Genomic DNA, 576,716 nt, shown 5'->3' on the forward strand with positions numbered 1-576,716 from the left:
GAGCCCAGAACCAGACCTTCTCCAGGGCCTGCACCCAGGACCAGACCACTCCAAGGCCTGACCCACAGGACAAGACCAGCTCCTGGCCCTGAAGCCCAAGACAAGACCCTCTCCAGGGCCTTCCCCCAGGACCAGGTCCACTCCAAGGCCTGACCCACAGGACTAGACCAGCTCCTGGGCTTGGAGCCCAGGACCAGACCCTCTCCAGGGCCTGCCCAAAGGACCAGATCCACTCCAAGACCTGACCCACAGGACAAGACCAGCTCCTGTCCCTGGAGCCCAGAACCAGACCTTCTCCAGGGCCTGCACCCAGGACCAGACCACTCCAAGGCCTGACCCACAGGACAAGACCAGCTCCTGGCCCTGAAGCCCAAGACAAGACCCTCTCCAGGGCCTTCCCCCAGGACCAGATCCACTCCAAGGCCTGACCCACAGGACTAGACCAGCTCCTGGGCTTGGAGCCCAGGACCAGACCCTCTCCAGGGCCTGCCCAAAGGACCAGATCCACTCCAAGACCTGACCCACAGGACCTGGAGCCCAGAACCAGACCTTCTCCAGGGCCTGAACCACAGGACAAGACCAGCTCTTGTCCCTGGAGCCCAGGACCGAATCCTCTCCAGGGCCTTCCCCCAGGACCAGATCCACTCCAAGGCCTGACCCACAGGACTAGACCAGCTCCTGGGCTTGGAGCCCAGGACCAGACCCTCTCCAGGGCCTGCCCACAGGACCAGATCCACTCCAAGACCTGACCCACAGGACAAGACCAGCTCCTGTCCCTGGAGCCCAGAACCAGACCTTCTCCAGGGCCTGCCCCCAGGACCAGACCACTCCAAGGCCTGACCCACAGGACTAGACCAGCTCCTGGACTTGGAGCCCAGGACCAGAGCCTCTCCAGGGCCTGCCCACAGGACCAGATCCACTCCAAGACCTGACCCACAGGACAAGACCAGCTCCTGTCCCTGGAGCCCAAGACAAGACCCTCTCCAGGGCCTTCCCCCAGGACCAGCTCCACTCCAAGGCCTGACCCACAGGACTAGACCAGCTCCTGGGCTTGGAGCCCAGGACCAGACCCTCTCCAGGGCCTTCCCACAGGACCAGATCCACTCCAAGACCTGACCCACAGGACAAGACCAGCTCCTGTCCCTGGAGCCCAGAACCAGACCTTCTCCAGGGCCTGACCCACAGGACAAGACCAGCTCTTGTCCCTGGAGCCCAGGACCAAATCCTCTCCAGGGCCTTCCCCCAGGACCAGATCCACTCCAAGGCCTGACCCACAGGACTAGACCAGCTCCTGGGCTTGGAGCCGAGGACCAGACCCTCTCCAGGGCCTGCCCCAGGACCAGATCCACTCCAAGGCCTGACCCACAGGACAAGACCAGCTCCTGGGAACGAGCCCCAGGACAAGACCCCTATCCAGGGCCTGACCCCAGGACCAGATCCACTCCAAGGCCTGACCCACAGGACAAGACCAGCTCCTGTCCCTGGAGCCCAGAACCAGACCTTCTCCAGGGCCAGCCCCCAGGACCAGATCCACTCCAAGGCCTGGCCCACAGGACAAGACCAGCTCTTGTCCCTGGAGCCCAGGACCAAACCTTCTCCAGGGCCTGCCCCCAGGACCAGATCCACTCCAAAGCCTGACCCACAGGACAAGACCTGCTCCTGTCCCTGGAGCCCAGGACCAAACCCTCTCCAGCGCCTGCCCCCAGGACCAGATCCACTCCAAGGCCTGACCAACAGGACAAGACCGTCTCCTGGCCCTGGCGACCAAGACCAGACCCTCTCCAGGGCCTGTCCCCAGGACCAGATCCACTCCAAGGCCTGACCCACAGGACAAGACCAGCTCCTGGGAACGAGCCCCAGGACAAGACCCACTCCAGGGCCTGCCCCAGGACCAGATCCACTCCAAGGCCTGACCCACAGGACAAGACCGGCTCCTGTCCCTGGAGCCCAGAACCAGACCCTCTCCAGGGCCTGCCCCCAGGACCAGATCCACTCCAAGGCCTGACCCACAGGACAAGACCAGCTCCTGTCCCTGGAGCCCAGGACCAAACCCTCTCCAGGGCCTGCCCCCAGGACCAGATCCACTCCAAGGCCTGACCCACAGGACAAGACCGTCTCCTGGCCCTGGCGACCAAGACCAGACCCTCTCCAGGGCCTGTCCTCAGGACCAGATCCACTCAAAGGCCTGACAGACAAGGCAAGACCAGCTCCTGGGCCCTGGCGCCTAGTACCAGCCCGTCTCCAGCGCCTGCCCCCAGGACCAGATCCACTCCAAGGCCTGACCCACAGGACATGACCGGCTCCTGGACCTGGCACCCAGGACCAGACCCTCTCCAGGGCCTGCCCCCAGGACCAGATCCACTCCAAGGCCTGACAGACAGGGCAAGACCAGCTCCTGGGCCCTGGCGCCTAGGACCAGCCCGTCTCCAGCGCCTGCCCCCAGGACCAGATCCACTCCAAGGCCTGACCCACAGGACATGACCGGCTCCTGGACCTGGCGCCCAGGACCAGACCCTCTCCAGGGCATGCCTCCAGGACCAGATCCTCTCCAGGGCCCACACCCAGGACCTGACCAGCTCCTGGACCCGACCCCTAGAGACTGGGGGCCTCCTGTACTGGGATACAGAGCCTGGAAACGTCTAGTACTGGAATGCAGAGCTTGAGGGGGCTCCTGTACTAGGATAGAGAGCCTTCCTCTGATTCCTAGCACAGCACCTCTGTACTGTGATGCAGAGCCTTGGGGTTTCAGTACTGGTATGCAGATCCTGAGGGGGGCTCCTGTACTAAGATACAGAGCCTGGGGCCCTCCTGTACTGGGATACGGAGCCTGGGGCCTCCTGTACTGGGATACGGAGCCTGGTGCCTCTCTGTACCGGAATACAGAGCCTAGGCACCTTCTGTACATGGATAAAGAACTTTGAAGCCTCCTGTACTAGACTACAGAGCATGCGAGCCTTCTGTGCTGGACTACAGAGCCTGGAAGCTTTCCGTACTGGACTACAAACCCTGTGGCCTCCTGTATTGAGCTACAGAGCCTGGGAGCTTCCTTTACTGAGATACAGAGCCTGGGAGCTTCCTGTACTGACGTACAGAGCCTGGAAGGTTTCCGTACTGGACTGCAAAGCCTGCGAGCCTCCTGTACTGGGCTGCAAACCCTGTGGCCTCCTATATTGGGCTACAGAGCCTGGGAGCTTCCTTTACTGAGATACAGAGCCTGGGAGCCTCCTGTACTGGACAGCAGAGCCTGGGAGCCTCCTGTACTGAACAGCAGAGCCTGGGAGCCTCCTGTAGCCTCCTGTACTGGACAGCAGAGCCTGTGAGCCTCTTGTACTGGACAGCAGAGCCTGGGAGCCTCCTGTACTGGACAGCAGAGCCTGGGAGCCTCCTGTACTGGACAGCAGAGCCCGTGAGCCTCCTGTACTGGACAGCAGAGCCTGGGAGCCTCCTGTAGCCTCCTGTACTGGACAGCAGAGCCTGGGAGCCTCCTGTACTGGACAGCAGAGTCTGGGGCCTCCTGTACTGGGATAAAGGGCCTGTGAGCTACTATACTGAGATGCAGAACCTGGAAGCCTCCTGTAGTGGGGTAAAGAGCCTGGGGCCTCCTGTACTGGATTACAGAGCCTGGGAGACTTATTTTCTGGTACGCAAGTACGGAGAACTTCTACAGTAGAACACTGTGACAGTGGGAGCTCCCTGAAGTGGGATACAGAGCTGGGGGGCTCTGTACTGGAATACAGAGCCTGGGGCCTCCTGTACTGGACTACAGAGCCTGGGAGCCTTCTGGTCTAGGATAAAGGGCATGTGGGCTCCTGTACTGTACTACAGAGCCTGGGAGCCTTCTGTACTAGGATAGAGGGCATGTGGGCTCCTGTACTGTACTACAGAGCCTGGGAGCCTCCTATACTTGGATACAGAGTTTAGGGAGCTCCTGTACTGGACGGCTGTGCCTTTGGGATCTCCTGTACTAGAATACAGATACTGTGAGCCTTCTGTGCCAGCCTACAGAGACCCTGGGCTTCTGTACTGGGCTTCAGAGCCTGGGAAGCTTATTTTCTGGTACACAGGTACTGAGAACTTCTACAGTTGAACACGGTGACAGTGGGAGCTCCCTGAAGTGGGATACAGAGCTGGAGGGGGCGCTTCTGTACTGGACTGCAGAGCCTGGGGGCCTTCTGTACTGGACTACAGAGCCTGGGAGCCTTCTGTACTGGGATACAGAGCCTGGGAGTCTCCTGTTCTGCGATACAGAGCCTGGGAGTCTCCTGTACTGGGATACAGAGCCTCGGAGTCTCCTGTATTGGGCTACAGAGCCTGGGAGCGTCCAGTACTGGGACACAGAGCCTGGGGCCTCCTGTGCTGGGATACACGACCTAGGGCCTCCTGCGCTGGACTACAGAGCCTGGGAGCCTCCTTTTCTGGTATTCAGAGCCTGTGGCCTCCTGTACTGGGACACAGAGCCTGAGAACGTCCTGTACTGGGATGCTGAGCGTGGAAGCCTCCTGTACTGGGATACAGCATCTAATTCCTCCTGTATTAGACTACAGACCCTGGGAGCCTTCTGTGATGGACTTCTGAGCCTGGGAGCCGTCTGTACTGGAATGCAGAGCCTGGGAGCCTTCTGTACTAGATTACAGATCTGGGGAGCCTCCTGTACTGCAATAGAAAGCCGGGGACTCTCCTGTACTGGGATACAGCGCCTGAGGCCTGCTGAACTTGGATACAGACATGAGAGCCTCTTGTACTGGACTAGAGCCTGGGAGCCTCCTGTACTGGGATACAGAGCCTGAGGGGTTCCTGTACTGGGATACAGAGGCTAGGAGTCTCCTGTACTGGAATACAGAGCCTGAGGGGTTCCTGTAGTGGGATACAGAGCCTGGGAGTCTCCTGTACTGGGATACAGAGCCTGAGGGGTTCCTGTACTGGGATACAGAGCCTGGAAGCCTCTTGTACTGAACTACAGTGCCTGGGAGCCTCCTGTGCTGAGATACGGAGCCTGAGAGCCTCATTTTTTGGTATTCAGAGCCTGGGGCCTCCTGTAATGGCTTACAGGGCCTGGTATACTCCTGCCTGGGAGCCTCCTGTACTGGACTACTGAGCCTGAGAACTTCCTGTACTGGGATGCTGAGCCTGGAAGCCTCCTGTACTAGGGTACAGAACCTTGCAGAGTCCTGTGCTGGGATATAGAGCCTGGGGCCTCCTGTACTGGACTAAAGAGCTTGGGAGCCTCCTGTACTGGGGTACAGAACTTGTGAGCTCCGGTACTAGACAACAGAGCCTGGGAGCCTTCTGCACCGGACTACAAAGCCTGGGAGCCTTTTGTACTGGACTCTAGAGCCTGGGGCCTCCTGTACTGGACTCCAGAGCCTGGGAGCCTTCTGTACTGAGATGCAGAGCCTGTGGCCTCCTGTACTGGACTCTAGAGCCTGGGGCCTCCTGTACTGGACTCCAGAGCCTGTGAGCCTTCTGTACTGGGATGCAGAGCCTGGGAGCCTTCTGTACTAGACTCCAGAGCCTGGGAGCCTCCTGTACTGAGACACAGAGCCTGTAAGCCTACCGGTGTGGGCGCTGACAGGGAGGCAGGGAGGGTCCCCCAGTCCTGGCGCTGGCAGGTGGGCGGGGAGGGTCCCCTCAGTCCTCCTGTTGGTGTAGGCGCTGGCAGGGAGGCAGGGAGGGTGTCTGAGACTTGTAGGGTACCCCAGTCCTCCTACCGGTGTGGGCGCTGACAGGTGGGCAGGGAGGGTCCCCTCAGTCCTCCTACCGGTGTGGGCGCTGACAGGTGGGCAGGGAGGGTCCCCTCAGTCCTCCTACCGGTGTGGGCGCTGACAGGTGGGCAGGGAGGGTGACTGGAGACAGGTAGGGTCCCCTCAGTCCTCCTGCCGGTGTGGGCGCTGACAGGTGGGCAGGGAGGGTCCCCTCAGTCCTCCTGCCGGTGTAGGATTTGAAGATCGATGATTGGTGGCCCCCACCGGATCTTGAAGAGGAGTCCTCCTCGGCCCCCTAAATTAAATCTCCGACACCCCCTGTCCAAGAGCCCCGGTCACACACGTGTCAGTGAATAATCCCAGCCAGGGGCCCCCGAAGGTGGACCCTACACTGAAGCCCTCCGGCGAGGGCGCAGAACCGCAGGGGCCCCCACAGAAGTCAAGGTTTGGGGTTCTGTCCCCTCCTGCCGGGTAGTGCCCTTGGGCACCTGTGAGGCACATAGGACACGATGAATGCTGGCACCAACTAACCCTGGTGCCAGGCTTTTCCTCTGCCCGCTTTAGTCTGCAGCAGGAGCCCAACCCTGCTGAGCTGCCCTGAACCCCGAGCTCAAGAGGATGTGCGGCGGGGCGTCGGACGCGCAGACTTGGTTTGTAACCCTTCATTGCTTGTGTGTCTGGCGTAAGCACCGGGGGACCCCGAACCCCTGTGTGCTCGCGCCTCTGACTCACTTGCAGGGATATTTATTCACCCCCAGTTGTGTCATCTGGGCTCGGATACGGGGACAGTCGCACCCCACGAGGCAGTGACAATAATCTCAGTGTGCGGGGAGACACAGAGCGTGACCCGAAACTTTCTAAACCCCGGAAAAGGGAAGTCAGTAACTCAGCAGAACTTCGCCAACCAGTCTGTGCACCTGAGAGCTAAGGCCACATTTCACCCCGAGACCCTCATCTCCCAGCCGAGGCGCTAATCCCCCCACCATAAGCCTCCCTTCCAGCCCCCTCTCCCCCGGTAATATCCTAAAGCTGCCGCCCTGAGCCGATTAGCACCATTTTTGGGACAGGTGGGTCAGACGATCCTAAAGCTACCCTCCCACCCCCCCACCCGCGAGAGAGGGCTGTGCAGGGAAAGCTCGTCGGGTTGGCACAATTCATTGAGGTGGGCACATCCCAGCCCTGATTCTTGCAGCTAATCTCTGATGCTACAGACCGGAACCCAGGCTGATGTCTGTAGCTCTTAAAAAACAGACATCCCGAAATGATAGAATGGAATGTGGCCAGAGTGTTCGCCAGTGGTTCAGACTGGTTCAGTCAGGCCCACCCTTCCATGCTGTGCTCTGAGAGATGTGGGTCCAGTTCTTCTTCTTTGCCACAAATACCGAAAAGTACTCAAGTAAGACTTTTGGTCTAACTTTACCTTAGTGAATACCGAAAAGTACTCAAGTCAGACTTTTGGTCTAATTGTACTTTAGTGAATACCGAAAAGTAATCAAGTAAGACTTTTGGTTTAGATTTCCCTTTGTGAATACCAAAAAGTAGTAAAGTTAGAGTTTTGGTCTAACTTTCCCTTTGTTAATACCAAAAAGTACTAAAGTCAGACTTTTGGTCTAACTTTCCCTTTGTTAATACCAAAAAGTAGTAAAGTTAGAGTTCTGGTCTAAGTTAGACTTTTGGTCTAACTTTACCATTGTTAATACCAAAAAGTAGTAAAGTTAGAGTTCTGGTCTAAGTTAGACTTTTGGTCTAACTTTACCATTGTTATTACCAAAAAGTAGTGAAGTTAGAGCTTTGTTCTAAATTGGAGTTTTGGCTTACGTTAGACTTTTGGGCCAACGTCACCTTTGTGAATACCAAAAAGTAATCAAGTAAGACTTTTGGTTTAAATTTTCCTTTGTTAATACCAAAAAGTAGTGAAGTTAGAGCTTTGTTCTTAGTTGGAGTTTTGGTCTAAGTTGGAGTTTTGGTCTAAGTTAGACTTTTGGGCTAACGTCACCTTTGTGAACTGGGCCCATACTACGTATTGTCCACCTGGTCCACCCGGTCACAGGCCCAGCCCCGCACTCACTCCTTAGGAGCCCCTGGTCCTGAGACTGACCTCCTTTGGCACTGCCGGGCCCTGAACTGTGGAGCTCACTGGACCCACCACTGTGAGCTGGGCCTGGACACCTCTGATTAGGGAACCCCTGGGGGCTCCTCTGTGTCTCGTGGAAGAGCCTCCTAGAGTGGGTCCCACCTCATCCTGCCCCGGTCCACGAGTCTCTTACTTTCCCTTTACATTTTTGGAGTTTCTTTCTGTAGTTCAGCCCTCCAGGGAGACGCCAAGGTGCAAACAGTGACAATGAAGAGCTGCTGACCAGAGGCTCGGGGTGACTGAAGGGGTTCTGTGACCCCCGTCCCTGTCTTGGTTTCACGGACGCAGGTGATGTGGGTGACGAGGTTAGTCTAGGAAGTCTGAAGATGTGGCTGCGACCTGACAAACTTTGTTAGATTTCAGTACGTTCTCTCATTTTCCAAAAGATTTTCTGTCATTTTTTATTATCAATAATCTGGAAAGTATTTATTGACATAAATTCTAAACGATTTGACAGTAATTTGACTGAGAATTTCAGGATTACTTGTCAAGCTCCAGTGCAAAGTGACCTGCTGGTAGGTAAAAGCGTCACAGTTTTTACCTGTCAATTGATCTCCAGAAACGCATTATTTGCTATTTCTTTAAATATTTTAAAATTTCTCGCAGATGTATGTGCCAATACTCATTGCTAATTTGATCGCAAGTTTTGGAATTATTTTACCAGTTTCAGAGACAGTTTGATGTAAATACATTTTTTGAAAAGGTTGATATTCATTTTATCCATCTTGCAGTAGGGACAGAGCTTCTCAGCTAAAGGGCCCCCCTCTACCTGCCCCTCAGGAGCCCTCTACCCACCCTCCCGGCAGAGGGGCAGGGCCCCCCTCTACCCACCCTCCCGGCAGAGGGGCAGGGCCCCCTCTACCCACCCTCCCGGCAGAGGGGCAGGGCCCCCTCTACCCACCCACCCGGCAGAGGGGCAGGGCCCCCTCTACCCACCCTCCCGGCAGAGGGGCAGGGAGTCCCTGCCCCTCAGGAGCCCTCTACCCACCCTCCCGGCAGAGGGGCAGGGCCCCCTCTACCCACCCACCCGGCAGAGGGGCAGGGCCCCCTCTACCCACCCTCCCGGCAGAGGGGCAGGGCCCCCTCTATCCACCCTCCCGGCAGAGGGGCAGGGAGCCCTCTACCCACCCACCCGGCAGAGGGGCAGGGAGCCCTCTACCCACCCACCCGGCAGAGGGGCAGGGAGCCCTCTACGCACCCACCCGGCAGAGGGGCAGGGCCCCCTCTACCCACCCTCCAGGCAGAGGGGCAGGGACCCCTTTACCCACCCACCCGGCAGAGGGGCAGGGAGCCCTCTACCCACCCACTCGGCAGAGGGGCAGGGAGCCTCTACCCACCCACTCGGCAGAGGGGCAGGGAGCCTCTACCCACCCTCCCGGCAGAGGGGCAGGGAGCCCTCTACCCACCCTCCCGGCAGAGGGTCAGGGAGCCCTCTACCCACCCACCCGGCAGAGGGGCAGGGCCCCCTCTACCCACCCACTCGGCAGAGGGGCAGGGAGTCCCCCATCTTGCGACCCCAGCGCGCGCTCAGCACCAGTGACCCAATGGGCATGTGCCCCGCGCGGGCACGGGTAGAAGGCCTCCATATCTGGGTAATCCCTGCCCTTTGTCTGGGGCGAGGGGGCAGTGGCCACTCTCACCCAGAATGAGAGCGCCAGACTGGTCGCGGCTCACCGTGCCACTGTGTGCCCAGTACTTCATCTGGAAACAACTGTAAGTGCCAGGGCCCTTCTCAGGGTACTGCTGCCCGGGACACTTCCGGGTGCATCAGGAGCCTGATGGTGTTTCAGGTGACACCCCCCTGCACCAGGAGCAGTTGGAAAATGCCTAACCTGACCTCTTCGGGCATCTTGGTGCACTAGCCCCTGCCTCGTGCCAGGAAGCCCCGTGACTCAGAGGGTTAGTTTGGGTGGGTACAGCAGTCTGTGGCCTTCGTGGCACTATAAATAGCACTCGGATTCTCCAGCTTTGTCGACCAAGCATTGAGGAAAGGCTGTTTCAGCCCATCTGCCTCTAGGCACACTTGCACAGGGGGCTGCCACTTTGTCCCATGGCTTAGAAAGATGATTCAGGTTGCGGGTTCGGTGTGCCACTCGAATATGGAGTAAAAATATTGTAGAGCCAAAATATTGAGGCGTTATATGGAGATAAAATATTGTTATGTAAATATACACAGGTAAGTACAGATTTACTGTACCTAACTTCATGCATAAATACCTTGTTGATGAATATGTCTTCAAGGTGTCTGGATGTGGAGTTTAGAAATACCAAGGCCCAGATTTACAAAGAATTGACGCAACGATACATTGCATGAACTCGAGAGAGGAGCACTGCATGAACTAGAGAGAGGAGCACTGCATGAACTGGAGAGAGCAGCACTGCATGAACTGAAGAGAGGAGCACTGCATGAACTGGAGAGAGCAGCACTGCATGAACTGGAGAGAGGAGCGCTGCATGAACTGGAGAGAGACGCACTGCATGAACTGGAGAGAGCCGCACTGCATGAACTGGAGAGAGCAGCAGTGCATGAACTGGAAAGAGCAGCGTTGCGTGAACTGGAGAGAGGAGCAGTGCATGAACTGGAGTGAGGAGCACTGCATGAACTGGAGAGAGCAGCATTGTGTGAACTGGAGAGAGAAGCACTGCATGAACTGGAGAGAGCAGCAGTGCATGAACTGGAAAGAGCAGCATTGCGTGAACTGGAGAGAGGAGCAGTGCATGAACTGGAGTGAGGAGCACTGCATGAACTGGAGAGAGCAGCACTGCATGAACTGGAGAGAGCAGCATTGCGTGAACTGGAGAGAGGAGCGCTGAATGAACTAGAGAGAGCAGCAGTGCATAAACTGGAGAGAGCAGAACTTCATGAACTGGAGAGAGGAGCACTGCATGAACTGGAGTGAGGAGCACTGCATGAACTGGAGAGAGCAGCAGTGCATGAACTGGAGAGAGGAGCACTGCATGAACTGGAGAGAGGAGCACTGCATGAACTGGAGAGAGCAGCAGTGCATGAACTGGAAAGAGCAGCATTGCGTGAACTGGAGAGAGGAGCAGTGCATGAACTGGAGTGAGGAGCACTGCATGAACTGGAGAGAGGAGCACTGCATGAACTGGAGAGAGCAGCAGTGCATGAACTGGAAAGAGCAGCATTGCGTGAACTGGAGAGAGGAGCACTGCATGAACTGGAGTGAGGAGCACTGCATGAACTGGAAAGAGCAGCATTGCGTGAACTGGAGAGAGGGGCAGTGCATGAACTGGAGTGAGGAGCACTGCATGAACTGGAAAGAGCAGCATTGCGTGAACTGGAGAGAGGAGCACTGCATGAACTGGAGTGAGGAGCACTGCATGAACTGGAGAGAGCAGCATTGCGTGAACTTTAGAGAGGAGCACTGCACAGCAGCCCAGTGCTTTGAAAAAACATATGGAAACTGTGAGAGCAATGGGTACAGGGTCACTGAGCACGGGGAGGGGTCAGAACTGCTGGAAGCATTTTGATGGCCTGTGACCTTCAAGTAACTGCTTATAAAGTAACTGACACCTTAAATGAAAATAAATGCACCTCAGACTACTCAGGGGGAAACGCACGTTTGCATCATGAAACCTCTAATGTTTAGTGTGTTCACTGCCAATGTCTGTGTGTATAATCAGTCACGGAACTGAATCCTATTTGATGCAGTGGGGAAGGGTAACTTGGTATCTTTAATACTACGGATTCCAGCCGTTACAGAAAGAACTGTGATGACGCCATTATTTTAAACTCGCATTACACACAGTCTGATCTAGGCTGACACAAAACGTGCAAAAGGATTTAGGCTGAAGGAGAAAAACTGCTCCCAACTCTAGAATTTGATAACGTAGAGCAAACATTAAAGGAGGCGCCCAGCAGCTCAGCTGTTAGCAGCCTGTCCGTCCCTCTGGAAAAGAGGAGTTCTCATCACCAACTTCAAGTGCCTGCTTGAGTTAAAGCCCTTCCCGGCTCCAAGAGGCCTTCACAGCTGCAGATTAACCAATCACACACATTGGCATTTCTTCCAGGCAGCGGGCACCCTGGCACCAGGCACCTTCGTTAGCCCTCCTTCGGCTTCACGGCACAGCAGACTCCCTTCTGTCCATTTCAGACAGGACATGTTGTGCCCCTCAGATCCTGCCCACTTCGCCCAATGGCACTGTGCCACATCTACAAAGAAGTGGTACGTTTCTGCTCGTTCTGGGCATCGACGCACTTTCAGGAGCTCTTCACCAACACTGGCACCGTTGTGGCATTGTGCAAGGGCATTGGCATTTCACCACTGTGCCAGGGTGTTGGCAGTGTGGCTAACATGGCTTTTGTACAGGAAGTGGTCCCTTTGTGCACAAAAACAATGCCTTAAGGCAATTCCCTCTATGCATGTGAGCTGTGGAATGCAGAACACATTCAAAGAAGAAGACACCAGTAGAACACATGCAAAGAGCAAAAACCGAGGAGAAATAAAAACATTTCTATTTGTTACGCCTGCCTCAGGGACGCACAGGATGTTGGCGCAAGCTCATGCCTGCACTGCTTTGTAGATAAGGCTTTGAGCCAGAGCCCATGGTGGATGCACGGAAACGCCCAGGCTCCGCCCATGGAACGCCTCCCCGACGCAAAGTAATGCAAGGCAGCGCATAGCATTTGTTTGTGAAACTTTCTGTTACAAACCAATCAAAATTGTGGTTTGTAAACACAAAACTGCGTGAGGTCTGTGTTAAAAAGTGACCAAGTCTGGCACAAAGTATCTGCACATCTGGGCCTAAATCTTTACTTTCCAATGTGCACTTACCTTCACTTTATTTTGCTCTCAGTATTTTGACCCCTCAGTAATTTCTCTTCAGTACTCTCACATATAATCTTAAAATTCGCGTGCCAGTCGCCTCCCTTACAACGTGCTGGCCTCAGGTAACAATCACCCAAGGGCTTTGACTGACTACCAACTGAGCGCTGTCTGGGTGAGTTCAGGCTATGGGTGGGTGTTCATGACGGGCACAAATGAGAGCTGAGGCCGAAGGCAGTGTGAGTTCCTACAGTGACGTCAGTGGGTCACAGAGGTGTTCAGACACATCCACTCTTTGGCCCCTCTGGTGAGCGCGCCAAGCGATGGTCACCCAAGAGCCAAGAGTAGTTATCATTCTATGAGAATGTGCGTGTGGGCGCTGATGTTAGGCAGCTGTCAGTGTCTCAAGGGCACCAAAAGGAAAGAAAACGAAGAGTTACCGGGTGTGTGAGAGAGGAGGGATGACGAAGACAGTGATGGAGAGGAGGGACACGAAGTGTGAGACAGATGGAGGGCTTCAGGAAGAGGGAGGCTTGAGTGACACCGAGGGAGATACTGCAGATGAAAAGAGATGTGAAGCGCGGACTGGGAGTGACGAGGCGCTGAAAAGGACGCCGCCCCCCCCTTCCTTTCATTCCCAATCTCTTCTTTACAGGATTTCCCGCGGCCTTATGCTGGTCAGGTGGCAGGGTGTGCCAGCTGCAGGAATCTACTTCATCTTTGGGCCACGCCCTTTATTGCTCAAGCCACGCCCCCTTTGAAGCATTCCTAGGTACCTTCTTTGACCCGGCCCCTTTGGACTCGTGCTTTGCTGCTTTTGCTGCTTTTAATGTCAGGTGTGAGGGGTGCCACGGTCGCCCCCTCTGATCCATCTGGGCCACTTGGCAGCATTGAAGGGTCCTCTCTGGAAACCCTGCAGGGTGAACGAAGGTCCGCCCCAGAGAAGAGGTGAGACCTGGGGCAGATGTCTGTGGGGCCGGGGCAGAGGCATTCAGATGCCAAGCAGCTCACCCCAGAAGACTGATGGTCTAGGCTGCATCCTGGGGTCTCCTGTGAAAAGACGGAAGGGCTGGGACAGCGACAGGTTGTATCCAGCCCTCCCCGCCTTTCACTGACTCCAGCTGAAGTCTCCTGATTTCTCTGTAGCCCTGGTCCTCTCTGGGCAGGACAGAGGTCTGAACCACTAATCATAGAGGGTGGGGCCCGGGCCTCTCTCCCCGCAGACTGAATTACAGGGGAGCCTGTGGGGCTGGGCGGTGTCCGGGGGCTTGCAGACTGTTCCGTGCAGCTGGGAGGAGGCTGCACCGCAGAGAGGCCATCTACCAGGGTCACTGCCTACCGTGGCAGCCTCAGTGGTATGAGGTAGGGAGTGTACCCCACCTGTGGAGGACCAGGGCTTCCCTGGTGCGTAGTGGGGAGTCCCCACCTTTGGAGCAACTTCAATCAGAGTTTGTCTGGCTTGGTGTCACTCCAAAGGCAAGGCAAGTCAGAGTAAGTATTCATCCTCAAATCCCATTCAATCCTTGGCCTCTCGGTGGAGAATACTTGTTCCACAGTTGTGTTAACACCAAGGATCACCCTTTGGTCACCCACTCCTCAATAGCATGGCGTCCAGTGGCGGCTTCCCCGCTATGGCGGAGGAGAGTCGCACCCCCACCAGCAGCAGCGGCTGCAAACCTTTAACAACGAAAGGATATTAATTGTGTTTATTATCCTTTCATTGTTAAAGGAACAAGGCCAATGGGGATGACAGGAATGTCTTGGGGCAGCCAAACACACATGCGCACTGTGCAATCTCCAGCCTGCTCCAGCCAATCCTAACACTGCTTTCACGCAGCATTAGCATTGGCCTCAGGGTAGGCTGGGAGCTGGTGCCTTCTGTGCCCAGGAAGAAGGAGCGGCGGCGTGGCACGGCAGCAAGACAGGTACATTTTTTTTTTTTTCATTTAATGTTTATTCCCCCCATGCAGCAAAACGTGACTGATGGCATCATAGGCGGTGCTAGGTCCTGCACATCCAGGCTTAATTTGAAGAGGTGCCTGGAAGGACACCCCCTTGACACTGCCACAGAACACTGGGGCAAACTTATTTTCTTCTAGTTGATTGCTTGATTGGTGGGTTTGAAATGCTCTAGTCTAGTCAACAGCAGGCTCGTGGCTTTTTGGTCAGAGGAGGTTGGAGATGTCACTGGGCCACCTTCCAGTACGCACTGCAGTAGGCCCTAAGATGAGGCAGGGGCATATGTATATCCCAGGCCTGGGGCCAACCACTGAGCAATCTACCACTATATACTGCAGCCACCTGCAGATCTTAGCCAAAGAACCAGTGCTAACCACATGCCTCACTACCACCCTAGAAGAAACATTGCCACCATGAAGTCCACCCACTCAGGGGCCCCATCGTACCCCTGCCCCCACCACACCTACTCCAGAGGACTGCAATCCATCAGCTCCACGCTCACACCCATTCTGAATGCCTCCACCTGTTCTGCGACCTTCTCAGATGCTTGGAGACACACAACTTTCCTCCCATTGCTGAAGAAACCCTCTGTGGACCCTTCAATACTGGCCAATTACAGACCGATCTCCCTGCTACCGTTCCCAGCCAAGGTCATAGAGAAAATCATGAACAGATGCCTCACCAAATGACCACGGACTCCTTGACACCAGTCAGTCTGGTTTTAGACTCAACCACAGCACTGAAACTGCCCTCCTTGCTGCCACAGATGACATCCACATGACTCTGGACAGAGGAGGCTTGATGGTCCTCATCCTGCAGGACCTCTCCTCTGCATTTGATACGGTCTCCCACTGTATCCAGATCCAACGCATGCACAACGTTCAAATCCAAGACATGCGCTCTGATGGATCTGATTCTTCCTGAAGAGAAGGACCTGGTCAGTCAGCCTGGCAACATATATCTTGGATGCTTGTGACCTCATTGGTGGAGTTCTGTGTGGATCCTTCCTGAGTTTGACCCTCTTCATCACATACATGGTCCCTCTAGCCAGCATCATCCACTCTCAGGACGTTAAGGTCCTCTCCAGCAGCTCATTCTCTTCCTCAAGGACAAGACGCCCAATACCTGAATCAAGTTCAATGCCTGGATATTATGAGAGCGCCGCTCCCTACTTACGCTACGCTCCATGTTTCTCCTCGATAGCGCGGCTTACGGAACAAGGAGCTCGCAGCAGGCCTTACTTGACCAAGGACAGCGGTCTTTCTTGGGGCACCGTGGGCTGGTGTGGGGGGACTGCTGTTGGGCACTGTGTGGGCCATGCTGGCTTTGGTGGTTCTCTGCAGTGTCCGGAGGTGGTGGGCGTCATCTTGGGTGAACATTATAATTCCCAAACCAAGACAGCTTCCAGCCAATGCCCCTTCTGCTTGGATTTCCCAATCCAAGATGGAGAAATCACTTCCTGGGGTTGTCCTTTCCTTTCCTTTCTAGGGTATATGCTGGTGTTTAAAGAAGAAGGATTGAGGGGTAGTTGCAGTGCAATTTTTTATGTTCCTACGCACGATCCTACTAAGTTTGTTGCTGCTAACTGGTTATTTTCATATTGTCCTGTTCAAGTGTTTTTGCTTCTCTCTGCTAGGTCCCGCCCTTGTGAGTGTCCATATGGAGGTTTTTGGTGCCATTTGCCTTTCCTTCATCAGAAGTGGTCACTTTTCCAAGGCATCCACTGACTGGAGGCACTTCTCTGGTGGCACTGTGGATATGGGAAGGGATCACCCATTCTTCATGGTCAGGCTTTCCAGGATCAAGACACGCCCGGCATGACTGGCCATCACAAGACTGTGAGGCCAGCGAGTGTCAGCTCTGTCTGTAATCATGGATACAATTCTAGGTCTTCAATAAACATTTTAGCAACAAAGTGTGATGCCTTACGTGTTGAGACAGTCTTTGAACGCCCACTGTTCCTCCGATTTGCCTGTGGTGTCAGCCAGTTTGATACTGTAAGAAATTGAGTTACTGATTGAGGGTGGGGAAACCCCTCCTCAAGCAACAATCACAATCCTTGTCTGGGTGAACTACAAAAGTCACTGAATTGACCTGTGTTTAACTCTGTGGTAGCTTGGCACAAAAGCAGCTAGGCTTAACCTAGAGGCACTGTGTAAAGTATTTATGCATCACAAAAACAATACAAAAGTGAAAAGACAACACAGGAAAAATCCCACACCAATTTATAGAAATAAAAACAGTTTTATAAATAAAATAAGACCAAAATGTCAAAAAATCTAATCAGGAAAACCAGCGATCTTCCATTTTAAAGGCTTATGTAATAACAGTACCAGAAAGTAGAAAGCACTAACTGTGGGTAACTTGCACTGGACAAGAACAAAGTCACAATTTTGGGCCAACCAGGATGGAGTGCAGGCTGGATAGACGGACCAGGTTAGTCCCGCTGAAAAAGTTACCCTCTCAAAGTCTGGTGTGCAGACTGCAAAACTTCAGGATTTCACAGGAGGAGCTCAACTGATGCCAGTCAAAGTTCTAGGAGTTGGAGAGGCACCTCTTGGGGATCAGGAAAACACTCCGCCAGAGGCCAACAGAACTCATGCAAGCATGGCTGCAGGGCCAAGCAGGTCCTGTTACATGAGGTCAGCTGGGCAGATACAGGGAGGCCTCTGCAGCTTGTTGTGTTCCTGTAGCTCAAAATAGGAGGTCAACCTGACCCTGGTGTCACTCAGTTTAGCCTCTGATGAAGGGAGTAGGTATAGCCTTCCTTCTCGAAGAACAAAGCAGGAATCAAGCAGCAGGGCAGCCCTCTGGGGAACAAGGCAGGAATCAAGCAGCAGGGCAGTCCTCTGGTGGTAGCAGGACAGTCCTAACAAGGCAGGACTCCAGCAGCAGGGCAGCCCTCTGGTGATAGCAGGACAGTCCTCTGAAAAACAAGGCAGGCCTCAAGCAGCAGGGCAGCCCTCTGGGGAACAAGGCAGTTCTTCTGTAACATGCACAGGTGCAGGCGTGTGCTGATGAGTTGCTCAGGAGATCCAACAGTTGTACCTGGTACCACCTTTTGATGTGGCGGAAACTTCTAGACTACCCTCACATCTGGCTCTGGAAAGTTCTTTCTTTCCCCTTATTTCTCCTGCCCAGGCTCCAAGTGATCTACGGTTGTAAAAACCCGTAGTCAAGTTCCTTTGTGAGTGTGCTGAAGGCAGCCTTTTAAAATGTAAGTAGGACAGGGAATAGCTCCTCCCTCTCATCCTGGCAAAATGGCCATCTCCCAGCTAGACCCACGTCCTATTGTTCACTGTCTGGGTTCAATATGCATTCCTGATAAGGAAGAAATTAACAGGCCCAGGCAACTGGAATCTCACAGAAAGCCTCAGAAGGTTTAGGGTAGGAAAATGCCAACTTTCTAAAAGTGGCATTTTCAAAATTATAATCCAAAATCTGACTTTACCATTAAAGAGGAGTTTAAATTATAATTCATTTGAGTCCAAACAAGACATTTCTACTGGCTCCCAATCAAAAGTTAGCACGGGTTAACTGTCATAAGGTACCCCAATGTTATCTAATTGGATATGTCGGACTGGCAATAGTGAAAAATGAATTTGGGAGTTTTTCACTACCAAAATATGTAAACTTAAAACCATATATCATATCCCTTAAATATAATGCACCCTCCCCTGTAGGCTGTTTAGAGCCTACCATAGAGGTGACTTATATATATATTAAAAAGGGAAGTTTAGGCCCGTTTAAAGGTTTATTTTGCCAGGGTGAGTTTAAAACTGCACACAGGCTGAAATGGCGGGCCTGAGATGTGTTTTTAAAAGGGGGGGTGGCACATCAGGTACTGCAGGCCCACTAGGAGCATTTAAATTACAGGCTTTTGGTACATGACTTTACTAGGGACGTATAAGCAAATAAATGTTTAAAAAACGAGAGTGCAAGCTTGTTAGCAGTGGTAAAATGCACAGAATCATAATGCCTATAAAAACGAATTTTATCAAACAGGAGGAGAGAAGGCAAAAAGTTTGGGTGAGGGCCACACCTAGGCTGTCAGGTCTCACAGATATGTTTTGGGAGTCTAGAGAGGGTAAGAGAATCTTTAAATGCTATGACTGTCCACTTCACTTTTTATCCCAACCAGTTTACCCCTGACAAGACCAAGGTCGGTTATACGACTAGTCCCCTTACCGGAGATGCCTCATCCTGGCCCTGTGCGCACTGGGGGCCCCGGGTGGGGGCTATATAAACACCTGGCACCGAGGGAGGTGTCCCGCCCAGGGCTGGGCATGAAGGCCTGCCCTGTGAAACGGACTGGACTGTGAGTACCTCTCACACCGGGCCCTGGGCTGTGAGTACCTCTCACACCGAGGGGCTGTGAGTACCTCTCACACCGGGCCCTGGATGTGAGTACCTCTCACACCGGAACCCTGGGCTGTGAGTACAAGAGGGGCGCTGTGTACCTCTCACACCGAGGGGCTGTGAGTACCTCTCACACCGGGCCCCTGGGCTGTGAGTACCGGAGGGGCGCTGTGTACCTCTCACACCAAGGGGCTGTGAGTACCTCTCACACCGGGCCCCTGGGCTGTGAGTACCTCTCACACTGGGTCCCTGGACTGTGAGTACCGGGTGGCTGTGAGTACCTCTCACACTGGGCCCCTGGGGTGTGAGTACCAAGGGGCTTTGAGTACCTTTCACACCGGGCTCTAGGCTCTGAGTACCGGAGGGGCTGTGAGTACCCCAGGCCCCTGGGCTGTGAGTACCTCTCACACTGGGCTTCTGGGCTGTGAGTACCTCTCACACCGGGCCCCCAGGCTGTGAGTACCGAAGGGGCGGTGAGTACCTCTCACACCAGGCTTCTGGGCTGTGAGTACCTCTCACCCTGGGCCCCTGGGCTGTGAGTAACTTTCACACCGGGCCCCTGGGCTGTGAGTACTGGGTGGCTGTGAGTACCTCTCACACTGGGCCCCTGGGCTATGAGTACCGAGGGGCTGTGAGTACCTCTCACACCGAGGGGCTGTGAGTACCTCTCACACCGGGCCCCTGGGCTGTGAGTACCTCTCACACCGGGCCCTGGGCTGTGAGTACCTCTCACACCCAGGCCTGGGTCCAGGGGCCAGGGTGGAGATGGACGGCCTTTGAGAGCCTCCTCCTGGCCCTGTGCGCACTGGGGCCCCCGGGTGGGGGCTGTATAAACACCTGGCACCGAGGGAGGTGCCCCGCCCAGGGCTGGGCATGAAGGCCTGCCCTGTTCACCGGCCCGGGGCTGCCACCACAGCCCGAGGACAGAGAGGCCGCTTTCAGCAGCCGGGCCCTGTTTGCTGAGGAAACATTTTCATTAAAAATATCACGACCTTTGAAACTCCCTTCAAACGCTTTCCTCCTCGGTTTTATTTTTTTAGAACATTTTTTCGTCGTTTAGTTTCTTCGTGTTCACCAAGTCTTAAGAATCCTGAGGTTTTCGGAGGCATACCTTTGTGAAAGGGGGGCAGGCGAGGGCTCTGGGGGGCTCACAGCGCAGTCACTGGTGGCTGCCCCCTCTGCCCTCTCCTACCAAGCTGGAAACAGTCCTCCCCAGCAGCGGACTGTGACCCCCCAAGAACAGAGGCGCTTCAAGGTGTGGGCAGAGGGGCTCTGGCTTGGGGCCCCGTCCTTTCAGGGGCCCCTGATGGTGCCAGCTCCGTCCTGCAGAGACCCTTCTTCTGGTGACCTTGAAGAATTCTTACATTTAAAAAAAAGTGTTTCCCTTTAACTTATCTTAATGTGGGTGATGCGTGAGAGTCTATTAGACATTTTGCAAAGAAGTGTTGTGTGTACGTTTCATGCAGCATCCATTAAAAAGGTTTTTTTTTAGATCAAAAGAGGACATGATACATATGGAATGGGAGGATGGCGCAGAGATTATTTGCAGTAATATATATGTGAGCTGCTGCTGTTTTGGAATATTGAAAACACACCTCACTATCCATGAATATTAGATGGAAACGTTCAGAATTTGGACCAGTGTCTGGGCCTGTCAGTGACCTGGGCAGAGGGCACAAAGGAGCTGAAACTGGGTCATACATTCAAAGCTGTTCCAAAAAAAGCCCCCTCCAAAATACTTTGGCCAGGGCCCCCAAAATCTTTAAGATGTCCCTGCTCAGTAACCCCGTGCCGCTGCCTCAAGTGCTAGCGCCCCAACCTCAGAAGGACCCCCAATCACCCCCCCCCCACAGTGCAAAGGAACCCTCCCCTCTAGAGGCCCTAACCTGAAGCTCACCCAAGAAATATACCCTAGAGCCCAACCACAGGCACTGCGAAAAACAGGGAACAGCCCCCCAACTCCTGTCCAAAGAACATCTCTGTAAAAACACACCCTGGGGTGCCCTACACCCCAAACCCTAAGTGACAGCCACCAAGAAGCAGTCCTGAGACCCCAAATACCCTAAACCTGCCTCACACCACTAAAGTGAGGGCCCTTAGAAGGAAACCCCTGCACTGCGCCCTATTGTATACTCTGATTCTTACCCCCCTCCAAAGGGGCAGTCCCATAGGCATCACCCCCTGCCCCAGACCCCACCACAGATCCACCCTGTGACTCAGCCCACCATAGGGACATTCCCATAGTCATCAACCCTGCCCCACCGGAGGCCGCCGCGTCTGCCCCAGAAAACACCAGAAGCCCCCTCACCACAAGAAAAGCCCCACAGATATCAACCCCTGCCCCAGACCCCACCACAGATCCACCCTGTGACTCAGCCCCACCACAGGAACATTCACATAGTCATCAACCCTGCCCCACCGGAGGCCCAGCGTCTGCCCCAGAAAACACCAGAAGCCCCCTCACCCAAGAAAAGCCCCACAGATATCAACCCCTGCCCCAGACCCCACCACAGATCCACCCTGTGACTCAGCCCACCACAGGAACATTCACATAGTCATGAACCCTGCCCCAGGGTCTGCCCCAGAAAACATCAGAAGCCCCCTCACCACAGGAAAAGCCCCACAGACATCAACCCCTGCCCCAGACCCCACCACAGATCCACCCTGTGACTCAGCCCCACCACAGGAACATTCATATAGTCATGAACCCTGCCCCACCGGAGGCCCAGCGTCTGCCTCAAGGTAAAGAGCCCCCTCACCACAGGAAAAGCCCCACAAACATCGATTTCCGCCCCTCTGCAGACCCCAGCGTCTGCCTCAAAACCAGACCCACCACAGGAAGGGCCCCGAAACCCTAACCTCAGCCCCACAACAGGAAGAGCCCCACAGTCATCAGCAGAGCCCCCTCCACAGGAAGAACCCGATACCCTAACCTCATCCCCACCACAGGAGAGCCCCACAGATATCAACCCCTGCCCCACACCGTAGAAACCAACCTCGGCCTCAAACCAGCCCCATCACAGGAAGACCCCGAAACCCTAACCTCATCCCCACCACAGGAAGAGACCCACATACATCAACCCCTACCCCACACCAGCCCCACCACAGGAAGACCCCGAGACTCTAACCTCATCCCCACCACAGGAAGAGACCCACATACATCAACCCCTACCCCACACCAGCCCCACCACAGGAAGACCCCGAGACTCTAACCTCATCCCCACCACAGGAAGAGACCCACATACATCAACCCCTACCCCCACACCAGTCCCATCACAGGAAGACCCCGAGACTCTAACCTCATCCCCACCACAGGAAGAGCCCCACATATATCAAACCCTGCCCCACACAAGCCCCACCACAGGAAGACCCCGAGACTCTAACCTCATCCCCACCACAGGAAGAGCCCCACAGGCATCAACCCCTGCCCCACCCCGCAGACTCCACTGCCTGCCTCAGCAGCAGCCCCACCACAGGAAGGGCCTAATGTCTGCCCCACCACATGACGGGACCCACAGTGATCAACAACCCATGCCTCCCTCACCCCCCAACCCCACAGACTCCAGGGTCTGCCTCAGCAGCGCCCCTCCACAGGAAGACCCCGAAACCCTAACCTCATCCCCACCACAGGAAGAGACCCACATACATCAACCCCCACCCCACACCAGCCCCACCACAGGAAGACCCCGAGACTCTAACCTCATCCCCACCACAGGAAGAGCCCCACAGGCATCAACCCCTGCCCCACCCCGCAGACTCCACTGCCTGCCTCAGCACCAGCCCCACCACAGGAAGGGCCTAATGTCTGCCCCACCACATGATGGGACCCACAGTGATCAACAACCCATGCCTCCCTCACCCCCCAACCCCACAGACTCCAGGGTCTGCCTCAGCAGCGGCCCCTCCACAGGAAGACCCCGAAACCCTAACCTCATCCCCACCACAGGAAGAGACCCACATACATCAACCCCTACCCCACACCAGCCCCACACAGGAAGACCCCGAGACTCTAACCTCATCCCCACCACAGGAAGAGCCCCACATACATCAACCCCTACCCCCACACCAGTCCCATCACAGGAAGACCCCGAGACTCTAACCTCATCCCCACCACAGGTAAAGCCCCACAGATATCAACCCCTACCCCACACCAGTCCCATCACAGGAAGACCCAGAGACTCTAACCTCATGCCCACCACAGGAAGAGCCCCACATATATCAACCTTTACCCCACACCAGCCCCATCACAGGAAGACCCCGAAACCTTAACCCCATCCCCACTACAGGAAGAGCCCCACAGATATCAACCCCTACCCCACACCAGTCCCATCACAGGAAGACCCCGAGACTCTAACCTCATCCCCACCACAGGAAGAGCCCCACAGATATCAACCCCTACCCCACACCAGTCCCATCACAGGAAGACCCCGAGACTCTAACCTCATCCCCACCACAGGAAGAGCCCCACAGATATCAACCCCTGCCCCACACCAGCCCCACCTCAGGAAGACCCCGAAACCTTAACCTCATCCCCACTACAGGAAGAGCCCCACAGATATCAACCCCTACCCCACACCAGTCCCATCACAGGAAGACCCCGAGACTCTAACCTCATCCCCACCACAGGTAGAGCCCCACAGATATCAACCCCTACCCCACACCAGTCCCATCACAGGAAGACCCCGAGACTCTAACCTCATCCCCACCACAGGAAGAGCCCCACATACATCAACCCCTACCCCACACCAGCCGCATCACAGGAAGACCCCGAGACTCTAACCTAATGCCCGCCACAGGATGAGCCCCACATATGTCAAACCCTGCCCCACACCAGTCCCATCACAGGAAGACCCCGAGACTCTAACCTCATCCCCACTACAGGAAGAGCCCCACAGATATCAACCCCTGCCCCACACCGTAGAAACCAAGCTCTGCCTCAGTCCAGCCCCACCACAGGAAGACCCCTGAGATTCTAACCTCTGCCCCACCACAGGAAGAGCCCCACAGACACCACACAGGACTGGGACGAGGAAGACGGACGAGGAAGGTAATTCCTATGTTATGAAGTTTAAAGAAGCCTTGGCACATCTTTGAAATGAGAGAAAAATGTCAGCTTTGTGTCCAGAGAAGCGAGACAGGACTCCAGAGAGACATTAAAAATGGCTTAACACAAGTCCTGGGCGTTTGGGGCTCCGGATTCCGTGTCTCTCAAAGGGAAGTTGGGGGGGAGGGAGGGCGGGGGTGGGGGGTGGAGGGGTGAAAATACCTTTAAAGACTTTTCTGAGAAACGCTCATCAAGGCAACAGCTCTAACCCCTGCCCCTCCCTCCCTCGGGGGCACCCCCTGGCTCTCCATCACCAGCCCGTGCCCCCATCTCACCCCTCACATCAGCCCTTCACCCCTCCACCTGAGGGATCTGCCTGCCTTCAGTCCCCTGTCCTCTGCAATCACTGTCCTGGGGATTTAAAAACTGTGTCTGTCCTACGTCACCATTTCTCCATCGACTGTATTTTATCCTCTCATCTCTCACTTCCGCGGGCTCACTCAGCCCCGCTTGGTGTCTCTACTGTATTTATACCCGCAGGATACTTACTCCCTTCTCTCACTGTCCCTCTGCTGTCACCCCCCCCTCCCCCCCATGCATTAATAAACCTGCGGCATGTTAATGTCTCTGCCATCCCCTTCAGGCCCCACCCTCCTGGGCATAAACATGCTGTCTTTACAAGTCTTTTCCTCCCTCCACCCCCTCTCTGAGAGAAACAGAATCCTGAGCCCAAGGGCCAGGACATGAAGTCCTCCTTTTCCTCATCCCTCTGGAGTCCCATCTCCTCCTCTGGACACAAAGCTGCCATTTTACTCTTATTTTAAAGATGTGTTGAGTTTTCCTTCAGCTCCATAGGCCCAGAGATATCAGATTGCCTCCTGCTCTGTCTCCCTCCCTGTCCTCAGACGATGAGCCTTCGGCCTCTGTGCTACAGATACCATACATGCCAACAGACCCGATTCGCCTTTTTAAGCCACAACATTGATTTGTTATAGCTTAGAAGCCAGTGGGGGGAAAATACAATCTCCCTATTTTGTTTGCTTCAAAATCTCCAACCAGATTCACAAAGGTAAACTTACACTTTTTGTCTAAGTTCAGACCAAAAGTGTAAGTTTACGATTGTTTGGTAGTCACAAAGGTAAGTTACGAAGAGTATCTTTACGTCCGCACTCGGGCGGAGCATCCGGAGTAAGGGTGGGAGATCTGGATTCAGGGCAGAACCCAATGATTGGCAACAGTAAATGACACAAAGGAAATGCAAAACAGGAAGTCCATGACAGGAAGTTGCAGGCAGCCATTTTATTGTCATTCTGAGCCATCCTCTCCCACAGGCAGGATACCCTACCATCCTGCTCCTCTGTATACCCTAGCTTCCTCCAACTTGCCTGAGGGAGTTGATGAGAGAGCACCCCCTCTGCGAACGTGAATTGGAAATCTTAGCTGAGGCTGTGCTAGATCATTACCCCCAGCTTATAGTGGCCCGGAGGACCAGCTGAGCAATCAGCACGTGCCCCGCCCTGGGAGCAGTTTGTGCAGTGCTGTACCACCGGCGGGCCAGGACCTACCGCAAGCACTGGGAGGAGCTGAAACGTTGGGCCCGACTTAGGGCCCAAGAACTGTTGGGTCAGTTCTCCGAGCCCCACCTGCACCGGCCCACCTCACATCACTGTAAGGAGGGGCCTGAGAACAGCCTGGTTGACCCCCCATGCTCAGCTGGAGGAGTTGGAACAGCAGAGACCCGGTAAGTGCATGGGCTCCATACTCTGTGGTAGTATGGTGTGAGTGGGGGCTGAGCTGTACCAACATGTATCACGTCACCATGTACACATTCTGAACAATAGCTGCAGCAGTCATGAGGCCAAAGCCCCACTGGAGCACATTGGAAGGACTGAGCGGAGTGCATCCTGGGACTTGTAGTGTTCAAAACACTACAGGTGAAATAGCTATACCTCTTGCATGCATATGAAGATGTGCAATGCCAACACCATCGCTGGTGAAGCAAGGGCCTCATCTCTGCTGAGTGCAAAGGCAAACGGATGGTCCAGTCACTGTTCAGTGTGGGGTTAAGTGGTCACGTTTTGTATCGCATGGTGTTATTTGCATGCCTTTGTTGTGTCTTTCATCAGTGTGAAGTTTAATGTCATGAATCTTGGAGCAATGGCTGACTTTGAAATACTTGTCTCATACAAAATAATCCTAACATTTCCAAGGGTAAACAAAGCACGTCTTCACAACAGGGGCTTGTACATCTCATGTAACATTTAGCTAGATGATCTAATTTTGTACACAGGCTAACTGGTGTATAGCAACACCAGGCAGTCTCGACCTGTCAAATGTGAAACATGCCATGTAGATTGGCTGATATTTTCAGGGATCCACCAATACATGTACCTACCGCTAAACAAAGGTCAGTACCAAGGCCTAGCTTTTACATGTACGCCCATGCAAGCATTTATGTGAATTCAGACCATGCTACACTGCAGAAAACATGCAATATTTTTAGACTACCAATTCTGCACTTGACAGGGTTTTCAAACCCATACTTCGGGGTGGACAGCCCTATCCAGACTGTATTCTATCTCCACTTGCAGACACACTTGTGAAAATGACTAGGTAGAGAGGGCTGGGAACTCTTGAAACAATTTAGCAAGGAAATATGAACTTCTGTCAAATCTTTCACACATACAGCTTTTAGGGCCCCTCAGAATCTGGGCTAGATATTACAATTTTGCTTAGGGATTGGCATTTTCAATACAGAAGGGCCTACCACCCACAATTGTGACGAATATGGATGTGTGAGTAATGTCTGGGTATCCCAGTGATAGTACACATACATTTGGGATCTAAGTCACCTGATATTAGTCAGTGAGATAAACGGAGTATAGTGTCAGCATTTACTTTTGATACTCATGTACCTTGCCTACATTTGTACACCAACTACATAATGTTCTCAATGCTATTTCAGTGGACCCGGCTGGCCAGGAACATCGAGAAGAGGACCAGGGACAGAGAGGAGTTTCCTGGGACGTCAGCGGGCATGGCCTTTGTCGTCAACAGAAGAAGAGGAAGAGGAGGAGGGATCAATGTCATCAGGAGGCACGGGGAGTACGCCCACCCAGACGGACTCAGCTGAAGGTGACTGGGTGGAGGCTGCAGAAACTGTAGGGGGGAGCCTGAACTTGACACCTCTGGCCGGGTGGGAGGGACAATGGCACATCTTCCCTTGAATCCAGGGAGATCTAATGCCTGACCCCCCCACCACATGGTGCCCCCAGTCCATCAGGGCACCCAGCTGCCACCACTGCCTCCAGTCCCCCTCCGAGTGTCTGCCAGAGTCCCAGGAGGAGCTCCCATGTGCCTGACACCCCACATCCCTCTTGTGGCACCCAAACCTCTTCCGGTGTTGTCACACCTGTGGATCCCAGGATGGAATGTTGGCAGCTGTCGGATCCTCCAGCGGATCCATGAGGAAGTGCCTCGGATCCGACAGGATATTGCCATGAACTTTGCGGTCCCCAATGCCAGCATCTCTTCCTTGGGTGCAGCCATCATGGCCCTGTCCCAGCGTCCATCTCATACAACCTTTCATGTCTCGCCTCCCTGTTCGCCTTGCCATGCTGTGTCCCTCCACGCCCCTCATCCTTCCAGTGTGTCTCAGTCCGTAAGGTGTCCCACCAGCGCAGAGGATCTTATTGTCATTGCAAAGGAGGATGACCAAGAGGACATCTGAATGGACTGGATAACTTGACTGTGACTGGACTTTTTATTTGTCCCCTGTACATAGACTGGGTGCACCTCCACAGGGGGTGGGTCTACGTGCACAGCGGGAGGGTCAATGTGCACAAGAGGAGGGTCTACTTGCACAGGGGGTGGGCCTATGTGCACAAGGGGAGGGTCTTCCTCCACGTGGGGTGGGTCTATGTGCACAGTGGGAGGGTCTACCTGCACAGGGGGTGGGTCTATGTACACAGGGGGAGGGTCTTTCTGCACAGGGGTATGTGCACGGGGGTGTACCTGCACAGGGGGTGGATCTACCTGTACAGGGGGAGGGCCTTCCTGCACCGGGGGTGGATCTATGTGCACAGTGGGAGGGTGTACCTGCACAGGGGGTGGATCTGCCTGTGCAGGGGGTGGGTCTTCCTGCACAGGGGGTGGATCTTTGTGCACAGTGGGAGGGTGTACCTGCACAGGGGTGGGTCTATGTGCACAGGGAGGGGCTGCACCTGGACAGGGGGTGGTGATCCCTCTAGAGGTGGGGGATGCCTGGACAGAGGTTTTTGGACCCTGTACAGGGAGAGGATGTGACTGTGCAATGGAGGGCCGGTGCAGAGGTTGGGGGTGAGATGGTGCAGGCAGATGTCTCCCCTCCATGCATTGACTGTGAAGGATTTGATGTCATTTTAACTATGCCCTCCATCATCTTCAATGCCGATGCATGGTGTCTTGCACTCTCTTTCCTCTGTATGACCATGATGTCATACATCCTCTTCCCCATGCTGTCCCAGGATCTATCCATCTTGTCCAACACCCGGGTCCTTCTCTGCACCAACTGTGGGAGATGGTGCATGTCCTGTAGTGAGGCAGACATGTCCGACAGTATAACCCCAATGGCACAAATGTCCTGCCTCACATCTGCCTGCTGCTGGAAGAAATCGTCCTCCCACTCTCTGACATCAATATCTGCCAGCCCTCCCCTCCTGGCATGGCCTTGGAAGAGACCAGCTCATCCACCAGCAAGGTGGGGGTGGAAAGTGGAAGGTTGTGATGAGGAGAATGTGCCTAGAGGCTACCTGCTCCTCACCAGGGCTGGCATGTCCCTCAGATGTTGGAGTGAAGGCCTGGGAGACACTGTCAGGGTAGGCGTGTGTAGGGGAACCAACACGTCTGACCTCGACGTGAGGGCTGTGAAGAGGTGAGGTTGGGGTAGGTGGGAAATGGGCAGTCCTATGTGGTGTCGGAGGAGGCACCATGCCAACCACAGCAGATGTGGATTTAGGAGGTAATCTGGATGGGCCTCCATTGGCCAGGGGCTTGGTTTCCACATGACTTGCAGTCATGCCCTGATCTTCTGCCTTCTCTACGTCCTCCTCCTCCTCCTGTGCTCTGCTTGCAGCTGACAAGGCAGCTTGGAAGAGGAGTGGGTTCCGCCTTCGGATTGCCCGGCGCCCGGCACTGGTTGATGGTGCTTCCTCCCAAGTCATTGTCCTCACCACCTATGAGACAGAGGTTGCCACAGGCTAAGTAATTGGCTTACAGCATTATGTGGTGCAACACAGGGATTGAGTCAATTAATCTTCACATCAACGGATGCGCCACATGTGACCTGGTTTGTGTACTCTTAGACGTGATAGCTCACACTGTGACATGGAGGTGTATAATGCAGATGTAGAATGCAAATGCAAACTCCCAAGTTCTCGGCACAGGTCTGTGTGGTGTTGAGATCCCCCTAGATGTCAGCGCTGGACCGGGCTCCGTGGATGTGTTTCAGAAGAGCTAGTCAGTGATCCAGCAGCTTCGGAAAGAAGTGACATTATGGTTATTGTTCAGCATGTATAATATGTCATAATGCACAACTGGTATGGATGGCATGGAAAGCAAAAAAACTGATGGATTAAACCCCATCAGTGGCTGGGGGTGAATGTTCGATTTGTTCTGCATTACGTCCATCATCTGTTGTTTTTGCATAATGCACATCTGCAAAACACATCACTGAACTTGTTGGGTATCTTTTACATAGCAACTACAGGAGAGTGCTACAATGGCAATACCTGCTCGCCCCCTTCCACAAGAGTTTGGTTCTTGTTCATGGGTAGGTTATCAATAGATGGAACTTCATAGCTCATTTACCTGATGGCCGGATGGCAGTGGGTTTGACTGTTGCAGCCAGGGTGTCTTACAAACCCCTCAATGGTTTCATTGGAATCACTGAAGTAGTCCTGGCAGAAGCTGCAATGTAGTATACATATCCATTACCGAAGGATGGTGGTGATGAATCTACGTGTACATGTCAGAGGTATGGACCAGTGATCTACAAGTTACGGGGGCCCTCATATCACTCAGGTATCACAATTACAGGCAGACATTTAATTGGTGGTTACTGAGAGCTACGGGACAGTAATAACTTGGTCATCCTGCACTGGCTACCTTTGGACACACCTACATTTTCAGTGACATCAGGCATCCTCTGTATGATGGGGTATCTGCTGAGCTGTGTACATGTCTTCCAGAACATGGAGGGCTGTATGATCATTGCACTTTAAATTTAGTATGTACATTGACAAGTACATGTATGACATACACAATTATCTAACAAGCTACAGGTTACATTCATTTTGAGAGACCCTCCCCTCCCCAACATTGCTAAGTTTGTTCTGTGAGGTCAGCCATTTCTGCTGTGCACTTCTCATTTGGGATGTGTTTCCAATGAATTTGTACCACATCATCGACTATTTTACCTGGCACTGAATACGGTCATGTACAGCACACAACCTGTAGTCCTCTGTTCAGGAGTTTACCTATTTGTCATCATGGTGGCAAAGTAAAACAAACATAGATATCGGATCCCACAAATTCCTCAAGTGGAAAAGCTGGGCTGATCCCCACATTTACTGTTTTCATGTTGTGCAGTTCAACACTGGATGTCTAGGCTTCCCCTCCTCTACGCCCAACTTGCCAGCCACTACGGCACTCCCAAACTGCAAGCCTGCTGGCATCAGTACATCACTCACCAACATCAGTACATTAGCAGTTGTGTCCTGAGACTTAGTTAACAAGGATCCATGTCATGTACTCAGAAACAGGTTGTAACTCCACCCCTACATGCTGTACTTGGGGACAAATGTATGAGCCCCACAAGGCACCGGAGGATCACTCTTTGTGCATCGCCAGCTGCTTAAACCAGTAAATCATGTCTACGAGGCCAGGCCTCTTGGAATGTGTCAGGACTGAACAAGCCACTGTGGTGCCTTACGCTGTACATGAGTGACATTCCATGAACAACGGGGACACTTGTGACACTTCTCAGATTGATAAAACCAACGATACCTGTGATAGCATAATCACCTTACACATTTTGAGGAGAGGCATACATTTTTGTTACATATTGACTTGCTTCACTACCCAATCAATATCCACCTACCTGAGGGCCAATATGTACCCTTAGGTAAGTTTTGTATATCTGCATTATTGGTAGACCTATCATTGGCCAACATGTCAGGTTGTGGTATACTGTTGTGATCCGTAGAGGAGCATATGGGGATGAGTGACAACAGTGACATTAGACACACTTCACACACTGCTGACATTTACACCACAGATTAGGAGCAAAAGCATTTGTTAAAGTCATTTTTATATTTCCTTACCAGTGTCTGACATCTGCCCAGTGTGTGGTGCCTGACCAGATGTCACATCTATACATGTTGCAGAGGTCACTGCAGTCTGTTCGTTTCTGGACAATGTCACTGGGCCTGCAATGATATGTGTCTTGCCATACTTACGCACCAGTTTGTGCTGATTATATGGGGCTTTGTGCTCAATGACATTGCCTCCCTGATGACGCAGTGACCTGTGCTTCCATGTGTGACTGTCCTCTGGCTGTTTGTTGCAACAGAAGGGAAAGGTCATCAGACACAACCAAGATATTTGCTTATTCGCAACCTGTCATTATACTTTTGCATCTACATACCATCAGCAGTGGTAAATGAATGAGGGGCATTATCTATTACCATGCACCAGTGTTAAGTGGATGAGGCAGCAGTGATGAGCTAGTGTTCGAGACTAAGGTATTGTAATTTGCAATTGCCATTACAAAGGATTCTGGTACTTGTAGTGGTATGGACTTTCTGAGACACACGATTGTGAGAGACACCATACAGATTGCACTTACTTGGGACAACGTTCATGGTCACATTTTTAGAGTATCACAAACAATACTCATTTGGTGTCAAAGTTACTATCATTGCATTTTACCTGGTACCACATTGCGGGTGTCACCCATGGGGCAGGTGGGGGTCTCTGGTGGAGATGACATCCTTCTCAAGTGGGGTGAGTCAGAGGTGGGCTCCAGTTTGTACACCTGGGAGAGTCCTGGCCACCTCTACATGGGTGTACTTTTCCTTCACCCTCCTCTTCTCATCCTGCCACTTCTTCTTGATGCCATTGACATTCTGGGTGTCCTCCCCAATGCAGTGACCGCCGTGGCCAAGTGCTGCCATAAGGCTGCCTTCTGTGAGGAACTGCTGCTTTATGGTCGGAGACCATGCAGTCTCCTGTAGCTCCTCACAACAACTTTCAGTATCATGGTGCTCTCCTCCTCTGTGTAACTCCTTGTCCTCCTGGTGGGCAGCATGGCGTCAGGATGGGTGGCAAAGGCACAGTGTGGTTGTGGTGAAACTAGTGCCTTGCTTGTGTGCTGCTATTATGTGGCTTGTGGGTCTGGGTGCAGGTGGGATTAATAATGTGCAGGTGCACGTGGTCACAATGATTCTGCCCCCGGGTTGGATGCTCTGCCTAGAAGGTGGATCATCTGCCCCGAGTGCGGATGCAAAGATACTCCTTGTAACTTAGCTCTGTGAATACCAAACAATCGTAAACTTACACTTTTGGTCTAAACTTAGGCGAAAAGTGTAAGTTAACCTTTATGAGTCTGGCCCTTCAACTTTGCTGTTCTAAAATGTTGGCATGTATGAGATTTCCTATGTTTATAAAAAAACAAATACTACTGCAACTTTCAACATGGCTGCCCTGCACTTCCTGGTTTGTGGCCCATAAAGAAGGGGCCAAAACACATCCTGTTACTTTCTCTACCTGAGGTTACTTTATCTCTCCTTAAGATAAGCACATAAAATGATGTCATGCCTTTTCAATGTTACCATTGTTCAACATATGTGTTTTCTTTGCAGCTAGCAGATGGGCCTTCTTCTGCATTTTGACTTTACCCTGCAACTAGAGTAACCTGTTCCTTCATGTCAATTATCGGGGTCGGTATTGTTCGGCGGGGGAAAGAGTCCTTTAAATCAGTTTGTGCTGCCTCCTTGTACGGGAATGCCTCTATTTGTATAGTCACCTCCACGTTTTAGGGCCAATGCTGCTGGTTTTTCAAGTCTGAGAGGGTGATTTACTAACAGTTTTCCCTGGCTTTGTGTCATAAAAGTGACGCAAATCCGTGCAAAATGGGGCATATTTAAGAGCCTCTAGTGCCACGTTAGCGCTGCCATAGTGTCATTTGCCATAATGCCATTTTATTTACGCTAAAGCGGCGCTACACTGCCTTTTCTGCTGCGCCATATTTACAAACTGGCTCCATATTATGCTTGCACCAGGCATAATGCATACAAGAGGAGCATTCCAGCGCTAGGAGGCCCGCAAAAATGGCGCAGTGAAATTTAAAAGATTTCACTGCACCATTTTTGGCACCATTTTTAATGCATGCTTAGAGCAGGCATTAAAATGACACTCCCATAGTAACCTATGGGTCTTGTTGCACTTGTTAGGTGCCTATAGAGGGGGCGCAAGAAAAATGACATATCGTGGCTGATGGGCCACTTTTTCTTAAATAGGGACCAATGTTTTTTTCTAAAATGTGAGACAGGGATTTGAGTAAAAAAATACTGCCTTTTAAAAGCAGGTATTAAAAGGATAAATGATGTTGTTTCTCCTTTCTTTTCCTACTTTGCCTGCGTGCTGCACTGTGCAGCAGCCATACAAAACAGGAAAAGTTTAAAAATATGTCTACACATAATATTTTGCACTGGAAGGGAGCCCTTCCAGTACAAAACCTATGCTATACTCACACACACACACACACCCTTGCACTATGGTGCAAAGGTGTGTGCTTGGCGCACGGCAGCAAACATCTGTGCCCGTGCTATGGAGAGGGGAGGAGAGTGCCATATTTTTATAGATATGCTGCTCTCCTGCTCTCTCCTTCTCACGCAGCGCAGCATTTTTGGCTGCTGCGCTGCATTGCCTGGCAGTTTAGCAAATCTGTCTCAGAGAGTGCACTGAGGCCTGCGTACCAGACCTCAGTGCCAGTGCATTGCCCAATTGGCAAAGGCTAACTTATCTGTAAGTCCCTAATATATGATACCCAGGGCTTATAAGTTAGAGAGTTCCCCCAGGAATTGCAGAACTGGTTGTGCCACCCTGGGAGGGACAAGTGTAAAACCAGTCTCCCTTCCATGACTGCAGACTAGATGAGCAGCGTGGATGTTATTTAGGGGTCACCAGAGGTTGCAGCTGCAGCCCCTGGCTTGCCTCTTGCGACCCTTGTCACTGCCCTTCTGAGGGTGCAAAATCAGTGCCAGGAACACAGGGGCAGCTTGTCCTATGCAACCAAAGTTGATGCATGTGGGAGGAGGGAACCCAGGCAGGGGGACTCAGAAGCCACATGGGAGGAAAGTGGGTGGAGGAGCAACACAGGTGCAGGGGCACGGAAGCTGCACTGGAGGCCAGTGAGGGCTGAAGCAACACAGGGGACTGGAAGCAACACAGAGAGCGTGGGTAGGGGGGAGTAACATGAAGGACATGGAAGGAACAAACAAACAACAGAGAAAGAAACATGGAGCTGGGAGGAGGGAGCACATGGGTGGGAAAGCAATGCAGTTGAGTGAAGTACATGATGGTAAATGCATCACAGAGGAGCCTGGGGAGAACCACATGGTTGAGAGAAAGCAACGCAAAGAAGGGAGAGAAGCACACCAGTGAGACAACTGAAAAAAAAAGCAATCTTGTGGAGTGCTTAAACAAAAAGAAAAAGGTAGTGCCTGAAAAAGCTAGCAGTGTAAGCACACAGTAATGCATCCATGCACCAGGGGAATGACAAGCACAAGAAGAGGAAGGAGACCCCAGACACACGAATGAATAAAAAACTAACTGTCATGTCCCAGTCTGCCTGGGCTGTATGTTCCGTGTTGCCATCACTGTTTTGCAATTAGGCAAGTGCCATGCAATCTGACATGTACTTTATTTTGCATGCTCTGCTGAGTGTTTGATTTTAAAGGCATTCTATGCACTTTAGTTTGTGTGCATTGTAAAGAAGTCTGTTTATTGAAGTACAATTGCCTGGTATTTTTGTTAAAACAACAGGCACTGCTGAACAATCAATTAAAGCCCTACATTTCCTGCTTTTCTTATTTCTTGAAGGAATGCCTCATATTTTCATTTGTACAACAGCTACTGACTAATTATACACTGCTGAGCAAATAAAGACCTTAATTTCCTTCTGCGTTAGTTTCCTACTTGAATGTTTGCTATTTTGTTTTTGTTTATGCAATGGCTGCTGAAGAATTATACACCACTGAGCAATGAGAGACCTCAATTTTCTACTGCCCTTGTATGCTGCTTAAGTGTCTGGTATTTTGCTTTTACAATAACTGCTGGCTAGTTAAGGACCTCTGTTTCCTCCTGGCGACTGTCTTCTGATTGGCATGCAGCACTCTCAAAATGAATAGCGTGCTATAACTTCCATGTTCAATGTATGGCCTCCTGCTTGGTTTCATCAATCCGTCTGAAGAGAGAGTTGAGTGTCCTGCCAGCACCACCTATGGGTTCTGAGGCCTGCTGCCTGCCACAAGAGCAACCTGGACACTGTCCCCTGAAAGCTGAGCCTTGCAGCTTTTCTTGGAATCCCCTCACTTCAAGGTGACTTCCTACAACCTTGAACCTTGGAATCTGGTCATTCAGCTGGTGCCACCACACCTCCCTCACCTTGACTATAACCATCAGTCTCTTACCGGTGCTCAACTCTATAGTTACATTGCTCCATTACACAAGCCTCAGATTAGTGCACTAGGTGGGTGCCTCTTATTTTGGTTTCTCCTTTCTTCAAGGACATCCTTACAGTTTGAATTTAAATTGGGAAGTTTTAGCAGAAAAAGAGACAAATTGTGTGTTATGTGAAGTAAGAGAACATAAAAGACAGGTAATAGGCTGTCTAGCTTCAATGAAGAAACTAGAAAAAGCACTTATGGTTAAGCACGAGGGTCAGTGTTCAAAGGACCCCCAAGTGGAATTATTTCTTTCAGTAATTCTTGTTTGATATTTTGGCAAGTACTCACACTAAAACAACTCTTAATGAGCCTTCTCTGAAAAAGAGCATTTTTTTGCCTAAGTCTAATTTTTACCACATGGTGAGTAGAAGGGTAAGCTCCATGGTGGTCTCCACAACTGGGTTTAGGGATTGTAGACCAAGCTACAAATAACTGAAGGGGGGGGGGGGCAAGAAAAGCGTGCTCAAGCTGGTTGTAAAACACTGATGTATGGATGCCTAAAGTGATTGTGTTGTTTCGTCAGAGTACTTTCCTGGCAGAAGGAGTGTGCCTTACCACTAGAACTTGAAGGTTTCCTCTCAAAAGAATCAACACACCCCCGTCATTCTTTCCACAGGAGCTCCAGGTGCACCAGAACCATTGCTCTCTTGGTCTCTCTTTCCCCAACGTCCCTTACCCCAGGATGAGATGTTGGTGCCACTTGTCTCCTCTAATACGAAGGATTAATCTCAGAAAGGAAGTGGTGGAAAATCTTCACTTCCACAGAAGTACTGGGAATTTAGGTGAGCGGCCCTTGGTGTGACGTTAAAAAATGAGAGTCACAATGGTAATCAATGGGCGGGCTGTAAGCCCACTGTAATCTAACAAAAGTTTTCACAACAGACAGCACATGTGTTGGATGGTAGGCAAGACCTTAAAGTGAGCTGTGATTAAGGAAGGAAGATAAATATGCATTTTTCTTCACTGTTGACAGTATTGGCAGTAGCAGAAATAGATGTTATTTGGAGTGCCACTGTGCTGGAAAGGTGTGAAGATGATATTTTACAGGCAGCTGGGTAAATGTAGGAGAAATGTAGTTAATCAGCTGTTGTATATGTAGCAGGAGTCTGTGTTTTGAGCAGCTCGCTAGCTAGAAATGAGGGGGTATTAGCACTGAAATAGCAGATGCTAAGCATTGTGATAGCAGGTACAATTGCAGGATAGAGATACAATAGGCAAAATGTGTACAAGTCCAAACACAGGAAAATCAAAGGGTGCTACTGAACAGGATTTAGGAGCACTGGCAGACATGGGCATCTGCAGAAATGTTTTCAGGGGGGCATAATTTGTATTACTAGTACAGGCAGCAAAACACTATGGCAGACATAGTGTTACACTGCACTGTGAGCCTGCACATCAGGCTGCACCTAAATTCAGGAGGGGAGGGGGCAAGCCCTCCCCCTGCAGACACCCATGCTGGCATAGCCACAAATGGATTTAAGCACTGCGAAATCAAGTGTTTTTGCAGACTTGAGGTACTAGTATATTATCAGTCATAAGCATTGACCATAATGGTAAACATTTATTGTTCAATATCTATGTTGTTGATAAAGCATTTAATACCAGAACAACATCAGTGTCTTTCTTAACTTGCTACAGGCCACATAATGAAGCCACAAGGCCAACCACGAGGAGTCCCTGCACTTCAGAGCCCAATAGCCTAAAGCTCTTGCTCAGAGTACCTGAATTACCATGAAAACTTCTCCTGGGGCCCCAGGAGGCTTGGGGTCAGTGTCTGATAAATCACTTCTGGGGGCTGTTACACATCATGCAGCCCTCACATCTCTTCTGATGGCTGTTGATGGTGCCCCTATACCTTTCTGGGGCACTGCAGGAGCAGGAAATTATGTAAATAAGCCACCTTTTCTTTAATCATGGGTGCCTGTGCGCATGGGGCACCAAAGCGCAGGTAGGCGGGCCGGGCTGTCCCGATGGCAAGAACATGGAGCGGGACAGGAGGGTGGGATGTGCAGGCAACAACATGGAGCGGGACAGGAGGGTGGGAGGGGCAAGCAACAACATGGAGCGGGTCAGGAGGGTGGGAAGGGCAAGCAACAACATGGAGCGGGACAGGAGGATTGGATGTGCAAGCAACAACATGGAGCGGGACAGGAGGATGGGACGTGCAAGCAACAACATGGAGCGGGACAGGAGGGTGGGATGTGCAAGCAAACAACATGGAGCGGGACAGGAGGGTGGGATGTGCAAGCAACAACATGGAGCGGGACAGGAGTGTGGGAGGGGGTAAGCAACTACATGGAGCGGGGCAGGAGGGTGGGATGTGCATGCAACGACATGGAGTGGGACAGGAGGGTGGGATGTGCAAGTAACAACTTGGAGCAGGACAGAAGTATATGGGAGGGAGCAAGCAACAACATGGAGCGGGACAGGAGGGTGGGATGGGGCAAGCAACAACATGGAGCGGGACAAGAGGGTGGGATGGGGCAGGCAACAACATGGAGCGGGACCGAAGTATGGGAGGGAGCAAGCAACAACATGGAGCGGGACAGGAGGGTCGGAGGGGGCAAGCAACAACATGGAGCGGGACAGGAGGGTGGGATGTGCAAGCAATAACATGGAGCAGGACAGGAGGGTGGGAGGGGCAAGCAACCACATGGAGCAGGAGGGTGGGGGGGCAAGTAACAACATGGAGCAGGACAGGAGGGTGGGATGTGCAAGCAACAACATGGAGCGGGACAGGAGGGTGGGGGGGCAAGCAACAACATGGAGTGGGACAGGTGGGTGGGATGTGCAAATTACAACTTGGAGCGGGAAAGGAAGGTGGGATGTTCAAGTAACAACATGGAGCGGGACAGGAGGGTGGAATGTGCAACAAACAACATGGAGAAGGGCAGAAGGGCGGGAGGGCACAAGCAACAACACAGGGACGGTGGTGGGAGCAAGCAACAACATGGAGCCGGACAGGAGGGTGGGATGTGCAAGCAAAAACATGGAACGGGACAAGAGGGTGGGAGGGGGCAAGCAACAACATGGAGTGGGACGGGAGGGAGGGGCAAGCAACAACATGGAGCGGGACAGAAGTATGGGAGGGTACAAGCAACACCAACACGGAGAGGGTGGGAGGGTGCAAGCAACAACAACACAGAGAGGGGTGGGAGGGTGCAAGCAACAACAACACGGAGAGGGGTGGGAGGGTGCAAGCAACAACATGGAGAGGGGTGGGAGGGTGCAAGCAACAACAACAGTGGTGGGGGTAGGAGTGCAAGCAACAACAACATTGGGAGGGGTGGGAGGGTGCAAGAAACAACAGAGAGGGACAGAAGGGTGGGAGGGCAAAGCAACAACACAGAGAAGGTGGTGGGAGCAAGCAACAACATGTAGCGGGACAGGAGGGTGGGGATGGTGCAAGCAACAACATGGAGACGGGTGGGAGGGTGCAAACACCAACACAGAGCGCTACGGGAGTGGGCAAGTAGGCCAAAAGGAGGAGGGCAAATGGTGGCGCAGGGCTTAAATGTTACACTTCCATGTAAGGCCATAGATTGTGACTATGCTGACATACTGGTATGATGGAGACTCCAGTCATTAAGTGATATTGTATCCAGTACAAGGGATTCCGCTGTGGATGATCAACACACAGGACACTTATGCACATTATATTCTGTGACTTCATGGGATGGTGACCTCTCTATGGCCAAGTATGAGGAATGATAATGGTATGGCTCCTCTATTGTTCTTTGTGCTCAATGGACGCATCTGTGATGTAATCCCAGTAGACCTTTAGTGACATAGAGTAAGCAGGTATTACGCATTACAGATGAAATCCCTAGAGCAGTGGTTCCCAACCTTTGGTTCGGGGATCCCTGGAGGTCCACAGAGCCTCCGCATGGGGATCTGCGACTGCTTAGAAAATTCAATAATATTAAAAGATTAATAAAGTGCATATAAAGTGGCTAAATGTACAACTGAAAATCTTAAAACGTACTGTAAATGTCAAGGAATTTGAAATTGGAGGCTAAATGTTACATTAGTATCCTCAGATTGATTTGCGGGAGCAGTGCAGGTGCGTCAAACAGAATATAGTATGGACGATGTGTGGCTTCAATTAAATTTGAGAACGCTCCAACATTCCTTTTTATTTATTTATTTATATTTGTTTCCAAACTAAATAAAATATGTTATAATTTCTGCATGTGTTTTTGGAATGCTTGTTTGTGTATTGTTTGTGTATTGTTTTGTGGTTCAACTCATCGTCAATATTTAGGCCCGTGTCCCTGGGTTCCAGTAACGACTCAGTGGGGGGTCCCCGGATTCTAATAATGATTCAGTGTGGATGCACAGGTGCACAGAAGTCAAAAGGTTAAGAACCACTGCCCTTGGGAGTTCCCAGAATGAGTTTTCAGTGCCAGGGACTGTGTGGTGAAGGGTGGTACAGGCCTGGCTGAGGTAGAAGAGTTTCTAGAGCTCACGTGGTGAGGCCGTGTTTAGGTGATGGTGGCACGGGGGTTCTTTTCAGATTTGTGCTGTTATCCTTTCACCTACCTGGGCCAGCCAGGCCACCCTCTGCAGGTCAGAGTCCTCGTGACCTCGCAATGAGCACCGGTTGTGCTTTCAGTATCAGGATGTTGTTTTAGGAAGGTTTCTTTGAATATTACCTTTAAACAGGTATCAGTCTTAGCACCTCCAACTCTCTTAGCTGCCTTCAAAATTTGTGCTGAGATTTAATGCATGATCTTTGTGTTTTGCATAATTAAATAATAAACACTGTGGTGTGGTTTAGCTCTCATGTGCCAACCCCCTAGGACTTTGCACACAAAGGCAGGATACGTTGAGTGTTGCAGTGTGTCCAGCTGTTTCAGTCTCCAGGCTCTTTCAAAGTCCATCTTTTATTCATTATGGGCCCAGTTCACAAAGGTAAAGTTAGACCAAAAGTCTAACTTAGACCAAAAGTCTAACTTTAGTACTTTTCTGTAATCACAAAGGTAAAGTGAGAATAAGGCCCAATTCACAAAGGTAAAGTTAGTCCAAAAGTCTAACTTAGACCACAGGTCTAATTTTACCACTTTTCAGTAATCGCAAAGGTAAGTTGTTACAAATAACTTTACTAGTAGTAAAGTTAGACTTTTGGTCCCAGTTAGACTTTTGGTCTAGCTTTTCCTTTATGAATAGGCCCTGTATCTTGTTTGGTGAGATGCAGAGGCCCCTCCTGGCTCAGTTTTGCTTCTTCGGCCTCACTACAAAGCCTTGTCTCTCTCGCAGGATGTGGGTGGACAGATGTCGTCGTGTCTTCTCAGGCGGAGCGGTGGAGTTGAATGTGTCCTGAGCCTCCTCCGCTCCCAAGGCACACTCTTGGCAGCTTCTAACCCTGAGTTTGTGGTTTGGTCTCTGCCGGCCACTCTCTATTTCTAGTCTGTGGTCACTCGGGCTGTGCTTGGCGAGTGTCCGCCTGTACTTTGGGTTTCTCACCACAGTGAGGTATTCAGGAAGGCCACACTTTCCTCCTTGTGATCTGTAGTATTGTTGCTTGTTGTGTTGTTTGAGATGTGCCTCTTAGTTCCCCTGCAGATTGGTTCCAAGTCCCTAGGATGGCTCTCTGCTTGACCGTACTCTCCTGAGTTTAGATTCTGGGTGGGGAGCGGGGAGCAATGCTCTGGCTTTGAAATGATCAATGTAGTCATTCCACTGTGAGTTCTTACAAACAACACAGATACATACTTGTAAGAAGTCACACCCTGGAGCCTATATGCCAAGAGTAGTAGGGGAGGGCGATACTATTGAATAATGAGTCCAAGAATATCGACATGAAAGATTATCATGGGCAGAATATCGAGAGACCAAAAATCAAAAGGTAAGTGCTTATAGGGAAGTATAGATTTACTGTTCTATGTTCCTTAAAGATATGTATGATATTTATGTCACTATGGTGCACACAACTAGAGTTTGCTATAAAACACCCATACTTACCTACCTTTCGATATTTTGGATTCGATATTTAATCTGCAATATTTGCATCTCTCGATGTCCACACTGCGGGGAGTTTCGAGCCAAACACTAGATCTTTGGCTTTACCAAAATTAATGATCAATTTTGCTAATTACGACACCTGTAGAGTTCAGCTAATTCGTATTGGAGTCCTATTTGTGTCATATTCATAAATACAAGATTGCTTGAATGAAGAAGACAGGACATCTAACCCATCCCTCTTTGGAAGGAAGGGTTTATTTTTAACAACACCGGAGGGAGATCTGGTAGCAAAGGGCAAATGAAAGTGGAGCTAACACGATCCCAGTGTCATCTTAAGGCTTTTTGGGGACCCAGGTAAGAAATACTTTGGGGGTCCTTGTTCGAAGTTTATTACCCACTTCTGCTTATTCAAGTTCCATGATCCCAAGGAATGTTGACGTCTATGTCAAAGGTTGAGACACAGCAATAGAGAGAAGTGAGCTGTAGAGAAGGTTCCCTTTCCAGGGCCCCCTTGGAAGATGGGGGCCCAGGGCAATTGCCCTATTTGCCCAAGCCTTAAAATGCCTCTGGGTAATACACCTCGCCCTTTTTGATTGGGGTTTTCAGAAAAATCAGAACCCTCTGGGTCAATCTCCACTCCTGCCCAATTACCCCTATAGAGCTTCCTCAAAACTGCAAGAAAACTCCTTGGGATTTGAAAAATAGTTAACATTTCCAATAATCACTCCCTATTAAGCAAATCAAAGGCAGCACAGAAGCTAACAAAGCAACCAAAGAGATGACCCCTTTGCTTTATTACCTTTTGTGTCAGAGACCACAAGCTAGAAGAGTCACCTAAGGTAGAATGACCTTCTTTGGATCCGCGTGATCCATAGGTGTTAGGTCAGGGGCTCGGACCTGTCCTCCAAGGGTGCAGGTATTATTTCAGTTAACGTGCCTGTCCCCACATCCAAAAGACTCAATCTGTAACTTTGTGGGGTGGAAGAAAAACTGGTTTCATGATCATTCCTTTCCAGCTTTCCAGAAACTGTCCCATTGTTAATATCCCACAATAATCTTGGAAAAAACTTTGCTCGCCATTCCAAATGTGATTTTACGAGAACGACAGGAATGTCCTCTGGACCTACGGCTCTTGTGAGCTTTAAAGATACAATTGTGTTTTTTATAGCAGAGACTGAAAAGTCAGACAAAATATCAGCACATTTGGAGGCTTCCAAGTCACTTTGCAATAATATCCAGATAACTTGCCCAGACTTCCTCTGGCACCCTACAGAGGACTCTAGCAGGTTTTCTACTCAAGCCTTGTTGCACTAGTTGCCAAACTTTCCTGGAGAATTAAGTGGATCTCGCACTTAGCATACTGGACCCTGCCTGCGTCTGAAGAGCCTCACGGGTGACAAGTCACGTTCTACAAGTTGACTGATTGATTGATCCCAACAACTCTTATAAAGTAACCATTTTTTCTTTTTTAATAATACTCTATATTTAAACTTCAGGGAACTCAATGAGACAACTATTTTTCCTTCTTGTACCCTTATTTACTGTTCTTAATTTGCTGACTTTATTTTTTACATGTCTACAGTCTTTATGAAAAAATCCTCTTTCCATACATTGGGTAGAAGTTGACACTTGCCCCCTGTTTTATTAGACTTGAATACCAATCTGAGAAGTTATTGGGTACAACCTCTCCCACGATAATTCTGTATTTTGTTACAAATTTGACAAAAGTAATTGATGTTCATTGTTGATCAGGTTTGTAAGATTTTTGGGAAATCTGCCTTAAGAGAAAGAACCTTTTTGTCGAATATATAGAACCAATAGCCGTACGATTAGGTGCACCAGTCAATGGCCGCTTCCTTCAATCTGTAATAACCTATCAGGCAGCGTTGGTTACCATTAATAAAGGTTTTTTTAGCTGCATAATCAGAAGTGAAATGACCATTTACATAGACAATTACCCCAGAAGATAGAAAATGTAAAATACCACGATGGTAAGCTGGAGTAGTATAATCTAGAAAAACTTCTGTCTTGACTCAACAGGCAGATAGTAAATCCTTAACATACAAGATGGTCTTTCAGAGATATAAATGAAGTTTAAAATCTCTAGTCATTAAAATGATGGTAGAAAAAGAAAAAATCCTTATCAGCTCGTGAAAGGAAAGAACCGGTTGAACATCTTAGACATGCGCATTAGAAGGAGTAATATTTATGATTATCACAATCATAGGGCCACAGCTAGAGGGATTGTTATTTCGATGAGCAAGAGTAACCTAGGCCCATTTACAACAGTACATCACAGGCCACCTTATTAGGGTCAATAGACCCCCTTAAGCTCGCCCTGAACTGTTAGGATAACTATATTGGGTCAGTTGTAAGAATCTAACTATTGGGGGATGGGGTTTCTTCTCGCAGCCAGCTCTCTTGGAAACAAATTATAACGAAGGCTTCCAGTTTTCCATTTTTACTGATTTTTACAGATAAATACAGACAGAAAACAATGTGTTTCCTGCCTGTATTTATTTTAAAAGCATAAAAATAGTGTAAATTGTGCTTCTAATGAGTGGTGTTTCCTGCTGTCTTTTGTGAACTCCAGGACAACAGATGAGCAGAGAGACAGCATGGGGAGTTAAAAACAGTTTAAGATGTAGTTAAATACAAGCATATGTGTAAATATATTTGTAGTAAATTGCTAATATTTACCTGTGGCTGTAGTGTTTTGCTATATTTGGTTGCTAAATTTGCTAAAACACAACAGGCATCAAAGTCTGAGCGCATGTCTACCAGTTAAATAAATAAGGAAATGTACCATTCTTGACTCCACTTATTTGCAAATCACAAAATAATTATGGATACATACTAGTAAGGTGGTCAAAAAAGAATTGAGGATAAATGCAGACGGAAATGTTAAAAAAATAAATACCCTGAAGCTGAGAGGCCTACACATAACATCGTTGGAAAGAATCTTTTTAAAAAACTTCAATTCCAAGATCTTTTGTAAACCAAGCTTATTCCACTCCATGGACATTGCTCTGTTGACTTGAGACTCTTGTCACTTCTCCATGGGGTGTGATGCCTGCAGCACCTTGATATCACATCTTGGCAACTGAGAGATTAGTATGTAAATGTTAGGTGATGCCTAGCTCTCCCCAGCAGCGCTGTGCCACTGAGAGGTTTCTGGTGTCCTCCCAGGCTCCCTGCCTTTGTGTAAAGTGATGCCAATCACAGCAGGAATCACCGGGGCTAGCTCCAAGCAGGAGTACCCACATTACAGGCACTACGAAGTGTGAGATGCCTGCACCTGGCAGTCGCTCACCTCTCTGCAGCGCAAGGCGACCTGGCTTAGAGCATTCCTCACGTTGAACCAGTGGTGGCCCGTCCTTTAGGGCGGAGGGGCCACGCCCCCCCACCCCATGAAGAGTGTCTGTCAGGCTGAACAAAGGTCAGCCTGACAGACACTCTTTATGTTCAGGTCAGGCAGCCAGGAGCAGACATGCGCGATTTGCGCAGACTCCTGGCTGCCTGAGCTGAACTTTGCTGGGCTGAGGAGATCACGACCCCTATGGGCGTGACCTCCTCGGCCCAGCAAAGGTGCCTCGAGGCCCTCCCCTGGGTGACGTGGAAAGCGTCACCCATTGACACTCTCCCTGGGCGCTTCAGGTTTAAGCCCTGAAGTGCCCAGGGCGAGTGTCAATCAGTGACACTTCGTCACAGAGTGGGGTGGGGTCAGCAGTCTCACTGACCACAGCCCACTCTGTGACGAGGCTGGGACTGCTGCCTTCCCTCATTGGCTGACCTAAGGTCGGCCAATGAGGGAAGGCAGCAGTCCCAACCCTCCTGGGACCTGGAGGCCGAAGGTAAGTGTGTGTGTGTGTGTATGTATGTGTGTTATGTTTTACATTGAATGTTTGGTGCGCGCGTGCATGTTTGAGTGTTATGAGTGTTGTTCATGGATGTGCGTGCGTGCGTGTGTGTGTGTGTGAAAGAATGAATGTGTTTGATCTTGTAAAATGAATGTTTGGTGCGTGCGTGCATGTTTGAATGGAATGAGTGTTGTTAATGGATGTGAGTGCGTGCGTGCGTGCGTGTGTGTGGAAGAATGAATGTGTGTGAATTTGTAAAATGAATGTTTGGTGCGTGCGTGCATGTTTGAATGGAATGAGTGTTGTTAATGGGTGAGCGTGCGTGCGTGCGTGCGTGTTTGGGTGTGAAAGAATGAGTCTGTGTGTGTGTTTGTGTGTGTGCACCTGCCCGCCCTCCACCCAAAGCTGCCGGCCGCCACTGCGTTGAACAATAGAAGCTGCAGCCATCACCCACCAGTTTATTTTATTTATTTATTTTATTTTATTTAATGCGTTTTTATATAGCGCGGACTTTACCCGAAGGTGTCAGAGCGCTTCACAATAGGCAAAGTAAAGATACAAGAGGAGAAAAATTACAAGTGAGCCTGTTACAAAAACAAGCGTTACATTACAAGAGGCAATCGTGATAATTGTGCACGTATCAAGAGCAAAAAATAAACGAGGTAGCAAACGATACGTTATGAGAGGAAAAAGTGACGTGTGCAGGTTACAAGAGTAAATAAAGTACGAATAGAGGTAAAAAAAGTTGCAATCAATGGTAGACACTCAAAACACTAAAACAATAGTTACGTTACATGAGGCAGTGGTGGCCGTTGTGCATGTATCAAAAGCAAACAAGATATAAGAGGTAGCAAATGATACGTTGAAAAGGAAAGGTGCAGTGTGCATGTTACAAACGAGTACAAGATACAGGTAGAGGTAAAATACTGCACTAAATGGCAGACACTCAAAACACAAAAACACCCTGGGAAGGCACTTCTATAGGCATGGAGAACAGAATATCCTATAATGGAAGGACTTCCTTCTGAAAACAGAGGGCTTGAATTAAATTTGGAAGTGTCTTTGAAGGAGGAGAGCTTTGAGGTCAGTTTTGAAGGCCTGGGAAGAGGTGGTGGTCCGAAGCTGAGGCGGAAGTGAGTTCCAGATTCTCACCGCGTTGCCTGAAAAGGATTGGGCCATCAATCTTTCCTTCTTGAAAATGGGAGGTTCAAGCAGTAACTTTTCTGCATTACGTGATGGTCTGGAGCCCCCAGAGAGTTTCAGCTTATTCACCAGGTAGCGAGGGGAGGAGGAGTGCAAGGCTTTGTGGGTGATACATGCAGTTTTGTAGATAGATCTTGCCTCTATGGGAAGCCAACGGAGGGTGGATAAAATGGGTGTGATGTGGTCGCTTCTTTTGGCCCCATATATGAAACGAGCTGCTGAATGGAGAATAGACTTCAGGGGGGAAAGGTGGGATTTGGGAAGGCCAGTAAGAAGAGAGTTGCAGTAGTCCAATCTGGAGAGAACCAGCGCTTGGACCAGGGTTTTAAGGTCGTACTCCGGGAAGAAGCGACGAATCCCCCAAAGAAGGCGCAGTTGGTGTCGAGCAGACTTTGCAATGGAGTCGATGTGGGAGAGTAGATTGAGTTTTTTGTTGAGAGTGACACCAAGGGATTTTGCGCTCTCGACAATGATGGGCTTATTGTTCATTAGATTGATCTGATCCATCCATGTTTGCACTGGGGGATGAGAAAGTGAGGAGGAGAGGAGGAGGAATTCTGTTTTGGAGGGATTCAGGATCAGTTGATGAGTTACCATCCAGTTTTGAATGGAGTCGAGGGTAGAGCTAAGGAAGGAGAGATCGTGATTGGAGGCCACCTTAAGGTAAATCTGAGTGTCATCCGCATATAGATGATAGTAGATCCCGGATTTACTCAGCAGATTTCCCAACGGTTCTAAATAGAGATTGAACAGTGTGGGTGCAAGTATGGAGCCTTGAGGAACACCTTGACTGACTGCTACAGGAGCTGAAAGACTGTTCGCTATTTTGATCATTTGGGATCTATCAGAGAGGAAGGAGGCAAACCATTTGAGCACAGTGCCCTCCATGCCCATTCTCTGTTGAAGAGTGTTAAGGAGAGTGTTGTGATTGACAGTGTCAAAGGCTGCAGAAAGGTCAAGAAGAATTAGAAGACAAGACTCCCCTGAATCGAGTATCCGCAGCGCGTCATCAATCACTAGCAGCAGGGCTGTTTCAGTGCTGCAGTTTTGAATGAAGCCGGACTGGAAATTGTCAAGAAGATCATTTTCCTTGATATGGCGAGAGAGTTGTTTCGCTACACATTTTTCTGTGATTTTCGCAAGAAAGGGTAGGTTAGTGATGGGACGGTAGTTGTTGAGGTCGTTCGCATCAGCAGTGGGTTTTTTAAGCAGAGGGGTGACCTGCCCAGTTTTGAAGGAGACAGGAAGGGAGCCTTGACTGAGGGAGAGGTTGACCAAAGTGGTCCAATAGGAAAGAGAGTTAGTATAGAAGTCAATGGCAATGGCACTAGGGATGGGGTCAAGAGAGTGGTTAGAGGGCTTTGTATCGAGGATGCATTTAAGGAGAGCATCGTCAGAGATGGGGTCAAAGTTTTGCCAAATGGTTAAGGATTTGCACTCCTCTGTGGGGGTAGGATGAATGACCTGATCTACAAGTGATTTTACCTTTTCGTCAAAGAATATAGCGAATTCCGCTGCTTTCTTTGTGGAATCTTCCAATTTGGAGGTTGGGGGAGAGCTGTTAGGGTTCTTGATGAGGTCGAATAGTTTTTTGGGTCTATTTTTGGCTGAGTCAAGGAGGGATTTGTAGTGCGACGCTTTTCCAAGGAAGATGAGATTGTGGTACTTGGATCTTGCTGAACGAAGCGTGGCCAAATTTTCAGTGGAGGGTGCTTGTCTCCATTGTTTCTCAAGGGCTCTTATGAACTTCCTTTCTTCATAGAGGGATTTGTTGAACCAAGGTGCTGAGGGAGTGGGCCTTTTCTTTTTGCTTTGGAGAGGAGCGACATTATTGATTTCGACTGCAAGGACTGTGATGCATTGGGAGGTGAGTTCGTTGACATCTAGGTCCGGGTCTAGCCTTGGAAGTGATAGCAAGGCAGAATTACAGAGGGTACTGAGGTCAATATTTTTAGTGTCACGGAACCAGGAAGTAGCCCTCTTAGGCTGGCCCAGAGTTATAGAGTGTGATAGGTGAAGAGAGAATGGGATGAGGAGGTGGTCCGACCAGTCTACATGAATAGGGGTAGCGATAGTCAGCAAGCCTGCTTTAGAAATGACAAGGTCTAGGATTGAGCCTTTAGAGTGTGTTGTTTCTGTGCAGTGTTGGATAAGATCGTTTGCAGAGAGGAAGGTGGCCAGCAAATTCGCATTTGTGTCTAGAGGCGAGCCCCAGTGGACATTGAAGTCACCCACGAAGATCTGATTGTCACTTTGCGTGAATTGGTCGCTGATGCAGTCCGTGAGTTTCTCCATAAACGAAGGGCTGCTACCAGGCGGGTGGTAAATAGCATGGAATCTGAGAGGTGAGCGGTGGTGCAATTGAAGCTCAAGTGAAAGGCATTCAAAAGTGTGGCAGGAGCTGTTAGGAAGAGCCTTAAGTTGAAGGGAGTTTCTAAAGATGACCGCAACACCTCCCCCCACTTTGTCAATTCTGTCATTTCTAAGTATAGAATAGCCTGTGGGTACAAGGAGATCAAACATAGAGTGAGAGGTATCGTTGAACCAGGTCTCTGTGAGGAAGATCATGTCAATATTGTGCAGGTTGATGGTATCGGAGATTTCAAGTTTGTGTTTTATTGCAGATCTGCAGTTGTGGAGCAGACAGCGCAGCTCTGACGCAACTGTTTTGGTGACAGGGGCACTTGGGCTATGAGGGGTGATAGGGATATTGTGCTTATATGAGGGCGCTCGGGAGGATTTAGGTGGGCGAGTGGTTCTGACAGAGGAGATGGTCGGAATAGTGTAGATTACAGGGTTACTGGGAAGTGGAAGTGAAGGAAGGGTGGCGTTCGAGTGCTTGTGTGGATTTGCAGACGACTGGCTACGTTTAGCTATAGTGGGGTGTGGTGGTGAGGTGCATCTCGTGGAAGGGTGAGTGTTAGCCAAAGGAATTGAGGTGTGTGGAAAAGTGGAGATCTTGGAGCTTAAAACTAAAATGGTAGCTTCAAGTTGGGAGATGGCGGTGATTAGAGAGCCTAGCTTTTTTCCAGAGAGAGTAAGGAAGAGCACGGCGTAATGGGTGGCTCGATGGAAACAGGAGGGGGTGCACTAGGCAGTGTACGGCAGGAAGAGGTGGGGGAACGGGAGGGGAGTAGGGGTATAGGGTTCAGAGGTGGGGAAAGGTTTAGGGTGAGAGCAGGAGTTGGTGCACCAGGGGTGAGAGGAGAGTTGTCGTTGTTGGCGTTGCAAGAAGGATAGGAATTAAGGGCAGAACTAGGGGGCGATAGTAGAGGAGTGGGGCGGTGGGGCGATAGGAGAGGGGAGGAGTGTGAGGAGTCATAGGGATTAGGGAGGTATGAAAGGAAGGGGGGGAGGGGGTTGGATAGGTCCTGGCAGCTAAGTGAGGTGGCTGTGATGGAGCGGGTATCGGGCAGAATGGGGGGGATTGGGAGAAAGGGAAGTTGAAGAAAGGAAGTGATTCTGCTCGGTCCTAGGGAGGGAAGGGGTTACCATGGGAGGAAAGGGGGTAGCACAGCAGTGCTGGAGGAGAGTGGGGAGGGAGAGAGATGGAATGTATTTGCGGGGAAATCGGGGTACATAGTGAGGGGAGGAGTGGGCGGAAAAGCAGAGCGGAGGAGGGAACAAGGGGAGCGTAGGGAACATAGACAGGGGGAGAGGGCTGGAGGAGAGGTGGTCTAAGGAGGGGGGTGGCCGGAAGGGATAGGGGGAGGAGTGGACTGGTCTATAGCAATAAACCACCCACCAGCAACTGGAAGGGCATGAAATAACGGTAGAGGTCTGCCACGTGCCACTGGCAAGGGAGGACTGTAGTTTGCACCACCACTGTGGGTACCAGCGAGCTACATGCCATGAACGCTTCTTGGCATCTCACAGTGGCATCCAGATATGGGACGATAGCACCAAAGTCCATCCCAGCAGACCTCTCCACCACGCCCCCTCTAACCAATGCAGAGCTCCTTCACCGTGTCCTGCTTGGCAGCCTTGTGTCCTTCCTCCGCTCACATTCTGGGAACTACTTTTATCCTCTACTTTCAGCACGCCGGAGCAGAGCATGTGCCCAGTCTGCCCCCCTCCATTGTGTGCTGCCCCCCCTCACATTCACGCCCCCATATGTGCTGTGCTGCTTTCCCACCCATTGTTCCCGCGCCCCTCTCCGCTAAGGGGACTCTACCGTGGAATACCGAATACTAGAAGATGGGGACGAAATGTTGACATGTGAGTGCAAGGAGGGAAGTAAAGATTCACTATTTTCATCTACGCATCCTGAATAGATATATATATAGATTGTCAAGGCACGTATATGTGGAGTTGGGATCAGAGACTCTGTACATACTTACTTTTCGATATTTTACCCTTGATATCAGTGTCCCATGATACTCAGTATTTCATATTCCGGTTCCATCCCCTGCCAACTGCACAAACACATTGAGAACCTGCAGAGGGCACACTGATAGACCAGAAGCACACACATGTGTACATACAAACATGCTGACAACCTGCAGAGGGTACACTGATAGACCAGAAGCACACACATGTGTACATACAAACACGCTGACAACCTGCAGAGGGTACACTGATAGAACAGAAGCACACACATGTGTACATACAAACACACGGACAACCTGCAGAGGGCACACTGATAGAACAGAAGCACACACATGTGTACATACAAACACGCTGACAACCTGCAGAGGGTACACTGAAAGAACAGAAGCACACACATGTGTACATACAAACACACGGACAACCTGCAGAGGGCACACTGATAGAACAGAAGCACACACATGTGTACATACATACACGCTGACAACCTGCAGAGAGCACACTGATAGAACAGAAGCACACACATATGTACATAAAAAACACGACAACCTGCAGAGTACACTCTGATATAACAGAAGAACACACGTGTACATACAAACAGGCTGACAACCTGCAGAGGGTACACTGATAGAACAGAAGCACACACATATGTACATACAAACACACAGACAATCTGCAGAGTACACTCTGATATAACAGAAGCACATGTACACACCCATACAAACACATTGACAGCCTGCAGAGTACACACTGATAGAACAGAAGCACGCACATGTGTACATACAAACACGCTGACAACCTGCAGAGGGCACACTGATAGAACAGAAGCACATGTAGACTCACATGTAAGCACACTGACAGCCTGCAAAGGACACACTGATAGAACAGAAGCACACACATGTGCACATACAAACACGCTGACAACCTGCAGAGTTCACACTGATATAGCAGAAGCACACACGTGTGTACATACAAACACACTGGCAACCTGCAGAGGCCACACTGATAGAGCAGAAGCACATGCACACTCACATACAAGCACACTGACAACCTGCAGATGACGCACTGATAGAACAGACGGACACACGTGTACATACAAACAAACTGACAACCTGAAGAGGGCACGCTGATAGAACCAAAGTACGCGCACAAATGTACATTCTGCCAACACAAAGTCAGACACATAGGAGTGTTCTCACAACATGGGCACATATGTATGGAAAGAAAGAACACGTATGATGCGCACATGCCCCAACCTGCGAGTGTCTGCATTGCACATAAGAGTACTAGTGACAGCGGATAAGTTTACACCTGCGGGGTCTCTTGACGGGTAGAGGGTGTTTGCTTTCGTGCAGGTAATCGCTGCTCCTGTTACTGGAAGGACTGAGGTCCGAGAGGATCTGCCAGGATTCGAACCTGGGACCATGAGCTCAGACACTGACGGCAGCAGTGCATGCATTAACACACTGAGCCACCTAACCCAGCTCCGAAGCTACCAATCTGCAGCACTGCCGCAGGCGCAAGAGACACAAGCACCGGCAAAGCCAATAGGTCTCGCCTTGATGATGCACGTAACAAGCTACTGCATTCTTTGTAAAGAGTCTTTTAAAAAATCTAAAAACTGATGGAAAAGCAAACACATATCTTAAAATATTTCTAAACTGAACATTCATGTCAATATTTTCAAACTTTAGAAATGTCACGGTTTATTTTTCAATAAACAGAGTATGTGCACAACCTTAAAAATAACACGGACAACTAGTTAACTTCTGAAAATAACCCATGAGCTGCCCCAGGCAATGGATAAGGAGGGGCCAGACCTTAAGGGAAAAAGCTTGACCAGGCTGGCTGGGAGGCGGAGCCCCACGTGGGCTGCACCTGTCCATCATGGGGTCCAAACCGGAAGTGTGGCGTTCTCTTTAGAATAGTTTGTGGAGAACCTGCACCTCTCTGCAGGGGAGCAATACTGTTAATGGAGGAGTACTGGCACTTCTCAGTAACAGGCAGGTACTCTGGATAACGAGTACCTGCACATCTCTGAAGGGGGACAGTACTGTTAATGGGGAGTACCTGGACTTCTCAGTAGCAGACAGTACTCTGGATAACGAGTACCTGCACCTCTCTGCAGGGGAGCAATACTGTTAATGGGGGAGTCCTGGCACTTCTCAGTAACAGGCAGATACTCTGGATAACGAGCACCTGCACCTCTCTGCTGGGGGACAGTACTGTTAAAGGGGAGTGCCTGGACTTCTCAGTAGCAGACAGTACTGTGGATAGCGAGTACCTGCACCTCTCTGCTGGGGGACAGTACTGTTAATGGGGAGTACCTGGACTTCTCAGTAGCAGACAGTACTCTCGATAGCGAGTACCCAAACCTTTCTGCAGGAGGACAGTACTCTTAATTGGGTGAGTACCTGCACTTCTCAGTAGCAGACAGGTACTCTGGATAGCGAGTACCCTCATCTTTCTGCAGGGGAGCAATACTGTTAATGAAGGAGTACCAGCACTTCTCAGTAGCAGCCAGGTACTCAGGATAGCGAGTACCTGTACCTCTCTGCAGGGGTGCAATACTGTTAATGGTGGAGTACCAGCACTTCTCAGAAGCACACAGGTACTCTTTATACTGAGTACCTGCATTTCCCTGCAGGGGTGCAATACTGTTAATGGGGGAGTACTGGCACTTCTCAGTCACAGACAGGAACTCTGAATAGTGAGTACCTGCACCTCTCTCTTCAGGAGTGCAATACTGCTAATGGTGGAGTACCAGCACTTCGCAGAAGAACACAGGTAGTCTTGACATTGAGTACCTGCACCTCTCTCTTCAGGAGTGCAATACTGTTAATGGTGGAGTACCAACACTTCTCAGAGGAACACAGGTAGTCTTGACATTGAGTATCTGCACCTCTCTGCAGGGGTGCAAAACTTTTATCTGTGGAGTACCAGCACTTCTCGGTAACAGGCAGGTACTCTGGATAGTCAGTACCTACACCTCTCTCTTCAGGGCTGCAATGCTGTTAATGGGGGAGTACCAGCACTTCTCAGTAACAGACAGGTATATGGGGATAGTCAGTACCTGCACCTCTCTCTTCAGGGCTGCAATGCTGTTAATGGGGGAGTACCAGCACTTCTCAGTAAGACAGATATCCGGGGATAGTCAGTGTGAGAAAGTAGCCTCTTTCTAGCCTTGTTACCCCCACTTTTGGCCTGTTTGTGAGTGTATGTCAGGGTATTTTCACTGTCTCACTGGGATCCTGCTAGCCAGGGCCCAGTGCTCATAGTGAAAACCCTATGTTTTCAGTATGTTTGTTATGTGTCACTGGGATCCTGCCAGCCAGGACCCCAGTGCTCATAAGTTTGTGACCTATATGTATTTGTTCCCTGTGTGATGCCTAACTGTCTCACTGAGGCTCTGCTAACCAGAACCTCAGTGGTTATGCTCTCTCTGTACAAATTGTCACTAACAGGCTAGTGACCAATTTCACCAATTTACATTGGCATACTGGAACACCCTTATAATCCCATAGTATATGGTACTGAGGTACCCAGGGTATTGGGGTTCCAGGAGATCCCTATGGGCTGCAGCATTTCTTTTGCCACCCATAGGGAGCTCTGACAATTCTTACACAGGCCTGCCACTGCAGCCTGAGTGAAATAATGCACACATTATTTCACAGCCATTTTCACTGCACTTAAGTAACTTATAAGTCACCTATATGTCTAACCTTTACCTGGTAAAGGTTAGGTGCAAAGTTACTTAGTGTGTGGGCACCCTGGCACTAGCCAAGGTGCCCCCACATTGTACAGGGAAAATTCCCCAGACTTTGTGAGTGCGGGGACACCTTTACACGCGTGCACTACACTTAGGTCAATACCTATGTGTATGTTCACAATGGTAACTCCGAATATGGCCATGTAACATGTCTAAGATCATGGAATTGCCCCCTCTATGCCATCCTGGCATAGTTGGCACAATCCCATGATCCCACAGGTCTGTAGCTCAGACCTGGGTACTGCCAAACTGCCTTTCCCGGGGTTTCACTGCAGCTGCTGCGGCTGCAAACCCCTCAGACAGGTTTCTGCCCTCCTGGGGTCCAGCCAGGCTTGGCCCAGGAAGGCAGAACAAAGGACTTCCTCAGAGAGAGGGTGTTACACCCTCTCCCTTTGGAAAATGGTGTGAAGGTAGGGGAGGAGTAGCCTCCCCCAGCCTCTGGAAATGCTTTCATGGGCACAGATGGTGCCCATTTCTGCATAAGCCAGTCTACACCGGTTCAGGGACCCCTCAGCCCTGCTCTGGCGCGAAACTGGACAAAGGAAAGGGGAGTGACCACTCCCCTGACCTGCACCTCCCCTGGGAGGTGCCCAGAGCTCCTCCAGTGTGCTCCAGACCTCTGCCATCTTGGAAACAGAGGTGCTGCTGGCACACTGGACTGCTCTGAGTGGCCAGGGCCAGCAGGTGACGTCAGAGACTCCTTCTGATAGGCTCCTTCAGGTGTTGCTAGCCTATCTTCTCTCCTAAGTAGCCAAACCCTCTTTTCTGGCTATGTAGGGTCTCTGCTTTGGGGATTTCCTTAGATAACGAATGCAAGAGCTCATCAGAGTTCCTCTGCATCTCTCTCTTCACCTTCTGCCAAGGAATCGACTGCTGACCGCGCTGGAAGCCTGCAAAACTGCAACAAAGTAGCGAAGACGACTACTGCAACTCTGTAACACTGATCCTGCCGCCTTCTTGACTGTTTTCCTGGTGGTGCATGCTGTGGGGGTAGTCTGCCTCCTCTCTGCACTCGAAGCTTCAAAGAAATCTCCTGTGGGTCTACGGAATCTTCCCCCTGCAACCGCAGGCACCAAAGAACTGCATCACTGGTCTCTTGGGTCTCCTCTCAGCACAACGAGCGAGGTCCCTTGAATCCAGCAACTCTGTCTAAGTGACTCCCACAGTCCAGTGACTCTTCAGTCCAAGTTTGGTGGAGGTAAGTCCTTGCCTCCCCACGCCAGACTGCATTGCTGGGAACCGCAACTTTTGCAGCTACTCCGGCCTCTGTGCACTTCCGGCGGAAATCCTTTGTGCACAGCCAAGCCTGGGTCCAAGGCACTCTAACCTGCATTGCACGACTTCCTAAGTTGTCCTCCGGCGACGTGGGACTCCTTTGTGCGACTTTGGGTGAGCACCGTTTCACTCCTCTTTGTAGTGCCTGTTCCGGCACTTTTGTGGGTGCTGCCTGCTTCTGAGAGAGCTCCTTGTCTTGCTGGGTGCCCCCTCTGTCCCCTGATGCAATTGGCGACATCCTGGTCCCTCCTGGGCCACAGCAGCATCCAAAAACAATAACTGCACGACTTGCACTTAGCAAGGCTTGTTGGTGGTCTTTCTTCAGGAAAATACTTCTGTACAACTCTCCACGGAATGGGGGATCCATCCTCCAAAGGGGAAGTCTCTAGCCCTTGTCGTTCCTGCAGAATCCCCAGCTTCTACTGTCCAGTAGCAGCTTCTTTGTACCCACAGCTGGCATTTCCTGGGCATCTGCCCATCTCCGACTTGCTTGTGACTTTTGGACTTGGTCCCCTTGTTCCACAGGTACCCTCGTTTGGAAATCCATCATTGTTGCATTGCTGGTTTGTGTCTTTCCTGCAGAATTCCCCTATCACGACTTCTGTGCTCTTTGGGGAACTTTAGTGCACTTTGCACTCACTTTTCAGGGTCTTGGGGTGGGCTATTTTTCTAACCCTTACTATTTTCTAATAGTCCCAGCGACCCTCTACAAGGTCACATAGGTTTGGGGTCCATTCGTGGTTCGCATTCCACTTTTGGAGTATATGGTTTGTGTTGCCCCTATCCCTATGTGTCCCCATTGCATCCTATTGTAACTATACATTGTTTGCACTATTTTCTATTGCTATACTGCATATTTTTGGTATTGTGTACATATATCTTGTGTATATTTGCTATCCTCATACTGAGGGTACTCACTGAGATACTTTTGGCATATTGTCATAAAAATAAAGTACCTTTATTTTTAGTATATCTGTGTATTGTGTTTTCTTATGATATTGTGCATATGACACTAGTGGTACTGTAGGAGCTTCACTCGTTTCCTAGTTCAGCCTAAGCTGCTCTGCTAAGCTACCATTATCTATCAGCCTAAGCTGCTAGACACCCTATACACTAATAAGGGGTACCTGGGCCTGGTGCAAGGTGCAAGTACCCCTTGGTACTCACTACAAGCCAGTCCAGCCTCCTACAGTCAGTACCTGCACTTTCCTGTTTCCATTTCCTGTTTCAAGCGCTGTAAACCTGCTTCTGCTTGTTTACAAACGGAAGGAGCCTGGGCAGGATAATGCACCCACTGCACAGCTGCTTGTACAGTCAAACATTGGCAGGTCCCATTCCTGGTCCTGTAGCTCATCAAACAGTACACCTGCTACACAGCACTGTTGCTTGTAGGTGGCAGCTTCCAGGCCTGGAGGAAGCAGCAATCCAACCCCACTGCCCCACGCCTTGACACCCTACCAGAGGTGGGCGAGCCAAGAAATTACCAGGGAGAGCCGCGCCAGAGCCGAGCCAAGGGTCTGTCTCTGATCTTAGGGCCGGTGCACGAGCCAAGAAATTACCAGGAAGAGCCGCGCTAGAGCCGAGCCAAGGGTCTGTCTCGGATCTTAGAGCCCATGCATGAGACAAGAAATTACCAGGCAGGGCCGCGCCGGAGCCGAGCCAAGGGTCTGTCTCGGATCTTAGAGCCCATGCATGAGACAAGAAATTACCAGGGAGGGCCATGCTGGAGCCGAGCCCAGGGTTTGTCTGAAGCCAAGGGTCTGTCTTGGATCTTAGAGCCCATGGACGAGCCAAGAAATTACCAGGGAGAGCCGAGCCAGAGCTGAGCCAAGGGTCTGTCTCGGATCTTAGAGCCCATGCATGAGACAAGAAATTACCAGGCAGGGTCGCGCCGGAGCCGAGCCAAGGGTCTGTCTCGGATCTTAGAGCCCATGCATGAGACAAGAAATTACCAGGGAGGGCCATGCTGGAGCCGAGCACAGGGTTTGTCTGAAGCCAAGGGTCTGTCTTGGATCTTAGAGCCCATGGACGAGCCAAGAAATTACCAGGGAGAGCCGCGCCAGAGCTGAGCCAAGGGTCTGTCTCGGATCTTAGAGCCCATGCATGAGACAAGAAATTACCAGGCAGGGCCGCGCCGGAGCCGAGCCAAGGGTCTGTCTCGGATCTTAGAGCCCGTGCATGAGACAAGAAATTACCAGGGAGGGCCGCGCCAGAGCCGAGCCAAGGGTCTGTCTCGGATCTTAGGGCCCGTGCATGAGACAAGAAATTACCAGGGAGGGCCATGCTGGAGCCGAGCCCAGGGTTTGTCTGAAGCCAAGGGTCTGTCTCGGATCTTAGAGCCCATGGACGAGCCAAGAAATCACCAGGGAGAGCCGCGCCAGAGCTGAGCCAAGGTTCTGTCTCGGATCTTAGAGCCCATGCATGAGACAAGAAATTACCAGGCAGGGCCGCGCCGGAGCCGAGCCAAGGGTCTGTCTCGGATCTTAGAGCCCGTGCACGAGACAAGAAATTACCAGGGTGAGCCACGCCGGAGCTGAGCCAAGGGTTTATCTCAAGCCAAGGGTCTGTCTCGGATCTTAGAGCCCAAATCCCGTGCACGAGCCAAGAAATTACCAGGGAGCGCCGCGCCAGAGCCGAGCCAAGGGTCTCTCTCAGATCTTAGAGCCTGTGCACAAGCCAAGAAATTACCAGGAAGCGCCGCGCCAGAGCCGAGCCAAGGGTCTCTCTCAGATCTTAGAGCCTGTGCACGAGCCAAACCTTGAAAATAGTTTCTAAGTAAATCATACTACAAACATCATGAATGGTAAAGTTTGTTAAAAATTCAATCATTGGCAAAGACAACAGGTTTCGCCTGTGCAAGAGTTATTGGCTTTGCCAACGTGTTTTAGCCATGTTGTACACGAGAGTGGCTGCGGTGCAGCATGGCTGAACGATAGTGGTGTAGAGGAAACTACAGTGGCGTACAGTGGATTGGCAAAAAGTGTAGGGCCATAGAGTTGAGTGTTACAGAGTAAAGTGCATTGGCATTAAGGGTATAAGAACAGAGTGCAGTGGCGTAGAGTGCAGTGTTGCAGAGTGGAGTAGAGTACAGTGGCGTAGAGTAAAGTTGTGCAGAGTAGAGTGATGAAGAGTGTATTGGACTAGAGTAGACTGGCAACGATAGAGATGAGAGACATAGAGTGAAGTGCCATGGAGTGCAGTGGGTAAGAGCAGAAAAGCATAGAGTGCAGGGGCATAGAGTGCAGTGGTGTGCAGTGGAGAGGTGCAGAGTACAGTGTAGTGCCGTAGAGTAGAGTGGTGAGGAGTGCAGTGGTGTGGAGTGTTGCAGAGCAGAGTGCAGTGGCGTAGAGTGGAGTGGTGCAGGGTGCAGTGGAGTGGAGTAGAGTGCAGTAGTGTAGAGTGGAGAGGTGCGAAGTAGCGTATGGTGGTGAAGAGTGATGTAGAGTAGAGGAGTGGAGAGGTGCAGAGTAGAGTGCAGTGGCGTGGTGTGGTGCAGGGTGCAGTGGCGTGGAGTGGTGCAGAGTGGAGTGGTGTGGAGTGGAGAGGTGCAGAGTAAAGTGCAGTGGCGTAGAGTGGAGTGGTGAGGAGTGCAGTGGCGTGCAGTGATGCAGAGTAGCGTGGTGTGGAGTGGAGAGGTGTAGAGTGCAGTGGCATAGAGTGGAGTGGTGAGGAGTGCAGTGGCGTGCAGTGATGCAGAGTAGCGTGGTGTGGAGTGGAGAGGTGCAGAGTAAAGTGCAGTGGCGTAGAGTGGAGTGGTGAGGAGTGCAGTGGCGTGCAGTGATGCAGAGTAGCGTGGTGTGGAGTGGAGAGGTGTAGAGTGCAGTGGCGTAGAGTGCAGTGGTGAGGAGTGCAGTGGCGTGCAGTGATGCAGAGTAGCGTGGTGTGGAGTGGAGAGGTGCAGAGTAGAGTGCAGTGGCGTGGTGTGGTGCAGGGTGCAGTGGAGTGGAGTGGAGTGGAGTGGAGTGGAGTGGAGTGGAGAGGTGCAGAGTAAAGTGCAGTGGCGTAGAGTGGAGTGGTGAGGAGTGCAGTGGCATGCAGTGATGCAGAGTAGCGTGGTGTGGAGTGGAGAGGTGCAGAGTAGAGTGCAGTGGCATAGAGTGGAGTGGTGAGGAGTGCAGTGGTGAGGAGTGTTGCACAGTAAAGTACAGTGGCGTAGAGTGCAGTGGTGAGGAGTGCAGTGGCGTGGACTGGTGCAGAGCAGAGTGGAATATGCATGGTGTGGTAGGGCGCCGCCATTACAGACATCACATTTTCCTTTGAAATGACCATTACATTTGCACTGAGGGTTTTACCTATAAAACTATACAGCGCACAGAAGGACGTGTGGAAATTGCATCACCTACCTTGATGACTCATTTTGATCATAAAAAAATATTTGTTTGCAACACAGTTCAGAAATAACAAAAATGTACTTCATTAGTTCCTTCATAATTGTGATATATTCTGAACTACATAAAAAATTCATTTAAACGTTGTCATGTGCTAGAAAATACTATTTCCTATCCAGCGTGATTGTCACATAAATCCTCTCTTTGAAGTCAGAGAAAGAAAAGTAAACAAACGCCCTTGGAAGACAGAGCCTGACATTTGACCTCGGTCTCAAATGTGATGAGATAGGAACAAGAGTTAAATGCCTGTTTACAGAATAGGAGTTTATGAAAGAATACAGAAACCACAGTTTAGTGGAGAGCCTTAAGAAACTAAAGCCAGCAAATGGAAAGCCGGAAAGTGCGTTACAAGCCCCAAAGCCAAAGGCAATAAACGAGCTGAATGCATCTGGGGAAAGTTTCTGAAAGTCCCAGATGTGTTTAGCATCCAGACAGCCGCACTGCCTGGTACGCTGTGACCCGAGAAGTGCATTTCTTTGACATGTGGGAGCTCTAGCTGTAACAAGGCACATTACAGCACTGCTCGGGGAAATACCTATTATCTCATTCGTTTTGCAGGACTGGTAGTCTGAACTCATATTTCAAAGGGCTTTCATGTGCTATATTGAAAAAAAACAAAGTTTTGAGGGAGGAATTTGCTTAAGATCACACAATGTAAGGGGGAAGAGGCTATTTATCCAGCTTTTGTGATTTCAGTTTGTACAAATCAGCCAGGAAATGGGTTTCTATTTGCCTTTCCTCATATTGTCTTAGCTTTCACTCCTGTGTTCACTTCAGTTTTCAAAGACTGTGCAAACTGTACCCAAAGGCTGAGACTGCTGGCACTTCCTGGGTGGAGAGAGGGAGACAGAAGCCACTTGAAAGCTCGGCTCGTTGTGGGCTCGAGGTTCTAGGAGGACCTCGAGCTGAGCCAGAGCCAGACTTGAGGCTCGAGCCCGGCTCGAGCTGTCTGCGGCTCTCCCATCTCTCACCCTCCAGGAAGTGCCCCGGGGGCTCCTAAGCGACCGTCGTGAAACCTGCCTCTGTCCCCAGCCCCGTCCACAAAGCCAGCCGGCTCCCCGCGCATGCGCTCCAGCTGAGGGGCAGTCAGACAGGTAACCACCTGGGCACGGCCACCTGCCGAGATAAAACACCCCCGACCGCACCCCACCCCGGCCCGGCCCAGCCACAACAGACAGGCGGGGGCTTGTCCTGGCTGCTCATGCTCCACAGGCCGAGAACAACTGGCTGTCAGAGCGAGGAAGAGGAGGGGAAACACTGAGAGGAGGAAGAGAGGGGGACAGTGAGGGAATACAAAGAGGGGAGGGGGAACACACTGACAGAGACAGAGAGGGCACATACAGTGAGAACAAAGAAGGGACAGGAAACAACTAAACCGACAGGTGCAGAGGAGACAGGGAGAGAATACAAAGACAGAGGCAGAGAGGGAGGAGAGGGGAAATAAAGACACTCTAAAGGGGACAGTGAGGAGATACAAGGGGGGACAGGGAGAAAACAAACTGACAGGAGATAGGGAAAAATAAAGAGGGTCTAAAGGGGAGAGTGAGGAGATACAAGGGGGGACAGGGAGAAAACAAACTGACAGGAGATAGGAAGAAATAAAGAAGGTCTAAAGGGGACAGTTAGGAGATACAAGGGGGACAGAGAGAAAACAAATTGACAGGAGATAGGAAGAAATAAAGATGGTCTAAAGGGGACAGTAAGGAGATACAAGGGGGGACAGGGAGAAAACAAACTGACAGGAGATATGAAGAAATAAAGAAGGTCTAAAGGGGACAGTGAGGAGATACAAGGGGGGCAGGGAGTAAACAAACTGACAGAGGAGATAGGAAGAAATAAAGATGGTCTAAAGGGGACAGTGAGGAGATACAAGGGGGACAGGGAGAAAAAAAACTGATAGGAGATAGGAAGAAATAAAGATGGTCTAAAGGGGACAGTGAGGAGATACAGGGGGGGCAGGGAGAAAACAAACTGTCAGGAGATAGGAAGAAATAAAGATGGTCTAAAGGGGACAGTGAGGAGATACAAGGGGGGACAGGGAGAATACAAACTGACAGAGGAGATAGGAAGAAATAAAGATGGACTAAAGGGGACAGTGAGGAGATACAAGGGGGGCAGGGAGTAAACAAACTGACAGATGAGATAGGAAGAAATAAAGATGGTCTAAAAGGGACAGTGAGGAGATACAAGGGGGACAGGGAGAAAAAAAACTGATAGGAGATAGGAAGAAATAAAGATGGTCTAAAGGGGACAGTGGGGAGATACAGGGGGGGCAGGGAGAAAACAAACTGTCAGGAGATAGGAAGAAATAAAGATGGTCTAAAGGGGACAGTGAGGAGATACAAGGGGGGCAGGGAGAAAACAAACTGTCAGGAGATAGGAAGAAATAAAGATGGTCTAAAGGGGACAGTGAGGAGATACAAGGGGGGCAGGGAGAAAACAAACTGACAGGAGATAGGAAGAAATAAAGATAGTCTAAAGGGGACAGTGAGGAGATACAAGGGGGGACAGGGAGAATACAAACTGACAGAGGAGATAGGAAGAAATAAAGATGGACTAAAGGGGACAGTGAGGAGATACACGGGGGGACAAGGAGAAAACAAAATGACAGAAGATAGGGAGAAATAAAAAGGGTCTAAAGGGGACAGTGAGGAGATAAAAGGGGGGGGCAGAGACAGGGGCGAGAAAACACTGACTGAGATGGGGAGTGGAAAACACTGACAGAGACAGGGGTGAGGAAAACACTGACAAAGACGGGACGAGGAAAACACTGACAGAGACGGGGCAAGGAAAACACTGACAGGGATGAGGAAACACTGACAGAGACGGGACGAAGAAAACACTGACAGACAGGGGCGAGAAAAACACTGACAGAGACAGGGGCTGACAGAGATGGGACAAGGAACACACTGACAGAGACAGGGACGAGGAACACACTGACAAAGACATGGGCGAGGAAAATACTGACAGAGACAGGGGTGAGGAAAACACTGACAGAGACATGGGCGAGGAAAATACTGACAGAGACAGAGACGAGGAAAACACTGACAGAGACAGGGGTGAGAAAACACTGACAGAGATGGGACTAGAAAACACTGACAGAGACAGGGCGAGGAAAATACTGACAGAGACAGGGGTGAGGAAAACACTGACAGAGACATGGGTGAGGAAAACCCTGACAGAGACAGAGACGAGGAAAACACTGACAGAGACAGGGGTGAGAAAACACTGACAGAGATGGGACTAGAAAACACTGACAGAGACAGGGCGAGGAAAACACTGACAGAGGCTGGGACAAGGAAAACACTGACAAAGACGGGACGAGGGAAACACTGACTCAGACAGGGGCGAGGAAAACACCGACAGAGACAGAGGAGAGGAAAACACTCACAGGAACGGGGCAAGAAAAAGACTGACAGAGACAGGAGCAATGAAAACACTGACAGGGAAAGGGGCGAGGAAAAGACTGACAGAGACAGGGGCGAGGAAAAGCTTGACTGAGACAAGTGCGAGGAAAACACAGACAGAGGTGAGGAAAAGACTGACTGAGACGGGGTGAGGAAAACATAGACAGAGACAGGGGAGAGGAAAACACTTACAGGAACGGGGCAAGAAAAAGACTGACAGAGACAGGAGCAAGGAAAACGCTGACAGGGACAGGGGCGAGGAAAAGATTGACTGAGACAAATGCGAGGAAAACAGACAGGGGTGAGGAAAACACCGACTGAGACAGGAGCAAGGAAAACACTGACAGAGAGAAGGGGGAGGAAAACACAGACAGGGATGAGGAAAAGGCTGACTGAGACAGGGGTGAGGAAAGCACAGACATAGACGGGGTGAGGAAAGCACAGACATAGACGGGGTGAGGAAAACACTGACATAGACGGGGTGAGGAAAACACTGACATAGACGGGGCGAGGAAAACACCGAGAGAAACAGGGGCGAGGAAAACACCAACAGAGACAGGGGCGAGGAAAACACCAACAGAGACAGGGGCGAGGAAAACACTGAGACAGGGCGAGGAAAACACTGACATAGACGGGGCGAGGAAAACACCGAGAGAAACAGGGGCGAGGAAAACACCGAGAGAAACAGGGGCGAGGAAAACACCCACAGAGACAGGGGCGAGGAAAACACCAACAGAGACAGGGGCGAGGAAAACACTGAGACAGGGCGAGGAAAACACTAACATAGACGGGGTGAGGAAAACACCGAGAGAGACAGGGGCGAGGAAAACACCGAGAGAAACAGGGGCGAGGAAAACACCCACAGAGACAGGGGCGAGGAAAACACCAACAGAGACAGGGGCGAAGCCTGATCAGTGACATTCGGGGGCTGTGACTCTCAAGTTTCCTAAGAGTGCAGTGGCCACGGTGTGGACGGGCGAGGTGACGCAGCTTCCGGGTGGCTGTGCCCATGAGGAGCAGGGCAGGGCTGGTTTGCAGTAGCTGCGCCTCCGGGAATGATGCACAGTTTGGTGGGCGGGAGATGCTCCATTGCAACAGTGACAGAGTACCCTGGCGGCCACTTAGAAAGCCACTTCAGACCTGGATTTGCACTATTTGACCGTCCCTTTGTTCTCTTTCACTTTCCAGTAAACACTGGACACTGCTTGAGGTACCGCGAGCTCTGGAAATCCTGCAGTTCATTCATTCATTCATTTTGAGTCTGGCGGACTGCAAGTTTTACTTTGACACAGTGAATATCCTCTCTCAGTGTTAAACCTCCTTCAGGGGCTCCGCAAAGTAGTGTCCGTCAGAGATGAACCGTCCAGTCGTCTGCCCGGGTGAGAGTGGACGGTGGCAGGACGGTTCTCCACTGCCCGTCACCGCCAGGTGCATCCTTGCAGGGAGGGACGGTAAAGGAAAGAAAACTGTCCCAAAGCATGGCAGGCAAATCATGTGAGGGCCCCTCTTGGGGTCATTAGGTTTTTACTTTTTAAAGACAAGCTTCCACTTTAGGAGTTTGTTTTTGAAAATTAAATAGCCTGCCTAAAGTTTGACAGCGGCCATCGATGCCGCCACCGGGCCCACCACGCCTCCACCCCCTGCCAATGCGTAGACGTGTCTGTGGGCTGGTGGACATCTCTAAATTGGGCAGGTGGAGGGAAGGCAAGGTGGCAGATGTAAGGTCTTCTGCGACCTTGTATACATTTATCCCATCTGCCAAACCCTAAATCTGGCCAACTGTGCAGCAGGGGCAGCTGGCAGCCACCGAGAGTGGCGGGGTGCGCAAATACGTGGGGGTGGGCGCATGCAAACACGCGCCAAATGAAAGAGAGGGGGGACATTAAACAAATAAAATAACAAAATAACTTACCTTGTTTTAAGTTGCTGACTTCTTCGCTCCAGCCTCCATCTCAGGCCCCACCCAACTTCCTTAACCAATCCTGGTGCTGCTCTGATGCTGGTTACCTTCATGAGAGCAGCACCAGGATTGGAGGGAGGGGCTTCTCTCGATGCTCCCGAGGGCACTGGAGACCTGGGCTTTCTCTAACCCAGTCTTAAGACAGCTGGCTACAGAAGTTTAAAGTGCACATGTCTGGCTGGCTGTAGGAAAGTACCATCTTGCCTGGCATGTTACCCCCATATTTCACTGTATATATGTTGTTTTAGTTGTTATGTGTCACTCGGACCCTGCCAGCCAGGGCCCCAGTGCTCATAAGTGTGCCCTGTATGTGTTCCCTGTGTGATGACTAACTGTCTCACTGAGGCTCTGCTAACCAGAACCTCAGTGGTTATGCTCTCTCTGCTTTCCAAATTGTCACTAACAGGCTAGTGACCAATTTCACCAATTCATATTGGCATACTGGAACACCCTTATAATTCCCTAGTATATGGTACTGAGGTACCCAGGGTATTGGGGCTCCAGGAGATCCCTATGGGCTGTAGCATTTCTTTTGCCACCCATAGGGAGCTCTGACAATTCTTACACAGGCCTGCTACTGCAGCCTGAGTGAAATAACGTCCACGTTATTTCACAGCCATTTACCACTGCACTTAAGTAACTTATAAGTCACCTATATGTCTAACCTTTACCTGGTAAAGGTTGGGTGCTAAGTTACTTAGTGTGTGGGCACCCTGGCACTAGCCAAGGTGCCCCCACATCGTTCAGGGCAAATTCCCCGGACTTTGTGAGTGCGGGGACACCATTACACGCGTGCACTATAAATAGGTCACTACCTATGTATAGCGTCACAATGGTAACTCCGAACATGGCCATGTAACATGTCTAAGATCATGGAATTGTCACCCCAATGCCATTCTGGCATTGGGGAGACAATTCCATGATCCCCCGAGTCTCTAGCACAGACCTGGGTACTGCCAAACTACCTTTCCCGGGGTTTCACGGCAGCTGCTGCTGCTGCCAACCCCTCAGACAGGTTGCTGTCCTCCTGGGGTCCAGCCAGGCTTGGCCCAGGAAGGCAGAACAAAGGACTTCCTCAGAGAGAGGGTGTTACACCCTCTCCCTTTGGAAAAAGGTGGTTAGGCTGGGGAGGAGTAGACTCCCCCAGCCTCTGGAAATGCTTTGATGGGCACAGATGGTGCCCAATTCTGCATAAGCCAGTCTACACCGGTTCAGGGATCCCCCAGCCCTGCTCTGGCGGGAAACTGGACAAAGGAAAGGGGAGTGACCACTCCCCTGACCTTCACCTCCCCTGGGAGGTGCCCAGAGCTCCTCCAGTGTGCTGCAGCCCTCTGCCATCTTGGAAAAAGAGGTGCTGCTGGCACACTGGACTGCTCTGAGTGGCCAGGGCCAGCAGGTGACGTCAGAGACTCCTTCTGATAGGCTCCTTCAGGTGTTGCTAGCCTATCCTCCTTCCTAAGTAGCCAAACCTCCTTTTCTGGCTATTTAGGGTCTCTGCTTTGGGGAATTCTTTAGATAACGAATGCAAGAGATTATCAGAGTTCCTCTACATCTCTCTCTTCAACTTCTGCCAAGGAATCGACTGCTGACCGCGCTGGACGCCTGCAAAACCGCAACAAAGTAGCAAAGATGACTACTGCAACCTTGTATCGCTGATCTTGCCGCCTTCTCGACTGTTTTCCTGGTGGTGCATGCTGTGGGGGTAGTCCGCCTCCTCTCTGCACTAGAAGCTCAGAAGAAATCTCCTGTGGGTCGACGGAATCTTCCCCCTGCAACCGCAGGCACCAAAAGACTGCATCACCGGTCCTCTGGGTCCCCTCTCAGAACGACGAGCGTGGCCCCTGGAACACAGCAACTCTGTCCAAGTGACTCCCACAGTCCAGTGACTCTTCAGTCCAAGTTTGGTGGAGGTAAGTCCTTGCCTCCCTACGCTAGACTGCATTGCTGGGTACTGCGTGATTTGCAGCTGCTCCGGCTCCTGTGCACTCTTCCAGGATTTCCTTTGTGCACAGCCAAGCCTGGGTCCCTGACACTCTAACCTGCAGTGCACGACCTCCTGAGTTGTCCTCCAGCGTCGTGGGACCTTCTTTTGTGACTTCGGGTGAGCTCCGGTTCACTCTTCTTTGTAGTGCCTTTTCCAGCACTTCTGTGGGTGCTGCTTGCTTCTTAGTGGGCTCCTTGTCTTGCTGGGCACCCCCTCTGTCTCCTCACGCAATTGGCAACATCCTGGTCCCTCCTGCGCCACAGCAGCATCCAAAAACCCTAACCGCGACCCTTGCAGCTAGCAAGGCTTGTTTGCAGTCTTTCTGCGTGGGAAAACCTCTGCAAGCTTTTTTACAATGTGGGACATCCATCCTCCAAAGGGGAAGTTCATAGTCCTCTTCGTTCTTGCAGAATCCACAGCTTCTACCATCCAGTGGTAGCTTCTTTGCACCCACAGCTGGCATTTCCTGGGCATCTGCCCACTCCCGACTTGAGTGTGACTCTTGGACTTGGTCCCCTTGTTCCACAGGTGCTCTCGTCTGGAAATCCATCGTTGTTGCATTGCTGGTGTTGGTCTTCCTTGCAGAATTCCCCTATCACGACTTCTGTGCTCTCTGGGGAACTTAGGAGCACTTTACACCTACTTTTCAGGGTCTTGGGGTGGGCTATTTTTCTAACCCTCACTGTTTTCATACAGTCCCAGCGACCCTCTACAAGCTCACATAGGTTTGGGGTCCATTCGTGGTTCGCATTCCACTTTTGGAGTATATTGTTTGTGTTGCCCCTATACCTATGTGCTCTCATTGCAATCTATTGTGACTGTACATTGCTTGCATTGCTTTCTATTGCTATTACTGCATATTTTTGGTATTGTGTACATATATCTTGTGTATATTTGCTATCCTCATACTGAGGGTACTCACTGAGATACTTTTGGCATATTGTCATAAAAATAAAGTACCTTTATTTTTAGTATATCTGTGTATTGTGTTTTCTTATGATGTTGTGCATATGACACCAGTGGTATAGTAGGAGCTTCACACGTCTCCTAGTTCAGCCTAAGCTGCTAGAAATACCTCTTCTACACTAATAAGGGATAACTGGACCTGGTGCAGAGTGGAAGTACCCCTTGGTACCACCACAAGCCAGGCCAGCCTCCTACACCGGCCAAAAGGACATGCGCACTTAACAAGTGCACAGCAGCCCACCCTCCTCCCTGCTGTGGCACTTAGGTAGCCCTGCCCCGTCTTGACGCTCAGTTCACGACTCAGGATGAAAGATAAAAAGGTGATAAATGAACTTGATCACGATTTTGTTTTTCATCTCTGGGCATTGCCTGGGGGCATTTTTCCCAGCTGGGCCAATGCTCCTCCAACGGAAGGGGCCGCCCCTGCTGTGCAGCGTGGCACAGTGGGCACAAAAATAATGATTTGGAAATTCTACCCCAAGCAATGCTGGGTTTAGACTATTTGCCAGCATTCCTCCCATCACCTTCGGGTGTCTGATTGCCAGAAGTGTGCCAGGAAACCTCAGGCTGCACCCACTTTCCAAGCCCACTCCTGCCAATGTACCCAGTCAAGGAGGACTTCTGTGGGGGCAGATTTACTACTTCTGTTGGCAACTTGCCAACTATCCATATCTATCTTTGAGTGACTGACCCAAGAACTCTATAAGTGAAAACATCTTAGTAAAATAAGGAGAACGATAAAACCCAGCACTGACATGGCAGACCCCTCTCAGGGCTCCCAGACCCAAAGACCAAGCCAAGAATGCATTTATTTGGGGGGCGTCGGACCCGAAAGACCCGTCCTGAAGCCACGCCCTGGACAGGGATGGAAGCTGCTGACGGCGGGAGGGTGGAGAGGCTGGAGGGAGGTGCACTGACAGGGACAACCAGGGGCACACAGGGGGCACGACTGGATGCGCCATAAATACACGTCCGCCTCTTGGCGCAGGCGATGGGAGGGACCTGATAACTGCAGCAGGGGGCGGGTAGCCCACCTGGTACCTGGTGCCCCTTTCTATGGCAAGTGCCCCCGCTGCAGTGGGACACGTCATAACTGCGTGGCATCGAGAGGGTGAGGGCGAAGGGGTTTAAAGCAGGCATCAGGTGTGCGCATGGTCAGCGCTGGGCAGCACCATGGAGAGTGCAGTGGCACCGGGGACCAAGGGAGACACACCGGCAGGCAGGAACAAACTACAGAAAGAACACAAACAGACAGGAACAGACACAAACCACAACACCCGGGAACGAAACAGAAAATACGACGCAGAGTTCAGACACAGCGGACAATCCAAGAACCGAGGAGAAACCGAAGAAACAGGGAACAGCAAAAGGAGGGACTCACCTAGGTACCGGGCTGGAGACAGGGACTGAAGACAGGGGCTGGACACACTGTCAGGGAGTGAAGACCAAAGACTGAACACCGGGGCTGGACACACTGTCAGGGAGTGAAGACCAAAGACTGAAGACAGGTCCTGAACACACTCTCAGTGAGTGAAAACCAAAGACTGAAGACCGGGGCTGGACACTCTGTCAGGGAGTGAAGACCTAAGGCTGAAGACAGGGGCTGGACACACTGTCAGGGAGTGAAGACCAAAGACTGAACACCGGGGCTTGACACACTGTCAGGGATTGAAGCCCAAAGGCTGAAGACAGGGGATGGACACACTCTCAGGGAATGAAGATCAAAGACTGAAGACGGGCTGGACACACTGTCAGCGAGTGAAGACCAAAGACTGAAGACAGGGGATGGACACACTGTCAGGGAGTGAAGACCAAGAGCTGAAGACAGGGCCTGGACACACTGTCAGGGAGTGAAAACCAAAGACTGACGACAGGGGCTGGACACACTGTCAGGGAGTGAAGACAGGGGCTGGACACACTGTTAGGGAGTGAATACTAAAGACCGAAGACAGGGCTGGACACACTGTGAGGGTGTGAATACCAAAGGCTGAAGACAGGGGCTGGACACACTCTCAGGGAGTGAAGACCAAAGAATGAAGACAGGGGCTGGACACACTGTAAGGGAATGAAAACCAAAGGACAGGGGCTGGACACACTGTCAGCGAGTAAATACCAAAGACTGAAGACCGGGCTGTACACAGTCAGGGAGTGAAAACCAAGGGCTGAAGACAGGGCCCGGACACACTGTCAGGGAGTGAAGACCGGGACTGGACACACTGTCAGGGAGTGAAGACCAGAGGCTGAAGACAGGGGCTGGACACACTGTCAAGGAGTGAAGACCAAAGGCTGAAGACAAGGGCTGGACACACTGTAAGGGAATGAAAACCAAAGGACAGGGGCTGGACACACTGTCAGCGAGTGAATACCAAAGACTGAGGACAGGGGCTGGACACACTGCCAGGGAGTGAATATCAAAGGCTGAAGACAGGGGCTGGACACACTGTCAGGGAGTGAAGACCAAAGACTGAAGACAGGGGATGGACACACTCTCAGGGAATGAAGATCAAAGACTGAAGACAGGGGCTGGACACACTGTCAGGGAGTTAAGACCAAAGACTGAAGACAGGGGATGGACACACTGTCAGGGAGTGAAGACCAAGAGCTGAAGACAGGGCCTGGACACACTGTCAGGGAGTGAAAACCAAAGACTGACGACAGGGGCTGGACACACTGTCAGGGAGTGAAGACAGGGGCTGAAGACAGGGGCTGGACACACTGTTAGGGAGTGAATACTAAAGACCGAAGACAGGGCTGGACACACTGTGAGGGTGTGAATACCAAAGGCTGAAGACAGGGGCTGGACACACTCTCAGGGAGTGAAGACCAAAGAATGAAGACAGGGGCTGGACACACTGTAAGGGAATGAAAACCAAAGGACAGGGGCTGGACACACTGTCAGCGAGTGAATACCAAAGACTGAAGACCGGGGCTGTACACAGTCAGGGAGTGAAAACCAAGGGCTGAAGACAGGGCCCGGACACACTGTCAGGGAGTGAAGACCAAAAACTGAAGACCGGGGCTGGACACACTGTCAGGGAGTGAAGACCAGAGGCTGAAGACAGGGGCTGGACACACTGTCAAGGAGTGAATACCAAAGACTGAAGACAGGGGCTGGACACACTGTCAGAGAGTGAATACCAAAGGCTGAAGACGGGGGCTGGACACGCTGCCAGGGAGTCAAGACCAAAGACTGAAGACGGGGGCTGGACACACTGTCAGGGAGTGAATACCGAAGGCTGAAGACAGGGGCTGGACACACTGTCAGGGAGTGAAGACCAAAGACTGAAGACAGTGGCCGGACACACTGTCAGGGAGTGAAGACCAAAGACTGAAGACAGGGGCTGGACACACTCTCAGGGAGTGAAAACCAAAGACTGAAGACAGGGGCTGGACACACTCTCAGGGAGTGAAGACCAAAGGCTGAAGACAGGGACCGGACACACTGTCAGGGAGTGAAAACCAAAGACTGAAGACAGGGGCCGGACACACTCTCAGGGAGTGAATACCAAAGGCTGAAGACAGGGGCTGGACACACTGTCAGGGAGTGAAAACCAAAGACTGAAGACAGGGGCTGGACACACTGTCAGCGAGTGAATACCAAAGACTGAAGACAGGGGCTGGACACACTGCCAGGGAGTGAAGACCAAAGACTGAAGACAGGGGCCGGACACACTCTCAAGGGAGTGAAAACCCGATATAGGAAGGAAATACACTGTCCGAGACAGACTGCAATCAATCGACAAACGACATAGAGATGGACTGGAGAAACAGGACAGAGAAGGGAAGAAAAGATGTGCAACCAACAGGGAGATACGGAGCAGAAACCCACTGAGAGAGAGAAAGCAGGAGAAAGACTCAGAAGTGAAAGTGACTGAGGGCAGACAGAGTGAAAAGAAACTGACAGAGGAAACGTAACAGACTCAGAAATTAACGTGAAAGAGAGGGCACAAAAGAACAAGATACAGACTCGGGAAGAAATGTGAACTAGAGAATATAAAAGAAACACACAATAAACATGACACAGGCTCAGGAAGAAATGTGAACTAGAGAATATAAAAGAAACACACAAAAAACATGACACAAGCTCAGGAAGAAATGTGAACCAGAGAATATAAAGGAAACACACAACAAACATGACACAGGCTCAGGAAGAAATGTGAACTAGAGAATATGAAAGAAACACACAACAAACATGACACAAGCTCAGGAAGAAATGTGAACCAGAGAATATAAAGGAAACACACAACAAACATGACACAGGCTCAGGAAGAAATGTGAACTAGAGAATATGAAAGAAACACACAACAAACATGACACAAGCTCAGGAAGAAATGTGAACCAGAGAATATAAAGGAAACACACAACAAACATGACACAGGCTCAGGAAGAAATGTGAACTAGAGAATATGAAAGAAACACACAACAAACATGACACAGGCTCAGGAAGAAATGTGAACCAGACAATATAAAGGAAACACACAAAAAACATGACACAGGCTCAGGAAGAAATGCGAACCAGAGAATATGAAAGAAACACACAACAAACATGACACAGGCTCAGGAAGAAATGCGAACTAGAGAATATGAAAGAAACACACAACAAACATGACACAAGCTCAGGAAGAAATGTGAACCAGAGAATATAAAGGAAACACACAAAAAACATGACACAGGCTCAGGAAGAAATGCGAACCAGAGAATATAAAGGAAACACACAAAAAACATGACACAGGCTCAGGAAGAAATGCGAACCAGAGAATATGAAAGAAACACACAACAAACATGACACAGGCTCAGGAAGAAATGTGAACCAGAGAATATAAAAGAAACACACAAAAAACATGACACAGGCTCAGGAAGAAATGTGAACCAGAGAATATAAAAGAAACACACAACAAACATGACACAAGCTCAGGAAGAAATGTGAACCAGAGAATATGAAAGAAACACACAACAAACATGACACAGGCTCAGGAAGAAATGTGAACCAGAGAATATAAAGGAAACACATAAAAAACATGACACAGGCTCAGGAAGAAATGTGAACCAGAGAATATGAAAGAAACACACAACAAACATGACACAGGCTCAGGAAGAAATGTGAACTAGAGAATATGAAAGAAACACACAACAAACATGACACAAGCTCAGGAAGAAATGTGAACCAGAGAATATAAAGGAAACACACAAAAAACATGACACAGGCTCAGGAAGAAATGTGAACCAGAGAATATAAAGGAAACACACAAAAAACATGACACAGGCTCAGGAAGAAATGTGAACCAGAGAATATGAAAGAAACACACAACAAACATGACACAGGCTCAGGAAGAAATGTGAACCAGAGAATATAACAGAAACACACAACAAACATGACACAGGCTCAGGAAGAAATGTGAACCAGAGAATATGAAAGAAACACACAACAAACATGACACAGGCTCAGGAAGAAATGTGAACCAGAGAATATAAAGGAAACACACAAAAAACATGACACAGGCTCAGGAAGAAATGTGAACCAGAGAATATAAAAGGAAACACACAAAAAACATGACACAGGCTCAGGAAGAAATGTGAACCAGAGAATATAAAAGAAACACACAACAAACATGACACAGGCTCGGGAAGGTAAATAACAGAACGGACATAGTGTGGGGAAGAAACTGACAGAGGAAACATGTTATTGTCACAGCCTTAGAGAGGAAAGTGACGGAGAGGACAGTAAGGAAACTGACAGGTGAAACGTTATAGACTCAGAAAAGAAAGTGTTACAGGGCACAAAATAAACTGACTAAGTAAACGTGTTACAGACTCAGAAAGGAAAGTGACAGTGAGGACACGAAAGAAACTGACAGAGGAAGCATGTTACAGACTCAGAAATGAAAGTGACAGAGAGAACACAAAAGAAACTGACAGAGGAAGCATGTACAGACTCAGAAAGGAAAGTGACAGAGAAAACACAAAAGAAACTGACAGAGGAAGCATGTACAGACTCAGAAAGGAAAGTGACAGAGAAAACACAAAAGAAACTGACAGAGGATGCATGCCACAGACTCAGAAATTAAAGTGACGGAATGGACACAGAAGAAACTGACAGAGGAAACATGTCACAGCCTCAGAGAGGAAAGTGACACAGAGGACACAGAAGAACCTGACAGAGGAAACATGTCACAGCCTCAGAGATGAAAGTGACAGAGAGGACGCAGAAGAAGCTGACAGAGGAAACATGTTACAGACTAAGGAGGTTATTACGACCCTGGTGGTCGGTGTTGATATGGCGGTAAGTACTGCCAACAGGCTGGCGGTACTTACCTCCATATTATGACATTGGCGGGTTGGCTGAAGTCAACCCGCCAATGTACCACTCCGGCCGCTACGGCGGTAACAGCTGCCGGGCTGGAGATAATCATCCCGAGCCCAGCGGCCGTCACCGTTCCGCCTGCGGGATTATGACCCCACCTACCACCATGGTTTTCGTGGCTTTCTTAACGTCACGAAAACCATGGCGGTAGGCACTACCAGTGACGGGGAATTCCTTCCCTGTGACTGATAGGGGTCTCCCCCACCTCCCCTACCTCTCCAAAGCACCCCCTACATTCACGCCCCCTCTTCACACACGCATACACACACCCATTCCCACATGCATCCATGCATGCATACATCCATTCACACACACACTTTCAAACATACATGCAGACACGCATTCACATAACACAACATGCACGCTTTCACACCTCCATACATGCACACACGTCTTCAACATTCAACACACCCTTCCCCCCCCACACACACAACACCCCTCACCCCCTCCCCTGTCAGAGACCCGACTTACCTGGATCCAGGGGGTCCTCCGGCAGGAGACGGTACTGGGCGCGTCTGCCAACAGCAGTGCCTGCCAGCAGAACACCGCCAGGCCATATTATGGGTCATGCTACGGCTGGCGGCGGATTACTGGTGTGGCGCTGCTGGTGGCAGCAGCGCCACCTTACTGCCATCCGCCGGCATGGCCACAGCCGGACTTCCGCCATTCTTCTGGTGAAAATCTGGCTGTGGTCATAAAGCGGTGGATGGCTGGTAGCCCGCGGCGATGGTCTTTTGGCGGCCGTTGCTGCGGTGGTAGGTGGTTTTACCACCAATCTCAGAATGAGGGACAAGAAAGGAAAGTGACGGAGGACATGGAGTGGAAAAAAACTTGCAGAGAAAACATGATACCGACTCAGAAAGGAAAGTATGAAGAAACTGACAGAGGAAACAAGGTACAGACTCAGAAAGGAAAGTGTCAGAAGGGACATAGAGTGAAAAGAAACTGACAGAGGAAACGAGATACAGACTCAGAAATTAAAGTATCAGAGGGGACACAGAGTGAAAAAACTGACAGAGAAAATGAGATACAGACTCAGAAAGGAAAGTATCAGAGGGGACACAGAGTGAAAAGAAACTGACGGAGGAAACGAGATACAGACTTAGAAAGGAAAGTGACAGAGGGGACATAGGATGGAGAGAAACTGACAGAGGAAATATGTTACAGACTCAGGAAAGAAAGTGACGGGGAGGACAGTAAAGAAACTGACAGAGGAAACGTTATAGACTCAGAAAAGAAAGTGTTAGAGAAAACAAAAGAAACTGACAGAGGAAGCAAGGTACAGACTCAGAAAGGAAAGTGACAGAGAGGACACAAAAGAAACTGATACTTAGGCACCATGATAGAGAGTTTGAAGAGATTGCCTTGTCACTGGAAAGAAAGGGTAAGAAAGTGCTGGAGAGAGCCGAAAGAGGGTCCTCTCGATCCAGGGGATGAGCGGACAGAAGGAGTTGGTAAAGTGGAGCTAGAGGGCAGAGCAGCTCACTCATTCTGAATACAAATACATAAACAAACCCAGCATTTGTACAGGGCGGCTGATCACTCCTGAGGGTCTCAAGGCAAGGAATTCTTGGCCTCAAGGCACTGTTTTGTAGGCACGGGGAGATTAAGGGCGGGATTTAGAATTGGCGGAGGGGTTACTCCATCACAAACATGACGGATATCTTGTCCGCTGTATTGTGATTCCGATAGCATATTATGGAATTGTGACATGGCGAACGGGATATCTGTCACGTTTGTGACAGAGTAACTCCCTCCACCAAATTCGAATTCAGACCCTAAGTGATTTGTCCAGAATCACAGTGGTTGCTGAGGCTCGAACCTGGTATTCAGCTCTAAAGTCGGCAGCTCCATGGAGCCCCACGAAGAAGAGACAGCAACGCAACACTAGGTAGGATAGGAAGCCTGTGCTGTCCCTGAAGAACAGGGCAGACATTCTTTGCTTTCCTTTCCGTGGGCAACTTTAAATAAGTTATCTCAGGCTTCTCCAAGGAGTAGCTTGTGAGCCACTTGTAGCTCTCCAGCTACCTGGGAGTAGTTCTTGAGCCACTGTTGGCTCTCCTGCTACCTGTGAGTAGCTCTTGAGCCCCTGTTAGCTCTCCAGCTACCTGTGAGTAGTTCCTGAGCCACTGTTGGCTCTCCTGCTACCTGTGAGTAGCTTCGGAGCCCCTGTTAGCTCTCCAGCTGCCTGTAAGTAACTTGTGAGCCACTGTTGGCTCTCCCGTTCCCCATGAGTATCTCGTGAGCCAGTGTCGGCTCTTCAGCAACCTGTGTGTAGCTTGTGGGCCAGTGTTGACTCTCCAGCTACCTGTGAGCAGCTCCTGAGCCAGTGTGGGCTCTCCAGCTAATAAGTAGCTCATGAGGCACCATTGGCTCTCCAGCTACGTGTGAGAAGCTTGTGAGCCAGTGTTAGCTCTCCAGAAACCTGTGAGTAGCTTGCGAGCCCCTGTTGGCTCTCCAGCTACCCGTGAGTAGCTCCTGAGCCCCCGTTAGCTCTCCAGCTACCTGTGAGTAGCTCCTGAGCCAGTGTTAGCTCTCCAGCATCCTGTGAGTAGCTTGGGAACCCCTGTTGGCTCTCCTGCTACCTGTGAGTAGCTCCTGAGCCAGTGTTGACTCTCCAGTTATCTGTGAGTTGCTCCTGAGCCAGTGTTGGCTCTCCAGCTACCTGTGAATAGCTTGTGAGGCAGTGTTGGCTCTCCCGCTACCTGTGACTAGCTCCTGAGCCAGTGGTAGCTCTCCAGCTACCTTTGACTAGCTCCTGAGCCAGTGGTAGCTCTCCAGCTACCTGTGACTAGCTCCTGAGTGTGAGAAGGTAGCCTCTTTCTAGCCTTGTTACCCCCACTTTTGGCCTGTTTGTGAGTGTATGTCAGGGTGTTTGTCACTGTTTTCACTGTCTCACTGGGATCCTGATAGCCAGGCCTCAGTGCTCATAGTGAAAACACTATGTTTTCAGTATGTTTGTTATGTGTCACTGGGATCCTGCTGGTCAGGACCCCAGTGCTCATAGGTTTGTGGCCTATATGTATGTGTCACTGGGACCCTGTCACACAGGGCCCCAGTGCTCATAGGTGTGCATGTATATGTTCCCTGTGTGGTGCCTAACTGTCTCACTGAGGCTCTGCTAACCAGAACCTCAGTGGTTATGCTCTCTCATTACTTTCAAATTGTCACTAACAGGCTAGTGACCAATTTTACCAATTTACATTGGCTTACTGGAACACCCTTATAATTCCCTGGTATATGGTACTGAGGTACCCAGGGTATTGGGGTTCCAGGAGATCCCTATGGGCTGCAGCATTTCTTTTGCCACCCATAGGGAGCTCTGACAATTCTTACACAGGCCTGCCACTGCAGCCTGAGTGAAATAACGTCCATGTTATTTCACAGCCATTTTACACTGCACTTAAGTAACTTATAAGTCACCTATATGTCTAACCTTTACCTGGTAAAGGTTAGGTGCAAAGTTACTTAGTGTGAGGGCACCCTGGCACTAGCCAAGGTGCCCCCACATTGTTCAGAGCCAATTCCCTGAACTTTGTGAGTGCGGGGACACCATTACACGCGTGCACTACATATAGGTCACTACCTATATGTAGCTTCACCATGGTAACTCCGAATATGGCCATGTAACATGTCTATGATCATGGAATTGCCCCCTCTATACCATCCTGGCATAGTTGGCACAATCCCATGATCCCAGTGGTCTGTAGCACAGACCCTGGTACTGCCAAACTGCCCTTCCTGGGGTTTCACTGCAGCTGCTGCTGCTGCCAACCCCTCAGACAGGCAGCTGCCCTCCTGGGGTCCAGCCAGGCCTGGCCCAGGATGGCAGAACAAAGAACTTCCTCTGAGAGAGGGTGTGACACCCTCTCCCTTTGGAAAATGGTGTGAAGGCAGGGGAGGAGTAGCCTCCCCCAGCCTCTGGAAATGCTTTGTTGGGCACAGATGTGCCCAATTCTGCATAAGCCAGTCTACACCGGTTCAGGGACCCCTTAGCCCCTGCTCTGGCGCGAAACTGGACAAAGGAAAGGGGAGTGACCACTCCCCTGACCTGCACCTCCCCTGGGAGGTGTCCAGAGCTCCTCCAGTGTGCTCCAGACCTCTGCCATCTTGGAAACAGAGGTGCTGCTGGCACACTGGACTGCTCTGAGTGGCCAGTGCCACCAGGTGACGTCAGAGACTCCTGCTGATAGGCTCCTTCAGGTGTTAGTAGCCTATCCTCTCTCCTAGGTAGCCAAACCCTCTTTTCTGGCTATTTAGGGTCTCTGTCTCTGGGGAAACTCTAGATAACGAATGCAAGAGCTCATCCGAGTTCCTCTGCATCTCCCTCTTCACCTTCTGATAAGGAAACGACCGCTGACCGCGCTGGAAGCCTGCAAACCTGCAACATAGTAGCAAAGACGACTACTGCAACTCTGTAACGCTGATCCTGCCGCCTTCTCGACTGTTTTCCTGCTTGTGCATGCTGTGGGGGTAGCCTGCCTCCTCTCTGCACCAGAAGCTCCGAAGAAATCTCCCGTGGGTCGACGGAATCTTCCCCCTGCAACCGCAGGCACCAAAAAGCTGCATCACTGGTCCCTTGGGTCTCCTCTCAGCACGACGAGCGAGGTCCCACGAATCCAGCGACTCTGTCCAAGTGACCCCCACAGTCCAGTGACTCTTCAGCCCAAGTTTGGTGGAGGTAAGTCGTTGCCTCACCTCGCTGGGCTGCATTGCTGGGAACCGCGACTTTGCAGCTACTCCGGCCCCTGTGCACTTCCGGCGGAAATCCTTTGTGCACAGCCAAGCCTGGGTCCACGGCACTCTAACCTGCATTGCACGACTTTCTAAGTTGGTCTCCGGCGACGTGGGACCCCTTTGTGCAACTTCGGCAAGCACCGTTTCACGCATCCTTGTAGTGCCTGGTTCTGGCACTTCTCCGGGTGCTATCTGCTTCAGTGAGGGCTCTTTGTCTTGCTCGACGTCCCCTCTCTCTGCAGGTCCAATTTGCGACCTCCTGGTCCCTTCTGGGCCACAGCAGCGTCCAAAAACGCCAATCGCACGATTTGCGTGTAGCAAGGCTTGTTGGCGTCCTTCCGGCGGGAAAGCACTTCTGCACGACTCTCCAAGGCAAGAGGGATCCGTCCACCAAAGGGGAAGTCTCTAGCCCTTTTTGTTCCTGCAGAAACCTCAGCTTCTTCTGTCCAGTCGAAGCTTCTTTGCACCCGCAGCTGTCATTTCCTGGGCATCTGCCCATCTCCGACTTGCTTGTGACTTTTGGACTTGGTCCCCTTGTTCCACAGGTACCCTAGATTGGAAATCCACAGTTGTTGCATTGCTGGTTTGTGTTTTTCCTGCATTATTCCTCTAACACGACTACTTTGTCCTTAGGGGAACTTTAGTGCACTTTGCCCTCACTTTTCAGGGTCTTGGGGAGGGTTATTTTTCTAACTCTCACTATTTTCTAATAGTCCCAGCGACCCTCTACAAGGTCACATAGGTTTGGGGTCCATTCGTGGTTCGCATTCCACTTCTGGAGTATATGGTTTGTGTTGCCCCTATCCCTATGTTTCCCCATTGCATCCTATTGTAACTATACATTGTTTGCACTGTTTTCTAAGACTATACTGCATATTTTTGCTATTGTGTATATATATCTTGTGTATATTTCCTATCCTCTCACTGAGGGTACACTCTAAGATACTTTGGCATATTGTCATAAAAATAAAGTGCCTTTATTTTTAGTATAACTGTGTATTGTGTTTTCTTATGATATTGTGCATATGACACTGAGTGGTACTGTAGTAGCTTCACACGTCTCCTAGTTCAGCCTAAGCTGCTCTGCTAAGCTACCATTATCTATCAGCCTAAGCTGCTAGACACCCTATACACTAATAAGGGATAACTGGGCCTGGTGTAAGGTGCAAGTACCCCTTGGTACTCACTACAAGCCAGTCCAGCCTCCTACATTGGTTGTGCAGTGGTGGGATAAGTGCTTGAGACTACTTACCACTCTTGTCATTGTACTTTTCATAAGAGAAAAATATACAAAACAAGGTCAGTGTATATACACATAGGCAAAAAGTTTTGCATTTCCTCTTTTCACTCTTTTCTAAAGTGCTGAAAAGTACTCCTAAACTTTCAAAAAGTTTAAAAAGTTTTTTTCTGTCTTTCCAAAAAGTTCTGAAAACTTTTGTCTCTTTCTCTATCACTTTAACTCTCTCTAAAAAATGTCTGGCACAGGCCAAAGTGTTGATCTGTCCAAACTTGCATATGACAACCTTAGCTGTAAAAGAGCAAGGAGTCTCTGTATAGAGAGAGGTTTGAGTGTAGGGAAGAATCCTGCCTTGGAACTGTTAATTAACATGCTTAGAGAACAAGATAAGGCCATAGGTGCCCCATCTGTTGAAAAAGTACCTAATAGTTCCCAATCTGATTCAGGGACTCACCCAGGAAAAGATTCAGGAAAGAAACTTCCTAGCCTGCCCATTACTAGACAATCTAGCATAGATGGTAATGATGATGAGCCACACCAAATAAATAGTGTTGTCTCACATCATAGCAAAAGCATTTATTCTCACCATACTGGTAGTAATGTTTCTGTAAACCAAGCTGTTAAGTTGGCTTCTGTATGGGACAGGTCTCCTTCTGTTCATTCCCATCATAGCTCTGTTTCTAGAAATGTCCCTCCCACCAACCCTGATGACAGAATGTTAGAGAGGGAACTCAATAAGTTGAGGGTGGAACAAACCAGACTGAAGCTTAAAAAGCAACAGCTGGATTTGGATAGACAGTCTTTTGAATTAGAGAAGGAAAGACAGAAGTTGGGTTTAGATACCCATGGTGGCAGCAGCAGTATTCCCCATAGTCATCCTGCAAAAGAGCATGATTCCAGGAATCTGCACAAGATAGTTCCCCCTTATAAGGAGGGGGATGACATTAACAAGTGGTTTGCTGCACTTGAGAGGGCCTGTGTTGTACAGGATGTCCCTCAAAGGCAGTGGGCTGCTATCCTATGGCTATCATTTAGTGGAAAAGGTAGGGATAGGCTCCTTACTGTGAAAGAAAATGATGCCAATAATTTTACAGTTCTTAAGAATGCACTCCTGGATGGTTATGGCTTAACCACTGACCAGTACAGGATAAAGTTCAGAGAGACCAAAAAGGAGTCTTCACAAGACTGGGTTGATTTCATTGACCATTCAGTGAAGGCCTTGGAGGGGTGGTTACATGGCAGTAAGGTTACTGATTATGAAAGCCTGTATAACACAATCCTGAGAGAGCATATACTTAATAATTGTGTGTCTGATTTGTTGCACCAGTACCTGGTAGACTCTGATCTGACCTCTCCCCAAGAATTGGGAAAGAAGGCAGACAAATGGGTGAGAACAAGGGTGAACAGAAAAGTTCATACAGGGGGTGACAAAGATGGCAATAAGAAGAAAGATGGTGAAAAATCTCAAGATAAGCATGGGGATAAGGGTAAAACCAAAGATCCCACTTCAAATCTTAAACACTCTTCAGAGGGTGGGGATAAAACTAATTCTTCCTCTTCTTCTCAACCTGCACACATTAAAAAGCCTTGGTGCTTTGTGTGTAAAAACAGAGGCCATAGGCCAGGGGATAAGTCCTGTCCAGGTAAACCCCCTGAGCCTACCACCACTAATACATCAAGCTCTAGTGCCCCTAGCAGTAGTGGTACTAGTGGTGGGACTGCTGGCAACAGTCAAGCAAAGGGTGTAGTTGGGTTCACTTATGGGTCCATAGTGGAAACTGATGTAATCAGTCCCAAGGCAGTTTCTGTCACACCTAGTGGCATTGGCCTTGCCACACTGGCTGCTTGTCCCCTTACAATGGATAAGTACAGGCAGACAGTTTCAATAAATGGTGTTGAGGCCTTGGCCTACAGGGACACAGGTGCCAGTTTCACTTTGGTGACTGAAAACCTAGTGCCTCCTGAACAACACATCATTGGACAACAGTATAAGATTATTGATGTCCATAACTCCACTAAGTTTCTTCCCTTAGCTATAATTCAGTTTAGTTGGGGTGGAGTTACTGGCCCTAAGCAGGTGGTGGTATCACCTAGCTTACCTGTAGACTGTCTCTTAGGTAATGACCTAGAGGCCTCAGGTTGGGCTGATGTAGAGTTTTATGCCCATGCAGCCATGCTGGGCATCCCTGAGGAATTGTTCCCTCTCATTTCTACTGAAATGAAAAAGCAAAGGAGAGAAGGCCTGAAAACTCAGGATCCCTCTCCATCAACAGGTAAAAAGGGTATCACAGTATCCCCTAACCACCCTACCATTCAGGATACCATTCCTGTGGTGGGAGAAACCTCTCCTGGGGTGGCACCTGTTCCAAGGGAATCATCAGCTGGCATAGCTGGACTCCCTGAGGTAGAAGTACCTCTCTGTGGGATAACTAACATTGGTGACAAAAAGAGCACCATTTTAGTTAACATGGAGCATCCCTCCAACCCTCCCAGAGAAACTTTAGTGCAGAAACCCTGTACTGCCTCACAACACTTAGGACAGCATCCCTGCCCTAGTGTGGAGCTCATAGGACAGCATCCCTGCCCTGCTCCAACTCAAGAGAAACAGCATCCCTGTTCTCTCTTCCAGCCAAATGGACAAAGTTTTTGCCCAGCTATGGCTTTACTGAGACAGCATCCCTGTCTGGCATTTCCATCATTACAAATAGGTTCAGTGGATAATTCCCACTGCTCTAAACTAAAACTTACTGATAGAAACTCTGAAAATACATCTTCACATTGTTGGTTAGCTAAAAAACTTCAAACAGGGTGGTTTACATCCCCACAGGGAAGTAACCATATAGTGGATGATAAAGGGAGTAACCAGTCTATTGCAGAGCTACTCTCTACTTATCACCACTTAGACAATAAAGTCTCAACTGGCCAAGGTTAGCCTTATTGTCCTTCGTTTGGGGGGGGGTTGTGTGAGAAGGTAGCCTCTTTCTAGCCTTGTTACCCCCACTTTTGGCCTGTTTGTGAGTGTATGTCAGGGTGTTTGTCACTGTTTTCACTGTCTCACTGGGATCCTGATAGCCAGGCCTCAGTGCTCATAGTGAAAACACTATGTTTTCAGTATGTTTGTTATGTGTCACTGGGATCCTGCTGGTCAGGACCCCAGTGCTCATAGGTTTGTGGCCTATATGTATGTGTCACTGGGACCCTGTCACACAGGGCCCCAGTGCTCATAGGTGTGCATGTATATGTTCCCTGTGTGGTGCCTAACTGTCTCACTGAGGCTCTGCTAACCAGAACCTCAGTGGTTATGCTCTCTCATTACTTTCAAATTGTCACTAACAGGCTAGTGACCAATTTTACCAATTTACATTGGCTTACTGGAACACCCTTATAATTCCCTGGTATATGGTACTGAGGTACCCAGGGTATTGGGGTTCCAGGAGATCCCTATGGGCTGCAGCATTTCTTTTGCCACCCATAGGGAGCTCTGACAATTCTTACACAGGCCTGCCACTGCAGCCTGAGTGAAATAACGTCCACGTTATTTCACAGCCATTTTACACTGCACTTAAGTAACTTATAAGTCACCTATATGTCTAACCTTTACCTGGTAAAGGTTAGGTGCAAAGTTACTTAGTGTGAGGGCACCCTGGCACTAGCCAAGGTGCCCCCACATTGTTCAGAGCCAATTCCCTGAACTTTGTGAGTGCGGGGACACCATTACACGCGTGCACTACATATAGGTCACTACCTATATGTAGCTTCACCATGGTAACTCCGAATATGGCCATGTAACATGTCTATGATCATGGAATTGCCCCCTCTATACCATCCTGGCATAGTTGGCACAATCCCATGATCCCAGTGGTCTGTAGCACAGACCCTGGTACTGCCAAACTGCCCTTCCTGGGGTTTCACTGCAGCTGCTGCTGCTGCCAACCCCTCAGACAGGCAGCTGCCCTCCTGGGGTCCAGCCAGGCCTGGCCCAGGATGGCAGAACAAAGAACTTCCTCTGAGAGAGGGTGTGACACCCTCTCCCTTTGGAAAATGGTGTGAAGGCAGGGGAGGAGTAGCCTCCCCCAGCCTCTGGAAATGCTTTGTTGGGCACAGATGTGTCCAATTCTGCATAAGCCAGTCTACACCGGTTCAGGGACCCCTTAGCCCCTGCTCTGGCGCGAAACTGGACAAAGGAAAGGGGAGTGACCACTCCCCTGACCTGCACCTCCCCTGGGAGGTGTCCAGAGCTCCTCCAGTGTGCTCCAGACCTCTGCCATCTTGGAAACAGAGGTGCTGCTGGCACACTGGACTGCTCTGAGTGGCCAGTGCCACCAGGTGACGTCAGAGACTCCTGCTGATAGGCTCCTTCAGGTGTTAGTAGCCTATCCTCTCTCCTAGGTAGCCAAACCCTCTTTTCTGGCTATTTAGGGTCTCTGTCTCTGGGGAAACTCTAGATAACGAATGCAAGAGCTCATCCGAGTTCCTCTGCATCTCCCTCTTCACCTTCTGATAAGGAAACGACCGCTGACCGCGCTGGAAGCCTGCAAACCTGCAACATAGTAGCAAAGACGACTACTGCAACTCTGTAACGCTGATCCTGCAGCCTTCTCGACTGTTTTCCTGCTTGTGCATGCTGTGGGGGTAGCCTGCCTCCTCTCTGCACCAGAAGCTCCGAAGAAATCTCCCGTGGGTCGACGGAATCTTCCCCCTGCAACTGCAGGCACCAAAAAGCTGCATCACCGGTCCCTTGGGTCTCCTCTCAGCACGACGAGCGAGGTCCCTCGAATCCAGCGACTCTGTCCAAGTGACCCCCACAGTCCAGTGACTCTTCAGCCCAAGTTTGGTGGAGGTAAGTCCTTGCCTCACCTCGCTGGGCTGCATTGCTGGGAACCGCGACTTTGCAGCTACTCCGGCCCCTGTGCACTTCCGGCGGAAATCCTTTGTGCACAGCCAAGCCTGGGTCCACGGCACTCTAACCTGCATTGCACGACTTTCTAAGTTGGTCTCCGGCGACGTGGGACCCCTTTGTGCAACTTCGGTGAGCACCGTTTCACGCATCCTTTTAGTGCCTGTTTCTGGCACTTCTCCAGGAGCTACCTGCTTCAATGAGGGCTCTTTGTCTTGCTCGACGTCCCCTCTCTCTGCAGGTCCAATTTGCGACCTCCTGGTCCCTCCTGGGCCCCAGCAGCGTCCAAAAACGCCAATAGCACGATTTGCGTGTAGCAAGGCTTGTTGGCGTCCTTCCGGCGGGAAAACACTTCTGCACAACTCTCCAAGGCGAGAGGGATCCATCCACCAAAGGGGAAGTCTCTAGCCCTTTTTGTTCCTGCAGAAACCTCAGCTTCTTCTGTCCAGTTGAAGCTTCTTTGCACCCGCAGCTGGCATTTCCTGGGCATCTGCCCATCTCCGACTTGCTTGTGACTTTTGGACTTGGTCCCCTTGTTCCACAGGTACCCTAGATTGGAAATCCACAGTTGTTGCATTGCTGGTTTGTGTCTTTCCTGCATTATTCCTCTAACACGACTACTTTGTCCTTAGGGGAACTTTAGTGCACTTTGCACTCACTTTTCAGGGTCTTGGGGAGGGTTATTTTTCTAACTCTCACTATTTTCTAATAGTCCCAGCGACCCTCTACAAGGTCACATAGGTTTGGGGTCCATTCGTGGTTCGCATTCCACTTCTGGAGTATATGGTTTGTGTTGCCCCTATCCCTATGTTTCCCCATTGCATCCTATTGTAACTATACATTGTTTGCACTGTTTTCTAAGACTATACTGCATATTTTTGCTATTGTGTATATATATCTTGTGTATATTTCCTATCCTCTCACTGAGGGTACACTCTAAGATACTTTGGCATATTGTCATAAAAATAAAGTACCTTTATTTTTAGTATAACTGTGTATTGTGTTTTCTTATGATATTGTGCATATGACACTGAGTGGTACTGTAGTAGCTTCACACGTCTCCTAGTTCAGCCTAAGCTGCTCTGCTAAGCTACCATTATCTATCAGCCTAAGCTGCTAGACACCCTATACACTAATAAGGGATAACTGGGCCTGGTGCAAGGTGCAAGTACCCCTTGGTACTCACTACAAGCCAGTCCAGCCTCGCCAGTGTTGGCTCTCCCGCTACCTGTGACTAGCTCCTGAGCCAGTGGTAGCTCTCCAGCTACCTTTGACTAGCTCCTGAGCCAGTGTTGACTCTCCAGCTACTTGTGAGTAGCTCCTGAGCCAGTGTTGGCTCTCCAGCTACCTATGAGTAGCTCTCCTGTGTGCAGCCCCACCTATTATTATACAAGTTATTGCTTGCTTGAATCATTATGTAAAGCAAAATTAAAAAGCATTTATACAAGCTGAAAATGAGTGTATTTTCAGAACTCATAAAGGAGGTTTGGAGCAAAATGGTTGAATTTCAAAAACGTGTTTAAAACAATCATTTGAGTTGGAGAGATTTATAACTCACTTTTACCTCAGCGCCAAGGGGATTGCAGCTGTGGCTTTTATGCAGTACCCATGGAATATTCCAATTCAAACTATCAAGCCTTATTTTACATTACAGCTGGAAATGCACTGATGTGATCACTGCTGACAATCTTGGGTGGGTGGTCACTATTGCAGCACTAATGTTAGCAGCCCGGGCTGGTCTTCATCTAACAGAAGGAGCTCTTATCACAGAAAAGGTTGGAGACCAGGGGGTCATCTGCTTCTTTCAGGCAGAAAGAGGAGGTGGGGTGCAGGCTTCCAGAAAAGGGGGTGACAGTAGCTGGGCGGGGGAGCTTAGGGTGGGCGGTTCAGACACACCTAATGATAGAAACACACACGCAGACACACACGGGTGCAAAACACAACAAGACTACATACACACGTGCATGCACACGCACATGTGCACACACATGCGCATGCACACACACATGCAGACAGACACAGGCACGAGCAGACACACACACATGCAGAGACACACAGATATCTGTGTGCAGAAACACACAAATGCGTGCACACAAACACACAGACACATGTGTGCACACAGGCAGAAGGACACCCATATGCATGTGCACACACACACATAGACACACGCAGACAGACACACACATACACACATGTGCACACACACATGCAAACAGATACACATACGGGCTTGCACGTGCTTGCACACACACATGCAGACAGCCACAGCCACATGCGTGTGCACACATGTGCGCACACAGAGACACACACATGCAGACACACACATACATGTGTGTGAAGACACAGACACAAACACACACATGGGCTCCAGGTTCACTATGGGAGTGTCAACCCCCCGCCCCTCCTCAGTACAGCGCCATGACTGGGGGGACAGGTGAGTCAGCGCCCAGGTATGTGTACGGGAGCGTAGACACAACATGGGATGCACCGCTGCCCTCACTGCGGCTGCCACCCTCCACCCCATCAACATTCTCAGGGGCATTCCAGCCGGGCTGTCTCTTGTCCTTTGAGCCGGGGCTGTCTCCCATCGCTTGCATTGTCGCTTGAGCCGGGGCGATGTTGCTTCTCTTCAGTCGATGTCTGCGATTCCCTGAGTCTAAGGACCTGTCTCTTCTCACTTTGGCCCTGATTTATAATTTTTGATGCTAAACAGCACTAACGCAGTTTAGCGTAAAAAAGTATACCGCCAACGAGCTATTCCAAGACGCCGGCTTATTTATGGAGTGGTGCAATCCGGCGCAAAGGGTGGGCTAACGTCAACGAGAATGACGTTAGCTGGGTGGGGCTGGCGGTATGGGAGTAGTGGGTTCAGCGTTAAAAAATGAAGTTAGGCTGGTTAGAGTCAAAAAAGGTGACTCTAACCAGCCTAGCGCCATTTCTTGACGCTAAACCTACCGTACCATATAACTCCTGTCTTATGGGAGACAGGAGTCATGCCCACCACCCCACTGGCCAGCACAGGGGACAAGGGTCCCCTGGGCAGGGCAACTGCACTCAGTGCCATGTATGGGGGCCCATTTCAGGGCCCCAATGGCACTTTTAAGAAAATACAGAAATACTTACCTCTACTTACCTATACTTACTTGGATGGGGTCCTTCATCCTCCGCTGTCCCTCTGGTGTGTGTGGGGGTCTCCCTCAGGCTTAAAGAGGGCACCTGTGGGCTTATTCCACAATGTTCATACAGGTCCCCTAACGCCTGTCCTGACCCAGGCATTATTTAGACCCGCCTCCCTCCTGTGCACCATTTTTGCACGGGAGGATAAATAAGGCGCTAAGGCCTTTGAGTCATTTTGTGTCCAGGAACGCCTACCTTGCATCTCATTGACGCAAGGTAGTTTTCCGCAGGCAAAAAATGACTTTAACTCCAATATTTTGGCGCTAGACATGTCTAGCGTCAAAATATAAATATGGAGTTAAGTTTGCGCTGAATTAGGGTAAAAAAAATGTACGTTAATTCAGTGCAAACCGAGATAAATATGCCCCTAAGACTCTGTGTCTCCTCATTGCGTGTCTCTCGCTTACGTCTGGTTGTCTGTCTCTACTCTATCGATGTCTGTTATTCCCTAAGTCTCAGTAGCTGTCTTTTCTCACCATCTCTCTTCTTTGAGTGTCTCTCTTCCGTCTCGTTCTCTGTCTCTTCTCCCATGAGGTCTGTCTCCTGAGTCGATGTCTATCATTCCCTGAGTTTGGGTGTCAGTTTCTTCTCCCTGAATGTCTATCTCTCCCTTTTGTGTGTCTCTCTCCTCTACCTGGTTATCTGTCTCTCTCCATCTCTTTCTGTTATTCCCTCAGTCTCTTCTCCCTGCCTGCCAGTCACTTTTCTCTGCGTATCTCTGCCCCTTGCGTGTCTGCTCTTCTACCTCGGTGGGTGTATGTCTCTTCTGTCGGTCTGTCTGTCTGTCTGTCCTTCCATTCTACCTCGGCGCCTTTCTCTTCTCCCTGGACATCTGTCTCTTCCCCTCGGGTGCCTGTCTCTCCTACCCTGATCTCTGTCTCTCCTCAATCAGTATCGGACATTGCCCGAGTCTGGGTGTCTGTCTACTCTCTTTGAGTGTCTGTCTTTTCTTCCTAGGTATCTGCCTCTCCTCCTGGGGTGTCTGTCTCTTCTACCCGCGTGCCTCTCTCTTCTGATTGGGCGTCTCTAACTCCGTGAGCCTGGGTGTCTGTCTCGTCTACCCTGGTGTTTGTCTATCCTGAGTGGGTGCCTCTCACTCCCTGAGCCTGGGTGTCTGTCTCGTCTACCCTGGTGTCTGTCTATTCTGAGTGGGTGCCTCTCACTCCCTGAGCCTGGGTGTCTGTCTCCTGTCTCTTCTACCCGGGTGTCTCTTTCATCTGAGTGGGCGCCTCTCACTCCCTGGCCCTGGGCGTCTGTCTCTCCGGAGTGGACGTCTCTCACTTCCTGGGCGTGTGTGTCTCACTCTCCTGAGTGGGCGTCTCTCGCTCTCTGGGTGTCTGTCTCTCCTGAATGGGCGTCTCTCACGGCCTGGGTTCCTGTCTCTCCTGAGTGGGCTCCTCTCACTCCCTGGCACTGGGTGTCTGTCTCTTTTCCATGGATGTGTCTCGCCTCCCGAGCACAGAGGCCTGTCTCTCCTCGCTGGGTGTGGTCTGCACTTTGGGGTTCACGGTGGGCCTGTAAGGGCAGTCGGCGGGGGCGTAGGTAGTATCAGTGTGGCAGCGAGTGATTAATACCACCTGTCCTCACTGACGTGGCCTGATTTTGAGATCAGCCTTGCTGTGCTGGTGGGTGGTAGGCGCTAAGCTACCACTGCTGTTCAGTAGTGCCTAGAAGTCAGTGCTGCCATCTCTGAGCTTTAATATAATATCACAATTGTCCCGTTGGACTCATTTGTGAGTACTCCTCATATGCTTTCGGGGATATATAAATGTAATTAAATCATTCATTCGTACTGAGTACTGCCCAACAGTGAATGTGGGACACCTAGGGGGTGATTCTAACCCTGGCGGTCGGTGTTAAAGCGGCGGCCAACCCGCCAACAGGCTGGCGGTAAAAAATATGGAATTCTGACGCTGGCGGGAACCGCCAACACAGACAGCCACTTTAACACTCCGACCGCCACGGCGGTACAAACAAACAGCGCGGCGGTCACCGCCAACAGCCAGGCGGCAGACAATGTACCGCCCACCCTATCACAACTCACCAATCCGCCACCATTTCCGGGGCAGGAGCACCGCCGATAAAAACACGGCGGAAACAGACTACGAACGGGAAAACGCTCACCACTACGCACTCCAGGAGGAAGGAGGACAGCATGGAACCCGAATTAAGCATCCTACCTGCTCTCGTCTACCTTCTCATCTACCACGAGTACGAAGTCCGGCGCAGACGACAACGGTGAGTACTGCACCTACGACACACGGGAGGGGGGAGGACGAAAGGTTACGGGCACACACATATGCGACCCCCCCCCCCCAACTATGTACACACCAATGCAGAGCAACAAGTCACAGTGACACCACCCAAACACCCCAGAAAAATGCTAGGACATAATCAAATTTGGAATAAATATTTATGTACCAAAAAGCTCCTGGCAATTATCGTACAACCATGAAAGATATTTACAAGAAAACAAATGATATACACATCAGTGTATAACTGAAGTAACAAGTCCTGCACATCCTACAAATTCATCATGTCCGTGGGCCAAAGTTTTGAGAAACAAGGGCAAAGCCCACACAGGAGACCTGAGTCCTTTGGAGAGAACACTGCAGGGGCATCAGATGTAAAAACTACAGGCACCTCAGGGGGAAGGGAAGGGGGGGGCACCACAGCCACATGAGTCCACGACGCCAGATCCACGAGGAGCCACCATGCCCACTGGACCATCCTGGGGAGTGCAAAGCCACAGTCTCTCAATGTCTCTACAGTGGGTGGGCTGCCCACTGGACCATCCTGGGGAGTGCAAAGCCACAGTCTCTCAATGTCTCTACAGTGGGTGGGCTGCCCACTGGACCATCCTGGGGAGTGCAAAGCCACAGTCCATCAGGTGGATGACAGTCTCCACTGGTCAAGGAGGAGGCATGGCGGGCACAGTGAACCATAAACAGTGATTGAGACGGCGGTGCCCAGCAGAGTGGTGCTTGAGATGAAGGGCCCAGCGGAGCGGTGCCTGAGAGGAAGGGCCCAGCGGAGCGGTGCTTGAGATGAAGGGCCCAGTGGAGCGGTGCTTGAGAGGAAGGGCCCAGCGGAGCGGTGCTTGAGACGGCGGTGCCCAGCGGAGCGGTGCCTGAGAGGAAGGGCCCAGCGGAGCGGTGCTTGAGATGAAGGGCCCAGCGGAGCGGTGCTTGAGATGAAGGGCCCAGCAAACCGGTGCTTGAGACGGCGGTGCCCAGCGGAGCGGTGCTTGAGATGAAGGGCCCAGCGGAGCGGTGCCTGAGAGGAAGGGCCCAGCGGAGCGGTGCTTGAGATGAAGGGCCCAGCGGAGCGGTGCTTGAGAGGAAGGGCCCAGCGGAGCGGTGCTTGAGACGGCGGTGCCCAGCGGAGCGGTGCCTGAGAGGAAGGGCCCAGCGGAGCGGTGCTTGAGACGGCGGTGCCCAGCGGAGCGGTGCTTGAGATGAAGGGCCCAGCGGAGCGGTGCCTGAGAGGAAGGGCCCAGCGGAGCGGTGCTTGAGATGAAGGGCCCAGCGGAGCGGTGCTTGAGACGGCGGTGCCCAGCGGAGCGGTGCTTGAGATGAAGGGCCCAGCGGAGCGGTGCTTGAGATGAAGGGCCCAGCGGAGCGGTGCTTGAGATGAAGGGCCCAGCGGAGCGGTGCTTGAGACGGCGGTGCCCAGCGGAGCGGTGCTTGAGATGAAGGGCCCAGCGGAGCGGTGCCTGAGAGGAAGGGCCCAGCGGAGCGGTGCTTGAGATGAAGGGCCGAGCGGATCGGTGCTTGAGAGGAAGGGCCCAGCGGAGCGGTGCTTGAGACGGCGGTGCCCAGCGGAGCGGTGCCTGAGAGGAAGGGCCCAGCGGAGCGGTGCTTGAGACGGCGGTGCCCAGCGGAGCGGTGCTTGAGATGAAGGCCCCAGCGGAGCGGTGCTTGAGATGAAGGGCCCAGCGGAGTGGTGCTTGAGAGGAAGGGCCCAGCAGAGCGGTGCTTGAGACGGCGGTGCCCAGCGGAGCGGTGCTTGAGAAGAAGGGCCCTGTTCAGCGGTGCTCTTCTTCACCGCGGGCCCTGTTCAGCGGTGCTCTTCTTCACCTCGGGCCCTGTTCAGCGGTGCTCTTCTTCACCGCGGGCCCTGTTCAGCGGTGCTCTTCTCCACGGCGGGCCCTGTTCAGCGGTGCTCTTCTTCACCGCGGGCCCTGTTCAGCAGTGCTCTTCTTCACCGCGGGCCCTGTTCAGCGTTGCTCTTCTCCACGGCGGGCCCTGTTCAGCGGTGCTCTTCTCCACGGCGGGCCCTGTTCAGCGGTGCTCTTCTTCACCACGGGCCCTGTTCAGCGGTGCTCTTCTCCACGGCGGGCCCTGTTCAGCGGTGCTCTTCTCCACGGCGGGGCCCTGTTCAGCGGTGCTCTTCTCCACGGCGGGGCCCTGTTCAGCGGTTCTCTTCTCCACGGCGGGCCCTGTTCAGCGGTGCTCTTCTCCACGGCGGGCCCTGTTCAGCGGTGCTCTTCTCCACGGCGGGCCCTGTTCAGCGGTGCTCATCCAGCAGGTCAAGGGAGCCAGACCTGGCCTGGACTCCCTGCTCAGTCGCCCTCGGACCGTGACGTTTCTGGACCCTTCGGGGACGGACTCCTGGCCTCCTTAGTGTCCTCCTTCCCAGCTGGGATGTGGCATGTGGGGTCCACCTTCTCCGCGCTCCTGCTGCCCTTCCGCTCCTTTGATGGGGCTCTCGGGCCCTTGCCTCCCCTAGATGGTGTGGGTGGTGAAGTGGCCGCACATTGCTCCTTGGGGGCAGCCCTGTCGGTCCTCGCACGGCGGCCCTTGTTTTTGCGGGTCCTCTTGCCGGGGGGGGGGGGGCTGGACGTGTCCTTGCTGCTGATCGATGTGTCACTGCTGGCAAAGGGTGGGCTCCAGTACCCATGCACAACAGTGACACCCGAAGCTGGGCTGGTGGTGGCTGCGGTGCTCTTGGGACTCTTTGAAGATGGATGGGGGAGCTCATCGGGGGGAAAGAGGTCAAGGTTAGCCATGAAAAGTTTTTTAGGGCCAAGGTAAAGGGTAGGAGAAGTGGAGATGGAAGTGGAGGTAGAGGAGGTGGTTGTAGGAGAGTCAGGTGTGCTGTCATTGGGTGAAGGTGCTGGTGCTGTAGGCTGTCGTGAGGTGGATGGCTGTTGGGTGGGTGGCTGCCTGCGTTTGTGTGTCTTGGAAGAGGGGGTGACAGACACAGTGGGAGAGGACACAGGGGACGTGTAAATGGCAGTGGGGGTGGTGACTGCACGAGTGTGGACTGTACTGGAGGGTGAGGTGGTGATGGAAGCACTGGCTGATGTTGGGGTGCATGCAGGTGTGAGTGTAGACGTCACAGGGAGGGAGGAGGGAGACGTGGAGGAGGGGGACACAGGGGTGGCAGTGGCTGTTGGCATGTCTGCATCTGGGTGTTGCTTGGGTGAGTGTTTGTGGGATCTGTGGTGCTTGTGTTTGGATGAGCTGCTCTTGGGTGTTGAGGTGTGTGCAGGCTGGTCTGATGGTGTGGATGGGATAGGCTGAGGAACAGGAGACAGAGAAAGGCTGGAGGCAGTAAGAAGAGGGAGGCTGGTAACAGGGACAATGGCTGCCGTCAGTGCTGAGGCCAGAGCAGTGAACGCTCGTTGATGGGCAGCCTGACCCGAATGAATGCCCTCCAGGTACGCATTGCTCTGTTGCACCTCCCTTTGCACACCCTGGATGGCATTCAAAAGGGTCGTCTGCCCAACAATGAGCGTCCTTACCAGGTCAATGAGCTCCGCACTGAGGGCAGCAGGGGCAACAGGGGCAGGGGCTGAGGTGCCTGGGGCGAAGGAGACGCGCGCCTTCCTGGGCGAACGGGCACGGAGCGAAGACTGAGGGGCTGCTGGGAGGGCGGGGCGGGTGCGCTGGGTGGCGGCTGTACCTGTAGATGCGGGGGGCACGGATGTTGCCGCGACCCCTAGGGAGCTCCCATCCGAGGACGTGTCGCTTTCGCTGCTCTCACCAGCGGTCCCCGTCGTGGTGCTCCCCTCGCCCTCCGGATCACTGGTGCCCTCGGTGTCTGTTCCTGGGCCCACCGGGGCCTTGTGTCCTGCAGCTCCCTCGTGCTCCGATGCCAAATCTCCTCCGCCTGATGATGCTAATGCACACATGCACAAGAAGATGAAGAGAAAGGGTGGGGGGAGAAAAAAGAAGACCAGGTTGAGTGCATGCAATGTCAACACCGTTGGCGGAGAGGACAGACACAGGTGCCTAATGCACTAAGCCGCGCATTCGGGGTACACTACTCAGTACTACTGACTAAGACAACAGGCCAAGAGACGTCAAACGCGCACATGGGAGATGCTGGACCTTCAATGGCTGTACTTGTCACCCTACCGAGGTGGGGGCCGGGGGCACAGGGCCATGCCTAAGGGAGAGGACTACACTACAGAAAGCGCCCTGGCCTAATGTCACCCACAGCCCTCCTCCCCCACCCAGACGCCTCCACTGCGCAGAAAGATAGGAGAATGTGCTGATACTCACCCCCTTGTGTCTGCTGTGATGTCTTAAAGCGCCCATCCAATTCAGGGTAGGCCACCACCAGGATCCGGGACATCAAGGGGGTCATGGTGCGACTGGCACCCCTCCTAGGTTGGGAGGCCATCCCCAGCAGTGTTTCTGCGGTCTTCCTTGTTCCGCGGCGGATGTCCTCCCACCTCTTGCGGCAGTGGGTGCCCCGTCTGTTGTGGACCCCCAAGTTCCGGACTTCCTTGGCGATGGCACGCCAAATCTCGATCTTCTGATGGGCGCTGACCTATTTGACATGTACAGGGTGGAAAGGAGGAAATCATCAATGACCTGCATGTTAGATGTAATTGGCCCCCCCCACCAACTTTGCCATATGGCACATGCTCTCATCTGTCGGGCGTTGCACTCCTCATTCGCCCCCCACCCCACCAACTTACATCCACCCCAATCCACACAGGCATAGCCCATTCCATGTGCACCCGGTGTACTCACTTGTTGGTCTGGAGGACCGTAGAGTAGCGCATACTGGGGGAGGACCCCATCCACGAGCTTCTCCAACTCTTCAGACGTGAAGGCAGGGGCCCTTTCCCCAGTCGCAGCAGCCATTGTATCTCCCAGACCGAGGTCACAGCAGCACTTGCAGTATAGGTCCTCTCCTGTGGATGATCAGGTCTCGAGTGATTAAGCAGATAGAAAATGGCGGTCACGCCCGCGGCGGTGCGTACCGCGGCGGTGCGTACCGCGACCGCCGGCGCACTTCGTCATTGGCTCCTGAAACCCATGGGCTTCAATGTTAACCAATGCGGCTTTGCGCTGCGGTCTTCGACCGCCTACCGCCACGGTGTGCCCCGCCAGCGCATTGACCTCACATCCCATTGTCCCACTTCACAGGTCAGGCAGCCGCCATTTCAAGGGCCTACATGGCTTAATTTTGACTGCGACACACAGGCCTAGGCCTTGCATTGCCACACATACACGCCTTTCAACCCATTGCCATTCTTTAACTGTGCAAGCTGTCTGTAAGTACCTGTGGTTTGGCTGACTCTGTGCTCCATGTTGTCCTTCCTAGGCACCGTCCGCTGGGACTTGCGATGAGAAGGAGGAATCCTCGCGTGTACCGACCGCTGGTGGACCTGTCGACAATGGAAGAACGCCATATAATACTTCGATACAGACTTGACCGTGCCACTATCCATGAACTGTGTGCCCAGCTGGAGCCAGACCTGATGTCCCCCATCCGCCAACCCACAGGGATTCCCCCTCTGGTGCAGGTTTTGTCAGTCCTCCATTTTTTGGCAAGTGGGTCATTCCAGACCACAGTGGCCATGTCATCTGGAATGTCTCAGCCTATGTTTTCTAAGATTTTGAGCAGAGTGTTGTCTGCCCTGATGAAACTCATGCGGAGCTACATCATTTTCCCAGAGGAGGGTGACTTGCCTACAGTGAAGGGTGATTTCTATGCCCTTGGACATATCCCCAACATCATTGGTGCCATTGATGGGACCCATGTGGCTTTGGTACCCCCAAAAGACGATGAGCAGGTGTACCGAAACAGAAAAAGTTATCATTCGATGAATGTCCAGGTGGTCTGTTTGGCTGACCAGTACATCTCCCATGTAAATGCCAAGTTCCCAGGGTCAGTGCATGACGCGTATGTGATGCGAAATAGCAGCATCCCCTATGTGATGGAGCAGCTACAGAGACACCGTGTGTGGCTAATAGGTGACTCTGGTTACCCCAACCTGCCGTGGCTACTGACCCCAGTGAGGAATCCCCGGACAAGGGCAGAGGAACGCTACAATGAGGCCCATGGGCATACTAGGAGGGTGATTGAGCGAACCTTTGGCCTCCTGAAGGCCAGGTTTAGGTGCCTGCATATGACCGGTGGATCCCTAATGTACTCACCAAAGAAGGTGTGCCATATCATCGTGGCGTGCTGTATGCTTCACAACCTGGCTTTGCGACGCCAGGTGCCTTTCCTGCAGGAGGATGGTCCAGATGGTGGTGTTGTAGAAGCCGTGGAGCCTGTGGAGAGTGAAGAGGAGGAAGACTCAGAGGACGACACAGACAATAGGGACAGAGTGATACAACAGTATTTCCAGTAACACCCAGGTAAGAATCACCCACGCCATTTCACAATTGCTTATAGCCTCCTGCATCTGTACTTTCTGTAGTTCCCACCAGATCTTTTTGGGTAATTTTTGTTTTTCCCTTCCCTTCTCAGTGCTGTATGACTCAGTGCCTGACTTCTGCTTGGTTTGCCCATGAACTACAGCGTATTGACATTGGTATGTTGTCATCACTAATTGACAGAACAGATATTGAACAGTAATATGTAATACATTTGCTAATAATACAGCATGACTCCAAACTGATTTGTGTGCAATATGTGATTTATTTACAGTGCTAGATATTGGTACATGTGATTATAAGGGTGATGGGTGGGGGTGGAGTAATGTCCATGGCAGAGACCAGTTCTCAGTCTCACAGGTGCATTGTCCTTTTGCCTGTGGAAGGATGGAGCAGAGGCAGTTCATGGTTGGACAGGGTGGCAATGTGGGACAGTGGGAAGAGTTCAGGGGGTATGTCCTGCTGGCGGGGGTCTTGACATCCTACTCTGTCTTTTTTTTGGATCTCAGGCTCCTCTTACGGGGTGGTTGTTCTTCAGCAGGAGGTGGGGTTCTGGTGGCCTGTCGTGGTGTTGGGGCCTCCTGTCCACTAGCGCCGGCGGAGGTGGTAGGCTGTTCCTGGTCCGGGCTAGTGACAGGGGCCCTGTGTGGTGCCACATGGTCCCGCAACGCGTCTTCTATCCTGTTGAGGGCCAGGACGATGGTCCCCATTGCGGTCCCGATGATTCTCAGCTCCTCCCTGAACCCCATGTTGCGTTCCTCCTGCTGTGCCTGGATGTCCGTGAACCTGGCCAGTACCGTCGCCATCGTCTCTTGGGAGTGGTGGTAGGCCCCCATGATGGTGGTGAGGGCCTCTTGGAGAGTGGGTTCCCTGGGCCTCTCCTCCCCCCCCTGTCACACAGCAGCCCTCCGAGCTGCCCGGTTTCCCCCGGCCTCTGTCTCCTGGACGGTGTGCCCGCTCCCACTGCCCCCAGGTCCCTGTTGTTGTTGGGGTGTTGGGTTAGCCTGGGTGCCCTGTAGTGGCAGACACACCGCTGATTGACGTGTCCTAGAGACAGAGGCATGGGCCCGCTGGGTGGGAGCTGTGCTGGTGTTGGCAGAGGGGGTCGGGTCTGGTGTGGCCTGTGTCTGGGTGAGGGGAACCGACTGCCCAGAGGTCCCCGATGGTCCGGGCTGGTCATCAGGTTCAGTGTCGACAGAGCTGCTGTCCTCACTGTGGGCCTGTTCCGGGGGTGGGATGGACATTTCTGGACCCTCCTGGCTGGTGTGTTGGCGTTCGGGTCCTGCATGGGGTAAGAGAGTTTGGTTATTGTTTCTGTGTGTGCAATGGCGTGCGTGTTATGGGTGCCCTCGTCCCCCAGTGCAGGCATTCCCTTGAGGGAGGTGTTGTGAGGGTAGTTAGTGGGGGGGGGGTAAGTGCAGTGGTCATGCTTGGGTGATGGGTGTCCATGGATTGTGTTGGCATGCAGGAGTTGGTGTTGGGATGGGTGGGTTGTGCTGGTGAGACATTGTCAGGGAGGATGTGTGCTGGGGGGTTGGGGGTGAGGGTGGGGGTGGGGGTTGGCATGCTGGTGGGGTGGGGGGGATATAGTAGTTGAGATTGGACTTACCAGAGTCCATTCCTCCGGCTACTCCTGCGAGGCCTTGAGGATGCAGGATGTTGAAGACCTCTTGCTCCCATGATGTAAATTCGGGGGGGGTGGGTGGGGGTCTGCCGCCAGTCTTCTGGACCGCGATGTTGTGCCTGGAGACCATCGATCGGACCTTCCCCCGTGGGTCGTTCCATCGTTTACGGATGTCCTCCCTATTCCTGGGATGCTGTCCCACCGCGTTGACCCTGTCCACGATCCGCTGCCATAGCTCCGCCTTCCTAGCTATACCGGTGTGCTGCACCTGTGAGCCGAAGAGCTGGGGTTCCACTCTTAGGATTTCCTCCACCATGACCCGGAGTTCTTGGTCCGAAAAGCGTGGGTGCCTTTGGGGTGCCATGGGGTGGTGTGGGTGAGGTGTGGGGTGGTGTATGTGATGATGAGTATGTTGGTGTGTGGTGCTTTGTGCTACTATGTGGTGTGTGTGATGGTGTAGTGTGCCTCAGTGTGTATTGCTATGGATTGTCTGCTGTGTCTCTCTCTCCTTCTCTCAGTAATTGTGGTCGTAGGGGTTTGTGGGTGATGTGGGGGTGTGTTTTATAGTTGATTGATTGTGTGGGAGTGGGTTGTGTATGTGTATCAGGTGTGTGTATTTGTAATTGTCCAATGTGCCTTTGGTGCTGTGTGTGTATTTTGACCGCGGCGGTGTGTACCGCCAATGGAATACCGCGTTGGAAAGCCCGCCGCGTTGATTCGTGGGTCGAAATGGCATGGGCGTATTTCTGTTGGCGTGACGGTGGAGGTTTGGTCATCTCCAGTTTATCGCTGCCCGCTGATGTGGCGGCCTGCAGTGGAGGTCGGATTTTTGGAGGTTTGGCCGTTGTGGGTCAGAATGACCGTGGCGGCTTTCCGCGGCCGCGGCGGTGTTATGGCGGTCTTCTGACCGGCGGTAAGCGCCTTTTACCGCCGAGGTCAGAATGACCCCCCTTGTCTCTTTTGTGTATACAAATCAGTCATATGGTTCATAGGAACAAGGTAAACTTTAACAAAGTTGGGATAATGCAGACGACTCAGTGCTCAAACGGTGAACATATTTACAAAAACATACGAGGCGCTTTACAGCGCCCAAGTTTGGACCCTGAATGGGAAGAGTTGTGGCTGTGTTTACAAAATCAGCGAAATCAAAAGAGCTAACCAGGCAAGGGAGGGGTATCGATGATTCCGCCCCTGGACCTCTGTCATCGAACTAGGGCCCATATTTATACTTTTTTGCGCCGCATTTGAGTCACTTTTTGACGCAAAAGCGGCGCAAACTTTCAAAATACAGTTGTATTTTGTAAGTTTACGCCGCTTTTGCGTCAAAGAGCGGCGCACATGCTGCGCTAAAAAATTATAAATAAGGGCCTAACTTTCCCCATTGAAGTATATGGTCACCACCGGGACGTCATCACTAGGGTGGGTGAAAAATTCTGCTCCGCAGGTGGCATGTGATTAGTTTTACCCACTCCGCGCTCTGCTTGGAGTGAAGAGTTTGGGCAAAACTCTGCCGCAATTTTTTCTTCTGTGCGGCACGCCAACATCAAGCTGGCGAGCGCGGATGAGAATTTGCATCCCCTTGTGCGATAGAACACCTCTTGGTGGGAGTTCTCATCGTGGGCGTTTGCAGCAGGTCGAGACCGCTCAAGTTGAAAAAGCCGTCGCTCGAGCAGTAGAAAGAAGCAGCGTCCTCTGGCGTGCTGCGTGGTGCCGTTTGCACTGATTTTACAGCACGGAACAAGCTCCCAGTGTTAACAGCGTCCTCTGGCGCGCCGCGTGGTGCTGTTTGCACTGATTTTACAGCACGGAACAAGCTCCCAGTGCTAACAGCGTCCTCTGGCGCGCCGCGTGGTGCCGTATGCACTGATTTTACAGCACGGAACAAGCTCCCAGTGCTAACAGCGTCCTCTGGCGCGCTGCGTGGTGCCGTTTGCTCTGATTTTACAGCACGGAACAAGCTCCCAGTGCTAACAGCGTCCTCTGGCGCGCCGCGTGGTGCCGTTTGCACTGATTTTACAGCACGGAACAAGCTCCCAGTGCTAACAGTCACGCGAGCAAAGCAACGCGCCCGCAATCCGCCTGCGGAATTCCACAGAATCTCGCTGCGTTTTTATGTAACTCTGCAGAATTCCGTGGAGTGAACCTCCGTGAGTTCCTCCCAGGCCTAGTCATCACATTCACATTAAACCTCAGACCTCTCCTGGCCGCCAAGTACCAGGTGTCTCAACGGCTGATCCAGGGAATCAAAGCCACAGTCCAAGCTCAAGCGATTGAATCAACTTCCACTGGCTGTGGCCTCACTATACTGCCGCATCAAAGAGGCCTCTCAGCTTCGAGGCCAAGTTGTGAATGGGGCACCTTTCTTCTAATGCAGACATTAGGGGCTGGGGGAACCTCTCAGGGGAGCGTGGTGTGTGGCCAGGGCTGCTGGTGGTCTTAGTGCACTCAGGGATGCTGGGTGCGTCTGCAGTGCTGTGCAGTGTTGTTAGTGCACTCAGGGATGCTGTGTTTGGGGAGGGTCCTTGGAGTCTCTGCAGTGATGTGCTGTGCTGTTAGTCCACTCAGGGATGCTGGGGGTGAAGGTGCACAGATATCTTTGCTGTGCTGTTAGTGCACTCAGGGATGCTGTGTTTGGGGAAGGCCCTTGGAGTCTCTGCAGTGCTGTGCTGTTAGTGCAGTCAGGGATGCTGTGTTTGGGGAAGGTCCTTGGAGTCTCTGCAGTGATGTGCTGTGCTGTTAGTGCACTCAGGGATGCTGGGGGTTGAGGTGCACAGATATCTTTGCTGTGCTGTTAGTGCACTCAGGGATGCTGTGTTTGGGGAAGGCCCTTGGAGTCTCTGCAGTGCTGTGCTGTTAGTGTACTCAGGGATGCTGAGTTTGGGAAAGGCCCTTGGAGTTTCTGTAGTGCTGTGCTGTTAGTGCAGTCAGGGGTGCTGTGTTTGGGGAAGGTCCTAGAGTCTCTGCAGTGCTGTGCTGTTAGTGCACTCAGGGGTGTTGGGGGTGGAGGTGCACAGATATCTTTGCCGTGCTGTTAGAGCAGTCAGGGATGCTGTGTTTGGGAAAGGCCCTTGGTGTCTCTACAGTGCTGTGCTGGGAGTGCAGCCAGGGATGCTGTGTCGGAGGATGGTCCTTGAGAGTTTCTGCAGTGCTGTGCTGTCACTGCAGTCAGGGGTGCTGTGATTGGGAAAGCCCTTGGTGTCTCTGCAGTGCTGTCAGGGTACTTGGTGTCTCTGCTGTGTCGGGGAATGGTTTTAAAGTCTCTGCAGTGCTGTCACTGCAGTCAGGGATGCTGTGATTGGGAAAGGCCCTTGGTGTCTCTGCAGTGCTGTGCTGGGAGTGCAGCCAGGGATGCTGTGTCGGGGGATGGTCCTTGAGAGTTTCTGCAGTGCTGTCAGGGTCCTTGGAGTCTCTGCAGTGCTGTGTTGTTAGTGCACTAAGGGGTGCTGCCTCTAGAGAAGGGCCTTCGGTGTCTGCAGTGCTGTGATGTGTGTGGGGATGGGCCTTAGTGTGTCTGCAGTGCCATGCGGGGTACTCGGGTGTCTCTGCAGTGCTGTGGCGTCCTTGGGTGTCTCTGCAGAGCCGTGGATGTCTCTGCAGTGCTGTGGGGGTCTTTGGGTGTCTCTGTAGTGTTGTGTGGCTCATCTGGTGTCTCTGCAGTGCTGTGGGATCCTTTAGTATCTCTGCAGCGCTGTGTGGGTCTTGAGTGTCTCTGCAGTGCTGTATCCTTGGGTTGTCTCTCCAGTGCTCTGGGGGTCCTTTGGTGTCTCTGCAGTGATGTGGGGGTCCTTGGGTGTCTCTGCAGTGCTGTGGGGGTCCTTTGGTATCTCTGCAGTGCTGTGGGGCCCTTTGGTGTCTGTGTAGTGCTTTGGGGTCCTTTGGTGTCTCTGCAGTGCTGAGGTGGTCTTTGAGTGTCTCTGCAATGTTGTTGGGGTCCGTGGGTGTCTCTGAAGTGCTGTAAGGGTCAGTGGGGGTCTCTACAGTGCAGTTAGTGCAGTCAGGGATGTTGTGGTTGGGGAAGGTCCTTTGGTGTCTCTGCGGTGCTGTGGGGCCCTTTGGTGTCTGTGTGGTGCTTTGGGGTCCTTTGGTGTCTCTGCAGTGCTGTGGGGCGAGGTCCTTTGATGTCTCTTCTGTGCTGAGGGGGTCTTTGGGTGTCTCTGTGGTGCTATGGGGGTCCTTGGGTGTCTCTGCAGTGCTGTGGGGGTCTTGGGCGTCTCTGCAGTGCTGTGGGGGTCCTTCGGTGTCTGCAGTGCTGTGGGGGTCTTGGGGGTCTCTGCAGTGCCGTGGGGGTCCTTGGGTGTCTCTGTAGTGCTGCAAGGGTCCTCTTGTGTCTCTGCAGCGCTGTGTGGGTCTTGGGTGTCTCTGCAGTGCTGCATCTTTGGGTGTCTCTGCGGTACTCTAGGGGGGGTCCTTGGGTGTCTCTGCAGTGCTGTGGGTGCCTCTGTAGTGATGTGGGGTCTTGGGGTCTCTGCAGAGCTGTGGGGGTCCTTCGGTGTCTCTGAGTTGCTGTGTGGGTCTTCAATGTCTCTGCAGTGCTGTATCCTTGGGTGTCTCTGCAGTCATGTGGGGTTTCTTGGGTGTCTCTGCAGTCCTGTGGGGCCCTTTGGTGTCTGTGTCGTGCGTTGGGGTCCGTAGGTGTCTCTGCAGTGCTGAGGGGGTCCGTTGGTGTGTCTGCAGTGCTGTTAGTGCAGTCAGGGATGCTGTGGCTCTGGAAGGTCCTTGGGTGTCTCTGCAGTGCTGTGGGTGTCTCTGTAGTGCTGTGGGGGTCTCTGAAGTGCTGTGGGGGTCCTTTGGTGTCTCTGCAGAGCTTTGTGGGTCTTGGGTGTCTCTGCAGTGCTGTGGGTGTCTCAGTAGTGCTCTGGGGTCGTTGGGTGTCTCTGCAATGCTGTATGCTTGGGAGTCTCTGCAGTGCTGTGGGGGTCTTGGGTGTCTCTGCAGTGCTGTATCCTTGGGTGTCTCTGCAGTGCTGTGGGGGTCCTTTGGTGTCTCTGCAGTGCTGTATCCTTGGGTGTCTCTGCAATGCTGTGGGGGACTTGGGTGTCTCTGCAGTGCTGTATCCTTGGGTATCTCTGCAGTGCTGTGTGTGTCTTGGTTGCCTCTGTAGTACTGTGGGGGTCCTTTGGTGTCCCTGCAGTGCTGTGGGTGTCTCTGCGGTGCTGTGGGGCCCTTGGGGGTCTCTGCAGTGCTGTGGGGGTGTTGGGTGTCTCTGCAGTGCTGTATGGGTCTTGGGTGTCTTTGCAGTGCTGTGGGGGTCCTTTGGTGTCTCTGCAGTGCTGCGGGGTTTGTTGGGTGTCTCTGCAGTGCTGTGGGGTCCTTGGGGGTCACTGCAGTGCTGTGTGGGTCTTGGGTGTCTCTGTAGTGCTGTGGGGGTCCTTTGGTGTCTCTGCAGTGTTGTGGGGTTCTTGGGTGTTTCTGCAGTGCTGTGGGGGGTCTTGGATGTCTCTGCAGTGCTGTATCCTTGGGTGTCTCTGCAGTGCTGTGGGGGTCTTGGGTGTTTCTGCAGTGCTGTGGAGGACTTAGGTGTTTCTGCAGTGCTGTGGGGGTCTTCGGGTGTCTCTGCAGTGCTGTGTGGCTCATGTGGTGTCTCTGCAGTCCTGAGCTGGTCCTTGGGTGTCTCTGCAGTGCTGTATCCTTGGGTGTCTCTGCAGTGCTGTGGGGGTCCTTGGGTGTCTCTGCAGTGCTGTGGGGGTCTTGGGTGTCTCTGTAGTGCTGTGGGGGTCCTTTGGTGTCTCTTCAGTGCTGTGGGTGTCTCTGCGGCACTGTGGGGTCCTTGGGGGTCTCTGCAGTGCTATGGGTGTACATTTATCCACTATTCAGTTTCAGGTGGCTGTAATGTTTCTATGATTGTGATTGCTGTGTTGTTTGCTCAGCTAGGGTGTGTAGTTATCCACTGCTGGACTTCAGGTGGCTGTAGTGTTCGGATGTGTGTGATTGCTGTGTGCTTTCCTTTGCCGGGGTGTATGGTTATCCACTACTGGACTTCAGGTGGCTTTAGTGTTTGGATGTGTGTGATCTCTGTGTGCTTTGCCGGGGTGTATGGTTATCCACTGCTGGACTTCAAGTGGCTGTAGTGTTTGGATGTGTGTGATTCCTGTGCACTTTGCTTTGCTGGGGTGTATGGTTATCCACTGCTGCACTTCAGGTGGCTGTAGTGTTTGGGTATGCGTGGTTGCTGTGTGATTTGCTTTGCCTGGGTTATGGTTAGCCACTGCTGGACTTCAGGTGGCTATAGTGTTTGGATGTGTGTGATTTCTCAGCGCTTTGCTTTGCTGTGGGGTACAGTTATCCACTGCTGGACTTCAGGTGATTGTAGTGTTTGGATGTGTATGATTGCTGTGCGCTTTGCTTTGCTGGGGTGTATGGTTATCCACTACTAGACTTCAGGTAGCTGTAGTGTTTGGATGTGCACGATTGCTGTGCGCTTTGCTGTGCTGGGGTGTATGGTAATCCACTGCTGGGCTTCAGGTGGCTGTAATGTTTGGATGTGTGTGATTGCTGTGCTTTTTGCTTTGCTGGGATGTACTGTTTTCCACTGCTGGGCTTCAGGAAGCTGTAATGTTTGGATGTGTGTGAATGCTGTGTTGTTTGCTCTGCTGGTATGTACTGATATCCACTGCTGGAATTCAGGTGGGGGTAAAGGGTGGAGGTGTATGATTGCTGTGTGCTTTGCTTTGCTGGGGTGTATGGTTATCCACTGCTGGGCTTCAGGTGGTTGTGGTGTTTTGATGTATCTAATAACTGTGCGCTTTGCTTTGCTGGGGTGTATGGTTATCCACTACTGGACTTCAGGTGGCTGTACTGTTTGGATATGAGTGATTGCTATGAGCTTTGCTTTGTTGGGGTGTATTGTTAACCACTTCTGGACTTCAGGTGGCTGTAAAGTTTGGATGTGCGTGATTTCTGTGCGCTTTGCTTTGCTGGGGTGTATGGTTATCCATTTCTGGGCTTCAGGTGGTTGTAGTGTTTGGATGTATGTAATTGCTGTGCGCTCTGCTTTGCTCGGGTGTATGGTTAACCACTGCTGGACCTCAGGTGGCTGTAATATTTGAATGTGCGTGATTTCTGTGCGCTTTGCTTTGCCGATGTGTATGGTTATCCACTGCTGGGCTTCAGGTGGTTGTAGTGTTTGGATGTACGTAATTGCTGTGCCCTTTGCTTTGCTGGGGTGTATGGTTAACCACTGCTGGGCCTCAGGTGGCTGTATTGTTTGGATGTGCGTGATTTCTGTACGCTTTGCCTTGCCGGGGTGTATGGTTATCCACTGCTGGGCTTCAGGTAGTTGTAGTGTTTGGATGTGATTGATTGCTGTGCACTTTGCTTTGTTGGTGTGTATGGTTATCTACTGCACTTCACTCTACTGAGATGCATAAGTATCCACTGCTCGCCTTCAGGTGGCTGTAATGTTTTCCTGTGTGTGATCGCCGTGCTCTTCCTTCTGTTGGGATGTGCAGTTATCCACTCTTCATCTTCAGGAGGCTGTAATGTTCCCATGTGTGTGATTGTTGTGTGCTTCACTCTGCTAGGGTGTACAGTTATCCACTGCTTGCCTTCAGGTGGTTGTAGTGTTTCCATGTGTGTGATTACTAGGAGCGCTGCTCTGCTATGATGTGCACTTATCTGTTGCTCACATTCAGGTGGCTGTAGTTTTTCCATGTGTGTGATTGCTGGGAGCTCTGCTCTGCTAGGGTGTACAGTTATCCACTTCTCGCCTTGAGGTGGCTGTAGATTTTCCATGTGTGTGATTGCTAAGTGCTCTGCTCTGCTAGGATCTACAGTTATCCACTGCTCAACTTCAGGAGGCTGTATAGGTTTTTCATGTGGGTGATTGCTGTCAGCTTCACTTTGCTGCGGTGCACAGTTATCCACTGCTCAACTTCAGGTGGCTGTATAGGTTTTCCATGTGTGTGATTGCTGTGAGCTTTGCTTTGCTGTGGTGTGCAGTTATCCACTGCTCTCCTTTAGGTGGCTGTACAGTATTTGCATGTGTGTGATTGCTGTCAGCTTTACTTTGCTGCGATGCACAGTTATTACTGCTCACCTTCAGGTGGCTGTAGTTTTTCCATGTGTGTGATTGCTGCCAGCTTTAGTTGCTGCGGTGCACAGTTATCCACTGCTCGCCTTCAGGTGGTTGTAGTTTTTCCATGTGTGTGATTGCTAGAAGCCCTGCTCTGCTAGGGTGTACAGTTATCCACTGCTCGCCTTCAGGTCGCTGTAGTGTTTCCATGTGTGTGATTGCTGGGTGCTCTGCTAGGATGTACAGTTATCTACTGCTGGGCACCAGGTGGTTGTAGTGTTTGGATGTGTGTGATTGCTCTGCACTTCACTCTACTGAAATGAATAGTTATCCGCTGCTCCCCTTCAGGTGGCTGTATAGGTTTTCCATGTGTGTGATTGCTGTGAGCTTTGCTTTGCTGTGGTGTGCAGTTATCCACTGCTCTCCTTTAGGTGGCTGTACAGTATTTGCATGTGTGTGATTGCTGTCAGCTTTACTTTGCTGCGATGCACAGTTATTACTGCTCACCTTCAGGTGGCTGTTGTTTTTCCATGTTTGTGATTGCTGTCAGCTTTATTTGCTGCAGTGCACAATTATCCACTGCTCACCATCAGGTGGCTGTATAGGTTTTCCATGTGTGTGATTGCTGTGAGCTTTGCTGCGGTGTATAGTTATCCACTGCTCGCCTTCAGGTGGTGGTAGTGTTTCCATGTGTGTGATTGCTGGAAGCTCTGCTCTGCTAGGGGGTACAGTTATCCACTGCTCGCCTTCAGGTGGCTGTAGTGTTTCCATGTGTGTGATTGCTGGGTGCTCTGCTCTGCTAGGATGTACAGTTATCTACTGCTGGCCTTCAGGTGGTTGTAGTGTTTCCATGTGTGTGATTGCTGGGCGCTTTGCTTTCTAGGGTGTACAGTTATCCACTGCTCGCCTTCAGGTGGTTGTAGTGTTTCCGTGTGTGTGATTGCTGGGAGCTCTGCTCTGCTAGGGTGTACAGTTATCCACTGCTCGCCTTCAGGTGGCTGTAGTGTTTCCATGTGTGTGGTTGCTGGGCGCTCTGCTCTGCTAGTGTGTACAGTTATCCACGGCTCGCCTTCAGGTGGTTGTAGTGTTTCTATGTGTGTGATTGCTGGGCGCTTTGCTGTGTTGGGGTGCATGGTTATCCACTGCTGGGCTTCAGGTGGCTGTAATGTTTGGATGTGTGTGATTGCTGGGCGCTTTGTTTTGCTAGGGTGTACAGTCATCCACTGCTCGCCTTCAGGTGGATGTAGTGTTTCCATGTGTGAGATTGCTGGGCGCTTTGCTCTGCTAGGGTGTACAGTTATCCACTGATCACATTCAAGTGGTTGTAGTGTTTCAATGTGTGTGATTGCTGGGCGCTTTGCTGTGTTGGGGTGCATGGTTATCCACTGCTGGTCTTCAGGTGGCTGTAATGTTTGGATGTGTGTGATTGCTGGGTGCTTTGCTTTGCTAGGGTGTAAAGTTATTCACTGCTCGCCTTCTGGTGGTTGTAGTGTTTCCATGTGTGTGATTGTTGGGCGGTTTGCTTTCTAGGGTGTACAATTATCCACTGCTCACCTTCAGGTGGTTGTAGTGTTTCCATGTGTGTGATTACTGGCTGCTTTGCTTTGCTGGGGTGTACAGTTATCCACTGCTCACCTTCAGGTGGTTGTAGTGTTTCTATGTGTGTGATTGCTGGGCGCTCTGCTCTGCTATTGTGTAGAGTTATCCACTGCTTGCCTTCAGGTGGTTGTAGTGTTTCCATGTGTGTGATTGCTGGGGGCTTTGCTTTCTAGGGTGTGCAGTCATCCACGGCTCGCCTTCAGGTGGTTGTAGTGTTTCTATGTGTGTGATTGCTGGGCACTTTGCTTTGCTAGGGTGTACAGTTATTCACTGCTCGCCTTCAGGTGGTTGTAGTGTTTCCATGTGTGTGGTTGCTGAGCCCTCTGCTCTGCTAGGGTGTACAGTTCTCCACTGCTCGCCTTCAGGTGGCTGTAATGTTTGGATGTGTGTGATTGCTGGGAGCTGTGCTCTGCTAGGCTGTGCAGTTATCCACTGCTTGCCTTCAGGTGGTTGTAGTGTTTCTATGTGTGTGATTGCTGGGCGCTTTGGTTTCTAGGGTGTACAGTTATCCACTGCTCGCCCTCAGGTGGTTGTAGTGTTCCCATGTGTGTGATTGCTGGGCGCTTTGGTTTCTAGGGTGTACAGTTATCCACTGCTCGCCATCATGTGGTTGTAGTGTTTCCATGTGTGTGATTGCTGGGCGCTTTGCTTTGGTAGGTTGTGCAGTCATCCACGGCTCGCCTTCAGGTGGTTGTAGTGTTTCCATGTGTGTGATTGCTGGGCGCTTTGCTCTGCTAGGGTGCACAGTTATCCACTGATCGCATTCAAGTGGTTGTAGTGTTTCAATGTGTGTGATTGCTGGGTGCTTTGCTGTGTTGGGGTGCATGAGTATCCACTGCTGGGCTTCAGGTGGTTGCAGTGTTTCCATGTGTGTGATTGCTGGGTGCTTTGCTCTGCTAGGGTGTACAGTTATTCACTGCTCTCCTTCAGGTGGTTGTAGTGTTTCCATGTGTGTGGTTGCTGGGCCCTCTGCTCTGCTAGGGTGTACAGTTCTCCACTGCTCGCCTTCAGGTGGCTGTAATGTTTGGATGTGTGTGATTGCTGGGAGCTGTGCTCTGCTAGGCTGTGCAGTTATCCACTGCTTGCCTTCAGGTGGTTGTAGTGTTTCTGTGTGTGTGATTGCTGGGCGCTTTGCTTTGCTGGGGTGTACAGTTATTCACTGCTCGCCTTCAGATGACGGTAGTGTGTGTGTCTTTGTTGTCCAAGCTGCTTCAATCCTCTCAGGTGTAGTTGGGAATTATATCTGCCGGTTTACTTTACTGAACCCCATTCCTCCACCCCCCGCCCTCTCTCCACTGCTTCTGATGGACAGAAGGTTGTGCTACTGAGTAGAGGCTGTCTTTCTTTCTTTCTTTCTTTCTTTCTTTCACGCAAGGTTTTCTTTTCTATTTATGTGTAAGACTGCGACTCAGTATTCAATTAGTAGAAATGCTCTGAGCGCTATGCATTTATATAGCGCCTACCACCGCTGGCGAGCCGTGCAAAGGTATTATTCTGTTGCACATGTGTAAATGTGTTTCTTTAAACACTTTATCAGTGTAATCCGTTGTATTTTGTACCCGCTGCAGGTGTCTCTGCCGCCTCGAGGCCCTGGTCCAGGTCTCTGTGCCCATGCAATGCCTGGCCTCTCTGCGCAGCGGCACCGCAGCGGTGAGATCGGTGCTCTGATTGCCCACTGGGCCCTCGGGGATGTCACTGCGCCTTCACGGGCCCTTCTACCTTTTGTCGGGCCCCTCGGGCTTGCCGGTCCTGCTGTCCCGTGATGAGGGGTGGGTGGTCTCCTCGGCTCGAACTCGGTTTGCGTTTCTTCTTTAACTTTTCAGGAGAGGGCGAGAAATTCCGAAAACGGCTCATCTTGAGAGTTTAAACAGCTGTGCGTCCCCACCCCAGGAGAGGCAGGCGGTGCCAGTACAATACCACTGCGCCATGGGACACCAGGGCACTAACTAGGCGCTGTGCGCGAAACACCCCCGAGCAGGGGGCAGCAAGTACATCGGAACCCGGGCTCTGGAATAGGCTGTACAAAACCACCCCGATGCAGGTTGGACGCATTAACAGTCCTCAACCCAACCGCCCCTACATCCACAACCTACCCACCCTCCTACCCAACACCCACCCGCCTCTCCTATCCACAACCCATTCGCCGCTACTTTCCCCAACCCACCCTCTCCATCCACAACCCACCCTCCACTCCGTCGACAACCCGCCTTCCCCTCCTATCCACAACCCTCCCCTCCTATCCACAACCCACCCTGTTCCTCCTATCCACCGACCCACTCTCCACTCCTATCCTCCCCTTCTATCCACAACCCACCCGCCCCTCCATCCACAACCTACCCACCCTCCTACCCAACACCCACCCCCCCTCCTATCCACAACCCACCCTTCCTTCCTATCAACAACCCACCCTCTCCTCCTATCCGTCCTCCCACCCGCCTCTCCTATCCACAACCCACCCGCCGCTACTTTCCCCAACCCACCCTCTCCATCCTCAACCCACCCTCCACTCCGTCGACAACCCACCTTCCCCTCCTATCCACAACCCTCCCCTCCTATCCACAACCCACCCTGTTCCTCCTATCTACCGACCCACTCTCCACTCCTATCCTCCCCTCCTATCCACAACCCACCCGCCCCTCCATTATCAACCCACCCGCCCCTCCTATCACTTATTGACTTTTATGGTTGTCTTTGACCGCGTGTAGCGCTCCGCTGCCTTTAACTAGGTTAGCGCTATAGAAATACCACAGCTATACATAGTGCGGTACAGAGACCTGTCATGGCCGCCATAGATGAGCTCACTGACAATACTCCTCAAGGATCTAGTTGCACACAGCCCTCTCATGCCTGCCCATGGAGTGACCTGTCATGGCTGTCCGTGGAGTGCCCTGTGTCCTCCCATTGGGTGACCTGTCATAGCTGTCCATGGAGGGACCTGTCATGGCACCCATTGTGTGACCTGTCATGCCTACCCAGGGACTAACCTGTCATGGTGTCCCTTGGAGTGATCTATCATGGCTGCCATTGAGTGCTCTGTCATGGTCGCCAATGGAGGGACCTGTCATGGCTGCTCATGGAGGGACCTGTCATGGCTGTCCATGGGGTCACCTGTCATAACCGCCCATGGAGGGACCTGTCAGGGCTGCTCATGGAGGGACCTGTCATGGCTGTCCATGGGGTCACCTGTCATTACCGCCCATAGAGTGACCTGCCATCGAATGACCTGTCATGACTGCCACCGGAGTGACTTGTCATGGCTGTCCACGGAGTGACCTGTCATTGTTGCTCATGGAGTGACCTGTCATGACTGCCTGAGTAGTGACCTCTCATGGCCGCACATGGCTGCCCATGGAGGGACCTGTCATGGCCGCCGATTGGGTGACCTGTCATGGCTGCTCATGGAGTAACCTGTCATGAGTGCCCAAGTAGTGACCTCTCATGGCCGCCCATGGCTGTCCATGGAGGGTACAAGAGAATTTGTTGGCAAAACTAAAAAAGAATATCAATGCACATTCCCATAGTATTCCTGAATGTAATAATGGTTGAAGGTGCTCATACACTAAAGCACATCGTTGCCATGATGTGCCTCCCGGAATTCCCCACAGAAAACCAGTAACAGACGAAAGAGAAAAAGATAGCAGAGCACACAAATTATTCTTAATATGCAAATATAAAGGGCCAATAATGGCTCCTAAGTTGATGATAGGAATTCCAAAATGTTCCTACAGTACTATTGTTCTATTAGCAACAACGGTGTAAGTTCTCTTGTTAACATATGCATAACAATTCCTTTACACGTATAAAAAGGACACATTTTTTATTTACAAAAACAAATAACGTACAATACAAATCATGACACAACAAAAACTAATACAATGAAAATGCACTGACAAATGACTGTTACAGAAGTCGTAATGAATTCTTGTGATAATGCAAGTTTGGTGTCAGTGTAGCACGCTACACGTGGGCTCAACATACATCTTCTAGGCCCACTGACTTCAAGCTCGCATTATCACAACAAGAATACTTTACGACTTCTGTGACAGTCATTTGTCAGTGCATTTTCATTGTATTAGTTTTTGTTGTGTCATGATTTGTATTGTACGTTATTTGTTTTTGTAAATAAAAAATGTGTCCTTTTTATACGTGTAAAGGAATTGTTATGCATATGTTAACAAGAGAACTTACACCATTGTTGCTAATAGAACAATAGTACTGTAGGAACATTTTGGAATTCCTGTCATCAATTTAGGAGCCATTATTGGCCCTTTATAATTGTATATTAAGAATAATTTGTGTGCTCTGCTATCTTTTTTTCTTTTGTCTGTCCATGGAGGGACCTGTCAGGGCCACCCTTTGGGTGACCTGTCATGGCCGCCCATTGGGTGACCTGTCATGGCTGCTCACGGAGTGACCTCTCATGGCCCCCATTGGGTGACCTGTCATGGCCCCCCATTGAGTGCTCTGTTGCCCATTGAGTGCTCTGTCATGGCCGCCAATTTCCCCCCATGCACTGCTATGTAATGGTCGCCCATGGATGACCTGTCATGGCTGCTCATGGAGTGACCTCTAATGGCCCCCATTGGGTGACCTGTCATGGCCCCCTATTGAGTGCTTTGCTTACCATGGACCTGCCATGGAGTGCTCTGTCATGGTCGCCCAGGGAGGGACCTGTCATGGCCCCCCATGGAGTGTTCTGTCATGGTCGCCCTTGGATGACCTGTCATGGCCCCCCCATGGAGTGCTCTGTCATGGTTGCCCTTGGATGACCTGTCATGGCCCCCCCATGGAGTGCTCTGTCATGGTCGCCCTTGGATGACCTGTCATGGCCCCCCCATGGAGTGCTCTGTCATGGTCGCCCATGCCCCCCCCCCCATGGAGCGCCCTGTCATGGTCCCCCCTAGATGGTCAGACATGGACCCCCATGGAGTGGCCTGTCATGGCCCCTATGGAGTGGTCTGACATGGTCTCCCATGGGGTACCCTGTCATGGTCGCCCATTGATGTTTTGTCATGGTCCCCCGAGGGATGCCCTGTCATGGTCCCCCGAGGGATGCCCTGTCATGGTCGCCCATGGATGATGTGTCATGGCCCCCCAAGGAGTGCCCCGTCATGGCACGCAACCCTCACCCCTCCCTGAAGGCAGACCCCACAGGCCCGGTGTTGGGAACAGCAGGGATTGGGGATTAGACAGGACAGATAGAGGGCGCTCTCAGGATGCGGCGGTGTCTAATCTTATCTCTGGGGAATATTAAGGGATTATCGGGTGTTTTTGTGGCTCGCTGCTGTCCGGAAGGGAATGAAGGTCCCTCTGTCTGGGGGGAGCTGTTAGACAGGGCGACTGACAGCCTAATTGGGCTTTTGGGGTTTAGGTCTGATTGGGGCGTCTCAGATTAGACGAGGAAGGCAGATATTGGAGGACAGGCTTCTCTTCCGGGAGGTGAGGGGGTGACTGCCAGAGAGGGGTCCTCTCGCCGGTGACCTGTGAACCCAGGGCACGCTCACACTCCGTGTCTGCCGGCCACGGGGTTGGATGTGACTGAGGCACTTGTACTCAAAGTTCTGTGTTACTTTTATCACCAGTGATACAAGTTATTGTCCTCAGAAACAAGTGTACTCTTCCCAAAACCACCGGCGCAGCTGGTGTCTAGAAGCATCCTGTCCCTGGCTGTCCCAGCCGAGAGGCCACGGACTGAATGTGCACCTCATGCAGCTGACATCGCTCTCCTCGGATGCAGGTTTGAGGTCGAACCCATCAATGCTCTAGAGACGGACCCACATGGATCGCTCACGGGGGTGAGGTCCTTGAAGCCCCAGAAGAGTCTTTGAGGAGCTCTAGGGAGCTCTATGGGAGAGTCAGGCTAACGTACCGCAAGCAGGGTATTGCCCGACAGCTTGGGTTTCTGATGGGCTGGTGGTTATGGGGCAGAGTCAGTCACATGTCAGTAAAGTGTTTTGGGCGCTTTTCATCTTTTTACATTGGATTCCGCGGGACTGTGACAGATCTGCAGCCGATCTTTCTGGCACAGTGTTCGAGGGCAGTTACTCCTTCTGGCACAGTGTTCGAGGGCATTACTCCTTCTGGCACAGTGTTCGAGTGCAGTACTCATTCTGGCACAGTGTTCAGGGCATTTCTCATTTTGGCACAGTGTTCGAGTGCAGTACTCATTCTGGCACAGTGTTCGAGTGCAGTACTCATTCTGGCACAGTGTTCAGGGCATTACTCATTCTGGCACAATGTTCTGGTGCAGTACTCCTTCTGGCACAGTGTTCGAGGGCATTACTAATTCTGGCACAATGTTCTGGTGCAGTACTCATTCTGGCACAATGTTCTGGTGCAGTACACATTCTGGCACAGTGTTCGAGTGAAGTACTCATTCTGGCACAGTGTTCGAGGGCATTACTCATTCTGGCACAGTGTTCTGGTGCAGTACTCATTCTGGCACAGTGTTCAAGTGCAGTACTCATTCTGGCACAGTGCTGGGGGCGTTGCTCATTCTGGCACAGTGTTCGGGGCATTACTCATTCTGGCACAGTGTTCAGGTACAGTACTGATTCTGGCACAGTGTTCGAGGGCAGTTACTCCTTCTGGCACAGTGTTCAAGGGCATCACTCCTTCTGGCACAGTGTTCGAGGGCATTACTCCTTCTGGCACAGTGTTCGAGGGCCTTACTCATTCTGGCACAGTGTTCGAGTGCAGTACTCATTCTGGCACAGTGTTCAGTGCATTACTCATTCTGGCACAATGTTCTGGTGCAGTACTCATTCTAGCACAGTGTTCAGGGCATTACTCCTTCTGGCACAGTGTTCGAGGGCATTACTAATTCTGGCACAGTGTTCAGGGCATTACTCATTCTGGCACAGTGTTCAGGGCATTACTCATTCTGGCACAATGTTCTGGTGCAGTACACATTCTGGCACACTGTTCGAGTGCAGTACTCATTCTGGCACAGTGTTCGAGGGCATTACTCCTTCTGGCACAGTGTTCAGGGCATTACTCATTCTGGCACAGTGTTCTGGTGCAGTACTCATTCTGGCACAGTGTTCGAGTGCAGTACTCATTCTGGCACAGTGTTGGGGGTGTTGCTCATTCTGGAACAGTGTTCGGGGCATTACTCATTCTGGCACAGTGTTCAGGTACAGTACTGATTCTGGCACAGTGTTCGAGGGCATTACTCCTTCTGGTACAGTATTCGAGGGCATTACTCCTTCTGGCACAGTGTTCAAGTGCAGTACTTATTCTGGCACAGTGTTCAGGGCATTACTCATTCTAGCACAGTGTTCGAGGGCATTACTAATTCTGGCACAGTGTTCAGGGCATTACTCATTCTGGCACAATGTTCTGGTGCAGTACACATTCTGGCACAGTGTTCGAGTGCAGTACTCATTCTGGCACAGTGTTCGAGGGCATTACTCCTACTGGCACAGTGGTCAGGGCATTACTCATTCTGGCACAGTGTTCGGGGGCATTAGTCATTCTGGCACAGTGTTCGGGTACAGTACTCATTCTGGCACGGTGTTTGGGTACAGTAGTCATTCTGGAACAGTGTTCGGGGGCATTACTCATTCTGGCACAATGTCCGGGGACATTACTCATTCTGGCACAGTGTTCGGGTACAGTACTCATTCTGGCATGGTGTTCGGGTACATTGCTCATTCTGGCACAGTGTTTTGGGAATTACTTGTTCTGGCACAGTGTTCGGGTGCAGTATTCATTCTGGCATGGTGTTCGGGTACAGTACTCATTCTGGCACGGTGTTCGGGTACATTACTCATTTTGGCACAGTGTTCGGGTGCAGTACTAATTCTGGCACAGTGTTTGGGGGCATTACTCATTCTGGCACGGTGTTCGGGTACATAACTCATTCTGGCACAGTGTTTTGGGGCATTACTCGTTCTGGCACAGTGTTCGAGTGCAGTACTCATTCTGGCAGTGTTCGGGGGCATTACTAATTCTGACACAGTGTTCGGGGCATTACTCATTCTGGCACAGTGTTTGGCTACAGTACTCATTCTGGCACAGTTTCAGGTACAGTACTCATTCTGGCACGGTGTGCGGGTACATTACTCATTCTGGTACAGTGTTTGGGGCATTACTCGTCCTGGCACAGTGTTCGGGTACAGTACTCATTCTGGCACGGTGTTCGGGTACATTACTCATTCTGGCACAGTGTTTAGGGGCATTACTCGTTCTGGCACAGTGTTCGGTGCAGTACTCATTCTGGCACAGTGTTCGGGGCATTACTAATTCTGGCACAGTGTTCGGGGCATTAGTCATTCTGGCACAGTGTTCGGGTACAGTACTCATTCTGGCACGGTGTTTGGGTACATTACTCATTCTGGAACAGTGTTCGGGGGCATTACTCGTTCTGGCATAGTGTTCGGGGACATTACTAATTACGGCCTAGTGTTCAGGGCATTACTCATTCTGGCACAGTGTTCAGGGCATTACTCATTCTGGCACCGTGTTTTCCAGTAGTGCCACGTGTACTCTTTGACACAGGATTATCAGGGGTCCTTATTCTCTTCGCGTACTTGTTGGTGAGTGTTTTCTTGGGAAAATAAAGCTCCTGCCGCAATATTTTGGAGTCGTCTTCAGTTTTTCTTCTGCCACAGGACTTTGGTGCAGCCTGTTTTCAAGCTGGGGACCCTCATGGTCAGAGTTTCCAGAGAAACATTGGGTCAGATTTACGGACTTGTGCCACGTTCGCGTCATTTTTCTTGACGCTAATGTGGGTCATCGAGGCAAAATCGCCACACCATATCTACAAAGTAGTGCAATGCATGCATTGTGCCACTTTGCGACCCCTTGCGCCACAGTATGCCTCCGCCAAGCATAATGTGTGAAAGGAGGACTTCCGGTGGTAGAAGACCCGGAAAAATTGCACAATGAAATCTACAAGATTTCACTGCATCATTTTTGGCGTCATTTTTAACGCCTGCTCAAAGCAGGCATTAGAAGGATGCACCCATTGAAATTAATGTGCCTCCTTGCATTTTGCTGCATTAGTGTCAACATTTTTGATGCTAGTGCAGCAAAGCACCACAGTAGCGTCAAACATTTTGACGGTATTGGCCCGATGTGCGCCATGGTGTACTGTATTGTAATATGGCGCACCCTTGGTGTTGTTAGGCAGCGGTGGGGGGCACGCAAGAAATCTGGTGCACCAGTACTGATGCAGCAGATTCTTGTAAATCCGGGCCATTGTATCCTCTAGCAGTTACGCTAAAGAAATTACTCTTCTTGGATAACTTTATGAACAGTGATTCCTGCTGGGACGGTGTTATCTGGTCCTATGAGATATCATTTTTCATTTGCAACAGTGGTGTAACAAAGTCCCCCGCTGTACGGGGAGGTCCTTGAGCTCCAAGGGGGGGCCCTCAGCACAGTACATTGCGCATGAGCAGGGGTCCCTGGCCTGACAGATCCTGACCGACTCCGGAGGGGGGGAGGCCCTCAAGTTTCATTATGCTCCTGATTCGCTGAGAATTAGTGATAGCAAAGCTAAGATAAAAGGCCCTTTATGAAAACAAAAGGAGGGTGGGCGCACACTGCCTCACATCCAAGGACTCCATTTGCTCCAGTGCATCATGGTAAATGCAATGCATGACAGCACTTACTTCAGTAACAATCTTTTGCTTTTCACCCTTATTGGTACAGCCAGTGCTATGTAACTCTGGACACGTTTCTGTATTCATCCCTTCATCAGTAGAAAACAAGAAGTCATTTTCGGGGTGCTGGAAATGGTGCCCAAAGTCTCTTCAGGTCTCTGTGCCACTCACCTGGTGCAGATGCATCAACAGTAGCTGGTCAGCTCAGTAGCTCAAGAGAGCCTTTTCAAACAGGAGGGTGGGCGCACAATGCCTCACATCCCAGCTCCGGGTGTGCCCCTAGTGTTGAGGTCTGAGGCAGTGCACTCCCATGCTCACTCTTTATGAAAACAATGCGTTATTAACACGTGGGCATCTCCATGGGCTTTTCTGATTGTGACACATCACATGGGGAAGTAATATACTCCTGGCATGAAACTCCAAGAAGTACCACTGGTTGAGCACATAATGTGGTGGACCATCACTGGCCCAGGCACCATATGTTCAGGGGCCAGGTTGACCCAGTACTCTATCCTGCCAGGCATTTTTTAGCCTAACACATTATTAGAGAGAGCAGTACCTTGTCTTAGCTCCATACTGGATGGCCATCACTGCTTCTGGCATAATACTGGAGCAGCATTACTCATCCTGGCATGACACTGGGGAGCATTATTGATCCTGGCACAATCTTCTGAGATTCACTACTGATCCTGGCACATTGTATGTCATAGCATTACTGATCCTGTCACGATATTGAGAGGGGCTCACTGATACACCATCATGAATGGCATCACTGATCCTGGCACAGCATCATGAGGGGATGTCACTGATCTTGGCACAGTTTCATGAAGACGTGTCACTGATCCTTGCACAGTATCATGAGGGGGATTCAGTGATTTTGGCATAGTATTATGAGGGGGCTGTCACTAATACTGGCACATCATCATGAGTGTCATCACTGATCTTGGCACAGTATCATAAGAGTGTGTTACTATTCATGGCACACTATCATGAGTGGGTGTCACTATTATTGGCACAGTATCATATGTGAGTGCCACTGACCTTGGCACAGTATCATGAGTGATGTCACTGATCTTGGCACAGTATCATGAGGGGGGTCACTAATGACACAGTATCATGAGCGGACATCACTAGTCTTGGCACAGTATCATGAGTGGTGTCACTGGTCTTGGCACAGTATCATGAGGAGGTGTCACCGATCTTGGTACATGAGTGGTGTTGTTGATCTTGGCTCCGTATTATGAGATGCATCACTAATCATGGCACAGTATCACAAGGGGGAGTCACGGATCTTGGTACAGTATCATGAGCAGGCATCACTGAGCTTTGCACAGAATCATGAGGGGGATTCAGTGATCTTGGCACAGGATCACGATTGGCATCACTGATGTTGGCACATCATAATAATAGTGTGCCACTATTGTTAGCACAATATCCTGAGTGGGTGTCATTGATCTTGGCACAGTATAATGAGGGGCTGTCACTGATCTTGGCACAGAATCATAAGTGGTGTCACTGGTCTTGGCAGAGTATTATGAGTGGGTGTCATTGAACTTGGCACAGTATCATAAGGGGCTGTCACTAATCTTGGCACAGTATCATGAGTAGCGTTACTAATCTTGGCACAGTTTCATGAAGGAGTCAGTAAAACCACATTATCATGACCGGGCATCACTAATCTTGGCATAGTATCATGAGTGGTGTCACTGATCTTGGCACAGTATCATGAGGGGGTGTAACTGATCTCGACAAAGTATCATCAGTTGCGTCACTGATCTTGGCACAGAATCATGAGGGGGGCACCATTCTTGGCACAGTATCATGAATGGCATCACTGATCTTGGCACCTTATCATGAGCGGCATCACTTATCTTGGCACAGGATCATAAAGTGGTATCACTAATCTTGGCACAGTATCAGGAGTGGCGCCACTAATCTTGGCACAGTATCATGAGGGGGCATCAGTGATCTTGGCATAGTATCATGAGAGGGTGTAACTGATCTTGGCACAGTATCATGAGTGGAGTCACTGAGCTTGACACAGTATAACGAGGAGGGTACTATTCTTGGCACAGTATCATGAATTGCACCTTATCATGGGTGGTGTCACTGATTTTGACACAGCATCATGAGGGGGCATCACTGATCTTGGCACAGCATCACGAGTGACATCACTCATCTTGGCACAGTATCATGAGGGGTGTCACTGATCTTGGCACAGTATCATGAGTGGCATCACTGATCTTTACACAGTACAAAGAGTGGTGTCACTGATCTTGACACAATATCATAAGTGATGTCACTGTTCTTGGCACAGTATCATAAGTGACATCACTGATCTTGGCACAGTATCACGAGATAGGATGACTGATTTTGGCACATTATCATAAGAGGTATCACTGGTCTTGGCACAGTATCATGAGGGACATCACTAATGGCACAGTATCACAAGGGGGGGTCACTAACGGCACAGTATCATGAGGGTGTCACTGATGTTGGCATATTATCATGAGGAGGTGTCACTATTCTTGGTACAGTTTCATAATTGGCATCCCTGATCTTGGCAAGGTATCATGAACAGCGTCAGTCACTATTGGCACCGTATCATGAGTGGTGTCACCGATATTGGCAGAGTATCACAATTGGAGTCACTGATCTTGGCACAGTATCATGGGGGACACTGATCTTGACACAGTATCACTTGTAGCATCACTGATTTTGGCATAGTATCATAAGGTGTGCAACTGATCTTGACACCTGTATCATGAGGGGGGGGGTGTAGGAGGCTGGCCTGGTTTGTAGTGGTACCAAGGGGTACTTACACTCTGCACCAGGTCCAGTTATCCCTTATTAGTGTACAAGAGGTGTTTCTAGCAGCTTAGGCTGATAGAAAAGTTAGCTTAGCAGAGCAGCTTAGGCTGAACTAGGAGGCGTGTAAAGCTCCTACTATACCACTGGTGTCATATGCACAATATCATAAGAAAACACAATACACAGATAAACTAAAAATAAAGGTACTTTATTTTTATGACAATATGCCAAAAGTATCTCAGTGAGTACCCTCAGTATGAGGATAGCAAATATACACAAGATATATGTACACAATACCAAAATTATGCAGTAATAGCAATAGAAAGCAATGCAAGCAATGTACAGTCACAATAGAATGCAATGAGAGCACATAGGGATAGGGGCAACACAAACCATATACTCTAAAAGTGGAATGCGAACCACGAATGGACCCCAAACCTATGTGACCTTGTAGAGGGTCGCTGGGACTGTAAGAAAACAGTGAGGGTTAGAAAAATAGCCCACCCCAAGACCCTGAAAAGTGGGTGCAAAGTGCACCTAAGTTCCCCAGAGAGCACATAAGTCGTGATAGGGGAATTCTGCAAGGAAGACCAACACCAGCAATGCAACAACGATGGATTTCCAGACGAGAGTACCTGTGGAACAAGGGGACCAAGTCCAAAAGTCACGATCAAGTCGGGAGTGGGCAGATGCCCAGGAAATGCCAGCTGTGGGTGCAAAGAAGCTGCAACTGGATGGTAGAAGCTGTGGATTCTGCAAGAATGAAGAGGACTAGGAACTTCCCCTTTGAAGGATGGATGTCCCACGTTGTGAAGAAGCTTGCAGAGGTGTTTCCGTGCAGAAATACCGCAAACAAGCCTTGCTAGCTGCAAGGGTTGCAGTTAGGGTTTTCGGATGCTGCTGTGGCCCAGGAGGGACCAGGATATCGCCAATTGTGTGAGGAGACAGAGGGGGAGTTCAGCAAGACAAAGAGCCCACTCAGAAGCAAGCAGCACCCGCAGAAGTGCCGGAACAGGCACTACAACGAAGAGTGAACCGGAGCTCACGCGAAGTCACAAAGGAAGGTCCCACGACGTCGGAGGACAACTCAGGAGATCGTGTACTGCAGGTTAGAGTGTCGGGGACCCAGACTTGGCTGTGCACAAAGGAAATCCTGGAAGAGTGCACAGGAGCCGGAGCAGCTGCAAATCACGCGGTACCCAGCAATGCAGTCTAGCGTGGGGAGGCAAGGACTTACCTCCACCAAACTTGGACTGAAGAGTCACTGGACTGTGGGATTCACTTGGACAGAGTTGCTGAGTTCCAGGGACCACGCTCGTCGTGCTGAGAGGGGACCCAGAGGACCGGTAATGCAGTCTTTTGGTGCCTGCGGTTGCAGGGGGAAGATTCCGTCGACCCACGGGAGATTTCTTCGGAGCTTCTAGTGCAGAGAGGAGGCAGACTACCCCCACAGCATGCACCACCAGGAAAACAGTCGAGAAGGCGGCCGGATCAGCGTTACAAGGTCGCAGTAGTCATCTTTGCTACTTTGTTGCAGTTTTGCAGGCTTCCAGAGCAGTCAGCGGTCGATTCCTTGGCAAAAGGTGAAGAGAGAGATGCAGAGGAACTCTGATGAGCTCTTGCAATCGTTATCTAAAGAATTCCCCAAAGCAGAGACCCTAAATAGCCAGAAAAGGAGGTTTGGCTACCAAGGAAGGAGGATAGGCTAGCTACACAGGTAAGAGCCTATCAGAAGGAGTCTCTGATGTCACCTGCTGGCACTGGCCACTCAGAGCAGTCCAGTGTGCCAGCAGCACCTCTGTTTCCAAGATGGCAGAGGTCTGGAGCACACTGGAGGAGCTCTGGGCACCTCCCCTGGGAGGTGCAGGTCAGGGGAGTGGTCACTCCCCTTTCCTTTGTCCAGTTTCGCGCCAGAGCAGGGCTGGGGGATCCCTGAACCGGTGTAGACTGGCTTATGCAGAGATGGGCACCATCTGTGCCCATCAAAGCTTTTCCAGAGGCTGGGGGAGGCTACTCCTCCCCAGCCCTGACACCTTTTTCCAAAGGGAGAGGGTGTAACACCCTCTCTCTGAGGAAGTCCTTTGTTCTGCCTTCCTGGGCCAAGCCTGGCTGGACCCCAGGAGGGCAGAAACCTGTCTGAGGGGTTGGCAGCAGCAGCAGCTGCAGTGAAACCCCGTGAAAGGCAGTTTGGCAGTACCCGGGTCTGTGCTAGAGACTCGGGAGATCATGGAATTGTCTCCCCAATGCCAGAATGGCATTGGGGTGACAATTCCATGATCTTAGACATGTTACATGGCCATGTTCAGAGTTACCATTGTGACGCTATACATATGTAGTGACATATGTATAGTGCACGCGTGTAATGGTGTCCCCGCACTCACAAAGTCCGGGGAATTTGCCCTGAACAATGTGGGGGCACCTTGGCTAGTGCCAGGGTGCCCACACACTAAGTAACTTAGCACCCAACCTTACCAGGTAAAGGTTAGACATATAGGTGACTTATAAGTTACTTAAGTGCAGTGGTAAATGGCTGTGAAATAACGTGGACGTTATTTCACTCAGGCTGCAGTGGCAGGCCTGTGTACGAATTGTCAGAGCTCCCTATGGGTGGCAAAAGAAATGCTGCAGCCCATAGGGATCTCCTGGAACCCCAATACCCTGGGTACCTCAGTACCATATACTAGGGAATTATAAGGGTGTTCCAGTATGCCAATATGAATTGGTGAAATTGGTCACTAGCCTGTTAGTGACAATTTGTACAGAAAGAGCATAACCACTGAGGTTCTGATTAGCAGAGCCTCAGTGAGACAGTTAGGCACCACACAGGGAACACATACATATAGGTCACAAACTTATGAGCACTAGGGACCTGACTAGCAGGGTCCCAGTGACACATAACAAACATACTGAAAACATAGGGTTTTCACTATCAGCACTGGGCCCTGGCTAGCAGGATCCCAGTGAGACAGTGAAAACACCCTGACATACACTCACAAACAGGCTAAAAGTGGGGGTAACAAGGCTAGAAAGAGGCTACTTTCTCACAGGGGGTCACCGCTCTTAGCACAGTATAAGTGGCATCCCCAATCTTGGCAGAGTATCATGAGGGGGATCGCTAATGGCACAGTACCATGAATGGTGTCACTGATCTTGGCACAGTATCATGAGGATCAAGGTGGTGTTTGGAGGTAGAGGTCATTCTAGGCTTTGGCGGCAATGCAGGAAAAAGCACGATCCCCGCTGTGGGTGTGATGGATGTGGGGGACCTGTGCAAGGGCGTGTGAAGTGGAGGGCAGGCGTCTCGAGGGAAGATGGAAATTCAGCCGGTGGTTGATGGTCCAAGTTTGTGGAGGGCTTTGTAGGTGTGTGTGAGAGTCTTGAACTGGCAGGTTTTCTGGACAGGTAGCCCATGGAGTTTCCTGAAAAGTGATGTGGGTCCACTTGGGGAGGTCTAGGATGAGTCTGACTGCCGCATTCTGTATTGTCTGGAATCTTCTGAGGATCTGGGAGGAAACACCAGTGTAGAACGTGTTGCTGTAGTCGAAGCTGCAGGTGACGAAGACTTGTAGGACAATCTTTCTGGCGTTTCCTGGGATTCATCTGAAGATCTTGCGGAGCATGCGGTTGGTGTGGAAAGAGGAAGAGGCGACTGCGTTGACTTTTTGTTTCATGATCAGTTGGCTGTACAGGATTATGCTAAGTCAGTCAGTCAGTGTGGGAATGGGTCCGAGTTCTTCCGGCCACCAGCTGCAGCCCCAGGCAAAGGTGTTCTTTCCAAAGATCAGTACCTCAGTATTTGTCGAAGTTCAATTTGAGGCAGCTGTCTCTCTCATCCAGTAGGCTACATCAGTCATGGCATTGTGGAAGTTGCTTTTGGTGTTAGAGGGGTCTTTGGTGAGCAAGAGGACGAGCTGAGTGTCATGGAAGGAGATGATGTTGAGTCCATGGGATCTGACGATGTGAGGGGGGTTATATTTTGAACAGCGTGCGGCTGAGCGATGATCCCTGGGTCACATGATGTTGCTGCAGAAAAAAATGTGAAGTATAATGCAGTTGTGTTTCTGAAACCACCACTGCCATTCGACACTGCTAAACAGCAAAATGTTGGCTCCAAATGGACCGCATGAAGTGAGACATTCTATGACTCCATATATGCCCTAGAAGAAGTAGATGATAAGAAAATCATTGAGTATTTAAAAAATCTTGCCAGTGATGGAGTAGAAGTGCGAAAGAAAAGCTGACACACTGATACAGTACTGTACCATCAGATCAAAGAGGCATAGGGTTTCCAAGTTCAATCCGATGCTGACTGTCGACTATAAAAGGTACATTTTCAATCAAGTGAGATAGCAAGCTGGTGAAACGATGGATGAGTTTGTTGAAAGACTTGAGGTGCTCATCAAACACTGCAAGTTTAGTGAATTTAATGATGAAGAAGCCATATGCCTCAGAGTCGTGATGGCTGTCTTTCAGACTGTTTAGGAAGTCGCATGTTGAGAGAGACGGGTAGTCCAGAGAAAATATTAATGGCTACAAAAGCCGATCGAAAGAGTCAATCGGCAAGCTGATGATATAGAAGCTGGAACAGCAAAAAATGAATCAGCATGTGTCATGAAAAGCAAGCACAACTGCAAGGTAGATGCATGCCAGTCTACGTCTTCAAAGAAGAAGTTGTGTTTCCGATGTGGGTTTGTGAATCCCATGAAGCTAAATGGCCAGCCATAAGACAGAAGGGGAAAGGTTGCGGGAAAGAAAACCACTTCATAACGATTTGCAAAGCGAAAGAGAAACCAGATATTTCACAGCAAGAAGAGAAAATGGAAACCAGAAGGTTCCAGAAGCATTCTCACCACACTCACAATTCCAAAAAGCATCACCTTTTACGAAAAGTAAAATCCAGACAAAGTCGATCATCGTCATGCTCATTACGTAAATGCTCATCAATGTCTTTATCAAGTGCCAGTGAAGAATATGGATGTACTATGATGCTGCCAACCAAGGAACAACAGGCACATGTTGGTTTGGCTGCTTGCAAGGAAGTAAAAAAGAAAAACCATCAAACGAAACAAGTGAGTTAATCTTGACATTGCCCCAAGTTTGCAATAAAAGTCAATGGTTGCCCCACAACCTTCATCATAGACAGTAGTGCATCGATTAAAAGCATGCCAGTTGAGAAATTCAATAACCTATCTCCTGTGCCATGCCGCAACCCATCAAACACAAAGGTGTACAAGTGGGCTGCTTCTAAACTGTTTCTGAGTCAAGAGTCATCCATAGCAACATTGCAACATAACGCAGTATCAGTGCAAGTGCCAATTCACGTTTTTCAAGGAACTTTGTCCAGTGCATGCCTACTCAGTTTTGCCACTGCTGCTGACATGAGACTGATACCTCTCAATTACAACCTTTGCACTCAATCTGAAATTGTAAGTCAGTTTCTGTCATTGTTTCATGGCCTGGGAAGACTCGAAATAATGAAGGTGTGACTTCACATTAATGAGGACACTTGCCCTGTTGCCTAACGGCACAACGGTCGCTTTTCACGTGCAAAATGCTGTTGAGAAAGAACCAAGAATGCTGTTGAAGCATGACATAATTGAACGCTCCACCGGTCCTACACCATGAGTTTCGCCCATAATGGTGGTGCCAAAAAAGGAAAGTGGAGGTGCAGTGCGCTTCTGTGTTGACATGCGCCAGGCCAACAAAGCAATCGAGAGAGAAATAATTCCTGTTCCACACATAGCGGACATGACCATGCGACTGAACAGTGCCAAAGTCTTCTCTCGTCTTGTCCTGAACAAGGAATTCTATCAACTCGAGTTGGAAGAAATTTGCAGGTACATCACTACTTTTGTACATCACTACTGTTTGTTCAGATACAAAGGGTTAAGTTTTGGAGTGTCATCAGCTGGAGAAATATTTCAGGATGATATAAGTTGAACAATTCAAACAGTCACACAAGAATTTAATTATAGTATTTTGAGCTACGCAAGAAGAGCATGACAAGGCTCTTACACAAGTGTACTTGCTGAAGCAGGTCTCATGGTGAACCCAGGAAAGTGGGAATTTCACAAGAGAAACTTAAGTTCTTTGGGCACATATTCTCTAATGGGGAATGACTCGTCAACCAGATAAAGTTCAAGCACTGTCAGTTACTTGCTCCCCACAAGATGTGACCGTGCTTCCATCCTTTCTAGGCATGGCCAGTTATTGTTCAAAGTACATTTGTAACTTTGCTACAGTGAATGCCCCATTAAGAGAATTGACAAAACAAACTGTCTCTTTCCAGTGGACTCGTGAACGTCATCAAAGGTTCAAAATAATAAAAACACATGATTGCAAATGCAACCGAAATGGCCTATTTGGACCCTAAGTTACATACTGAGACTACAGTAGATGAGAGTCCGGTGGGGCTGGGGGCAATCCTTGCTTAACATAATGGTCATCTGAATGCTCAGAGACACTTTGAGGGTCATTCTGACCCCGGCGGTTAGAGACCGCCGGGGCCAGGGTCGGCGGGAGCACCGCCGACAGACCGGCGGTGCCCCGCAGGGCATTCTGACCGCGGCGGTTCGGCCGCGGTCAGATGCGGGAAACCGGCGGTCTCCCGCCGGTTTCCCGCTGCCCTGCAGAATCCTCCATGGCGGCGGAGCACGCTCCGCCGCCATGGGGATTCTGACACCCCCTACCGCCATCCTGTTCCTGGCGGGTCTCCCGCCAGGAACAGGATGGCGGTAGGGGGTGCCGCGGGGCCCCTGGGGGCCCCACAAAGTATTTCAGTGTCTGCTATGCAGACACTGAAATACGCGACGGGTGCCACTGCACCCGTCGCACCTTCCCACTACGCCGGCTCAATTCTGAGCCGGCGTCCTCGTGGGAAGGTTGATTTGCCCTGGGCTGGCGGGCAGCCTTTTGGCATCCGCCCGCCAGCCCTGGGCAAATCCCAAAATACCCTCAGCGGTCTTTCGACTGCGGAGCGGTATTTTGGTGGGGGAACTTTGGCGGGCGGCCTCCGCCGCCCGCCGAAGTTAAAATCACCCCCTTTGTGGCTTATGCCAGTCGAAGGCTGTCTGACACAGGGGGTGCCTATTCTCAGTCAGAAAAGGAGAGTGTGGCTGTAGTGTGGGCCTGCAAACATTTTCACATGTTTCTAAACCAAACATGTTTCACTACCATTGCAGACCACCACACGCTGCTCACTTTTTTTGGAAACGGACAGCCAAGAGAGGTGGGAGTTGTGACTACAAGAGTATGACTATTCAATTGAACACAAGCGGGGTAAAGATCAGAACCCTGCTGGTTACTTTTCATGAGAACCACTACATCGTCACAGTGCCCCATCCCAAGCAGCCGAGGAGTACATTAGCTCCATTGTGAGGTCTAGCATGCCAGGAGGCCTGTCCATTGAACAGATTATTGCTGCTACAAGAACATGCGTATCCTCAAAGACATCATTTCTACTCAGTCGTGGAAAAGGAGCACTCAACCTACTGCAGACGATGTTGAATTTCAAAAATTCAAAAATGTACAGGATGAACTGTCAGTGACCAAGGAAGGTATATGGAGAGGCTTGAGAAATTGTCATGTCTGAGAGCCTAAGGCAGCAAGTCATTGAACTAGCCCATGAACGACATTGTGGCATTGTAACCATCAAAAGAGCCCTAAGACATCGAGTGTGGTTCCCGCGCTTGGATGAGCGAGTTGAGAGGGAACTAAGAGTGTCATCTTTGCAAATGCCTTTCCCCAAAAGTGACACAGCATCCATTGACAATGTCTGACCTTCCTGCACAAGTCTGGGAAAGAGTTGCAGTTGATTTCTTTTGGGCCTTTAGGAAACTGACATCATTTACGGTAGTCATTGCTGAGTATTCACGCCTTCCTTCAGTAGAAGAGCTATCAACCACAACCCATGACAAGGTCATCGAAAGGCTGGACGAGATCTTTGCAGCATGTGGTATCCCCGCCATTATCAAATCTGACAGTAGTCTGTCTTTAATAGCAAAGAAGTCAAGGAGTCTCTGCTCAAGCCTAAAGTCAAGCATCAAAAGAGTACACCTCTGTGGCCCCGAGAAAATGGTGCTGTGGAACGATTTGTGGGTACCCTCAAAAGGGTCATTCAACAAGCATCGCTGGAGGGAATCAAGTTAAACCAGGCCCTGTGGCAAGCCCTCCGTACCTATCATTCAACTCCTCACTCCAGGACTGGTGAAAGTCCTGCCACCTTGGTATTCGGAAGAGCCATTGGAACAAAACTACCACAGTGGGCAGAGGACTGACCTTTAAATGCTGATAAGGTTCATGTCAGACACTCCTCAAAATTTCAAAATGAAAGCATAAGTCAACCAGCATTGACAAACTCATGAAACCGTCTTCGATAAAGGTGACTGGGTCCTGTTCAAACAGAAACAAAAGCATAGAACCTGATACTCGGTTCGATGTCGACCCTCTGAGGATGGTGAGTTGCAAAGGGTACATGGAGACAGCACATCGTCCCAGACAGTCCATCACATAGTACTTGTCACACTTTAAGTACATACCTCAACGTTCATCAGCTCCTCCAGGTATAAATGAGGCGACCCTGCTTAACAGTCCCTATTAAACATAAAAACCGGTACCATAGGTGAACAACCAGAGTGCCTCTTGACCACATTGTACCACTCAGTCTGGCCGACTAGTGCGAGTGCCTCAACAACTTATTGAAGAAATATTATGTAACTGTTGTTTGTACTGTTTATTTAACAAGGGGGGGTGTAGTGTTGTGAAACTGTGTGTTCTAGGACCCTTGTGGTTCTGAGCAGACTCAATAGAGGAATTACGTAACTTGCTGGGAGGTGTTAAGGTGTGGTTATTAATGGTTATGATGTAATGAGAGTGCAGTGTGTGATCGTATACAGAGGAATAAAGACGTCTGCTACAGAGCTCCGTGAGTGTAGTGGTTCTTTGCATGATCCCTGGCTGGGGAGGATGCTCCAGTCAGAATGCTTGATTGGTTCCACATTCCGGCCATTATTTGTGTTTGTTTACAGTCACTAATCTTGGCACAGTATCGTAAGTGCAGACTCTGATCTTGGGACAATATCATGAAGCGACATCACTGATCTTAGCACAGTACCTTGTGTGGCAACACTGATCTTGGCACAGTATTATGAGGGGTGTGTCACTGATCTTTGGCACAATATCATGAGGGAGTGTTACTGCACTTAGCACAGTCACCTGCTGGGAGTCACTAATGGCACAGTATCATAGGTGGCATCACTGATCTTGGCACAGTATTGTGAGGGGCATCACTCATCGTGGCACAATATCTTGTGTGGCGTCACTGATTTTGGCACAGTATCATGACAGAGTGTCACTGATCTTGGCACAGTTTCATGAGGGAGCATCACTGAACTTGGCACACTATCATGAAGGGGGTCATTAAAGGCACTGTATCATGAATGGCATCACTGATCTTGCCATAGTATCATGAGTACCATCACTGATCTTGCTACGTATCATGAGGAGGTGTCACTGATTTTGGCATAGTATCATGAGTAGTGTCACTGATCTTGGTACCTTACCATATGATGTCACTGATCTTGGCAGAGTATCATGAGTGATGTAACTGATCTTGGCACAGTATTGTGAGGGGTGTCACTGATCTTTGTACAGAATCATGAATGGTGTCACTGATCTTGGCACAGTATGATGAGTGGTGTCAGTGATGTTGGCACAGTATGATGAGTTTTGTCACGGATCTTGGCACAGTATCATGAGGGGGAGCCACTGGTCTTGGCACAGTATCCTTCGGAAGCATTGCACATCGTGGCACAATATTCAACAAGCCATAATTGATACTAAATCCTTATTCTGAGGAGCATTAAAGGCATTGCCACAGTGACCTGATGGGCATTACTACTCCCAGCACATTGTGTGGAGGAGCATTGCAGACTGCAGCATGGCATCCTGACGGGCACTATGGATCCTGGCACCACTGGTCCTTGCAGAATATAAAGGGGAGGGCGGAGACACTGGGACAACATCACAAGGGGAGTCTGGTCCTGATGCAATGTCCTGAGGAGTATTGCGAAGTCTTACACAGTACCCTGAAGAGCATCACTGGTCCTGGCACAGCATTTCGAGGGCATTGTTACTACATGTCCAGGGTGCATATAGAGCATTCTCGAAGCATAAGGCAACTGAACGGGGGTCTGTTTGTGCTGCTGAAGGATAAAAAATGTTTTACTGTTACCCAACCCAATGGTACTCCTTTTATCAGCTTCAGAAGAATGAAAGGCTGCATGGACCCGACAGGATTCAAACTTATGTTATGACCAGGGCGACTGGAATTATGCGCTTGTGTAACTTCGGCGATTTCCGCATGATTATAGATTTGCCACATAATTCAGAATCTGCCGCATACTCTGCCGATTTTAACAAAAAAATGTTGTGTCTAGCTGAAATGGTTCAAGAGTTCCTGAAATGCAGCCACGCGTGTTTCTGTGCGCTGGGAGGGCCTCTGCAGAGCTGGACTGGTCACTCACTGTTGCTTGCGGCTATATTTGGGTGTTAACCTGGTACCAATGAAGTGCAATCAATGCCCCGACGGCGTTACAAGTTTAAAAATGACGACATAATGAAGTAATAATATTACAAATTATGCTGTATTATACCGCATAATTTGTGTCTGCTTGCCCCATAATTTACTTAACCCTGCCGCATAATTTAATTGGCCCTGGTTATTACCAAGGGCTGGAAGAGGCTACCTTCCTAAGCCCCCAGGCTTGCATCACAGGTCATAAAATCCCACCTGTCAGAGAAGCCTTGTTAAAATACCAGCTGTGCTCCTCCCTCCCCCCAAAGCTGTGAATTCTATGTCTAGTAATGTGTGTCATGCATGTGCCGCGCGCACACAGCATGTGGCCAGGCCGCACTCCACTATACTCTAACAACGGATTAGGGAGTGTGGCGGCGCCCGGACAGAGCAGGCCGGGTATAGACTGGCTAGACTGGAGAAGCTGTGCCAGGGCTGCAGCTATGCAAGGGGCACCCGTTGTGCCAGGGCCGCTGCTGTGCAACGGGCAGACCCTGGGGCATTGCCACCGCTGTGCAATGGGCACACGATGTGCCAGGGCGACTGCTGTGCAACGGGCAGACGCTGGGCCATTGCCACTGCTGTGCAAGGGGCAGACACTGTGCAAGGGCCACTGCTGTGCAACGGGCAGACGCTGTGCCAGGGCCACTGCCATGCAACAGGCAGGAGCTGTGCCACTGCTGTGCAAGGGGCAGACGCTGGGCCATTGTCACTGCTGTGCAAGGGGCACACGTTGTGCCAAGGCCACCGATGTGCAACGGGCACACACTGTGCCATGGCCACTGCTGTTCAGGGGGCAAAAGCTGTGCCAAGGCTGCAGCTATGCAAGGGGCACACGTTGTGCCAGGGCCACCACTGTGCAAGGGGCAGACACTGTGCCAGGGCCACTGCTGTGCAATGAGCAGACGCTGGGCCACTGCCAATGTTGTGCAACGGGCAGACGTTGTGCCAGGGCCAATGCTGTGCAAGGGGCAGAAGCTGTGCCACGGCCACTGCTGTGCAACGAGCAGACGTTGTGCCAGGGCCACTGCTGTACCAGGGGCTGATGCTGTGCCATGGCCACTGCTGTGCAAGGGGTAGACGCTGTGCCAGGGCCACTGCTGTGCAAGGGGTAGATGCTGTGCCTCGGCTACTGCTGTGCAAGGGGTAGACGCTGTGCCAAGGCTGCCACCGTGCAAGGGACAGACGTTGTGCCAGGGCCACTGCTGTGCAAGGGGTAGATGCTGTGCCAAAGCTGCCACCGTGCAAGGGGCAGACGTCGTGCCAGGGCCACTGCTGTGCAATGGGCAGATGTTGTGCCAGGGCCACTGCTGTGCAAGGGGTAGACGCTGTGCCAAGGCTGCCACCGTGCAAGGGACAGACGTTGTTCCAGGGCCACTGCTGTGCAAGGGGCAGACGCTGTGCCAAGGCTGCCGCCGTGCAAGGGGTAGACGCTGTGCCAAGGCTAGCACCGTGCAAGGGACAGACGTTGTGCCAGGGCCACTGCTGTGCAAGGGGCAGACGCTGTGCCAGGGCCACTGCTGTGCAAGGGGTAGATGCTGTGCCTCGGCTACCACCGTGCAAGGGGCAGACGTTGTGCCAGGGCCACTGCTGTGCAAGGGGCAGACGCTGTGCCAAGGCTGCCGCCGTGCAAGGGGCAGATGTTGTGCCAGGGCCACTGCTGTGCAAGGGGTAGATGCTGTGCCTCGGCTACCACCGTGCAAGGGGCAGACGTTGTGCCAGGGCCACTGCTGTGCAAGGGGCAGACGCTGTGCCAAGGCTGCCGCCGTGCAAGGGGCAGACGTTGTGCCAGGGCCACTGCTGCGCAAGGGGTTGGCACTGTTCCAGCGCCGCCGCTGTGCAAGGGACAGACGTTGTGCCTGGCATCTGATTGGGATACCACGTGCATACCCACGGTTTTGCCAGGAAGGGTGTGTTGTTCTGTCTCAAAGTCTGTGGGTAGGGTCAGCTCTGGGACTTTTTGGGACACATTGGAGTGTTTGGGGGGGCGGGGGGGGGGGGGGTTGTCAGAATCCAGAACAGGCAAGATTATGCCAGGCAAGGGAGGGGTAGAGCTAGAGGCATGAGGAGTTGTGCCAGGGAAGAGGAGGAGGGATGAGCTTGCCAGGGCAGAAGTGGGAGTGCCAAGTGCGTGCCAGGGGCATTGGGTGGGTGTACCAGTGTTAGTGTGCAGGAGCAAGGTCTGTAGAAGGTGCCTGTGTTATCCTATTCGGAAAGTGGCTGTGCCAAGGCCAGGAGGGGTCAATCCAGCACAGGAGGAGCTACAGTGTTAGGGCTGAGGTTATGCGAGGACTAAGCGGTAGTGCCAGGGTCGGTGGGCTGTGCCAGCTCTGGGAGAAGTGTTAGGGCTGAGGTTATGCCACGACTGAGCTGTAGTGCCAGGGACGGTGGGCTGTACCAGCTCTGAAGGGCAGTGTTAGGGCTGAGGTTATGCTAGGACTAAGCTGTAGTGCCAGGGACGATGGGCTTTGCCAGCTGAAGGGGCAGTGTTAAGGCCGGGGTGTGCCAGGGGCACAGAGGGCAGTGTTCCCTTTCTACACCACATAGGGTAAAGCCTGTGTGGGACCCGTCCCACTCCAGGACAGGGGCAGTGCCAAGGCACGAGGGGGCGTGGTCCTGGCCCTGGGGGAGGAGCTCTGCGCACACCAGCGCTGCACCAGGGCATGCCACAGTCTCGGGGCTTGAGGGTGAACAGAGACAGCCGCTCACTGTGCCAGGAGTGCAGAGTGAAGCAAGGGAGCTCTCACTGACACCCCCACCAGCACCCTAGGCTCCCCCCACCAGTACCCTGCGCACCAGCACCTTCGGCGCCCACCGCCCTGTGCACCTACACTCTGCGCACACCCCACTGCTGCCCTGTGCCCACGCCACCCTCCGACCGGACACCGTCACAATCCCCTCTCACTCAGCGCCCCCCAAACCCCGATAACGCCATCATCCTCTGATACCGCCGAACCCTCATAATCCGTCTCTCACACACACCATAACAAACATCTCTGCAACAGCATCCCTTCCCAACCTGCATCAGGCGCCACCCCCTGCCCTCCCCTCCTCTCTGCCCTCCCCCTCCCCTCCCTAGCTCCTGAGTGGGCCACCCCCGGCCACCGCTCCATGGAAGTATTCGAGCCCGGGCAGCCGTGAGCTCAGCAGCTGCTCCCTCCACGCACCCCTCCGAGCGCCCTCCTCTGCCGGCGACCCCTCAGCCTGCCATGAAAGACACGGGCCCCCGGACCAGGGGGGTGCCCCTCATCAGCCTGGCCCTGGTGCTCTGGCACTGCACCTGGAGAGTGCAGGCGGCAGGTAAGGCTGGCTGGGAGACGAGGGGCGCAGCTGTGTGCTCTTGGGCAGACCGGGTGGCCTCGGCGACTTTTTGTCTCTCCTGGGTGGCACTGGTGTGAGAGGGTGGGGGTTAGCTCTTTAACCTTGTTTCTCGGATTGCATGGGTGTTTGGGGGGGCTGATGGCCGGTTGACTGTCAGGCGGCAGAGGTGTAGGGGGCTCAGTTAAACTCTTTGGCGCTTTCTTCCAGCTGGCATTGCGCGTGAGGTGGTAAACTCGACGCTCCCAATCGTCTCGCCCAGCTGGCATAAGAAATGGGGCGAGGGAACAGGAGGCTTTTCTATCTGCTGTCTCGCTTAACTTCATTTTTTTGGGGGGAGGGGTGGTAGCAGGTGGTCTCCTGTGCCAACTCTTACAGTTGGCATGGATCGTGGGACCCCACAGCCTCTTCCTTCCCTCTCCTAAGTGGCACAGGTTTTGGGGTACAGGACATTGAAATTCTTCCGTCGTTTCCCAGCTTGGTGTGATTTTTGTGTGTGGGGGGGGGGGGGGGGTTTGGGGGAGGGGGAGCAGGGAAGCTTGCTGACTTTTCCATCATCTGTCACATGCCACGAGTTTGGGGGGGGGGGGGGGGGGGTAAGCTGGCCCTTCAATGATCACCTCTAGCAGACTTGAGTTTTGGGGGACAAATCTGCCCCCTCCGCCATCGCACCCTGTTGGGGTGTCGTACGGACTTGGCCAAGAGATGTGTAATTGCACCCATTCCTTTTACAATACCCCCGCCCCCACCAAAGAGGGTTCGTGCCTTCAAAGGTGCCTCGTTGCTTCCAAGGCGCATCAATGCCTTGAAGTCGCATCATTCTTTTCAAGTCACAGCACAGTTCGTTTCGAGGCACATAGTTCGTTTCGAGGCTCATCGTTCAAGGCTCTTCATTTCTTTCACAGAATATCATTATTTTCAAGGCGCTCCATCCCGGTCCAGGCACACCATCTCTTTCAAGGCACAACATAGTTTCTTTTGAGGCGCATCATTCAAGGCGCTTCAATCATTTTAGGCACCCCATCCCTTTCAAGCCGCATCACCCCTGTCCAGCCACATCATACTTCCTTTCGAGGCGCTTCATTCAAGGCGCCTCATTCCTTTCACACCGCATCGTTTATTTCCATGCGCATCACCTAAAGGCGCGCCATTCCTTCCAAGGTAGCCTCTTCCCTCTGCCTTGCGCTGTCCCCTCCACACGAGCCTTCCCTTGAGCATTGCGTGCCTCCGCAGCGCCTCGTTGAGTACCACACTCCCCCATCAGTGCCCCTCCCTTGAGTACCAAGTCCCAGCCCCAGGCGCTATGTTCCTTCCAGGGGTAACTCAACCCTCCTAAGACACTTTGCCCCTTCAGAAGCGCCTTGTTCCAGACTCTGCTGCCTATTCTTTAGAAAGCGCCTCGTTCCTCCAAAGGATGCGCCGTAACTTCCAAGGCGCTGTACTTCTTCAAGGGATCCCCTTTCACCAAAAGCTGCTCGCTTTTGTATCAATGCAACCCTTCCTCCCAAGGCACCTCATTCGGTCCAACACCCCTTATTCTTCCAAATGTACCCTACTCCGTCGGCGAAAACTATTCCCTCAACACAGTATTCCTTCAATGACACGACATTCCCTCTGCGCACACTATTCCCTCAATTGCATCCTATTCTCACAATGGCATTTTGTTCAAATCATGGCACTATATCCTTTCAAGTGCACCTTATTCCACTCTCCTCCCCACTATGGCACCCTCCCCTCTCCCCTCACCCACCATGGCGAGTTCTTAGTTGATTTAGGCGCTCCACTGAAGTCGCTCGTTGTTTTCAAGGCACCTCGTAGGCGCTGTAGGTCTAAATGTGGGGGCGGTGAGGTGCGCAGTGCTCGCAAGGGATGGGCGAGAAGCGCCTCGATTGTACAGGGGTGTGGGGAGGGTGCTATCATCACCTTGTATCTCAACAATCGTGTTTGGGGAGGGGGCTAGGGGGGCAGAGGTCTCGGAACTTGGGGAGGCGCTATCCGAAGCAGGGTGCAGGGGGTCTCTTTGGTCCGGAGGGTCTTAATAAAAGAGACTGGTGTGCCTGGGGGTGTCCGGGGAGGTGCCCTTGTGGTTTCGGGGTGCCCTGGTCACAGATGGCTTCACGTGCTAAAGGGGTTCAGGTTTGGGGTCAGCGTCGGGTCTGGAAGCAGCACCGCGAGTCCTAGGGGCGCAGGGGCCGCGAGGTGTGAGGTGGGGAGAGGGGTAACCCTGCAGCCTGGGAGGAGGGCGGGACAGGAGAGCTGTCACTCCGCCCGGATGACCCTGTCTGGAGGAATGAATGAGTGAAGGCGTAGGGACTGAGGCTCACGAAGGATAATGGGTGATCACTGATGAAGGGAACCCATGGATCTCAACACATATCAATAACTGGTGGAGGGATGTCAATGGGTAATCAATAACTGGCGAAGTGGTCCGTATGTGTCACTAGGGGCTCAATTAATAAATCACGAAGGTGACAACAGGTAAACGCAAATTCGTGAAAGACTACCTAGATTTCGAAATGTAATCAATAAATGGTAAAGGGCCGGGTATGTCAATAGCTAATCAATAACTTGCGACTGGCTCAATAGATGTCAACAGATAATCAAAAAACGATCGATAGGAACTCAATATTTGGCGAAGTACCTATATGTCAATAGGTAATCAATAACCACCGAGGGAGCCCGTATATGTCAATAGGTAATCAATAACTGGTGACGGGGCCCGTATATATCAATTGGTAATCAATAACTAGTGAAGGAGCCCGTATGTGTCACTAGGTAATCAATAACTAGTGACGGAGCCGGTATATATCAATCTGTAATCAATAACTAGTGACGGAGCCCGTATGTATCAATCGGTAATCAATAACTTCCTCTAAATGACAACAACTTGATTGAAAGTCTAGGAGTCCTACGTAACCAATAACAAGTGATGGGATCAATAGATGCCGTTAGGTAATCAATTACTGGTGAAGGGATCTGTAAATGTCAATAAGTGATCAGTGACCAGTGTCGGGTCCTTAAGTGAGAATCGCTGATCAATAACTGCTGAAGAGATCTGTAAATGTCAATAGGTGATCAATGACCAGTGTGGGGTCCGTTTATGTCAAATGTTGATCAATAACTGGCGAGGTGATCTGTAAATGCCATCAAGTAACCCATAACTAAGTGATGGGGCCCACAGATATCAGGTATCTGTAAATGTCAATAGATGATCAATACCCGCTGATCGGGCCCATGAGTTTCAGATGGGTGCCAATATCCTGTGAAAGGTGATCAGTAATTGGTGAAGGTCGTCCATGAATATCCATGGGTAGTCAGTAATCAATAATCGAGCGCATGCTAATACATCGTCAATAACTGGCCAAGAGGCCCATTGAGGTCAATGTGTCATCAGTTAGTGATGGATGATCGGTAGATGGAGATATGTAATGAATAAATAGTCCAGAGGCCCCAAGCCAGCGACTAATAAGCCATGAAGCATGATCAGTGTATATAGATGTGTCCTTGACTGTCCTGTCAGTCAAGCCTCGGCCTCAGATGTCAGACAAGTATGAGGCTGACCTGTCAATCACAGAGCTATCGATCGTGTTCGCTGTCAATCACGTCTCAGTCAGAGCTGTCAGTCATGTTTGAGGCTAACCGGTCAGTCATTCTGCTGTAAATCACGTCTCAGTCAGACTTGTCAGGCATGTGTCGGTCTGAGCTGTCAGTCACGTCTCAGCCTCGGCTGTTAATCATGTTTAGGCTTATTTATCAGTCACTGAGTTGTCGGACATGACTCAGCCTCAGCTGTCAGTCAGGCAGCCGGTTTGTTAGTGATGGCTCCTGTTTGTTAGTAATGGTTCTGTTTGGTGGCAATGTCTCTTGTAACATGTCCTGTTTGTTAGTAATGGCTCCTGTTTGTTAGTAAAGCCTCCTGTAATGGCTCCCGTGTGTTAGTAATCCCTCCTGTTAGTTAGCGCTGCCTCCTGTAATTTGGCTCCGGTTTGTCGGCAATCTTTCCTGGTTGTTTGTAAGGAGTGTTTGCTAATAATGGCCCCTGTTTGTGCCTTCTGTTTGTTAGTCACAGATATTCTGCCAGACCCTGAGTCCCTGGGAGAGAACCCTGCAGTCCCTGGGAGAGAACCCTGCAGCCCCTGGGAGGGATCCCTGAAGCCCCTGGGAGAGAGCCCTGCAACCCCTGGGAGAGATCCGTGCAGTCCCTGGGAGAGAACCCTGCAATCCCTGGGAGAGATCACCACAGCCCCTGGGAGAGAGCCCTGCAGTCCCTGGGAGAGAACCCTGCAGTCCCTGGGAGAGATCACTACAGCCCCTGGGAGAGTACTCTGCAGTCCCTGGGAGAGAACTCTGCAGTCCCTGGGAGAGATTACTACAGTCCCTGGGAGAGAACCCTGCAGCCCCTGGGAGAGATCACTACAGACCCTGGGAGAGAAAACAGCCCCTGGGAGAGAACTCTGCAGTCCCTGGGAGAGATTACTACAGTCCCTGGGAGAGAACCCTGCAGCCCCTGGGAGAGATCACTACAGCCCCTGGGAGAGAAAACAGCCCCTGGGAGAGAACTCTGCAGTCCCTGGGAGAGATTACTACAGTCCCTGGGCGAGATCCCTGCAGTCTCTGGAAGAGAACCCATGCAACCCCTGGGAGAGAGCCCTGCAGTCCCTGGGAGAGATCACCACAGCCCCTGGGAGAATTCACTACAGCCCCTGGGAGAGAGCCCTGCAGGCCCTGTTGCCTAATGCCCTGTTGTCTCGGAAGGGACACTGCTGCAGCCCTTACTGCACCAACAAGTTACCCTGTGCAGCCTTCACTGCTGCAGCCCTTACTGCACCAACAAGTTACCCTGTGCAGCCTTCACTGCTGCAGCCCTTACTGCACTGACAGGTTACCCTGTAAACCATTACTGCTGCAGCCCTTACTGCACTCACAGGTTACCCTGTGCAGTCTTTGCCGCTGCAGCCCTGACTACACCAACAGTTTACCCTGTAAACCATTACTGATGTAGCCCTTACTGCACTGACAGGTTACCCTGTGCAGCCTCCTCTGCTGCAGCCCTTACTGCACTGACATGTTACCTGGTGCATCCTTCGCTGGTGCAGCCATTACTGCACTGACAGGTTACCCTGTGCAGCCTTCACTGCTGCAGCCCTTACTGCACTGACAGGTTACCCTGTAAACCATTACTGCTGCAGCCCTTACTGCACTCACAGGTTACCCTGTGCAGTCTTTGCCGCTGCAGCCCTGACTACACCAACAGTTTACCCTGTAAACCATTACTGATGTAGCCCTTACTGCACTGACAGGTTACCCTGTGCAGCCTCCTCTGCTGCAGCCCTTACTGCACTGACATGTTATCTGGTGCAGCCTTCGCTGGTGCAGCCATTACTGCACCAACAGGTTACCCTGTGCAGCCTTTCATTGCTGCAGCCCTTACTGCACCAACAGGTTACCCGGTGCAGCCTTCGTTGCTGTAGCCATTACTGCACCGAAAGGTTACCCTGTGCAGCCTTCAGTGCTGCAGCCCTTACTGCACTGACAGGATACCCTGTGCATCCTTCACCTCTGCAGCCCTTACTGCACTGACAGGTTACCCAGTGCAGCCTTCACCCCTGCAGTCCTTACTGCACCAACAGGTTAGCCGGTGCAGCCTTCACTGCCGCAGCCCTTACTGCACTCACCAGTTACCCTGTGCAGCCTTCGCTGCTGCAGCCCCTACTGCACAAACAGGTTACCTTGTGCAGCCTTCGCCGCTGCTTTACTGCACTGACAGACTACCCTATGCAGCCTTCACTGCTGCAGCTGTTACTGCACCAACAGGTTACCCTATGCAGCCTTCGCTGCTGCAGTCCTTACTGCACTGACAGGTTACACCCTGCAGTCTTCACTGCTGCAGGCCTTACTGCACTGACAGGTTACCCACTGCAGTCTTCACTGCTGCAGGCCTTACTGCACTGACAGGTTACCCTGTGCAGCCTTCACCTCTGAAGCCCTTACTGCACTAGAAGGTTACTATGTGCAGCCTTCACTGCTGCAGCCCTTACTGCACTGACAGGTTACACGGTGCAGCCTTAGCTGCTGCAGTCCTTACTGCACTGACAGGTTACCCTGTGAAGTTTTCCTTACTACAGCACTTACCCCACCAGCAGGTTACTATGTGCAGTCTTTGCTGCTGCAGGCCTTACTGCACAGACAGGTTGCCCTATGCAGCCTTCACTACTTCAGGCTGTATGGCACTGACGGGTTACCCTGTGCAGCCTTAACCCCTGCAGCTCTTACTCTACCGACAGGTTACCCTGTGCAGTCTTTGCTGCTGCAGCCCTTACTGCACCAACAGGTTACCCTGTGCAGCCTTCGCTGCTGCAGGCCTTACTGCACCAACAGGTTACCCTGTGCAGTCTTTGCTGCTGCAGCCCTTCCTCCATCGGCAGATTACCCTCTCCAGCCTTTACTGCTGCAGCTCTTACTGCACTGACAGGTTACTATGTGCAGCTTTCATTGCTGCAGCCCTTACTGCACTGACAGGTTACCTTGTGCAGCCTTCATTGCTGCGGCCCTTACTGCACTGACAGCTTACTGGTGCAGCCTTTGTTGCTGCAGCTCTTACTGCATGGAAAGGATATCCTGTTCAGCCTTCGGTGCTGCAGTACTTATTGCACTGATAGGTCACCCTGTGAAGTGTTTCTTGCTACAGCCCGTACTGCACCAACAGGTTACCGTCTGCAGCCTTCGCTGCCGTAGGCCTTCCTGCACCAACAGGTTACTCGGTGCTGCCTTTGCTGCTGCAGCCCTTACTGCACTGACAGGTTACCATGTACAGCCTTCGCTGCTGCAGACCTTACTCCACTGACAGGTTACCCTGTGCAGCCTTCACAGCTGCAGCCCTTACTGCACTGACAGGTTACCCTGTGCAGCCTTCACTGCTGCATCCCTGACTACACCAACAGTTTACCCTGTAAGCCATTACCTCTGCAGCCCTTACTGCACTTGCAAGTTACCCTGTGCAGCATTTGCTGCTGCTGCAGGCCTTACTGCACTGACGGGTTACCCTATGCAGCCTCCACTGCTGCAGGCTGTACTGCACTGACAGGTTACTCTGAGCAGCCTTCGCTGCTGCAGTCCTTACCTCACCAGCAGGTTACCTTGTGTAGCCTTTACTGCTGCAGCTCTTACTACACTGACAGGTTACACTGTTCAGACTTTGCTGCTGCAGTCCTTACTGCACTGACAGGTTACCTTGTGCAGCCTTCACTGCTGCACTCCTTACTGCATGGACAAGTTATCTGGTGGGGCCTTCACTGCTGCAGCCCTTACTACACCAAAAGATTACACGGTGCAGCCTTGGCTGCTGCAGTCCTTACTGCACTGACAGGTTACCCTGTGAAGTGTTCCTTACTACAGCCCTTACCTCACAAGCTGGTTACTATGTGCAGCCTTTGCTGCTGCAGTCCTTACTGCACTGACAAGTTACTCTGTGCAGCCTTCACTGCTGCAGCCCTGACTACACCAACAGTTTACCCTGTAAGCCATTACCGCTGCAGCCCTTACTGCACTCACAGGTTACTATGTTCAGCCTTTGCTGCTGCAGGCCTTACTGCACCAACAGGTTACCCTGTGCAGTCTTTGCTGTTGCAGCCCTTCCTGCATCAACAGATTACCCTGTCCAGCCTTTACCACTGCAGATCCTACTGTACTAACAGGTTACCCTGTGCATCCTTCATTGCTGCAGCTCTTACTCCACTGACAGGTTACTGGTGCAGCCTTCGTTGCTGCAGCTCTTACTGCATGGAAAGGATATCCTGTTCAGCCTTCGGTGCTGCAGTACTTATTGCACTGATAGGTTACCCTGTGAAGTGTTTCTTGCTACAGCCCGTACTGCACCAACAGGTTACCCTTTGCAGCCTTCGCTGCTGCAGGCCTTCCTGCACCAACAGGTTACTCGATGCAGCCTTCACCTCTGCAGCTCTCACTCCACTGATAGTTTACCATGTGCAGCCTTCGCTGCTGCAGACCTTACTCCACTGACAGTTTACCATGTGCAGCCTTCGCTGCTGCAGCCCTTACTGCACTGACAGGTTACCCTGTGCAGCTTTCACAGCTGCAGCCCTTACTGCACTGACAGGTTACCCTGTGCAGCCTTCACCGCTGCAGCCCTGACTACAACAACAGTTCACCCTGTAAACCATTACCGCTGCAGCCCTTACTGCACCCACAGGTTACCCTGTGCAGCCTTCGCTGCTGCAGTCCTTCCTGCACCAACAGGTTACTCGATGCAGCCTTCACCTCTGCAGCTCTCACTCCACTGATAGTTTACCATGTGCAGCCTTCGCTGCTGCAGACCTTACTCCACTGACAGTTTACCATGTGCAGCCTTCGCTGCTGCAGCCCTTACTGCACTGACAGGTTACCCTGTGCAGCTTTCACAGCTGCAGCCCTTACTGCACTGACAGGTTACCCTGTGCAGCCTTCACCGCTGCAGCCCTGACTACAACAACAGTTCACCCTGTAAACCATTACCGCTGCAGTCCTTACTGCACTGACAGGTTACTCTGTGCAGCCTTCTGGCTACAGGCCTTCCTGCACTGACAAGTTACCCTGTGCAGTCTTCCGCCTAGTAGCCCTTACTGCACTGACCAGTTACCCTGTGCAGCCTTTGCTGCTGCAGCTCTTACTGCAATGACAGGTTACCCTGTGCAGCCTTCACTGCTGCAGACCTTACTCCACTGACAGTTTACCATGTGCAGCCTTCGCTGCTGCAGCCCTTACTGCACCAACAGGATACCCTGTGCAGCCTTCGCTGCTGCAGCCCTTACTGCACCAACAGGATACCCTGTGCAGCCTTCACCGCTGCAGCCCTGACTACAACAACAGTTCACCCTGTAAACCATTACCGCTGCAGCCATTACTGCACCCACAGGTTACCCTGTGCAGCCTTCACTGCTGCAGTCCTTACTGCACTGAGGGTTACCCTGTGCAGCCTTCACCTCTGTAGCCCTAACTGCACTGAGGGTTACCCTGTGCAGTCTTCACCTCTGCAGCCCTTACTGCAATGACAGGTTACCCTGTGCAGCCTTCACTGCTGCAGGCCGTACTGCGCTGACAGGTTACCCTGTGCAGCCTTCACCTCTGTAGCCCTAACTGCACTGAGGGTTACCCTGTGCAGTCTTCACCTCTGCAGCCCTTACTGCATTGACAGGTTACCCTGTGCAGCCTTCACCTCTGCAGCCCTTACTGCACTCACAGGTTACCCTGTGCAGCCTTCATTGCTGCAGCCCTTACTGCACCAACAGGTTACCCTGTGCAGCCTTCTCTGTTGCAATCCTTACTGCACTGACTGGTTACCCTGTGCAGCCATCGCTGCTGCATCTCTTACTGCAATGACAGGGTACCCTGTGCAGCTTTCACTGCTGCAGACCGTACTACACTGACAGGTTACCGTGAAGCCTTGGGTGCAGTAGGCCTTACTGCACCGGCAGGTTACCCGGTGCAGCCTTCACTGCTGCAGCCCTTACTGCACTGACAGGTTACCTTGTGCAGTCTTCATCCCTGTAGCTCTTACTGCACTGATAGGTTACCTTGTGCAGCCTTCACTGCTGCAGTCCTTACTGCACTGAAAGGTTACCAAGTGCAGCCTTCACTGCTGCAGTCCTTTCTGCACTGACAGGATACCCTGTGCAGCCTTCACCTCTGCAGCTCTTACTGCACTGACAGGTTACCCTATGCAGGCTCCACTGTCCATGTGTCTCCAGCCGCAGGCTCCACTGCCCGTGTGGAAAGGCTGTGCTGCAGACTCCATTGTCCCTGTGAGTGTCCTGGTGCAGGCTCCACTGTCCCTGAGAGTATGTTCTGCTGCAGGGTCCACTGTCCCTCAGAGTATGTCCTGTGCAAGCTCCACTGTCCCTGTGAGTATGTTCTGCTGCAGGCTTCACTGTCTCTATGAGTATGTCCTGGTGCAGGCTCCACTGTCCCTGAGAGTATGTCCTGGTGGAGGCTCCACTGTCCCTGAGAGTATGTCCTCCCACAGGCTTCATTGTCCCTGTGAGTATGTCCTGCCGCAGTCTTCAATGTCTCTGTGAGTATGTCCTGGTGCGGGCTCCACTGTCCGTGAGAGTATGTCCTGGTGCAGGCTCCACTGTCATTGAGAGTATGTCCTGATGCAGGCTCCACTGTCCCTGTGAGTATGTCCGGCTGCAGGCTCCACTGTCCCTGTGAGTATGTCCTGGTGCAGGCTCCACTGTCCTTGTGCGTATGTCCTGGTGCATGCTCCACTGTCCCAGAGAGTATGTCCTGCTGCAGGCTTCACTGTCCCTGTGCGTATGTCCTGGTGCATGCTCCACTGTCCCTGAGAGTATGTCCTGGTGCAGGCTCCACTATCCCTGTGAGTATATCCAGCTGCAGGATCCACTGTTCCTGAGAATATGTCCTGGTGCAGGCTCCACTGTCCCTGAGAGTATGTCCTGCTGCAGGCTCCACTGTCCTTGTGAGTGTCCTAGGCTCCCCTGTCCCTGTGAGTATGTCCTGTTGCAGGCTCCACTGTCCCTGTGAATATGTCCTGGTGCAGGCTTCGCTGTCCCTGAGCGTATGTCCTGGTGCAGGCTCCACTGTCCCTGTGAGTATGTCCTGGTGCAGGCTCCAATGTCCCTGTGAGGTTGCCCAGCTGCAGGCTCCACTGTCCCTGAGAGTATGTCTTGCTGCAGGCGTCAACCTCCCTGTGAGTATGTCCTGGTGCAGGCTCCACTGTCCCTGAGAGTATGTCTTGTGCAGGCTCCACTGTCCCTGTGCGTACGTCCTGGTGCAGGCTCCACTGTCCCTGTGAGTATGTCCTTGTGCAGGCTCCAATGTCCCTGTGAGGTTGCCCAGCTGCAGGCTCCACTGTCCCTGAGAGTATGTCTTGCTGCAGGCTTCACTGTCCCTGTGCGTATGTCCTGCCGCAGGTTTACTGTCCACGTGTGTATGTCCGGCCGCAGGCTTCACTGTCCCTGTGAGTATGTCCTGGTGCAGGCTCCACTGTCCCTGTGAGTATGTCCTGGTGCAGGCTCCACTGTCCCTGAGAGTATGTCTTGCTGCAGGCTCCACTGTCACTGTGAGTGTCCTGGTGCAGGCTCCACTGTCCCTGTGAGTGTCCTGGTGCAGGCTCCACTGTCCCTGAGAGTATATCCTGGTGCAGGCTCCACTGTACCTGTGAGTATGTCCAACCGCAGGCTCCACTGTCACTGTGAGTATGTCCAGCCGCAGGCTCCACTGTCACTGTGAGTATGTCCTGGTGCAGGCTCCACTGTCCCTGTGAGTATGTCCAGCCGCAGGCTCCACTGTCCTTGTGAGTATGTCCTGGTGCAGGCCCCACTGTCCCTGTGAGTATGTCCAGCCGCAGGCTCCACTGTCCTTGTGAGTATGTCCTGGTGCAGGCTCCATGTCCCTGTGAGTATGTCCTGGTGCAGGTTCCACTGTTCCTGAGAGTATGTCATGCTGCAGGCTCTTCTGTCCTTTGAGTATGTCTTGCTGCAGGCTCCACTGTCCTGTGAGTATGTCCTGCTGGCTCCACTGTCCCTGTGAGTATGCCTTGGTGCAGGCTCCACTGTCCCTGAGAGTATGTCCTGCCGCAGGCTCCATTATCCAGTGAGTATGTCCTGCTGGCTCCACTGTCCCTGTGAGTATGTCCTGCTGCAGGTTCCACTGTCATGTGAGTATGTCCTGCTGGCTCCGATGTCCCTGTGAGTATGTCCTGCTGGCTCCACTGTCCCTGTGAGTATGTCCAGCTGCAGGCTCTACTGTCCCTGTGAGTATGCCTTGGTGCAGGCTCCACTGTCCCTGAGAGTATGTCCTGGTGCAGCCTCCACTGTCCCTGAGAGTATGTCCAGCTGCAGGCTCCTCTGTCCCTGTGAGAAAGTCCTGGTGCAGGCTCCACTGTCCCTAAGAGTATGTCCTGGTGCAGGCTCCACTGTCCCTGAGAGTATGTCCTGGTGCAGGCTCCACTGTCCCTGTGAGTATCCTGATGCAGGCTCCACTGTCCCTGTGAGTATGTCCTGCTGCAGGGTCCACTGTCCCTGTGAGTATCCTGGTGCAGGCTCCACTGTCCCTGGAAGTATATCCTGCTGCAGGCTCCACTGTCCCTGTGAGTATCCTGGTGCAGGCTCTACTGTCTCTGTGAGTATGTCCAGCTGCAGGCTCCACTGTCCCTGAGCGTATGTCCTGCTGCAGGCTCCATTATGCTGTGAGTATGTCCTGCTGGCTCCACTGTCCCTGTGATTATGTCCTGCTGCAAGCTCCACTGTCATGTGAGTATGTCCTGCTGGCTCCACTGTCCCTGTGAGTATGTCCTACTGCAGGATCTACTGTCCCTGTGGTACTGCCCAGCTGCAGGCTCCACTGTCCCTGTGGGTATATCCCTGTGCAGGCTCCACTGTCCCTGTAGTACTGCCCAGCTGCAGGCTCCACTGTCCCTGTGGGTATATCCTTGTGCAGGCTCCACTGTCCCTGTAGTACTGCCCAGCTGCAGGCTCCACTGTCCCTGTGAGTATGTCCTGGTGCAGGCCCCACTGTCCCTGTGAGTATGTCCAGCCGCAGGCTCCACTGTCCTTGTGAGTATGTCCTGGTGCAGGCTCCATGTCCCTGTGAGTATGTCCTGGTGCAGGTTCCACTGTTCCTGAGAGTATGTCATGCTGCAGGCTCTTCTGTCCTTTGAGTATGTCTTGCTGCAGGCTCCACTGTCCTGTGAGTATGTCCTGCTGGCTCCACTGTCCCTGTGAGTATGTCCAGCTGCAGGCTCCACTGTCCCTGTGAGTATGCCTTGGTGCAGGCTCCACTGTCCCTGTGAGTATGCCTTGGTGCAGGCTCCATTGTCCCTGAGAGTATGTCCTGCCGCAGGCTCCATTATGCAGTGAGTATGTCCTGCTGGCTCCACTGTCCCTGTGAGTATGTCCTGCTGCAGGCTCCACTGTCATGTGAGTATGTCCTGCTGGCTCCGATGTCCCTGTGAGTATGTCCTGCTGGCTCCACTGTCCCTGTGAGTATGTCCAGCTGCAGGCTCTACTGTCCCTGTGAGTATGCCTTGGTGCAGGCTCCACTGTCCCTGAGTGTATGTCCTGGTGCAGCCTCCATTGTCCCTGAGAGTATGTCCAGCTGCAGGCTCCTCTGTCCCTGTGAGAAAGTCCTGGTGCAGGCTCCACTGTCCCTAAGAGTATGTCCTGGTGCAGGCTCCACTGTCCCTGAGAGTATGTCCTGGTGCAGGCTCCACTGTCCCTGTGAGTATCCTGATGCAGGCTCCACTGTCCCTGTGAGTATGTCCTGCTGCAGGGTCCACTGTTCCTGTGAGTATCCTGGTGCAGGCTCCACTGTCCCTGGAAGTATATCCTGCTGCAGGCTTCACTGTCCCTGTGAGTATCCTGGTGCAGGCTCTACTGTCTCTGTGAGTATGTCCAGCTGCAGGCTCCACTGTCCCTGAGAGTATGTCCTGCTGCAGGCTCCATTATGCTGTGAGTATGTCCTGCTGGCTCCACTGTCCCTGTGAGTATGTCCTGCTGCAGGCTCCACTGTCATGTGAGTATGTCCTGCTGGCTCCACTGTCCCTGTGAGTATGTCCTGCTGGCTCCACTGTCCCTGTGAGTATGTCCTGCTGCAGGCTCCACTGTCCCTGTGGTACTGCCCAGCTGCAGGCTCCACTGTCCCTGTGGGTATATCCTTGTGCAGGCTCCACTGTCCCTGTAGTACTGCCCAGCTGCAGGCTCCACTGTCCCTGTGGGTATATCCTTGTGCAGGCTCCACTGTCCCTGTAGTACTGCCCAGCTGCAGGCTCCACTGTCCCTGTGGTACTGCCCAGCTGCAGGCTCCACTGTCCCTGAGAGTATGTCCTGGTGCAGGATCCACTGTCCCTGTGGTAGTGCCTAGCTGCAGGCACCACTGTCCCTGTGAGTATGTCCTGCTACAAGCTTCACTGTCCCTGTGAGTATATCCTGGTGCAGGCTTCACTGTCCCTGTGAGTATGTCCTGCTGGCTCCACTGTCCCTATGAATATGTCCTGCTGCAGGCTCCACTGTCCCTGTGAGTATGTCTTGTGCAGGCTTCACTGTCCCTGTGAGTATGTCCTGGTGCAGGATCCACTGTCCCTGAGAGTATATCCTGCTACAGGATTCACTGTCCCTCTGAGTATGTCCTGCTGCAGGCTTCACTGTCCCTGTGAATATGTCTTGGTGCAGGCTCCACTGTCCCTGAGAGTACGTCCTGCCGCAGGCTCCACTGTCCCTGTGAGTATGTCTTGGTGCAGGCTCCAACGTCCCTGTGAGTATGTCCTGCTGCAGGCTCCACTGTCCCTGAGAGTATGTCCTGCTGCAGGCTTCAATGTCCCTGTGAGTATGTCTTGGTGCAGGCTCTACGGTCTCTGAGAGTATGTCCTGCTGCAGGCTCCACTGTCCTGAGAGTATTTCCTGATGCAGGCTCCACTGTCCCTGAGAGTATGTCCTGCTGAAGGCCCCACTGTCCCTGAGAGTATGTCCTAGCCAGGCTCCACTGTGTCCTGAGAGTATGTCCTGGTCAAGCTCCACTGTCCCCGAGAGTATGTCCTGCCGCTGGCTCCACTGTCCCTGAGAGTATGCCCTGCTGCAGGCTCCTCTGTCCTGTGAGTATGTCCTGCTGCTGGCTCCACTGTCCCTGAGAGTATGTCCAGCTGCAGGCTCCACTGTCCCTATGAGTATGTCCTGGTGCAGGCTCCACTGTCCCTATGAGTATGTCGTGGTGCAGGCTCCACTGTCCCTGTGAGTATCCTGGTGCAGGCTCCACTGTCCCTGTGAGTGTCCTGGTGCAGGCTCCACTGTCCCTATGAGTATGTACTGGGGTGCTCTCTGCTGTCTCGGTGAGAGTGGGCTGAGATGGAAAGTGGCAGCGAGGGTGGTGGTGAAGAGAGGATAGGTGAGGGTGGAGATGGAGAGGGGAACTGAGGGGGGATTTGGAGAGGGGAGAGGACAGGAGAAGTGAAGGTGGAGGTGGAGGTAGAGAGGAGAAGTGAGGGGGAGGTGGTGAGATGAAGTGAGAGGAGAGGTGAAGAGGAGAAGTGAGGGTGGAGGTAGTGAGGGGATGTGAGGGTGGAGAGAGGAAGTGATGGTGGAGAGCTCAGGTAGAGAACGGCAACGAGGGCAGAGTATTGAAATGGAGATGCAGTGTGAGGTTGGAGTGCAGCTGAGGTGGACTGGTAGTGGAGGGGTTGTGGTTCAGCTGAGGTGGAGGGGTAGTGGAGGGGCTGGGGTGCAGTTGAGGTGGAGAAGCTATGGTGCGGCTGAGGTGGAGGGGTAGTGGAGGGGCTGGGGTATAGCTGAGGTGGAGGGGTAGTGAAGGGGCTGTAGTGCAGCTGAGGTGGAGGGGTAGTGGAGGGGCTAGGGTGCAGGTGAGGTGGAGGGGTAGTGGAGGGGTTGGTAGTGGAGGGGATGGTAGTGGAGGGGATGTAGTGCAGTTGAGGTGGAGGGGCTGGGGTGCAGCTGAGATGGAGTGGCTGGAGTGCAGCTGAGGTGAAGGGGTTTGGGTGCAGCTGAGGTGTTAGGGGTAGTGGAGGGGCTGGGGTATAGCTGAGGTGGAGGGGTAGTGGAGGGGCTGGGGTGCAGCTGAGGTGGAGGGGTAGTGGAGGGGCTGGAGTGCAGCTGAGGTGGAGGTGTAGTGGAGGGGCTGGGGTGCAGTTGAGGTGGAGGGGTAGTGAAGGGGCTGTAGTGCAGCTGAGGTGGGGGTAGTGGAGGGGTTGGGGTTCAGCTGAGGTGGAGGGGAAGTGGAGGGATTGGGTGCAGCTGAGGTGAAGGGGTAGAGGAGGGGCTGGAGTGCAGCTGAGGTGGGGGGTAGTGGAGGGGCTGGGGTGCAGCTGAGGTGGAGGGGTAGTGGAGGGGCTGGGGTGCAGCTGAGGAGGAGGGGAAGTGGAGGGGCTGGGGTGCAGTTGAGGTGGAGGGGCAGTGGAGGGGCTGGGTGCAGTTGAGGTGGAGGGGTAGTGGAGGGGCTGGGGTGCAGCTGAGGTGGAGGGGTAGTGGAGGGGTTGGAGTACAGTTGAGGGATAGTGGAGGGGCTGGGGTGCAGTTGAGGTGGAGAGGCTAGAGTGCAGCTGAGGTGGAGGGGCAGTGGAGGGGCTGGAGTGCAGCTGAGGTGGAGGGGTAGTGGAGGGGTTGGAGTGCAGTTCAGGGATAGTGGAGGGGCTGGGGTGCAGCTGAGGCGGAGGGTAGGGGAGGGGCTGGTGAGGGGCTGGGAGAGGGTCTGTAAAGGGTCAGGTGGAGTGGCTGGGGCTCTACCATCTGATGACGTGGCACCAACCACAGAGGCCGAGCCCTCTGGATCCTTCACTAATGTGTGTTTTTGTTCTCCAAATGAGCTATTGAACGCCCCAGGCCCCCCGAGCCCACCAGGCCCTCAGCCCTCTACGCTCCCTTCACACCCCCGTGGCAGCGCAAATATTTGCATGCCCAGCTCTCTCCGGCTGGTCCATGGCTACCAGAGTCTGGGCCATCGTGGTGGACCCCAGGCACCCACGGAGGGTGGGGGCAGCATTCCTACGTCATACTGCCCCCACCAAACTCCGGATCTTGTTCGCGCTGGGGAGGGCCCCTCAAGTGCACCTCTTCTGACCCTTTGGCCAGATGGTGGGGCTCCCGCCTGCAGCGGCCTCTGGGCAGCCCGTGGGGTGAATGCGCCTGTGCCGAGCAGTGCCCGTGCCCTGGGCGGGTGCCCGGGAGGGCTCGAGCCCGCTGCAGAGGGGGCGGCACTGAAGGTGTATTTTTGGGTTCCCACAGCAGGGGCTCGCCCTGCCTCCATCCCACCAGACCTATGAATAGCCCTCTTTCCCTCCGGGTATTTTGGGCCCTGGGGGTTTGGCCACCGCCAGGCGCTGCACAGCTCGGAAGGATGAATGGCAGGACCCGGAACAAGAGGGATGGAAGGTGGTTCTGAAGCCTGAAACTGTAAAACCCCACCCTGTCCTGCTCCACAGACCTCCAACGAACGGGCAGCCCTTGGAGTTAGCATGTTGGCGCTATACATTTAAACAAATGCTTTCTGGCTTTAGGCTTCGGTACCCGTGGGGGCATCCACCTTCGGCTATCCCGGAAGGCGGAGATATGCATTCGATAATTCTCGGTTGGGGGGGGGGGGGGGGGGGGGGATCCTTAAGGATGCCCCGGTAGGTACTTACTTGTGACGCGTCATCAGCTTCAGTATTCTTTTGTAGGTTCCCTAAGGGCCTGGAACTCCCCAAGGGACACAGAAGACACCTTTGTTGCTGTCTGAAGCCCCAACATCCCTCGGTGGGTCCGCCAGGGGCCCTGGGCCCAACTCCCTTCAATAGATCCTTTAGGCCCGGCATTCTGCACTGGGTCGTTAGGATCCTGTGATCCCTGGCACCAGCCTCCTTCTGTTGTTGATTAGGGCCCCTGTATACTTTAATAGCTCCCTGAGGCCCCAGCATCCTTCAATAGCCCCCTTAGGCCTCCAGCACCCTTCAGTAGCTCCCTGAGCCCCCAACATACATGAATTGCTGCCTTAGGCCTCCAGCACCCTTTGGTAGCTCCCTGAGACCCCAGCATCCTTCAGAGGCTCCCTTAGGCCACCAGCACTCAATAGATTCCTGGGGCCCCTGCATCCGTCAAAAGCTCCCTTAGGCCACTGGCACTCTTCAATAGCTTCCTGAGGCCCCAACATCCTTCAATCGCTCCCTTAGTCCTCCAGCCCCCTTGAATAGCTCCTTGAGGCCCCAGCATTCTTCGGTGACTCCCTTAGGCCTCCAGCACCTTCAGTAGCTCCCTGAGGCCCCAACATACTTAAATAGCTCTCTTGGACCTCCAACACCCTTCAATAGCTCACTGAGGCCCTTGCATCCTTCAATAGCTTCTTTGAACCTCCAATACTCTTGGATAGCTCTTTGAGGCCTCAGCATCCTTTAATAGCACCCTCAGATCTCTAGCATCATTTAATAGCTCCCTGAGGCCCTGGCATCCTTCAATAGCTCCATTGGACCTCCAGCACCCTTCCGCAGTTCCCTGAGGCCACAACATCCTTTGATAGCTGCTATAGGCCTCACCATCCTTCAGCAACTCATTAAGTGCCCAGCACCCTTCCAAGGCGCCCTGAGGCCCCAGTATCTTTAAAAGCTCCCTTATTCCTTTAGAACTCTTCAAAGCTCCTTGAAGCCCCAGCATCCTTCAATAGGTCCCTTAGCATCCAACACCTTCCAGTAGTTCTGTGAGGCCGCGGTATCATTTGATAGCACTATAGGCCTCACCATCCTTCAGCAACTCATTAAGTGCCCACCACCCTTCCAAGGCGCCCTGAGGCCCCGGCATCCTTCAGATGCGCCCTGAGGCCTCCTTCGCCCTCTACTTTATATATATATATCTTAATGATTGAATGAATGATAGAATTTGTAGAATGCAACAATGCTCGAAGGTGTCTAGGCGCTAATGTACTGTAAATATGCAGCTGTTGCACTGTGACATGAAGTCCTCACCACACCCTCAGGTGCAGCATAGGAACTTGTATTCGTGGCTGCAGGTCAGGCAAGGTTCCAGGACCTGGTTCAGACTTGCAGCTCAGTCGCCAGGGTCTCTCTCACCCACCAGACACCAGTGGATTCAGGGGAAGGGCGCATTCAGGAAGCAGACACTGCGCATGCGCTGAACTCTCAGCCTGGACACAGGATTCTGCAGCTACTCACGGGACATGTCAACGCTGAGCATGAGTTACATGTTATATTGTTAGTACTTCCGAGTTATTTAAGTGAGTTCGTATCCTGTTACTTAGAAGTAATTATAGGACACTCTACAGATAGTGACCAGCTCCAATGTTTGCGGATGGTTCCACACCAGAGCCTGAATCTAATACTCACTAACCTAACTCATCCGTTAGTCCCTCGGGTAGGCATGTTAGCTAACCCCTCCAGTAACCCTCTCAGCTAGCCGCTCGAGTAACCTTCTCAGCTAGTCGCTCGAGTAACCTTCTCAGCTAGTCCCTCAGCTAGCCCATTAGACGACCCAAATAGGCTAACCCCTTAAGTAACTCTTTTAACTAGTCCTCCCGCTAGCCACATCATTACCCCCCTAAAGCTAGCCCCTTAAGTAACCCCCTCAATTAGTCCGTCAGGGAGACACATTAGCTAACCCCACCAGTAACCCTCTCAGCTAGTCCCTCAGCTAGCCCCATAGACGTTCCCCTAAGGTTAACCTCTTAAGTAACTCTCTTAACTAGTCCTTCAGCTAGCCAGATAAGCAGACCCCTAAACCTAACTCCTTAAGTCAGCTTTCTCAATTAGTGCCTCAGGTAGGTACGTTAGCTAACCCCTCCAGTAACCATCTCTGCTAGTCCTTCGAGTAACCATCTCAGCTAGTCCTATAGATAGCCCCACCAGTAACCCTCTCAGCTAGTCCCTCAGCTAGCCCTATAGACGCCCCCCTAAGGCCAACCTCTTAAGTAACCCTCTTAACTAGTCCTTCAGCTAGCCCCTCAAGTACCCCTACCAGCTAGTCTTTCTTCTAGCCTGATAAAGAGTCCCACCAGCTGGACCCTCATGTAACCTTCTCAGCTAGTCTCTCAGGCGGCTCCATGAATAACTCATGTAACCCTCTCAGCTTGACCCATGGACAGCCCCCTCAGCTAGCCCCTCGTGTAACCCTCTCCGCTAGCCTCTCAGCTGGCCCCACGGACAGCCCCTCAGCTAGCCCCTCGTGTAACCCTCCCTCAGCTAGCCCCTCGTGCAACCCTCCGCTAGCCTCTCAGCTTGACCCACGGACAGCACCCTCAGCTAGCCCCTGTGTAACCCTCTCAGCTCGACCCACGGACAGCCCCTCAGCTAGCCCCTGTGTAACCCTCTCAGCTAGCCTCTCAGCTGGCCCCACAAAGAGCCCCTCAGCTAGCCCCTGTGTAACCCTCTCAGTTAGTCCAGCTGGCCCCACAGATAGCCTCTCATGTAACCCCCTCAGGCATACCCTGGTGTAACCTTCTAGGTTAGCCCCACAAATACCCCCTCAGCTAGCCTCTAATGTAACCGTTTCAACTACTCTCTCGGCTCCCCCCTCCACCCAGAACTTGGCACTGCCCTTTCTCTGCCAGTCCTCGAAACACACAGAAGCTCCTTGTGAATCTACACGCGCACTAAGGCGCTACACACAAACTGATAACATCATGAAGTTCTCCCCTTCCCCCTGCAGTGACCCTGCTTGTGGGCCGGTGTTGGGGACCTGCTAATTCAGCACTTACAGGGACCTCTGACTACAAGGCCCTGCCTGTCAGGCACCCCTCAAACCCCCTTTCCGAGGCCCTTCAACCCATGGCCCTAAGGCCCGCTGTCCCATCCTTGCCCAGGGCTTGCAAGCCCCTAGCTCCACAGGCCCCGTGCCCCCTATCTCCCCAGGCCTCGTGCCCCTAGCTCCACAGGCCCCGTTGCCCCCTAGCTCCCCAGGCCTCGTGCCCCCTAGCTCCACAGGCCCCTTGCCCCCTAGCTCCACAGGCCCCGTGCCCCCTAGCCCGCCAGGCCTCGTGCCCCTAGCTCCACAGGCACCGTTGCCCCCTAGCTCCCCAGGCCTCGTGCCCCCTAGTTCCACAGGCCCCTTGCCCCCTAGCTCCACAGGCCCCGTGCCCCCTAGCTCCCCAGGCCTCGTGCCCCCTAGCTCCCCAGGCCTCGTGCCCCTAGCTCCACAGGCCCCGTGAACCCTAGCTCCCTAGGCTCTGTCTCCTTGTCCTCATGCCCCCTCCATGCAGTTCTCACCCAGGACCCCTGTCCATGTGCCCCCTAGCACCCTAGGCCCTGTGCTCCCTAGCTCCCCAGGCCTCGTGCTCCCTAGCTCCCCAGGCCTCGTGTCCCCTACCTCCCTAGGCTCTGTGCCCACTAGCTCCCCAGGCCTCGTGCCCCCTAGATCCCCAGGCCACGTGCCCCCTAGCTCCCTTGGCTCTGTGCCCACTTTCCTCATGCCCCCTCCATGCAGTTCTCACCCAGGGATCCTGTCCCTGTGCACCCTAGCACCCTATGCTCTGTGTCCCCTAGCTCCCCAGGCCTCGTGCCCCCTAGCTCCCCAGGCCTCGTGCCCCTAGCTCCCTAGGCTCTGTGCCCCCTTGTCCTCATGCCCCCTCCAAGCAGTTCTCACCTAGGGCCCCTATCCCTGTGTCCCCTAGCTCCCTAGGCTCTGTGCTCCCTTGTCCTCATGCCCCCTCCATGCAGTTCTCACCCAGGGCCCCTATCCCTGTGCCCCCTAGCTCCCTAGGCTCTGTACTCCCTTGTCTTCGTGCCCCTCCATGCAGTACTCACCTAGGGCCCCTATCCCTGTGCCCCCTAGCTCCCTAGGCTCTGTACTCCCTTGTCTTCGTGCCCCTCCATGCAGTTCCCACCTAGGGCCCCTATCCCTGTGCCCCCTAGCTCCCTGTGCCCCCTAGCTCCCTAGCCTCCCGGCAGCGGCGCAGCAAGGCCACCACTGGCCATGAGGCAAACAGGGAAATGTGCCCCTTTTACTCAAATGTCATTAGTAGAAACAGCTTTCATTGGTGCCCACTGGGCCCCCGGTGCAACTGCACCTGCTGCACGGCCTATAGCCAGGCCCCTGTTTCTTGGGGCCCGAGGCTCCCTTGCTTCGGTCCACGGGCTCGGAGTTTCTCCTGGTTTCTCCCTGGCCCCGCGGTGGGCGAGACCCTCCCTGCTGTTGACATTTGGTCTCAAAATAATTGCCTTGGAAAAAGCGCAGTGGCAGGAAAGCTACAGAAGGCGCCCTTCAGCCTCGGGGCGTGGGCCGGGGCCCCTGGATGCCCCACACGCGCCGTGACGTCAGCAGGGGTTGTTTCTAGCCGTGCCTGTAAAACAGAGCTAGAAATGATGAATTCCTGTCTGTCCGCCAGCAGCAGGGCCGGTGCCCGGTGCGTGAATGGGCCTCTGTTCGGAGCCCTGCGCACGTCGGGGGTTCCCTTTCCGCCCGTGGAGCGCCATTCCTTCCCAGGGCCTAGGGATGTCAGAGGGGGGAGGGCCCGGGGCCCCTCTCTGAGCGTCAGAGCTTCCCAGGGCTTAGGTCCCAGGGTGTCAGGGGCCCCGGGCCCCTACCGGAGCATCAGAGCTTCCCTGGGCCTGGAGAGACCTCTGGGTGTCCGGAGCCCCACCGCGAGCATTAAAGCTTCCCTGGGCCTTGAAAGACCTGTGGGTGGCAGGGACCTGAGGCCCCTTCCCGAGCGTCAGAACTTCCCATGGCCTGGGCCCCAGGGTGTCAGGGGCCCCAGGCCTCTACCCGAGCATCAGAGCTTCCCTGGGCCTGGAGAGACCTCTGGGTGTCCGGAGCCCCGGGCCCTGGGCCTGGAGAGACCTCTGGGTGTCAGGGGCCCGGGGCCCCACCGCGTGCATCAGAGCTTCCCTGGGCCTGCAAAGACCTCTGGGTGCCAGGGGTGGGACCCGAGCCTCCACCCCCGACTGGACGAACTTCTACAGTGAGTGGTCGCCACAGGAGTTATAGGCAGGGACATCTTAAGGATTTTGGGGGACCTGTTCGGAACAGCTTTGGATGTATGACCCGGTTTCAGCTCGTGCATTCCCTCTATGGCAGGTCACCGACACACACTGGGCCACATTGTAAAGGTGTTCACATCCAATATTCAGGGATATTGACCTTCGTGTTGAAGCTGCGACCAGTAATATTACAGCAAATAATCTCTGGGACGCTCGCCCGTTTCTCATGTGTGAGGTCCTGGCTTGGTCTGAAAGAAACTTTTTTGTGGATGTTGCATGGAACATAAGCACAACATTTCTCTGCAAAATGTCTGTAACCGTCTCTCCCACGTCACCCACATTAAAATAAATTCAAGATAAACTATTTAAAACAATCTGTTTAAGAATTCCACAAGGTCACCAGGTTAAGACCGCTGCAGAACAGAAGTTGGTCTATCAGGGGCCCCTGAAAGGATGGGGTCCCGGGCCAGAGCCCACTTTGCCCATGAATTAAAACGTATCTCACTATAGGCCACGACATCCATTGTTAGGGGTGCCCGCCGCTGCCATCTCCGTCTGCCGCATTTCGCCCCATAGGTTGAACGTAGTCTGGAACCATGTACTGTGCCTGGCAACCTGTGCTGTGCATGTCACCCTGTGCCGTGCCTGGCACCCTGTACTGTACCTGGCACCCTGTACTGTGCCTGGCACCCTATACTGTGCCTGACACCCTGTACACTGGCACCCTGTGCTGTACCTGGCACCCTGTACTGTACCTGGCACCCTGTACTGTGCATGTCACCCTGTGCCGTGTCTGGCACCCTGTGCTGTACCTGGCACCCTGTACTGTACCTGGCACCCTGTACTGTGCCTGACACCCTGTACACTGGCAACCTGTACTGTGCCTGGCACCCTGTATACTGGCACCCTGTGTGGTGCCTGGCACCCTGTACTATGCTTGGCACCCTGTACTGTGTCTGGCACCCTGTACTGTGCCTGGAACCTGTGCTGTGCCTGGGACCATGTATACTGCCTCGCACCCTGTACTATACTTGGCACCCTGTACTGTGCATGTCACCCTGTGCCGTGCCTGGCACCCTGTCCTGTACCTGGCACCCTGTACTGTGCCTGACACCCTGTACACTGGCAACCTGACCTGTGCCTGGCACCCTGTATACTGGCACCCTGTGCTGTGCCTGGCCCCCTGTACTATACTTGGCACCCTGTACTGTGTCTGGCACCCTCTACTGTGTCTGGCACCCTGTATACTTGGCACCCTGTACTGTGCCTAGCACCCTGTGCTGTGCCTGGCACCCCGTGCCGTGCCTGGGACCATGTATACTGCCTCGCACCCTGTACTATACTTGGCACTCTGTACTGTGCCCGGCACCCTTTACTGTGCATGTCACCCTGTGTCGTGCCTGGCACCCTGTGCTGTACCGGGCACCCTGTACTGTGCCTGGCACCTTGTGCCGTGCCTGCAACCATGCATACTGCCTACACGGCTTGGTTGCACGGAGGACCGCGGGGGTGGGGTTGGCCGAACCACTGTGGATGGCACGCTGGGCTTGCCAGGGTTATTTTCAGTCTGCCCTATGGTGGGTATTCCCAGCTCCCCCTGCTGTAAGCCCCCGCCCCTGGGTATGTTCAGCCTGGCTCAGGGACCATGATCTGCCCTAGGGTGGGTATTCCCAGCTCCCCCTGCGGTAAGCCCCCGCCCCTGGGTGTGTTCAGCCTGGCTCTGGAACCGTGGCCTGCCCTAGGGTGGGTATTTCCTCCTCCCCCTGCTGTAAGCATCTGCCCCTGGGTATGTTCAGCCTGGCTCAGGGACCATGATCTGCCCTAGGGTGGGTATTCCCAGCTCCCCCTGCGGTAAGCCCCCGCCCCTGGGTGTGTTCAGCCTGGCTCAGGGACCATGACCTGCCCTAGGGTGGGTATTCCCAGCTCCCCCTGCTGTAAGCCCCCGCCCCTGGGTGTGTTCAGCCTGGCTCAGGGACCATGACCTGCCCTAGGGTGGGTATTTCCTCCTCCCCCTGCTGTAAGCATCTGCCCCTGGGTATGTTCAGCCTGGCTCAGGGACCATGATCTGCCCTAGGGTGGGTATTCCCAGCTCCCCCTGCGGTAAGCCACCGCCCCTGGGTGTGTTCAGCCTGGCTCAGGGACCATGACCTGCCCTAGGGTGGGTATTCCCAGCTCCCCCTGCTGTAAGCCCCCGCCCCTGGGTGTGTTCAGCCTGGCTCAGGGACCATGACCTGCCCTAGGGTGGGTATTCCCAGCTCCCCCTGCTGTAAGCACCCGCCCCTGGGTGTGTTCAGCCTGGCTCAGGGACCATGACCTGCCCTAGGGTGGGTATTCCCAGCTCCCCCTGATGTAAGCACCCGCCCCTGGGTGTGTTCAGCCTGGCTCTGGGTCCAGGGCCCAGGCCTGCCTGGGAATAGCTCTCGTCAAGCCCAGTGCCAGCGTGGCACTGCATGGAGCCCACAGTGCCCGCTAATGAGTGTTTAGGGAGGCGGCGGGCACCTTCTCATTATGGGCACAGAGCTGTGCCCGTGTAATCACTACTGACTGCCTGACCAGGAGGGGGGCCGGGCACAGCCTGGTGCCAAGAGGAGCTTCCGGCATCGAGGCACTGGGGGTGTGAGGTGGGGTGGGTGCGGGAGAATACCTTTCAGAGGGAGAGGGTATATAACCCATACACATCCCCGGGGGGAGGGGGGGGGGGGGGTCATACCGCCGAGTGAGGGATACACCCAGCACACACCACTAGATAGCGCCAAAGAGGAGCTTCCTGCATCGAGGCACGGTGTGCGTGGGAGAGGGGGATGGGGTGTTAGGAACGTACGTTAACGACGGAGGGAGGGGTTATACCCTACACACATCATACCAAACTGGTGGTGGGGGGGGGGTCATACAGCCGAGCAAGGGGTACACCTTGCCACATCACCACATGCCAAAGAGGAGCTTCCAGCATCGAGGCACGAGAGGGTGGGGGGCAGTACCTTATGACGGAGGAGGTGTACATCCACGGGGGGAGCACACGAGGGAGAGGTACACCTTGCACAGATCACCACATAATGCCACAGGTGACTTTCCGTCATCGAGGCACAGGTGTGTGTGTGCGTGTAGGGGGGTGGGAGACTATCCTACCGACGGAGGGGTGTATACCATGGACACATCACCAGTGGGTAGCTTCCGGCCTCGGGGTCCAGGGCTTGGGGGCGCTGGTGATGAGAGTCGAGGGGCCTCTGTGAGGGGGTGCAACCAGTGTATTGGTGAGTCTAGGGGTACACTCTCCTAACATCACAAGAGTTGGGTTCACTCCTATGCACGTGATCGATAACATAGTGTTCCGAGTAATCAATATCTGATAGTGTTCAGAATGATCGATAGCTGACAGTGTTCAGCGTGATCGATATCTGACAGGCTTCAGAGCGATCAATATTGTTCAGAGTGATCGATAGATGGTAGTATTAGACTAATCAATAGCTGATAGTGTTCAGACTGATTGATAGCTTATAGTGTTCAGAGTGATCGATATCTGACAGTCTTCAGAGCGATCAATATTATTCAGAGTGAACAATAACTTAAAGGGTTCAGGGTAATCAATAGCTGATAGTGTTCAGACTGATCGATAGCTTATAGTGTTCAGAGTGATCGATATCTGACAGTCTTCAGAGCGATCAATACTATACAGAGTGAACAATAGCTTAAAGGGTTCAGTGTAATCAATAGCTGATAGTGTTCAGAATGATAGATAGCTGATATTGTTCAGAGTAATCAATAGCTGATAGTGTTCGTAGTAATCAATAGCTGATAGTGTTCAGAGTGATCGATTGCTGAGTGTTCAAACTTCAGATTGATATCTGACAGTCTTCAGAGTGATCAATATTGTTCAGAGTGATCAATAGCTGATAGTGTTCATAGTAATCGATATCTGATAGTGTTCAGAGTGATCGATGGCTGATAGTGGTCAGACTCCAGAGTGATCAATATCTGAAAATCTTCAGAGCGATCAATGTTGTTCAGAGTGATCTATAGTTTATAGTGGTGAGAGCGATCGATATCTTCACACCAATCGATCGCCGGTAAAGTACTGAGGGTGGTCAATAGCTTGTAAAGCGATGAACAATACATGTGGTACGGAGGCAGATCAATAACTAGTCTAGCTCGTGGACGCTGGAGAAGTACCACGTCAGCTATAGCTGACTGGATTTCAACCAATCAATAGCTGATACATTGAATATATCTGCTGAAACACCACAGTGATCGGTGCAGCCACTGTTATCTGAGGCGTGCTAAGGAGTCATCGATTGTTGATAGATTATTAGAATCAATGGATATTCGCTGCAGCCATTGAAGGCTGATGCAGCACTGACACGCATCAATAAGAAACAGCTGCTCGCAAACAGTGACTAATGGTCGCTCATTGATATCTGATCATCGTATTGCGCATCATCGATCGTGATTGGGTTGGTGAAAAAACAGAAATGATGCGTGTAATCAATATCTTGCAGAACCTGGGGTCCTCACGAGTTTCACTTCTGGCATTATTACTGATACACTCTTAGAAATGATTGAATTGTAATGCAGCTTCTGACGTAACCCACTGCCGATACAGCAAGGGGAGTAATCAATACTTCATCTAGTATTGACCTTTTAACCTCGTGGACAACGAAGAGTCCTCAACGCCCGGTACCATCTTTCATTAATAGAAGGATCTCGGGAGCCATCGAAGGTGGTTCTAGTATCAATCGCTGACATAGTCATAGGTCATTCATTCAGTACGGGAAGTCATCATTCATTGGTCCATTGATCAATAGGCGATAGCGTGAATCAATGGTACTGATACCATGCAGAGAGGCATCAGTGTCTGAGAGTCATCGATAAATGGTCTTGTATTGAGAGTCAGTGGTTGGAGATGTAGCCCAGAGAGTCGTCAACAGCTGACACAACCATAGACAGTGGAGTCCATACAATCAATCAATCAAGGATTTATGAAGCGCTAATTATCACCAGACAGGGTGTCGAGACGCTAGCAGATCCCGAATAAAGGCTCACTCAGTCAGGTCTTGAGGGCCCTTTGGAATTCTAGAAGTGAGGTGATGGTCCAGAGCTGTGTGGGTGACTGTTCCAGGTCTTTGCTGCAAGGTGAGGGAAGGAGCATCCTCAGCTTCTGGTTGGGAAGATGCAGGAGCGTGGGCCCATGATAGGGAGGCGCTTCTCGATGGCTGGTGGAAGTTCGAGCAGTAGGCAGGTCCTTGGTTGTGTAGAGTCTTGTGCGCCTGGGTCAGTAACTTGAATTGGCATCTCTTCTGCACAAGGAGCCTGTGGAGATGCCTCAGGTGGGGTGTGATGGGGAAAGGCAGAGCAGGATTCTGACTGTGGTGTTTTGGATGGTTTGAGGTCTCTATAGGAGGTGTGTGGCGATTCCTATATAAAGAGCGTCACCATAATCCAGTCAGCTGGTGATTAGGGCCTGAGTCATGGTGCATCTCCTCTGAAGGGGCAGCCACTTGAAAATCTTACGTAGCATGTGCAGAGTGAGGCTTCAGACGCAGGAGACGGTGTTGATCTGTGATTTCAATAGTCATCAATAGTTGGTACAGTAGTCAATAGACAATACCACAGAGTGAATCAATCATGCATAATACTATGAAGAGAGTCATGAGGGTTTGATATAGTTCTGAGAGTTATCTATTAATTTAGCGTCAATAGTCAATGGTTGGTGACACAGCCTGGAGAGTCATCAGTTGTTGACACAATCATAGAAAGTTGATTCAGTACAAAAGTAATCAATAGTTGGTACAGTAGTCAATAGGTGACACCGTAGAGTGAATCAATGATGCATAATACTGTGAAGAGAGTCATGAGGGTTTGATGCAGTTCTGAGAGTTATCTATTAGTTTAGTGTCACGAGTCAATGGTTGGTGACACAGCCGGAGAGTCATCAGTTGTTGACACAATCATAGAAAGTTGATTCAGTACTAAAGTCGTCAATAGTTGGTACAGAGGTCAATAGGTGACACCGTAGAGTGAATCAGTGATGCTTGATGTGCTGCGTGGAGAGTCATGTGGTGTGGATAACGTTTGAAAGGCATCAATATTTGGTACATTAGTCAACAGATGATACCATAAAGTGAATCAGTGAAGCTTGACATACCATGAGCAGAGCCATGAGGGTGTGATTCAGTTTTGAGAGTCATGGATAGTTGGTTTGGTGTCAAGAGTCAATGGTTGGTGACACAGCCTGGAGAGTCATCAGTTGTTGACACAATCACTACTGAATACATAAATAGTAGATCAACGAACCCAAAGTTGATAGCACATAGAGAGTAATGATACATAATAGAGTGGTAAAGGCCATCAGTAGTTGATACACTGTTGAGTTATCAATATGTGACTTCCTTCAGTCATTAATATTTCATCTAGTGCTGAGTCATTGACAATTGACATTGTTGCTGAGTCATCAATATGTGACTTAATTGAGAGTCACCAATAGTTCATTTAATGCTGAGTCATTGAATCATTGGCAATTGCTATCAATGCTGAGTCATTGATATGTTACTTTATTGAGTCATCAATAGCTCAGTAGTGTTGAGTAATTGACAGTTGATAATAAAGCTGAGTCATCAATGTGTGACTTTATTGAAAGCCATCAATAGTTCATGTAGGGCTAAGTCATTGACAATTGATATTGAAGAACAGTCTGTGGCAGTTAGAGGTATACCTATTTGACATACTAGTGTGTCATTGGTCTTTTATACAGTGAGGAGAGCTGCCCAGTGTTAATCAAATATTGGGAGTTATGGATTTTGTGTGGAGGGCCATTGATAGATATCTTGAGAGTCACAATATTTGCAAGGTAATAAGATTCCTTCATCGTTGATTATGGCGAGTCATCTATTGTTAATGCAGCATTGAGAGCCATGAATCTTGTCTGGAGGGTCATTGATTGATATTACAATATTGAGAGTCGTAAATATCTCAAAATTACTGGCGGAGCACTCATAATGCATGCAAACAAAAATGATTTGTACAACTGACACCCTATTGTGTACTGAAATCCATATTTTGGAATTTTCAATCACTGTATGTTACCTCAACAATCAAAAAGTCCAGACATTGTGTAACATGATCAGTGATGTTTGTACTTCTCCTTCGTACAGTCAAACAAACAGTAGAGTAGTTCCGGTAATGACAAATTACAGATGGTTCAGCTAACAAGTGTTTCATCGAATCTTTGGACTTTTTCAAGGCTATAACTGGGAACATGTCCTCTCCCAGAAATAGTGTTATGAAAATTAAAGAAAAGAAAATTCCTCCAAGTAGTAGTCCAAACTTCAGTTGGAACAAACTAGTCTTGTGTTATCGTGGTTCATCGAACTTTGGAAGTATAAGACCTCCAAGTTGTAAAGAGGTTCTTCTTTTTATATGATCCAAGCCGGTTGCATATTCTGATGCGATTGTCCTTCCAGCAATCTTTGACCTTGATAAGTCACAACGCGCACCATAAGCAGCGTAGCGTGCTGCAGTCGTTTGTGTCCAACTGCAACCGTGGATTCCTTCATCGTTGATTGAGTACGGCGAGTCACCTACTGTTAATGCAGCATTGAAAGAAATGGATCTTGTCTGGAGAGTCATTGACCGATATTACAATCTTAAGAGTCATCAATATTTGTATGATACTGAGATTTCTCGATTGTTGATTGAGTACGGCAAATCACCTATTGTTAATGTAGCCTTGGGAGTTATGGATCTTGTCTGGAGAGTCATGACCGATATTACAATCTTAAGAGTCATCAATATTTGTATGATACGGAAATTTCTCGATTGTTGATTGAGTACTGCGAGTCATATATTGTTAATGGAACCTTGAGAGTTATCGATCTTGTCTGAAGATTCATTGACCGATATTACAATCTTAAGGGTCATCAATATTTGTATGATACGGAAATTTCTCGATTGTTGATTGAGTACTGCCAGTCATCTATTGTTAATGGAACCTTGAGAGTTATCGATCTTGTCTGAAGATTCATTGACCGATATTACAATCTTAAGGGTCATCAATATTTGTATGATACGGAAATTTCTCGATTGTTGATTGAGTACTGCGAGTCATCTATTGTTAATGGAACCTTGAGAGTTATCGATCTTGTCTGGAGATTCATTGACCGATATTACAATCTTAAGGGTCATCAATATTTGTATGATACTGAGATTTCTCGATTGTTGATTGAGTACGGCGAGTCACCTATTGTTAATGCACCCTTGAGAGTTATGATCTTGTCTGGAGAGTCATTGACCTATATTACAATCTTAAGAGTCATCAATATTTGTATGATATTGGGATTTATTGATTGTTGATTGAGTACGGCGAGTCATCTATTGTTAATGCAGCCTTGAGAGTTATGGATCTTGTCTGGAGGGTCATTAATTGATGATACAATGTTGAGCATCTTCAGTATTTCAAAATGCTGATAGACGATGCTGGAGTACGGAGAGTCGCCCATTGGTAATATAGTATTAAGATTTAAGGATTGGGATCCCTTGAGCATTAATGTAGCAGAGCGTCATCAATAGACAGTAAAATATTGAGAATCATCAATAGTTGGTATGGTATCCATAGTCATTGATTGTTGATAGAACATGGAGCATTTTTAATAGTTGATATGACATTTAGGGCCTGATTACAACTTTGGCGAGGGTGTTAATCCGTCCCAAATGTGACAGATATCCCGCCCACCGTATTACAAGTTCCATAGGATATAATGGACTCGTAATACGACGGGCGGTATATCCGTCACATTTGGGACGGATTAACCCCCTCCGCCAAAGTTGTAATCAGGCCCTTAATGTAATTAATTGTTGGTATACAAGTATGAGTCTTTGATTGATGATACAACATTAAGAGCCTATGGTAGTTGGAGTTATCAGTATTTGCACTGTATTGGGTCATTGATCTTACACTACGAACACTTATCCATTGTCGATACAATATTAAGAGTCATCAATAGTTGGGATAGTATTGAGTGTTTGATTGTTGACACAGAATGGACGGATGTCAATAATTGTTAATACATTGAGATCCAACTTCAGAATCAAGAGTCAATGATTGCTGATGCAATATGGAGTTACCAATAGTTGATATAAAATTAAAAGCCATCCATAGTTGCAGTTAAAGATCACAGGCCTTGTTCTGAGAATCAATGATTACTGATAAGGACCATTATTCATTCTTGATAAAGTCTTGGGAATTATGGACCTGTTTGTATGGGATTAAAATACTTTTTAGTTGTTGGTGCTGTGGAGAGTATTGCCCCAAGTCAAATCCCCCGATATTCACGTATTTTGCATTACGTGAATGTAATGACATTTTTTGCCATTATACGGTCAGACTATGGGCCTCATTATGACCCTGGCGGGCGGCGGAGGCTGAAAAACCGCCCGCCAGCCCAGGGGAAAACGACCTTCCCATGAGGATGCCGGCTCGTAATCGAGCCGGCGGAGTGGGAAGGTGCGACGGGTGCAGTGGCACCCGTCGCGTATTTCAGTGTCTGCAAGGCAGACACTGAAATACTTTGCGGGGCCCTCTTACGGGGGCCCCTGCCGTGCCCATGCCATTGGCATGGGCATGGCAGGGGCCCCCAGGGGCCCCGCGACCCCCCCTACCGCCATCCTGTTCATGGCGGCTTTCCCGCCATGAACAGGATGGCGGTAGGGGGGGTCAGAATCCTCATGGCTGCGGAGCGTGCTCCGCAGCCATGGAGGATTCATACGAGCAGCGGAAAGTCAGCGGGAGACCGCTGACTTTCCGCTTCTGACCGCGGCTGAACCGCCGCGGTCAGAATGCTCATTGGAGCACTGCCAGCCTGTTGGCGGTGCTCCCGTGGTCGGTGGCCCTGGCGGCCACCGGCCGCCAGGGTCAGAATGACCCTCTATGTTGCTTTTATTTAGCATCTGAGAGATTGATTAATCAAAATAGATATTTCACGAACATTTTTTGCAGAGATATTCTGTTCGATTCAGTCTCCTGCCAGCATCTTGAGTGACGTTTGGCTAGAAGGAATGCCTTCACATTTAGTTTCCATACAAGATAACAACTAAAATTAATTATGGACATTATGTATAATTTCATGTAATTGTCGTGAAAATTACAGATATTTTGTAAAACAAATCGCCCATCCCTAGAGACCCATCAAGTGTTGATCCATGGCTGAGAGTCACAGTATAGGGCGGAGTCATTGATTGTTGATACAGAATTATGAGCAATTTATTGTTGGGACATTATTGAGAACCATGGAACGTTGATAAAGTGTTGAGATGTATCAACAGTTGACACAACATTGACAGTCCTCAATAGCTGGAATAGCATTGAAAGTCATTCATAGCTGGTATTGCATAGAGTCATTGATCGCTGGGACAGTATTGAGAGCCATTGACAACTGATACTGAAAGCCATTTAATGCTGTTAACGTAATGAATCACGCCAACAACATCCAACGCCAAATTTTTAGTCATTGATAGAAGGTGTAGCAGTGAGACGCGATAACTGTTGAGACAGTATTGACAGCCTTTGATTGGTGAGAAAGTATTGAGAGCAATTGATCACAGACAGTATTGACAGCCTTTGATTGTTGAGACAGTATTGACAGCCATTGATTGTTGAGACAGATTTGAGAGCATTGATTGTTGAGACAGTATTGACAGCCATTGATCGTTGCAACAGTATTGCATGTAATTGATTGTTGCAAAAGTACTTGGAGGTGTAAAAAGCTGACACGGTAATGACAATCATTGAATGCTGGTATAACATTGAGAGCTATTGATCGCTGATATAGCAGTGGGACGGTTAAACATTTATAAAGTATTGAGACATATTATCAGTTGACACAATATTGACAATCATGAATAGCTGGTATAACATTGAGAGTTATTGATCATTGGTATAGAAACTGAGATGGTTAAACATTGATAAAGTTTTGAGACGTATCATCGATTGACACAATATTGATAATCATCGATAGGTGGTATAACATTGAGAGTCATTGATCATCTATACAGCATTGAGAGCTGGTTTTGCGTTGATAAAGTATTGAGATGTATCAACAGTCGACACAATATTGACAATCATCGATAGCTGGTATCACATTGAGTCATTGATCGCTGATATAGTACTGAGACGGTTAAACATTGATAAAGTATTGAGATGTATCAACAGTTGACACAATATTGACACTCATGAATAGCTGGTATAACAGTGAGAGTTATTGATCATAGGTATAGAAACTGAGATGGTGAAACATTGATAAAGTTTTGAGACGTATCATCGATTGACACAATGTTGATAATCATCCATAGGTTGGTTAACATTGAGAGTCATTGATCATCTATACAGCATTGAGAGCTGGTTTTGCGTTGATAAAGTATTGAGATGTATCAACAGTCGACACAATATTGACAATCATCAATGGCTGGTATCACATTGAGTCATTGATCGCTGATATAGTACTGAGACCGTTAAACATTGATAAAGTATTGAGATGTATCAACAGTCGACACAATATTGACAATCATCGATAGCTGGTATAACAGTGAAAGTTATCAATTTTTGATACAATACAGTAAGTCGTCAATGATACATCCATCAGTAGTGATGAAGGTTTTTTTTCATGTGTGTTTGTTCGTTATGTGTTGCGAGGTTATGTGTTTGTTATTGTTTCCTTGCTGGTGGCAGGCTGGCTGGTGTGTGCTAGTTATACCTCAGTGCTGAAGGGCAGGGTACTGGTTAAGAGTGGTGCTCCAGCCTTCAAGGCTCAGGTTTGTTTGCGTGCTGATGTTCGTGTGTTTGTGATTGTTATTATACAATAATATGATAGGGTTTGGCTATTGTATGATGGTAAAGATTCGGGTGGTGTGGTGTGTGTTTGTTCATAATGTTGAATGGGTCGGCAAGTGTGTGGGGGTTTATCAGTGGATTTGAGAGTTTCGACTGTGTTTGTTGGTTATTCTGTGGTGTTAATGGGCTGGGTGGTGTGGATTTTCTGATACTCAAGGCTTGGTTGCTTTGTGTTTATAGGTTTGGTTGAATAGGTGGGCTGGAGTGTGTGGGTTAATCAGTGAATTTGAGAGGTTGGACTGTGCATGTTGGTTATTCTGTAGTTATTCTGTGATGTTAATGGGTAGGGTGGTGTGGATTTTCTGATACTGAAGACATAGTGGTTAGTGTTTGAAGTTTATCTTGAATTGGTGGGATTGTCTGTTTGTTTTTTATTGAATGTGAGAGGTTCGACTGTGGTTGTTGGTTGTTCTGTGATGTTAATGGGCAGGGTGGTGTGGGTTTTCTGATACTGAAGACATAGTGGTTAGTGTTTGAAGTTTATGTTGAATGGGTGGGACTGTCTGTTTATTATTGAATTTGAGAGGTTATACTGTGCTTGTTGGTTATTCTGTGATGTTAATGGGTAGGGGTGTGTGCGTTTTCTGATACTGAAGACTTAGGTGGTTAGTGTTTGAAGTTTATGTTGAATGGGTGGGACGGTCTGTTGGTTTATTATTGAATTTGAGAGGTTGGACTGTGCTTGTTGGTTATTCTGTGGTTATTCTGTGATGCCCATAGGTGGGTACTTTGGGTTTCCTGATACTGAATACTTAGGTGTTTTGTGTTGGTAGGTTACGCTGAATGTTGAATGGGTTGGGTGGTGTGTGTGGGTTAATCAATTGATTTGAGAGGTTGGACTGTGGTTTGGTTATTCTGTGGTTATTCTATAATGCCCATGGGTGAGTAGTTTGGTTTTTCTGATACTGAAGACTTAGGTGGTTAGTGTTTCAAGTTTATGTTGAATGGGTGGAGCGGTCTGTTGGTTTATTAGTGAATTTGAGAGGGTGGACTGTGCTTGTTATTCTGTGGTTATTCTGTGATGCCCAAGGGTCGGTAGTTTGGGTTTTCTGATACTGAAGACTTAGGTGGCTTGTGTTGGTAGGTGATGTTGAATGTTGAATGGGCGGGACCGTGTGTGGGTTAATCAGTGGGTTTGAGAGGTTTGACTGTGCTTGTTGGTTATTCTGTGATGTTAATGGGTAGGGTGGTGTGGGTTTTCTGATGCTGAAGAGTTAGTTGGTTTGTGTTTGAAGTTTATTGTGAATGGGTGGGACGGTTTGTTGGTTTATTAGTGAATTTGAGAGGTTGGACTGTGCTCCTTGGTTATTCTGTGATGCTCATGGGTGGGTAGTTTGGGTTTTCTGATACTGAAGACTTAGGTGGTCTGTGTTGGTAGGTTATGTTGAATGTTGAATGGGTTGGGTGGTGTGTGTGGGTTAATTAGTGGATTTGAGAGGTTGGACTGTGGTTGTTGGTTATTCTGTTGTTATTCTATGATGCCAATGGGTGGGTAATTTAGGTTTTCTGATACTGAAGACTTAGGTGGTTTGTGTTGGTAGGTTATGTTAAATGTTGAATGGGCGGGATGATGTGTGGGTTAATCAGTGGATTTGAGAGGTTTGACTGTGTTTGCTGGTTATTCTGTGATGTTAATGGGCTGGACGGTGTGGGTTTTACGGAACTGAGGCCTTAAGTGGTTAGTGTTGGGTACTCTGGCCTGGTGTTTATCTTGTATCGTGTCCACTGTCACCCACTAACTGTTGCCACATTTGGCTGTGTCTACCTGAAGTGGACCAAAAGGTGACCGAAGGATACAAAGGACATAAAATGCTGTTCCCTACACTTAAAAAGTTAACTGGTCCGTGTTCACCTGTTAGTTGCCGCAGTAAAGAAGTGATGGGTTTGCCCAGAATGTGTCACCATTCTTATAGATGTCTAGGAAGAAGGCTTGTGTCTGTGGCAAAATGCAAAAAACAAACTGCAAAATGACTGAAACATGGAAGGGTGACTTCTTTCTTATGAAAATATACGGTTTCAATATTGGTGTAAATATATATTCGCAACAAGGGGTTCTCTAAGCAGAAGTTATTTTAAAAGGAAGAGTGAGACAAATCAAAAAGATGCCGCATTTTCGTAGGGCCGGGTGTCCTGGATCTTGAAGTGGCTGAAAGAGAAATAGTTGATATCAAAGGATGTGATGCACCATCCTGTGCCCGGGTGTCCTGGATCTTGAAGTGGCTGAAAGAGAAAGAGTTGTTATCAAAGGATGTGATGCACCATCCTGTGCCCCGGGTGTCCTGGATCTTGAAGTGGCTGAAAGAGAAAGAGTTGTTATCGAAGGATGTGATGCACCATCCTGTGCCCGGGTGTCCTGGACCTTGAAGTGGCTGAAAGAGAAAGAGTTGTTATCAAAGGATGTGATGGACCATCCTGTGCCCCGGGTGTCCTGGACCTTGAAGTGGCTGAAAGAGAAAGAGTTGTTATCAAAGGATGTGATGGACCATCCTGTGCCCCGGGTGTCCTGGACCTTGAAGTGGCTGAAAGAGAAAGAGTTGTTATCAAAGGATGTGATGGACCATCCTGTGCCCCGGGTGTCCTGGACCTTGAAGTGGCTGAAAGAGAAAGAGTTGTTATCAAAGGATGTGATGCACCATCCTGTGCCCCGGGTGTCCTGGATCTTGAAGTGGCTGAAAGAGAAAGAGTTGTCATCAAAGGATGTGATGGACCATCCTGTGCCTCGGGTGTTTCTTCTTAGAGAGAGGCTGGTAAATCCCTGTTGTGTGGACACAGAACAAACCTCAAACTGAGCTTCTGTCAGAGGTGGGAGGGGCGCCGTCCATCACAGCGGCAGAGCCAAGGGTACTGACACTGTGGGGCATATGTACGAGCCACTTACCGCCGTTGTGTTACTTTTGGTGTCGCAGGAGTGGCGCATTCCTTGCGGCCAGATCTATGAGGCCACACAAAGCCACTGTGCGTGGCCTCTAACGGCCTCATAGATATGCAGTAAAGCAAGGCAGTGCAAAATACTGCGTTGCCTTACTGGGCGCCAGGGAGGCATTCCTTGGACATCGCGGTGGATGTTCCCACGCAGCACCCATGCATTTTGACGCATCCCCTGATTTACAAACCCTGATAAACCTGGCGATGCGTGAAAACCTCACGCCTCCTCAGCTGAGGCGGCAGGAGGAAGGATATGTTTACTTCTCCTCGCTGTTTTCTCTTTCCATGTGTGCTGCATTCTGAAAAAGCCTCCCAGGGTGGTTCTTTGTGCAGGAAGGTGCCCCTTCGAATACAATCGTACATGCAACGCAGACACCCTTGCAGCATGGTGTAAGCGTGCCCGCATTGGACCTAGGCAGCCCGTTGTGCGCCAGCACAGTGGGCGAGGACAGGGATGCCATATATTCCTTAAATACGACACACTCCGGCCCTTTCCAGGTGACGCAGTGAATCCGGCCCTGCGGCTTTTACAAACTATTCCACACTTGGGCCCATATTTCTACTTTTTAGCGCCGCATTTGCGTCATTTTTTTACGCAAAAGCGGCGCAAACTTACAAAATACAATTATGTTTTGTAAGTTTGCGCCGCTTTTGCGTCAAAAAGCGGCGCAAGTGCGGCGCTAAAAAAGTATAAATATGGGCCTTAGGGAGCACAGCGCAGTGGTAATAACACGACGCCCGTGTTCCCACGCCAGACAGAATCGTGAATTACTGGTGATTAATATTTTGGTTAAGATCTTTTGAACGGTACGAGCTTTTTTCTTAAAAACATACATATTTCCATAGCATTTTGTTCATTTCTGTACCGATATTTTTGCGTTTCAATGCAGCTGAATGTGTCAGGCGCTGTGACTTCAGTTGTATAATACGTTACATAATATGCATTTCTTCGACAGATAATTTACCCTCCAATGCCACATAATTTACCCTTCAAGCCACATAATTTCAGTGCCCTGGTTTCGCGGTTTAGGAAGGAGTTGGAGGGCTGGGGCAGGGCCTCGCACTGAGGTTGTTTTGGGGAGGTCCTCTCCAGGCAGGAGGGGGGCTGGGACCCCCCTCCCCGGGGGTAATGTGGAGGCACCGGCGGTAATGCCCTTGGAATGTTAGTATGCGGTGGAATGTCTCGGCTGGATGTTACCTCCAGGTCACCCTGCCCCAGCCCCCCCTTCACACTGCCCTGGTGAGCGCACACTTCTGGTGACCTGCCTGAGCCCACTAATTAGGCGCTAGCCTGATGCATTCCTTCAGCTGGGGCCCCCGAGAGTGTAAACCCCCCGAACAGTGGCACGCGAGTGACCTTTCACCTCTGCAGCGGTTAATACAGCTCACACCAGGCCGCTGGCCTTTCTGGGCCCCCCCCCGACCCTGGGACTACTTTAAGGACACCTACCCTGGGCGTGGCTCTGAGGCCGAGCTTCACCCATGGGATTCGGTTCTAATACTCAGGCTTCGTAGCGCTCTCTGGCTCAAGGCGTTCCAGGCTTCGCAGCGGTCTCGGGCTCAAGGCGCTCCAGGCTTCGCAGCGGTCTCGGGCTCAAGGCGCTCCAGGCTTCGCAGCGCTCTAAGACTTTATGCGCTCCAGGCTTCACAGCGCTCTCAGACTCACAGCACCCCAGGCCTCTTAGCACTTTCAATCACAGCACTCTGGGACTCGGACAACTCTGACTCACAGCACTCCGGGCTTCGCAGCACTCTAACTCACTGCGCTCTCTGACTCACAGCGCTCCAGGCCTCGCAGCGCTCTGACTCACAGCGCTCCGGGCTCCGAAGCACTCTAACTCACTGCGCTCTCTGACTCACAGCGCTCCAGGCCTCGCAGCGCTCTAGGCCTCTCAGCACTCTGACTCACAGCGCTCCGGGCTCCGCAGCACTCTAACTCATAGCTCTCCATGCTTCGCAGCAGTCCCTGACTCATCTGACTCATAGCGCTCCAGGTCTCGCAACATTCAGACTCACAGCTCTCCATGCTTCGCAGCGCTTTCATACTGCAACTCTGCAGGCATGCTCTTGTTCGACCGGGGTGTACACGGACCCTATCCCACGCCTCAGGTGTCCTCTTGTTCTAGGGTGTACATGCGACCCTGTACCACGCCTCAGGTATCCTCTTGTTCTAGGGTGTACATAGACCCTGTACCACACCTCAGGTATCCTCTTGGTGCAGGGGGTGTACATAGACCCTGTACCACACCTCAGGTATCCTCTTGCAGCAGGGGGTGTACATAGACCCTATACCACACCTCAGGTATCCTCTGGCTGCAGGGGGTGTACATAGACCCTATACCACACCTCAGCACGCCTCAGGCATTCTCTGGCTGCAGGGGGTGTACATAGACCCTATACCACGCCTCGGTATCCTCTTGCTGCAGGGGGTGTACATAGACCCTATACCACGCCTCAGGCATCCTCTGGCTGCAGGGGGTGTACATAGACCCTATACCACGCCTCGGGTATCCTCTGGCTGCAGGGGGTGTACATAGAGCCTATACCACGCCTCAGGTATCCTCTGGCTGCAAGGGGTGTACATAGAGCCTATACCACGCCTCAGGTATCCTCTGGCTGCAGGGGGTGTACATAGACCCTATACCATGCCTCTGTATCCTCTTGCTGCAGAGGGTGTACATAGACCCTATACCACGCCTCGGGTATCCTCTGGCTGCAGGGGGTGTACATAGACCCTATACCACGCCTCAGGCATCCTCTGGCTGCAGGGGGTGTACATAGACCCTATACCATGCCTCAGTATCCTCTTGGTGCAGGGGGTGTACATAGACCCTATACCACGCCTCAGGCATCCTCTGGCTGCAGGGGGTGTACATAGACCCTATACCACGCCTCGGGTATCCTCTGGCTGCAGGGGGTGTACATAGACCCTCTACCACGCCTCAGGTATACTCTTGCTTCAGGGGGTGTACATGGACCCTATCCCACTCCTCAGGTATCCTCTGGCTGCAGGGGGTGTACATAGACCCTATACCACGCCTCAGGCATCCTCTGGCTGCAGGGGGTGTACATAAACCCTATACCACGCCTCAGGTATCCTCTGGCTGCAGGGGGTGTACATAGACCCTGTACCACGCCTCAGGCATCCTCTTGCTGCAGGGGGTGTACATAGACCCTATACCACGCCTCAGGCATCCTCTGGCTGCAGGGGGTGTACATAGACCCTATACCACACCTCAGGTATCCTCTTGCTGCAGGGGGTGTACATAGACCCAGTACCACACCTCAGGCATCCTCTGGCTGCAGGGGGTGTACATAGACCCTATACCACGCCTCAGGCATCCTCTGGCTGCAGGGGGTGTACATAGACCCTATACCACGCCTCGGGTATCCTCTGGCTGCAGGGGGTGTACATGCGACCCTGTACCACGCCTCAGGTATCCTCCTGCTGCAGGGGTGTACATCAGGGGTGTACATAGACCCTATACCACGCCTCAGGTATCCTCTGGCTGCAGGGGGTGTATATAGACCCTATACCACGCCTCGGGTATCCTCTGGCTGCAGGGGGTGTATATAGACCCTGTACCCCGCCTCAGGTATCCTGTGCATACTGTGGACAGCTCCACTCTTATGCACGGGTGGCTCAAGAGATAATCTGCGTACAATCAATGAATCAGTTATTTGTAAATCGCAGAACACGGTCCAGCAGGCCACCATGCGTTGCTCCATGGTGAGGTGTTGTTCCCAAAGATGAGGACTTCTGTCTTGCCCTAATCTTTGTCCCAAATGTCGGGTCTGCGCTCTGTCTCTCACCCCTCGTCTGCTACACACCCAGGTACATTGACCCTAACACAAAATTAGAGAACTGCGGTGGTCGCTAACAAACTGCACTAAAACTCCCCCAAGACAGGGCGCACTGCACGTGTGGAATTCTATTGGTCCGCTAATGTGTTTCGGCACCTCGTGATGAGGATGAAGCGCTATAAAATTTCAGCTAGGCCTTTGCTGATAGTCGTAAAAGTGTCTAAAAACAAAACATGTTTAGCTCTAGAAAAGCACAAATTGACACAGTAGCTCTTGGCTTGGAGGGGAACGCATTTGTGTAGAGATGCGCTGTTTACAAAAGAGCAGAATGTGTCACTCGCAGTGAAGATAGCCAATGGATGAAGCGGGCTGCCCTCTTGCCCATGATGTAGGCAGTAGTGGGGAATGTGAATGACACAACAACAGACCAATGGCTGAAGTGGGCTGACCCCTTGTCCCATGATGTATGCAGTACTGGAGAATGTGAATGACGACAACAGACCAATTACTGAAGAGGGCTGACACCTTGCCCCTTGCTGTATGATGTGGTTGGGAATAGGAGTGTGAATGACTCAACAACATACCAATTAATGAAGGGGGCTGGCCCCTTGTCCCTTGCTGTATGCTGTGGTGGAGGGAGAGGAATGTGAATGACACAACAAAAGACCAATGGTTGAAGAGGGCTGACGCCTTGCCCCATGATGTAGGCAGTATTGGGGGATGTGAATGACACAATAACTAACAAATGGATGAAGAGTGCTGACCCCTTGTCCTATGGTGTGTGCAGTAGTGGGGAGTAGGAATGTAAATGACAGCCCAACAGACCAATGGCTGAAGAGGGCTGACCCCTTGTCCCTTGATGTAGGCAATAGTGGGGAATGTGAATGACACACCAACAAATCAATGGCTGAAGAGGGCTGACCCCTTGTCCCATGATGTATGCAGTACTGGAGAATGTGAATGACGACAACAGACCAATTACTGAAGAGGGCTGACACCTTGCCCCTTGCTGTATGATGTGGTTGGGAATAGGAGTGTGAATGACTCAACAACATACCAATTAATGAAGTGGGCTGGCCCCTTGTCCCTTGCTGTATGCTGTGGTGGAGGGAGAGGAATGTGAATGACACAACAAAAGACCAATGGTTGAAGAGGGCTGACGCCTTGCCCCATGATGTAGGCAGTATTGGGGGATGTGAATGACACAATAACTAACAAATGGATGAAGAGTGCTGACCCCTTGTCCTATGGTGTGTGCAGTAGTGGGGAGTAGGAATGTAAATGACAGCCCAACAGACCAATGGCTGAAGAGGGCTGACCCCTTGTCCCTTGATGTAGGCAATAGTGGGGAATGTGAATGACACACCAACAAATCAATGGCTGAAGAGGGCTGACCCCTTGTCCCATGATGAAGGCAATAGTGGGGAATGTGAATGACACATCAACAGATCAATGGCTGAAGAGGGCTGACCCCTTGCCCCATGATGTAGGTAGTATTGAGGGGGATGAATGACACACATTAACAGACCAATGGCTGAAGAGGGCTGACCCCTTGTTTCATGATGTAGGTAGTAGTGGGAATGTGAATGACACATCAGCAGACCAATGGCTGAGGGCCGGCTAAAAGGCTCAATAATAAATCATTAGTAAAATCAAAAGGTTGTGGTTGACACTGTTGGTAACAAAGTGAAAGTATTTTTTATTGGAATTTTTGATTATGAGAGTAACATGTGAGGGGAGCAGCAACGAGAGATTTGCATTTAACTTACTTAGGAGACGGAGCTGGGGAGGGGCTCAGGGCAGAGGCCTGTTAATGATACCAACCAATACTCACTCAATCAGAAATGAGGACCGGAAGCTGAACCTGCCTGATTTCCGCCGTTCACTGTGCATGAGAGAGCGTGGATCAGCACCGAGTAAACTATTTCTTTTTTAGGCCGGCTGCGGTATTTGTATGTCTGGCGCTGTTGCAATGTTCTACAAACCCACCTCTTGTGAGTCCGGTTTTTACGCACTCTGAAAGGTGGCGTTTTCGGTTTTGGTTTAGAAATAATCGAGGCCTTTGAACGCTCCGCTGTGCACAGGACACCACAGGTTGCAGCGGAGGACCTGTGAGCGGAAGAGGTTGGACTCCCCACTCTGTCTGCAATGTGGGGGGCCCCGGGTATCGCCCCTTTGCCCATGCCCTAGAAAGCCTCTGACCAGGAGACATCTAAAGCGAGAAATGGACCTGTGCGACTTTTTATGAAGAATCCCACCTGAAGTCAACATGGAAACAAAGGCAGCTGTGGAAATGATTTGACACCCGGCAGGTTTCGGATGCATTTTGTCGTTTCTGGATTTACGAATATCCAAATGCCCCGTCTGGGGCAGCGCGCCGCCACGTGCCAGTATTTGGAAACAGAAAGAGCGAGATTTTTGGAAACCAGTCGGGGGATGTGTTTTCCCACATTGGCTTGGATTGAGGCGGGAAATGGCTGAAGTAAAACCCTATTTTGGTTTTAAAAATCGGATCCTCTTTTCTGAATCTGGACTGTTGGCACGTGCGCGAGGCCTGCATTTGGAAAACGTAAAACCCTAAATCCTTCTTTTTCCCGTTGGGTCAGGCAGGCTGGACTTTGATTCTGCCCATGTGGAGAGCTTGCCGCACCCCTCTCAGCCCTCTTTACTCACATACACTGTTCGCCAGGTGAATGAATGGTCCTCGGTATGATGAATGTCTGGACTGGCCCTGCGAGCGCAGGTTAGGTTTCACGTGACCCTCTTCACATGAAGCATCACTCCGCATCCTTCCCACGGTGACACGTTGTCCCCTCTCTTCCCATTGAAGTGTTGCGCGTGTTCAGAGTCTGAGAAGGTAGAAGACTGAAGTCTGCCTCGCAGCGCCTGTGAAGTGCAGCTCTGCGGGTGTGTGAGGTCCTCTGAGACTTCAGTCTGCCGCAGATCACAGGATGCGCTCAGTCGCCAAGACTCCATGGAAAACCGCGTGCTTGGGCTGGGCTGGCTTTACGCGGGTGCGCTGCTGGGGCACAAAAACACACAATTACCTCACAAAATTGTACCTTTGAAGCTGGGATGGAAGAAAGACCTCAGCTATAGGCATAGAAAAAAGATGTAAAATATTTCCCACGAGGATCGATGAGTGGAGGTCACGTGACAAATCTGTCAATACATGCAGTCAAACTTCTTCTGCTCACGGTCCCTTGTGATGTTAATATCTCCCTATCGCTCGTGCCTAGCTTGCTCAGTTGGACTGTGGGGGGAATACTTTCAAAACAGAGAGGGAGAGTTCCTGCTAAAATCCCACAGACATCTCACCATACCCGACTGAAAGCACCAGTACCCAACTATTTATCAGAAAATACGCTTCTTGGGGGTGGTGCAACACCTCAAACAACCCCCTTAAGCAACACACGTGCTCTCACTCTGTCCACGGTAAAAAACAAACAAAAAAAAAAACGTACCTTGCCTCCGTCTCCCGCTGCCTCGCGCTCCTACACCACAAGCACAGGCTCCCCAGCAACCCTGACGCTGCTTTCATGCACAACCTAGCATGAAAGCAGCGCCAGGATTGGTCTGGGCAGCAGTGGCTGCCGCTCAGACACAGCCCTGTGGTCTGTGCAGTTTCTCCAGCCCGCTGTTGAGGAGCCAGGCTGGAGAAACCTAAGTGCGCATGGGTGTTTGGATGGCATAAGACGACTGGCCAAACACACATGCGCATTTACTGTACTCTCTCTCCTCCCCCCCGGCCCAGGCCCGCCCCCCCTGCTGGCTGTGCCAGAAGCAGACACATGAAATGATCTATCGTTTTATTTGTCTGCTTCTGGGACAGCCAGTGGGGCGACGCTCCTTCACCCTAGCGAAGGAGCCGCCCCTGGGCTCAGCATCAACAGGTTTACTCCAGCGTGTCTTTTCAGGAGTAGCAATACCAGAGACCTTTCCTCCTGTAAGTTTGCTTTGCTTCTCAGTGAATTGAGGCTCTGCATGTAGTTGAAATTTCCATACATCAAACACCTTCTTGCAGACGGGTGAAAGTTTTGTCAAAGTCGTCCAGGATTTGCATGAGGGAAGGGGGGCATTAGCCGGCCTTACGGTGTTGGCATTGCAAAGAAGCGCGCGGTGTAAGTTCTATAGGGCTGGACCAGACTTGGTTGTCCTGAGTTGGTCTTCTAAATTCATGTTGGGTTGAGCGGTTCTAAAGTCTCCTTCGTTAGTCTTCAGCGGGGTGAGTTGTCCAGAGTTACCACTGAAGAGTAAATGTTATGGTGTCCTGAGGCTCCCTTTTACGCTTACTGTTGGAGTGGGCTGAAATGTGTTGCATTTGTAGTGTTTGGTTTGGGTTTTGTTGTCTTAAACAGGTTACTAAATTTGCTGTTGAGTAGGGTTGACTTCAGTCGGCCAGGTATATGGCTTGACAGTAGGCAGCCATACATTGGCCTTCTTTGGGTGGTATTAGCTTGGACTCGGCTATCCTACGTCAGACTTCTAGTGCTGATACTGGCTTGGGTGGTCCTGAGTTCGCCTTAGACTTAGAAGATGGTTAGGTTGTCCCTCATTGGTCTTCCAAGGTGGAGAACATCCAGAATCTTCCTGTAACACCATGGTGAATGTTTCCCTGAATCCTTCACAGGTTGGGATTAGGTTGGGCATCTACTGCTGAAGAGGTCAGCACCCTCACTGTGGCATGTGCTGTTTTTTATGGTGTTTGTTACATGACGTGTGCGGTTTGTTATTGGAGCCAGTTCAGCATGAGGTCTCAGCTATTGATGGCTGGCAAGCAGTATCTCTTCTTCCAGACAATAAGGACCCCAGTTGTCCAGGATGTTGTTGTTGGGGTCTGCTCCTCAGAACTGTAGAGGGCAAACGTGGCGGATGGCTGCGTGAAATGGTGCTGCTCTTCGCTTGTACCCACAACATGCGTCATTTCCCCCCAATGAACTCAACAACCTTGGAAGCCCACAGGGGTTCCTCTACTTAAGTGACCTTGCTGGGCGAGGACCTCTCTTGGTGCACCATCAGGTTAGTGAGACTGGTTCCTGCCTTCTCAACGTAGCCTATGAAGTGACTGATGGTGGTGGTGGTCTGAGCCAAGTCAAGAGCACATGTCTTTTTATCTGTAGACTTCCAGGGAGTTTGGTTATGGCTCCAGACCCTGGTCCTCCATTGCAAGAGGTCTCCTCAGGCCCCATTACTGGGGTCTTTTGTTTACATGTCAGGGCACCCTGTACGGTGGATGCCTCTGGCGTGCCCCGTGTAGGCTTGCACAAGTTGTAAATGGACTGTGAATGCCAGGGTCTGCTGGGCTCCTGTGTGTTGCCTGCAGAATATGGCGGTCTCATTTGTGCTTGGCTGGCTCCATTCATCTTGGACATCCCAGTCTTCACATAGTCTCTCCTTTCTTACTTCCCAACACTGGTGGACCTGGTGTGCTGCTGATGGTACCCGGGCAACCCTTTGCCTTTCAGAGTAGATGTGCCCTGGATGAGTGAAACGCACCCTTACCCCGGTAAATGTGTCCTAGCCATCTCCACTGACAACAGCTCTCGAGGGGGTTTTGACTCTGGTCTCAGTGTGGAAATTGGGCAAACAGCACTCAAAACTGTCTCACCACTGCTATAAAAAATGCTACCCCAGGATGTGAGAATTTTGACAATATCAGCTCCTTGGAATTGAGTTGAGCAGAAGTTCTGGCCCTCTCAGCCAGTCTTGGGTCCCTCCTCAATGACCCTGTGGGGAGCAGGTCTGCATACCTGTGTAAATAAAGAAGCCGTAGGATGAGGAATAGAATGTCTGCGGGGTTGCCATCCTCCCTCCTAAGTCTGCGCAGCCCACTGAGTTGCCTTGATTGGACAATAAAGACGACGTACCTGTCTTCAGGCAGCCTGTGCCCACCAGGATGACCTGCTCGAAGGGAAGGAAGCCCTTGGCCCGGATGACTGGAAGGGGGGTCATGAGGACATGTCAATGAACCAAGACTGTCCAGAAGCCTTGAAGTGACCCCTGCCTAGCTCCCAGAAAAAGCAGGACTCACAGGTCGTGGACCTGTTCACCACCTTCAAGGACAGAGGAGGGTGAGCAACCTTCGTCCCCTCCTATTTCATGCCAGTCAGGTGCCCCAACAAAGCGCTTTCTCCACTTCAGAGGGACTGGGAGACAGAAAGGCCCGGATTTAGCTCTTGGTGGAGGGGAATCCTCCATCACAAATGTGACGGATATCCCCTTCACCATATTACAATCCCATTATATCCTATGGATATCGCATACCGCGGACGGGATATCCGTCACGTTTATGACGGCGTACTCCATCATCCGCCAAACTCTAAATCAGGCGCTCTGTCTTCAACCTCTGATTTGGAATCTGGTTCCTTGACTACAGTTATTGTATGAATGAATATATATATATCTATATATATATATATATAGATATATATATATTGTGTTTCTAGAGCGTGAACCTGGAATGAAGGATGGTGGGAGTGATTTAATGTTCTATAAAATGTGTCTCTTCGACTCTTTCACATATTAGCGCAGCACTCGGACGGTCCTGATGGGTACAAGGATGTTGTCCAGATCCTAGGTACAAGATGGCAAAGGTCTGTGATCTTGCTTTTCCATTTTTACCCTTGTTAGTCTGCGGTCTGCTGGTGTCCTGACTGCCGTTGTGCTGAGGATCACCAGAGATGGTGAGTTTGTCCCCAAGATAAGCAGAGGTGCTGGGCGTGATGGCTCTGTAAATGATGCCGCTGATTTTGAAGATGGTACAGGTGGCAATGGGAGCCAATGGCGTTCCAGAAGGATGGGGGTGATGTGATCATATTTCTTTAGGGCATGAGTGAGACATGCTGCATTATATAGGATACCCATGTAGGAGGCTGGACTGGCTTGTAGTGAGTACCAAGGGGTACTTGCACTTTGCACCAGGCCCAGTTATCCCTTATTAGTGTATAGGGTGTCTAGCAGCTTAGGCTGATAGAAAATGGTAGCTTAGCAGAGCAGCTTAGGCTGAACTAGGAGACGTGTGAAGCTACTACAGTACCACTAGTGTCATATGCACAATATCATAAGAAAACACAATACACAGTTATACTAAAAATAAAGGTACTTTATTTTTATGACAATATGCCAAAGTATCTTAGAGTGTACCCTCAGTGAGAGGATAGGAAATATACACAAGATATATATACACAATAGCAAAAATATGCAGTATAGTCTTAGAAAACAGTGCAAACAATGTATAGTTACAATAGGATGCAATGGGGAAACATAGGGATAGGGGCAACACAAACCATATACTCCAAAAGTGGAATGCGAACCACGAATGGACCCCAGACCTATGTGACCTTGTAGAGGGTCGCTGGGACTATTAGAAAATAGTGAGAGTTAGAAAAATAACCCTCCCCAAGACCCTGAAAAGTGAGTGCAAAGTGCACTAAAGTTCCCCTAAGGACAAAGAAGTCGTGTTAGAGGAATAATGCAGGAAAGACACAAACCAGCAATGCAACAACTGTGGATTTCCAATCTAGGGTACCTGTGGAACAAGGGGACCAAGTCCAAAAGTCACAAGCAAGTCGGAGATGGGCAGATACCCAGGAAATGCCAGCTGCGGGTGCAAAGAAGCTTCTACTGGACAGAAGAAGCTGAGGTTTCTGCAGGAACGAAAAGGGCTAGAGACTTCCCCTTTGGTGGACGGATCCCTCTCGCCGTGGAGAGTCGTGCAGAAGTGTTTTCCCGCCGAAAGAACGCCAACAAGCCTTGCTAGCTGCAAATCGTGCGGTTAGCGTTTTTTGGACGCTGCTGAGGCCCAGGAGGGACCAGGAGGTCGCAAATTGGACCAGCAGAGAGAGGGGACGTCGGGCAAGACAAGGAGCCCTCTCTGAAGCCGGTAGCACCCAGAGAAGTGCCAGAAACAGGCACTACGAGGATGCGTGAAACTGTGCTCGCCGAAGTTGCACAAAGGAGTCCCACGTCGCCGGAGACCAACTTAGAAAGTCGTGCAATGCAGGTTAGAGTGCCGTGGACCCAGGCTTGGCTGTGCACAAAGGATTTCCGCCGGAAGTGCACAGGGGCCGGAGTAGCTGCAAAGTCGCGGTTCCCAGCAATGCAGCCCAGCGAGGTGAGGCAAGGACTTACCTCCACCAAACTTGGACTGAAGAGTCACTGGACTGTGGGGGTCACTTGGACAGAGTCGCTGGATTCGAGGGACCTCGCTCGTCGTGCTGAGAGGAGACCCAAGGGACCGGTAATGCAGCTTTTTGGTGCCTGCGGTTGCAGGGGGAAGATTCCGTCGACCCACGGGAGATTTCTTCGGAGCTTCTGGTGCAGAGAGGAGGCAGACTACCCCCACAGCATGCACAAGCAGGAAAACAGTCGAGAAGGCGGCAGGATCAGCGTTACAGAGTTGCAGTAGTCGTCTTTGCTACTATGTTGCAGGTTTGCAGGCTTCCAGCGCGGTCAGCAGTCGATTCCTTATCAGAAGGTGAAGAGAGAGATGCAGAGGAACTCGGATGAGCTCTTGCATTCGTTATCTGACGTTTCCCCAGAGACAGAGACCCTAAATAGCCAGAAAAGAGGGTTTGGCTACCTAGGAGAGAGGATAGGCTACTAACACCTGAAGGAGCCTATCAGCAGGAGTCTCTGACGTCACCTGGTGGCACTGGCCACTCAGAGCAGTCCAGTGTGCCAGCAGCACCTCTGTTTCCAAGATGGCAGAGGTCTGGAGCACACTGGAGGAGCTCTGGACACCTCCCAGGGGAGGTGCAGGTCAGGGGAGTGGTCACTCCCCTTTCCTTTGTCCAGTTTCGCGCCAGAGCAGGGGCTAAGGGGTCCCTGAACCGGTGTAGACTGGCTTATGCAGAATTGGGCACCTCTGTGCCCAACAAAGCATTTCCAGAGGCTGAGGGAGGCTACTCCTCCCCTGCCTTCACACCATTTTCCAAAGGGAGAGGGTGTCACACCCTCTCTCAGAGGAAGTTCTTTGTTCTGCCATCCTGGGCCAGGCCTGGCTGGACCCCAGGAGGGCAGATGCCTGTCTGAGGGGTTGGCAGCAGCAGCAGCTGCAGTGAAACCCCAGGAAGGGCAGTTTGGCAGTACCAGGGTCTGTGCTACAGACCACTGGGGTCATGGGATTGTGCCAACTATGCCAGGATGGCATAGAGGGGGCAATTCCATGATCATAGACATGTTACATGGCCATTTTCGGAGTTACCATTGTGAAGCTACATATAGGTAGTGACCTATATGTAGTGCACGCGTGTAATGGTGTCCCCGCACTCACAAAGTTCAGTGAATTGGCTCTGAACAATGTGGGGGCACCTTGGCTAGTGCCAGGGTGCCCACACACTAAGTAACTTTGCACCTAACCTTTACCAGGTAAAGGTTAGACATATAGGTGACTTATAAGTTACTTAAGTGCAGTGTAAAATGGCTGTGAAATAACGTGGACGTTATTTCACTCAGGCTGCAGTGGCAGGCCTGTGTAAGAATTGTCAGAGCTCCCTATGGGTGGCAAAAGAAATGCTGCAGCCCATAGGGATCTCCTGGAACCCCAATACCCTTGGTACCTCAGTACCATATACTAGGGAATTATAAGGGTGTTCCAGTAAGCCAATGTAAATTGGTAAAAATGGTCACTAGCCTGTTAGTGACAATTTGGAAAGAAATGAGAGAGCATAACCACTGAGGTTCTGATTAGCAGAGCCTCAGTGAGACAGTTAGTCACTACACAGGTAACACATTCAGGCACACTTATGAGCACTGGGGCCCTGGGTTACCAGGGTCCCAGTGACACATACAACTAAAACAACATATATACAGTGAAAAATGGGGGTAACATGCCAGGCAAGATGGTACTTTCCTACACCCATATGTGGTGCCATAGTGGAGCCTGGGAGACCATGGAGTAGGGCATAATTACAACAAAACGAAATTCCTTTTTGTGCTTATATTGTGCAAAGTACTTCCCTTGTAACGAAAGGATCTTAAACCACCAAATACTATTTGAGTAAAGCTTTGCAGTCTTGGTTGAAAAGGGCAATCATCTGTAAACCTCGACCATCAATGAAACAATATTATACAAATGAATTCTGTCTCACTGTGTTACTATAAAATTATTCATTTATTTTATACCAAAAAATCATAAATGTGATAAACACAATAAAAATTACATATACAAGTTAAAAACTTTCCAATACAATAATACTTCTCAAATGTGAGTCCGTAAACATACAATGCAATTTAAAAAAATTCAAATTTGAAGATCTGTTCTTACATCAGTTAATGTACAATCAAATTTAAAAAGCATGAATTACAAACATTTCCTGTCAATGCCGGGAGGGCAGGAGTACGAGGGCTTAAAGAGCAGCTCTGAAGTCGGCGACAGGAAGAGACCAGCACAGAGCGCTGGTACCAGGCGGTCCTTGTGTTTATGTGAATCCCAGTGACTTGGCATTTGGTGGAAATTGGGTTTCGATGTTGTCAAGGTTCATGCCATAGACTCAGGTTCGTACTGTATCTTGTTTGTTGTATTCGGCAAAGAAGTGGCCTTGGTTGGATTGAGCTTCAGGTAGGGACTAGACATCCAGGTCCGGGTGATGTGCAGGCAGCGTTTGAAGCATCGGACGTCCAGGTCTGGGTGATGTGCAGGCAGCGTTTGAAGCATCGGACATCCAGGTCTGGGTGATGTGCAAGCAGCGTTTGAGGCATCGGACATCCAGGTCTGGGTGATGTGCAAGCAGCGTTTGAGGCATCGGACATCCAGGTCTGGATGATGTGCAAGCAGCGTTTGAGGCATCGGACATCCAGGTCCGGGTGATGTGCAAGCAGCGTTTGAGGCATCGGACATCCAGGTCTGGATGATGTGCAGGCAGCGTTTGAGGCGTCGGACATCTAGGTCTGACTGATGTGCAGGCAGCGTTTGAGGTGCTGTTCATCCAGGTCTGGGTGATGTGCAAGCAGCGTTTGAGGCGTCGGACATCTAGGTCTGACTGATGTGCAGGCAGCGTTTGAGGACTCGGACATCTAGGTCTGACTAATGTGCAGGCAGTGTTTGAGGTGCTGTTCATCCAGGTCTGGGTGATGTGCAAGCAGCGTTTGAGGCGATGGACATCCAGGTCTGAGTGATGTGCAAGGAGCATGTGAGGCGTTGGACATCCCGGTCTGGGTGATGTGCAAGCAGCGTTTGAGGCGTCAGACATCGAGGTGTGGGTGATGTGCAATCAGCGTTTGAGACGTCGGACATCCAGGTCTGGGTTTCGTGCAGGCAGCGTTTGAGGCACTGGACATCCAGGTCTGGGTGATGTGCAAGCAGCGTTTGAGGCGCTGGACATCCAGGTCCGGGTGATGTGCAAGCAGCGTTTGAGGCGTTGGACATCCAGGTCTGGGTGATCTGCAAGCAGCGTTTGAAGCATTGGACATCCAGGTCTGGGTGGAGTGCAAGCAGGGGGAGGCAGCGTTTGAGGTGCTGGACATCCAGGTCTGGGTGATGTGCAAGCAGCGTTTGAGGTGCTGGACATCCAGGTCTGGGTGATGTGCAAGCAGCGTTTGAGGCGTCGGACATCGAGGTCTGTGTGATGTACAAGCAGCGTTTGAGATGTCAGACATCCAGGCCTGCGTGTTGTGCAAGCAGCGTTTGAGGCATTGGACATTCAGGTCTGGGTGAGGAGCAAGCAGTGTTTGAGACGTTGGACATCCAGGTCTGGGTGATGTGCAAGCAGCGTTTGATCGGTTGGGCATCCAGGTCTGGGTGATGTTGAAGTAGCGTTTGAGGCGTTGGACATCCAGGTCTGAGTGATGTGCAAGGAGCGTGTGAGGCGTTGGACATCCAGGTCTAGGTGATGTGCAAGCAGCGTTTGAGGTGCTGGACATCCAGGTCCGGGTGATGTGCAAGCAGCGTTTGAGACGTTGGACATCCAGGTCTGGGATGATGTGCAAGAAGCGTATGAGGCGCTGGACATCCAGGTCCGTGTGATGTGCAAGCAGCGTTTGAGGCGTTGGACGTCCGGGTGATGTGCAAGTGGCGTTTGAGGCGTCGGACATCCAGGTCTGGGTGATGTGCAAGCAGCGTTTAAAGCCTTGGACATCCAGGTCTGAGTGATGTGCAAGCGGCGTTTGAGGCGCTGGACATCCAGGTCTGGGTGATGTGCAAGCAGCGTGTGAGGCGCTGGACATCCAGGTCTGGGTGATGTGCAAGCAGCGTTTAAAGCCTTGGACATCCAGGTCTGAGTGATGTGCAAGCGGCGTTTGAGGCGCTGGACATCCAGGTCTGGGTGATGTGCAAGCAGCGTGTGAGGCGTCGGACATCCAGGTCTGAGTGATGTGCAAGCGGTGTTTGAGGCGCTGGACATCCAGGTCTGGGTGATGTGCAAGCAGCGTGTGAGGCGCTGGATGTCTGAAGCAGAGAGGACATTCACGCAACACTGAGGGCACAAGGGCTGGAAACATGAATCAGTCTGGATGGCACCAGTACCTACAGGTGCCAGCTACCAGAAGCCTCTACCACGACTGGAGGATTTATGATATAGGCACCTTACCCTACGAGGCAGCATCCTGGGGTTCCGAGTCAGTTACTTCAAAGTAAAACTGGGTACCGGCACCCCTGCCTGCATCCCGTCAACAGCCAGGTACCTTGACACAAGCCCTTCCAGCCTTTTGTAGGGTCTCACGGTCTGTCTCTTTATCTGACTGTGTTTGGGGTTTCACAGTCTGTCTCACAGCCTGTCTGTCTGCCCTGTCTCTCTGCCTGTTACTGACACTGCCCCTCCTCACTCGTACTGTCTCACAGCCTGTTAACACTGGGCCCCTCCTCTCTCGTACTGTCTCACAGCCTGTCTCTGACACTCTGCCCCTCCTCTCTCGTACTGTCTCACAGCCTGTCTCTGACACTGTGCCCTTCCTCTCTCGTACTGTCTCACAGCCTGTCTCTGACACTCTGCCCCTCCTCTCTCGAACTGTCTCACAGCCTGTCTCTCTGCCTGTCTCTGACACTCTGCCCCTCCTCTCTCGTACTGTCTCACAGCCTGTCTCTGACCCTGTGCCCCTCCTCTCTCGTGCTGTCTCACAGCCTGTCTCTCTGCCTGCCTCTGACACTCTGCCCCTTCTCTCTCGTCCTGTCACTCTGCTTGCCTCTCACAGTGTCTCTCTGTGTGATACATAAGCCTTTATCGCACCTCTCAATGAGCAGGACTCTGTGCGTGAGATCTCACAGCCTGCCTGTGAGCATAGTATGTCTCTTACCTTGCCTCTGACCCTGCCTCTCTCTTTGAACCGTCTCACGGGCTATCACTGAGCAAGTCTCTGTGTGTACAGTCTCAAAGCCTGCATCTGATCCTGCCTGTTTACGGTCTCACGGCATGTATCTCTCGCTGTCTATGTGTACGTCTCACAGCATGTCTCTCTCCCTGCCTGTGTGTTCAATCTCACAGCATGTCTCTCTCCCTGCCTGTGTGTACGTCTCACAGCATGTCTCTCTCCCTGCCTGTGTGTTCAGTCTCACAGGATGTCTCTCTCGCTGCCTATGTGTACGTCTCACAGCATGTCTCTCTCCCTGCCTGAGTGTTCAGTCTCACAGCATGTCTCTCTCCCTGTCTGTGTGTTCAGTCTCACAGCATGTCTCTCTCCCTCCCTGTGTGTTCAGTCTCACAGGATGTCTCTCTCCCTGCCTGTATACAGCCTCACGGCATGTCTCCCCACTGTCTGTGTACAGTCTCACAGCAAGACTCCCTCCATGCATGTGTATAATGTGACAAGGCTCTCCCTCGCCTACGTGTGCCTTCTCACAGCATGTCTCTCTCCCTTCCTATGTGTATGTCTCACAGGATGTCTCTCTCCCTGCCTACGTGTGCTTTCTCGCGGCATGTCTCTCTTCCTGCCTGGGTGTACACTCTCGCGGCATGTCTCTCTCCCTGCCTGTGTGTACAGTGCCTCTGACCCTGTCTTCCTGTGTAAGTCTCTCATTTAACCAGGATGGGGCCCTGGGGAGCCCTGGAGCTCAGCACAGAGAGGTCTCTGTTCTCACAGACTGGAAGAGGGACTGCGGCTTTGAGAGCCAGGGGTGTCTGAGCGATTCACAGTGCCGTCTAGGAATATCAGAGTTAGGAGCCCTGCACTCCCTCACCAGCCCTGCCTGCATCACCTCTGCAGCCCTGCACTCCCTCACCAGCCCTGCCTGCATCACCTCTGCAGCCCTGCTCCCCCTCACCAGCCCTGCCTGCATCACCTCTGCAGCCCTGCACCTCCTCGCCAGCCCTGCCTGCATCACCTCTGCACTCCCTCACCAGCCCTGCCTGCATCACCTCTGCACTCCCTCACCAGTCCTGCCTGCATCACCTCTGCAGCACTGCTGTCCCTCACCAGCCCTGCCTGCATCACCTCTGCAGCCCTGCACTCCCCCACCAGCCCTGCCTGCATCACCTCTGCTCTCCCTCACCAGCCCCGCCTGCATCACCTCTGCAGCCCTGCACTCCCCCACCAGCCCTGCCTGCATCACCTCTGCACTCCCTCACCAGCCCTGCCTGCATCACCTCTGCAGCCCTGCTCCCCCTCACCAGCCCTGCCTGCATCACCTCTGCACTCTCTCACCAGCCCTGCCTGCATCACCTATGCATCCCTGCTCCCCCTCACCAGCCCTGCCTGCATCACCTCTGCACTCCATCACCAGCCCTGCCTGCATCACCTCAGCTCTCCCTCACCAGCCCTGCCTGCATCACCTCTGCAGCCCTGCACTACCTCACTAGCCATGCCTGCATCACCTCTGCAGCACTGCACTACCTCACCAGCCCAGCCTGCATCACCTCTGCAGCCCTGCTCTCCCTCACCAGCCCTTCCTGCATCACCTCTGCAGCCCTGCACTACCTCACCAGCCCTGCCTGCATCACCTCTGCAGCCTTGCTCTCCATCACCAGCCCCGCCTGCATCACCTCTGCACTCCCTCACCAGCCCTGCCTGCATCACCTCTGCATCCCTGCCCCCCCTCACCAGCCCTGCCTGCATCACCTCTCCATCCCTGTTCTCCCTCACCAGCCCTGCCTGCATCACCGCTGCACTCCCTCACCAGCCCTGCCTGCATCATCTCTGCAGCCCTGCTCCCCTCACCATCCCTGCCTGCATCACCTCTGCTCTCCCTCACCAGCCCTCCCTGCATCACCTCTGTTCTCCCTCACCAGTCCCCCCTGCATCACCTCCGCAGCCCTGCACTCACTCGCCAGCCCTGCCTGCATCACCTCTGCAGCCCTGCTCCCCCTCACCAGCCCTGCCTGCATCACCTCTGCAGCCCTGCTCCCCCTCACCAGCCCTGCCTGCATCACCTCCGCAGCCCTGCACTCCCTCACCAGCCCTGCCTGCACTACCTCACCAGCCCTGTCTGCATCACCTCCGCAGCCCTGCACTCCCTCGCCAGCCTTGCCTGCATCACCTCTGCAGCCCCCATCTCCCTAACCAGTCCTGCCAGCATCACCTCTGCAGCCGTGTTCCCCCTCACCAGCCCTGCCTGCATCACCTCTGCTCTCCCTCACCAGCCCTGCCTGCATCACCTCTGCACTCCCTCACCAGTCCTCCCTGCATCACTTCTGCAGCCCTGCTCCCCCTCACCAGCCCTGTCTGCATCACCTCTGCTCTCCCTCACCAGCCCTCCCTGCATCACCTCTGCTCTCCCTCACCAGCCCTCCCTGCATCACCCCTGCTCTCCCTCACCAGCCCTGGCTTCCTCCTCTCTGATGCTCTGCTCTCCCTCCCCTCACCTGCACAGCCCTGCTCTCCCTCACCAGCCCTGGCTTCCTCCTCTCTGGAGCCCCTCCCACTCACTTCACTCCACTAGCCTTTCTAGCTTCACCGCTGTAGGCCTGAGAACCGCACAGGGGCCCCAGGCCTCCTTCTGGGGCCCCATCGGGTTCTGCAGCAATGCAGGGGCCTATGTGAACCGCCCAGGGGGCCCTGGACTCCTTCTGGGGCCCCACTGGGGTCTGCAGCACGGCAGGGGCCTCGAAGAACCACCCAGGGGCCCCAGGCCTCCTTCTGGGGTTCCACCGGGGTCTGTAGCACGGCAGGGGCCTATGTGAACCGCCCAGGGGCCCCTGGACTCATTCTGAGGCCCCACCGGGGTCTGTAGCACGGCAGGGGGCTCTGTGAACCGCACAGGGGCCCCTGGACTCCTGGGACCCCACCGTGGTCTGCAGCAATGCAGGGGCCTCTGTGAACCGCCCATGGGCTCCAGGACTCCTTCTGGGGCCCCACCGTGGTCTTCAGCAATGCAGGGGCCTCTGTGAACCTTCCAGGGGCGCAGGACTCCTTCTGGGACCACTGAGAACCACATAGAGGGCTGTGGCCTCCTTCTGGGGCCCCACCGGGGTCTGTAGCACGTTAGGGGCCAATAAGAACCCCCTAGAGTGCTCGGGACTCTTTCTGGGACCCAACCGGGGTCTGTAGCCTGGCGGGGAGGGGGGGGGGGGGGGGGGTTGTCAGAGCGTTTGTAAGTTAGGAGGTATTTACTCCATGGATATGTAGTGGATCGTGGAGCCCAGTAGTGACTGCCTCCTAGACCTGGGCTGTCACTCCTCATCCTGCTCAGTGCCTACCTTCCGTGTGATCTTGTGCCTGGGTGTTCAGCCTTGACAGGCTTGGAATAAGGTTTCATTTGTTCTTCTTTACGAGTTTGTTGGAGCTGGGGTGGTGGGGTGGAGGGGGTGTTCCTGACTTGAATGCCTTGAGAGCCACGGTGGTGGCGGTGGCTTTAGGTGAGTGAGCCTGAACTCAGGCCCCCAGTTGAGTGAGTGCAGAGCACTCCCCTCCCAGGGATGCGGGCACTGTTAGGAAGGAGACACCATAATCTGTCAGGACCCCGAGTACCCCCTCTGGCACCCAGAGACAGCTGACCCTTGAACTCCAAAACCTGTCCCCTGGACTCACACCTCCAGTCCGTGGCAGCCCCCTGTCCTGTCTGGGGCAGTTTGTGGAACCCCCTTCCCTCCTGCCTGGTACCCCGAAATCAGTACTAGATGCGGCGCCACGCCTTGTTCCTGGACTCGCAGTCCTGGCCACGTCACTGGCCGCCCTGACCACATCACCAGCAAAACTGACCACATCACTGGCCGCCCTGACCACATCACTGGCCGCACAGACCACATCACTGGCCGCCCTGGCCACATCACTGGCCGCACTGACCACGTCACTGAACCGCCCTGGCCACATCACTGGCTGCACTGACCACATCACCGGCTGCACTGATCACGTCACCGGCCGCCCTGACCACGTAACTGGCCGCCCTGACCACATCACCGGCCGCCCTGACCACATCACTGGCCGCACTGACCACATCACCGGCCGCACTAACCACGTCACTGGCCGCCCTGACCATATCACCGGCCGCCCTGACCACATCACTGGTTGCCCTGACCACATCACTGGCTACACTGACCACGTCACTGGCCCTCCTGACCACATCACCGGCTGCACTGACCACATCACTGGCCGCCCTGACCACATCACCGCCCCCCAATAATCGCATCACACCTCTCCCCTGAAGACATTTAGGTAATTTATCTGGCAGGACAGGAGGTCAGAATGAATGTAGCCTTCTAAATGTGTGCCTATGTATATATAGCAGGGGCGGGTGAAAAATTATAGTATTGCCCACTTTGCTCGGAGCGCAGAGTCACCAGCCGCTGCCTGCGGAGTTTTTTCTCGTGCGCAGTTCCTCAACATTATGTTGGCGAGGGGGAATTTGCGTCCCTTCGGGTGATTTTCGGGCGCTAGAATGCTAAAAGTCAACACCAACAACACAACATGCCGGAATTCCACCCACTCCAGGAACTCTGGAATCTCGCGGAGTTTTATGTAACTCCTTGGATTTACGGGAGTGAAACTCCGCGAGTTCCACCCAGGCCTATCACACATCTACAAGGTCAGGTTTACATGAAATTAACTATGACAGGACATGCATCCCGAGCACCCCATCTCTCCTCCTTACTGTGTCTCCCCTCTGCTGTGGAGATGGGGGGGGGGGGGGGGGGGGGGGGAGGGGCAGTTGACCTACTACTGTGCCCCCTAAAAGATAAAAGGTTAGATGAGCCCAGGGAAAGAAGTGCACACTTCATTTCTGCTCAGCAGGGAGAGTTGACATTTATCCCCCAAACCGGGACATCTGTTTAAAATTAATAAAACCAGGGGTGGGGGGCAGGAGAGTCCTCTGAACACCGGGACTGTCCCAGGAAATCCGAGACACCTGGTCACCCTGCAGATGAAGTGCCCATTCCATTTCTCCATTCTGCGCTCGCAAGCGCCTAGACACTGCTCAGTGCTCCAAGTGGCCCTGGCCCCTCAGGGTCTCAGACCTGCTAGTGATTGAAAGAAGGGCACTCATGGGCCTTTACGCATGTCCTAATAGCAAATCATTGATCCACGTCTAACAACGAATGAAAAGCCCTAATGTAATCCATGCCAGGGATGTAGTAACTGTTTAATGTCACCTGTTTTACTTAACCTTCATTCCTTAAGAGTGTTGGCTCTTTCCAGGATGCTGCGTCTCTGTTTTTGTTCATGCAGGATATACCCTCCTCCTGTCAGTGCACACATTGGACCGAGTCACCCGCAGGTGCTGATAATGTGCCGTGCTGGAGGGCTGAAGGCAGAGCGAGTTTCTCAGTCCCCCCCAATTGGTCCTAAAAGTGCTCAGAATACATGTGCCCATCCAATCCTTGGCCTCTCTGCTGAGCGCGCAGAGTCATGGCACGGAGTCAGTTCCAATTGTGATGCTGTGCAAATGCGTGCGAAGGAGATACAACGCATCGACAAGGGGAATGTAAAAGAAAATGCATTGTTTATAGACGGGCGGAATCACAGAAATGTAGTTTACTTGTTTAAGCCACGCCCTTAGCTGCACTGGCCACACCCCTTTGAAGGTCCCCCCCTTTTCCCAACACACACACACACGTTTTCAATCCGATGTAAATCCATGACCTTCTTTATATCCTGAGACGGACTTTCGGGGGCAGCCCCTTCCCCGAGCCTGACGTCCGCTCCACGGTTCCTCCTCTTTGCATTAATAGATGGGAACTCTACACTTTGAAATTCCAACCAATCAAAAGAGGGCAAGGGGAGCCGACAGCGATAACAAGCATTGGCAATGGCAATACGCCTGCTTAGCAAAGCCAACTCTTGCATAGCAAGGCTCCGCACCTGGGCAGTTGTATATACGTGTGTTTGAATGCGTTAGTACTATACACCCAGACCTACTGACACTGCTGTACTCGCTTTCTTTGTGCCAGGCTGTGTGGGGAATGTAAGGATCCGTTCAAACTCTAAAGAAAGTACTATTGGTTTAAACAATATCTTTCTGCCAATGCTGCAAGCGACAGATAGAATAACAGATATAAAATACCCCAGACGACAAATGGAAAACACATTAGAAAAGAAACTGTTTTTCCCATCACCACTGCAAGCTCCAGCTGGTGAGAAGGAACCACTGGCAGAAGGTGCGGGAGCCAGTGGCTGAGGAGGAGGGGTGGGAGTGATGGGGAGAGATGGAGGGAAGCGGTGGGTGAGAGGAGAAAAAGGGAAGGGGGCTCTGGGGTAAGAGAGAGATAGAAAGGCAGAGGGAGTGGTGGGCTAGAGGGGGGAGAAAGGAAAGTGGGGCTGGGAGGAGAGGGCGCGAGGGGTAGAGGGGGTGGTGGGTGAGAGGGGAGAGAAAGGATAGGGAGGTCTTGGAGGAGAGAGAGAGGGGTAAATGGAGTGGTGGGTGAGAGGAGAGAGAGAAAGGAAAGGGGGGCTGAGAGGACAGAGAGAGAGAGAGAGGGAGTGGTGGGTGAGAGGAGAGAGAGAAAGGGAAGGGGGGCTGGGAGGAGAGAGGGAGAGGTAGAGGGAGTGGTGGGTGACAGGAGAGAGAGAAAGGAAAGGGGGGCTGGGAGGACAGAGAGAGAGAGAGGGAGTGGTGGGTGAGAGGAGAGAGAGAAAGGGAAGGGGGTCTGGGAGGAGAGAGAGAGAGGTAGAGGGAGTGGTGGGTGAGAGGAGAGAGAGAAAGGAAAGGGGGTTTGGGAGGAGAGAGAGAGAGGTAGAGGGAGTGGTGGGTGAGAGGAGAGAGAGAAAGGAAAGGGGGTCTGGGAGGAGAGAGAGAGGTAGAGGGAGTGGTGGGTGAGAAGAGAGAGAGAAAGGAAAGGGGAGCTGGGAGGAGAGAGAGAGAGGGAGTGGTGGGTGAGAGGAGAGAGAGAAAGGAAAGGGGGTTTGGGAGGAGAGAGAGAGAGGTAGAGGGAGTGGTGGGTGAGAGGAGAGAGAGAAAGGAAAGGGGGGCTGGGAGGAGAGAGAGAGGTAGAGGGAGTGGTGGGTGGGAGGGGAGAGAAAAAGGAAAGGGGAGCTGGGAGGAGAGAGAGAGGGAGTGGTGGGTGAGAGGAGAGAGAGAAAGGAAAGGGGGGCTGGGAGGAGAGAGAGAGAGAGGTAGAGGGAGTGGTGGGTGAGAGGAGAGACAAAGGAAAGGGGGGCTGGGAGGAGAGAGAGAGAGAGGTAGAGGGAGTGGTGGATGAGAGGAGAGAGAGAAAGGAAAGGGGGGCTGGGAGGAGAGAGAGGTAGAGGGAGTGGTGGGCAAGAGGAGAGAGAGAAGACACAGAAAAGGGGAGCTGGGGGGACAGAGACATAGAAGTGGAGGGTGAGACAAGAGAAGGAAGACTGATGGGCGAAAAGAAGGTGAGAGGAGAGAGAAATAGGGAGGGGAGTAGGCGAAAAGACGAGGGTTGGGATGGAGCTGTTGAGCATAGGGCCCGATTCACAACCATAAAGTTAGACCAAAAGTCAAAGTTTACACCTGAAATCTAACTCTACACTTGAAGTATAAGTTTAGATCACATTTCTAACGTAAATCAAAGTCTAACTTTACTACTAGTAACTTATCTTTGTCAATACCGAAAAGTAGAAAAGTTAGATTTTTGGTCTAAACTTAGACTTCAGGTGTAAAGTTAGACTGCAGGTGTAAAGTTAGACTTCAGGTGTAAAGTTAGACTTCAGGTGTAAATGTAGACTTACGTGTAAAGTTAGACTGCAGGTGTAAAGTTACACTTCAGGTCTAAACTTAGACTTTGGGCCTCACTTTAGCTCTGTGCATCGGCCTCAGATGGAGAGGGTGAAGGGAGAAGAGAGTGAGAGTCAGAAAGAGGCAGAAAGAAAAGGCAGAGAGGTGGGTGAGGTGGGGGAGAGAAAGGCAGATGTAGTGGTGGGTGAGAGGCAGAGAGAGAGGAAAGAAAGACAGAGTGATGGAGAGGAAGTGAGAGGGGAGGGGAAGGAAGGAAGTGGTGGGTGAGAGGCAGAGAGAGAGGAAGAAAGACTGAGGGATGGAGAGGAAGTGAGGGGGGAGTGGAGGGGAAGGAAGGAAGTTGTGGGTGAGAGGCAGAGAGAGAGGAAGAAAGACAGAGGGATGGAGAGGAAGTGAGGGGGGAGCGGAGGAAAGGAAGGGAGTGGTGGGTGAGAGGCAGAGAGAGAGGAAAGAAAGACAGAGGGATAGAGAAGAAGTGAGGGGAGAGGGGAAGGAAGGAAGGAAGTGGTGGGTGAGAGGCGAGAGAGAGGAAGAAAGACAGAGGGATGGAGAGGAAGTGAGGGGAGAGGGGAAGGAAAGAAGGAAGTGGTGGGTGAGAGGCAGAGAGAGAGGAAGAAAGAGAGGGATGGAGAGGAAGTGAGGGGGGAGTGGAGGGGAAGGAAGGAAGTTGTGGGTGAGAGGCAGAGAGAGAGGAAGAAAGACAGAGGGATGGAGAGGAAGTGAGGGGGGAGCGGAGGAAAGGAAGGGAGTGGTGGGTGAGAGGCAGAGAGAGAGGAAAGAAAGACAGAGGGATAGAGAAGAAGTGAGGGGAGAGGGGAAGGAAGGAAGGAAGTGGTGGGTGAGAGGCGAGAGAGAGGAAGAAAGACAGAGGGATGGAGAGGAAGTGAGGGGAGAGGGGAAGGAAAGAAGGAAGTGGTGGGTGAGAGGCAGAGAGAGAGGAAGAAAGACAGAGGGATGGAGAGGAAGTGAGGGGAGAGAGGAAGGAAGTGGTGGGTGAGAGGCAGAGAGAGAGGAAAGAAAGACAGAGGGATGGAGAGGAAGTGAGGGGAGAGGGGAGGGAATGAAGGAAGTGGTGGGTGAGAGGCAGAGAGAGAGGAAGAAAGACAGAGGGATGGAGAGGAAGTGAGGGGGGAGGGGAGGGAAGGAAGGAAGTGGTGGGTGAGAGGTAAGATGGTGGGAGATGAAACATCGACAGTGAATGCAGAGAAAAGCGAGGGCAGGACGGCCGAGGGGTGAAGTAATGAAGGAATGGAGAGGGACAAAGGGAGGGGGAGGAGGAGTGTGAAGGGAGCGAGGGGGGGCGTGTGTGTCATCGGGGGGGGGGGGTGGGGGCGCTGCAGAAGTCTGGATTTTTGTGGAAAAATGAGTAAAACAGAAGCTGTGCCTCCTGATTGAGAACATTTGCAGACCCTGCTCGGCGGAGATGTCAGACAGGTCTCCTCTGTTCTCGGCCCCTGCTTTTCCGCCCCCAGCAACCCGATAGGCCTGTCTGAGCCCAGTCTGCTCTCCTGCCCCTCCCCGCCCCCCCGCTACCTGGGGATGAGGGCCACCTGCCCAGGCCCGGGGTGATGCACGCGGAGGGCATTCGGAATATGGACTCATAAGTGAAAGCCTCTGGGTGTGCCCGTTCCTCTCCCTGGGCTCTCTCAGTGGCACTGAGGGCTGTGAGTGTCAGGACCCTTTGGGTGTGACTATAAACCCCCTCCCTAGTCCCTGTCTCGTGTCCCCCCTCTCCCTGGGCTCTCCCAGTGGCACTGAGGGCCTGAGAGTGTTAGACCCTCTGGGTGTGACTATAAACCCTCTCTCTAGTCCCTGTCTCTTGTCTTCTCTCTCCTCGGGCTCTCCCAGTGGCACTGAGGGCCTGTGAGTGTCGAGACCCTCTGGGTGTGACTATAAACCCTCTCTCTAGTCCCTGTCTCATGTCCCCTCTCTCCCTGGGCTCTCTCAGTGGCACTGAGGGCCTGTGAGTGTTAGGACCCTCTGGGTGTGACTATAAACCCTCTCTCTAGTCCCTGTCTCTTGTCCCTCTCCCTGGGCTCTCTCAGTGGCACTGAGGGCCTGAGAGTGTTAGACCCTCTGGGTGTGACTATAAACCCTCTCTCTAGTCCCTGTCTCTTGTCTTCTCTCTCCTCGGGCTCTCCCAGTGGCACTGAGGGCCTGTGAGTGTCGAGACCCTCTGGGTGTGACTATAAACCCTCTCTCTAGTCCCTGTCTCGTGTCCCCTCTCTCCCTGGGCTCTCTCAGTGGCACTGAGGGCCTGTGAGTGTTAGGACCCTCTGGGTGTGACTATAAACCCTCTCTCTAGTCCCTGTCTCTTGTCCCTCTCCCTGGGCTCTCTCAGTGGCACTGAGGGCCTGTGAGTGTTAGGACCCTCTGGGTGTGACTATAAACCCTCTCTCTAGTCCCTGTCTCTTGTCCCCTCTCTCTGGGCTCTCTCAGTGGCACTGAGGGCCTGTGAGTGTTAGGACCCTCTGGGTGTGACTATAAACCCTCTCTCTAGTCCCTGTCTCTTGTCTTCTCTCTCCTCGGGCTCTCTCAGTGGCACTGAGGGCCTGTGAGTGTCTAGACCCTCTGGTTGTGACTATAAACCCTCTCTCTAGTCCCTGTCTCTTGTCTTCTCTCTCCTCGGGCTCTCTCAGTGGCACTGAGGGCTGTGAGTGTCGAGACCCTCTGGGTGTGACTATAAATCCTCTCTCTAGTCCCTGTCTCTTGTCCCCTCTCTCTGGGCTCTCTCAGTGGCACTGAGGGCCTGTGAGTGTTAGGACCCTCTGGGTGTGACTGTAAACCCTCCCTTCAGTGCCTGTCTCTTGTCCCCTCTCTCTGGGCTCTCTCAGTGGTACTGAGGGCCTGTGAGTGTTAGGACCCTCTGGGTGTGACAGAAACCCCTCTATCAGTGCCTGTCTCTTGTCCCCTCTCTCTGGGCTCTCTCAGTGGCACTGAGGGCCTGTGAGTGTTAGGACCCTCTGGTTGTGACTGTAAACCCTCTCTCTAGTCCCTGTCTCTTGTCCCCTCTCTCTGGGCTCTCTCAGTGGCACTGAGGGCCTGTGAGTGCCGAGACCCTCTGGGTGTTACTATAAAACCCTCTCGCTAGTCCCTGTCTCTTGTCCCATCTCTCTGGGCTCTCTCAGTGGCACTGAGGGCCTGTGAGTGTTAGGACCCTCTGGGTGTGACTGTAAACCCTCTCTCAGTGCCTGTCTCTTGTCCCCTCTCTCCCTGGGCTCTCTCAGTGGCACTGAGGGTCTGTGAGTGTTAGGACCCTCTAGGTGTGACAGAAACCCCTCTCTCTAGTCCCTGTCTCTTGTCCCTCTCTCACTGGCGCTGAGAACCTGTGAGTGTTAGGACCCTCTAGGTGTGACAGAAAACCCTCCCTCAGTGCCGGTCTCTTGTGCCCACTCTCCCTGGCCTTTCTCAGTGGCTCTGAGGACCTTTGCGTGTTAGGACCCTAAGACCCTTTGACTGTGACACTAAGGTGTTGTAGGTTCCTTGTATGCTGGTTGCAGGTTGCAGGAAGGTGCGGTGGGTTCCTTGTATGCTGGTAGCAGGAAGGTGCGATGGGTTCCTTGCATGCTGGTTGCAGGAAGGTGCAGTGGGTTCCTTGTATGCTGGTAGCAGGAAGGTGCGATGGGTTCCTTGCATGCTGGTTGCAGGAAGGTGCAGTGGGTTCCTTGTATGCTGGTTGCAGGAAGGTGCAGTGGGCTCCTTGTATGTTGACTGCAGGAAGGTGCGTTGGGTTCCTTGTATTCTGGTTGCAGGAAGGTGTGGTGGGCTCCTTGTATGCTGGCTGCAGGAAGGTGCGATGGGTTCCTTGTATGGTGGCTGCAGGAAGGTGCGATGGGTTCCTTGTATTCTGGTTGCAGGAAGGTGCAGTGGGTTCCTTGTATGCTGGTTGCAGGAAGGTGCGGTGGGTTCCTTGTATGCTGGCTGCAGGAAGGTGCGGTTGGTTCCATGTTTTCTGGTTGCAGGAAGGTGTGATGGGTTCCTTGAATGCTGGTAGCAGGAAGGTGCAGTGGGTTCCTTGTATGCTGGTTGCAGGAAGGTGCAGTGGGCTCCTTGTATGTTGACTGCAGGAAGGTGCGTTGGGTTCCTTGTATTCTGGTTGCAGGAAGGTGTGGTGGGCTCCTTGTATGCTGGCTGCAGGAAGGTGCGATGGGTTCCTTGTATGGTGGCTGCAGGAAGGTGCGATGGGTTCCTTGTATTCTGGTTGCAGGAAGGTGCAGTGGGTTCCTTGTATGCTGGTTGCAGGAAGGTGCGGTGGGTTCCTTGTATGCTGGCTGCAGGAAGGTGCGGTTGGTTCCATGTTTTCTGGTTGCAGGAAGGTGTGATGGGTTCCTTGAATGCTGGTTGCAGGAAGGTGTGGTGGGCACCTTGTATGCTGGTAGCAGGAAGGTGCGATGGGTTCCTTGCATGCTGGTTGCAGGAACGTGTGTTGGGTTCCTTGTATTCTGGTTGCAGGAAGGTGTGGTGGGCTCCTTGTATGCTGGTAGCAGGAACGTGCAATGGGTTCCTTGCATGCTGGTTGCAGGAAGGTGCAGTGGGTTCCATGTATGCTGGTAGCAGGAAGGTGCGATGGGTTCCTTGCATGCTGGTTGAAGGAAGGTGCAGTGGCCTCCTTGTATGTTGACTGCAGGAAGGTGCGTTGGGTTCCTTGTATTCTGGTTGCAGCAAGGTGTGGTGGGCTCCTTGTATGCTGGCTGCAGGAAGGTGCGATGGGTTCCTTGTATTCTGGTTGCAGGAAGTTGCAGTGGGTTCCTTGTATGCTGGTTGGAAGAAGGTGCAATGGGTTCCTTGCATGCTGGTTGCAGGAAGGTGCGGTTGGTACCTTGAATGCTGGTTGCAGGAAGGTGCGATGGGTTCCTTCCATGCTGCTTGCAGGAAGGTGCAGTGGGTTCCTTGTATGCTGGTTGCAGGAAGGTGCAGTGGGTTCCTTGTATGCTGGTTGCAGGAAGGGGGAGTGGGCTGGTTGCAGGAAGGTGTGGTTGGTTCCTTGAATGCTGGTTGCAGGAAGGTGCAATGGGTTCCTTGCATGCTGGTTGCAGGAAGGTGCGGTTGGTACCTTGAATGCTGGTTGCAGGAAGGTGCGATGGGTTCCTTGCATGCTGGTTGCGGGAAGGTGCAGTGGGTTCCTTGTAGGCTGGTTGCAGGAAGGAGGAGTGGGCTGGTTGCAGGTTTGGGTGGTGAGATTGCAGAGTGATTGCCCCTTGTCCCCTGTTGCCCTCATCCCTTTCTTCTTCTCCCACAGCTGACCCCGTGGACATCCTGCGAGTCCTGCAGCTGCAGACACAACCGGAGGGCGTGAAGAAGACCTCAGGTTTCTGCCCCAACCGGCGGACAGGAACCGGGCCCGATGTGGCCTACAGGATATCCAAGCTGGCCCAGATCAGCGCGCCCAGCAAGCAGTTCTTCTCAGGTAGGAGGCGCTGCAGCCCACGGGGGCGGGGTACTTCAAGCCGCTGCATTGAGAAGGCGGGAGGGGGTGCAGAGGATCACAAACTGTGGAGGTTGGGGCGTCTGGGCAACAAGGAGGGACGTGGGCGTAATCCCTGTTTTACAGCAGTGGGGCAGGTACAGCTCCTGCAGCAACAGTGCAGGGTCCTCTCAGACAGCACAGCAAGGGCAGCCTCAGGGCATGGACCTCTCATGCAGCACAGCAAGGGCAGCCTCAGTGCATGGACCTCTCATGCAGCACAGCAAAGGCAGCCCCAGTGCATGGACCTCTGATGCAGCACAGCAAGGGCAGCAGCAGTGCATGGACCTCTCATGCAGCACAGCAAAGGCAGCCTCAGTGCATGGACCTCTCATGCAGCACAGCAAGGGCAGCAGCAGCGCTTGGACCTCTCAGACAGCACAGCAAGGGCAGCAGCAGCGCTTGGACCTCTCAGACAGCACAGCAAGGGCAGCAGCAGTGCATGGACCTCTGAGGCAGCACAGCAAGGGCAGCAGCAGTGCATGGTCCTCTGAGGCAGCACAGCAAGGGCAGCAGCAGTGCATGGTCCTCTGAGGCAGCACAGCAAAGGCAGCAGCAGTACATGGTCCTCTCAGACAGCACAGCAAGGGCAGCCTCAGTGCATGGACCTCTCATGCAGCACAGCAAAGACAGCAGCAGTGCATGGACCTCTCATGCAGCACAGCAAGGGCAGCCTCAGTGCATGGACCTCTCAGACCGCACAGCAAGGGCAGCCTCAGTGCATGATCCTCTCAGACCACACAGCAAAGGCAGCAACAGTGCATGGGCCTCTCATGCAGTAGAGCAAGGGCAGCCTCAGTGCATGATCCTCTCAGACAGCACAGCAAGGGCAGCAACAGTGCATGGTCCTCTCAGACCGCACAGCAAGGGCAGCAACCGTGCATGGGCCTCTCATGCAGCACAGCAAGAGCAGCAACAGTGCATGGTCCTCTCAGACAGCACAGCAAGGGCAGCAGCAGTGCATGGTCCTCTGAGGCAGCACAGCAAAGGCAGCAGCAGTACATGGACCTCTCATGCAGCACAGCAAAGGCAGCAGCACTACATGGACCTCTGAGGCAGCACAGCAAGGGCAGCAACAGTGCATGGACCTCCCATGCAGCACAGCAAGGGCAGCCTCAGTGCATGGACCTCTCAGGCAGCACAGCAAGGGCAGCAGCAGTGCATGGTCCTCTCAGAGAGCACAACAAGGGCATCAGCAGTGCATGGACCTCTCAGGCAGCACAGCAAAGACAGTGACAGTGCATGGATTTCTCAGAGAGCACAGCAAGAGCAGCAGCAGTGCTTGGACCTCTCAGACAGCACAGCAAGGGCAGCAGCAGTGCATGGACCCCTCACACAGCACAGCAAAGACAGTGGCAGTGCATGGATTTCTCAGAGAGCACAGCAAGTGCAGCAGCAGTGCATGGACCTCTCATACAGTATAGCAAGGGTAGCAGCAGTGAACAGTCCTCTCACAGAGCACAGCAAGGGCAGCAGTGCAAAGTCTCCTAGCACAGCAGGTGTACTGAGGACAACAGCAATGCAAGATCACCTAACAGAGCAGGTGCAGCAAGGGCAGCAGCGCAAGGTCTCTAACAGGGCAGGTGCAGCAAGGGCAGCAGTGCAAGGTCTCCTATCAGTGCAGGTTCAGCAAGGGCAGCAGTGCAAGGTCTCTAAATGAGCAGGTTCAGCAAGGGCAGCAGTGCAAGGTCTCTAACAGGGCAGGTGCAGCAAGGGCAGCAGTGCGAGCTCTCTAACAGAGCAGGTGCAGCAAGGGCAGCAGTGCAAGGTCTCTAACAGTGCAGGTTCAGCAAGGGCAGCAGTGCAAGGTCTCTAACAGTGCAGGTTCAGCAAGGGCAGCAGTGCAAGGTCTCTAACAGGGCAGGTGCAGCAAGGGCAGCAGCGCAAGGTCTCCTAACAGAGCAGGTGCAGCAAGGGCAGCAGCGCAAGGTCTCTAACAGGGCAGGTGCAGCAAGGGCAGCAGCGCAAGGTCTCCTAACAGTACAGGTTCAGCAAGGGCAGCAGTGCAAGGTCTCTAACAGAGCAGGTGCAGCAAGGGCAGCAGTGCAAGGTCTCTAACAGAGCAGGTGCAGCAAGGACAGCAGTGCAAGGTCTCTAACAGGGCAGGTGTAGCAAGGGCAGCAGCGCAAGGTCTCTAACAGGGCAGGTGCAGCAAGGGCAGCAGCGCAAGGTCTCCTAACAGTGCAGGTTCAGCAAGGGCAGCAGTGCAAGGTCTCTAACAGAGCAGGTGCAGCAAGGGCAGCAGTGCAAGGTCTCTAACAGAGCAGGTGCAGCAAGGGCAGCAGTGCAAGGTCTCTAACAGAGCAGGTGCAGCAAGGGCAGCAGTGCAAGGTCTCCAACAGAGCAGGTGCAGCAAGGACAGCAGTGCAAGGTCTCCTAACAGTGCAGGTTCAGCAAGGGCAGCAGTGCAAGGTCTCCTAACAGTGCAGGTTCAGCAAGGGCAGCAGTGCAAGGTCTCTAACAGAGCAGGTGCAGCAAGGGCAGCAGTGCAAGGTCTCTAACAGAGCAGGTGCAGCAAGGAAAGCAGTGCAAGGTCTCCTAACAGTGCAGGTTCAGCAAGGGCAGCAGTGCAAGGTCTCTAACAGAGCAGGTGCAGCAAGGGCAGCAGTGCAAGGTCTCTAACAGAGGAGGTGCAGTAAGGGCAGCAGTGCAAGGTCTCCTAACAGAGCAGGTGCAGCAAGGGCAGCATTGCAAGGTCTTCTAACAGTGCAGGTTCAGCAAGGGCAGCAGTGCAAGGTCTCTAACAGACAGGTGCAGCAAGGGCAGCAGTGCAAGGTCTCTAACAGAGCAGGTGCAGTAAGGGCAGCAGTGCAAGGTCTTCTAACAGAGCAGGTGCAGCAAGGGCAGCAGTGCAAGGTCTCTAACAGAGCAGGTGCAGCAAGGGCAGCAGTGCAAGGTCTCCTAACAGTGCAGGTTCAGCAAGGGCAGCAGTGCAAGGTCTCTAACAGAGCAGGTGCAGCAAGGGCAGCAGTGCAAGGTCTCTAACAGAGCAGGGGCAGTAAGGGCAGCAGTGCAAGGTCTTTTAACAGAGCAGGTGCAGCAAGGGCAGCAGTGCAAGGTCTCTAACAGAGCAGGTGCAGCAAGGGCAGCAGCGCAAGGTCTCTAACAGAGCAGGTTCAGCAAGGGCAGCGGTGCAAGGTCTCCTAGCGGACCAGGTGCAGCAAGGTCAGCAGTGCAAGGTCTCCTAACAGCGCAGGTGTAGCAAGGGCAGCAGCGCAAGGTCTCTAACAGAGCAGGTGCAGCAAGGACAGCAGTGCAAGGTCTCCTGCCAGAGCAGGTGCAGCAAGGTCAGCAGTGCAAGGTCTCCTAACAGAGCAGGTTCAGCAAGGACAGCAGTGCAATGTCTCCTAACAGAGCAGGTGCAGCAAGGGCAGCAGTGCAACGTCTCTAACAGAGCAGGTGCAGTAAGGGCAGCAGTGCAAGGTCTCCTAACAGAGCAGGTGCAGCAAGGGCAGCAGTGCAAGGTCTCCTAACAGTGCAGGTTCAGCAAGGGCAGCAGTGCAAGGTCTCTAACAGAGCAGATGCAGCAAGGGCAGCAGTGCAAGGTCTCTAACAGAGCAGGTGCAGTAAGGGCAGCAGTGCAAGGTCTCTAACAGAGCAGGTGCAGCAAGGGCAGCAGTGCAAGGTCTCCTAACAGAGCAGGTGCAGCAAGGGCAGCATTGCAAGGTCTCCTAACAGTGCAGGTTCAGCAAGGGCAGCAGTGCAAGGTCTCTAACAGAGCAGGTGCAGTAAGGGCAGCAGTGCAAGGTCTCCTAACAGAGCAGGTGCAGCAAGGGCAGCATTGCAAGGTCTCCTAACAGTGCAGGTTCAGCAAGGGCAGCAGTGCAAGGTCTCTAACAGAGCAGGTGCAGCAAGGGCAGCAGTGCAAGGTCTCTAACAGAGCAGGTGCAGTAAGGGCAGCAGTGCAAGGTCTTCTAACAGAGCAGGTGCAGCAAGGGCAGCAGTGCAAGGTCTCTAACAGAGCAGGTGCAGTAAGGGCAGCAGTGAAAGGTCTCCTAACAGCGCAGGTGCAGCAAGGGCAGCAGCGCAAGGTCTCTAACAGAGCAGGTGCAGCAAGGACAGCAGTGCAAGGTCTCCTGCCAGAGCAGGTGCAGCAAGGGCAGCAGCGCAAGGTCTCTAACAGAGCAGGTGCAGCAAGGACAGCAGTGCAAGGTCTCCTAACAGAGCAGGTTCAGCAAGGACAGCAGTGCAAAGTCTCCTAACAGAGCAGGTGCAGCAAGGGCAGCAGTGCAAGGTCTCTAACATAGCAGGTGCAGTCAGGGCAGCAGTGCAAGGTCTCCTAACAGAGCAGGTGCAGCCAGGGCAGCAGTGCAAGGTCTCCTAACAGTGCAGGTTCAGCAAGGGTAGCAGTGCAAGGTCTCTAACAGAGCAGGTGCAGCAAGGACAGCAGTGCAAGTTCTCCTAACAGTGCAGGGTCAGCAAGGGCGCTCGCGGGGATGTGGGCCCTCCAGAAGTGCACACATCCTAAGGTGGCGGGTGGTGGTGGGAGGGACTATTTCTCAGGGGTGTACAATCCAGTGCAAATTCAGTTGTGTAATTCAGAGGAGTGCCATTACTCAGGACATTTGCTCTCACTCTGTAGGTAAGTTTCCGGAGGACTTCTCCATCATGGCCCTGGTGAAGGCCAAGGCTGGAGTCCAAGCCTTCCTCTTCTCCATTTACGATGAAAATGGCGTCCAACAGCTTGGCGTGGAGCTCGGGCGCTCGCCCATCTTCCTGTATGAGGACCACACCGGAAAACCCGCACCCGAGGACTACCCAATCTTCAGAGACATCAACCTGGCAGACGGCAAGTCAGTATCTCAACATGCGCCTGCTCTTGTGTGCTCCTACCTGTCCTGCTTCTCTTTGGGGTGACCCAATCTTCTGCTGTCTTCTGCTTCCTGGTGGGTCTGCTGCTTTCTCCCTCGGTATGCAGCAATGGAGCCTGTTGGTTCACCTCCTCTCCCTTCTTTCTAATCCTACCCACATTGCTCATTTTCATTTCTTTCTTCATTCTTCTGTGAGTTCATCATCTCCTCCCGTCTCCAGCTTTCTACTTAAATAAATCCAGGATTTGTAAAGCACAGCAAATTTCCAGTGAAGTTCTCAAGGTGCTGAATTGTAGGCATGGGGAGATTAAGTGATTTGCTCAGGATTGCTTTTATTCTGCTCCTGGCCCATCCTTGGCTTCTTGGTTGAGAAAAGAGAACCTCTTTATTGGTTCTCTTGTCCCACTTAATGTCCTTCTTTTCTCCTTATCTTCCTCTTATTGCTTGTTTTTTTTTCTTCTTTTCCATGTCTTTGGTTTCCCTCTTTGGTTCGGTCTTGACTCTCTGTGGGTCTCTTCCCTCAGGTGGCATCGAGTGGCCTTCAGTGTGCAGAAGAAGACGGTCACCCTCATCCTGGACTGCAAGAAGAAAGTCTCCAAGCCCCTGAAACGCAGCAACAACCCCATTGTAGACACCAAGGGCATTGCTGTCTTCGGCAAGCGCATCCTGGACGAAGAGGTCTTTGAGGTGAGTGTTGGATCTATGGAGCTGGCCCCACTCTCCGGACATTCTATTGATCCTACAAATCCAATTCCCAGAAACTTAACTTAGCAAAAAGTTCCTTACGAAAGCCAAGCTAAGAAAACGTTAGGCCTATATATTCACCTTGACCACTAACAATGACCACTGGATGCAGACTGGAGTCTCAGGGCATGGGTGAAAACAAACACTGTGCTATCTTGTTTTGCTCTCTTGCCTGGTGTGTTGTGTGTTCAACATCTGTGGTGACTGCTGCTCAGGAGACAATATTATTAGTCGTGGGCTCTCTGGAGGTGTGTTTTATTAATGGCTGTTGTAAAGCGAGATCTGGGGCTTTGCTTCTGGTGAGTTTGATACCCACCCAACTGTATGAAAAGTAGCTGCAGTAAACAACAACTTAAGATAGATGGTTGTGTTATAATTGCATGTGCATGCACACATACAACCATAAGCTCATAAAGGGCCTAGTTAAGAATTTGGCGGAGGGGTTACTCTGTCACAATGGTGACGGATATCCGTCCACCGAACTATAAATCCCACTTAATCCTACGAGGTTTAGATTTTGGCAGATTGGATATCCATCATCGCCAAACTCTAAATCAGGCCCAAAGTTATCAAAAATAAACGTTTTGAAAGCTACATATTTTAAGAGTAGATCTGGTTAAACTACCTATCTAAGATGAATAGACTGACAGTGGGCTGGGGAAGTATTTCCGCTGTGCCTGTGGTGAATGCCACAAACAGGAAGAAGACATGGAGAAAGTGCTGAGCAGACGCTGCAGAGGCACAGCTGTCACCGGATGCCACGTTCTGATGGTAACTACCTGCCGGCCTTGATTTTCTCCAAACAGTGCTAAGTGTTGTGTAGTGGAATTCTTGGCATGCGGCGCATGTTGAGAATTCTACATTCTAGGTGGGACAGTTGGAGTTGAACAGAGCAGAAGTGCCGGAGGTTGCGTTTGTACTTAGTGTGTTACTAAATAAATACTGGAGTTGGTCTGAAGAGTTTTTCTGCACCATTACACTGGCGACGAGCGCCTACCTCTGCCTTTACGTTACGGAAGTACAAGGACGCCGGAGAGAAGAGCCCACGATTCCTACTGAAGGATTATCAGCCGTTCCAGGTGATCTGTTTTTTGGATCATTTTCTTCTCGGGGGAAGTCCGACGATTTTCATCCAGGCTTGTTACTAGCTCGCGCTGGTTTCCTTTTACAGTTATTGCGCATGCGTGTGCAACGGACAGCACTTTGTGTGCACTAGTCTGCATCGATACAAGTCAAAACAACCCCCACTGCCTGCGGAAAATACAACAAGTGGCGTGACAGCCATCTGGGGATTAGAGAATACGGACTCTGTGTTGTTTTCTTTGAATATAGTCGTTTAATGACACAATACTCACCTAGGATACAGGAAACCCTCACAAATGTTATGTCAAGACTACTTGGTTTAAAAAAAAAAAAAAAAAAAAAGAAATATTATCTACCAAACAACAATTCATTGCGCTCACTATATTTGGTGCACAGTTCATTTTTGGAGACTGTTTATTACAGTAATTTACCCATGGCAACCAGTGCGCCAAGTATAGTGCCACCCCCCTCCCCGTTTCTTGCCTCATCCAGAGAATCCACCTATTCCTTGGGATGAATGGATTGACATTTTTGTAAATTATTTGGTGGAACCGGAAGGTCAGGATTTGAGACCACCAAGGAAGAAAGATATTCTTTTAAGCACGCTGGGCCAGGAGGGTCAGCGCATATTTAAGTGCTTACCTCCTATTCTGGAGCAGGATGGTCAACCGGAAGGGGATGTGTACAGGAGGCGAGGACGAGACTGGAAAAAATATTTTCAATAGAAGTCAATATTGTCACAGTGAGACATACATTTTTTACTCAGCCACAAAGATCAGAAGAGAGCCTCGACGAATTTGTGACAAGGTTGAGAGAGTTGTCCACTAAGTGTCAATTTGGTGTGATGACAGAGGAGTTGATACGTGATCAAATAATAGTACAGTGTCGCAGCAAAAAAATGCAGGAGAGATTATGGGCAGCTAAGAATCCATCTTTGAGGGATGCTATTGAAATAGCAATAATTGTTGAACAATCTGAGTACTGTATGAGGGAGATAGAAAAGAAGGAGAGAGTGTTTACTGACAGTTCTGACAAAAATATGAATTGTATTATGAAACAAAGCAATGACATTTTAGCAGGCACAAGAGGTGTGCATACATCCAAAAATAGTAATAAGAATGTTAATAGTAATGTAAACAAAACCTGTAGTAAAATGTGTACAAGGTGTGGGAGCAAGTTTCACAATACAGACTCTAAATCATGTTTTGCTTTGGGTAAAGAATGCTTGAAATGCAGCAAAAAGGGGCATTTAGCACGCATGGGCAAGACCAACAGAAAGTCTAGAGTAGGTGTCATCTATGAAGATAGTTTTGAGGTAGGTGAGGAAGCAGAAGTAGAGTCCTGTCTTTAGAGAACATGGGTCTGGGGAAGAGCAATGTACCTAGACCGCCCAGGCCAACAGCAAATTTCATGGTGCGTGGGAGGAGTGTCCAACTGATAATCGACTCTGGTTCGTTATATACAATTGTGCCTCAAAACATGTTTGTCAGAGAATGGCCTAAAGTACGTCTTTTGCCAAAAGATTTTAATCCTGGTGGGTGTCAGGGTGAAAAAATAGATATTATTGGTTTCATGTTGGCTAAGATAAAGTTTGGTGAGAGACAAATTGAGGGGAAGGTTTATGTGGCCACTAATGGTCTGCCAATTTTGGGCTGGCACCAGTAATATGATCTGCACATCAGGTTGGATCCCAGGGCAGATAACAGGGTTATGATGCTACAAGACAGCACCCTAGATGACATCTTAGAGGAGAACAAAGAAGTTTTCACTGACAAGTTAGGAGAACTTAAAGGCTATTCTCACAAGATTGTGGTTAAGAAGAATGCCATCCCAGTGCAACATAAGTTGAGGAAAGTTCCTATTAAGGCAAGGAAAGAAGTAAAGAAACTGATTTCCGATATGGTACAGAAGGGTATTATAGAACAAATTGAGACCTTGAGCTGGATTTCTCCAGTAGTTATCACAAGCAAATCCGATGGTTCTTTAAGGTTTTGTGTTGACCTCGGGTCACCCAATCAAAATATAGTGGTAGACAATTACCCTTTGCTGAACATTAATGAATTAATTCTAGGTTACATGAGGAATCTAAAGAATTGACGGCATTTATCACAATGGATGGAGTTTTCAATTCACTAGGATGCCGTTTGGGTTGGCCTCTGCTGCAGGTGTGTTTCAAAGGATGATGAGTGATGTGTTTGAAGGGGTTGATAATGTGATTTATTTTCAGGATGACATCTTAATTTTCGGGGACACTTTGGAAAGACACAACCAAGTTCTGAGGTGTGCATTGGAAAGAGTTAAAAGAGCAGGTCTTACATTGGAGAAGGGGAAGTGTAGATTTGTAGTTAATGAAATTGAGTATTTGGGTTATACCCTTTCAGAACAAGGAGTGAAAACTAAGAGGAATCTGTTGGAGGCCATTGAGAAAGTTCCATCCCTTCAGGACAAACAGCAACTAAGGTCATTTTTGAGACTCATCGAGTACTACTCCAAATTCATAAAGAATTTTGCTGATGAGACTGAAAGCATAAGAAAACTTTTACGCAAAGGGCAAAAGTTTAAATGGGAAAATAAACAAGAGACTGTTTTTGAGAATATAGAAAAAGAAATGTGTGAAACCAAAGTGTTAGTACCATTCAATGTTGAAGTGAAAACCATTGTAACGGTGGATGCAAGTGCAATTGGGTTAGGAGCTATACTTTCACAAAATTCGGATAATGGAGAAGTGACGGTAACGTTTGCCTTACGTTCATTGTCTAAATCAGAGCGGAATTACTCTGTCATCGAGAAAGACATTGGCTGCCTCGTGGGGTATCGAATATTTCAGAACTTATATTTGGGGGCGTATGATAACACTTCGTACCGATCATAAACCATTGTTGAGGGTACTGTCACCAGGGGGTGCTTACAAGGTGTCACCCCTTCTGGCTAGATTGGCCGCAAGGTTACAAGAACATCAGTTTATCATTGATTACATCCCTGGATGGCGTAATATTCAGGCAGATTGCTTGTCTTGTTTACCTTTGAATTGGCAGGATGTAGATAAACAATGTGTGCAAGAGTGTGAAGATGAGGGAGCAGTGACGAGTGTTGAAGATGTTCTGGAATGTACTCAAGGGGTAAAATCGCGCAAGGAGTGGTGTGAAGTAATGGGGAAAGCTGAGGTGATGAAGGGCATTGTCAAATTGATTTTGGATGACGAGAGGAGAGAAAGTGTATTGAATGTTCATGTTTGACCATATGTGAAGGTTCTGGAGGAGTTGTCTCTTGTAATGAAGGACATTGTGGTGAGGGGTGAAAGATTTGTCCCTCCGGAGGGTGTGAGATAAAAGCTATTAAAATTGGCTCATGAGGGTAATTTAGGGCAAACTTTACAAAATAAGATTGAAGGAAAATTTCTGGGGCCGTGGGTTGAAAATGATGTTAATACTTGGGTGGAGAGATGTGTTGATTGTGTGGAGAGTGAAAAGAGATTGAAAGTGGGCAAACAGAGTGTATTGGGATATATACCTGATCCTGGTATAGTGTGGCATACTTTATGCATGGATTTCATCTGACCTTTAAACGGTGTTCCATGGGATTTGAGATATGCTTTGCTAATGATTGATGTTCATTCCAAGTGGTTGACTGTGAAATTTCTGAAAGAGATCGCCACCAAGGCAACTATTAGAATTATGCAGGAAATATTTCATGAGGAAGGTTGCCCAGTAAAACTAATCACGGACAATGGAACACAGTTAATGTCTCATGAAATGGAAGAATTTCTTAAACAGTGAGGGATTCACCATTCCCGTACTGCATTGTACAATCCACAAGCTAATGGCATGGTGGAAAGGTGTAATCTGATGGTAAATGGAGTCATTCATATGGCAGTAAGGGGTGGCAAAAATGTACGTACCATGGTGAATGATCTAGTGTGGGCTTATAGCACTACTGCACACAGCGTAATGGGGAAAATACCATTTGAGAAAATGAGAGGTAGGAAAACACGCACAAAAGTTAAGCCACCATGGATGTAGTCGGTGTTAGAGGAAGGAGGGTTAGTCAACAAGAGTGTTGGAACTTCTCAGTCGGTGTGGGGAAAGGTTATTATGAGGGGAGACCTGGTGAAAATAAGAATTGGATGTGGTGGTGCGAAATTCCGGGGACCGCATGTAGTTGCAGATGTACGTGAATTTCATGTTGTGTCGAAAAATGGGGAACGCTTAAACAAGAGGAGAGTGGCTTTGTATCGCAGAGGCGATAGAGAGGGCGAAAGAAAGGTGGACTTTGTAGAGTTGGGCCTAGGTGGGAATAGTAGTTTTTTACTCATGAGTGATGAGGACCTATTAGATAATAGAAGGAGTGGTGGACAGGAGAGTGTTCAGTTGCAATCTGAACGTGGACAAGCGACAGAGGTTGATCTGAGTATGGGAGTGAATGCAAGGAATGTTCAAGCAAAGAGAACAGGTTTGAGGACCCGTAGACCCCCAGGGTATTTACCTGATTATGTTGTGTAGTGTCTGGTGTGTTTACCCTTTATTATACAAACAATAGGTGATGTGTAATCTAGTGTGTATTTAGTTGCAGTTCGTGAACAATGTTTTGTTTTTAGGTATGCACATGTTATATTTATCTACACATTGCTGTTGTTTCACACAAAGTGCTTTCTAAAATGTGCTTTTGCTCAATTTTCATTTTGTTTGTATCTTGTTCGGAATATTCCTTTCTTTCTCTTGTACTCTGTTTGTAAAGGATGGGGATGTGTTGTGTAGTGGAATTATCGGCATGCAACGCATGTTCAGAATTCTACATTCTAGGTGGGACAGTTGGAGTTGGAGTTGCACGGAGCAGAAGTGTCGGAGGCTGGCGAGGGATTCGCGTTTGTACTTACCGTGTTACTAAATAAATACTGGAGGACTCACATTGGTCTGAAGAGCTTTTCTGCACCATTACACTAAGCTTGCTGAAACTTTTAGGCTCGTACTTTTACAAGTCCCAGCATGCTTAGTGCTGTTGGCTGAAGGTTGCAGTGGCACGAGCCAGCAGGGAAATATGGAGCATGCGAAATTCAGTGGAATTTATATCATTAAAAAAACTAAGATAAATAAAGGGGGGGTAATAAAATACTTGTGCACCTACAGCAAAATGTAGAGAGGCGTCACTAAAATGACACTTAGGCTGGTCACCTCAAAGACATACAAGAGCAAACATGCCAACATTTTAGAAGAGAAAAGAGGGAGATTAAAAAAATATAATCGGGAGAAAGAATTTCTTCCATTGACTTCTACTGATGCCTGAATCAGAGCTATTGTCACGGATGGGACTTGCTTGTGTGCTGCTGCAAGGTTGAATATCAAAAACGCAAATATATGGGTTTTTTCCCTTACCTGTCATGAGCATGGATATAGCGCTATGGAAGGCAGACAGAGTATGACCAAAATGTTGTGCACTGCCTTGCAGGAGCAGGTTTCTGGCAGTGCATATTCCGAGTCACACAAGACCAGTCCCTGCCAACAGAAGCCCACTGAGGAATAGGGCTTTTGCATGTAGGCATCAGGAAGGAAGACTAACCTTGAAATTGTGGTCTCTCACCTGAACCAGGAGGGTTGGCATTTATGCAATAGCCTCTATCCTTGTCCCCCATATCTCACAGCCATTAATTGGCTTTGGGCTGAACAGGGCCCCATTGAAAGATTGGGGCCCTCCTGTAGGCGACAGGGGCTGCAGGGACCTGTGTTCCACCCCAGGGCAGATGTCTGTGGAGCCAGGGGGAGTAGGAACCAGAGAGGCTAAAGTGAGTCTTGGAGCTAATATTCTTTAATGCCCCTAAAACAGATTTTGACAAAAGCCATTCTTTGGGATGTCTTTGCCACTCTGGCTGTGACTATATATCGATAATGTGTGTAGTTTGTCCACCCGGTTTGCATTCAGGTGGCATAGGCCATGCGTGCACCTGGACCATGAGAGCAGACACGCTTTTCTCCTTTTCTCCTTTAATTGCACCATAAAGGCAGCAGAGGCTTTTATGGACACTGGGGAGGTGCATTTATCATTTATTATTCTAACTCCAGCCCTGGATTATGATGGGGAAAGTTAAAAATTCCAAGATATTAAAAAAACTGTTAAAATGTAATTTATTGCTGACAGGTGCAGCCCAGAGGGCACCAATGAACAGAAAGAAAACCAGTAGGAACCCCAGCATGGGAGAACTGGTGACAGTGGGAGGTGTCCTACGTTTTAGAAATATCTAGGAATAGGAACTATCTGGGTTGTATAAAACACTGAGGGGGTCATTATGACCCCGGCGGACGGTGGTAAAATGGAGAAAAGTACTGCCAACAGGCTGGTGATACTTTTCCCCATAGTATGACATTGGTGGTTTGGCTCAAGCTAAACCGCCAATGTACCGCTCCGTCCTTACCGCCGGGCTGGAGACTTCAGTCCTCAGCCAGTCGGCCGTCAATAGTCCGCCTGCAGGATTATGACCCCCCTACTGCCATGGTTTTCGTGGCATCCTTACCGGCACGAAAACCATGGAGGTAGGCGCCCTCAGTGCCATGGAATTCCTTCCCTGTCACTAATGGGGGTCTTTCCCCCCACCCCCTCCACCTCCCCAGGTTTCCCCCCGACCCCCTCCCTCTCCAGACACTCCCACGACATACGCGCACCTTCACTCACCAACGTACACACACTCATACCCACATACATCCACACATGCATACATCCATTCACACACACATCCATACACACTGACATTCATACATGCACACATGCATACACATCCATACACGCACACACAGACAACACGCATCACACACCCGCATACACGCACACACCCACACACAACACCCCCTCTCCCCTGTCGGAGCACCTGACTTACCTATTGTCAGGGGGTCCTCCGGCAGGAGACGGGACTGGGCGCTGCTGCCAGCAGCAGCACCTGCCAGCAGAACACCGCCAGGCCGTATCATGGGTCATGTACGGTCTGTGGCGGTTTACTAGCGTGGCGCTGCCAGCACTTACCGCCGTACGCCGGCATGACTAGAGCCGGATTTCCGCCATCTTTCTGGTGGAAATCCAGCTGTGGTCATAATCCGGCTGACGGCTGGTAGTCGCAGCGGCGACGGTCTTTTGGTGGCCGTCACGGTGGCGGTAGGCGGTTATTACTGCCAATGTCATAATGAGAGCCTGAGTTTTTTGCCCTCCTGTGAGTTTTTGAGGTGAGATTGCAGTGTTCTCAGGTAGTGTTGTAGCTAAGTGTGAATGTTTACATTTGCCACCTCTCAGTCAAATAATTAGTTTGGTAAGATGCCAATATAGGCAATACAAAAAAATCATAATAAGAAGCTTACAAACACCTTAAAAGGCTATAAAATACAGTTATACAATCTCCTTTTCACAATAACACCAAAAGCATTCTTCTCCTCACCTCTCCTCAGTCTGTCAGGATAGAACTTGGATTTCTAAGGCTGGGCGCCACCCCGACAAATGCCAGAATGCAACCAACCTCCATCAGGAGCAGGGTAATCTAAACCTACACATGATGTGGCTGGAAGGGGATGGCCCAGTGCTGCAGAAAAACCACCAATCAAATGCAAACAAATGCACAACTCCATAAAGAAGGATTTATCACTACCTTCCTAAACAGGAAGCCCATTATCAAGACCCCTCCTGAGGGGAAAATATCTGCAGATCTTGTATCTGCTGCTCCAATTTGATCTATTTTCAGCCAGAACTTGTCTTTAATTTAATTCCAAATCTCTGTCCCTGCCCTCTGTGCACACACTTTATACACGGCCCTCCCTACGCTCTCTGTCCACAACCTGCAGCCCCTGAACGCTCACTGTCCACCCTGCCCAATGCTCTTCACCTTAAGTATGCAATGATCTTGATGCATTCACAAAAATGACCGACAAATGCATGCACTGAATGACCGACAAATGCATGCACTGAATGACCGACAAATGCATGCACTGAATTGCATTTACATTTCGCACAATAAAAATATTCGGACCTACGCAGGTGTTTATAACAGCATCATACTTAAAGCTTCAAATAAATGTCATAACTTGGTGACCAGTGTCTGCACATTAAAAAAAGATGTGTTCTGCAGACTCCGGCACTATGCTACACATTTGGTATACTGTCTTATTTAAAGAGAACCCCCGTTAAGGCCAGTAAGGGAGTTGTGTCAGTGTGAATTCCAGTGCCAATGGCCAGGCACTGAGACTCCTCTAAAACAACTCTGCCTGCTGAAAACCTTTCTGCCCACCACAGAAAGAGCCTTGTGGACTTGAAGCACTAGCCACGCCCAAACCTCCTGTAGTCGTTCTTCATAGGAGCAGCAGCCAAATATGTCTGAAGGACAAAGGCGACAAGAAACCATCCGTGCAAGCGCCCCTGTACCAGGGCGGAGGTTTGGTGCACTTTCAAGTGCCTCACTTGCACACGGTGGTGTGCTGCATGAGGCACTGCCCGATTCACCAGTGTTGTTCTTTCAGAAGTGAAGTTCCTTTCATAAGTTCTGGTGGGGCCCAGGGAGATTGGCCCCCATAGTTGGAGGGAGCAATGCATGGAGCTCTGTGACAGGGACCAAGATCCCAAGGGACCCTCTGTCAGTAGCCGGCAGGGAGGGGGCTTCGTAGCCCAGGCTAGAGCATACATGCCAACACTTTTGGAAAGGGAAATGGGAGATTTATAAGAAATAAACCTTGGGGAATCTGTTTTCACCACTGACCTCTATTGAAGCAGAGGCAATCTCAGGCAGGGGGCAACTAAAGTAACGTTTTTTTATTAAAAAATCTAGAGTCTCTCACCTGAATTGGATCTATTAGCATTTATGCAGGCCCTCCTACCAGAAAGAGATTGGCACCCATGGTTGGTGGGTCCATTACAATCTAATGGGGTGACCCAGTGAATCTCAAGAACTGGACAGTGTTTAGTGCAAGAAACAAAAAGTCCTTTCAGTAGTTCAATATATATGAAAACCTATAATATTTAATGGTAACCGCGAAGCATTAGTCAACATGACTGAGATGAGAATGAAAACAACCTGTAGAAACGATGACTGCATGCATTATGGCGGAAGTATGTGCAAATATCTATGTACAAATAGCATAAGGTTGCTCCAAATACAGACTCAGTCTGACAACGGCGCTGGTGCAAGGTTACAAGTGAGAGGCAAGGTGACTGTACACATAAAGGACAATAGACACGTGCAGTGCTGAGGCAGCCTGCCAGCTCTGTCCAATGGAAAACCCTCACCCCAATATCAAGTTACAAGGGACTAGAGGGATCTTGTTTAAAGTCTTCGCTGGTCCCAGGTCCGGGCCTTTGCAGGCTCTTAAACCAACAACAAACTGCGGTGTCTGCCTCCTGGAATGGTGACAACAGCCCCTGACCCTGCCTGCGGCCTCTGGGCGCTGAACCTTCTTCGAGCACGTGCACGCAGCGGAGGAGCGCGTGATGCGCGACGTGACGTCACCTGCGCGGGTACGTCACCGCGCCTGCCTAGGCCACGTGCCTCCTTAGCTTGCGAAGACTCGAGGGTGTTAGGACATTGGAGGGCCTGGGCAGCGTTTGCTAGCTCGATGCCTTCTGAAACTGGGAACAGAGGGGGAGTCCAGGCCTTTCAATATGAACTTAAAACTACAAACGTGTGAAGAAATCGAGTTAGACGTTTTTATGACCAACCTAAGTTGTTTCTTAATCATTGTTGAAGCAAAGGGAGGAAGACATGCTATTTAAAAAAAAAAAATATTGGGATTTTACGCTAATTCTTGTTCCCGTACCAGCTGTTGCCTCTTTTGGAATAAGTGAACATAAGCCATTGGCTGGTGCATTTTCTGAGAAAGACGACAGTCCTGAGATTGCGCCCTTGTCCGCTGGCTGTCGGCGTGTGCTGTGTACGGGTGTTCTTTTCATTAGTGTGCGCTGAGTGTGTTGAGCATCTCACTCTAAGGAGAGGGCCGCACCAGTCACTTCTGACAGTATTTCTGTTATTTCCTCTGATTCCAGGTGTGGGTCCATAGTACTGAACAAGCAGTCCCTGCTCCGCTTTTAGGAGGAGTCATAGGCGCTATTGAGGGAGTCTATGGCTGGTGGATCTGAGCACCAGCAGGCTCGCGCTGGCTGCCATGTTCAAAAACCGCCATACTTTTTAAGCATATACTTATATTAACATTTCTGGGCAATTGTCAGGGATGTAGAGGAAGCCAAGAGACATCTAAATACCCAGGGCTCTTTGCAGAAAGGACATTTGATCAGCTTTGTACTGAGGATGCACCCTCTGGTTCGCTCCTCTTTAAATTTAACATCAAACACCCTTACCCCAGCTCTGTGCTGATTAAGTAGAAACTTTCTGTTTTTCAGAGTGCCACAAGTGGATGGTAATAAGAAAAAATAGAATGGTGTTTATACAGGGATTACAGACTTATGTGTAACTTTGTGTTATAAGAACTATAAAATAAACAAGCATTGGCAAATGGAACATGGCATGCCTTTTTGACCTACTGGTTTTGCAAATGACTTTTGTTGATGCTGTGCTGCATCAGGAAAAAGAAAATAGGTGCAAGGATGTGAATACAAACATGTATGTATACATGTAATGATACTGCTGGCAGCCATATCATTCCATATGCCTGTGCAATGCTTGATGACGTGTGCTTTCATGTATGATGAGGTATTCATGCATGCATCAGCAAACGTGGATATATGATGCTGGGTCAGTAACACATGGAGCAAAGGGGAGAGAGCAAGAAAACAAATGCAGTTTCAACCTGAGCAGTGGAAGGCTACAAGTCAGCCAATCACAAGAGTTGTTAATAAGCTGCACTTTAGGGGAGGACCAGACACAAGAAGAGGAAGGCAATTGAATAAAAAATAAAAAAATAAATAAAAAAGGAAGAGGAAGACTCTCCTGTAATAGAAGTTAATGATGGAAATACATTCTCCCAATTATTTTTTTAACTCTCCCACTTTCCCCTTCTAAAATGTTGGCATGTATGTAAGAGACAGCTAATGAGCAATTGTTTGGGCGCGTGCTACCGTACAGTTGCAGAACACATCTGAATTAGTTCCTCCTTGATGTTCACCATCATTAATCAAAGATTCCTGGGATTGTAGAAAGGGAAATGGTCCTTGACTCAAGTGGCAATGGTTTATTTAACTCTACGGTAACCTGCATGTAGTCCGTAAATGATGGGTCTTCCATAGTTGTGCCAATTACTATAAATAGGAATTCACAAATCAGAGGGTGATCATGTGGCTCACCACCTTGTCATCCGTACACGCCAAGGGCTGTACTGTTTTCCCTTCCTTAATTCTGCACACATCTCAGTAGTCTGCGCGTCCGGCCGAGTGACCAAGCCCGGTCTGAAAGAAGCCAACGTGACAGCGAGTGTCTGCTACAAGGTAGTCCTGGGCAGCTGTGCATTGGTCTTGTGGCGTGTCCACCCAGCTGGAGCCACTCATGACATTCTACCCCATGTGGCTACCAGGGTTAGGGAGATTGATTTTTAATTTATCGTGTTGCCTTGAAAAAGTCACTTTGTGACAAACACGTGTTGGCTGTGCTTGTTTGGCTGTACATACTGGTACACAACTCTTGAGCCAATTAAATATTTCTCTGGAACACTAAGAAGAGGACTACACTATTCATTATCATATGTGTATTACCTTAATGTACTTCTGTACCTTTTTACTCTCTATGTGCCGTGTGCTGTGGTCTTATCTTTATCGGGGTAAAATATGATGTTCTTTGCATGCATTGTGGTGATGTAGATAAGATATGCAGTGTGGGTTTATCAGAGGTGCAGTGTTATACTATCAGAGGTGCTGTGTAATGTTATGACAAATCCAAAATTTCATGTAAACCCAGAGAATCTCCATAGGAAAATCCACACAGGAAATCTGCATGTGACAACATTCAAAGTATAAACTATGAAGGGTTATTTAAAATGTAAGCATAATTACAAAAGGCAAAATGTATATAGTTAGTCAATTCAATTCAAAACATTAAAAGGCAAATATTTGTAAACCATCATTGCATTTTCTCCTAAGTATTGGTAAATTGAGCAGGAGAAAAGAACACAGTAAAATATCCCAAGTATAGATCAATAAACAGACCAACACGGAGTCTGCTCTTTAAGGGAAACTTGAAGCAACCTTCACTCGCATTCCAAATGGGGCATTTGTTTATGTTTTCAGACAGAAAAATTGTACTTTCAATATGATTTAACACAAGACACTCTGAGCTATCTAATTGTAAAACAGACAACATATCACATGATAAATTGGCTTTTGCTTTTCATCTAGTGAATCAACCCTGAATTATATTCTACAACAGAAAACAAAAGCACATTCAAACTATAAACAACACCTCTGTTCAGCCAAAGGAAACCGCCTTCACTTGTACATAGCTGAGCTTTCCTTTCTTCAGGAGCATCAGGAGCAGATAAAAATAAACACTGCAGTGAATATCGTGCAATCAGGCCCCTAATGTTAAGTGAATTTCGTAAAATTAATGACATTCTGAAGGTCATATATTGAAGCGCTCATGCAGAGAAATAGATAAAATGGTCTTTTGACTTGCATATCACACAATACTTGAAATTGGCATTTGCAACTCTACTAGGCCCACTCATGTCAATTTAAGAACTTCCTTGTGTGTAATGTAGAATAAACTTTGCACCTGTGTCTTTATTATGTTAATTAATTGCACAAAGTTATTAATTTTGAAATTTGCCTTGACCCAGCCTGACGCTGCTCGTGTTGTACTGTGATGTCGCGCCAGTCGCAGGCGCTCAGGGTTCTTTGCTCACTTTCTGTGTCCTCTTTCCTCGCAGGGAGATATCCAGCAGCTGCTCTTCTCCTCCAACGCACAAGCGGCCTATGATTACTGCGAACAGTACAGTCCAGACTGCGACACCCCACTCCCCAACACGATGCAGGCCCAGGACCCTAACCGCAGGGAAGACGTGAGTACAGACACGCGTGATCTCTCTACACCTAGAACCCGTCACTGCCCAACTATGATCCTGCACCACCGATGCGTCTAACCCTCCCCAGAGACTCAAGACTCAGGTCACACCTGCTGCCAGACGTACTCTAGGGACATAGAACCTAACCAGGGCATAGTAATCTGACCACTGGATGTCTAGAACCATCCTAGCCAGGGCAGGGTAAATGGAGAATTGTGAGTCTAGAACCCACATGAAAAATTACATGTATAGAGCTGCACATCTATAAACAAGCTTAGCCAATATATCTGATGCACTGTGCAGCTAGAATCTCACTGGGGCAGTGTGGTTGTAGCACTCCTAATCCAGAACCACTATTGAGTGCCTTGGACCTGTCTGAGGCATAGTCTATAAATAACCGGAGAATGTAACTAGGGCTCTTGTAATGTTGAACCTCACGGACAGTGGGACCAGAGCCCTGCACATTTAGACTTCACTTGGGTACCGTGCTTAGAGCACAACAAATCTGGAACCATCTGGGAAGTGTAACTAGAGCACAACTTATCTAGACTCATCTTTTGTGGCAGTGTAACTAGAACACTGCACTCTAGAGCATTGACAGTCTAGGGCTCGCCGAGGCTGTGTGGCTACACCACTGCATTTAAAGAGCTCTACGGTGACAGCCTAACTAGTCCCCTGGAAATGTAGAACAGACAGAGACTGAGACTAGGCCACTATCCAACTTGTATGTTCATTTAAAACCTCATTGGGGTAAGTGTTACTAGCTCACTGCATCTCTAAAACCCCAGTGAGGAATTAATAACCAGTGCACTGCTGCTCTGGGCCCCCCAAGTGTAATAAACCCACTGCCAATTGCTGACATTGCTCAGGAGGTGTAACTGCGAGGTCTGTGCTAATTCAACACAGTCGCAAGGCTCACTGGGAACACTGCCTCCATACACGCCATATACTTGTCACTGTTCACTGTGAGAAATGATATTAGAAGCTCTAGAGACTGAAGTAACACCTCAGATTCACAGTACTGCTCACTCGTGAGTTGTGAACGCCGGGGAAGGTGTTTCACTTTATAAACAGAATGGGAGTCTGGCTGTGGTATGGAGAGCAGTAAACATTTCTGTGATGTTGACAAACCTAGAACCTGGTCCATGTTGTAAGACAGGAATAACAGAAGCATGCTATATGACAGACCAAGAGCTTCGACTGGGGTGCTTGAGAGCAGCGATGTTTGATGCCACAGATCCAGACCCTGATGAGGGCTCTTGTGAGTAATGATCTCCACCTCCCCTGCATGTAGACCCACCTAGAACGCTGACGATACTCTCTGCTAGCAGTCTTATATAAATCTTTATCTAGCATCACGACCGTTGCTAGCAATAATGGTGGTTCTTTACAGAGAGCGAGGTCTAATATCATGTCTGTACTCACTCACAAGATTTTACTCGAAGACCAATGTAGTGCCTCGACTGCAGACAGCAATGGAGGCGACTGACATGATCATACATCTAGACCCTCGACACTGTGCTATTGTGAGCTGTGAACACCTCCCTCTGCCCCATATGCTGATCTAAAGCCCTGACGATAGTTGTTGGTAGCAGAGACAATTCACCTACACCAACCGAGAACTCTGACAGTGGTTATTGTGGCTAATGAAAGAGACATGGGGTCAGATCTAATTCTCACACTTTGCTCTTGTGAGTAAAGGCCACACATCACCTCCTCCCGGTCCACAGCTAGACCTGCAATCCTCAATGTCGTGACTGAACACAGCAATAGACCCATCTCAAATAGTCGGATCTTGAAACCTGACTAAGGTGATTTCCACTGGTGATAGTGACAGAACATGCAGATCTAGAACCCTGACTGTGGAGATTTCGCCCAGTGATAGTGACGCATCACATAGGTCTAGAACACTGTGGTTATTTCCACCAGTGATAGCGAGACATCACATAGATCTAGAACCCTGACTGTGGTGATTTCCACCAGTGATAGTGACAGATCACGTAGATTTAGAATCCTGGCTAGATTTAGAACCCTAACTGTGGTGATTTCCACCAGAGATAGTGACGCATCACATAGATCTAGAACCCTGGCTGTGGTGATTTCCACCAGTGATAGTGACACATCACATAGATCTAGAACCCTGACTGTAGTGATTTCCACCTGTGATAGTTACAGGTCACACAGATTTACAACCATAACTGTGGTGATTTCCACCAGTGATAGTGACGCATCACATAGGTCTAGAACACTGTGGTTATTTCCACCAGTGATAGCGAGACATCACATAGATCTAGAACCCTGACTGTGGTGATTTCCACCAGTGATAGTGACAGATCACGTAGATTTAGAATCCTGGCTAGATTTAGAAACCTAACTGTGGTGATTTCCACCAGAGATAGTGACGCATCACATAGATCTAGAACCCTGGCTGTGGTGATTTCCACCAGTGATAGTGACACATCACATAGATCTAGAACCCTGACTGTAGTGATTTCCACCTGTGATAGTTACAGGTCACACAGATTTACAACCATAACTGTGGTGATTTCCACCAGTGATAGTGACGCATCACATAGGTCTAGAACACTGTGGTTATTTCCACCAGTGATAGCGAGACATCACATAGATCTAGAACCCTGACTGTGGTGATTTCCACCAGTGATAGTGACAGATCATGTAGATTTAGAATCCTGGCTAGATTTAGAACCCTAACTGTGGTGATTTCCACCAGAGATAGTGACGCATCACATAGATCTAGAACACTGATTGTGGTGATTTTCACTAGTAATATACATATCAGGTAGATCTAGAACCCGGACTGTGGTGATTTCCACCTGTGATAGTTACAGGTCACATAGATTTACAGCCCTAACTGTGGTGATTTCCACCAGTGATAGTGACACATCACATAGATCTAGAACCTTGACTGGTGATTACCACCAGTTATAGTGAGACATTGAAAAGGTCTAGAACCCTGAGTGTGGTGATTTCCATGTGACAGTGACAGATCATGTAGATTTAGAACCCTGACTGTGGTGATTTCCACCAGTGGTAGTGACACATTACGTGGATCTAGAACCCTGGCTGTGCTCAATGCAAGCTGTAACGGGGAGACCTGTAACTGTGTCTGGGACATTGTGACACAAATTAGGTAAACATGACTGTTAGGTCCTGAAGTTCCTCTCCTCATGTTGCCTGTTGGGGGTGAGGTTGTGGCTTCACGTGCACATGCTGTCCCGAAAGAGAACCAGGTCTTCCACCTGGTGCGCCGAGACAGGCATCCAAGAAGGACCAAGAGGAGGGAGGTTTGAAGGTTCTCGAAGGCATTATGTGGTACTAAGCTCAGAACTAGCCCTTGACACGCAGCACATATCAGAACTAACCTGTGCCACATAGCACGTCATAGATACCCTGTTTCCTCCGCTTGCATCCACCCCTCCCCTTTCTGCCCCTGTTCTTCTTTATAGATGTCACTAAGAGATTGGGTGAGATTTCCTAGGATCTCACCTGAGGCACAAAAGGCCACATGGGTCTGACTCTGATGCCACCTTGGGATCCTGGAATCTAGATTTTTATTGCCTGGTGGGTTCCTGTAGAAAGCTCAGGCAGCTGCAGAATGCTCAGGGGTGACCGAAGTCAGTGGTAGGTGCCGCAGGGGTGCATGGGGGATGAGGAGCAGAAAGGAGACAGGAAGTGGAAAGGCTCCCAGGGAAGGGAGTGCATGGTGAGGGCACAGGGAGGCGCGTGGAAGGGGGTTCTAGGGAGAGCAATAGAAGCGTGAGGGAGACACCCAGAAGAAAGTGGGAGTAGGGGTACAGAGAGAAGAGTGGAAATGGATGAAGCCTAGATAAGGGACCCAGATAGGTAAATGGACAGTCTAAGGGCCCGGTTCACAAAAGTAAACTTGGGCCAAAAGTCTAAGTTTAGACCTGAAGTCCAAGTTTAGAGCAAGGGTCTAACTTTACTAGTAGTAAAGTTAGACTTTTGGTTTTAATTAGACTTCAGGTCTAAACTTAGACTTTTGGTCTAAACTTACCTTTGTGAATTGGGCCCTAGGTGCTGAAGTTGGTTCCAGCAGGATGTTCACCCAAGCTGAAGGACCCTTGAGGGTTAGTTTAGGCCAAACCTGTCAGTGGAGAGGAGAAAGGGACCTTGAGATCTTGTAATGGGGAGGACATCTGCAAGCCAGACTAGCACCTTGTGGTGTGGATTGTAGGGATGCCACCTGCTCTGCTAGGGAGACAGAGCCAAGAGCAGTCAACCAGGTGTGCTCTGGTTCTTTGGAAGTTGGCACACATCCTCCTGGGGCAAATGCCTGCCATATGTCTTGTGTCAAGGAGGTGAGATGTGTCAGACTGGAGGTAGAGTGACTTCCCTAGATCAGCCTGGGGTGTCTTGTTGACGCTAGAGCAGACCACCTGGGGTTCCTGAGTCAGGTAGAAAGAAAGGCCCATGCTGCTTAGGGCTGGAGCAGACCCCTCTGGCCTTCTTGTCCTTCTAACACCTCATGTACAATCTCTTAATGTGCTAGAGTAACTGTCTTTGCCTGTGTATTTCTCTCCTCGAACCCCTGCTTCTCTTCTGCCCTCCACGCTTCTGCTGCCAGGCTCAGTACACGGAAGAGGAGTCAGAGTATTACGAATACCCGTACTATTATGACCATACCGACGACGGGACAGTGGCTCCACCAACACTAGGGCCTGAAGCAGCAGAGAGAGCTGTGACCGAGCAGGTAACCCCTCAACGAGGGAGGCACCGGGCCATCGGCCCCTGCGCATCTGTCCGTCCAAGTTTTGTGTCTCCTAGGTCCATGTATCTCATCTCATTTCATGCTGTTCACTGTTAATGTTGTCATTGCTTCTTGTCACCTCTCAACAGGATCCAGAGATGGAGCTTCTGACACCCGGAGGCCATAAAACTGGGGTCTACATTAGTGTCTGAGGGCATCTGAGGCAGGGCAGTGGCGTTACTGTCACTCACAGAGCATCCTATTAAATGAGCCTCTATTGCCCCATTAGACCTGACTGTTCCAGGAACATTCTCTTGGAATGTCCCAGAGAGCACCATGCAAAACTCCCAGCAGTCCATGGAGACAACCCACAATAGTTTGTGACTCTGGTGTCTAGATACCCGGGGATTTGTGGTGTGGTCTTCAAAATTTCTGGGATTTGTTGGGGTGAAGTCGAACTTCAAACGTCTTGCGATTGTGGAAATGCTGTCTAATTATCCTGAGATTTGTGGATTTGCTGCTAAACCTTCACAGTTTCCCCATTTGAAACCCTCTTGAAATTCTCAAGATGTGAGTCTGTGGTGCTCCATACACTTCAAGGATGAAATTCCTTTGAATCCCAAGACACATAGGCCTTCATTATAATTTTGGAGGTAAAAACCACCTACCACCGCAGCAACAGCCGCCAAAAGACCGTCGCCGCAGCTACCAGCCATCTGCCATATTATGACTACAGCTGGATTTCCGCCACAAGAATAGCGGAAATCCGGCTGTGGCTATGCCAGCAGATGGCGGTAAGGTGGCGCTGTTACCATCAGCAGCGCCACGGCAGTAGATCGCCGGCAGTTGTATTATGAATAATAATACGGCCTGGCAGTGTTTTGCTGGCGGTAGCAGCGCCCCATCCTGTCCCTTCTCCTGCCGGAAGACCCCCTGGATCCAGGTAAGTCGGGGGTGTTGTGTGTATGGGGGTGTGTGAATGTATGTGTGTGCGTGAATGTGGGTGTGTGTTGAGTGTTGAATGCGTGTGTGCATGTACGGACATGTGAGTGAGTCTATGTTGTGAAATGTGAATGCATGTCTGCGTGTATGTTTGGTAGTGTGTGCGGATGTGTGTGTGATTGGATGTATGCATGCGTGTATGTGTGTGTGAATGAGTGTGTGTATGCGCACGTGTGTATGTGTGTGTGTGTGTGTAGGGGGTGTGAATGAGTGAGGGGTGGGGGTCAACTGGAGATGTAGGGAGGGGTGGGGAGTGTAACTGGAGAGGTAGGGGGGAAACCCCTATCAGTGAAGGGGAGGGAATTCCCTGTCACTGATATGGCCTACCGCCATGGTTTTCATGGCGTTACAAACGCCACGAAAACCATGGCAGTAGGCGGGGTCATAATCCCACAGGCAGAACAATGGTGGCCACCAGGCTCGAGATGGATATCTCCAGCCCGGCGGCGGTTACTGCCGTGGCTGTCGGAGTGATACATTGGCAGGTTGGCTTTAGCCAACCCGCCAATGTCATAATGTGGCGGTAAGCACCGCCAGCCTGGGGTCATAATGACCCCCATAATCCAGAATTCTCCTGTCCTTCTTGGGACTCATGTAGGGAGATGCCCAGGACACCAGTCTCAGTATTGAAATCTCCTAGAAAGAAATTCCACTGATCCATGAAGTGATCAAGAGGAATGAGCCTGAAAGAACAACTAAGTGTTCTGCCCCCTTCATGCGCGAGAAATCTGCGTCTTAGAAGCACAATTTAAAAACCTTTTTAAAGCCACTGATGCTACTGATCAACACTCACACATTTCTCTGCACTGCACCTCGCTATCTTAGTGGAGTCCACAAATGTCCTGATGTCTAGATACCCTGGACAAGATACATACATTTTGTAGAACAAGAGTGTCCAGCGTGGTCCATAAGGATGCCAGATTCGCAGGATAAACTCTAACTATGTTTATTCTTTGCCTTTAGCTTCAGTCCTTGCACATGCATCTTATGTGGCTATCCTAAAATCAAATGTGGATCTTGCGTCCTTGACCCTACAATGGACACCCTCTTATCTAGAATCTATCCAGGAGAAATCCTGGGTGGGAACATCCCTACTCAAGACCTTCTCCAAATAAGACCTTAAGAATTACTGTAGAGAATAGTAGCTAGGTGTATCCAATTTTCATATAGTTATATAAGCGCAAACTCAATCTATTCCGTTCACAAGAGCTTTTATCCCTGTTGTGTTGATATAATTTTAGACTGGCACACCCCAACAGGTCAGATGCTTTCCTGGGTAGAATTCCTGCTAGGAAATTCTGAATGTTTCAATCTTTCCAGGAACCAGACCTCTAGCCTTGAATGGGTCAGACCCTCTAGTCATAGAGACCAGACATGTGGGACTTCATGGAATCTCCTGGCTGTTTTGCTCATGGTTTGCCCTTCCTTTTGAACAAATCATTGTTGGCTTTGGCCAGTGTGTGGCTACCATTAGCTGCAGTGGTTCATCCGGCCGGAACCATGGACTTTAAGACTGGCTGTTGGGTAAAGGGCAGACAGGGTCTGTAGGGATCTTCTTTTGGGGTTAATCTTGGATAACCAGAGGAGAAGCATTAATGTAGACTCCAGTCTGGCCTTCTGCTGTGCTCCGTCTCTTCTTCTGTTGCGTTCATCCATTGTCCTCTGTATTCATGCTCCTGTTTCTTGTTTTTCTCGCCTTGATTTTTTGTCTGGTCTGTATTTGTGCTGCTGCGCCACCTTCTGTCACCATCCCGCCATCCTCCATCCGCCCACCAGAAATCCAAGGCAAATGCGGCCAAGGCCCGCAAGGAACCCGCGAAGCCGAAGCCTAAGCCTGCACCCGCTGCCAGCAAGAGCAACGGCAAGACCAAAAATGGCAAGGCGGCCAGCCCCAAGGCCGCCTCTACGGCCAGGACACCGGCCAAGCGCCAGAGCCCTGTCAAAAATTCCCTGGGCAAAACCCAGCCCAGCAAAGCCCAGGCCACCAGCAAGCAGAGGAAGCAAGCAAACGGTTACCAGCAGGTAGAGCAAAACGTACCGTATGCAGATCTTGCCAGTGGGTCCATGCTCCCTGCTCATGATCTGTCATACGCACACCATGGCAGACGAGAGGTGTGTCCTGGTGCCAAACCGCAGGAGACTCTCAGTCTGCTCATGTGTGTCTCTCTCTCTCTCTCTGACTTTCCTGCCACCTCAATGCTGCCCAGTGCCCTTGCTTGCATCCATCAAACCCTGCCTCTCTCTTTTGGCACATTCATGCTTGGTCAGGCAAAATAAGTAGATCTGGAATCAAACAAAACCTTGGCCAGGTCTTTTTCCATGATGATAGGTCTTTGAGCGCTTTGTGATTGGTCCTATGACCATGGTTTTCTGCTTGGATATTCCCCTTCAAGACCTTTAGCTACAATTCTACTCACAAGATCTTCCATGAACTCCAGTTTGCAGGTTTATCAAGAAGTCATTCCTAATTCATGGATCTTTTGTTAGATTCAGACCTCTGTTTAAAGTCCTAGGGTGAGAAATGTGGTGAAACTTACCTGGGTTTTTGAAGCACTATTCAATAGCATTGATCAACATTTTTTAAACTGAAAAGAAAGAACAGGGGATCCAAGGTGGGTTCTGTGGCCTTCTCATCACTCTTCATTTTCCATTCAGTGCAAGGATGAGGCTATTTCTACCAGGGACCCAAAATCTGCCGCTATGTTGTGTGGGAAAGTTGGAGTCAGGACACCCCGGCTTTTCAATGACACACTGTACGCTTGTCAGCGCATGTCAAGTGCTTAGTCTGAGCTGTTGCTGAGTAGATCCATGTTCTAGGAGCTAGCTTGAGCTGTGGTCAGGGGGTTGTGCTGAGATGAGTATTAGTGCCTGTGATGTAGTGGCTGGTCGATCTCGTAAGGTGACTTGGTGTCTATGTTAAGATGTAGCTTAGTGAATTAAGATCATGTCTAGTCCTTACAGTGTGATCTAGCATATCATATGATTATAGATGTGGTTAAGTGACCACCCTGATGTAAAGGATACACTGAGAAGCGATATAGTGACTGTTTTGAGACATGATGCAGATGCATAGTTTAAGATGTAGTTTACTGGCCAAGTTAAGCTGGGAAGTTGTGGCTCTGCTTAGATGTAATCTCGTAGCTGAGCTATGTTGTGGCCTAGTGGCTGCAGTGAGATGTGGCCCAGTGGCTACAGTGAGAGGTGGCATAGTAGTTGAAGTGAGATGTGGCCTGATGGCTCCAGTGAGATGTAACCTTGTGGCTATAGTGAGATGTGGCCTAGTGGCTACAATGAGATGTGACCTAGTGGCTACGGTGAGATGTGATGTAGTGGCTACAATGAGATGTGACCTAGTGGCTACGGTGAAATGTGACGTAGTGGCTACAATGAGATGTGACCTAGTGGCTACGGTGAGATGTGACGTAGTGGCTATAGTGAGATGTGGCCTGGTGGCTGTGTTGAGCTGTTGTTCAGTGGATATATTGATATCTGGTTGTGCGGCTAAGCTGAAAGGTACCATAGTGCTGAGTTATTATGTGTCATGATGGCTGTTGTGCTATGTGGTCTAGTGGCTAGGTTGTGATGTGGCCTGGCTGGGAACCTAAGGTCTAAGGCATTCTGGGGATTGGAATTTAATGGGGCCAGTGAGACACAAAGACTGTCTTCCCCACCTTGTATGTAATTTTCTTGGGGAGCTGGTTGACCTATATCTGAAATACCGGTACTGCCTCAAATTATTTAAATGAAGCCTCAAAGTGGACGTGAGCTTAGAAATAGGATACTTGCATCATGGGGAAATGGGAACAGCCCAAGGTTTAGTTAGTTATTCAGCATTTACTTATTTTGCCCTTCTTCTTGCCATGAATGTGCCCCCAAAGGGATTACAGATAGTCCCAACCAGGTCCTTCCATGACCGATCCGTTATCCCCGCCCCATGGTGTATAACGATGATCTGACATGGCGCTAAGCAGGCCTGAGCTGCCGCCTTCCTCCCCCACGCCGATGGGGAGTGAAGTTGGGATAACTCACTAACGCTTGTTTTTTTTGTTTCCAAACTCTTTTCTTTCCACCATTGTGCTCCTTTCTCTTCTCCATGGTGATTGTTGAAATGTTCTGCTTCTGCTTGGGCTATCGCCTTCTGCTTCCCAACGTGCGCCCCCCTCGCCAAGGACCTAGCCTTAGTCACGACTGAGGAACCGTCAGTGGTGGTGGAGGACCTGGAGTACACACTCCCTCCTGAGGAGGAAGCGAATGGTGGTGGGGAGGAAGATCCCACACAGGAAGTCCCACCTTCCCACCCTTCTGCACCTCAGGTGATCACAGAGGTAACCTGGCTGAGAAAGGAGTCCTCAATTGGCTCTTTTATGGTTGGAAGCGGGAGGGAAGAAGAGTGGAACGGGAGGAGTCTCAACAGAGTGTAGGTTTCGTGTTTGGGAAGGGACCAATAGACAGGTCTGAAAAGCATGAGGGTCACACGCATGTTCATTGTGCAGTTTACTTTGGTTTTCCTGATTGAAAATTTGGCATATTCTGTACATTGTGGAAACACTTTCTTAGTGTTGTTGCATGCTATTGGTGTTTATAGGTTCCAAGTGGGGCCTTTTCACTGTTCAGTAGGTCTGGCTATGTATTAGCATGCAGTCATCCTAACTTGTTCCTAATTATTGCAGATAGTGATCTATTTTCAACTAACTTTCTTTGTAACTTTTGGGTTTCAAATTGTTCCAAATCGTTCGTGAAACACTAGAAGCACTGGAGAACCAATGGCCACTTAACTGGAAAGAGCATTGGTTGAGACCATGATGACCTGTTGACCCCTGACCAGTCTACTGACCGGTCCAGCAGCTGCTGCTAGGTATCACGTGCGCTTTACAGTGGTCCATACTTCCACCTTCATCAAACTGCACTAGATTTATGCATTACCGTGACTAACCAGTCCCTAGTGCCCAGTGAAGGCCAACAGATAACAAATGTCTTTGCTCTCAGTGGTTATTTTCACCTCATCTCCAAACCACGCTTCCAACTGGACTAAGGAGCTCGACTGGTGACAACTCTCTGTTTCCATTCTCCAAAGATGTGTCTGTCCTTGTCTCCTCCAGGAGGCAAATCAAGGTATCTGAAAGAGAAACTGCGCATGGAGAGGGCACGAGTGCTGTCATCCGACCCATCTCTAGTACGCGGCAAGCACCTTTCCTTACCATGTGTGGTTGGCTCTCCATTCTGTCAGTCAGTGGCCCTGTCTGATGATTGGCTCGAAGCATATTCAATGGCTATTTCCTAATCTTATTCTAAGGGCCTCGACAGCTCTGTAGTCAAACAATATGGAGCGAGAGTTCATCAAGCCTGTCTGAAAGTCCCTTCATGGTCAGGGTGAGACCAAGGGCCGGATTTAGATGTTGGTGGATGGGTTACTCCGTCACAACAGTAGCAAATATCCCATCCATTGAAATCTAAATCCCATTATTTACTATAGAATTTATATTTCAGCAGACAGGATATCCATCACTGTATTGACAGAGAAACTTGTCTGCCAATATCTAAATCAGGGCCAAAGTTTGCTTCCTCCTTAATACTCGCCACCATGGACGAGTATTTAAGGCTCCTAGGAGTGGAACTGGTAAGAGCAGAAGATTCTGGGAAATTCCTTCATCCTCAGATACTGCTCTCCTTGCTCCTTGTTGCTAATACTCAGACAAACCCACCTCGACCCTTTGACTGTTTCACGAACTCCACACCTTTGTGCCATAACTCTGCCTAGAGGCAGATGGGAGCAGCCTCTCCAGGCCTCACAGATCTCACCATTAGGCCAGAGTTGGTGCACATTAGAAGTAAGTCTTTCTCATCATCCGACTCAGTGGCCCGACGCCCTGCAATAGACTGTGACTTCCTGCCTGCTTCAATGGCCCCATTGTAACAGATTCTTACTCAGTACCTGCTTCAGTGGCCCGACAGTCTACAACTATGCGCTGCTTTACATTTTAGAGGATAGGGGTACTCTGTCACAAACGTGCCGGATATCCCGCCCGCCATATAACAATTCAATTATATCCTATGGAAATTGTAATATGGAGGATGGAATATCTGTCACGTTTATGTTGGAGTAACCCGTCCATCAAACTCTACATCAGGCTCGGTCTTACTTGTCGCTTACATCAACGACCCATAGACTATTCTGGTGCTTTCAAGCGTGACACATACGATAATAATTTCACCTACAGCCTACCTCAATAGACTTTAGTAAAGTCTCAACCATCACCTGCAGTGACCCGTAGTCTATAACAGTGTCACCCGCATTGTCCACTTCAATATCCGATAGACAATGGTAGGCACTTACTCAGTCTCACTCAGTGCTTTCTTCGGTGGCCTATAGGCTATAAAAGAGTCTTACACAAAGTATTTTCAAGGGACCCTTTAGGTTATAGTTGAGTCTCACTCAAGGCCTACAGTGACCCATAGTTTGTAAAGAGTGTCTCATGCATTACCCACTTCAGTAGCCGATAGAGATAATAGATGCCTACAGAGTCTCACTCAGGGCTTTCTTCAGTGGCCTATAGGCTATAAAAGGGTCTTACCCAAAGTCTTTTCAAGGGACCCTCTAGGTTATAGTTGAGTCTCACTCATGGCCTACAGTGACCCATAGTCTATAAGAGTGTCTCATGCATTACCCACTTTAGTAGTCGATAGACGTTAATAGACGCTTACACAGTCTCACTCAGGGCGTTCGTCAGTGGCCCAGAGGCTATTAAAGGGTCCTACACAAAGCCTTCTCAAGGGACCCTTTCACTTATAGTTGAGTCTCACTCGTTGCCTACAGGGAGCATACACCATAACTGCATCTGGCTCATTGCCTACGTCAGTGGACTTAAGCTATGACAGAGCCTCACACAGCACCTGTTCGAGGGCCCCTTTACACTATATTCAGATCAGCGACCCTGCCCAGTTTAGCAAGGGTAATCACTGGGCCAACTATCTGTGGCGAGGCAACTAGGCGCAGGTCTGGGCCTGATCTCAGCCAGAAATGTGGTCTTATACTAGACTCAGAGCTACATCTGGACCAACAAACTCATAGGCCACGCAAACCTGATCCATCAACTGAGATTATTCCTACCTTTTCTCACCAGGTAATGGCGGAAAATGTGTTTGTTCATTCACATGTAGACTAAGTTAATTCTGCCTACTTAAGTCTCCCTCCCAAGTCCATCCTTTGCCTTCTAAAAATCCAAAACATCCTGGTAAATTTGGTTTTCAATCTTCAAAATTCGAGTCGTTCTCCGACTGTCTCTGGAAGCTCTATTGGCTGCAGGTGACAAAAATAATTATTTAAAAAAATATCATGCATGATTTATAAAACTATTCACGGTTCTACCCCTAAATTCCTCTTAAGCAAAATAAAAAAATACATACCTATCTGGAATCTCCGATTCGCCAACAAAGCCAATTATGAGGTCCCCTGCTTCAGCCACATGAAATGGGGGGGCATTCACGATTCCTGGAGCCAAAACATATACCTCAGTCTCTTATGAGATCCGCTCACAGGCCACACTATCAAACTTCAGAAAAGTGCTAAGAGCCTGGGTCTAACACGCCAAACATCTGGCATCAGACCTCTAATAGCAGCTACAGATCTCTTTCGCAAAGCAACTCAGCTCCAAGAGGCTAATTTGAAGCGATAGATGCACTTTACGAAGCATCCAAAATTAAATATTAAATAAATAGATATAACAGAGTCTCACTCATCTGCTGCAATGGCCCCGTAGACTGCAACGGGGTCTTACTTGACAACTGATTCGATAGCATCTTGAATGTTACTTGTCACGATCACACCTCGGAATTTAATTAAATCTTTCCACTCACCTTCCTCAATGGACTTAGAGTTTTTTCATTGAGTTTCTTTCATTCCCCCCTCAATAGCCCCATGAATGTTAATAGTTTCATTTTTAGATAGATTACTTGTAAAGTTTGTAGTTTACTAGTAAACTGTACGTGTATCGAATGCATCAAAGTACAAAAATTATCTCAAATTAATATGTAATTCCAAAGCAGGTTTAGTTGTAAATAGAAATACCTATGAACGTTTGATGTGAGTTAATTCATTACAATTTACTGCGTCATTCACCCTAATACCCTCACTGAGGCTAACTTTACATTTCATAAATGGGGCTACCATGAAACTTCAGATTCTGTGAAGTCTTTTAGAATCGGGTAGACGATAGCTCGGTATTTCATGACCTCCGCCACATGATCTACAGCTCAACGACTTTAGTACGGATCTATTTCATTTGCTCAAAGAGTTCCAACCTGTCTCAATTTGTAGTGGGAAGAGAAGAGTCTGGGCCTGATTTAGACTTCGGTGGATGGGTTACTGTCACAACGGAGACGGATATCCCGTCCGCAAACAAATATAAATCCCATTATTTCCTATAGGATTTATATTTTGGCTATTGGGATATTCGTTACCATTGTGATGGAGTAACCCGTCCGCCAACGTCTAAATCAGGCCTTCTGTGTTTCTGGTTCAACAGCGGCATCTTGATATTTGACCATTAAACCTGCAGGAGACACAGTTTTCTTGTTATCAGGTTTCGTCCTTTATGTGTTACGATGATAACAGTTACCCTCATTGCGCAGCCCCTAGACCTCAACAGTCTTACTCACCATCCAACCGCTTGTTGGCTTCCCGAAGTCTCCTTTGGTCTCCGACGCAATCTGTCTATTCACTGAGTCTAGGTATAACACTCAGTGGACTTCTCTAGCAAAGAATGTAGGTGCCCATTGCATGCATGAGAGTCAGAGATGGGTCCAACCTCTGGCCCCAGAGCCATCCTCTTGCCCTTATGAGAGTATCATCCTCTGCTCTGTCATGAAGAAGGTCATCCCATTTCCTGGTGTCTCCCTAGAGGTTCTTTCGGTGCCTCCTTGGCTCAAGGGTTTGCATGCTGTCAGATACCTGTTATCGCATGTCTCGGTGACCGGCCCCACTATCTCTCTGTGATGTCTCCCAGCATGTCCCACTCCCACATCAAGGTGGAGCCTCTCTGCCCTTGGCCCAGAACTCCTCCTCATGTTTCCCTCAGTTGACTTGTGCTTTTTCTTCCCTGCCCGCCTTCACTGCCTCCTCCGCTGGAAGGAGGAGGAGCTCAGCCCGCCACCAGTTGTCAAAGGCGACGACGGGTTCTTGGAGGAGTACGTCACGGGCGAGGAGGCACCCACAGCCACTCAAGATTACGAGTACATCTATAAGGACTATAACGAAGCTACGGCGCACACAGACCTGGGGCCGGCCCTGTCCGCAGAGACTCCAGAGAGTGGAGGTGTAAGTGCATCTGCAGGAGGACCCTGGGGAAGAAGGGCAGCGGGTGGCCCCAGAAGGTCAGGCACCGCAAGAGGGTGCGGAGGTTTCAACCATGGGTTAAACAGTGGGGACAGTGTCTCGATCACATGGAGAGAACCCCAAGTCAAGGTCATCATGGGAACTGGGAGTGGAGGCATGCTAAGGACCCGGGAGAATGTCAAAGGTTGATGGGAACATGGCCTACCATGTGTGTTTTACCACGAGAGGTGGGAGCAAAGCATTAGGACCTCACTATCAACCATCGTCTGTAGGGAAAGTCCTGAGTCCTCATGTCTGTTCTGTGTTCTCGTGCCACGTCTCTGTGTTGTATACTTCTTAAATGTTCCCTCCGGTTCTGGTTTTGTTTGTAGTGTGCAGTATTTGGCTGCTATGTCCACATCAGCAGAAAACTTACTCAAAATCAATCAATGTTGATTCAGATGTTTTTCAAAGAAGTCTATCTTTTGCTTGGAAAGACCTGGCCACTTTAACAGTATAGGCCCTGGTAAACTAGGCAAATCAAACACCTTTCAACGTGTGCCTAAGTGTTCTAATCTGTTAATTGTCCCCTCCCAGTGACTGACTCTGACTTCTGCAGAGTCAAACCTCTTCCAATAAATGTCTTGTTCCAGGATAGCATACACCCCTGCCTTGTGCAATGTCTACTTAAATATGTCTTGTGTGATGCCACTTCCTGTCATGCGTGGTGTCTACTTCCGTCTTGTACAATGACACTTCCTGTGTGATGTCTCATTCCGTCGTTTGTATGTATCCAGTGTTGTGTTTTTCAGGTTCACTAATGCCTTTCTTTATAATGTGTAGGGTTGTGTCATTTTGTAATTGGGTTTGTCCTGTTCTAGTGTTTGGCAGCAGGACAGATTCTCTGGATCTGGCCAGTCATCTATTGTGTGTCTAAGAAAGCACTTAAATATGTGTAACTGTCCTGTCATTAATGTCAGTGTGTCTCCTATCTTTCCTTGTAGGGCCTTGGGAAGTATGTCACTGGTGTTATCCTAAATGTTTACGACTCATGTCCTTGAATAGTTGGTAACACTCATACCAGGAAGGGGCAGAGGGCAGCACTACAATGTCACTATATGTTTGAATTTGGACTTTTGCTTAAATCAGCCCGAATGTGCTGATGTCACACATAGCTCTATGATGTCATCAATGTGCAAGAAACAGGTATCCTTCACCATTATGACATTATCGCCGGCTATGTGAGGACATCTTTCATCGGCTGCTAGCCCGTAGACATTGCGCCAATGTCTGTGACGAGCCCCCCAGCAGCAGCAGCTCTGGGGCTATTGCACTTGGTGCCAAGCCCGAAAAGAAGATGGGGGGCCCATCACCAGCATGGCCTGGGTTTCATTTCAGAGGCACCAAGATTGCGCAGACAACGGGGCACCATTGCAGTGGATGATGGTAACCCTACGAATATGTTGTCGCTATTGTTAACACTTCAAAAGCTCCTAACTTTTGGATGTTAATAAAAAGCCTCAAGGCCAGAAAGTGTGAATTTCCCCCAGATGCCCTCCTAATCTGGGTGTGGAAGGCACTGCAGCCAGGCAGAGCGGCGAATATTCAGATCTTAGGGAGAACGGAGAGTCAATGTTCCAACAAGTGGCAAAGCTTCACCAGCCAAGAAAGGTTCTGTCCAAAGTTTATTTTAAATATGTGGGATCCAGAACTGCCTCCCTCTGACCCGCCCAGTCCCTCACTACAGGAAGTGGATTCTCCACATTGGCACCGATTCATGACCCCTACCAGGATCTGGAATGAGTCCAGACTCCTCATAATCACCTGTTTCTTCCTAGACCTCTGAGTCCAGGCCTAGGCAGGAGGGATGGACCTTTTGCTCTTTGCTTGAACATTGACTCCCATTTTGGAAGCAGGTGGTTAGGAGTGGGAGCGACGGGTGCATTTTTGGGGTGTGTGGTGTTTTTGCTTGTGCCCATGATAAGTGATATATTGACTGGTCCCCTCTTTGCGGTTACATGTGTGTTTCCCACAGGCTAGCGCAGGGGCGAGAGGGCAGAAAGGTGACAAGGGGGAGCCAGCCGTCATAGAACCGGTGAGTAACTTCACAACTTATTGTTGAGTTATTTTGTTGATGTTCATTTGTTGCTGATGGCACAAAGATCTGATAGATGGATGTCCTGCTGGCCATTCCCGCCATACAAATGTACACATTGATGCACCCACAAATGTACTCAATCTTCATTAACCTGCACATACACATGCTCTCAGCAAGGTACATGCACGCAATGAACGCGCTCTACATGCTTACACCCTCTCAACATGCTATACATGCACACATTCTCAACAAGTTGCGTGTGCAAGGATGTTTTTATCATGCTTTACAAAGCTACAAGTACCCATCCTTTCTCCATCCCAGAGGTTAACAAAGACACCGGCAGCCGGGAGCACTTGGCTCACTCCTGCTTAGTGCCTCTTGTTCCATGGTAGTTAGGAGCAGAGAGCCCAGTTTATGTTTAGGCAGAGTAATCTCCGTTAACGTGGCGGAGGACTTAATGTCCACAATACTGAGGCTACTCCGCCTGCCAAATTTAGAAGTGACCCCCAAAGTGGCGGTCACTTCAAAAGCATTGGCAGAAACCACCATCACAACAGTTCTTGTCAATGCTGCATAACGTTTGGTGCACAACTGAGCCATCCATCAAACTTATGAGTTTTTTTTTTAATTTCCCCCCCAAAAATCTCAAAGTGGGATTTTCAATTTGAAAATAACCAAAAAATGCTCATCTCGCCATGGGAGTTTCCCCCCATGACAAGGGGCCCCTTACCACCAGGGCTTCCCTGGAGCTGATGAGCAGTGAAAACTGACGTCTAATTCCTCCCATCCAAATTAGGTGGGCGGAAATAGAGGTCTGCCTCCGATGGCCCTTAATCTGTTGGGCCATTTAGGGGATTTTTATACAGCACAAACTCAACCCGGGGGTATTGGAGCGCTTTCCATGAGCACCAGTTACCTTACACAAGGACACATTCATTTTTGGTAGGCACGGGGGGATTAAGGGCCAGATGTAGGTAGGTTTAAAATTGCGACTTGCAATTTGCGAGACCGTGCGACTCGCAAATTGCAAGTCGCAATTTGCTATGCAGAAAGGTGTCTCAGACACCTTCTGCAACTCGCAATGGGGTCGCAAAGACCCACCTCATTAATATTTATGAGGTGTGTCGCAGTTTGCGACCCCATTGCGAGTCTAGGCACTCACGGGGATGGTGGCCTGCTGGAGACAGCAGACCACCATGTCCGTGACTGCTTTTTAATAAAGCATTTTTTTTTTTCCCATGTGCAGCCCGTTTTCCTTAAAGGAAAACGAGCTGCACTTGGAAAAAAAAACTGAAACCTTTAGTTTCGTTTTTTTTCAGGGCAGGTAGTGGTCCATAGGACCACTGCCTGCTCTGAAAAAATAATTTTGTTTCCATTCACAAAGGGGAAGGGGTCCCATCGGGACCCCTTCCCGTTTGCGACTGGGTTACCATCCACTTCAAGTGGATGGTAACTGCGATTTCATTTGCGATCGCTTTCGCGGTCGCAAATGAAATTGCATAGCGTTGCGAGTCGCAAATAGCAAGGGAACACCCCTTCCTATTTGCGAGTCGGAAATGCATTTTGCGAGTCGGATCCGACTCGCAAAATGCATTTCTGCATAGCTGAGAGGCTTTTGCGCCTCGCAAACGGCATTTTGCACCGTTTGCGAGGCGCAAACCCTTTCCTACATCTGGCCCTACGTGATTTGCCCACATTTACAGGATGTTGAGCCAACGCTGAGACTTGAACCTGGTTCCCCAGCTCCAAAGTCAGCAGCTCTGGCTGTTACACCACATCCTGTCCAGATGGTGGAGTAGCCTCTGCCATGACTAAACCAAAGATCCACCTGCAGTTAAATCTGGTGGGCGGACCACAGTCTTGGCGGTACGGATACTCTGTCGCTATAACCATGCGCCAAGATTTAAATCATGCTCATAGTGCTATTACGGGGACAGCCTGGGATCTGCTCGCATCCCCTTTGGTCCTGCGTCTCTCATGGCACCATGTTACCCATTAAGACTTAGGGCCTGATATTGGCAGACAAGTTGCTCCATTACAACGGTTAGAGATATCCCATCTACGGAAATATAAATCACGTAGGATATAATGAGATTTATATTTTGGCAGACGGGATATGCGTCACCGCTGTGTTGGAATAACTCGCCCACCAAGATCAGGCCCTTAGTGAGAGTCTGTTTGCAGATGGGGAAGGGTCTTCTCAGACACACCCTTGAGTCTCCTGGTATTCCATAGTAACATTTCCTTTTTTTCATCCCCAGGGAATGTTGGTGGAGGGCCCACCAGGTCCTGAGGGTCCTGCGGTAAGTTTTAATTTAAATAAAAACAATATTTCACACACTCTGTCCTAATATCTCATTTTCTTTATACTCTTTTAAATTGTTGCACTTGATCAACCAGTAGATAGAATAATCGTAGACAGAAATGGGGTGCAAACAAGCCTGCCAGCCCCCGGTTTAGCAATCCACTTTCAGTGCCACCACCTTTCTGAGACTTCTGTGGTCATAGTTTCTGCGCCTCGCTGGGCACCCTGTTTGTGTTTCTTCTTAGTGCTCCAATCTGGATGTTTATAAAATGAGGTGGCTAAATAATGGGGCAGGGAAAGTTCAGAGCTCCCTAAAACTCAAAATAGCCTGGCCCAGTTTATGTGATGAAACCCAAGCTCTCATCCGGCAGCATGGCCCAGTTTATGTGATGAACCCCAAGCTTACATCCGGTAGCCTGGCCCAGTTTATGTGAACCCCAAACTTACATCTGGCAGCCTGGCCCAGTTTACGTGATGAGTCCCAAGCTCACATCTGGCAGCCTGGCCCAGTTTATGTGATGAGTCCCAAGCTCACATCCGGCAGCCTGGCCCAGTTTATGTGATGAACCCCAAGCTTACATCCGGTAGCCTGGCCCAGTTTATGTGAACCCCAAACTTACATCTGGCAGCCTGGCCCAGTTTATGTGATGAACCCCAAGCTCACATCTGGCATCCTGGCTCAGTTTATGTGAGCTCACATCCAGTAGCCTGGCCCAGTTTATGTGATGAGTCCCAAGCTCACATCTGGCAGCCTGGCCCAGTTTAAGTGATGAACCCCAAGCTCACATCCGGAAGCCTGGCCCAGTTTATGTGGTGAGTCCCAAGCTTACATCTGGCAGCCTGGCCCAGTTTATCTAATGAATCCCAAGCTCACATCTGGCAGCCTGGCCCAGTTTATGTGTTGAACCCCAAGCTCACATCCAGCACCCTGGCCCAGTTTATGTGATACACCCCAAGCTCACATCTGGCAGCCTGGCCCAGTTTATGTGATGAGTCCCACGCTCACATCCGGCAGCATGGCCCAGTTTATGTGATGAATTCCAGGCTTACATCCGGAAGCCTGGCCCAGTTTATGTGATGAGTCCCAAGCTTACTTCCAGCAGCCTGGCCCGGTTTATGTGATGAGTTTCAAGCTCACAAACGGCAGCGTGGCCCAGTTGATGTGATGAATCCCAAGCTTACATCCGGCAGCCTGGTCGAATTTAGGTGATGAACCCCAAGCTCACATCTGGCAGCCTGGCCCAGTTTATGTGATGAACCCCAAGCTCACATGCCGCAGCCTGGCCCAGTTTATTTGATGAGCCCCAAGCTTACATCCGGCAACCTGGCCGAGTTTATGTGATTAATCCCATGCTCACATCCGGCTGCTTATAACAAAAACCAAGTGGGCTTCCTTTGACCTTCCTCTTCCAGCCTTTACCTTGAGACCTTGAAAGCCATGACTTGGCTCAGCTCAGTGGAGTATTCATCTCTCAGATAATGGTATTGTCTGTTTGGGTGTATCCTTGGACTATTCTACCATCCTGTAGTTAGCTCTACCAGACTGCCTAATATGTGGCCTGCAAGTTGTGCAGAACACTGCAGTCCATCTTCAGATCAAGGCAGCTAGGCGGCCCTCTGTGTCGCTCTACTTAAAACAGCTTCACTGGCTCCTGGTGGGCAAGAGAATTATATTTAAAGCTCTGGTGATAGCCTACCAAGCCTTCCATGGAAATGGCCCAATCATCCCAAAACCAGGATTCGAGATACTGTCTCCCAAGAGCTTGATGCTCTGGGGATGCACAGCAGTTCCTCCTTTTCTCTTCGAGCCACCTTGATCTGGAATCAGCTCCCATTCCAACCTTACAATATGGCTGATGAGACCTCCTTCTGGAAGCTGCTAAAAACCCACTTGTTTATTCTATCATATGTTGTACAAGATGTGCATTTGCCTTAGCGCAGGAATCATCTTGAGTAGGTGCGCGCTCTACAAATTTGTTTATTCATTCACTCAGTCATTTTGGATGGAATTACATTACTAGCTAACAACGATAAGTCTCCTTACTTGATATATAAATAAAAACAAGACTATATTTGAGGCAAGAGAGTCGTCAGTACAAACCACCCTTCTTTTCATGTGTGGATTTAGGGGGTTATTACAACTTTGGAGGAGGTGTTAATCCGTCCCAAAAGTGACGGTAAAGTGACGGATATACCACTAGCCGTATTACGAGTTCCATAGGATATAATGGACTCGTAATACGGCTGGTGGTATATCCGTCACTTTACCGTCACTTTTGGGACGGAATAACACCTCCTCCAAAGTTGTAATAACCCCCTAAATGTGCATACGCTGAATGTGTTCGAACAGGAAACTATAGGCCTGCTGGCTTTGCCGGTACTTGCATGAGGCTGGGTTCTGTGGCCCTTGGAGAAGACCTTCAAGTCCAGAGATGAAGGATGAGGCAGGAGACAGTGCTCCTTGGTCCTTCACCAGGCGGGCAGAATTTTTTCCAAGCACTACGTCTTCCTTTTTCCTCGGTCACAAATAGTTCTCTGCTATGTGAACAGGAGCAGCAGGTTTTGTCAGGTGAACCTAACTGAGCTTGGTGAATATTCCTGAGTTTATCAACTAAGTAGTTAAGAACAATCCCCTCCTAATGTTTTCAGAAGACATACTCGGTTCATGCTTCTCAGGGCTGGATTATGGCAAATATAAGGTCACCATGCTTTGTTCTCTACACTTAAAAACAAGATAGAACTGAGTCTGTTTCCTGGGCTCACCTTCTCCCATACCCAACCTCATCCAATCTCTTTGTGATGAAAGCAGAACCGCCCTCCTCCCAAGCATATCTGCATCCCACCTGCGTAATGTTTGCAACATATTGTTCTTCCAATGTAACATGCTTCATCGGCTACAAGAAGGGAACGAAGACCATGAGGACAGACTTATCTATCTGAACTCAGGACATTTTACAACCAATGAAAGTCACAGTTGCAACAACGAACTAACAATCCATGTTGACTATTCATTTTTATTTTCCTTCATTTCATTTTAATTGGTGCTACATGTCTTGCCCAGATCCCATGTAGCTTAATTGGTGCTATGCGTCTTTTCCAGATCCCATGTAGCTTAATTGGCGCTATGTGTCTTTTCCAGATCCCATATAGCTTAATTGGTGCTGTGTGTCTTTTCCAGATCCCAAGTAGTTTAATTGGCTGTGTGTCTTTTCCAGATCCCATATAGCTTAATTGGTGCTATGTGTCTTTTCCAGAGCCCATGTAGCTTAATTGGCTGTGTGTCTTTTACAGAGCCTGTGTAGCTTAATTTGTGCTATGTGTCTTTTCCAGATCCCATGTAGTTTAATTGGCTGTGTGTCTTTTCCAGAGCCCATGTAGCTTAATTGGTGCTATGTGTAATTTCCAGAGCCCATGTACTTTAATTGGCTGTGTGTCTTGTCCAGAGTCCATGTAGGTTAATTGGCTGTGTGTCTTTTCCAGAGTCCATGTAGGTTAATTGGCTGTGTGTCTTATCCAGAGTCCATGTAGGTTAATTGGCGCTATGTGTCTTTTCCAGATCCCATGTATTTTAATTGGCTGTGTGTCTTTTCCAGACCCCATGTAGGTTAATTGGCTGTGTGTCTTCTTCAGATGACATGTAGTTTAATTGGCTGTGTGTTTTGCGGAGCCCATGTAGCAAGGTTTTCACCAAGTGTGAGTGGTGAACGTTTTCGCTGCAGGCTCCTTGCTATGGGTGGCCTTTCCTTCATGCAGAGTGTACATAGAACAGATGGGAGAACCTTGTGGCTGCTTGGAGGGTCCGGGCAGGCAGTTATCTCCGGGGTGGGGCCGCGCACGGCGCTGTCGGTGGTGCAGTCCAAGAACCCAATAAGTGTGCTGGATTTGACCACCTGGCTCAGTGTGTTTGTTGTCAAAACACTCCCATCGGAATGTTGTCTTTGAAGCATCTATTCTTTTGCTGTGTGTCATAGCTGCCTTGTCGGACATGCCACCTAAAGGTTTCAAGTTTCAGGCAAAGTCAAATGCAGGTAGGGGCTGTTCAGCAGGCCAAGACTACCTGCATTCAAAGACGTAGGCCACCCAAAGACCAGAAGATCCACACGTCCATGGGAAAACATGGACAAAGATGAATTCACTTCCAGTGGTGATCTACTTAAATCCCCTATTGATGGTCCTCTTTTGGAGTACCCTTTTTCTGAAAGTTCCATGGTGTCCCCCAGTTGTCATTGTTCTAGAAGTGTCTTTTATTGTAGTTCTTTCCTTGCCCTCCTATAGATGTGCCCTCTCCCTGTGCTTCCCTTCTGTTGTTTCCTGTTTGTGTACCCTTCTTGACATTCCTCTAGGGTTGCTGCATACTGTTGTTCCTTTCTTACTGCCACATGTTGGGTTGGTTTTAATGGGGTACCATCTTTATGTTGCCCTCTTTTGTGTTCCCATACTGGCTTTCCTTTTATTCCTTCTCCCTCCCTCTCTCTTGCTTAAGATGGCTCTCTTAATTCACCTTTTCCCTTTATTTTTAGGGTTTGACTGGTCCACCAGGCCACTCCGGAGCTCCGGGACCAACCGGTGATCCTGGTGAGAGGGTGAGTGAAAGATGGTGCTTCCTTGCTTACAAAACCTCACTGCCTGACGGGGTGGCATTGACCGGTGCTGCATAGTCATGGCCAAATAACTTAACCGGATCCACCTGGGTGGAAGTTTGACACTGAATAAATAGTTGAAGTTACTTGCCATATGAGGTTCAAAATGCCCTTCTTGGAAGGAACAACACACTCCTTGAGAAACAGAAGAGGGAAAAATGTGCCACAGTTGACCCCCAAGCAACACAAAGTGGGGCAGTCTGTGTAATCTTGGGGGGAATCCCCCACAAACATCGGTTACATAGACAGAGTAGGACAATGCTTCTGTCCCTGAATATTGAACAAGGCCAGCTGATAGCCATCGGGAATGTCCACTTGGCAGCTTACTTGCCTGCCCTTGGTGAATTCTAATTCTGACTCTGAACATCTGAAATCTTTCAGTTTGGTGAGATTGTCTCACAGGGCTCACATTTCATCAACTTGGATTCCCATGTTAGAAATGCTCTGGCCTCTCATTGAGCATCACGGGGGCTTTGATATTTGAATTCCACCTCCCCCTGCAGCAGAGTTGAGGGCTCCAGGCACTCGCTAATGGTCGAGGCTTCCATGTGTGGCTGGTTTCTTGGTGTGTGAGCCTACAGTCACTGTTGTGAGCCTGCAAAGTGTGTGCATGGAATCCTGGTGAGTAAGGATCTCTCTTAGGGCTCATACATCTTTGTATATGTCACCTCTGTCTCTCTCCTGTCTCTTAGGGTCCCCCAGGCCGTGCAGGACTCCCCGGAGCAGATGGATTACCTGGACAGCCTGGCAGCTCGCTGATGCTCCCGGTAAGTAGACGGTAGAGAAATGCGAGAATCTATCTTCTCTGCTGTTGCATCATCTAGAATGTAGCAAGTTCAACTTAGCAATTGAGGATTAGATGAGAGAGATGGTTCTGAAGAACATCAGGGTGATATAGTGTTGTGACGGTTACAAGCAGTGCTGGTTTCTGAGAACCTTTGAGATACTTCTGATTGCAATACCTAGAGCGTGTGATGATAAAATGCATACTTAGACATCTAGAACTGATCATATAGTTCTCTCAGCGCTAGCAAGAACTTGTCATGAAAGAACTCTCTGTAGGTTAAGGGATCTTGAAAGAGCTCTGACCTTGTTGTGATATGATGGAGCTCCAGGTGCCTAGAACTAAAGGTATTCATTAATTGGTGTTATCTAGATTGTTCCTTGATAAACTAGTTATTTCTGAGCAAAGAGCTGTGGTGAGAACTTGGACAGAGATAGATACAACATATGAGAAGAAGCACCTCTGAGTGCGGGACCAGGCGAACGGGTTCCTCTGTCGTGTGACGTAGGCCACATGATGTAAAGAACAGCACTGGGGCCCTCATTCACAGGCATCTGGCGTAGGGCGGCGCAGCACGACAGACGAAGTGAAAGGGCAGTAATGCGTTCTGTTTATGCACCACAGTGCATCGCTGCCCCCCGAGCTGGCACCATTATGGCAGCCTAGTGCCAATGCAGGCACCCTTGCACCTTGGTGCAGGGGAGTGCGGGCGCTGTCAGCAGGATTACTTTTGTGCACGAAGGGGCACCTTCCTGCACAAAAATAACCCAGTGAGGTGGTTTCCTTTTCTGTGTGTGCTGCAGAATGCAGCACACATAGAAAGAGGAAAAAACTAGGTAGAATACAAATATTTCTCCTTGTTACTCCTTAGTTTTGGTGTATCCCCAGGTTTACATGGTTTGGTAAATCTGGGGATGCGTCAAAGTCCATGGCTGTTGCGTGGGAACAACCCACCGCCCATGGATATCCCCAGGGAGCATAGTAAGGCAACGCTGCGGCTTGCACTGCTTTGCCATACTGCATATCTATGAGGCCATGAAAAGCCACTCAAAGTGGCTTTGCGTGGCCTTATAGATAGAATTTTGTAGTCTGCGTTCCCGGACTAAGAGGCTCATAAACATGCTCCTGTGTATCTAGACCTATAGCTCTGATATCTGGACAGCGTGCTAACAGAGGGATAGATTCATTAGCAGTACCTAGAAGATGTGCAGCTGAGATATCACATCTGTGGGTGTCTGGAAATGGCCAGCCAGGAGCACTGAGATGCAGGAGATTTCAGTTATCCAGATGTGCACCTACCGCAGCTTGAGTGATGGGAGGTGAGGATTTCTTGGAAGGAAAGAAGGCTTTCTTTAAGACCTTCAGGTGTAAGAACAAAAGAAGAAGCTCCTTTTTCAACCTGTGTGTGAAATGAAAGTTCATCAAATACAAACCCTAGGTTTTTGACTGACCATGCTGCCGTAGGGGACAGACCTAGACCCTTTGGCCACCAACCCGAGGGCCAGATGGTGGGGAAACCTCCAAACACCATCGCCTGGGTGTTTTCTGAGTTCAGATTTAAACAGTTTTTTTACATCCAGTTTCCCACAGCCTTAAGAGCAGAAAATTTCCTTTTAAGCTAATTTTGAGCAAAAAGTCAGCAAAGAGATGGGTTGATAGGTGATGAGGGTTGCACGATCGAGGGAGTTTTTTAAGTAACCATGCAAGCCCTTTTCCGGTTAGAGGGAAGAGAGTCTTAAAAGAGGAATTAACTAGTTGACACATCAATGGACCGATAATGGGAGTCATACCATTGGGCTGGCAGGGATCCTAAGGTGATCCCTGTTGGATGGTGTTTAAATCTTTAGAGTCAACTCAGAGAAGTAGGGTTGAGCTTAGATGAAGTCTGTGCACTTTCTAAAGTCCTAACTGAAAGAAACAGAGTTACAAACAGTTATCAGTGAAAGATTGATAAATTGTCTGATGTTCCTAAGTGAAAAACACACATCTCAAGTGATGATGGATCCGCTTGCGGGGCAGGGGTAGGATTAGTAAATTGGTTCAAGCCTTTGGACATTTCTAGGGAAGCATTATTACTAGAAAAATGATGGGGGTTATAGAACGCTGAACTGGCTTGTCCAAATAGTGTCTCAGGGCCCAATTCACAAAGGCAAAGTTAGACCAAAAAGTCTTCCTTTGCTAGTAGTAATGTTATTAGTAGTAAATTACCTTTGTAAATCCTGAAAAGTAGTAAAATTAGACTTTTGGTCTAAGTTAGACTTTTGGTCTCAGGTAGAGTTTTGACGTTCCTATGATGTCTGGGACTGCAATACCTCACTGCAACAGTACTACCTAAAACATGCAGTTTTATGATGTCCAGCATTTCAGGAGCACACTGCAATAGTGTTACCTAGAATGTGAAGTCTTAAGATGTCTGGTACTTCAAGGCCTCACTGCAGTAAAGCTCCTAGGACATGCTATAGGCAGTCTAATTACTGGTTGAAGGTGTGAGACCCTATTCAATCAGCAGCCATCATTCTTGTCAGGGTGAAACACAAGCAAACCTCAAATTAATATGTGCTTAATTCCCTTGTAACTTGGCACAAAGCAGCCAGGCTTAACTTAGAGGCAATGCTTGGCGTATTTATGCAGCACTTCAAATAGTGATAGGGTAAAACACAACGCAACAAACTCCCACACCAATTTAGAAAAATAGAGTAACATTTAATAAATTACTGGACATAAAAACAACAAAAATCCTATCAGTAGAAACGGAGATATGCAATTTAAAAGGTTTTTGTAGAAATCAAGCACTAAGAAGCAAAAGCCCCCAACCGGGGCTATCTGGTCGTGGTAGACCAGGTCCAGGTCACAAGTTCAGGCCAATTGCAATGGACCACAGGCTGGTTATAGGACTGAGTTAAGTCCACTGAAGAGTACCTGGTGTTTGGGGTATCGAGATGCAAAGTCCTTGAATTGCTCTGCATGGGCCAGAGTCGAGGAGATGTCAATGAAGAGCTGCAATGCGAGGTCCGATGTTGAGATGCGTTATGCAGCAGGGGAGTTGATGACCATCGACGAAGAGCTGTGAAGCGAAGTCCAGCGTCGAGATATGTTGCTCAGCGGCAGAGTCGAAGAGCTGTCGACAGCAGCTTATGATGCGGGATCCTGTATCTTCGTCAAGGAACTCAGTGGGGCTTGCAAAGACTTGCGCTGTGATGCATCGGCACTGAGGACGAGACGCGTCATGCTGGGCCTGTGTCGGTGTTGGTCTGTGTGGGCATTGAAGAAGCTACTGGGGCTTGCGAGGACTTCTGCTGAGATACGTTGGGGACAAGCTGCATCTTGCTGGGCTGCAGTCGATGGCGACCTGTGTCGGGATGCGAGGAGTTCTGTAGATGTCAAAAAAGTCCCTTATGTCCCTGTAACTTCAATATGGGTCCACACAACTGACCATTGGAGATTCCATTACATCCTGGGTCCAACCAGGCAGGCTGGATTCAGCAGGGCAGCTCACAGCAGCAAAAAAGTCCTGGTCAGCAACATCAGGTCTTGGGCAGCACAGCAGTCCTTGGGCAGCAAGCACAGCTTCAGGTGCACTTCACAGCTGGGCAGTCCTCTATGTTCCTGGCAGAGTTTACAGGTCCAGAAGTAATCTGAAGAGTTGGGTTTGAGGGTCCACTCTTTATTGTTGGTGGTAGCTTTGAAGTGGGAGAAGCTACTGTATTTCCTTCCTTCCTGTCCTGGTCACAGATTGTCTGAGGGCACAAAAGACTAGAGTAAAAGAATTTGTGAATAAGCAAAGACTTTATAGTGCAAGTGTGGTAGGTGACAGCTGCTCCCCCTCATCCTCACAGAGAGGGCCTATCTTGAGAACACCTATTCCCCTTTTATTGTGAGACTGTCTGGTAGAAATACAAAAAGGCTGACTGTCAACTACACCTAGTCATGTGACCCAGGAATAGGCTGCAGGCACCAAACGGTTATGACAAGAAAATTGCCTACTTTATAAAAGCAGCCTTTTCAGAATAGTGACTTAAAATCTGGCATTACCATTAAAGAGATTTTTAAATTACAATTCCTCTGACACCAAACTTGACTTTCCCACTGGCTCCCAATCAAACGTTATCACTTAGTAAATGTAATAAGGTAACCAAATGTTATCCTATGGGAGAAGTAGGTCTCACAGTAGTGAAAAATTGATTTATTATTTTTTCACTACCAGGACATGTAAAAAACAAACATACATGTTCAACTTTTTAAATACACTGCTTCCTATTATATGGGCTGTTTGGGACCTACCCTATGGGTGACTTATAAGTATTAAACATGGAGGTTTAGGCCTGGCAGAAGGTTTGTTTTGCCAGGTCAAAATGACAGTCAAGAACTGCACATACAGGCTGCAATGTCCTGGGACATGTTTAATTGGCTACTTAAGTGGGTGGCACAATCAATGCTGCAGGCGCACTAGTAGCATTTAATTTACTGGCCCTTGGTACATATAGCACAACTTTACAAGAGACTTACAAGTACATTAAATGTGCCATTTGGGTCTAGGCTAATTTTTACTATGCTTAAAGGAAAGACCATAATCACTTTAGCACTGGTTAGCTGTGATATAGTGCACAGAGTCCTAAAAGTCAACAGGAGGGTAAGGGCAAAAAATGTTGGTGTGACCTCGCAGAGAGGAACAGGTCCAACGCATGCAGTTTTTGGATGTTTAAAACTTCAGGAGCCTACAGTGATACTGCTACCTACAACATGAATATTAACTGCAATTTCTGGGTATGTGGGATAGCTGAAACTGTGTTTGATGGCATGCACTGGTAACTTTGTAAACAATGAGGAACCTGCCTTTGTATAGACACCCCTGGAGCACTCTATATATTAGCCTCTCACTTTCTGTCCATCAGTTCCGGTTCGGCAGTAGTGGAGGAGACAAGGGACCAGTGGTGTCAGCACAAGAGGCCCAAGCCCAGGCCATACTCCAACAAGCCAGGGTAAGTCTTCACAGAACAGGAGAAGAGGTAGGCCTTATGTCACCTAGATCCAAAGGTTAGGCCTCTGTGTGGTCATTAACGCTCTCTCCCTCTCTCCTCAGCTTGCCCTCCGTGGTGCTCCAGGACCCATGGGCTACACCGGGAGATCTGGACCTCTGGTAAGTTGTTGTGTTCACAGCATCTCTCACCTTCTGCTCTGAGTATCTCAGTGATCCTTAGATAAAAGAAACATGAGTGGTAGAATGTGACTGAGGGCCATGCCTGAAGTCAACAAGTGCTTCCTTTCAGGGTGTGGCTGAGGGACTCAAGAGCGCTCAGTGTGTGCCTTCTCCTCCCAGTTCTGAAGCATGGCTGAGGAACTGAAGTGAAGCCAGCGTGAGCTTCCTCACAATACCTCTGGGTGTGGCTGATGGACTGATGGAAATACTGGAATTTAGCTGGTTATTGGAGTGAGGTCCGCATGACCTCTTCTCACCAGTGCTGGGTGAGTCTGATGCACTAAAGTGAGGCCAGGGCACACTCCCTCTCTCTAGTTCCGGAAGTGGCTGAGATCCTGGATAGAAGCCTCAGCAATATTAGAGAGTAGCTGAATGACTGGAGTGAAGTCAGCATGTGCCTACTGTCTCCAGTGGTCGGTGTGGCTGAGGGAGTGGAGGGCAATCAACAAATAAATGCCCTCTCTTCAGTGCTAGGAGTGGCTTGTATTAGACAAAAGTCAGTAGGTCCTATCTCTCCATAGCACTAGAGTGTTAGTGAGGTCAGCATGTTCTTCCTCCGAGAAGCTGTGTAATATCATAGTAAGGGGGGGCTGTGGGACTGCTGTAAACTCTTGAGTGTTTCCTCTCAGCTGTGTGGACAAGGAACTGCAAATACTACTTGTTCTCTACAGTACCAAATTGGGACTGAGGGGCTGAAATTAGGTCAACACGTCCTTCCTCGCTCCATTGCCTTACTTCCACATAGTGCTTTCACTTTCCTGGGTGTCCTTTGAGGTCTCACATTCTCTCCTAGTCCCATCTTCTCAATGTGCCCTGTGAGTCTGAACTTCCACTGCCTGCAGTGGTTTTTGAGGTCTATCTGGTTTGTATCTTCTGTCACTTTCTTGACCTCAGTGCACCCTATCATTCAGTACTTGTACTTTCTGGGGCTATCTTTGAGGTCCCACCTATGTGCGTCTTCTTTTCTTCTATCTTCTCTGTGCTCGCTTTGATTCTGTGCTTTCACTGCCTGGGGTGGATTTTGAGGTGTCACTCAAGCAGGATCTTCTTTACCTGTCTTCTCAGTGCATCTCTCAACGGTGCTCTCCCTTTGTGGGGCTGTGTTTGAACTTTCACTCATGTGCATTTTCTTTTATTTCCATCTTCTCTGTGCCCTCCTTTGGTTCCGTGGTTTCACTACCTGAGGCTGCTTTTGACGTTTCAGTGATGCATATTTTCTTCTTTTCAGGGCCCTCCTGGGAGTCCAGGACTCAAGGGTGAGGCTGGAGACTTTGGCCCTCAGGTAAGAAATTGACCCTCTGAATGTGAGTTCACCCACCTTTTTCTGATGCCCTCCTGGAAAGACGGTGTGCACCGTTCACCCCCCGTTACCTAGTCCCGGCAGGCGCTGGCCCTCACCGGCCCCACTGCCCATCTGTTGGCTTACACACAAGGCCACTGGAATTATAGGATTGTGAGGCTGAGTCATTTTTCATATAATTGAAGATTTGCCGCATTTGCCACATGATCCTTTATCTGATGCATAAGCTGCAGATTTTAACAAAAAAAATAGTTTCTTGTTCAAACGTTTCAAAAGTTACTCAAAATGCAGAGAGACGTGTTGGCGCGCAGTGGAAGGCCCTTTGCAAAGCTGGACTGGTCAACTTTCTGCTGCTTATTTCTATATTTAGGTTTCAAACTGGTACTAATGAGGTACAACCTGTGCCCAGACAGTGTTAACATGTGTAAAAATTGCAAAATAATGAAGTATTACTCTCACAAAGTTTGGTGCCTGATGCCGAATACTTTGCGTTTTCGTGCTGCATAATGTAGCCAATTCTGCCTCATAATTAGGCCCTCCAGTGCCGCATAATTCTAGCGGCTCTGCTGACATTCATAGCCATTTTAACAGGCAACTCCCCAGGTTCATGTATACTTCTTTACCTCAGAGAGGTACAATAACTGCCCTCATCTTCCTCTCTCCCCAGGGTCCTCGTGGTCCGCAGGGCCTCTCCGGCCCTCCTGGAAAGGCCGGCAGGAGGGTGAGTGTCTCCATTATTTTTTGTGCATATGTGTGTATGTGTGTGCCTTTGCTTGTGTACAGGTGTATGCCAAGGTGTGTGCTTTAGAGTTTACATCCTCTGTGGCTCTACTGACAGACTTCCATATTGCCTTCCACAGGGGCGAGCTGGAGCAGACGGGGCCCGGGGCCTGCCTGGCGAGTTCGGAACCAAGGTAATGGAAAAGTCCCAGAAACACATGCATTGTCTTCATCCTTCCCGATGTCACTTCTTCACTCCATGATGTCACTTCCTCAATCTAAGGGGTAGCGAATTCACCCTGAAAACTCACTTCCTGGCTCCCTCATTTCACTCAATAAATTCACTCAAATACCGTGACATCATCACTCATTCTGTGACATCATTTCTTCACCCTGGTGCAGCTTCTTCGTTCTATGACGTCACTCCTGTGCTCTCTTTGATCACTTCCTTTTTCAGTCTGTGATGTCACTCCCTCATGACCTCACTTTGAAAATCCCCTTCCAGACTCTCTGATCTCAGTCAATGCCTCACTCTTTGGTGTGGCTTGCTTACAGTCTGATGTTGCCTCCTGGCCCACTGGCATATACTTTCCTTATTCTGTGGTCTCTGATGTCACTTCTTCAATCTATGATGTCAAGGCCTCACCCCCTGACGTCACTTCCTGATCCTTCCATGACCTCACGTCTGTATCCTGCAGCGCCAGTTTCCACTGAGTATGTGTTTTCTTCACTATATATAATGAAATTATTATTTGATGTGTCATTTTTATTACTTTAAGATGTTGATTTCACTCTCAGATGTTGCTTCCTTACGTTTTGATGTCACGTCTTCACTCTTTTATGTCACTTCCTCAGTATGTGATGTTATTCTTCATTAGATGACACCACATCCGCTCTTTATTAACGTCACATACTCCATTGACAAGGTCACTTCTCTTCATGAGTTCACATGTTCACAGCTTCACTTGATTATGGAACGTGTCCACCTTTTCTCTTGCGTCGTGACGTCCTCTCAAGTGATACATCCTCACTATAGTGTGTTTTGACTTCCTCTGCATTATATAACATCTTTGTTTTAGAAGGCCTCTGCCCCTCTATGGTTCACTTCATCACACTAACACGTCAGATTCTGCCTTTATCATGTCACTTATTTGCTGACGCCACTTCCTCACTCAGTAAGGTCACCTCTCCATTCTATGAGGTCACCTCCCCTCTCTAGTAAGTCACATCCTGCCTTTGTGACATCAGTGTTTCACTGGCTTTGACATAATTTGCTCACTCAGTGGCATTGTTTCCCGCTTTTTGATGCCACTTTCGCACTATATGATGTCACTTCCTCACTATATGATGTCACTTCCTCGTCCTATAAAATTTGTTCACTTCAGGGCCAGCCTTACTAGCAGGACCCAGTTGTTGTAGAAACCTATGATGGACACCTGAAAGATAGTGTACTTTTCCAAATATTCCACCAGAAGTGCATAACTTAAGAAGGTTATCTTAAAATATTGTCCCGTGCTTCAAACAGAAATACATTTCCGGTATCTTTCAAGAGCCTCCATTGTTCGCATACGAAAGATCTAAGAATCTCAAGCAACTTCTTGAAGACCGAGAAGAGTCTCACGAGACCACAAGATTTAGAGGAACTGAACCATGCTTAAATTGTGTTAATTGTAATACCATCATCAAAGGCACCACAATCACTCACCCACATGAAGGAACGAAGACCGAGGTACGAACTAACGCCACGAGTGATCCCACAAATGCCATCGCTCTTTTGAAATGCCCGTGTGGCCTAGGTTATGTGGGCAAAGCCGAACACCAAATCCAGACAAGACTGACTGAACACAAGAGTAACGTTCACCCTAAAAATTTCAAATCCCTGGTGGCCCTGCGTTTTAATTCACTTGGGGACATATGTACGTAAGCTTTTTCGCATAGACACAGAATGGGTAAAATCCTTTTGTACATCTGGCCCTTGGACTCAACATTTGCCAACTAAGTGTTTTTGATATTAGAGACAGTACACCCCAGTGAAGGAGTGGATATTAGGAATTACTATTACAGAGAGATGTCTGCTGGATTAAGAGACTAGACACAGTGATCCAGAGGGGACTGAATGACCGATTGGAATTCAGTTGTTTTCTATGAGAAGTGAATCCCATGAGAAATGTTTGATTTACATTTTCATTTTGGTTTATTGTCAACTGATCAGTTTGTTTACTCTTATGGTTTACAGAATAACATCTATTATAGGACATATAGGGCCTCATTATGACCCTGGCGAACAGCGGTATTTTGGAGAAAAGTACTGCCAACAGGGTGGCGGTACCTTTCCCCAAAATATGACATTGGCAGTTTGGCTCAAGCCAAACCGCCAATGTACCACTCCGTCCGCCAGGGCGGTAACAGCCGCCGGGCTGGAACATACAGTCTCCAGCCAGACGGCCATCACTGTCCCACCCGCTGGATTATGACCTCGTCCCACCCGCGGGATTATGACCCCGCCTACTGTCATGGTTTTCGTGGCTTCCTTACCACCACGAAAACCACGGCCCTAGGCACTATCAGTTATAGGGAATCCCTTCCTGTCACTGAAAGGGGTCTTTCCTGCCCCCTCCCCCTCACCAGAGTCCTCCCCTGCCCTCCCCCTCCCACTCCAGACCCCCCTGACATACATGCACATTCACGCACCATCATACACATGCATACACACACCCATACCCACATTCACCCACGCATGCATACATCCATTCACACACACTTCCACACACACTGACATACATACAAGCACACACGCATTCACACAACATTCAGTACACACACTCACACCTCCACACACATACCACACGCAACGCACACCCACATTCACACACACAAACATACACACACCCCCACAACACCCCCCTCCCCTGTCGGAGAACCCGACTTACCTGATTTCAGGGTGTCCTCTGGCAGGAGACAGGACGGGGCGCTGCTGCCAGCAGCAGCGTCCGCCAGCAGCACACCGCCAGGCCGTATCATGGATCATGATACGGTCTGCAGCGGTCTACTGCCGTGGCGCTGCTGTTGGCGGCAGCACCTTACCACTGTCGGCCGCCATGACCGTAGCCGGAATTCCACCATCCTTGTGGCGGAATTCCAGCTACAGTCATAATATGGCGGTCGGCTGGTAGCCATGGCGACGGTCTTTTGGCAGACGTTGTGAGTTCACACATCCTCACCTGATTATGGAACTTAAACTTGACGGTGTCTGTCTCTATCTATCTCGCTTTCATTCTGTCTCCTCTCTCTTTCTCTCTCCTCTCCCTCCCGCTCTTTCTCACTCTCTCGTTCTCTCTCTCTGGCTCTCTTTCTCTCTCTCTGTTGCTCTCTCTATCTCTGTATACCTATTTGTCTCTCTGTCTCTCTCTCCTCTATCTTGCTCTCTTTTTCTCTCTCCCTCTCTCCTTTTCTCTCCTATCTCTCTCTCTCTCTCTCTCTATATATATATATATATATATGTATATATATATATATATATATCTGTCTCTCTCCCCTCCCTCTCTCCCTCTCTCTCTCTCTCTCTCTCTCTCTCTATATATATATATATATATATATATATATATATATATATACCTATGTCTCTCTGTCTCACCTATCGATTATGCATTCTCCCCACAGGGTGATCGTGGCTTTGACGGATTGCCAGGCCTTCCTGGGGACAAGGGATATCGGGTAAGTGTTCTGAGCCTCCCTCTTTCTGGAGGTTCAAAGTGTGTGTGTGTTCATGTGTGTGTGTGAGTCTGTGTGTGTGTTTGTGTGTGTGCGCATGTGTGTGAGTCTGTTTGTGTGTTTGCGTGGGTGGGTGTGAGTCTGTGTGTGTGTTTGTATGTGTGTCTGTGTGTGTGAGTCCGTGTGTGTGGGTCGGTGTGTGTCTGCGAGCCCCTGTGGCTCCAGGTCAGAGTTATTCTGTTCAGTGCTCTACCTCCGATGCCATGTGTTAGTGTGGCTGCAGGTCATGCATCCTGCCGTGTGTGATTCCTTGTATGTTGTGTATCTTTCCATGCTATCTCACTGTTATTCCTTCTATGTTGTGTGTCGTTCCATGCTATTGCACTGTATAAATTCTATATTCAGTGTCGTTCCATCCTATTGCACTGTTATTCCCTCTATGTATTCTGTGATTCCATGTGATCTCTCTGTTATTCCTTTTATGTTCTGTGTCATTCCATGCTATTGCACTGGTATTCCTTTTATGTTCTGTGTTGTTCCATGCTATCACAGTGTTGTTCCTTGTATGTTGTGTGTCATTCCATTCTATCGCAGTGTTGTTCCTTGTATGTTGTGTGCCATTACATGCTATCACAGTGTTGCTCCTTGTATGTTGTGTGCCATTCCATGCTATCACAGTGTTGTTCCTTGTATGTTGTGTGCCATTCCATGCTATTGCAGTGTTCCTTCTACATTCTGTGTTGTTCCCTGCTATTGCAGTGTTATTCCTTCTATGTTCTGTGTCATTCCATGCTATTGCACTGGTATTTCTTCTATGTTGTGTGTTGTTCCATGCTAGCTCAGTGTTGTTCCTTGAATGTTGTGTGCCAGTCCATAATATCTCAATGTTATTCCTCCGATGATATATTTTGTTCTGTGCTATGTCAATGTATTCGTTGTATAATTTATTGTTCATGCTATCTCAATAGCAAGGGTTTCCTTGCACCTTGTGTGTTGTTCGCTACTCTCACAGTGTTCTTCCTTACATGATATATTTTGTTGTGTGCTATCTGAATACTATTTGCATGCTGTGCTTGGTTCCATTTATATGAATGATGGCATGCATGATTGTATGTTAACTGAATCAAATTCTCTGTTTGACACGATTGGTCCTATGTAATCTGAATGAAATCTCCTGTATGGCATGCAAGTTTCTGTGCTATGTGAATGAAATGTTTTTTTTTGGAATGCATGGTTCTATGTTGTCTGAATTATATGTTCTGTTTGACACACATGGCTCTATGGTATTGGAATGATTTCCTCTGTACAGCATGCATGGTTCTGTGTTAGGGGAACAATGGGCCAGGTGTAGCAAGCCGTTTGCACGCGCAAACTGCGATTTTCGCAGTTTGCGCCATGCAAACGGCCGAACGCGATGCTCATTCCCAAATTGCGAGTCGGTACCGACACGCAATTTGGGGATGCGACTCGCAAATAGGAAGGGGTGTTCCCTTCCTATTTGTGACTCGCATCGCAATTCAGAGTTGCTTTGTGACCGCGAATGTGGTCGCAAACCAATTCGCAGTTACCACCAGTGTCACACTGGTGGTAACTCATTCGCAAAAGGGAAGGGGTCCCCATGTGACCCATCCCCCTTTGTGAATGTCGGAAAAAAAAAAAATTCAGAGCAGGCAGTGGTCCTATGGACCACTGCCTGCTCTGAAAAAAACGAAACCAAATGGTTTCGGTTTATTTTTCATTTTGCAACTCGTTTTCCTTTAAGGAAAACGGACTGCAAAATGAAAAAAAAAAAACTGCTTTATTTACAAAGCAGTCACAGACATGGAGGTCTGCTGACTTCAGCAGGCCACCATCCCTGTGAGTGCAGGGACTCGCTATGGGGTCGCAAAATGCGACCCAACTCATGAATATTGATGAGGTGGGTCTCTGCGACCCCATAGTGAATCGCAGACGGTGTCTGAGACACCGTTCTGCATCCTGAATTGCGACTCGCAAATTGCGAGTCTCACTGACTCGCAATTTGCGAGTCGCAATTCATGGATTTCCTACATATGGCCCAATGAGTTGTGTGTGGTATTCATGGTTCTATGTTAGCTGAAGTGGTGGCCAGCCCTGGTGTGGCGAGAGGTTGTGGGTCTGGACCAGATGAATGTTGTCTCTGAGGTGCACGGATATTGAGCGGTGTAATCTAGGCCGTGCCTGCTTCTCTGATGCTCGGTTGTTCTATCCCTTCTTAATGTTGTCTCTGTGAGGTGCACGGCTCCTGAGTGGTGTAATCTAGGCTGTGCCTGCTTCCCTGACACTCAGGTGTTCCTGCTTCTCTGACACTTGGGTGTTCTAGCCCTTCTGAATGTTGCCTCTCTGAGGTGCATAGCTCCTGAGTGGTGTAATCTAGGCTGTGCCTGCTTTTCTGACACTTATGTGTTCTAGCCCTTCTGAATGTTGTCTCTGTGAGGTGCATAGCTCCTGAGTAGTGTAATCTACGCTGTGCCTGCTTCTCTGACGTTAGGGTGTTCTAGCCATTTTGAATGCCGTCTCTGTGTGGTGCACAGCTCCTGAGGGGTGTAATCTAGGCTGTGCCTGCTTCTCTGACACTCAGGTGTTCTAGCCCTTCTGAATGTTGTCTCTGTGAGGTGCATGGCTCCTGATGATGTCATCTAGGCCGTGCCTGCTTCACTGACGCTCAGGTGTTTTAGCCCTTCTGAAAATTGTCTCTGTGAGGTGCACGGCTCCTGAGTGGTGTAATCTAGGCTGTGCCTGCTTCTCTGACACTCAGAGGTTCCTGCTTCTCTGACACTTGGGTGCTCTGTCCCCTCTGAATGTGGTCTCTGTGAGGTGCACAGCTCCTGAGGGGTGCAATCTAGGCTGTGCCTGCTTCTCTGACACTCAGGTGTTCTAGTCCTTTTGAATGTTGTCTCTGTGAGGTGCACAGCTCCTGAGTGGTGTCATCTAGGCCGTTCCTGCTTCTCTGACACTCAGGTGTTCTAGCCGTTCTGAATGTTGTCTCTGAGTTGCATGGCTCCTGAGTTGTGTCATCTAGTCCGTGCCTGCTTCTCTGACACTCGGGTGTTCTAGCCCTTCTGAATGTTGTCTCTGTGAGGTGCACGGCTCCTGAGGGGTGTAATCTAGGTTGTGCTTGCTTCTCTGACACTCAGGTGGTCTAGCCCTTCTGAATGTTGTCTCTGAGGTGCACGGCTCCCGAGCGGTGTAATCTAGGCTTTGCCTGCTTCTCTGACACTCGGGTGTTCTATCCCTTCTGAATGTTGTCTCTGTGAGGTGCACAGCTCCTGAGTGGTCATCTAGGCCGTTCCTGCTTCTCTGACACCCAGGTGTTTCTGCTTCTCTGACACTCGGGTGCTCTAGCCCTTCTGAATGTTGTCTCTGAGGTGCACGGCTCCTGGGTGGTGTCATCTAGGATGTGCCTGCTTCACTGACACTCTGGTGTTCTAGACCTTCTGAATGTTGTCTCTGTGCGGTACACGGCTCCTGAGTGGTGTAATCTAGGCTGTGCCTGCTTCTCTGAAGCTCGGGTGTTCTAGCCTTTCTCAATGTTGTCTCTGTGAGGTGCATGGCTCCTGAGTGTTGTCATCTAGGCTGTGCCTCCTTCTCTGACACTCGGGTGTTCCTGCTTCTCTGACACTCAGGTGTTCTATCCCTTCTGAATGTTGTCTCTGTGAGGTGCACAGCTCCTGAGTGGTGTCATCTAGGCTGTGCCTGCTTCTCTGACGCTCGGGTGTTCTAGCTCTTCTGAATGTTGTCTCTGTGAGGTGCACAGCTCCTGAGGGGTGTGATCTAGACTGGGCCTGCTTCTCTGACACTCAGGTGTTCTAGCCCTTCTGAATGCTCTCTCTGTGAGGTGTACGGCTCCTGAGGGGTGTCATCTAGGCCGTGCCTGCTTCTCTGACACTCGGGGTTCTAACCCTTCTGAATGTTCTCTGTGAGGTGCACGGCTCCTGAGGGGTGTAATCTAGTCTGTGCCTGCTTCTCTGACGCTCAGGTGTTCTAGCCCTTCTTACTGTTGTCTCTATGAGATGCACGGCTCCTGAGTGGTGTTATCTAGGCTGTGCCTGCTTCTCTGACGCTCGGGTGTTCTAGCCCTTGTTACTGTCGTCTCTGTGAGGTGCACGCCTCCTGAGTGGTGTCATCTAGGCTGTGCCTGCTTCTCTGACGCTCGGGTGTTCCTGCTTCTCTGGCGCTCAGGTGTTCTAGCCCTTCTGAATGTTGTCTCTGTGACGTGCACAGCTCCTGAGGGGTGTGATCTAGACTGTGCCTGCTTCTCTGATACTCGGGCGTTCTAGCCCTTCTGACTGTTGTCTGTGTGAGATATACGGCTCCTGAGTGGTGTCATCTGGGCTGTGCCTGCTTCTCTGACTCTCGGGTGTTCCTGCTTCTCTGACACTCGGGTGTTCTTTCCCTTATGAATGCTGTCTCTGTGAAGTGCACGGCTCCTGAGTGGTATAATCTAGACCGTGCCTACTTCTCTGACGCTCAGGTTTTCTAGCCCTTCTGAATGTTGTCTCTGTGCGCTGCACGGCTCCTGAGTGGTGCCATCTAGGCCATGCCTGCTTCTCTGACACTCGGGTGTTCCTGCTTCTCTGACGCTTGGGTGTTCTGTCCCTTCTGAATGTTTTCTCAGTGAGGTGCACGGCTCCTGAGTGGTGTAATCTAGGCTGTGCCTGCTTCTCTGATGCTCGGGTGTTCTAGCCCTTCTGAATGTTGTGTCTCAGGTTCACGGCTCCTGAGGGGTGTAATCTAGGCTGTGCCTGTTTCTCTGACGCTCAGATGTTCTAGCCCTTCTCAATGTTGTCTCTGTGACGTGCATGGCTCCTGAGTGGTGTGATCTAGGCTGTGCCTGCTTCTCTGACACTCTGGTGTTCTAGCCCTTGTGCATGTGGTCTCTGGGAGGTGCACGGGTCCTGAGGGGTGTAATCTAGGCAGTGCCGGCTTCTCTGACGCTGGGGTGTTCTAGCCCTTCTGAATGTGGTCTCTGTGAGGTGCACGGCTCCTGAGGGGTGTAATCTAGGCTGTGCCTGCTTCTCTGACACTTGGGTGTTCTAGCCCTTCTGAATGTTGTCTGTGTGAGATGTACGGCTCCTGATGGGTGTCATCTAGGCTGTGCCTGCTTCTCTGACACTCGGGTGTTCCTGCTTCTCTGGCACTCAGGTGTTCTAGCTGTCCTTACTGTTGTCTCTGTGAGGTGCACAGATCCTGAGTGGTGTCATCTAGGCTGTGCCTGCTACTCTGATGCTCAGGTGTTCCTGCTTCTCTGGCGCTCGGTTGTTCTTGCCCTTCTGAACGCTGCCTCTGTGAAGTGCACGGCTCCTGAGTGGTATAATCTAGTCCGTGCCTGCTTCTGTGACACTTGGGTGTTCTAGCCCTTCTGAATGTCATCTCTGTGAGGTGCTAGGCTCCTGGGTGGTGTAATCTAGGCTGTGCCTGCTTCTCTGACGCTTGGGTGTTCTATCCTTTCTGAATCTTGTCTCCGTGCGGTGCACGGCTCCTGAGTGGTGCCATCTAGGCCATGCCTGCTTGTTTGACAGTCGAGTGTTCTAGCCCTTCTGAATGCTGTCTCTGTGAGGTGCATGGCTTCTGACTGGTGTCATCTAGGCTGTGCCTGCTTCTCTGACGCTCGAGTGTTCTAGCCCTTCTGAATGTTGTCTCTGTGAGGTGCACGGCTCCTGAGTGGTGTCATCTAGGCTGTGCCTGCTTCTCTGACGCTTGGGTGTTCTAGCCCTTCTGAATGTTGTCTCTGTGAGGTGCACCTCTCCTGAGTGGTGTCATGTAGGCTGTTCCGGCTTCTCTGACACTTAGGTGTTCCAGACCTTCTGAATGATGTCCTTGTGAGGTGCACGGCTCCTGGGTGGGGTCATCTAGAACGTGCCTCCTTCTCTGACACTCGGGTGTTCCTGCTTCTCTGACACTTGGGTGTTCTAGCCCTTCTGAATGTTGTCTTTGTGAGGTGCGTGGCTCCTGAGTGGTGTTGTCTAGGCTGAGCCTCCTTCTGTGACACCCGGGTGTTCCTGCTTCTCTGATGCTCGGGTGTTATAGCCCTTCTGAATGCTGTCTGTGTGAGGTGCTCGGCTCCTGAGAGGTGTAATCTAGGCTCTGCCTGCTTCTCTGACGCTCAGGTGTTCTATTCCTTCTGAATGTTGTCTCTGTGAGGTGCACAGCTCCTGGGTGGTGTCATCTAGGCTGTGCCTGCTTCTTTGACGCTCGGGTGTTCTAGCCCTTCCGAATGTTGTCTCTGTGAGGTGCGTGGCTCCTGAGTGGTGTCGTCTAGGCTGAGCCGCCTTCTGTGACACCCGGGTGTTCCTGCTTCTCTGATGCTCGGGTGTTATAGCCCTTCTGAATGCTGTCTGTGTGAGGTGCTCGGCTCCTGAGAGGTGTAATCTAGGCTCTGCCTGCTTCTCTGACGCTCAGGTGTTCTAGCCCGTCTTACTTTTGTCTCTGAGGTGCACGGCTCCTGAGTGGTGTAATCTAGGCGGTGCCTGCCTCTCTGACACTCGGATGTTCTAGCCCTTCTGAATGTTGTCTCTGTGAGGTGCCCGGCTCCTGGGTGGTGTAATCTAGGCTGTGCCTGCTTCTCTGACACTCAGGTGTTCTATTCCTTCTGAATGTTGTCTCTGTGAGGTGCACAGCTCCTGGGTGGTGTCATCTAGGCTGTGCCTCCTTCTCTGACGCTCGGGTGTTCTAGCTCTTCTGAATGTTGTCTCTGTGAGGTGCACAGCTCCTGAGGGGTGTGATCTAGACTGTGCCTGCTTCTCTGACACTCAGGTGTTCTAGCCCTTCTGAATGCTCTCTCTGTGAGGTGTACGGCTCCTGAGGGGTGTCATCTAGGCCGTGCCTGCTTCTCTGACACTCGGGGTTCTAACCCCTCTGAATGTTCTCTGTGAGGTGCACGGCTCCTGAGGGGTGTAATCTAGTCTGTGCCTGCTTCTCTGACGCTCAGGGGATCTAGCCCTTCTTACTGTTGTCTCTGTGAGATGCACGGCTCCTGAGTGGTGTCATCTAGGCTGTGCCTGCTTCTCTGACGCTCGGGTGTTCTAGCCCTTGTTACTGTCGTCTCTGTGAGGTGCACGCCTCCTGAGTGGTGTCATCTAGGCTGTGCCTGCTTCTCTGATGCTCTGGTGTTCCTGCTTCTCTGGCGCTCGGGTGTTCTAGCCCTTCTGAATGTTGTCTCTGTGACGTGCACAGCTCCTGAGGGGTGTGATCTAGACTGTGCCTGCTTCTCTGACACTCAGGTGTTCTAGCCCTTCTGAATGCTCTCTCTGTGAGGTGTACGGCTCCTGAGGGGTGTCATCGAGGCCGTGCCTGCTTCTCTGACACTCGGGGTTCTAGCCCTTCTGAATGTTGTCTCTGTGACGTGCACAGCTCCTGAGGGGTGTGATCTAGACTGTGCCTGCTTCTCTGATACTCGGGTGTTCTAGCCCTTCTGAATGTTGTCTGTGTGAGGTGCACTGCTCCTGAGGGGTGTAATCTAGGCTGGGCCTGCTTCTGTGGCGCTCGGGCGTTCTAGCCCTTCTGACTGTTGTCTGTGTGAGATATACGGCTCCTGAGGGGTGTCATCTAGGCTGTGCCTGCTTCTCTGACTCTCGGGTGTTCCTGCTTCTCTGACACTCAGGTGTTCTAGCCCTTCTTACTGTTGTCTCTGTGAGGTGCACAGATCCTGAGTGGTGTCATCTAGGCTGTGCCTGCTTCTCTGATGCGCGGGTGTTCCTGCTTCTCTGGCGCTCTGGTGTTCTTGCCCTTGTGAATGCTGTCTCTGTGAAGTGCACGGCTCCTGAGTGGTATAATCTAGACCGTGCCTCCTTCTCTGACACTCAGGTTTTCTAGCCCTTCTTAATGTTGTCTCTGTGCGCTGCACAGCTCCTGAGTTGTGCCATCTAGGCCATGCCTGCTTCTCTGACAGTAGAGTGTTCTAGCCCTTCTGAATGCTGTCTCTGTGAGCTGCATGGCTCATGAGTGGTGTAATCTAGGTGTGCCTGCTTCTCTGACACTGGGGTGTTCTAGCCCTTCTCAATGTTGTCTCTGTGAGGTGCATGGCTCCTGAGTGTCGTCATCTAGGCTTTGCCTCCTTTTCTGACACCCGGGTGTTCCTGCTTCCCTGACGCTTGGGTGTTCTATCCCTTCTGAATGTTTTCTCAGTGAGGTGCACAGCTCCTGAGTGGTGTAATCTAGGCTGTGCCTGCTTCTCTGATGCTCGGGTGTTCTAGCCCTTCTGAATGTTGTGTCTGAGGTTCACGGCTCCTGAGGGGTGTAATCTAGGCTGTGCCTGTTTCTCTGACGCTCAGATGTTCTAGCCATTCTCAATGTTGTCTCTGTGACGTGCACGGCTCCTGCGTGGTGTGATCTAGGCTGTGCCTGCTTCTCTGACACTCTGGTGTTCTAGCCCTTGTGCATGTGGTCTCTGGGAGGTGCACGGGTCCTGAGGGATGTAATCTAGGCTGTGCCTGCTTCTCTGATGCTGAGGTGTTCTAGCCCTTCTGAATGTGGTCTCTGTGAAGTGCACGGCTCCTGAGGGGTGTAATCTAGGCTGTGCCTGCTTCTCTGACACTTGGGTGTTCTAGCCCTTCTGAATGTTGTCTGTGTGAGATGTACGGCTCCTGAGGGGTGTCATCTAGGCTGTGCCTGCTTCTCTGACATTCGGGTGTTCCTGCTTCTCTGGCACTCAGGTGTTCTAGCTGTCCTTACTGTTGTCTCTGTGAGGTGCACAGCTCCTGAGTGGTGTAATCTAGGCTGTGCCTGCTTCTCTGATGCTCGGGTGTTCTAGCCCTTCTGAATGTTGTGTCTGAGGTTCACGGCTCCTGAGGGGTGTCATCTAGGCTGTGCCTGCTTCTCTGACATTCGGGTGTTCCTGCTTCTCTGGCACTCAGGTGTTCTAGCTGTCCTTACTGTTGTCTCTGTGAGGTGCACAGCTCCTGAGTGGTGTAATCTAGGCTGTGCCTGCTTCTCTGATGCTCGGGTGTTCTAGCCCTTCTGAATGTTGTGTCTGAGGTTCACGGCTCCTGAGGGGTGTAATCTAGGCTGTGCCTGTTTCTCTGACGCTCAGATGTTCTAGCCCTTCTCAATGTTGTCTCTTTGACGTGCACGGCTCCTGAGTGGTGTGATCTAGGCTGTGCCTGCTTCTCTGACACTCTGGTGTTCTAGCCCTTGTGCATGTGGTCTCTGGGAGGTGCACGGGTCCTGAGGGATGTAATCTAGGCTGTGCCTGCTTCTCTGACGCTGGGGTGTTCTAGCCCTTCTCAATGTTGTCTCTGTGAGGTGCATGGCTCCTGAGTGTCGTCATCTAGGCATTGCCTCCTTCTCTGACACTCGGGTGTTCCTGCTTCTCTGACGCTTGGGTGTTCTATCCCTTCTGAATGTTTTCTCAGTGAGGTGCACAGCTCCTGAGTGGTGTAATCTAGGCTGTGCCTGCTTCTCTGATGCTCGGGTGTTCTAGCCCTTCTGAATGTTGTGTCTGAGGTTCACGGCTCCTGAGGGGTGTAATCTAGGCTGTGCCTGTTTCTCTGGCGCTCAGATGTTCTAGCCCTTCTCAATGTTGTCTCTGTGACGTGCACGGCTCCTGAGTGGTGTGATCTAGGCTGTGCCTGCTTCTCTGACACTCTGGTGTTCTAGCCCTTGTGCATGTGGTCTCTGGGAGGTGCACGGGTCCTGAGGGGTGTAATCTAGGCTGTGCCTGCTTCTCTGATGCTCGGGTGTTCTAGCCCTTCTGAATGTTGTGTCTGAGGTTCACGGCTCCTGAGGGGTGTAATCTAGGCTGTGCCTGTTTCTCTGACGCTCAGATGTTCTAGCCCTTCTCAATGTTGTCTCTGTGACATGCACGGCTCCTGAGTGGTGTGATCTAGGCTGTGCCTGCTTCTCTGACACTCTGGTGTTCTAGCCCTTGTGCATGTGGTCTCTGGGAGGTGCACGGGTCCTGAGGGATGTAATCTAGGCTGTGCCTGCTTCTCTGACGCTGGGGTGTTCTAGCCCTTCTGAATGTGGTCTCTGTGAGGTGCACGGCTCCTGAGGGGTGTAATCTAGGCTGTGCCTGCTTCTCTGACACTTGGGTGTTCTAGCCCTTCTGAATGTTGTCTGTGTGAGATGTACGGCTCCTGAGGGGTGTCATCTAGGCTGTGCCTGCTTCTCTGACACTCGGGTGTTCCTGCTTCTCTGGCACTCAGGTGTTCTAGCTGTCCTTACTGTTGTCTCTGTGAGGTGCACAGATCCTGAGTGGTGTCATCTAGGCTGTGCCTGCTACTCTGACGCTCAGGTGTTCCTGCTTCTCTGGCGCTCAGTTGTTCTTGCCCTTCTGAACGCTGCCTCTGTGAAGTGCACGGCTCATGAGTGGTGTAATCTAGGTGTGTCTGCTTCTCTGACACTCTGGTGTTCTAGCCCTTCTCAATGTTGTCTCTGTGAGGTGCATGGCTCCTGAGTGTCGTCATCTAGGCTTTGCCTCCTTCTCTGACACTCGGGTGTTCTTGCTTCTCTGACGCTTGGGTGTTCTATCCCTTCTGAATGTTTTCTCAGTGAGGTGCACAGCTCCTGAGTGGTGTAATCTAGGCTGTGCCTGCTTCTCTGATGCTCGGGTGTTCTATCCCTTCTGAATGTTGTGTCTGAGGTTCACGGCTCCCTAGGGGTGTAATCTAGGCTGTGCCTGTTTCTCTGACGCTCAGATGTTCTAGCCCTTCTCAATGTTGTCTCTGTGACGTGCACGGCTCCTGAGTGGTGTGATCTAGGCTGTGCCTGCTTCTCTGACACTCTGGTGTTCTAGCCCTTGTGCATGTGGTCTCTGGGAGGTGCACGGGTCCTGAGGGGTGTAATCTAGGCTGTGCCTGCTTCTCTGACGCTGGGGTGTTCTAGCCCTTCTAAATGTGGTCTCTGTGAGGTGCACGGCTCATGAGGGGTGTAATCTAGGCTGTGCCTGCTTCTCTGACACTTGGGTGTTCTAGCCCTTCTGAATGTTGTCTGTGTGAGATGTACGGCTCCTGAGGGGTGTCATCTAGGCTGTGCCTGCTTCTCTGACACTCAGGTGTTCCTGCTTCTCTGGCACTCAGGTGTTCTAGCTGTCCTTACTGTTGTCTCTGTGAGGTGCACAGATCCTGAGTGGTGTCATCTAGGGTGTGCCTGCTACTCTGACGCTCAGGTGTTCCTGCTTCTCTGGCGCTCGGTTGTTCTTGCCCTTCTGAACGCTGCCTCTGTGAAGTGCACGGCTCCTGAGTGGTATAATCTAGTCCGTGCCTGCTTCTGTGACACTTGGGTGTTCTAGCCCTTCTGAATGTCATCTCTGTGAGGTGCTAGGCTCCTGGGTGGTGTAATTTAGGCTGTGCCTGCTTCTCTGACGCTTGGGTGTTCTATCCTTTCTGAATCTTGTCTCCGTGCGGTGCACGGCTCCTGAGTGGTGCCATCTAGGCCATGCCTGCTTGTCTGACAGTCGAGTGTTCTAGCCCTTCTGAATGCTGTCTCTGTGAGGTGCATGGCTTCTGAGTGGTGTCATCTAGGCTGTGCCTGCTTCTCTGACGCTCGAGTGTTCTAGCCCTTCTGAATGTTGTCTCTGTGAGGTGCACGGCTCCTGAGTGGTGTCATCTAGGCTGTGCCTGCTTCTCTGACACTCAGGTGTTCCTGCTTCTCTGGCACTCAGGTGTTCTAGCTGTCCTTACTGTTGTCTCTGTGAGGTGCACAGATCCTGAGTGGTGTCATCTAGGGTGTGCCTGCTACTCTGACGCTCAGGTGTTCCTGCTTCTCTGGCGCTCAGTTGTTCTTGCCCTTCTGAACGCTGCCTCTGTGAAGTGCACGGCTCCTGAGTGGTATAATCTAGTCCGTGCCTGCTTCTGTGACACTTGGGTGTTCTAGCCCTTCTGAATGTCATCTCTGTGAGGTGCTAGGCTCCTGGGTGGTGTAATTTAGGCTGTGCCTGCTTCTCTGACGCTTGGGTGTTCTATCCTTTCTGAATCTTGTCTCCGTGCGGTGCACGGCTCCTGAGTGGTGCCATCTAGGCCATGCCTGCTTGTCTGACAGTCGAGTGTTCTAGCCCTTCTGAATGCTGTCTCTGTGAGGTGCATGGCTTCTGAGTGGTGTCATCTAGGCTGTGCCTGCTTCTCTGACGCTCGAGTGTTCTAGCCCTTCTGAATGTTGTCTCTGTGAGGTGCACAGCTCCTGAGTGGTGTCATCTAGGCTGTGCCTGCTTCTCTGAAGCTTGGGTGTTCTAGCCCTTCTGAATGTTGTCTCTGTGAGGTGCACAGCTCCTGGGTGGTGTCATCTAGGCTGTGCCTGCTTCTCTGACGCTCGGGTGTTCTAGCCCTTCCGAATGTTGTCTCTGAGGTGCACAGCTCCTGGGTGGTGTAATCTAGGCTGTGCCTGCTTCCCTGACACTCGGGTGTTCTAGCCCTTCTGAATGTTGTCTCTGTGAGGTGCACAGCTCCTGGGTGGTGTCATCTAGGCTGTGCCTGCTTCTCTGACGCTCGGGTGTTCTAGCCCTTCCGAATGTTGTCTCTGAGGTGCACAGCTCCTGGGTGGTGTAATCTAGGCTGTGCCTGCTTCTCTGACACTCCGGTGTTCCTGAATCTCTGACACTTGGGTGTTCTATCCCTTCTGAATGTCGTCTCTGTGAGGTGTACGGCTCCTGAGTGTTGTCATCTAAGCTGTGCCTGCTTCCCTGACACTCGGGTGTTCTAGCCCTTCTGAATGTTGTCTCTGTGAGGTGCACGCCTGCTGAGGGGTGTCATCTAGGCTGTGCCTACTTCTCTGACGCTCGGTTGTTCCTGCTTCTCTGACACTCTGGTGTTCTAGCCCTTCTGAATGTTGCCTCTGTGAGGTGCACAGCTCCTGAGGGGTGTAATCTAGGCAGTGCCTGCTTCTCTGAAGCTCGGGTGTTCCTGCTTCTCTGACACTCCGGTGTTCTAGCCCTTCTGAATGTCGTCTCTGTTAGGTGCATGGCTCCTGAGTGGTGTCATCTAGGCTGTGCCTGCTTCTCTGATGCTCGGGTGTTCTTGCTTCTCTGACACTGGGGTGTTCTATCCCTTCTGAATGTCGTCTCTGTGAGGTGCATGGCTCCTGAGTGTTGTAATCTAGGCTGTGCCTGCTTCTCTGACGCTCGGGTGTTCCTGCTTCTCTGACGCTTGGTTGTTCTAGCCCTTCTGAATGCTGTCTCTGTTAGGTTCATGGCTCCTGAGTGGTGTAATCTAGGAGATGCCTCCTTCTCTGGCACTTGGGTGCTCTAGCCACAACACAACACAACACTTCACAATGTTGCATGTGTTCTTTGTTGGCCCCAAGGGCCCCCTGGGTGCTCAGTAACATATGCCCTCTGGGCCTTAATCCATGTTTACTGCCCTCCGATCTCTCTTCTCTCATTTGGCTTTTTCTGAGTTCCGGGATCCTCAAGTTGCCCTTGGGGGTGCAGCTCACCCCAGGTAACCCCTTTTTCTCTCTTCTAGGGTGAGACCGGAGCGCAGGGACCCCCAGGCGGCCCCGGAGAGGACGGAGAGCGGGTGAGTCACTCCTATACTTCCCTCATGAGTGGAACATCCTGGAAGGGTCAAGGGTCATGCTTGGGGCACCTCCAGGTCGTCCTTAAAACTAAAATTAAAGAACTGAAGTGAGAGTGTGGCAGAGCGGGTCAAGGCCTATCGTTACAGGTGGTGTGTGCAGGGGGGACTCTGGGCGCTTCTGGGCTCTTTCCAGGCTGGCCGCATCCATCCTGTGACTCTAGGAGGTGTGTTTGGGTTCGGAAATGTCACGTTGTTCTCTAGATCTAGGCTCCTTTGCTGCAGCACTGTGTAAGGGCCCTGGTGGGTAAGGCGGGGTTCCCTTAGACAGGGAAGTGAACCAGGGGATGTATTGACTGCTTACTAGGAGGGTACATGAGGATACTTCTGGCTGGCGCTTGGGGTCCTTAAGGCTCGCGTTCTATCATTGTGCAGTGCCATCTGCAAAGGTCCCTAAGTGCTAGTATTCTGTCATATAGTACCACCGGCAGGAGGACCCTAAGTGCTAGTGTTCTGTCATACAGTGCCATCAGCATGCGGTCTCTAAGCACTAGTGTTGTATCAAACATTGTCATTAGCAGGAGGTCCCTATGTGCTAGTGTTCTGTCATACAGTGCCATCGGCAGGCGGTTCCATAGTGCTAGTTTTCTATAATACAGTGCCATCGGCAGGAGGACCCTAAGTGCTATTGTTCTGTCATACAGTGCCATCGGCAGGTGGTCCCTAAGCACTAGTGTTGTATCAAACATTGTCATTAGCAGGAGGTCCCTATGTGCTAGTGTTCTGTTATACAGTGCCATCGGCAGGAGGACCCTAAGTGCTAGTGTTCTATGATACGGTGCCACTGGTAGGAGGACCCCAAGTGCTAGAGATCTATCATACAGTGCCATCGGCAGGAGGTCCCTAAGCACTAGTGTGCTATCATACAGTGCCATCTGCAAAGGTCACTAAGCGCTGGTGTTCTATCACTGTACAGTGCCATCGGCAGGAGGACCCTAAGCACTAGTGTTCTCTCACACAGTGCCATCGGCAGGAGGACCCTAAGCACTAGCGTTCTATCATCGAACAGTGCCATCTGCAAAGGTTCCTGAGTGCAACTGTTCTATCATACAGTGCCATCGGCAGGAGATCCATTAGCGCTAGTGTTCTATCATACAGTGCCATCGGCAGGAGGACCCTAAGTGCTAGTGTTGTATCATCGAACAGTGCCATCTGTAAAGGTCCCTAAGCGCTAGTGTTCTATCACACAGTGCTATTGGCAGGAGGTCCCTAAGTGCTAGTGTTCTATCATACAGTGCCATCGGCAGGAGGTGCCTAAGCACTAGTGTTCTATCACTGTACAGTGCCACCGGCAGGAGGACCCTAAGTGCTAGTGTTCTGTCATACAGTGCCATCTGCAGGCGGTCCCTAAGCACTAGTATTGTATCAAACATTGTCATTAGCAGAAGGTCCCTATGTGTTAGTGTTCTGTCATACAGTGCCATCGGCAAGAGGACCCTAAGTGCTAGTGTTCTATCATAAAGTGCCATTGGCAGGAGGACCCTAAGTGCTAGTGTTCTGGCATACAGTGCCATTGGCAAAAGGACCCTAAGTGCTAGTGTTCTATCATATAGTGCCACCGGCAGGAGGACCCTAAGTGCTAGTGTTCTGTCATACAGTGCCATTGGCAGGCGGTCCCTAAGCACTAGTGTTGTATCAAACATTTTCATTAGCAGAAGGTCCCTATGTGCTAGGGTTCTGTCATACAGTGCCATCGGCAGTAGGACCCTAAGGGCTAGTGTTTTATTATACAGTGCTATTTGCAGGCAGACCCTAAGCGCTTGTGTGCTATCATACAGTCTCATCAGCAGGAGGTCCCTAAGCACTAGTGTGCTGTCATACAGTGCCATCGGCAGGAGGACCCTAAGTGCTAGTGTTCTATCATACAGTATCATCGGCAGGAGGGCCCTAAGTGCTAGTGTTCTATCATATGGTGCCATTGGTAGGAGGACCCCAACTGCTAGAGTTCTATCATACAGTGCCATCAGCAGGAGGACCCTAAGTGCTAGTTTTCTATCATACAGTGCCATCAGCAGGGGGACCCTAAGTGCTAATGCTCTATCACTGTACAGTGCCATCAGTAAGAGGACCCTAAGTGCTAGTGTTCTATCATACGGTGCCATCGGCAGGAGGGCTCTAAACACTAGTGTTCTATCATACAGTGCCATCGGCAGGAGGACCCTAAGTGCTAGTGTTCTATCATACAGTGTCATCGGCAGGAGGACCCTAAGTGTTAGTGTTCTATCACTGTACAGTGCCATCAGCAAGAGGACCCTAAGTGCTAGTGTTCTATCATACAATGCCATTGGTAGGAGGACCCCAACTGCTAGAGTTCTACCATACAGTGCCATCGGCAGGAGGACCCTAAGTGCTAGTGTTCTATCATACAGTGCCACCAGCAGGAGGACCCTAAGTGGTAGTGTTGTATCACTGTACAGTGCCATCAGCAAGAGGACCCCAAGTGCTAGTGTTCTATCATACAGTGCCATCGGCAGGAGGTCCCTAAGCGCTAGTGTTCTATCATACCGTAACATTGGTAGGAGGACCCCAGTGCTAGAGTTCTATCATACAGTGCCATCGGCAGGAAGTCCCTAAGCACTAGTGTGTTATCATACAGTGCCATCGGCAGGAGATCCCTTAGCACTAGTGTTCTATCATACGGTGCCACTGGTAGGAGGACCCCAGTGCTAGAGTTCTACCATACAGTGACATCGGCAGGAGGGCTCTAAACACTAGTGTTCTATCATACAGTGCCATCGGCAGGAGGACCCTAAGTGCTAGTGTTCTATCACTGTACAGTGGCATCAGCAAGAAGACCCTAAGTGCTAGAGTTCTACCATACAGTGCCATCGGCAGGAGGACCCTAAGTGCTAGTGTTCTATCATACAGTGCGACCAGCAGGAGGACCCTAAGTGGTAGTGTTGTATCACTTTACAGTGCCATCAGCAAGAGGACCCCAAGTGGTAGTGTTCTATCATACAGTGCCATTGGCAGGAGGTCCCTAAACGCTATTGTTCTATTATACGGTGACATTCGTAGGAGGACCCCAGTGCTAGAGTTCTATCAAACAGTGCCATCGGCATGAGGTCCCTAAGCACTAGTGTGTCATCATACAGTGCCATCAGCAGGAGGTCCCTAAGCACTAGTGTGTTATCATACAGTGCCATCGGCAGGAGATCCCTTAGCACTAGTGTTCTATCATACGGTGCCACTGGTAGGAAGACCCCAGTGCTAGAGTTCTACCATACAGTGACATCGGCAGGAGGACCCTAAGTGCTACTGTTTTATGATACAGTGCCACCAGCAGGAGGACCCTAAGTGCTTGTGTTCTATCATACAGTGCCATCGGTAGGAGGTCCCTTAGCACTAGTGTTCTATCATACGAGGCGACTGGTAGGAGGACCCCAGTGCTAGAGTTCTATCATACAGTGCCATCAGCAGGAGGTCCCTAAGCACTAGTGTGCTATCATACAGTGCCATTGGCAGTAGCACCCTAAGCGCTAGTGTTCTATTACCATATAGTGCCATCTGCAGAGGACCCTGAGCGCTAGTGTTCTATCACTGTACAGTGCCATCTGCAGAGGACCCTAAGCACTAGTATTCTATCACCATACAGTGCCATTGGCTGGAGGGCCCTAAGTGCTAGTGTTCTATTACTGTACAGTGCCATCAGCAAGAGGGCCTTAAGTGGTAGTGCTCTATCATACAGTGCCATCAGCTAAAGGACCTTAAGTGCTAGTGTTCTATCATACAGTTCCATCGGCGGGAGGGCCCTAAGTGCTAGTGTTCTATCACCATACAGTGCCATCGGCAGGAGGAGCATAAGTGGTAGTGCTCTCTCATACAGTGCCATCGCCAGGCGGGCCCTAAGTGCTAGTGTTCTATCACTGTACAGTGCCATCAGCGAGAGCACCTTAAGTGGTAGTGCTCTATCATACAGTGCCATCAGAGAAAGGACCTTAAGTGGTAGTGCTCTATCATACAGTGCCATTAGCGAAAGGACCTTAAGTGCTAGTGCTCTATCATACAGTGCCATCAGCAAGAGGACCTCAAGTGCTAGTGCTCTATCATACAGTATCACCAGCGGGAGGGCCCTAAGCACTAGTGTTCTATCACCACACAGTGCCAGCAGCAGGAGATCCCTAAGCGCTAGTGTTCGATCACTGCACAGTGCCATGACCAGGAGGTATTTAAGCTCTAATGTTTTATCACCACACAGTGCCATCAGCAGGAGGCTCCTAAGTACCAGTGTTCTATCATCATACAGTGCCATCTGCAGGAGGTCCCTAAGCTCTAGTGTTCTATTACTGTACAGTGCTATCAGCGAGAGGACGTTAAGTGGTATACAGTGCCATCAGCAGGAGGACCCTAAGTGCTAGTGCTCCATCATACAGTGCCATCGGCAGGAGGGCCCTAAGCACTAGTGTTCTATCACTTTACAGTGCCATCGGCAGGAGGGCCCTAAGCACTAGTGTTCTATCACTTTACAGTGCCATCGGCAGGTGGTCCCTAAGTGCTAGTGTTCTATCACTTTACAGTGCCATCGGCAGGCGGTCCCTAAGTGCTAGTGTTCTATCATACAGTGCCATCCGAAGGAGGGCCCAAAGTGCTAGTGTTCTATCACCGTACAGTGCCATCAAGCGCTAGTGTTCTATCATACAGTGCCATCGGCAGGCGGTCCCTAAGCACTAGTGTTGTATCAAACATTGTCATTAGCAGGAGGTCCCTAAGCACTAGTGTTCTATCACTTTACAGTGCTATCGGCAGGCGGTCCCTAAGTGCTAGTGTTCTATCATACAGTGCTATAGGCAGGAGGGCCCTAAGTGCTAGTGTTCTATCACCGTACAGTGCCATCTGCAGAGGACCCTAAGGGCTAGTATTCTATCATACAGTGTCATCGGCAGGCGGTCCCTAAGCAGTAGTGTTGTATCAAACATTGTCATTAGCAGGAGGTCCCTAAGCATTAGCGTTCTATCAAACACTGTCATTAGCAGGAGGTCCCTAAGCAATAGTGTTCTATCACTGTACAGTGCCATCAGCGAGAGGACCTTAAGTGGTATACAGCAGTGTTCCCCAAACCCCGGGTCGCGGACCGGTGCCGGTCCGCGGATCAATCAGCACCGGGCCTCCCGAGGTCTTCAAATCTTGAAGGCATGTTTAAATACAATTAAATTAAAATTATTAAATCAAAACAAGCGGGCCACGGAAAAATTATCAAACATTTACCGGTCCGCGGCGATAAAAAGGTTGGGATTCACTGGTATACAGTGCCATCAGCAAGAGGGCCCTAAGGGCTAAAGTTTTATCATACAGTGCTATTTGCAGGAGGACCCTAAGTGCTAGTGCTCCATCATACAGTGCCATCAGCAGGAGAACCCTAAGTGCTAGTGTTCTATCACTTTACAGTGCCATCGGCAGGAGAACCCTAAGTGCTACTGTTCTATCACTTTACAGTGTCATCGGCTCGCGGTCCCTACGTACTAGTGTTCTATCATACAGTGCCATCGGCAGGCGGTCCCTAAGTGCTAGTGTTCTAGCATACAGTGCCATCGGCAGGAGGACCCTAAGTGCTAGTGTTCTATCACTGTACAGTGCTATTGCCAGGAGAACCCTTATTGCTAGTGTTCTGCCAAATAGTGCCATCGGCAGGAGGACCCTAAGCGCTAGTGTTCTATCACTGTACAGTGTCATCAGTAGAATGTCTGAAGCGCCAGTGCCCTGTCACTGTACAGTGCCATCGTCACGAGGACCCTAAGCGCTAGTGTTCTATCACCACACAGTGCCATCAGTTGGAGGTCCTAAGCGCCAGTGTTCTGTCACTGTATAGTGCCACCGTCACGAGGACCCTAAGCGCTAGTGTTCTGTCACCCATGCAGTACCTTCGGCAGGAGGTCCCTTTGGCCGTGCTGCAGGCACTGCACTGTACCTGAGAGGGTCCGGTGTTCACTGTCAGGGTAGGAGGCACATGGATGCCCTGTGTAAAAAGGCGCATCCACTGGAGAAATTATAGCGTTTGGGAGTGCATTAATAGTGTCTTGGAGCTAGGAGAGTGGTTGAGTGTCTAGTATTGGCTTGGCTTATGCCCCCTGACAAGCATTACACCCCGACCCCTTGCCCACCTCCAAGACACAATCGGACATATTTAAGAGCCCCTAGCTCCATTCCAACTCCCCATTAGTGTCATTTTGTGACGCTAATGCGGCGTTAGAATGCAAAAAACGCAGCGCCATATTTACAAAGAGGCCCAATGCATGCATTGCGCCACTCTGTAACCTCTTGCACTACATGATGCTTGCGCCAGGCATAACGTATGTAAAGGGGGTATGCCCCCATTAGGGGGGCCAAAAAAATGGCATAAGGAAATCTAAAAGATTTCCTTGCGGCATTTTTTTGGCACTTTTAAAGCCTGCTCAGAGCACGTTTACAATGAGCCTCTGGGTGCTTTGCAGGATTAGCGACGAAATATTTGATACTAATCCTGCAAAGCGCCAGACGCTAGTCCCCTAACTACTGCCATGGTGCGCTGTATTTTAAATACGGCATACACATGGTGGCGTTAGGGGGGTCCTAAGGGGCGCAAGAAATCTGGCGCTGCACTGTGTGCAAGGCCACTTGTCTTAAATATGCCCCAATGTCTCTTATCATGTCTCCTGAAACTTAGGGGCAGATTTATGGAACGTGGCGCTGCACCGAGTGCAGCGCCACGTTCCCTGGGCCCCTTAGCACCTCCCTCCTGCCACCATGTGTGCACCGTATTTAAAATACAGCGCACCCTGGCTCAGGGTAGGGGGCAATAGCGTCATTCGCTGTGACGCGATTGATGTACTTAGCAAAATGTTGGCACTACTCCTGGAGAGTACATAGGGGCCCATTCTAAAGAATGGAAGCCCCCTTTTAACGCCTGTTCTGAGCAGGCGTTAAATTGCTGTAAAAAGTGGCGCAAGGAAACCGTATAGATTTCTTTGCACCATTTTTTGCCCCCCCCCTAATGGGGGAACGCCCCCTTTGCATACATCATAGAATTTGCCTGGCGCAGGCATAATGCAGAACAAAGGGTTACAGAGTGGCGTAATGCATGGATTACGCCACTTTGGAAATACGGCGCGGGGATGTCCACCTGGTTGGGCCACATTAACGTAAACAATAATTACGCTAATGTGGCGCAAGGTGATGCTAGGGGCTCATAAATATGCCCCTAACTCATCCCCAGTGCTCAGTGGCCATCCATCCTTAGAGGTTCTCCTATGCCCCCATGCCTCCCAACACCAGATCCAATGTTCTACCTGTTTCCTAGTTGCTGCTCTTTCTTTCACACGACAGACGACCCCTTAACCTGAAATGTATGTCCAGCTAAGGACTATCTTTTCTGTTAACTGTGACCAAGTCCCCTAACCTGACCCAGAAGGGCCACCGTGCATGCCACTGATTGTTACTGTCGTGGAGTGCTGGAGCTGGTGGAGACAATGCTTGGTGGGAAATATCTGACATGACATGTATGCGAGCTGGAGGGTCGGTGAGAAAGAAAGAGATGGTACCAAGACCTAGAACAGTTCCGGCCATGCCGGCTTCAAAGCACAGGACTGAATCCTTGTGTGAAGAGAAGGGATGGTTTAGAGACATGCCAATGTCTAGATGATGATGCAATGGACAAAGGAGACTGGAGAGGAAGCGCTCCATGAAGTGGAAGAAGGAAGGTTGGGAATCAGTATTCGGTGTGACCTGGCATGCAGGGGTGGAGAAAAAGTCCCTGGGTGGGGTGCGGCTCAGAGCTTGGGAAAAGGAGCTGTGAGGTTTTAGGGTTCGAGACAGATCTAGGAGCTCAGAAGTGGAAAGGGCTTGGCAAAGACACTAAGGGCCCGATTTTGAACCTGGTGGACAGGTTACACCTACACAATAGTGAGGGATGTCCCGTCTGCCAAAATCTAAATCCCATGGGATTTATATTTTGGTAGATGGGACATCCCTCACCATTGTGACGGAGTAACCCGTCTGCCAAGTTCTAAGTCAGGCCCTAACTTTGGGGGCAGGGTTCTGAGTTAGCCATCTGGGTATCTCAAGCTCTGTGGAAGTCGCCCGGCTGGTTCTGGATTATGGTCAGAGTGATGGACGGCATCTGTTGGGAGACAAGGGTTCTTATGTATAATAGAGCTCAGAGAGCAGATCCTCAAACAAACATCACAGGTTGATGGCTGAACTTCTGAGTTAGGTTCTGTAATAGATTTTATTGTCATAGATTATTTAAATTCGGGCTAGAAATTGGGATGGAACCATACCCTATGTAGCTCCCTGATGTAGAAACCGGGAAATTATATTTAAAGTAGAGACTGAGGTGTTTTCAGCACCGCACTAAGAAGCCGCATCACAATGAAAGGGCATCACAATGATGCTTCAGATGGCTCAGTGTCCCTCCCTGATGTATGTTCATTGACATGTGAAAGCAATTATTGGAAGACTTGGTACACTCGATTAGCGACTACAACAAGGCGGACCAAGTTATGCTTTTATTGTCTGGTGCTTGCAACTTGTTTTTACAGATTCTAACTGTTCTAATGTAATTCTGAATTAAATTGATGTCCTAAGGCAGGGTTTTGCAAAGTCGGTCCTGGAGAGCCGGGTCCATGCCAGATTTGTAGCATATCCACATTTAGAAAACTGTAGATTTCTGAAACATCTTTTTTCTAAATGTGGATATGCTAAAAATCTGGCATGGACCCAGCTCTCCAGCACTGACTTTGCAGAAACCTGTCCTAAGAGAATTACTCTCTATGCTTTTATTTGATGATAACTTGTTTTATGTAACTGAAGTAATATTTTAAAGTTAACAAGACTCTACAATAAAAGCTTCTGAGGAGGGTTGGCATACATGGTTAGTGTTACATTACTGGAAGGTGGCCTCTGGTGGCAGAAACTTTAGCAGATATGTGACAGTGTCATCTTCAGGAAGAGTTGGTATGTGCCAGGGCCTCTGGTCACTGGAAGACTTGCAGGTAATAATAAAGAGAGAGGGTTGGGAAGTATTGGAAGATGGAAAGACCTCGAGTAGTGGAAGACTTTGTAGGTGAGCTTAAAGAGTGAATGTTAGGGAGTATTAACCGATGAAAGGTACTCAGGTGGTAGGAAGACTTTGTAAGGAATCTTAAAGAGTGAATGTTAGAGAGTATTAGAAGATGGAAGGCTGTTGCATGGTTGAAAGACTTTGGATGTAACATTATAGAGTGAATGTTTTGGAGTATTATAAGATGGAAGGTCCTCAGCTGGTAGGACGTCTTTATAGGAAGGCCCTAGGGTGGTTGGAAGACTTTGGATATAACATTAAAAGTAAAAGATAGGGAATGTTAGAAGATGAAAAGCCATTGGATGTTTGGAAGACTTTGTATATATCATTGTAGAGTGAATGTTAGGGAGTATTAAAAGATGGAAGGTTTTCAGGTGGTAGAAAGACTTTGTGGGTAATCTTAAAGATTTTAAAATATAGTGAACGTTAGGGAGTATAAGAAGATGGAAGGACCTCGGTTGGTCAGAAGACTTTGAATATAATATTTAAGACATGCACTGGAGGATGGAAGGGCCTATAGTTGTAGGAAGACTTTATAGGTAATACAAAGTGAGATTGGTGGGAAGTTTGGAAGATTGAAAGGGCTTGCGCACTAAGAATACTTTGGATATAATGTTAAAGACTAAGGGTTGATAAACACTGGAAGGTGGAAGGACCTCAGGTGGTTCCAAGAAATTGGTGGAAAGTTACAGAGTGAGGGCAAGAAGTGTTAACTATTTGGACTAAGTTGTTTCTTAAGAGCAAATCTTACAGTTCGGAGTGCTGCAGAAATGTTCCCATTTATCCACTCATTCACATACTCATTCATTCAGATTTAAGAAATGTGCTAGGATGGTTAAGGGACTTTATGTGAAGAAGGCAATTATATGTTTCATAACTATACAAGTCTGACTTTGTGAGATCAGGCACATCATTGGGTCTGCTCTGTCAGTTTTTTCACCTGTATGTGACCACAAAATATGAACCTTGGACCAAAGTCGAGGTGAGCTAGAAATAGATCTGTGGAACAGCAGACCTTTCATCCCTAGGTAAGCTACTTGTGAATCAGGCAGTGTTCAAAGATTGGATTGGAGGGACCTAAGACCGGTTCATTTATGTTGCTCTATAGCTGTTCGCTTCCTACCCCACTGGATGTAACCCTGGTCTCTTTTTTGCCGTTCCAGGGAGACGATGGAGAGGTTGGACCCCGGGGGCTGCCTGGTGAGCCCGTAAGTTCTATTCTGTTGTGCCTTCTTTGAGCTCTGAAGGCCGAGTGGCCATCTACAAAGAGCCTCTGAAGTGATCGGCATGTTTCAGCCCACCACGTGGCATTAAGTATTTTGCAGACTCCCCTAAATCTGCAAATCTGTGCTGGCCCTCAAAGGGAAGCCTTCTGGGAATTGTGCTACTGAAGAATCTGTGCAGGTCACCTGTGTAAAGAAAATGGGGTGCTGCCTTACGCTCATGTGTCAAACAATCGGGGCTCCTGGCCCTGAACAGCATACTATTATTACAATATTATTACAAACTTGACTCACTGAAGTACACTACTAATTACATATTGAATGACCATGCACTAGTGTTTTCAGCTTCACTGACTGCACATTGTTATTTACACCTTGAATGAGCATGCACTAGTGTTTTCACCTTCACATTGTCATTGAGATCATCACTCACTGTGCACCTCTATTTTCCCCTAGGGCTCCAGAGGCCTGCTCGGACCCAAAGGACCCCCTGGTATCCCTGGATCTCCTGTGAGTGTGCCAGACTGGTGTTTTCTTCTTTGCTTCATTTCACTTGTATTGTGCCAGTCACTCACTTACTCTGTCTTTCCTCAGGGTGTTCGCGGTATGGATGGTCCCTCGGGGCCCAAAGGAAACCTGGTAAGTGTTTGACATGAACTGTCATATGCAGTGCTGTCCCCATAACATCAGATCATCTGCTATGTGCACTGCCCACCCTTGACATCACACGCCGTGTGCAGCACTCACTCCTTCAGATCACCTGCCATGTGCCCCACACTCCCCTTGACATCACACGCCATGTGCAGCACTCACTCCTTTGGATCACCTGCCATGTGCACCACACTCCCCTTGACATCACATGCTATGTGTAGCACTCACTCCTTCAGATCACCTGCCAGGTGCACTGCACCCCCGTGACATCACACGCCATGTGCAGCACTCACTTCCTTCAAATCACTTGCCATGTGCATTGCACCCCCTTGACATCACAGGCCATGTGCACTACTCCCTCCTTCAGATCACCTGCCATGTGCAGTGCTGAGTCCTGGACATCACACGCCAGGTGCAGCACTCGCTTCCTCAGGTCATCTGCCTTGTGCATTTGCCTTGTGCATCGATGTCCCCTGGACATCACATGCCATGTGCAGCACTCGCTTCCTCAGTTCATCTGCCTTGTGCATCGATGTCCCCTGGACATCACACACCATGTGCAGCACTCGCTTCCTTAGGTCATCTGCATTGTGCATCGATGTCCCCTGGACATCACATGCTGTGTGCAGCACTCGTTTCCTTAGGTCATCTGCCTTGTGCAGCACTCGTTTCCTTAGGTCATCTGCCTTGTGTATCGATGTCCCCTGGACATCACATGCCGTGTGCAGCACTCGCTTCCTCAGGTCATCTGCCTTGAGCATCTGCCTTGTTCATCGATGTCCCCTGGACATCACATGCTGTGTGCAGCACTCGTTTCCTCAGGTCATCTGCCTTGTGCATCAATGTCCCCTGGACATCACATGCCATGTGCAGCACTCACTTCCTCAGGTCATCTGCCTTGTGCATTGATGTCCCCCTGGACATCACACACCATGTGCAGCACTCGCTTCCTCAGGTCATCTGCCTTGTGCATTTGCCTTGTGCATCGATGTCCCCTAGACATCACATGCCATGTGCAGCACTCGCTTCCTCAGGTCATCTGCCTTGAGCATCGATGTCCCCTGGACATCACACACTATGTGTAGCACTCGCTTCCTCAGGTCATCTGCCTTGTGCATCTGCCTTGTGCATCGATGTCCCCTGGACATCACACACCGTCTGCAGCACTCGCTTCCTCAGGTCATCTGCCTGGCGCATCTGCATCACATGCCATGTGCAGCACTCGTTTCCATATCCTAGATACTCTAATTCTCTCCCTGTGGTGAGGATGAATCCATGTAAATCTGAAGTAATGTATATCATCAAACTTATGTTTTTTCCAAAAATGTACAGCAAATGGATATTTAGAATCTGTATTGCAAATGGCTCTTAAGTTATATTGCCACCTAGTTTTAAGTTTGCTGGTGTTACAGCCCAAATGCATCTGCTTGCAAATACAGGAAATTAGATAAATGCGGGATGAAGAATTGCAATACTTCTTATTGTTAACAAAATCCTCAAATGGCTGTGCTTTTCTCAGAATAAAACCATAACAAATGCAATGACTGCGTTTGTAAAAAATATTTTTCCTGAACCAACAACTGTTTACAAGAATCTTTACTCTTGAAATTTATAGCATCACTTGTACTAAAAACATCTTTGAGGGTCTGTCTCCTTTTGTAGACAATACTCAATTTTTCACTTACACATTTAGTTAAATGCATGTCCTTCTTCAATAGATGTCTTCTAATGATCAAATTAACTTATCTGTTCTCACTAGTATATCTCTTAATCAATCTTACCCTCTAAACAAGATCCTTCTTCGTACAATTGTCACTCTTCGCTCTAATGTGCATTAGTAAATCTTATCTTTTTGTTGCATGAACTATTTGAACAGCTGTATCTAGAATCACAGATGGGTAACCTTTTTTAAAAAATTGTTCTTCCATATGTTCAAAATTTCGCTGAGAATCTTTGTCTGTACTACATAATCTTCTAGCTTGTAGCAGCTCACCAAAATGAATGTTATTAATTTGATGTTTGGGATGTAGAGATGAGGCATGTAAGGTATTATTCATTGCTGTCTCTTTCAAATACAGTTTACTACACAGTTTCCCATTTTCTACAAAATGGTACAATCTAAAACATCTATATTGTCCTTGCTAAATGTAAAACTCATTTCAACATTAATATTGTTATCATTCAGTGTCATATGAAATAGCTTAAGATTTTCTACAGAAGCTTTCCAAATAACACCATAATATTGTACTTTCATCAAATTCGAATAAGTCCCTTCTCCCCATCCATTGTTCCCCAAATAGTCCCATAACAAATTTGCATAGGATGGAGCGAAATGAGTACCCATAGCAGTACCTCTAACTTGCCTATGCAACTATTCCTGGTATAAGAAAAAGTTGTTATTAAGAACAAACTTGTAATACAAATGTTCTCAGTATTCCACTATGCCATAAAAGGTTAGCTGGTTCGGTCCCTAAACAAAAACTCATTCCCTCCAGACCTTTCTCGTCAGCTACACAATATTTCTTTAGATTTCACATCCATTGTAGCCATAATGTAATTAGTTTCCCATGGTATGTCATGACTTTTCTGAGGGAAATCACTAGTGTCTCTAATGAAGGAGGGCAGGTCAGAAATCAAAGGTTGCAGAAAGACATAATTCAGATAAATTTACTTCGAGGGATCCCATTCCTGCTTTTATGGGGTCTTCCAGGTGGTGGCATTAATACCTTATGTAGTTTGGGTAAAACATAGATAATAGGTATTTGTGGCGTCTCATATTCAGATACCTGAACTCAACATTCAAAATTATCAATCCCTGTTCCAATCGCTGTTCCTACCATTGTTGTCCCTACATGGAAGTTTAAGAACACATTCAGATTTCAGTGTGAATTCAGTTTCTTTGGTTTAAAAAATATCAAATGCTGCATCCTACATATCAATGTTACTGCTCATATCTGAAGTGTTTATGTCTTTAACCGCAGTGAAAGATTCATATTCCACATAATAATTTACACCCTCCTTCAGGGGAGATATTTAAAAAACAAAATTGAGTTTAAGTTTTGTCATGAATTTATATAAATCAATTTTAAAGTCAAACAAATTAAATTGAAATGATGTGCAAAATGTCAAACCTGTAGAAGATTATGGCCCTCGTTATGATGACGACGGGATACCCTGCTGTCAACCGCGCTGACTGTCGACGGAAGACCACCAGCGCAGCGAAGCCCCCGCTGGCCCTCTACATTGGCCCTCAACAAGCCCTTTACATTGATGCCGGCTCCAAATGGAGCCGGCGCCAATGGGGCATTGCGGCGGGTGCGACAGCACCCGTTGCTCATTTCACTGCCCGTAATTCATGCAGCAAAATGCACGACGGGGCTGTGCATGGGGGACTCAAGTCACCCATTCTGCCAGCCTTTCCATGGTGGTGTAAACCACCCAGAAAAGGCTGGCGAAATGGGACTCATAATCCGCAGGGCAGTGATCTGTCGTATCTGAAACGGCACCACCCCCAGGCTGCCTGGTGGCGGGAGCATGGTAGTTGTGGCATTTCCAGCGTGGCGTTTTCGTCACAGTCATAATATGGTGGGCAGACCGCCACTACCGCGGCGGACACCCGCCACAGTGAGTCTGGAGGTCCATGGACCATCAGATTCATAATGAGTGACTATGTTCTGATTCAGTAAGTGGCATATTTTACAAATTCAAAAGTATATTTATAACATTTTCTTTTTTTCTCTTGTCTGAGCCCGAGTTCTCACACCTGCTCTTCCATGTTCTCCTTTCTTCTCTTTTCATTCCTGGTCTTCTCTTAATTTGCTTTGCCCCCTTGGTTTCTTCCTCCCTGGAGATGTAGTTCCTTCGTGCATGTCGTATTCTTTTCAACTTTCCTAAAAAAAGACCACTTGTTTAAGGAAGAGGTAGGATCACTCATAGCTTCATTCTCCACAACACTTCCACTACTTACTGAACTGGCACTGACCGCTCTGTTCAAAGTGAAGCACTAGAATTTGATAATTTCACAAAACCATATTTAGTATAAATGTACTTCGTTAATTGCCTCTAATCCCGATGGTCTCTGATTAGTTTAATTATTTTCCTGTTCCTTTGTTCAGCCTGAAATTTATCAAGAATATTATCTCAGAATATCAGGCTTTTTCTTAGTCACATAATCCAAATGTAAGTCATCAATATATTTTTTCACGATATTAATCTCAATCGATAATTTGTGAGTAATCTCATATGTTCAAACGATGTATTCTTCATTGTATTTGACCACTTCTCTGCAGTTCACCCTGTGAGGCCACCTGCTGATGGAAACGATTCATCCTAGAGGCACTCTGTATCATTCTCAAACACTGCTTTAGTGCCTTGATTTCCCACCATTTAGAAGAGTACGCAATCATTAATCTCTCCAAGTTAAGGAACAATTCCGACATACTTTTCGGTTTACCATATTCCAGTCCTTTATCGACACGTAGTTTATTAAATAATGTTCCAGTCACTTCTTCATGTTTTGTCAGGTAGTTTGCCAGACTCAAAGACCACAGTCACTCGCTTGCGACAGATCATCTGAACAGGACCTGCCCCGCCACCCCCTCAAACACACCCCCTGTCGCCACAGGTAGGCAGTGAACTCACGGCTCAAGTAACGCCAGAGTGGAAAAGTGTGTTTATTCAAACAGTCTGTGCATTTATTTAATCACTGGAATGGTCAACACGTTTCGCCATGTCTGTGGCTTCTTCAAGGCCTAATACAACCTTCCAGGAAGTCACTTTCCAACAGAATTCATAAAAACAAAATCAATTATCCTTTCCTTTATCAAGTCTCCTAGGGCTCATGCACCAAGTGCAGCGCTGTCTTCTTGAGGTCAGGTGACATGTACAGCGCTATCTTCTTCCGGTCAGGTGACATGGAAGGCGCTATCTTCTTGAGGTCTCCTTGCATGTGCAGCGCTGTCCTCTTGAGGTCACCTGCATGTACAGCGCTATCTTCTTGAGGCCTCCTTGCGTGTGCAGCGCTATCTTCTTGAGGTCAGGTGATATGTACAGCGCTATCTTCTTGAGGTCTCCTGGCGTGTGCAGCGATGTCTTCTTGAGGTCCCCTGGCATGTGCAACGCTATCTTCTTGAGGTCAGGTGCCATGTACAGCACTATCTTCTTCAGGTCAGATGCCATGTACAGCGCTATCTTCTTGAGGTCACCTGGCATGTGCAGCACTGTCTCCTTGAGGGCATGCACCACGTGTAATGCTTTCTCCTCTTACACCTGCCACGTGCAGTGCTCTCCCCTTGGCATCACCTGCCATGTGTAGTGCTGTCCCCTTGGCATCACAGGCCACCTGCAGTGCTGTCCCCTTAGTATCCCCTGCCCTGTGCAGTGCTGTCCCCTTGGCATCACAGGCCATGTGCAGTGCTGTCCCCTTGTCATCATAGGCCATGTGTAGTGCTGTCCCCTTGGCATCTACTGCCACGTGTAGTGCTGTCCCCTTGGCATCACAGGCCATGTGCAGTGCTGTCCCCTTGGCATCACATGCCACGTTCAGTGCTGTCCCCTTGGCATCACCTGCCATGTTCAGTGCTGTCCCCTTGGCATCACATGCCACGTTCAGTGATGTCCCCTTGGCATCACCTGCCATGTGCAGTGCTGTCCCCTTGGTATCACAGGCCACGTGCAGTGCTGTCCCCTTGGCATCACCTGCCGCGTGCAGGGCTGTTCCCTTAGCATCACAGGCCATGTGCAGTGCTGTCTCCTTGGAATCAAAGGCCATGTGCAGTGCTGTCCCCTTGGCATCACAGACCATGTGCAGTGCTGTCCGCTTGGCATCACAGGCCATGTGCAGTGCTGTCCCCTTGGCATCACAGACCATGTGCAGTACCGCTTCAATATTATCATGTGAAGTGCTGACCCTTTGACATCACTTGCCATTTGCACCTCTGTTGCCTGGAAATAACCCGCCAGATTATACAGTGTATTTCATTGAGACAGGAAACACCAGTGTGCAGCACTGCCTCTTCAATATAACAGCCATGTGCAGCGCAGTCTTCTGGAGTTCACCCCTTGTGCAGTGCTGTCCACTGCTGCATGCTAGAACCACCGTCAGCGTACGTCTGCAGGGTCCTGCCAGCGTTGAAGTACTGAGCAGTCTGAGCTTCCTTGTGCAGTGCACTGCCGGTGCCTTGTGTTCCCAGCAGTGTAAACCTCCCTTTGAAGTGCTTTGCCAGCGTTACAGGATCTCTACTGTGTGAGCTGCAGCAAGCAATGTCCTGTCCGTACTGTAAGACCCCAGCAGTGTGAGCGTCCCCTTGCAGTGCCCTGTCAGTGAAATAAGGCTTCAGCAGTGTGAACATCCTCGTGCAGTGCACCTTAGCAATGTGAGCTTCCTTCGCCTGTATCCTGTCAGTGGTGTGAGACCCCCAGCAGTGTGAGCTTCCTTTACCAGGGCCCTGCCAGTATTGTGGGGCTCCAGCAGTGTGAATATCCTCTTGCAGTGCCCTGCCAGTGTTATAAGGCTCCAGCAGTGTGAGCATCCTCATGCAGTGCTTTGTCAGTACAATAGGACCAGTGCTCTTCCAGTGCTATAAGACCCCAGCAGTGTGAGCTTCCCCTTGCAGTGCCCTGCCCGTGTTATAGGCTCCAGTAGTGTGAACATCCTCTTGCAGTGCCCTGCCAGTGTTGTAAGGCTCCAGCAGTGTAAACTATCCTCGTGCAGTGTCCTGTCAGTGTTTTGGGGCTCCATCAGTGTGAGCTTCCCCTTGCAGTGCCCTGCCAGTGTTATGAAGTTCCAGCAGTGTAAGCTTCCCCTTGCAGTGCCCTGCCAGTGTTTTAGGGCTCCATCAGTGTGAGCTTCCCCTTGCAGTGCCCTGCCAGTGTTATGAAGTTCCAGCAGTGTGAGCTTCCCCTTGCAGTGCCGTGTCAGTGTTATAGGGCTCCATCAGTGTGAACATCCACATGCAGTGCCGTGTCAGTACAATAGGAACAGTGCTGTAAAACCCCTGCAGTGTGAGCTTCCCCTTGCAGTGCTTTGCAGGTGTTGTGGGGCTCCATCAGTGTGAGCTTCTCCTTGCAGTGCCCTGCCAGTGTTATGAAGCTCCAGCAGTGTGAACATCCACATGCAGTGCACCTCAGGAAAGTGAGCTTCCTTTATCAGTGCCCGGTCAGTGCCATAGGACCCCACATGGTAAGCTCCCTTTGCAGTGACAGTGTCAGCTTCCTCCAGCAGTTCCTTCTCAGTACTATAAGAACCAGGTCGTTTGACCGGTCTCTCGTAGTGCCTGTCAGCGCTAGAGAGCACGCGGTCAGCTTCCTCATCCAGTGCCGGCCAGCGCTGTAGTTCCCTCGGCAGTGCTTTGCCAGTGGTTTGGCATCTCAGAAGTGGGAGCTCCTTCCTCCTGCAGTCCGTTTTAACGCACTCCAGCAGTGCTTGTCAGTGCTATAGTACCCCAGTAGTGCCTGTCAGTGCTAAACTACCCCACTAGTGTGACTGCCTCTCAGCTGCACCCTAATGCTGTGAGCTCCCTCTGCCACTGCCTCTCATTTCTCCCTTTCAGTATCTGAAATAACGTTGTGTTTGTTTTGTATTTTAGGGTCCCCAGGGAGAGCCTGGACCACCAGGGCAGCAAGGAACCCCAGGTACCCAGGTGAGTATGACAGCAGTCTGAGGAGAAGGGGAGGAGTTATCTGATGAACAGGCAGTCAGAGGGGTGGAGCCATATGATGGGCAGTCAGAGGGGAGGAGCCATGTGGGGTTGAGCCATGTGATGGGCAGTCAGAGGGGAGGAGCCATGTGATGGGCAGTTAGAGGAGCCATATGGAGTGGAGCCATATGATGGGCAGTCAGAGGGGAGGAGCCATGTGATGAACAGTCAGAGGGGTGGAGCCATGTGATCAGAAATTAGAGGGGAGGAGCCATGTGATAGGCAGTCAGAGGGGAAGAGCCATGTGATGGGCAGTTAGAGAAGCCTTGTGGGGTGGAGCCCTGTGATGGGCAGTCAGAGGGGTGGAGCCATGTGATGGACAGTCAGAGGGGAGGAGCCATGTGGTGGAAAGTTAGAGGGAGGAGCCATGTGATGGGCAGTAAAAGGGGCGGAGCCATGTGATGGAAAGTTAGAGGGAGGAGCCATGTGATGGGCAGTCAAAGGGGTGGAGCCATGTGATGGACAGTCAGAGGGGAGGAGCCATGTGATGGGTAGTTAGAGGAGCCATATGGGGTGGAGCCGTGTGATGGGTAGTCAGAGGGGTGGAGCCATGTGATGAACTGTCAGAGGGGTGGAGCCATGTGATAGGAAGTTAGAGGGAGGAGCCATGTGATGGCCAGTCAAAGGGGTGGAGCCATGTGATGGGCAGTCAGAGGGGAGGAGCCATGTGATGAACAGTCAGAAGGGTGGAGCCATGTGATCAGAAGCTAGAGGGGAGAAGCCATGTGATAGGCAGTCGGAGGGGAAGGGCCATGTGATGGGCAGTTAGAGAAGCCATGTGGGGTGGAGCCCTGTGATGGCCAGTCAGAGGGGTGGAGCCATGTGATGAACAGTCAGAGGGGGGGTGCCAACTGATGGGAAGTTAGCATGGAGGAGCAATGTGATAGGCAGTCAGTAGGGAGGAGCCATTTAATAGACTGTCAAAAGAGGTGGAGCCTTCTGAGGGGTAATTAGAAAAAGAGAGTAGTGATTGGCAGTCAGAGGGGAGTAGCCATCTGGTGGGAAGTTAGATAGGAGGAGCCATGTGATAGGCAGCCAGAGGGGAAGACCCATGTGATGTGCAGTTAGTGGAGCCATGTGGGGTGGAGCCATGTGATGGGCAGTCAGAGGGGTGGAGCCATGTGATGGACAGTCAGAGGGGAAGGAGCCATGTGATGGAAAGTTAGAGGGAGGAGCCATGTGATGGGCAGTAAAAGGGGCGGAGCCATGTGATGGAAAGTTAGAGGGAGGAGCCATGTGATGGGCAGTCAAAGGGGTGGAGCCATGTGATGGACAGTCAGAGGGGAGGAGCCATGTGATGGGTAGTTAGAGGAGCCATATGGGGTGGAGCCATGTGATGGGTAGTCAGAGGGGTGGAGCCATGTGATGAACTGTCAGAGGGGTGGAGCCATGTGATAGGAAGTTAGAGGGAGGAGCCATGTGATGGCCAGTCAAAGGGTTGGAGCCATGTGATGGGCAGTCAGAGGGGAGGAGCCATGTGATGAACAGTCAGAAGGGTGGAGCCATGTGATCAGAAGCTAGAGGGGAGAAGCCATGTGATAGGCAGTCAGAGGGGAAGGTCCATGTGATGGGCAGTTAGAGAAGCCATGTGGGGTGGAGCCCTGTGATGGCCAGTCAGAGGGGTGGAGCCATGTGATGAACAGTCAGAGGGGTGGTGCCAACTGATGGGAAGTTAGCATGGAGGAGCAATGTGATAGGCAGTCAGTAGGGAGGAGCCATTTAATAGACTGTCAAAAGAGGTGGAGCCTTCTGAGGGGTAATTAGAAAAAGAGAGTAGTGATTGGCAGTCAGAGGGGAGGAGCCATCTGTTGGGAAGTTAGATAGGAGGAGCCATGTGATAGGCAGCCAGAGGGGAAGACCCATGTGATGTGCAGTTAGTGGAGCCATGTGGGGTGGAGCCATGTCAGAGGGGTGGAGCTATGTGATGGACAGTCAGAGGAAAGGAGCCATGTGGTGGCAGTCAGAGGGGTGGAGCCATGTGATGGACAGTCAGAGGGGTGGAGCCATGTGATGGACAGTCAGAGGGGAGGAGCCATGTGGTGGCTGTCAGAGGGGTGGAGCCTTGTGATGGACAGTCAAAGGGGAGGAGCCATGTGGTGGCAGTCAGAGGGGTGGAGCCTTGTGATGGGCAGTCAGAGGAGAGAAGCCATGTGATGAACAGTCAGAGGGATGGATCCATCTGATGGGAAGTTAGAGGGCGGAACCATGTTGTAGGCTGTCAGAAGGAGGTGTCATCTGATGGGCAGCTAGAAGTGAGGAGATGTGATAGGCAGTCAGAGGGGAGGTGCCATTTAATGACTGTTGAGGGGGGTCATTCTGAGGGGTAATCAGAGGAAAGGAGTGATGTGATTGGCAATTAAAATGGTGAAGTGAATTAGATTAGTATCAGAAGAGGGGAGGTATCTGAAAGTAAGTCAGAGGGAGGAGCCATGTGGTAGGCTGTCAGAAGATGTAATCTGATTGGCTGTCAGCTGTCAGACGGGAGGAACCATGCGATGTGCAGTGAAAGGTGAGCGACCATTTGATGGACAGAAGGGCCTCCACAGGCCAAGAGAAGCCAGCGGTCAGGTTTAGAGTTCATGGTAGACAAGGGAGTTCAGTGCATGAAATTATACATGTGGCGCACGTACTTCGAGTTGTAAAGCTCTGGTGAGGCAGGAGTTGTGAGAGCTGGAGGTGGGAAGGAGTCCATGTCATGGTTCTTGGATTTCCTTGTTGCTGGGGAGCAGTATTGAGCTTATGAAGATACCTCTCGGTGCTATAAAGTTCACCTGTGTCTCCTGCGCCATTGTGCTATGCCCAACACCCCTGACATCCAAGATGCTTACTACGGTGTCCCTTAGATCCACACATGTCCCAGACACACCATCATCATCAGTCCTTCCCTTTTGTGCTGTGCGTTTCTGTGCCGAGCCCTCTCTTGACAGCCCCTGTCTCGCATGTGGATGTCTCGCCACCCTGACTATGACTGACCCACTCTCTCTTTGTGTTCCAGGGTTTATCTGGTCCTCAGGGTGCGATGGGCCCCCCAGGAGAGAAGGTGAGTATCAGATTGTACTGCAGTGAAAGGGTGCCATTCGCCCCCCCGATTCCTCCCCAGGGGCAGTGCTGACCACTCTTTGCTTTCTCTCTACAGGGCCCCCATGGGAAACCTGGCCTCCCAGGCATGCCGGGAGCGGACGGACCCCCTGTGAGTAGACTTCATGCAGCGCGCCCTTCCCCCATGCAGCGTGCCCTTCCCCATGCAGCGCCCCCCCCATGCAGCGCGCCGCCCCCTGCACCCTGTGTACCTTCACCCATCCCTGTGAGCTCTGCGCCTTCACCTGCCCCCAGTGATGTCACCTACCCCAGTGCCTGTAGCGCCTCCGGCGGTTAGACCTGCCCCCTTACCTGACCTCGCTGAATCCTGTGCCACTGGCTTACGACAGCAGTGCCTGGTCATCACTATAGGGCCTCAGCCCTCTATGCTTCCCCCAGCAGTGCCTGTCAGTGCATTAGAACCTCATTGGAGCGAGTGACCTCCAGCAGTGTCTGCTCATCACTCCAGGGACTCACCACTCCATGCTTTCCCCAGCAGTGCCTGTCAGTGCTATAGACCCTCAGTGGAGTGAGTGACCTCCAGCAGTGCCTGTCAGTGGTACTGGGCCTCAACAGTGTGAGCTCCCCATAGCAGTGCCTGACAGTGCTATAGGACCTCAGTGGAGTCAGTGACCTCCAGCAGTGCCTGGTCATCACTTTAGAGCCTCAGCACTGTATGCTTCCCCAGCAGTGCCTGCCAGTGCTATAGTACCTCAGTGGAGTGAGTGACCTCCAGCGGTGCCTGGTCATCACTCTAGGGCAGTGGTTCCCAAACCTTTGACTTCGGTGGCCCCCCCACATTATCAGTACTAGAGCCTGGGGATCCCCAGCAAATTATTATTGGAATCCGGGGACCCCCCACTGAATTATTACTGAAAACTGGGGACCTAATCTGTTAATATTATTTAATTTTCTATGCAGTCACGGACCCCCTGACGAGGCTTCCCGGACACCCACGGGTCCCTGGACCACAGGTTGGGAACCACTGCTCTAGGGCCCCAGCAGCCTTCTCCTGCCTTGACAGCCTCTCTTCTCATCCGCCCACGTTATCCCTCAGTTCTTTCCTTCATGCTACATATGTCCTTCTCTTCATCCCAAGCAGCTTCCCAATCTAGCTCCTCCTCTGGTGACCCCCTGCTGCCTCCTTCTCTGCTGACCCCCATACTACACATGCTCCCTCTGAAGCAGGCTCTCCTGTGTCTGACTGCACAGGAATATAGGTTGTGTTATGAACCTCTTCTGTCTTCCCAACACTGCCGTCTTTGCCCCGTCCATCTGTAGCTCCCACCACCTCTAGTGCCTTGAAGTGGCTGGTATGTGCCACCTAAAAGCCCTAATGAGCTAATAGAAGTGGTGTGGGACTGGTACTCTGAGGTTGAGTTGACAACCCCGCTGGACTTGCTAGGGTCCAGGGCACTGTTGCCGAGCATGAGGCCTTCTTCTGCATGTTCAACTTGCCCATGGCACACAAGATGTAATCATCAAAGAGAGGGCACTGGGTTAAGGAGGGTCCAGAGCATCGAAGGCCACCCTTCCTCCATTCTCGTGGACGGCCCTTGCAAAGAAAGAGGGTACTGAGACATCCGTCCCTAGCTGGGGTGAAGAGGGGTCTTGCGTGCTCTCATACATTGGTCCAGCGGAGCATGAGACCGCCTTAGTATTCAGTTACCCAACCACGGCACAAGATGGCTGACAGTGGAATCATCCCTTGGAGGATACTGGGTCAAGAAGGCTAATGGTGAAATCATCCGTTGGAGCATACTGGGCCAAGAATGCTGACAGTGGAATCATCCCTTGGAGAATAGCAGGCCAAGATGGCCGACAGTGGAATCATCCCTTGGAGGACACTGGGACAAGATGGCCAACAGTGTAATCTTCCCTTGGAGGACACTGGGTCAAGACAGCCGATGGTAAAAACATCCCTTGGAGGTTAGCAGGCCAAGATGTCCGACAGTGGAATAATCCCTTAATCCCTTGGAGGACAATGGGCCAAGAAGGCCGACGGTGGAACCATCCCTTTGAGAATAGCAGGCCAAGATGGCCGACAGTGGAATCATCCCTTGGAGGACACTGGGACAAGATGGCCAACAGTGTAATCTTCCCTTGGAGGACACTGGGTCAAGACAGCCGATGGTAAAAACATCCCTTGGAGGTTAGCAGGCCAAGATGTCCGACAGTGGAATAATCCCTTAATCCCTTGGAGGACAATGGGCCAAGAAGGCCGACGGTGGAACCATCCCTTTGAGAATAGCAGGCCAAGATGGCCGACAGTGGAATCATCCCTTGGAGGACACTGGGACAAGATGGCCAACAGTGTAATCTTCCCTTGGAGGACACTGGGTCAAGACAGCCGATGGTAAAAACATCCCTTGGAGGTTAGCAGGCCAAGATGGCCGACAGTGGAATAATCCCTTAATCCCTTGGAGGACAATGGGCCAAGAAGGCCGACGGTGGAACCATCCCTTTGAGAATAGCAGGCCAAGATGGCCGACAGTGGAATCATCCCTTGGAGGACACTGGGTCAAGAAGGCTGATGGTGGAATCATCCCTTGGAACATACTGGGCCAAGAAGGCTGACGGTGGAATCATCCCTGGGAGAATAGCAGGCCAAGATGGCCAACAGTGGAATCATCCCTTGGAGGACACTGGTTCAAGATGGCCAACAGTGTAATCTTCCCTTGGAGGACACTGGATCAAGACAGCCGATGGTAAAAACATCGCTTGGAAGTTAGCAGGCCAAGATGGCCGACAGTGGAATAATCCCATGGAGGACAATGGGCTAAGAAGGCAGACAGTGGAATCATCCCGTGAAGGATAGCAGGCCAAGATGGCCGACAGTGGAGTCATCTCTTCGAGGACACTGGGTCAAGAAGGCCGATGGTGGAATCATCCCTTGGAGGACACTGGGTCAAGAAGGCCGATGGTGGAATCATCCCTTGGAGAACACTGGGCCAAGAAGGCCGACGGTGGAATCATCTCTTGGCGGACACTGGGCAAAGAATGCTGATGGTGGAATCATCCCTTAGAGGACACTGGACCAAGAAGGCCGACGGTGGAATCATCACTAGGAGGACACTGGTTCAAGATGACCCATGGTGGAATCATCCCTAGGAGGACACTGGGCCAAGATGGGGAATCATCCCTTGAAGGACACTGGGCCAAGATGGCCGATGGTGTAATCATCCCTTGGAGGAAACCAGGCCAAGATGGTGGTCTCCACCAGTCCCCTTCAGAGGGCAGAGGATCACTTTGCCTTCATACTCATGGAGGGACCTCCCCAGGGAAGAGGGTATTGAGGTGGAAGTTGGGTAGGAAGATTACTCTCCTCACCCTTTTTGGCACCATGGACTCTGGCTGTGGTGAAGATGGTTTCTTATCGGTGGGGTCTGCTTTGTGTTTCACTGCATTACATAGCCTGCTGTGTCATGGGTGAGTGATGAGTAGGTGGTCTGGGTTGGTCAGTCACGGTGCAGGTCCAGATACCTCAGCTTGGGGCCAGTGGGGGTTAGTTCACGGGGCAGTTCAGAAGGTGCCAGGGCCAAAGGGTAAAGGTTATAAAGTGTGTGAGTGATAATGGAGGGGATGAGCACGAGGGGTGACTGACAGCATGAGTGAGAATATTTAAAGGGGGGGGTGTTAGGTTTGCAAATTGCATTAATGAGGCGGGGTTTTGTTTGTATTGAAGTATAATTTTTGCAGCTCTGCTATCACTCACCACTCCCACACCAAACTAACACTACCCCTCACTCTCACCCTGCCTTGCTATAGAACATTGAGTCCTGTGACCTCTAACCTTCGACCTTTCTCTCTTTCCAGGGCCACCCTGGTAAGGAAGGACCTTCCGGCGGTAAAGGAAATCAGGTAGGTTGGGTGGTGACCCCGGGTCCATGAGGGTCCTCCTGCACCCTAGCTTTGCGCCCTCTACCCATCCAGGGTGGACATCATCTACTGACCACACTGTGTCCTCTCTGTCTGTTCTAGGGTCCACTGGGCCCCCAAGGCCCCATCGGCTACCCCGGGCCACGTGGCGTGAAAGTAAGTCAAGGAATTTAATCTTGGGGGGTGATTAAAAGTTGGAGTGTCTGCTCACCCTTCTGCACAGTTGAGTAGAGATGTTTTTTCTAATATGACAACCTTCCCTGGGTCCCTGTGTCACCCTCTTTGGTCTTTTTCAGGGAGCAGAAGGAATTCGAGGGCTGAAAGGGCACAAAGGCGAGAAGGTGAGTACCAAGTACCCAAGATGCACCCACAAATGTGGGGAGTTCATGTGGATTTTATACTTTAAAATTATATTAAATTATTCTGCTGGGTTTCAAACTGCATAACACAAAGGAGGACTGCCTCATAATAACACCACCGGATACAGGAGATGGGGCTCGCACACCCCAGAAACACCACACCCCTCACAGCATGAGATGCAGGACAGGGGACATCCCTGGGGGGTGAGAGAGAGCTCTCCTGACACCACACCCCTCACACCATGAGATGGAGGGCAGGGGAAATCCCTGGGGGTGAGAGAAAGCTCTCCTGACACCACACACCTCACACCATGAGTTGGAGGGCAGGGGACATCCCTGAAGGGTGAGAGAGAGCTCCCCTGACACCACACCTCTCACAGCATCAGATGCAGGACAGGGGACATCCCTGGGGGTGAGAGAAAGCTCTCCTGACACCACACCTCTCACAGAATGAGATGGAGGACAGGGGACATCCCTGGGGAGGGGGTGAGACAAAACTCTCCTGACATTACACCCATCACACCATGAGATGGAGGACAGGGGACATTCCTGGGGGTGAGAGAAAGCTCTCCTGACACCATACTCCTCACACCAAGAGATGGAGGGCAGGGGACATCCCTGGGGGTGAGAGAAAGCTCTCCTGACATCACACTCCTCACAGCATGAGATGGAGGGCAGGGGACACCCCTAGGGGGTGAGAGAAAGCTCTCCTGACACCACATCCCTCACACCATGAGATGGAGGGCAGGGGACATTCCTGGGGGATGAGAGAAAGCTCTCCTGACACCACATCCCTCACACCACGAGATGGAGGGCAGGGGACACCCCTAGGGGGTGAGAGAAAGCTCTCCTGACACCACACCCCTCACACCACGAAATGTAGGGCAGGGGACATCCCTGGGGATGAGAGAAAGCTCTCCTGACTCCACACCCCTCACACCACGAGATGGAGGGCAGGGGACATCCCTGGGGGGTGAGAGAAAGCTCTCCTGACACCACACCCCTCACGCCACGCGAAGGAGGGCAGGGAACATCCCTGGGGGGTGAGAGAAAGCTCTCCTGACACCACACCCCTCACACCATGCGAGGGAGGACAGGGGACATCCCTGGGGGGTGAGAGACAGCTCTCCTGACACCAAACCCCTCACACCATCAGAGGGAGGACAGGGGACATCCCCGGGGGGTGAGAGACAGCTCTCCTGACACCACACCCCTCACACCATGAGATGGAGGACAGGGGACATCCCCGGGGGAGTGAGAGAGAGCTCTCCTGACACCACACCCCTCACACCATGAGTTGGAGGGCAGGGGGCATTCCTGAGGGGTGAGAGAGAGCTCTCCTGACACCACACCTCTCACAGCATGAGATGCAGGACAGGGGACATCCCTGGGGGTGAGAGAAAGCTCTCCTGACACCACACCTCTCACACCATGAGATGGGGGACAGGGGACATCCCTGTGGGGTTGAGACAAAACTCTCCTGACACTACACCCATCACACCATGAGATGGAGGGCAGGGGACATTCCTGGCGTTGAGAGAAAGCTCTCCTGACACCATACCCCTCACACCAAGAGATGGAGGGCAGGGGACATCCATGGGGGTGAGAGAAAGCAGTCCTGACACCACACTCCTCACAGCATGAGATGGAGGGCATGGGACATCCCTAGGGGTGAGAGAAAGCTCTCCTGACACCACACCCCTCACACCATGAGATGGAGGGCAGGGGACATCCATGGGGGGTGAGGGAAAGCTCTCCTGACACCTCACCCCTCACAACATGAGATGGAGGGCAGGGGACATCCCTGGGGGTGGTGAGAGAGAGCTCTCCTGACACCACACCCCTCACAGCATGAGAAGCAGGACATGGGGCATCCCCAGGGGGTGTCGGAACCCCTCCTAGCAGCACAGCCCCCCAGTAGCAAGGGGGTGGGAATGAATGTGTAAGTACACTGAGGGGCCCCAGCCTCCTACGCTGGGAGCTCCGCCCCTGGGGACACTTGCAGGAATTGGTCTAAAATGATGAATCTTCAGTGAGAGTGAAGGATCCTGGGTGAAGGTGCACATTCGCCAGCACTGGCTACTTCTGTCATTCAACCATTCATCTTCTCCCTTCCTGTTCTGCTTCTTCTCTTCCTTCTTCCCTTTGTTTTATGGGTATTTCATTCTTTCTTTGCTTCGATCTGTTCTTCTCTCACCCATCCGGCCTTCTTTCGCTCTCCACCTTCCTCGCACCCCTTTCTTCTGATCGCGCTCGTTGTTCCTTTTCACCCTCTTTGCTTTTTTATTCCTTCTGTAAATTAATTCCTTCATCTCTCTTTTCCTTCAGTCACCCTTCTTTTCATATTACATTCTTCCTTTATTTCAGTATATTTTTCTGCTTTCCTTCGTTCTCTCCTTATGTTTTCTATTATTTGTTGTTCCTCCCTTTTTCTTCTGCTTCCCGTTCCCTTGTTCCCGCGTCCTTGTGCGCCCTCTCCTCCTCCTCCCTGTTGTTTCTTCCTCCTCTCATCTGCGCGTCCGTCCTCCCTCTCTGCTGCCTCACCCACAGGCCTCGGTGCCATGATCTCTGCTTCTTCTCTGCAGGGCGAGGACGGCTTCCCGGGCCTGAAGGGAGACTTCGGTGTGAAGGGTGACCGGGTGAGTTACTCTGCTTCTTCTCCTGCGCAGTGCCCCCCCGGGCCCCCGTCTGCCCCGCAGCGGGCCCCGTTAATAATAAGTCTCGGCCGAGCTCCGCCTTGGCACTGCCCACCAGTGAAGGGGCATCCTGTGCGACTCCCCTCACCCGAGGGGCCTTCCAGGGGGGAGGTTACCAGGGGTACTCAGGGACAGCCTCACCTCACGCACTGGTGGTAGCGCCAAGTGAGGAGGGCGTCCCCAGAGGGTGCTTCCCTCACCTCAGGCACTGGAGGTGCGACCACTGAAGAGTTCGTGAGGTACCCAGGGGAGCTTCGGGGAGGCCTTTACCACCCCTCATCTCAGGGACCCGAGATACTGATCACTGAGGGGGACGTGAGGTACTCTGGGGTGCTTCAGCCCCCTTAAACACTGGTGGTACCGCCCAGTGAGTAGGGGGTGAGGTACCCAGAGGTGCTTCGTCCCCCTTAGACACTGGTGGTACTGCCCAGTGAGAAGGGGGTACCCAGGGGTGCTTCCCTTTCCTCAGGCACTGGTGGTGCCGCCCATTGAGGGGGGGTGAGGTACTCTGGGGTGCTTCGCCCCCCTTAGACACTGGTCGTACCGCCCAGTGAGTAGGGGGTACCCAGGGGTGCTTCCCTCCCCTCAGGCACCGGTGGTACCGCCCTGTCAGGTGCCCAGGGGTGCTCCTTGGACGCCTTTGCCATCCCTCTGCTGCAGCAGGCAGGGGCACGGTCTTTACTTGCTCAGCAGATGGGGGGGGGGGGGGGGATTCAGGAATCCCCAGTGTTTGCCATAACAAGGGCAGGGGGGCGGGTGTTGATGCCCCTGCGGTTTAAAACCCATGGTTAATAACTATCTACCCCGGAAAGAGAGGGCGCTTGGAAATTCGGTGAATTGGGAGAGGTTGAGGGATGTGAGTGAGATCTGGACATGTACAAAAGCCCCCCCAAATTGAACTCCCCCCGGACTACCCATGACCCCCTTGCTGCTTAGATAAGAGTGAACCGCTCTTCTATGTGCACCTGATGACGAGGGGTGCCTGATAGATTCCCTGCCTACCTACCCCTGTCTGAGCATTCCCGACTGTACCCCAACACAGGACATGAAGTGCACCGCTGGATCTAGGGTTAGGATATTCAGGTTGTACCCCCAATACTGGCCATGAAAAGAACCGCCGGGTCTAGGGTTAGGATATTCTGGTTGTACCCCCCAATACTGGTCACGAAGAGAACCGCTGAGTCTGGGGTTAGGATATTCTGGTTGTACCCCCAATACTGGCCATGAAGGGAAGCATTGGGTATGGCTAGCATCTTCTGGTGAAGGTGGTCCTGAACCATCTTCTTGAACCCCACTTTGAGCCGAAGGCTCTTTTGAGCACAATGGAAGTGCTGTATCCTCTCACCGAAACCCGAACCGAAAATTCTACAGTAACCCAACTCCAGACCCCTAGTCACTGTAGGGCCCAATGGGGCTAGTGTGTCCTCCAACTAGTGCCCACTGCCCCAAATCCTAAAGGTCCAACATTAACCTTAGTGGGAACTGAACACATTGTGGGGCCAGAGGGGCCCCTGAATCCTGTGAGCTAATCACATCCTCCCAACCTAACCTATGAGGTGACCCCACAGGAGTGGCCTCCACCATAAACAAAGGGGGATGAGCGAAGCTATAGGAACCAGAAGAGACTTCTCACAGGAAGGAGCACGGATGAGCAATGCCAGCTCTCTGAGCCAGACGGGAGAGCTGCCCCTCGAGTCAAGTGTGAGTGAACGGACCTGGGCGCCATCTTGGCTTCTCAGACATATTCTGTGCCTGACGTTTAGTGCCTGTGTGTGACCACCGTGTATGCTTGTGGTTGGCTGGGGGCGGCCATTTCAGAATGTACACCTCCTAGTCATGGCAGGGTCTTCCACAGCTAATGTTAAACTAGCTCTGTCTTCTTTCCAACAGGGAGAGGGGGGAGTCCCTGGCTCCAGAGGAGAAGATGGCCCTGAGGGGCCCAAGGGACGGACCGGACCACCCGGCGATTCAGGTCCCATCGGATTGGTTGGTGAGAAGGTGAGCATGGTATTAAGCAGGGGAGCAAAGCAGGGTCACGCAGTGGGTTATGATGGAGGGGGTTAGAGCACAGCTCTGGACAGCTCTGGACAGGAGGCATGCTGGGTAACTGTAGCACCTTCAGAGTCATGTCTTAGCCATGGAACAAACAGAGGGCGATGCTTTATTTCTTGCTTTTACTTTAACCTCTGAGCGGAAGTGAGCTAACATGATCCCTCTATGCCCATGTGGTCCCATCTCTAAGACCATCTTTATCCTTCCGGTGATTCCCAGAGGTCTGATGGTCACTGTGGTCCTTGGCATTCAGACATTGGCTTCTCCTCCACCTTCCCAGATGGTCTTGGAAAATGACCCTCTAAGGTTCCAGTGCCCTCAGGAGTATGTAGCACAAGAAGCTGAAGATGCATTCAGGACATCCATGGTGGCATCTACGCATGGCATCGTGGCGCTACTCATAAGACTGTCTAAAGGTCTGATATTGAATCCGCAGCTATGAGTACACAGATGGTCCAGAGTAGGGGGTGGAAGGTGATCTGTGTTGTTGCTCTGAAGACATACAGTACTTGATTTTACTATAATATCTCACAATTGTTCATTTTCAGGGTAAGCTTGGAGTTCCCGGACTGCCAGGGTACCCTGGCCGGCTTGGCCCTAAGGTGAGTAAAGACATTCTCCCCATCTCTTGCATTTGCAGGCCTTGTGTGTGTTGTGTAAGGGCCGCCTTTCATCCCTTGCATCTAGGCGCTCTCTAATTGTGTAAGGGGAGCCTCCCCGTTCCTTTTGTTTGCACGCTCTCTACTTGTTGTGTAAGGGGAGCCTCCCCATTCCCTGTGTTTGCACGCTCTCTGTATGTTGTGTAAGGGGAGCCTCACCATTCCTTGTGTTTGCAAGCTCTCTCTGTATGTTGTGTACGGGGAGCCTTCTCATTCCTTGTGTTTGCACACTCTCTGTATGTTGTGTAAGTGGAGCCTCCACAATCCTTGTGTTTGCACGCTCTCTGTGTGTTGTGTATAGGGAGCCTCCCCATTCCTTGTGTTTGCACGCTCTCTGTATGTTGTGTAAGGAGAGCCTCCCCATTCCTTTTTGCACAATCTCTGTACATTGTGTAAGGGGAGCCTCACCATTCCTTGTGTTTGCACGCTCTCCGTATGTTGTGTAAGGGGAGCCTCCCCATTGCTTGTGTTTGCATGCTCTCTGTGTGTTGTGTAAGGGGAGCCTCCCCTTTCCTTGTGTTTACACGCTCTTTGTACGTTGTGTAAGGGGAGCCTCCACATTCCTTGTGTTTGCACGCTCTCTGTATGTTGTGTAAAGGGAACTTCCCCATTACTTGTGTTTGCACACTCTCTGTACATTGTGTAAGGGGAGCCTCACCATTCCTTGTGTTTGCACGCTCCCTGTATGTTGTGTAGGGGGAGCCTCCCCTTTCCTTGTGTTTGCAAGCTCTCTGTGTGTTGTGTAAAGGGAGCCTCCACATTCCTTGTGTTTAGACGCTCTCTGTACGTTATGTAAGGGGAGCCTCCCCATTCCTTGTGTTTGCACACTCTCTGTGTGTTGTGTAAGGGAAGCCTCCCCTTTCCTTGTGTTTGCACGCTGTCTGTATGTTGTGTAAAGGGAGCCTCCCAATTCCTTTTGTTTGCACACTCTCTGTGTGTTGTGTAAGGGGAGCCTCCCCTTTCCTTGTGTTTAGACGCTCTCTGTATGTTGTGTAAAGGGAACTTCCCCATTACTTGTGTTTGCACACTCTGTACATTGTGTAAGGGGAGCCTCACCATTCCTTGTGTTTGCACGCTCCCTGTATGTTGTGTAGGGGGAGCCTCCACTTTCCTTGTGTTTGCAAGCTCTCTGTGTGTTATGTAAAGGGAGCCTCCACATTCCTTGTGTTTAGACGCTCTCTGTATGTTGTGTAAGGGGAGCCTCACCATTCCTTGTGTTTGCACACTCTCTGTATGTTATGTAGGGAGCCTCCCTATTCCTTGTGTTTGCACGCTCTCTGTGTGTTGTATAAGGGGAGCCTCACCATTCCTTGTGTTTGCACACTCTCCCAGTGTGTTGTGTAAGGCGAGCCTTTCCATTCCTTGTGTTAGCATGCTATCTGTTTGTTGTGTAAGGGGAGTGTAGGAAGTTGGCTCTGTATGTGCTATTTCAAAGTAAGGAATAGCATGCACAGAGTCCAAGGGTTCCCCTTAGAGGTAAAATAGTGGTAAAAATAGATAATACTAATGCTCTATTTTGTGGTAGTGTGGTCGAGCAGTAGGCTTATCCAAGGAGTAGTGTTAAGCATTTGTTGTACATACACATAGACAATAAATGAGGTACACACACTCAGAGACAAATCCAGCCAATAGGTTTTGTATAGAAAAATATATTTTCCTAGTTTATTTTAAGAACCACAGGTTCAAATTCTACATGTAATATCTCATTCGAAAGGTATTGCAGGTAAGTACTTTAGGAACTTTAAATCATAAAAATTGCATGTATACTTTTCAAGTTATTGACAAATAGCTGTTTTAAAAGTGGACACTTAGTGCAATTTTCACAGTTCCTGGGGGAGGTAAGTATTTGTTAGGTTAACCAGGTAAGTAAGACACTTACAGGGCTTAGTTCTTGGTCCAAGGTAGCCCACCGTTGGGGGTTCAGAGCAACCCCAAAGTCACCACACCAGCAGCTCAGGGCCGGTCAGGTGCAGAGTTCAAAGTGGTGCCCAAAACGCATAGGCTAGAATGGAGAGAAGGGGGTGCCCCGGTTCCGGTCTGCTTGCAGGTAAGTACCCGCGTCTTCGGAGGGCAGACCAGGGGGGTTTTGTAGGGCACCGGGGGGGACACAAGCCCACACAGAAATTTCACCCTCAGCAGCGCGGGGGCGGCCGGGTGCAGTGTAGAAACAAGCGTCGGGTTTGTAATGGAAGTCAATGGGAGATCTAGGGATCTCTTCAGCGCTGCAGGCAGGCAAGGGGGGGGTTCCTCGGGGAAACCTCCACTTGGTCGAGGGAGAGGGACTCCTGGGGGTCACTCCTCCAGTGAAAGTTCGGTCCTGCTGGTCCTGGGGGCTGCGGGTGCAGGGTCTCTCCCAGGTGTCGGGACTTAGGATTCAAAGAGTCGCGGTCAGGGGAAGCCTCGGGATTCCCTCTGCAGGCGGCGCTGTGGGGGCTCAGGGGGGACGGGTTTTTGTACTCACAGTCTTAGAGTAGTCCTGGGGTCCCTCCTGAGGTGTTGGATCGCCACCAGCCGAGTCGGGGTCGCCGGGTGCAGTGTTGCAAGTCTCACGCTTCTTGCGGGGAGCTTGCAGGGTTCTTTAAAGCTGCTGGAAACAAAGTTGCAGCTTTTCTTGGAGCAGGTCCGCTGTCCTCGGGAGTTTCTTGTCTTTTCGAAGCAGGGGCAGTCCTCGGAGGATGTCGAGGTCGCTGGTCCCTTTGGAAGGCGTCGCTGGAGCAGGATCTTTGGAAGGCAGGAGACAGGCCGGTGAGTTTCTGGAGCCAAGGCAGTTGTCGTCTTCTGGTCTTCCTCTGCAGGGGTTTTCAGCTAGGCAGTCCTTCTTCTTGTAGTTGCAGGAATCTAATTTTCTAGGGTTCAGGGTAGCCCTTAAATACTAAATTTAAGGGCGTGTTTAGGTCTGGGGGGTTAGTAGCCAATGGCTACTAGCCCTGAGGGTGGGTACACCCTCTTTGTGCCTCCTCCCAAGGGGAGGGGGTCACCATCCTAACCCTATTGGGGGAATCCTCCATCTGCAAGATGGAGGATTTCTAAAAGTCAGAGTCACCTCAGCTCAGGACACCTTAGGGGCTGTCCTGACTGGCCAGTGACTCCTCCTTGTTGCTTTCTTTGTTCCCTCCAGCCTTGCCGCCAAAAGTGGGGGCCGTGGCCGGAGGGGGCGGGCAACTCCACTAAGCTGGAGTGCCCTGCTGGGCTGTGACAAAGGGGTGAGCCTTTGAGGCTCACCGCCAGGTGTTACAGCTCCTGCCTGGGGGAGGTGTTAGCATCTCCACCCAGTGCAGGCTTTGTTACTGGCCTCAGAGTGACAAAGGCACTCTCCCCATGGGGCCAGCAACATGTCTCTGGTGTGGCAGGCTGCTGGAACTAGTCAGCCTACACAGACAGTCGGTTAAGTTTCAGGGGGCACCTCTAAGGTGCCCTCTGTGGTGTATTTTACAATAAAATGTACACTGGCATCAGTGTGCATTTATTGTGCTGAGAAGTTTGATACCAAACTTCCCAGTTTTCAGTGTAGCCATTATGGTGCTGTGGAGTTCGTGTTTGACAGACTCCCAGACCATATACTCTTATGGCTACCCTGCACTTACAATGTCTAAGGTTTTGTTTAGACACTGTAGGGGTACCATGCTCATGCACTGGTACCCTCACCTATGGTATAGTGCACCCTGCCTTAGGGCTATAAGGCCTGCTAGAGGGGTGGCTTACCTATACTGCATAGGCAGTGAGAGGCTGGCATGGCACCCTGAGGGGAGTGCCATGTCGACTTACTCGTTTTGTCCTCACTAGCACACACAAGCTGGCAAGCAGTGTGTCTGTGCTGAGTGAGAGGTCTCCAGGGTGGCATAAGACATGCTGCAGCCCTTAGAGACCTTCCTTGGCATCAGGGCCCTTGGTACTAGAAGTACCAGTTACAAGGGACTTATCTGGATGCCAGGGTCTGCCAATTGTGGGTACAAAAGTACAGGTTAGGGAAAGAACACTGGTGCTGGGGCCTGGTTAGCAGGCCTCAGCACACTTTCAATTGTAAACATAGCATCAGCAAAGGCAAAAAGTCAGGGGGCAACCATGCCAAGGAGGCATTTCCTTACACAACCCCCCCCCCAAACGAAAGAGAATGAGACTAACCTTTCCCAAGAGAGTCTTCATTTTCTAAGTGGAAGAACCTGGAAAGGCCATCTGCATTGGCATGGGCAGTCCCAGGTCTGTGTTCCACTATAAAGTCCATTCCCTGTAGGGAGATGGACCACCTCAACAGTTTAGGATTTTCACCTTTCATTTGCATCAGCCATTTGAGAGGTCTGTGGTCAGTTTGAACTAGGAAGTGAGTCCCAAAGAGGTATGGTCTCAGCTTCTTCAGGGACCAAACCACAGCAAAGGCCTCCCTCTCAATGGCACTCCAACGCTGCTCCCTGGGGAGTAACCTCCTGCTAATGAAAGCAACAGGCTGGTCAAGGCCATCATCATTTGTTTGGGACAAAACTGCCCCTATCCCATGTTCAGAGGCATCAGTCTGCACAATGAACTGCTTAGAATAATCTGGAGCTTTTAGAACTGGTGCTGAGCACATTGCTTGTTTCAGGGTGTCAAAGGCCTGTTGGCATTCCACAGTCCAGTTCACTTTCTTGGGCATTTTCTTGGAGGTGAGTTCAGTGAGGGCTGTCACAATGGATCCATATCCCTTCACAAACCTCCTGTAATACCCAGTCAAGCCAAGGAATGCCCTGACTTGAGTCTGGGTTTTTGGAGCTACCCAGTCCAGAATAGTCTGGATCTTGGGTTGGAGTGGCTGAACTTGGCCTCCACCTACAAGGTGTCCCAAGTAAACCACAGTTCCCTGCCCTATCTGGCATTTGGATGCCTTGATAGAGAGGCCTGCAGATTGCAGAGCCTTCAAAACCTTCTTCAGGTGGACCAGGTGATCCTGCCAGGTGGAGCTGAAGACAGCAATATCATCAAGATAAGCTGTGCTAAAGGACTCCAAGCCAGCAAGGACTTGATTCACTAACCTTTGGAAGGTGGCAGGGGCATTCTTTAAACCAAAGGGCATAACAGTAAACTGATAATGCCCATCAGGTGTGGAGAATGCTGTCTTTTCTTTTGCTCCAGGTGCCATTTTTATTTGCCAGTACCCTGCTGTCAAGTCAAAGGTACTTAGGAATTTGGCAGCACCTAATTTATCAATGAGCTCATCAGCTCTTGGAATTGGATGGGCATCTGTCTTGGTGACAGAGTTGAGCCCTCTGTAGTCCACACAAAACCTCATTTCTTTCTTCCCATCTTTGGTGTGAGGTTTGGGGACTAAGACCACTGGGCTAGCCCAGGGGCTGTCAGAGCGCTCAATCACTCCAAATTCCAGCATCTTGTGGACTTCCACCTTGATGCTTTCCTTAACATGGTCAGGTTGTCTAAAGATTTTGTTTTTGACAGGCATGCTGTCTCCTGTGTCCACATCATGGGTACACAGGTGTGTCTGACCAGGGGTTAAGGAGAAGAGTTCAGGAAACTGTTGTAGGACTCTCCTACAATCAGCTTGCTGTTGGCCAGAGAGGGTGTCTGAGTAGATCACTCCATCTACTGTGCCATCTTTTGGGTCTGATGACAGAAGATCAGGGAGAGGTTCACTCTCTGCCTCCTGATCCTCATCTGTTACCATTAATAGATTCACATCAGCCCTGTCATGGAAGAGCTTAAGGCGGTTCACATGGATCACCCTCTTGGGGCTCCTGCTTGTGCCCAGGTCCACCAGGTAGGTGACCTGACTCTTCCTCTCTAGCACTGGGTAAGGGCCACTCCATTTGTCCTGGAGTGCCCTGGGAGCCACAGGCTCCAGAACCCAGACTTTCTGCCCTGGTTGGAACTCAACCAGTGCAGCCTTTTGGTCATACCAAAACTTCTGGAGTTGTTGGCTGGCCTCAAGGTTTTTGGTTGCCTTTTCCATGTACTCTGCCATTCTAGAGCGAAGGCCAAGCACATAGTCCACTATGTCCTGTTTAGGCTCATGGAGAGGTCTCTCCCAGCCTTCTTTAACAAGAGCAAGTGGTCCCCTTACAGGATGACCAAACAGAAGTTCAAAGGGTGAGAATCCTACTCCCTTCTGTGGCACCTCTCTGTAAGCGAAAAGCAGACATGTCAAGAGGACATCCCATCTCCTTTTGAGTTTTTCTGGGAGCCCCATGATCATGCCTTTTAATGTCTTGTTGAATCTCTCAACTAAGCCATTAGTTTGTGGATGGTAGGGTGTAGTGAATTTATAAGTCACTCCACACTCATTCCACATGTGCTTTAGGTATGCTGACATGAAGTTGGTACCTCTGTCAGACACCACCTCCTTAGGGAAACCCACTCTGGTAAAAATACCAATGAGGGCCTTGGCTACTGCAGGGGCAGTAGTCGACCTAAGGGGAATAGCTTCAGGATACCTGGTAGCATGATCCACTACTACCAGGATATACAGATTTCCTGAGGCTGTGGGAGGCTCTAGTGGACCAACTATGTCCACACCCACTCTTTCAAAGGGAACCCCCACCACTGGAAGTGGAATGAGGGGGGCCTTTGGATGCCCACCTGTCTTACCACTGGCTTGACAGGTGGGGCAGGAGAGGCAAAACTCCTTAACCATGTTGGACATATTGGGCCAGTAGAAGTGGTTGACTAACCTCTCCCACGTCTTGGTTTGTCCCAAATGTCCAGCAAGGGGAATGTCATGGGCCAATGTTAGGATGAACTCTCTGAACAGCTGAGGCACTACCACTCTCCTAGTGGCACCAGGTTTGGGGTCTCTGGCCTCAGTGTACAGGAGTCCATCTTCCCAATAGACCCTATGCGTTCCATTTTTCTTGCCTTTGGACTCTTCAGCAGCTTGCTGCCTAAGGCCTTCAAGAGAGGGACAGGTTTCTTGTCCCTTACACAGCTCCTCCCTTGAGGGTCCCCCTGGGCCTAAGAGCTCAACCTGTTAAGGTTCAAGCTCCAAAGGCTCAGTTCCCTCAGAGGGCAGAACTTCTTCCTGAGAAGAGAGGTTCCCTTTCTTTTGCTGTGTTGCAGTTGGTTTCCCAACTGACTTTCCTTTCCTCTTGGTAGGCTGGGCCATTCTTCCAGACTCCAGCTCTACTTGTTCACCCTGTGCCTTGCATTGTGCTCTTGTTTTCACACACACCAGTTCAGGGATACCCAGCATTGCTGCATGGGTTTTTAGTTCTACCCCAGCCCATGCTGAGGACTCCAGGTCATTTCCAAGCAGACAGTCCACTGGGATATTTGAGGAGACCACCACCTGTTTCAGGCCCTTGACCCCTCCCCATTCTAAAGTAACCATTGCCATGGGATGTACTTTTCTCTGATTGTCAGCGTTGGTGACTGTGTAAGTTTTTCCAGTCAGGTATTGGCCAGGGGAAACCAGTTTCTCTGTCACCATGGTGACACTGGCACCTGTATCCCTCAGGCCCTCTATTCTAGTCCCATTAATTAAGAGTTGCTGTCTGTATTTTTGCATGTTAGGCGGCCAGACAGCTAGTGTGGCTAAATCCACCCCACCCTCAGAAACTAGAGTAGCTTCAGTGTGGACCCTGATTTGCTCTGGGCACACTGTTGATCCCACTTGGAGACTAGCCATACCAGTGTTACCTGGATGGGAGTTTGGAGTGGAACCTTTCTTGGGACAGGCCTTGTCTCCAGTTTGGTGTCCATGCTGTTTACAGCTATGACACCAGGCCTTTTTGGGATCAAAGTTTTTACCCTTGTACCCATTGTTTTGTGAAGAGGCTCTGGGCCCACCCTCCTGTGCAGGTTTTTGGGGGCCTGTAGAAGACTCTTTACTATTTTTAGTTTTGGTTGTCTCATCACCCTTCCCCTGGGGAGTCTTTGTGACCCCTTTCTTTTGGTCACCCCCTGTTGAAGTCTTGGACACCCTTGTCTTGACCCAATGGTCCGCCTTCTTTCCCAATTCTTGGGGAGAAATTGGTCCTAGGTCTACCAGATGCTGATGCAGTTTATCATTGAAACAATTACTTAACAGGTGTTCTTTCACAAATAAATTGTACAGCCCATCATAATTACTTACACCACTGCCTTGAATCCAACCATCTAGTGTTTTCACTGAGTAGTCAACAAAGTCAACCCAGGTCTGGCTCGAGGATTTTTGAGCCCCCCTGAACCTAATCCTGTACTCCTCAGTGGAGAATCCAAAGCCCTCAATCAGGGTACCCTTCATGAGGTCATAAGATTCTGCATCTTTTCCAGAGAGTGTGAGGAGTCTATCCCTACACTTTCCAGTGAACATTTCCCAAAGGAGAGCACCCCAGTGAGATCTGTTCACTTTTCTGGTTACACAAGCCCTCTCAAAAGCTGTGAACCACTTGGTGATGTCATCACCATCTTCAAATTTTGTCACAATCCCTTTGGGGATTTTTAACATGTCAGGAGAATCTCTGACCCTATTTATATTGCTGCCACCATTGATGGGACCTAGGCCCATCTCTTGTCTTTCCCTTTCTATGGCTAGGAGCTGTCTCTCCAAAGCCAATCTTTTGGCCATCCTGGCTAACAGGAGGTCATCTTCACTGAGAGCATCCTCAGTGATTTCAGAAATGTGGGACCCTCCTGTGAGGGACTCACTATTTCTGACTAACACAGTTGGAGACAGGACTTGAGGGGTCCTGTTCTCCCTATTTAGGACTGGAGGAGGGACATTGGCCTCCAAGTCACTAATTTCTTCCTCTGTGAGGTCATCATCAGAGGGGTTGGCTTTTTCAAACTCTGCCAACAGCTCCTGGAGCTGAATTTTGGTAGGTCTGGAGCCAATGGTTATTTTTTTGATATTACAGAGAGACCTTAGCTCCCTCATCTTAAGATGGAGGTAAGGTGTGGTGTCGAGTTCCACCACATTCATCTCTGTATCAGACATTATTTTGCTAAAAGTTGGAAGACTTTTTAAAGAATCTAAAACTGTTTCTAGAATCTAATTTCAAACTTTTAACAAACTTTTAAACTCTAAAAGACAATGCTAAACAGGGACTTAACACACAAGGCCCTAGCAGGATTTTTAAGAATTTAGAAAAATTTCAAATTGCAAAAATGAATTTCTAATGACAATTTTGGAATTTGTCGTGTGATCAGGTATTGGCTGAGTAGTCCAGCAAATGCAAAGTCTTGTACCCCACCGCTGATCCACCAATGTAGGAAGTTGGCTCTGTATGTGCTATTTCAAAGTAAGGAATAGCATGCACAGAGTCCAAGGGTTCCCCTTAGAGGTAAAATAGTGGTAAAAATAGATAATACTAATGCTCTATTTTGTGGTAGTGTGGTCGAGCAGTAGGCTTATCCAAGGAGTAGTGTTAAGCATTTGTTGTACATACACATAGACAATAAATGAGGTACACACACTCAGAGACAAATCCAGCCAATAGGTTTTGTATAGAAAAATATCTTTTCCTAGTTTATTTTAAGAACCACAGGTTCAAATTCTACATGTAATATCTCATTCGAAAGGTATTGCAGGTAAGTACTTTAGGAACTTTAAATCATAAAAATTGCATGTATACTTTTCAAGTTATTGACAAATAGCTGTTTTAAAAGTGGACACAGTGCAATTTTCACAGTTCCTGGGGGAGGTAAGTATTTGTTAGGTTAACCAGGTAAGTAAGACACTTACAGGGCTTAGTTCTTGGTCCAAGGTAGCCCACCGTTGGGGGTTCAGAGCAACCCCAAAGTCACCACACCAGCAGCTCAGGGCCGGTCAGGTGCAGAGTTCAAAGTGGTGCCCAAAACGCATAGGCTAGAATGGAGAGAAGGGGGTGCCCCGGTTCCGGTCTGCTTGCAGGTAAGTACCCGCGTCTTCGGAGGGCAGACCAGGGGGGTTTTGTAGGGCACCGGGGGGGACACAAGCCCACACAGAAATTTCACCCTCAGCAGCGCGGGGGCGGCCGGGTGCAGTGTAGAAACAAGCGTCGGGTTTGTAATGGAAGTCAATGGGAGATCTAGGGATCTCTTCAGCGCTGCAGGCAGGCAAGGGGGGGGTTCCTCGGGGAAACCTCCACTTGGTCGAGGGAGAGGGACTCCTGGGGGTCACTCCTCCAGTGAAAGTTCGGTCCTGCTGGTCCTGGGGGCTGCGGGTGCAGGGTCTCTCCCAGGTGTCGGGACTTAGGATTCAAAGAGTCGCGGTCAGGGGAAGCCTCGGGATTCCCTCTGCAGGCGGCGCTGTGGGGGCTCAGGGGGGACGGGTTTTTGTACTCACAGTCTTAGAGTAGTCCTGGGGTCCCTCCTGAGGTGTTGGATCGCCACCAGCCGAGTCGGGGTCGCCGGGTGCAGTGTTGCAAGTCTCACGCTTCTTGCGGGGAGCTTGCAGGGTTCTTTAAAGCTGCTGGAAACAAAGTTGCAGCTTTTCTTGGAGCAGGTCCGCTGTCCTCGGGAGTTTCTTGTCTTTTCGAAGCAGGGGCAGTCCTCGGAGGATGTCGAGGTCGCTGGTCCCTTTGGAAGGCGTCGCTGGAGCAGGATCTTTGGAAGGCAGGAGACAGGCCGGTGAGTTTCTGGAGCCAAGGCAGTTGTCGTCTTCTGGTCTTCCTCTGCAGGGGTTTTCAGCTAGGCAGTCCTTCTTCTTGTAGTTGCAGGAATCTAATTTTCTAGGGTTCAGGGTAGCCCTTAAATACTAAATTTAAGGGCGTGTTTAGGTCTGGGGGGTTAGTAGCCAATGGCTACTAGCCCTGAGGGTGGGTACACCCTCTTTGTGCCTCCTCCCAAGGGGAGGGGGTCACCATCCTAACCCTATTGGGGGAATCCTCCATCTGCAAGATGGAGGATTTCTAAAAGTCAGAGTCACCTCAGCTCAGGACACCTTAGGGGCTGTCCTGACTGGCCAGTGACTCCTCCTTGTTGCTTTCTTTGTTCCCTCCAGCCTTGCCGCCAAAAGTGGGGGCCGTGGCCGGAGGGGGCGGGCAACTCCACTAAGCTGGAGTGCCCTGCTGGGCTGTGACAAAGGGGTGAGCCTTTGAGGCTCACCGCCAGGTGTTACAGCTCCTGCCTGGGGGAGGTGTTAGCATCTCCACCCAGTGCAGGCTTTGTTACTGGCCTCAGAGTGACAAAGGCACTCTCCCCATGGGGCCAGCAACATGTCTCTGGTGTGGCAGGCTGCTGGAACTAGTCAGCCTACACAGACAGTCGGTTAAGTTTCAGGGGGCACCTCTAAGGTGCCCTCTGTGGTGTATTTTACAATAAAATGTACACTGGCATCAGTGTGCATTTATTGTGCTGAGAAGTTTGATACCAAACTTCCCAGTTTTCAGTGTAGCCATTATGGTGCTGTGGAGTTCGTGTTTGACAGACTCCCAGACCATATACTCTTATGGCTACCCTGCACTTACAATGTCTAAGGTTTTGTTTAGACACTGTAGGGGTACCATGCTCATGCACTGGTACCCTCACCTATGGTATAGTGCACCCTGCCTTAGGGCTGTAAGGCCTGCTAGAGGGGTGGCTTACCTATACTGCATAGGCAGTGAGAGGCTGGCATGGCACCCTGAGGGGAGTGCCATGTCGACTTACTCGTTTTGTCCTCACTAGCACACACAAGCTGGCAAGCAGTGTGTCTGTGCTGAGTGAGAGGTCTCCAGGGTGGCATAAGACATGCTGCAGCCCTTAGAGACCTTCCTTGGCATCAGGGCCCTTGGTACTAGAAGTACCAGTTACAAGGGACTTATCTGGATGCCAGGGTCTGCCAATTGTGGGTACAAAAGTACAGGTTAGGGAAAGAACACTGGTGCTGGGGCCTGGTTAGCAGGCCTCAGCACACTTTCAATTGTAAACATAGCATCAGCAAAGGCAAAAAGTCAGGGGGCAACCATGCCAAGGAGGCATTTCCTTACAGGGAGCGTCACCATTCCTTGTGTTTGCACGCTCTCTGTATGTTGTGTAAGGGAAGCCTTCTCATTCCTTGTGTTTGCACGCTCGCTGTATGTTGTGTATGGGGAGCCTCCCCTTTCCTTGTGTTTGCACACTCTGCATATGTTGTGTAAGGGGAGCCTCACCATTGCTTGTGTTTGCACACTCTCTGTATGTTGTGTAAGAGGAGCCTCCCATTTCCTTGTGTTTGCACGCTCTCTGTATGTTGTGTAAGGGGACCCTCCCCATTCCTTGTGTTTGCACACTCTCTGTATGTTGTGTGAAGGGAGTCTCCCCATTCCTTGTGTTCGCACACTCTCCCAGAGTGTTGTGTAAGGGGACTCTCCACATTCCTTGTGTTTGCATGCTCTTTGTATGTTGTGTGAAGGGGATCCTCACTGTTCTTGTATTTGCCCACTGTATGTTGAGTAAGGGGAGCCTCACCTTTCCTTGTGTTTGCACCCTCTCTGTACATTGCGTATGGGGTCACTCCCCATTCCTTGTGTTTGCACACTCTCTGTGTGTTGTGTAAGGGAAGCCTCCCCTTTCCTTGTGTTTGCACGCTCTCTCTGTATGTTGTGTATGGGGAGCCTTCTCATTCCTTGTGTTTGCACGCTCTATGTACGTTGTGTAAGGGGAGTCTCCCCAATCCTTGTGTTTGAACGCTCTATGTACGTTGTGTAAGGGGAGCCTCCCCATTCCTTGTGTTTGCACGCTCTCTGTATGATCTGTAAGGGGAGCTCCACCAATCCTTGTGTTTGCACGCTCTCTGTATGTTGTGTAAGGAGAATCTCCCCATTCCATGTGTTTGCACACTCTCTGTATGTTGTGTAAGGGGAGCTTTCTCATTCTTTGTGTTTGCACGCTCTCATTATGTTGTGTAAGGAGATCCTCCCCATTCCTTGTTTTTGCACGCTCTATGTACGTTGTGTAAGAGGAGCCTCCCCATTCCTTGTGTTTGCACACTCTCTGTATGTTGTGTAAGGGGAGCTTTCTCATTCTTTGTGTTTGCACGCTCTCATTATGTTGTGTAAGGAGATCCTCCCCATTCCTTGTGTTTGCACGCTCTCTGTATGTTGTCTTAGGGGAGCCTCCCCATTCTTTGTGTTTGCACTCTCTCTGTACGTAGTGTAAGGAGGGGTCTCCCCAATCCTTCTGTTTGCACACTCTCTGTATGTTGTGTAGGGGAGTCTCCCCTTTCCTTGTGTTTGCACGCTCCCTATATGTTGTGTAAGGGGATCCTCTCCATTCCTTGTGTTTGCACGCTCCCTGTATGTTGTGTAAGGGGAGCCTCACCTTTCCTTGGGTTTGCACACTGCATATGTTGTGTAATATTCATTGTTTGTGTTTGCACACTCTTTGTATGTTGTGTAAGAGGAGCCTCCCATTTCCTTGTGTTTGCACGCTCTCTGTATGTTGTGTAAGGGGACCCTCCCCATTCCTTGTGTTCGCACACTCTCCCAGTGTGTTGTGTAAGGGGACCCTCCCCATTCCTTGTGTTTGCATGCTCTTTGTATGTTGTGTGAAGGGGATCCTCACTATTCTTGTATTTGCCCACTGTATGTTGTGTAAGGGGAGCCTCACCATTGCTTGTGTTTGCACACTCTCTGTTGTGTAAAGGGATTGTCCCCCTGGGTTGTGTCCTCGCCTTCTCTGTGTTGTCTTTCTTTGGAATGTTCCGTCACTGACCCTCTTCCTCTTCCTTTCAAGGGTTCCCTCGGATTCCCAGGATTCCCTGGGACGAATGGAGAGAAAGGTGCAAGGGTAAGTTTATCCTCATAGACCTTGTGAGATCTTGTGTTGAGCTAACTGGTATTTTGTCCCAACCACTGTAGTGAGTAAGCTGTAGAGGCTGAAATAAAGTAGGGTGTTGGTAGAGATAGTGATGAAGGGATAGCAGAAACATCTTCAGGGATAGCACAAAGGCAGGGGATGGGACAGATGTGGTCAGGACCAGACTTGGATTCCAAGCCGGCCCCACACAGGGAAACCTACAGTCTGATGTAGAACCTTCAGTGGTCTGGAGATTCTGCTGATGTTCACTGGGGACCTCTGATGGCCACGGAGAACATTTAGTAGTTGTGCTTTCTCGCCTGTATCTGAGTCTAGAACCCTCCTGTGTGAGTGCAGGCATCTGTCTAGAGCTAGAATTCTGTCATCCCTTCTCCTGTCTCTTACTGAACCTCTACGGCACCTTCTGATCCAGAGCGTGGACAACCTGTATAGCCTGTATTTGAGTCTAGAACCGTCCCAGGTGAGTGCAGGCATCTGTCTACAGCCAGAGCTCTCCCAGCCCTGTTCGTGTCTCACAATGAACCTCTACAGCACCTACTGCTCCAGAGCGTGGAGAACCTGTATAGCCTGTATCTGAGTCTAGAACCCTCCATTGTGAGTGCAGCCATCTGTCTAGAGCTAGAGTTCTGTCATCCCTTCTCCTGTCTCACACTGAACCTCTACAGCACCTACTGCTCCAGAGCGTGGAGAACCTGTATAGCCTGTATCTGAGTCTAGAACCCTCCATTGTGAGTGCAGGCATCTGTCTAGAGCTAGAGTTCTGTCATTCCTTCTCCTGTCTCACACTGAACCTCTACTGCACCTTCTGCTCCAGAGTGTGGAAAACCTGTATAGCCTGAACCTGAGTCTAGAACCCTCCATTGTGAGTGCAGGCATCTGTCTAGAGCTAGAGTTCTGTCATCCCCTCTCCTGTCTCACACTGAACCTCTACGGCACCTTCTACTCCAGAGCATGGAGAACCTGTATAGCCTGTACCTGAGTCTAGAACCCTGAGATGTGAGTGCGGGCATCTGTCTACAGCTAGAGTTCTCTCAGCCCTGCTGTTGTCTCCCACTGAACCTCTACGGCACCTTCTGCTCTAGCACGTGGAGAACCTGTATAGCCTGTATCTGAGTCTAGAACCCTCCATTGTGAGTGCAGGCATCTGTCTAGAGCTAGAGTTCTGTCATCCCGTCTCCTGTCTCACACTGAACCTCTACAGCACCTTCTTCTCCAGAGTGTGGAGAAACTGTATAGCCTGTATCTGAGTCTAGAACCCTCCTGTGTGAGTGCAGGCATCTATCTACGGCTAGAGTTTTCTCAGCCCTGCTCTTGTCTCACACTGAACCTCCATGGCACCTACTGCTCCAGAGCGTGGAGAACCTGTATAGCCTGTACCTCAGTCTAGAACCCTCCTGTGTGAGTGCAGGCATCTCTCTACAGCTAGAGTTCTCTCAGCCCTGCTCTTGTCTCACACTGACCCCCTGCAGCACCTTCTGCTCCAGAGCGTGGAGAACCTGTATAGCCTGTATCTGAGTCTAGAACCCTCCTGTGTGAGTGCAGGCATCTCTCTACAGCTAGAGTTCTCTCAGCCCTGCTGTTGTCTCACACTGAACCTCTACAGCACCTACTGCTCCAGAGCACGGAGAACGTGTATAGTCTATATCTGAGTCCAGAACCCTACCGTGTGAGTGCAGGCATCTGTCTACAGCTAGAGTTCTCTCAGCCCTGCTCTTGTCTCACACTGAACCTCTATAGATCTAGAGTGTGGAGAAAACCCTGCAGCCACGTTTCACTATGCGTTAGCATGTGCTGAGCAATGTGAGTCTTCTGTTAGCTGATAACACCCCTACACGTGCTGCTCAGGTGCTGTGCACATCTCATGCTCAGTAGCGGTGCACTTCTTTCACTGAGAAGCAATGCATTTTTCCTGCTGAGGAGCTGTGCACATTTTCCGCTTCTCCTGCTGAGGAGCTGCGCACTTCTGTTTAGAAGCTGTGCACTCTTATGCCTCCCATACTCAGAAGCTGTTTACTTCTCCCTCCCAGTAGCTGGGCATTTCTTCTGCTTCTTCTGATCAGCAGCTGTGTACGTCTTCTTCTCAGAAGCTGTACACTTCTCTTGCTCTGGAGCTGTGCACATCTTCTCAGAAGCTGTGCACTTCTCCTTTGAAGCTGTGCATTTCTCCTACATATGAGCTGTGCACTTCTGCCTATGAGATGTGCACTTCTCCTCTGCAGAAACTGTACACCTCTGCTGAGCAGAGATGTGCACTTCCGCTCTTGAGCTGTACACTTCTGCTCATGAGCCATGCATTCCTCCTAATCATCAGCTGTGCACCTCTCTTGTTCAGGAGCAGTGTAACTCACAAGCAGAGAAGCTGTGACTTTTCCTGGTTAGCAGCTATGAGCTTCTTCTGCTTAGGAACTGTGCTCTTTTTCTTCTCTGGAGCTGTGCACTTCCCTTACTTGTAAACTGTGTGCTACTGCTCACGAGCTGTGCAGTTCTGTATATGAGATGTGCACTTCTGCTTCTCATGAGCTGTTTACGTCTCCTCTTCAAGAGATGTGCAGTACTCCTGCTCAGGAGTTGAGCCTGTCTTCTGCTCGAGAGCTACGTGCTCCTTCTATTCAAGAGGTGCACACTTCATCTGCTGATGAGTGTGCACTTCTCCTTCTCAAGAGCTATGCACTTCTACTGCTCAGGGTCTGCGTGCAGTTACTCATGAGCTGTGCACTTCTATGTATGAGATGTTCACATCTGTTCAGGAGCTGCAGACTTCTCCTGCTCGGGAACTGTGCGCAGCTGCTCGGGAACTGTGCACTTCTATGTATGAGATGTTCACATCTGTTCAGAAGCTGCACGCTCATCCTGCTCTTCAGCTGTGTACTTCTCAGGAGCTGCTGCACTTCTCCTATGAATGAGCTGTTCACCTCTCCTGTTCAGGAGTTGTGTTCTTCTCCTGGTCAAGAGCTGTATTCTTCCCCTGCTCAAGAGCTGTGTGCTTCTTCAGTTCAGGAGCTGTGCATTTCGTGTGCTGAGTAGATGTGCTGTTCTCCTGCTCAGGAGCTGTACACTTCTCTATCAGAGGAGCTGTGCTGTTCTCCTGCACTTGAGCTGTGCAGGTCTCCTGCTGAAGAGCTGTGTTTTTCTCCTGTTCAAGAGCTGTGTTTTTCCTCTGCTCAAGAGCTGTTTGCTTCCATTGCTGAGGAGCTCTGCTGTTCTCCTGCTCATGAGCTGTGCACTTCTCATGCTGGGATCTGTGTTTTTCTCCTGCTCATGAGCTGTGCACTTCTCATGCTGGGATCTGTGTTTTTCTCCTGCTCATGAGCTGTGCACTTCTCATGCTGGGAGCTGTGTTTTTCTCCTGCTCCTGAGCCGTGCACTTCTCATGCTGAGGAGCTGTGTTTTTCTCCAGCTCATGAGCTGTGCACTTCTCATGCTGGGAGCTGTGTTTTTCTCCTGCTCATGAGCTGTGCACTTCTCATGCTGGGAGCTGTGTTTTTCTCCTGCTTATGAGCTGTGCACTTCTCATGCTGGGAGCTGTGTTTTTCTCCTGCTCATGAGCTGTGCACTTCTCATGCTTGGAGCTGTGTTTTTCTCCTGCTCGTGAGCTGTGCACTTTTCTAGTAGGGGAACTGCCCACTTCTGTCTCTTCTGCTTCTGATCAGTGTGGTGCCTAGGTGGCAGTTGCCCCCGGCCCTTCCTTTCTAGGTAAATAAAGACATTTGTTGATCACCTAGGAGAACAGAGTTTAATCGATTAGAAAGGAGATCAGAAGTTGGTTGATCATGAAGGAGGTCAGAGGTTGGTTGATCACAAGGGAGAGCAGAGGTTAGTTGATCACGAAGGAGGTCAGAGGTTGGTTGATCACGAAGGAGGTCAGAGGTTGGTTGATCACAAGGGAGATGTGAGTTTTGTTGATCACGAAGGAGATCAGAAGTTGGTTGATCATGAAGGAGTTCAGAGGTTGGTTGATCATGGAGGAGGTCAGAGGTTAGTTGATCGCTGAGGAGATCAGCGGTTGGCTATGACCTTTTCGGTCAGTGGTCCTGAGTGGACCAGGTCTGCATAACCTCCTGGCTTCTCCTGATTGGTTCATTTTAACTGTCTGCTCTGATGTGACATGTGATGTTTTCTCTTTTCCTCTTGCAGGGTTTGTCTGGGAAAGCCGGACCCAGAGGCGAACGAGGACCAACGGTACGTGTGAAATGGAACCCAAAGGCCCTGCCGAGGGCTACCCATGGTGCACTGCAGCCTCGCTGCTTCAGCCATCAACAGTGCGTCCGGATCTAAGGCTTAACAATTAGGGGGACTATGGGGGAGGAGAACGCTGAGGTGATCAGAGAGAGTGATTAGGATTTGGAGGTGAAGCGTTAGAGGCCTGAGGGTCACAAGCGGGCCCTAGACCTCAGAGAGGATGACGAAGATATGGAGGTGAGGAGTTAGAAGTCTGTAGGTCACAAGCGGGCCCTTGACCCCAGAGAAGATAACGAGGGGAGGAAAGGCGTTAGAGATCCATAGGTCTGAAGTGGGCCCTAGACATCACATGGTTGGCGGGGATTAGGAGGGGAGACATTAGAGGTCCATAGGTCCCCAGCAGGCCCTAGACATCGGAGAGGATGACGAGGACTGGGCAGTAAGGCGATAGGGGTCCATAGATCCAAAGAGGCCCACAGATGGTGAATAGTGGGAGGTCTTTGGTCCTAAACCCACTCAGTACCATCGGATTGTAGCCTAACGTCACCCAGGATCTTCTGTAAGTGAAATATAGATACAACCAAATCCAGCCTCAGTAAGTGAAAACATTTCCTACAATGGCCAGCTTAGGCTTGGTCTAACAAATTAAGACAGAGATCCATTTATCAGTGGCTTGTATTGAATCCAGGTGAATGGGCAGTGATTGGTGGCTTGTATAGATCCACTGTTGGTTCGACACATATTGTATGAGATCAGGGTGAACTGACCAATGATCAGAGGCTTGTAGGGGTGTGGGCTCTGTCTCAACTGGCCAATAGACAAGAGACTCCATTGATTGGAGAAGAATGAACATCAGTCAAGGGTTTGGTATGGCCCTTCCGTAGGCTTAGCAGCGATAAATTATTTCTACTGATTCAAGGTACGCCAGTTAATAATTGATACCTTTCATTAGGTTTGGGTAGATTGATCAAAGGTTAAGGGATATGTATGAGGGACAGTAGATCACTCAGGAAGTAATCGAGGGCCTTGCTTTGGTATTATGCTGGAACCAACAATGACCGACAGTGTGCATTAGAGTTCAATAGATTGATTGACGGTAAAGGGGGTGTATGAGCTAAGGACAGATTAGCCAATGTTTGAGGGGCTGGTATGGGATCTAGTTGGATCCACCTGTGATGTCAGGGCTTCTACAGATCCTGGTTTGAAAACCCAGTGATGGAGATGCCTATGTTAGCTGTGTGTGGACGGGATGTGTTTGATGGCTTGTGTGGGCTGAAGGTAGGTTGGCCAGTTGTGGTGACACTCATGATTAGTTTTACTCTGTGTTTCATTGTCTGTCTGTTGATCCCCTCTCTAGGGTCCAAGAGGTCAACGTGGAACAAGAGGGGCCACCGGAAAGCTGGGCGCTAAGGTCAGTGTTGTTGGATTACTGTGAGGGTGCCATCCCCTGTGACCAGGTGCCCTCTGATGCTGCCCTCCTGTGCATGGGTTCTTCCTCCCTCCCACTCGTATTCTATCTCTTCTCTCGTCACCTCTTCTTTCTCTCACCCTAACCTTGTCTACCCGTGAGTGAACGAGTAAGTGAGCGTGATCCCATGTCTACCCCCACCGCGGCAGTCCCTGTCCGTGGAGTGAGTCCTCAGACTGCAGGGAGAAGGAAGAGACACCTGCATTAGTCTCTCACTTAAAAAATACGTACCCGATTTTGATGATCTTAGTATCAAAAATATTATAAAAATCTGAAGTATTTTTGTAAATTGGTCTCGAGTTATTCTTTTGAGTGTGTGTCTTGCTTTATTGATGCTGTGAGTACAACAAATGTTTTGCACTTCTCCAAGATTAGCCTAACTGCTCGACCAAGCTACCATAAACATTAGAGCTTTAGGTGGTCTAGTTTGTACCTCTGTAAACCAACGTGTGGTTGCCCTGACTCTCTGCACAGTGTGTCTAGCTTTGCACACTACATAGAGAGCCAGCCTCCTACAGTGCCCTGCACGAAAGATCACTCAGTTTGTAAAGTAAGGTGGAGTGGTCACTGTATGAAAGATCATTCTGTCTGTGTAGTAAGGTGGAGTGGTGCACTGCACGGAAGATCACTCATTCTGTGTAGTAAGGTGGAGTGGTGCACTGCATGAAAGGTCATTCAGTCTGTGCAGTAAGGTGGAGTGATGCACTGCATGAAAGATCACTCAGTCCGTGTAGTAAGGTGGAATGATGCACTGCATGAAAGATCACTCATACTGTGTAGTAATACCATAGGTGATCTCTTTATATGTTGGCAGGGGTTGCAGTCTTCATGGTTTTGGCAGGGGTTGCAGTTTCTTCATGTTGTTGACGGGGGTGCAGTCCCACCATGATGTTGGCAGATGTTGCAGTCTCTTCATGGTTTTGGCAGGGATTGTGGCCTCTTCATGCTGTTGGAAGGGGTTGCATTCTCTCCATGGTATTGGCAGAGGTTGCTGTCTCTTTATAGTGTTGCTAGAGGTTGAAGTCTCTTCATGGTGTTTGCAGGGGTTGCTCTCTTCATGCTGTTGGTGGGATTACAATCTCTTCATGGTGTTGGCAGGGGTTTGCAGTCCCCTCATACTGCTGACATGGGTTGCAGTCTCTTCATACTGTTGGCAGGGGTTGAAGCCTCGCCATTGTATTGGCAGCACTACAGTCTCATGCTGTTGGCAGGGGTTGCAGTCTCTTCATTGTATTGGCAGGGTTGCAGTCTCTTCATACTGTTGGCAGGGGTTGCAGTGTATTCAGGGTGCTGGCAGGGGTTGCAGTCTGATAGTGTTGGCAGGGTTTTAAAATCTCTTCATGCTGTTGGCAGGGGTTTGAAGTCTCTTCATGCTGTTAGCAGGGGTTGCAGTCTTTTTATGGTGTTGGCAGGGGTTTGAAGTCCCCTCATACTGTTGGCAGGTTTTGCAGCCTCTTCATGCCTTTGGCAGGGGTTTCAGTTTCCCCATGGTATTCACAGAGGTTGCAGTCTCTTCATGCTGTTGGCATGGATTGCAGTCTCTTCATGGTGTTGGCAGGGGTTTACTATCCCCTCATACTGTTGGCAAAGGGTTGCAGTCCCCTCATACTGCTGGCAGCAGTTGCAGCCTCTTTATAGTGTTGGCGGGGTTGCAGTCTCTTCATGGTGTTGTCAGGGGTTGCAGACTCTTTATGCTGTTGGCAGAGGCTGCAGTCTCTCCACACTGTTGACAAGGGTTTACAGTCCCTTCATACTGCTGGCATAGGTTGCAGCCTCTTCATGCTATTGACCGGTGTTGCAGTGTCTTCATGGTATTGGCAGGGGTTTCAGTTTCTTCTTTCTGTTGGCAGAGGTAGCAGTCTCTTCATGGTGTTGGCAGGGGTTGGAGTCTGTTTTCACTGCTGATACAGGTTGCAGTCTCTTTATACTGTTAGCAGGGGTTGCATTCTCTTCATGCTGTTGGCAGGACTTACAGACTCCATGGTGTTGGCAGGGGTTGGAGTCTCTTCATGGTGTTGAAAGGGGTTGCAGCCTCTTCATGCTTTTGGCAAGGATTGTTGTCTGTCCATGGTGTTGGCAGGGGTTGCAGTCTCTTCATGCTGTTGGCACAGGTTGCAGTTTCTTCATGCTGTTTGCAGGGCTATCGGTCTTTATGGTGTTGGCAGGGGTTTCAGTCTCTTTATGCTGTTGGCAGGACTTGCAGTTTCTCCATGGATTTGGCAGTAGTTCCAGTCTCTTCATGGTGTTGGCGGGGGTTGCAGTCACTCTCACTCCATGCTGTTGGCAGGGGTTCCAGTTTATTCATGGTGTGGCAGGGGTTGCAGTCTTTCCATGGTGTTGTCAGAGGTTGCAGTCTCTTCATGCTGTTGACAGGGGTTGCAGTCTCTTCTTGCTGTTTGCAGGGGTTGCAGTCTCTCCCTGGTATTGGCATGGGTTGTAGTCTCTTCATGCTGTTGGTAGGGGTTGCAATCTCCATGGTGTTAGCAGGGGTTGCAGTCTCCATGGTGTTGGCAGGGGTTGCAGTCTTTCTATGGTGTTGGAAGGGCTTTACAGCCTCTCCATGGCGTAGGCACGTCTCCTCATAGTGATGGCAGAGGTTGATATTACTCCATGGCGTTGGCACAGTTTACAGTCTCTTCATGGTGTTGGCAGGGGTTGCAGTCACTCCAGCTTATTGGCAGGGGTTGCAGTCTTTTCATGCTGTTGGCAGGGGTTGCAGTCTCTGCATGCTGTTGGCAGGGGTTGCAGTCTCTTCATGGTGTTGGCAGGGGTTGCAGTCTTTTCATGCAGTTGGTAGGGGTTGCAGTCTCTCTGTCGTGGTTGCAGGGGTTGCATTCTCTTCATGCTGTTGGCAGGGATTGCAGTCTCAATGGTGTTGGTAGGGGTTGCAGTCTCCATGGTTTTGAAAGAAGTTGCAGTCTCTCCATGGTGTTGGAAGGGGTTTAAAGTCCCCTCATAATGCTGGCAGGGGTTGCAGCCTCTGCATGCTGTTGTCAGGGGTTGCAGTCCCTCCATGGTATTGGCAGGTATTGTAGTGTCTTCATGGTGTGAGCGTAGGTTGCAGTCTCTTCATGCTGTTGGCAGGGGTTACAGTCTCTTCATGTTGTTGGCAGGGGTTGCAGTCTCTCCATGTTATTGGCAGGCATTGCAGTGTCTTCATGGTGTTGGCAGAGGTTGAGGTCTTTTTATGCTGTTGACATGGGATGCAGTCTCTTCAGGCTGTTGGCGGGGGTTACAGTCTCTTCAGTTTATTGGCTGGGGTTTCAGTCTTTTCATGCTGTTGGCAGGGGTTGGAGTCCCCTCATAATGCTGGCAGGGGTTGCAGCCTATTCATTCTGTTGGCAGGGGTTGCAGTCTATCCATGTTATTGGCAGGCATTGCAGTGTCTTCATGGTGTTGTCAGAGGTTGCAGTCTTTTTATGCTGTTGACATGGGGTGCAGTCTCTTCAGGCTGTTGGCAGGGGTTGCAGTCTCTCCAGTTTATTGGCAGGGGTTTCAGTCTTTTCATGCTGTTGGCAGGGGTTGCGGTCCCTGCATGGGGTTGGCAGGGGTTGCAGTCTCTTCATGCAGTTGGTAGCGGTCGCAGCCTCTCTATGGTGTTGGCAGGGGTTGCATTCTCTTCATGCTGTTGACAGAGGTTGCAGTCTCCATGGTGTTGGAAGGAAGTTTACAGTCCCCTCATAATGCTGGCAGGGCTTGCAGCTTCTTCATGTTGTTGGCCGGGGTTGCAGTCTCTCCATGGTATTTGCAGGCATTGCAGTGTCTTCATGGTGTTGGCAGAGGCTGCAGTCTCTTCATGCTGTTAGCAGGGGTTGCAGTCTCTTCATGGTGTTGGCAGGGGCTACAGTCTCCTTTTACTGCTGGTACAGGTGTCATTCTATTTATACTGTTGGCAGAGGTTGCAGTCTCCATGGTGTTGGCAGCGGTTGGAGTCGCTTCATGGTGCTGGGAGGGGTTGCAGTCTCTTCATGGTATTGGCAGGGGTTGCCGTCGCTTCATGCTTTTGGCAGGGGGTGCAATCTCTCCATGGTGTTGGCAGAGGTTGCAGTCTCTTTATGGTGTTGGCAGGGGTTGCAATCTCTCCATGCTGTTTTCAGATCTCGCAGTCTCTATGTTGTTGGCATGTGTTGCAGTCTCTTTATAGTGTTGCCAGGGGTTGCAGTGTCTTCTTGATGTTGGCAGGGATTCCAGTCTCTTCATGCTGTTGGCAGGGCTTGCAGTCTCTCCATGGTGTTGGCAGGGGTCCAGTTTCTTCATTGTGTTGCCAGGGGTTGCAGTCTTTCCATTGTGTTGGCAAAGGTTGCAGTCTGTTCATGGTGCTGACAGGGGTTGCAGTCTCTTCATGCTATTGGCAGGACTTGCAGTCTCTCCATGGTGTTGGCAGGGGTTGGAGACTCTTCAAGGTGTTGGCAGGGGTTGCAGTCTCTTCTTGCTGTTGGTAGGGGTTGCAGTCTCTCCATGGTGTTGGCAGGAGTTGTATTCTCTTCATGCAGTTGGTAGGGGTTGCAGTCTCCATGGTGTTCGCAGGGGTTGCATTCTCTATGGTGTTGGCAGGGGTTGCAGTCTATGCATAGTGTTGGCCTGGGTTTACAGTCCCCTTGTACTGCTGGCATGGGTTGCCGCCTCTTCATGGTATTGGCAGGGGTTGGAGTGTCTTCATGTTGTTGGCAGGGGGTTCCAGTCCCCTCATACTGCTGGTAGGGGTTGCGGGCTCTTTATAGTGTTGGCGGGGGCTGCAGTCTCTTCATGTTGTCGGCAGGGGTTGCAGTCTCTTCATGGGGTAGACAGGGGTTGCAGTCTCTCCAAGGGGGTGGCAGGGGTTGCAGTCTCTTAATGGTGCTGGCAGGGGTTACAGTGTCTCCATAGTGTTGGCAGGTCTTGCAGTCTCTCCATTGTGTTGGCAGGGGTTACAGTCTCTTCATGCAGCTGGTAGGGGTTGCAGTCTCTTCATGCTGTTGGTTGCAGTCTCTCCATGGATTGGCAGGCATTGCAGTGTCTTCTTTGTGTTGGCAGGGGTTGCAGTCTCTTCATGGTGTTGCAGGGATTGCTGTCTCTTTTTACTGCTGGTACAGGTTGCAGTCCCTTTATACCATTAGCAAGGGGTTGCAGTCTCTTCATGCTGTTGGCAGGGGTTGCAGTGTCCCTGGTGTTAGCAGGTGTTGTAGTCTCTTCGTGGTGCTGGCAGGGGTTGCAGTCTCTTCATGGTGTTGGCAGGGGGTGCAGTCTCTCCTTTTGTTTGCAGAAGTTGCAGTCTCTTCATGCTATTGCCAGGGGTTGCAGTCTCTCCATGCTGTTGGCAAGGCTGTCAGTCTCCGTGGTGTTGGTAGGGGTTGCAGTCTCTTTATAGAGTTGTTAGGGGTTGCAGTCTCTTTAAACTGTTGTCAGGGTTTGCAGTTCGATTATGCTGTTTGCAGGGGTTGTAGTCTCTCCCTGGTATTGGCAGGGGTTGTAGTCTCTTCGTGCTGTTGGTAGGGGTTGCAGTCTCTATGGTGTTAGCAGGGGTTGCAGTCTCCATGGTGTTGTCAGGGGTTGCAGTCTCTCCATGGTGTTGGCAGGGCTTTACAGCCTCTCCACGGCGTTGGCACGTCTCTTCATAGTGATGGCACAGGTTGATGTTACTTCATGGCGTTGGCACAGGTTGCAGTCTCTTCATGGTGTTGGCAGGGGTTGCAGTCTCTTCATATTGTTGACATGGGCTGCAGTATCTTCATGCTGTTGGCAGGGGTTGCAGTCACTCCAGCTTATTGGCAGGGGTTGCAGTCTTTTCATGCTGTTGGCAGGTGTTGCAGTCGTTGCATGGTGTTGGCAGGGATCGCAGTCCCTTCATGGTGTTGGAAGGGGTTGCAGTCTTTTCATGCAGTTGGAAGGGGTTGCAGTCTCTCTATCATGGTTGCAGGGGTTGCATTCTCTTCATGCTGTTGGCAGGGTTTGCAGTCTCCATGGTGTTGGCAGGGCTTGCAGTCTCCATGGTTTTGGAAAGGGTTGCAGTCTCACCATGGTGTTGGTAGGGGTTTACAGTCCCCTCATAATGCTGGCAGGGGTTGCAGCCTCTTCATGCTTTTGTCAGGGGTTGCAGTCCCTCCATGGTATTGGCAGGTATTGCAGTGTCTTCTTGGTGTTGGCCTAGGTTACAGTCTCTTCATGCTGTTGGCAGGGGTTACAGTCTCTTCATGGTGTTGGCAGGAGTTGCAGTCTCTCCATGTTATTGGCAGGCATTGCAGTGTCTTCATGGTGTTGGCAGGGGTTACAGTCTCTTCATGGTGTTGGCAGGGGTTGCAGTCTCTCCATGTTATTGAAAGGCATTGCAGTGTCTTCATGCTGTTGGCAGGGGTTACAGTCTCTTCATGGTGTTGGCAGGGGTTGCAGTCTCTCCATGTTATTGAAAGGCATTGCAGTGTCTTCATGGTGTTGGCAGGGGTTTAAACTATCTTCATGATGTCTGCAGGCGTGCAGTCTCTCCATGGTGTTGGCATAGGTTGACGTCTCTTCATGCTGTTGGCAGGGGTTGCAATCTCTCCATGGTGTAGGCAGGGGTTTAAAGTATCTTCATGCTGTCTGCAGGGCTTGCCGCCCTCTCATACTGCTGGCAGGGCAGGCAGGGCTTGCAGTGCCCTGAGACTGCTGCCAGGCTGGTGGGCATCGGGGGCACGATGGCATGGGGCAGGGCGGTGCCCTCTCCTGGCAGCAGTCTGTGGCTTCTCCATTGAGCGGTCCCTCCCAGACCGTGCCCGTCTCCTACCCTCGGCTGGGGCCGCTGCTTGCCCCCGGCGGTCTCTGGCGGTGCCCTCGTGCTGTGCGTGCCCACACACGCCCTGTCTCTGTGCGTCTAATAACATATAATTCCTGTCTCTCTCACCTCCTCTCCTCTCTGTCCTCCGCAAGCATCCGGTGCCAGGAGCAGCAGGTGAGGCTGCGGGCTGTGCAGGTGGGAGCCATGGTCAGGTGGGGGGCCGGGATGGGGGCAGGTGGGAGGTGGGGTGGGTCTGGGGGGCCCTGGGATAGTGAGGCACCAGCCTCTGAAATAATATCTTCCACAGCTCCTGCACTGATCACTGCAGTGTGCACTGTCTGCAGCAACCCAGCAGGCTACCCAGGGCGTTCCCTTCTGGATACACACAGCCCTGACGGTGCAGTGCTGCACACACAGAGTACACCTAGCAGTGCAGTGCTGCACACACAGAGTACACCTGGCAGTGCACTGCTGCACACACAGAGTACACCTGGCCATGCACTGCTGCACACACAGAGTACACCTGGCCGTGCACTGCTGCACACACAGAGTACACCTGGCCGTGCACTGCTGCACACACAGAGTACACCTAGCAGTGCACTGCTTCACACACAGAGTACACCTGACGGTGCACTGCTGCACACACAGAGTACACCTAGCAGTGCAGTGCTGCACACAGAGAGTACACCTAGCAGTGCAGTGCTGCACACACAGAGTACATATAGCAGTGCACTGCTGCACACACAGAGTATACCTGACGGTGCACTGCTGCACACAGAGAGTACACCTGATGGTGCACTGCTGCACACAGAGAGTACACCTGGCAGTGCACTGCTGCACACAGAGTACACCTAGCAGTGCACTGCTTCACACACAGAGTACACCTAGCAGTGCACTGCTACACACACAGAGTACACCTAGCAGTGCACTGCTTCACACACAGAGTACACCTAGCAGTGCACTGCTGCACACAGAGAGTACACCTGGCAGTGCACTGCTACACACACAGAGTACACCTGACGGTGCAGTGCTGCACACAGAGAACACCTAGCCGTGCACTGCTGCACTCAGAGTACACCTGGCAGTGCACTGCTGCACACACAGAGTGCACCTGGCAGTGCACTGCTGCACACACAGTACACCTGGCAGTGCACTCCTGCACACACAGAGTACACCTGACAGTGCACTGCTGCACACACAGAGTACACCTAGCAGTGCACTGCTTCACACACAGAATACACCTGGCAGTGCACTGCTTCACACATAGAGTACACCTAGCAGTGCACTGCTTCACACACAGAGTACACCTGACAGTGCACTGCTGCACACACAGACTGCTTCTGGCAGTGAACTGCTGCACACACAGAGTACAACTGGCAGTGCGCTGCTGCACACAGAGAGTACTCTTGACAGTGCACTGCTGCACACACAGAGTACACCTGGCAGTGCACTGCTGCACACACAGAGTACACCTAGCAGTGCACTGCTGAACACACATACCGCCCCTGGTTGTGAACTTGTGTGCACACAGACCACCCTGGCATTGCACTGCTGCACACACAGACCACCCCTGGCTGTGGACTTGTGTGGACACAGACCGCCCTGGCAGTGAACTGCGGTACACACAGACTGCCCCTGACAGTACATTGCTGTACACACGGACCGCCCCTGACAGTGCACTGCTGTGCACACACACACCTTCCATGACAGTGCACTGCTGCACACACAGATTGCCACGGGCAGTGTACGCTGCACACATGGCCACCCCAGGCTGTACACACGACCGCCCCTGACTGTGCACTACTGTAAACACCGACTGCCTCTGTCAGTTCACTACAATACACACCACCAGCCCCTGACGGTGCATTGCTGTGCACAGAGACCACATTTGGCAGTGCACTCCTTCTCTATACACACACAAGCCCCGCAGTACACTCCTTCTGTATACACACACAGGCTTTGGTATCTTGCTCTGTATACACACACAGACCCCAGCTGTACACTCTCCTGCATACACACACAGGCTCTGGTATCCTGTCCTGTATACACACACAGACCCCAGCTGTACACTCTCCTGCATACACACACAGGCTCTGGTATCCTGTCCTTTATAGTCACACAGTCCCCAGCAGTACACTTCTCCTGTACACACACACAGGCTGTGGTATCCTGTCCTGTATACACACACAGGCCCCGCAGTATACTCCTCCTATATACACACACAGGCTCCGATATCCTGTACTGTATACACACGCAGGCCCCAGGAGTACACTCCCCTTGTATACACACACAGGCTTGGTATCCTGTCCTGTATACACACACAGACCCCAGCAGTACACTCCTCCTGTATACACACACAGACCCCAGCAATACTCTCCTCCTGTATACACAGACAGGCTCTTGTACCGCGTCCTGTATACACACACAGACCCCAGCAGTACACTCCTGTAGAAACACACAGGCACCAGCAGTACACTCGTCCTGTGTACACAGACATGCTCTGGTACCGCACCCTGTATACACACACAGCCCCCAGCAGTACACTTCTCCTGTACACACAGACAGGGTCTGGTACCGGGTCCTGTATACACACACAGACCCCAGCAGTACACTCTCCTGTATACACACACAGGCTCTGGTATCCTGTCCTGTATGCATACACAAGCCCCGCAGTACACTCCTCCTGTATACACACACAGGCTCTGGTACTGGGCCTTGTATACACACTCAGGCCCCAGCAGTACACTCCTCCTGTATACACAGAAAGTCTCTGGTATCCTGTCCTGTATACACACACAGACCCCGCATTACACTCCTCTTGTATACACACACAGGCTCTGGTATCCTGTCCTGTATGCATACACAAGCCCCGCAGTACACTCCTCCTGTATACACACACAGGCTCTGGTACTGGGCCTTGTATACACACACAGGCCCCAGCAGTACACTCCTCCTGTATACACAGAAAGGCTCTGGTATCCTGTCCTGTATACACACACAGAGCCCAGCAGTACACTCCTCCTGTATACACACACAGGCTCTGGTACTGGGCCTTGTATACACACACAGACCCCAGCAGTACACTCCTCCTGTATACACAGACATGCACTGGTACTGGGCCCTATACACACACACAGAGACCCAGCAGTACACTCCTTCTGTATACACAGACACGCTCTGGTTCCGTCCTGTATAAACACACAGAACCCACCAATACACTATTCCTGTATACACACAGAGGCTCTGGTATCCTGTCCTGTATACACACACAGGCCCCAGCAGTACACTCCCCTTGTATATACACACAGGCTTGGTATCCTGTCCTGTATACATACACAGACCCCAGCAGTACACTTCTCCTGTATACACACACAGACCCCAGCAATACTCTCCTTCTGTATACACAGACAGGCTCTTGTACCGCGTCCTGTAAACACACACAGACCCCAGCAGTACACTCCTGTATAAACACACAGGCACCAGCAGTACACTCGTCCTGTATACACAGACATGCTCTGGTACCGCGCCCTGTATACACACACAGCCCCCAGCAGTACACTTCTCCTGTACACACAGACAGGGTCTGGTACCGGGTCCTGTATACACACACAGACCCCCACACTACACTCTCCTGTATACACACACAGGCTCTGGTATCCTGTCCTGTATGCATACAAAACCCCGTAGTACACTCCTCCTGTATACACACACAGGCTCTGGTACTGGGCCTTGTATACACACTCAGACCCCAGCAGTACACTCCTCCTGTATACACAGAAAGTCTCTGGTATCCTTTCCTGTATACACACACAGACCCGCAATACACTCCTCTTGTATACACACACAGGCTCTGGTATCCTTACCTATATACACACACAGGCCCCAGCAGTACACTCCTCCTGTATACACAGAAAGGCTCTGGTATCCTGTCCTGTATACACACACAGAGCCCAGCAGTACACTCCTCCTGTATACACACACAGGCTCTGGTACTGAGCCTTGAATACACACACAGACCCCAGCAGTACACTCCTCTTGTATACACAAAAAGGCTCTGGTATCCTGTCCTGTATACACACACAGACCCCGCATTACACTCCTCTTGTATACACACACAGGCTCTAGTATCCTGACCTTTATACACACACAGGCCCCAGCAGTACACTCCTCCTGTGTACACAGAAAGGCTCTGGTATCCTGTCCTGTATACACACACAGAGCCCAGCAGTACACTCCTCCTGTATACACACACAGGCTCTGGTACTGGGCCTTGTATACACACACAGACCCCAGCAGTACACTGCTGCTGTATACACAGACATGCTTTGGTACTGGGCCCTATACACACACAGAGACCCCAGCAGTACACTCCTTCTGTATACACAGACATGCTCTGGTTCCGTCCTGTATACACACACAGACCCCAGCAGTACACTCTCCTGTATACACACACAGGCTCTGGTATCCTGTCCTGTATGCATACACAAGCCCCGCAGTACACTTCTCCTGTATACACACACAGGCTCTGGTACTGGGCCTTGTATACACACACAGAACCCACCAATACACTCCTCCTGTATACACACAGGCTCTGGTATCCTGTCCTGTATACATACACAGACCCCGCTGTACACTCCTTCTGTATACACACAGAGGCTCCGGTACCCTGTCCTGTATACACACACAGGCCCCAGCAGTACACTCCCCTTGTATATACACACAGGCTTGGTATCCTGTCCTGTATACACACACAGACCCCAGCAGTACACTCCTCCTGTATACACAGACAGTCTCTGGTACCGCGTCCTGTATATACACACAGACCCCAGCAATACACTCCTTCTGTATACACACACAGGCTCCGGTATCCTGACCTATATACATACACAGGCCCCAGCAGTACACTCCTCCTCTATACACAGACAGCCTCTGGTACCGCGTCCTGTATGCACACACAGGCCCCAGCAGTACACTCCTCCTGTATACACACACAGACCCCAGCAGTCCACTCCTCCTGCATACACAGATAGGCTCTGGTCTCCTGTACTGTATACACACACAGACCCCAGCGGTCCACTCCTTCTGTATACACAGATAGGCTCTTGTCTCCGGTACGGTATACGCACACAGACCCCAGCAGTCCACTCTTCCTGTATACACAAATAGGCTCTGGTCTCCTGTACTGTATACACACACAGACCCCCAGCAGTACACTTCTCCTGTATACACAAACAGGCTCTGGTACCGCGTCCTGTATACATACACAGACCCCAGAAACACCACATTCCTCCTGTATACACACATAGGCCCTGGTATCCTGTCCTGTGGACACACACAGATCCCAGCAGTAAATATCTCCTGTATACAGAGACAGCCTCTGGCACTGGGCCCTGTATACACACACAGACCCCAGCAGTACACTCCTCCTGTATACAGACACAGGCCCCAGCAGTACACTCCTCCTGTATACACAGATAGGCTCTGGTATCCTGTCCTTCATACACACTCAGACCCCCAGCAGTACACTCCTCCCTTATACACACACAGGCTCTGGTATCCTGTACAGTACACACACAGACCCCAGCAGTACATTTCTTCTGTATACAGAGACAGACTCTGGTACCGGGTCCTGTATACACACACACAGACCCCAGCAGTACACCCCTCCTGTATACACCCACACACAGGCTCTGGTATCCTGTCCTGTATACACACACACAGACCCCAGCTGTACACTCGTCTTGTATACACACAGACCCCAGCAGTACACTCCTCCGGTATACACACACACACCGGCTCTGATATCCTGTCCTGTATACACACACAGACCCCAACAGTACACTCCTCCTGTACACACACACAGGCTGTGGGATCCTGTCCTGTATACACACACAGACCTCAGCAGTACACTCCTCCTGTATACACACACAGGCTCTGGTAACCTGTTCTTCATACACACTCATACCCCCAACAGTACACTCCTCCTGCATACACCCACAGGCTGTGGGATCCTGTCCTGTATACTCACACAGACCCAGGCAGTACACTCCTCCTGTACACACACACAGGCTGTGGTATCCAGTCCTGTATACACACACACAGACCCCAGCAGTACACTCCTTCTGTATACACACAAAGACCCCAGCAGTACACTCCTCCTGTATACACACACAGGCCCCAGCAGTACACTCCTCCTATATACACACACAGACCCCAGCAGTACACTCCTCCTGTATACACACACAGACCCCAGCAGTACACTCCTCCTATATACACACACAGACCCCAGCAGTACACTCCTCCTGTGTACACAGACATGCTCTGGTGTCCTGTCCTGTATACACACACACAGCGCAGCAGTACACTCCTTCTGTATACACACAAAGACCCCAGCAGTACACTCCTCCTGTATACACACACAGGCCCCAGCAGTACACTCCTCCTATATACACACACAGACCCCAGCAGTACACTCCTCCTGTATACACACACAGGCCCCAGCAGTACACTCCTCCTGTATACACACACAGACCCCAGCAGTACACTCCTCCTGTATACACACACAGGCCCCAGCAGTACACTCCTCCTGTGTACACAGACATGCTCTGGTGTCCTGTCCTGTATACACACACAGAGCGCAGCAGTACACTCTTCCTGTATACACACACAGACCCCAGCAGTACACTCCTCCTGTATACATACACACCCCCCACTCCTCCTGTATACACACACAGGCTCTGGTATCCTGTCCAGTATACACACACACACAGACCCCAGCAGTACAGTCTTCCTGTATACACACACAGACCCAGTACACTTCTCCTACATACACACACACAGGCCCCTGCACCATATCCAATATATACACACAGGCTCCAGTAGGGCTCTCCTATATTCACACACAGACACCATCAGTACACTCCTCCTGTATACATACGCAGGCCCCAACAGTACACTCCTCCTGCATACACACACAGACCCCAGCAGTACACTCCACCTGTATACACTCCTCCAGCATACACACAGTCTCTGGTACTGTAGTACACTCCTCCTGCATACACACAGTCCCTGGTACTGCGTCTTGTATATACACACAGGCTCCAGAACACAGACCCTGGTAGGGATGGCCTGTAGGCACACAAAGAGCTGTGGCAGGCTTCTCCTGTAGACACACTGTCCTCAGCGGCTCGCTCATCTCACTCAAGTTCCAGTTTCCTCATCTTTTTTCTTTCCTCTCCATAGGGTACCTCAGGCAGTGACGGACCTGCTGGACCTCCCGGTGAGAGGGTGAGTAGAACCTTACCCTGCTCCTGTGCATATACCTGAGTAATATTTCTGTACCCACCTGTGAGGCTGTGCCCACCTCTTAGGGCAGCATAATGCATGTCCATGCGGCAATCTGGACTGTGCCCTTAATCGACAACTTCCATGGAGGGGTGACTCCAGTACTGTGGGGCACCGTGCTTGGGGTCCCTGCAGGCCTTCACAGCCTGCTTCTGGGCATCGTACTGTAGGTCGTCCCTGGGGTCTGATCTTTCGGGTTTGAGTGCTTTAATTGGACTCACCCCAAGGCCTTCGTTTCATGGTGCCCAGGATTGCCCTGAAAGGCATCTAGAGAGCATGGTGTCAGTGCATGGACCTCTTAAGGTGCCCTGGCTCATGCTGTGTGCAGGGTAGCACCTAACTCTTCCTAACCTATGTCTTCTTTGTGTTCTAGGGTCTGCCAGGGCCGCAGGGTCCCAATGGGTTTCCAGGACCGAAAGGGCCCCCGGTGAGTACATGTTCTGATGTTCTTTGGAGATCCAGGGTGAAAAAGGGGAAATAGTGAGACACAGGGTGATCGGTACAGGGATAATCGAGGAGATATGGTGAGAGCACCAAAGGACATTGGGGATTTATGAGATTATGGAGTAATCAATAAGGTATTGATAGGGCCAGTGAGACTTTGGGATAATCGATAAAACATTGAGGAGGGCAGTGAGACATAGGGATAACCAGTAAGACATTGAGGGGGGGCAATGAGATGTAGGGGGTAAAAGATAAAACACTTAGGAATTCAGTGAGGCATTGGGTTAATCAATAAGGCATTGAGGGGGCCAGTGAACCTTTCTGGTAATAGAACGTTGAGGAGCCTAATCAGACTTTAAGGTACTTGATACGTCTTTGAGGAGGCCGAGGAGATGATGTGGTAATCAATAGGATGATGAACAAGCCAGTGAGAGCTCAGGTTAATCAATAAGACATTGAGGAGGTTGATAAGATGTTGGGGTACTCCGTAGGACACTGAGGAGGCCAATGAGAGTGTGGGTTAATCGATGGGACATTGAGATACCCGTGGGGCTGTCGGGAGGTTGATTGATAGGACATGGTGAAGGCCAATGGTACTTTGGGATAAATGATAAGACACTTGGAATTTCAATGAAACATTGGGTTAATCGAGAGGACACTGAAAAATCCACTGATACTTTGGGATAAACAATAAGATACTTAGGTATTATTGAGACTTTGAGTTAAATGATAAGACACTTCGACGTTCATTGATACATTGGGTTAATCCACAGGACATTGATGAGACCAATGAGACTTTGGGGTAAATGATAAGACACTTGGGAATTCAATGAGACCTTGCAGTGATGAGATATTGGTATAATCAGTAAGACATTGAGGAGTTCAGTAAGACTTTGGGGTAATCAATAAGACATTGGTAAGGCCAATTGGATTTTGGGGTATTGGATAGGAAATTCAGGAGGCCAATTAGACACTGGGTTAATCGATGGGATATTAAGAAGTGACATTTGGTTTATCAAGTTAGTTAATGTGAGTTAATCAATAAGACACTGAGGAGGCAACAGAGACGTTGGGTTAATCGATAGGACAGTGAGAAGGCCAGAGATAATTTAAGGTAACCAATCGGACATTTAAGAGTTTTAGAGACACTAGGTTAATCAGTAGGACATTGAGGAGGCCACTGAGTTATTGGGTTCATCAATAGACATTGAGGAGGCTACTGAGACATTGAGTTAATCGATAGGACAATGAGGAGGGCACTGAGACATTAGGGTAATCAATAAGAGACATTGAGGAGGCCACGGAGACATTTGGTTAATCAGTAGGACATTGAGATGAGACTTTTGAGTAATCTATAGCTCCCTGAGGCCAGTGAGACATTGGTGTAGTAAAAGAACCCACATTTGAATCCTTGATTGGGTAATTGATAGGACACAGATGAAGTTTAATATGACAATGTAGATAATCAATACGATACCAAGTACAATCAATGGGACATTGGGGTAATCCATGAGACATCAGCAACAAAGTTTGGTATGTATACATCGATGTAGGTGTCTGCATCCATGTGTATATATGCACCTCCATTCAGAGGACAATACAGGTTTTGTTTACACCTCTCAGAAATGCATTTGTTGCACACTCCTATTGAACACACAGTATAAAAATACTCTAATCAGAGTCACACAAGCCCCACGCCTCCATTCCATACATGTGAACATAACCATCTTCTTTCCCCCCTAGGGTCCCCCAGGAAAGGACGGGATTCCAGGGCACCCTGGCCAGAGAGGAGAAGTCGTAAGTATCTGTGTTAGGTTTGAGAAGTCCTAGAGTTTCATAGAGTCATGTAAGATCCCGCCTCTTCTTTTGCGTGAAACATATATCTAGCTGACGCCACATCTGGTTTCCGAGACCCCCTTTTACATGGGCCTGGGCTGAAGATGAACATTTGTTGCATTCAGACTCCCCTACGTTTGGAGCACAATTCTGACTTTCATGTTAGTACTTGAGGCATAGGTTCCCTGGTTATTCACATATAGAAAATGTATTCACATGGGGCTCAGAACATTTAGAACCTGATTTAAAGGTTGGCGGAGGGTCACTCCGTCACAACCGTGACGGATATCCCATCCTCCAAAATCTAAATCCCATATAACCTGTGGACATCGTAATACCGCGGATGAGATATCCATCAGCCTTGTGACGGAGTAGCCCCTCCGCCAAACTCTAAATCAGGCCCATAGTTCTTCTCCACCCCAGGAGAACATTTCCTAAAATGTGTGCCAAGCCCACTCCGAGGAGCACAGCCCCGTGTGTTGTGCTTCCCTGGACCTTTGGGCTTCCGGGAGCATGGTCACAGCTGCCACGGAGTGGGTAGGCCCTGGTACTGTGTGGCACCTCCTCTTCCCAGCTAGCTTCTAGGTGCTATGCTGTACCATGGCCTTGACAGATCTGCAACAGGGCATGAACGGATGTTCAGCGATGTCTGCATGTCATTGAAGATGGCAATGTGTCCTTCCCACTCGCAGTCTAGGACATAACAGGAGCAGTTTACGTGTGTTTACATGGCGGAAAACTACCTGCAAGTGATACAAGATGACTTACAACAAATGTAAAGTTGGGGTGTTCACCTACCTTTCAGAGTGTCGCACTGGAATGCAGACATGCCCTCTCCTAACTTTAGACTTGCAAAAGTGGTAAGTCTTCCCCTATATGGGGAATTACCACATTCATAGTGAAAGCCTTGAGCTTTGAATTTCACTGCTCCTGATTCTATGAAAGGTAGATATGCAGAAACACCTGACAATCTGTGCCTCAATCTCTTACTAAAGTTCTCCATCCCTCCCTCTCGACTGTGCCATAAGGGCCTGTGACTGGGGACCCTGCCAAGGTATGTTCATATTCATTCACTAGCCACCCTCTCCAGCTCGGCTCCTGAGGTGGAATGTAATGATAGGGATCTGATGTCCATATCTAGGCAGGTTTCCATACTTCCTGCCGGTAGGCTCCACTGTACTCTCCAGATGCCCCTCCCTCCCATTCATAGAGGGTCTGTAGGGATTACTTACTGTCCAGCAGCCTGGAGATGCTCTTTACCTGACTTGCTCTCAGTCTGGTAATACTTGTGTTTGTCTGACTTGCAGTACTTGGCCTCACTGCTCATTTATTCTAATGTTGACACTTTGCAGGGCTTCCAAGGCAAGACCGGAACCACCGGCCCACCTGGTGTTGTTGGACCCCAGGTAAGTCACATGTGGGTATGTGAGACCGAAATGATTCCATGTGTGTGCATTACCAGCTTCACTAGTTCCTTGGGTTTCACCCCTGTCACTGGTAGAGTTCTTGAACTCCCATCACATAGTAGGCGTTACACCATCAAATGTGTGCACCCTGCCAGCTGTGCCATGCTTGAACAAAGCAGTGCCATGTGAGTGGCTGCTTCAATACGCCAAGAGTCATGGAACTGGAGATTTACATACACAAGCAGCCACATGACTGCATGCTTTCATTCACCAATATCCATGTGACTGCATGCTTACATACATCTGTAGCCATGTGAGTGCATGCTTACATACACCAGGATCCATGTGACTGCATGCCTACATACACTAGTATCCATGTGACTGCATGCTTACATACACCAGCAGCGATGTGCCTGCATGCTTACATACATCAGTATCCATGTGACTGCATGCTTACATATACCACTATCCATGTGACTGCATGCTTACATACACTAGTATCCATGTGACTGCATGCTTAAATGCATCTGTAGCCATGTCACTGCATGCTTACATACACTAGTATCCATGTGACTGCATGCTTACATACACCAGTAGCCATGTGACTGAATGCTTACATACACCAGTATCCACATGGCTGCATACTCACATACACCAGTAGCCATGTAAGTGGTGTTTACATACATCAAGAGACTCGGGATTGGATGTTTCCATACACCAGTTGCCATATGTTTACATGTTTACATACATCAGAAGCCACATACTCGGTTGTTTAGTTACACTAGTAGCCATGTAATTGGATGTCAACTTTCACCAATATTGTGGTGAATTGATGTTTCCTTGTTCCAGTACCGCTTGTGTGGATGTTTCACATGCAAAGGTACGCATGGGACTGTAGACCTGTGTGGCTGGGAACTTACCACAAAATAATCTATTCTATTTGCTGGTTTCGTACACAAACAGTCTTGTAAATTTGATGTGTGCACACACCATCACGCATTGAGTTGAGTTTGATGTTTGCATACACCAGCAGGCATTGAGTTTGATGTTTGCCTACACTAGCAGGCATTGAGTTTGATGTTTGCATACACCAGCAGGCATTGAGTTTGATGTTTGCCTACACCAACAGGCATTGAGTTGAGTTTGATTTTTGCATGCACCAGCAGGCATTGAGTTTGATGTTTGCATACACCAGCAGGCATTGAGTTTGATGTTTGCATACACCAGCAGGCATTGAGTTTGATGTTTGCGTACACCAGCAGGCATTGAGTTGAGTTTGATTTTTGCATACACCAGCAGGCATTGAGTTTGATGTTTGCGTACACCAGCAGGCATTGAGTTGAGTTTGATTTTTGCATACACCAGCAGGCATTGAGTTTGGTGTTTGCACACACAATCAGGCATTGAGTTGAGTTTAATTTTTGTACACACCAATAGTTATTGAGTTGAGTTTGGTGTTTGCATGCATCATCCGGCATTGAGTTGAGTTCGATATTCACATAGACCAGCAGGCAGGGAGTGTGATGTTTGCATAGACCAGCAGGCAATGAGTTTGATGTTGCATACACCAGCAGGCATTGAGTTTGATGGTTCCATACACCAGTAGACTGGTGATTGGATGTTGACTTGCACCAACAAGCATCTTAGTGGGAGTTTAGCTGCATTCGTAGTCATGCACAAGATGTTACTGTGTGCACGGATTATTACCTAGACCAGGAGCCATATGACTGGATGTGTAAATAGTTGCTTATATGCTTCAGAAGTCCTTTTTCCGGGGACTGTATGTTAACCGAAACCCACATTCATGTGCCTGAGTGATTATTTGCATCAATAGCCATGTGTATGGATGTTTACAAACACCAGTACACATGTGGTCTGATGCTTACCTACAACAGGAGGAATGTGATTGCATGTTTACATGTGCCTGGCCCTCAGTGAGTTTACCTGTCTCAGTATTCATGCGCATGTGTGTTCAATTGCACAATAAACCACAGCCGTAGATGTTTACATACATCAGTGCCCATGTGACCAGATGATTAGCCCCGGCGTCGTGTGATTGGCTGTTTGCGTACAGTAGCTTAGTGACTGTACTTGCCATGTGATTGGTTTCTTTCTTATACCTGGACCCACATGACTGTGTGTTTGCATAAATATGTAGCCACGTGATTGGAAGTTTTTTACCTGAACAAGCTCCTGCAATGACACTCATTTGTGGCCAGAGAGGCAAAGACCACATACCACGGCCCTCCGGTCATGTAATTGGCTACTTACTATGTAGTAAGTCCTCACCTTAATTGTTCACAAGTCTGTTCATGCTTGTGCTCCTGGGTACCAGACTCTTCATACCCCACCCTACCGTTCTTCTTGGTGCCTAACAAGCATTGGCAATGCATCTGGCTTATAGCAGAAAGAGTTTCTTCAGCTGAGTTTAGGCACTCAGTAAGTCAGTCTGCATGCACTCACCCCTTCAAGCATTTACTCATCCACAATAAAACACACAAAAGTGAATAAGCGATTGTAAGATAAATGAAAAGGACACAAGTTTAGTAAAGAAAACATGCTGCGACCAAAATGTGATGTGCATAAGCTTGCAATAAAAATAAAATTAAACATAGCGGTGGATGGCTGCCTTGCAGTGGTTGTCACATAAAATGTATCGTCATTTTAAAGCTCCGACATGGGTGCCACGTTTAGAAGCAATTACCAGGTATTCAGTTGTAAAATTACAAACATGTACAAAATTACAGCTGGCAAAACAATATAAAACCCTTCTCCCGAAGGCCCCAGCAGTGAATCTCTAAGTAGAAACCTTCTACCCTGAGGGTGCAACCAACACTAAACTCCTCTCCTCTACGGTAATCTGTGAGATTCCATGTAGCAAAATGTCTGTTCACAGCCTTTAATACAGCATAACATCAGTCCACCTGACCGGGCTTAGCAAATGCTTTTCACTATAAACAACCTAAGCCTATTGCCTTTATTTTAACCTTTCATCATAAACAGATGAGATTTATGGCATCTCAGATAACTTTTTCCAAAGAACCAACCAGGCTTAAAACCTTTATCGATGGCGTGTTACCGTAACCAACCCAGACCTATGGTACCACATGTTAAGGTCTTGCACAAAGCAACTGTCAGGCGTGCCTTCTAAACATAATGTATACAGTCAAGCGTACAGTTGGAAAAACAATGTACAGTCCCTCACAGAGGGCCTAATCAGGGTTAGCACCATTCAAACCATCTTCCACCAGGGCTTGTCCAAGGGAAGAAGAAGCACCAAACCCATGACCTATTACAGGAATCTGTGAGATTCTGTTTAACAAACTACTTCTCTGTAGACTTTTACATAGTGCAATAACAATCCAGCCCTAAATACTTATTGCCTTTAAGGCACGCTTCTCCCAATAAATATGTGAGGTTTTCTACTTTGTCATCATTTTTCATAATAGACAGACCAGGCCTACGGCCTTGAACTTTGGCTTGTCACCATAACAAAGTCAATTCTGCTGTAATGCGCAAATGCTTCCCACAAGGCAAGAAGTGCAATCCAGGCACTCTTATTCAGCTGAAGCACATAGCTTTTGCCCAAGGCAATCAACTCACAGGCAGAGCCAAAGCCCCTTTCTCAATGGTACTTCTTAAAGCTCTTTTTGTGTTGATCGAATAAGGTCGAACAACAGCTGGTCTGTCAAGCAAGACCTAAAAATGGTCAGACATTTGGTATTGTGCAGGGTTCTTCCCTCTGGAAGTCCCTTCTTCAGCCTCCCATAATGCAAAGCCTTCCTAAAGGAACCTTTACCAGCCGCATATGCCCACATATTCCCCTGCAACCCAGAATTAATACCAAGAGACCTGTATGGCCATAAGGTCAGGCATGCTGTGGTGCTTGCCAGTCTAGCACTCTCCCCTTCACCCTGAGGCTTTTCATCAGTAGAGACCATTTAAGACTATCTCTTGACACTTCCCTGGCACCAGAAGGGTCCTTCCTTTTTACACCCTTCCAAGCTCTCTGAGATGGCACTTTGCAGCTTTAGCACACTTTACATAAACCTTTAGATAACATAATGAGATGATATTCCTGGATTTATATTTGGACGAGTGGCCATCTGCATGGATGTTTGTTTGCACACAGTTCCCATGCGATTTTATTGTTATCTGTACCAGAGGTCACATGATTGGATTTTGACACGTGTCAGTAGCCAGATGATGGTTTACGTACTACAGTAGCCATGCATGGCTACTAACAACTATAAACAATCACATAGGTACTGGCGTATGAAAACAGTCACATGGCTACTGGCCTCTTTAAACAATCACACGCCTACTGGCCTCTGTAAACAATCACACGGCTACTGGTGTATATAAACAATCACATGGCTACTGGCCTCTGTAAACAATCACACGGCTACTGGTGTATATAAACAATCACATGGCTACTGATGTATATGAACATTATGAATGTCTACAGACACCAGTAGCCATGTAATCTGTTTCTGGCACTTTTTAGTAGCCATGTTACTGTTTGTTTCATGTGCCAGTAGCCATTGTGTTTAGATTTGTAGATAGCCCAGGTCTCAAGTGTTTGCACTGGCATACATCTGCATGGATACTGCTGATTAGATAGTTGCTAGCACCAACGTCCCTGTGGACACAGGTGTATTTGCACCTCTTGCCACTTGTATGGATGTTTACATACTTCAGTGGACATGTGATTATTTGTCGACATATGCTGACAGCCATGTGCTTTGAGTTTTAGCTATACTAGTTTTTAGGTGAGTGGAGGTTCCCTTTCACCGACATGCATGTGCATGGGTGTATGTTTGCTTGGCCTATGTTCATGTTAATGAATTTATAATCCCATGAGTAAACATCCATGTATATGAATATTTACATAGCCCACAAGCTATGAGATTAGATGTTTACATATGCCACTGACCATGTGATGGGACATTTATGTACACCGAATGCTATGTGTCACATGATTAAATTTTTACGTAAGCCAGTATTAGTTGTAATAGGAAGTTTACATACACTGTGAACATTTGATTGGGTGTTTGCATATGTTCCATTGGCTGATTTAATATATGGTGTAGCTTTCACACACGTGTTTTGGTGAGTCCAATAAACATGCCCTCTTGCTCATTAGTAATATTATTTTAAATATGTATTGCCAGGCCTGAGCATGATGAGCTCAGATCTGATAGCCGAAGAGGATGGTGGGGACAAGCAGAACCTCAGCAGTGGCCCATTCTGCTCCACAGGAGTGACGATGAGTATGTCTCAGTTGCAACAGAAGTAGAGAGGACAGTCAGCAAAACAGCTAGAGCACGCCCACAAGCTAGGTGGTGCCCAGAAGAACTGACAAAACAGTGCTCTAAGCCGGAGGGAGGAGCAAAGACACCACGGACAAACACATCTTCAAATCTGTCTTGAGACGCTACCAACTAGATATATGAAACAGCGAGCGCAATGCACTTGTGGGCCACATCAAGGCCACCACCAAGAGCAGCATGGAAATCTTCATTACTGCCAAAGATTTCACCATGCCTGCAGCCACTTGCAGCAGCATCATCCCCTCACAAGACCTCTGCAAAAATCTCAGAATCTTTCTGCAACAAGGTCACATCCATAAATGGCAACTTTGGCCCCCCACCCCAAACCAGATGCATTGACTTTGCGGCAAACCTTCCTGTCTTGGCTGATGAAATGACCGTGGCCACATCACCCACCATCGCCACAGATGAGGCCGCTGCCACCATGAAGTCCATCCACTCTGGGGCCCCATAAGACCTCTGTTCCCACCATGCCTAAACCAGTGGAATCACTCCCAACAGTGAAACATTCACACCCATGCTCAATGCTTCCATCAACGCAGCCACCTTCCCGGAAGCCTGGAAACACGCCTTTGTCACTCCCCTGCTAAAGAAATTCTTGGCAGACCCAGCCGAGCTCACCCTCTGCAGGCCAATCTCCCTCTTATTGTCCCCGGGTAAGGTCTTAGAGCAGCTCATCAACATATGTCTCACCGACCACCTCATCAACCATCACCTCTTCAGTGGCACACAGTCCGGATTCAGGCTCAACCACCGTACAAAAACAGCACTCATTGCTGAAATGGATGACATGCGTATGATCCTAGATGGAGGGAAGACTGTAGCCCTCATCCTACTGGACCTTTTGGCAGCTTTTAACACAGTATGATACCTCATCAAATACCTACACAAGATTGGTATCCGAAGACCCTCACTCTGCTGGATCTGCTCCTTTTTGATGGAAAGAACACAAACAGCCTGGCACGGTGCTACGTGGAAGCCTGAAAACTCGTCTGTGGAGTGCCTCAAGGTTCATCCCTTAGTCCTACTCTCTTCAATGCATACATGACTCCTTTGGCCAACGCCATCTGCACACACAATATCAACATCCTCTCCTATGCTGATGACACACAAGTTATACCGCTCCTCTTGGGTAGAACGCCCACCACAAAGAACACATTTACCACCTGCATGACTGAAGTCTCTACCTGGATGAATTTCAGCTAACTCAACACTGACAAGAAAGAAGTAGTGATATTTGCAAACAAAAAAAAAAAACTCACCATGAGACTCCACCTGGAGGCTGACCAACGCCCACCCCCAGATCCCATGCCAGAACCTTGGAATTATCATTGACAACAAACTGGGCATATCTGACCAGGAGGGATGACAATGATGTCATAGTTACTGCAGGAGTAGAAGGGGCAGTCAGTGCTCCCCACTACAGGAAACAGAGGAGAAATGTCTGCTCTGCATGCGATTACTAACCGGAGACCGCTTTACCCCTGAGCTGCCTTTGCCTCAGTTGAAGGTCTGCAAATAAAAAAATTCTTGTCACAGGGTATTTTTCGTTATTGTGGCCAAATGGAGAAAATCAAAACATTTTCGATAAATGTTGTACATTTGTCAGACACGCACTTACTCTGCGCAATATTTCCAATGTAACTCCAGCGTGTTACAGTTTACTTAAGGGGTAAAGTATCTCTCCACACGGACTAGGTTTGCACTTTCCAGAAGATATTTTGTAGCAATGTAGCAGATGTCTATTTTTAGTAAATTTTTCAATGTATTAAAAATCTTCAGTTTTATAAATAGTATTTTCAGTATTAAGATTTTAACAAGAAGTAATCTCACTCACCTTCCACTCAGTGGCTGTTATATGTAGTGATAAACAAAGAAATAATAAAAGGACAAAAAAATCTTTAGCTGCAAACTCTGTGCCTGCACATGAGGGTTGAGAACAATCTGAAGAAAAGAGAACGTGTTAATAACATGTTGTTGATGGGCTTTGCTGATCATTTTGTTTTCCTCACACCACTGCCTTTGTCCTCATTCCAACCAGGGTGCAGCAGGCGAGAGCGGTCCAATGGGAGAGAGAGGACACCCTGGTCCTCCCGGACCTCCTGGCGAACAGGGTCTTCCTGGACCATCAGGAAAGGAGGGAACCAAGGTGAGTGTGACAAGGGTTTGTTTTGAAATCATGGCAAAACAGTGGTGAATCAGGTACTGGATGTTTTTTGCTTGCTTACTTCACACCTCAATTGTCTTTTGTCCATAGGGTGACCCAGGTCCTATTGGTGCTCCTGGAAAGGATGGCCCTGCTGGGCTCCGAGGTTTCCCTGGTGAGCGCGGTCTTCCAGGCACTCCGGTAAGTAGCTTTTATCAAACAGTATCAGCTTGTGTTGCACTCTCCACTGGGGGTCGGACTTAGGATATGAGATATAGCTTGAATTGTGGTGCTGTGGACGCTGAACACCTGCGGTTTTGGATGCAGGGGTTCCAAAGGGCCAGCAATGGAGAAGTAATTTGTTGAGTCCATGTGCTCTCAGTATTGCTTCCACACTTATCTTGATGCTGGCCCCAGGAAAGCACAACGCTGCCTGAAAGCTGCAGCATCTGCGCATCTAACAAGTTCCTTCTTTTGCAAACATTGCACCAATGTCTCCACTGTTACCACTGACCCTGATCTGTTTTTCTTTTCTTTTTTAGGGCGGTGGAGGACTGAAAGGTAATGAAGGCCCAGCTGGTCCACCAGGTCCCGCGGTAAGTGTTTGCTATCAGCGGGAGATCCCCTCTCCTCTGGGTCATGCGCACAGAATATGGAAAGGAGAAAGATTATTGAAAAGGAAAGGGGGGCAATAAGCAATAGACAAAACATGAATACGAGGTCCTGCCAAAGTGATGCTCATGGGTATCTTGAGTTTGCATGTCTTGATGAGGAAGCTAATTCTTCTACGGTACTGAAAATGCTTCTTTTCTTCCCTTCAGGGATCCCCAGGAGAGAGAGGAGGGCCAGGCCAGGGTGGTGCAATTGGTCCCCCAGGTCGGCCAGGTCCTCAAGGGCCACCCGGTCCTGCTGGAGAGAAAGGTGTTCCGGTGAGTACAAGAAGGGGCCATATTGAGTGCTCCATTGTCATGAGTGTGTTTCTTTTTTTTTTAAGGGGATCTCTACTTAATTCTTAATTGAAAAAAGTTTAGTCCACAAAACTAGTCTCCTGCTTGGGACCTAGAAAATGCACAAATGTTGATGCAAATAAAAAAATGTGGTCCTATTTCCTCACTATGTGCACCTGTCTGCCAAAGTGCACCTCAGGTTATTGAATTCTTAGTCCCAGTGTGAGGACTAGACTTGTACATTGTTAGAAGTACAACCAACATCATTTAAGGTATGGTGAAGGCGGAGAGGCACCGTAAAATGTGGACTATCCCGTCCCCCTAGATTCATTGTGTCCCACCGCATTTGGAGATGGAAGTAACTAATTTCCAAAGTTGGTGTCTCAGGTGGCTTTGCCATTGGAAAGCTATATATGATGGCTCAGCCACCAGGGGAGTCCCGTTATCAATGTGTTGAAACACCTGCCCTACTAAGGATGGATATTCTGATGGGTATTTTTGTAACTCACGTCCGCCATGCAAAGCTTGAAGGACCTGGCAAAAAAAAATCATCAATGGCCCAACATGCAGAGAGGAAACTCTAGAATATGGTAGGTGGCTGACATTACATTTAAGTCCTGCACAGGACAATAAGAGACGCGGTTCATGGCAAATTTGCAGGCCACATGCTGATTATTAGAAGAGCCCTAAAACTGAAGATCCGGTCTTCCTCGCTCTGAGATTTGTGTCAGTAATGGATCCAGCCATGGCCTCCAATCCACCTCTTCTAGCTCTTCACCTGCCACCTCCTGCTCTGTGAAGACTGAGTGGTATGTGGAACCAGCGTCACCTGAGAGCACTGACCTCCTCACCTCATCTTTCACCAGCTCCATTGTTCTCTGCCACCTCAATCTGTCAGGAGGCGCTAGCAAGAATGATATGGAAGACCCTCACTGGCCTGCTGTGTACTGCCTCTCATGGCTTCACGGTGCCTACTCACACCAAGTGCACCATCTCGACCTCATCATCTCGCCCATGACGTCTTCATCACGTGATGTGTCTGCAGTCCCAGCTCTCAGATCCGTCTTATCTACTGATGAAGTGGGACCATCAACATCACCTACAGGATATCCACCTTTCCCATCTCTCTGTCCATGAGCTGTGCAACAGCCCTTTTCTCTTTAAACATCTAGAAGACATCAAAACTATTTAAAATGCATTCCTTGGCCACCCTACACCAGATGTGCTGTCTCTCCCTGTCTCCTATTTACGGCACCCAGCAGAAGACACAGAGAATCTAAGCATGCTTTCAGAATCTGACAAGCCATACGAGCAAAGTTCATAAACACCTAGATGGTGGCAACAGCCTACACTGTGATCCCCACCTGTCTCCAGTTTAAAGCATTGTTCATGCCACAACTTGACTTATTTAGGGTTTGCAACAATTTCAGTGGATCACACCTGCACTCTGGGAGTGTGAGTGGCTCTCCCTGCCTTTCAAAATCATGTTCGGGGTCTACTGTGTCACACTCTAAACTGTGACCCCCAACACACCACCCTGCCTGACAAGCGACACCTCCAAGGGCGTGTGCGGCACACGCAGCAAAGAAATCGCAATGCTTGAATCCAAAAAATGCAAAAAGAAAAAGAGCAGCTGTGATCTGAAGCTCTGCGTCAATTGCAATCAGACCAGATCCCACCCAAATACACTTCCAAAAGGCGACAAAGACCCACCTTTTCAAGGCACACCTCGCCCACCTCACCCAGGCATGCTGTACACCACTCCACTTCTAAACACCCCACCGAGAGATTTCAGCATCCGGTAAATAAGCGAACTTTAGTTGTTTACCCCCAGATCATTCACCTGTATTCTGTGCACCACTCCAGAGCTGTAGACCTGTGGCCAACACTCTGCAGAACACATTTAAAAACATACACACCTCCCCTGAAAATGGGGTTAATCCCTTTGCAACTGCATTTTAATTTGGCTAACTTCCAGTGGGGGCAAATGGTTTTGCTGTATTTTGGATCAAATGCTCTGTTCTAGGCCTGCTATTGGGGAAGGAGTGTTTCATGTCTACAGTCTTGGGAGCACAGGATTTGTTCTGGCTCAACTTCAAGGCCGTCTCCTTCACACAGGATCAGATTTTTTCAGGGGTGAGGCGGCTTTTCGGCAATTCTCAATAAAAAAGACTTTGCAAGTCAAGGATGAGGAATCATTGTTTTGGTTTGCACAAGAGGAAGTATTTTTTCTGTGTTCCCATACAATTTGCATGAGGCCTTAGGAATCTAAGATTTGCCCCAGTTTTTAGTATGTGATTCGCTGCATTCTGTTTGTTACAAGAACCCTTGAGTTCAGGAAATAGGAGTATCTTACCTAGCCTGAGAATTTCCTGGATTCACCAAAAGAGACACATCTCTGTTCTGTGCTTGTGACAAAGAAGGGAATGTGTTTTTGGGCCTCTGGTTGGGATGACCTCTTCTAGACCATACACGGTCTCTCCTGAGATCCTGGAGCTGGGATGTTGATGGTGGTTGGCTCAGGAATGAAGCTGTACTAGTCCCAGAGGGGGCAAACATTTCTGAGGAGCTGGGTACAAATATCAGGAATATGAGGACACGTAGGCCACAGAGGTTGGTGGTATTCTCAGACACAGTGTGGGTGGAAATCCTGAGTGGTCTTTCGGTGTGTTTTATGGCTCATGACATTGTGGATCATGTTTTTCTCAGGGTGAGAAAGGTCCAATTGGCCCAGCAGGTCGCGATGGAGTTCAGGGCCCGGTCGGCCTGCCGGGAGCAGCAGGACCTCCGGGTGGACCCGGTGAAGATGGCGACAAGGTTAGTATGTCCTTCTGGATATCTGTGTGTAAACGTTCTTTGGTTCCGTCTCCTGACTAATTCTGTTTGTTTTCTTCCTTAGGGTGAACTTGGTGAGCCTGGACAGAAGGGAGCCAAGGGGGGCAAAGGAGAGCACGTAAGTAACCCATTGTGTCTCTCCCTTTTCTCAATATTATTCATGTCCTCTCATTCCCTGCCTGTCTCGCTCACTGTAACTCGTGCCCTCTCGGCATCTCTATCTGTCACTCTAGCTCACACCCTCTCAGCATCTCTCTGACTCTCACTGTCATGCTTGCAATCTCAGCGTTTCCTTGTCTCGCACACCGTTGCTTGTCCCTTTTCAAATTGTGAGACATATACACAACACAGAGATGTGTGCACACTGTGTAGATGTACACACACTGGTGAAGTACGGACACTGCAGACACGTATACACCGAAGAGACATAGATACACTGTGTAGAGGTATAGATATTGTGAAAAGGTAGATGGACCATTTGGATATATGCACACTGGGGAGACGTACACTCATCGCAACAACGTATGTATATCAAAGGTCTATCATGGACTACTTGTTCCTATCTTAGGCCTCTTGTAGAATACCCCTACCTGCCATAGGCTAAACCTCCTGCCATTGTCTAAGGGCAACAACCCACCATTCATGTTCCACAAACTGTGTGTCCTACAGCCTTGGACCTCCTCAGTACTCCTTCATCCCGCCTCCATAGCAGGCGGCGCCTCTTGCTCACTGTGAGTTGTTCCTGCCCTCCTGTACCCCTGTCATGCCTGGTTACCAGGCTCGAAGGTACTCCCTGATCACTAGAGCCTTTGTGTTTGTCGATTAATAGAATGCAAGCCTGACTACAAAACAAGAGAGAGATGCTCGGAAGAAGGGAATGCAATAAAGTGGAGTAGAATGGGTGAGGACGGATGGAGGGGTGGGGAGGACGAGGGGATGGGGAGGGAGGATGGGGTGAGAGCCAGTGACAGGCAGCCAGGTGCAGTGTCCTTCTGAAGGCCTAGCAGCTCACCTACTCACACATGTCTCGTGCTGGTCCAGGCTACCATGGCCTACTTTGTCCTGCATTACCGCCTCCTACCCACCGCACCCTGATGTTGAACAGGCCGTGGTCCACAATTTACCCAAAAACTACAAATCAATAAAGTAAATATGTAATTTATAAAGTTAATATGCATCTCATCATGTCTCTCACTGCCTCATCTCACACTTGTTCTTTCGGATCATGTTTCCTGTCTCCTCGCATTCCTTTCATTGTCTCCACTCCTCCCCCTGCTCACTCTCTCTCAGTTCCTCTCTTGTTTTCCTTTTCCTATGTAATTTCTCCTCTCATTTATGCCTTCCATCTGTCACATTAGTCTTTTCCCATGTATTTCTATCTCTCGCTCCCCCCGTTTTTCTCATGATGCTGCTTTTTCTTCTCTCCACAGGGACCACCGGGCCCTCCCGGTCCCATGGGCCCCGTTGGCCAGCCCGGCACAGCTGTAAGTATCTGAAGTACAGTGTAATGGCATCCTCCTCACCAGTGTCTTGGGAAGATTCGTATAGACCCCCTGCGCCCAAACTACTACAGAGGGTTCTTTAGAGCAGAGCCGCGAGCACTCCTGGGGACACTGGCCCTTGTGGTCATGTATGACACTGAGCTGTGCACAGGGATGTGCCCCCAGAAGAGGGTGTGTGAGAGAAAGAGTACCCTAGAGAATATGTGCTGTTAATTTCCATTAGTTGTAGATATTTACTGCTGGTGGCTTGAAACACACATGGAGGGAGTCTCTGGCACCTGCTCATAAGGAGGGAGCGCTCCGCTGTCTCTGAAGCACCTCTTGTGTCATACGGTACAGCGATAATCTGCAATAACTGTAATAATACTGCACCGTTCCCATGCTACAGGCTTCCTCCCCTGCCAGGCATCTGCATAGTGATGGTCAGGGGTCATCTCCTTGGCTCATACCCTGGCCTAGTGATAAAGTGCCCTTGCTGGAGCTCTGCTCTGGCACTATTAGCTCCATGAGCACCCCCCTCCCCCAGAGCTGGTGAGAGTACCCCACCTAGGGATAACCTCCCTTAAGTCACTGAGTGCCTTGACCTGTTTTGCTTCTTCTGCAGGGTGCTGATGGCGAGCCCGGTCCCAGGGGCCAACAGGGACACTTTGGGGCTAAAGGAGACGAAGGGACACGTGGCTTCCCCGGTCCACCTGGCCCGATTGGCCTTCAGGTGAGTGACTCAGATGCTCCTAGGACATGGCATTTCCTGTATTACCACCACAGAGAATGCAGGTGTGAAAGCGAGCATGGGTGTCTTGGGGTGACGTACAGATGGCTTTACAGATTATACCAACAACAGACTGCTTTTCACATGTCCCTTTGATCATGAATGATATGAATGTGTTAACTTTTGAGTCAGTAATGACACATGTACTTTAGAGAACGTTCTGGAACCTTTCATCATACCTGGCTGTACATCAGTGCATTCTCCTTTTGTGTCCCCCTGCAGGGTCTGCCTGGTCCTTCCGGAGAGAAGGGGGAGACAGGTGATGTTGGCCCTATGGTGAGTTTCTCGCTCATGCCTAGTGGACATAACCAAATGCATGCTTCAGATGTCCGTTCCGCACCACAGAGAGCATGGCAGGGCTCACTGTGGAATAGTGCCCCTGGGGTATGGGACATCAAGCATCCCATGGTGCTCATGAAGAGCCCGATTCACAAAGGCAAACTTAGACTGAAAGTCTACATTTAGACCTAAAGTCTAACTTTACTCATAGTAAACTTAGTCTTTAGGTCTAAACTTAGACTTTTGGTCTAAGTTTACCCTTGTGAATCAGGCCCTTTGACCTCAGATCTAAACTTAGACTTTTGGTCTAAGTTTACCTTTGTGAATCGGGCCCAGAGTGTACATCTACAGGGGTATATATGATGCTGCAGCCATGGTCATTGGCAATGCACTTCATGATGTGCCAATTGTTAAGAAAAGCATTCAACCCCACTCAACAATGTGCATTGTCTCTTAGCATTCAGTCTCATCTTCTCTGCTTGATGTTGGGGTTCTAGGTGATGTCACACACATCAAACACTCCTAATTTCTTGCACAGTTATACCCTATTCCCTTCCGAGGTCAGGCCCTATTATTTGCTGCTATCCGGTCCTGCTTTAGAGGTCACATATGCTGGAGTTCAGTTTTGTCCCATTGATTCCTTCATGTTTTCTGAGGCATTAGCTTACTGGAAGTGTCTACTCTGTCTTGCACAGAATACTTTGTGTTTGGAGCCCTGCCTTAGCTCCCATGTCTTTGCCTTTGCTCCTCAGTGTTGCACTATTTACCTCCTATCCTTAAGAAGAAGGTTTGCTGCAGTCTTGCGATATCCCTTAATTCACAGATTTTGTTATAACTTGGAAATACAGCTCGCGCCAATCTGTTGATATTCTGGTAGCCATTCATGCCTAGATCTTATATAGTATGAACTTTTCATGCACTGGTACAAAATCTCGATATCAGTAGCTCCTTTACTTCTGTTTCTGCAGCTCTGCGCAGGTGTTTTCAGCTTATCATAACTTACATGCTGATATCTTATTTATTGCTTTATTATCTAGGGTCCACCTGGTCCCCCTGGTCCCCGTGGCCCTGCTGGACCTAATGGAGCAGATGTAAGTATGATGCCCATCCCAGTATGCATTCCTTCACTATGATTACCTTTTTATATGAACTTGCTCCTAACAACGGTCTGCTCTTTCTTATTGTAGGGTCCTCAAGGTCCACCCGGTGGCATTGGAAATCTTGGAAATGTGGGAGAGAAGGTAGGTCCAATGTGCTTTTTCTTCGGCAAAAATCTAAGAATCTAAAGGCTCAACGTGATGCTTGTGGAACATTAGGCATTGGGCACGTCAAAGTAGACCACAAATATGGAGATCCACAAAACTAATCTCTCTTGGCTAATAGATCATGTCTCTACTTAATCACTAGACCATATCCCACACAGCCTTTAGGCAGATTCCCAAATTAATCTCAAGACCACATGTCAACTTAACAAATAGATCACACGTCAAGGTACCCACAAGATCATATATCAAGTCAGCCACAAACACACATCTTCTTAATTTACCTCCCAAAACCCATTTCAACATATCTTCTAGACCTCAACGTAACCAAACTACAAGATCTTATCTTATCTCAGCTCAGCCATATATCCTACCTCATCTGAGCCACAAGGTCACATCACAAAATTACATATTAAGTGACCACAAAACACATCTCAATTTACCCCCAAGATCACATCTGAACTCAGCTGTATTTCTATCTAATGTCAACCACAAGACCAAATCACAACTCAGCCACAAGATCCCATAATAACCCTGCCATAGAAAAGCATGTTAATTTACCACCAAGATCACATCTTAACTCAGCTGTATTTCTATCTAATGTCAACCACAAGACCAAATCACAACTCAGCCACAAGATCCCATAATAACCCTGCCATAGAAAAGCATGTTAATTTACCACCAAGATCACATCTTAACTCAGCTACATAATATATATACTATCTAATCTCAGCCACAAAACCACTAGCCACAAGTCAGTATATCTACTTAGCTACTAAATTACATTGGTGCTCAGCCACAAAGCTAAGGGCCTGGTTTAGAGTATGGCAGATGGAGTAAACCGTCACAAACGTGACCGGTATCCCGTCCGCTGTATTACAAGTGCCGTAGGATTTAATGCACTTATAATCAGTGGACGGAATATCTGCCACGTTTGTGACAGAGTATCCTATCTGCCAAATTCTAAACCTGGCCCTAAATCTTAACTCAGACACCAGATCACATCTCAACCAAACTACAGCATTACATCTCAGCCTCCAGACCCCATCCTGCCCCTGCCACTACAACACAAGACCAGCATCTGAAATTAGCCACTACATCTGAAATTGGGGCCTGATTTAGATGTTGGCGGATGGAATAATCTTGTACAAATGTGAGGGATCTCCCATCTGCCTTATTACGATCTCCATGGGATATAATTGGATCATACTATGGGGGACAGGATATCCGTCGCCTTTGAGACAGAGTAACCCTCCCTGCCAAACTCTAAATCATGCTCTTAGTCACTAGATCAGTTTCAAATTAATCCAAATACTACATGTCAGCTCAGGTACTAGATTAAACTTAGCGATTAGATCACAACGTAGTCTAACTACTAAACCAATAATAGAATGCACCACAGTGTGACTACCAGGGCAAATCTGCCACTGTGTCACCTTCGGTTTAACCATGATACAAGATCTCAACTCAATACTAGATCACCTCTTAGTCTGACCTCTAGACATGACCTGCCAGTTCACATATTAGTTTGACCTCTAGAAACCATCATGAGTTTGTCAAACGACCGCATCTCAGTGCATGCTGTAGACAACACTACTCTGTCGCACATCTCATCCGAGACGTTGATTCATCGCTCGATGAAGACCGTGAATCATACCTCAACTACTTTTCATCTCCGCCACTAGACTGGTTACTAAGTAAGTTAGACTTCTCCTTGAGTAAGCCACCAGGCCTCTTTGGGTTAACTTGTGATGTGGCCTGGCTTACTTAGGGAGAAGTCTAATGAAGAAGTGCATTTCCTCTAATGCTTGATGCTGTATGGGGCCCTATATAACCATAAGTGTTCGCTCAATTATTCAATTAGAGGCCAGGCTGGGGGTGACCAGCACAGATCTATTCTCCCGGTGACATTGTGCGGTACCTCAATAGATTTCAATGCATATAATGAATGTTTTGTGTTCTCAGACCCCACTTCTGTGGATTGTGCATCCAGTATAGCAGGTCTCTCATATATCACTGAGACACACGAGCACTGGCGCGCACACACACACACACACACACACAGCGACATAAAACACACACATGCACACACACACACAAATGCACGTGTCACACAGACATACATACGCACACAGATGCACATTCAAACAAGCACATGCAGGTACACTCACATGCACACACACACATACATAAATATACACACATAAACACACAGATATGCAAACACACTCACATACACACACAGAAACACCCATACACACAGTCACACTTACAGCCACAGTCATACACATACATAGACATATACAAACACAGGCACACAGACACACACCTTTACACATGCACATGTTCACACATAGACACACAAACACAACCATGATAGTAAATGTTCTTCTCTTTCCTGTTCCAGGGAGAGCCCGGGGAGTCTGGTGCTCCTGGCATTGCTGGTGAACCAGGACCAAAGGTTTGTACTTAGTTCTGTCTGTGTTTCTTGCATGGCGAGTGCCCTCATACTTTTGTATTTCTGATGTCTAGCACATTTTTACCTGTGAATATAGATTTATCATAGCATTTTAATCCCATTATCCTGTTATGATGTGTAAAAACACATATATAGACAGACAGATATGTCCTTGTCACAGTCCACAAATGATCCATTAACTATATACCCCAGACAATTAACACAAGGTCACTGCATGCATTGGGAAGGGGGGGGTCTCAATTACCCCGTCATGGAAGGTGTAACTGATGCTCTTCACCATGTCAGATGGTCCATGCCATCTCTGTATGGGCATATGTCACCCTCACAACACTTTTAATATTAGGACAAGTGATTCTAGCCAGTTATAAACCTGCGTTCTCTCTTTAATGTTGATATTTTCCATGTTTACTGGTTTGGTCCTGCATGTCCCTGACATGTATTCTCTTCATATTTTGTTTTCTTCTTGTATTGGAAGATGTAGGTGGTAAGGAGCCACTTCTGAACTCGTGTACAGAGGAATGTCACATTGTCTCTCAAATTCAAAGACCAGCTCTTGATTACTCTCTCTTTCTCTAGGGCCCTCGAGGAGAGCGAGGAGAGAAAGGCGAGGCTGGGCAACCTGGGGCTGCAGGACCCCCAGGAGGCAAAGGTCCACCTGGCGACGATGGACCAAAGGGAAATCCTGTAAGTATCTGGCCCTCTCCCTATCTTTTCCAGTGGTTGCGAATGGGGCTGTCGCCATTTTGGTTGGCACCAGGAGAATGCGAGAGGGCATTTGGCAGGGACATTGGATTAGTTGTAATTGTGGTAACACATTTTCTAGTTTGGATGAAGAACTTAGAGTTATTTGGGTTGTGTGATGGTAGGTGGACAGGGACTGTTCTTGTAGCTGGACTGTGGTCTGACAGAACCGGATGTTGTTCAATCTTGGAATAGAACATTCATACATTGTTGCCCAATGGAATTTAGCAAGTTATTGGACCACAACAATGCGAACTGTCTCAGACGTGAGTATTGCACGAGTGCAGAATCCACCTTTGTGGTGAGAAGCCACCGTGGTTGCGGCTCGAGCAGTTAGTGAGTCAGGATATTGTAGATTGGACTGGACTGGGGGTGCATTAGATCTTTCAGACTATATTGGGCATGTTGTACATTGTAATTTTTTATATTGCAGACTGCACAAAATACTGATGCTTTATGATTGTGTGTTACTGGGTATATTGCAGATCCTTCAATGTGTGAGGTTTGGGTTACAATATGCATAGCATTGATGATCACACTGATTATATATGATGGGGAAGACCTAGGTCATGTCTGGCCTGCAGATACTGAAGTCTCTGTGAAATGTGAAGGTGGGTAGTTGGATGTTGTACATTCTATGACATTTGAGATTCATGTAGCAGTACAAGAGAGCAGCTATAACTCGGGTGACGACTGTATGATCAATGATGAGGTTGTTTGGGGGTGAAGGTGTTTTACATTCTGTTATTGTGTATTGGTTGTGATTTTAATATTGTAAATGAAAATGTATTGTGTGGGAGTATGACACAGTGCAACATTTTAAAGTGCATTTATTGTCATTTGTGGAGCCGGGAGGTGTGAACGACATGGCCACTGATATCAGTGATAGCCCTGGGAGAACAGTATATAGGTATGAAATGGGGGTCTCATTGGCTGTGAAATCTCTCACTGTTCCGTCTCTTTTTAGGGTCCTGTTGGTTTCCCTGGTGATCCAGGTCCCCCTGGTGAAGGTGGCCCTCGTGTGAGTATTACCATAGTTCCCGTTCTTGATATATTTCCTTCATTGTATGACTGTAATGTGAAATGTTCCTCACGAGGATCAACACCTGCGTATGGGACCTGACTCAGTTCACACCAAGATGGCTTAAATCCCGCTGTCATGCATCCAGACAGGTATTGCTTCCAAGTATCCGGACAAAGAGTCAGTGATCTGCATCACGGAACAGGATAGGTTTACCTTGGCGATCTGCTGGGAAAACTACTGAGGGCAGAAAAGTGTTTTAGAAAGGCCGTTAGTGGTGTACCAAATAGGTGATGCTGTAGTCAGGTATGGATATACCGCACAGGTGATGCTGTGGTTAGGTATGGATATACTGCACAGGTGATGCTATAGTTAGGTATGGACCTGCCGCACGGGTGATGCTGTAGTTAGGTATGAATATACCACACAGGTGATGCTGTAATCAGGTATGGATATACTGCACAGGTGATGCTGTAGTTAGGGACAGACATACTGCACAGGTGATGCTGTAGTTAGGTATGGATATACCACACAGGTGATGCTGTAGTCAGGTATGAATATACCGCACAGGTGATGCTGTAGTCAGGTATGAATATACCGCACAGGTGATGCTGTAGTTAGGTATGGACATACCGCATAGGTGGAGCTGTAATTAGGTATGGACATAGTGCACATGTGATGCTGTAGCTAGGTATGGATGTACCACACAGGTGATGCTGTAATTAGGTATGGACATACCGCACAGGTGATGCTGTAGTTAGGTATGGACATACCATACAAGTGATGCTGTAGTCAGGTATGGATGTCCCATACAGGTGATGCGGTAGTTAAGTATGGACGTACCACTGAGATGATGCTGTAGATAGTTATGGATATACTACACAGGTGATGCTGTAGTTAGGTATGGACATACCGCACAGGTGATGCTGTAGTTAGGTATGGACATACCACACAGGTGATGCTGTAGTTAGGTATGGATGTACCACACAGGTGATGCTGTAGTTAAGTATGGACGTACTGCTCAGGTGGTGCTGTAGGTAGGTATGGAAGTACCCCCCAGGTGATGCTGTAGCTAGATATGGATGTACCGCACAGGTGATGCTGTAGTTAGGTATGGACATACCACACAGGTGATGCTGCAGTTAGGAATGGATGTATCCCACAGGTGATGCTGTAGTCAGGTATGAATGTACCACACAGGTGATGCTGTAGTCAGGCATGAATGTACCACACAGGTGATGCTGTAGTTAGGAATGGAAGTACCCCACAGGTGATGCTATATTTAGGTATGGACATACCACACAAGTGATGCTGTAGTTAGGTATGGATGTATGACACAGGTGATGCTATAGTTAGGAATGGATATACGGCACAGGTGAGGCTGTAGTCAGGTATGGATATACCGCACAGGTGATGCTGTAGTCAGGTATGGAAGTACCCCACATGTGATGCTGTAGTTAAGTATGGATATACTGCACACGTGATGCTGAAGTCAGGTATGGGTGTTCAGACAGGTAATGCTGTATTTAGGTATGGAAATACCACACAGGTGATGCTGTAGTTAGGTATGGACATACCGCACAGGTGATGCTGTAGTCCGGTATGGATGTACCATACAGGTGACTATAGTTTGTTACTGATGTACCGCACAGGTGACGCTGTAGTTTGTTACTAATTTAGCGCATAGATGACTCTACAGTTAGTTACTGATGTACCACACAGGTGACCCTGTAGTTAGTTACTGATGTACCACATAGGTGGCTCTGTAGTTCATTATTGATGTACCACACAGTTGAGGCTGTAGTTCATTACCACTGTACCTCACATGTGACTCTGTAGTTAGTTACTGATGTACTGCTCAGGTGAGGCTGTAGTTCTTTACTAATGTACCACACAGGTGAGGCTGTAGTTTGTTGCCGAGGTGCTGCACAGGTGAGGCTGTAGTTTGTTATGGATGTACCACACAGGTGAGGCAATAGTTCATTGTCGAGGTGCGGCACAGGTGAGGCTGTAGTTTGTTACGGATGTACCACACAGGTGAGGCTGTAAATTGTTACGGATGTACCACACAGGTGAGGCTGTAGTTGTTGCTGATGTGCCGCACAGGTGAGGCTGTCGTTTGTTACGGATGTACCACACAGGTGAGGCTGTAGTTTGTTGCCCAGGTGCCCCACAGGTGAGGCTGTAGTTGGTATGGATGTACCACACAGGTGATGCCGTAGTCAGGTATGGATGTACCACACAGGTGAGGCTGTAGTTTGTTACGGATGTACCACACAGGTGAGGCTGTAGTTTGTTGCCGAGGTGCCGCACAGGTGAGGGTGTAGTTAGTATGGATGTACCGCACAAGTGATGCTAAAGTCCTGTATGGATATACCGCACAGGTGATGCTGTAGTCAGGAATGGATGTACCACACAGGTGAGGCTGTAGTTCGTTACGGATGTACCACATAGGTGAGGCTGTAGTTTGTTGCCGAGGTGCCGCACAGGTGAGGCTGGGTTGGATGATCTTGCCGACACCACTCACTTTGTCCTACGTGGGTGATATTTTAAGGCTTTGTCCTGTGTTCCTGTCACCCGAGCCCCCTCACTGTATCCTCAGAATATTCGAAAATCCCATATAACAGGGATTCAAAAGTTGTGGGTTCTCGTTTTTACTCAGATTTACATTGAGACCATCCTGTGGTGATAAATGTGTCTCTAAGGGCTTCTGGACAGTACTGTGTGAGGCACTCGTCATGACTAGAAGGTCCACTTTGGAAGGTAGCGACACTAGAAATTATGAGACACTGAAGAACTGAATGAGGAGCAACTGATCCCGATAGCAAAGTGAAAACCTTAACTAACCTTGAGGGCAATAAATCTTTAGTGACTAGGAACCCTAAATCTAATCACAAATATATTATGAAAAGAGCTCCTACACCTTTCAGTCAGAGAGTTCTGTGGTCTTGAACAGACAGAGACAGTTATAAACACCTGAGACCCACTGATGGAATACAGGTTTAGGGCCAGATTTAGACTTCAGCCGTTGGGTTACTTCATCGCAGCGGTGACAGACATCCTGTCCACCAAAATCTAAACACCATTATATTCTATGGGATTTAGATTTGGGCGGATGGGTTGCTCTATCACAAAAATGACAGATATCCCGTCCACTCAAATCTAAATACCATTATATTGTATGCGGCGAATGGGATATCCATTGCTGTTGTGATGGAGTAACCCATCCGCCAATATCTAAATAGAGGCCCTTGGATGCTAAATGTAACCCTGTCCCACACCACACACATTGAAATTACCAAACTATTCAGACAACTGTAAAACTGACTTACCTAAAACAACAGCAGGTTTAGTAACTCCCAACCAACTGTTCCTCAAGCCTTCTGACAAATTCTACGCTATATCCTTTAGGTACTGTTAAACACATCAACCTTCTAAATATTGGAGTATCCTGTACCACAGGTGCCTTTAGTGTGGTTGCTCTGGCTCCTCGCCCACACTAAAGGCACTTGTGGTACCTGCCGGTGCCACCAACTGCCCCAGGGACCTGCCTGCCACAGAAACTACTCCTACGTACTTGCCGGCACCACAGACCTCATTATGATGCTTACTGCCACCAATGGGCTACCCCTGTGCATCCACACTACCTGACCCTCCTATGCCTGACAACCCGCACCTGTGGTATTCACAGCATCAGCAGCTACACCTGTGGTCAGTCAGAGCTAGTGACCTTTGAACCAAGGAGGCATAAATACTACCATGACTTCACCAGAGAGCACTTCACCTCCCTCCTCTCTTTCAGAGGGTTTGTGGCAGGGTCTTCACCTTCAACGACCCCCTTAAAAAGTTAGGAGGAAATCTCACCACTGGTGTCTTTTAAACCACACATTTCTGAAGAAATTAGGCAGAAAACAGAGCTTTATGGTCTATTCTTAGGAGGCACTCATGCAGTATTTCTGAAATAATGATTATATGACTACTATTGCACGAGTGTCTCTTAAGAATGGACCACAAATCATTGTTTTATATTTAATTTCTTCAGAAAATAAGGAGTATATCCAGTCATCGCATCCCCAGTATTTCTCTGTTTGATGTTTACACCAGGTCTCTCTGGACCTACTAAGACACCACGGCCTTCACTTCCCCCGCCTGTGCCAACACTCACAGATTCATGTAGGTGTTTGAGGGCCTAGTGATGGAATCGGAGAGGTTATGGTTTTGTCTGGATAACTTATTTTCAAACTGAGCTGGCTATAAGGTGCAAGTCACTGTGAGGTGTGTGCCCTACAAATAAAGAAAAAAATAATGCTCCAATAATTCATGGTTCTCAGTGTGGACCTGACCCTCCCTAGGGGTGTTTCGTGAACGCGGCCCTATCTCTTTCACATTCTTGGGAGGTAAAACAGCACCACCACAACGTGTGGTTTGGCACTCCTCAGCAGCAGCTGGGCATTGCCATCCCTGGAGTCAGATGCCCTCTGCACCGACTTCTGATAGGACATGGGTACCCAGAGAAGCACCTCCTGGAACCTGCACTGCATATCCTCAGGGAGGCCCCTGGTGCAGGTGAAGTTCTGCCATCCACCTGCAGACATGGCTGAACTTTGGTACGGCCTCTGGTTGGAAGGCTTGGGCTGGAGCCTTGCGTGCTCCTGACGCCTGGGACCGGCCTCCTCGGTATAGAGGAGAGCCTTCACCCCGTTAATGAAGCCCGATGTCTCTCTTTGTGCCACTGACGAGCATTATTCACTCTCAAGTATGCACTCATTCTACACTGAAGCACAGTAACTACACTCAGGCGGTAAATAACGCTACAGAAAAATCCATGAATACATGAAGTAGGTAAACAGATGGACTCCTGAAGATGCCGTGGTCTCTCAAAGATGCTCTGTACAAGAAGGCAGTGGAACTGCATCACTAGGGAATGAAGTGTGAGTGGGACCGAATGGTAACGTCTCTTTCTAAACCGTGAGGCGTAAAATAGAAAACTATGGGCCTGGTTTAGTGTTTGGCGGATGGGGTAACTCTGTCAGAAACATGATGGATATCCCGTTCGCCATATTACAATTCCATTGTATCCTTTGGAACTCATAATACCGTGGAAGGGATATCGGTCACGTTTGTGATGGAGTAACGCGTCTGCCAAACTCGAAACCAGGCCCTATCTCATCATGAGTGTCCAAGTAGAAAAAGTGGGGCATGATCTGAACTCACCACTGAGCCACGTTTCTTTGTACATGTCTGCCTCCGCAGGGTCAAGATGGCGCCAAGGGAGAGAGAGGAGAAGACGGCGAACAAGGGCAAGCGGTGAGTGTTGGGGTGCATGGGGCTTCTCTTCCTGAATCCCTCTCAGTTTCACTCTTGGTTTCTGTAAATCTCAGTTCTGAAGATGAATCCTTTGCCCCCTGTTCATTTCCAGAGCTCTGCTTCTGTCTGAAGATGAAGGCTTTGCCCTCACTCTGTGGGGTCCTCCATCTGTAGATGTAGGCGTGTGGTCTCTGGTTCTCTTCCTGTCCTCCTCACACACTGCATAAAAGAGCTGGAGACATACTCTTACCTGGGAAATCACACAAAGACCTCCCTTCCTCCCTTCCCCAGTGGCAACCCAGGACAGAGGTCTATCACTGAGCACTGCAGAGTGGCCTGACTGCGATAGGGTGGGGTTATACTAGGCGCCTTGAAGTAGAGGTTCTGCATGTATCTGTAGATGAATCAATTAGTCTTTGTTTCCCTGTAGTGGGCGTCTGGCATGTCTAAATCTGATGTCCTTAATACCCCTGAGTGCCACAGAGTGTTGCGTAATGCTACGTTGCTTGAGGATAGATATCTGCACATAGCCAGGTTTGCCAAGAGTTACCCTCATTCATGCAAAAACAAAAATGGCTGTTTGGCGAAATGCGCATGCTTGCCCTACGGTGCAAAGGATTCACATCAGTGTTGCACATAGATTTTGTAGGGTCTCCCTCCAGTACAGTTTCAAAAGCAAAAACAGTCACAGAAGCCACGTTATGTGTGTGTTATTGTGTAAAGCACACTAGCAGCACAGAGGTATTGTACAGAAATCACCGTCTGCCTCCTCATTTCCATCTAGCTTCACAGATTGTGAGACATTCCGGTCAAGCCACTATACCTGATCTGGCCTGGCATCAAACCCCAGGGGAGTGGGCGCAGGTCCCCCCCAGATACACCGCCTTTGCATGCACTAACAGAGGACTGGCCCTTCAAACACAGAGCTGTTTGGCTTTGCGCAAGGGTCTACTTTTGGCGTTACGAAAGCTTGAAAGTTAATCAGTGCTGCCCTTTCTGTCAAGCAGATGCCGGAGCAGACACATAGCACATCTAAGCCTGTGTTTCTGTGTCATCAATAGTTGTGCATGATGGCTCTGCTCTCTTCTGATTCTGTTTAGTTCTCTGTCTTTGTAGGTTAGTCTTAGGGGCCTCTGTTTGTCTACATCTCCTCCTTTCTCGCTGTCCCTGTAGATGGGTCCCCGGGTCCTCTGCTTCTGTACAGGTCTCTGTCCCTCTCTTTAGGGGCCTCTGTTTGTCTACATCTCCTCCTTTCTCGCTGTCCCTGTAGATGGGTCCCCGGGTCCTCTGCTTCTGTACAGGTCTCTGTCCCTCTCTTTAGGGGCCTCTGTTTGTCTACATCTCCTCCTTTCTCGCTGTCCCTGTAGATGGGTCCCCGGGTCCTCTGCTTCTGTACAGGTCTCTGTCCCTCTCTTTAGGGGCCTCTGTTTGTCTACATCTCCTCCTTTCTCGCTGTCCCTGTAGATGGGTCCCCGGGTCCTCTGCTTCTGTACAGGTCTCTGTCCCTCTCTTTAGGGGCCTCTGTTTGTCTACATCTCCTCCTTTCTCGCTGTCCCTGTAGATGGGTCCCCGGGTCCTCTGCTTCTGTACAGGTCTCTGTCCCTCTCTTTAGGGGCCTCTGTTTGTCTACATCTCCTCCTTTCTCGCTGTCCCTGTAGATGGGTCCCCGGGTCCTCTGCTTCTGTACAGGTCTCTGTCCCTCTCTTTAGGGGCCTCTGTTTGTCTACATCTCCTCCTTTCTCGCTGTCCCTGTAGATGGGTCCCCGGGTCCTCTGCTTCTGTACAGGTCTCTGTCCCTCTCTGTAAATGAGGCCTTAGTTTTTCTCTTCTTCTCTGTAGTTGGTTCAGTGTTGTCTCTGTGTGTAAGTGAATCTTTTGTCCTCCAATTCTCCATAGTTCTGTCTGTGGGCATATATGAGTCCTCTGACCACTGATTAAGTTTAGTTCTCTGTCTCTGTAGATGAACACTCTGTTTCTCTACAATTCTCTGTCTGTACCTAGTTCTGTGTTATACTCTCTATCTATAATTGAATCTTTTGACCTCCATTCTTCTCTAAACCTATCTCCATAGATGAGTCCTAGAGGTGTCTGTTTCTCCACAGTTCTATGTCATTAAGCTGTTCCATGTTATTCACTGTTCTGATTAATTTTATCTGCTGTTGTAGGGTTCTCCAGGTCCCACCGGTGAGAACGGCCCCCCTGGTCCTCCTGGGAAGCGGGTGAGTACACGTTACATGATGCGGCAGTAAATACAGCAGTTGTGGTGTAGTAACAGCATGAATTTTAGGGGGCTGATGTGACTGTTCCATCTGAGTGACAAGCACTGTGTTATCTCATTACCAATGGACTCTGGGTTGGCTTTGCTGAGGGAGTGATATAGTTGTACGCGTACGTCGAGGCCTGGAGTGCTGGTACCATCTAGATGATGAGTGATGTGCTATCGCCCTACAGGCAGTTGTCTCTGTGAGCAAGTGGTGTGTGGCTATAGTCCAGGGCTGTAGTGTTATTTCTTTTTTTTTTTGGAAAGGTCGGTGGTGCACCCTTTCCGTCACACCTCTTACTCTCATGCATGGTGGGGAGCAGATGTATGACACTTACGTAATGACACAGCCGAGGGCCAAAGGAAAGCCCATCTGATCCTGTGTGTGACCAGACACAGCCAGACATGGGGCCTGTTGTCTCACCTCCCAACACCCGGGCCCTCCCACACCACTCCACCAATAGCTACCCCCTACCACAGTAAGACTGCCAACTGTATTGCACTTCCCCTTAGTGAATAAAAGGAACTCACCAGTGAGACTTTGGAGAATCATCTTAACCAGGAGTCCTTTACTATAAATGTAGCACCTAAATAAAGTCATAATGTAGGTTATTCGGCTACAGACCCTCCTATTTCTGTGCAGGTATGTCGTATCATCGTCGCTCTGCTCAGTGTTAGATTGCCTCCAAAGCACAAAACAGAAATCTGACTTTCTATTTTACCATCAGTTAGATTTATTTTTTATTACAGACTCAAGGGTGAAAAAATCATCTGGTCTGGACAAGGGCCTTACGTTTCCTATGGGCTACGAGATCCTTTACATTAACACAGTTGATGGGGTCACAAATGTTTGTAAACACCACCTTTCTATACCAAGTACTTCAATTAACTTTGGTGAAATGTCTCTTATTTAAATGTTCTCCCATGGCCCAGGCATTGACCCAGCTTTGTTTCTGATTTCAATAAATAATTTATACAACTTATCCCTCTACTTGTCATGAAGCAACTAATATAATCAAACTAGGAGACTTAAACATCAATATTGACAATCCCCACAGGGGGGGCCTGACCCCTGCCTGGCCCCTGCCCTGCTCATCCCTTCACACCTTTCCTGAAGGTCATCCCTGTTCCATCAGCTCCAGCACCACGCTTGACACCAGTGGTATCTTCTGCAGATCCAACCACATTTCAGATCCAGAGCTCTCCTCGGCCCATGCTCAACCAAAGACCCTTTATGAAGTAACCAACGTGCAGAGCATCACTTTGGAGACTTCCCAGGAGTTAGACTCCATCCTGGAGCCTCAAGACAATGTTTAGATCAGATTCAGGTGCATGCAGGCCTTCCAAAATGGTCCCCACGTCAACAGTGAAGACGAGGAGGCAGATAATTCACTCCCCCCCACATTACACTGATATTGGCTTGTATCTCGATGTACAAAACACCAGTGACCTGGATACTTCCCTTGAGATATAGCTGGACTCCCCACAGAGGAGAGTGCCTCTTTAGGAGTGGAAGTCCAGCAGCAGACCACTCCTAGCCAGTGCACTGGCCTTCGCTCTGATGAAATGGTCCCAAAGGTGGCTCAGGACCTTCCTTCTTGGACAGGGAATAGCATGTTTTATGCACCGGATGTTCCAACTGGATAAGGTGCTCTTTGGCCCACCCTTCTTTTCTTAACACCAGCAAAGCCAATGAAAATCTGGTCATCCACCTGGTAATCCGTGGCGTGCTCGATGTAAAAAATAAAGGACTCTTTTCTGGTTCAACTTTTGAGGCCTTTCCTTCTCTTTACGTTGATGTGGTAGACAGAAAAAGGCAGCTATTAGGCAATGCTGCACTAGACTGTACCGCGTTGAAGGGTGACACAACTTTTGGCAGAAAGTAAGCGCAAGTTTGTGGCTCCGCCTTGTCAGGAAGGAAGGTGTTATACAGAGGTAGCTCGGACAGCACCAGTAGCTCACTGACATGGGGCGCATAAGTAATTACGATGAGACATACTTTTTTAATGGTCAACAATCTCAGTGAAGAACTGCGCATAGAGTCCAAGGGCATGTGCGTTAAGAATGTGAGTGGTAAGTTAAGGTCTTTTGGTGGCATGATAAAGGATGCTGTAGGACACATGTATGTGAACCCTTTGAAGAAATGCACCACAGCCTGTGACTTGGATAACAAAAGATGGTCTGGCAAACATAGAAAGGCTGAAACCTTTGACTATGTCCATAGTAAAGCCTTGTCGAACCAGTAACAAAACAATCATCAGATCATCAGATGGGTTGGCCTACACAGGATCAACGTGACGGTCTCCACACCAGGCCACAAACTTCGCCCAACAACCAAAATAAATATATTTGGTAGATGGGCACCAAGCTGCAAGGATTACATTAACTAATCTGCAGGAAGGTCAGTCCCACTCTGTTGGCTCCACGAAATCTGGCAGAGTGGTGGGGAATGGTCTGGGGTTGACCTTGCTGGTGGAAGGTTGAACCATCAAGCAATCAGGAGTTGGGTGCTGGACCAGAAAGGCCATGTTTCCTTGTGCAGGTCTATGATATCTACCACACGTTGGCTTACTGGAGGAGCTGAACATGGCTTGGACCTTGTTGTGATCAATGTCTCTGTCAAACCTTCCACATAGGCGTCTGGCCACACCACCAGGCATTACTGCCTTCATTCTCAAGTCTTCAGAGAGTGCATTTTCACATGATCAGTTCTGCAGGATTCCTGGGGTATACTCCACTGTTCAGACCCTGCACCTTTTGGAAGGAACTGCTTCGGTATTTATTTAAATGGTGAGGAATCTGCAGTTGGAAGTGTCCATCAGAAGAGTAAGTTACTTACCTTGGTTAATGCTGTTTCTCGTGGATTCTCTAACTGCAGATTCCTGAGCGCCCTCCCCATTCTGTGGAGTGGACTTCTAGGGTTCTGACAAAGGTCGCAATTTAGGTTTTGCACAGTCATGTCTTTAATCATTTACTGTTGTTCCATGCCTGGGGACGCAGAAGTTAAAGGAAAAGTCCAATGGTGGCACCTGCCAGAGCCTGGGTGCAAATGCAAAGAGAATTTCTGGATCCAGTCTGACGCTTGGGGTAAAGGTGGGGAATCTGTGGTTAGATAAAGTATCCACTAGAGGTAGTTTTACCAGATATAAGTATCTTGTTCTTCTCGAGGTCTGGGAAACCTTAGCTTCGTAATTCATCTAAAAAATTCGAACAATACCATCTAGCTTTACTTTTGCTCTTAGGAATGCTGTTCCTAACTCATCGCTAATTCCTATTCTCATTTTACGACTGGCTATCATTTTTTGTCGATATCAGCGCTAAATCTTTCATTCTTGAAACCAAGGTTCCTGATCTCCTTTTGATCCTTGTCCAGCTGAAATGTTTCATCCTGCAGTTCATGCACTTGTCTCATTAACTGCTCCTTTCCCACTTCTTATGTTCCACCCAGCTGGAAACAAGCTCTTGTGGTCCTCTCAGTGGAAAACCTTCAGCCAATCTAAACTTGACCTGTAATTACCACCTAATTTCCTGATTGCCTTTCCTCGTTGCTTTAGCTGAAAGAAGAGTCAATACACAGTTTACAGAATACATCCAGAGTACTTGTCCTTTGGATGCAGCTCGGGTTCCGTCACACGCACATCACAGAGCTGAGATTCCCTTGTTACGAATCAACTCGGATACAAGATCAGGGTGCGATAGCTGGCCTGGCCTTGGATCCGTCTGCCGCATTTGATCCAGTGTTACATGCAGTTCTAATAAATAGACTTCATGAACCTGGTAAATTCAACTCGCTTTCTCTCGTGCTTCAAATATATCACTTGCGGTGTTCCTCGTGTATCATCCCATAAGGCCACCTTCCCTTGACCGAACTTATCAGATCATTTGGATTTGAGATTATTTGGGTATAAAGATTATTTTGCATGCAGATGACACCCGTATAATTCTTGGGATGGGTGACCGTCAACTTGAGGCTCAAACTCTTTCACAGATGCCCATCAACTTTCTAACCGGATACCGCTAACTCTTTAAAAGTGAAGACCGATAAGATGGAGATCTTATGAGTGGGACTTCGTCCAGATGTTCCTGTAGCTGACAGACTTCAAAGTTTGGCCCCTGTCCAGAGCCTTTGGTAGGACTATGTAACGTAGGTTTAGCTACTGACCACGATCCGTAATATGGACCACAGATCATGAAAATGACCGTCACAAGCTTGGCCTACATGAAAACACTCAGTGAAAGTCTTCTTTCACTTCCTGGCGAGAACCGATTTATGGTCAGTCGTGCCGTTGCAGGATCACGATTAGACTACGGCAATGTAGTTAGAGCTTCCTAAATATCAAATGAAGCATCTGCAATGCTTCTGAATACCGTTACCTGGCTTCTGTTAGGCCTTTCCTGGCTAGACTCTTTTTCCAGTCATCTTGCCCTGTCTCTTGGCTCCCCACCGCCAAGTGGTCCATCTTAAAAATTCCATGCACCGAGCACATGTATGGCCAGAGTCTTGGATTTATTGAAGACCTATCCTCTTGATACCAGCTTAATGAGACCCTTCCTTCATCTTCTGCTTGTCCATAAAAAGCAGAAATGACAAAACAAATAAATAAACAAAATAAAGGCAGCGATGCACTATCTTCTGGCCCTGGTCGGCCGGACTTGTCTTCTCTGAGTGAGTGATGTGGTATTTCCCTGCAGGCAGCGTATGGAGTTGTCTCCACTGAGCCACAGGTGTGATGTGGTTGCTGCCTCTGGGCGATGTGTCTTTAACAGCCGACTGCTGGAGTGAGCTTCTCCTCTGAGTGATGTGGTATATTCCTCCTGCTGAGGGGTGGAATGCTTGTCCCTTGAGTGATCTGGTATATTGCTCCCGCTAAGGGCTGGAGGGCTTGTCTCCCTTGAGCGATGTAGTGTATTCCTTCTGTTGATGGCTGGAGTGCATGTCTTCCCTGAGCTGTCACCTGCCTTGGAACATTTTCACCCTTCCAAGAAGAAAAATTCCTCCCAGAAACTTCAAAGGTTTCAGCTGCTCGTTCATCTCCTTCACTCTTCAAAACATTGGACCCCTCCATTAACTTTAGGAGGAGTCCCTCTTCTACCTGACATCGTCTTTTCTAGCAGGGTGATAAGCTCATCCATCCTGGGGAAGCAGGATGTTCTTGAGCAGCCTTCCACCCCGACCCAATGGCATTCATCCTTTTTGGGAAGCACTGGAAAGGAGTGCCTTCTTGACCCTGCAAAGCTTGGAAGTCATTCAACCTGGGCAGACAGAAACCTTTCGACCTATAAACTCCAACTAGGGGACTGTGGGACCGCTTGACTCCACCACAGCTAAAAACTGATCACACCTATGGAACCTAGGGAAAGAGTGACATATTGACTTTATGAACGCTAGGAACAAATCCAACCCAGAGATGCAGTAATGTTTTGACTTTATAAGTTCTAGGAACTCATGCAATCCGGAAACGCAATAACGTCTTGACCCCATAAACACTAGAAACTCATCCAACTCGAGGTATTAGCGACCTTTTAACTCCACCAGGCTAGGAACTCATCCAGCCTTGGGGTCAGTGACCTTTTGACCTTTCCACATCTAGAATCGTATAAAGCGGTGATCACTTGACACCACCACGGCTTGGAGCTCATCCATCCAGGGGAAGATGTGACCTCCTGACCCTGTTGTGGCTAAGAACTCATCCATCCTGGGGAAGGAGTGACCTCTTGACCACGCCATAGGACTCATCCATTCTGGCTAGCAACTCATCTGCCATGGGAACTATCGACCAGTTGACCCTGTCGGAGATAGGAACTCATCCAATCTGGGTAAGGATTGACTTATTGATTAAGTGAAGGACAGAACCTCGCCCAAACCTAGGAAGCAGTAAGTTCTTGACCTCATAAACACTAGGGACTCACCCAACCTGGAGGAACAGTGACCTTTTGACTCCGCCAGGCTAAGAACTATTTCACCCATGACAAGGTGTGACTTCTCAACCTCATCATCAATCAGTCAATCAAATTGCATTTATACAGCGCACGGCCACTCCATAAGAAGCGTCCCAAAGCTCATCAGCAGATAGACTGACCTGAAGTAAGGGGAGCAAAAAGATCTTACCCTCATGAAAGAGGAAAGTTTCAACTGCTTCTTAAAAATGGCCTTCCAGGGAGCCATGATAGGGGTAATGGGAAAAGCATTCCAAAGTTTAGTTGCAAGGAAAGCGAAGGCTCGCCCTCCTTTACAGGCCTTATACATTTTGGGGGACTTGCAGCAATCGAAGGTTACTTGATCGTAGAGATCTACAATGATAGTAATGCTGGAGTCTTTTTTTTACATAAGTGGGTCCATGCCCTTAAAAGGCTCAGAAAGCAAAGGTAAGACCTTTGAACTTAACGTCATTAACTACCGACAGCCAGAGCAAGTGCGATAAAGGAGACCGCATTGATTGCCGCAGAGGACTTCTCAGCAATGGTCTTGCTGCAGCATTTGTGCCAGCTTGAGAGCGTGGCTTAGGGAAGCCGGAAGGCACACATGAAGTCTATTCGCAGAGCCCCATCTCGACGCTACCATCATATGTGCAATTGTTTTCCGCATGTTCTCTGGAACCAGGTTAAGCGTTTTCTGCAGCGATTTAGGCTGCACAAAGCAAACAGCAACACCTGTTGGATCTGCGATGAAAAGGAGAGATTCAAATCAAAATGTATCCCAAGTTTCTTGCAGAGGGGGAGGGAGCAGGAGGAGGATAATGTACCTCTGGTCACCACCTGCATGGATCAGGTGGGCTCTTTGGCCCCAAGAAAAGGACTTCAGTTATATTGCTAAAAACTCATCCATCCTGGGGAAGGAATGACCTCTTGAACCCGCCACGGCTAGGAACTATTCTATCCTGGAGAAAGATTGACCTCTTGATCCTATCATTGCTAGGAACTCATTTATCCTGGGAAAGGAGTGACCTCTTGACCCTGTCACAGCTAGGAACTCATCCAACCAAGGGAAGGACTGACCTCTTGAACCCGCCACGGCTAGGAACTATTCTATCCTGGAGAAAGATTGACCTCTTGATCCTATCATTGCTAGGAACTCATTTATCCTGGGAAAGGAGTGACCTCTTGACCCTGTCACAGCTAGGAACTCATCCAACCAAGGGAAGGACTGACCTCTTGAACCCGCCACGGCTAGGAACTATTCTATCCTGGCGAAAGATTGACCTCTTGATCCTATCATTGCTAGGAACTCATCCATCCTGGGAAAGGAGTGACCTCTTGACCCTGTCATGGCTAGGAACTCATCCAACCAGGGGAAGGACTTACATTTTGACCCCGCCACGCTAGGAACTATTCTATCCTGGAGAAAGATTGACCTCTTGATCCTGTCATTGCTAGGAACTCATCCAACCAGGGGAAAGGAGTGACCTCTTGACCCTGTCATGGCTAGGAACTCATCCAACCAGGGGAAGGACTTACATTTTGACCCCGCCACGCTAGGAACTATTCTATCCTGGAGAAAGATTGACCTCTTGATCCTATCATTGCTAGGAACTCATTTATCCTGGGAAAGGAGTGACCTCTTGACCCTGTCACAGCTAGGAACTCATCCAACCAAGGGAAGGACTGACCTCTTGAACCCGCCACGGCTAGGAACTATTTTATCCTGGAGAAAGATTGACCTCTTGATCCTGTCATTGTTAGGAACTCATCCAACCAGGGGAAAGGAGTGACCTCTTGACCCTGTCATGGCTAGGAACTCATCCAACCAGGGGAAAGAGTGACCTCTTGACCCCCCCCCCCCACAGCTAGGAAATCATCTATCTATCCCGGGGAAGGCTAGGAAAAGGCCGGAATCGTCCACTGTGGTAGTCTGGCCCTGGTTCTAATGTGCTTATTTAAAGAAGGTCCTGAGTTCTGGATTGTCCGGAGTGTCCTAGAGAGTTGCTTGGTGCTTCCGGCATGGAGCGTGTTCCGTAGTCCGACTTCCTGGTGACTTGGGTGTGACTGACAGTTTTTCTAGTGTTGATTGGCAGCTGTTTGAATATCTTTCTCAGCATCTCCAAGGTGTGGAAGCAGGATGTCCTGTGGGCACCGTTTGTGCGGTCCTGTTCAGTTTGCTGTCAGTGATTATTCCGAGGTTCCTGACGTGGTTTCTGGATGAGGGTCCGTGTTGAAGCGGCCTCCTGTCGGAGTCCCACGGTGAGGTGTTCTTGCTGAAGATCACTACTCCTGTCTTGTTTGTGCTGAGCTTGAGACGAGAGGCTTTCAAGTTAGCATCAAGCATCATTCACGCAGGTGTGAACTTGGGTCTTGTGCCGGGGGTCTTGTCCGAGAGGCGGAGTATGAGTGATGTGCCATCAGCTTCGGAGAGGATGTTGAGGTAGTGTGCGGATGACGTTGGCCAGAGGGATCATGTATGTGTTGAAGAGGGTGGGGCCGAGCTATGAGCTGTGCGGTTCTCCACCGTTAAAGAAGGTAACGTCACAAATGACTGATTGCGAACGTCACAAATGACTGATTGCGAACGTCACAAATGACTGCGCACGTCACAAATGACTGATTGCGCACGCAGTTACCGCACCCAGTTTTTGTGCTAGTCCAGTAAGCCTATCTTCAAATGAGGAATAATGCAAGAACATGGTATTTGCATGCTCGTCTCATCATTTTAAGGCGCAAAGTAATCTCCCCTGTGGTGCTATTATTGTAATTCTGCTGTATTAACATCACACAAAGTGTGCATTGATCTGCTTAGTGCGGATTTTCATCGTTTTTACCCTTCTTGAAATGAGGCCCAAGAAGTCATACAAATCTGGGAAGCGGAAACCATCAAACAGTAACCTCCAAACACATCCAGGGGGGGCGGGATCCTGGTGACCTTTGAACCCTCAAGAGGCTCATAGCTGCACAGGGGCTCCATGTTATATGTGACAGCTTCAGCCATGCCTGGCTTTTTATGCATCCCAGCGGTGCATCCTGGGCCGTCCACATCCGTACTTCTACTGGGAAACTACAGGTCCCAGAATGCAGAGGGCCGGTGACTGAAAGGCACGTCTGGCTGGAGGGGCCCACACCTGCCTGGGGCCCCTTCAGCCCATGCCAGGGATGCGCTGATATTGTGGCCACCTCCTGGGGGGCACTGGGGCTCCTTCAGCCCACGCCAGGGATGCCCTGATATCGTGGCCACCTTCTGTGGGCACTGGGTTTCTCCAGGGTGGGTGCCAGGCAGATGCCAGGGATGCGCTGATATCATAGCCGCCACCTCCTGTGGGCACTGGGGCCCTCCGGGGTGGGTGACAGACAGATGCCAGGGCCCTTGCCCCCGTCCCTCACCAGCCCAGAGTGTAAGGCGATCTGTACCGCCTTCGGCGCTCTCCCCACAGCACACAATCGGCCCCCTGTTCACATCTGCCTCCCATCAGGCCTGGGCCACTGGAGCAAAGGACCAGTGTTCCCCCGGTCCCGGCCAGGAAATACCAGCGCATTCCACAGCCTGGGCCAGGGCAGCTTCCTAATGCAAATATATACAGGGCTACCGGGCGGGGGGCCGCGGGGCGGGCGCCTCGCGGAGATGAAGGGCTTTCTTTGAGCTGTGCCCGTCTCTAATATCTCTTTCTCTCTCCTGCAGGGTCCGGCGGGCACACCTGGTCCGGAGGGTCGCCAAGGCGAGAAAGGCTCCAAGGTACCCGGCTTTCATCCTCACCACGTGTCCTGACGGAGAGGGGGGGGGGGGGGGACTGGGGGTTCAGTGCTGGGGGCGGGGGGTGCGTACACCTTGGCCTACTACCCTGTCCTTATGAGGGAACTGGTGGGGGTCTTACAGGTATGATGTTTCTGAGGTACCCGTCTTTCATGCTTACCACGTGTCCTGAGGGGGGTGGGGGGGGAGGGGGTTCAGTTTTGGGGCGGGGGGTGCAGTCCTGGGGGTGGGGGGTCCCTACACATTGATCTACTACCCTGCCCTTATGAGGGAACTGGTGGGGGTCATTACAGGTATGATGTTTCTGAGTTACCCGGCTTTCATCCTCACCACGTGTCCTGACGGAGAGGGGTGACTGGGGGTTCAGTGCTGGGGGCGGCGGGGGGGGGGGGGGGGGTATTGATCTAATACACTGCCCTTATAAGGGAACTGGTGGGGGTCATTCAGGTATGAAGTCTCCAAGGTACCCGGCTTTCATCCTGACCACGTGTCCTGACAGGAGGGTTCAGTCCAGGGGGTAGTGGGGGGGGGGGGGGGGGCTACACCTTGACCTAATACACTACCCTTATAAGGGAACTGGTGGGGTTAATTCAGGTATGAAGTTTCCAAGGAACCCGGCTTTCATCCTCACCACGTGTCACGTGTCCCGAGTTGGGGTTCAGTCCAAGGAGTAGCTGTGGGGGGGGGGGGGGGGGGTTGCCTACACCCTGGCCTAATACCCTGCCCTTATAAGGGGACCGGTGGGGGTCATTCAGGTATGAAGCCTCCAAGATACGGTGGCTTTCATCTCGGTCACGTGTCCTTTTGGGGGGATGTGTTGGTTTCTAGGGTAAAGGTTTGGGAGGTACTCCGGCGCTTAGGCGCAAACCGTTTGTCGCTATGGCAGTGGGACAGGGTGGTTTGGTCGCTGAGTTACACCGTCCAGTGTGAGGTGACTGATTAACCACTAAACTATCCCCTTCATCACGAGTGCTTATTGGAGTAATAGTGGCATGTACGGAGCCTCGAAGGTACTGGGTGCCTGGACTTCATCACTTGTCCTTATTGGAGGAATAGTGGGGTGTACTGGGTACGGAGCCTCGAAGGTACTGTGGCCTGGACTTCATCACTTGTCCTTATTGGAGGAATAGTGGAGTGTACTGGGTACGGAGCCTCAAAGGTACTGGGTGCCTGGACTTCATCACTTGTCCTTACTGGAGGAATAGTGGAGTATTCTGGGTACGGAGTCTCGAAGGTACTGGGTGCCTGGACTTTATCACTTGTCCTTATTGAGGAATAGTGGAGTGTACTGGGTACGGAGCCCCGAAGGTACTGGGTCCCTGGACTTCATCACTTGTCCTTATTGGAGGAATAGTGGAGTGTACTGGGTACGGAGCCCCGAAGGTACTGGGTGCCTGGACTTCATAACTTGTCCTTATTGGAGGAATAGTGGAGTGTACTGGGTACGGAGCTTCGAAGGTACTGGGTCCCTGGACTTTTTCACTTGTCCTTTTTGGAGGAATAGTGGAGTGTACTGGGTACGGAGCCCCGAAGGTACTGGGTGCCTGGACTCATCACTTGTCCTTATTGAGGAATAGTGGTGTGTACTGGGGTACGGAGCCTGCTACAGACAGCTAACACCTATCAGTGTCAGGAGCCAGATCTCTCAGCAGCAGACTGGTAACACCAGTGCCAGGAGCCAGATCTCTCAGCAGCAGACAGGTAACACCTCCCAGTGTCAGGAACCAGCTCTCTCAGCAGCAGGCAGGTGACACCTCCCAGTGTCAGGAACCTTTCAGCAGCAGACAGGTAACACCTCCCAGTATCAGGAACCAGCTCTCTCAGCAGCAGACAGGTGACAACTCCCAGTATCAGGAACCAGCTCTCTCAGCAGCAGACTGGTAACACCTCCCAGTGTCAGGAACCAGCTCTCTCAGCAGCAGACAGGTAACACCTCCCAGTATCAGGGACCAGCTCTCTCAGCAGCAGACAGGTGACACCTCCCAGTATCAGCAACCAGCTCTCTCAGCAGCAGACAGGTAACACCTCCCAGTGTCAGGAACCAGCTCTCTCAGCAGCAGACAGGTAACACCAGTGCCAGGAGCCAGATCTGTCAGCAGCAAAGTAACACCAGTGCCAGGAGCTAGAACTCTCAGCAGCAGACAGGTAACACCTCCCAGTATCAGGAACCAGCTCTCTCAGCAGCAGACTGGTAACACCTCCCAGTATCAGGAACCAGCTCTCTCAGCAGCAGACAGGTAACACCTCCCAGTATCAGGGACCAGCTCTCTCAGCAGCAGACAGGTGACACCTCCCAGTATCAGGAACCAGCTCTCTCAGCAGCAGACAGGTGACACCACCCAGTATCAGGAACCAGCTCTCTCAGCAGCAGACAGGTGACACCTCCCAGTGTCAGGAACCAGCTCTCTCAGCAGCAGACAGGTAACACCTCCCAGTATCAGGAACCAGTTCTCTCAGCAGCAGACTGGTAACACCTCCCAGTATCAGGAACCAGCTCTCTCAGCATCAGACAGGTAACACCACCCAGTGTTAGGAACCAGCTCTCTCAGCAGCAGACAGGTGACACCTCCCAGTATCAGGAACCAGCTCTCTCAGCATCAGACTGGTAACACCTCCCAGTGTCAGGAACCAGCTCTCTCAGCAGCAGACAGGTGACACCTCCCAGTATCAGGAACCAGCTCTCTCAGCAGCAGACAGGTAACACCTCCCAGTATCAGGAACCAGCTCTCTCAGCAGCAGACAGGTGACACCTCCCAGTATCAGGAACCAGCTCTCTCAGCAGCAGACAGGTGACACCTCCCAGTATCAGGAACCAGCTCTCTCAGCAGCAGACTGGTAACACCAGTGCCAGGGACCAACTCTCTCAGCAGCAGACTGGCAACACCTCCCAGTATCAGGAACCAGCTCTCTCAGCAGCAGACAGGTGACACCTCCCAGTATCAGGGACCAGCTCTCTCAGCAGCATACATTTAACACCTCCCAGTATCAGGAACCAGCTCTCTCAGCAGCAGACAGGTGACACCTCCCAGTATCTGGAACCAGCTCTCTCAGCAGCAGACAGGTGACACCTCCCAGTATCAGGAACCAGCTCTCTCAGCATCAGACTGGTAACACCTCCCAGTGTCAGGAACCAGCTCTCTCAGCAGCAGACAGGTGACACCTCCCAGTATCAGGAACCAGCTCTCTCAGCAGCAGACAGGTAACACCTCCCAGTATCAGGAACCAGCTCTCTCAGCAGCAGACAGGTGACACCTCCCAGTATCAGGAACCAGCTCTCTCAGCAGCAGGCAGGTGACACCTCCCAGTATCAGGAACCAGCTCTCTCAGCAGCAGACTGGTAACACCAGTGCCAGGGACCAGCTCTCTCAGCAGCAGACTGGCAACACCTCCCAGTATCAGGAACCAGCTCTCTCAGCAGCAGACAGGTGACACCTCCCAGTATCAGGGACCAGCTCTCTCAGCAGCAGACATTTAACACCTCCCAGTATCAGGGACCAGCTCTCTCAGCAGCAGACAGGTGACACCTCCTAGTATCTGGAACCAGCTCTCTCAGCAGCAGACAAGTAACACCTCCCAGTGTCAGGAACCAGCTCTCTCAGCAGCAGACTGGTAACACCAGTGCCAGGAACCAGCTCTCTCAGCAGCAGACAAAGGAGTTTGCTACAGATAATTCCCCGTTGCTATGTCGTGTAATGCAGGCATGTAGGACTGCTGAGCTCTCTAATCTAGACACATCCTGCGGACCAGAACTTCCGTCTCTTTGTTGCTAGACACCTCTCCTCGTAGCCCTAAGGAGTCCTGTTTCCTTGGCTAGTTGTTGTTTCATTGACAGAATACCAAAGAACATAACTCAGCAGCTCATGACTTTAACTCGGGGGAGGGGCAGGCCCTTTGTATCCCCTCAACCTACTCCCAGTGACTTCCAAGACAGTATCTCATCCCCAGGTCACGGCTAATGTCTTTTTACCTTGTATATTCACAGGGGGAGTCTGGTGCCACAGGTGGTCCTGGTAAGACCGGCCCAGTGGGTCCTCAGGGTCCTCCCGGAAAGCAAGGAACGGAAGGTCTACGAGGCATCCCCGGTCCTGTGGTGAGTATGAACATGGCACAAAGTCCAAGAATCGGGCAGCATGCACCTCAATGAATAAGGCAGGGATCTACGTATCATGTCTGAAGGCACATACCTCAAGGTGTACCGGACCCTCCGGTTGTGATGGTTTGTACGATGCCTACTTAAAGGGAAGTATTGCAAAGACAGGTACTTAGGGTTGTACTTCTGTTGCTTAGACTTGTGTTTCTTGTGAAACATAAGAGGCCTCTTTGAGACACAGATGGATGGCCTTGTTTGACGTGAGGTTGGCGATGGTTAGTATGGTCTTTGGGTCGAGAGGTGGCCGTGTCTGTGACTGGACCTTGGCAGGTGGGTGCAAACACGAGTTCAGAACAAAATCTTGTGCAAATTAACTCTCACTGTATTGAAGGGACCCGGTTGGTGGTTGGGTTGTCATAGCTCAGTTTTATGGACCATCCATCCTTCCACTAACCACCATCCAGTGATCCATAGGCATCTGAACATTTTATTGTTCATTATTTGTCTCCCATTGTCCTCTTCATTCCACCATCTCACGCACAGATGGCCAGGGCTAACGCCTTGAAGCAGGGTGATCCAGAGCAAGCGCTACATGAGCCGTCTCACTCTCTGATTCACTCACTCATTAGGTAGGAGCAGCACAGGCTTAGAATTAAAAAGAGGGATTAAACTGTGTAAGGAAGCATAACCCAGACATGACACAACATAGCAGCATAACATGTATGTCTAAAGCACACACTGACCCCCAGGGGTGCCTTGGTGCTCAGTCCCAGATGTTTATGGTTGTCAAAATCAGTGGTTCCTCAGAAGGATGATAGGCTGAGGGGACATGCCACGATTTGAACCTGTGGCCATGAGGTAAAACAAAGCTTCCTGCTGTGGGATGTTTAGCCCCGGCGTGGCAGCTGAACACTGAAGGCCAAAGACTGCAAGGATGAAAGATTAATAAAAAAACATTATAGCACGAAGATTAGTTGGTCCTTGGAGAAGGTTGAGGTGGAGCACTGCTGCAATGGACTGGAGACGGTCAGTTTCTTCGGGGCAGTAGGGAGCACATTAGTGGGAATGAGCTGCAGAAGGTCGGCCTGGGTCAGTATTTGGCCAAGATGCAGCCCTGCTGGAATTGGACCTTATACGTCAGTGGTTGGAAGCAGGTGAAGACCTACCACAAACAGACATTAGTAGGTGGGGTTAGGTCACGCTACTGAGGCGGCTGTAGCGCATCAAGGAGGTGGACTTTAAAAGGTGGAGATGGATTAGTCCTTCAAGATGGTAAAGTATTTCTGGACTGGCCTCTTCGGGGTGGAGATATATTGATTCTGATCCCCAGCTGTCACATAGATGTTGCATTGGGAGAATAGAGTTCTGCCAGTGGGAATAGATTCATCCGTAGAGGTGGTGCAGAATGGTTCCAACGAACGTTTTCAGGTGTGGATTGGTCGATCCTCAGAGTAGATATTGTTTTCTTTCATTGGAGTCAATTTTTCAAAGTTGGGGATAGTTTCATTCTAAGGGGATATGGAGTATTACTAAATTGAACGTTAGAGGAATGGGCTTGTTTGATCCTCAGAGAAGTAAGTGAGCCCCTTATCCAATTGACTTTAAAGGTGGAAATACGTTTATGCTTACAGGATACAAAGAAATTCACTAGTCTTTAAATGATGGTGATAGGTGGCTCCTTAGAGAAATCAGTGCACTGGTGCAGTAGACATTAGAAGAAGTGGGTAGGTCTGAAGAGATGCCTTCTTGGCAAAATGGTGGGCTATGGAAGGTGGGAGCAGGTTCATCCTTAGAGAAGGTGGTGTAATGGTGCAGCGCTCTTTAGAAGAAGGGGGTATGTCTGGTCTCAGAGGAGATGCTCCCTTGGCAGAATGGTGGGATGTAGGAAGTGGGAGTTACTTCATCCTACTAGAAGGTGACCCAGTGGTGGAGTGCTCTTAAGAAGAAGTGGGTAGGTCTGTTGAGGTCTATCCTTGGCAGAATGATGCCTAATGTGGGAGTTAGTTTATCCGTAGAGTGGGTGGCACAATGGGGCCTCTTTAGAAGAAGTGTGTAGGTCTACAGAGGTGTATCCTTGGTAGAATGATGCAGAATGTGGGAGCAGGTTCATCCTTAGAGAAGGTGGTGCCCGTGTAGTGGAATGTAGGAGAAGTGGGTCGGTCTGTCCTCGGAAGAGGTGCATCCTTGGCAGATCGGTAGGCGTAGAATGTGGGAGGAAGTTCTTCCCTACAGAAGGTATTGCACTTATATAAATTGGGTACGCCTGTCCTCGTCGGAGATGCTATTTTTTTGGTGGAAGAGGGGGTGGAACCCCTTTGGATTCTACTTTAAAAGGAGGATAGGTCACTTCTCAGAGGAGGTAATGGAGCGTAGGTTGGTGCTGAGGGAAGTGGAGTGGTATTGCAATTACTTTCAGAAACATTGGTCGGTCCTCCACTTTGGTGCAGTGGAGATTAAAGAATTGTGAATGAGAGTGGAAGAAGTGTGAGTGGGCCAGTCGTAGGTAGTATGGTCACTGGGAGGCAGGATGAGTGACGGTGGAATATGACTGAGGTGGAAATGGAAAGTCCCAGGCTCACTGGCTGGTTCCAACACAAGCTGAAAAAGTGGGAGTAATGCAAGGGAGGGAATCTTTTGTTGGCCTTCAGAGGTGTTTATTTTTTGCATTCTGTACAGCAGTGGATGCCCCTCACTGTCTGATCAGGTGCAGGGGGGCCCCGGGTGCCTACCATGGTACTAGCTCAATATGGAGAGAGTGCTGAGCGATCATTCAGACATTTCACATCTTACACATCTCTTTCATTCTCTCTTGTGTGCAGGGACAGCAAGGACAGCCCGGAGCCACCGGTCAGGCAGGACCACCTGGTCCAATGGTAAGTGCCAACTGGCTAGAAGAAGACAGCTTATAGATTTCTGGGTAGTGTCTGATGCTATCCCACAGATGTATTTCATCATCTGTCCTCAGAGCTTCTGGTGTCTGTTGTTGCCTTGGGTGTATTTCAGCTCCTGTCCTCATAGCTTCTGGTGTCTGTTGTTGTCTTGGGTGTGTCAGCATCTGTGCTCAGAGCTTCTGGTGTCTGTTGTTGCCTTGGGTGTGTTTCAGCACCTGTCCTTAGCTTCTTGTGCCTGTTGTTGCCTTGTGTGTGTGTTTGCATCTGTCCTCAGAGCTTCTGGTTATGTTGTTGCCTTGGGTGTATTTCAGCACCTGTCCTCCGAGCTTCTGGTGTCTGTTGTTGCCTTGGGTGTGTTTCAGCATCTGTCCTCACAGCGTCTGGTGTCTGTTCCTGCCTTGGGTGTGTGTCAGCATCTATCCTCAGAGCTTTTGGTGTCTGGTGTTGCCTTGAGTGTGTGTCAGCATCTGTCCTCATAGCTTCTGGTGTTGCCTTGGGTGTGTTTCAGCATCTGTTCTCACAACATCTGTTGTCTGTTGTTGCCTTGGGTGTGTTTCAGCTCCTGTCCTCAGAGCTTCTGGTGTCTGTTGTTGGCTTGGGTATGTTTCAGCTCCTGTTCTTAGAGCTTCTGGTGTCTGTTGTTGCCTTGGGTGTGTTTCAGCATCTGTCCTCAGAGCTCCTGGTGTTGCCTTGGGTGTATTTCAGCATCTGTCCTCATAACGTTTGGTGTCTGTTGCTACCTTGGCTGTGTGTCAGCATTTGTCCTCAGAGCTTCTGGTGTCTGTTGTTGCCTGGGGTGTGTTTCAGCTCCTGTCCTCAAAGCTTCTGGTGTCTTTTGTTGGCTTGGGTGTGTTTCAGCTCCTGTCCTCAGAGCGTCTGGTGTCTGTTGTTGCCTTGGGTGTGTTTCAGCTCCTGTCCTCAGAGCTTCTGGTGTCTGTTGTTGCCGTGGGTGTGTTTCAGCATCTGTCCTCAGAGCCTCTGGTATCTGTTGTTGGCTTGGGTGTGTGTCAGCATCTGTCCTCATAGCTTCTGGTGTTGCCTTGGGTGTGTTTCAGCATCTGTCCTCTGATCTTCTGGTGTCTGTTGTTGCCTTGGGTGTTTTCAGCTCCTGTCCTCAGAGCTTCTGGTGTCTGTTGTTGCCTTGGGTGTGTTTCAGCTCCTGTCCTCATAGCTTCTGGTGTCTGTTGCTGCCTTGGGTGTGTGTCAGCATCTGTCCTTAGAGCTTCTGTTGTCTGTTGTTGCCTTGGGTGTGTTTCAGCTCCTGTCCTCTGAGCTTCTGCTGTCTGTTGTTGGCTTGCATGTGTCAGCATCTATCCTCATAGCTTCTGGTGTTGCCTTGGGTGTGTTTCAGCATCTGCCCTCACAAAGTCTGGTGTCTGTTGCTGCCTTTGGTTTGTGTCAGCATCCGTCCTTCAAGCTTTTGGTGTTGCCTTGGGTGTGTGTCAGCATCTGTCCTCATAGCTTCTGGTGTTGCCTTGGGTGTGTTATAGCATCTGTCCTCACAACATGTGGTGTCTGTTGCTGCCATGGGTGTGTTTCAGCATCTGTCCTCAGAGCTTCTGGTGTCTGTTGTTGCCTTGGGTGTGTTTCAGCATCTGTCCTCGGAGCTTCTGGTGCATGGTGTTGCCTTGGGTGTGTTTCGGCATCTGTCCTCGGAGCTTCTGGTGCCTGGTGTTGCCTTGGGTGTGTTTCAGCTCCCGTCCTCAGAGCTTCAGGTGTCTGTTGTTGCCTTGGATGTGTGTCAGAATCTGTCCTCAGAGATTCTGGTGTCTTTTGTTGGCTTGAGTGTGTTTCAGCTCCTGTCCTCGGAGCTTCTGGTGTTGCCGTGGATGTGTGTCAGAATCTGTCCTCAGAGCGTCTGGTGTCTGTTGTTGGCTTGGGTGTGTGTCAGCGTCTGTCCTCAAAGCTTCTGGTGTTGCCTTCGGTGTGTTTCAGCATCTGTGCCTGTTGTTGGCTTGGGTGTGTTTGAGCAGCTATCCTCAGTCCTCCTGGTGTCTTATGCAGGCCTTCAGGTGTATCTCAGTGTCAGCTACCAGAACTCCTGTTCTCACGCTGCTCTCCAGGTCTGTCTCATGCTGCCCTGATGTGTGTCTCTGTTCTGTCTGTAGCCGAGAGGTTTCACCCCTCAGACTGTCTCATGATGCCCTGATGTGTGTCTCTGTACCCCTCAGACTGCCTCATTCTGCCCTGAAGTGTGTCTCTGTTGTGTCTGTGGCTGAGAGGTTTCACCCCTCAGACTGTCTTGTGTGGCCTGATGTTTGTCTCTGTACCCCTCAGACTGTCTCATGCTGCCCTGATGTGTGTCTCTGCACCCCTCAGACTGTCTCATGTGCCCTGATGTGTGTCTCTGTTCTGTCTGTAGCTGAGAGGTTTCACCCCTTAGACTGTCTCAAGCTGCCCTGATGTGTATCTCTGTTCTGTCTGTAGCTGAGAGGTTTCACCCCTTAGACTGTCTCATGATGCCCTGATGTGTGTCTCTGTACCCCTCAGACTGTATCATGCTGCCCTGATGTGTGTCTCTGCACCCCTCAGACTGTCTCATGTGCCCTGATGTGTGTCTCTGTTCTGTCTGTAGCTGAGAGGTTTCACCCCTTAGACTGTCTCATGCTGCCCTGATGTGTGTCTCTGTTCTGTCTGTAGCTGAGAGGTTTCACCCCTTAGACTGTCTCATGATGCCCTGATGTGTGTCTCTGTACCCCTCAGACTGTATCATGCTGCCCTGATTTGTGTCTCTGCACCCCTCAGACTGTCTCATGCTGCCCTGATTTGTGTCTCTGTTCCGTCTGTGGCTCAGAGCTGTCACCCCTCAGACCAAGTGTTATACACAAACAGTTCCTGCTTCTGGCCAGGTGTCCATTAACCCTCAGTTTCCTTTCTACAGGGTCCTCCCGGCCTTCCTGGACTGAAGGGAGATTCTGGTCCGAAGGGTGAGAAGGTAAGAACACGTCCATCTGGGGGGGTCGAGGTGGGCTGTTATCTTGAGCACCGGGGGTGGGGGGCCCATAGTGCTGCTCATCACAGCTGAGTCTTGCACACTGCCACTGAGCACAGCCCCCCCACCCCCCCATGGCTTGGGTTTCTCCATGTAATACTTGTTAGTTCCAGAAGCAGGGATGGACCAGGGCCTCCTCAGGATGAATAACATTCCTAACACCTTCCCACATATATGTACCCCCCTCCTGGGGCTCCAGGGGACGATGCCAGTATTTGGGTTGCTATAGGTGTTGCACTTTATTCTACTATTTCAAGCATTAGCCTGGACAGTCATTGCACAGGTGTGACGTCCCCCCTTACAGGTATTTGCCTGGAACACGCATTGCACAGGTGTCACATTCCCTCTTCCGGGCATTAGCCTGGCACAGTCATTGCACAGGTGTCACATTCCCTCTTCCAGGCATTAGCCTGGCACAGTCATTGCACAGGTGTCACATCCCTCTTCCGGGCATTAGCCCGGCACACTCATTGCACAGGTGTTGGGCTCTCCCATGCAGGCATTAGCCTGGCACACTCATTGCACAGGTGTTACGCTCTCCCTTGCAGGCATTAGCCTGGCACACTCATTGCACAGGTGTTGCGCTCTCCCTTGCAGGCATTAGCCTGGCACACTCATTGCACAGGTGTTGCGCTCTCCCTTACAGGCATTAGCCCGGCACACTCATTGCACAGGTGTTGGGCTCTCCATTGCAGGCATTAGCCTGGCACACTCATTGCACAGGTGTTGGGCTCTCCCTTGCAGGCAGTAGCCCGGCACACTCATTGCACAGGTGTTACGCTCTCCCTTGCAGGCATTAGCCTGGCACACTCATTGCACAGGTGTTGGACTCCCCCACCCAGGTAGTAGCCCGGCACACTCATTGCACAGGTGTTGTGCTCTCCCTTACAGGCATTAGTGTGGCACACTCATTGCACAGGTGTTGGGCTCTCCCATGCAGGCATTAGCCTGGCACACTCATTGCACAGGTGTTACGCTCTCCCTTGCAGACATTAGCCTGGCACACTCATTGCACAGGTGTTACGCTCTCCCTTGCAGGCATTAGCCCGGCACACTCATTGCACAGGTGTTGGACTCCCCCTCCCAGGTAGTAGCCCGGCACACTCATTGCACAGGTGTTGTGCTCTCCCTTACAGGCATTAGTGTGGCACACTCATTGCACAGGTGTTGTCCTCTCCCATGCAGGCATTAGCCTGGCACACTCATTGCACAGGTGTTGGACTCCCCCTCCCAGGTAGTAGCCCGCACACTCATTGCACAGGTGTTGGGCTCTGCCTTGCAGGCATTAGTGTGGCACACTCATTGCACAGGTGTTGGGCTCTCCCTTGCAGGCATTAGTCCGGCACAGTCATTGCACAGGTGTTGTCCTCTCCCATGCAGGCATTAGCCTGGCACACTCATTGCACAGGTGTTGGACTCCCCCTCCCAGGTAGTAGCCCGCACACTCATTGCACAGGTGTTGGGCTCTGCCTTGCAGGCATTAGCCCGGCACACTCATTGCACAGGTGTTGGGCTCTCCCTTGCAGGCATTAGCCCGGCACACTCATTGCACAGGTGTTGGGCTCTCCCTTGCAGGCATTAGTCCGGCACAGTCATTGCACAGGTGTTGGGCTCTCCCTTGCAGGCATTAGTCCGGCACACTCATTGCACAGGTGTTACGCTCTTCCTCCCAGGCAGTAGCCCGGCACACTCATTGCACAGGTGTTACGCTATTCCTCCCAGGCAGTAGCCCGGCACACTCATTGCACAGGTGTTACGCTCTTCCTCCCAGGCAGTAGCCCGGCACACTCATTGCACAGGTGTTACGCTCTTCCTCCCAGGCATTAGCCCGGCACACTCATTGCCCAGGTGTTGGGCTCCCCCTCCCAGGCATTAGTCCGGCACACTCATTGCACAGGTGTTGCGCTCTCCCTTGACATACTCACCTGAAAGATGTTCGGTTAAAGCTTTGAACTCTGATATATGAGGGGACGTAGCCAAAGAGCCCTGACCCCAGGATGAATTTAAGCCCCTTCCGACCTCTAAGAGGTACAAGCACGCACTGGTCCGATGACACGAGGAGTTACCTGGCCCATCAGAATGATAGTTTAGCAGGGCCACTGCTTTGCAGTCGTAGTCCACTGAAAATGTCATATGCTCCAATCAGGAGAGGTTTCCGGATGAATACTGGAGATATGTCCCCCTGCTTAATTTTCTGAGGCACCCTGTAACAGTAAATCCGGGGGGGTGGAAGTAACAGGTATTTTAATGGGACACTCCTTTCCTATCATTCCCTGTTGGTTAGACAGGAGTTGTTCACTCTGAGGACAGTTGTCAAGTCTTAACTCATGTTACACAATTGATGCTGTAGCCAAGAGCAGATCCCAAAGAGCAAAGATGTGGGCATCACCTTGATGGTGATGGACAAGACGGTGTAGATCACATAAGACGCATCTCAGCTTCCTCACTTGGAGGTTGTGAAGATGCGGACATCACCTCAATTGGCAAGGTGTAGGTCACGAAGATGCGTCTCAGGCTTCAACCTTGCCTGCAGGTTGCCATGATGCAGAAATCACCTCGATGGACAAGACGGTGTAGATCACATAAGACTCATCTCAGGTTCCTCACTTGGAGGTTTCGAAGATGCGGACATCACCTCAATGGGCAAGGTGTAGGTCACGAAGATGCGTCTCAGGCTTCAACCTCGCCTGCAGGTTGCCATGATGCAGACATCACCTCGATGGACAAGACGGTGTAGATCACATAAGACGCATCTCAGGCTTCCTCACTTGGAGGTTGTGAAGATGTGGACATCACCTCAATGGGCAAGGTGTAGGTCACGAAGATGCGTCTCAGGCTTCACCCTCGCCTGCAGTTTGCCATGATGCAGACATCACCTTGATGGACAAGACGGTGTAGGTCATGTAAGACCCATCTTAGGCTTCGGTCTCGCCTGGAGGTTGTGATGATGCAGACATCATCTTGATGAACAAGCAGGTATCGGTCACGTAAGTCACATCTCAGGCTTCGGCTTTGCCTGGAGATTGTGATGACATGGACATCACCTCGCCAGACAAGAAGATATAGGCCACATAAAACTTGTTTTAGGCTTCAACTTCACCTTGAGGTTGCAATGATCCGGACATCACCTCGATGTACAAGACAGTGTAGGTCACTTAAAACGCGTCTCAGGCTTCGGCCTCACCTGCAGGTTGCAATGATGCAGACATCACTTTGACAGACAAGAAGGTCTTGGTCACATAAGGTGCATCTCAGGCTTCAACCTCACCTGGAGGTTGCGATGATGTGGACATCACCTCGATGGACAAGAAGCTGTAGGTTACATAAGATGCGCCTCAGGCTTCATCCTCGCCTGGAAGTTGCGATGATGCGTGCATCACCTCAATAGACAAGGTGTAGGTCATGCAAGACACGTCTCCTGCATCGACCTCACCTTGAGGCGTTGATGGTGCAGATAGCACCTCAATGGATAAGAAGGTGTAGGTCACATAAGACGTATCTCAGGCTTCGGCCTCATCTTGAGGTTGCGATGATGTGGACATCACCTTGACGCACAAGAAGGTGTTGGTCACATAAGACGCGTCTCTGGCTTCGACCTCGCCTGGAGGTGGCTGTGCTGCTGACATCACCTCAGTGAACAAGATGGTGTAGGCCATCTAAGATGCGTCTCAGGTTTCGATCTTGCCTGGAGGTTACGATTATGGGTACGATGATAGGTGTGATATCTTGATGGACAAGAAGGTGTATGTCACGCAAGACGCGTCTCAGGCTTCAACCTCGCCTCCAGGTTGTGATGATATGGACTTGATGTACAAGACGGTGTAGGTCATCTAAGACGTGCCTCTAGGTTCGACCTCGCCTGGAGGCGTCCAGAAGTTTGGTGCCCTGCAGAGGAGGCCGGAAGTGTTTGCCAAGGGTCTACTGCAGAGGTGCAGGTGGAAGGGAGAGGTCACTTTCCTGCCTGTACTATCTAAGGGTGGTGTCCTCGGGAGGGGTGCCAGGTCTCTGCCTCGGGCTCTGATGTAGTTGGCGTCGCTGCGTCTGGAGAGAGGGGGCCCCAGGTCCTTTCACGACCCGGGCTCGGAGGTCAGGCCTGCTGGCCCCTTCCTAGCCCATCACCCCGGGCGGGAGACAGCGGAAGTGGCCTTTCAGCAGCACTCTTGACGCATCAGCAACAGGGGAAACGTCCACGTCATTTATTCCAATTCTAATCGAAGTAAAATAAATATTACGTGGCCGTCCAGCGCTCTTAGTTCGAGGGTTTTTTGAAAGTATGAAAGAGCTCCTGTTCCCAGTTGGCGCTTCCGATAATCTTCACAGGTCCCGCCCTGGCGGTGCAGCTCGGCACACAGCGCCTCTGGCACGGCGCCCGCGCCTTCGAGGCACGTTCTTTGGCGGTGCCTCCTTCTGGCACGAGTCAGCCGGGCAGGGGCGCCCTGGCACGGGTTCCGCCTCTTTTACTGACATCACTGAGCAGAACCTACGTTTAATGTGGTCAGGAATAGATCTGCGGTGTGAGGGTGCGGTGTCTAGACACCCCTGACGGAAGGAGGGCCTCTGGGGAGACGCCTGGCCCTGGCGAAGCGTACTCCAGACCGGGGAGAGGCCGGACCTGGTGAGGTGAAGAGAACCACTGGACAGGAGGGAGGCCAGACCTAGGGAGGTGAAGGGAATCCCTGGCCCAGGGAGAGGCCAGACCTAGGGAGGTGAAGGGAATCCCTGGCCCAGGGAGAGGCCAGACCTAGGGAGGTAAAAGGAATCCCTGGCCCAGTCAGAGGCCAGACCTAGTGAGATGAAGGTGATGTGAAGGGAATCCCTGGCCCATGGAGAGGCCAGACCTAGTGAGGTGAAGGGAATCCCTGGCGCAGGGAGAGGCCGGACCTGGTGAGGTGAAGAGAACCACTGGACAGGAGGGAGGCCAGACCTAGGGAGGTGAAGGGAATCCCTGGCCCAGGGAGAGGCCAGACCTAGGGAGGTGAAGGGAATCCCTGGCCCAGGGAGAGGCCAGACCTAGGGAGGTGAAGGGAATCCCTGGCCCAGGGAGAGGCCAGACCTAGGGAGGTGAAGGGAATCCCTGGCCCAGGGAGAGGCCAGACCCACTGAGGTGAAGGGAATCCCTGGCCCATGGAGAGGCCAGACCTAGGGAGGTGAAGGGAATCCCTGGCCCAGGGAGAGGCCAGACCTAGGGAGGTAAAAGGAATCCCTGGCCCATGGAGACTCCAGACCTACTGAGGTGAAGGGAATCCCTGGCCCAGTCAGAGGCCAGACCTAGGGAGGTGAAGGGAATCCCTGGCCCAGGGAGAGGCCAGACCCACTGAGGTGAAGGGAATCCCTGGCCCAGGGAGAGGCCAGACCTGGTGAGGTGAAGGGAATCCCTGGCCCAGGGAGAGGCCAGACCTACTGAGATGAAGGTGAGGTGAAGGGAATCCCTAGCCCAGGGAGAGGCCAGACCTACTGAGGTGAAGGGAATCCCTGGCCCAGGGAGAGGCCAGCCCTAGGGAGGTGGAGGGAATCCCTGGCCCAGGGAGAGGCCAGACCTAGTGATGCGAAGGGAATCCCTGGCCCAGGGAGAGGCCAGACCTACTGAGGTGAAGGGAATCCCTGGCCCGGGGAGAGGCCAGACCTGGTGAGGTGAAGGGAATCCCTGGCCCAGGGAGAGGCCAGACCTACTGAGGTGAAGGGAATCCCTGGCCCGGGGAGAGGCCAGACCTGGTGAGGTGAAGGGAATCCCTGGCCCGGGGAGAGGCCAGACCTGGTGAGGTGGAGGGAATCCCTGGCCCAGTCGGAGGCCAGACCTGGTGAGGTGAAGGAAATCCCTGGCCCGGGGAGAGGCCAGACCTAGTGAGGTGAAGGGAATCCCTGGCCCGGGGAGAGGCCAGACCTAGTGAGGTGAGGGAATCCGTGGCCCGGGGAGAGGCCAGACCTAGTGAGGTGAAGAGAACCACTGGACAGGAGGGAGGCCAGACCTAGGGAGGTGAAGGGAATCCCTGGCCCAGGGAGAGGCCAGACCTAGGGAGGTGAAGGGAATCCCTGGCCCAGGGAGAGGCCAGACCCACTGAGGTGAAGGGAATCCCTGGCCCATGGAGAGGCCAGACCTAGGGAGGTGAGGGAATCCGTGGCCCGGGGAGAGGCCAGCCCTAGGGAGGTGAAGGGAATCCCTGGCCCAGGGAGAGGCCAGACCTAGTGAGGTGAAGGGAATCCGTGGCCCGGGGAGAGGCCAGCCCTAGGGAGGTGAAGGGAATCCCTGGCCCAGGGAGAGGCCAGACCCACTGAGGTGAAGGGAATCCCTGGCCCAGGGAGAGGCCAGACCTGGTGAGGTGAAGGGAATCCCTGGCCCAGGGAGAGGCCAGACCTACTGAGATGAAGGTGAGGTGAAGGGAATCCCTAGCCCAGGGAGAGGCCAGACCTACTGAGGTGAAGGGAATCCCTGGCCCAGGGAGAGGCCAGCCCTAGGGAGGTGGAGGGAATCCCTGGCCCAGGGAGAGGCCAGACCTAGTGATGCGAAGGGAATCCCTGGCCCAGGGAGAGGCCAGACCTACTGAGGTGAAGGGAATCCCTGGCCCGGGGAGAGGCCAGACCTGGTGAGGTGAAGGGAATCCCTGGCCCGGGGAGAGGCCAGACCTGGTGAGGTGGAGGGAATCCCTGGCCCGGGGAGAGGCCAGACCTAGTGAGGTAAAAGGAATCCCTGGCCCAGGGAGAGGCCAGCCCTAGGGAGGTGAAGGGAATCCCTGGCCCAGTCGGAGGCCAGACCTAGTGAGGTGAAGGGAATCCCTGGCCCGGGGAGAGGCCAGACCTAGTGAGGTAAAGGGAATCCCTGGCCCAGGCAGAGGCCAGACCCACTGAGGTGAAGGGAATCCCTGGCCCAGGGAGAGGCCAGACCCACTGAGGTGAAGGGAATCCCTGGCCCATGGAGAGGCCAGACCTAGGGAGGTGAGGGAATCCGTGGCCCGGGGAGAGGCCAGCCCTAGGGAGGTGAAGGGAATCCCTGGCCCAGGGAGAGGCCAGACCCACTGAGGTGAAGGGAATCCCTGGCCCAGGGAGAGGCCAGACCTGGTGAGGTGAAGGGAATCCCTGGCCCAGGGAGAGGCCAGACCTACTGAGATGAAGGTGAGGTGAAGGGAATCCCTAGCCCAGGGAGAGGCCAGACCTACTGAGGTGAAGGGAATCCCTGGCCCAGGGAGAGGCCAGCCCTAGGGAGGTGGAGGGAATCCCTGGCCCAGGGAGAGGCCAGACCTAGTGATGCGAAGGGAATCCCTGGCCCAGGGAGAGGCCAGACCTACTGAGGTGAAGGGAATCCCTGGCCCGGGGAGAGGCCAGACCTGGTGAGGTGAAGGGAATCCCTGGCCCGGGGAGAGGCCAGACCTGGTGAGGTGGAGGGAATCCCTGGCCCGGGGAGAGGCCAGACCTAGTGAGGTAAAAGGAATCCCTGGCCCAGGGAGAGGCCAGCCCTAGGGAGGTGAAGGGAATCCCTGGCCCAGTCGGAGGCCAGACCTAGTGAGGTGAAGGGAATCCCTGGCCCGGGGAGAGGCCAGACCTAGTGAGGTAAAGGGAATCCCTGGCCCAGGCAGAGGCCAGACCCACTGAGGTGAAGGGAATCCCTGGCCCAGGGAGAGGCCATACCCACTGAGGTGAAGGGAATCCCTGGCCCATGGAGAGGCCAGACCTAGGGAGGTGAGGGAATCCGTGGCCCGGGGAGAGGCCAGCCCTAGGGAGGTGAAGGGAATCCCTGGCCCAGGGAGAGGCCAGACCTAGTGAGGTGAAGGGAATCCGTGGCCCGGGGAGAGGCCAGCCCTAGGGAGGTGAAGGGAATCCCTGGCCCAGGGAGAGGCCAGACCTAGGGAGGTGAGGGAATCCGTGGCCCGGGGAGAGGCCAGACCTAGTGAGGTGAAGGAAATCCCTGGCCCGGGGAGAGGCCAGACCTAGGGAGGTGAGGGAATCCGTGGCCCGGGGAGAGGCCAGACCTAGTGAGGTGGAGGGAATCCCTTTCTTGCAGGTTAGCGTGAAGCTGAGGAGTTTGGCACATATAGAGATGTTCGCGGTGTGCCAGGGGTATGGAAGAGGGCCCTAGTCTTCAGTTGTCCGCCCTCCGGCCTGCGTAGTTCTAGCTAGGACCATGTTTCTATAGGAAATAGATTTTTTGATTTGCTTATAACTTGGGTTCTGCTGGAAAAATCTTCACAAAAACTTTCTAAAAAAAAATCTCATCCGCCTTGACTCCTTTCTGGAAAATTTTGGGGAGTTCTGTCAAGCAAGGGTGAGAAAAAGAGAGTGAGGGGGGCCCAAAATGAGGGATTCCCCATGAATTTTCGATAGGAAAATTGAACAGCGCTCCAGAAAAAAAGGCTGAATAGAATGACACCAAATCTGGCAGAAACCTAGATATATACAATAGAAAATGTGCTTTTTGTGATTAGTTGTAATAATGTTCAGTAGTTTTTGAGAAATTAAGGTTGGAACTTCATGTATGTTTCATACTGCAGACCTTCACGGAAGTCCCTTTGTCCTAGGGAAAAAAACACATGTGGCAGGGCAGAGGTAACCTGACATCCGGGGCCTTGTGGCCTAGGGCCCCTCTGCGGTCAAAATACAATGATTTTATTTTCCGTGATTCTCTGGAACCGCAGATCCTCAGCGATGCCCAGCTCGCCCACCTGTGCACATTTTAGGGGGAACTGCAGATATATGGGATTGCAGAAAAAAAAGGAAAAATAGCGGTGCCCAGCCCTTGCTGAACCATGGGGGGTTTGCTGCCCTCAGAAGTTTGGACCAGAGGGCAAGCCCTGCACTCAACTGACACTTGTGCGGAGCATGGAGTCTTCTACCCACGAGAGGATGGGCCCATGCCCTCTGCGGCGTGGAGTCCCTACCCACGAGGGGGTGGGCGCAGGCCTTGCATTGCGTGGAGCTGCCTACCCAGGAGAGGGTGTGCGCAGGCCCTGTGCGGCGTGGAGTCCCTGCCCACGAGGGGATGGGCACAAGCTGTGTGCATCGTGGACTTGCCTACCCAGGAGAGGATGGGCGCAGGCCCTGTGCGGCGTGGAGTCCCTGCCCACGAGGGGATGGGCACAAGCTGTGTGCATCGTGGAGCTGCCTACCCAGGAGAGGGTGTGCGCCGGCCCTGTGCGGCGTGGAGTCCCTGCCCACGAGGGGGTGGGCACAAGCTGTGTGCATCGTGGAGCTGCCTACCCAGGAGAGGATGGGCGCAGGCCCTGTGCGGCGTGGAGTCCCTGCCCACGAGGGGGTGGGCACAAGCTGTGTGCATCGTGGACTTGCCTACCCAGGAGAGGGTGTGCGCCGGCCCTGTGCGGCGTGGAGTCCCTGCCCACGAGGGGGTGGGCACAAGCTGTGTGCATTGCGTGGAGCTGCCTACCCACGAGGGGGTGGGCACAAGCTGTGTGCATCGTGGACTTGCCTACCCAGGAGAGGGTGTGCGCCGGCCCTGTGCGGCGTGGAGTCCCTGCCCACGAGGGGGTGGGCGCAGGCCTTGCATTGCGTGGAGCTGCCTACCCACGAGAGGATGGGCCCATGCCCTCTGCGGCGTGGAGTCCCTGCCCACGAGGGGATGGATGCAGGCCTTGCATTGCGTGGAGTCCCTGCCCACGAGGGGGTGGGCACAAGCTGTGTGCATCGTGGAGCTGCCTACCCACGAGGGGGTGCGCGCGGGCCGTGCGCGGGGTGGAGTTGGTATAATATGTTACGGTGATAACCTGTGATCTCACATACACTGTCGACATTGATGACAACACTGTCTGGCGGGGGTGCAGTTGATGCAGAGAAAAGGGGTTTTATCTGCTCTTTAATAAGAATGGGCGGTGAGATTGCTCAGGCGAACCCCAACCCCTCCGCAGAATGTGATGAGAGGGGCCCCCAGGCCCCATATCTCACAAATAAACATTGACCTGGGGCTGAATAGGCTGGGGACGCCTGGGGATTGGAGGTGCCCTGCACCTCAGAGGTTGCTGGAGTCTGCATTACAAGCACCCCTGGAGGATGTTATCTGAATCCGGGTCGCGTGCCCCCCAGCCGCCCCCCCCCCCCCCCCCAAGGCTCCCGCCACCTGCTGCAAGGAAGATTGGTTGGATTATCCCTTCGCCTCTCCTGCCACCTGCTGGCCGGACCCCAGACTGCCTTTAATAAAAGACTTTCTGCACCACGTCCGCTGGAGAATTTGTTAGCGCTAGGTCGAGTTTAATTCACTTTTTCTAAAACCTGTCTGACAGAAATAAATTAACTTTAGAACTGATAAGGGGTGTGATGGGGCGAAGGGGGGGGGGGGCCTAAATGAGCACTAACAACCCCCGGCCCACCCTCTCCACCGCATATACCCCCTCAGGGCCGCGTCTGGAGTTGGGGGACTGAACTGTATTGTAATCTTGTTCGTTACTTGTAACGAGCAGACAGTGGCCAGAGGAGCAGGTTCCAGGGCAGCAGGGCACATGCCACGCATGGTTAACACGATCTAAACACGTGTAAGGGCATCAAACGAGCAGTTATATACAGACCGGAAGCGGAGAGGAGAGGATGTCACATAAGGGCCAGAGTTGCTAACCCTGGAGCTCGGGAACCAGGTTCGAGTCTCGGCGTCGGATCAACACCCTGTGATCCTGAGCAAATCACTTCATCTCCCCGTGCTTATATAAAAAACATAATAATAATGTTTCCTTGTATCATGTAACTGGTGCTTATTTAAAGCGCTCCACTACGCCCCCCCACCCCGATCGAGTTCGTGCCATAAAACTGCAAGAAAAAAGGCAGATAAAGTAGTGCCAGAGGTGCAGGGAGCCCCTAATTATGCTTTTAATGTAGTGACAGTCCATGCCTGTAGCTTAATTAAAAGACATGTTCAGCATTAAATCGAAATTAAAATGTCTCCTACGCTTCACTGAAAGGGACACTCATTTTTCCTGAATGTATAATGAAAGCCAGAGTCCAGATAAAACATAGAACATGTATTAGCGCCAAAATGTGGCGCACGGGCTTCTGTGAGCCGGGTGGGTGCTCCTCTCAGCCAGAGGGTCCGTGGGGTGGAATTTCTCCTGAGGGCGCCGTCTTTCTTGCATCCTGTTTCACTGACCAAAGCTGCCCCCCCGGATAGTCCAAGCCGGAGCTGCTTCACATCTGGAGTTCCCGCTTCAGTCTTCCTCATCAGCTCTGAATGCAATCTTCAAATGTGTGAGTCTCACTCGTGATGAGTGAGACTTGAGATCCCCAGGTCACCCCTGGCAGTTCTAATTCTCTGCCTCCAATTTGGACAAGCTCCATATTGGGATGGGCATGAGTAGATCTGTGGGTCAATTTGGGGCTTTTCCAACGGTTACTTTCCAAAGCAGATACACAGCTGTGTTCCAGACCTTTCATTCCATGGTCGGGGAGCTAGGGGCAATATGGGCGTGTTTCATGGCTTCTTTTGGCTGGAGGACCACCCTATGATCCACTCTTCTCTCTCATACCACACCATGGCTTTTGTTCTCGCTGTGTGTTTCTAAGAGGATGGCTTTCATTACTGATTCATGCTTCTTTGGTTCCTCGTTCACAGGGATGATTAAGTTTAGTTTCTTCCCTCGGTATCTGATTCACCAACCGGCAGGGTCCTGTCTCTCTTTTCCGAATCGGTGCATGCCGCACCACAGGCTTCTTTGAGTTGGCGCCTTGGGAGCTTAACGGACATCTTTTTCATTGAGGTTCGCTCTGTTTGCTATAGGTGGGTTGGCTTTTATTAGTTGAGGCTTTGTTGCTCTTGGTTGTATCTCAAACCAAATTTTTTCTTGGTATAGGCAACTTTATGTCCTATTTGATGGTGTAACTTACCAGACAGTACTTTCCGCTTGGTCAGATGAGCAGCCAGCCACTGTGCTTCTATTTATTTAGGGTTTTTGAATTACACTCCTTTTAATAGACCTCTTGCTATATCTGTCCTGAGGAAGACCCTGCTAAATAATTCCTTTAGGGTCAAAACGTTGACTACCACATCTTAGCCATAAACACATTTATGAAAGGACTAATGTGGAACAAAAATTGTGATTTTGGACTGAATTGTTGTGGCTCTATATCTGATTTCTTGTCCTGTTGGTTGAGAAACCTTTGGGTTATGTGCACTGTACATATCATTTTGCACATTTTTTTGTCACTTTCGCTTGCACTGCGCCGTCATATGTAGCACCTCATCCTTGTCTGGAATTGCCTTTTGAAGATAATGAGCAATTGATCCACTAAGACTGAATAGCTCCTCATTTGTCATTTGTTGAAAGCAGGATTGTTTGTATTCTGTTTCCCTGCCTATGCATCAAATGTTGTTCCGATGGCTGCCTTTGGAGCACCTCTTGCATATTAATGGCCTTTATACCACGAGTTCCATGGAGTTATGGGGTTTTCCCCATGCTATCTCCGATCAGTCTAAAGAAGTCGCTATTGCATTCCTCGGGAATCAGCCCCCAGTCAATGCTCTTTGGTATTTTAAGCCTCATAGTGGATGTTGGAGACAGATGGACACAGGCCATTTAGCGGAAGCAAGCAGCACAACGTCACTTGGATGAGGGTTGGACAGATGCATGCGCGAGCTGGGCCAATAAGAGAGAGTTATTCATAAAAGCTCCTCTTTTGCACCTTCCTTCTTCCTTTTCAAATTCTAAGCTCAGACAAGATATTTTTCAAGGGTGCTCATGGTCCTCATCAGATTAACATCTTTCTGTTTCACTGTTCATTAAGGCCAGGACTCATGGCTGAACTTTCTCAGTCCAAGAACCAAAAATATGAAAGTATTGTCTTCCTACATAAACGGAAGCTGAGAAAACCCCCCACGACCTGTGAAATCCTACAAACGTCTGGTCAATAGCCGACCGTCCCCAGGTGGACAAACTTATGGAGGTGACAGTCCTTGAGCCACCAAGCAACGTCTGAAGGTTCTAGATACAAACCACATCTTGAGTCCCCTGGAGCCTGGCTGCCACCCTCAGACATGCTTTGTGTGGTAGCACTTGACATCCTGGAGATCTCAGACAGCATTAGAGGGTCTCCCCTGGTCAGCGACATCTGGAGCATGCGCACAAGGCTTCACTGGATGCCTTGGCTCCATTGCCAGGGTGTCCACCAGCTCAAACGTCTCATAAATACTTATAAACGAGAAAGTAACTCAAGCCTAGGCAGCAGAAAGGCCATCTCCTGTGCTGCGTGTGGTCTGTATGTGCCCCGGGCACACCTGTTCCATACGCTGTGCACCTGCTGGTTCTCTGTGATGTCCTTGGAGCTTCTGGTGTCAGATTACATACTGTTGACAATGATACACAAGTACATACACACTAGAGCTTTCTTGTGTACACACCAATGTATGCCCAGATCTATTCCCAAACACCAACATGCACAGACAGGCGTTGGTGCACACTCAGTAACACATTTAGATGTATGAACAAATGCATGATCTGCTTCAGCACATGCATGTGCGTGCGCGCACACACACACACACACACACACATTTACACACAGTAAAGTATCTTAGGAACAGAAAAAAGTGCTATATCCATTTTTTCTGACACTGCTCTTCTTTTCCACAGGGTCACCCTGGTCTCATCGGTCTGATTGGTCCTCCCGGTGAACAGGGGGAGAAGGGAGACCGGGGGCTGCCAGGCCCACAGGGCTCCCATGGACAGAAGGGAGAAACGGTGAGTGTCACTCATGGGCGTGTGGGGAGGAATTGCACCTGTGTAAAACATATGTATAGTACTAGGAATGTAAATATGCTTATATGTCTGCAACGCCTGAGCATGTTCATGTGGTTACACTGCCGGTCTTAGGGTTGCGAACAGAGGTGTCCTGTCCTTGTGCGCTGAGTACTCACACGTACAGCCAGGTTATGCTTGCACAGAGGCCTGAGGGTGTAAACATGTCTGCTCTTGTGCACATTCCTGTAGGTTACAACTGAATTACACATGGGCAAGGTTTAAGGGTTGTAATTATAGTGAAACATTTGGAAACTCTATATAGTTAAACATGTTTATGTGTCAGAGGTCTTTTACAAGTGAAAACGGATGTCCTTTTGTGAGACCATGCACTGGTAAGCATGGTTAGATTAGACTGGGTAGTGTGGGTGGTAACATGGTTACCCTTGTGTGAAGTTCTGTGGATTTAAACAGGCCTGTGTAAGATTCTGTAGCTTTAAAAATATTGATACTTGTATGAGGTCCTATATCTTTAAATAGGTCACTCAACAGGCAAGGTTCTTAATTTGAAAACATGTCTACCTGTAGGTGAGGTCCAATGTCTGCAAACATGCCTGTCCTTGAGCAAGGTACTGTGTCTGTAAGCCTCTGGGTAAGGTCCTCTGTCTGTAATCATGTCTATCCTTGGATAGATCCTGTGTCTGTAAACATGTCTATACTTGGATAGGTCCTGTGTCTGTAAACATATCTGTCCTTAAATAGACCCTGTGTCTGTAAACATGTCTATCCATGGATGGGCCCTCTGTCTGTAAACATGTCTATCCTTGGATATAACCTGTGTCTGTAAACATATGTACCTTTGGTTATGTCTTGTACCTGTAAACATATCTATCCCGTGTCTGTAAACATGCCCAGCCTTGGATAGATCCTGTGCTTGTAAACATATGTACCTTTGGTTACATGAGTAATCATGTTCCCTCTTAATAAGGTCTTGTGTCAGTAAACATGTATGCATGTATGATTTGTTTAGCTTGACTCTAGCTAAAAGACAGATGAGTGCTGTACAAATTCAAATGCAAGGATACCGTCGACAAGTGATGAGGGCAGAAGTGGACTGTTACTGCATCATGATGTAGTGTACTTTAGAATGTGTAGTCAGCTCTTTCCTAAATTGAAGCAGGGTTGGGGAAGTCCTGATGGATATAGGGAAACCTGTCCAGCCTAGGTGAGATCTTGTATCTATAAAAAAGCCTCCCCTTAGTAAAATCCTGTGTGTGAACATGAGGTAAGTTCATGTATCTATAAACAATCCTTCCATTGGTAAGATAGATTATTTGTCTGTAAACATTTCTACCCATGGGTAAGGGTTCTGTTCCTATAAACAGCTATCCTGTTGGTAAGCACCTGTGCCTGTAAACATATCTACCGATGGGTAAGGGTCCTATTCCTATAACAGATCTTCCGTTGGTAAGGTGCTTGTTTCTTGAAAACATGTGTACCCATGAGTAAAATCATGTATGAATCAACATAACTCCCCTTGGTAATATCCTGTGTCCTTCACCATGTCTATCCATGGGTAAGGGCCTCTATCTATAAACAGCCCTCCTGTTGCTAAGCTCCTGTGCCTGTAAACATGTCTGTCCATGGGTAAGGATAGATATGTTTACAGGCACAGGAGCTTACTAACAGGAGGGCTGTTATAGATACAGGACCGTACCCATGGACAGACATGTTTACAGGCACAGGATCTTACTAACAGGAGGGCTGTTATAGATACAGGACCTTACCTATAGGTTGACATGTTTATAGACACAGGAGCTTACCAACAGGAGGGCTGTTTATAGATACAGGGCCTTACCCATAGAAAGACATGCTTACAGGCACAGGAGCTTACCAACAGGAGGGCTGTTACAGATACAGAAACGTACCCATGGATAGACATGTTTACAGGCACAGGAGCTTACTAACAGGAGGGCTGTTTATAGATACATGACCCTCCCCATGGACATACGTATTTACAGGCACAGTAGCTTACCAACAGGAGGGCTGTGATTTAGGACCTTACCCATGGATAGACATGTTTACAGGCACAGGGACTTACTAACAAGATGGCTGTTATAGATGCAGTACCTTACCCATGGACTGACATGTTTACAGGCAGAGGAGCTTACTAACTGGAGGGCTGTTATAGATACAGGACCTTACCCATGGACATACATGTTTGCAGTCACAGGAGCCTACTTACAGGAGGGCTGTTATAGATGCAGGACCTTACCCATTGATAGACATATTTACAGGCACAGAGGCTTACTAACAGGAGGGCTGTTTATAGATACAGGAGCCTACCCATGGATAGACATGTTTACAGGCACAGGTGCTTACCAACAGGAGGGCTGTTACAGATACAGAAACTTACCCATGGACAGACATGTTTACAGGCACAGGAGCTTACCAACAGGAGTGCTGTTACACATACAGAAACTTACCCACGGATAGACATTTTTACAGGCACCGGAGCTTACCAACAGGAGGGCTGTTTATAGATACAGGACTTAACCCATAGACAGACATGCTTACAGGCACAGGAGCTTACTAACAGGAGGGCTGTTACATATACAGAAACTTACCCATGGATAGACATGTTTACAGGCACAGGAGCTTACCAACAGGAGGCCTGTTATAGATACAGGACCTTACCCATGGACAGACATGTTTACAGGCACATGAGCTTACTAACAGGAGGGCTGTTATAGATACAGGACCTTACCTATAGATTGACATGTTTACAGACACAGGAGCTTACCAACAGGAGGGCTGTTTATAGATACAGGAGCCTACCCATGGATAGACATGTTTACAGGCACAGGTGCTTACCAACAGGAGGGCTGTTACAGATACAGAAACTTACCCATGGACAGACATGTTTACAGGCACAGGAGCTTACCAACAGGAGTGCTGTTACACATACAGAAACTTACCCACGGATAGACATTTTTACAGGCACCGGAGCTTACCAACAGGAGGGCTGTTTATAGATACAGGACTTAACCCATAGACAGACATGCTTACAGGCACAGGAGCTTACTAACAGGAGGGCTGTTACATATACAGAAACTTACCCATGGATAGACATGTTTACAGGCACAGGAGCTTACCAACAGGAGGCCTGTTACAGATACCGGACCTTACCCATGGACAGACATGTTTACAGGCACATGAGCTTACTAACAGGAGGGCTGTTATAGATACAGGACCTTACCTATAGATTGACATGTTTACAGACACAGGAGCTTACCAACAGGAGTGCTGTTTATAGATACAGGACTTTACCGACGGATAGACATGTTTACAGGCACAGGAACATACCAACAGGAGGGCTGTTATAGAAAAAGGACCTTACTTATGGATAGACATGTTTACAGGCACAGGGGCGTACTAACAGGAGGGCTGTTATAGATACAGGACCTTACCCATGGACAGATATGTTTACAGGTACAGGTGCCTACCAACAGGAGGGCTGTAATAGATACAGGAGCTTACCCATGGATAGACATGTTTACAGGCACAGGAGCTTACCAGCAGGAGGGCTGTTACAGATACAGGACCTTACCCATGGACAGACATGTTTACCGGCACAGGGGCTTACTAACAGGAGGGCTGTTACAGATACAGAAACTTACCCATGGACAGACATGTTTACCGGCACAGGGGCTTACTAACAAGATGCTTGTTATAGATACAGTACCTTACCCATGGACAGACATGTTTACAGGCACAGGAGCATACCAACAGGAGGGCTGTTATAGATACAGGAGCCTACCCATGGACAGACATGTTTACAGGTACAGGTGATTACCAACAGGAGGGCTGTTACAGATACCGGACCTTACCCATGGACAGACATTTTTACAGGCACAGGAACTTACTAACAGGAGGGCTGTTATAGATACAGTACCTTACCCACGGACAGACATGTTTACAGGCACAGGAGCTTACTAACAGGAGGGCTGTTACAGATACAGAAACTTACCCATGGATAGACATGTTTACAGACAGAGGAGCTTACCAACAGTGTAAACAGCTGTGATGATGTTTCTCCATAGACCCCCTCTATGTGTCAGCAGTTGTGATGGTGTTTCTCCGTAGACCCCCTGTATATGTAAACAGTTGTGATGATGTTTCTCCATAGACCCTTGTATATGTAAACAGTTGTGATGATGTTTCTCCATAGCCCCCCGTACGTGTAAACAGTTGTGATGATGTTTCTCCATAAACCCCCTGTATGTGTAAACAGTTGTGATGATGTTTCTCCATAAACCCTCTGTACGTGTAAACAGTTGTGATGATGTTTCTCCATAGACCCCCTGTACGTGTAAACAGCTGTGATGATGTTTCTCCATAGACCCCCTGTATGTGTAAACAGTTGTGATGATGTTTCTCCATAGCCCCCCGTACGTGTAAACAGTTGTGATGATGTTTCTCCATAGACCCCCGTATGCCTTTATGTGTAAACAGTTGTGATAATGTGTCTCCATAGACCCCCTGTACGTGTAAACAGTTGTGATGATGTTTCTCCATAGACCCCCTGTATGTGTAAACAGTTGTGATGATGTTTCTCCATAGACCCCCTGTACGTGTAAACAGTTGTGATGATGTTTCTCCATAGACCCTCTATATGTAAACAGTTGTGATGGTGTTTCTCCATAGACCCCCTGTACGTGTAAACAGCTGTGATGATGTTTCTCCATAGACCCCCTGTACGTGTAAACAGCTGTGATGATGTTTCTCCATAGACCCCCTGTACGTGTAAACAGTTGTGATGATGTTTCTCCATAGACCCCGTATGCCTTTATGTGTAAACAGTTGCGATAATGTGTCTCCATAGACCCCCTGTACGTGTAAACAGTTGTGATGATGTTTCTACATAGACCCCTGTATGTGTAAACAGCTGTGATGCTGTTTCTCCATAGCCCCCCTGTATGTGTAAACAATTGTGATGATGTTTCTCCATAGACCCTCTATATGTAAACAGTTGTGATGATGTTTCTCCATAGCCCCCTGTATGTGTAAACAGTTGTGATGATGTTTTTCCATAGACCCCCTGTATGTGTAAACAGTTGTGATGATGTTTCTCCATAGACACCCTGAATGTGTAAACAGTTGTGATGATGTTTCTCCATAGCCCCCTGTATGTGTAAACAGTTGTGATGATGTTTATACATAGACCCCCTGAATGTGTAAACAGTTGTGATGATGTTTCTCCATAGATCCTCTGAATGTGTAAACAGTTGTGATGATGTTTCTCCATAGATCCTCTGAATGTGTAAACAGTTGTGATGATGTTTCTACATAGACCCCCTGAATGTGTAAACAGTTGTGATGATGTTTCTCCATAGATCCTCTGAATGTGTAAACAGTTGTGATGATGTTTCTCCATAGATCTTCTGAATGTGTAAACAGTTGTGATGATGTTTCTCCATAGACCCTCTATATGTAAACAGTTGTGATGATGTTTCTCCGTAGACCCCCTGAATGTGTAAACAGTTGTGATGATGTTTCTCCATAGATCCTCTGAATGTGTAAACAGTTGTGATGATGTTTCTCCATAGATCCTCTGAATGTGTAAACAGTTGTGATGATGTTTCTACATAGACCCCCTGAATGTGTAAACAGTTGTGATGATGTTTCTCCATAGATCCTCTGAATGTGTAAACAGTTGTGATGATGTTTCTCCATAGATCCTCTGAATGTGTAAACAGTTGTGATGATGTTTCTCCATAGACCCTCTATATGTAAACAGTTGTGATGATGTTTCTCCGTAGACCCCCTGAATGTGTAAACAGTTGTGATGATGTTTCTCCATAGATCCTCTGAATGTGTAAACAGTTGTGATGATGTTTCTCCATAGATCCTCTGAATGTGTAAACAGTTGTGATGATGTTTCTACATAGACCCCCTGAATGTGTAAACAGTTGTGATGATGTTTCTCCATAGATCCTCTGAATGTGTAAACAGTTGTGATGATGTTTCTCCATAGATCCTCTGAATGTGTAAACAGTTGTGATGATGTTTCTCCATAGACCCTCTATATGTAAACAGTTGTGATGATGTTTCTCCGTAGACCCCCTGAATGTGTAAACAGTTGTGATGATGTTTCTCCATAGATCCTCTGAATGTGTAAACAGTTGTGATGATGTTTCTCCATAGACCCTCTATATGTAAACAGTTGTGATGGTGTTTCTCCATAGACCCCCTGTATGTGTAAACAGTTGTGATGATGTTTCTCCATAGACCCTCTATATGTAAACAGTTGTGATGATGTTTCTCCATAGACCCCCTGTATGTGTAAACAGTTGTGATGATGTTTCTCCATAGACCCCCTGTACGTGTAAACAGTTGTGATGATGTTTCTCCATAGACCCCCTGTATGTGTAAACAGTTGTGATGATGTTTCTCCATAGACCCCCTGTACGTGTAAACAGTTGTGATGATGTTTCTCCATAGACCCCCTGAATGTGTAAACAGTTGTGATGATGTTTCTCCATATACCCCCTGTATGTGTAAACAGTTGTGATGATGTTTCTCCATAGACCCCCTGAATGTGTAAGCAGTTGTGATGATGTTTCTCCATAGACCCTCCTAGTGAAGGCTAATGTCTCATTCTCCTCTGGTATTTCAGGGTTTATCAGGCCCGACTGGTCCTCTGGGCCCCGGTGGACCGCCAGGGCTGCCAGTAAGTGTCGTCTGAGTCTGTCTGTCCAAGCTCCCCACCTCCCTTCCTCCTCACTTTCCATTCCTGTCTTTAATTCCCCTCATGGTATCCCTTAATCTCTTGTTTCATCATATTTGTCTACAGTTCCTACTTTTTGTACCACGTTCCTTTGCAGATAGCTTTGCTCATCATTTATTGTTTACTCCCGATAGCAGTGTCATTCCCTGTCTCCACCCCTTGCCTCCCTACCACGCCTCTCTCTTTTCCCCTCTCCTCATGTCCCCACCCTATTTCTTTCCCTCTCACTTCTATCCTCATCTCTACTCGTAAATATGTACTCCCAGGCCAGTCTCTCACCTGTATTCCCTCTATAGCCCTCCTGTTGTCTCTCCTCCCCCTCTATCTCTCACACCCCATCAGTCCCTCACTTCCACACACACACACACACACACACACACACTCACACTCATCTACCACTCATTGTATCACACCCACACTTTCTATGCATAGTTTCTCCTACTAATTTCTAGTAATTTCGGTCCTCCACTGCCCCCAATCTATTGCCAGTCCTTTGACAGACTCCCCATTGCCCACACTACATCTCCCCACACACCCATCCCTTCCCTCAGGTTGTATTCTCATTCTCAAAACCCAATTTTTTCTCTGTTTGTGCATGTCAGTTGTTCAGCACAAACCTCACCCCTCCTGATCCTCCGTCACCCTGTCCCTGCCCCACTCCTTTGATCGTCCCTTTGTCTGTCCTGCTCCTGCTGTTCTCACACATCTCCTAGTACATTGAATTTTTGTACTCCCCTTTTGTCTGCCACACCACATATTGCTCTCAAGCTTCCTTGTCCTGCCTTTATCTAGAAACCACACCCTTACTTTACTCATCCCTTGTTTTCACGTCCCTCTGATAATCTCCTCAACCGTCTCCAACGGGCTTCGTGACCTCCCCGCTCCAGGTCACTAGTACGGACACTGTTTCCTGTCCTGGACGTCCATGTGATAACCTAACCCTACCCACCACCTCTCACTTCACAGCATAACTCTTATTTCTGTTCTTTCAGGGTGGTCCAGGTCCGAAAGGTGCTAAAGGAATCTCAGTAAGTAGATGAGCTGGCTGCAGGCCTTCCTGTGTACACTTTGTTAGGCAGACAGATATTAGGGGTCGGTGTTGGGAGCAAACCTTACACCGGGCGTTGGGAAGTAGTGGCATTGAGCATCAAGAATGGGTGAAGTTGTCGTCAAAGTGGATGTTAAGTCTTCATACCATGATGTTGTTGTCAGTATTGCAGGGACAGCGGTTTGCGTGTGTGTACTGTATGTCTGTGTGTTTGTTGTGTGTGTCTGTGTGAGACTGCGTGCAGAATATGCTTGTCATTAACCTGACATTAGAAGTGCCTCAAAGGCGGCTGTCTTTTCCATGAGTGGTTCCTCGAAACACGGATCAGGGATTGATTCTGTGGTTTACTCAAGTTCACAAGTTGTGCAGAAAAGGAGCCATCGGATCCTTCACCAGCCGACGGATGCTCTTCTTACCCACTCTGGTTGATGCTGCGTGTGTCGATGTCTGATGTGTCGCACATGCTTGATGGTGTCTTTCTTAAGTGAGAGTGAAGATAGTAATGCATTAGCGTCCCTGTCAACCATTCTCTTTTCATTCTTGTTTTAGGGTCAGGCTGGTCCCAAGGGAGAGAAAGGTATCCAGGGACCTCCAGGACCTCCGGTGAGTTCATCTGTTTCTTCTGTGCTCTTTGGTCTCAGGCCACCAGCTGCGGTTCCCACTTTGAAGCAAGAGGGTGTGAGATTATGCCTGACTCTCCTGTGCCTTGAAATCCAGGTCTGAGGGGGAGTCAAGAAGAGGTACCACTTCTAGCAGCCATGGGGCTTCAGCTGCTTTGGGAGGTGGATTCTGGGATGTTCTCCTGTGGAGAAAAAGTGATCTAGTGGAATTGTGGTCAAATTCAGGCCCTCATTATAAACATGGCGGTCCAGACTGCCATTCCGGCGGTGGCGGAAATTACCACCATCGGCATGGCAGTCTGGACCGCCATATTACGAAGACAAGGGGACCACCACAGGCGGCCCTCCACCACTACAAGGCTACCTCCGCCAGGCGGCAGACAATGGCAGAGTTCTCTATCTGACAGGGCAGCGCTGCAAGCAGCACTGTCCTCCGGATAAAGAACCTGTGCTCCTCCAGCCTTTCCCTGGCGGTTCCCCCCCCCCAGGGAAAGGCTGGCGGAAGGGATGCTCAGGGGCCCCCGTGCACAGCCCCAACTCGCAGGTCACTGCCCGATTTACAGGAAGTAATATGCACGATGGGTGCTGCTGCACCCGCCGCACAGCCCTCGGCAATGTCCAGGCCCAGCATTCCGCTGGGCCAGCTGGTGGAAACACTGTTTCCGCCAGCTGGCCCAGTGGAATGTTCATTATTGGGCCGGCAGGGTCTTCAACGGGCTGGCGGTCTATGTTTAGACCGCCAGCATGAACACGACGGGGAATCCCACCCTGTTCATAATGACCCCCTTAATGACATGTAGCTTAGCATCATGGATAAGGAGAGATGTCAACTAGTGGTAAAGTTGGAGGAAATATGATAACTGTGGCTTATCTGGAAGAGGCATTCTGGTTCAGCCACTGAGCTGAAATGTGGCCAAGTGGCTAGATTTGACCAGATGTCACCTAGTGGGTAAGTTGTCAGCTGGAAGAAGAAGATTCTAGCCCCCCACCCTGGTTTCTGCAATTTGTGAGGTCCTGGGTGAAATAATCTATCCTGTGCTTTGGATCTCTTGGCTACATAATTTGGGAGTGTTTAGAAACCTGTTACCACAGTACAAATTCCCAAATTAAAAACGTCATATTTACATGAAGACTCAGGCCACTTTCTCTGAGAGGGCCACAGCGTCGTTGAGGCTTCTGCAGCTTTCAGGTGGTGCCAAAGACAGAAGGTTAATGTAATGTTGTCTCTTAGGGTCCTCCTGGCGAAGTCATCCAGCCACTGCCCATTCAGATGCCCAAGAAGTACAAGCGATCCATCGATGCCAGCCAGATCATGGACGACGAGGCCATGGTCTCCGACGCTGCCATGGACTACGGCGATGGCATGGAAGAGATCTTTGGGTCCCTCAACTCTCTGAAGTTGGAAATCGAACAGATGAAGCACCCAATGGGCACCCAAGACAACCCAGCCCGGACGTGCCAAGACCTACATCTCTGCCACCCAGAGCTGCCCGATGGTGCGTCCCATTGAACAGCGGTCCACCGCAGTCAAGTTTCATACAACCGTGCCCAGCGCATGCAAATAGCGTCATTTCAAGTACTAGTATTAACACTTTCTTGTCTACTTCCAGGTGAATACTGGATTGACCCCAACCAGGGCTGCTCGCGAGACTCCTTCAAAGTGTACTGTAACTTCACCGCGGGCGGAGAAACCTGCCTCTTCCCCACCAAGTCCACTGAGGTGGTGAGTAACAGGAAGTCAACTGAGTGTGCTCTGCAGTGTGTGTTACAAAATATACGCCTATGCCCACTCCAAAAGGTGTCAGAGTAATGGATGTTTGAAAGGACATCCCTGCTCATCAGTTCTGCCAATTCCCTGCTGCTTTTCACCCACATCCCTTTCATGGTCTGCAGCATTGCCCTTCCTTCCCCAGTTTCATTGCTCCTTTGTTTCTGTCCCAACTCTCTCTCAATTCAATTACTGTTTCTTTACAAGTTTCATAAAAGATATGTTGTTTATAACGACCCCAAGCCTCTTGCCATCCAGTCTTTTATCGTCTATAGTAGAAGGAGTAAGCTCCTGGCACTGCTGGCACGCTGTTATTAATGCCTGTCTCTCTCTCCCTCTCTCTCTCTGCATCCTCTTCGTCTCCCTCCACTGTGCACATGCCCAAACTCCTGTGTTCTTCAGATGACTTGTGATTCAGCCCCTCAACTGCACTGGTGGCTCATTTATGGACGACCCCCACCGTGTGAAGCCCCACCCTGTGCACCCCAGCATTCACCCTACTTTTCACAAGGCTTTTTCATGTCATCTGATCTGATGAGATAACCCCAAGACGACCCTGCTCCTGTTTGGGTACCCTGAAATTTTCACCTCCACCCATAGTCTCAGCGCATCCTTGGTGCTCGGTTGCATTGAATGACATGGAGTGCACTTAAGACATCAAATAACTATACCTTGATTGTTCCTTTTTCTGCCACCTCAGCCCAAGAAGGGACCTTTGTATCATTGCACAGAAAGCAAAATTCCCACCCCCTCCCAGTTGCTGGTCAGTCCCACCTAGGAGTCCATCAAAGGGCACCGGGCCAGGAATTGAGCCTCAGGGCACCTCCCCTGTGTAAACTCTACCACTGGTTGGGCGGAAGCGGGCCTGCAAGGTCCAGGTGTGTGAGGCCTCACAGATCATGATGAACCCCTAATATCATGTCATCTCTGCCCTTCATCCTACAGGTCAGGATGTCCGCCTGGAATTCAGAGAAACAAGACACGTGGTTCAGTGAATTCAAAAATGGAAACAAGGTAGGCCTGCTGTACCTCACTGAATAATCTGTAAAAGAGCATTTTGAAATACTGCATACCCACACTGGGAGCTTGCTAATGCTAAGGTTGCCCCTGAGTTGTACCTATGGGTCAGAGCTTAGCCCCAGAGAGCAGAGGCTCTGGTACACCCCAGTTTGTCCTCTGATTTGTTTTGGTGTTGTAGCTAGGGAGGAGGAGTCTCATGTCCATGATTTATCTCCTCTTCTCCTCAGTCTGTATCTGGACCTATGTGGTGCTCTTGAGAGGGAGTGTCCATCATGGACCCTCAAGGTTTCATTGACCACCACATCCTGTGGCCACTCGTATCTGGGTGCATGTTGAGAGGGAGCGCCCCTCACGGGCCATCAATGCTCCTCTGACCACCTCCTTCTGGGGTCATTCGTATCTGGGCTTGTGTTGAGAGGGAGTGTCCCTCACGGTCCCTCAAGGTTTCATTGACCACTTCATCTTGGGGCCCACTCGTATCTGGGGGTGTGTTGAGAAGGAGTGTCCCTCATGGTCCGCCAAGGTTTCACTGACCACTTCATCCTGGAGCCCACTCGTATCTGGGGGTGTGTTGAGAGGGAGCATCCCTCATGGTCTTCCAGGATTTCATTGACCACCTCATCCTGGGGCCACTCGTATCTGGGGGGTGTTGAGAGGGAGTGTCCCTGATGGTCCAATAAGGTTTCATTGACAACCTCATCCTGGGGCCACTCGTATCTGGGTGTGTGTTGATAGGGAGTTTCCCTCATAGTCCATCAAGGTTCCATTGACCACCTCATCCTGGGGCCATTTGTACCTGGGCGTGTGTTGAGAGGGAGTGTCCCTCACAGTCCATCAAGGTTCAGTTGACCAGTTCATCCTGGGGCCACTCATACCTGGGTGTGTGTTGAGAGGGAGTGCCCCACACGGTCCCTCAATGCTCCGTTGACCACCTTATCCGGGAGTCGCTCATCGAAGTTCTCTTTTTCCTGCTCTAGTTCTCCTACATGGACTCCAACAGTAACCCCATTGGTGTGGTCCAGTTTACCTTCCTGCGCCTGCTCAGTGTTTCCGCACGCCAGAACTTCACATACCACTGCCACCGCTCCGTGGTCTGGCACAGCGTGCCCTCCAACAGCTATGAGAAAGCCGTGCACTTCATGGGAGCCAATGAAGAGGACATCTCCTTTGAGAACAACCCCTATATTAAGGCCATCGTGGACGGCTGTGCGGTGAGTGCCACTCCCTGGGAGTCTGAGTGTAGGGAGCTCCCCAAAGCTAGGCAGAGGAGGTGCAGTCAGTGCTCTCCAGGAGGTGGACAGGGTGAAACAAAGATAGGGGGTGCAGGGAGGCATGCAGTCAGTGGGAAGGAGAAACACAAGGAGAGGGACAGCCAGGGACCCCCATGTGATATACAGGAAAGTGAGCAGGAATCACAGGGGATAAGTTATAGGGTGGCAAAGTACAGAAGGTGGGGTAGTGCGGCACGAGAGCATACGGTGGGGTGGGGTGGCACGAGAGCATACGGTGGGGTGGGGTGGCACGAGAGCATACGGTGGGGTGGGGTGGCAAGAGAGCACAAGGTGGGGTGGGGGGGGGTGGTGTGGTGAAGCACACAGGATAAAATGGAGAGGAGGAGAGCACAGAGGGTGGGGTGGAGTGGCAGGAGTGCACAAAGCAGGGTGGTGTGAGGGAGGGGCCAAAGGGTGAGGTAGAGTACCATGGGAGTACAGAGGGTGGGGTGAAGTGGCTAAACAGCACAAGGTAGGGTGGTGGAGCACAGAGGATGAGGTGGAGAGGAGGTCAGCACAGAGGGCAGGGTGGCAGGAGAGCACAAGGTAGGGTGGTGGAGCACAGAGGATGAGGTGGAGAGGAGGTCAGCACAGAGGGTGGGGTGGCAGGAGAGCACACGGTAGGGTGGTGGAGCACAGAGGATGAGGTGGAGAGGAGGTCAGCACAGAGGGTGGGGTGGCAGGAGAGCACACGGTAGGGTGGTGGAGCACAGAGGATGAGGTGGAGAGGAGGAGAGCACAGAGGGTGGGGTGGCAGGAGAGCACAAGGTAGGGTGGTGGAGCACAGAACATGAAGTGGAGAGGAGGAGAGCACAAATGGTGTGTGGGTAACAGAGAAGATGGACAACCTCAGAGGAAGTGGTGGGGTGGCAGGAGAGGGTTGGGGGATGAAGATGCAAGGAGGGGCGCAGTGAATGGAGGTACCACAAAGATTGGATGTTAGGGGCACAAATAATAGATGTCCGAGGAAGGGTGGAGGCTCAACTGAGAATGATTGATAGGTGGCACACAAAATGATGGAAGTGGGTGGACACAAAAGATGAATGACCAAGGACTGAATAATACACAGACATGGACATCACTCCCCTGACAGTAGACAGCAAAATTATTATTTTAATCAAAGTCCTACGTGTATCGTTTAATATAAAGAAAGTGCAGCTATTTACTCTAATAGTATATCTGAAGTGCACATCAATAGCCTAAAACTATACAGAAAGTGTGCATTATTCCAATAATACTGCACAGAGAGTGTGCATTATTCCACTAATACTGTACAGAGAGTGTGCATTATTCCACTAATACTGCACAGGAAGTGTGCATTATTCCACTAATACTGCATCGGAAGTGTGCATTATTTCTCTAATACTGCACAGAAAGTGGTCATTATTCCATTAATGCTACACAGGAAGTGTGCATTATTCCTCTAATACTGCACAGGAAATGTGCATTATTCCACTAATACTACACAGGAAGTGTGCATTATTCCACTAATACCGCACAGAAAGTGTGCATTATTCCACTAATACTGCACAGGAAGTGTGCATTATTCCACTAATACTGCACAGGTAATGTGCATTATCCCACTAACACTACACAGGAAGTGTGCATTATTCCACTAATACTATACAGGACGTGTGCATTATTCCACTAATACTACACAGGAAGTGTGCATTATTCCACTAATACAGCACAGAAAGTGTGCATTATTCCACTAATACTGCACAGGAAGTGTGCATTATTCCACTAATACTGCACAGGAAGTGTGCATTATTCCACTAATACTGCACAGGAAATGTGCATTATTCCATTAATACTACACAGGAAGTGTGCATTATTCCACTAATACCGCACAGAAAGTGTGCATTATTCCACTAATACTGCACAGGAAGTGTGCATTATTCCTCCAATACTGCACAGGAAATGTGCATTATTCCACTAACACTACACAGGAAGTGTGCATTATTCCACTAATACTATACAGGAAGTGTGCATTACTCCTCTAGTACTACACAAAACGTGTGCATTATCATCTTGATAGCATATAGGAAGTCTGCATTATTCTCTTGATGCTGCAGAGGAAGTGTGCCATCATTTCATTGACAGTATACAGGAATGTACATTATTGCCCTAATACTACACAGGACGCATGCATAACCTCTCTAATAATACACAGGAAGTGTGCATTACTCTCCCAACCCTACACAGGAAGTGTGCATGACTCCCCCAATACTACACAGGAAGTGCACATTACTAGCCTAATACTAGAAAGTGAGTGCACATTATTGCCCTAATACTACACAGGAAGTGCACATCATTACCCTAATACTACACAGGCAGTGCACATTATTACCCTAATACTACACAAGCAGTGCACATTATTACCTCAATACTACACAGGCAGTGCACATTATTACCCTAACACTACACAAACAGTGCTCATTATTACCCTAATGCTACACAGGCAGTGCACATTATTACCCTATTACTACACAAGCAGTGCACATTATTACCTCAATACTACACAGGCAGTGCACATTATTACCCTAATACTACACAAGCAGTGCACATTATTACCTCAATACTACACAGGCAGTGCACATTATTACCCTAATACTACACAAGCAATGCTCATTATTACCCTAATACTACACAGGCAGTGCACATTATTACCCTAATACTACACAAGCAGTGCACATTATTACTCTAAGTCTACACAAGACGTGCACATTATTACCCTAATGCTACACAGGAAGGGTGCATTATTCCTCCAATATTTCACAGAAAGTGTGCATTATTTACAGTATGCAGGAGGAATGCATTATTTCCCTGGAAGTACACAGGAAGTGTGATATATTCCCCTAGCAGTTTCCTCGAGGAGCACATTATTTCTTTGGTATTAGAGGGGAACAGCAGATTATCTGGCGATATACAGGCAGCATTGATTATCCCTTAATAATGCTCATGAAGGCAATTTTTGGATATTTAGAAACATCTATTGTGTAGTGGAACCGTCTAAATAACAGGAAGAAAATGCAAGTTCTTCTAATAGCTAGGAGAAAGTGCCCATCATATCCCTTCACTATACAGGAAGTGGGAGTTATTCCCCAAACAATACAGCCCCAGTGCAAGCTCTGTCTGATAGAAGAGAGGAGGGCAGGCGATTCAGATGATAGTTGGCAAGAAGTGCCTGTGATTCACCTGCTGACCTACAGGAAATTGGCATTATTCACCCGATACTGTCTGTGAACCCACATCATTACCATGATAATTCACAGGAAGTGCTGATTATTTCCCCGACACTATACAAAGATGTACATCATGTCCCTGATAGAGTGCAGGAAGTGCATATTAATCGCCCAAAAGGATACATGAATGCACATTGCTCCTCTGGAAGTAAACAGGAAGCGCGCATTTTTAACCTGATAGTACACAGGAAGTGCAAATTTTCACCTGATAGTAAACAGGAAACGTGTATTGTTTACCCAATAGTAAACAGGAAGTGGCATTTTCACCTGATAGTAAACAGGAAGTGTGCATTTTTCACTAGTAAACAGGAAGTGTGCATTTTTCACCCGCTAGTAAACAGGAAGTGGACAAAATATACCTGTTAGTAAGCTGGAACTGCACATTATCTTGATGACAGTACACATGAGGAGGATCTTACTTTTGATAAAACACATAAGGTACATATTATCGCTCGGACATTGTGAGGAAGCAAGTCACATCCATGATAATGTAGAAGTGCAGGTCACTACTTTGATTGTCTCTTGTCTCAGAACACTGCAGACTAGGCCCTGACTCCAGTTGGTGGTGATTCATCATGTAAAACCCAGACCTGATTGCAAGAAATGCAGCGACTGTTGTAGTTACACAGGCGTGCTTCACTGACCGCTGCTATGTTCTCGTCATGCTGCGTCTGCATCCTGACATATGTCTACTTTTCCATTTTCTCTCCTCACAGATGAGGAAGGGCTACGACAAGACGGTGCTGGAGGTGAACACGCCCCGCGTTGACCAGCTCCCTGTTACGGACGCTATGTTCATGGACTTTGGAGAACCCAACCAGAAGTTTGGCTTTGAAGTGGGACCTGTTTGCTTTCTTGGCTAGACCGCCCCCACTACCTCTCTCTACCACCCCCTCTCTCCCTGTCCGCACGGAAGTCCATCTCCAGAGTCACCCCAAGCCGAGCCAACGAGAGACTTCACCCTATCGCCTAGACGAGATGGAAAAGCCACGACTAAGAAAGGACCTCAAGAAGGTGAATCCAGAAGGGACCAAAAACCACCTTTTACCTCCACAGTCCACCGCCGTCTGGCCCATAGAAATGTCCTCTCTCCACAAGGAACCAAAGACAAGTACTCTGGAAACACTTGCTTTTTTACAGAATAAATATATGTTTTAAGATATACTATCACCAAAGAAAAGCCGCTCACCTTATCTGGGCCCTATTGGACGAAATCCCTTTTCCAAAACAACTGGAATTTAGAGAACCTCAGGCACTGATCCAATGTTTCCCACAGCCATGTTCTACTCACACTATGCCCCCATGTGTACACCTCCACTTCCCTCTGCCAAAGTTTTAAATTATGTCTAAATATGTATTTAAGAAAGGTAAAAAAAAAACAAAAAAAATCAACAAAACACAGGGAGACTTTTCAGTTACTTTTTTTGTTTTGTTTTTAAGTTAATGGTTTTATTTAACTCCTGAAATTGATTCTGGCCCTTTAGCACAATGAATTTAGTCTGACAACTCATAAAATGAACCAAAAGGAGGAAAACATAGGAGAAACAACAACAAAAAAAACAAAAGTCTGTGAAAAGAAATGTCTTTATGGTGCTCGGAAAAAAAAATATTTACAGTCAACAAAACTTTTTTTTATTTTATAAAAAAAAGAGACACAAACTCTACCAGGTGCTGAGTGTTATTTTGTAATGTTTGTAAGTATGTTTTATTCGTATTGTAATATATAATCTATAATTTTGCTGCCTTGTTTTTTGTGTTTTGGTATTTTCTGTGACAAAATTGAGGGTATCCTGTATAGTTTTGTTTATGTCGCCCCCTCCAATAATCACCCCTTCTCACTGTCCTGCTTGCACTGTGATATCACGTCGTGTTCTGCCATTCCTACAGCCCTTGTTTTTCTTTCATTCCTTCCTAGACTTTTGGGTACTTCTCCCACTCTAGTCTATTTTTCAACATTTTAGTCTTTGTGACATGAATACTTTACAGATTTACAGGCCAAGTGGCAAATCAGAAAGAGGCATGTGCAATATTAAGGTTGGGCTGTGGCAGGGGCGTGGCTCGCGCTGCTGTCCAGTGGGAACAGAGACAATGTCTGACCTGTTCCGGTTATTCCTTCTAAGTGACGGGAGAGGAGGAGAGGGCGTCAGGAAGCCATGCAGGCTTTCATCTACTAGACGTATAATAGAAACCCCCAAACAGGAATATTGTGAATTGTTTTGAGGTTAATAGCAAATAGTTATGCTTAAAAGCCTCCATTACCTGGGTGCAATGTGGATCCACTCTGTCTCTCAGCTCTCGGACCACAGGTGTTTGGGTTCCTCTATCCCTCTTATACATTTGCCAACTCTCAGGAGAACAGCAGGACTGCCAAGAATATCCATGGAGCCTGAAGTGACCAGAAGCAGTTTCCCAGTTCAGCTGCCCAGAGAAATGAGACCATCAAGCTACGGATTCCAAGTCTCTGGATCTGCTTAAAGCGTGCCCCGACTTCGCTGATCAGGAGTTGGTGAGCTGTGCTGAAAGGGCCTCAGACATTATCCTCTCTTCTAATGACCATGCTATGTAGGAGATGTTCTAGAGAAGAAACCTGGCCTTGTGGGGCTCATACACAGAAATCAGGGTTTTGTGGCCAAACGCTTCCTACTGAAGAACAACTCACTGTAAATTGTAGACTTTCTTTCAGATCGTGGCCAACCATTTAATATCTAAGTTCATTCTGCTTGGGTTGCGACTTAGTAATGAGCGCGTAGCATGTCTGTATATAGGCTGGCCTTTGATTATGGCCAGTCTGAGCTGTCCTGTAATCGCAAGGTTTACAACACAACTGTCTGCTTGGCTAGCACTTCTGCACTCACACTATGGAAACTACCCCGTTGTGTGTCCTTCGTGCAGCCTTCAGTCGTACTGCTGTGGTTACAACTCTTACCTGAGCTGTGGCACACTGATGGTGTACCTCAGGCCTAGTCATTCTATCAGGACCTCAGCTCTTTGCTCAGATATTCAACTGTGGACTAATCTCTGGAGCCTCCACTGACCTCTTGGTGCTTGGATCCCATGGGATCCTCTCCAGTGCAAGTGAATGCTACAGGTCTAAGAAGATATGATTGCCAATACTGGATGCTTTGACTAGGTTTGTGTGCTTTAAATATGGTATTTTCTGTTGTTCCAACAGTGTTTCTGTTGGAAATAAATAGTCAGGAACTCCATAGGCACAATTTGGTGAGGGTTCTACACCCGCCTCGCTCTTCTGAAGCATGGTTCTTCAGATGCACGGCTTCTCTACATGCACAGATTCTCCCGCTGGCCAGTTTTCGGCCACAAGAGTCCTCCACTAAAACCTTTTGAGGCCTTCTTGAAAGTGCTCCCTCGACATCGTGAGAAGACTATGGCCTCATCCTGAGGAGAATGTTGCTTCAAGCTCTTAGACATTCTTTCTGGCTTTGGCATTTTCTTCATTCCAGAAAACACATCTCTAAGACCTTCATGGACCCTGTGTCCCTAGGACAACAAGCATGATTTTCCAGGCCCCACATGAGGTGCAGGACCGAAATGAGTTTGTAAAATCAGTAGCATTAATAGTACCATTATGTGTCCACCTCAGAGTCTCTCCACATTGACCAGATGTCCCTGGTGTTTTCACTGCATCAATAACCTCAGATTCTATCATGGATGGCAGTTGCACAGGTCTATCTACGGTAATCCTGTCTGGGGCCATTTAGAAGACTTTAAAAGCAAAAAATGTCATCAATACTTTTTAAAGACATTGAGCACCCCAGGTGTCAAATAAATGAGGGCCTGGGTTAGAGTTTACCGGACAGGTTACTCTCTTAGGAACCTGACGGATATCCCGTCCACTGCATTATGATTCCCATGGAATATAATGTGATTTTAATATAGCGGGATATCCATCACTTTTGCGACAGAGTAACCCTATCCACCAAACTCTAAATCAGGCCCTGAGTAACAAAGTATTGGAGCCCAGGTTCTCTACTCAACCTACCAAGAAGCATGGACTCAAAGCTATAATTACACAGAGCTCACAGCCTGTCATGTCTCCTCGTCTCCCTCTCTTCCCTCCCCCACTGGGCCTCTGTCCTGGCCAATCCTCAAGGCCAGAACGGAAAGATGCAACTCGTTTCTCGTATAGAGAGATTATGATGAGGAACCAGCAATTCTTCTTCTTTGAACATAGGCGGTCTTCCACTCTGAAAATAAAAGTTTATATTTGTTGCAATGTTCGAATATGAATAATAATAAAAAAAATAAACGACTTCTATTGCATCCATTACTGTGTCTGTACAATACGATTCGGATAGCACACTCGCTCTAGTATGCATGTCATCCTTAAACCCCAAAATCTGCAGAAATATGTCTCCCCACCATCTAGGTTCTTGCTGAAGACTTTTCCACCAGCAGTTCTTTAGTAAATGTTCTCCCGCATGGAAATCATCCTTTGATTCAGCACCCCAGAAAGATCATCTCTAGTAACCCAGAATGTCTCAAATATCTGGGAAGATTTCTGCATAGATTTGCTGGAGAAGGAGATGTTATTTACTTTGGACAGTAGTGGTCCAATATGGTTATTTCTGATGAATACTTCTAACCACAGATTCCTCACCTTTTGAATTGCCCTAGGTGCCATACTGGTTCCAGAAGCTTTTTATCAATTGCTTCTGCCTGCCGTTAGCTGGCACCATCAAAATGTGTGTTTGCTGTGCCCTGCCTCCAGAAGTGACGACACAGAATCTTATATAGATGCAACTTGTGTGTGTCAACACCTGTTCCTTATTTTTTCTTGTGGCCTTCAATGTGGATCTGGAGCTCTGCTCCCAAATTTGAAGGAACTTACAAACATCATGTCAGTGTTGTATGTGACTGTGCTAGGGATGTCTCCCCCAAAGACTGCAGGCCTCAATCCATGCTGCATCTGCAGGGAGCAAATGTCATTTACAAACTTGCAAGACATTTGACTTTGATGTCATGCATTCAAGCATGATTCAAAATCATGCAGCAAATTCTCCCAGATGTACCTGAAGGAAGGCTGAAGCTGCACATCACCGAGTGCAAGAAACAGTGCTGCTCCAAGCCATTGGCCCATTTCCACTCCATGTCTCAGCCTAGGGTCAGGTAGCTGTGCTCAGTAAGTCTAAGAGTAGATCTAAGATAAATGTAATCTCAAATTCAAGAAATCCAAACGTGAGTCCTCTTGTTGTTCATGCCCCAAGTATCAATCACTCAATCTGCACTCTAAAGCCCAAACTCCTCACCAGTCATCCGATTCCAACCCCATTCCCCAGCTGGCCATCCTCGACTCCACGCCTGGAAGAGGCCTTCAAGGAGTCGACGCTGCAGGTTTTTTGGGTGGCTCAGGGTCCCTCTGGAGTGCCTTTGTCCCAGTTGGGCTTGTGATGGTGAGTACTGCCATGGTGCTGACTAATCCCCTTTGGACCTTTAACCAACCCTTGTTCTGCCTTTACTCCTTTCCCCAAGGCCATGGCGATTCCAGCCAGGCCTTGTTCCCATATATAGTGCAACCGTTTCCAGATCAGATCCCAAGGCCACCCTGAGACCCTGGACCGGGTTCGGCTTGATCTCGGCCAGTGTCTTGCTGCAGGTTTGCTAAGGCACAGTGAGTTGTATTGAAGGACTCGCCGGAAGTGCCATTGCCCCAGTGCCAGTAGCGTTGTTGACTTGAAGCCCCATTTGGCTCATATTCAGATGCCATGCAGGACGCTCAGGGTGGTCCACGTCATGGGGATAATGATGAGGTGGCAGACCATCTGTTGCCCCCTCACTATACTGATGATGGACTGTACTTAAGCCTCCAAAATACTAGTGGGCAGAGTCGGACTCCCCTTTGTGGCCCCCACATAGGAACGTGCCTCCTATGCCGTGGTGGCATGCCAAGCAGCAGAGGTGTAAGTAACTACAGTTGCCAATTGGAACTTAGGCTAATCTGCTAACTGAAATGTTGCTGTTGGGCCTGCAACTTCAGGCATGATATTACTCTTCAATGAAGTCCTGGCAGACGCTGCACAATGGGCTAAGCTGTGCTCAGCACAGTTGGATAGTCACCCGATAGCTACTGCCCCTGGTGGCCCAGCCTTCTTGACTCAACACCTGAAAGTCTTGTAATGCAGCTTCAGCAAGCAATGTGAACACTAATGTTCCACCCGATAGAGTCTAAGCGCACTGACGCTTGGCAAGAGGGTGTTCTCTTCTGTTAGTTTGCCATTACAATTGTTGAATGCGATCTGTAGATACACCCACTCCCTGTGGCATATGGTAAGCAAGATCCCGCCTGCCCTTCTAGAGGAGTTTAGAAATACCTTTACACAAACTATCATGGGAAGCATGCTGCTTATTTGAGGCCAACTTGGACACTACAGATTGCATGGGCCATACCATGAGCATTAGTTGGCAGTTCGGCACCAGAGGTTTCTCTGGAGATGATCAAGCATCCTTTATGGATATGCCTTTTGATAGCTCAAGGCTGTTTAGAGACGAAGCAGATTCAGTCAAGGAGCAGTTAAAGGACAGCAATGCCACAGCCCTCACCTTGGTCTTACTCGCCTGGTCCATCAGCCCCTCACCAATACTGGAAATTCAGGAGCTATGCAGGCGCCAGGCTTACTGCCAGATGGCTCCAGGGTATGTGGTAACAGTAGAGGCCACAAACATTAGTGACGTGGCCCAACTTCACCCTCTTCCTCCTGACGTTGCAAACCTGCTCTGAGTAGCCTTTTGAGAGTCAACTATGGCTAACTTGAGGCAGCATATGCTTTTACCTGCCCAACTTGAAGTCATCTCAGACCAGTGGTTCCTGTAGCTTGTCCGCCATGGTTGCACTTTTCCCTTTCTGCCAAACCACACTTCTACAGTACCTTCTTCTTCTCCTCAGACCTTGACAGAACATGTCTTCATCACTGCCGAAGAGACTTCGGGCCTGATTTACATCTAGGTGGTATTACCACCAATCTGCTGTGGTGGCGGCCTGAATACTGCATCAAATAGATGGTGTTCTACCCATCATATTTAGATGTATTGCGGCTGAGCCTAAGACCACCATGACAGATTGCTCGTCCTAGCCGTCAGGCAGACTGGTTCCCGCTAACCATATTTAGATGTGACAGCTCTGCAGGCCCCAGTGGACATCGTACAATGGCAGTGGCTATGGCACACGGGCAAGACACCTTCACCATATGTGTGCCCCTGCACGACGCACAACTCAACACACCATATACACACCATCATCCATTGTCATTCCAACACCACAACCCATAGATGCCAAAAACATGCATTGTCATACATGCAAGACACAACATACAGACACCATTGACACTACACCCACACACAAGACAACCACAACAACCAACACAACTACACATTAATCTATACAAACACACTTACACATTGGCACAACTGCACACATCATGACATCACCACACAAAAACACTCACCTGAATGTCACACACTGCAACACACATACACAACCAGCAATACGCATCACACCCATATGCACATGGCACACATACTGACACAACCACATCAGACTCTCAAGCTCCCGCCCCCTCAAACAGCCAATCACGTTGCAGAACATAGATACACGTACAGACACATCCACTACGGGAAGCACAACATCACAGGCACAGGTCCTCTTGCAATGTGCACACAGGGACACAGTTGACAAGTGTGAATGTCACGTCATTGTGGGCAATGAATACTGACACCAAAATTACATTTGTGTATGTATGCAGTGTGCCTCATACTGATGTGCCCCCATCCATGTCTGACGCAAATGTGTTCCCGACATAGGCATGTCACAGTAATTTAGAAAATCCCAGTGACATGTATATGCCTGCAGTGGTCTTGAGCTCATGTGCAGTGCCCACACAGCATACACTGGCAATGTGGGTTCCCTACCTTCGAGTCCAGCGACGGGGAGGTTGTTTTTTCTCCGTGGGTCAGTGGCAGCAGCGACAACATGTCAGTCATGGCGTGTCCAGTTAAAAACAGAAGTGGAATCAGGGGAAATGGTAGGTTTTTACCTCATTTCCCCTCCAATCCCCCAACTCAGGTGTGGAGGTCGGACGGCCACATATGGCTTGTCGGTAAGGCACATCCAAATCTGCACAGCAGTAAAGGTGGCTGGAGTCCCACCGGCAGCCACTATTTCCTATGGCGCCGTTGACGTGGGTGGGTCACAGCTCATGGGCGTGTATATTACTGCACCTCGACTACAGCTGTTGAAGTTAGGTTCATCACAGTCATTCATGGACCACCTACAGACTACCATCAGGCTTCTATCTTCCCTGGGATCTCCATCAATCGGCCAAAATCCCATCTTCAGCCAGTGCAGAGGATTCCCGTTATAGGAGCCAATCTAGACACAGTGGTGTTCAAAGCTTTTCCAACCCTAGAGTGAGTCTGGGTCACTCAGAATATGATCCCAATTTTTCTGGCTCTGTCATATGTGTTGGGCCCGATGGCTCCATGTGACATCCATGTGTCAGGCGAGGCAGCCCAGGGCCTTCAATGGTTGATAAAGGACTCCCATCTGAATTGTGGCATGCCTTTTCCCAACCCCATCTGGAGTTCATAGTGGTGACATGCATCTGCCCTGGGCAGAGGTGGCCAGCTGGTTGGGGTTCAGGTCAGAGGCCCCTGGTCTCTGTTGGAGCAGAGGCATCACATCAGTGTCCTGGAGCTACATGCCAATGGGCTGGTCTTTTTTTCCTTCCATCAACCTCAACAAATAAGGTGATGTGGCGTTGCATGTGCTGTGCGAGGAGGCACTGAAGCTAAGATGCTACCGGGACGTCAACCATCTGGCAGGTTCCCTGAATGTCAGTGTGACGAGTTCAGCAGACAGGATCTAACCAACCATGATTGACTTCTGCACCCAGAGGTAGTTCCTGTTGGGGGATGTGCGTGGGAAGACCTCACTACCACAAAGAAAACTTATTGTTGAGCCTTTTCCTCTGTATCGTTTGTGCCCCAAGAATCCCTGGGAGACGCATTCTGCCATTAGTGCGACTCTGCTCTCCTCTACGTGTTCCACCTCTGCTGCTGTTTACCCAGGTTTTAAAGGTCAGGGGGGACCAAGATCAGATTATTCTGAATTCCCCAGATTGGGCTCAGAGGACCTGATGCTATGACTGTTGGGAGGTCATGCCATCCAAGCAACAGGTCAGGGCGCTGTCTACCCCCGAACCGCCAAAGCCTGCACCTTCATGCATGGAGATTGAGCAGAATCAGTCCAGAAGGTCTGTTCTTCCTTAGGATGTACAAAAGACAAAACACAACAGGTGCTAAAAGAGAGGAGTATAACCCTAGACTTCCACAGTAATAGGTGTGCAAAGCCACATAAATTAGGTTCACATTAAAATAAGTTTAGCAACACAAAAGACTCTTGATTCTGCTACTAATTCCTTTTTAGTTTATACTGGTATACAAAAACAGGTGCTCCTAAAGGTGGAAAGGCACAGTGCAGGTTTAGTAGTGAGAGATAAGTGCACAAGTGCCATACAAAATATAAATATGTACACATAACTGGCGGCAATATCCTGAAAGAACAAACAAACCCAAGGAATGAGTGTTGTTGTCCCTCGTCAAAATCTTTTGAAAGAACCAGTCCACGTTAACTGATTGTCGACGTTTCAGCCCATAGGGTTACTCCGATAAGGGTCATCATCAGAGCAACAGAATATGCAGGAGGTACCAACTGAGGCAAATGGCCCATCATGTCCATAGACCAGTGTGGCAAAACTGGTGATCTGCCACTGCATTGTGTAGTAAGAGTTTGTAACCGACTGCAAGGAGGACTGACCGTATAACTCCTCTTTAGAAACTGCTCATCAGGCTCTATGCACTGCCAAGCATAAGGACACTTTTCCAGCTAGGTCGGTCGTGCACAAAGTCAACAATGACTTGGGCCCTTCTAATTAGACCACACACAATGGCCTGAACACTGTAAAAGCTGGATGCGGCAGATGGCATCTTGGCATCTTGGCATCTTGCTCCCTGTCCACGAAGTCAATCTCTTCTGGACAATGTGCAAAGTTTGTGGCTTGGTGCTGTGGACATTGTTAGTGACTAGTTGTTTGAACTGTCCACCTTTTTACATTTACCAGATCAGCCCTCGCTGTTTAGTCACCCTTTGTGATGTGGTTTCTGAAGGGCTTACTTACATATTTCCTGCTGTGCCTTTTCTTATGCCTCGATGAGACCTAAACTTTTATGTGTGTTTGTGGTATTTGCATAATGCAAACCTCGCCAAACGACAGCAAAGCGCCTTGGTTCTCATCTTCTTCATGTGCACAGCTTTCAAGCTTATGCACAGCTGTTCCTTGAGGCTACTGACCCTGAAAACTGTCTAATTTTGCACCCATGTCAGTTGTCTTCAGGCGCTGTAACTGCAACCTCTGTTTACCACCTTCTTTCCAAGCAAGCTCGGACTTTGGATTCGAGCATCATTCCTACCAAATGTTGTCTCCTTTCCAAGAGGGACAGTCTGTAACGCCCCCTAATGTCTTGTCCCAGCCACATTCCACTAAGAGGAGGAAGAGCTAGACTGGCTGGTTCCTAATGACAGACTTTAGTCTTTATATCATTTGGATTAAGGAGCATGACCGAATGACCAATTCTTTTGTGGCATTCTTTAGTGCCTAGAAGAGAGAGAGGACATCCAGGAACAGACCTAATCCAGATGGACCATTCTTTGCATAAATACATGCTATGCCTTGCCTAAGAAGGAGCCTCCTGATGGCGTTTGGGCTCATCCCACCATCGCTAAGGCCACTACTGCGGCCTTGCCCAGGACTGTTCTAGTGCTGGACATCTGCTAGGCAGCTACATGGTTGTCTGTTCACACATTCAGAAGGCGTTACTGCGCTGACACTCGGGTCTGCACAGGGATCAGTTTTACCTGGTTGGGCCTGCCTGACTTTCTGTTCCTAAGTCCACTCCTCAGACCCTCCACACTGGAAGGTAGTGCTTTGGTATCTATTCAAAAGTTGAGGAATCTACGCTTAGAAGTCTCTATCAGAAGAATGAGTCACTAATCAGTAACGTTCTTTCTGTGGGCTACTCACAAACCACCCTCCTCCTCATCCTGTGGCGTCAACTTCTCGACCTTAATGTTTGCATGTTAGATTCTGCACTTTGTCACAGTTCTCAATCAACCAAAGGATGAGGAATGCTTTATTTTAAACTAGAGTCAGTGCATAAGTGTGGACCCTATATGTATCTCTGCTCTGTCACTTCTGGAGTTGGGATGAAGCCAACGTGATGTTCGAAGGCGTCACGTTTCCGGTGCACAAGAGCAACAGCTAAAAAGTTTCTGGATCCTGTCTAGTACCTGTGAGGGCCCAAAATGAGAGCAACTTGTGATTAGACAGAGTCCACCAGGAAGAGCATTAGCAAAGATAAGTAACATGTTCTTCTCTGAGATTTGAATACTTTAAGTATAGTTTCTCCACCGGTCAGGATCTCAGTGTCAGAGAGAAGATATTTCTAAAAGTTATAGCTTTGGTTGGGTTCCAAACTATTAAAGGAACATTTATGGACTTGGAACACTAGGATCTTCCTGGGATTCTGAACCTTCTGACACCTCTTTCCTTCTGAGAGGGAAATCTCCCATGGGATTTTGGCAGTGGAAGGGTGGTTTGTTGTGAAGGGCAAAGGTTCTGAGTCAGAGGTCACAGTAGCCCCAGTAGCTTTCTGCTTAAACCTGTGTATGGACTCTTCAGAACAGCAGAATCATCTGTAAATGCTTCCCACAGCTTGTATAAAATTATTTAGAGAGACTTTGGCTTCTCTTGCAAAAGATATAGGAGACTAGAAGATGTAGAGACATCTGATCCTGTGAGCCCACCGGGTAGGTGAATCACAACGCACAGATTAATGTGGTCAGACTGAATACCTGTACAACACTTGAGTGAAACGGATTAATATGGGAGTGCTTCAGAGGGCCAGATGTGAACCACCAGGACTTAAATGCGAATCCCGAGCACGGGCTCCATGTTGAGGGCTTGAAGGGATGGCCTGAGAGAGCCGCTGACCTAAAAACACTACGAGCAGACAGCCAGAGTGTCTTGAATAAGAACCTTTTGCACAGAGATCACAAGAACTCAGGGGCATATTTATGACCCGGTTTGCGTCACTCTTGCACCACGCACCGTGGTGCTCGATAGACGCTAACCTGAAATCAGATTTTTGAAGCCGCACAAAGCCACTTTGCATGCCTTTGAATGACTTCAGAAGCCTTGATTAAAGCAACACAGCGCAAAAGCGCAGCAAGGCATTCCATGGGAGTTGCGTTTGTGTTCCCTTGCAACTCCCATGGTTTTTGGCACATTTCCAGATTTACCAAACCTGGTAAACCTGGTAATGTGCCAAAAACATACACCTCCACAGGAGAGGCGTAGCCAGGAGAAATATTTTTCTGAAGCACACATAAAAAAAGGAAAAAGCCTCTCAGGATTATTTTTATGCAGGACTGTGCCCCTTCTGGCACTTGAACAATCCGGTTGAAAACAGAGGCACCCATGAACCATGGTGCACAGGTGCCTGCAATGGTGCTAGGCTGCCAAAATGGCACCAGCGCAAGGGAAATGGATAGGAACGCGCCATATTCCAGCCATTTCCCTGTCTCGCAGTGCAGTGCAGCGAGGTATATATGGCCCCCAGTTTATCATGTTACTAATTAGGGCTACATCAAGTGCAATGTCTTCCAAAACCATCAAGCAAACTCTGCTGAGCAACAAAAACCCCAACCTTTGCCAGGTGGCGGGCGGTGGTCTCCTTATTAGCCCCCCACCCTGATTTTCAGAACTGTGACCTTACTTTTAAAGCTCCTGCACTTGTCTATATCACTCTTTCGGTGGCACCCACTGTGGGCACTGAGTGGGTATGAAGCACCCAATGGTTAGTTTGAGCCAAACGACCCCAAGGCAAGATGGTGGAAACAAAGCGGCATATTACAAGCCCCTCTAGCTACCGGAGTGCCACTTTTTGTGACGCTCCAGTGGTGCAACGCCCTGCGCCATATTTACAAGGCGGCGTTAAGCCACATTTTGTAGCTTAACTCCGCCTTGTAAATATGGGCCCCCAACGCAGTTTTCTGTGGCAAAGGGGCATGCAAGGGGTGTTGCTGTGGGCATTCCCGTGCAAAACCCATTGCTTTTTGACACTAGCCCAGATTTACAAGGAAATGTAAATCTGAGGTAGCGTGAAAAACTAACGCCACCCCAGGGAAGGCATTAGAGTGGCGCAACAAGGAGGAATACTTATATTTCTCCTCATTTGTTGCTCTTTCCATATGTGCTGCATTCTGCAGCCTACATAGAAGGAACCAATCGCCATTAGTGATTGTTTTTGTGCAGGAAGGTGTCCCTTCCTGCACAAAAACAATCACCCCGCAAAGCATTGTTGGCGCTAGGCTGCTAATTTAGCCCCGGCACAGGGGAGAACACAGGGATGCGCAATATTTTTGTAAATATGGCACATCCCTGCGTTCTGGAAATGACGCAGGTCGCAGCAGCAAGATTGCTAGTGGCACTGCGCTGCGCCAATTCCTTGTAAATATGCCCCAAAGTATTGGTACCCCTGAGCATTTAGAGGCAGATGTTTGCGTCACAAAAGTAACACAAACTGTGGTAAAGTGTAGAACTGGGATAAAAACTCTGCACAAGGTTTGTATCACAAAAGCAACGCGTACAAGACATAGAGTTGGGATCTACTTATAAATCCAGGAGCCCTGAAGTAATGCAAAGTAGCTTCTTCGTGCCCCTTTGAGTCATGGGGCACACAATGCGCAGACCATGGGCTTCTCCGCGCAACCACCCATGGAGTTTGGCGCACAACTCTATCTACTATACAGATAGACCGGGCTTTCTGCCACAAGGTATGTCTTCTAGGCAGGTGTAACATTGGAGAGCACACACCCCATGTGCCCTCCTCCTTACCACTCAGCTGGCAAGTGGGCATGTCTGGCAAAGTGTGTCTGCATCCAGTCACATTGGATGCAACATTCCTTTACCTCCTTCACCAGGGATGCCCTGAAAAATGTATCTTGGAAGTCAACTGCGCTGGAATCTGGGCAGTAATCAGCCCCGCTGGAAAATATTACAGGCATGACCGGGCTGGTGTCAGTGCTATCACCAGTTGGTTCCACAAGCTAGGAGCTAGAGTTAGGAAAGTAATCACCAGACAACAGGTCTGATGGTTGGATTACCCACCAGTCATCCTCACTAGCCCAGTTCTCCAGTCCTCATCCCAGTACCTTTGTAGTATAAATCTCTTCTAGAGTACATGCTGTGCTTTATTCTGCCCTCTAGTGGCAGGATAATGCAAGTGTTCTATATTACAGACTTTTTTAGCTGGTTGTGGACCAAGGCAGAGGCAGTGTACCTCACTAGGACGCCCACCTTAACCCACTAATGGCCACTAGTATGACCTCCATTTTAGATAAAAATAATTACCTCAGGTAGTTTTAGAAGGATGTTGAGAGGGCTCCCGATGAAAAATGAAGGAAGCAAGAAAAGAAAGTTGAAAACGACATCAAGATGTTCAGATGACAACGGATGAACACCTGCGATCAAGGCTGGATCGAGGATTGAGATTTCTTCATGCGGTCGTCGGCGCAGGGGTGAACTCGTGCAAGAAACAATAAGCAGTCAGAGTATGATAAAGCACAGCACTACTGTTTAACAAATAAGGGCCCCAATTCAGGAAACGTGTCGATGCATCCATTGCGGTGCCACTTCTCTTGTGCTCCTAAGCGCCACCTACCACCAACATGAGTGCGCCATATTTCATATACGGCGACCCATGGCGCAGGGTTGGGGCAATTGCATCAACATTTTTGATGATATTGATGTTCTGTGCGGGATTAGCGCAAGGCCAATGCCTGCTCCTCTGCATGTTCCCAGAAGACACCTTCTCCTTTGCGAATCAGTTACCACTCCCACTCGGGGTCGCTAGCTCAGTGATAGTTACCACAGCTGCAGTCACAAACCATTGATGCATTGCATCTGAATCAGACATAGGAGGGGGACGCCCCTTCCACATTCCCTGCTATTTGTAGTTTGGAAGGATAGTAAACTTCCCTTTATGAGTCTGAAATACTTTTCTGACTCGTACAAGGTCATTGTACATCCTACAAACTCCCTATGCGGGTGCAAACCATGTAATGTTGTGAATCACATGGTTTGCAACCACAAAAGAGCCTAGGACAGTTGACCCTAGATGCTGCAGACACTGGACAGCTGACAACGGGAACTGTCATCCATTGACAGCGATGGTTACACATCTCAGACTTCGGTCCTATAGTGAGAGCCAATAGAGCTGATATTCCCTTCACAGGCAGACAACGTTCAGTCAAGAAGACAAGCATTCACTTGAAGGCATGAACTATCCAAGGGGGCAGCTAAACTACAGAGGGGCCTGCAGACCATCTGAGATGTGTCTCAAACATAAGCCCCTTCAGACAGAAGGGTCAGGGTAGACAACCTTTTATGCCCCAGTTTCCAAGGCAGCCGGCAGGGGGTGTTCTTCCAAAGCCAACACATTGGCAGCAACAGCAAAACTACTTCCATGGAGGAGGTGAGACTAGAGGCAGACTTGAAGATGTGCTACCAGAAACATGAAATGCCTCCTTCATTCAGCCCCCTTAACATCTCACTCCAGTAGTGGATAATGATGCCCAGGCTCAGCGCCTGGGAGCCCACAGCTACAGGCCAATCGGTGCTAAATCTAACGAGACAAAGATATTACAAGGAGTTTGCAAAGAAACCACCTGCAGTAAAATCAGAAGCAAAAGCAGGAAAATGATGACAATCAAATTTTACAACACGAAGTTCAAGAACTGCTACAAAAGAATGCAATAGAAAAATTTCTCCCAGGAAATAGCAGAAGTGTGTTATCATTCTACTTCCTGATAGTAGTGCAAGATCTCAGTTTGTGACCAGTACTCAGATTCATCAAAAGATCAAAGTTTCCGAAGGACAGCCCTTCAGAAGAAGATGCCCTTATTGGAGGAGAATGACCACTTGGTGACCAGAGATGTCCAGGGCACCTATTGTTATTTTCACATGATCCAGCACACAAGAAGTACCCCAGGTTTATGATTGTGAAGAAGCTGTCACGTTTCCAGTTGATGGTTTCTGCCCTGAGGGAGCCTCCTGAAACACTGGCCGGTGTAGCTCCTGACTTGAGACTCCAAACTGTACATGTTTACCCTTGCTTGGACAACTGCTGGGAAAGGGAAATTATTACTCTCAGCTAAATATGCAACCAGCTGAGAGTCTCATACATCACTTGGGATTCACAGCCAACTGTCCCCTTTCCAGGCGGCTTAGTCTATGACAGCCCGGACTGTGATGGATCCGCCGGCTACGATGGCATCATGTGTTCATTTGATCCCAGAGGCAAGGCTGCACATGGGATGATCCAGGAAGTGGTGATCTACCTGTGGTCACAAGTGCAGGGGACTGTGAAGATCTAGTGGTTGTAACAAACAAAGCACACGTGGCACTAAGATGGTCCAAGGCACGCAGTATGACAGCAGGAAGACGTTTCAACACACCAGCCCCACAAGCCTTGATGACAACAGATGCACTGTGTGTGGACTGGGTTCCTCAATGAGCGCATTCAAGGGAAGGGAGAGGTCTGCTCAGGAAGCAGTAAAACACAACAATTGTCTCGAGGAGCTAGACGCATCAGTGTATTTGCCACAATAGAAACAATGCTAAATGCAGGTATAAGCATCCTTACTCAATGCACTTTCAATATCTTGTACACAATATTTGAAGATGTTTTTCCAGATGCCTCGAGTTTCCTTAGTAAGCAGCAGGTACAAGACCTTCAACATGGTGCTCATTCTCTTGGCACCCAGAGGTTCCCCTCAAACCCAAAGGACCTTTTGTGGCAGTCTGGCTCCCGACATCATAGAGTTTAGGGACTTAAATCGCCCCAAAAACATGTCTGGACTCTAAAAGGCAGGCATGTAAACCTCCTGCAAGAAAATCTTAGCAATGAAAATGGGCTTTGTGCATTAACTGGTGCTAACTAATGATTGTATTCACTGAATCATGAGTGAGGCTGTGTTGGTGAAATACCTGAAACCCCTACTGGAGTGCAAGCTCAACAAACCCCTCTTTCAGGGGATATTTATCAGCCATTGCAAAGTACACGCCAGGAAAGCGTAAACAACAGAGTGTCTCCATTTTGGTGCTAAAACGCTTATTAAATGGAGCGGAGAGACTATACTCGCCGCATGTTGTTCCACCGCCAGAGTGGAGTCTAAAGCTAAGGCTGGAGGAACTAATGAAGCCACCTTTCAACCACTGCATGAGGCTTCTCTTAAGCATCTGCTGTTAAAGGTGTCATTCTTAATTGTCGTTACCTCCTTAAGAAGTCAAGTGCATGCACTTTAAGCACAAGAACCATTCAAAAAGAAATAACAGAGGACCTCTGCAAAAAGGCCAGTGGCCCGCTGGACTATTCATATATAAAACACAAATCTGTGGCTTCCATGCTACACATTTTGAAGCAGGCACATTAACCCTCTGTGCTATTTAACAATGCTTTCCACCTAAGACCTGAAATGGCACACTTCTCTTGCTAGCAAGTGAATTAACCACCAGAGGTAATTTATCACTATTAGTCACTTGTTGGGTACACAAACCTCTCTACAGCAGGTGCTTTAACCCCAGTGTTTGTAGTTAGTGGAGTCTGCCTCTGCTGGTACCTTGCAGACATGTGGCAAAGGAGTAGAGGCATCAGAAGATGGACATGGACCACAAGCAGAACCAGATCATTAGAACCGACAGGACCAGGAAGACCAAGAGTATTAGGACCAAGAGGACCCAGACCAGGAAAACAAGCATTAGGAGGATCAGAGGGACAGGACCAGGAAGTCTAGAGTCAGGACAGGAATTAGGAGGTTTGTCATCAGCAGGATGAGTCAGGGACACCAGAAGGAGCAAGAGCAGTTCAACAGAACCAAGCCTACCAGGACAAACAGGACCAGGACCTGGAGAAGGACTAGCACCAACAGGACCAGGATCATGTAGGGCAAGGGCCATGGGACGAGGGCCAAGACAACTAGAACTAGTGAGAGTCCTCAGTGAGTCTGTGTTGTCAGAAGCAGAGCCCTGAGTGAGTCTCTGTTATCAGAAGCAGAGCCCTGAGTGAGTCTATGTTATCAGAAGCAGATCCCTGACAGTGTATGTTATCAGAAGCAGATGCCTGAGTGAGTCTATGTTATCAGAAGCAGAGCCCTGAGTGAGTCTATGTTACCAGACGCAGAGCTCTGAGTGAATCTACGTACTCAGAAGCAGATTCCTGAGTGAGTCTTTGTTATCAGGAGCAGATTCCTGAGTGAGTCTATGTTATCAGAAGCAGATCCCTGACAGTCTATGTTATCAGAAGCAGAGCCCTGAGTGAGTCTATGTTATCAAAAGCAGATCCCTGGGTGAGTCTATGTTATCAGGAGCAGATTCCTGAGTGAGTCTATGTTATCAGAAGCAGATCCCTGACAGTCTATGTTATCAGAAGCAGAGCCCTGAGTGAGTCTATGTTATCAGAAGCAGATCCCTGACAGTGTATGTTATCAGAAGCAGATCCCTGAGTGAGTCTATGTTACCAGACGCAGAGCTCTGAGTGAATCTGTGTTCTCAGAAGCAGATCCCTGAGTGAGTCTTTGTTATCAGGCGCAGATTCCTGAGTGAGTCTATGTTATCAGAAGCAGATCCCTGACAGTCTATGTTATCAGAAGCAGAGCCCTGAGTTAGCCTATGCTACCAGAAGCAGAGCTCTGAGTGAGTCTATGTTCTCAGAAGCAGATCCCTGAGTGAGTCTATGTTATCAGGAGCAGATTCCTGAGTGAGTCTATATTATCAGAAGCAGATCCCTGACAGTCTATGTTATCAGAAGCAGAGTCCTGAGTGAGTCTATGTTGTCAGAAGCAGATCCCTGACAGTCTATGTTATCAGAAGCAGATCCCTGAGTGAGTCTATGTTGTCAGAAGCAGAGCCCTGAGTGAGTCTATGTTACCAGATGCAGAGCTCTGAGTGAGTCAATGTTCACAGAAGCAGATCACCGAGTGAGTCTATGTTATCAGGAGCAGATTCCTGAGTGAGTCTATGTTATCAGAAGCAGATCCCTGACAGTCTGTGTCATCAGAAGCAGAGCCCTGAGTGAGTCTATGCTAGCAGAAGCAGAGCTCTGAGTGAGTCTATGTTCTCAGAAGCAGATCCCTGAGTGAGTCTATGTTATCAGGAGCAGATTCCTGAGTGAGTCTATGTTATCAGAAGCAGATCCCTGACAGTCTATGTTATCAGAAGCAGAGCCCTGAGTGAGTCTATGTTATCAGAAGCAGAGCCCTGAGTGAGTCTCTGTTACCAGACGCAGAGCTCTGAGTGAATCTATGTACTCAGAAGCAGATCCCTGAGTGAGTCTATGTTATCAGGAGCAGATTCCTGAGTGAGTCTATGTTATCTGAAGCAGATCCCTGACAGTCTATGTTATTAAAAGCAGAGCCCAAAGTGAGTCTATGTTGTCAGAAGCAGATCCCTGACAGTCTATGTTATCAGAAGCAGATCCCTGAGTGAGTCTATGTTGTCAGAAGCAGAGCCCTTAGTAAGTCTATGTTACCAGATGCAGAGCTCTGAGTGAGTCAATGTTCTCAGACGCAGATCCCTGAGTGAGTCTATGTTATCAGGAGCAGATTCCTAACTAAGTCTATGTTATCAGAAGCAGATCCCTGAGAGCCTATGTTATCAGAAGCAGAGTCCTGAGTGAATCTAGGTGATTTCAACAGCAGAGCTCTGAAAGGAAACAGATGTGACTCTGAGAATTATCAAGACTAGAGCTGTGAGTGGTATGAATCTGGTTAATCTCAATGAATCATTAGGTGATTTAGGCTATTATCGGTTGCACGTCTTTGGTGGACCCTGGGTAATATTAAGACACAAGAGTTGAATGAGTATGTGCTACTAAGAGCAGAGCTCTGAATTAATTTGGTATTTTGCTTAAAGGACTCTAAGGTTCACAAAGGTAAACTTACACTTTCATGTACGTTTATGCATTCTGCAGTAACCTTCCTACTTTTTGGCATTCAGAAATACTAGTAATTATATTAGTAGTAAAATTAAACTCGGAGTTCGTGAATACCAACAAGGAGTAAAGTTCTACAGTCTGCGTTAAGCTCCTTAAAGTGTCAGTGTACCTTTGTGAATCAGGCCTCAGTGAGAGTTTTTGGTGGTTACCCTGTGCAGAGGTGTGTGTGGTCTCTGGGTGATTGGGACTCTATTGAAGTGTCCTGAGTGGAAGCAGGGAGTACCCAAAGCAGAGTCCGGGTGTGTGGTTACTCTGAAGAGCGGAGCCCTGGATACCTCTGGGGAGTAACTTAGTTACTGGTGACTCTGCTGTTATCTGACTCCCATCTCTGAGAGGTTCTTGGTTTTTTCCACAGAGCTCTGTGTGTGGCTGGGTAATCCGAGCAGTGTTTGGGTGTCACTGGGTACTCCCAAGACAATAGTAACAAACTGGTGGTATTTTCCTGAAACACTCCAGTATTATAAAGCATCCGTTTGTGCAGGATTACCTGCTGAGATTTAGGGCTGCATTTCGTGTCATAAAGTATTATTTCCATTCTATACTATATTCTACTACACATTAGCCTAGGGTCACATTTAGTACCCATATAATCTGTGGATATTGCCTTCCCCCGGTACTTTGATACGTATTCTTCCATTTGAGGGACAGTTATATTGTGTGGCATTATATCTACTGGGCGCACAGTGCTTCGGGGGGTATTACCTGCCCTCGTCCATAGCCTATAGAATGTTTTTTTTTATCATTCTCAGTTTTTTATGCTGTCATTACTATGAAGATTATTATGGGCACGACTTTGGGAGCCGCTCGTTGTTTCTGATAGACACAGTTTGACATCAGAAATAAGTTTCTTCTGGGCTCCGAAGTTTGCAGGTGGTGCATCCAGTGAGAATAAGCAGTGTTTGAGTTACGGATTACTTTAATCCCCGGACACAGTCCATAATTATGACATTTGTGTTGAATTTATAAAAGAGGCGTTTTCATCGGTGAGAAGCAGTGATGCTGTCCAGTGGTTGTGTCTGGTGACTTGTACATAACCCTGTTTCAGCGGAGTGTGTGCCACTGCCAGAGATCACACACCACGGGCCACGAGTGTGTCCTATTACAAATAAGTATTTAGAAATGTGCGCTTCGAAACGCGCCTCTGGAGCCCGTGACTTGAAAAGTCTTGGAGAGATCGGATGTACTCTAAAGGGGACCAGCACAGCACGTTCACCGCGTGCCCTTGTTCAGCAACACAGATGTTTTTCAACCCTCCATAAAGTGGCACAAATGAACAGCGCCCCCACTCTGACAACTGTCCTAGCTCCATTGTTCAGTCGCCACAGTCTCTCGTGCGGCGCACTCTGGGGCCGGCATGGGCTTTGTTGCGAAGACTTCTCTGTGGTTCCTCGTCCAACCTTGATAAAGGATTAAAGACAAACACAAGAAACCGAAGCGAATCCACATTTTAGAATAAAAAAAAACTAAAAAAAAAATAGGACACAGACGTTTAAAAGAGAAAGAAAGGGCAGTTTTAACGATAAAACCATTTATAATGCTAGAACCTTACATCAGAATTATCAACGCATTTACACAGTCTCTGACTTCTGACCTTGGATTATATAACGAGGACACGTGCACCCAACTCCCTCTCATCGGCCTGGTCACGTGACTTGGTGACACGGGGCAGGGGCAAGTGTTACTGTGAGTGACAGCCCTCTAGGAGGGGGCTGTCCTCCTCTGACGTGTCCTCCTGCATACTACAGGCAGTAACTACTGATAGTACCACACCACTTGGCAATAGACCCGACTCAGGCAGGAGACTCCCGAGTGTTAAAGCCAGGAACGGCTTTATCTTGGCTGTCGCCCACCTGAACTTGCCTCTGCCTCAATAGAAGACATTGGGAGATACACAATCTCCCGACATCCTTTTTTAAAAAAAAAATATCTCACTTTCCTCTATTGAAAATGTTAATGTATGCACAGCTGCATAGACACCGGGAGTCAATGGTGCGAAGGGCCCCTGCACCCCAATTGTAAACTGAAGCTGAGGCTTGGAATAGAGCAACGGTACTCAAAGTACAGCCCGCGGGCCGCCAGCGGCCCCACGGACCTAGCTTGGCGGCCCGCGAGACGCACACCAAACGCCACATCATAATGGCAGCAGTATGTAAACATAGAAGAGGGCCGCGGGAGCATGCGCAACAGTGGCTTCATTGCGCATGCTCCCGCGGCCCTCTTCTATGTTTACATACGGCGGCCATTGTTTATGGCGTTGCCCTGACGATCCTGGAAGCCAAAGCCCCATAAAAGTCAGCGCTTCCAGCTAACTTTTATGGGGCTTTGGTCGTCTGCTTCCTGTCACCGGCTCCACGTCTGCTGCCTGCCCGCCTGCCTGCCTGCTGTTCCACATTTGTGGCATCTTTACAGTGCTTTGAGTCAGGTAAGGCTCTTTGGTTATTTATTTATTTGTTTTTAATGTAGTGTGTGTTACTGGGGTAGGCATGAGAGCAGATTGCGCTGTGTGTGTGCGCTGTGTGTGTGCGCTATGTGTGTGTGTGTGTTACTGGGGTAGGGGTGAGAGCAGATGGCGCTGTGTGTGTTACTGGGGTAGGGGCGAGAGCAGATGGCGCTGTGTGCAGATGGCGCAGTGTGTGTTACTGGGGTAGGGGTGAGAGCAGATGGCGCTGTGTGTGTTACTGGGGTAGGGGTGAGAGCAGATGGCGCTGTGTGTGTGCGCGCTGTGTGTGTTACTGGGGTAGGGGTGAGAGCAGATGGCACTGTGTGTGTTACTGGGGTAGGGGTGAGAGCAGATGGCGCTGTGTGCAGATGGCGCAGTGTGTGTTACTGGGGTAGGGGTGAGAGCAGATGGCGCTGTGTGTGTTACTGGGGTAGGGGTGAGAGCAGATGGCGCTGTGTGTGTTACTGGGGTAGGGGTGGGAGCAGATGGCACTGTGTGCAGATGGCGCAGTGTGTGTTACTGGGGTAGGGGTGAGAGCAGATGGCGCTGTGTGCAGATGGCGCAGTGTGTGTTACTGGGGTAGGGGTGAGAGCAGATGGTGCTGTGTGCAGATGGTGCAGTGTGTGTTACTGGGGTAGGGGTGAGAGCAGATGGCGCTGTGTGTGTTACTGGGGTAGGGGTGAGAGCAGATGGCGCTGTGTGCAGATGGCGCTGTGTGTGTTACTGGGGTAGGGGTGGGAGCAGATGGTGCTGTGTGCAGATGGCGCAGTGTGTGTTACTGGGGTAGGGGTGAGAGCAGATAGCGCTGTGTGTGTTACTGGGGTAGGGGTGGGAGCAGATGGCGCTGTGTGCAGATGGCGCAGTGTGTGTTACTGGGGTAGGGGTGAGAGCAGATGGCTCTGTGTGTGTTACTGGGGTAGGGGTGAGAGCAGATGGCGCTGTGTGTGTGCGCGCTGTGTGTGTTACTGGGGTAGGGGTGAGAGCAGATGGCGCTGTATGTGTGCGCGCTGTGTGTGTTACTGGGGTAGGGGTGAGAGCAGATGGCGCTGTATGTGTGCGCACTGTGTGTGTTACTGGGGTAGGGGCATTGTTTTGAAAAAGGGGGTGGGGTGGTTGTTCCCCCTCTAAGACCCGCCCCCTCTAAGCCCCGCCCCCCGCTGTCACTTCAGTGCGGCCCTCGGCCGCAAACCATACTGCAATTTTGGCCCCCGAGAAAAAGTTTGTGAGTACCCATGAAATAGAGCAATATGGACGTTCTCGGAGACAGTAGAGTAATTGATTGTAGTACCAAGTATTAAACACTTGAGGGCGCTGCAAGATCACTTATCTCCTGCTGTAATCAGCCCGGCCCTGGAGCAATATGAACGTCATCGGAGACCGTAGAGTAATTGGCTGTAGTACCGGATACTAAACACTTGAGGGCGCTGCAAGATCACTTATCTCCTGCTGTAATCAGACCGGCCGCGGAGCAATATGAACGTCATCGGAGACCGTAGAGTAATTGGTTGTAGTACCGGATATTACACACATGAGGGCGCTGCAAGATCACTTATCTCCTGCTGTAATCAGACCGGCCGCGGAGAAATATGGACGTCAACGGAGACCGTAGAGTTATTTGTTGTAGTACCGGGTACTAAACACTTGAGGGCGCTGCAAGATCACTTATCTCCTGCTGTAATCAGACCAGCCGCGTGGAAAGGAAACGACCTCGAGGTCTCCAGAAAAAAACGACACAAATCAGAACCCCGAGCATCTAAGAAAAAGAAAGGTTATGTGCAACCCTCAGGTGCCAAATTAAAAACCCCATGGAGCCAAAAGCTTTAACATTGGACCCATGCTGCCTCGCAGGATGGCTGTAGTGAGCCGGAGCGGACTGCCACAGAAAATTCAAGTGGCCTCTATTAGCACATGCTGCCAAGTTTTCAGTTTGCTTATGTGTGACATTCTCCATGCGTGAGGTGCGTTTATGTGTGACACTTCAAGCCTTATGTGTGACACTTTGAGTGAGACTTTATTGTGACTGAAATAAGACCCTTGCATCCATATCAAGAGCTCTTTTCTAGACATGACGCCCTTTCCTCACATGTGATGGTCCTTAATGCGTGAAGTGACCGGGGGTGGCATCGTCTGAGTTGGTAGATCTGAGGCCACATCCTGTCCCGCCTCCTCCTGCTTCTCCCTGTACAGTTCTCCAACCAGGCCCCTCTTTTACCAGTTTAGACTGACTGCATTTTTGACATATATTTAGAAGCCTTGCTTTGCTGCTGGACATCCACATCTGTGTGGTACCATGGTTTCGCAGGAGGTGCTTTTGTACATTAATTAGAAGGGCGGGTGGTTTTGTGCTCGGGTCTGCAGATCTCTGCAGTTTTCTTGGCTGGTATAGGAGTTTCTGTGATAGTGGGATATTTCTCCTAATACATTGAGAATTCTATACCTCCAGTTGCACACCACCGCCACCTTGTGGCCTTTGATAAACAGTACTCTGAGCTTAGCTTTTATGCGTCCCAGCAAAGTGAGAAATGGAAATTATGCAGTTTTATTACACTGCAGGGCACAGTTCTTTCACGTAACGATCTCAGGTATTGTGGTAATGCACGGAAATTACTGAAATGCATTATTCTAAAGTGAGATGCCTGGCACTTGGCAGAGCTGTTAGCGAATCAGATGGCTCAAAAAGTGCCTCATATTTGCAAATAGGAGCAATTGCGAACTTGCAAAGCCACATTGTGTAGGAGTTTTGAATGAAATAGGCAACTACATGCATTAGTGCTCGCTGCAGGCAGCTTTTGTGGTGATATCAGAGTAATCGACAGTAAAAATCAGCCCATCAGACCATAAAAAAGGCCTATAAACTGTTAAAATGTAGCCCACACAATTACCTGTCAGAACAGCCCATCAGCCACTGCCAGATTGTACTATAGACCAGTCCAACCCTGGAAGAAAGTTGAAATGCAATGATCAAAGGAGTGGATTGATTAAAGCATTTGTAAGTACAGGAAATGCTACTGCAGGAGCACTAGTGTACATACTCTTTACATGTCTCCATGAATCAGCTCTCAAATGTCCAACTCTCTTTATTGGTAACAAGTGCAAAGAGGATGCGTCTTTTCTGTTTACTACTTGTGTGTGAATATTCCCTAAGTATTCCCATTTTAAATGTTTTGCAATCAATTCACAAATGCATGTAAGAGTACAGAAAAGTGTACTATACGAATACTACTTTACGTACTCCAAAACACCCATAGTTAAACATTGCAATTAACATTCTAGCATACCAAATGGAATCACACCAAGGAATTATCCACCCACAAGTTTCTAGTCAAACCCTGGCCCACCCCCTACAGAATGGGAGGTGTGGGTATGCACATTTGAGAATTATTTGGTGGCATTGGCTAGGAAAGACTTCAATTCAAACAGGAAGAAGGCTCTTTTGATAAGTGCATTAGGTAAGGAGGGCCAACATATTTTCAAGTATTTACTGGCAGCACTAGATCAAGAAGAGCAACCTCTCCAAGATCCACCCAAGGAAGTCAAATGTCTAGAAATCAGATTTACCACGTAGGTGAACATCGCCATGGTCAGACACAAATGTTATACACAATCACAGCGTCAAAACTAAGGGGGTCATTATGACCCTGGCGGAAGGCGGAGAACCGGGGGTAAGACCGCCAACAGGCTGGCGGTCTTACTTTGTGGAATTATGACCATGGCGGTTACCGCCATGGTCATCCGCCGGTTCTCCGTTCCGCCCACTAGGGCGGAGACGACCGCCGGGCTGGAGACCTGGGTCTCCAGCCCAGCGGCCGTCACTATACCGCCGGCGGTATTTTGAACCGCCATGAAAACCATGGCAGTAAGCACTATCAGTGCCAGGGAATTCCTTCCCTGGCACTGGTAGGGGTCTCCCCCACCCCCACCCCGACTCCCTCCCCTACACCCCCACCATCCCCTGCCACCCCCAAAGGTGGCAGGGCCCCCACCCCACCCCGACCCCCAACATCACTTCACCCATACCCCCACGACACACACGCAGGCACCACCTACATACTTACATTCACACACGCCGACATACATGCCTATATCTACAAACACAGTCAGACACGCACACCCACATTCAAACAAACACGTACACATCTATACAGACATACCCACAGACATACACGCACTCATTCCCATACACACAACACCCCCGCAAGCATACACGCACTCACACCCCCCCTCTACATACACACACGCATGCACCCATGCACCCACACAACACAAAATACCCCCCACCCTCCTCCCCTCACGGACGATCAACTTACCTGGTCCGTCGATCCTCCGGGAGGGGACGGGAGCCATGGGGGCAGCTCCGCCGACATCACACAGCCAACAGAACACCGCCACGGCGAATCACAGGACGTGATTCGCTGGCGGTGTTCTGTTTGCGTGGCGGTGGAGGTGGAGCAACCTCCACTTCCCTGCCTCCCGCCAGTATGGCTGTTGGCGGCTCTCCGTCCGTAACAGAACGGAGAACTGCCAACAGTCATAATAGGCCGAGCGGAAAACCGCCACCACTGGCGGTCTTCCACACGGCGGTCCCTCAGCAGTCTTTAAAAAATACAGCTGAGGTCAAAATGACCCCCTAAATCTGCAGAATAATTTGCTGCTCCTCTGATGGAACTCACCATCACATGCTAATTTGGCGAGATGGCAGGTGAACTCATAAATGACTAAAAGTGCAGTGCTCTTCTAAGAAAATGCAGGAAAGGGCTGCGAAGAATCTAATCCTCAAAGAGGAAACAGAAGTTGCTAAAATTGTCAAAGAAACCAATGCATGCATGAGAGAACTGGAGCTCAAAGATTCAAGAAGCGAGTGCGACAAAGAGGATGTGGCAGAGATTAATAAAAGGAACTTTGGCAGGCTTCCTCCAGACAAACCTGAACAAACAAATTACAGAACGTATGAAGGAGCAAAGTTTTGTGGCTGAGGGGAAGTGTGTTTCACAACTCAGACTCAAAAACATGCTTTACTTTGACCTAAGAATGTAGAAATTGTGGAAAAACTGAACATTTCCCCAGGATGTGTAGGCCCAAGGACACAATCAATGTTGCATCAGTGGACAGTACCAAAAGGTACTTGGAGAGGGAATTGTGTCTAGGAGATGAAGGAGAAGAAAAATGAAGGAAATTCAAGGGAAACGTTTTGATAAATAGGAAACACATAGGGGGTCATTTTGACCTAGGCGGTCTTTTTTAAATACCGCCAAGGGACCGTCGTGCGGAAAACCGCCAGTGGTGGCGGTTTTCCGCTCGGCCTATTATAACCATTGGCAGTTCTCCGTCCTTTTACGGACGGAGAGCCGCCAACAGCCATACTGGAAGGAGGCGGGGAAGTGGAGGTTGCTCCACCTCCACCGCCACGCCAACAGAACACCGCCCAGCGAATCACGTCCTGTGATTCGCTGTGGCGGTGTTCTGTTGGCGGTGTGGTGTTGGCAGAGCTGCCCCCATGGTTCCCGTCCCCACCCGGAGGATCGTCGGACCAGGTAAGTTCCCTGGCACTGATAGTGCTTACCACCATGGATTTCATTGTGGTTCAAACCGCTGGAAATCCACGGCGGTAAGCCGGGTCAAAATACCGCCGGAGATATAGTGACGGCTGCCGGGCTGGAGACCCAGGTCTCCAGCCCAGCGGGCGGAACGGAGAACTGGTGGATGACCATGGCGGTAACCGCCATGGTCATAATTCCACAAAGTAAGACCGCCAGCCTGTTGGCGGTCTTACCGCTGGTTCTCCGCCTTCCGCCAGGGTCATAATGACCCCCATAGTCTTTAGAGGAAGGAAATCATGAGGCAAAGTTTATGTAGCTCGATCCGGGCCTTCCATACTTGGGTGGATCCAGCAATATGGTCTCCATATTATTATTAATCCTCAGGGAGGAATCAGGTAATGGTGGTGGTGGAGGACACCAGTGTTGAAGAGATCACAGAGAATGCCAAAGATGTATCTGAAAGTAATTTAGGAACTCTTGAGGGGTATGGCTATAAAATTAATGTAAAATGTAATGCTCAGCCCATTAAACATGAGCCCAGGAGGATACTGATTGCTGTAAGAGAGGATGTCAAACAAATGTTGAGTGATATAATGAAGGACAAAGTGATACAGCAGGTGGAATCCGCACAGTGGGTTTCTCCCGTGGTCATTACAAAGAAACCTGATGGCAAGGTGAGGTTTTGTGTAGGCCTACCCAGGCTCAATCAGAACATTGTGGTAGACAAATTTCCTTTGCCCAATATAGGGGGGATGGTGTTGCTGTTGAAGAGTGCAATGTTTTGTTTTAAACGTAATCTTCGCAGTGCATACCACCAGGTCAAGTTGCACCCTGAATAAAATAAAATGACTACTTTTATAACTACTGAAGATTTGTTTCAGTTTAACCATCTTCCTTACGGTTTGGCTTCAGCGGCAAACATATTCCAATGAGTTATGACAGAGATCGTTAAAGGTCAGAAATAAGTTGTCTTCTTTCAAGACGATATCCTCATGATTCAGTGGAGGAACAAAACCTGGTTCTGAAGCAGGTGTTGGACAAGATAGGCAAAGCAGGGCTGATATGTAAGGAAAAATGCTAATTCTTGAAAGAAGAGATTGAATACCTAGGATATATTTTAAGTGTGCAAAAAGTCAGACACAAAATGGATTCTGTAAAAGCTATAAAAGACACCCCTGTACTACGAGACAAGGAGGAGTTCAGGTCATTCATGGGCCTTGTGAAATATTACAAGAAATGTGCTAAAAATGTTTAGGGAAAACAGAACATTTAAAACTTTAGTTGCAAAAGGGGGTGAAATTTGAGTGAAATTCGGAACAGTAGTGAGCAGTTGAAACTGTAAAGTGTGAGATTGCATGTGCAGAGACTTTAACGCCATTTGACGTAAACTTAAAACAATAGTTACTGTTGATGCTAGTGCTGTGGGTCTTGGTGCTGTGTGATTGCAAAGAAAGTTGGGTGATGAAAAAAACACTGCTTTTCGCTCTTGCTCTTTTTGACATACCAAGAGTAGGTCCTCTGTTATAGAGAGAGAGGCATTCGCAGCAGCTTGGGCGATGGAATATTTCAGGACCTACATTTGGATTATGAATGTCTTACATCACAAGTCATTAATTCAAATATTGTTACTGGGGCAGAACTTCTAACGCCTCTGCGAGGTTAGCAAGATTGGCTTCCGGCCTTATGGATTACAATCACACAGTTGAACATGCACCAGAGTGGAAAATCAGACTAGCTGGTTGTTTGTCCAGGTTACTGGTGGAGAAATGTGTGTTTGAATGTGAAGGTCAGGGTGCTGAGGTGGTGGCCACAGTTAAAACCATTGTGGCTGTGTGTTGTGGTGCTTTAGTAGAGACGTACAGTGGAAGGAACAGGACAAATATAGCATCTAGGTTGAGGTCAGCGGTCTGCTCAGCAAGAATGGATGGATTAGTCAACAAGTGAGACCGTTAGTGAAAGTTCTTGCTGAATTACCTACTGTGGGTGGTGGGGTGTTGATGCGGCGGGAAAGGTTTATACCCCCGGTCCATTGAATAGAAGAATATGCATGATTGTTCATGAAGATCATTTGGTCAGTGTGAGAGGAGGCCTCTTTTCGCATGGTTAGCCCCCCACGTTTTGCCTGATGTTGATGTGTCCTAGAAGTTGTAGTGCCCAGGGCCCCTGCTAAACAGGTTCCCTGGGCTAGAACTCTTTCCCTAAATCTGTTGTGATGCTTGGCACAATTGGATACACTCTTAAATATCACAGTAAATCCCTAGTAAATGGGTACACCTGTACCCAGGGCATGGGATATTAGGGGTAAGTCCCTGAGGGCAGCAGCACTGATTGTGCCACCCTCTAGGGCCCTGAACTCAGATCAACCCAGCACTGCCATTGGAGGCTGAGTGTTCGAGGGCAAGCCTAAAAAGACAAATTCCACATGGTACACTCCCTGTGTGCCCTGTCCACCCTACAATGCATATGTTATGGGTAAGCCACCCCTCTGGCAAGCATTTCAGCCCTAAGGCAGTGTGCACCATACTATATGTGAGGGCACAGTTGCATGAGCAATATGCCCCACTGTGTCCTTGCCAAACCTGAGACATAGTGAACATAGCAGCCATTTTAAGTACATGTACTGAACACTGGCCAAACACGAGTTTCCCAGCTACATGATGGCCACTATGCACCCTGGGTTGTTTGGTATCAAACAACTCAGGATGATAAAGCCAGACTGGTACAAGTATTGGATTTATCTCTAACTGTACCCAGAGGTCACCTTAGAGGTATCCCCTGTAAAAGCTAACTTAACTGGCATGGCTGCTGACTGGTTCCATCCAGCATGCCACCTCCAGACAGCCAATATACATACCTTGGGGGAGAGCCCTGTCTCTCTGGTTTGTAAGACAATTCCCTTCCTGGGGCGAGGGGCTAAAACCCTGACCCTCAAGAATGTGCAATCCCCTGGGGGTGAGCGTCAAAGGGCTTCTGCCCTTAAAACTCAAGCCCCCAGGCCTGCTGCTAGCAGCATATGCCTTCCCCCTTTGTCAACCCCCACTTTTTTGCAGGAGCAAAGGCAGGAAACTAAACAAAGGGCAGGAGGAGTGGTATCACTGAGCATGCACCAATCCTACGGGCCTGCAGGCAAAGTGGACCCTCCATTTCATTTTCCTCCATGTTGGATGGCAGGCAAATAGACTATGATGTTTAGGACAGTGACCCTTCCCCCAGGAAGTGGTCACTGTAGTGGGTGTAGCCATCCAAGGTAAGTATCCCATTGAACAGTACCAGGTTCCCTCTAAGCCCCCACTAAACTCAGAATTTAGTGGGCTACCCTAGACCAAGAAATCACATTCATCAGGAAGATATGAAGACAGCACCAAAGAACCGGACTGCACAAGAACAGAGGACCTGCTGCACAAGAAGAGGCTCCAAGACCCCTGCTTACTGCACCAGAGTACCGGCAATCGCTGCTGTGGAGGAGCTGACCACTTGACTGACCTCAAAATATCCACAGGACCTCCAGGCTTTGCAAATAGCCAAGATATCCCTCCTGAGTGGAGGCACCACTCAAGAAGCAAGAAAAACCAGCAAGAACCAGCAAACTGGGAGGGTCACTTTACTCACCGGCCTATATTTCCGCACCTAGAAGTTGCAGCTGGACCCGAAGACACACCAATGACAGCCCATTGAGACCCTAAAGTGTGCCGACTGGGTGGCACTGCGCCCTCCGGTGGTCGAGTTGTACTAATACCCCAGGTACTGGTCAGTGCACATCGGACAACAGCAAATATAGCTCACCCAGAGCTGCAACTGGACCAGGAGGAAGCCCAGTCAGGAACACCCTGGACCTCCCACCAGAACGCCGTTGTCGTTCGGTAAGGCCCCGGGAAGAAGACTCACCTCCAGCTCCAAAGGGTTCCATTGCGCATAGCCTCGAAGGCCTCCAACTCGCCCTGCATCCGGCCGCCCTGAGCCCTGCATCACCACGACATGTGTGCGCCGTATGTAATATACAGCAAACCATGGTGCAGGGTAGGGGCAATTGCGGCAATTTTTTTTATGCTATTGATGTTCTGTGCATGATTAGCGCAAGGCCAATGCCTGCTCCTCCGTGGCCACCGCATGATTCACAGAAGACACCTTCTCCTTTGCGAATCAGTTACCACTCCCACTCGGGGTCGCTAGCTCAGCGATAATTACCACAGCTGCAGTCACAAACCATTGATACATTCCTTCTAAATCAGACATAGGAGGGGGACGCTCCTCCACATTCCCTGCTATTTGTATTTTGGAAGGATAGGAAAATTCCCTTTATGAGTCTGAAATACTTTTTTGACTCGTACAAGGTCATTGTACATCCTACAAACTCCCTATGCGGGTGCAAACCATGTAATGTTGTGAATCGCAGGGTTTGCAATCACAAAAGAGCCTAGGACAGTTGACCCTAGATGCTGCAGACACTGGACAGCTGACAACGGGAACTGTCATCCATTGACAGCGATGGTTACACATCTCAGACTTCGGTCCTATAGTGAGAGCCAATAGAGCTGATATTCCCTTCACAGGCAGACAACGTTCAGTCAAGAAGACAAGCATTCACTGGAAGGCATGAACTATCCAAGGGTGCAGCTAAACTACAGAGGGGCCTGCAGACCATCTGAGATGTGTCTCAAACAGAAGCCCCTTCAGACAGAAGGGTCAGGGTAGACAACCTTTTATGCCCCAGTTTCCAAGGCAGCCGGCAGGGGGTGTTCTTCCAAAGCCAACACATTGGCAGCAACAGCAAAACTACTTCCATGGAGGAGGTGAGACTAGAGGCAGACTTGAAGATGTGCTACAGAAACACGAAATGCCTCCTTCATTCAGCCACTCAACATCTCACTCCAGTAGTGGATAATGATGCTCAGGCTCAGCGCCTGGGAGCCCACAGCTACAGGCCAATCGGTGCTAAATCTAACGAGACAAGGATATTACAAGGAGTTTGCAAAGAAACCACCTGCAGTAAAATCAGAAGCAAAAGCAGGAAAATGATGACAATCAAATTTTACAACACGAAGTTCAAGAACTGCTACAAAAGAATGCAATAGAGAAATTTATCCCAGAAAATAGCAGATGTGTGTTATCATTCTACTTCCTGATACTAGTGCAAGATCTCAGTTTGTGACCAGTACCAGGTTCATTAAAAAATCAACGTTTCCGAAGGACAGCCCTTCAGAAGGAGATGCCCTTATTGGAGGAGAATGACCACTTGGTGACCAGAGATGTCCAGGGCACCTATTGTTATTTTCACATGATCCAGCACACAAGAAGTACCCCAGGTTTATGATTGTGAAGAAGCTGTCACGTTTCCAGTTGATGGTTTCTGCCCTGAGGGAGCCTCCTGAAACACTGGCCGGTGTAGCTCCTGACTTGAGACTCCAAACTGTACATGTTTACCCTTGCTTGGACAACTGCTGGGAAAGGGAAATTATTACTCTCAGCTAAATATGCAACCAGCTGAGAGTCTCATACATCACTTGGGATTCACAGCCAACTGTCCCCTTTCCAGGCGGCTTAGTCTATGACAGCCCGGACTGTGATGGATCCGCCGGCTACGATGGCATCATGTGTTCATTTGATCCCAGAGGCAAGGCTGCACATGGGATGATCCAGGAAGTGGTGATCTACCTGTGGTCACAAGTGCAGGGGACTGTGAAGATCTAGTGGTTGTAACAAACAAAGCACACGTGGCACTAAGATGGTCCAAGGCACGCAGTATGACAGCAGGAAGACGTTTCAACACACCAGCCCCACAAGCCTTGATGACAACAGATGCACTGTGTGTGGACTGGGTTCCTCAATGAGCGCATTGAAGGGAAGGGATGAGAGGTCTGCTCAGGAAGCAGTAAAACACAACAATTGTCTCGAGGAGCTAGACGCATCAGTGTATTTGCCACAATAGAAACAATGCTAAATGCAGGTATAAGCATCCTTACTCAATGCACTTTCAATATCTTGTACACAATATTTGAAGATGTTTTTCCAGATGCCTCGAGTTTCCTTAGTAAGCAGCAGGTACAAGACCTTCAACATGGTGCTCATTCTCTTGGCACCCAGAGGTTCCCCTCAAACCCAAAGGACCTTTTGTGGCAGTCTGGCTCCCGACATCATAGAGTTTAGGGACTTAAATCGCCCCAAAAACATGTCTGGACTCTAAAAGGCAGGCATGTAAACCTCCTGCAAGAAAATCTTAGCAATGAAAATGGGCTTTGTGCATTAACTGGTGCTAACTAATGATTGTATTCACTGAATCATGAGTGAGGCTGTGTTGGTGAAATACCTGAAACCCCTACTGGAGTGCAAGCTCAACAAACCCCTCTTTCAGGGGATATTTATCAGCCATTGCAAAGTACACGCCAGGAAAGCGTAAACAACAGAGTGTCTCCATTTTGGTGCTAAAACGCTTATTAAATGGAGCGGAGAGACTATACTCGCCGCATGTTGTTCCACCGCCAGAGTGGAGTCTAAAGCTAAGGCTGCAGAACTAATGAAGCCATCTTTCAACCACTGCATGAGGCTTCTCTTAAGCATCTGCTGTTAAAGGTGTTATTCTTAATTGTCGTTACCTCCTTAAGAAGTCAAGTGCATGCACTTTAAGTACAAGAACCAGACATAATGATTCATAAAGACAAGGTCATTGTAAAAACACATCCAAAGTTTATAGGTTAGCTATTGGCACCTTTTTACGTAAACCAAGCAGCATGGTTACCACCTGTTGGCATTAGAATGTCCCCTGCATCGCGCACATTCATGTTCCCCTGCCCTGAGTGCCTCATTGTGTTTGTTTATTGTGTCCCTAGCCTAATTCTAATCTACTGTGTGAGCAGAGGCCTAGGCCTCTCCCTTGACATGAGTGATGTCCTGAACCTGTTCTGTGACCTGGACGGGCACACTGAGCATGCCATTATTGCTAAGACAACTGACTGCCATTCAAAAAGAAATAACAGAGGACCTCTGCAACAAGGCCAGTAGCCCACTAGACTATTCTTATATAAAACACAAATCTGGCTTTCATGCTACACATTTTGAAGCAGGCACATTAACCCTCTGTGCTATTTAACAATGCTTTACACCTAAGACCTGAAATGGCACACTTCTCTTGCTAGCAAGTGAATTAACCACCAGAGGTAACTTACCACTATTATTCACTTGTTGGCTACACAAACCTCTCTACAGCAGGTGCTTTAACCCCAGTGTTTGTAGTTAGTGGAGTCTGCCTCTGCTGGTACCTTGCAGACATGTGGCAAAGGAGTAGAGGCATCAGAAGATGGACATGGACCATAAGCAGAACCAGATCATTAGAACCGACAGGACCACGAAGAGCAAGAGGACAAGGACCAAGAGGACCCAGACCAGGAAAACAAGCATTAGGAGGATCAACGCCACGAAGACCAAGAGGACAAGGACCAGGATCAGTAGGACCAAGCTCAGGGGGCTCAGACATGGAGACTAGGACAAGTATTTCCAGAAGAACCAGGACATGGAGAGGCAGGACCAGAGGGACAGGACCAGGAAGTCTAGAGTGTGGACTGGAATTAGGAGGTTTGGCATCAGCAGGATTAGGGCCAGGAACACCAGAAGGAGCAAGAGCAGTTCAACAGAACCAAGCCTACCAGGACAAACAGAAGCAGGAATAGGACCATGACCTGGAGGAGGACTAGCACCAAGAGGACCAGGATCATGTAGGGCGAGGGCCAGGGGATGAGGGCCAGGGGACGAGGGCCAGGACAACTAGAACTAGTGAGAGTCCTCAGTGCGTCTGTGCCCTGAGTGAGTCTCTGTTATCAGAAGCAGAGCCCTGAGTGAGTCTATGTTACCAAATGCAGAGCTCTGAGTGAGTCAATGTTCACAGAAGCAGATCCCCGAGTGAGTCTATGTTATCAGGAGCAGATTCCTGAGTGAGTCTATGTTATCAGAAGCAGAGCCCTGAGTGAGTCTATGTTATCAGAAGCAGATCCCTGACAGTCTATGTTATCAGAAGCAGAGCCCTGGGTGAGTCTATGTTGTCAGAAGCAGATCCCTGACAGTCCATGTTATCAGAAGCAGATCCCTGAGTGCGTCTATGTTGTCAGAAGCAGAGCCCTGAGTGAGTCTATGCTACCAGAAGCAGCGCTCTGAGTGAGTCTTTGTTCTCAGAAGCAGTTCCCTGAGTGAGTCTATGTTATCAGGAGCAGATCCCTGACAGTCTATGTTATCAGAAGCAGAGCCCTGAGTGAGTCTATGTTATCAGAAGCAGATCCCTGACAGTGTATGTTATCAGAAGCAGATCCCTGAGTGAGTCTATGTTATCAGAAGCAGAGCCCTGAGTGAGTCTATGTTGTCAGAAGCAGATCCCTGACAGTCTCTGTTATCAGAAGCAGATCCCTGAGTGAGTCTATGGTGTCAGAAGCAGAGCCCTGAGTGAGTCTATGTTACCAGATGCAGAGCTCTGAGTGAGTCAATGTTCTAAGAAGCAGATCCCTGAGTGAGTCTATGTTATCAGGAGCAGGTTCCTGAGTGAGTCTATGTTATCAGAAGCAGAGCCCTGAGTGAGTCTATGTTATCAGAAGCAGAGCCCTGACAGTCTATGTTATCAGAAGCAGATCCCTGTGTGAGTCTATGTTATCAGAAGCAGATCCCTGACAGTCTATGTTATCAGAAGCAGATCCCTGACAGTCCATGTTATCAGAAGCAGATCCCTGAGTGTGTCTATGTTGTCAGAAGCAGAGCCCTGAGTGAGGCTATGCTACCAGAAGCAGAGCTCTGAGTGAGTCTTTGTTCTCAGAAGCAGACCCCTGAGTGAGTCTATGTTATCAGGAGCAGATCCCTGACAGTCTATGTTATCAGAAGCAGAGCCCTGAGTGAGTCTATGTTATCAGAAGCAGATCCCTGACAGTGTATGTTATCAGAAGCAGATCCCTGAGTGAGTCTATGTTATCAGAAGCAGATCCCTGAGTGAGTCTATGGTGTCAGAAGCAGAGCCCTGAGTGAGTCTATGTTACCAGATGCAGAGCTCTGAGTGAGTCAATGTTCTAAGAAGCAGATCCCCGAGTGAGTCTATGTTATCAGGAGCAGGTTCCTGAGTGAGTCTATGTTATCAGAAGCAGCTCCCTGACAGTCTATGTTATCAGAAGCAGAGCCCTGAGTGAGTCTATGTTGTCAGAAGCAGATCCCTGACAGTCTATGTTATCAGAAGCAGATCCCTGAGTGAGTCTATGTTGTCAGAAGCAGAGCCCTGAGTGAGTCTATGTTACCAGATGTAGACCTCTGAGTGAGTCAATGTTCTCAGAAGCAAATCCCTGAGTGCGTCTATGTTATCAGGAGCAGATTCCTAAGTGAGTCTATGTTATCAGAAGCAGATCCCTGATAGTCTATGTTATCAGAAGCAGAGCCCTGAGTGAGTCTATGTTCTCAGAAGCAGATCCCTGAGTGAGTCTATGTTATCAGGAGCAGATTCCTGAGTGAGTCTATGTTATCAGAAGCAGATCCCTGACAGTCTATGTTATCAGAAGCAGAGCCCTGAGTGAGTCTCTGTTGTCAGAAGCAGATCCCTGACAGTCTATGTTATCAGAAGCAGAGCCCTGGGTGAGTCTATGTTGTCAGAAGCAGATCCCTGACAGTCCATGTTATCAGAAGCAGATCCCCGAGTGCTCCTATGTTGTCAGAAGCAGAGCCCTGAGTGAGTCTATGCTACCAGAAGCAGAGCTCTGAGTGAGTCTTTGTTCTCAGAAGCAGATCCCTGAGTGAGTCTATGTTATCAGGAGCAGATCCCTGACAGTCTATGTTATCAGAAGCAGAGCCCTGACTGAGTCTCTGTTATCAGAAGCAGATCCCTGACAGTGTATGTTATCAGAAGCAGATCCCTTAGTGAGTCTATGTTATCAGAAGCAGAGCCCTGAGTGAGTCTATGTTGTCAGAAGCAGATCCCTGACAGTCTCTGTTATCAGAAGCAGATCCCTGAGTGAGTCTATGGTGTCAGAAGCAGAGCCCTGAGTGAGTCTATGTTACCAGATGCAGAGCTCTGAGTGAGTCAATGTTCTAAGAAGCAGATCCCCGAGTGAGTCTATGTTATCAGGAGCAGGTTCCTGAGTGAGTCTATGTTATCAGAAGCAGCTCCCTGACAGTCTATGTTATCAGAAGCAGAGCCCTGAGTGAGTCTATGTTGTCAGAAGCAGATCCCTGACAGTCTATGTTATCAGAAGCAGATCCCTGAGTGAGTCTGTGTTGTCAGAAGCAAAGCCCTGAGTGAGTCTATGTTACCAGATGCAGAGCTCTGAGTGAGTCAATGTTCTCAGAAGCAGATCCCTGAGTGCGTCTATGTTATCAGGAGCAGATTCCTGAGTGAGTCTATGTTATCAGAAGCAGATCCCTGATAGTCTATGTTATCAGAAGCAGAGCCCTGAGTGAGTCTATGTTCTCAGAAGCAGATCCCTGAGTGAGTCTATGTTATCAGGAGCAGATTCCTGAGTGAGTCTATGTTTTCAGAAGCAGATCCCTGACAGTCTATGTTATCAGAAGCAGAGCCCTGGGTGAGTCTATGTTGTCAGAAGCAGATCCCTGACAGTCCATGTTATCAGAAGCAGATCCCTGAGTGCTCCTATGTTGTCAGAAGCAGAGCCCTGAGTGAGTCTATGCTACCAGAAGCAGAGCCCTGAGTGAGTCTATGTTATCAGAAGCAGAGCCCTGACAGTCTATGTTATCAGAAGCAGATCTCTGTGTGAGTCTATGTTATCAGAAGCAGATCCCTGACAGTCTATGTTATCAGAAGCAGATCCCTGACAGTCCATGTTATCAGAAGCAGATCCCTGAGTGTGTCTATGTTGTCAGAAGCAGAGCCCTGAGTGAGTCTATGCTACCAGAAGCAGAGCTCTGAGAGAGTCTTTGTTCTCAGAAGCAGACCCCTGAGTGAGTCTATGTTATCAGGAGCAGATCCCTGACAGTCTATGTTATCAGAAGCAGAGCCCTGAGTGAGTCTATGTTATCAGAAGCAGATCCCTGACAGTGTATGTTATCAGAAGCAGATCCCTGAGTGAGTCTATGTTATCAGAAGCAGATCCCTGAGTGAGTCTATGGTATCAGAAGCAGAGCCCTGAGTGAGTCTATGTTACCAGATGCAGAGCTCTGAGTGAGTCAATGTTCTAAGAAGCAGATCCCCGAGTGAGTCTATGTTATCAGGAGCAGGTTCCTGAGTGAGTCTATGTTATCAGAAGCAGCTCCCTGACAGTCTATGTTATCAGAAGCAGAGCCCTGAGTGAGTCTATGTTGTCAGAAGCAGATCCCTGACAGTCTATGTTATCAGAAGCAGATCCCTGAGTGAGTCTATGTTGTCAGAAGCAGAGCCCTGAGTGAGTCTATGTTACCAGATGTAGACCTCTGAGTGAGTCAATGTTCTCAGAAGCAAATCCCTGAGTGCGTCTATGTTATCAGGAGCAGATTCCTGAGTGAGTCTATGTTATCAGAAGCAGATCCCTGATAGTCTATGTTATCAGAAGCAGAGCCCTGAGTGAATCTATGTTCTCAGAAGCAGATCCCTGAGTGAGTCTATGTTATCAGGAGCAGATTCCTGAGTGAGTCTATGTTATCAGAAGCAGATCCCTGACAGTCTATGTTATCAGAAGCAGAGCCCTGAGTGAGTCTCTGTTGTCAGAAGCAGATCCCTGACAGTCTATGTTATCAGAAGCAGAGCCCTGGGTGAGTCTATGTTGTCAGAAGCAGATCCCTGACAGTCCATGTTATCAGAAGCAGATCCCCGAGTGCTCCTATGTTGTCAGAAGCAGAGCCCTGAGTGAGTCTATGCTACCAGAAGCAGAGCTCTGAGTGAGTCTTTGTTCTCAGAAGCAGATCCCTGAGTGAGTCTATGTTATCAGGAGCAGATCCCTGACAGTCTATGTTATCAGAAGCAGAGCCCTGACTGAGTCTCTGTTATCAGAAGCAGATCCCTGACAGTGTATGTTATCAGAAGCAGATCCCTTAGTGAGTCTATGTTATCAGAAGCAGAGCCCTGAGTGAGTCTATGTTGTCAGAAGCAGATCCCTGACAGTCTCTGTTATCAGAAGCAGATCCCTGAGTGAGTCTATGGTGTCAGAAGCAGAGCCCTGAGTGAGTCTATGTTACCAGATGCAGAGCTCTGAGTGAGTCAATGTTCTAAGAAGCAGATCCCCGAGTGAGTCTATGTTATCAGGAGCAGGTTCCTGAGTGAGTCTATGTTATCAGAAGCAGCTCCCTGACAGTCTATGTTATCAGAAGCAGAGCCCTGAGTGAGTCTATGTTGTCAGAAGCAGATCCCTGACAGTCTATGTTATCAGAAGCAGATCCCTGAGTGAGTCTATGTTGTCAGAAGCAGAGCCCTGAGTGAGTCTATGTGACCAGATGCAGAGCTCTGAGTGAGTCAATGTTCTCAGAAGCAGATCCCTGAGTGCGTCTATGTTATCAGGAGCAGATTCCTGAGTGAGTCTATGTTATCAGAAGCAGATCCCTGATAGTCTATGTTATCAGAAGCAGATCCCTGAGTGAGTCTATGTTATCAGAAGCAGAGCCCTGAGTGAGTCTATGTTGTCAGAAGCAGATCCCTGACAGTCTCTGTTATCAGAAGCAGATCCCTGAGTGAGTCTATGGTGTCAGAAGCAGAGCCCTGAGTGAGTCTATGTTACCAGATGCAGAGCTCTGAGTGAGTCAATGTTCTAAGAAGCAGATCCCCGAGTGAGTCTATTTTATCAGGAGCAGGTTCCTGAGTGAGTCTATGTTATCAGAAGCAGCTCCCTGACAGTCTATGTTATCAGAAGCAGAGCCCTGAGTGATTCTATGTTGTCAGAAGCAGATCCCTGACAGTCTATGTTATCAGAAGCAGATCCCTGAGTGAGTCTATGTTGTCAGAAGCAGAGCCCTGAGTGAGTCTATGTTACCAGATGCAGAGCTCTGAGTGAGTCAATGTTCTCAGAAGCAGATCCCTGAGTGTGTCTATGTTATCAGGAGCAGATTCCTGAGTGAGTCTATGTTATCAGAAGCAGATCCCTGATAGTCTATGTTATCAGAAGCAGAGCCCTGAGTGAGTCTATGTTCTCAGAAGCAGATCCCTGAGTGAGTCTATGTTATCAGGAGCAGGTTCCTGAGTGAGTCTATGTTATCAGAAGCAGCTCCCTGACAGTCTATGTTATCAGAAGCAGAGCCCTGGGTGAGTCTATGTTGTCAGAAGCAGATCCCTGACAGTCCATGTTATCAGAAGCAGATCCCCGAGTGCTCCTATGTTGTCAGAAGCAGAGCCCTGAGTGAGTCTATGCTACCAGAAGCAGAGCTCTGAGTGAGTCTTTGTTCTCAGAAGCAGATTCCTGAGTGAGTCTATATTATCAGGAGCAGATCCCTGACAGTCTATGTTATCAGAAGCAGAGCCCTAACTGAGTCTATGTTATCAGAAGCAGATCCCTGACAGTGTATGTTATCAGAAGCAGATCCCTGAGTGAGTCTATGTTATCAGAAGCAGAGCCCTGAGTGAGTCTATGTTGTCAGAAGCAGATCCCTGACAGTCTCTGTTATCAGAAGCAGATCCCTGAGTGAGTCTATGGTGTCAGAAGCAGAGCCCTGAGTGAGTCTATGTTACCAGATGCAGAGCTCTGAGTGAGTCAATGTTCTAAGAAGCAGATCCCTGAGTGAGTCTATGTTATCAGAAGCAGCTCCCTGACAGTCTATGTTATCAGAAGCAGAGCCCTGAGTGAGTCTATGTTGTCAGAAGCAGATCCCTGGCAGTCTATGTTATCAGAAGCAGATCCCTGAGTGAGTCTATGTTGTCAGAAGCAAAGCCCTGAGTGAGTCTATGTTACCAGATGCAGAACTCTGAGTGAGTCAATGTTCTCAGAAGCAGATCCCTGAGTGCGTCTATGTTATCAGGAGCAGATTCCTGAGTGAGTCTATGTTATCAGAAGCAGATCCCTGATAGTCTATGTTATCAGAAGCAGAGCCCTGAGTGAGTCTATGTTCTCAGAAGCAGATCCCTGAGTGAGTCTATGTTATCAGGAGCAGATTCCTGAGTGAGTCTATGTTATCAGAAGCAGATCCCTGACAGTCTATGTTATCAGAAGCAGAGCCCTGGGTGAGTCTATGTTGTCAGAAGCAGATCCCTGACAGTCCATGTTATCAGAAGCAGATCCCTGAGTGCTCCTATGTTGTCAGAAGCAGAGCCCTGAGTGAGTCTATGCTACCAGAAGCAGAGCTCTGAGTGAGTCTTTGTTCTCAGAAGCAGATCCCTGAGTGAGTCTATGTTATCAGGAGCAGATCCCTGACAGTCTATGTTATCAGAAGCAGAGCCCTGACTGAGTCTCTGTTATCAGAAGCAGATCCCTGACAGTGTATGTTATCAGAAGCAGAGCCCTGAGTGAGTCTATGTTGTCAGAAGCAGATCCCTGACAGTCTCTGTTATCAGAAGCAGATCCCTGAGTGAGTCTATGGTGTCAGAAGCAGAGCCCTGAGTGAGTCTATGTTGCCAGATGTAGAGCTCTGAGTGACTCAATGTTCTAAGAAGCAGATCCCCGAGTGAATCTATGTTATCAGGAGCAGGTTCCTGAGTGAGTCTATGTTATCAGAAGCAGCTCCCTGACAGTCTATGTTATCAGAAGCAGAGCCCTGAGTGAGTCTATGTTGTCAGAAGCAGATCCCTGACAGTCTATGTTATCAGAAGCAGATCCCTGAGTGAGTCTGTGTTGTCAGAAGCAAAGCCCTGAGTGAGTCTATGTTACCAGATGCAGAGCTCTGAGTGAGTCAATGTTCTCAGAAGCAGATCCCTGAGTGCGTCTATGTTATCAGGAGCAGATTCCTGAGTGAGTCTATGTTATCAGAAGCAGATCCCTGATAGTCTATGTTATCAGAAGCAGAGCCCTGAGTGAGTCTATGTTCTCAGAAGCAGATCCCTGAGTGAGTCTATGTTATCAGGAGCAGATTCCTGAGTGAGTCTATGTTATCAGAAGCAGATCCCTGACAGTCTATGTTATCAGAAGCAGAGCCCTGGGTGAGTCTATGTTGTCAGAAGCAGATCCCTGACAGTCCATGTTATCAGAAGCAGATCCCTGAGTGCTCCTATGTTGTCAGAAGCAGAGCCCTGAGTGAGTCTATGCTACCAGAAGCAGAGCTCTGAGTGAGTCTTTGTTCTCAGAAGCAGATCCCTGAGTGAGTCTATGTTATCAGACGCAGAGCCCTGACTGAGTCTCTGTTATCAGAAGCAGATCCCTGACAGTGTATGTTATCAGAAGCAGAGCCCTGAGTGAGTCTATGTTGTCAGAAGCAGATCCCTGACAGTCTCTGTTATCAGAAGCAGATCCCTGAGTGAGTCTATGGTGTCAGAAGCAGAGCCCTGAGTGAGTCTATGTTACCAGATGCAGAGCTCTGAGTGAGTCAATGTTCTAAGAAGCAGATCCCCGAGTGAGTCTATGTTATCAGGAGCAGGTTCTTGAGTGAGTCTATGTTATCAGAAGCAGCTCCCTGACAGTCTATGTTATCAGAAGCAGAGCCCTGAGTGAGTCTATGTTGTCAGAAGCAGATCCCTGACAGTCCATGTTATCAGAAGCAGATCCCTGAGTGTGTCTATGTTGTCAGAAGCAGAGCCCTGAGTGAGTCTATGCTACCAGAAGCAGAGCTCTGAGAGAGTCTTTGTTCTCAGAAGCAGACCCCTGAGTGAGTCTATGTTATCAGGAGCAGATCCCTGACAGTCTATGTTATCAGAAGCAGAGCCCTGAGTGAGTCTATGTTATCAGAAGCAGATCCCTGACAGTGTATGTTATCAGAAGCAGATCCCTGAGTGAGTCTATGTTATCAGAAGCAGATCCCTGAGTGAGTCTATGGTATCAGAAGCAGAGCCCTGAGTGAGTCTATGTTACCAGATGCAGAGCTCTGAGTGAGTCAATGTTCTAAGAAGCAGATCCCCGAGTGAGTCTATGTTATCAGGAGCAGGTTCCTGAGTGAGTCTATGTTATCAGAAGCAGCTCCCTGACAGTCTATGTTATCAGAAGCAGAGCCCTGAGTGAGTCTATGTTGTCAGAAGCAGATCCCTGACAGTCTATGTTATCAGAAGCAGATCCCTGAGTGAGTCTATGTTGTCAGAAGCAGAGCCCTGAGTGAGTCTATGTTACCAGATGTAGACCTCTGAGTGAGTCAATGTTCTCAGAAGCAAATCCCTGAGTGCGTCTATGTTATCAGGAGCAGATTCCTGAGTGAGTCTATGTTATCAGAAGCAGATCCCTGATAGTCTATGTTATCAGAAGCAGAGCCCTGAGTGAATCTATGTTCTCAGAAGCAGATCCCTGAGTGAGTCTATGTTATCAGGAGCAGATTCCTGAGTGAGTCTATGTTATCAGAAGCAGATCCCTGACAGTCTATGTTATCAGAAGCAGAGCCCTGAGTGAGTCTCTGTTGTCAGAAGCAGATCCCTGACAGTCTATGTTATCAGAAGCAGAGCCCTGGGTGAGTCTATGTTGTCAGAAGCAGATCCCTGACAGTCCATGTTATCAGAAGCAGATCCCCGAGTGCTCCTATGTTGTCAGAAGCAGAGCCCTGAGTGAGTCTATGCTACCAGAAGCAGAGCTCTGAGTGAGTCTTTGTTCTCAGAAGCAGATCCCTGAGTGAGTCTATGTTATCAGGAGCAGATCCCTGACAGTCTATGTTATCAGAAGCAGAGCCCTGACTGAGTCTCTGTTATCAGAAGCAGATCCCTGACAGTGTATGTTATCAGAAGCAGATCCCTTAGTGAGTCTATGTTATCAGAAGCAGAGCCCTGAGTGAGTCTATGTTGTCAGAAGCAGATCCCTGACAGTCTCTGTTATCAGAAGCAGATCCCTGAGTGAGTCTATGGTGTCAGAAGCAGAGCCCTGAGTGAGTCTATGTTACCAGATGCAGAGCTCTGAGTGAGTCAATGTTCTAAGAAGCAGATCCCCGAGTGAGTCTATGTTATCAGGAGCAGGTTCCTGAGTGAGTCTATGTTATCAGAAGCAGCTCCCTGACAGTCTATGTTATCAGAAGCAGAGCCCTGAGTGAGTCTATGTTGTCAGAAGCAGATCCCTGACAGTCTATGTTATCAGAAGCAGATCCCTGAGTGAGTCTATGTTGTCAGAAGCAGAGCCCTGAGTGAGTCTATGTGACCAGATGCAGAGCTCTGAGTGAGTCAATGTTCTCAGAAGCAGATCCCTGAGTGCGTCTATGTTATCAGGAGCAGATTCCTGAGTGAGTCTATGTTATCAGAAGCAGATCCCTGATAGTCTATGTTATCAGAAGCAGATCCCTGAGTGAGTCTATGTTATCAGAAGCAGAGCCCTGAGTGAGTCTATGTTGTCAGAAGCAGATCCCTGACAGTCTCTGTTATCAGAAGCAGATCCCTGAGTGAGTCTATGGTGTCAGAAGCAGAGCCCTGAGTGAGTCTATGTTACCAGATGCAGAGCTCTGAGTGAGTCAATGTTCTAAGAAGCAGATCCCCGAGTGAGTCTATTTTATCAGGAGCAGGTTCCTGAGTGAGTCTATGTTATCAGAAGCAGCTCCCTGACAGTCTATGTTATCAGAAGCAGAGCCCTGAGTGATTCTATGTTGTCAGAAGCAGATCCCTGACAGTCTATGTTATCAGAAGCAGATCCCTGAGTGAGTCTATGTTGTCAGAAGCAGAGCCCTGAGTGAGTCTATGTTACCAGATGCAGAGCTCTGAGTGAGTCAATGTTCTCAGAAGCAGATCCCTGAGTGTGTCTATGTTATCAGGAGCAGATTCCTGAGTGAGTCTATGTTATCAGAAGCAGATCCCTGATAGTCTATGTTATCAGAAGCAGAGCCCTGAGTGAGTCTATGTTCTCAGAAGCAGATCCCTGAGTGAGTCTATGTTATCAGGAGCAGGTTCCTGAGTGAGTCTATGTTATCAGAAGCAGCTCCCTGACAGTCTATGTTATCAGAAGCAGAGCCCTGGGTGAGTCTATGTTGTCAGAAGCAGATCCCTGACAGTCCATGTTATCAGAAGCAGATCCCCGAGTGCTCCTATGTTGTCAGAAGCAGAGCCCTGAGTGAGTCTATGCTACCAGAAGCAGAGCTCTGAGTGAGTCTTTGTTCTCAGAAGCAGATTCCTGAGTGAGTCTATATTATCAGGAGCAGATCCCTGACAGTCTATGTTATCAGAAGCAGAGCCCTAACTGAGTCTATGTTATCAGAAGCAGATCCCTGACAGTGTATGTTATCAGAAGCAGATCCCTGAGTGAGTCTATGTTATCAGAAGCAGAGCCCTGAGTGAGTCTATGTTGTCAGAAGCAGATCCCTGACAGTCTCTGTTATCAGAAGCAGATCCCTGAGTGAGTCTATGGTGTCAGAAGCAGAGCCCTGAGTGAGTCTATGTTACCAGATGCAGAGCTCTGAGTGAGTCAATGTTCTAAGAAGCAGATCCCTGAGTGAGTCTATGTTATCAGAAGCAGCTCCCTGACAGTCTATGTTATCAGAAGCAGAGCCCTGAGTGAGTCTATGTTGTCAGAAGCAGATCCCTGGCAGTCTATGTTATCAGAAGCAGATCCCTGAGTGAGTCTATGTTGTCAGAAGCAAAGCCCTGAGTGAGTCTATGTTACCAGATGCAGAACTCTGAGTGAGTCAATGTTCTCAGAAGCAGATCCCTGAGTGCGTCTATGTTATCAGGAGCAGATTCCTGAGTGAGTCTATGTTATCAGAAGCAGATCCCTGATAGTCTATGTTATCAGAAGCAGAGCCCTGAGTGAGTCTATGTTCTCAGAAGCAGATCCCTGAGTGAGTCTATGTTATCAGGAGCAGATTCCTGAGTGAGTCTATGTTATCAGAAGCAGATCCCTGACAGTCTATGTTATCAGAAGCAGAGCCCTGGGTGAGTCTATGTTGTCAGAAGCAGATCCCTGACAGTCCATGTTATCAGAAGCAGATCCCTGAGTGCTCCTATGTTGTCAGAAGCAGAGCCCTGAGTGAGTCTATGCTACCAGAAGCAGAGCTCTGAGTGAGTCTTTGTTCTCAGAAGCAGATCCCTGAGTGAGTCTATGTTATCAGGAGCAGATCCCTGACAGTCTATGTTATCAGAAGCAGAGCCCTGACTGAGTCTCTGTTATCAGAAGCAGATCCCTGACAGTGTATGTTATCAGAAGCAGAGCCCTGAGTGAGTCTATGTTGTCAGAAGCAGATCCCTGACAGTCTCTGTTATCAGAAGCAGATCCCTGAGTGAGTCTATGGTGTCAGAAGCAGAGCCCTGAGTGAGTCTATGTTGCCAGATGTAGAGCTCTGAGTGACTCAATGTTCTAAGAAGCAGATCCCCGAGTGAATCTATGTTATCAGGAGCAGGTTCCTGAGTGAGTCTATGTTATCAGAAGCAGCTCCCTGACAGTCTATGTTATCAGAAGCAGAGCCCTGAGTGAGTCTATGTTGTCAGAAGCAGATCCCTGACAGTCTATGTTATCAGAAGCAGATCCCTGAGTGAGTCTGTGTTGTCAGAAGCAAAGCCCTGAGTGAGTCTATGTTACCAGATGCAGAGCTCTGAGTGAGTCAATGTTCTCAGAAGCAGATCCCTGAGTGCGTCTATGTTATCAGGAGCAGATTCCTGAGTGAGTCTATGTTATCAGAAGCAGATCCCTGATAGTCTATGTTATCAGAAGCAGAGCCCTGAGTGAGTCTATGTTCTCAGAAGCAGATCCCTGAGTGAGTCTATGTTATCAGGAGCAGATTCCTGAGTGAGTCTATGTTATCAGAAGCAGATCCCTGACAGTCTATGTTATCAGAAGCAGAGCCCTGGGTGAGTCTATGTTGTCAGAAGCAGATCCCTGACAGTCCATGTTATCAGAAGCAGATCCCTGAGTGCTCCTATGTTGTCAGAAGCAGAGCCCTGAGTGAGTCTATGCTACCAGAAGCAGAGCTCTGAGTGAGTCTTTGTTCTCAGAAGCAGATCCCTGAGTGAGTCTATGTTATCAGACGCAGAGCCCTGACTGAGTCTCTGTTATCAGAAGCAGATCCCTGACAGTGTATGTTATCAGAAGCAGAGCCCTGAGTGAGTCTATGTTGTCAGAAGCAGATCCCTGACAGTCTCTGTTATCAGAAGCAGATCCCTGAGTGAGTCTATGGTGTCAGAAGCAGAGCCCTGAGTGAGTCTATGTTACCAGATGCAGAGCTCTGAGTGAGTCAATGTTCTAAGAAGCAGATCCCCGAGTGAGTCTATGTTATCAGGAGCAGGTTCTTGAGTGAGTCTATGTTATCAGAAGCAGCTCCCTGACAGTCTATGTTATCAGAAGCAGAGCCCTGAGTGAGTCTATGTTGTCAGAAGCAGATCCCTGACAGTCTATGTTATCAGAAGCAGATCCCTGAGTGAGTCTATGTTGTCAGAAGCAGAGCCCTGAGTGAGTCTATGTTACCAGATGCAGAGCTCTGAGTGAGTCAATGTTCTCAGAAGCAGATCCCTGAGTGCGTCTATGTTATCAGGAGCAGATTCCTGAGTGAGTCTATGTTATCAGAAGCAGATCCCTGATAGTCTGTGTTATCAGAAGCAGATCCCTGAGTGAGTCTATGTTATCAGAAGCAGAGCCCTGAGTGAGTCTATGTTGTCAGAAGCAGATCCCTGACAGTCTCTGTTATCAGAAGCAGATCCCTGAGTGAGTCTATGGTGTCAGAAGCAGAGCCCTGAGTGAGTCTATGTTACCAGATGCAGAGCCCTGAGTGAGTCAATGTTCTAAGAAGCAGATCCCCGAGTGAGTCTATTTTATCAGGAGCAGGTTCCTGAGTGAGTCTATGTTATCAGAAGCAGCTCCCTGACAGTCTATGTTATCAGAAGCAGAGCCCTGAGTGATTCTATGTTGTCAGAAGCAGATCCCTGACAGTCTATGTTATCAGAAGCAGATCCCTGAGTGAGTCTATGTTGTCAGAAGCAGAGCCCTGAGTGAGTCTATGTTACCAGATGCAGAGCTCTGAGTGAGTCAATGTTCTCAGAAGCAGATCCCTGAGTGTGTCTATGTTATCAGGAGCAGATTCCTGAGTGAGTCTATGTTATCAGAAGCAGATCCCTGATAGTCTATGTTATCAGAAGCAGAGCCCTGAGTGAGTCTATGTTCTCAGAAGCAGATCCCTGAGTGAGTCTAAGTTATCAGGAGCAGGTTCCTGAGTGAGTCTATGTTATCAGAAGCAGCTCCCTGACAGTCTATGTTATCAGAAGCAGAGCCCTGGGTGAGTCTTTGTTGTCAGAAGCAGATCCCTGACAGTCCATGTTATCAGAAGCAGATCCCTGAGTACGTCTATGTTGTCAGAAGCAGAGCCCTGAGTGAGTCTATGCTACCAGAAGCAGAGCTCTGAGTGAGTCTTTGTTCTCAGAAGCAGATCCCTGAGTGAGTCTATGTTATCAGGAGCAGATCCCTGACAGTCTATGTTATCAGAAGCAGAGCCCTGACTGAGTCTATGTTATCAGAATCAGATCCCTGACAGTGTATGTTATCAGAAGCAGATCCCTGAGTGAGTCTATGTTATCAGATGTAGACCTCTGAGTGACTCAATGTTCTCAGAAGCAAATCCCTGAGTGCGTCTATGTTATCAGGAGCAGATTCCTGAGTGAGTCTATGTTATCAGAAGCAGATCCCTGATAGTCTATGTTATCAGAAGCAGAGCCCTGAGTGAGTCTATGTTCTCAGAAGCAGATCCCTGAGTGAGTCTATGTTATCAGGAGCAGATTCCTGAGTGAGTCTATGTTATCAGAAGCAGATCCCTGACAGTCTATGTTATCAGAAGCAGAGCCCTGAGTGAGTCTCTGTTGTCAGAAGCAGATCCCTGACAGTCTATGTTATCAGAAGCAGAGCCCTGGGTGAGTCTATGTTGTCAGAAGCAGATCCCTGACAGTCCATGTTATCAGAAGCAGATCCCCGAGTGCTCCTATGTTGTCAGAAGCAGAGCCCTGAGTGAGTCTATGCTACCAGAAGCAGAGCTCTGAGTGAGTCTTTGTTCTCAGAAGCAGATCCCTGAGTGAGTCTATGTTATCAGGAGCAGATCCCTGACAGTCTATGTTATCAGAAGCAGAGCCCTGACTGAGTCTCTGTTATCAGAAGCAGATCCCTGACAGTGTATGTTATCAGAAGCAGATCCCTTAGTGAGTCTATGTTATCAGAAGCAGAGCCCTGAGTGAGTCTATGTTGTCAGAAGCAGATCCCTGACAGTCTCTGTTATCAGAAGCAGATCCCTGAGTGAGTCTATGGTGTCAGAAGCAGAGCCCTGAGTGAGTCTATGTTACCAGATGCAGAGCTCTGAGTGAGTCAATGTTCTAAGAAGCAGATCCCCGAGTGAGTCTATGTTATCAGGAGCAGGTTCCTGAGTGAGTCTATGTTATCAGAAGCAGCTCCCTGACAGTCTATGTTATCAGAAGCAGAGCCCTGAGTGAGTCTATGTTGTCAGAAGCAGATCCCTGACAGTCTATGTTATCAGAAGCAGATCCCTGAGTGAGTCTGTGTTGTCAGAAGCAAAGCCCTGAGTGAGTCTATGTTACCAGATGCAGAGCTCTGAGTGAGTCAATGTTCTCAGAAGCAGATCCCTGAGTGCGTCTATGTTATCAGGAGCAGATTCCTGAGTGAGTCTATGTTATCAGAAGCAGATCCCTGATAGTCTATGTTACCAGAAGCAGAGCCCTGAGTGAGTCTATGTTCTCAGAAGCAGATCCCTGAGTGAGTCTATGTTATCAGGAGCAGATTCCTGAGTGAGTCTATGTTATCAGAAGCAGATCCCTGACAGTCTATGTTATCAGAAGCAGAGCCCTGGGTGAGTCTATGTTGTCAGAAGCAGATCCCTGACAGTCCATGTTATCAGAAGCAGATCCCTGAGTGCTCCTATGTTGTCAGAAGCAGAGCCCTGAGTGAGTCTATGCTACCAGAAGCAGAGCTCTGAGTGAGTCTTTGTTCTCAGAAGCAGATCCCTGAGTGAGTCTATGTTATCAGGAGCAGATCCCTGACAGTCTATGTTATCAGAAGCAGAGCCCTGACTGAGTCTCTGTTATCAGAAGCAGATCCCTGACAGAGTATGTTATCAGAAGCAGATCCCTGAGTGAGTTTATGTTATCAGAAGCAGAGCCCGGAGTGAGTCTATGTTGTCAGAAGCAGATCCCTGACAGTCTCTGTTATCAGAAGCAGATCCCTGAGTGAGTCTATGGTGTCAGAAGCAGAGCCCTGAGTGAGTCTATGTTACCAGATGCAGAGCTCTGAGTGAGTCAATGTTCTAAGAAGCAGATCCCTGAGTGAGTCTATGTTATCAGGAGCAGGTTCCTGAGTGAGTCTATGTTATCAGAAGCAGAGCCCTGAGTGAGTCTATGTTATCAGAAGCAGAGCCCTGACAGTCTATGTTATCAGAAGCAGATCCCTGTGTGAGTCTATGTTATCAGAAGCAGATCCCTGACAGTCTATGTTATCAGAAGCAGAGCCCTGGGTGGGTCTATATTGTCAGAAGCAGATCCCTGACAGTCCATGTTATCAGAAGCAGATCCCTGAGTGTGTCTATGTTGTCAGAAGCAGAGCCCTGAGTGAGTCTTTGTTCTCAGAAGCAGACCCCTGAGTGAGTCTATGTTATCAGGAGCAGATCCCTGACAGTCTATGTTATCAGAAGCAGAGCCCTGAGTGAGTCTATGTTATCAGAAGCAGATCCCTGACAGTGTATGTTATCAGAAGCAGATCCCTGAGTGAGTCTATGTTATCAGAAGCAGATCCCTGAGTGAGTCTATGGTGTCAGAAGCAGAGCCCTGAGTGAGTCTATGTTACCAGATGCAGAGCTCTGAGTGAGTCAATGTTCTAAGAAGCAGATCCCCAAGTGAGTCTATGTTAACAGGAGCAGGTTCCTGAGTGAGTCTATGTTATCAGAAGCAGCTCCCTGGCAGTCTATGTTATCAGAAGCAGAGCCCTGAGTGAGTCTATGTTGTCAGAAGCAGATCCCTGACAGTCTATGTTATCAGAAGCAGATCCCTGAGTGAGTCTATGTTGTCAGAGGCAGAGCCCTGAGTGAGTCTATGTTACCAGATGCAGACCTCTGAGTGAGTCAATGTTCTCAGAAGCAGATCCCTGAGTGCGTCTATGTTATCAGGAGCAGATTCCTGAGTGAGTCTATGTTATCAGAAGCAGATCCCTGATAGTCTATGTTATCAGAAGCAGATCCCTGAGTGAGTCTATGTTATCAGAAGCAGAGCCCTGAGTGAGTCTATGTTGTCAGAAGCAGATCCCTGACAGTCTCTGTTATCAGAAGCAGATCCCTGAGTGAGTCTATGGTGTCAGAAGCAGAGCCCTGAGTGAGTCTATGTTACCAGATGCAGAGCTCTGAGTGAGTCAATGTTCTAAGAAGCAGATCCCCGAGTGAGTCTATTTTATCAGGAGCAGGTTCCTGAGTGAGTCTATGTTATCAGAAGCAGCTCCCTGACAGTCTATGTTATCAGAAGCAGAGCCCTGAGTGATTCTATGTTGTCAGAAGCAGATCCCTGACAGTCTATGTTATCAGAAGCAGATCCCTGAGTGAGTCTATGTTGTCAGAAGCAGAGCCCTGAGTGAGTCTATGTTACCAGATGCAGAGCTCTGAGTGAGTCAATGTTCTCAGAAGCAGATCCCTGAGTGTGTCTATGTTATCAGGAGCAGATTCCTGAGTGAGTCTATGTTATCAGAAGCAGATCCCTGATAGTCTATGTTCTCAGAAGCAGAGCCCTGAGTGAGTCTATGTTCTCAGAAGCAGATCCCTGAGTGAGTCTATGTTATCAGGAGCAGGTTCCTGAGTGAGTCTATGTTATCAGAAGCAGCTCCCTGACAGTCTATGTTATCAGAAGCAGAGCCCTGGGTGAGTCTATGTTGTCAGAAGCAGATCCCTGACAGTCCATGTTATCAGAAGCAGATCCCCGAGTGTTCCTATGTTGTCAGAAGCAGAGCCCTGAGTGAGTCTATGCTACCAGAAGCAGAGCTCTGAGTGAGTCTTTGTTCTCAGAAGCAGATCCCTGAGTGAGTCTATGTTATCAGGAGCAGATCCCTGACAGTCTATGTTATCAGAAGCAGAGCCCTAACTGAGTCTATGTTATCAGAAGCAGATCCCTGACAGTGTATGTTATCAGAAGCAGATCCCTGAGTGAGTCTATGTTATCAGAAGCAGAGCCCTGAGTGAGTCTATGTTGTCAGAAGCAGATCCCTGACAGTCTCTGTTATCAGAAGCAGATCCCTGAGTGAGTCTATGGTGTCAGAAGCAGAGCCCTGAGTGAGTCTATGTTACCAGATGCAGAGCTCTGAGTGAGTCAATGTTCTAAGAAGCAGATCCCCGAGTGAGTCTATGTTATCAGGAGCAGGTTCCTGAGTGAGTCTATGTTATCAGAAGCAGCTCCCTGACAGTCTATGTTATCAGAAGCAGAGCCCTGAGTGAGTCTATGTTGTCAGAAGCAGATCCCTGGCAGTCTATGTTATCAGAAGCAGATCCCTGAGTGAGTCTATGTTGTCAGAAGCAAAGCCCTGAGTGAGTCTATGTTACCAGATGCAGAGCTCTGAGTGAGTCAATGTTCTCAGAAGCAGATCCCTGAGTGCGTCTATTTTATCAGGGGCAGATTCCTGAGTGAGTCTATGTTATCAGAAGCAGATCCCTGATAGTCTATGTTATCAGAAGCAGAGCCCTGAGTGAGTCTATGTTCTCAGAAGCAGATCCCTGAGTGAGTCTATGTTATCAGGAGCAGATTCCTGAGTGAGTCTATGTTATCAGAAGCAGATCCCTGACAGTCTATGTTATCAGAAGCAGAGCCCTGGGTGAGTCTATGTTGTCAGAAGCAGATCCCTGACAGTCCATGTTATCAGAAGCAGATCCCTAAGTGCTCCTATGTTGTCAGAAGCAGAGCCCTGAGTGAGTCTATGCTACCAGAAGCAGAGCTCTGAGTGAGTCTTTGTTCTCAGAAGCAGATCCCTGAGTGAGTCTATGTTATCAGGAGCAGATCCCTGACAGTCTATGTTATCAGAAGCAGAGCCCTGACTGAGTCTCTGTTATCAGAAGCAGATCCCTGACAGTGTATGTTATCAGAAGCAGATCCCTGAGTGAGTCTATGTTATCAGAAGCAGAGCCCTGAGTGAGTCTATGTTGTCAGAAGCAGATCCCTGACAGTCTCAGTTATCAGAAGCAGATCCCTGAGTGAGTCTATGGTGTCAGAAGCAGAGCCCTGAGTGAGTCTATGTTACCAGATGCAGAGCTCTGAGTGAGTCAATGTTCTAAGAAGCAGATCCCCAAGTGAATCTATGTTATCAGGAGCAGGTTCCTGAGTGAGTCTATGTTATCAGAAGCAGCTCCCTGACAGTCTATGTTATCAGAAGCAGAGCCCTGAGTGAGTCTATGTTGTCAGAAGCAGATCCCTGACAGTCTATGTTATCAGAAGCAGATCCCTGAGTGAGTCTGTGTTGTCATAAGCAAAGCCCTGAGTGAGTCTATGTTACCAGATGCAGCGCTCTGAGTGAGTCAATGTTCTCAGAAGCAGATCCCTGAGTGCGTCTATGTTATCAGGAGCAGATTCCTGAGTGAGTCTATGTTATCAGAAGCAGATCCCTGATAGTCTATGTTATCAGAAGCAGAGCCCTGAGTGAGTCTATGTTCTCAGAAGCAGATCCCTGAGTGAGTCTATGTTATCAGGAGCAGATTCCTGAGTGAGTCTATGTTATCAGAAGCAGATCCCTGACAGTCTATGTTATCAGAAGCAGAGCCCTGGGTGAGTCTATGTTGTCAGAAGCAGATCCCTGACAGTCCATGTTATCAGAAGCAGATCCCTGAGTGCTCCTATGTTGTCAGAAGCAGAGCCCTGAGTGAGTCTATGCTACCAGAAGCAGAGCTCTGAGTGAGTCTTTGTTCTCAGAAGCAGATCCCTGAGTGAGTCTATGTTATCAGTCGCAGAGCCCTGACTGAGTCTCTGTTATCAGAAGCAGATCCCTGACAGTGTATGTTATCAGAAGCAGAGCCCTGAGTGAGTCTATGTTGTCAGAAGCAGATCCCTGACAGTCTCTGTTATCAGAAGCAGATCCCTGAGTGAGTCTATGGTGTCAGAAGCAGAGCCCTGAGTGAGTCTATGTTACCAGATGCAGAGCTCTGAGTGAGTCAATGTTCTAAGAAGCAGATCCCCGAGTGAGTCTATGTTATCAGGAGCAGGTTCCTGAGTGAGTCTATGTTATCAGAAGCAGCTCCCTGACAGTCTATGTTATCAGAAGCAGAGCCCTGAGTGAGTCTATGTTGTCAGAAGCAGATCCCTGACAGTCTATGTTATCAGAAGCAGATCCCTGAGTGAGTCTATGTTGTCAGAAGCAGAGCCCTGAGTGAGTCTATGTTACCAGATGCAGAGCTCTGAGTGAGTCAATGTTCTCAGAAGCAGATCCCTGAGTGCGTCTATGTTATCAGGAGCAGATTCCTGAGTGAGTCTATGTTATCAGAAGCAGATCCCTGATAGTCTGTGTTATCAGAAGCAGATCCCTGAGTGAGTCTATGTTATCAGAAGCAGAGCCCTGAGTGAGTCTATGTTGTCAGAAGCAGATCCCTGACAGTCTCTGTTATCAGAAGCAGATCCCTGAGTGAGTCTATGGTGTCAGAAGCAGAGCCCTGAGTGAGTCTATGTTACCAGATGCAGAGCTCTGAGTGAGTCAATGTTCTAAGAAGCAGATCCCCGAGTGAGTCTATTTTATCAGGAGCAGGTTCCTGAGTGAGTCTATGTTATCAGAAGCAGCTCCCTGACAGTCTATGTTATCAGAAGCAGAGCCCTGAGTGATTCTATGTTGTCAGAAGCAGATCCCTGACAGTCTATGTTATCAGAAGCAGATCCCTGAGTGAGTCTATGTTGTCAGAAGCAGAGCCCTGAGTGAGTCTATGTTACCAGATGCAGAGCTCTGAGTGAGTCAATGTTCTCAGAAGCAGATCCCTGAGTGTGTCTATGTTATCAGGAGCAGATTCCTGAGTGAGTCTATGTTATCAGAAGCAGATCCCTGATAGTCTATGTTATCAGAAGCAGAGCCCTGAGTGAGTCTATGTTCTCAGAAGCAGATCCCTGAGTGAGTCTAAGTTATCAGGAGCAGGTTCCTGAGTGAGTCTATGTTATCAGAAGCAGCTCCCTGACAGTCTATGTTATCAGAAGCAGAGCCCTGGGTGAGTCTTTGTTGTCAGAAGCAGATCCCTGACAGTCCATGTTATCAGAAGCAGATCCCTGAGTACGTCTATGTTGTCAGAAGCAGAGCCCTGAGTGAGTCTATGCTACCAGAAGCAGAGCTCTGAGTGAGTCTTTGTTCTCAGAAGCAGATCCCTGAGTGAGTCTATGTTATCAGGAGCAGATCCCTGACAGTCTATGTTATCAGAAGCAGAGCCCTGACTGAGTCTATGTTATCAGAATCAGATCCCTGACAGTGTATGTTATCAGAAGCAGATCCCTGAGTGAGTCTATGTTATCAGAAGCAGAGCCCTGAGTGAGTCTATGTTGTCAGAAGCAGATCCCTGACAGTCTCTGTTATCAGAAGCAGATCCCTGAGTGAGTCTATGGTGTCAGAAGCAGAGCCCTGAGTGAGTCTATGTTACCAGATGCAGAGCTCTGAGTGAGTCAATGTTCTAAGAAGCAGATCCCCGAGTGAGTCTATGTTATCAGGAGCAGGTTCCTGAGTGAGTCTATGTTATCAGAAGCAGCTCCCTGACAGTCTATGTTATCAGAAGCAGAGCCCTGAGTGAGTCTATGTTGTCAGAAGCAGATCCCTGGCAGTCTATGTTATCAGAAGCAGATCCCTGAGTGAGTCTATGTTGTCAGAAGCAAAGCCCTGAGTGAGTCTATGTTACCAGATGCAGAGCTCTGAGTGAGTCAATGTTCTATGAAGCAGATCCCTGAGTGCGTCTATGTTATCAGGAGCAGATTCCTGAGTGAGTCTATGTTATCAGAAGCAGATCCCTGATAGTCTATGTTATCAGAAGCAGAGCCCTGAGTGAGTCTATGTTCTCAGAAGCAGATCCCTGAGTGAGTCTATGTTATCAGGAGCAGATTCCTGAGTGAGTCTATGTTATCAGAAGCAGATCCCTGAAAGTCTATGTTATCAGAAGCAGAGCCCTGAGTCAGTCTCTGTTGTCAGAAGCAGATCCCTGACAGTCTATGTTATCAGAAGCAGATCCCTGAGTGAGTCTATATTGTCAGAAGCAGAGCCCTGAGTGAGTCTATGTTACCAGATGCAGAGCTCTGAGTGAGTCAATGTTCACAGAAGCAGATCCCCTAGTGAGTCTATGTTATCAGGAGCAGATTCCTGCGTGAGTCTATGTTATCAGAAGCAGAGCCCTGAGTGAGTCTATGTTATCAGGAGCAGATTCCTGAGTGAGTCTATGTTATCAGAAGCAGATCCCTGGCAGTCTATGTTATCAGAAGCAGAGCCCTGGGTGAGTCTATGTTGTCAGAAGCAGATCCCTGACAGTCTATGTTATCAGAAGCAGATCCCTGAGGGAGTCTATGTTGTCAGAAGCAGAGCCCTGAGTGAGTCTATGTTACCAGATGCAGAGCTCTGAGTGAGTCAATGTTCTCAGAAGCAGATCCCTGAGTGCGTCTATGTTACCAGGAGCAGATTCCTGAGTGAGTCTATGTTATCAGAAGCAGATCCCTGACAGTCTATTTTATCAGAAGCAGAGCCCCGAGTGAGTCTATGTTGTCAGAAGCAGATCCCTGACAGTCTATGTTATCAGAAGCAGATCCCTGAGTGAGTCTATGTTGTCAGAAGCAGAGCCCTGAGTGAGTCTATGGTACCAGATGCAGAGCTCTGATTGAGTCAATGTTCTCAGAAGCAAATCCCTAAGTGAGTCTATGTTATTAGGAACAGATTCCTGAGTGAGTCTATGTTATCAGAAGCAGATCCCTGACAGTCTATGTTATCAGAAGCAGAGCCCTGAGTGAGTCTATGTTATCAGAAGCAGATCCCTGAGAGTCTATGTTATCAGAAGCAGATCCCTGAGAGTTTATGTTATCAGAAGCAGAGCCCTGAGTGAGTCTATGTAACCAGATACAGAGCTCTGAGTGAGTCAATGTTCTCAGAAGCAGATCCCCGAGTGAGTCTATGTTATCAGGAGCAGGTTCCTGAGTGAGTCTATGTTATCAGAAGCAGCTCCCTGACAGTCTATGTTATCAGAAGCAGAGCCCTGGGTGAGTCTTTGTTGTCAGAAGCAGATCCCTGACAGTCCATGTTATCAGAAGCAGATCCCTGAGTATGTCTATGTTGTCAGAAGCAGAGCCCTGAGTGAGTCTATGCTACCAGAAGCAGAGCTCTGAGTGAGTCTTTGTTCTCAGAAGCAGATCCCTGAGTGAGTCTATGTTATCAGGAGCAGATCCCTGACAGTCTATGTTATCAGAAGCAGAGCCCTGACTGAGTCTATGTTATCAGAAGCAGATCCCTGATAGTCTATGTTATCAGAAGCAGAGCCCTGAGTGAGTCTATGTTCTCAGAAGCAGATCCCTGAGTGAGTCTATGTTATCAGGAGCAGATTCCTGAGTGAGTCTATGTTATCAGAAGCAGATCCCTGATAGTCTATGTTATCAGAAGCAGAGCCCTGAGTGAGTCTCTGTTGTCAGAAGCAGATCCCTGACAGTCTATGTTATCAGAAGCAGATCCCTGAGTGAGTCTATATTGTCAGAAGCAGAGCCCTGAGTGAGTCTATGTTACCAGATGCAGAGCTCTGAGTGAGTCAATGTTCACAGAAGCAGATCCCCTAGTGAGTCTATGTTATCAGGAGCAGATTCCTGCGTGAGTCTATGTTATCAGAAGCAGAGCCCTGAGTGAGTCTATGTTATCAGGAGCAGATTCCTGAGTGAGTCTATGTTATCAGAAGCAGATCCCTGGCAGTCTATGTTATCAGAAGCAGAGCCCTGGGTGAGTCTATGTTGTCAGAAGCAGATCCCTGACAGTCTATGTTATCAGAAGCAGATCCCTGAGGGAGTCTATGTTGTCAGAAGCAGAGCCCTGAGTGAGTCTATGTTACCAGATGCAGAGCTCTGAGTGAGTCAATGTTCTCAGAAGCAGATCCCTGAGTGAGTCTATGTTATCAGGAGCAGGTTCCTGAGTGAGTCTATGTTATCAGAAGCAGCTCCCTGACAGTCTATGTTATCAGAAGCAGAGCCCTGAGTGAGTCTATGTTGTCAGAAGCAGATCCCTGGCAGTCTATGTTATCGGAAGCAGATCCCTGAGTGAGTCTATGTTGTCAGAAGCAAAGCCCTGAGTGAGTCTATGTTACCAGATGCAGAGCTCTGAGTGAGTCAATGTTCTATGAAGCAGATCCCTGAGTGCGTCTATGTTATCAGGACCAGATTCCTGAGTGAGTCTATGTTATCAGAAGCAGATCCCTGATAGTCTATGTTATCAGAAGCAGAGCCCTGAGTGAGTCTATGTTCTCAGAAGCAGATCCCTGAGTGAGTCTATGTTATCAGGAGCAGATTCCTGAGTGAGTCTATGTTATCAGAAGCAGATCCCTGATAGTCTATGTTATCAGAAGCAGAGCCCTGAGTGAGTCTCTGTTGTCAGAAGCAGATCCCTGACAGTCTATGTTATCAGAAGCAGATCCCTGAGTGAGTCTATATTGTCAGAAGCAGAGCCCTGAGTGAGTCTATGTTACCAGATGCAGAGCTCTGAGTGAGTCAATGTTCACAGAAGCAGATCCCCTAGTGAGTCTATGTTATCAGGAGCAGATTCCTGCGTGAGTCTATGTTATCAGAAGCAGAGCCCTGAGTGAGTCTATGTTATCAGGAGCAGATTCCTGAGTGAGTCTATGTTATCAGAAGCAGATCCCTGGCAGTCTATGTTATCAGAAGCAGAGCCCTGGGTGAGTCTATGTTGTCAGAAGCAGATCCCTGACAGTCTATGTTATCAGAAGCAGATCCCTGAGGGAGTCTATGTTGTCAGAAGCAGAGCCCTGAGTGAGTCTATGTTACCAGATGCAGAGCTCTGAGTGAGTCAATGTTCTCAGAAGCAGATCCCTGAGTGCGTCTATGTTACCAGGAGCAGATTCCTGAGTGAGTCTATGTTATCAGAAGCAGATCCCTGACAGTCTATTTTATCAGAAGCAGAGCCCTGAGTGAGTCTATGTTGTCAGAAGCAGATCCCTGACAGTCTATGTTATCAGAAGCAGATCCCTGAGTGAGTCTATGTTGTCAGAAGCAGAGCCCTGAGTGAGTCTATGGTACCAGATGCAGAGCTCTGATTGAGTCAATGTTCTCAGAAGCAAATCCCTGAGTGAGTCTATGTTATTAGGAACAGATTCCTGAGTGAGTCTATGTTATCAGAAGCAGATCCCTGACAGTCTATGTTATCAGAAGCAGAGCCCTGAGTGAGTCTATGTTATCAGAAGCAGATCCCTGAGAGTCTATGTTATCAGAAGCAGATCCCTGAGAGTTTATGTTATCAGAAGCAGAGCCCTGAGTGAGTCTATGTAACCAGATACAGAGCTCTGAGTGAGTCAATGTTCTCAGAAGTAGATCCCCGAGTGAGTCTATGTTATCAGGAGCAGATCCCTGACAGTCTATGTTATCAGAAGCAGAGCCCTGACTGAGTCTATGTTATCAGAATCAGATCCCTGACAGTGTATGTTATCAGAAGCAGATCCCTGAGTGAGTCTATGTTGTCAGAAGCAGAGCCCTGAGTGAGTCTATGTTGTCAGAAGCAGATCCCTGACAGTCTCTGTTATCAGAAGCAGATCCCTGAGTGAGTCTATGTTATAAGAAGAAGAGCCCTGAGTGAATCTAGGTGGTTTCAACAGCAGAGCTCTGATAGGAAACAGATGTGACTGAGTATTATTATGACTAGAGCTGAGTGAGATGAATCAGGTTAATCTCAATGAATCATTAGGTATTTCAGGCTATTATCGATTGCACGTCTTTGGTGGACCCTGGGTAATATTAAGACACAAGAGTTGAAAGAGTATGTGCTACTAAGAGCAGAGCTCTGAATGAATTTGGTATTTTGCTTAAAGGACTCTAAGGGTCACAAAGGTAAACTTACAATTTCATGTATGTTTATGCATTCTGCAGTAACCTTCCTACTTTTTGGTATTCAGAAATACTAAATCATATTAGTAGTAAAATTAAACTCGTAGTTCGTTAATACCAACAAGGAGTAAAGTTCTACAGTCTGCGTAAGCTCCTTAAAGTGTCAGTGTACCTGTGTGGATCAGGCCTCAGTGAGAGTTTCTGGTGGTTACCCTGTGCAGACGTGTGTGTGATCTCTGGGTGATTGGGAATCTATTGAAGTGTCCTGAGTGGAAGCAGGGAGTACCCAAAGCAGAGTCCGGGTGTGTGGTTACTCTGAAGAGCTGAGCCCTGGATACCTCTGCGGAGTTCCTTAGTTATGGTGACTCTGCTGTTATCTGACTCCCATCTCTGAGAGGTTCTTGGATTTTCCACAGAGCTCTGTGTGTGGCTGGGTAATCTGAGCAGTGTTTGGGGTGTCACTGGGTACTCCCAAGACAATAGTAACAAACTGGCGGTATTTTCCTAAAATAGTCTAGTATTATAAAGCATCCGTTCGTGCAGCAAGGATTACCTGCTGAGATTTAGGGCTGCATTTCGTGTCATAAAGTGTTATTTCCGTTCTATACTCTAATAAAGAGTTTATTCTACTACACATTAGCCTATGGTCACATTTAGTAACCCTATAATCTGTGGATATTGCCTTCCCCCGGTACTTCGAGACGTATTCTTCCATTTGATGGACAGTTATATTGTGTGGCATTATATCTACTGGGCGTGCAGTGCTTCGGGGGTATTACCTGCCCACATCCATAGACTATGGAATGTTTTTTTATCGATCTCAGGGGCATATTTATACTCCGTTTGCGCCGAATTTGCGTCGTTTTTTTCAACGCAAATTCGACGCAAAACTAACTCCATATTTATACTTTGGCGTTAGACGCGTCTAGCGCCAAAGTTCATGGAGTTAGCGTAATTTTTTGGCGTGAACACCTCCCTTGCGTTAATGATATGCAAGGGAGGCGTTCCCGTCTTAAAAAATGACTCCGAGGCATGTGCGTGGTATTTATACTCCCGGGTAAAAATGACGCCCGGGAGTGGGCGGGGCAAAAAACCCCGCATTTGCGCCTCTTTTTAACGCCTGGGTCAGGGCAGGCGTTAAGGGACCTGTGGGCTCTGAAGGAGCCCAGAGGTGCCCTCCCCTGCCCCCAGGTACACCCCCTGCCACCCTTGCCCACCCCAGGAGGACACCCAAGGATGGAGGGACCCATCCCAGGGAAGAAAAGGTAAGTTGGGGTAAGTATTTTTTTTTATTTTTTTTTGTGGCATAGGGGGGCCTGATTTGTGCCCCCCTACATGCCACTATGCCCAATGACCAGGCCCAGGGGACATATGTCCCCTGGGCCTGGCCATTGGGCAAGGGGGCATGACTCCTGTCTTTGCTAAGACAGGAGTCATGTTGATGGGGTATGGGCGTCGTAAAAAAATGGCGCAAATCTTGTTAAGACGATTTTTTTGCCTCGACCTGACTTGCCCCATTTTTAGACGCCCATACGCCATTTTCCCCTACGCCGGCGCTGCCTGGTGTACGTGTTTTTTTTTCACGCACACCAGGCAGCGCCGGTCGGCTAACGCCGGCTAACGCCATTCTATAAATACGGCGCCAGCATGGCGCTTCAGAATGGCGTTAGCCGGCGCTAATTTTTTTGACGCTAAACTGCGTTAGCGCAGATTAGCGTCAAAAAGTATAAATACGGGCCTCAGAGTTTTTTATGCTGTCATTCTTTGAAGATTATTATGGGCACGACTTTGGGAGCCGCTCGTTGTTTCTGATAGACACAGTTTGACATCAGAAATAAGTTTCTTCTGGGCACCGAAGTTTGCAGGTGGTGCATCCAGTGAGAATAAGCAGTGTTTGAGTTACAGATGACTTTAATCCCCGGACACAGTCCATAATTATGACATTTGTGTTGAATTCATAGAAGAGACGTTTTCATCGGTGAGAAGCAGTGATGCTGTCCAGTGGTTGTGTCTGGTGACTTGTACATAACCCTGTTTCAGCGGAGTGTGTGCCACTGCCAAAGATCACACACCAGGGGCCACGAGTGTGTCCTATTACACATAAGTATTTGGAAATGTGCGCTTCGAAACGCACCTCTGGAGCCCGTGGCTTGAAAAGTCTTGGAGAGATCGGATGTACTCTAAAGGGGACCAGCACAGCACGTTCACCGCGTGCCCTTGTTCAGCAACACAGGTGTTTTCAACCCCCCCCCCCCCCCCATAAAGTGGCACAAATGAACAGCGCCCCCACTCTGACAACTGTCCTAGCTCCATTGTTCAGTCGCCACAGTCTCTCGTGCGGCGCACTCTGGGGCCGGCATGGGCTTTGTTGCGAAGACTTCTCTGTGGTTCCTCGTCCAACCTTGATAAAGGATTAAAGACAAACGCAAGGAACGGAAGCAAATACACATTTTAGAATAAAAAAAAAACTAGGACACAGACGTTTAAAAGAGAAAGTAAGGGGCAGTGTTTAAAAGTTCTCCAGTTTTAACGATAAAACCATTTATAATGCTAGAACCTTACATCAGAATTATCAACGCATTTACACAGTCTCTGACTTCTGACCTTGGATTATATAACGAGGACACGTGCACCCAACTCCCTCTCATCGGCCTGGTCACGTGACTTGGTGACACGGGGCAGGGGCAAGTGTTACTGTGAGTGACAGCCCTCTAGGAGGGGGCTGTCCTCCTCTGACGTGTCCTCCTGCATACTACAGGCAGTAACTACTGATAGTACCACACCACTTGGCAATAGACCCGACTCAGGCAGGAGACTCCCGAGTGTTAAAGCCAGGAACGGCTTTATCTTGGCTGTCGCCCACCTGAACTTGCCTCTGCCTCAATAGAAGACATTGGGAGATACACAATCTCCCGACATCCTTTTTAAAAAAAAAAATATCTCACTTTCCTCTATTGAAAATGTTAATGTATGCACAGCTGCATAGACACCGGGAGTCAATGGTGCGAAGGGCCCCTGCACCCCAATTGTAAACTGAAGCTGAGGCTTGGAATAGAGCAATATGGACGTCATCGGAGACCGTAGAGTAATTGATTGTAGTACCGGATATTAAACACTTGAGGGCGCTGCAAGATCACTTATCTCCTGCCGTAATCAGACCGGCCGCGGAGCAATATGGACGTCATCGGAGACCGTAGAGTAATTGGTTGTAGTACCGGATATTACACACTTGAGGGCGCTGCAAGATCACTTATCTCCTGCTGTAATCAGACCGGCCGCGGAGCAATATGGACGTCATCGGAGACCGTGGAGTAATTGGTTGTAGTACCGTGTATTGCACACTTGAGGGCGCTGCAAGATCACTTATCTCCTGCCATACTCAGACAGGCCGCGGAGCAATATGGACGTCAACGGAGACTGTAGAGTTATTGGTTGTAGTACCGGGTACTAAACACTTGAGGGCGCTGCAAGATCACTTATCTCCTGCTGTAATCAGACCAGCCGCGTGGAAAGGAAACGACCTCGAGGTCTCCAGAAAAAAACGACACACATCAGAACCCCGAGCATCTAAGAAAAAGAAAGGTTATGTGCAACCCTCAGGTGCCAAATTAAAAACCCCATGGAGCCAAAAGCTTTAACATTGGACCCATGCTGCCTCGCAGGATGGCTGTAGTGAGCCGGGACGGACTGCCACAGAAAATTCAAGTGGCCTCTATTAGCACATGGCTGCCAAGTTTTCAGTTTGCTTATGTGTGACATTCTCCATGCGTGAGGTGCGTTTATGTGCGACACTTCAAGCCTTATGTGTGACACTTCGAGTGAGACTTTATTGTGACTGAAATAAGACCCTTGCATCCAGTTCAAGAGCTCTTTTCTAGACATGACGCCCTTTCCTCACATGTGATGGTCCTTAATGCGTGAAGTGACCGGGGGTGGTATCGTCTGAGTTGGTAGATCTGAGGCCACATCCTGTCCCGCCTCCTCCTGCTTCTCCCTGTACAGTTCTCCAACCAGGCCCCTCTTTTAGCAGTTTAGACTGACTGCGTTTTTGACATATATTTAGAAGCCTTGCTTTGCTGCTGGACATCCACATCTGTTGGGTACCATGGTTTCGCAGGAGGTGCTTTTGTACATTAATTAGAAGGGCGGGTGGTTTTGTGCTCGGGTCTGCAGATCTCTGCAGTTTTCTTGGCCGGTATAGGAGTTTCTGTGATAGTGGGATATTTCTCCTAATACATTGGGAATTCTATACCTCCAGTTGCATACCATTGCCACCTTGTGGCCTTTGATAAACAGTACTCTGACCTGAACTTAGCTTTTATGCGTCCCAGCAAAGTGAGAAATGGTATTTATGCAGTTTTATTGCACTACAGGGCACAGTTCTTTCGCATAACGATCTCAGGTATTGCGGTAATGCAAGAAAATTACTGAAATGCGTTATGCTAAAGTGAGATGCCTAGCACTTGGCAGAGCTGTTAGCGAATCAGATGGCTTAAAAAGTGCCTCATATTTGCAAATAGGAGCAGTTTCGAACTTGCAAAGCCACATTGTGTAGGAGTTTTGAATGAAATGGGCAACTACATGCATTAGTGCTCGCTGCAGGCAGCATTTGTGGTGATATCAGAGAAATCAACAGTAAAAATCAGCCCATAAGACCATAAAAAAGGCCTATAAACTGTTAAAAAGTAGTCCACACAATTACCTGTCAGAACAGCCCATCAGCCACTGCCAGATTGTACTATAGACCAGTCCAACCCTGGAAGAAAGTTGAAATGCAATGATCAAAGGAGTGGATTGATTAAAACATTTGTAAGTACAGGAAATGCTACTGTAGGAGCACTAATGTACATACTCTTTACATGTCTCCATTAATCAGCTCCCATATGTCCAACTCTCTTTATTGGAAACCAGTGCAAAGAGGATTCGTCCTTTCTGTTTATTACTTGTGTGTGAATATTCCCTAAGTATTCCCATTTTAAATGTTTTGCAATCAATTCACAAATGCATGTAAGAGTACAGAAAAGTGTACTATACGAATACTACTTTACGTACTCCAAAACACCCATAGTAAAACATTGCAATTAACATTCTAGCATACCAAATGGAATCACACCAAGGAATTATCCACCCACAAGTTTCTAGTCAAACCCTGGCCCACCCCCTACAGAATGGGAGGTGTGGGTAGGCACATTTGAGAATTATTTGGTGGCTTTGGCTAGGAAAGACTTCAATTCAAACAGAAAGAAGGCTCTTTTGATAAGTGCATTAGGTAAGGAGGGCCAACATATTTTCAAGTATTTACTGGAATCACTAGATCAAGAAGAGCAACCTCTCCAAGATCCACCCAAGGAAGTCAAATGTCTAGAAATCAGATTTGCCACGTAGGTGAACATCGCCATGGTCAGACACAAATTTTATACAAAATCACAGCGTCAAAACTCAATCTGTGGAAGAATTTGTTGCTCCTCTGATGGAACTCACCATCACATGCTAATTTGGCGAGATGACAGGTGAACTCATAAATGACTAATAGTGCAGTGCTCTTCTAAGAAAATGCAGGAAAGGGCTGCGAAGAATCTAACCCTCAAAGAGGAAACAGAAGTTGCTAAAATTGTCCAAGAAACCAGTGCATGAGAGAACTGGAGCTCAAAGATTCAAGAAGCGAGTGCGACAAAGAGGATGTGGCAGAGATTAATAAAAGGAACTTTGGCAGGCTTCCTTCAGACAAACCTGAACAAAGAAATTACAGAACGTATGAAGGAGGGAAGTTTTGTGGCTGAGGGGAAGTGTGTTTCACAACTCAGACTCAAAAACATGCTTTACTTTGACCTAAGAATGTAGAAATTGTGGAAAAACAGGCAATTTCCCCAGGATGTGTAGGCCCAAGGAACAGTCAATGTTGCATCAGTGGATAGTACCAAAAGGAACTTTGAGAGGGAATTGTGTCTAGGAGATGAAGGAGAAGAAAAATGAAGGAAATTCAAGGCAAAAGATTTGATAAATAGGAAACACATAGAGCTCATGTTGACTGTGGCTCAGTGTTTACCATGGCACCTGAAGCCCTGTGGGAACACACGTGGGGTAGATTAACATTATAACCCAAGGATATTAATCCCACTGGGTTTCAGGGTGGTAATATTGATAGTTTGGGTTTCATGTTCTCTGATATAGTCTTTAAAGGAAGGAAATTATGAGGCAAAGTTTATGTAGCTCGATCCGGGCCTTCCATACTTGGGTGGATCCAGCAATATGGTCTCCATATTATTATTAATCCTCAAGGAGGAATCAGGTAATGGTGGTGGTGGAGGACACCAGTGTTGAAGAGATCACAGAGAATGCCAAAGATGTATCTGAAAGTAATTTAGGGACTCTTGAGGAGTATGGATATAAAATCAACCTAATGTAATGCTCAGCCCATTAAACATGAGCCCAGGAGGATACTGATTGCTGTAAGACAGGATGTCAAACAAATGTTGAGTGACATAATGAAGGTCAAAGTGATACAGCAGGTGGAATCCGCACAGTGGGTTTCTCCCGTGGTCATTACAAAGAAACCTGATGGCCATGTGAGGCTTTGTGTAGGCCTACCCAGGCTCAATCAGAACATTGTGGTAGACACATTTTCTTTGCCCAATATAGGGGGGTATGGTGTTGCTGTTGAAGAGTGCAATGTTTTGTTTTAAACTTGATCTTCGCAGTGCATACCACTAGGTCATGTTGCACCCTGATTAAAATAAAATGACTACTTTTATAACTACTGAAGGTTTGTTTCAGTTTAACGATCTTCCTAATGGTTTGGCTTCAGCGGCAAACATATTCCAATGAGTTATGACAGAGATCCTTAAAGGTCAGAAATAAGTTGTCTTCTTTCAAGACGATATCCTCATGATTCGGTGGAGGAACAAAACCTGGTTCTGAAGCAGGTGTTGGACAAGGTAGGCAAAGCAGAGCTGATATGTAGAGAAAAATGCACATTCTTGAAAGAAGAGATTGAATACCTAGGATATATTTTAAGTGTGCAAAAAGTCAGACACAAAAGCTGTAAAAGACACCCCTGTACTATGAGACAAGGAGGATTTCAGGTCATTCATGGGCCTTGTGAAATATTACAAAAAGCGTGCTAAAAATGTTTAGGAAAAACAGAACCTTTAAAACTTTTGTTGCAAAAGGGGGTGAAATTTGAGTGAAATTCGGAACAGTAGTGAGCAGTTGAAACTGTAAAGTGTGAGATTGCATGTGCAGAGACTCTAACGCCATTTGACGTAAACTGAAAACAATAGTTACTGTTGATGCTAGTGCTGTGGGTCTTGGTGCTGTGTGATTGCAAAGAAAGTTGGGTGATGAAAAAAACACTGCTTTTCGCTCTTGCTCTTTTTCACATACCAAGCGTAGGTCCTCTGTTATAGAGAGAGAGGCATTCGCAGCAGCTTGGGCGATGGAATATTTCAGGACCTACATTTGGATTATGAATGGCTTCAGGTCAGCAGTCCTTCTTAGTCTTCAGGTAGCAGGAGTCTATCTTCCTAGGTTCTAGGGGCCACTAAATACTCAATTTAGGGGTGTGTTTACGTCTGGGAGGTTAGTAGCCAATGGCTACTAGCCCTGAGGGTGGCTACACCCTCTTTGTGCCTCCCCCCTGAGGGGAGGGGGGCACATCCCTAATCCTATTGGGGGATTTCTAAAAGTCAGAGTCACCTCAGCTCAGGACACCTTAGAGGTTGTGCTGACTGGCCAGTGACTCCTCCTTGTTTTTATCATTATCTCCTCCGGCCTTGCCGCCAAAAGTGGGACCGTGGCCAGAGGGGCCGGGCGTCTCCACTAGCTGGGATGCCCTGTGGCGCTGTAACAAAGGGGGTGAGCCTTTGAGGCTCACCGCCAGGTGTTACAGTTCCTGCAGGGGGAGGAGAGAAGCACACTAGCCACAGAGTGAAAAAGGCACTCTCCCCATGTGGCCAGCAACATGTCTGGTGTGTGGCAGGCTGGTAAAACTAGTCAGCCCACACTGGAAGTCGGGTATGTTTTCAGGGGGCATCTCTAAGATGCCCTCTGGGTGTATTTTACAATAAAATGTACACTGGCATCAGTGTGCATTTATTGTACTGAGAACACTGTAGGGGCATAGTGCTCACGCACCTATGCCCTCACCTAGGGTATTGTGCACCCTGCCTTATGGCTGTAAGGCCTGCTAGAGGGGTGACTTATCTATGCCATAGGCAGTGTGAGGTTGGCATGGCACCCTGAGGGGAGTGCCGTGTCGACTTAGTCATTTTATCCCCACCAGCACACACAAGCTGGCAAGCAGTGTGTCTGTGCTGAGTGAGGAGTCCCCAGGGTGGCATAAGAGATGCTGCAGCCCTTAGAGACCTTCCCTGGCATCAGGGCCTTTGGTACCAGGGGTACCAGTTACAAGTGACTTACCTGGATGCCAGGGTGTGCCAATTGTGGAGACAAAGGTACAGGTTTAGGGAAAGAACACTGGTGCTGAGGCCTGGTTAGCAGGCCTCAGCACACTTTCAAATCATAACTTGGTATCAGCAAAGGCAAAAAGTCAGGGAGTAACCATGCCAAGGAGGCATTTCCTTACACAACCCCCCCCCCCCCAAACGAAAGAGGATGAGACTAACCTTTCACAAGAGAGTCTTCATTTTCTAAGTGGAAGAACCTGGAAAGGCCATCTCCATTGGCATGGGCAGTCCCAGGTCTGTGTTCCACTATAAAGTCCATTCCCTGTAGGGAGATGGACCACCTCAACACTTTTGGATTTTCACCTTTCATTTGCATTAGCCATCTGAGAGGTCTGTGGTCAGTTTGAACTACCAAGTGAGTACAAAAGAGGTATGGTCTCAGCTTCTTCAGGGACCAAACCACAGCAAAGGCCTCCCTCTCAATGGCACTCCAATGCTGCTCCCTGGGGAGTAACCTCCTGCTAATGAAAGTAACAGGCTGGTCAAGGCCATCATCATTTGTTTGGGACAAAACTGCCCCTATCCCATGTTCAGAGGCATCAGTCTGCACACTGAACTGCTTGGAGTAATCTGGAGCTTTGAGAACTGGTGCTGTGCACATAGCTTGTTTCAGGGTGTCAAAGGCCTGTTGGCATTCTATAGTCCAGTTTACCTTCTTGGGAATTTTCTTGGAGGTAAGTTCTGTGAGCAGAGTCACTATTGATCCATATCCCTTCACAAACCTCCTGTAAAGGAATGCCTGACTTGAGTCTGGGTTTTTGGAGCTACCCAGTCCAGAATAGTCTGGATCTTGGGCTGAAGTGGCTGAACTTGGCCTCCACCTACAAGATGTATCAAGTAAACCACAGTTCCCTGTCCTATCTGACATTTGGATGCCTTGATAGAGAAGCCTGCTGCTTGCAGGGCCTTCAAAACCTTCTTCAGGTGATCCTGCCAGCTGGAGTTAAAGACAGCAATATCGTCAAGATAAGCTGCACTAAAGGACTCCAAGCCAGCAAGGACTTGATTCACCAACCTTTGGAAGGTGGCAGGGGCATTCTTTAGGCCAAAGGGCATAACAGTAAACTGATAATGCCCGTCAGGTGTGGAGAATGCTGTCTTTTCTTTTGCTCCTGGTGCCATTTTGATTTGCCAGTACCCTGCTGTCAAGTCAAAGGTACTTAAGTATCTGGCAGCACCTAGTTTGTCAATTAACTCATTTGCCCTTGGAATGGGATGGGCATCTGTCTTGATGACAGAATTAAGTCCTCTGTAGTTAGTCCACACAAAACCTCATCTCTCTCTTACCATCCTTGGTGTGAGGTTTGGGGACTAAGACCACTGGGCTAGCCCAGGGGCTGTCAGAGTACTCAATGACTCCCAATTCCAGCATCTTGTGGACTTCCACCTTGATGCTTTCCTTAACTTGGTCAGACTGTCTGAATTATTTTTTTTGACAGGCATGCTGTCTCCTGTGTCCACATCATGGGTACACAGGTGTGTCTGACCAGGGGTTAGGGAAAAGAGCTCAGCAAACTGTTGTAAGACTTTCCTACAGTCAGATTGCTGTTGGCCAGAGACGGTGTCTGAATAGATCACTCTATCTACTGAGCCATCTTTAGAGTCAGTGGAGAGGAGATCAGGGAGAGGTTCACTCTCAGCTTCCTGGTCCTCATCTGTTACCATCAACAGATGCACATCTGCCCTGTCATGAAAGAGTTTGAGGTGGTTCACATGGATCACCCTTTTGGGGGTCCTGCTAGTGCCTAGGTCTACCAGGTAGGTGACCTGACTCTTTCTCTCTAGCACTGGGTAAGGGCAACTCCATCTGTCCTGGGAGCCACAGGATCCAGAACCCAGACTTTCTGCCCTGGCTGAAACTCAACCATAGCAGCCTTTTGGTCATACCACATCTTCTGGAGTTGTTGGCTGGCCTCAAGGTTTTTGCTTGCCTTTTCCATGTACTCTGCCATCCTGGAATGTAGGCCTAGTACATAGTCCACTATATCTTGTTTAGGCTCATGAAGAAGTCTCTCCCAGCCTTCTTTTACAAGAGCTAGTGGTCCCCTTACAGGATGGCCAAACAGAAGTTCAAAGGGGGAAACCCTACTCCCTTCTGAGGCACCTCTCTGTAGGCAAAAAGCAGACATGGCAAGAGGACATCCCATCTCCTTTTGAGCTTTTCAGGGAGCCCCATGATCATGCCTTTCAATGTCTTGTTAAATCTTTCTACAAGACCATTGGTTTGTGGATGGTATGGTGTGGTGAATTTGTAAGTCACCCCACACTCAGCCCACATGTGTTTCAGGTATGCTGACATGAAGTTGGTACCCCTGTCAGACACCACCTCCTTGGGAAATCCCACTCTGTTAAAGATATCGATGAGTGCTTTAGCTACTGCAGGGGCAGTATTGGACCAAAGGGGAATTGCTTCAGGGTACCTAGTGGCATGATCCACTACTACTAGGATATACTGGTTCCCTGAGGCTGTGGGAGGCTCAAGTGGACCCACTATGTCCACACCCACTCTTTCAAAGGGGACCCCCACCACTGGAAGTGGAATAAGGGGGACCTTTGGGTGTCCACCTGTCTTACCACTGGCTTGACAGGTGGCACAGGAGACACAAAACTCCTTTACCTTCTGGGACATGTTGGGCCAATAGAAATGGCTAACCTTTCCCAACTCTTGGTTTGTCTCAAATGCCCAGCAAGTGGAATATCATGAGCTAAGGTCAGAATGAACTTCCTAAACTCCTGAGGCATTACCACTCTTCTATTGGCACCAGGTTTGGGATCTCTTGCCTCAGTGTAGAGGAGTCCATCTTCCCAATAGACTCTATGTGTCCCAATGATTTTTCCTTTGGTCTCTTCAGCAGCTTGCTGCCCAAGGCCTTCAAGAGAGGGACATATGTCTTGCCCCTTACACAACTGTTCCCTTGTGGGTCGCCCCTGGGCCTAAGTGTTCAACCTGATAAGGTCCCAACTCCATGGGCTCAGTTCCCTCAGAGGGCAGAACTTCTTCCTGGGAAGAGAGGTTCCCTTTCTTTTGTTGTGTTGAAGCTGGTTCCCCAGTCTTCTTTCCTTTCCTCTTGAAGGGTTGGGCCATTATTTCAGGCTCCAACACCACTTTTTCACCCTGATACTTGCACTGTGCCCTTGTTTTGACACACACCAGTTCAGGGATACCCAACATGGCTGCATGGGTTTTGAGTTCTACCTCAGCCCATGCTGAGGACTCCAGGTCATTTCCAAGCAAACAGTCTACTGGGATATTTAAGGAGACTACCACCTGTTTCAGGCCATTGACCCCTCCCCATTCTAAAGTTACGATAGCCATGGGATGTACTTTAGTCTGATTGTCAGCGTTGGTGACTGGATAAGTTTGTCCAGCCAGGTATTGTCCTGGGGAAACCAGTTTCTCTGTCACCATGGTGACACTGGCACCTGTGTCCCTCAGGCCTTCTACACTAATCCCATTAATTAAGAGTTGCTGCCTGTATTTTTGCATATTAGGGAGCCAGGCAGCCAGTGTGGCTAAGTCCACCCCACCCTCAGAGACTAATGTAGCTTTAGTGTGAACCCTGATTTGCTCTGGGCACACTGTTGATCCCACCTGGAGACTGGCTATTCCAGTACTAACTGGAGTAGAGTTTGAAGTGGAACCTTTCTTGGGACAGGCCTTGTCTCCAGTTTGGTGTCCCTGCTCATTACAGCTACAACACCAGGCCTTTTGGGGATCAAAGCTTTTACCCTTGTACCCAAAATTGGATTGTGAAGAGGCTTTGGACCCTCCCTCCTGAGCAGGTTTTTGGAGCCCTGTAGAAGACTCTTTACTTTTACCCTTGGATGTCTCAACACTCTTCCCCTGGGGAGTCTTTGTGACCCCTTTCTTTTGGTCACCCCCTGTGAAAGTCTTGGTCACCCTAGTCGTGACCCAATGGTCCACCTTCTTTCCCAATTCTTGGGAAGAAATTAGTCCTAGGTCTACCAGATGCTGATGCAGTTTATCATTGAAACAATTACTTAACAGGTGTTCTTTCATAAATAGATTGTACAGCCGATCATAATCATTTACACCGCTGCCATTAATCCAACCATCCAGTGTTTTGACAGCGAAGTCAACAAAATCAACCCAGGTCTGGCTAGAGGATTCTTGAGCCCCCCTGAAGAATCCAAAGCCCTTAATCAGGGTAGCCTTCATGAGGTCATAGGATTCTGCATCTTTTCCAGAGAGTATGAGGAGTCTATCCCTACACTTTCCAGTGAACATTTCCCAAAGGAGAGCACCCCAGTGGGAATTGTTTACTTTTCTGGTTGCACAAGCCCTCTCAAAAGCTGTGAACCATTTGTTGATGTCATCACCATCTTCATAGTTAGTTACAATCCCTTTGGGGATTTTTAGCATGTCAGGAGAATCTCTGACTCTATTTATATTGCTGCCACCATTGATGGGACCTAAGCCCATCTCTTGTCTTTCCCTTTCTATGGCTAGGATCTGTCTTTCCAAAGCCAATCTTTTGGCCAACCTGGCTAACAGGAGGTCATCTTCATTGAGGCTGCCCTCAATGCTTGCAGAGCTGTTGGTCTCTCCTGTGAGAGAAGCACCATCTCCGACTATCACTTCTGGAGTCAGGGTTGGAGAAACCCTGGTCTCCCTAACTAGGAGTGGAGGTGGGAGTTCTTCCACATCACTAGCTTCCCCCTCTGTGAAGATATCATCAGAAGGGTTGTTTTTAGCAAACTCTGCCAAAAGCTCCTGGAGCTGTACTTTGGTAGGTTTTGAACCAGTTTTTATCTTTTTAATTTTACAGAGAGACATTAACTCTGACATCCTAAGATGCAGGCAAGGGGTGAGGTTGAGTTCCATTACTAACTCTTCTGTAAACATTATGGCCCTCATTCCAGGAAGCACAGCCAAAAGGCTGGCGGTGCTTCATGTGGTATTCCGACCGCGGCTCTAAAGCCGCGGTCGCCCAGCCGGGTCCGGCGGTTTCCCGCCGGATTAGCCCCGGCTGGGAGAATCCTCCAAGGCGGCGCTGCCAGCAGCGCCGCCATGGGGATTCCGACCCCCTTCCCGCCAGCCTGTTTTCTGGTTTTCACCGCCAGAAACAGGATGGCGGGAACGGGTGTCCTTGGGCCCCTGGGGGTCCCAGCATGATTTTCACTGTCTGCATAGCAGACAGTGAAAATCGTGACGGGTGCAACTGCACCCGTCGCACCCCTGCAACACCGCCGGCTCCATTCGGAGCCGGCTTCTGTATTGCAGGGCCATTCCCGCTGGGCCGGCGGGCGCTCCCTTGGCGGGCGCCCGCCGGCCCAGCGGGAAAGTCTGAATGGCCCCCGCGGTCTTTTGACCGCGGATCGGTCAATTGGCGGCGTAAGTTTGGCGGGCGGCGACTGCCGCCCGCCAAACTTAGAATGACCCCCATAGTTTCTAAAAGTTGGAATACTTTCTAAGAATCTAAAACTATGTCTTGAACTTAAATCAAACTTTTTCAAAACTTTTAAACTCTAAAAGAAATGCTAACAGTGACTAACACAAGGCCCTAGCAGGACTTTTCAAAATTTAGAAAAATAGCTCAAATTTCAAAAATCAGTTTCTAATGACAATTTTTGGAATTTAGTCATGTGATCAGGTATTGGCTGAGTAGTCCAGCAAATGCAAAGTCTTATACCCCACCGCTGATCCACCAATGTAGGAAGTTGGCTCTGTATGTACTATTTCAAAGTAAGAAATAGCATGCACAGAGTCCAAGGGTTCCACTAAGAGGTAAGATAGTGGCAAAAAGAGATAATTCTAATGCTCTATTTTGTGGTAGTGTGGACGAGCAGTAGGCTTATCAGAGGGTAGTGTTAAGCATTTGTTTTACACACACAGGCAATAAACGAGGAACACACATTCAAAGACAATTCCAGGCCAATAGGTTTTTGTATAGAAAAATATATTTTCTTAGTTTATTTTAAGAACCACAGGTTCAAGATTTACACTCAATACTTTAAATGAAAGGTATTTCACTCAGGTATCTTAGGAACTTTGAATCAACAAAATAACATGTACAGTTTTGGCAAAAATGGCAATAAGCTATTTTAAAACTAGACACAGTGCAAAATTCAACAGTTCCTGGGGGAAGTAAGTATTGGTTAGTTTTGCAGGTAAGTAAAGCACCTACAGGGTTCAAAGTTGGGTCCAAGGTAGCCCACCATTGGGGGTTCAGGGCAACCCCAAAGTTAGCACACCAGCAGCTCAGGGCTGGTCAGGTGCAGAGGTCAAAGTGGTGCCCAAAACACATAGGCTTCAATGGAGAAGGGGATGCCCCGGTCCTAGTCTGCCAGCAGGTAAGTACCCACGACTTCAGAGGGCAGACCAGGGGGGTTTTGTAGGGCACTGCGAGTGACACAAGTCAGCACAAAAAGTACGCCCGCTGCGGCACAGGGGCGGCCGGGTGCAGAGTGCAAACAGGCGTCGGGTTTCCAATTGGTTTCAATAGGAGACCCAGGGGTCTCTTCAGCGAAGCAGGCAGGCAAGGGGGGGGGGGGACTCCTCGGTGTAGCCACCACCTGGGCAAGGGAGAGGGCCACCTGGGGGTCGCTTCTGCACTGGAGGTCGGATCCTTCAGGTCCTGGGGGCTGCTGGTGCAGTGTCTTTACCAGGCGTCGGGTTCTTTGAAGCAGGCAGTCGTGGTCTGGGGGAGCCTCTGGATTCCCTCTGCAGGTGTCACTGTGGGGGCTCAGGGGGGTCAACTCTGGCTACTCACGGGCTCGCAGTCGCCGGGGAGTCCTCCCTGTAGAGTTGTTTCTCCGCAGGTCGAGCCGGGGGCGTTGGATGCAGAGTGGAAAGTCCCCCCTTCTGGCTGGAAACGTGCAGTCCTTTAAAAGTTGTTTCTTTGTTGCAAGTTTCAGTCTTTGTGGAACAGGGCCACTGTCCTCGGGAGTTCTCGGTCCTTTTAGATGCAAGGTAGTCCTCTGAGGGTTCAGAGGTCGCTGGACTGGTCGCTGGAAGCTCGGCAAAATTGTAATTTGTAAGTTTGCGTCGCTTTTGCGTCTAAAAGCGGCGCAAATGCGGCGCTAAAAAAGTATAAATATGGGCCTTGGTGTCTCCGTCTTCTCTGCAGGGCTTCAGGTCAGCAGTCCTTCTTCGTCTTCAGGTTGCAGGAATCTATCTTCCTAAGTTCTGGGGTCCCTAAATACTCAATTTAGGGGTGTGTTTAGGTCTGAGAGGTTAGTAGCCAATGGCTACTAGCCCTGAGGGTGGCTACACCCTCTTTGTGCCTCCTCCCTGAGGGGAGGGGGGCACATCCCTAATCCTATTGGGGAAATCCTCCATCTACAAGATGGAGGATTTCTAAAAGTCAGAGTCACCTCAGCTCAGGACACCTTAGGGGTTGTGCTGACTGGCCAGTGACTCCTCCTTCTTTTTCTCATTATCTCCTCCGGCCTTGCCGCCAAAAGTGGGGCCGTGGCCAGAGGGGGCAGGCATCTCCACTATCGGGGATGCCCCATGGCGCTGTAACAAAGGGGGTGAGCCTTTGAGGCTCACCGCCAGGTGTTACAGTTCCTGCAGGGGGAGGTGAGAAGCACCTCCACCCAGTACAGGCTTTGTTACTAGCCACAGAGTGACAAAGGCACTCTCCCCATGTGGCCAGCAACATGTCTGGTGTGTGGCAGGTTGGTAAAACTAGTCAGCCCACACTGGAAGTCGGGTATGTTTTCAGGGGGCATCTCTAAGATGCCCTCTGGGTGTATTTTACAATAAAATGTACACTGGCATCAGTGTGCATTTATCGTACTGAGAAGTTTGATACCAAACTTCCCAGTTTTCAGTGTAGCCATTATGGTGCTGTGGAGTTCTTGTATGACCGTCTCCCATACCATATACTCTTATGGCTACCCTGCACTTACAATGTCTAAGGTTTTGTTTAGACACTGTAGGGGCATAGTGCTCATGTACCTATGCCCTCACCTAGGGTATAGTGCACCCTGCCTTAGGGCTGTAAGGCCGGCTAGAGGGGTGACTTATCTATGCCATACACAGTGTGAGGTTGGCATGGCACCCTGAGGGGAGTGCCATGTCGACTTAGTCATTTTCTCCTCACCAGCAAACACAAGCTGGCAAGCAGTGTGTCTGTTCTGAGTGATGGGTCCCCAGGGTGGTATAAGACATGCTGCAGCCTTTAGAGACCTTCTCTGGCATCAGGGCCTTTAGTAACAGGGGTAACAGTTACAAGGGACTTACCTGGATGCCAGGGTGTGCCAATTGTGGAGACAAAGGTACAGGTTTATGAAATCCCCCAGCAGGGCATCTAGGCCAGAATAAAACTTGGAGTAGGTTGGTTAACCACTTTTACTGGCCAGGTAAGTCTCAAAAAGGGAAGGACTTTTTTCAGTCCTGTCCCTCCTGCTAAGCCATTGGCAAGGCAGGTGGGCACTTAAATGTCCCCTTAATACCACTACCTGTGGTTGGGGTACCCTTTAAACAGGTAGGGGTTGGCGTTGTTGGCCCACTTGACTCTCCAACAGCATCAGGACATAGATATATCTTAGTGGTAGTGGATCATGTCATTAGGTATCCTGAGGCTTTTCCCCTTAAGACACTCACTGCACCTGCAGTTGAAAAGGCCCTCCTGGGTATCTTTACCAGGGTTGGGTTGCCTAAGGAGGTAGTATCAGACAGGGGGGTCAAACTTCATGTCTGCATACTTAAAACACATGTGGCAGGAATCTGGAGTTACTTATAAATTCACTACTCCATACTATCCACAAACCAATGGGCTGATGGAAAAGCTCAACCAGACCCTAAAAGGCATGATTGGAGGACTCCCTGAAAAACTCAGAAGGAGATGGGATGTCCTCCTTCCTTGCCTTCTGTTTGCCTACAGGGAAGTGGCACAAATGAGAGTAGGTTTTTCTCCTTTTGATCTTTTGTTAGGGGGACCACTACATCTTGTCAGGAAAGGCTAAGAGAGACCTCTCAAAGAGACCAAACAGGACATTGTGGACTATGTTCTTGGCCTTTGTTCTAGGGTGGCTGAGTACAAGGAGAAAGTTAGCAAAAATCTTCAAGCCAGCCAATAGCTTGGTATGACCAAAAAAGCTCCTATGGTGGAATTCCAACCAGGGCAGAAAGGTTGAGCATTGGAGCCTGTTGCTCCAATGCTCCTCCAAGACAAATGGCCTGGGCCCTATCCCATTCTTGAAAAGAAAGGGGAGGTCACTTATCTAGTGGACCTGGGTAGTTGCAAGAACCCCAAAAGAATCATACATGTCAACTGCCCCAAACTCTTTTTTGATAGAGCTGCTGTGACCATGCTTATGGTTACAGATGAGGGACAGGAGGATGAGCGTGAACCTCTTCCTGATCTCCTCTCCAGCAACCACCAAGATGGTTCTGTAGATGGAGTGGTCTTGCCAGACACCTTCTCACAACAACAGCAGACTGATTGCAGGCAAGTCCTCAACCAGTATGCTGGGTTATTTTCTCTGACCCCAGGGAAGACAAACTGGTGTACCCATGATATGGACACTGGTGACAGCCTGCCAGTCGAGAACAAAAACTATAGATAGTCTCACCATGTCAGAGAAAGCATAGAAGCTGAAGTCAAGAAAATGTTGGATTTGGGTGTCATTGAACCCTCAGAGAGCCCCTGGGCCAGCCCAGTAGTGTTAGTTTCCAAACCTCACTCTAAGGGTGACAAGATAGAAATTCGGTTTTGTGTGGACTTCAGGGGCCTCAACTCATTAACCAAAACTGACACAACCCTATCAAAGGAGCTGATGAGCTCATTGACAAATTGGGGGCAGCCAAGTAATTGAGTACTTTTGATTTAACATCAGGGTACTGGCAGATTGGTATGACCCCTGGACCATATTTCTACTCCTAGTGTGCATCATCAGATCACTGTTATGCCCTTTGGATTAAAAAATGCACCTGCCACCTCCCAGAGATTGGGGAACAAGTCCTTGGTGGACTGGAAAACTTTAGTGCAGCTTACTTGGATGACATAGCTGTCTATAGTTCCACCTGGCAGGATCACCTGATGCTCCTTGGCAAGGTCCTTGAAAAAAGCAGACCTCACTATCAAGGACAGTAAGTGCCAGATAGGGCAGGGATAAATTGTGTACTTGGGCCACCCGGTTGCCAAGTGCAACCTCTCCAGCTCAAGATTCAGACTATTCTGGCTTGGGAAGCTCCCACACCCCAGACACAAGCTTAACTGGATATTACAGGATGTTTATGAAGGATTAGGGCACAATAGTTGCCATCCTCACAGAGCTTCCCTCCAAGAAGATGCCCAAAAAAAATCAACTGGACAGTGAGTTGTCAAAAGGCCTTTGATACTCTGAAGGAAGCTAAATGCTCTCCTCCAGACGTCTCCGGGGAATTTATAGTCCAGACAGATGCTTCAGAAAGGGGGATAGGAGTGATCCTTTCCCAAAGGAATGACGATAGACATGACCAGCCTGTTGCATTTATTGGCATAGAGTGTCATAGAGAAGGAAGCCTTTGCTGTGGTTTGGGCCCTGAAGAAGTTAAGGCCATATTTGTTTGGCTCCCACTTCACTATTCAGACTGACCACAGGCCTCTCAGATGGCTACAACAAATGAAAAGTGAGCACCCCAAACTGCTTAGCTGTTCCAGTTACGTACAGGGCATGGACTTTTAAGTGTAACACAGGCCTGGGATTACCCATGCCCATGCAGAGGGCCTCTCCAGGTTCTTCCACTTAGAAGATGAAGGCTCACTAGGGAAAGGGTAGTCTCATCCTGTTTGGATTGGGGGGGGTAGTGTGAGAGGAGGCCTCTTTTTGCATGGTTAGCCCCCCACTTTCTGCCTGATATTGATGTGTCCTAGAAGTTGTAGTGCCCAGGACCCCTGCCAAACAGGAATCCCAGGCCAGAGCTCTTTCCCTAAATCTGTTATGATGCTTGGCACAATTGGATACACTCTTAAATATCACTGTAAGTCCCTAGTAATTGGGTACACCTGTACCCAGTGCATGGGATAACAGGGGTAGCCCCCTGAGGGCAGGAGCAATGATTGTGCCAACCTCTAGGGTCCTGCCATTGCAGGCTGAGTGTTCCGGGACAAACTTAAAAATACATATTTAACATGGCACACTCCCTTTGTGCCCTGTTCACCCTACACTGCATATGTTATGGGTAAGTCACCCCTCGGGAAGCATTTCAGCCCTAATTCAGGGTGCACCATACTACATGTGAGGACACATTTGCATGAGCAATATTCCCCACTGTGTCCTTGCCAAACCTGGGACATATTGAGTGAACAGAGCAGCCATTTTAAGTGCATGTACTGGACACTGGTCAAACACGAGTTCCCCAGCTTCATGATGGCCACTCTGCACCCTGGGTTGTTTGGTATCAAACAACTGAGGATAATAACTCCAAACTGGTACCAGTATTGGATTTATTCCTAAATGTACCCAGGGGTCACCTTAGAGGTGCCCCCCCTGCAAAAGCTAACCTAATTGGCATGGTTGCTGACTAGTTCCATCCAGCATGCCACCACCAGACAACCAATATACATACCTTGGGGAGAGCCATGTCTCTCTGGTTTGTAAGACAATGTCCTTCCTGGGTGGAGGAGCTAACACCCCCTCCCTCAGGAATGTGCAATCCCCTGGGGGTGAGCTTCAAAGGTCTACTGGCCTTGAAACTCAAGACCCCAGGCCTGCTGCTAGCAGCAGATGGCTTCCCCCTTTGCCAACCCCCATTTTTTGGCAGGTGCAAAGGCAGGAAACCATTCAAAGGGTAGGAGGAGTGGTCTCCCTGAGCGTGCACCACTTCTAGGGGCTTGCAGGCAAAGTGGACCCTCCATTTCATTTTATATCCATGTTGGATGGCAGGAAAATAGCCAATGAGGTTTAGGGTAGGGACCCTTCCCACAGAAAGTGGTCACTGTAGTGGGTGTAGCCACCCAAGGGAAAGTCTCCCACTGGACACTCCCAGACTCCCCCTAAAACGCCCCCTAAATTCAGAATTTAGTGTGCTACCATAGACAAAGAAATCACATTTTTCAAGAAGAAACGAAGACAGCACCAAAGAACCCCACAGCACGAGAACAGAGGACCTGCTGCACAAGATGAGGCTCAAAGATCCCTGCTTGCTGCACCAGAGTTCCGACAATCGCTGATGCGGAGGAGCTGACCACTTGACTGACCTCAAAAGATCTTGATGACCTACAGGCTTTGCAAATAGCCAAGATAACCCTCCTGTGTGAAGGCACCACACAAGAAGCAAAAAAACAGCATGAACCAGCAAACCGGTGAGGGTCACTTCACCGACTTGCCTATATTTCCGCAACCAGAAGTTGCAGCTGGACCTGACGACACACCAATGACAGCCCAGAAGAGACCTACTAGTGTGCCAACTTGGTGGCACTGCACCCTCCCATGGCCGAGTTGTGCTAATACCTCAGGTACTGGTCAGTGCTCATCGGACAACAGCAAAAACAGCTCACCCAGAGCTGCAACTGGACCAGGAGGAAGCCCAGTCAGGAACACCTTGGAACTCCCACCAGAGCACCCTCGTTGTCCTGCAAGGCCCCTGGAAGAAGACTCACCTCCAGCTCCAGAGGGTTCCATTGCGCACAGCCTCGAAGACATCCAACTCGCCCTGCATACGGCCGCCCTGAGCCCTGCATCACGGAACCAGCTGTGTGCCATGGGTCCCTAGCCCCTTCTTACCTCAACAGCCCAAGGGGACCCTGAAGCACCACCTTTAATCCTGCAAACCAGCTCCTTTTTCAGGTGGCTCCTCCAAGTGGCCCTGTGCCAAGAAACTTTTCAGCCCTGCTCCTGCCAGAAACGGGAGCTGCCTGAGGCTCTTCGGCTAGCACAGTGTGCCCACCATCCTCCTCAACCATCCTGCAAAAGAAGAGACTGGTAACTTACATGTGTGATTTTATATGCATTTTTATAGGTGGCCTTCTATTGATTCCTACTGTGCGTAATTATGCACAGAAAGACTAACTTTATTAAAACTTTGAAAAATCATAACTCAAAAAGTTTTTAACGTATCTTAACCATTTTGGTCTTAAAAATGATGTAAACATCCGAAGTATTTTTTTATAAATTCCGATCTTGAGTTATGCATTGAGTGTGTGTGGTTCGTGATTGATATTGTGAGTGAGTAAAAAAAATGCTTAGCACATCTCCTCGATTAGCCTAACTGCTCGAACAGCTACCTCAAAAATTGGAGCATTAGGTGATCTGATTTTTACCTCTGGAAACCAACGTGTAGTTTCCTGGACCCCTTTTCATGTTGTGCCTAGCTTTGCACACTACATAGAGGGCTAGAGTCCTACAGACAGTCAATGACTATCAAAAGGGTTGAAGAGCTCTTCTGGTGGTCTAAGAGATACAAAGAGATTGCAAGGGTAGTCAGTGATTGTGGCGTTTGCAAACAAAGTGAGAAGAGATTGAGGGTCAGTGGAGGAGACGAGTTACCTATTCAAGATCAAAGCCAAACTTGTATGACAGTCTATTTAGACTTTATTGACCCCATGTATGTTTTATCCTACAATTTGCTATCTGCCATGGTTGTGGGAGATGTTCACACCCAGTGGGTGGATGTCAAATTCATGAGTTCCATCATAACCTCCCTCATACCTGGTCACAGATAATGGCCCCCAACTCATTTCTGACGAAATGAAGCAATTCCTGGGAGATTTGGGTTTAAAACATTGCAGAACTTCAGTATACAATCCCCAATCTAACAACATTGTGGAAAGGATGAATTGCATGCTTAAAGTAGTGGTTCAAATGATAGTCAAGAGTGGCTTGGTTGTATAAATAGCTGTGTTGGAAGCAGTAGTAGCATATTGCGGTTGTGTTAATAGAATAATTGGAAAGATGCCATTTCTCTTGATGAGGGGTCGAGTGAGCCAAACAAAACTGGTGCCAACTTGGTTGAAAGAATTGGCAGAGGCATGTGGAGAAGTGGAGGGCCCACTATCATGTTAGAAGAATGATGAATGAAGAACACTGGGTGAAAGTTAAGTATGGAAGAGGTGGACATGAGCTGTCCAAATTCAGGGAGCCCTTCAAAGTTGTTGCGTAATGGGGAATTATGTAAAGTTGGATAAGGGTCAATGATGGGCTAGAAGGAGGGTGGTTCTACACCAGTGAGGTGGAGTGATTGGTGAGGAAAACAGAGAAGAAAGAGGTTGTTGTTGTTTGATGCTGATATCTGCTGAGGAGTGTTTGAGGCCTGGGTTTGTACAACAGGATGCCTTTGCAGGAGCTGGAAAAGGTGATGGAAAATGGAGGAGGAATGTGTCAGGTAGAGTTGAAATCAATGTTTTTGAATAAGTTCCCGCCCAGGGCAAGAATGGCACCAGCTAGGTTTGCTGGCTGTTTGGTGAGTGGTAGCTTAAGGTTCTATATTCCATAATAAGGGAGGTTTTCTTTAGGAAAGTCACTCTTTTTGGCATGGGTACCCCTCTATTTGCCTGCTATCAGTATGCTTGGACTTTTTTCAGAGGGATCCTGCTAACCAGGACCCCAGTGATTGTGTTCTCTCCCTTTAATTTGGTTGCTTGGGACTTTGCACCCCCGCAATTAACATACTGATGCCCCCATATAAGTCCCTAGTGAATATGTGATGGAACAACTAGGTCCTAAACAAATACTTGCCTAAACCACTTCTTCTAAATAACTAAAAATTCTCCACAACGAAGTACTGAACAACTACTGTCTAAATAACAATTTTGCCTGAATAACAATTGCCTGAACAACAAATTTTAAGGTAAGATTTTCTTTTTTTTATGGTTTATTAGTTGTTTAGAAATATCTATATATATCTATATATATATATATATAGATATATATATATAGATATATATAGATATATATAGATATATATCTATATATATCTATATATCTATATATAGATAGATATCAATTCTAAAAGTTTATTAGTTGTTTAGAATTTATTTAAATATATTCAACAACAACTTTTAAGGTAAGATTTTCTTTTTTTTATGGTTTATTAGTTGTTTAGAAATATCTATATCTATATATACATATATATAGAGAGAGAGATATATAGATATATATAGATATATATCTATATATATATAGATAGATATCAATTCTAAAAGTTTATTAGTTGTTTAGAATTTATATATATTCTAAACAACTAATAAACCATAAAAAAAGAAAAACTTACCTTAAAATTCATTGTTCAGGCAGTCGTTATTCAGGCATAATGGTTGTTTAGATAGTAGTTGTTCAGTACTTCGTTGTAGAGACTTTTTAGTTGTTTAGCAGTAGTGGTTTAGGCAAGTAGTTGTTTAGGACCTAGCTGTTCAGGATGTTTCCCGTCCCTAGTATATGGTACTTAGGTACCCTTGACATTGGGGCACCAGGGGTTCCCCATAGGCTGCAGCATGTATTTTTCCACTCATGGGAGCCCATGCAAAATGTGTCTGCAGGCCTGCCACTGAGCCTGCATAAAAAGGTACATGCACCCTGTCACCACAGGTCACTGCACCAGGTCACTGTAAGTCATCCCTATGGTAGGCCTTCCTAGCCCAGAGGGCAGGGTACAGGTACTTGTGTGTGAGCAGAAGTGCCCCTACGAATTTCAGTTCCATTGCACTGGACTTCGTAAGTGCGGGGAAGCCATTTTACACGTATACTGGACACAGGTCACTACCTATGTCCAACTACATAATTCTAAGGCAGAACCTGGGATGTTTGGTATCAAACATGTCCGAATCATACCTCAATACTGTTGCCAATATTGGTTGTATGATTCTATGCACTCTGGGGGCTCCTTAGAGGACCCCCAGTATTGCTCCTATCAGTCGTCTGGGGATTTCCAGGCAGCCCATGCTGCTGCCACCCCTTAGACAGTTTCCTGCCCTCCTGCTGCTTGACCAGCTCAGATAGGGGAAGGCTGAACAAAGATTTTCCTGTGGGAGAGGGAGGTAACACCCTCTCCCTTGGATGTAGGTGTTCCAGGGCTTGGAATGGGTAGCCTCCCCAAGCCACTGGTTTGCTTTGAAGGGCATATTTGGTGCCCTCCTTGCATAAACCAGTTTGCACCAGTCCAGGGACCCATAGTCCTGCTCTGGGGTGAAACTGGACAAAGGAAAGGGGAGTGACCACTCCCCAGTCCATCACCACCACAGGGGAGGTGCCCAGAGCTCCTCCAGGTGGTCACTTGATTCTGCCATCTTGAATCCAAGATGGGCAGAGGCCCTTGGGAGCATCTGAGTTGCCAGGTCAGGTAGGCAATGTCACAGCCTCCTCCTGATATGGCGGTCAGCTTGCTAGGTGACCAATCCCCCTTCATGGGGTCTCCCCCTTTGGTGGGTCCTCAGATTTGACATGCAAGATTCCACCAGGACTCCTCTGCATTGTTTACTTTATCTTCTGGCCACTGGAACCGCAACTAGACTCTTCAGGAACCGACAATCTGCAACTCTCCTTTCAAGACAGTACTACTATGCACCACGACTCTTACAGCTACCAAGGCTTATTTGCTCCTGCTCCAATGGCTCTTCAGGCTCCGTGTAGCCCCAGACCCCAGCACTTCTTCCTGCCAAGCACAGTCTCATCTCTGCTGCTCCAGGGACGTGGGACTCCTCTTCATGTGTGCTAAGTGGTCCTTACTGTGACTTGCTGTGTCTACTACCAGAGGGTTGCCTGTGGGGGCTGCGTCCTCTTCTGGTGACTCTCCCAACTGCTGTGGGTCACCCTGGACTTCCCTCCTTGGGTTGAGTCCCCTGGGCCTTGCTGATCCTCTTCAGCCTTGCAACACTTCTTTTTCTTCTTCTGCATTTGCTAGGACTTGTTGGTGGTTTTCCTGCACCACTGACCCACTGCAACCCAACAGCCGACATGGGACACCATCTGCATCACTTCAGGGACTCCTCCTCATCTCCTGTGCTGCAAGCTGGTCTTCTTCATCCCCCGTCGACCTAGTCCTGCATCCACAGAAGGGTGGGTAGTGGCTCCTGCCACAACTGGACACACCATCACAAACTGGACTTGGTACCCTTCCTTTGCAAGTCCTCTTCTGCCAGAATCCACCTTTGGGTCTTTCCAGTCGAGTTGGGTCTTGCATAATCCTCTTTTTAATACCTTCTGTTGGTTTCGGGTAAAACGAGGTACTTACCTCCGCTTTCTTGGTCACTGAGGGTCACTCTGGTACTCACCTCTTGGGGTTCCTAGTTCCTCCAGCTCCCCTCTAACAATTCCACATCCTTGTCTGGGGGACTGTCTCTCGCATTCCACTTTCTTAGTGTATTGTTTGGCCCTCCCCTAGGGCCCTCACTATTTTCAAATACTTTTGCCAATGCTTGTTGTTTTGATGCTACTTACTGATTGCTATTCCGTATATATTTTGGCCCATATTTATGGATTTTGCTGCAAAATTGTGCTAACGCAGTTTTGCAGCAAAATCCATAGCGCCTGCTAGCACCATTCTATAGTGCCAGCCGTGCGCCAGATTTATGGCATGGCGCATGTGATGCATAGGACATGCTAGCGTCTAAAGAAAAAATGCTAGCCGTGGGGGATGGGGAGAGGGGAAAAGGAGTTAGTGGGTCAGAAATGACACTAGGCTGGTTAGCGGCAATTAATATGCCGCTAACCAGCCTAGCATCATTTTCTGACGCACTATCACCCAAACATGACTCCTGTCTTAGCAAAGACAGGAGTCATGCCCACCACCCCAATGGCCAGCCCAGGGGACCAAGGTGCCCTGGGCAAGACCATAACACCCTGTGGCAGGCAGGAGGCCCCATGTAAGGGACCCCCAATGGCACATGAAAAGAAAAATAATAATACTTACCCAGGATGGGGTCCCCCATCCTGTGGCGTCCCTCTGGTGTGGGTGTTCCTGGGACTTGGGGTGGGCATCTGTGGGCCCATTCCATGGTGTTTAGCCATAGAAATGGGTCCACAGGTCCCTTCACGCCTTGTCAGACCCAGGCGTTAAATAATGGAGCTAAGCAGGCTTAGTGCCATTCTTTGGGTCTGCCTACTCAGTGCGCGTCATTTTTGCACTGGAGTATAAATAAGGCATTAGTGGGTTAGTGTCATATTGTGGACGGGAACTCCTACCTTGCATGTAATTAGCGCAAGGTAGTTTGCCGCATCCACAATATCACTCTAACTCCTATATTTTTTCATTAGACAGGTCTAGTGTCAAAATATAAATATGGAGTTTAGTTTGTGCCATTTTAGCACCAAAATAAATGACAAATGCAGAAACCAAGTATAAATATGCCCCTTAGTGTGTTTACTTACCTCCAGTTGGGGGGATTGCCTATTAGTATTGTAGTATTTGTGTTACCATAATAACGTACCTTTATTTTTGTAACACTGAGGCCCAAATTTATACTTTTTGCTACAAAACTGCACAAATGCAATTTTGTGGCAAAAAGTATAGCGCCGGCTTGCGCCATTCCACAGCACCAGCCGGGTGCCATATTAAAGGAATGGCAAAAGCCGGCGCTAAACTTGGGCTAGCGTCTTCAAAAAATACGCTAGCCGGGTGGGGGTGGTGGTGGGAAGGAGGGGTCTGTGCGTCAAAAAATTACGCTAGCCTGATTAGAGGCAAAAAATGCCTCTAACCAGACTAGCGCCAATTCCTGGTGCACAACCACCAAAAACATGACTCCTGTCTTGGGAAAGACAGGAGTCATGCCCACCACCTCAGTGGCCAACACAGGGGTCAAGTGTCCCCTGGGCATGGCCATTGCACCCTGTGCCATGCAGGGGTACCCAAGTTAGGGCCCCCAATGGCACTTTAAAAAAAGTAAAAAATACTTACCAATACTTACTTGGGATGGGGTCCCCCATCCGCTGGTGTACCTCTGGTGTGGGTGTTCCTAGGGCTTGGGGAGGGCACCTGTGGACCCATTCATGGTATTTAACAATGGAAATGGGTTCACAGGTCCCTTAATGCCTGGTCTGACCCAGGCGTTAAATAATGGTGGAAAACAAGCTTTGCACCATTATTTAGCCCCTCCTCCCACCCATGCGTCATTTTAGCAAGGGGGGGATAAATATGGGGCTACGGGGTTAGCACCATGTTTTAGATGGGAATGCCAACCTTGCATCTCATTGACGCAAGATAGGTGCACTCATCCAAAAAATGGTGCAAATCCCTATATTTTGACGTTAGACGTGTCTAACATCTAAATATAAATATGGAGCTAGGTTTGTGCCGAATTTGCATTAAAAAAAAAACACAAATTCGGCGCAGAGTATAAATATGCCCCTGAGTGTTTTCTTTCATGTGTGTAAGTGCTGTGTGACCACAGTGGTATTGCATGAGCTTTGCATGTCTCCTAGATAGGCCTTGGCTGCTCATCCACAGCTACCTCTAGAGCCTGACTTCTAGACACTGCTTACACTACACTAAGAGGGACCTGGACTATACCTGGACCAGGTGTAAAGTGATAACACCATAGGTGCTCACCACACACCAGGCCAGCTTCCTACATTTCCCATGAGTTGCCAGTTCAGTATTGTTTGTTATCCTTATATGCAACCTGTTTCTCTGTTTCTGTATTTTTCCAATTGTGTTTCCATTGTTTGAGTTTCTTGGTTCCAAAGGTAAAAACTAGACCACCTAATGCTCCAATTTTTAAGGTAGCTGGTCGAGCAGTTAGTCTAATCCAGGAGATGTGCTAAACATTTGCTGGACTCACAAATCCAGTCATGCACCACACACACTCAATGAATAACTCAAGACCAGAATTTATAAAAAAGACTTCAGACTTTTATATAAATTTTAAGACCAAGATCTTTAAAATATGTTAAGGACTTTTCAAGTTATGACTTTTTAAAGTTTTAGCAAAGTTAGTCTTTCTGTGCATAATTAGCACCATTGGAATCAATGCACAGTCACTTTTCAAAATGCAGTAAAAATTACACAGTTGAGTTACCAGTCTCTTCTCTTGCAGGGTGGTCGCAGCAGTCGGTGGGCACACTGTGCCAGCTGGACAGTCTCGGGCAGCTTCTGGTTCTGGTGGGAGCAGCGTTGGAGAGGCTCTTGGTACAGGCACAGGGCCACATGGAGGGGCCACTTGGAAAAGGAGCTGGTTTGCAGGTTTAAGGATGGTGCCTTGGGGTTCCCTTAGGATGTTAAGGTCGCAAGGGGTTGGGGACCTGGGGCACAGAGCAGATCCCAAGATGCAAGACCCAGGGAGGCCAGGTGCAGGGAGAGTTGCAGGTCCAGGAGCTGTGCGCAACAAAGTCCTTTGGAGGTGAGTCACTTTGAAGGCTGTTTACAGGTCCCTTGACTGGGGCTTCCTCCTGATCCTTTTTAAGCTCTTGGGGAGCAGGTTTTCTGCTTATCTGATATCAGCTGACCAGTACCCAGGGTATTGGTGTAACTCGGACACTAGAGAGCGCAGTGCCACTAAACTTGGCACAGTTGTAGGTCACATCCGGGCAGTCGTCAGCGTGTCGTTGGGTCTGGCTGTGGCTTCCGATCACAGAGATATAGAAAATTCAGTGAAGTGACCCTCACTGGTTTGTTGGTCCTTTGCAGGTTTCTTGATTTCCTTGAGTGGTGCCTCCCCTCAGGAGGGAGATCTGGGATGATTCTTGAAGCCTGGGGGTCCCCTGGGTTTCTTGGGGTTGGTCCAGTGTCCAGCTCCTCTGCAGTGGCGATTTTCGGGTCCTGGCTGCAGCAGGCAGGGCTTGGCGCCTTTTCTGTGGCTGCAGGTCCTGAGGTCTCTTGCTGTGGTCTTCTTTGGTGCTGGTCTTCTTTTTTTTTTTGAATCCTTTTCAAATCTGTTCTCTTGGTCCAGGGGAGCCCACTAAATACTGAATTTAGTGGGCGTTTTTAGGGGAACCTGGTAGTGTCCAGTGGGTCACTTACCATTGGGTGGCTACACCCACTACAGTGACCACTTCCTGTGGGAAGGGTCACTTCCCTAAACCTGATTGGCTATTTTCCTCCATTCCAAGATGGAGAAAAATTAAATGAAGGGTCCACTTCACCTGCAAACCCCTAGGGGTGGTGCATGCTCGGTGAGGCCACTCCTCCTACCCTTTGTGTGGTTTCCCGCCTTTGCTCCCTCCAGGAGTGGGGTTTTGCAAAGGTGGAGGCCATCTGCTGCTAGCAGCAGGCCTGGGGAGCGAGTTTCAAGGGTGGTAGCTCTTTGAAGCTCCCAGCCAGGAAAGTGCGCATTCCTGAGGGAGGGGGAGGTAGCTCCTCCACCCAGGAAGGGCTTTGTTTCACAAACCAGAGAGACAGGGCTCTCCCCCAGGGTTTGTGTATTGGCTGTCTGGATGTGGCAGGCTTGCTGGAACCAGTCAGCAACTATGCCAGGATAGTTAGCTTTTTCTGGGGGCATCTCTAAGGTGACCCCTGTGTACTTTTTATAATAAGTCCAGCACTGGTACCAGTTTGGATTTATCATTCTGAGTTGTTTGATACCAAACAACCCAGGATTCAGAGTAGCCATTATGTAGCTGGGAAATTCATGTTGACCAGTGTCCAGCACATACATTAAAATGGCTTCTGTGTTCACTCACTATGTACCAGGTTTGGCAAGGACACAGTGAGGGCATACTGCTCATGTAATTACGGCCTCACATTTAGGATGGTGCACCCTGCCTTAGGGCTGGAGGGCCTGCTAGAGGGGTGACTTACCCATAACATATGCAGTGTAGGGTGGACAGAGCACACAGAGAGTGTGCTGTGCCGTGTTTGTATTTTAGGTTTGCACCAGGACACTCAGCCTGCTATGGCAGTGCTGGGTGCATCTGGATGCATGGCCTTAGAGGGTGGCACAATCAGTGCTGCTGCCCTTCGGAGCTTACCCATAGTACCCCATGCCCTGGGTACCCAAGTACCTCTTACTAGGGACTTATAGTGATAGCTAAAGGTGTATCCAATTACTTTTACTGTTTTAGGTAAAGAACACTGGCACTGGAAACCTGGTTAGCAGGATCCCAGTGCAATCCGGTCCAAGTTGCATTCAGAAACCAGGCAAAACGTGGGGGGTACTGCAACAAGGAGCCAGTCTCTCACAGTCAGCTCTGGCCGTTCAATTTTAAGGTGCTGTCTCAGCCATAATATGCGCTATGGAGTACCAGTATTCTTCTCTCTACTGTTGTGCTACGTTAATGGTGGCATTGCTAGCTCAGCTGGTGCCACAGTCGTACTAATTACTGTCTGCAGCTGGGGCAGCTGTATTAGAAAATTATTTTATTCCAATGGCCCTTTTCTTCTTTGTACCTGGACCACAAGGCCGATGAATACTAAGAATGAAGCATGCCACATAATATAATCAACCATGCAGACATCCTGTCTGCCATAAGTAGGCGGTGGGAGAAGCGATCCACTGCAGTAGAGGGAAAGGATTAAGGAACGGGATTTAGATTGTATGTGGCGCATTCACATCATCACAGACTATCACATTCAGGAAAATCAAGTCACCTATGAACCACTTTACTCACTGTCCTCATGCCCCTCCACCACCACACATTGTAATAACTACTTGTTTTGCAAAAATATATAAATTTGCATAGTTTGCAGTGAGGAAAGGAATCTTCTTAACATACTCAACTGCAGGGTACGGTAAAGTGGATTAGGATGGGTAGGCAGAGTACACAAGTAACAGATCAACTCCTCCTCATCATCATCCTGTGCCTACTGGTTGGCTAGATGTGTGGCTCACTGTGGTTGGCAAATGATGAACGGGAAAATTAGAACAGAAGTAAATCCACAGTGGAAGCCATAATGATTTATATTTATCACTTGGCTTGAAAAATGTGGCGCAAAGAAACTTGGATTTTTTAAATTATTCAGAGGTTTGGGACAAAACTAAAGGAAGATTAAAGGAGTGAAGTGCTGGGAAGTGACTGACACAGTGGGCACTGGGAGGAAAGTGGGAAACACACCTTGTTTTTGCATTGCAATGCATCGAAAAGTGTTTGACACATTAACTTAACTTAAGCTGATAGACGCACATTCCACAGCCAACATTGCAGTGCCGATTCTGCTGAATTGAACCATGCAGCTGTTAGGTCATCCTGGGTGGCGCTGTGTCCGGATACTTCTATTCGATTTCCTCAGAAGCAGAAGACAACTCCTCAGTCCCGACCCGAGCTACTGACAACGAATATTAATCCTTCGTGCTGAGTACCCCGGAGGGGGAAAGGGGAATGGGATGGTAGAGAGACTGCCACAGAGATGATGAACGCCAGTACTCAGTCTGCCTCTTCACATCTAAGATTGGATACAGCACCTGCAAGAGTCACAGTCGCAATTACTAGGGACATACAACATCAGTTTTTTCACTTTCTACTCTCAACACTTAATTCTCTTTAATTCTATTATTTCTTCACTCACCCTGAGTTCTCTGTAGCCTTGCATCTCTCTATAAATGATAGCTCTTCTTAAAAAAAATGCTTATTACTGATTCTGGAAGAACTTCTCAACCTTTGTTAGAGATTGGTTTTAAGTTGCTATATATATATATATATAGTTGGTGATAATGCGTTCTTCAAATCAGCTGATGTTATTTAATTTCTCCTGTCTTATTGTGACTTCTGTCAATACTTGTATTTGTAAATGCTTGTTTATTAAAGTTTGTTTCTCCTTTCTTACTTCGACATTTGTTGATAACTTGTATTTGTAAATGCTTGTTTATTACAGTTAGTTTCTCCTTCCTTACTTCGACATCTGTCGATAACTTGTAGTTGTAAATGCTTGTTTATTTAAGTTTGTTTCTCTTTTAAACTCTGTTTTGGTTTATTACCATTGAATTTGTAAATGCTTATTTGTTAACAGTTCGTTTCTCCTTTAAACTTGGCCTTTGTTTATAACCTTGACATTTGTAGATACTTGCTCTTTTAAAGTTCGTTTTTTCTTTGACTTTAATATCTTAAACAAGAACCTTGTAAACATAAGGTTAATTCATACATTAACTCTGTAGCCTTGCCGACTTCCACGGGAACGGTCTACTATCAAACTCTTTGAATAAATCTTCACAATATTTATCTTTTTTCTGTAATATAATCTTCAAATGTAATTTTACCTCACAGGAGTTTCTGTTCTGAAGCGCGCTCTCTCTCCACACAGCTGATTCCTGTCAGACCTCAGTTGAAGTGCAAGGCTTCCAGCTGGAGAGCTCGTAACCTAGCAACCAACCGATTGCAAGACTAGAACTGTAACTAACCTTCAGGACTCACAGTGGCCATCTTGGATCTTCTCTTCTTGATTCTTCTTTTGAAATAAGCGCAAGATTACTCTGCAAACCTTCTTCCAGTTTGGGCTTTGCTGTCTCCACTGAGGATATCTCTTTGCTTTTCTCATGCACTTCTTTGTTTTGACTTGGCATGTTTGTGTGGTCATGACAGTACTCCCCCTCAAGGAACAGTTCTCCAATTTAGGTTTGCTTGGGTAGGTTCTATGAAAGTTTCTCACTAATCTTGAAGCATGTACATACTCGTGCGGCTCCCAGGATCGTTCCTCTGGACCATAACCTTTCCAATCAATTAGATAATAAAGCTGGCCATTACGGATTTTGGAATCTAAGATTTGATTGACCTCATACTCTTCTGCAGAGCTAATCTGGATAGGAATTGGAGGGGAGTTTTGACGTAAATTTGGAGGACTGTTCTTTAACAAGGAGACATGGAAAACCGGATGTATCTTTAGATGAGCTGGCAACTGCAATTTAACTGCCACCTGATTGATCATCTCGTCAACTTTGAATGGACCTATAAATCGTGGCTGAAATTTGCGATTTCCTTTGAGACGTAAATGACGAGTGGATAACCAAACTTTGTCTCCTTTCGAATAAATGGGGCTCTCTCTTCTTTTTCTATCAGCCTGAGTCTTATATGAGTCTTTTGCTTGAATTATGTTTTTTCTAGCCCTAACTAACGTGGTCTGCAAATCCCTCACCATCTCTTCTACTGCAGGCACTGAATCATCTTCTTTACCCAACATTACATTAGGATGTCTACCATGGTTCAGATAAAAGGGGGTGAACCCAGTGGTGGAATGAACAGCATTATTGTAAGCAAATTCAGCTGCCCACATCAACTCGGGCCATTCCTTCTCTTTATCGAATAAATTGAGTCTTAAATACTGTTCTAACTCTTGATTCACTCTCTCTGTTTGCCCATCGGTTTCAGGATGGTAACTGGTAGAGTAACGAGAATCAATTCCTAATCTTTTACTAAAGGCCTTCCAAAAGCGAGAAACAAATTGGGACCCCCTGTCTGAAACTAGAATTTTTGGGATACCATGGGCGCGTACTATGTGTTGTGTAAACAACTGTGCAACCTGTGGGGCTCGAGGGATTTCTTTCAAAGGAATGAAATGCGCCATTTTAGTGAAAGTGTCTACAAAAACTAGGATAGTGTTAAAACCTTGGCTACTAGGGAGGTCCACTATAAGATCCATAGTAACAGTATGCCAGGCATGGGGTGCAGTGGGCAAAGGTCTTAACAGACCTTTTGAAGCTGTTCTATTTGATTTCCCTCTTTGACATTTGTCACAAGTTGACACATATTGTCTTATCTGAGTTTTCATTTTTGGCCACCAAAATTCTCGTTGTATTAGATTTTGAGTCTTTTGAATTCCTTTGTGTCCAGCCAATTGATCGTCATGATAAGCCTGAAGAATTTTTTCTTGCAGCTCCACAGTCGGAACATACAGTGCACCTTTAAAGTATGGCAAACCTTTTTTGATTTCTCTTCCTTGGCCTTCTTTGGACCACTTCAGCATTCCTTCGAATGTTAAGTTTTCTTGAATTTCCTTGGTTAAATTTTCATACAATATGGCAGATATGAACTTCTCTTGTGGAATAATCAATTCTTTTTCTGAAGGCTCTTTAACTGCACCGGTATCGATTCGAGATAGAGCATCTGCCTTCCCATTTACTTTTCCTGGTCTGAAAGTGATAACAAAATCCAAGTCTGCAAAATATAGGGACCAACGCAGTTGTCTAGCTGTTAGAGTTCGAGCTGATTTTAAAAACTGCAAATTTCGGTGGTCCGTGTAAACGGTCACTTTATGCTTAGCTCCCAAAATGTAATGCCTCCACTCACGAAAAGTTTCTTTGACTGCCAATAGCTCCTTCTCCGCAATTGAATAATTTATCTCTGGTGGTGTTAATTTTCGAGAGAAATAGGCCACTGGATGTAATTGACCTGTATCTTTATGACGCTGGGAAAGGATACCTCCTATGGCAACATCTGAAGCATCTGCCTCCACATAATATGGCTCATCTGGATTGGGGTGAAGCAAGATTGGAGCTGAGACGAAGGAATTCTTCAAAAAATTAAAAGCATTTTCAGCTTCTTTTATCCACTCAAACTTCACTCCTTTCTTCAACAATCGAATAATGGGTGTAACTGTTTGAGAAAAATTGGATATGAATCTTCGATAAAAATTAGCGAACCCCAAGAAACTCTGGATCTCTTTGACATTGCAAGGAGAAGGCCAATGTTGCACTGTCTTTATCTTGGCAGGATCCATACTAACGCCTTCTGGTGAACAAAATGAATCCTAAGAACTCAACTCGTTCCACATGAAATGCACACTTCTCCAATTTTACAAAGAGATGGTTTTCTTGCAACCTTGTGAGGATGGATCGAACATGGGAAATGTGCTCCTGTAGATTGTCGGAAAAGATTAAAATGTCATCTATATAAACCACGGTAATCCGGTCGAGGAATTCTCGTAATATATCATTAACGAAATGCTGGAAGGCAGCGGGAGCATTGCATAACCCATAAGGCATCACTTGATATTCAAATAATCCGTACCGAGTCCGAAAAGCGGTTTTCCATTCATCCCCTAAAGCCACTCGAATCAAATGATATGCTCCTCGCAGGTCCAATTTGGTGTAGATTCTAGCATTCTTTACTTGATCTAATAAAACTGACACTAAAGGCAGTGGGTATCGATTCTTGATGGTAACCTGATTGAGGGCTCGATAATCAAGGCAAGTTCGAAGACTCCCATCCTTCTTTGGTATGAAAAATAGTGGGGATGACACTGGAGATTCAGAAGGACGAATAAAACCATTAGCAAGATATTGATCCAAATACTCCTTTAAATGTTGATTCTCTGGTTCGGTCAATGCGTATATTCTGCTACATGGCAATATCGCACCTGGCTCCAGTTCAATTTTGCAGTCGTAGGGTCGATGTGGTGGCAATTTCTCAGCCTCCTTTTCATCAAAAACGGCGACTAAATCCTCATATTCTTTTTGGGATTTCTGCTGTCTTTAGTGCACAGATCTTTGAAGAATGTGATGATAAACAGGCCGCTTGGGACTTGGTGGACACTTCCACTCCATCATGAAAGCAATTCTCTTTGCAGTAAGAGGAATTCATCTTGATCGTTCTTTTGCTCCAATCAATTTGTGGATTATGTTCTGTAAGCCAGGGCAGACCCAAAATGAGTTGAAATTGTGGAGCATCTATCAAATTAAAGATTATCTGCTCCTGATGTCCACCAAAACCTTGCATCTGAATTGGTTCGGTCTCATGGGAAATGGGTCCTGAAGAAAGATTGGTTCCATCCACAGCTCTTCCTACTTCCAAAGTAGATTTCTTGATAAATCGAATAGCCATTTTACGAGCGTATTTGATATCACAGAAGTTGCCCGTAGCTCCAGAGTCTATCATAACTGAGATCCCTTGAATTTCCTTCTCAAGGGTCTTAACTGATACTGTTTGTACCAAATGTGGTGCGGCGGTTTGTAAGGTATTCGCCACTCGTTGATCTAAAGGAGTTGTCTTGGGTTCTGCTTTCATCAGGGCAACTCCCTCTACTGATGAAGCTGGCCTTTTCCCGACTGAAGAGCTTTGGGTTTCTTGGGACAGTTTTTAACAAAATGCCCAGATGCACCGCAATATAAACATAGTTGATTCACTCTTCTTTTCTCTTTTTCTTCCTTAGATAAAGGACCTCAGATGGAACCAATTTGCATTGGTTCTTCTATCGTTATCCCTTCTCCGGCTCTCGTATGATCATTTCTTACACGATCAATTCTCAGGGGAAATGGTCGATACTCTCTTCTCTTTTCTGCTCTTCGTTCAGTTAACCGGTGGTCAATCTGTAACACAAGATCAATTAACTCCGAAATTTCGGTGGGTCTATTTGGAACTTGTGCTAAGGCATCTTTCAATTCATCTCTCAGTCCACGATAAAATATGGCGGCTCTTTTTGACTCCGGCCAGGCAGTCTCTACAATGAGTTTATTGAAATGAGCCAGATAGGCTACTAGATCTTTATTACCTTGCCTGATTTCCAGTAGTTCATTGTCAGTGGCTTGAGCTGCAGTTCGCTGATCAAATATTCTTAAGAACTCTTCCTTGAAATTTTGGAAATTATATAAAACAGGATCATTTCTGGAAATTATTGGCATGGACCATGCGGCCGCATCTCCTGTCAGATAAGACAATATAAATGCCACTTTGGACTGGTCTTCGGAAAAAATGACTGGTCTACATAAAAAATGCAATGAGCATTGGGTCAGAAAAATCTGCGCCTTATTTGGATCCCCACCGAAGCGCTCCCGTTGAGCCAAAGGAATAATAGGGGAAACCGCATGAATTACTTGAGTGGATATACCTGAAGACTGTGAAGGGCTAGGGATTTGTGAAAACACAGATTCATTTGATTTAGCGGTGTTCCCTAACTCATTTATTCGCTGTTTTATTTGGACTGTTTCTTCTATGGTGTTATTTAATTGTTTCTGTAACCCTTCCAAAATGGTGGCTAATGCTTTTATATCAATTCCTTCTGCCATTCTGCTCAGGAGGAAATCTGTTTTTTCCCTAAAATTAGGGTGACGGCACTTCAATCTGTCAGGATACTTCTATTCGATTTCCTCAGAAGCAGAAGACAACTCCTCAGTCCCGACCCGAGCTACTCACAACGAATATTAATCCTTCGTGCTGAGTCCCCCGGAGGGGGAAAGGGGAATGGGATGGTAGAGAGACTGCCACAGAGATGATGAACGCCAGTACTCAGTCTGCCTCTTCACATCTAAGATTGGATACAGCACCTGCAAGAGTCACAGTCGCAATTACTAGGGACATACAACATCAGTTTTTTCACTTTCTACTCTCAACACTTAATTCTCTTTAATTCTATTATTTCTTCACTCACCCTGAGTTCTCTGTAGCCTTGCATCTCTCTATAAATGATAGCTCTTCTTAAAAAAAATGCTTATTACTGATTCTGGAAGAACTTCTCAACCTTTGTTAGAGATTGGTTTTAAGTTGCTATATATATATATATATAGTTGGTGATAATGCATTCTTCAAATCAGCTGATGTTATTTAATTTCTCCTGTCTTATTGTGACTTCTGTCAATACTTGTATTTGTAAATGCTTGTTTATTAAAGTTCGTTTCTCCTTTCTTACTTCGACATTTGTTGATAACTTGTATTTGTAAATGCTTGTTTATTACAGTTAGTTTCTCCTTCCTTACTTCGACATCTGTCGATAACTTGTAGTTGTAAATGCTTGTTTATTTAAGTTTGTTTCTCTTTTAAACTCTGTTTTGGTTTATTACCATTGAATTTGTAAATGCTTATTTGTTAACAGTTCGTTTCTCCTTTAAACTTGGCCTTTGTTTATAACCTTGACATTTGTAGATACTTGCTCTTTTAAAGTTCGTTTTTTATTTGACTTTAATATCTTAAACAAGAACCTTGTAAACATAAGGTTAATTCATACATTAACTCTGTAGCCTTGCCGACTTCCACGGGAACGGTCTACTATCAAACTCTTTGAATAAACCTTCACAATATTTATCTTTTTTCTGTAATATAATCTTCAAATGTAATTTTACCTCACAGGAGTTTCTGTTCTGAAGCGCGCTCTCTCTCCACACAGCTGATTCCTGTCAGACCTCAGTTGAAGTGCAAGGCTTCCAGCTGGAGAGCTCGTAACCTAGCAACCAACCGATTGCAAGACTAGAACTGTAACTAACCTTCAGGACTCACAGCGGCCATCTTGGATCTTCTCTTCTTGATTCTTCTTTTGAAATAAGCGCAAGATTACTCTGCAAACCTTCTTCCAGTTTGGGCTTTGCTGTCTCCACTGAGGATATCTCTTTGCTTTTCTCATGCACTTCTTTGTTTTGTCTTGGCATGTTTGTGTGGTCATGACACGCTGGTGAAAGGCCGTAGCGAGGAAGGGAGGTGATGGTTAATGGATGCAGGGATACATATTACCTGCCTTGCTCGAAAAATACTGTGAATCAAGGGAATATTCTGAAATACCATCCAAACCTTTGCATCAAACCTTTAATAAAAACCATTCCAAGCACGTAAAGTGGGTGAGTAGAATGCCCCTATTTAGAAGAGCTCCCTTGTTTCTTAGTTCCAAGCTTTTATCTATTCATCATCATTGCAAATGTCTTCTTCTAGTACTCTTATTCTTCTTCACCCTTGGCTTTGATACGCACCATTTGAGCTAAGCTTTACATTCTGTTATCCAGTCCTTCGCCATTTTCCAAATTCCAAACATGGCTCTCAACTAACCTTTCAACAACATATGTTTAGCCATTAACCACCCATGCATCCTTTCACCCATTCACCCATCCAAGGGATCTAGCCCACTTGAGGAGTCCGTTCACCCATCCAGGCATGGAATCCTTTCACCCATATAATTTCACCTACCTGGCATCTTTCACCCGTATACCCTTTCCTTCATCCTTCACCCATACATGCATCCTATCATCCTCCTCACCGGCCACCTATATGATATATTAATATGCACCCTTTCATCCACACACACATCCTTTCACTCATATTATATTTCACCCATCCATTCTTCTTCCATCCTTTTTTAAATTTTCCAAAACACAGAGTTCAACTTCATTTTATAAACCTTAGTCTGCTGAGTTGTGGATAGAAGATCCCAAAACTTACTTAACTCCTGATTTTTTTTTTACACAATTTAGATGCCATATACGCCTCCCCCTGTTGCTTTTTTTTCTAATAGCAAAAAACAACCGAAAATACACTACTATATTTCAGGTACGGATTCTCTTCTATTAAAATATCAGGTGGCCATTTTGTTGTGTGGAAATGTGTTAAAAGTACGGGTCTGCGGGGAGCTCCGCTCCTTTGGTGGATCTCACAGAGTATTTGGAACTCCACGCTCTGCTTGGAGTGCAGAGTTGAAACAAAAGCTCCGCTAGCCCTCCCGGCGGAGCGCCGCTCACCTGGGGCACACTGCAGCACTGTATGGGCTGCACAGCACAAGTGCAGACAGTCTGAGCTTGCAGTGTGCAGCCCATAACCGGGCTGCAGCGCGCAACGGAGCAGAGGAGGAGGCAGCCGCGCTGAGAGGAGGGCTCATCGGAGAGGAGGACTCCCGGGAAGCCCCAGGTAAGACCTCTTCTCATTTTTTGTCATTGTTTATGCACACTGAAACAATCTCTCCAAGAATATTACTTTTTGTAAAGGAAAAGGCAAACACAGTAACGTTTCTACATCATAGGTTCAGGGGGCCTGGATACTATAATAATATTAATATCAAGGACCATCCTCCTATTTCGAATTTCCTAACCCTATTCCTAATTTTCTAAACTAAATTTTGGAAATACTAATAACTTACAATGAATGATTTCTACAGTTCTCACCTCATTATCAATCTCCCAATGCACTAGATTGGATGCATGGAAAACTCCTACACATCACTGGGACATTGCTTACCAATTGCACTGTTATGAGCTACAAAATAGAAAGGCACACAGAAGTGAGAGAACATGCAAACTCATTAATACTAATACATTAACGATGACTATCTGTGACAGGACACAGGACTCAGGAGTCTCTGCGTTCCTTCTTAATCAGTCCAAGCAAGCGCCAAAAAGAAGTTAGGTAGCGCTGAGCATCTGTCTAGACGACGATCACACAATATCATATTTGTTACATAAAGTTAACTTACCTGCGTGTTACTGAGCAGCATGCTTGCTATTTGGGAAAAAACAATTAGTATAGAGCACAACTAATGATAATTGATTTTTACTCACCGAGCCCCGCAACCTCGACGGCTAGCACGTCCGTCTCCAGATCTAGGATGTTGGGCCACCGGTGTGTTAGCTGTTGCTGAGTGCGCTGGACCCCAGAGCTGTGGGGGACAGCCCAACGCACCTTCTCCCAGTGTTGCTGGCACTCCCAGAGGCCGTACCCAGAACCAGGCCTGCCGCCTGCTGCCAAGGTGGAGGGGAGGTGGTGCTGCACATGAATCACAAGGACATGGCACAATGAGAGTCTAATGCTGTACGCTGCCTGCACCTTGGACAGCAGAGCTGGCCCTCACATTACATATCTTAGGAGCTCACACCCGTGACAGCATAGAGGGGGCTGAGAGCACTGGTTTACATGGCACAGTGAGGGTCCAATGCTGGTACGCTGCCTGCACCTTGGACAGCAGAGCTGGCCCTCACATTACATATCTTAGGAGCTCACACCCGTGACAGCATAGATGGGGCTGAGAGCACTGGTTTACATGGCACAGGGAGGGTCCAATGCTGGTACGCTGCCTGCACCTTGGACAGCAGAGCTATCCCTCACATTACGTATCTTAGGAGCTCACACCTGTGACAGCATAGATGGGGCTGAGAGCACTGGTTTACATGGCACAGTGAGGGTCCAATGATGGTACGCTGCCAGCACCGTGGACAGCAGAGCTGGCCCTCAGGTTGCGAAGATTGCATGGGCCGCAGCAGATACAAGCCCTTTTCTTGTGTAGACCCAAACCATGTAGTTTAGCATGTGATAGAATGGGAACGATGTGACTCACCCAAATTGGGCCCACCTTTGGGGTCCACCCTCCCTCTTGTGTGGTGGGGGTCTTTCAACTGTCTTTAATTTTGGGTGCAATGTTTTTCTACAGGGGGCCAGGAGAGGAGTGACCTGGTCTGGTGGCCCTGATGTCAACATCGCTTTCCTGAGGAGTTTGAGTATTGTGTTTTCATTCATGTTGTAAAGATTGCATGAAAATGTTCCTTGTGTGATAATGTTGAAACTTTGGAGGGGGGGTGAGCTTGAAATGGTGGTGCCCGGCCTCTTTGGGCATAGTGTTTGCACAGTGCTTACAGAGTTTCCAAGGACATTCTTGTTTGTGCCTGTGGTGCCTTGAGGCGTACGGTGCTTGGCCACCAGTGTTTTAGATGGAAATATAGAAGTATGATCACTCACCATTCAGAGTACCTGTTAGCTCCTGAGAAGTGCTGTAGTCTCACATTAAATGTACTGCAGCAGTGCTGAGAAGTGCAAGTACTCAGTACTTGGAGTACCTGTTTGCTCCTGAGAAGTGCTGGTACTCTCCCCTTAAATGTACTGCAGCTGTGTTGAGAAGTGCTGGTACTCTCCCCTTCAAATTAAAGAAGTGCAGGTACTCAGCACTTAGAGTATCTGTTTGCTCCTCAGAAGTGCCAGTACTCTCCCTTTAAATGTACTGCAGCAGTGCTGAGAAGTGCTGGTACTCTCCCATTAAATGTACTGCAGCAGTGTTGAGAAGTGCAGGTACTCTCCTAATTAATGTATTGCAGCAGTGCTGAGAAGTGCAGGTACTCTCCCTTTCAACTTAAAGAAGTGCAGGTACTCAGTACTTCGAGTACCTGTTTGCTCATGAGAAGTGCTGGTACTCTCCCATTAACTGTATTGCAGCAGTGCTGAGAAGTACAGGTACTCTCCCTTTCAAATTAAAGAAGTGCAGGTACTCTCTCTTTCAAATTAAAGAAGTGCATGTACTCAGTACTTGGAGTACATGTTTGCTCCTGAGAAGTGCTGGTACTCTCCCATTAACTGTATTGCAGCAGTGCTGAGAAGTGCAGGTACTCTCCCTTTCAAATTAAAGAAGTGCAGGTACTCAGTACCAGACAGCACCTGCCCACTTAAACTGCAGCAGTGCTGAGAAGTGCTGGTACTCTCCCATTAAATGTACTGCAGCAGTGTTGAGAAGTGCAGGTACTCTCCTAATTAATGTATTGCAGCAGTGCTGAGAAGTGCAGGTACTCTCCCTTTCAACTTAAAGAAGTGCAGGTACTCAGTACTTCGAGTACCTGTTTGCTCATGAGAAGTGCTGGTACTCTCCCATTAACTGTATTGCAGCAGCGCTGAGAAGTACAGGTACTCTCCCTTTCAAATTAAAGAAGTGCAGGTACTCTCCCTTTCAAATTAAAGAAGTGCATGTACTCAGTACTTGGAGTACATGTTTGCTCCTGAGAAGTGCTGGTACTCTCCCATTAACTGTATTGCAGCAGTGCTGAGAAGTGCAGGTACTCTCCCTTTCAAATTAAAGAAGTGCAGGTACTCAGTACCAGACAGCACCTGCCCACTTAAAGCACTGTTGACCACCTATTTGTTGAAGGTGGGTGGTGTACTTGGATTGGTGGTTTGTGTTTTGTGTGACGCGTGTCGTTATATTGTGGGCGATGCTCGTGCTATCTGGCACTGCTCATTAATCAGACATGGGTTCCTCCTGGCACCCAGGCTCTAGGATAATCCTTTGGAAAGTAACTACAAGATGTTGGCCACTGGGGTCGTAGGAAGACACCCGTCTGCGTTTCACGATATGTAGACGAGGGATCTGGGATCACCGCGGCTTCCCTATTTGACGTGGTTGTGTGGTCCGAAGCAGATACTTTTATTTTTCACGCCTCTTCATTTCACAGAGCGTCCTTGATGTTAAGTGTCACATACATGAGCGCATTGAAGTGAGATGGGTGTCACGTTCTCACAAAAGTTAGGGGCATATTTAGGAGCCCCTAGCGGTCCCTTAGCACCGCCATTGCTTCATTTTTTTATGCTAAGGCAGCGCTAAAGTAGCTTATTCCCCACGCCATATTTAGAAAGTGGAGTAAAGCAGGCATTGCACCACTTTGTAAACCCTTGCACCACATTATGCCTGGCAGGTGTGATGTATGCAAGGAGGGCGTTTCGGCATTAGGAGGCCTGCAAAAAAGGCGCAGTGAAATTTTACATATTTCACAGCATGATTTTTGGCGTCATTTTTAACGCCTGCTCGGAGCAGGCATTAAAATAACACTCCCATGGAAACTTATGGGCCTCCTTGCACTTTGCTACAACGCAAAGCAATGCGCCACCTTAGCGTAAAAACTGTTGACACTATTGTGCTAACGACCACCATGGTGCGCCATATTATAAGTACGGTGCAACCATGGTGTCGTTAGGTGCCGGAAGGGGGGGTGCAGAAAAGTGGCGCATCAGCTCTGATGTTGCAGCATGGAGGGCTGCTTGGTAATTATGGAACTCATGTTCACTGGGGTTAAGTACGTCTCATCGCTGGTGGTGATCAGATGCACCATAAATGCATTATAGTGCAGTGATGCAGGCACCAGAACTAAACTGTGTTAGTCTAACCCCTGGTACGTGGTACTTGATAGGGCTGAGTAATTCAGGACACAAACTGCGATCTCAATGGTGAATAGAAGCTAGGCTGAAACTTTGGTATTAGAGACCATGGCATAATTGATTGTACTACCAAATATTGGCCACTTGAGGGCGCTTCAAGGCTATTTATCTCTTCTGTAGTCCAACCTGCTTGCGTGGGAAAGTAAACAAACTCAAGGTATCTAGCCAAATAATACAGATAAATCAAAACTCCAAGATGTTAAGTAAAACAGAAAGGGTAAATTCAAACCCCTCAGATTACAAATTAAAATCCTCGTCTAAAAAAGAAGCTTTCCGTTAAAACCATGCCGCCTCATAGGCAGTGGTGGCCGGTAACTTTACAAAGTGGGGGGGGAGGTTACACATGCACACATACACTTCACTCACACACATACATTCACTTACACACTCAAAACCCCCAATCACAACTCTCACTAACAAATACGCATACATTCATACGTGCACGTAAGCACAAAACAAAAAAAATAATAAAATTTACCTCAAGAGCAGCAGCTCTGACAGGGATGCCTGGGAAGTTCCCGGAGGTTTGGAACTGCTGCCTTCCACCATTGGCTGACCTAGTGTATTGTCACAGAGTGGGATGGGGTCAGTGAGGCTGCTGCCTCACCCCACTCTGTGATGAGGTGTCACTGACTGACACTCAGCCCTGGGAACTTCAGGGCTTAAATCTGAAGCACCCAGGTCCAAAACAATCAGTCACGCTTCCCCTTGTCGTCAGGGGCAGCTCCTCTGTAATAGTGGAGGAGTGTCGCCTCCCTGCTCCGAGTTAGTAGGTGAAAAATAAAATTATAACAAAATAATTTTATTATCATATTATTTTCCACTGATTGACTGATCCATGGTATCTAGGATGGGGCCGGACCAGGCCGTGGCAGGTAGGAGAAGTGATGGACACTGTAAGTCCACCTTAGGGTGGCCAAACCAACATGCACACTTACATTTCTCCAACCCAGCAGTGTTACACAGCTGGGGTGGAGAAATGACACAGGCTCCTGGTGCCTGAGCGAGCTTCAGACCAGCCTGCTCAAGCCAATCCCTGCTCTTCTTGGTATAGCATGAGAGCAGCGTCTGGATTGGGTGGGGAGTCTGTGCTTTGAGCCCTAGTGACTGCCAGGAAGAGGTGCACCAAGGAGGCCGGCATTGCCAGTGTTGGCAACAGGTACGTTAAAAAATATATATTATTCCACTAACACCCCCACCCGCTCCACCACTTTAGATTGGTGGCAGCCGCCACTGCTCGTCATGAGGGGGAGGGCCTTGAGGCATCTTTGGCACGCTAAGAGGGGACACCCACAGGCGCTGTGACTTTGGGGTTACCCCATTGTGATGCAATGGGTGCCGGATGCTGTGTTTGCACCCTGCACCCAGCCGCCCCTGTGCTGCTGAGGGTGTGTGTTTGGTCCTGGCCTGTGGCTCCCCTGGTGGTGATCTCAAACCCACCAGGTCTGTGCCCTGAAGTCGCAAGTACTTACCTGCAAGCTGTTTCTTCCTAAGTCTGCCCTGTCTCCATAGGATTCCATAGGGTGCCCGACACCAACTTTGACCTCTGCACCCAGCTGGTCCCAGGCTGCTGGTGGTGCACCCTTGGCGTCTTCCTAAAATTTGCCCTGTGGACAGCTTAACTCCTGAAGACTGGGATTGTAAGTCGAGCTCTTACCTGCAAATTGTGTTGTTACTTTTCCTCTCCAAGGACTGCTATGCTTTCTCTGAGAAATTGCACTGTGCCTACTTTTGATATTAAGAATGTTACTTATCTGAAAACAGACAAAGTGCATTTGATACTTGAAAGTGAAACATTCATGAAACTGTACTTAACTGCAACAAAAATCCTTTTGGTCCTAGAAATAAAGTAACAAAGTATATTTTTGATACATAAAACATTGGCCTGGAGTTAGTCATTGAGTGTGTGCCTCATTTATTTCCTGTGTGTGTACAACTAATGCTTAACACTACCCTCTGATAAGCCTACTGCTCGACCACACTACCACAAAATAGAGCATTAGTATTATCTACTTTAGCCTTTGTAACCCCTGGACTCTGTGCACACTGTACCTCACTATGGTCTCGTATAAACAGAGCCAGCTTCTAACACTCAGATTTAGGCAAGAATTTATAATTGAATGTTGTTTAGTGCATTTTCATTTTGCGTGGTATGTGTAGGTTAGTTGACGGTATTGTTCTACGCCTGATTGTAAGATGTAATGTTTAACTGAGTTTTATATGTGTGTTTTATGTGTCACTGACAACAGCTGATGAGACAAGGCACCTTACCCACAAGACAAAGAGCATCCTTTAAGTGTACACTGGGCCCACAAGCTGTGGGGGAAACCAGATGTTTGTGGTGAGAGGGTCTGGCGCCTCGGGCTGGCGTCTTACAAGGGACCACCAAAGTTGTAGTCCCATAGCAGAGACCCCTCATGATGTCAGCCGGGTAGGGAGCACACATCCTCGGCTACATCTTTTTCAGAGAGTGGGCTGTGAGCAGACACATTTAATCTGGAGTGAAGGATGGTGACCTGCCCTCCTTGTCTCGGCACCCTGCTCAGGACCTCCTGCAGGCCCTGGATGTAAAACCAGCCTCCCTTCCATGAAGCTGAGGTTCTACAGCCCTGCCAAGTGCCACACCACAGGGATTAAACTAACAAATGTTAGTGCTGGTGCACGCATCACCGCACTGAAATGCATTTATCGTGCATTTACAGCTCTTTGGCACGTAGATGCAATGAAATGAAGTTGCAAGAATAAAAGCAGCCGGTGCGCGCTTCAGCTCGCTGTGCACTGCCTGCCCCAGGACATTCATGTAGGGGCAGATTTATGGAAAGTGGCGCTGCACCGAGTGCAGCATCACCTTTACAGCGCCCCTTAGTACCCCCTACCGCCACCATGTGTGCGCCATATTTAAAATAGGGCGCACCCTGGCGCAGGGTAGGGGGCAATAGTGTCATCCTTCATTATGCTATTGATGTACTCTGCAGTAGTATCGACAAAATATTAGCGTTACTCTTTCAGAGTACAAAGGGCCCCATTCTCAAGAATGGAAGCCCCCTTTTAATGCCTGTTCTGAGCAGGCGTTAAAAGTGCCGTAATAAATGGCGCAAGGAAATCTCATAGAGTTCTTAATGACATTTTTCCAGCTCCCCTAATGCGGGAACGCCCTCTTTGCATACATTATGCCTGGAGCAGGGCCACCCTGTAAATACAGCGCGGGGATTTCGGCCTTCTTGGGCCACATTAACGTAAAAAATAAATTACGTTAATGTGGCGCAAGGTTGCTGTCAGGTACTGCAGCCTTACTCCTGTCTACGGTGACATCTCTGTAACTTTGCTGATGCATAATTTCACTCAGTGGCACGGTTTTACAAAAAAAAATGCTCTGGCCAGGGGCGCACGTGCGCTTTGGGCGACAGGCGGCGCCATTCGGTGACAGGGCTTCTCGACAAGAAAAACTTTAGTAACAGCAGTAGCCTGGCTCAGCCTCTTGGGGATCAGTCACCGTCTGTAGTTCCCGGCACCTCAGCTGCAGGGGCCTGGACTGGGCTGTGTTCCTCTCGCGGTGCTGTGGCCCCCGAGGGAAGTGGCTCGGTCCCTGGCCGAGTGATGGCCACAGCTGATAGCAGGATACAGGGTGACTGCTGAGGAGAGCCCATGGCTCCCCAGTTTCTCCGGCCACCTAGGATCTTGCCGGACAACACATTGACGTATATTGATTTTATACAACAATAAACCCTTCAACAGTTAGGACTACGTGCATTGACCGACACTCCGACCATCCGTGTGCTACGCAGGATGGCGTGGATCTAATTTCCTTTTACATCATCTTCTCCATGGAGGGACTTATACTAGCAGTACTTTACTGCGTGAGCAGCAACAATAACGTGTATCTGGCTGCTGGTCTGGAGTGGCTCCTCTTGGCAGGCTTGGCCGTGGCAGACCCAGTCGAAGGCACAGCTTAAAGCGCCATGGCCGGCCAGCCCTGGATGTCACACACACTCTAGTTTCTTTCAATTTGTGACTGTTGTTTGCACTATCCGTCCCCCCAGTGGCAGGATATCACGGGTGATACCTCAGTTCATATAAAAATGTTCTAACATAACATCAGGGACGCAAACGTGAAAAGATTTGTAAAATGTGGTTACATCTGATTTGGAAACATGGACCTATTTTGTGTGTGGGCCAGTCAGTAATAACGCACGCTTAGTTTGCTGCTATTCTGCTAGCGCGTGACTTATTTATTGGCTGCAACACTGGACACCAGTTGTCTAATACACAGAAGCCAAAATCTATGGGGATTTGGCATAGGACAGCGCAACAAGTCACTTTCCGGCATTGCCCTATGCCAAAGTGAAAGGGCTGGAATGCACCCTATATACGCAACTTAGTGCATTTCTGTTCTTTCTACCTGTGCTGGCACAATTTTGGCAGGTTTCTGCCAACGCAGGCACCCTTGCACCATGGTGCATGGGTGCCTCGGTTGCAAGCAGGATTGTTTTTGTGCAGGAAGGGGCATCTTCCTGCGCAGAAATGATCCATGGAGGTGCTTTCTTCTATGTGTGCTGCAGAACGCAGCACACAGAAAGAAAAAAAAAATGAACAAAACTAAAAATATTTGTCCTTGTTACTCCTGCTCTGGGGAGGCGTAAGGTTTTGGCTCTTCCTCAGGTTTACATGATGTTATAAATCTGGGGCAGCCTCAAAAGCCAGGGGTGCTGCATGAGAACACCCACAGTGATGCCCATGGAACACCTCCCTGGCGCAGAGTAAGGAAACGCAGCGACTTGTAGTGCCTTGACTTACTCCCTACCTACGAGGCTATGCCAAGCCACGCAGGGTCGTGGTGCGTCGCCTCATAGGTATGATTTTGTAGTCTACCCCGCCAGTGTGTCAAAAACAATTATGCTCCAGCAGTGGACGGGGCTCACAAATATACCCCCAGAAGTAGCAAGGGGTGTAACTTGGCAAGTATTACACCAGCACCACCAGTAATTTCCACTTCGCAATTGGTGCCATTAACAATTAAATATCGAGAATACATCGGCAGGTATGTTTTTTGCCCCACTGTGATTATCTGTTGTGAAATCACTTAGCAAGCCCTGCCTGACTGTGATTATCGACCGATGTAACCAAGAGATAATAGCTCACGGTCGACATGCACATCTGCTGACGTCACTTTAGAGCTGGTGGTTTGTACTTTTTTTTATATTAAAAAACACAATGTTGCGAGATGAGTCTCATTCCAGCAGTCTTAACATCTGCTGAATGCCTGGCGTGAGGAGCCTTGACCTCGCATCAGTTCAGAGCTGGACTGGGAACCCAAAGCAGCCCTGGCAATTTTGTTGGACCAGCCCCCGGGTCAGGATTGCAAGTGCAAAGCACTGCTGGTTTACTTACTGGGGTTCGATATTGCAGCACCTCTGCAAAACCGACCCCCAGCCACAAAACCAGCCCACATCGCTGCAAAACCGGCCCCCACCCTTCCCCCCTCCCGGGACAATGCACAATGCCCGGGTGTCAGTATACTGTGCAAACATTGGTATCCTGTCCATCTGTAAATGACATACATTCACTATCGTTTCACATTAAGGACCCTCGGAAAGCAGCAGTCCTCTTCTCAAACAAATGTGGCACCCCAGCAGTGGCAGCGGGAGTGATTGCAGGCCACCGTGCCACATTTGACCACCAATGGCATCCAGGGGTTGACACCTTGGCTCACAGTTAGCCCTGCGCCGGCATCCTCCTGTTTGTTGGTCAGGCACTAGAGGGGGACAGCCAAGGGCATCTTAAGGATTATGGGGGCCTGGGCCAAATGTATTTTGGGGGGCCCTGTTTGGAACCGCTTCGAGCTTATGATCCAGTTCCAGCTCCTTCCTGCCCTCTTTGGCCAGGTCTCTGATAGTGCATGGCACACACTCGTCCAAAATATAAATGTGTTTACATTGACTATCAGGGATAGTGACGTGTGTTTAATGTTGTACCTGAGCAGCAGCTCACTGTTATTACAAATATTGTATGACATTCTCCCATTTCTCAAATGTGAAAGTCTTGTTTTGATCTAAAAGAAACTTTTTCATGGATGTTGCATGAAACGTCAACACAATATTTCTCTGCAAAATGTCTGTAATAGACTCTCACATATCACCCACATTACAAATAAATGAAAGGAAAACAATATTTAAAACAATTTGTTTAGGAATTATTCAAGCTCATCGCAGCAAAACACTGCATAACAGAGCTGGCTGTGTCAGGGGCGCCCTGAAAAGGCTGGGGCCCGGGGCCAGAACCCCCCTGTGCCCATGCCTTAAAACGTCTCTGGGATGAGCAAACAGTGAAAACTGCATAAAAGGTCACTCTTAGATCAGTGTCTCTATCTGTCCCTGGTATTGTCAGTTTGTCCCTGGGACTTACCGTACAAACTACAGTGAGGGCACACAGCAGCTGCCACTGATGGGCGCCCATAATGTCTTGTAAATAGTATTGTGTTCACAGCAGGAGGCCCGTACTTTCAATCTCTGGGAGCAGATCCTTGAACATAGTGGAAGGCGCCTGGGACTCAGTGGATCTCTGCAACTTCTGAATCCCTCATCAAGGCCGATCCTAATCACCTGCACTTTCAAAACACCCAGAAATCTAAACCCTGCAGATGGCAGATGGGCCTTCAGCTGAATGCAATGAAGAACTTTGGGGAAGGACACCACACAGCCAGTTCTACTCCACCCAGTGCTTTATTTGTAAACAAAAAGGTGCCGGTGCCCAAAGCCCTCCTTTTAAACACGCGGCTCTTGCATTTAAATGTGCGAGAACTGAATACTGAGGCAGCGTAATCCTGAAGCCATCTCGGTCCTCTTCAATCCATCTACATCCATTCACTGCCCCTTCAGCTCACTCTTGCAGCTTTCTGCTTTCTCCTTTCTCCCTTTGTGACGCTTTTTGTTTTTCCCTTCATCCGTCTTTTCCATATGTTTATTTTGCTCACAAAAAATGCTTGAGGCAGAAGAGTAAGCGCCAGCCCTCAAAAATAAGCGCCGGTGCTCAGCACCGGAAACAACAAGCACAAATTAAGCACTGACTCCACCCACCTACAGGGGTCCTTTTAAGTCTCTTCCTCTAGGCGTACTTTGATGCTACCAGTGCCCCAAGTGGCCTCATGGCAACATTGCTAGCCTGTCACAAAACTAGTAAAAATCAATATACTTATTCCATCTATAAGGCATCTGCAATGTTTGGCTGTCAAAGCTTTATATGTAGGGCTGGGTGGTGGGATCCGCTCCACTGGCGGAGCTTAAAGAGATTTTGGCACTCTGCGCTCTGCTTGGGGTGCAGAATACACCCAAAAACTCCTCTAGCCCCACGAGCGGAGCAGAGCTCACTGCATGCGCACTACAGCCCAGTTACGGGCCGCACAGCACAAGTGTAAACTGCCTGCGCTTGTGCTGTGCGGCCCATAACTGGGCTGCGGTGTGCAGACTTGTCCTGATGACAATGGAGCTGGAGCCAGCAGCTCCAGATCCGAGAGGAGTGAGGATTCCAACCAGGCCTCCCTCCGCCAGCAACAGCAGGTGGAAGAGGGAGGCAGACGCCAGGCCGCTGGCGAGCGCACCCAGGTGAGTCCTTGTTCTTTTATTTTTTTGTCCGTGCACACTGGTGCACAAGAGGCCTGAAAAGCAGCTTTTGCAACCTACAGCTCTGGCCTGAATTCACAGTACTCCGCAGAATTCCAGAGTTTTAAATCAACTCTGCGGAATTCCGAAGAGTTTTAAATCAACTCTGCGGAATTCTGAAGAGTGGAACTGCATAAGCTCCACACAGGACTATTTATATGGCTTTTGCACAAGCGATCAGAAGAGACATCAGTCACAGCTGAGCTCTCTGACAGCTCAGGACCTGACCGTCACTGACTCCTCCTGCAGCCCAGCTTGGAAGGCCAGTACTCTGAAGTTCAGCCCCACAGACACACTCCCCAGTGGAAAGGTGCATATGGCAGCACAGTCTAGTCAGGAGTTCACACACTCTCTCTGCACTGAGGTCCACCCCTCTCTGCAGCGAGGGCCTGCTTTTCTTAACTTAACTATAATACATGGGATTCTGTAATCACTATATAAACACCAGTGTCCAAATTCTGTATAATCGGCGACTTGTGACACAGTCGCCAATTATAAGGAAGAAATGTCAGAACTCAACTCTAATACGTTACGGCAGTAAAGTCCTGACATCACAGTGCCTACTGCCAGTGGCCAAGGTGAAAAGAAAGTGAGGCCAGGAGCATAACTGAAGCAGCTGTTCAAAGCAACAAAACCAAAGCATTGCTTTTCTTTTTTCTCTTTTTTTCTGCTTTCAGTGAAAAGCAAAAATACTATTTACTATTTATGTTTTTGCTCTACTTAGATAATTATCAAAGTTAGAACATTTCCACACATCCCGAGCTACTGCAGCATTAAAAAAAAAACTTTAAAAAGAAATAAAACTGACCTCTTTTGAGCTGTTTCTAATATATTTTTGCAAGAAATATTACCTGGTTTAATTTTCAGCTAGAGGTTATTTTTTATTCTTTGTGCTTGGAAACATGCCCTCTCTTTCATATGAAAGTGCTTCTCACCAAGATTTTAAGTGGTTTGTGGGAACGGTGATGGTGTGACCATGTATTATACGAGATAAAGTACTCCCTGGCATAGATGATAAGGATATTACAAATCACCTTGGAGTTCTGTAACCCTATAAAGGAAATGGTTATGGAACGCCTCAGTGACTTGCAATATCCTTATAATGAATAATAGGGTTAGTTTATCCCGTGTGTATTTTCAGGTGGAGAAAAACATCAGGGTTTTTCCGCACAGAATGTGTTTAATATAATGTAAGCAGGGTGGTGTGCACACACAGCAAAAGTTGAATTGCAAGACTTGCAAAAGGCACGAGTAGAACAAGGACCTTGCCATAAATCCGTGCTACAAGTCTACTATAAAAGGCCACTGATCTCTCAAAGTTACTCGGTGTCTATTGCATAGTATAGATCCACGAGGGATGTCTTCACAGGCTCCCCTCACGTTCACCAATTAATGTTTTGTGTGTAACCAGAGAGAAACAGATTTGAGTCCTGATGGGCACAGAAGGATATAGAGACTTCTATAATATAGTGCTACGAAGTCGAAGCCTGTGACTGAATTTACTCGCAAGAAGATGTCACTCAAGTGTGACATTTGTACTCGAATGTCACTCATAAGGGTTGTGAAACCACTGAAATGTCACACACGAGCAATCTGAAAACTAGCAGCTATGGTTCTAGAAAGCCACGAGTGCAGGAGAGAGTAGCTTCCAGCCCCACCGGCCTGTGGCCTCTCAGCCGGGAGCTATCTCCCATCCCTCTGCTGACACTGCAGCTGGGCAAGGTTTGTGGTCGGATTGCAGGCCACAGATTCAGATATGTGCTGATATCAGCACTTGTTACCAGACCAGGGCTGGGAACAGGGAACCGAAAGTGCCCACAGCCTCCTCACAACAGCCACAGTCTCCATCCCATCTCAGCGCGCACAGCCAATCAGAGCCGGCCTCCAGGAGGAGTCAGCAGGAGCCTGGCAGAGGAGGGCGACAGGCCTTTCTCTGCAGCGAACTATGAAGGCAGAGGGTGCAGGACCACAGGTGTGAAAAAACATAAAACTCCGCCATGGACGCCAGGATTTGTGGCTTCACTAACAGTTTATTGGCATAAACCTAGGTAAACGTTGGCATGGGCCCAGGCCATGGGTTCACAGGGTGAATGCTATTCACTTTGATGGATAGCTCAATGGGCTGCGTGTTCTGTGGATAACACAGTTAGAGCAGGAAACAAGCAGTAAAGAAGCTTGAGTCAAACATGACAAATCCCCCCACCTCCTGGGATGGTGGGCGGCCTGGGACCTAACTCCCCCATGCCACATCACATCATCTGTAGCGCAGCCTGAGACCCGAACAGCAGGCGGGCTGAGCTCCCAGGTCCTACCCGAAGACCAGCAGGTGTGCTGTGGTGAGGAGGGAGGGCCACGGTGGCGGTTAGAGAGAATCTCAGAGGTGACCAGCAGGTGTACTGTGGTGAGGAGAGAGGGCTGCTGAGGCGGTGAGTGAGAATCTCAGAGGTGACCAGCAGGTGTACTGTGGTGAGGAGAGAGGGCCGCGGTGGCGGTGAGAGAAAATCTCAGAGGTGACCAGCAGGTGTACTGCGGTGAGGAGAGAGGGCCGCGGTGGCCCTCTCTAGGTGGGAAGGTAGCCTCTTTCTAGCCTTGTTACCCACACTTTTGGCCTGTTTGTGAGTATATGTCAGGGTGTTTTCACTGTCTTACTGGGATCCTGCTAGCCAGGGCTCAGTGCTCATAGTGAAAACCCTATGTTGTCAGTGTGTTTGATAGGTGTCACTGGGATCCTGCTAGCCAGGACCCCAGTGCTCATAAAGTATGCCCTGTATGTGTTACCTGTGTGGTGCCTAACTGTATCACTGAGGCTCTGCTAACCAGAACCTCAGTGGTTATGCTCTCTCTGCTTTTAAGATTGTCACTACAGGCTAGTGACTAATTTTACCTATTCTCATTGGCACACTGGATCACCCTTATAATTTCCTTGTATATGGTACCTAGGTACCCAGGGTATTGGGGTTCCAGGAGATCCCTATGGGCTGCAGCATTTCTTTTGCCACCCATAGGGAGCTCAGACAATTCTTACACAGGCCTGCCACTGCAGCCTGAGTGAAATAACGTCCACGTTATTTCACAGCCATTTTACACTGCACATAAGTAACTTATAAGTCACCTATATGTCTAACCCTCACTTGGTGAAGGTCAAGTGCAAAGTTACTTGGTGTGTGGGCACCCTGGCACTAGCCAAGGTTCCCCCACATTGTTCAGGGCAAATTCCCCAGACTTTGTGAGTGCGGGGACACCATTACACGCATGCACTACATATAGGTCAATACCTATATGTAGCATCACAATGGTAACTCCGAACATGGCCATGTAACATGTCTAGGATCATGGAATTGTCCTCCCAATACCATTCTGTTATTGGGGGGACAATTCCATGCATTCCCGGGTCTCCAGCACAAAGCCTGGGTATTGCCAAACTAACTTTCTGGGGTCTCCACTGCAACTACTGCTGCTGCCAACCCCTCAGACAGGTTTTTGCCCCCCTGGGGCCTGGGCAGCCTGGTCCCAGGAAGGCAGAACAAGGGATTTCCTCTGAGAGAGGGTGTTACACCCTCTTCCTTTGGAAATAGGTGTGAAGGGCCTGGGAGGAGTAGCCTCTCCTGGCCTCTGGAAATGCTTTGAAGGGCACAGATGGTGCCCTCTCTGCATAAGCGGGTCTACACCGGTTCAGGGATCCCCCAGCCCTGCTCTGGCGTGAAACTGGACAAAGGAAAGATGAGTGACCACTCCCCTGACCAGCACCTCCCAGTGGAGGTGCCCAGAGCTCCTCCAGTGTGTTCCAGACCTCTGCATCTTGGATGCAGAGGTGTGAGGGCACAATGGACAACTCTGAGTGGCCAGTGCCAACAGGTGACGTCAGAGACCCCTCCTGATAGGTGCTTACCTTTCTCAGTAGCCAATCCTCCTCTGTGGGCTATTTAGGGTCTCTCCTGTGGGCATCTCACCAGATAACGAATGCAAGAGCTCACCAGAGTTCCTCTGCACTTCCCCCTTCAACTTCTGCCAAGGATGGACTGCTGACTGCTCCAGGACGCCTGCAAAACCGCAACAAAGTAGCAAGATGACTACCAGCAACATTGTAGTGCTGCATCCTGACAGATTTCTCGACTGTTTCCTGGTAGTGCATGCTCTGAGGGCTGTCTGCCTTCACTCTGCATTGGAAGCCAAGAAGAAATCTTCCGTGGGTCGATGGAATTTTCCCCCTCCTAACGCAGGCACCAAACTTCTGCATCACCGGTCCTCTGAGTCCCCTCTCATCCTGACAAGCGTGGTCCCTGGAACACAGGATCTGGGTCCAAGTGTCTCCCACAGTCCAGTGGCCCTTTTGTCCAAATTTGGTGGAGATAAGTCCTTGCCTCCCCACGCCAGACAGCAAACCTGTATACTGCGTGATCTGCAGCTGCTCCGGCTTCTGTGCACTTTTCCAAGGATTCCTTTGTGCACAGTGTAGCCTGGGTCCCCAGCACTCTGTCCTGCATTGCCCAACTAGCTGAGTTGGGCTCCGACGTCGTGGGACCCTCCTTTGTGACTCTGAGTTGACTGCTGTCCTCAGATCTTGTAAGTGCCTGTTCCGGTACTTCTGCGGGTGCTGCCTGCTTCTGTGGGGCTTTCTGAGTTGCTGAGCGCCTCCTCTGTCTCCTCTAAGGGGCGACATCCTAGTCCTTCCTGGTCCCCAGCAGCACCCAAAATCCTCAACTGCAACTCTTGCAGCTAGCAAGGCTTGTGTGCGGTATTTCTGCATGGAAACACTCCTGCATCCTCCAGCACGCCGTGGGACATCTTCTGACCAAAGGAGAAGTTCCTGGCACATTTCGTTGTTGCAGAATCTTTGGCTTCTTCCACCCGGAGGCAGCCCTTTTGCACCTTCATCCGGGGTTTAGTGGGCTCCTGCCCCCCCTGGACACTTGCGTGACTCTTGGACTCGGTCCCCTTCCTTTACAGGTCCTCAGGTCCAGGAATCTGTCTTCAGTTTTTTGCTGGTGATTGTGGTTCTTGCAGAATCCCCTATCTCGACTATACTGTCTTTCTGGGGTAGTAGGGTAACTTTACTCCTACTTTTCAGCGTCTTGGGGTGGGGTATTTTGGACACCCTTACTGTTTTCCTACAGTCCCAGCGACCCTCTACAACCTACCATAGGCCTGGGGTCCATTCGTGGTTCGCATTCCACTTTTGGAGTATATGGTTTGTGTTGCCCCAAGGCCTATTTCTACCTATTGCATCCTATTGTGATTCTACATTGTTTGCACTACTTTTCTTACTATTACTTACCTGATTTTGGTTTGTGTACATATAATTTGTGTATATTTCTTACCTCCTAAGTGAGGCTATCCTCTGAGATACTTTTGGCATATTGTCACTAAAATAAAGTACCTTTATTTTTTAGCAACTCTGAGAATTGTGTTTTCTTATGATATTGTGCTACATGATATAAGTAGTATAGTAGGAGCTTTGCATGTCTCCTAGTTCAGCCTAAGCTGCTTTGCCATAGCTACCTCTAACAGCCTAAGCTGCTAGAAACACCTCTATTCTACTAATAAGGGATAACTGGACCTGGCACAAGGTGTAAGTACCACAAGGTACCCACTATAAGCCAGGCCAGCCTCCTACATTGGTGGCAGCAGTGGGATAAGTACTTGTAACTGCTTTACCACTTTTATCATTTGGTGCTTTTCATGCGAAAATCTTATACCAAATAGTTCAATATATGTACATTGAACAAAAACAGTTTACTTTTCTGCTCTAAAACTTTCTACTGAGTTTCTGAAAAGTTCAGAAAAGTTTTACAATTTATCTAAAAGTTTGAAAAAGTTTTTTCTCTGTACTTTCAAAAGTTCTAAAACCTTTTTTTCTCTCTCTCTGTCTTAAACCTTTTCTATGATGCCTCCAGTACAGCCCACTCCCAAAATTATTCAAGCAACTTATGAGAGTTTAAACTACAAAAGTTTGAGGGGTCTCTGCCTGGAAAGAGGTTTAAGCATTGGTAAGAATCCTACAAAAGAGTTTCTCTTCAACCTGCTCTTAGAAAGTGACCAGAACCAGTCTGGCCCATCTCTGGAGAAAGAGGTAGGAGGGGAAGCTGCCCAGTCAGACTCAGATGAGTTCCCTGAAGATGCTGGGGAAGGTTCTTACAAAGACCTAATATCTAGCAGGCCATCTAGTGACATTGGTAGTGGGAGTGGCTCACACATTAGTAGGGCATCTTTCACTCCTAAAGGCCAGGTTACTAGGGTCCAGCCAGTTAGGGACAGGTCTCTCTCTGCCAATTCCCAAATCTCCTCTTTATCCAAACATCCCCAAGCCTCCCACCCTGAGGATAACTTAATGGAAAGGGAACTCAGAAAGCTGAGGTTGGAAGCGACCAGACTGAAGCCTAAACAGCAGCAGCTGGCCTTAGACAGGGAATCCCTAGATATAGAGAGGGAAAGACAGAGAATGGGGTTAGGTCCCCATGGTGGCAGCAGCAGTGTTTCAGATAGTAATCCTGTTAGAGAGCAAGATTCCAGAAACCTGCATAAGATAGTCCCCCCTTACAAGGAGGGTGATGACATTAATAAGTGGTTTGCTGCACTTGAGAGGGCCTGTATAATACAGTTGGTCCCTCAAAGGCAGTCAGCTGCTATCTTGTGGCTATCTTTCACTGGAACGGGTAGGGATAAGCTCCTTACTGTCAGAGAAAGTGATGCCAATAATTACAACGTTTTGAAGGATGCACTCTTGGATGGATTTGGCTTAACCACTGAACAATACAGGATTAAGTTCAGAGACACCAGAAAAGAGTCCTCTCAAGACTGGACAGACTTTGTAGACTGTTCAGTGAAGGCCTTGGAGGGTTGGTTGCATGGCAGTAAGGTGACTGACTATGAAAGCCTGTATAATCTGATCCTGAGAGAGCATGTTCTTAACAATTGTGTGTCTGATTTGTTGCACCAGTACTTGGTAGACTCAGATCTGACCTCTCCCCGAGAATTGGGAAAGAAGGCAGACAAATGGGTCAGAACAAGAGTGAACAGAAAAGTTCATACAGGAGGTGACAAGGATGGCAAGAAGAAAGATGGTGAGAAATCTCAGGATAAGCATGGGGATAAGGGTAAAACTAATCCTAAACACTCTTCAGGGGGTGGGGATAATTCAACCTCTTCCTCTTCTTCACAACCCACACACATTAAAAAGCCTTGGTGCTGTGTATGTAAAAATAAAGACCATTGGACAGGGGATAAGTCCTACCCAGGTAAACCCCCTGAGCCTAACACCACTAATACATCAAACTCCAGTGCGCCTAGCAGTAGTGGTAATAGTGGTGGGACTGCTGGCAACAGTCAAAATACGGGTGTATTTGGGTTCACTTATGGGTCCATCATAGAAACTGGGGTAGTCAGTTCCAAGACAGTTTCTGTCATAACTGAACTGGTGGCATTGGCCTTGCCACACTGGCTGCTCGTCCCCTTACATTGGATAAGTACAGGCAGACTGTTTCAATAAATGGTGTTGAGGCTCAGGCCGATAGGGACACAGGTGCCAGTATCACTTTGGTGACTGAAAACCTAGTGTCTTCTGAACAACACATCATTGGACAACAGTACTGTAGGAAGGTAGCCTCTTTCTAGCCTTTTTACCCCCACTTTTGGCCTGGTTATGAGTATATGTCAGGGTGTTTTCACTGTCTCACTGGGATCCTGCTAGCCAGGGCCCAGTGCTCATAGTGAAAACCCTATGTTGTCAGTATGTTTGCTATGTGTCACTGGGATCCTGCTAGCCAGGGCCCCAGTGCTCATAAGTATGCCCTGTATGTGTTCCCTGTGTGGTGCCTAACTGTATCACTGAGGCTCTGCTAACCAGAACCTCAGTGTTTATGCTCTCTCTGCTTTCTAAATTTGTCACTGCACGCTAGTGACTAAATTTACCAATTCTCACTGGCACACTGGTACACCCATATAATTCCCTTGTATATGGTACTTAAGTACCCAGGGTATTGGGGTTCCAGGATATCCCTATGGGCTGCAGCATTTCTTTTGCCACCCATAGGGAGCTCAGACAATTCTTACACAGGCCTGCCACTGCAGCCTGCGTGAAATAACGTCCACGTTATTTCACAGCCATTTTCCACTGCACATAAGTAACTTATAAGTCACCTATATGTCTAACCTTCACCTGGTGAAGGTTGGGTGCAAAGTTACTTAGTGTGTGGGCACCCTGGCACTAGCCAAGGTGCCCCCACATCGTTCAGGGCAAATTCCCCGGACGTTGTGAGTGCGGGGACACCATTACAGGCGTGCACTATACATAGGTCACTACCTATGTATAGCGTCACAATGGTAACTCCGAACATGGCCATGTAACATGTCTAAGATCATGGAATTGTCACACCAATACCATTCTGGTATTGGGGGGACAATTCCATGATTCCCCGGGTCTCTAGCACAGTACCCGGGTACTGCCAAACTGCCTTTCCGGAGTCTCCCCTGCAGCTGCTGCCAACCCCTTTAGAAAGGTTTCTGCCCCCCCTGGGGTCCAGGCAGCCCTGGCCCAGGAAGGCAGAACAAAGGATTTCCTCTGAGAAAGGGTGTTACACCCTCTCCCTTTGGAAATAGGTGTGAAGGGCTGAGGAGGAGTAGCCTCCCCCAGCCTCTGAAAATGCTTTGATGGGCACAGATGGTGCCCATCTCTGCATAAGCCAGTCTACACCGGTTCAAGGATCCCCCAGCCCTGCTCTGGCGCGAAACTGGACAAAGGAAAGGGGAGTGACCACTCCCCTGACCAGTACCTCCCAGGGGAGATGCCCAGAGCTCCTCCAGTGTGTCCAAGACCACTGCCATCTTGGAAACAGAGGTGTTGGGGGCACACTGGACTTCTCTGAGTGGCCAGTGCCAGCAGGTGACGTCAGAGACCCCCTCTGATAGGCTCTTACTTTCCTTGGTAGCCAATCCTCCTTTCTTGGTAGCCAAACCTCCTTTTCCGGCTATTTAGGGTCTCTGCTTTGGAGAATTCTTCAGATAACGAATGCAAGAGCTCACCAGAGTTCCTCTGCATCTCCCTCTTCCACTTCTACCAAGGATCGACCGCTGACTGCTCCAGGACACCTGGAAAACCGCAACAAAGTAGCAAGACGACTACCAGCAACATGGTATCGCCTCATCCTGCCGGCTTTCCCGACTGTTTCCTGGTGGTGCATGCTCTGGGGGTCGACTGCCTTCACCCTGCACCCGAATCTCAGAAGAAATCTCCTATAGGTCAATGGAATCTTCCCCCTGCTAATGCAGGCACCAAAAGACTGCATCACTGGTGTTAGACCTGACATGCCTTAGGGTGGTCACCCCTAACTTTTTGCCTGCCTCCCTCCACTTTTTGGACCCTGTTTTGCTGGCTTTTAGACTCTGCGCACTTTACCACTGCTAACCAGTGCTAAAGTGCATATGCTCTCTCCCTTTTTAAACATGGTAACTGTGGATCATACCTGATTGGACTATTTAATTTACTTATAGGTCCCTAGTCATGTGCACTATATGTGCCTAGGGCCTGAAGATTAAAGGCTACTAGTGGACCTGAAGCACTGGTTGTGCCACCCACTTAAGTAGCCCCCTTAACCTTGTCTCAGGTTTGCCATTGCAAGGCCTGTGTGTGCAGTTTCACTGCCACTTCGACTTGGCATTTAAAAGTACTTGCCAAGCCTAGAACTCCCCCTTTTCTACATAAAAGTCACTCCTAATGTGTGCCCTAGGTAGCCCCTAGAGCAGGGTGCTGTGTAGGTAAAAGGCAGGACATGTACCTGTGTAGTTATATGTCCTGGTAGTGTAAAACTCCTAAATTTGTTTTACACTACTGTGAGGCATGCTCCCTTCATAGGCTAATATTGGGGCTGCCCTCATATATTGTTGAAGTGGCAGCTGCTGATCTGAAAGTAGCAGGAAGGTCATATTTAGGATGGCCAGAATGGTAATACAAAATCCTGCTGACTGGTGAAGTCGGATTTAATATTACTATTCTAGAAATGCCACTTTTAGAAAGTGAGCAGTTCTTTGCACTTAAATCTTTCTGTGCCTTACAATCCACGTCTGGCTGGGCTTGGTTGACAGATCCTTGTGCATTCACTCAGACACACCCCAAACACAGGGTACTCAGCCTCACTTGCATACATCTGCATTTTGAATGGGTCTTCCTGGGCTGGGAGGGTGGAGGGCCTGCTCTCACACAAAGGACTGCCACACCCCCTACTGGGACCCAGGCGAACAGGATTGAACTGAAAGGGGACCTGGTGCACTTCTTAGCCACTCTTTGAAGTCTCCCCCACTTCAAAGGCACATTTGGGTATAAAACAGGGCCTCTGCCCTACCTCATCAGACACTTGCTGGAGAAGAAACCTGAACCAGAAACTACATCCTGCCAAGAAGAACTGCCTGGCTGCTCAAAGGACTCACCTGTCTGCTTTCTACTAAGGACTGCTGCCTTGCTGTTGGCCTGCTACCTTGCTGAACTCTAGTCTGGCTGTGAAAGTGCTCTCCAAGGGCTTGGATAGAGCTTGCCTCCTGTTCCTTGAAGTCTCAGGACCAAAAAGACTTCTCTTTTTCACTTGGACGCTTCGTGCACCGAAATTTTCGACACACAGCTTGTTCCACAGCGAGAAAAACGCCGCACACCGACGCCGCGACGCCTTCAGGACGACTGGAACTTCGACGCACGGCCTCGCAAGGACAACGCCGCCCTACCTCCAGAGGAGAAATCTACGCAACGCCTGCCGTGAGAACGAAACTTCGATGCGCAGCCCCGCAGAACGACGCGCAACCGGAAAACAAGCAGGAGAATCTACGCACAGGCCCGGGACATCTGGTAATCCCCGTGATCCACAGAAAGAGACTGTCCGCACGCCGGAAAACGACGCACGATTTCCCTGAGTGAAAAATAAGGACGCAAGTCCGTGTGTGCAGGGGAGAAATCGATGCACACACCATTTTTCCACGTATCTCTTCTTCTGTGGCCCTCTGAGGAGATTTTCCACTCCAAACCAGGTACTTTGTGCTTGAAAGAGACTTTGTTTGCTTTTTAAAGACTTGAGACACTTTATATCACTTTTCAGTGATATCTCTACAAATTCACATTGCAACTTTATTCGTTTTGACCTACAAATTTCCTGATAAATATTATATATTTTTCTAAACACTGTGTGGTGTATTTTTGTGGTGCTATATGGTGGTATTGTATGATTTATTGCACAAATACTTTACACATTGCCTTCTAAGTTAAGCCTGACTGCTCGTGCCAAGCTACCAGAGGGTGGGCATAGGCTGATTTTGGATTGTGTGTGACTTACCCTGACTAGAGTGAGGGTTCTTGCTTGGACAGAGGGTAACCTGACTGCCAACCAAAAACCCAATTTCTAACAACTGGTCCTCTGGGTCCCCTCTCATCCTGATGAGTGTGGTTCCTGGAACACAGGAACCCTACCCAAGTGACTCCCACAGTCCAGTGGCCCTTCAGTCCAAGTTTGGTGGAGGTAAGTACTTGCCTCCCCATGCTAGACTGCAAACCTGTGTACTGCGTGATTAGCAGCTGCTCCGGCTTCTGTGCACTCTTCCAGGATTTCCTTCATGCACAGCCTAGCCTGGGTCCCCAGCACTCCATCCTTCAGTGCTCAACCCGCTGAGTTGGCCTACGACGTCGTGGGACCCTCTTTTGTAACTCTGCGTGGACTCCGGTTCACAAATCTTCCAAGTGCCTGTTCAGGTACTTCTGCGGGTGCTGCCTGCTTCTGTGAGGGCACTCTGAGTTGCTGAGCGCCCCCTCTGTCTCCTCCTCCAAGGGGCGACATCCTGGTCCTTCCTGGTCCTCAGCAGCACCCAAAAACCTTTACTGTGACCCTTGCAGCTAGCAAGGTTTGTTTGCAGTATTTCTGCATGGGAGCACTTCTGCAACCTTCATTGTGACGTGGGACATCTTCCTTCCAAAGGAGAAGTTCCTGGTCCTCTTCGTTCTTGCAGAATTCCAAGCTTCTTCCATCCAGAGGCCGCCTCCTTGCACCTTCATCCGGGGTTTTCTGGGCTCCTGCCCGCCCTGGACACTGCCGCGACTATTGGACTTGGTCCCCTTGCCTTGCAGGTCGTCAGGTCCAGGAATCCGTTATCAGTGCACTGCTGGTGTTTGTTGTTCTTGCAGAATCCCCCTATCACGACTATTGTGCTCTCTTGGGGTAGTAGATGTACTTTACTCCTACTATTCAGGGTCTTGGGGTGGGGTATCTTGGACACCCTGACTGTTTTCTTACAGTCCCAGTGACCCTCTACAAGCTCCCATAGGTCTGGGGTCCATTTGTGATTTGCATTCCACTTTTGGAGTATATGGTTTGTGTTGCCCCTAGACCCATGCTTGCCTATTGCAACCTATTGTAATTCTACACTGTTTGCATTACCTTTCTGACTCTTACTTACCTATTTTTGGTTTGTGTACATATAACTTGTGTATATTACTTACATTCTCACTGAGGGTACTCACTGAGATACTTGTGGCATATTGTCATAAAAATAAAGTACCTTTATTTTTAGTAACTCTGGCGGTCATTACAACCCTGGCGGTTGGTGTTAATGCAGCAGTAAGACCGCCAACAGGCCGGCGGGAAAAGAAAATGGAATTACAACCATGGCGGAAACCGCCAACAAAGACAGCCACTTTAACACTCCGACCGCCACGGCGGTACAAACAAACAGCGCGGCGGTCACCGCCAACAGACAGACGGGAGACAATGTACCGCCCACAGTATCACAACCTACCAATCCGCCACTTTTTCCAGGGCTGATTCACTGTGAACAGAAACACGGCGGAAACAGGACTTCGAAGGGAAAACGCTCACCTCTACACACCCCACGAGGAACCAGGACACCAAGGAGCCAGAGCTTCACATTTTCCCTGCCCTTATCTTCTTGCTCCTCTACCAGGAGCACGAACGCCGGCGGCGAAGACCACGGTGAGTACTGCACCTACCACACAGGGGAGGGTGGAGGGAAAAACAGTGACACACACACGCAACATGCAACACCCCCACCCTCACCCATGACAACACACACACTAATACAGCATGATACATTACAGTTACACCCCCAAAGCCCCCCTGAAGAATGCAAAGACAAAAGGAAATTAGTGTAACCATTGTAATCTATTAAAATCCAGTATGCAAAATTATATATATACACTATAAACAAATATATATACACCACGAATAGTAGTCCAGGTATTTCTCCATTGAAGTCTGTGGAACACTGGGCCCACACTGCATGGGCGAGGCCCACACTCAATACCCGAACATGACGGAGAGAACACTGCAGGGGTATCAGATAGAAATAAAACAGGCACCTCAGGGGTAAGGGAAAGGGGGGGCACCTCAGCCGGTTGAGTGCACGACACCAAATCCACAAAGGGGTCCCATATCCCCTGTTCAATCCTGGGGAGTGCAAAGCCACAGCCTCTGAAGTCTCTACAGTGGGTGGGTTGCCCACTGTGCAATCCTGGGGATTGCAAAGCCACAGTCACTGAACTCTCTATAGTGAGTGGATTGCCCACTGTGCAATCCTGGGGAGTGCAAAGTCACAGTCCCTCAAGTCTCTACAGTGGGTGGATTGCCCACTGTGCAATCCTGGGGAGTGCAAAGCCACAGTCTCTCAAGTCTCTACAGTGGGTGGTTTGCCCACTGTGAAATCCTGGGGAGTGCAAAGCCACAGTCTCTCAAGTGGATAACAGTCTCCACTGGTTCTGGAGGGGGCTTTGTGCCCAGAGTGCTTCATCCTGCCAAGGACAGAGGTAGTGGATGTAAATCTCCACTGGTTCTGGAGGGGGCTTTGTGCCCAGAGTGCTTCATCCTGCCAAGGCCAGAGGTCGTGGATGTAAATCTCCACTGGTTCTGGAGGGGGCTTTGTGCCCAGAGTGGTTAATCCTGCCAAGGACAGAGGTCATGGATGTAAATCTCCACTGGTTCTGGAGGGGGCTTTGTGCCCAGAGTGCTTCATCCTGCTCGTGGCGGACTCAGTAGCGTCAGTGCCCTTGGCGCTCATGGGCCAGCGGTGCTTGTGGCGGCGGTGTCCTGTTCAGCGGTGCTTGTGGCGGCGGTGTCCTTGGCAGCGGTGCCTATGGCGACGGTATCCTGTTCAGCGGTGCTTGTGGCGGCGGTGTCCTTGGCAGCGGTGCTTGTGGCGGAGGTGTCCTGTTCAGCGGTGCTTGTTGCGGCGGGGTCCTTGGGAGCAACTCAGCTGCTGCCGGTCCTTTCTGGCCCAGCGGGGCTGGTGCTGGCGGTCCTTTCTGGCCCAGTGGGGCTGGTGCTGGCAGTCCTGTTTTGCCCAGTGGGGCTGGTGCTGGTGGTCCTTTCTGGCCCAACGGGGCTGGTGCTGGCGGTCCTTTCTGGCCCAGCGGGGCTGGTGCTGGTGGTCCTGTCTTGCCCAGCGGGGCTGGTGCTGGCGGTCCTGTTTTGCCCAGCGGGGCTGGTGCTGGCGGTCCTGTCTGGCCCAGCTGGGCTGATGGCGGTGTCCTCCTGGTCAGCGGGGCTGATGGCGGTGGCCTCCTGGGCAGCGGGGCTGATGGTGGTGTCCTCCTGGGCAGCGGGGCTGATGCCAGTGGCCTCCTGGGCAGCAGGGCTGATGGCGGTCTTCTCCGCTGTGCTGCTCTTCCCAGACTTGTTGAGTTTCTTGTGCCCCTTCCCCACCTTGGAAGGTGTCACAGCTGACCCCACACTCCCACCTGTACCCCTGGGAGCGGCTTTGGTGGGTGGAGTTTTCCCCCTCTCCCACCGGGCACTGGCCAACTTTTGATGCTTGGCAGGTGGGGGACTGTCCGTGCTGTGGCTCCTTGCCACACTGGCTGCCCTGCTGCCTGGTGCACTCCAGAATCCGGTGACTATTGGCACCACTGGTCCCGGAGATGTTGTGGCTGAGGTGCTAGGTTGGGACCTGGAGAGTCGGGCCCTAGGAGACTGACGGGGTGGGGGAGGTGAGGGAAAGAGGTCAAGGGTGGACAGGAAAAGTTTCTTGGGAACACTGGGACTGGTAACTGGAGGGGGTTTGGGAGTGGAGGAAGAGGTTGTGGTTGTAGGAGGTGTACGTTTGGTGACTTTGGTGACTTTGGGTGAAGGTGCATGCGCTGAAGGCTGTCGTGAGGTGGATGGCTGTTGGGTGGGTGTGTGCCTGCGTTTGTGTACCTTGTGAGGTGGCGTTACAGACACCCTGGGAGAGGACACAGGGGACTTGTGAATGGTAGTGGGGGTGGTGACTGCACGTGAGCGTGGTGTAGTGGTGGGTGTGCTGGTGATGGAAGTAGTGGCTATAGATGTAGTGCATGCAGGTGTGAGTGGAGACAAGACTGGGAGGGAGGAGGGAGACGAGGAGGAGGGGGACACAGTGGAGGCAGTGGATGTTGGCGTGTCTGCATGTGTGTGATGCTTGCGTGAGTACCTGTGGGATGTGTGGTGCTTATGTTTGTCTGAGCTTCCTATGTGTGTTGAGGTGTGTGCATGCTGGTCTGATGGTGTGCTTGGGATAGGCTGAGGTACACGGGATTGGGTCTGGGTGGAGGAAGTTAGAGGGGGGAGGCTAGAGACAGGGACAATGGCTGCCATCAGTGCTGAGGCCAGAGTCTGAAATGCTAGCTGAAGGGCTGCCTGACCAGAATGAATGCCCTCCAGGAATGCATTGGTTTGTTGTAACTGCCTCTCTACACCCTGGATGGCATTCAAAATGGTACACTGCCCAACAGTTTGGGTCCTGAGCAGGTCAATGGCCTCCTCACTGAGGGCAGCAGGGGTGACTGGGGCAGGGCCTGAGGTGCCTGGGGCGAAGGTGATGCCCACCCTCCTGGGTGAGCGGGCACGGGGCAAAGGCTGAGGGGCTGCTGGGAGGGAGTGTTGGTACGGGGGTGGCGGCTATACCTCTAGATGCGGGGGGCACAGATGTGGCCGCCACCACAAGGGAGCTCCCATCAGAGGATGAGTCCGTATCACTGGTGTCAGCTCCTGCCCCCGCCGTGGAGCTCCCCTCGCCCTCCGTCCCACTGGTGAATTCAGACTCCGTAGTGTCGCACTCCAGGACCATGTGGGATGCAGCTCCCTCCTGCTCCAGTGCCACTGCTCCTCTGCCTGATGATGCCAATGCACACAAGAACAGGGAGACCACAAAAAGGGGGGACGACAGAAGAAAGACATGTTTAGTGCATGCATAACCGCTACCGAAGGCGGACAGACACAGAAGCCCCCTGCACTACGCCGCTCACTTGGGGTCCACTATACAATCCCTGGGACATGGCCTACATTTGACTGCCTACTGCAACGGTGTACAACGCCAGCGCGGTTACCTCACATTCCACTGTCCCACTTTACAGGTCAGGCAGCCGCAATTTCAGGGGCCCACATGGCTTAATTTTTAACTGCATCACACATACCTAGGCCTTGCCTAAACACTCATACATGCAAATTTCAGATTATGAATAGTGTTCTGTGTAAGCTGTGTGTACGTACCTCTGAGTTGGTTGACTCTGTGCTCGCTGTTGTCCTTCATAGGCACCGTCCGCTGGGACATGTGAGGAGATGGCGGCATCCTCTGGTGTATAGACCGCTGGTGGACCTGTTGACAATGGAGGAAAGACATGTGATCATCACCTACAGGCTCGATCGTGCCACAATCCTGGAACTGTGTGCCCAGTTGGAGCCATCCCACAGGAATCCCCCCTCTAGTGCAGGTGCTATCAGTACTCCATTTCCTTGCAAGTGGGTCATTTCAAACAACAGTGGCCATAGCATCAGGGATGTCCCAGCCTATGTTTTCCAACGTGTTGTCCAGAGTGTTGTCTGCCCTGCTGAAACACATGCGGAGCTATATCGTTTTCCCTCAGGTGGAGGATTTGCCTACAGTGAAAGGTGACTTCTATGCCCTGGGACATATCTCCAACATCATAGGTGCCATTGATGGGACACATGTGGCTTTGGTACCCCCCGCAGGAGTGAACAGGTGCACAGAAACCGGATGAGTTATCATTCGATGAATGTGCAGAGGGTGTGTTTGGCAGACCAGTACATCTCCCATGTGAATGCCAAATTCCCTGGCTCAGTGCAGGACGCTTACATTCTGCGGAATAGCAGCATCCCTTATGTGATGGGGCAACTCCAGAGGCACTGTGTGTGGCTATTAGGTGAGCACCTGGAAGCAAGTCAGTGGGAATGGTTGTCTGGGTCTGGGGATATCTCTACAGGTTAGTATGTGTCTAACAGTTGTCCCTCGACATTTGCAGGTGACTCTGGTTACCCCAACCTGTCATGGCTACTGACTCCAGTGAGGAATCCCAGGACAAGGGCAGAGGAACGTTACAATGAGGCCCTAGGAGAACTAGGAGGATTATAGAGCGGACCTTCGGCCTCCTGAAGGCCAGGTTAAGGTGCTTCCATATGACAGGTGGTTCCCTATTCTACTCACCAAAGAAGGTGTGCCAGATCATCGTGGCCTGCTGTATGCTTCACAACTTGGCTTTGCGACGACAGGTGCCTTTTTTGCAGGAGGATGGTCCAGATGGAGGTGTTGTGGCAGCTGTGGAGCCTATGGACAGTGAAGACGAGGAAGCAGAAGAAGAGGACATCGACAACAGGAACTCAGTGATCCTGTAATACTTCCAGTGAGACACAGGTAAGAATACAAACCGGCCTACTACATGTACTTTAACACTACTACCTCTCTACTGTCTGTCGTTTTCACCCAGTGTATGGTCATTGAATTTTCTCTTTCCCTTACGATTTCACAGATGTGGGTCCCACTGTGTGACATCTTTCCTCATGGACTAGAGCTGTGTGACATAGGTATGTTGACATTTCAATTGAAAGAGCATTTTGTCACTGTAATAGCTAATACACCATTTCGAAATCACAGACAGACTCCAGATTGTTTTGTGCTTTAAGGGTGTTTATTTAAGTGCTCAATATTGGAGGGTGCTGTAAAATGGTGAGGGGTATGGTGGAGAAATGTCCATGGCAGAGTCCAGTCTATTAGTCTCACAGGTGCATTGCCTAAAGGGGCATTGGAAGTGGAGCTGGGGCAGTTTGAGGATGGACAGGGTGACAAGGTGGGACAAAAGGATGACATTCAGAGCGGTCTCATTTCTTGGCGGGGGTCTTGGCATCATTCTCTGTCTTTGTCCTGGATCTCAGGGACCGTTTGCAGGGTGGTTCTCCCTCTGCAGGGAGTGGGGTGCTGGTGTGGTGGTCCTGTGGCAGTGCCTCCTGTCCACTAGCACCGTCGGAGGTGGTGGGCAGTTCATCGTCCAGGCTAGTGTCAGGGGCCCCTTGTTGTGCGACAGTGTCCCTCCTGGTGTTGAGGACTTCCTTCAGCACCCCTACGATGGTGCCCAGGGTGGAATTGATGGGTCTGAGTTCCTCCCTGAAGCCCAAATACTATTCCTCCTGCAGCCGCTGGGTCTCCTGAAACTTGGCCAGTACAGTTCCCATCGTCTCTTGGGAATGGTAGTAGGCTCCCATGATGTTGGAGAGGGCCTTGTAGAGAGTGGGTTCCCTGGGCCTGTCCTCCCCCTGTCGCACAGCAGCCCTCCCAGTTCCCCTGTGTTCCTGGGCCTCTGTCCCCTGGACCGTGTGCCCACTGCCACTGCCCCCAGGTCCCTGTTGTTGTTGGGGTGGTGGGTTAGCCTGGGTTCCCTGTAGTGGTCGACACACTGCTGATTGACGTGTCCTGGAGACAGAGGTATGGGCCCGCTGGGGTGGTGCTGTGCTGGTGTTTCCTGAGGGGGAAGCTCTGTGGTGGCCTGTGCCAGTGTGAGGGGAACCGACTGTCCCGAGGTCCCAGATGGGCCGGGCTGGTCATTTAGATCCAGTTGGACAGAGCTGCTGTCATCACTGTGGGCCTCTTCTGTTGGTGGTGTGGACATGTGTGGACCCTCCTGTCCGGTGACGTTGGGTAGGGGTCCTGCAGGGGTATAAAAGGATGTTTATTGCATCTGTGTGTGCCATGGTGTGCAATGGGTGGGTGATCGTGTACCCCAGTGCTTGCATTCCTGTGTGGGACCTTGTGTGATGGTGTTTTAGGGGGGTGTATGGGTATGTGCAGTGGCCATGCTTTGGTGATGGGTGTCCATACTTTATTGTTGCATGCAGGGCTTGGTGTTGAGATGTGTGGTTTTTGATATTGGGACATTTGTGAGGAGTTGGAGTGATGGGGGTGAGGGCGAGGGTGGGGGTATGTGATAGCATGCAGGTAGGGTGGGGGATGTAATAGTTAAGGTTTGACTTACCAGGGTCCATTCCTCCATCTACTCCTGCGAGGCCCTCAGGATGCAGAATCGCCAACACTTTCTCCTCCCATGTTGTTAGTTGTGGGAGAGGAGGTGGGGGTCCGCCGCCAGTCCGCTGAACCGTAAGGTGGTGTCTTGATACCACGGAACGCACCTTCCCCCGTAGGTCGTTCCACCTCTTCCTGATGTCATCCCTATTTCTTGGGTGCTGTCCCACTGCGTTGACCCTGCCCACTATTCTTCGCCATAGCTCCATCTTCCTAGCTATGGAGGTGTGCTGCACCTGTGATCCGAATAGTTGTGGCTCTACCCGGATGATCTCCTCCACCATGACCCTGAGCTCCTCCTCAGAGAACCTGGGGTGTCTTTGCTGTGCCATGGGGTGGTGTGGGTGATGTGTGTGTCACGACTCACGTGCTGCTTGCGCCTGGAATTTGCAGATCTGGTGGCGTGAATCTTCAATGTTCGGCTTTGGCCCAAAAAGGGGCGACTCTTTCTGGTAGCCACGGTGCTGTAGGCAATGGAGACACCAAGAACAGACCGTGCCCTTCAGAAAGTAGCGCCAGAGGGAAAAACCCCTTCCAAGGGGAAAAACCTCCAAACAGGAAAAGTCCTGGAGAAAAACAAGAACAACAAACAGGAATCCAAAAGGAGCAAAAATCAGGAAATACAGAATGCTGAGTCCAAAACCAAAAGGCAAGGAAATCAGGAGCGAAGACACCAACTGAGCAGAAAGTGTTGCAGCGCAAGGAAAGAGGAAAAACACAGCCCTTATATACCAACAAACAGGAAGTGACCCACAGGAAGTAAAAGGACACCATCTTAGATAGGGAAACAATATATAGAACAGAATAGTAGAGGAACCATAGAGAATAGGGAACAAGGAATGCTGGGAAAGCACAGGAATCTGGGAAGGAGGAAAAGACATAAAGAAAGGCACACAACAGACTGCAAACAGAAGAAAGGACAAAGAAACGAAGAAAAACAGGTAAGAGGGTTCAGAGACCCCTGGGACAGTGAAAGGCAGAAGGAAGAACGAGGCCCCAAGCAAATCTGGGGCCTCGAAACGCGCAGGAGAGGCTGGGGGCGCGCCGCGTCTTAATAACGCGGTGCGCGGCCCGAGCCGAACGCCCGGCCGAAGTCGAGCTCTCGGCTCGCGCCGCACCGCGCGGCGCGACAGTAGGTCCCCCTCCCGAAGGCCCAGGTTTAAGAGGGAATAAACAGTGAAAGCGTTGAGTCAGGAGAGGAGCGTGAACGGAAGAGGCATCCTCCCATGAACATTCACTGAGAGGATAACCCTTCCAATGAATCAGATACTGAAGTCGTTTATGAAAAAGACGAGAGTCACAGATTTCCTGCACTTCATATTCAGGAGCATCATTCACAAGGACAGGAGGTGGACAAGGAAACTGACGTGAGTAAGGATCAGGCACATAAGGTTTAAGCTGAGAAACATGAAAAACCGGATGGATCTTCCATGTATGGGGTAAGTGAAGACGGACAGTGACAGGATTGACCAACTGGAGAATACGGAAAGGCCCATAGTAACGAGGTGTGAACTTGTTTTGAGAGAGACGTGAGGGCAAGAATTTGGAGGAGAGCCAGACTTTATCTTGCAGATGATAATTTGGATTGGTTGTACGTCTCTTGTCTGCAGCCTTCTTCATATACCTCTTGGTATGTAACAAATTAGATCGAATTAGTTTATGGAGTTGGAGAAGGCGTTTGGAGAAATAGTTAATAGCAGGTAGAGGAGAGTTGGATTGTGGAGAAGTAGGGAAAGAGGTAGGATGAAAACCATAGGAACAGAAAAAGGGAGTGACCTTGGAGGCACTATGGACTGAGTTATTGTAGGAAAATTCAGCTAAAGAGAGGTAAGTGCTCCAGTTACTTTGGGTAGAATTGCAAAAGCATCGAAGATATTGCTCTAGTCCTTGGTTCAGACGCTCAGTCTGTCCGTTGGTCTGAGGATGGAACCCTGAAGACAGGGCTCTATTCATATTCAGTGTTTTACAAAAATGCTTCCAAAATCGGGAGATGTACTGAGGTCCTCTATCAGAGATTATGGTATGTGGAAGTCCATGGAGACGGAAGACATGATCTATGAATATTTGACCTAGTTCTTGGGAAGTAGGCAGCTTTTTTAGGCCAGTGAAATGAGCCATCTTTGTGAAAGAATCCACTGTGACCATGATAACCCGGTTTCCTGCTGATGGTGGAAGCGAACACATAAAATCAGTAGAGATAGTATGCCATGGGGCCGATGGAACAGGCAAAGGTTGTAGTAATCCTGCCGGTCTGGTGTGAGGTATTTTGACTTGGGCACATATGGGACAGGCCTGAACGTATCTTTCCACATCCAGTTTCCAGGTAGGCCACCAAAAAAATCGTGAAAGTAATTCTTGTGTGGCTTTGATGCCTCTGTGACCAGCTACAGGGGAATCATGGCACATTTGTAATGCTTTCTTTTGCACCTTGTTTGTAGGGAGGAATATCAGGTCTTGGTAATAAAAATATCCTTGTTTCTTGTACAATAATGGTCTTAGTTCTTCTATGTCATGGTCCGATAGGTTGGCGTATTCTTGTTGTACTTCTTCCAGGAAAGACTGAGCCACTCCAATGATCTTACTGGGTTCTAGAAGATACTGGGATGAGGAAGGAGAACACTCTGGATATCGGCGAGACAGAGCATCAGCCAGAATGTTTTGGGATCCTGGAATATATGTAATATAAAAATCGTACTGACTGAAGAAAAAGGCCCAGCGGGCCTGACGACTATTCTGGCATACAAAATTTCTTAAACATTGTAAATTACGGTGGTCTGTCCTCACCTCAAATGGTTCCTTGGAACCCATCAGAAACTGCCTCCACTCAAGGCAGGCTGTTTTCAGAGCCAATAATTCCCTTTCAAGTACGGAATAATGTTGTTCAGCTGTGGAAAGGATATGAGACAAATAGAAAACAGGATGTTCAAGGCCATCATCCTCTTGTCGTTGGAGTAAGACAGCTCCGATGGCTCTCTCAGAAGCATCAGTTACTACTATAAATTGCTTGGTGGTATCTGGATGTCTTAAGATGGGGGCTTGGGTGAAGGCTCTCTTTAAGCTTTGAAAGGCTGCTTCAGCAGCCTCAGTCCAGACAAATCCCTTCTTTAAATTGTCCTTCTTTAAGGTGTGAGTTATGTGGCTAGTCTGACTGGCAAAGTCTAGAATGAATTGTCGATAGAAGTTTGCTAAACCTAGGAAACATTGTGCTTCTTTTATGGTAGAAGGAGAAGGCCACTCTAGGATAGCTTGTACCTTTTCTTGGTCCATAGCTATGCCGGTGGGACTTAAATGATAGCCCAGATATTTGACTTCCGTTATGTCTAACTCACATTTCTCTGGTTTGCAAAATAGTTGGTGATCACGAAGTCTTTGAAGAACTTGTTTCACATGGGAAGTATGGAGTTCAGGATTTCTAGAATAAATAAGAATGTCATCTAGGTAGATCACGACTGTCTGATTAAGTAGGTCTGAAAACACTGAGTCCATAAATCTCTGGAAGATTGCCGGGGCGTTAGTAAGACCAAACGGCATAACCCTATATTCAAAATGGCCAAATGGGGTCCTGAATGCTGTCTTCCATTCGTCGCCTTCTCTTATGCGTAAAAGGTGGTAGGCTCCTCGTAAATCCAATTTAGTAAAACGTTGGGCCCCTCTGATTGCTTCCAGTATGTCCCTGATGAGAGGCAAAGGATAACGATCTTTAATGGTGATTTTATTCAGACCTCGAAAATCCAGGCACGGACGAAGATCCTTAGTCTTCTTGGGCACAAAAAAGAGAGGGGCCCCAGCCGGAGACGACGATGGAACAATAAGACCACTCTGTATATTTTCGTCCAGATACTCCTTTAGAACTTCCCTTTCGGGTTCCGTGAGGGAGTACATCCTCCCAAAAGGAACAATTGTGCCGGGTTCTAATGGAATTGCACAATCATATTCTCGATGTGGAGGTAGCACAGGTTTTGACGGTTTTTGGAAAATATCCTGAAACTCCAAATAGTGGTCTGGGACCCCTTGGACCGTATTAATGGACATACCAGTGGCACCTTCAGTAGCTAAGGATCTTTTCGGAGACCAATACTTGTCGGAAGTAAAACAGTTCTCGTGACAAAATTGCGAAGACAAAGAGACTGTCCGGGTAACCCAATTTATATATGGGTTATGTCTAATGAGCCACGGAATTCCAAGAATGATGGTATGGTTAGGGGACGTAATAAGATCGAAGGAGATGTGTTCTTGATGGTTTCCCACCTGTAGACTTAACATCAGGGTAGTGGTGTCTACAGGACCAGAGGATATCAAAGATCCATCCACAGTGTGTACCTGTTCGGGTACTTCTTTTGCTTGAGTAGGAACTAGGTTAGCAGCAGCCCATGTCTTGTCCATGTATATACCACTAGCACCACAGTCTAGTAATGCCATAGTCTTTTCTTGACGACCGTCAGGAAGTTGTAACAGGACAGGAAAGATGAACAAGGCAGTTGTATTGTCATTAAAGGAGCTGATGGAAGGTATAGCTGTAGATCCCGTCCCCTCCCTTCTTACAGAGGACGGGAGGTGGCGTTTCCCGAAGGTCTGGACGGACGTACTGGACAGGTACGGAGTATGTGACCAGCAGAACCACAATACAGGCACAACCCTCTCTTGCGTCTGTCTTCTCGTTCACTAGCAGAGAGTGGACCTCGGGTAGTATCCACCTGCATGGGTTCCCCTTCGATGTCTCTAGCAGGAGTGCGAGGTTCCTCGGAACGCTGCAGGTATGCACGGGAGCTACTTGGTTGGGTAAACCCTCTACTCCTTTTCTTTTCCGATCTCCGTTCCTGAAGACGATATTCGATGGACAGTGCTTGATCCATCAGGCCACGAAGATCTTCCGCTCTGGTAGAATGCACTAGTTCATCCTTTATTTCTTCTTTGAGTCCTCTACGAAATAATGTTACCAGAGTACGTTCCACCCAAGTGGTCTCTGCCGCCAGCTGACGAAAACGGGTTATATATTGCAGGACGTCTTGGGAGCCTTGTTGGATGTCGCACAAGGCTTCTTCAGCGGAGGCTTCCAATCCAGGACGGCTAAACATTTGTTTGAAGCGACTCACAAAGGCGGAATAGTCTGACAATACAGGGTCGTCGGAGGACACCATGGGGGTTGCCCAGGCCAGGGCTGGGCCGGATAAGGCACTGATAAGATAACCCACCTTGGTCCTGTCGTGGGAGAATTGAGTAGGTCGGAAGGCGAAATACACCGTTAAAGCATCCAAGAACTCGCGAAGCTTGGTTGGTTCACCAGAGAAACAAGGGGTAGAAGCGGAGATTGTCGGAACATCACTGGTGCGGAGGGCCAAAGCCTGTCGTAACGCAGTATTTTCATTACGTAGTTGTTGCAACTCCTGGGCTTGTTGCTGAATCGTGGTTAACAGAGATTGCTCCGGATCTGCAGCAGCCGCCACTGTATTATCCATGGTGTTTGAGGACGTCGGAATGGTTAGGCGCTGCAATCTGTCACGACTCACGTGCTGCTTGCGCCTGGAATTTGCAGATCTGGTGGCGTGAATCTTCAATGTTCGGCTTTGGCCCAAAAAGGGGCGACTCTTTCTGGTAGCCACGGTGCTGTAGGCAATGGAGACACCAAGAACAGACCGTGCCCTTCAGAAAGTAGCGCCAGAGGGAAAAACCCCTTCCAAGGGGAAAAACCTCCAAACAGGAAAAGTCCTGGAGAAAAACAAGAACAACAAACAGGAATCCAAAAGGAGCAAAAATCAGGAAATACAGAATGCTGAGTCCAAAACCAAAAGGCAAGGAAATCAGGAGCGAAGACACCAACTGAGCAGAAAGTGTTGCAGCGCAAGGAAAGAGGAAAAACACAGCCCTTATATACCAACAAACAGGAAGTGACCCACAGGAAGTAAAAGGACACCATCTTAGATAGGGAAACAATATATAGAACAGAATAGTAGAGGAACCATAGAGAATAGGGAACAAGGAATGCTGGGAAAGCACAGGAATCTGGGAAGGAGGAAAAGACATAAAGAAAGGCACACAACAGACTGCAAACAGAAGAAAGGACAAAGAAACGAAGAAAAACAGGTAAGAGGGTTCAGAGACCCCTGGGACAGTGAAAGGCAGAAGGAAGAACGAGGCCCCAAGCAAATCTGGGGCCTCGAAACGCGCAGGAGAGGCTGGGGGCGCGCCGCGTCTTAATAACGCGGTGCGCGGCCCGAGCCGAACGCCCGGCCGAAGTCGAGCTCTCGGCTCGCGCCGCACCGCGCGGCGCGACAGTGTGGGGTGGTGTGTGTTGTGATGTGTGGGGTGATATTTAGTGGTGTGTAGTGTGAGGTGCGTGGAAGTTATGTGGGTGATGGTATTGTGTGCCTGTGGATGCTTGGTAGTAGTTTGTAGTGTCTCTCTCTGGCCTTCTTTCTGTATTTTGGTCATAGGGGTTTGTGGGTGGTGTGGGTGTGTGTTTTATATTGTATTGGGTGTGTGGGAGTGGTGTGTGTATGTGTATCAAGTGCGTGTATTTCAATTTGTCCAATGTGGCTGTGTTTTGTAAGAGTGTGTGTATTTTGAGCGCTGCGGTGTGTACCGCCAATGGAATAGCGTGGTTGAAAGACCGCCACGTGGATTCGTGGGTCGTGATAGTGTGGGTGTATTTCTGTTGGCGTGACGGTGGAGGTTTTGTTTTCGCCAGTTTATCACTGACCTTTGGTGTGGCGACTTGTGTGGGTGTCTCAATTTTGGCGGATTCCGAGTAGTGGGTCATAATGACCGTGGCGGGATTCCGCTGCTGCAGCGGTCTGTTGGCGGTCTTCTGCATGGCGGTAAGCGGCTTTTGCCACCAATGTTGTAATGACCCCCTCTGAGTATTGTGTTTTCTTATGATATTGTGCATATGATATAAGTGGTATAGTAGGAGCTTTGCATGTCTCCTAGTTCAGCCTTAGCTGTTTTGCCATAGCTACCTTCTATCAGCCTAAGCTGCTAGAAACACCTCTATTCTACTAACAAGGGATAACTGGACCTGGCACAAGGTGTAAGTACCTTTGGTACCCACTACAAGCCAGGCCAGCCTCCCACAAGTACAAGATTATTGATGTCCATAACTCCACTAAGTTCCTGCCCTTAGCTATAATTCAGTTTCGTTGGGGTGAAGTTACTGGCCCTAAGCAGGTGGTAGTATCACCTAGCTTACCTGTAGACTGTCTCTTAGGTAACGACCTAGAGGCCTCAGGTTGGGCTGAGGTAGAGTTTAATACCCATGCAGCCATACTGGGTATCCCTGAGGAATTGCTTCCTCTCATTTCAGCTTAAATGAAAAAGCAAAGGAGAGAAAAAGGCCTGAAATCTCAGGATACCTCTCCAACAACAGGTAAAAAGGGCATCAAAGTATTCCTTACCCACCCTGCCATTCAGGATACCATTCATGTGGTAGGAGAAACCTCTCCTGGGGTGGCACCTGTACCAAGGGAGCCATCAGCTAACAGAGCTGTACTGCCTGGGGTAGAAGTACCTCTCTGTGGGATAAGTAATATTTGTGAGAAAAAGTGCACCATTTTAGATGACATGGAGCATCCCTCCAACCCTCCCAGAGAAACTTTAGTGCAGCAAGCCTGCACTGACTCACAACACTTAGGACAGCAGCCCTGCCCTAGTGTGGAGCTTATAGGACAGCATCCCTGCCCTGCTCCAACTCAAAAGAAACAGCAAACCTGTTCTCTCTTACAGCCATATGGACAAAGTTTTTGCCCAGCTATGGCTTTACTGAGACAGCTTCCCTGTCTGGCATTCTCATCATTTCCTATAGGTCCAGTGGACAATTCCCACTGCTCTAAACTTAAACATACTAATAGGAACTCTGAGAATATGACTTAACATTGTTGGCTAGCTAAAAAACTTCAAACAGGGTGGTTTACATCCCCACAGGGAAGTAACCATATAGTGGATGATAAAGGGAGTAACCAATCTATTGCAGAGCTACTCTCTACTTATCACCACTTAGACAATAAAGACTCAACTGGCCAAGGTTAGCCTTATTGTCCTTCGTTCGGGTGGGAGGGGGGTGTAGGAAGGTAGCCTCTTTCTAGCCTTGTTACCCCCACTTTTGGCCTGTTTGTGAGTATATGTCAGGGTGTTTTTACTGTCTCACTGGGATCCTGCTAGCCAGAACCCCAGTGCTGATAAGTTTGTGGCCTATGTGTACCCTGTGTGGTGCCTAACTGTATCACTGAGGCTCTGCTAACCAGAACCTCAGTGTTTATGCTCTCTCTGCTTTTAAAATTGTGAGAGAGAATCTCAGAGGTGACCAGCAGCTGTAGTGAGGTGAGGAGAGAGGGCCACGGTGGTGGTGAGAGAGAATCTCAGAGGTGATCAGCAAGTGTACTGAGGTGAGAAGATAGGGCCACGGTGGCGGTGAGAGAGAATCTCAGAGGTGACCAGCAGGTGTACTGCGGAGAGGAGAGAGGGCCGCGGTGGCGGTGAGAGAGAATCTCAGAGGTGACCAGCAGGTGTACTGTGGTTAGGAGAGAGGGCCGCGGTGGCAGTGGGAGAGAATCTCAGAGGTGACCAGCAGGTGTACTGTGGTGAGGAGAGAGAGCCGCGGTGGCAGTGAGAGAGAATCTCAGATGTGACCAGCAGGTGTACTGTGGTGAGGAGAGAGGGCTGCTGAGGCGGTGAGTGAGAATCTCAGAGGTGACCAGCAGGTGTACTGTGATGAGGCGAGAGGGCCGTGGAGGTGGTGAGAGAGAATCTAAGAGGTGACCAGTAGGTGTACTGCGGTGAGGAGAGAGGGCCGTGGTGGCGGTGAGAGAGAATCTCAGAGGTGACCAGCAGGTGTACTGCTGTGAGGAGGGAGGGCTGCAGTGGCAGTGAAAGAGAATCTCAGAGATGACCAGCAGGTATACTGTGGTAAGGAGAGAGGGCCACGGTGGCGGTGAGACAGAATCTCAGAGGTGACCAGCAGGTGTACTGTGGTGAGGAGAGAGGGCCAGAGTGCCGGTGGGAGAGAATCTCAGAGGTGACCAGCAGGTGTACTGTGGTGAGGGGAGAGGGCCACGGTGGCTATGGGTGAGAATCTCAGAGGTGACCAGCAGGTGTACAGCGGTGAGGAGGGAGGGCAGTGGTGGCAGTGAGAGAGAATCTCAGAGGTGACCAGCAGGTGTACTGTGGTGAGGAGAGAGGGCCGTGGTGGTGGTGAGAGAGAATCTCAGAGGTGACCAGCAGATGTACTGTGGTGAGGAGCAAGGGCTGCCATGGTGGTGAGATTACCAGCAAGTGTTCTGTGGTGAGGACAGAGGGCCACGGTGGCGGTGAGAGAGAATTTCAGAGGTGACCAGCAGGTGTACTGTGGTGAGGAGAGAGGGCCGCGTTGGTGGTGAGAGAGAATCTCAGAGGTGACCAGCAGGTGTACTGTGGTGAGGAGAGAGGGCTGCGGAGGCGGTGAGAGGGAATCTCAGAGGTGACCAGCAGGTGTACTGTGGTGAGGAGAGAGAGCCACGGTGGCTATGGGAATGAATCTCAGAGGTGACCAGCAGGTGTACAGCGGTGAGGAGGGAGGGCCGCGGTGGCAGTGAGAGAGAATCTCAGAGGTGACCAGCACGTGTAGTGCGGTGAGGAGAGAGGGCCACGGTGGCGGTAGAAGACAATCTCAGAGGTGACCAGCAGGTGTACTGTGGTGAGGAGAGAGGACCGCGGTGGCGGAGAGAGAGGGTCGTGGTGGCGGTGAGAGAGAATCTCAGAGGTGACCAGCAGGTGTACTGTGGTGAGGAGAGAGGGCCGTGGTGGTGGTGAGAGAGAATCTCAGAGGTGACCAGCAGATGTACTCTGGTGAGGAGCAAGGGCTGCGATGGTGGTGAGATTACCAGCAAGTGTTCTGTGGTGAGGACAGAGGGCCACGGTGGCGGTGAGAGAGAATTTCAGGGGTGACCAGCAGGTGTACTGTGGTGAGGAGAGAGTCTCAGAGGTGACCAGCAAGTGTACTGAGGTGAGGAGAGAGGTCCGCGGTGGCGGTGAGAGAGAATCTCAGAGGTGACCAGCAGGTGTACTGCGGTGAGGAGAGAGACCGCGGTGGCGGTGAGAGAGAATCTCAGAGGTGACCAGCAGGGTACTGTGGTGAGAAGAGAGGGCCGTGGAGGCGGTGAGAGAGAATCTCAGAGGTGACCAGCAGGTGCACTGCGGTGAGGAGAGAGGGCCGTGGTGGCGGTGAGAGAGAATCTCAGAGGTGACCAGCAGGTGAACTGCGGTGAGGAGAGAGGGCTGCGGTGGCAGTGAGAGAGAATCTCAGAGGTGACCAGCAGGTGTACTGTGGTAAGGAGAGAGGGCTGTGGAGGCAGTGAGAGATAATCTCAGAGGTGATCAGCAGGTGTACTACGGTGAGGAGAGAGGGTCGCAGTGGCGGTGTACTACGGTGAGGAGAGAGGGTCGCAGTGGCGGTGAGTGAGAATCTCAGAGGTGACCAGCAGGTGTACTGTGGTGAGGAGAGAGGGCTGCGGAGGCGGTGAGAGGGAATCTCAGAGGTGCACTACGATGCCCTCCTCAGAAGCCCAGCCCAGCCATGAAGGAACACCTTAGACCAGTGGTTCCCAACCTTTTGACTTCTGTGGGCCCCCACTTTATCATTACTGGAACCCTTGGACCCCCACTGAATCCTTATTGGAATCCGGGGACGCAACTGAGTCATTACTGAAAGCTAGGGGCATAATCTGTTAATAATATTTAATTTTCTAAGCAGTTGCGGACCCCCTGAGCAGGCTTCGTGGACTCCCAGAAGTCCCTGGACCACAGGTTGGAACCACTGCCTTAGACATTTTGAACCTGCCCACAGAGTGGGCACAAGACATTAGGAGCCCTGGTACCCAGTGAACACTACTACTAAGCAGAGAATTGAAATAAACATGCACTGATATTTGTAAAAGAACTAGCAAGTGTCCGATTCATAGCAGGAACAGGATCTCTTCCATGCAGTACCCTGCAACCCCCTTTTAGAAGGAAAACATGTTGTATCGCCCATACACCGGCAATGTAAAGACATGTTGCAAGGTCCTGATTGCGACACCCTCGCACTGTGAAATACTGGCTACGAAGGAACTGCAGCATTAGACGTAAAGACACTGGAAGCGAGACACAGGGATGACAAGGTCCCAACAGGAACAGGGGGTAGATGAACTGAGCAGCAAAAGGGAGGCGAGCGCTCCGGTCCTGACCTCCCGGCGACAAAGTACAGGAGACATCACAGGAGGGCACCTAGAGCACGAGGTGTAATCTACATAGTGTCACCCAGTAAAGAGACTGCGAGCCTGATTTAGATATTACTCTGTGACTGATAGCCCATGCATCAAAATATAAATCCCATTCTATCCTAGGGGATTTATATTTTGGTGGACAGGTTATCCATCTCCGTTGTGTCAGAGTAACCATTCCACTGAAATCTAAATCAGGCCGTAAGTCTACACATCCCAGCACCACTGCATTGTTTGCCCAATCCTGCCAGATGGACACAGCCCAAGCAGCAGAAGTCCAAGGAAAGGGAGGCCAGACCAGAAGGTGGACAGATGCACACAATGCCGAGACCGTGGTCCACACACTAGGACCACATCAACCTGCAACCTCAAGGAACACCGTGCCACACCCCATCAACCATGATGCATGGCATCAATGCCTCTAGATGCAAGTCTTGCGCCAGCCAGAGAAAGTGGGTCAAAAGAGCAGCTCCCTACACCCCACAGAAGGTCTCGTGAGAAGGAACACCAAACAGTAGGAGCTCTGAGAAGGTCTCTGAGGAGGGAATGTGCGACACTTGACATGACACCACACCGACCCAGAGAAGAAGAGGGTCAAGCAGCCAGAAGACCCTCCAGGCAGAGAACCATCCACACACAACTGCCCATGGAGTGGGAACGTCAAGAAGGTCCTGGAAGATGAAACACGTGACACATGGTGGGATGTCACACCGCACTCAAGGAGAGAAAAGGATCAGTGAATGTCCTGATCATCACCAAGCCACAGCCCGGGCTGGTGGCTGGATGTCAGAGACAGTGAACCACTGAGAGGCCCTGTTGGCCAGCCCCACACAGATGCACACTGCTGAACCCAGAAGAAGAAGAAGAGACTCAAACACAAAATGTCTCAGTAGCATAACTCAAAAGAAGATACAGGTGGAAGCACCAAGATGGGCCGGTTCACACTGGGAAGCCTGGCGATGAAGCCCAGGAGTGAAGATCAAGAGGTGCCAGGCCGGGGAGATGTGCTTGAGAAGACCCGGGCCACTGAGGGAGCGCATCTGTCCACGTGAAGAAGCCACCAAGGTGAAATGAGGAGGGCCCGGCAACGGCATAGAGGGGCTTGTGGCACTGGAGGTCGTCTACCAGTATGTGCAGTGCCAGGAGGGCGGCATCACAAGGAGGAATGGGAACTACAGGCACAAGCAGGCCGGGCACGCGCATTACTAATAGTAATCTGAGAAATAGCCGCAGTCATACACAACAGGCAGGGATTCTCTTAATGGTCGACTGTGCTCGGAACTGCAAACGTGGAGCTTTCAGGCTCTCCCATCAGAAACATAGGAAACAGATCAGATTGTGGTGTGGAGGGTGTGCTGCACCTATAAAGCACACAAGTCCCCACCCAGGCAGTGGAAGAGGGCTCTTTCCCGCTCAGTTCATGGAGTACAAAGGCCAGCATTGTGGAGAGCCATCGCCTTATGGCATTGATGAGGACTGGCTCTCTCCCAGCAATTGCGAAAGGGGTGACCTCGGGCGAAGCATCTTCCTGCTAATTTTGAAGCTCTGTTAGGGCTGGCATGAGCCAGGATCATTATGGTTTCACTGATTCATGTGATTAATATGACTCCTCATAGGGGCTTCAGCTAGCCCTCATTTTTCCAGTGGCCTGTTATCACTTGAGTTACCCAGAATCTATTGACACCCACCGCAGCATGAAACAATTGTTTCTCTTTTAACGAGGCCCACACCCTCACACACAGTACATCCCGTAGGCCTGGGACTACTATGGAGGCCACCCTGCTCTGAGACAAAGACACCCCGAATGAAAAGGGGTGTGCTGGCATGAGCCTTCCAGGGTGTAAAGGTTTTAGGGCACATATGTATGAACACATTTTCCCATAGACACAAAATGGGTAACCCTTTGATACATCTGGCCCTTAGTGCCGTTTAAGGGACTTTCAGGGTGACTAGTCCCACATGGATGGTGGTCCACGCTTCATTACTCATGAGGAGCACAGTGGTCAGCTGAGTGACCATGTGAAGAAGCAAAGGTGGACAGGAAAGCCTGGGTGTTGCGGAAGCACAGCATATATGGGCTACCCCTAAAGCTGCAGGAAACCCCAAGGGGCAGATCGAGTCTCACCCAACCATAGCCCTTTCCGACTATGAGTGACAATCTATTACAAACACTGCACGCAAGCTGTAGAGAAGTCCAGAGCTGGGGCCCTGCTGCGTGGCTATGTGAAGCCAAAAACCAGCCCTGTACAGGTGTATCGGAGCTGCTTTATACATAATTGTAATTAAACTACTTTTGTCACCAAACCCTTATTTTGTTTTCATCTCTATTAGAAAAGAGACGTCTTGCGACCTTTGACATGACCCCCACTCACTCATTGCTGCTGGGATCTTAGCACAGATTACAGATATGTGGTGGGTGAGATAGCAGGTTAGCACCATAGAGTACTGGTATCCACCGTCAGGGAGGCCAGCAAGGCTAGTGTTATGTCCCCAAGGAGTGGGGAGGAGCTGTGCCTTAAGGAATTATATAAGGCATCTCAAATGCATATAGATACCTCAGCGGACCAATTGGCTCGCTAACGTCTGCGTGATAGACACGAAGCCCAGGGCAGGAGCATACGGAGTGCGCAGAACACCATCATGGCAGGGTTCCAGCTCTGCGCTGGAGCCAAGTTAGATAAACAGCCCTCTAGTGCAAAAGAGCAACTGTTAGAAACTGGGTCTCTAGTTGACAGAGGTATACACTCTGTCCAAGCAGGGACCATAAACCTATTCATCAAATACACAATCTAAATTATCCTGTGGTCACCCTCCGGTAGCTTGGTGCACAGCAGGCAGGCTTAACTTAGAAGGCAGTGTGTAAAGTATTTGTCCGACACACACACAGATTAATCGCAATGGAACCACCACAAAAAGGCACAAATTTATACTTTTTTAGCACCGCATTTGTGTCATTTTTTTACGCAAAGCGGCGCAAACTTACAAAATCTAATTGTATTTTGTAAGTTTGAGCCACTTTTGCATAAAAAAATAATGCAAATGCGGCGCTAAAAAAGTATAAATATGGGCCTAAGACCCCACACAGCTTTATGAATAGTAGACAATTAATTTATCTGTGTAAATCAAGATGAAACCAACAAAACTACAATCAATAGATCAGGAGCTGTGTAATTTATTATGACTTAGGTCAATAAGCAATATTAGGATAGAATATCAGAAATCCAACTAAGAATTAGCCTCTGTACAATCCTTCCGGCAATAGAGGAATGCTTATCTTTCGGGTATTCAGTTAATAATGTAGCCTGTGGGAGAGCATCCTCGCGAATCCCACGCGGTCTGGGAATGGAGCAGTATTCTTCGATAATGTTGCTATCCAGACAAACAACGGGTGCCCTCCCGTTACAGAAGTTATGGTAATCCCCTGGTTCACTACACCGGCCGTCGAGCATGTGGAGACGGAGAGGCCGTAATGTCAACAGTACCTTTGTTGTCGCATCGGAAGTGCCTGTGCCCTTCTAGGCAGAGGACTACAGTCGGACTTCTTTCTCGTGGCTCGATGCTGCAGCACACTGCTACGCCTCTCCAAGCACTAGTCGCCAGCAGGCTGGAGTCGCACTTGCGGTATTCTGAGAGTGCACGTAGGTGAGAGAGGCCCCTTCCTGCCTCAATCCAGCGAGGTGAGGTCCGCTTCAGTGCCGCACGCTCGGCCTTGTGGACCGGCACTTGGGTACAGAGAGCACAGGGGGGAGTGCTGCGCTCCGCCTCTCAGCGGTGTGAGACCCAGGGGGAAGCTCGCTGGGTGATGGGGTCCTTGGGGTCCCAGGTACCCTCAGTAGAACTGGAAGTAGGTCAGCAAGCCCCTGGAGACACTATGGGGGTGATTGTTGACCCTTGGTTTGCAGGGCAGGAATCAGCAGGTAACAGGGCAGCACAAGAAGGTAGAGCAGTAGTTCCTGGCAGCAGTGGCGATTCTGTCACACAGCAGTCTTTACTTCAGCACAGATTTATCGAGCCCAGAAGTGTACTGTTTTTAGGGGGTCAGAGACCAAGTATTTATACCAAAAAGTGCCTTTTATGTGGGGGATGGCATTGATAGAGCGGAACGTGGTAACAATTTACCTGCGTTCGGACGCTCTTTAGGTCGATGAATCTTTTGACTAAGTGGGAACTCTCTGTATTCTTAATCGATCAATCACCTTAAATCGATAATCAATAACGAACATAAGCAACACCTTGAACGACATAACAATTAATCCAGAATACATTTCGGCGAACCCTGACCTTTCAGCCAGGAATAACCACACCAGTTTATTGCAAAGTTAGTGAATTTATTTCCCTATATTAACAAAGCTAGCACAATATAAATGTGTCTCAACACCAAATGATAAACATAAATGAACATTGATAGCTGTCCATATCGTCGAAACAAGTGTAATCTATGTAGCATTTGAATCACGAGGCATTCGATAGTGGCAATGCAAAGCACTAATACGATAATCTGCAATGGGCTAATTGCGTACATTTAGTCAGTATAACAAGATCTCAAATTGCATCGTGCGACATATGGAATCCTCGTCTAACCTCAAATTAGCATCAGCATGTGGGACTTCATGCAAAAACAATTTAGCAACATCAATTTAGAAAACTCCTAGCTAGGGTCCTTATCAAAATCAGCAGTTGGTTACCTAAAAGAAACACAATGCAATTTTACAATTTCCTTTCATAATTACCAATTCCAATCAGCAATCAATGAAGTCTTCGTCTCACAGGTACCGTTTCTCGATCAGCATGGGACGGGACAAAGGGGCAGGGGTGAACGGGGCAATTGCCTCACGGCGGCAAGATAAGATTACTACTTCATGCAAAGGGGCAAATCAAAGTTAAAGTCTCTAGGGCAAGAATCATTAAAGTCTCTTTCTCTCGACTAGAGAAAGCATCAAAGTCTCTCAAAATGGCGTCGCAGCAAAATGGGTCATAGTAGCTACGAAGTCAAAATGGCGGGATGTCCGAAGATAGAGAGAGAGCTTCCTTCTCGTGCACCTGGGTTTTATAGACAACAGTTCAAGTCCAGTAGGGTCTCCATTGGTGGGTTCATAGGTTAGCTTCAAATTGACCAATCAAAAACGACAGTTCTCAAGCTTTTACTTAAGCATACATTATCCTTGGAGATGGGTACGCAATTTGCAACATTGTCTCTCGATTAGCTTACTCTCAGAGCCTCCATTGTCCGCACCTGCAAGTCGACCTTGAATTAAGGAGAAAATATGCCATGCTGGCACCAACTTTAAGATAAGCATGTGAGCAGTTTCTGTGGAAAAGTACAGCTTCAAGCAGAAATACACGTTTAATAGCACAGTGGAAAAATACGAACATCTAAACCGTGAGACCAGGCAACTAGGCCAAAGCCTCCGCTAAAGTCATGCTAAGCTAAGGCATTTCAAATAAGCAAATCGTAGCATACGTTTATGATTATGTCGGATTAGTGCAATTCTAATACACCACGTTATATAAAGCACGCGTATAAATGATGGCAAACTACTCTGAGGGCACATTTTGTCCCCGTACAATCTTTATTAGTTCGGTTAATTGTCACACATGATTATTTCAGCACTACGTTTATGCGTTAATAAATCAAACCTTCATTTTCTGCTTCATCAATCCCTCCTCTGATGACTACTTGTCATCACACAAATTTAGCCCACAAATTTTATCCCATTAAAATTCTGTCAGCTCCCTTTTCCTTTTAGTTCCCCTAGTTTGCGCTTTATATTCTTCTGCCATTCTTTTCATAATTTTCTCCTCCTTTCTTCTTTTAATTCTCTCCAGAATCATTATTATTCCCCTTTTTATTCCCCAGATTCCAAATACACAAATTATCACTATTAATATTCCTTCTATTATTTTCAATAATATTCCATTCCAAATTCCCCCAATCCAATGTCCCACTGAAGCAAGTCCCTTTCCAACCTTCTCCCACACTCCTGGTTCTTTCAGTTCTTTCAAATCTGCACTTTCTTTTGTTAGATTAGCAAGCATAGTTTTAATCTTCACACTATTATCAGGTATATAGGTGCAGCAGTGACGTGCACCAATCATTTTGCAAACGCCTCCATCCTTTGCTAAAAGAATGTCTAAAGCAAGCCTATTTTGAAGAGTCATAGCTCTTTCCGCTGCAAGTTCAGCATCCATCAGTATTATAGCACCTGAAAATTTTGTCAACATGTTATCCACTATAGTAGACAACTTTCGTATCTTGATGGAATTCAGCACAACTCCCAATGAAGGAATCAGGGCTCCAAATATATCACCTACCACAGCAGCTGCGGTCTCTCTTTTCTGGATACGATGGGATCCAGGTGTCTTTTCAATCATCGATATGTCATCCAGTTGATAAACCTTTGGAAACACTATACCCAAATAACATCTTCCCCACCATCCCTTTGGAAGACGATAATAGGCATTATGCCCACAAATGTAATACACCCCTGGAATGACAGGGTCAAGTCCGTCCATCATGAATGTCCATTTGGCCTTAAAGATAAACGTATGTTTGCATTCACTCGCTCCTACAAAAATATTGTCATAGTAAGATTCACCTCGATATATACAAAATTTCCCTACATGCCAAGCATCTAAAGCAATTTTCCCTTGTGTCTTTATAGCAGCAAAATCATAATTATCTACTGAAGTCCTCTTGTATAGCTCCTTTTCTAATTTCGCTTTCATTTGAGCCCTTCTATCATCTGTGCGATCTAAAAAGCTTATTTCTACAGCAGAGACGGAGCAAGTAAGGTTCTCCCTATGAGCATGAGCCGTTTCAAAAGGTTGCATTGGCTCGAAAAAGTCCCTCATAATTTTGTAATCCCAATATTTTGCAGTTTCGCTTAGCTGCGCTATTATAGGAACATAAGCAAAGGTAACATCATAATTTGAGAAAAAATACTGTATGTTAGATTGACCATAAAACCTAGACATTACTATACTACATGTAATCCCATATGTAAGAGGCATGTGGTGATAAGTCACCCCTTCCTTTACTGAGGTCGGTATCTGGGTACACACATAACAATCTTTCGCATCCATAGTCTCAACATACTCTGTTAGTAAGCGATAGAAAACGTTATACGAAAGCTCTTTCTTATCATGCAAGAGCCTCTCATCCATTGCTAGTCTTTTCAATGGTGTTAGTTCAGTGACAGTAACAGGAACAATAGTAGAAGCAGCAATAATTTCCTTCTCACCCTTCCCATGCATTCCAAATACAATTGCCATTATTATTAGTACACATGTTAGTACCAAGCCTATACAAACGTATTTACAATACTTCTTTCTATTGTTTTGCATAGCGTACCCAGGCATGATCTGTATAGAATCAGAGAGCTAGAAGCACTTATAAATGAAACTACTTGGCAATTCAGTTACAAAAGCTGAACAAGCACAATGTTCACACCGTCTTCTTCAAAAGGCCAGTCACTTATCGGTTAGCAGCATTTGTCTCAATTCGGCAATAACTCAGTCTTTATCCGTTTAGCAAATGTCTCATCCGGTTTAACAATGTCTCAGCTGGTTGTTTCCTTCACGTTATATTGTAGCAAGCAATATCATTTACTCTTTCAATCGACAGAGTCTATGAAACTTTTCTTTTCTATTGGTATCTCTTCTTCTTCTTCGTTCTCGATGCTTAGAGATACAAACTCATCAGTCCAATCATCGTTTACCGCATATGCCCATTCAGGGCCAGAATACCTCCTGTTTGGTATCCTTTTCCTTTTCAATTTTGCTTCTCTTTTCGATTCTGCTTCGCTGGCACTCTCCTCCTTCGCCAAGTCTTTTTCTTCACTTGACGATTGTTTCACGACAGTCACTTCCTTTCTTTTCTCTTTCACTTTTGGCCTTCCTCCCTCGTTCAAACCTTCTTTGCCCTTTTCTTTTATCGGTGAGATACTTAGTCTTCTTTTTGCACCGTGTCCGTTTGAAGGACCTGCGATCTTTTCTGTAGAGTTTTGAGCTTTTTCGTTCTGCTCTTCTTTGTCCCCACCTTCAGGGGAATCAATCACGTCTTCCTTTTCTTTTTCAGTATCGTCTGTTTCTGGGAAAGCCCCCTTCTGCTCAGGCTCTCCTGCTTTCTCACTTTCTTCGAGCCCTTCGTCACCGTTACTTTCTTCAGGCTCTGTATCACTTTCAGCTGCTTCAGGTTCCTTGTCACCTTCAGCTGCTTCAGGCTTTTTGCTACCCTCAGCTGCTTCAGGTTCTTTGTCACCTGCAGCTTCGTCATCGCTGTCTGAACTTTCTCCTTGGTCTTCCCCAAGTGAGTCAGACTCTTCGTTCTCCAATAATATTTCTTTTTCTCCTGCTGTTGCTTGTTCGCTTTCAGTTCGCTTTTGTTCTGTCTCAGCACTCGGCACCGTTTTATCAGGCACTGGTAATTTCAGCGCTTCAACTTCCTCATCTGTGGGGCACAGCACCTTCTTTGTATGACTGGCGTGAATCCAGTTGGGAACCCCCGCACACTTCACAACGGTAGTTGTCGTCAAGATTACTTGGAAAGGGCCTTTCCAATGGGGTTCCAGACACGACTTCCTCACGTGCTTCTTTATCACGACCCAGTCACCTGCTTTCAGTGCGTGTCCTGGACCTTGGATCGGTGGCAAGGTGGTCACTTCCACCTGGTGAGAGAAAGAGCGAACCACGTCAGCCAGACCTTTGCAGTAGTCTAACACCATATCATCTGTAATATTCAAAAGCATGTTTGCGGGAACTGCAGGAAGTCTCATAGCCCTGCCCATGAGAATTTCGTGCGGAGACAATCCAGTTTTTCTATCCGGAGTGTTTCTCATTGACATTAGCACTAAGGGCAATGCGTCAGGCCATTTCAAATTTGTTGATGCACATATTTTTGCCATTCTCGATTTTAGCGTACCATTCATCTGCTCCACCAGTCCTGATGCCTCAGGGCGATAGCTACAGTGCAGCTTTTGCTCAATGTTCAGTGCTTCGCAAAGTAACCTCATCACCTCGTTATTGAAGTGACTTCCCCTATCTGATTCTAAAGAGATCGGGAATCCGAAACGTGGTATTAACTCCCTCAATAACAGCTTGGCAACTGTAAGGCTGTCGTTTCTACGTGTGGGGTATGCCTCAATCCAGTGACTAAAAATACACACAACCACCAACACATATCTTAAACCTCCATGCACAGGCATCTCAATGAAGTCCATCTGCATACGGCTAAAAGGACCGCTTGCCCTACCAATGTGACTCGCATTCACAACTGTTCCCTTTCCTGGGTTCATCTGCTGGCAAGTGACACATCGATGGCAAACTGCTTCTGCAGCTTGACGAAATCTGGGGTTAAACCAATCGGTTTTGAACAATCTTATCATGGCATCTCTCCCTAGGTGAGCTTGCCCATGATAGAACCGCGCAAGCTGTGATAAGAGACTATTTGGCAGAACAAATTTTCCCTCATGTGAAACCCACAGCTCGTCTTGTCTCTTTATACATTGTGATTTAATCCAGGAATCTCTTTCATCCTCCCTGACATTACTTTGTAGTGCTTTTAGTTCTTCTATTGTATCTACGACCTTTAAGGCAAATGCTTCAGCTGGTTCGAGTTCTGGTTCACTTATTGTATTCCAATCATCCCTTAGCAATATACAGTTCAAAGCACAAAATCTTGCGACTTGATCTGCATAGGCCTTTCCCAGAGACACATAATCCTGTCCTTTCGTGTGAGCACTGCACTTTACCACTGCAACTTCAGCTGGCACTTGAATGGCATGTAACAACTCCCTTATTCTCTCCCCATTTTTCACTGGGGATCCTGAAGAAGTCAGGAAACCTCTCTGTGACCATAGTTGTCCAAAATCATGCACAATCCCAAACCCGTATTGGCTATCAGTGTAAATGGTGACTTTCATCAATGCAGACAATTGACATGCTCTAGTAAGGGCTACAAGTTCTGCTACTTGTGCAGAATAGACTCCTTGGAGCCATCCCGCTTCCAAGACCCCTGTCACAGTACATACAGCATATCCTGCTTTCAAAATTCCCACCCCATCTCTTAGACATGAACCATCAACAAAAAGAATTTGGTCATTTTCATCAAGTTTTGTATCCCTGATGTCCGGTCGGGGTTTTGTGCAAAATTCAGTCACCTGAAGGCAGTCATGCTCGACGTCTTCAGCGTTCTCAATTTCAGCATTTTCTCCAGGAAGCAAGGTAGCTGGATTCAACGTAGTGCACCTTTTCAGCTGCACATTCGGTGAGCCCAGAATAGTCGTTTCATACCTTGTGAGTCTTGCTCCAGTCATGTGCTGCGTTCGGGAGTGGGTCAAAAGTATCTCAACTGAGTGAGGGACCATGACTGTTACTGGGTGTCCCATCACTATTCCTTCACTCTGAGTGAGGCTGATACCAACTGCTGCTACGGCGCGCAAACACCCTGCGAGTGCTGCTGCAACCGGATCCAGAGTAGCTGAAAAATACGCTACTGGTCTGTTTACGCCACCATGGGCTTGAGTCAAGACAGACAAAGAACATGCATCACGTTCATGACAAAACAATGTGAAAGGCTTCATGTAATCAGGCATACCTAAAGCTGGAGCCCTGCACATGCATTCCTTTAATTCAACAAAAGCATCCATCTCATCCCCTTTCAGTTCGATCTGATCCAAGGCATCCTTTTGGGTCAATTTCAGCAAAGGCTTTGCTAAAGACGAGAAGTTGGGAATCCACTGGCGACAGTATCCCACCATTCCCAAAAACTTCCTCACCTCCTTCCTTGTCTTTGGTGAACTCATTTGAAGTACACTGGTAATTCTTTCCTTCATTATTTTCCGTGACCCTTTTTCTATTTGGTGACCCAAGTATTTCACTTTCTTCTGACAGAACTGCAGTTTGGAAGGAGACACCTTGTGTCCATTCCCTCCCAAATGGTTCAACAGAGCAATGGTATCAGCTGTGCAGCCACTTTCTGTCTTTGATGCAATCAGTAAGTCATCAATGTACTGTACTAGGGTTGACTCGAATGGCAACTCTAACTCTTCCAAGTCTTTCTTTAGAACCTGATTGAATATCGACGGTGACTCAGAGAACCCTTGAGGAATTCGACACCAACTGTATACTCTGTCTAGGAATTTGAAACAAAAGAGGAATTGGCTGTCCTCATGAAGAGGCACAGAAAAGAATGCTTGTGACAAATCGATGACTGAGAACCACTCAGCTTCGCAAGGGATCTGAAACATTATCACAGCTGGATTCGGTACGACAGGGCAGCACTTGATTATGATGTCATTTATTTTTCTCAAATCCTGTACAAGTCGGACTTTCCCACTTGGCTTTATTAGTCCCATTATCGGTGAATTACATGGGCTGCTTAATACTTCTTTCAGTACTCCCTGCTTTACGAATTCGTCAATAAGTTGGGCAACTTTCATGAGGGTATCTTGTGGCATGTGGTATTGTGGGGTCTGGGGAAAGATCGCATTGGGCTTTACCATCACTTTTACTGGTTCTACTCCTTTCATCAATCCCACCTCTTTCCCTGTCATGTCCCACACTTCCTTTCCGACTGTTTCCCGTAATTCTGCTGGGATATCTTCTTCAGTTATCATTGGTAAAAGACAAATCAGAGGATACTCTTCGTCAACTGTTTCTATCTCATCACCCTCTACACTGTCCTCTTCTTCCCCATCACTGCTCGTCTGTATTGTTATTCCCTCGTTCGAGCACATTATCGAGCAACCCAACTTGCACAATAGGTCTCTTCCTAACAGTGCAATCGGGCTTGAGTCACATACTACAAACTGATGTACCCCTTGATAGTTACCAATGTTGACTGGTATCGGATCTGTTATTGGGTTCGTCAGATGTCTGTTTGCTACTCCCACCACTTGAACTGTCCTCCCTGAGAGTGGCAAATTTGGTACTTCACTGCTCTTAACAGTTGAACGTGTGGCTCCTGTGTCAACCAAGAATGAGACACAATGACCCATTACTCTTCCTTCTACGTACGGACCCCTTTGATCAACTTCTAGGGATGCCGCAAGCACACAATCTCCTTCCTCTTCTGAGCTTTCACTCTCCCATACATTGTTTATTCCACTCTCACTGTGTAATGGGAACTGTTGTACTGTGCCGTTTGTGCTCATTACCTGACCCGTTACCTGTGGAGGAACCATCATTTGCTGCTGACTCATTGGTGCCAAAGGTATTTGCATTTGCTGATTAGGTACCAAAGGTAACTGCTGTTGCATCGGCTGCATTTGCGTCATCTGCACACGGGGCATCTGCATCTGCTGCGGCTGCATAGGTTGTAATCCCTGCAATTGATTTATGGTCTGAAAATTTGGGTTTGGACCTCTCATTTTCGGTCCTCTCATTGTCTGAAATGCATTGACATCATTGTTTTGCTGACCAACACCTACACCTGCACCTGCACCTGCACCTTCCTGCACCACCATCGGGCACTCGCGTTTCCAATGACCTACGTTTCCGCACGCGTGACACGGCATCACCTTCTTCATTGCCTGCACACCCGTCACAACAGTGTTCAAATCCGGACCATTATTCACAAAACCTCCTCTGCCTCTGCCTCTGGCCTGTGGTTGAAACGCCATGTTTCCCTGCAACTGCGGCTGCTGTTGCTGAAACACCATGTTTCCCTGCAACTGCGGCTGCGGTTGCGGTACCTGCTGTTGGAACCCTTGCATCCCTGGCAACCCTTGCAATCCCTGCAGACCTTGCAAGCCTGTCTGAGCCGCCTTAAGCTGCATCATCATCACCTTCTCTTTCAGCTTTTTCTGTTTCACCTCAATTTCGTCGCTACAGTATTTCGCATAAGTCAAGACTTCATCAATCGGTTTCGACTGCCAGCAGATCAAATGTGATTTTATCATCTGACTTATCTCTGGTCTCAGCCCTTCCACAAATCTGAACACAAAATGAAGCATATCTTTCACCTCGATTGCTTCCGTGCCACTGTAATTCTTGAACGCCTTCAACAACCTCTCATAGTAACTATGAATCGATTCTTTAGCCTCTTGGGCAGTTCGATCAATTTTCTGCCAATCCACATTTTTCGCGGCAACCTTTGTCTTCAAATGCTCAATCACCTTATAGTACAGACACATCACCATAGGTGATGGTGCACCCGTCTCTCTGTCTCTCTCTGGTTCACTTGTCGGCCAACCTACAGCTCTTTTGCAATCCTCCCACAAATCTGCCGGAACCACAATCTCGAATAAAGTGTTCAGGTCTTCCCAGAGACATTTTGCAAGCTTCACAAACCTATCAGTCTGTTGATACCATTCGATCGGCTTCTCCCTCAGTTTGGGAAAATCATTCGTAAATGACTGAATATCGCTCCTGTGCCATGGTACATGTACTAATTTTCCCCCTGCTGTCTCCCTCATTGGTAACATGGTTACTGTTTCGCTGCTCTGCGGTCTTTTCTCATTGTGCTCTGTGGCACTGTCCCTCCTCTTATCCTTCCTCTTTACCCATCTGCTTTCCCACTTGTCTAAGCACCTCCACACTTGGGCACTCTGCAACAATTCTCTAAGGTGTGCCTTCATGCCTGCTGATCTCATGTGTTCAAAATCTGTGGTCCCAAAATCCAATCTATAGCTCCTGCTCAAGTGTTTTGTCTTGCCTATGTCAATCCCGTTCCTGTCTGCTACTTCCTGCAAACTTTTATGTACCTTGTTTAGCTCTTTCGTGATCTTTGGACATAGATACCTCAATTCCTCTTCCGTGTAGGATTCTAACCTGTTCACACCCATATTCCCTTCCACCAACTCTTGTGCTTCCATGTTCAGCCTCATCCTGCTCAAGTAATCGTCTCCTTTCCCACTGTCTGAACTTTGTGTGGAATTTAAACTGTTGAACCATTGTGTCAGCTGTTGCGCATTTACCCCCATCAGTGTTGCATTCACATCGACTGCCATCGATGGTTGCGGCAACCTTTCAGTATTCGATGTTAAAGGTATTATCAGTGGGGGGCTCGACCTCACCAGTGTTGATTGAGCGCATACGGGACTAAACTCCATCAAGGATCCGGGTCCAGTTGGCTGAGCCGCTATCGGAGTTATCCCTGGAGTATTTTCTATGCACCTTCTTTCTGTCCCATTCTGCAGCATTTGTCCCTGACTGCTCATACCTAAATTAGGCTGACTATACAAAGGTACCACTGGACCTACGGTAATGGGCAGTGATATCGCATCTGGATTTTGTCCATTTCCCATATTCTGAGGCATGTTCATCCCTATATTATGGGCCATCATTGCCGGCATGCCCATCTGACTCCCCGTCATTTGAGCATGAACATTTCCTCCCTGCATCTGCTTTTGAGGCATCATAAACTGTGTTGATTCAGCTTGTGCCATTGTTGGGTTGTAACCATTCTGTACGCCCCTTACGGTCGGATCTAGAATCATTCCTCCACTGTTATCACTGTTGTAGTACCCTGGCATCTGCGGCTGATAATTTTCTGCTGGTTTCAACACGGGCACATCTGGATACATTCTCCTGACCTGCGGTATCTGTGGGGTGAGCAGTAAGCTCGGATCCTTAGATCCCGATGGTACTCCTGTATTCTGCGTTTCACTGTTCTGTACCGATGCCGGAGGGGCAGAACTGGTACTTGGACCTTGTCCATTTTCTGCATAAGGTGGTGGACGGTCGTTCAGCAATTGCATTATCAACTCCTCATCCTCTAACTCCTCTTCTCTTCTCAACTTTTCCTCGTCCTCTCTGTCCTTGGAACACTTCCTGTCTGTCTTACAGGTAGCTTTTTTACCTGTCTCCTCTTCATCTTTAGTAATTGCGGGGAACAATTTTATTCCCTGCAATACATCTGACCTCCACACCTTCTGCGCATTATCCCACCTAGCATCCGCTAGTGTCTTTTCTACCTTCCTCATCCTTGTTTCAAACTTGTTCTTCTGTTGCTGCCTAGCCATGAGTTCCCATATTGCTAAAGCCTCAAACTGTGCTGGCCTTGGAGGTACTTTCATGTCATACATCGTGAATCTCAAATTCTCTAGGACCCTTATATTGAATGTCCCATGTATCGGGAATGCTACGCTCCCATGTTTCTCTGTCCACTTGTGCCATTGCTTTAGCCAAAGACACGGAGCTACCCCTTTTTCCTCCATTACAATGTAAGCTGGTGTACCCTCGGGCGGCGTTTCCTCTCCTACGCTCGCTTTAATGTATGACTCTCCCTTCATCGCGCTCCTGAATGCTTTAAGGAATTTCATTTTCTCGTCTTTTAATTCACAAAGTTTATGATCAATAGGTCACTTTTATTTCACAAAATTCGTAATCAATAGGTGACTTTAATTCCCGGAATACTCTTTACCTGCCTTTCCCCTTCCAATCGAGTGCCACGGACTGCGTCCAATCCGTGCGCGACCCTTCTCTCCAACCAACCTATCCCAGCGCGGCTCTTAGTGACGTCACACTCACACACACTGCGGCTGACAAAGCCTCGCGGCTAGTCCTCCTTCACTCAGTTCCTCCCGTAACAACTTTTTGCATGTATCGCGAGCTACCAAAAAAACTAAAACAGATCTGTCGGTTTACTACAGGAAGGGTAACATAATCGCTTCAGGACCTTAGGGACTTTTCACTAACCTCGGCCACTATTCGATCTCTTTCACCAGCCTCGGCCGCTATTCGGTCTTTCTCAGTCCCCACATTCGCAAGCAAATCTGACCCGCAGACCTACTCTCAACTTGTCAATGATCTGTTCTAGTGCACTTAGAATCTTGTCAAAGCCCGAAGTCGAAGTTTCTATCACTCCCTAACACACTTACCCACTCGTTGACCACGCCCAATCAACCTACTAAACCGCCCAGACCACAACATGGATCAACATACTCCGGAGTCTCTTGACCTCGCAGGGCCCGTCTCAACAACAACAACCACGTGGACCTTTTTATGCACAAAGCGCCAGACGCACATGAAGTTCGACGACTTCCCTACTCTCACCCTCGGAGCCGCACCTCCGCTATCTCTATGAAGTTCGACGACTTCTCTACTTCTACACTCGGAGCCGCACCTCCGCTATCCTTAAAAGAGAACCCTCGCAACCTTTTCACACACCCTGCGGCAATAAGCTGTGCAAGCGCAAAACCCTAACTTCACTCATACCATCACTAGTACCGCCAACGCTGTTTCCACATCTCCGTTCTCTCCATTCGCAAGCTCTGAGATCCCGGGAAAGTCGCGGTGGACCTAGCCCATCATCATCTTGTCAATCAGTTTTATCCAAGAAAATCTAATTCAACTCCTCGAATGAGGCCTCAAATCCGTAACCGTTAATTCAACACCATGTACTCTAATGGTACAGGGTCCCAAAAGACGGAACCGTCCTCTGCTACCATCTACTGATAGAGCGGAACGTGGTAACAATTTACCTGCGTTCGGACGCTCTTTAGGTCGATGAATCTTTTGACTAAGTGGGAACTCTCTGTACTCTTAATCGATCAATCACCTTAAATCGATAATCAATAACGAACATAAGCAACACCTTGAACGACATAACACTTAACAATTAATCCAGAATACATTTCGGCGAACCCTGACCTTTCAGCCAGGAATAACCACACCAGTTTATTGCAAAGTTAGTGAATTTATTTCCCTATATTAACAAAGCTAGCACAATATAAATGTGTCTCAACACCAAATGATAAACATAAATGAACATTGATAGCTGTCCATATCGTCGAAACAAGTGTAATCTATGTAGCATTTGAATCACGAGGCATTCGATAGTGGCAATGCAAAGCACTAATACGATAATCTGCAATGGGCTAATTGCGTACATTTAGTCAGTATAACAAGATCTCAAATTGCATCGTGCGACATATGGAATCCTCGTCTAACCTCAAATTAGCATCAGCATGTGGGACTTCATGCAAAAACAATTTAGCAACATCAATTTAGAAAACTCCTAGCTAGGGTCCTTATCAAAATCAGCAGTTGGTTACCTAAAAGAAACACAATGCAATTTTACAATTTCCTTTCATAATTACCAATTCCAATCAGCAATCAATGAAGTCTTCGTCTCACAGGTACCGTTTCTCGATCAGCATGGGACGGGACAAAGGGGCAGGGGTGAACGGGGCAATTGCCTCACGGCGGCAAGATAAGATTACTACTTCATGCAAAGGGGCAAATCAAAGTTAAAGTCTCTAGGGCAAGAATCATTAAAGTCTCTTTCTCTCGACTAGAGAAAGCATCAAAGTCTCTCAAAATGGCGTCGCAGCAAAATGGGTCATAGTAGCTACGAAGTCAAAATGGCGGGATGTCCGAAGATAGAGAGAGAGCTTCCTTCTCGTGCACCTGGGTTTTATAGACAACAGTTCAAGTCCAGTAGGGTCTCCATTGGTGGGTTCATAGGTTAGCTTCAAATTGACCAATCAAA

At 49.5% G+C, this 576,716-nt stretch overlaps 1 protein-coding gene across 7 annotated transcripts; it reads left to right on the forward strand.

The window, feature by feature from the left end:
• The first annotated feature begins 134,799 nt into the window (after positions 1-134,799).
• On the forward strand, positions 134,800-420,475 carry COL11A2 (collagen type XI alpha 2 chain). Of its 7 annotated transcripts, XM_069241904.1 has the most exons (68): positions 134,800-135,420; positions 202,706-202,873; positions 207,513-207,723; positions 208,266-208,428; positions 222,396-222,527; positions 227,137-227,262; positions 230,038-230,283; positions 232,431-232,574; positions 237,389-237,574; positions 239,607-239,666; positions 241,931-241,972; positions 246,495-246,557; positions 247,307-247,381; positions 252,291-252,377; positions 252,479-252,535; positions 253,824-253,877; positions 254,563-254,616; positions 254,756-254,809; positions 258,276-258,329; positions 271,742-271,795; positions 282,050-282,094; positions 282,566-282,619; positions 282,704-282,748; positions 290,347-290,400; positions 293,453-293,497; positions 293,594-293,647; positions 297,352-297,396; positions 297,517-297,570; positions 297,711-297,755; positions 300,359-300,412; positions 302,360-302,467; positions 303,070-303,123; positions 316,756-316,809; positions 320,974-321,018; positions 322,376-322,429; positions 336,459-336,503; positions 336,934-336,987; positions 338,748-338,801; positions 340,193-340,246; positions 347,621-347,728; positions 347,837-347,926; positions 348,268-348,321; positions 348,547-348,654; positions 351,382-351,489; positions 351,572-351,625; positions 352,938-352,991; positions 353,614-353,721; positions 354,001-354,054; positions 355,095-355,148; positions 355,245-355,298; positions 357,727-357,780; positions 358,375-358,482; positions 359,507-359,560; positions 364,814-364,867; positions 367,033-367,086; positions 376,732-376,785; positions 380,786-380,893; positions 383,713-383,766; positions 386,666-386,719; positions 400,324-400,431; positions 407,108-407,161; positions 408,211-408,246; positions 408,816-408,869; positions 410,118-410,382; positions 410,497-410,609; positions 411,600-411,668; positions 412,652-412,885; positions 416,907-420,475. In XM_069241904.1, exons 1-68 carry the CDS (start codon positions 135,330-135,332, stop codon positions 417,051-417,053), a joined length of 5,658 nt encoding a protein of 1,885 aa, XP_069098005.1. In that variant the 5' UTR covers positions 134,800-135,329; the 3' UTR covers positions 417,054-420,475. The 7 variants fall into 7 exon arrangements, with proteins under 7 accessions (XP_069098005.1, XP_069098000.1, XP_069097998.1 ...); XM_069241899.1 differs by lacking the exon at positions 230,038-230,283 and having other exon boundaries at positions 232,431-232,586; XM_069241897.1 differs by lacking the exon at positions 227,137-227,262 and having other exon boundaries at positions 232,431-232,586.
• The last annotated feature ends 156,241 nt before the right edge of the window (positions 420,476-576,716 follow it).

This window comes from Pleurodeles waltl, chromosome 6 (genome assembly GCF_031143425.1).
Source record: "Pleurodeles waltl isolate 20211129_DDA chromosome 6, aPleWal1.hap1.20221129, whole genome shotgun sequence".
NCBI lineage: Eukaryota > Metazoa > Chordata > Amphibia > Caudata > Salamandridae > Pleurodeles > Pleurodeles waltl.

What these genes read in the sequence shown, in the direction of transcription:
- COL11A2 (XM_069241904.1), top strand. Translation starts at nt 135,330, where the DNA reads ATGAAAGACACGGGCCCCCGGACCAGGGGGGTGCCCCTCATCAGCCTG. An exon ending in CGGGAGCGGACGGACCCCCT is followed by an intron (nt 293,648 to 297,351) that starts GTGAGTAGACTT and finishes CTCTCTTTCCAG; the next exon opens with GGCCACCCTGGTAAGGAAGG. An exon ending in TCGGATTGGTTGGTGAGAAG is followed by an intron (nt 302,468 to 303,069) that starts GTGAGCATGGTA and finishes GTTCATTTTCAG; the next exon opens with GGTAAGCTTGGAGTTCCCGG.